The sequence below is a fragment of the Falco biarmicus genome, chromosome 1, assembly GCF_023638135.1.
Source record: "Falco biarmicus isolate bFalBia1 chromosome 1, bFalBia1.pri, whole genome shotgun sequence".
Classification (NCBI taxonomy): domain Eukaryota; kingdom Metazoa; phylum Chordata; class Aves; order Falconiformes; family Falconidae; genus Falco; species Falco biarmicus.
The window spans coordinates 15,211,673-15,688,623 of NC_079288.1; the positions used below are offsets into that span (position 1 = coordinate 15,211,673).

The window sequence follows — 476,951 nt, forward strand, 5'->3', positions numbered from 1 at the left end:
CACCAGAGCTAATTTATTGTACAGAGCAAATGAATAATACAAAATTCAGTGCACTTAACAGTCCAATATTAGACTTCACCATTTGTATAAATCAGAATGCTTTTTGCATTTCCTGAAAGATAGTGCCACAAGTTGTACAGACAGAAACCTACTATTTATTCTTCAACCAATTAATTGTTTTTTTTTCCTTAGGTAAAATATTTGCAATCGATTTTCATCTTTTCATAAAACATCTGCCTCCTCGAGTATTCGCTACAAACCAAGTTCCTGAATTTGTTGCTAGAAGGCAATGGAACTGTTCATACTGTAAATCTGAGTTACAGGAATTTCATTGTTCGTTATTTACAGGGAAAGTTACCCCAAAATACGTTTCATGTTGATATTGCTTGTAATAATTAGTATGCGCTACGATTATGGCAAGTCTCCAAGTCAAATCAAGGTCCCTGCTGAGCTGAGTAACAGAAAGAAAGTCCATTTTATTCTCCAGTTCTTCACCGTGCATTTGACAACTTTAAATCCTATGTTCTAGAGGTCTTACCTCACATTGTGGCTTTATTTATATTGCCTGAATTTTAACTTGACTTCAGCATGAAAACACATTAATTTGTGCTTGCATCTACCCAGAAGGAAAACAAACTAGCATTCCCAAGAAGGAAACTGGAAGTGGATGTTTATTTGTCTTGTTATCCGCATATCCTACTTTTCTGAGTCACAAAAGAGTAAACAATCTGCCGGGTACTGCGTGACTAGGAGGGGGCGAATTTGTGTGCGCTACCTTATGTATTTTTAGTTGTGGCCAGGCTTCCGCAGCGAGGCCTTGAGGCGTAACAGAAGCCATTCAACTGAAACAGATTTATAAAATTTTTTTTTTAATTTATTTGAAAGGTCAAATACAGCTATACATTCCGGTGTGTGTACAGTATCAAGACTGTAGATGATGTCTGTCAAGAGCCCACCGCGCCCCGGCCAAGGCCTGGCTACCCGGAAGAACCGCCAGCCCCGCCGCCGGCCCCGGCGGAGCAGGGTAGACCACCGGGGGGGCCCGGCGGCCCTGAGGGCGCAGGCGTGAGGGGCGGGGCCGGTCGCACATGCGCAGCGCGGCCCGGCCGCCGCCGCCGCCGCCTGTGTGTGGCGCTGCCCCTGGTGCGGCGGCCGCGGCGGCGCTGCTGCTCGGCGGGAGGGGGCGGCCTTGCGCTCCCGCTTCCGGTGTGGTGTCATGGCGGGCCCTGGGCGCTGATGGCTGCGGGCGGCTGAGGGCCCGGAGCGCGGCAGGGATACGGAGACCCTCCCCTCGCCCGGCGCCTCGCCTGCCGCCCTCCCTGCGGGGATCCGCCCCCCTCCCTGGCCGGGCAGGCGGGGGGGAGATGGCGGCCCACAAACCGGTGGAGTGGGTGCAGGCCGTGGTGAACCGCTTCGATGAGCAGGTAGCGGGGGCGGCCGTGAGGAGGGGCGGCGGCGCGGCTGCCCCCGCCGCGCTGGGCCGCGGCCGGCGGAGCGGCAAGGGAGGGCCGGTGCGGGCTGCCGCCGGGGTGAGGGGCTGAGGCGGGCCGGGGGCTGAGGCGCGGGCGGGGAGGGGGTGAGCGGCGAGGGAGGCTGCCCCGCTTCCCGGGGCGGCGGGGGGTGGGGGGAACGCTGCCTCCCGCCTTCCCCCCGCCGCCGGCTTCCCTGTCGGGCCGGGGGGGGAAAACGAGGGCGCCGGGTTCCCCTCAGCGCCCGGCTCGGCGGCGGGTCCCCGCTCGGCCCCGGCCGGGGGGCGGCGGCTGGCTGCGTCCTTTGTGCCGGGCGGGGTGGCTGGGTGGGGCCGGGCGCTGCCGCCGGCCTGGTATCCCCCGCCGGCCAACCTGCTGCTTCCCGGCGCTCTGCAGCGGGGTCCCGCCGCGCTGGGGGGAGGCCTCCCCGGTGCCAGCCTGCGCCGGGGCAGTGGCGGAGTCCTCGGCTCGGTGCAGCGAGCGGGGCGGTGAGATGCCCGGTTCTGCCTCGCCGCTGCTTTCCCACCTCTTCCAAAAGTGTGTTTCCTTTTTGTAGACATTCCTGTGGAATTTACTTCCTCGCTTTGCACCGTCTTGCTCGCCAGAAGGGAGGTAAAGCCTCACGAGTGGGGTTAAGGAGGACTGCGTGGAACTGATGGGGCGATTCTACCTTGTTCCCCATAGCCTAACTGTGGGTGTCAGAGGGAGATTTCATCCCCATCGCTGGGAGCATAGTTGCATGGGATGAAGAGGGTTTTCCAGCCAGTGTTGGTACAGTGACAGATATTTACTTCTCTTTACAAAAGTCAGCACTAGTAGTTTGGAGAAAAATTTTCTGAATGGAAGGAAGAGGGATTTGTTGGCCTTAGATTTTGTATTTCTGTGATCCGCATGCAGAAACTGCTTACAGGGATTAGGTGGCATGACTTTCTCAGTGGGGCTAAGCTTAGTGCTTAGGCTTTGCATTTTCACTCCCAAGATGCTTTCCTGACGCGTGTGAGCTCAATTTAGGCTGAATGATCAGTTTCTGTGTTGTCTCATTTTGCTAGACTGTGAGTACAGCCTTTGTGTCACACAAGAGACAGCTCTCTGAGACCCTGTTTGGTGTAACAGCTATCAGAAACACTAAGCTGGTTCCGTAGATGGAATTTTGTTCACCTGCCTTGTAATCATATGTCCCTCTTGGTGATGCTTGGCTTTTAACAACCTGCAGAAAGACTGTGGCCTGGTTGAATAGAAATAAGCTGTTCCTTTTTACATTTATATTAAAGCTGCTGTAAGTGAAGTTTCTTTAAAAAAAGGAAAATATCAAACTTTGTCGTTTGACATGAAAATGATGCAGATTTTTCCAATACATTTTAGGCATATTTGCATAGTTAACTTATTCCCCCCTTATCTTGAGTCATAGATCATTTTTTCCATAAGCTTAAAAAGCATGGTACTGATTATGCTCCCAATAATGCAAGAAAATGCTTCTTTGTTATTGGTGTTAAAAGGCCCTAGGCTTTGTCGTTTGCTTTGTTATGTATATTGTGGAACTGGGCTTGCCAACATCTGCTAGGAGTTAAGAACCTCAGCTTCTTAAACAGAACTATTTTTCTATACCTTTTTGGGGATAATTACAGATAGGTGTATGGGAGGAATCCTCTCTTGATAGGAAGAAGGCTGTTCTGATTTTTGAGATGCTAAAATACTGGAGTTGCAGGGATAGAGTACATCAAATGCAGTATTGCCTGTTGTAGTCATGGTGTGGCCTGTGTGATAGGTGCTATTCACAAGATTTTGATTGGTTTCCAGTGCAATTTTTAAAAAATTTAAATATTGTATTATTGAGTGAAGCAGTTAAGGATGAGATGTTAATCTCTTACTTTTTTTGTGAGAAGTTTTCTCATTTGTTAATTTCAGCTCAGGGTTCTTAATTTTGTTTGCTTTTGATACTTCATTTCCTCTGCCTTGCCCAGTCTGACAGTGATCTTCGCAGTGGAGTGGTGACTATTCTTACCTGAACACCAAAATGCTAGGTTATCGTGACGCTATCAATACTACTAAATACGTTGTCAGTCAATGGTGATGTTTACGTGCTTCTTCTAACTCCTTACATCTGTGTCATTATTGGCTAGTCATGTGGTTATTAAATTATCTACTTGTTACTTTTTAGACTGCTCATTTGAGCATCAGGTTCATACTTCATTAAAAATATACTGAATATGTGCATGTTATTTTAATGGTGAGAATGCATTTTTGAGTTTTTGCGTATTATGGCTGCCCTTCTAAGTGCAGGACCTTTTGATTCAGCACTGAGGGAGCCACCACTCACTGTATCATCAGTATGTTTGAATAGGGAAGGCGAGCTCTTGTTGGTTGTGGGTTGTTTAGTTTTGTTTTTTTTCTGTGTGGGAGAAGACAATTTTTCAACGTTCCTTCCTTCACAAAGGAGGAAAATGTAATCATCTCACGAAAATTTATAGATGTAGACATGCTTTTCATTCGTTTGCTAAGCAGTTGAATTCATTTTAAGACAGATGAAACAACAAACTAAGGGAATGCTAATCTGTATTGAAAACAAGAAAAATCAGTGCAAACCAGTCTGTTCTTGTCTGCTCTTGTTTATTGTTATAAATGCTGCTTTAACTAAAATCTGCTTTTGTGTGTACAATTCTGTGGGCCTAAAATGACTGGCAAGCATAGTTTTATGAATTAACCATTGACTGGCTCACTGAATACATTTTTCAAATATACTGCTGGTCTTGCCCAGCTGCGCTCACTTCTGAGATTACAATTGCTGCAATGCACTCTTCTTTGAGCTACCCTTGAAGGGTGCCTGAAGGTTTCAGCTGGTGCAGAAAGAAACTGGTGATGGTACATGTGAGGCTAGATCACATTTGTCATACAGCACATATGAAATCTCTTTGATTTTGTATGTAGGACTAGTTACTATATTTTTCAAAACTTTCAGTGAGCAGAATAGAGTTAGGCTGCAGTAGCACAAAGAAGCTAGACTGTGTTTTAGTAAAGTTCTCTGTGGTTTCATATAAACCACATTTTATATTTGTTTATATATATACCCCCCCCATTTTATTGATGAATATAAATATTCATCAATAAAATAAAATTATCTCTTTTCCTATGGAAATGTTTACTTACAGTTCTATGTACTGTACTTCTACAGTATTTTTAAATGTGTTACAGGCTGAAATCATGGGAAGGCTGATACAGTAGTGAAATAGTTCTAAGCACATTCTGAGAAGCCTTATGGCCTAAACCATTTAAATCTAGACTGTTTTAAAACTATCAGGTATAGTAAAAGGTATTAGTCCTGTATAAACTTGTGGCAACTTAAGTGATTATGATATGCTTTAAGGAAAGAGGCCCTTTATTATGTCGATTATGGTTTAGGCTCCTCATTTGTAGTTTATGAGGTATTACTGCCTTCAGTTAAGAAAGCTTTTGTAAAAACTGAAAGCCCGTAGCGATGTTCTATTCTTACTTTCATTAAAAGATATTAAAGCGAATATTCCTTCCTCCTGGTGATTCTCTCTGCAGCATTTAAAATCTGTATAGAATCAGAGATGTGAAAAAGCACTGCCTTGCAAGTACCAGCTTTGTGTTCTTCAGAACTGTTTTTCATCTTCGCGTGTTAAGAAATCGGTAGTAGTAATAAGATGTGTTTTAAAGTATTTCCCATGAGTTCTGCTGACTGTGCTCCCCAAGTGAAATGATATCTTGCTGTAAGGTAAGGCTGGTCTGTGCAGAAGATGTAACTTTTTTCCACAGCTGCTCTGTCTGAAACAGATCTCCACAGGAGCTAAGATCCGAAACAAGCTATAACACTGCTCTTAAGCACAAGTGTGCTGTTTCATCTTTTGCTAATGTAAACCTGAAGCAGCTTTGATCATATCTTTCTAAAACTGTGTGCGTAATGTATTTCCAAACGAAGTGCTGTACTACACACAGATGGTGTCCTAAAGAACAGGTGAAGGAATGGCCCACATGCAACAGATGTTACCTGAGTCCATTAATGAGCTGCTGAAAAGTGTCAGATGTTTTGTCCTTACTTAACACAACAGTTTGTGTTAACAGTATGGGTAAATATTCATTTGTTCACAGCATCAACTTTTAGTTAACCTTTTGAAAATACTGTTTTAGAGCAATCTGTGTAAAATATTTTCCGAGTTCCATATTCTTCTGAAGGCCTAGTTGCGAGATTCTTTTACTAAATAATGCCTCTGTAGAAGGTGATGCAGTGCATGTTTATAGTTGGAAGATGCCTGTTGACTTTTTAAAAGAGATTTGTATCTGGTTCTGACAGTACTGGTGCTGAGGATAGAGGAGTGCTGTGTGTATTTTCTGTCTCACCAGTCTCTGTGTTGCAGTCTGCTGAAGAAGTTCCAAGAAACTGTTTGAAAGGGGAAAGTGAGGTAGATTTCTATGCTGTTAGGGATGGCACTAGGGATTTTTTTTTCCTAGATGTTACGTTTGTTACTTTCTCCTGAACCTGAATCAAAGGCACAAGGCTCAGATGCACTCCGACATTTCAAGACGCTTACTGAAAATGATGAGCCCATTATAGACAAACGGAGAATTTCCTTCCCTGAGGTGTATCCCCGGGGATCTGTCTTCCACCTTCCCCTCTCCAAATGTGCTTTTCATGAGGTAGAGGAGGCAGTGAGGGTTCTGCAGTCTGCCACCACTGTGAAGCTGAATCTTGAAAGTGCTGAATTGCAGGGTACCTGTGCATGGTTGGGTGGTGACTTCTGTCTGCATCAAGAGGTTTGTCAGGATAGTGATTTCAACAGCTGTCATTCTGAATCCTATGGCAGACTAGGTTTATCTGTCAGATTCTGAATTTTTAATGTTCTGCAATGTTATATCTTGCACAAAAAAGTTGAAATAGTGACTTTGAAGTGATGAAGCGCTTGTTTGCTCCATAACTGCTGAAAAGAAGATTAAATACTGTTTTTTACTAAAGAGAGATTATTAAACTTTGTGTTCATTAATTACAGGTGACAAAATAAAATCTGTGATTTAATGTTAGCCTTTGTCAGGACTGAGTGGAATAGCTTACAGACATTCAAGCCTATTAGTGTTGTCCATGTACATTTAGCAAAAGATCATACCTTACTGCATCAGACTAGAGGATACCTGAAACAGGTGCTGATCTCTTCTACAGACATGGAAAGCACCCATTCTTCTTGCTAACATCTATGATCAAAGAAGGCTTTCTGGATAAAAGTACATCGGTCTCTAAACTGAGGCCACTTCCAAAGAGATGAGTCTTGTGTGCTATCAGATACTGCAATGCTTTCCACTTATTCAAACAGCTTTATAATTCTGTACTAGCACTTACTTTAAAGTTTCAAAGCCAAATTCGACTGCAAAGAACTTGTTAAGAAAGTACATTAAATATTTTTTCTTTTTTTCCTCTGAATAGCCAATTACTTGCACCCCTCCCCCCTTTTTTTTTTAAATTGGCAAAGTTATTGTCTCACAAGTCTGAAGAAACTGAAACATTTTTATCTCCAGAAACAGATAGGTAGGCGTGATTAGGCATAGGAAAACCTTTGCCTTTTCTTTCTTCAGCAGGATTACAGGCCTCCTGGATATCACTGTAGACAGCAAATTGACCAGACAACTTGTGGCTGCCAGACACTGTTGTAGAATGGTTAACAACATATGCCGTATTAATGCTTAGGGGCAGTAATTTTTCAGATGCCAAGCTTGTGTGTAGAAAAAGCTTTTGAAGTGCTGTTCTAGTATTATTTTCTAAGATGCTAGCAGCTGACCATGTGCTATGATCCTGTGTATCTGTGAGTTGGCCTAATCATGTTTTTTTCTTAAATGATATAGTTTTTTAACAGTATTTGTGATTAGTGATTTAATTTGCGTTTTCCATGAAGATGGAATAATTTAATTTTACTTAGGCAAGTTGAAGGGATTTTGCATCTTTGAGGTAATAAATACTTTTTAAAAATCAATATTTTAATAGCTACTAGTTCAACTGGATTAATTTTAACAGTCTTGTCTTGTAGGTACGTGGTGCAGATCTCTTATTTCTAAGGTTTACTTCTTACTATATGCCTTTTGGAAATGTAAAGAAAATAATCTCTTATGTTCTGTGTTGCTCTTTCTCCTACAGGTAGTGCTTTGTTACCTCTTTGCATTTAGTAAACCTTGTGAGAGTGGCTCAGTTTTGGTATTGTAGCAGTAGCAGATTTGGGAGAAGCTGCACATGGGCCAAGCAGGGCTTCCTACTTTTCAGTCAGAAATGCACTTCTGGAAACAAAGTTTGGATTAAACTGTCTATGTGGTTGAAAGATGTGTTCTAACAGCTAGGGAGCTTGCATGGCTGGTGTAAGCTCGTAGATACTTTTGATGCTTCATCTTATATATTTGCTTTTCTAGTTGTTTCAGCAATACCTGATACACAAGATGACTTGTGTCCTGAGTTCAGGCTACACCGGGTCTTGTAATATATTATTGCAACTGTCAGGCTCAGCTACTTAATGGCTTTTCGTTGTCTTTTGCAGCAGTGTCATTTTAAAATTGATCTTAGAAGATTTAAGATTTGATCACTGGAAGGGTTCCAATTTCATCTACCTATTTTGTCTTTGTCTGCTGCATAAAATAAGGCAAATTGTAGACCAAAATGCCATTGTTCCTTGTCTTCTGTAGCTTATTTGATAGCTTTGTGTGAGGCATAGTCAAACTAGATTAGAGGGAGAGAGGGTGTATGGCAGCATGCCTCAGAGTGGGTTGCATGTGTGCAGTGTCATTATAAGGTTGTTGGCTATTGCTTCCTATTTCACTAGTGAAAACAGCTGAATTCAAGTAGTGGACTATCCCTTTGCTAAGCTGGGATGAGTTCAAAATGGTGCATGTGTTCGTAGTTTGAAGCTCCAGTTATATTTAAGCTTTGTGCTTTGATTTCTGTTTTCAATTCAAATAAAAGCTATACAGGAAACCATTTGTGTCAGTCTTTCTTTTTTTCTAAAATAAAATCAAAGGCAATGAAAGTAAAATGTCAACTTTTTTCTACTATTTTTCTTGTAATGTTTAGATCGATGGATGTTTGTATAGAAGTTAGTTTCTTTTTGGTCACTCAGCGCTGGCACTGCATTCTGTTAGGGGACTTACAGTACTCCAGCATGTCAGAGTGCACAAAGGAAATAGCAGAGAAATAAAAAAACTCAAAGCATCAGTGCTAATACGTCCTTTTTTATATAGTTTCCTATTTTGAATGGTAGTATAGAAAGCAGTTTTACTTCTAGGTGACCTTGTTGCAATGGCTGTTGTGGCAGGAAGCTCTAAAAGTATATAATACAATGTTTCTATAGCATGGAAGCATACAGAACTAGATCTGTGACACAGTTTCTTTGAGAGGCACTTCTGAAGTGTTTTATCACTCAGTTGTATTCAGCTTTTCTGCTGTTGCCAGCACAGAGACTTGAAAATTCAAATAAAAAGTACTAGTAATGGTGAAATTTTTAATTAAATGTATGTATCTTCCACTAATGACTTCTGAAAATGTATTGTAAAAATAACATCCAATGATGAAAACAAAGCTTGAGTCATAAATGCTGTTTGTTCTGCTTTTTCCAGTTTTAAAATGAGCACATTGAAATGCATCACACTGTTTTAAAGCATTACAGTCTGAACACTTGCAAGAGAATTACAAAATGAAGTGGCAATTACCTTGATAGCCCTATGGAACTTGTTGCTATAGGAGATTGTGCAGGCAAAAAGCATCAGCCCTTCCCACGGAGGGGTAGGCCCTTGGCGTGGTTCCCTGGGTTCAAGGCTTGGTGCCAGAGATCCCTGAGCCGCTGTCTGAATGGCAAGCAGGCATTCCTCCTGGGCCTTTCTGTTGCTGTGGGGTCTTTTGTGTGATCTAATGGGCCAAGGCCAGCTGTGTGAGGGTCCACAAGGCTCGGTGCTGGGTCCTGCCCGTGGGTCACACCAACCCCATGCAGCACTACAGGGTTGGGGAAGAGCAGCTGGAAAGTGCCTGGTGGAAAAGGGCCTGGGGGTGCTGGGCAATGTGAGCCAGCAGGGTGCCAGGGTGGCCAACAGCATCCTGGCAGGTGTAAAAAATGCGTAGGTGCAATGCTTAGGGATGTGGGTTAGTGATGGGCTTGGCAGTGCTGGCGGTTGGGCTTGATGGACTCAAAGGTCATTTCCAACCTAAATGATTCTGTGATCAAGGACGGAAGTTCAGTCATTTTTTTTAAGTCAACCATTCTCTTAGGAAAAAAACCCAGCCAGTTTGATCCTAGTCTGCAGTACCAAAAGACTTTGTACTAAACCCCAAGCCAAACTGCAGTTTATATGGAGAAGAAATTACACTTGGGCATGAAAACGAGATGGTTATATTGAAGAGGTCCGTTTCTCCACAAATGGAAGATGTTAAGTAGACTGCGTTTAATGATGCAGTTGAAACTGATGGGGAAAAAAAAAATGTTCCAAGTTTGGGGTTCTTTAATACAATTCATCTAGCATATTTAAATTGGGCATTTAATAGCATTTAAATATGGGCCTTTAAATTTTATCAGCAAAGTTAGTAATGTTAAATGGTTGACAGAGATGTTCGTGACTACTGACGGTATGTGAAGTACCCTTGCCAAGTCTGCAGAGGCCCCCAGCCTGGAAGGTGGCTCTTTAAGCATCTTGCATCTGTAAAGCTGAGTGTACTTCCTTGGAATCCTTCTTTTAACCCATCTTAAACTCCCTGCCCCGCCCCCCCCCCGCCCAGCAAATGCAAAAATACTACTTTGTGGCATTTACTCTGAACTGTCAGCGTCTTTCAGAATACACGCTTATTAATAATTCTAGTCAAAATTGGTTAAAACTTGTAGTAGCAATTGAAGTTTCTCTGGCTAGTGAATTCCTATGTCATGCTTTAAAATACAAGTGGCACATGTGGATTACAAAAAGAAGTGATAATACTGATTCCTTTCTTGTTCCCTTGTTTGCTTTTTAAAAACAGAAATCCTCAGTAAAATGATTTTTTTCTGAAGAATCGTTCCTTACATTTTCGTAACGGGCCAGCCCTGTGAGGAGCATGCAGGGGAAGTGACTGCGTGCTTGGGAAGTGACTCGGTTGTGACCCTTGAAGAATTTGGGTACAGCATGAAACAAAGTGCCTAGTGTTCACATGGCAGGAGAAACATCTCAGTTTTGTGCAGTCACTCTGAATCTTATCTTTCCTGGCAAAGATGCATTTCAAGTCTAGTTTTTACCACTGGGTGTTGGGCAAGGGTGGGTAATGTGGGGCTCACAAGTTGTGTTCGGCTTGCCAGTGCTTGAAGTGTGTTTGAGGCTGAGACTTCATTGCCTGCCTAGCAGTGGGGTGTGTTTGTATGGGGACCCCAGCTCATCCCAGTCTGTGGGCCCTGCGGAGGCTGGTGGTGGTGGCTCCTCCTGGGACTCAGTTGTACCTCTTAGCCAGCTCTGTCCTGTGAAGGAGCAGAGGACACTCGAACCACTGTTAATCGCCTTCCGACTCACCTGTTTTGTGAACTGCTGTGATATTACCTCCTCTCGGGTTTCAAGAGGCAGGTTTTTTCTTGCAGGTATTAGCCTTGTGAAGATTTTTGGTGTTTAACGAGCCAATTTTTGAAATTAAGAAACTCTTCTTCTGAGAATTCTCTCTTACGTTTTTCTGCTTCTTTTGATTGCTTTGACACTTGGTTTGTAGAAAATTTATCACAAAATAGAGGTTTAGTTTTGTTTCAGAAAAAGAAATAGTTGAACTTCAGTATTTTGTTCTATAGATAGCTAATAGAAAGATGAATGTAGAGAAAATGAAATAATAATGTGTTTGTAGTTGTCTCTTGTAGAATGTTTTTCAGGGTTGTTTCTGGTGTCTCAGAAATTTTTAACCCATCTGTAAAGATGTAAATTTCAGTATAAAACAGTGTGTAATACTTACCTCTTCTTGTAGCTTCCCATAAAGGCTGGCCAGCAGAATACCCACACCAAAGTCAGTACGGAGCACAATAAGGAATGTCTCATAAACATTTCCAAGTACAAGTTTTCCCTGGTCATCAGTGGTCTCACCAATATCTTAAAAAATGTTAATAACATGGTAAGCTTTTTTAATTTTGGATTGTTGCATGATTTTTTGAAATGGTTGTTGCTTGTTATCCACAGAGAGTCACTTGAAATTTAGTCTTGCCTTTTACAGTTAATTTTTTTCTTTTCATCCTTATGTGCTAAAGTTCACCAGCACTGAGCTATGTTATGTATAAAAGGCAGTGAGATAGTTGTGTCAGAGAAATCTAAAGGAAGGTGGTGATGAAGGGGAATTTTCTGTTGGTCGCAGGAATGGTCTGTGACTGGGAACACGTACAAGGCGTGGGTATGTGTAGGTACCTAATAATACTGCACTGGGGCTCTGAGCATGACCAGTAGTATGCACTGCTCATTGGGTGGTGGTGGAGGATGCTTGCCATTGCGTGGAAAGGTGCTTCAGTTATCTAGGGAAGAGGTGCTAGCAAAGTCTTCAGAGGGGGTATGCAGCAGGGCAGAGGAGCTGCTGAGCAGCAGCACTAGGAAGTTTCCGCTCCGCCCCCCCGCCTCCCCGCTCCCATCTGTCCTGCCAGAGCATGACCTGCCAGGAATCCTTTTGGAAAAGGAAGAAAGGAAAAAGAAAGGAAAAGGATTAAAAACTTAGGCTGTCTGAATTTTCCAGGCTGTTTGGATGTTTTAGCATTTGTGTATGTCTATATATATATAAAAATATAATAACTAAATTAATTTCTGTCAGAACCTTTTAAGAAAAATCTTTGAGAAGAGTCTCCTGCCTAATGCTGCCTCTGTAGGCTCCTATCTCCAAAGGGATACCTTACTAGTGTGTAAGAAAAATGAATGAAAAATGTGTGGGTGTGATACACATCTCTTCTGTTTGTTGTTAACGGATCACAGCCTCTCAATAAACCACTTAATGTTGATTCTTGCGGGCAGTAGACTGGTGTGAAGGGATGAGATTCAAGGTGATTTTTATATGAATTCCCAAAGAGAAATCTTCAGAGCCAGGTGTCTCAGTAGATGGTTTCCTTCTGCATACTGGTTTTCTGCCTCCAAGGGAACCATAAAATGATTACTGAAATCCATCAAAATACTTGACTCATCAGCATCACTAAAATTGTCATTTAAAATAGACCTCAGGGGAACCAAAGAGAAGAGAAACCTAGAAAAGAAAAGCAATGAGTGTGGATGGTCCATAGTGTCAACTCTAGAAGAATAACTATTACCATCAAGTTGGGTAAATGGAAAGTTTAGGAATCCCTTATGAGGAGGAGGATGCAGTTTGAGATTTATTTTTTTAATGAAAGGTCTGGTTTTGGATTTCTCATGAGAAAAGTTTAGTTCATTGAGTTTTGAAGCTGTGATCATGTGGAATCTCCACAAACAGGCAACAGAACTGGCCAAACTCTAGCAGTACTTTTTTTATATGGCTTTAGTAGGATAGTTTTCAGTGAGCTCTTTTGGATGTCACTTGCATGGAGATATGCATCTTCTAAAACACTACAAATTTGTAGTTTGATAAAGGCAGAAAATAGGTTGCCCTACTGCTAGGGATTTCAGGCTGCCTAAAGCTACCTGTAGTCCCTTTTGAAAGATAATTTATTTTAATTAAACTCCATAGGCATGAAGGAATGTGTTAATGTGTAAGATTATTGACCTATACAGTCAAAAGAAATTTCTGTATGTGATACGTAGGTTTTGAAAGGAGAGACCTAGCTATGTGTCAATTAAAATAGGCAACATTTGCTTTGCTCTGAGGAGTAAGACAACTTTTTTTATGCTTGATGGACTGAGCTATTGTATGAATCCGCAATATTTTTGAAAGACTTCTACAGCTGAAACAAAACAGACCGGTAGACTGCCATAATAGTCTTAGTTTAGAAGAAAGTCTTGAGGGTTTGCACTCTGCTGAAACTTAGACTTAGTTGAGCTAACCTCTCCTGTGGTTTAAAATACAGCTTCCTTTGGGTGGCTTCTACATGTGTAGGCAATAGTACCAATATTTTTTTGGCTAAATCTTTTCTGCTTTATTTTGCTGTCTTAATATTGCTGGAATTAGTAACTATTGTTGGTAGTAAAATTGGGTGCTAGCTTAAACACCTGATGGAATTCTGCCTTCATCCTGTGTCTAAAGTGTGGCATCTTTTTGGAGGGTCTCATGTGTTTCTTCCTGTGGTCTGTGCTAAATTTTGCAGCACTCTGATAAGCTTGTCGATACAGATTTGTTGTAACATCAGTTCTATTAAGATGTTGGCAATGAAATACATAATTGGAAAAGTCAGCAGTAATTGATACCAAAATAGTTTCTGAAAAGATATAACCTTCATTTCTGTATAAATCGCAGGCCTGATGAAGATAAGGGGCTGCAGTGTACCTCCAGTCTTACTTTACGGTAACTGTTTGTTCCTTATTAGATTTAACATTGCAGACTGGACAAAGATATTTCTTCAGTGATAAGGTTTTCATTCCTATTTTAATCTATTTTTGCTGGCTTGCTTTCTAAGCTCAAAACCAGAGCAGTAAAGGAGCAATAACCTATTGTACCACTTTGCTGCGTTAATGCATTACAAGTCAAATTTCTGTGTCTCAGATGAATCCATGTCCTTTCTACTTCTAGAGAATATTTGGAGAAACTGCTGAAAAGAATTTATATCTATCTCAGCTGATTATCTTGGATACACTGGAAAAATGTCTGGCAGGGGTGAGTAGGCTTGCATAAGCAATTGCTAAGTTGGAATCAAATGCTTGTGTATGCTGTTGTTACTGGTGCTAAACTTAAAACTCATCTAATTTAGAACAAAGTAGGATTAATGCTATTTAAAAATTATTAAAAATTCCTATAAATGCAAGTAGTTGATATAATTGATAAATTAAGCATTTGGTGGTGCTTTTTTCTTGCCTAAAATTAGTGATCTTTTTTCAGCTAAATAGATTCAAGTAAATTTGAATTTGCCCTTCCCACTACTCAACTAATTTATGAAGTTATTCTTCTTCTAATAACTTGTTAAAAAGAATTGCAGAAAACTGCACAAATAAACTCAGAGATGTGTGTGAAGTAGAGTAAGGGCAGACACAAACCCAAATGAAGAATTAGATGTCATGAAGCTTCACTAGATTTTTATAAACTCTGAATGCCTGTGGTATGTTCTGCTCAGTATTTTTTGAATAGATGCATCAAAACATTTTCATCCCACAATTTAAACAGAAGAAGTAATGGGATAGTAAATCATGTTAAAAGTAGCAGATAATTAAGTACAAGTATTTCAGTTTTATGCTACCAGGTTTCCTGCATCCAGTGTTGATTTTTCTTCAAATTTCTTAAAACTTTCATTTATTGAAGCAATTTTTCCATGTACTTATATATACACCAGAAACGTTGCTATCACCATTCTAAAGATTACTTTTGCAGGTGTTTCCTAGATTACATTAGTTAACCATGTCCAAACTTCCACTGGGAGTCCAGTCCTGATGTTTCCAACCAGAGCTATGCTGCAAGGCAGTTTGCTGTTACCTTTGGGATGTAAAAGGTTGTTCAACTTACTGCGCTGAACAGTGTAATTGCAAAGCCAAACTTCACTGTGAGCAAAATTCGCAATAGTTTATTCCTTCAACAAGAAAGGAATATTTTTTTTTTAAAGCTATATTCCTGGATGAATGTTGTGAAATTATCTAAGCTCTTTGTTGTTTCCCTGCAACAGCTTTTGAATGTTCTTTCTTTATAAGGTAATGACTTTATTATGGTTAGATTTGTCAAGCAGTGTATCTTATATTACAGTACTGAAACAGTCTCGAATAATTGTGGATTCTTCTAAAATCAAAAAAGATCCAAGTAAATACATTTTCCAGAAAAATTTTCAGCTTTTAAGCTGAGGTAAACACTTCTTTTCAGCACTTTTTGTGTCTTTGATGCAGTGAGTCAAAACAACTGTTTTAATGTCAGAAATTAATTATTTTAAAATGTTGTTTATATGCGTATTGCTTGAAATGTTAATGTGTTTTTCCTGATAGATGATATTTGAGCAGCCTAAAATTGTGCTGAATACTTCTTGCTTTGTCAATTCAAATGAGAGCAAGTTGAGCCAGTATATGTTTAATAAGACTGAGCCAAAGTTCTATACAAAGAGTGTTGTGTTCTGCGATATCTTCAGATGTATTTCTTGCTCGCTGTTCTTGCTCAATGTTTCATCAAGTTCTCATGGCAACAGGACTCAGGTCAACTAAGTGGGAGTCTCTGAAACTTCTCAATTCCCTATGGTAAATTCATTGGTAGAATTTTAGAAAGCTTTAATGCTGACCCTTCTGTTAAAACTTGCTCTTAGTAGAGCAAAGTTTCACTTTGAATTCTTTTGTAAATAGTTTCCTTATGTCTCATACTGTGCAAACTGGCAAAAATTAGATTTTTCTTTTGCAGGAAAGTTAAACCATTTTGGACTTACATAGAGCAACCCCAGGCAAGAGCAAGGGAGAAGCACTACTTTTTTGGTTAATTTTTTAATATAAAATATTTGCTGTCAAAATACAGCGGTTAGAATACTAACTAGGAGAAGTAAGGGTGGGTCTTTGCCCTTTGAGCTTCCATTCAAAGCTGACATAGTTAATGTTCTACTGCTGATGCTTTACACAAATCAACAGGGTGCATTCGTAAAAACAGAAATGTATTTTACTTCAAAAACTAGTTTGGTATTTTGCTTGATACTTGCTGACATTGATCAGCTTGGTGTCCTGCATATTTTGGAGACAAATGAAAATTGAAGGTGGTTTGAATGATACGGGTTAATTGTTCAAATGGAAGGAAGCCTTTTTTCTGTGTAGACTACTTACACTATGGTCAGTGATAGCCTGCAGGCAGAATTAGAAGTTTAGATTCAGGTCTTGTGCCTAGTAGTGGCAGAATCTCCATTTTTTTGCCTCTAAATGTACAAAACAATTTCATGAAATACTGAATGTTTATTTTTAGCAACCAAAGGATACCATGCGACTAGACGAGACTATGCTGGTAAAACAGTTGCTGCCAGAAATCTGCCACTTCATCCACACTTACCGTGAAGGGAACCAGCATGCAGCTGAACTACGTAATTCTGCCTCTGGGGTTCTTTTTTCTCTTAGCTGCAATAACTTTAATGCTGTGTTCAGCCGCATTTCCACCAGGTAGGTGTTTTTCAGTAGCCTGACTTGGTGTATTAGCTAATCTACTACATACTGGTGTCTAGAACACCTATCGTGAGTTGTAGTCTTTTGCATTTCAGCAAAGTTTAGTGTTTAAATGATACTTAACCAAGGTAGTTCTGAAGTGAAACTCCCTCTACCTTTCAACATTTTACTTGAGTTTCAGGTTACAAAAAACCTGTTTCATATCCATTCCAGGTTACCGCCAGCTTGCTTTCTGTGAGCTGCATTTATTGTCTTTTTAGTCTGCTTTCATAAGTACAAGGCAAATGCAGTTGTAGAGTGAAAATAATGATAACTTGGCTGAATGAGTTGTTCTGGGTGCAAGGTGTTTTGGGGAAAAAAAAAAAAAGGATGCTAAGTTAATGGGTTGTGTCCATATAGTTATGAATTCAGAATGCAACATTTCTGATTGTCAGCAGCTCTGTTGGAGCTCCAAGGCTGTTTTCTTTCCTAATTTTTCCTGCTTGAAGGCTTTTGTGTTAAATCTGTCTTATGCCTGAAGGGGACAAAACAGCTGGACTGTTTGTTAGTTGTTGGAAAAGACGGGTTTGTCTTCTGACTGACTTGAGTTTCACAGCACATTTACTGTAAAAATAACTGTCTTTTCTGCTGTTTGAAGTGAGAAGAGAGACAGGCCCAAAGCTTCCATCTATTCTTTACTCCTTTTGCCTTGTTCCAGATCCTTCTGATTTTTCAGCATTTGCCAATCCACTAGAGTTGTATATTAAGCTTTTTATTACTGCAATACTTTGATGTTTTTTGAAAGTTCGTGAAGTACCTTAGCTCTTTCTTATCACACGTTTTTCCAGCTAACACCATCCTTGATTTATTACAAGTGTAGCTTGGTCAGCCTTATGTGGTTGCATAGCAATGAGCATGCCAATTTATTTGAAACAAAGATTTATGTATTGCTTATAATGTAAAAACTGTTCCATTCCAACAGTTTGGAAACTATTTGCATTTTAGAAATCAGTCTGAAATTGTTTAATAATTCAAAATTTTGAGTATTTTAAAAGCTTTTACAGACCGTTTAATAACTTCTGTTTCAAGAACATAGACTTGGCAGCTAGCATGGAGGATGTGGTTTTACTCAATAGGTTGATTATGTTTTGTTGCTTATGGAAATGGAAACAATTTTTTTGCTCCTTTTATAGGAAGTATTTTTTAGTTGAAGTTTTTTGACAGTCTTTGAATCTAGTCCATGCATCTATACTTATTTGCATGTCTGTAGCATGGTTTACTTCTCAAGCTCCAAAGCCCTTCTTACCATCCATTTGAGCTGGAACATACTGCTTTTTCCTTAACCTGTTTTTCACTTCAAAATGGCTTGTACATAAATAGTTAAATATTTGACCAATTGTTGCTGATCTCCACAGGGGTCAGCTTGCCGACAGTTAGCATTGCTGGTCTTCTGACCTGTGCTTCCTGTTTAGGCATATTTCTAGGCCTTGTACAGCAGCTGGGGGATTTTTGGCACAAAAAGCACAGCAGTGGGGACCTTCCCATTCCCATCGAGCGCTGTTAAGTATCCCTGGTGTTGAAGAAATGAAGAACTGCTTTTGTGTGTAGTCCTAGAAATTGCATTCCACATCTAAAAAGCATCTGTAGCTTTGGAATGAGACATGGCAATCTTTAGTTTGTGAGAACATATGATTTAGTTATTAGTGGCTTAGTATCTGATGAGATGTTTGGTAAATCATCTAACATCTAACATTACATCTTAAATGTAAAAAGACACCATTGTGTTTTAACTGGTGTGATTAAACTTCATCCTGTTAGCTTAGGCCAGAAAAACATGGACCTTCTTTAGCTTACAAAGTGTGGTTGTAGCTCCCTTCAGTGGTATTGAGTACTATCAGTCACTGCTTTCCTCTTTGGAAATTTGCTGGGGTGAGATTTGTAAGAAGCAGTAGTCTCAAGGTGTCATGATTCCATGAATTTAACATTTAGTTGAAGAGATGACAAGATTACTGCTACAGTATGGTAGGTAACAGAAGAATTTAGGCAGAAGTTGGGCATAAACAGACTATCACCAGATGGTATTGGTATCTTGTGAGAGTCATCACTGCTATTTCTAGATCCATGTTCAGCGTGAGGATGGAATAAGACTGTAGTATAAACTCCTAATCATGCAAGATCCTTCTTTCATCTCTAAACCTGGAAGAGTTTGTTTGAGGAGATTTGTATTATGTGAGATCATATAATATTCCCCAGCTATTCAAATGTATAGAACCATAGGTATGTGTTCATACCTATCTGACATAATCTGGAGAAGTTACTTTACTTTGCGTATTTTTAGATTACAGGAACTGACTGTTTGTTCAGAAGATAATGCTGATGTTCATGATATTGAACTTTTACAGTACATCAGTGTGGATTGTTCAAAACTAAAACGACTTTTGCAAGGTATGGTTTGAGCCTGTGTTTTGAAATGTTTTTATCTGAATATAGCTAGTTAGAGATGGCGCAACAGTATTGATATGTATATCTCTAATTCTGTGTTTTACTCCAAAGTCATATATCTACCAAAATATTTAGAAATACTTAAGTAGCATAAAGACATTGATTTTTAATTTGCTTTGCACTTCAAGTGTCTTTTATAATCTGTGTTACTTTTCAGAACTGTTTCTTTTCTAAATGCAGAAATGTTTTACTTTTACAGAGACTGTATTCAAGTTTAAAGCCCTTAAGAAAGTAGCTCAGTTGGCTGTTATCAACAGTCTTGAAAAGGTAAGTATTTTAATATTTATTTTCTGTTTAATTGCTTATTTGAAGACTTTCTCTAATTTAGGAATAGTTGCAATTCAGCAATTTACTATAAAATACAAGTTGGTGCATCCCTTTGACGCATATGTTTTGCAAGAAATCGAGTGATAGAAGGGTAAAATCTCTCTTTATTTAAGTACATAGTTCAGGAAAAAGTATGGTAAGCTCTGAAATGTTAAGATGTTTTGCATTATCTGCAGGCATTTTGGAACTGGGTGGAAAACTACCCTGATGAATTCACAAAGCTGTATCAAACACCGCAGACTGATATGGCTGGTAAGGCATAATAAATGACATAGTATTCAAAAGTTGGTTTCTCAGACAACCCCACGTTCACTTGCATTTTGTGCCCTCTTTGCATCTTTGCAGCCTGCAAATAAGAAACAAATTTCTGTCAACCTTTATCAAGGAAGCAAGGGTGTATCACTTGCTTTTCTCTACTGACTCCTTTTAAAGAGATTCATTTTGTGGTTCACAACACAAAGAAATAAAACCCAAAAGATGGAAACTCTTTAATATATACTTCATTTATACTTTAATATATACTTTAATATATACTTGATACAAGCAAAAAACTTGGAGAACATATTTGTCTTTAGTCAAAAAGAGAGGAAAAGGTGTATTTTCAGGTAAACCATATCTTTAACTGGGTTGAGATCATTTTATCCCCAGTACTGGGCCAGTAATTTGCAAAACAGAACTTGTCTTCTGTGTAGGTGAAGCCATTCCTCTGCTCTTTTATACCTGTTCTTTACCTTTTCATAATTAAAATTGATACTGAACTTCAGTTTATATTTTATGCAGATTGTGCAGAGAAGTTGTTTGACTTAGTGGATGGCTTTGCTGAAAGCACAAAACGTAAAGCAGCAGTTTGGCCACTGCAAATCATACTCCTGGTCCTGTGTCCAGAGATAATCCAAGATATAGCAAAGGATGTGGTAGAGGAGACTAAAATGAACAAGGTAAGAGAAGAAAAGTATGTGAATTCTGGTTCTGATTTCTAGAGGATGCTTATTAGTTTTGCTTATTCTGTATTTCAGGTGTATTTTATTTTGTCTTTCCTGCCTAAAAAGCACATTACAGTTCCATCTGTAAATTTATGCACCCTTCTAAAATTCTCACCTAACATACATTCTTTCGCTGTCAATAATTCATACAGATAGCATGTCCCAAACAATGGTATTTCTAAACTTTTAAATCTCCTTGGAGATTTGATTCCCAGTGTTAATTATTTCCCCTGCCTCCACCAGTAGCAAGCTTAGCATAGCTGGCCTGATTGTGCTGTTCTAGGTTTCTGCAGTGTGTGTATTGTGTGTTCCATAATTGCAGTACCTGTAGCAGGTGTTGAACTTGATGATGTGGCTGCAAACATTCTGGTTGAGAATAAACAACCATCTATCTTTGCTGGTCTGATTACCCTAGATCATTCAAAATGAATATCTTTAATAAACATAATGTTTCTCCAAAATGCTGCATCAAGTTGTTTTTTTGCAATCCCAATACCCGTGATTTTTGATCAGAAAATGCAGTGTTGTTTGTTCTTAGTATTTAAGGGTCTAAAACCCCTGACCACAGGTTACCAAAGCTCTGGTTATAACTATTCCTGGTTTGAATTCTGCAGAAACTGTTTCTGGACAATCTCAGGAAAGCACTTGCAGGCCACAGTGGGAGCAGACAGCTGACTGAAAGTGCTGCTATTGCTTGTGTTAAACTGTGCAAAGCATCTACCTACATCAACTGGGAAGATAATTCTGTCATTTTCCTACTAGTGCAGTCCATGGTAGTAGATCTTAAGGTAAGAATTTGCTTCCTATTTGCATTGAAGAAATCCAAGTTTGAAAATACTGAAATAAACTTTTAATTTCTCCTTAATTGAATACTGCAGTACTTTTCAGTGGAAAGTTTTGTATTAAAAGTAGACAAGAATAATCTTGGTGTCTGACTTATATATTTATTTTTTTTTAAATATATAGAATTTGCTGTTTAATCCAAGCAAACCTTTTTCAAGAGGCAATCAAAATGCAGATGTAGACCTTATGATTGACTGCTTAGTTTCCTGCTTCCGCATAAACCCTCATAATAACCAACACTTTAAGGTGAGAACACTACTTACTGGTAAGTGTGACCTGTCAGTTATAGAAGTTACGCTGACAGCAGCTGGGAGCTCATAAATAAGTTCAACTGTATACATATCCCTTAATAATAAGTCCCTGCATGTTTTCAGAAACCTTTCCTTAGCTGATTAGGTTTTTCTCTTGTTTAGATTTGACAGCTTTGTCAATTTCTTAGAAAGGCTCCAGTATATTATTCAGTGTGATAACAAAGGTGGCAAAGACAAAGATGTTCCTAAGTGGCTTTTATGTATTTTTTTTTTAGATCTGCTTGGCGCAGAATTCCCCATCAACATTTCATTATGTGCTGGTAAATTCACTCCACCGAATAATCACAAATGTAAGTTCTGAAAGTATTTAATCAGCCCAGCAATCTGTGGTGGCTTCTATTCAGATCAGTTTTACTAAATACAATTTGAATAGCAGACCATGTTTGGTTGCCTGTATCCATGCAGCAAGAGTTGCTTGCTAGTAAGGAGGGACATACAAATTTTATTCATGCTGTGCAGTTGGATTCCCAGTTTGAGAGCTTGTATTCCAGTATAAAACTTCAGTACATGTATGTTTTAATAGCCTCTTATATTAGATGACAAATGAATCTTAGGTTGTCTGGTTTTATAATAGGTGCTGCTTTATTAATACATGAAAAACACTTCTAGGTCACGCATAGTTACACTACCTTCTGCTGCTTCTAGTATATTGACATAGGAACTTCGGGGAAGATGGCCTCATGGTTTTGCTCAGGGATTTGATCCAGTATGAATTCAAATAGTGTAAAATTGTAGTAAGCGCTGAGTGCCAAAAATATTTGGGAAGTTTGTGCAGTGGTTCATCTTCAATTTGTTACTGTTTAAGTCACTAAAATATGACTTTGAGCAACCAGCCTTACTTAATTTACACAACATTTTCTGTTTCACTTATCCCAACACCACAATGAAAACTCTATATTTAAAAAAAAACCCACAAAACTAACCAAAAAAAGTATTTGGCACTTTAACATATGGGGGGGCGAAAATGCTGCTGTAGATGTGGTGGAGTAATACAGCTTTTCAGATATTATCAAGCACTTAAAATACCAATTTTTCATTTTGTTTTGTATTATTACTTACTGGCATTCTACTGTGGTTTCCTGCATTTATAGTTTCAGAGTTAGTGCTGTTGCAGAAAGAAGAGTAATACAGTAAGCAGCTAAGTTGAAAGTATTGCTTTTATTACAATTCTCTTAAATATTATGAGTTTTATTACAAGAATGCAAAATACTGTGTAATACTGTGTAAAATACTAATCTGTAAAGGTTAGTTATCCCGTGGCTTTTGTAACTCTTAGAGGACTAACATCAATCATAGTCTTAACTGATATTACCAGTTTAACATTTGAGCATTTCTGTGTTTTTGTTTTAGTCTGCGTTGGACTGGTGGCCCAAGATTGATGCTGTGTACTGCCACTCCATGGAGCTCCGCAGCATGTTCAGTGAGACGCTTCACAAAGCTATTCAAGGCTGTGGGGCACATCCAGCAATTCGCATGACTCCGGTAAGACTTCTAAAGAAGCTGTTAAAACACAAACCTGTTGTTTTTCCTGTGTCTCCATCCCATTCCAGCTTTTTTAGTCATTAACTTTAGACTGGAAACTAGAGGGGGGAAGAACATTGCAATTCAAAAAGCAACAGAGAGCCGCCATACATGCTCTGTAAACCTTGCAGGTTTCGGTATATTGACTAACTGTTTCTACTCAGTTAGCGATGTATGTTTCTCAGTTTTCATGCTGCTTTTGAACTGGTAACATAGAAGTATTTCTTCTGTAACTGTCCTCTGTGGCTAACTGTTCCTTGTAAGCTTTCTTGCTGTGTGAATAGCTAGGTAATATGTCCATTCTTGTTTAATCTGAAACCCCAAAGCATTCTGTATGTGAAGATAATTTCTGAAAACGGCAATGCTTTTACCATGATTGGCATGAATATCACTTCTCTTCATTTGTCTTGCTTGCTTTTTGTTGAGCAAGTTGACTGTTTGGTCTTGGTGACAGCAACAAAGTAAAAGATTTTATAAGCATGATGAAATAAAGTCAGTATTCTTGGTTGTCTTGGAAAAAGTCTTAAGTACATTCAAATTTATAGTTCGTCCAAATTTTTGTAGTAAGTTCACATGTAGCTGTGTTGCCTTGCTTCTGAACTTTCCATTTAGGACTTCTGACGTGTCAAGTGAACATGGTTGGTTGTTTATAGAAGGCCTAAAATGATACATGAAAATATTCCTATTTGGCTTCTCAAATGAAAGCAAATAATCAAAATACCTTTAGTTGAAAGCTACGACATGTTGAACTTGCTTTTTACATGTATATATTCATCTGTTGAGAAAATAGCAGGGGTATTGTAATGGCAACTCTGACATTGATTGGTGGTGCTTTGTCTTCTGCTTCTTATTTTCTGTTCTTACTGGCTGCTGTCGCTGACATGGTCAGATGCCAACCAGTCACTGTTTTGCATGGCAGTGGGCCTCTGTTGCTGTAAGTATGACCCATTGTAACTACCGCAGAAAAGCCTTTCCTTGCTCTGACTTTTCTGTGCATAGTTACCACTGCAGTCACCTCCCTTCACCTGGGATACAGAAGGTAGCATGTTTTACATGAGAATGTAGGGCTGGAGGAGACCTCTTCTGCTTTTGGCAATTGCAAGGCAAACCCTTTCACAACCAGTTGAGCTCCTTCCTAGAAGGAAAGGCTTTTTGTCGGTTTTATTAATTTCTTTCTGCCCCCTACTTTTCCCATCACGGTGCTCTTCCAGAATCTTCCCACTCTGATGTTTTCTAATTTCCAGCCTAAACTTATTTATGTCTAACTTATCCCCATTTGTTCTTGTGCCAGTGTTGTCTGTTAGCTTCAGACTGGTGTTTATCCCCTTGATATCCCTTGCAGAGAGCAGTCATGTCCCCATCTTTGTTTCTTGATAGTCTTTAGTTTCGATTGTGTGAAGTAAATAAATCTCTTCACAGAAACAAATCAGCTTCTTTGGCCATGTGCCTCTTCTCCCAGTTGCCTTAACTGTAACAAACTAAAGGTTTAGCACAGAATTAGTTACCTCTACCAGTGTGGTATCAATTTCTTGATAGGATGCTTTTTATGTGGTAGACTTTATTCTGTTTATTTTCACAATAACTATTTAACAAGATAGCATGAGGTTCTAATTTCTTGTAGAACTTAATTATACAACACCATATCTCTTCAGTTACCTTGAGGATGATTTCAAACTGGTTTTTTCTTTTTCAAAACTTCAAAGTTTAGTGAAAATGAAAAACAAATTTGTTTTATTCTTTGAGATGTCAGCAAATAATAAACTAGACAAAATAGTTTAAAAAGCTGACTTTCTAAAGAGCGTTGTATTCTGTCTTGTGTTGAATATCACAGTGGCAGTTTTTCGTCCAAACTTACTGTCTCTTAACTATTTTGGTAGCTGTAAGCAAAAATACTAATTTAATCCCTGCTGATAAAAGGTTAAAATTAATGAAAATATAAATTCTGTAAACTTATTGGAGAAAGATGAAAATATTTTGTCTTTGGACATAGTGGGGGCCAATTAACTTGAGTTCACCATATATGCGTATGTGTGTATATATATACACACACGCAGGTATATATATTTATATTATTTTTCGTAGACTTTACCATGCATCCAGATTGCTTTTGTTGAGATGAAGAAACTGCTGTTGATTGCCATACAACAAGGTGTTCACTTTGAAGGGCTGTAGCATTGAAGCATAAACTCTATTTTTTAAATCCTTACAACTAGTGGTATCCATATACACTTGTTTCGCAGCCAGTACTGTATATAAGCGTTTGTTGAATGTGTTGGTCATATTGCTACCTGGATTCTGTTGTGTGAACAGCAGGGGTAGAATATGATATAATTCACATTGGAGTCAAACCAGAACACATTATGTGAACCGTCAATGCATACCTTAAAATGTCCTCCATTTCATATAAGGAAGTTGGCTGGTACAGAAGTAGCTTACTGATTTTTTATTTTTTTTTTTTCAGATGGAACTAGTGTTTTTTTTTTTTATTTAAACGATGGACTGTGTTCCTTGTGAAAACTGAAAGGTTTGTTTTTCAGAGGTCTTAAAGATGAAAATGCTATCATCTGGACTGTGATTATGGCAGAAAATAAAGAGACTATTTTTCCCTTTGGAAAAAAGTTCCCTACCCTCTCATGTATTCAAGCTTACTTGGATACATTTATTTCTTTCTCTGACCGGAGAAAAATTCCTGTAAATTCTTTTTGGTAGTTCTATCCATTTTTCTTTTGCCACAGTTTCTTATGCAAAAACTTCTTACGTACACGTGCAGCTCACTAAAACAACTCTTAAGCAAACTTTAAAGATACAATAAGTGATAGCATATGCGTATATAAAAGGGGATTTTTAAGTAGAAGGCTATGTGACTATACTTGAGTAAATTTTATATACTTTTAAACTTTTTCATGAATTACAGATTATAAAAACAATACACTTAGATGTTTAATTACAACTGCTATGTAGACTACCTTACTGACAATGTCTGTGATTTTTCCTTCCATCAGAGTCTTACATTTAAGGAGAAAATGACAAGCCTTAAATTTAAAGAAAAACCTACTGATATGGAAACCAGAAGCTACAAGTTCTTGCTGTTATCTTTGGTAAAACTGATCCATGCTGATCCAAAGCTTTTGCTGTGTGTAAGTATATCAAAGTATTCATTAATAGTAAAATTTAGTTCTGAAGCTACTAAATGAATAAAAATCAAACCCATAAACCTGGCATCTAGGATACTACCCTACTCAGTCTTTTCTCTGGTCATAATGCTTCTGTGCTTTCAAAGGAAAAGACAAAACCAAAAAGAAACTAAGAAATTTTACAGAACCAGGGCAACACAATGCATTGGAGCATAAAGCTCTCTAACACTGAAGGGAGGAGAGGGGAATAGAAGAAGAAAACTAAATTAAGTGTTGGGGGAGAAATCAGTCATCATTTCAGTGAGTAAAAAGACAGATGTGGTCTTAGATCTTCCATTTTTTCAGGTCTATTTAATGTTTAATTTAAAAATATTTCAATTCTGTCAAAGATGTGATATGCACAGGGTATCATAGTTGTGGGGGGAAAAAAAAAAAAAAAAAGCATGTACTCAAAGATCCAGAAATCTACTTAGTTTAATTATGGGAATCTGCTGTAGAGGTCAGTAACATGGTCAGTCATTAAAAAGTTTTGCAATTTAAACTTGTTTTTCTTTTTGCTGTGTAGAACCCAAGAAAGCAAGGTCCTGAGACACAAGGTAGCACGGCTGAATTAATTACAGGTCTTGTACAACTTGTTCCGCAGTCCAGCATGCCAGATATAGCACAAGAAGCCATGGAGGTAAGGGGTAAATGTTCTCTATACCAAATGATTAGTACACAGACAAATCAAGGGTGTTGTAGAAGCTCTGAAGTATTAGCCGTGAAGTTCTGTGTTTTAGAGTTTGATCTCTATTGATCTTTTTCTAAATGCCTCCTGCACTGCAGGTTTTACAGGAGAGGCCTCTAAGAAAATTTTAAAAAGCAACTCATTCTGCCTCTTGTGACAGCCCTGTGTCCCTTTATATGGTTTGTTCATCCCTGGTGGTGATCAAATGCAGCTTGACAGTTCCTCTGTTCCATCTCTGCTGAGAGCACCATTAAGCTTGCCCTTTCTCTTGTGTGTTTTCTAAATGACTGTGAGAAAAATGCCTAAGGCAGTGGCTGGTCTTCTGTTCTGTTGTGAATCAGAGGAGGTTGTGTGTTTGGGAGGGATGGATAGGATATTTAAGGCTACTGAAACCTTCTTCCTGCCAGCTTTCACTTGAAGCAGCTAACAAATCACCAAGTTACTTCTGATTTTTGGCCTTTCCATGCAAAGGTGCTGATTTTGTGACTTCACCAGTTCAGTTGTAACATTTTTTGCTGCGGTGGGTCTCCCAGGCACTTCATATCCAGCGAAAGCAGGCTTCAGCTTCTCTTTGTGCATAGTGCAACAGGAAGAGTTTTGTTTTTTCAGTCCATGGTGCCTGTTACTATCCTGCCTTCTTTAGATTCCCCTTCTGAAAAGTGCATTGTAGCATATGTGCTTCATTGACAGCTTTCATGTTTTGGGTTTTCATAGGTAGACTGAAAAAATTTATATACGATTAAAGCTTTAAATAAATATTTGATTTTTAGTAGGTGAAATAAGGCTTTTTGGTTAAACCTTGCCTCAACAAGAATTGCTGCAAATAGTGTTAATATACTACTAATTATCAATATGAAATATGTATTTCTTGATTGTTAAATGGTCGAATTCAAGAATATTTCTTGTATAAGAATAATCCTTTTCAGTGTGAAAGTCTCTGTGGAAGTTTATGTTGGGTAGTAACAGCCTTATGGTCATTTATGGGAACTCAGTGATTGGAAAGTTTTGGCCATTATGTTATTTAATTTTGGTGTACTGTTCAGTCTTGATTCTTTACTGGTCTTGATCCCCAGTCTACCTAATTATTGGCTTAACTAGCTGAGAATTGGCCTCTTGTGTCTGTTTTTGACTAGTAGGTTAGCAAATAAGCTCTGGAGTATTTGTTTAAGCTAGGAAGCAATTTGAAATAACTACTTAAATATTGTTGGACCACACTATGGGTTGTTTGTTTTTCAGATGTCATTTTTAACAGTATTCCAACAATTCCTTTGCACCAAAGTTTTTAATTTGTCAGAAAAGTAGCTAAGGCTTTCACATTTCTGTCTTTAATGTGTGTATTTTCACCAAGTGGAGATTTGTCTGCCTGTGTATCAGACACCCCCAAGTAATAGGTGACATCAGAGGAGAGATTTTTGTTTGCTGTAGTTGGTTGATATAATTAAGAATAAACAACTTCTAATCAATAGTTTTGTGTTTCTTTGTAGCCTTTGACCAGTTTCCTTTTTATCAGCTAATTTGAGGAGTTGATTTTTGAAATGTTTGTAGTTAATCTGACTAAATCAAAAGCAGAGTTTAAAGCTTTGGTCATAGTTCACCAGTATGCTCTTGGATGTGGTCAGAACCTCCTCTTAGCTAAGTTTTTGCTTGTGCCAGGGAATGGTTGCGAAGAGCAAAGTACTTGCCTGTCCTGACTTGGCAAAGAAATTGTTGCCACTAGAAGTTTATATCTGTAGAATTGGTTGCATAATTTTTTTTTGCAGCTGGACATTAAGTAAATATTTAAGCCAAACTCTTTAATTTAGAAACATTGTGTCTGTGTGTCTCCTATGGCTTTGTATGGAAATACAAGGTAAAACCTATAGGTTTGGCTTATAAATATGTAACAAAGATTAAGTGAAATACTTCTGACATGGACTAACAATACTTTTAGATAAAATGCTTTTTATATCTCTTCTTGTTTTAAAACAGTGTAATTCATAGGTGATTGTGTCTGTTTCTGTGCCTGTGCTGATATACTTTGTAAATTTCTGCCAAAGTGCAACTCTACTTTGTTTTGAATTTAGGCCTTGCTAGTTCTTCACCAGTTAGACAGCATTGACTTGTGGAATCCTGACGCACCTATAGAAACATTCTGGGAAATTAGGTATGTAAGTTAACTTTTGTAAATTAGAGAAATAGCTGTTTTGATTTGTCTTCTCTTTTGAAATAGCTGTGAATGTTCTGGGAAAGCTATGCAATTCCAGCATGAATCTGCAGTCAAAATTATTATGTGTATTCATGAAAAGGTTGTATCTTATAGTATACGAATTTAATAAAGATAATAAACTTTTTGCTGGCTTTTTTAATGAGTCTCTTCAGCCTGATGTTAAGGTGTAGAAATGATTAGTTTGAAAAGTTATAGAGACTTCCCCCCCCCTCATTCAAGTGTTTACTGCTTGTTTAAATTCTATTTTATCCTTCCGGGGCTGAGGGAGGGTAATGCTAGGCAGTTCTAGAAGTGTGGATTTGCTAATCATGGTTCTGAAGCCCTCACCTAAAGAAGGTAGTAGTTTGCCCTGACCTGTGATCTCCATTTGTCTGTCTTTTGTATTTAAATCAATTTTAATTCATTAAAGTTGTCTTGCTTTTTTATGACTTCACAGCAGCTGTTGCAGTTGATTTCTTGGAGAGTATTAAGGGAAATCAAGTCCCAAAAGAGTCAAAATTACACAAAATGCTAAACCAAAAAACAGCAATCTGTAAACTGAGAATTCTAAGAATTGAGTGAGCTAAATAATGGGGAAAAAAAATAAAATTGGTGATCCAATCTGAATTGGTACTGATGTTTTCTTTGAGAAGAAAGGGAACAACAGTCTAGGAGGAACACTCTTACCAGCATCAACAAATTGGCCTGCATGGCTGCTAAATATGGCTTAAGGGGCTTGTTATGGGATAGGTTTGGGGCTGAGCCCTGCCTAGGTGGGCTGTAGTGGAAACTCATTGCTGTAATTTCTAATAGTAGAGATGAGTTTGTGGTCTGTTCGGGCTGGGGGACAAACCCATTAAAATTGACACTAATTTGGACCCTTTGGCAGTTTTAACAGAGAGTGTGAGGCCTGAATGGATATGAAGAAGGAACATCCCTAGATGTGTTCCTTCCAGAACAGAGTTGAGACACGTTATCAGAGCAGTGTAGGTAAACTTGTACTGCCACTGTCTGTGCTGTATCTGTTCTGTGGATAAATGGAGGACTTCTGAATCGACAGCCCTGGAGTCTGGACTTCTAACAAGTACCCAAATTGCTTAACTTCCTCTAGGGAACTAAAAAGGCCAGCTGGGCGGTGGGAAGGGTCAAAGGGGAGCTTGTCATTTAAAGTACACACCTATATTTTATCTATTATACATTTTAAAAGATGATGCTAGTATATGTGTAGGATATTAATGCTAATTGCCTATTTCTGTGTAAAATGTAGTAATATCTTCCAAAATGTTATTAGATTAGAAAGCTAATGCTGAATTTCATTTTGCTGCAGTTCACAAATGCTTTTTTATATCTGCAAGAAACTGACTAGTCATCAGATGCTCAGCAGCACAGAAATCCTCAAGTGGCTACGAGAGATTCTCATCTGTAGGAATAAATTTCTTCTAAAAAACAAAGTAAGTAAATGTTAACATCTATCTGTTAGATTCATTAAAATGAATTGCTCTGTTTTGTCACTCCCTTTGTTTACCGGGTCATTTTTATGATTGGAAGAGATTTAATAGCTACACCTACACTTTCTGTTTCCTGATTTCCTCTCTGCTAAGAGACAGTGCTTTGTGAGGCACCCTGGATTAGAGCTGTTAACCGAAGTTAGCTTTAGGATTTTTTTCCCTCTTACTTCAGCTACACAGGTTGTATTACTTGCCTGGAAAACGTATGTTTGGCAGAAACCTGGTACCTTATACTTATTTGTGTAATACAAAGGGGAATAGTCCACAAGGTGAGAAAAAGGGAAGGTTAGTAATGATAAAAATACTTCTTCATGGATGAAATTTTTCTTTCTGGATCTCATGTTCATGTCAGTCCTAGAATTCTGACTTGCTTCTTTCCAATAATCTCAAGGGACTTTTTCCGAGCCAAACGTACATTGTAATGCTATACTTGCTAGAATTAAAACCAGACTTGCTATGTTACTTTTTGAATTAAAGATCTGCGAGAAGAAGTGAAGGGTTTCTGTTTTTTCTATCTGACCTGAAAGTAGATATGCTAACATGAGAAGAATACTGTCTTAGGTGTAGTATATAGCATGCTTTAAAAGTCCTCTTTCAGGAGAAGGATTTTTTCAAGTGACTTTTTTTCTTTCCTTTTCAACTGTGGTAGCTCTGTTACTGGTGGACATTATTTTTTATCTGTGTTGATGCCAAGTCATAGGCTTTTTCCTTTGGTATCACCAGTTTAATACATATTTGTAAAATACAATCTCGCGTATTACAGCTGAAGTCCTTGGGCATTCTGGCTTTTTATGAATTCAGGAAGACTTTTACATTTGGCCTCTAAGTGGAAATCAGCTGTCCTTCAAATAGAGAGCATGCTTAATATCATCGTTCTCCTTCCATTTAATAATTAATTAGTTGTTTTAAAAAATCTATTTCCTCTTAGTGCTTAGAGGATGTTCAGTAATATCAGGATCAGAAAAAGATAATAGAGCTGTGCTTCATACTTTCAGTTCCTGTTTTTCTGATCAATTATAAAATATATAGAATAAAATGTACAGTACCCCTGAGTTTGGCTTCTTTAGACTTAATTACAACTAAATTATAATTATGTTAGTGTGCATCCTGTGGAGTAAAACCAAGAAGCTTATGGTGCTTTCAGGAGGCTCTGAGGAAGCGAGGAAGAGACATCATTTTATGCTTACTTCAATCAGAGGCTCCAAGGAAGGGAGGAAAAGGCATCATTATGTGCTTGCCTCAAGGTGATTTTTTTTAAAGATGACTGTGGAGAAATTTCTTAAGGGGAAATACCATTCTAAGATACCATTAGTATGGGAAACTTTATAAAGCTGTGAGAGCAGCAGTGTGAAATGTACTATGTAGATGCTGAAGAGCTTTTTACCTTCCTGAAATCTATCCTTTTTACCCTTTTTTAAAAAAAAGTTGACTTCTTACTTTCCTTTGCTCTCTTTATAGCAATCAGATAGGAGTTCCTGCCATTTTCTCTTCCTCTATGATGTTTCTGGAGGTGGAACTAGTCAAATTTCTCTCGACCATGAAGAAATGATACGCTGTACTCCAGGAGCTACCCTCAGGAAAGGGAAAGGGAATTCTTCCATTGTAAGTAATACATGATAATAATTCTTAACGCTTGGGGAGGAAAACCTGTGTGTGAGTAGAAATTAAATTACTTTGAAAGTAATTTAAAAAAAATGAAAATAATTATTTCTGAGGAGGAAAAGACATCTGTATCCTGCAGTGATGTATGCATCTGATATGCTGGTTAATAATGATGTTTCAGACTAACACCTCTTTCAAGTTAAAATGTTGGTGAATATTTTTTTTCCTTAGGATTGCACATAGCATCCCTACATGTTAGTCTTGTTAATAAATCTGAAATCTCAGTTTTTAAAGTATTGCATGTAGTTTGAATGTACTCTGATGGATCATAAATTCAAGTGTTTTACTAAGGTATACCCTTTGACAGACAAGTTTCTCAAGCCTAGCTGTACTATGAGTTCTAGCTGCAGGAAAAAACCAAAGAGAATATTTAGAACATCTTTGATGAGCCAAAAGTTCTATTTTGTTTTTTAATATACACTTTTCCAGTATCAATAAAATTTTCCTAAGTACATGGTTATCCTTGTGAAAGGAGCAGGTTCTTAGCCACCGTTTGTGCAACAGCATGTAAGAGCTCTAATCTTGTCTAGAATAAAAGCAGTTTTAAAGAACAATTTGGATAAGGCTGAATTTTAATAAAGTTGCCATATTCATAAGCAATATTACCAAATTCTGAATTCCCTGTTTCCAAAGGAAAGTGCGGCAGGATGCAGTGGAACACCAATTTGCCGCCAAGCCCAAACAAAATTGGAAGTCGCCTTATACATGTTTTTGTGGAGCCCAGATATTGAGGCAGTCCTTGTTGCAATGTCTTGTTTCCGTCACCTCTGTGAGGAAGCAGATATCAGATGTGGAGTAGATGAAGTCTCAGTGCATAATTTTTTGCCAAACTACAATACTTTCATGGAGTTTGCATCTGTTAGCAATATGATGTCAACAGGTAAGAATCATGAATAATCCTTCCTACCTGTATAGTAAGACTGTTATTTGCATTTGAGTTCATTAAACAGTTTGAGATTCTTTATACGATTTACTTCTGCTTTCACTGGAATATCTTAATCATTGAATTAATTGTTAGAAAGTGCAGGGAATTTGGGTGCTTAAGTTCATGAAGATTTTAAAGTGTAACAAGAATAATCCTTTTCCTAAACACTTTAAGGGGATATGTTGCTCTGTTAATTTAATAATTACTTCCAAAGATCTCTTATTTGATGTAGGCAGGTTTTCAAAAAACTTGACTAACTGTTCTTTGCCCTTTTATAGGGAGAGCAGCTCTTCAGAAAAGAGTGATGGCATTACTAAGACGCATTGAACATCCAACTGCGGGCAACACAGAGGTAAACTGAATTTATATACTCTTTGCATGCATATTTTTTTGAAAACAGAAAATACTGTTGCTACAAGTAGTTCTGAAGTTAAATCTTGGTATGTTTTATTTTAGGCCTGGGAGGATACACATGCAAAATGGGAACAAGCTACCAAACTAATCCTTAACTATCCAAAGACCAAAATGGAAGATGGGCAGGTGACTATGAATTTTTCCATAGGTTCAACCCTTCAGAAATTTAAAATAACTATTTAAGCTTATTTATTTTAAGGAATTGAATTCTAATCTAGGAAATCAGTTTTGTAGGCAGACTTATGCTCCATGAAAATATTCCAGAAAAATAATGGTAATCAGTTGTCCCCACTATGCTTACTAAGAGACCAAGAAGTAGTTTCACTTGAATTGCTGTAAGGAAGATGGAGGTTGAGCTTAAAAACTTAAAAGAAATTGAAAACAAAATAGTGAGAACTCTGGAGCACTACCACAGAAATTATGAAATCCTATTTACTGAAAATTTTTAAACAAGCTGCTGGCTGTCATGGTTTAAATACGCTTTACCCTGGTGCAGAGCAGGGAACTGACTAGGCCTTCAGTCCTTTTTAGCCGTTTTCAGCTTCTCTAAAAACAGTGCCTCTATAATTTTCTGTTCATAGTATCACTAAGTATAAAAGGTGAATCTTAGAAAATTCTTGAGACTGGAATTGTAAATGGTGGGATGTGTTACAGAATACTTTAAAATTCTGACTCTGTCCATTAGTTATGTTTAATTGAAGAGGTTTCATCTTCAGCCATTCTTTTTCAGGTTACTGAAAGCCTTCATAAGACAATTGTTAAGAGGCGAATGTCGCATGTTAGTGGGGGAGGCTCCATAGACTTATCTGACACAGATTCTCTTCAAGAGTGGATCAACATGACGGGATTCTTATGTGCCCTTGGAGGAGTGTGCCTGCAGCATCGTAGCAACGCAGGGTTAGCAACCTACAGCCCACCTATGGGCCCTGTCAATGAGCGTAAGGGCTCCATGATATCGATGGTGTCCACGGAGGGAAATGCAGAGACTCCTGTTAGCAAATTTATTGATCGATTATTGACTCTGATGGTCTGTAACCATGAGAAAGTGGGACTTCAGATACGGACTAATATTAAAGATCTGGTGGGTTTGGAGTTGAGTCCAGCACTTTATCCAATGCTGTTTAACAAATTGAAGAATACCATCAGCAAGTTTTTTGATTCTCAAGGACAGGTAAAGTGGTGATATATTCGTTCACATTTGGGTCTTAATAAAAAGCATCTGTCTTGTCTTTCATGTAGGTAATTGAAATTGATAGCTGTTCATGTTTTGTACAAAAGATCCTGCAAACATTGTGGTTGTATGTTGCAGCATGCATTAATAATAATTGTATTTAACATCAGGTAATTGAAAGCATTCTTGAATTCTTAAGTGAACTCCGAGTACAGAATCTGTGAAAATGCTCTCAGAATAGTTATGGCTGGTAGTATAGACATAGCTAATCTTAACATATATTGGATTCAAATTTTTTTTAAATGCTGCAGTATATTTGATGAATACCCTTTCTTTGGTTTTGTGTGTGAAGAATTAAGATCAACAATTTTCTTCCTGTAGGTTTTGCTCACTGAGACCAACACACAATTTGTAGAGCAAACCATTGCTATAATGAAGAATTTGCTTGACAATCATACAGAAGGGAGCTCAGAACATCTTGGACAAGCTAGTATTGAGACAATGATGCTAAATCTGGTTAGGTAAGAAATCCTGTTGACCTTCCTATACTAAGTAATACATTTAAGAAGTGAGGTAGGGCCTTCTGGTTTATATCTTTTCTGCTTGCATCTGTGGAGAAGCAACAGCTGATTTTCTGATCGTCTCTCACATGGTTCTGACAGCTTCAGTAATCATGGAGATAATTTATACTGTAGCATAAAATACTTTGACAGAGGGTGACCTTATTGTTTTTTTAAAGAACTAGCCGTTCCATAGTTTAGCCCCATTCTTGTAAGCATTCCTGCTTTCTTTTCTAGACAATGATGTTTGTGTTTAAAAACCAGCTGAAGGGCAGATTTCTGTTCAGTTTTATACTACTAGAAATCTTTTTTAGCCAGAAGAAAATCAGTACTGGTCTTCAGCTGCTATAAGGGCAGCCTTACTTGGGGTGGGAGGGGAGAAGGTAGCCCACTTGCTAACCCATTACACAAGTCTGCTGGGTGCCAATGTGTAGGTTCCAGCATAGAGCTGAAAAGATTTGTCAAGTGTGTGGGCTTTGTAGTGTGGAGTAGCATGAAGTCTTTAATTAATCTTTTTGCTTTTTTGTTAAGGTATGTGCGTGTCCTTGGAAATTTGGTACATGCAATTCAAATAAAAACTAAGCTTTGTCAGTTAGTAGAAGTAATGATGGAAAGGAGAGATGACCTTTCATTTTGCCAAGAAATGAAATTTAGGTAAGTATATAACTGTTAGAATAGTGTAATGTGGATAAGTGTAATTTCATTTGGTTATATGTTTAAAAAAATCAAAACCTGTCTCTCACCAGTATTCCTGGTATAGGAATAGTACTCCATCTTTGTCTTCAGAATAATTTAGAGCCTGGTGCTGCATTTAAAATTTTATTTTAGTTGTGGAGATACTTAAACACATGTAAAAATTTTGTGTGATAGAGACCAGGGTATTACTTGGTATACTAAGGTTAGTTCAGTTCATCTTCAGTGTGTGTAGTGTTTCAAATAGTTCTTACTCTGAATTTGTAATAACTAAGAATGATGCCAGCAGTAGTAAGTGTGTTTGAAGGAAGGGCTATTTAAAAAAAAAACAAAACCAAAAAACAACAAAAACAACAAAAAACCCAAACAAACCCACAACCCAAAAAACCCCCAAAGCTAAAGCAATGTATCTATATGTAATAGGAACAAAATGGTGGAATATTTGACAGACTGGGTTATGGGAACATCTAATCAAGCAACAGATGAGGATGTGAAATGTCTGACAAGGTAAGAAAGAATACTCTTAAGCTGTTTCTAAAGTTGCTAACAGGTTTCCAGGTGGTGTTTGAGATCCACAGATGACCTGGCTTGACTGGACTCCCTTTAGCAGTAGTAATTTAAGGAAAAGACAAAAATTGAAATATAAATTTTATGTTAAATTTATTTATATATATATAAAAATATTTATTGCATAGTCTTAACTAATATTTACTGGACCTATGTCTTCATGTGATGCATTCTGAAGAAGAAAATCATCAAACATTATAGTGTTGAATTTATGCTTTACTGGGTTTTTATGACAGATTTGGTTTGCAGTTGTTGTCCTTAGGAGATATATTGCTTGACCCTGTACCACAAAATGTAATAGCTATTTTCCTGATGGACAGAACTTTACTAGAGTAACTTTTTTTTTTTCAGTAATGACTCTTTTCACCTGCATTTAGATACATAAGGAAAAGAAGGGACTTGGTACTGGATGGGAAAATTATCAAGCAGAAGGAGAGACTAATTCTACTGAACTGATTCACAGCTTCTTAAAATTTAATTTTCAGAGATTTGGACCAAGCAAGTATGGAAGCAGTGGTCTCTCTTCTTGCTGGACTTCCACTACAGCCTGAAGAAGGAGATGGTGTTGAGTTGATGGAAGCAAAATCTCAGTTATTTCTTAAGTAAATAGTGGCTTTTAACTATTTTTCTATACAATGACAAGTAGATGCACCATATGACTTTTATTACAAACTATGTTTGTTTTTTTCTTCTAGCAGAAATAATTTTATTAATCTAAACAGGAATTGCTACTTATATATTCTATGTCACACATCTTTGCCCCCTAGGTTTATGGATGCATTTTCATTTAAAAAACAATTACAAATTTGGCTTTGTTTCTGCTTAATGCAGATGTATGCATAATTCATGGGAGGGATTAGCTTGCTTTGGTATTATGTTTTTATCCATGAAACTTAATTTCTTTCATGACATCTGTTTGTAAAGATATGCTTGGGAAATTCACTGCTTGGTTTGAAAAAAACCACGTACACTTTTTAGGGCAGTGTCTTCTGGTCGTTACAACATGTGTGGAAGTTTGGGCTATGCTACAAGAAAGATTACTTGGGGCAGTTCAGAGATTTTTTTTTATTTTTTTTTTTGCGGGGGGCGGGGGGAGGCTTATTGTCTATTTGCTACTGTATGCAAATAGTTTCAGACAGTTGCCTTTGTAGAATCTGTTTTACTTATCCAAGTCTCTTTCTTTTTCTTAAGATACTTCACACTGTTTATGAACCTTCTGAATGACTGTAGTGAAGTTGAAGACGAAAGTGCACAAACAGGTGGCAGGAAACGTGGAATGTCTCGAAGACTAGCTTCACTACGGCACTGCACTGTTCTTGCTATGTCAAATTTGCTCAATGCAAATGTGGACAGTGGTCTAATGCACTCAATAGGTAAAGTAGCTAGAGATAACTGTGCATAAATGAATACATAATGAAGACATTGGTATTTAATTTATTTTAACATCTTCCTTAGTAGTTCTGGGTTTTTTTAATCAGGCTTGGGCTATCATAAAGACCTCCAAACAAGAGCTACGTTTATGGAAGTCCTCACCAAAATTCTGCAGCAGGGAACAGAATTTGATACGTTAGCAGAAACAGTGCTAGCAGATCGGTTTGAGAGATTGGTGGAGTTGGTTACAATGATGGGTGATCAGGGGGAGCTTCCTATTGCTATGGCTTTAGCCAATGTGGTGCCTTGTTCTCAGTGGGTAAGTTGATTCATGCATTTTATTTCCTACATTTTTTACAGTATTAAGACTTGAAATAAAACAAACATTAAGGGTCTAACAACAATCTGCTACAGAGAAATATGACCTACTGTTCATGATAGCTAGCCTTTCTTAGTATATTCTTGAAAAGCGTACTGAGTCTTAATTGTCAGAGATCTTGATTTTAAACTGCGTTTTTATAGTAAATTTTTAGTTAATGTCTAGGAATAATTTCATATACAGTTATTTTAATAAATACATCTGTTTGAGATGGTTTATTTATTACAGATTGTGTGTGCTGTAATGCAGACAAACAGAACTGTATTTGCTGCTCTAGAATTTAGCAAGATGAATTGGGCTTTGTTATACAGAATAACTGCTTATCTATCTGGACTAACCATTATGAGTTTGTATGACTGGATACCCTGAGGCAGATTTTTAGACAAGCAGTAGCATAGGAAAGATTTGAAGAGAGACTGTGTGTGCTTAATTTTATACTTACATGGAAGACTCCATAGCAAATGTAAGACATTAGTACAAACTGCTTGGTATGTTTTTTGTAATTCTTTTTCTCATACTTGCTTTAACTCACTGCTAGTCAGATTAACATTTCATTGCTTCTTTTAAGGATGAGCTAGCTCGTGTCCTGGTCACGCTCTTTGATTCCCGGCACTTGCTCTACCAGCTACTCTGGAATATGTTTTCAAAGGAAGTTGAACTAGCAGATTCCATGCAGACACTCTTCCGAGGAAACAGCTTAGCCAGTAAAATAATGACTTTCTGTTTTAAGGTATATTATCTAATTTTTCTCTCTAAATAACAGGAAAAGTTTATGAATGTAAAAATACCAACTACCAATCTATGGTATTAAGCACTTCAGTAACTGGATTAGATGAAAATAGTACAGAGTTGCCTTTGGGTCTCTGCTTAAGTTAGTCTCGGCTCTCAACATCAGTTATGTTCAGGGACTTCTGCTTTTAACATTTTAACGTTTGATAAACTAAATCTTGGAGGTCTCATATGTTCAGGCCCAGCTAAAAAATAAAAATCCTCCTGGAACTAACCTTCTGCCAAAACCTCATGACTCAGTCAGGCTTAAGTTTGCGATTAGTCCTCTTGAAAGTTTCCAAGACAGTAAATGTTTCGTCTTGCCTACTCTATGTATTCTGCATTGTAAGGAAGAAAACTGGTTGCAGAAACAAAAACATTTGCGATTTGTAGTTTTCAACAAAGATTACTAGTTATTTAGGACACATAACTTACTTGATACAAACATCTGAACATTTGTAAAAGTTTTAGTTATCTTAAAGTCCTTTCCTAAGTAATCTTGAGTCATAGTGGGGTCTTTAAACTTCTGACTAGTTTAGTTATAAAAGTGATTTAGGGGCCAGTACCAGTTTGAAGACTGTTCCTGATTTTATTTAAAAATATAAAGGCAATTTAAAAATGGGAGACAAAGTCTGAGGTCTTGTTTATGCTTCCATTTCAGTTTAAAAAGCTATGTGCAGAGATCAAGTGTTGAGTCAGTGTGCTCTAAGAAAGAATCCCATCTGGTTATTGTTGTTATTAGAGAGTGACCTATGGTTTTCTCTAAATTGGAAGTGAATTAAAATGCTTGCAGAAATTGATTACAGTTATGTTTCAGAAGTGAGACTATAATGAAGAAACACAAATTTCGCAGAAATCTGGCTTACACAAAAACAAATCAAATGTTTTCAGGCTTTTGTAACACAGAATTTTGGAGCATTCCTGTGAATGGCTATGTCAATGTGGCCATCTGTTCTGATTTTCTTTCTACATAGGTATATGGTGCCACATATTTGCAGAAGCTTTTGGAACCTTTATTAAGGACTGTGATCACATCCTCTGAGTGGCAGCATGTTAGCTTTGAGGTGGATCCAACAAGGTTTGAGATTCAAAGGCGGGGAACAAACGTATTTATTTGTGAACGATTCACAGTCATAAATAGGATTCCTTTTTCATTGTGGCAAATATTTTTCTCTTACTTTCATACTTTTCCACTCCTCACTTTACTAGACACATTAATTGTATCTGCAATCCTTATACCCAGGGAGAATTGTACGGAGCTGTCCCAACACAGCGAGATGAGTTTTGTTGCATGTCCTCTTAAGCCCTGAGAGAGTAAGGAAGGCAGAGAGCTCTTGCAGGACCTCTTCTCCTACTTGCTGCTTCATACTTTTATGTAGGCCACTAATGTGGGGATTTCCAGTAGTACCAGAAAGCATCTGCTTTAGGTCATTGAATTAATTACAGAAGTAAGACAGAATGAGTGCATGTTGTGTGTGTAATTTTTTTTAAATTTAATTTCTCTTACATCACTACTTGTGATTTACATCACGACTTGGATTTAGTAGCTGTTGCTCTGTTGCTTTGAATTATCTCTAACTCTTAGAAAAACTTTTAAGTATTTGTCTCTTAAGTAGCTTACAAAAAGATAGACCTTCTCGTTTGTAGTTTAACTGTCAAATATCTGTGTCTACCTCCAAAATTCCTTTCATAGAAACTGTCATCAAACTGATAATGCAGTTCTCAGTTGGAATTATGTATGTGTCTTTGGCAAGGTGTGAGAGAATCCCACTTACAGCTGTCTGTTTATTACAGTGTTTTAAAATAAGTTGTATTTGTAACTTCTGTAGTTTAAAATATCGATGGAAACTTTTGTGTAAAAGATCATAACTATTTCCTTAAGATCGCTATTTACCCTGACAAGTAGGATTACTCCAAACGTATAAGTACAGCTAGTATCATTTATTTGATTGCTGGTCATACATTTATGGGTTTGTTTCAGGCTGGAGCCTACAGAAAGTCTTGAAGAGAACCAGCGGAGTCTTTTGCAAATGACAGAAAAATTTTTTCATGCAATCATTAATTCTTCTTCGGAGTTCCCACCACAACTTCGCAGTGTGTGCCATTGTTTATACCAGGTATGCCTGCAGTGGTTGCCTGCCCCTAAACTTTGGGTTGTAATTCTAGCAGTTTGGAGCTTGATCCTGTAGTGGGTACATAGTGGGCATTTCTTAAAGACTGTTTTCAGATATTTGTTAAACAGCAGGAATCTGAATGTAGGGACTGAATGGTGTTTTACGACTTGGGTTGGCAATCAGGAGATGACTAAACATCATTTTTTTTTTAATAAAGGAGTTGAATTACAGCTAAGAACTCAGACCTAATAAGGCAGCAATAATCTCTGCTTTAGCACCTCTATGGGAGACTAAAGATTAACTAGGGAGGTAATGGTTATACTTGCTTTTATCAGTTCACTGTGGGACTTCTATAAGGAAGGCAGTAAAAGGGGAAAATAAATAATAAAATCACTGCTGGGTTGAGAGAACACAAAACTTTTGAATATAGAAACAGTGTACTTTACTTTTTATACAGGATTAATTAAATCAGAAATATAGTGAATTATGTAAAAGTCTGTCTTAAAGATCATGTCTTTGATAAACCTTAACTTTGTGAATAAAATAGTTACTTGTACAGTTACTGACTCTAGGTAGGTGTTTTCTGCATAAAAATAGAGGCAATTTCTTCAAGAGCATTTCTCTCTGAAGTAAATTTTTACACAAATTGTCTATGAAATATGTTATTCAGTTTTTTGTTCCAGGAATGTTATGTAGTTGCCCATTACAGGTGAGCATAATCTTATGCTTTCTACTTTTGGTAGAAAAGCAGGGTAAAGATGCTCGTAAGAAAGAACTTTAAGGTATTCAGTGGGACCATGGTAGTTGCAAGGCCTAAATTTTAGAAACTGTGGATTGATGCCGAGTATAATGGAAAGAAATAGTCAATAGCATTTTATATGCCTGTCTTTGGTAGAGAATTGTTTGTGGTTATTTGTGCTTCTCTAAAGAAGGTCATTTGTGGGTGAGGTTGAAATACTGCATCATTCAGGCTTTATTCTGATCACACTCGGTGTCATGTCTCATAATCACATTCTGAAAGCAGGAGTCTCTGAAATCAGGCTGCCAGGCAGCACGGTAAAGCAAGCTGTTGTTACCTTTACTGGGAAGGAGGCCCGCTGGCATACGATTTGGTAAATGGCATTAGCCTTGTGGCTGGGACACTCAAGGTGCTCTGTACTCCTGAGGGTAGGTTCTTGTTTTTGAGAGGGAGAATGACAACAGGAATGCATTTTGGTCTATGAAGTAAAATACTGTCCACCTGCTACAGGCACCATGCTCTGATGGAGGTGCTGTTGCCTGCCAGAGGCCTGGAGCATGTTACTGTATGCAAAGCGCTGCTGTACTTCTAAGTGGCTGACCAAATATTTGCGAACACGGAGTATTGAGAAAATTAGCAGGTCAAAAGGAGGGAGAGAACCTAGAAGAGACAGATAAATGCATTTATAGAGCTCTTTTAATGAGGCAAGTTACAGAGACTGACTTCTGTTTGTGGCTAAAACTTGAGTGCTTTCAAATGAGCCTTGGAAAGTTACCAAGCTGGGACCACCTCTTCTTGCTTGTTTCTGGTACCATTTATAAATGATGCTTAAAGAGAAAAAGCCTTCCTGAGCAGTACATTGCCCTCTGTAGAGTAAGTTCTACTGTAGTGGACCTTTCCTGGCTGCCTGCTGTTGAAGTACCTGCACTCCCCAGCCTCCATCCCCGTTTCCTGCTCTCTCCCATTTCTGCTGCTCTCTGCAGTGGCTCAGCAGCAGCTTGCTGTAGGTTTACAGGTCTCTCTCTTGCTCTTTGTGTGTTTCTGATGGATTTAGCTGCTGCTAAGAACTCCAGTGGGGCATATTCCTGCTGCTCTCCAGACTCATAGGAAATACAGTTTCCAGTCCTGTTGGAGGACTGTCACAGAAGAGCTGTGCATGGCAGAATATTTGAGCTGTGGTCTGGAATAACTGCTTTTGGCCTTTCAACCAAGGAGTCTGTATCTCGGGTCCAAAGTGGAGCAAGGAAAACAGATTTTTCCGAGCTGTGGAAGCTAACTATGAGTTATAAAATTCTACACAGTGTAGTCTAGTCATTTTTACAGTGAATGCAACTGCTGCAATTCTCAGAACTTGGAAGTGAGCAGCAGTGAATTGTGTGTCTGTTGTGGATGACTTGTGGATCTTGGGTTGCTATTGTGGGCTGTTGGAATGGACTAGGTGTGCAAGTGATGTGCCTTTCTGCTATAACAACTTGTATAAATGGCTTCTAAAGTTGTCAGGTTCTCTTTCTGACAGTGGTTGTATTCAGGTTGAGGGGGGGGGGGCGGTGATCTGGGTCTTTTTTTTTTTTTTCTTTTTTTTTTTTTTTCCCGTTTGTTTAAATTGGGAAATGAAGGGACAGGTTGGTTTCCTTCAAGTTCAAATGGCCACAGTCTCACAGATGTTGGCGGGGAGCATGTTTGAGTGTTACTGAAAATGTCAAACACAATTGTTGCTTTTGTTGTTTGATGTTATGTTGTCCCACATCTCTTCCCTAGAATTGCTTTAATATGCTGTTACTAGGATGTATCAGATTTATTTCAATTTCAGTGATATGTTGCTAGGAATTATTACTATGCAGACCATTTTGAATTCCTACATGAAATGGAATTACTAAAATGCACTCACCAGTGGACACTGCCAGAGATCCTTCTGTGGAAGCATATCAAGTCTTTTGGCTTTATTCTTGCCTTTACTTTTTTTTGGTAAGAAGGGGTAGTTTGTTCCTGAAAGACATGATTTACTGGCAAATATACAAGTGGTATTAACTGATACTCGGTGTCAACATTTACTACAGAAACTCTTTCTAGTAACACCTATGTTTGTGTACAGATGTTTGGCTCATCAGAAATAGTGTAATAATTATTCTGTACTTTCAAATTCCAGAGAGTTTTGAAGAGTCTGGCCTTTATCTGAAAGAAAGTACAATTAAAATCTGAATGGTTTGGGTTATTAATCCATTTTTATCATAAGAACCAAATAGGTGATTTTTATAAGGTAACTTCATTTTCTATATAAGTGAGTATGTTCCATCCCAAGCAATAGTGTAAAAGAGACGGAATTTTGCAGTGTATTTTTATGCTTAGAGTTTTAAAGTAAGTATGTGTGTGAAAAATACTCATTAGATGTATTCTGTAAATGAATTCTAGCTGATTTTATTCCATGTAGCAACATTATGGAAATGGTGCATTTAGTTGGATATTGGGGTCTGTGCCGTCTGAGGTTTCTGTTACTGGAACAGAGCCCTGGGAAAAGTTTTCATTTGGAAACAACATATAACTAGTTACTGTGAGAGATTCACCCGTGCTCATTTTCAGGTAATGTATGTTTAGGAGTGTTACGTGCTCACGAACAAGGGTGATCAATGTGACTCATGTAAAGAATTTGTGCTGGCTATTTCATAAAAAACACACAAACATACATGATTTTTTTCTTAATAGAGAGGTATGGAAATTTTACTTGCTTTAAATGCAATACCCTGATGAGTAGAATATGTATATGACTGCTTCGGAAGTGAAGTGTAGAAATTGCACAGAAATTTGGCAGAGGCACCATTGGTTAAATATTAATAGGTCCTGCACAAATTTGGACTATTTAAATTTAGCTTGGGTAGCAGAATAGCTTTTACTGACTGTTTTGGGTTTTGTTTTGGTGGTTGTGTTTTGGTTTGGTTTATTTTTTTTCTCTTTCTCTGTTGCATTTGTAAGTTTTAGAAATTCTCTTCCAGTTCCAGTCTGTTGTGATACTCTAAAGATGATCTGAACTGTTGGTGCATGCTTGCTCTCAAACTGCTACATACTGCCAGCTTTCTGTTGATACAGCTCCAGGTGTTGCTCTCAGTAGGGCTTCTTGGTGGTGCTGATTTCGCTGTTACAGCTGACACGAAGGACATAGGATTGAGCTCCAAGACCAAAATGTACCCTGTGCCGGGGGGCAGTGCACCAGGCTGATGTGTGATAGCTTTCCTCAGATCCTGGTGGGAAATACACGAGAATGGGATGCTTTTTGGTGGGTCCCTGTGCATTTAAATGAACTGCAGAAATAAGCACAATCAAGTCAGATATCTTGATTTGGAAATCGATAATAAGTTAAGGTAGACCCGCTGGCATTTTCTTCCTTTCTCCACAGAGTGTTTTATGGCAGTGTGTAGTTATCAAAGTAGTAATAACCGTGATGATTCACAGATCTAAGTAAATTGAAGGACACACAGAGAAACATTGGGAAGATTTAAAACTCTAAATTTATTTTAAAAGTAATGTCTTTCAAAGGGATAACGCTTTGCTATTTTTACTATTAAAATTATTTGGGGATGGTGAAATACATTTGAAAGCTGAATATACCATTTAATGCCCAATATTGTGTATCATGAGCACATTAATGTGGTTTGACTTTTAATCTAGCCAGAAATAGTAGAAATGATTGAAACGCAACATTTGCTTGTTTTGAATTTAGTGCTTTGTAAATAAGATGTAATAAAATCGTGGAATAAAAACTCCATCATCAGTCTTTAGTTTATATATTTCATTTTCTGTTGGTTATGTTTGTTACATTTTACTGTGTAATTTTATGTACAAGTCAACATTGGTTTTTGTTGCTGTATGTAGTTGGTGCTGTGACTTGTTTGTGCTCATCTCTGTTCTGTAGGCAACTTGCCACTCTCTACTGAATAAAGCTACCGTAAAAGAAAAAAAGGAAAACAAAAAATCAGTAAGTTTGGAGACCTTTTTATTAGCCATTTCTTTCAAAGCACAACAGAAATCTTTTGCTGTTTGTTCAAAACATCTTCATTTCAGTCTATTTGACCTCACTGTAAAATCATTCTACTAATTCTGGCACAAAATAGCTTTCATTTCAATTAACACTGGAATTAAGTTACATTTAAAATATTCTCTGTGTGCCTATTTGAGTAAACAAAAGACATTTTTAACATTACTGCTTAGTAATTAATACTCTGATTCTTCTACCCTTGCTGCCATCTTCAAATTAAAAAAATATGTGGAAGGAAAATATTTTCTTTGATTTTGGGGAAAATCCTGAGTCTGTTTAGCTGTTTTAACACTCTGGCAGATAACTTGACTTCAGCTTGCATTCTGGGAGAAGAACAATATTTATATATATATATATATATATATATGGGTAACAAAAGTGGCTACTATGACTTGTTTCTGATATCTTTTGTTTGTCTTCTAAGTGATAAAATTTAGCACTTGTATTTACTCAGAAAAGCAGATTTCCCATTTTAAATAACTTGCTGTGTTTAAGAGTTTAGATATGTAGATTGTGATAGAGTGGTGTCATTAAAAGTTAAAGGTTTATCCTTTTCTTTGACAGTTACCTCAAAATAAAAAGTTTGAATAAAACAGAGGCAGAATGGAAAATTACTTTTATTATAAAAAAATACTTTTATTTATTTTTTTGCTGTAACTAAACAGAATAGTAATTGTGTTTAAATGCAAAATCCGTGTGTAAAGTAGTATTTTACAAGAAAATATTATCAGTAATTGCATCACAAGGTAACTGAATGAAATTATTACTGAACCAAAGTGATTCTCTATATATTATGTATGTACTAATGGCTTTTATCTGTTTTAAGAAGCATGATTTGAGATGGCACTAGTTGTTTTGAAGTATTTCAGTAAAATGGGGTTTGTTTGGTTTTTATTTATTTTAAACAATACCATTTAAAACACAAAGCTTGCTGTGTGTCTACCTTTATTCTGTGAAAAGGTAGAATGTGACTTGCTTTGAATCAAAGTTTTTACTCATAAGAAAATATAGATACTGATTCTTTATAGAACCATATGTAGCATATTTAAGAATTTTTATTTCAAAGTCAAATGAAAGATATCTAGAGAATAGACTATATTCTTAGTAATACATAGTTGATTTCCTAAAAAGAAAAGAGATTTCTTTTTTGTTACAACATTTTCAGAAAAGCTTTTTTTTTTTCCTCTAGATAACAACGAACAATATTCTAAATCTATAGTTCTCCTAGCAAATTCCTGCTAAGTGATTTTGGACAGTGTATGTATAGGCAGAGAAGTACACTGGCCACTCAGCTCTGGCTCATTCTGTCTTTCCTCCTTTGGCAAATCTGTGGAGATGTGATGGTTCTGAAGAGTATTTCCTCAAATATCTCCTTCCCAAAAATGTAATTACTCCTGAAACTTTACAGCATAAGTCTTACTGCTGGAGAGGCTCTTGTGATCAATAGTGAAGTTATAAATACACAGATAAAAGACCTGCTAATTTAAAAAGAATTACCTGTATTTGATGGGAAGACTTTGCACACCTGAGTACGAACATAGAGCACTTGTCTCCTTTACTGTCAGTGGCAGAGTCCTGGAATTAAGTGGTCAGTAACTCTGAAACACCTTCTTCTCTTTGTCCAGTAGCTATTGTAGCAATTTCACCCTAGCAAGAAAGTTTGTACGAAGGCTGAAGAAAAGCAAGCTAGTGTCTGATCGCCCCCTTGCCCCTTACTTGTTTCCCCTCTTTCCTGACTGTCTTATGATGCAAGACCTGTCAAGGCAAGAAAGTCCTACTCAAATGTATTGAGCTTGATTGCTATGGAAAGAATGCTTAAAGTTGGATTACCATGCAAGGCTTTTCTCAGCTTGCTTTCCCTTTTCTTTAATGCAAAAATATTCTTTATAATTCTCAACTTCATAGGTTGTTAGTCAGCGATTTCCTCAGAACAGCATTGGAGCGGTTGGAAGTGCAATGTTCCTTCGGTTCATCAATCCTGCGATTGTCTCCCCTTACGAGGCAGGGATTTTAGATAAGAAGCCTCCACCAAGAATTGAAAGGGGATTGAAACTGATGTCAAAGGTGAATCAATAAATATTTTTATTAGGCTGTATTGTATGTTCTACCTAATTATCTAATGTTCTACTAGTTCTGTTCTTTGTAGTTTTTTGTAGCGACCATCATGTTTATTTGAAGTGCAGTTTCTGTAGTATATTTATACATCATGATGTTAATGTCACAGCTCACAGCAATGTAAGTATGGGGAGCAGTCTGTACAAAAAAAAAAACCAAACACCGCTTTGCCAAAATTATGTATAAGCTAACTGGATGCCTTCTGCCTTTTCACTTGAGCTTCTAGCCTTACTTGAAAACAAAGAAAGAAACCAATGCCGCTTTGAGCACGGTGAGAATAATGGCAGCCAGATACTGATTAAAGTTATACTAGCACTAAAGTAGTGTTTTTCCCAATCTTTAATCTCATTTAGTGCTGTTTCCTGTAAAAAATAAAAAAAGTTCAGTGATGACATGTAAATTCTGTGGTCTGTGCATTTTAAATGTTGAGAACTTACAGCTTTCTTGAAATAGGCATATGCTATTGCTTTTACATGTCTGTATGATTTCCAGAAGTAGTGGTTAACATCTATTAATCGGTGGTTTTGAAAGATGATACATTTTCCTGGTCTAAACCTGAATAAAGTTTATGAATAAGGGAAGTTGTTTTCTAGTATGTGAAAGAAAATACTGGGAAAATGAACATATTTTGAATTAGTTGGCTTGTTGGCCTTTTTTTTTTTTTCTTGAAGTTTCACAAGTTAAAATGAGTGTTCCTGAAAGTAAAGTTACCATGACTACCATAACAGTTAGTACATTGAACTTTTATGTGTCTTTACCATCTTTTTATTATTTAGATACTTCAGAGTATTGCCAACCATGTCCTGTTTACAAAAGAAGAACATATGCGGCCTTTTAATGATTTTGTAAAAAGCAATTTTGATGCAGCACGAAGGTAGGCCCTTTGGAAACTTGCACAGAGAGTCTGTGTCATGCGTAAAGAGTAAGCGGAGAATTTTCTTAAAGCCTTTTAATTTACATTGAGTCTACTTGGCAGATTTCCCTGACACGCTTGTGGTTGTTCCTGATTTTGAACTCTAGGTTTTTCCTTGATATTGCATCCGATTGCCCAGCTAGTGACACTGTCAATCACAGCCTGTCCTTCATCAGCGATGGCAATGTACTTGCTTTGCACCGGTTGCTGTGGAACAATCAGGAGAAAATTGGCCAGTACCTTTCCAGCAACAGGTAAGACTTGCTGTGTAGAAGGGAGTTGCTCATGGGAAATGAATTTTTGGAAATACCTTCAGATGTTTTTGTTATTATTACTGAGAAGAGGATGATGGCTGAAAAATCTTATGTTTAGAAACTTTTGTCTTATTGACAAGCAGTTATTGGGAACATGCCTAACGTCTTTGCCCACTTTACTGCCAACCTTTTGTGCAAATGCATAGTTGCCTCATCTTGTGTAAAAATGGTTCTGTGTGTAACAAACATTTTTCTTATTTCTTTGTTGAGTACTTTTTTTAATTTTAAAAAAGCAAATCCAACTTGTTCAAGGTAAGGAAGGATAGTGGGCAAAAAAAATGGGAATTCCTGAGTAAAGAAGGACTTTTAAGTAGTATGCTGTTTCTAGGGACCACAAAGCTGTTGGAAGACGACCTTTTGACAAGATGGCTACTCTTCTTGCTTATCTTGGTCCTCCTGAGCACAAACCTGTGGCAGATACCCATTGGTCCAGTTTAAATCTCACTAGTTCCAAATTTGAAGAATTTATGACAAGGTAATGAGGTTATTGGGGAGGGGACACATCGTGGGTTTCTAGACTTGAGCATGTAAGGCAGTATAAGTAGTTATTAAGACTCTAGATTATGTTTTGAAGGGGAGTTAAAAATGCTAGGTTTACATATACTATTAAGGTTTCTGGAGTTAAAAAAGCTAGGTTTACATATACTATTAAGGTTTCTGAGTAGATTTTAATTTCAAAAACTAAATTGAGAATGGGAGATGGCAGTAACATTCATGATTTAAAAAGATTCAAGGTTGTGGGCACTTTTGTTTAAAGATCCAAATAAAGAGGGCTTGGGATTTAAAAAAAATTTTTTTTTTGAAAGACAGTTGTGAAAAGTTGATGTCAATGTACTGCTTTCTAGGCATCAGGTACATGAAAAAGAGGAGTTCAAAGCACTGAAAACATTAAATATTTTCTACCAAGCTGGGACATCAAAAGCTGGCAATCCTGTTTTCTACTACATTGCTCGGCGGTAAGTAATCTTTCACCTTCTCTGTCTGAAGCAAACTTAAAATAAGGAGTATCAAGTGTATGTAAGAAAGGGACACCGACTTTGTAACAAATAAGAATCAGAAAATAGTTTATCTGATTTTGGTGCCAGTATTTTTTTAATTGAGTTTTTCCCTAAATCAGAACTGTCAATAGTTTTTCCACCCAGGAGTACGCGACTATCTGTGGAAAAATACCTAAAACTTGAAGTACATTTAGTTAATTTTTCACTGTCTCAATTAAACTACATCTAGACCACATTACTGTTAACCCATCAGGAATTTTAGAATCTTCATTTTTTGAAGTGTGAAATGAATAACAAGCTAAAACATGGGATAAAGTTTCTGAAAATGGTCCCTGTATCCCATTTGAAAAAATAATGCAAGTTTCACACATAGCCAAGACCATAACGTTGCTTCAGTTTCACTGTTATGTGCTAAATGACAATAATACTATGTTTTCTGGAAATGATTGATATCTGTGGAAATAATAACTAATTAAACTAATAAGCAGATGTTGACGTGTGAACTTTGCAAAAGGCTGTGTTTATACAATAAGGCAAAATTCTGAAAGTTTGAAGTCTTCCCTACTCTGGAAGGTAGTCATTCGTAACAGCGAGTAACATATGCTGCGGTATTGAAGAATTTGGGAAGAATATCCCAAAATCAGTATTGGCCAGTTTGTGGTCAAATAAATCACAATTCTCTCTGTAGAACAAAACCAAACCAAAACAGCAACAAAAAAATTTAAATAAACTAGTTTTATTTAAATTAATGTGTGTGCAGTGGTAAAGCTGCAGCTAGAGTAAGAATAATTGAACCTTGGTATTTCAGTCTAGTTACTAAGTAACTGCACTATAAAATGCATAGAGGACGGCATGTTCAGAGCAGTTTCCATAGTAATTACACTCATTACTAAAAGTCGTTCTTAGTCCTTTCATGAAAAGGAAAATCAATGTGCTCCCAAGCGAGTGCGATCAAAGACAGATAAGATTAGAGCTGTTGTACCTCGTCTGTGTGCTGTGGTGGTGGTGCCTTTGGTAACAGCATCGCTGGTGAGGCCTTGGCTGGCGGCAGCAGGGCTGCAGGTTTTGGCACCGGTGGGGCGCGTGGTGGTGCTGCCGAGGTCCACAAAGTGCTTACCAGCACTGGTAGTGGTAGCGAGAGTCCTGACGTCAGCGTGGTGCTTATGGATGCTGGCAAATCCTGAACAGATGTTTGCGGTCGGATTATTGCCGATGCGTTTTGTGCTGGTGGGGCTCTTGGTTTTGCTTCTGCTGCCTTTGCCAGTGTGGCTTTTGCTGGCGCTGCTGCTGGCAGCTGGATTCATGCTGCTGGAGCTGCCTGTGGCACCGGTGCTGGTAGAGTTTGTGTGGTTGCTTTGGCTCTTCCTGGTGCGTCTGTTGCTGGTGGGGTGCTTGTTTGTGATGCCAGTGGGGTGGCTGCTGCATCAGTGAGGTGCTTGCTTGTGGTACCCTTGCTGCTGACATGCTTATCTGTGGCATGGTTAGGAATGGTTGTGGTCCCTGGGGAGCTCTTGCTTGAGCCGCTTGTTGGGCTGAGGCTGGGAGGAGCCTTTGGTGGTACTGGTGCTGCTGTCCGGTGGGCTCCCTGCTGGTAGTGGCACTGCTACTCACGGTGCCAATGGTGGCAGGTTTGTTGATGGTACCAATTCCAGCGAAAAGTATTGTGATCTGAGGAGACGCCGTCAGTGGGGAACCTTTGGCAGACTCTCTGAGTTCATCTAAGAACATGAAAACAAGCAGAGGAAACCAATTCCTTAGCAGTATCTTCTGTTTGTATTCAACAACTTAAATAGTCAAGGCACATTTGCAAACAAAGCATTCTTCAAATTTAAGTATTTCTAATTAAAATCATACCCAACAGACATGTAAGACTTCTCAATTAGTTAAAATTTTAGATCCTTAATTTGATTAATTTTCATAGTTTTTCATTGTTTTCAGTAGTGCTTTTTACTCTGTAGATTGAGTTACAGACTTTCCTAGAAAATCTGTGCTTTGTTACACTGTGTGACTTTTGTAATTTCCCCTCAAAAAATTTCAAATAAGGAACAATTTTAATCATCGGAAGATTTTACCGTTTTACCACTGGATAATAAAATTAACTTATTCCAAATTCAGATTGGAGGCTAAAATAATGAGGAATCATTGAAGAACCTTTCCAAATGTAACCTCTAACTTTGTAGTTGAATTCTGCTACTTAAATATCGTTTCCTAGCCAGGATGCAATTAGAGATCCAACAAATGAATGTATTTGTTCACATTTCTTTTATTATGTTTTAGATTTTCAGAGCAACAAACAAACAAAGCTTCTGTTCAATATCAATGTGGAAGGTAAAATAAATTTCAAAACTGTTCCTTCTTCTGGAATTTTGTACAGACATGCCAAAGAGTTTTTTTCATGCTTTTTAAAAAAAATAAACACAAAACACTTTCTTTCAAGCTGGTAATGTAGGGAGAAAACACATTCTCTTAAATTTTGTTGCTGTGAAAGACCTCAAATGCTTGCTTTGCTGCTAGGTGTTAGACTACTTGTGTATGGCGGTCCAAAGATGGAAGAGAAAAGAAAGCATAGTATGGCTGGTAGCATTTGGAAATAGCATTTGTGTGAATGAGAGCAAAGTGCCCATGCTTTTTGTCAGTTCTTTGAATTGGTAAGCTCACACTAGTCAAAGGAATACTAAATAACACAAAATCTCATTACATAGAAGTAGGTAAGAGAACAAAATTTATCTGAACTTTTTTCCAGTGATTTATAGCTCTGAAATAGAATCTCTATGAGAGAACATTTATCTAAGCCAGCCTGTAGCTTCCCTTCCCTTTTACTTGGGAAATTGCCTTCCCTTCTCTTCAGCCCTTTTCTGCATTTTCCACACCCTTGACTCTTTGAATGGAGTGGAAGAAAACAAGATGAGTAGTGCCACTTCTGTCCTAATTTTCTGTCTTCAAAAGCTGTACAGCGTTACTCTGCCCTCTTCAAGGTCTCTGAGTCGCCTTTGAGCCTACTGTGTTGGCTGAAGTGTGCCTTTATAAAATCTTGCATGAAGCTTGTTTGCAATATATGTGGCCAGATAAGTATCTAACAGTAATTAACTAATATTAAATTAGTTTACTTGTACGTATCTTTCACATTTTATAACAAAATGGTTGAGAAGAGGGATGGCTTCTGGAAATTTTCCTTCTGAAATATTTGCGATAGCTCTTGAAACAAAACCAAAACAATTTTGTGTTCAGTGAAATGTGTCTGCATAGCCTGCATCTAATGCTGTTTTCTGCTTTTGAGATACATTGAACAGCATGTGACTGGCAGAGTGACTGCTGGGGTATCTGAATGTTCTGTGTAATTCTGTACGAGTAATAGATTTATTGAATCTTAAGTTTGAGCATTGCATTTATGCTAGGCAGTAGAAAAAGCTTGAGTGGTGCCTTTAAGATTCAAAGGGAATACAGAGTTGATGGTAAAGTGAGTGTATACAGTGCTGAAACTGAAATTAGTTTGCCTGTCTTTCATTTGTTTGTAAGTTCAGTTTTTCTTAGACATTCCTGGCACTAAAGCTGTACACAAAGTTTCAAAAGTTTAACCAAGGGCACATTTTTAAATGCTGTATTGTGTAGGGGACTAACTCATGGTGAACACTTAAAATTGCATACCCTTAGAGAATAATTTTTGATGAAGTTGATTTCTGCATGGGTTTAAAAAAGGATGCATACTCATGGACAGCATGTATCAGCTTAAATGTTTTTTAAAAAGCATGCTGATTGTTTTAGACAACAACTTTATGCAGTTGAATGTCAGTTGATTTTTTGAAGAATATATAATGTATTATGCTCAGACCCCTTCTAAACTAGTTGTATTGCTGTCCTGAAAAAAGACTGATCGTGAAAATTCAGGAATAAAAATGGATTTTTGGAAACTCCGTTTTTTCCCATTTGTGCTCATTTGCTGTTGTAATGGAGTAAGTGTGAAAGCTTGTCAGACTGCTGTAAATTTGATCACCTGGAGTCATTTTATCTGCCCGCTGCCACCATCGTTTCCCTTCTTCCCCTCATTCTCTTTAAGATTAAAAAAAGAGGTAGAATACATGCTTTCAGGAATACTTCAACTTTGTAAGACACCTCATCCTTTTCTAAGGCAAATGGGATTGTGGTTTTCCCCTCACATCTGTCATGAGTTAATCTGAACATACAACAGCAAAAATACTAACACATTAATAAGTGCTGTTGTATCCCTGTGTAGTTAATTTTAGCGTAAGTGAGCCTGTTTAAATGAGCTGCCTTCTCCCTTTCTTCAGTGGGGTGTGTAGTAGACACAAGTGGCTATTTGAAGGGAACCTGGAATGCTGGATAGCCTGATGTGGGTAGGAGGATGGTATTTCAGTGTCTGCTTCAGTAAGTGGGGTATCTTTTGCAGGCTCAGCAGAAGGATTTAGTTGCAGTTTAATGAGAAAAGGGATGCTGACTAGTTCCCTTCAGCAGTAAACTGGTGTTTTGCACTCTGGTCTGGATTGATTGCCTTTGTAAACCCCTCAGACAGCAGCGCTGGGAAGCCTTATGGGAGAGGATTATTTGAAGCGTCTGTGCTAAAGTGGACTTCAGATGCTCTACGCAAAAGGTGTTCAGCATCGAAGGTGCCACAGCTCCTGTAAAGGAGGATTTTGCTGTGGTTGGGCTGGGGGAGGGCAGTGTGATCAGAGGCACACGCATGTGCTCCTGCTTGGAATGGAGCTACCCGTTGAGGAGCCTGCAGGGCTGGCTGGCAGAAAGGGGTATCCCCTGGGGAAGCCTGTGCGCTTTATTCCCTTTTTTATTAATTTTAAGCAAGGTCCCAGATGTTTAAGCCCTTTCCATACTCAAAATTAGAAGAAGAGGTAGTCTTGTGAATCCTCTTTAAAAAATTCTGTGTTCACTTGCAATGTTTTTTCTCCTCCATTTTTTTCCCCCATTAGACACCATCTTATTTCATGTCAAGTAGAATAAAATGCCTGCATTGGTAATCCTGCCCTGTTTAGACAAGAAATTAGGTGTACAAATGCCAAGAATGATAACCCATCTTTAAAAGGTTTACTGTGTCTGGCAGTGACCCAAGGCATCCTTATGTATTCTGTGAAGACTTGACATGCAGTGTTTTCTTCATTTGTGGAGCAAGAAATGCTTATTTCATCTGTAAAGAATGAATTTCTGGAAGTAAATTGATACAAAAGTGTGCAACGTGTTCTAGGCCTAGATCAGGTACCCACCCTTTTCTGAAAAGCATCAAAATAAAATTATCCTTAGCTGGCTAACTTAATAGCAGCGTGGTATCTGTGAGGATTTTAGCAGGTATAGAGGTTATGACTTACTAATGAGTTCATGTGGAAGCGATCTCAGCAAAAAATGTTGTTGTTTAAATGCTACAAACTACCTCAGTATTTTGAGCTGGGGCCTACAAACTGTTTATATATAAAATCTGTCATAATGAAAATGCTAGTGGTTATTGTGTGCTTATTTCAGTATTTAAAACTTCGATATTCTACTGTTAGCTGGTCCAAGATGCAGTGGTATTTTAAGTGTGCTATTAGAATGTTGGTGAGTAGAAAGAGAGCAAGTACTGGTGCGTGTTTATACAGCCTTTTGGAGAGGTGGTGTCCATAGAGAGTCATCCTGTCCCTTCAGCACTGTGTGCTTTCCATCTGTGCAGCAGAGTACCTGAAAAAGGAGGTGGAAGAGAGCTTAAGCCTTAAGTAGTTGCTCAAAATTCTGTCTTGTTTACTGAGAATGAGATAGATTAAAGTTAACATATAATATCTGTGGAAGATAGCTATATGTATTTTTTGGGACTACATATGGTTAGGAAATAGATAATTCTCACACAATCAAACACTGATATTGGCAGAAGGGCTGAGGAATTGATTAGGCACTCTGGAACTTGATCATACATATCCAAGAATCCATATGAAGCTGGTGACATGTTTACAATAATATATAATCTGCCATAGAAATAGGATACAGTATCATTCACTTTTCAGTGTATCTACTGCTTGCCATGAGTGAAGCATACTGTAAGCCAAAAGAACAGTGATAATATCTGTTCATTGTGGGGCTGAACTCCGCAGAACATCTAATCAAGTGCAGGTGAATCTGCTTTTCATAATTATGTTTAATGGCTGTTGATGAGAACTCTGAGATTTTATGACTGATACCTTATGCCTTTTACTTGCAAATAATTCAGCTTTTTCTGCTTGCTTCCTTATCTGAGAAGGTATGTGATCATTAGCATTGTTAAATACTGATTGTGATTTGGGTATGTGATATTTCTCGGGAAAAGGTGCCAGCTCAGTGGGTGACTGTACACAGATGTTTGAGAGTAAATTTTTCCAAGTCTGGACAAGCCAGTAATGGGCCCTAATAAAGCTAAACAATAAAGAAGGATGCCACTTGTTTGTCGTGTCAGTAGCTACTGGCTGTAACTATAGTAATCAGAGTGTTGTCCTGCTATGGATGTATATTTGAAATCTGGCTGTGAAACACGTCCGCAAGAGAATTTGCCAATTGAGAGAATACATGTGAAAATTGGAAAAGGAGAACATTAAATAGAAACCACTGCAAAGTAGTTTTTAATTATCAGCTTACTAGTAGCTGATCACACACTGAGATTACATGACTTTATAAAAAAGTGATAGATAAGTATTTCATCGTCTTGCTTGCCCAAAATGAGTTATGTAATTTTCATCTTTCTGAACCTTCTTCTCTTAACTAGTAGCTGTTCAGACAGTGTAAGACTTGGAGAATGGGAGCTCTTTAGTTTTGTGTATCTCACTAATATGTATGTGGTTCTGGTTGCGCCACTATGAAACGTTAAAATGCATGGGTAGCTGTGACCTTTTATTTAGTAACTGATGCTTAAGGATTGTTGAATTCAGCATAAGGGAGTGGATGACTAAAAATGAAGATTGAACATCAGACAACAGTGGAAGTAAATCCTCTAATAACTGGCCACCTGAAAGATACTTGGAGGCAAGTGTTTGTGAAAGCGTGCGTGGTGTTCTGCTGACGCTGCTCTGTGATCTGTGCACCCCACCCAGCTGGTGGGTTCCAAAGTCAGCAAACTGCCTGCTCTTAAATTGCGCTTTTGGGGTCAAAAGAGACTACAAATACAAATGAGCTGCAGAATGGCTTCAGACTTTTTGCAGATCTACTGTTCTTCAGTCTTACAAGAGCGGAGGTGATTTCCCGAGTTTTGTGATGATGAACTGTACAGACTGTAGATTCTCAAGTTTTAATAATTGACCGCGTTACCTGGCAGTTTAATAATCTGCGAAGTTGTCTTCAATAAATTAGCTTTATAAACTGTGTTCCAGTTCCAGAATGAACACAAACCTCAGTTCCTGAGAGGAAGATGAAAAATCACTGCTGAACTGTAGTGATCACAGTACAACTCAGATACACCTTCCTGCATTGCGTAAAGGGGTGGTAAGGAGCAGATTTCTGTATGGTTTTTATCCAGGTACAGGATGCTTAATGAAGATATTGTTACACTTTGACATAAGCCTTGCTGCTAGGTTGAATATTGCTTGCCTTTACTTCCCTTTTTATTGTGTGGTTTCTCTTCAGCAGTTATGTAATTCTTCAGTTTTTGTCCATCAGGCTGCCTTTTCAAACCTAGCAGGTGGAGCTTTGCTCTGGAATGGTGTTCTGACATCTTTTCTACTGATAGGGATGTGGCTAAGTGGTGCTTGTTTGGGGTGTTTGTCTGTGGCTCTGAGCTAGATGTTGTTTCTTAAAGTGTGAAATATGGCAAGACTGCCAGGATGTGTGAGGGCTTGCAGCAGGCTATGGGTTTTTTGGGGTGGGTTGGGGTTTTTTTTGGTAGTTTGAGATCTTGTTGCTAGGGCATTGTTGAGTCATTTTACTGATATATCTGGATCAGTTTATATCCTTCTTGTGCTGTGAAACTTAATTCCTTCTGTCATTTTCCTTCACATTTTGTTTCCTGGGCAACAACTTGGCTTCTGAAGCCAGTGCCTCTGTTTTTAATCCTTGCGCTGTTACTAAGATGATCAATAAATATTGATCCTGAAGTACTGACATTAAGTTTTAAAGCTGATCTCATACTAATTAATAGGAATACAAACCTCTGAGTTACTGCTTCAGACCGCAGCTATCACTACAGCAATGTTAAAATGGAACCATATTGCTTTTACAAGGAGTGCTGGCTGTTTTTTGGGTATTTTGAATATTGTCCTGAAATGCTAAATTGTTATTTAGGAAAAAATTTCATTGAGAAGAGATTATTTTGTATTTATCATGGACTGAATGACCAGCGTGTTTAAAACAACACCAACTGATGCTGTTGTGTTTGCATCCATGCGCATCGGTTTTATTTCAATTTGGCTGCACTGTTGCCAAGCAACAAGTGCACGACTCCTACATTTGCCTGCCTACTCGCTGCTCTGTTATCAACTCATTTGTATTCCAGAAAAATACAGGGAAACCTAAATTTCAGTCTGCTTTATTGAAAGCAGTCAGAGTAAGAAGCCCTCTTGTTTGCACCTACCACAGGCAAAGTTTGGGTAGGGAGCATAGCCCTAGGACTTGGGAGTGCCATCTTACTTCCATGACCATCTGCAGGTTTTTTGTATCCTATCTTCCCAGTCCTGTACCTGTATTCAGAAAAGCCCACAAGCCCATTTCCACTTCCAGGCTTTTACTGGCATGCTTAAGACTTTGAAGTCTGGGTAGCAAGTCATTCAGTATGGGGATTTGCAATTTGCCCCAAACAACTTCTGGAAAACAGTATTTTTTATAGACTTGGTGTTCACTGAATAGTCTCATTACAGGTAAAACATTCTCTGAGCATTTGAGGTTGATTCCGTGTAGGTGTGTTGCATGCAGTAGCATTTGACATCCTGTGTGGAATTGCTCAGCAAAGGCACGTGTAGTATTTTGTGTAATTTCCTCAACTCAAGGTAGTTTAGTCATACCATCTCATTTTGTGATCTATGTCCTGCCTTGCAAGCTAAGCTGCTTTAAATAATGGGGCATTTCTGCTGGCCACTGAAGGTACCAGGTACATACTGCTTGTGATCTAGGTAGTCTAAACTTTGACTTGGATAACTAGTTCTTGTCTGCTTGAAATGTGTATGAAATGTTTGCCTTTGAGGTTGGGTTTTTTTAAAAGTTTTCTGTCCTATTAGACATGGGGAGTCTTTTTTTGAGAGGGAGGAAGAACCACCTTTTTCTAGCATACAGAGTTACTCCTTAGGTGTTTGCAAGTTCTAAAGGGTAGGAAGGGGAAAGGTAGACCCTATGTTACTATTGTCTCATCAGATTATTGATAAATGATATTAGGAATACATCAGTGTCAAAAAAAATATAATTTGATTTAACAATAATTTTCCCCCATAAGACATGAAGATTGAGCCAAATGTCTGCTTGAAATGGGTTTGTATAATAATAATCTATTCAGTGATACTACTATGCTTATTTGAAAAGAAGCACTGTCACTAATTCAGTTCAGTACAAACGTAACTTTATTTTTACTTAAATGCCAATGAAATAACTGTACAAATTCATTGTGTAACATTCACTGTTAGAAATTAAAACACATTCCTGGTTATAGAAATACTGTTCACAATTGGAAAGTTGTGACTTCTCCGATACCAGTGGTTGTAAATGGTCTACAGCCCTCATTGACACCTAGGAGAAATAGGTAGAGGACTCCAGTCTCAGTAGTGAGGTTTTCTGGGTTTTGCAGCACCTTCATGCTACAATAACTGGAAATTAAATGGCCTGAAATGAATGGAAAACTTTGTATAAAGATTTGTAATACTAAGTGAATAATACTTTTTTTCAGTTAACTTGTTCTTCAGTTTTCATTTCATGCTGTTTGCAAAACTTCATCTGTAGTATATCAAGTACCTTTGCCATATAATTTAAATTATTTTCCTAGAGTGGACAGAACCATGCGTGCAACTATTTCTACTCACTGATGGTGCAGATGTCAAGGAGAATAGCATTCATGCTCACCCTTATAAAGCAAGATTTGGGTGTGTTCAATGCCATGGACTGAGTGTGTTTTTTTAAATAACAAGATTCAAGGATTGTTTCAGTGACAGCTTGATAACTAATTGTTTAATTGATTTGTTACATAACTTGTATTAGAAATTGGCTGACACTTCATTTTACTGGTCAGAACGTAGTAGTTTGATATATACTGGCTGATTAGAAATATTCTCTTAAGCATAATATATTAACATTTTGGATTTTTGGATGTCACTTGAAATAAAGTTAAGGAGTTCCATTTCATTAATTTATGTAGATAACTTCTTGTTGGAGAGTGCCATGGCATTGAACATCTTGTGTTTTCCTCTAATTTGATAATTTTTTATTTTTTTTTTAATATGGATAGTGAGAAAGAACTTGCCTGCAGTCTCTTAAGTCAAGACAGAGCAAAAAGAGATATCAGCCCCTACCCCTTTTCCCATGCTGAAGTTAGACCATGTTGCCTTCTCAGTTTACACCCTCTTAGTAGACATCATGGCATTGTCATAGTATTCCTAAATTCAAAGCTGTTGTTCTTCATATTTAAAATATCCTAATACATATGAAGCAAACATAGATACACATGCTAGCGATTTTTCTCAGGAATAACTTCTGATTAGTGAAACAGCTAGGTTTAGTGCCTTTATTTTTCCCCTTCCTTTTGCATGTCGTCGTAACTTACAAAGAATCTGTGCTGCTATATTACAAGAATTGCTCACTGGCAAGTCAAGCAAGACAATGCAGATATGATACAGGCCTTCTATTTTTTCCAGTTATTTAATGACAAAATCATACATAAAATCAGTACTTAAAATCCTGATGTTTTATTCTGTGCAAGTAAAATTAAAAATTTAAATACAAAATAAGCACATTTTTAAAAACAAAATCATAGGTTAGTTTTACTCAATTAAGACATATTAAAATAAGTAGCAGCTTAGTATCAAGACATTAGTGTGCACTTCTTTAATTAAAGAATTGTTATTTTCTTTAGATCAGAGTCAGAACTTTGCATTTCTTGTACTTTTATTCATTATTTCAACTGGCTGTCGTCACTCCAGCTATGTATCACAGGAATAAACTCAGTAGTTTTCACGAGATACAAGCCCTTAGCCAATAAACACTGCCACTGCATTAAGCATTACAACATAAAACAAATACATCTCACAGGTACTTGCTTCGGAGGGCACGTGAGTATTCAGAGTATTTGTGGTGGACTCCTCTTTCCTTAAGGTAGCAGTTGTGCTTTGAGGCATTTTGGAGTAGTTTGTTGGCATTCCACTGGTGATACTTAAAGTCATAGGAGTGGTGGCTGGTCCTGTTGAACGAGTCAGGCTTGAGTTCAGCTCGGTTGAATCTTTGATGTAGATTGTGTGTGTGGCTGCTGCTTCTTGAGAGCTGACCTTCCGAGTTGTTAGATCTTCTGGGTAGAGGAGTAGTGGTCGGTCCGTGCTTGTAAACAGCAGGGTTTGGCTTAAGGTTGCCAAGGTGGTAACTTCCTTAGCTTTAAATTGTTTATGCATCTTTGTCATTGTGGTTGGATCAGTTGCCACTGGAGGAGCAGCCTTGTCTGCTGCCTTCATTCCTTTAATCATGAGGCTGGAGTCCATAGCTGTGGGAGCCACTGGAGATGGGGTGGCACTCATCCAGAGCACAGACTGGTTAGCACAGGGAGCCCCTATAACGTTGGCAGCTGTTCCCTGCACCCATTTAAGCAAATAAGGGATGTTTTGTTTATCGCTGCAGGACCATGGGTTGTTATATAGTGTTACTACTTGCAGCTGAAACAGCTGGTCAAAAGCTTTGTCGGGAATGTATGTGAACTTGTTGTTGTGCAGGTAGAGGCTTGTAAGGTGTTGTAGTCTCACCAGTGTTCCTGGAAGTATCTGGGACAAGAAATTATTGGATAGATCCACCGTCTCTATGTTATAGGGCATATTGGTTGGAACTGTCCAAAGCTTGTTGCTGCTGAGGTTGAGAAACTTCAGACTGCTCAGTGTGTTATTGATCAGAACAGCTCTTTCCACCATATTCCTGGAAACATCGAGCACTTTAAGATTCCACTGGTAAGCTGTATCAAGTTTCTGAAGAACTTTAATGTTGTTGTTTATGGCGTATAATTCCCATAAGGACTTGGGCAGGTGAGCAGGAACATTCTTGAGCCAATTATTTGAAATATCAAGGGTCCTCAGATTGGTGAATTTCGTTAACTGGTGATCAAGATCTACAAACTGGTTAAAGGACAGATTTAAATATGTAATGTTGTCTTGAAGTCCATGTGGCAGTACAGTTAAGTTTCTGCCTGAACAGTCCACATTCCTGTCGTTTCCTGAGCATGTACAGTTAGGAGGACAGATACCCAGAACAGTGGGTATGAAAAACAGAAGGACCAGCAGACAGGTAGATGTATTCAATATCTGGTATTCCATTTTTGCCTGAAAATAAATACACCAAAACGACACCCTTTAAATCCATGTAATATATTTTATTTCTCTATAAGGGTTGTCTTTGCAATGACTGTTTGCAGGAGAAATTAAGTAAAAATATCAATAAACCCCTTTGTGGCATGGTCCTTTTTAGAATTGTTCAAGAGAGACTTTACAAAGCATCCCTTCATCGACTGTCATGTTGTCTGGCAGAATGAGACTTGTTTTTTCATCTCCCTTTCCCCCTCAAGCTCAAATGAGGGCTTTCTTCCGAAAATGCAAGTCTCTTCCAAATGTTATACAATGTCTGCTTCTTGTTTTTAGTGATTTCAAGCCTATATTATGTTTGGAATAATGTGTTCTTTTATACAGGATGAAAAAATGGCTGTCAACTGGATCTGCTTTACAAATCTCTGCAGTAATGTAGCAGTCCCCCCCATACATGCATGCTATTTGCTTAAGTAGAATTGGTTAAAAAACATCTTAAATTGATAGGAATTTAGTTTGAAACATAAATTCCACATTCATGCTAGCATCTACGTTATTATTTTTCCATCTTATAGTGTTAATTACATTCTCAGAGCTGGTAACACATGTTTGGAAGCTGAATTAATGTTAGTAAGAAATCTCTGACACTGCAGCAAATTTCTGGTGCAAGCATCTGTCATCAACTAATAATTTTGTTCTTATTTCTGTCTCTAAATTTGTAGTCTGTTTTTGTGGTTAAAAACAAAAAACACAAACTTACCTTAATCTCTTCTGCAATATCAGCACATCATTTCTGTGAAAGATTTAAGCTTAGAGGTCGTCCTGTTCTAGAGAGTAGCTACAGTTGCTGTCTGTGGATTGTGCTTGCCTCTTCAGCTGCATCGTATTGCTGCTAGCTGGGGCTCTGCAACCACCTGATCTGCACTACATTGGAGGACTGCAGAGCTGTCGTTGGTGCTGACTCAAATTTATTGCAAAGCGAGCATATTCAATAAAATTGTTGGTTTTTATAATTTGAGTTAGTTAACAACTTCATCTCTGTATTTTATGCTCTGTCAGTGCCTCAAAACATCTAAGATTGTCTACGTAAACAGTACTGAGTGAAATTCCTGTAGGCTGTTTTAGCCTGAGCTATGATTCCATTTGAATGTTCCTATTTAAAAAGTCTGTTGTGTTCCTTTTTTATCTTCAATTAACTTCTCCTGTAATACAGGTTAATGTTAATTTAGGCTTCCAATCTTAAGCTTTATTAAGCTACACTGCCAGAATAGCCTTTCATATTTTTGAATTGCTCAGTTTTCTACTCCTCAGATCAGGCTATCACTATATTGTCAGGTGTAATATAGCTCAGCTTGCAGGGTTTTACAGTTTTTTGTAGGAAATCTTTATCTGAATTTCTTAAAACAATATGGTAAGAGTGGATATAGTTTATAATACTGTCAATTTTAATGTAGCATATGCAACAAGCCTTAAAACAATCTTTGTGTAATTGGAATGCTATTCTTCAGGCATACACAGTCATATTGCTCATATAAACAGTAAGAAAAAATTGTAAAAATCTCTTCCTGCGTCCATTGTATGCACAGCAGCCTAGAATTGCATTTGCATAATGCATGACTTTAATTTTTAATGGTAATTTAAAGAATTTTAAGTTTATTGTGCAAACACATGCTCTCTGCAACATCCAGAAACATATTCCCTCCCCAGGCAAACTCAAAACTACAAACTCTTTGACGTTTTCCGGAGATGCCATGGAAAGCTAGCTTCAGCATCTAGCAGCTTCTTTCTAGAAATCCAAACCTTCAGTACTGGTTTAAAAAAAAAAAAGTTAATTTACCTCTGAGACCACCCTCCTACTTCCCACCAAGAAGTTAGCTTACCAAGGTGCATGGTTCTAGACAGGACAGAAAGTTTTGCTTGTACTCTGGGTCCAGAAAGGAATATGTAAAACACTTAGGCACCTTGACTTAAAAGGAATGTAGCATCCATTAATTTAATGTTTTTAAGTTTATATTAATAATATTGAGTGCATTCTGAAACTACTGCTTCAGAGGTAGAAATTAGTGAATGCAGGCAACTAATTCTGTCAGTCATTTGCAAGGGTGTTCTACAAACTGTTCTATCCATAAAAATCCAAAGTATCTAGGTAAAAGAAAGCCTTTTTGTACTTGTTCTTCAAGTGTTTGGAGCCATTTCAGCTTTTTAGTGACCACTCTGTTAACCATTTACTCGCACTGTTCTCTGCTTTACCAGACAAAAGTGAGCGGAGATTTTATACCAGTAAACTTATTGGCAATATTTGATCTAAAGGAAGTCTCACTGCTCTTAGTAAAGGACAACTGACAGCTATTGGGAGGATTTGTTTGATACCTGTAATCTGTTGTTGCCCAGTCCTGTGCAGAAAATGGGCTTTTGTATAAATGACGATAGTCTGCATGTCGAGGCATTTAGATTTGGTTTAGAATTCAAGCTTTGTATCTAAGCAAATATTCAGTTGTGCTTTAAGTGACCAAAACATCTTTGAATTAGGAAGCTTTATTAAAATTAACTTGAATTCATTGCATTCACTTACACAGCCTAGTAGAACAAACAATTTTTAGTAGCCCTGAGAACATCTACAGCTGTACTGTTTCTTGAAAGCTCCATGTCCATGTGTTACGTGTAGGTATATACTGGCACATGAAGGTGTGGATACTGTTTTCTGTGGTCTCCAAAATCTGGAGTTGCTAGTTACAGATAACTAGTGGGCTCAATCCATACTGTATTTTGCAATTATTTGCTTCAGGCGGAAGCAGGTTGTTCCCTTTTGTGAAAGCTGAAGTCAAGTGAAGAAATGCTGGGGAAGTGCCTGCACTGTGGTCTCACAGTTCTGGTCTGCATCAGCTTCTCCTTTTTTTTTTTTCAGTTACTTGAATACTTCATTTAAGAAATATGTGAAGTATGCTGGAAATCAATCTTGGCAGCCTACAAAGGGTGTTCTGGCTGTGGCAGCTGGGGCAGTGGCTCCTGAATCTCTTGAGTGAGTAACTCAGGTGGAGGCGGCAATTGTTCCTCTGCTTCTGAGTGAAATTCCTGGTACTTGCTGGGGTCTGAACTGTGACCCTCAGTTGGTTCCCTGAGCCAGTCAGGCGGAGGTGGCAGATCTAGGCATTCGGATAAGGCCGCTGCGGGAGGATAGGAGCTGCGTGCACAGCTTGCTGCTTCTGAGGTGGGCGCTGGAGATGCATCCTTGTTGGAAACTGAAACGGTGGCTGCAGAGCAGTCTTCGGCCGGTGGAGACAACTGGCGGTTTTCATTGATGGTAGTGGGTTGGGGTGGTTTCTCCGATGCAGTGGGATGGTCATGGAAGTTTGTGTCTTGTTTCAATTTCCAAGGCAACATAAATAAAACTGATGAACGTTTGGTACCCTGGTCAGAGTCCGTAAAGACATCTGGTGTGTCTCCATCTGCAAATGGAGACCGACCTGCCCAATTTGAATCAACTACAACTGGCCTCTTGCAGCATTTCCACAGAAGAATGATAATAATAGCCATTATCATACTAATCAAAATGATGCCAATTATCAATGCTGCTATCCAGCTTCCATTGCTAGGTTCTGCATGTGCTTTGGGGAACTGAGGTGATGTTGTAACTGTCAGTGCTTTTCCAGATTTGTGTAAACTGGGTCCAGTTGCTTGCAGTTGATACAGAGGAGCTTTGTCTTCTGCTGGACTCCTGATACTGGTGTATGCATTTTGTTTATTCATGGAAGTGTTTTGAGATGTTGCTGTAGAAAGTGATTTCCAGATTCCTCCATAGACAAGAACCAGTATTACTTTGTTGTTGGCCATTTTCCTCCAGCCTCTTTAAATATGTCCTCTCCTGCAGCAGGAATGAAATAGAACATATTAACTTGAGAGCTGTGTTTGTTGTGTTGTTGCACTTTACTTACACCAGACAATTTTATGTTAATACTGTAGTAGTGAAAATAATATTAGACCCAATTTTTAAAATTTCATGCCTGTTTCCATTTGCATAATCAGCAGGTTTGTTGCTAAATTTACAAATAACAAGCAGATTTTCAACATCATTGATCACACTAATTAAGTGACTTTTTTAAAGAGAATGTATCTTATTATTATTATCTTTTTTCACCTTATCAGAAAAAGGCACCAGCAGAGAGGTTCTAACAGTGTTTCAGAATAACAACATGTATCAATCACAGAAATGGTTACGGACCTGGAGCAAAATATGAAACACTCGCAGAAGTATTGACAAACAGCATAGTCATGAGTAAAGGAAAGTGTCTTGTTTTGTGGCATGTAAACCAAGACCTAAGTAAAAGGCTCTTTACAGTTCTCTTAAACTTGTATTTCCTGTTCTTGCCTCTCTTCAGCAGTTAAAGGTAGAGCATAACAATTTTTTAAAAAGCTTCGAAATACTGATGCTGTAATGGAATGGCATTCTAATGTTACACTTTTTATAAATATCCTGCATGTGGAACGCTTTTTGTAATGGAAGAGATAGCGTTAAGGTTTTGGCATGGAACAGATTTCTTGTTGTTCTCATTTTAATATGCATAAATCTTTGTGGATTTACAAACAAGCAAAATTAAATTTCAGATGAAACAGTGTAAACACATATGAGTAGTAAATGAGTGCTCCTTGACAACGTTATGATCTAAATACTGTAAGGTTTATAATAGGTAAAAATGATTCTATTTAATTTTTATTGTGCCTCCCTCTTTCCAAAATATAGTCAAATAATACATACATGTGGAGTTCATGATTGTTCATAGTAACAAGATCAAACAACATGTGTTTGAAACCCTAATACTTCTAAGATACAGACATTCAATAAGAACTTTGCATATGCCCTGAATTTAGGACGTATGCAGTGCTGTACATAGTGCAGTTCCATTTCAAACCGAACAATACAAGTAGTAAGCCTTTCCATCTTGGAGTTGATTCTTACCTGCACATTTATCTTCGATCAAGCACGCATTGCCTTTTTCATTTGAAGCCTTAGGAAGACGGACTGTGTGCTGAAGTGAAGCAGCTTAAAATGGCTCATTTCATGTTGAAGTAGGTTTCTGCAGCTAAAGAGGAAGTGTACCAATACTTGCTGCAGGAAATGTCAAGAGTGAGGAGATTACTAAGAGCCTTATCTCAAGAGTTTGCATGCCTTATGAGCAAACTTTTCAGCTCTGTTTTTATAAAACTCAGATATTTACACGTTTGTGGCTTTTGTCTGGTATGTGTGTATTATGTAGAAATTCATAAATACTTGTTTGCCTATCTTTGAAAATAGTTGTAGTTATCTCTCTGTGAGTCAAAAATTATGCAAGTTTGAATGGGATTTGAATCTTACTGGTTTAATTTCAGTTGTGAGTTTGGTGCACTGTCATGATTACTACAGGAAAAGCAACCTTCGGTTCATTACAGGGAGTCATAAAGAGCTATCTGATCCCGGGATGCTGCCTTGCTTACACATCTTCATTTGTGTAGTTGCATTAAATAATAGGCAGATAACTACAGATTTCACCCTTCTCCAGACCCCAACTCTCTATGTTAATTTTCTGTCTGGACAACTTTTGTACCTGCTGCCACTGTTCAGGGCTGTGCTCTCTGAGCAGCTGTTTTCCCACTGTTTGCCTTTGTCCATACCATTTAGTGTAACACAGACTATTTCCTTTTGTTTCCGTGAGCATTTTTGCCTAGAAAGGCTGCCTGGCAAAAGAAAAAACCCAACACAACAAAACCCACATCAAAATAGGTTGTCACAGCATTTTGCAAGCGTATCCTGACAGTGCCAAGTAGCCACTGCCAGACCTTCTGCAGCTTCTTCATCTCCTCCTGCTTTTCTTTTTGTGCCTCTCTTCTGATTGCACTAGTTCTCTTTCAGACTCCCCCTGCTCCTGCATCAAACACAAATGCTGGTCTCATACTCACACTGTAACTTGGTTTCTTGCGTGGATTCCTTCATCTCATCCCCATTCTCTTCAACCCCCATCGTCTCCACCTATCTTTTGCCACGGTTCCCATCTCATTGACAGTTCTTTTTTCTTCCTGTTTTTCCTTCCTTCACTGATATGGTCATGATTCTTTCCTTTTTTGCCTGCTTTTTTCATGACACTGCTGGTTTACCCCTCTAATCTGCTGCCTGCCTGCTAACAATTTGCCGTGCCCTGTATGCAGAGTGGCTAGCTCTTACAGATTCATTCTCCTGTTTTAGTTCTGCTACCTTTCTAGCTGCGAGCAGGTTTACACCAGGTTAGATTCTCATGTTTGCTATTTCAGATTCTTTTTTTAGTACTTGCACAACCTCTGCTGTTGCCTCCCGTGCTTGTGGTCATTTTTGGGAAGGAGAAGGTAACCTTCCCCCAACCACCCTACCCTTCAGCTCTCTGTCACCCGTGTGAGATGTTCTCGGTTCATCTCTGCTAAATACTAGGTTGTCATCACTGATCTGTCACAGTTTGCCCTTATTCTTCTCTTGGTTTTTCTCTTCATGTTTTACAAATGCCTGACATAATCCCATTCCACTTGTGTGTTGTGTTGCACCTCCTCCCTTTGAGCTCTAAGGTCTAAATATGTGGTTTATGGCAGATTGATTGGAATTTGCCCTGTTGTTGGTTGGGGTTTATTTTCCATCTCCGGTGATCTTATATTCTAATGACTCCCAGTTCTGGAGTAAGCTTGCAAACTCCTTCCAACTTTGTTTTCCGTACTGCACAAACTACCTTTGACATGGGCAGTTGCATTTCTTTGAGATCTTGCGCTCTCTTGGCTTCCATGATGCTGTTGTCTTGCTTCTCTGTTGCTTTTTTACTTGCCTTTCAGCTAAGTGTATGGGTGATGAAATGGAATGCAAATGGGAATTCAGTCTTATGTCCTGATTCTTTCAAATTCATACAACCATCACTTGCATCAAAAACATTTATTACAGATGCAGAGGGTGTTTAGACCTTTGACATTATGCAGGTGTAGCACTCGTAACCATAGTGCCACAGATTTTCTTTAACCGGAGAAGTAGCCTGTGAAAAGCTCATGCTTCCTTAAAATAAGAAAGCTCTGCTGTAGTGAGACCGGACACAGACATCACCCCAGAAACATGAGAAAATCAGGTGTCTCTGAGAAACTAAAAGTTGTGGTAGTTTTGAAGAAGTTTTTGGCATGTTCTAATTGGTTATATTAAGACACAGTGGAGTGTGTTCCCGTGCTGCAAGAAATCACAGCTAGTCATCAGAGGGAGCTTTGACTTTCAGCAAATGTTACAGGAATGTAATATTCCAAAATGCCGTGTGTAATATATCTTTGGCAATATTTTGACTTAGAAAAATAATATCACATAAGACAAGTTATTTAAAAACTGATGTTGCTAGTTTATTTGAAATAAATTTGAAACTGTTTTCGTACTCTGACATGTAATACAAACTTCATATATTCATATGCGAAATAAAAACACAATAAATACGATACATATCTCAATCTCGTTCAAAAGCAATTAAGCTGGTTTAAGAAGTTCTAGATGGAAAAACCTGAAAGAGCATTTAGAGAGGGACTAGTTCCTGATTCAGCAATTGCATCAAAGTTGATACTGAAATAAGTTTTTGTTAAAAAAGCAACTTGGTTATACCTGTGTAGCACCTTATGGAATGATATTTATTAGACTAACAGTCCTTTCCTTTTTGTTTTTTGTTCTCCCCCACTAACGACCTTTCAGTATGGGCAGACTTCTGTAATTTCATTTTATCCCGTTCAGCTCCTGTCACCATGATTTCTGGTCAAAGGAGTAAAACCAGTCTTGACACTGTATGCAGAAAGCTATTCAGCACAATCTTACTCCCTTCTTGATCTACAAGTTGCTACAGCATTCCCACTATCATAAAAGAAAACCCCCTAAGGTCTGAATTTAGGTTTTCTGTGTCAAAATTCATGTTGTTACTTGAAAGCTAAGTTTTAGCCTTATATTAACGATGTAAAAAGTAAAAATATGAGTTTTGACCTGAGTATGAATTAAATCTCAACTACAAAATTGGTTAAGATGGGTTTGTGTGACTTCGATAGTCTTTTTTCCTGTTCATTATGTATTTCTTTAGTGAGTTGCTCTGTAGTTTCATCTTTGGTTTTCCTCTGGATCACAGCATCTCTCCCTGATATTAGGTCCTGCATTATCAAGTCAGTTCCAGTTGTCTCCTTCGGCATTCTCTGCCACGTCCCTGCTGCAGTTGGCCAGAAGCTGTTAGTCGCCAGAATATCGCCATTGCTCCTGGGCCTGCGCTTCCCTTGCTGAGTTTTTTTGAGATACGACATTTTGTTTGCTATTACGACTGTTGACAGAAATAAGAAGGTGCAAATAAGCACAAGTACTGCTATTATAATGAAGCAAATTAGTATGAGAGACTTATTGTAGTCACATGTTTCTTTTGTCATTGTACTCTTGGGTTTGCTGGTATTCCCAGGTCCTCCGGTGGCAGGAACTGCCGCTGTGCTTCTGGCAGAGGAAGATGCTGCATTTTGGGCTGTTGTGGAGGATAAGGATCGCAGGGTGCTTGTCTGCATTTCAGAGGTAGTCATTTTGCTGCTGAAATTCTGGCTCGGAGGAGAATTTGTGTTGGCTTTTTTGATGTTATGGCTTCCGCTTAGGTTTTGGCTGACAGGACTCTGGGTTTCATTTATAGCCCAAGGATAGTGGGTATGGTTTGCACTTGCATGCAAACACAGAGAAAAGATTATCACCACAGGGAAGGTGAAGTGTGGATTATTATGTCTCTTTGTCTTCATCTTCCTATTTTGTCACCTGCAAAACCACAAATTGTGGTATTAGTTTAGCAAATGCTGATTCTTAGAGGTTTGAATTGGACTTCTCGGGGAGCAGTAGGCAGCAGCCTTTCTGATGGAAAAGCATATGTAACTTGACCTCATTTTTAGTGGATGTAGGACGAGTTCAAGTACTTGGTATTCTGAAGGAGTAAATTGCCTTGCGCTTCTGACAGTTTGAGGTTTACAGAAAATACATGAAGATTTAAAAAGAACATGAAGCAAAGAGAAAGGAAGGTGTTTCCTACTAACTACTCAGTGATGTGGAGACAGATTCTATGGTAGTTCCTCCTCTCTAAAGCTGGCTGCATTACAGCTTTTAAGTTCGTCACTTCTGCTTTTACGTACTTAAAGGAGAAAACCCATGTGAAGTTCACAGATTACTGCTTATTACTTTCCTGTATTCCCCTGAATGTCGGGAAAGTATCTATGCTTGTAAAGATGGCCAAGTGAAAAACTTCAGTATAAAATGCTCCTGTAAGTGACAGCACTAACTTTAACTGTTGGTATTTCTTAGCACAGTTGTCTGGGGTATTTCATAAATGCCTAGAAAAATCTTTTTTCTCTAATTTTTCTGCTTTGTTGTAGAAAAGGCTGTTTATCACAGATATAAGTCTCAAATTTTTCTCACAAACGTGCTATAGATTGGGACATTTTCTTTAAAATGCCTGAGATAATTATGCAAATGATACCACCATTAGAATGTTCTGTTTCACATTTGTTTAGTGCTCAAATTTGCATCTATTGAATTTGTCTGGAGGGCAGGAAACTGATCTTTAGGTCAGTCTGATACTAAGATAATAACCTCAAAATAATAGTGACAAATGAAACTAGCAATGAGCCACTTCACTGCTGCTGCTTCACCCAGTTTGCACGTGTGATACACGTTGCGAGTTCAAGGCTTAGCATCCAACCACTGTCTCTTTCGCCCGTCTCTGTTAACAGAAAAAAATGTTTCCTCTGAAAATTACAGGCTGTGTTTGGTTCAAATATAAATACTAAAGGGAATGACCAAAAGTAACAGTGCTATTTTTAGAAATACATTTGTTCTTGAAGCTAGTACTTTAAAGTTAACGAAGCTTATCTATATGTTTGTGAAATTAGGTAATTTTGAAATATTGCAGACAACATTTACTTTTTTCATACTCAAAAGTTAGCATGCCTGCCAAAGAACTTAATATGCTCACTCCCCAAAATCTGAGGGGTGAACTTGCCTTACCTTGCAAAATCCCAGTGGCAGTACTTCAAATTGCTTAAGTCCTGCAGGAGAATGGAAGAACTGGTGTGCCTGGGGTGTAACTGGGCAGCGAGCTGGGGCGGGGGGTCCTTCCTGACATGACAATAAGCAGCAAAAGAGATATGTATCTTTTACTTTACCATTCACCCATGACATAAAATTAAAAGCATCCTTTCTGGGATGAATCCTTTTTAAGGTTGAACTAGAAACCATCTTAGTAATTGACTACAGCTCAAGTAGAATTTTTATCTTTGTATGGTAGAGGTTGCCTGGATGATGCCTTGTAGCATACTTTAAAAAGGAAAAAAAGCAAAAACAGCAAAGCTTTTTTTTTTTTTTTTTTTTAAAAAAAAAAACAAACACCAAAACAACGTTCCTCATAAAGTTTCTGCATGACATGCAGAACTGATACATCTGCCTATCAGATAGTCTCCCAACGTTTAATGTCACTGTCTGGGAGTTGCAAGTCTCCTTCTGCCTGCTCCCTCCAAAAGTACAATAAATCCAGTGTCAATGGGAGTGTTCCAAACCAGCCGTGCTTTTCTTAAAAATAAACAAACTGATGTTGTAAAGGCTTTGCTTAAAATCATGAGAGGAAAGGAACTGTTTATTTCTTTTTAGTTCAACCCTTTGTGCCTGGGTAGTGACAGGGTCTTCTGTCAGTAGCCAGTGAGAGCTGCAGTACCTGGGAGAACAGAGCTAAGCAATGACTGCCACTGTTAGTTCTTTGGAGTCCAGTGGTGAATAACCTTTAACGTTACTAAATACAGTTATGTCGGTTTCAGCTGGAGATAATACTTGTACAGATTGTTACTATTTTTTAGTTACTTGAACTTCTTTAAAAATACTTTCTGCATATAACTTTCTACACAAAGAAACTTTGAAGCGGAGCTTTAAAATTGGAGAAGGAAAACGTGTACTTACCTTGTCAAGATGTAGTCAAAAGAAAATTGGCGTTTCAGATATTTAGTCCTTTAACAATAAAATTTCTTTGTGTATGTATTTGCTCTTAGGATGCAAACGACCATTAACGTAGAGCAAGCAGATTCAGACAGTGCTGGTATTTTTTAAGCAAATCTGTAACTGAAATTACACGTCGTTTACTCTAAGTGGAGGACTAAAACCACAGAGATGACACACTTCCTTTTTGTAACAACTATACCATGACAGGCTGTGGGGGGAAAACACCAACTTGCCCAGATTAGCTCTCAGAACAACAGGAAGTAACACGGAGGGGGAAGCATCTTGGGCAGACAAATGTTCTGTGTTCATGAAATGCATCTCCTCAGTTACCCTGCACACAGGTGGTGTACCTAAGATGCTATCAAGAGCAGTGTCCCAGTACACTTAAAACTACATATGTTCTAACAGTATTCATTAGCTCTTTCCGTAGCCTGTTGGTTTGCCTTGAAAGACTCGAGTTACTGCTAGCTTGAAACAGTGATAACTGTTTAAAAGTACTTTAGATAGATGTTCACAGCTACTGTTGAGTTTGATTTTTAATTAATTCTTCCTAGTAGAATTGTGTCTGCTGTGCTGACTCTGGAGGCTTGGTTTAGGCAGATGCACTGTCCAGTCTCATAAAATCCAGGGAAACATTAAATGAGAGCAAAAGGCTCCTAATATTGATGTGATGCGAATGTCTTTCTGGAAAGAGTCATTTTGTAGACAAATTCTCTGTACTGCTCAGAGGACTGACCGTTCTTAGAAACGCTCCACCTAGCATTAGTGTGCTGCAGTATACAGCAAATGAAATAAGTTTGAGACCCTTTGAAAAACTCAGTATGTGGATGCTTAAGTAGTCTTTGTTAGACTTCTGAAATAAATGTGGTTTTCCACATATAAAAATATATAAAATTTTAATCTCTAAGGATGTCAAAAAGTTAGATTGAGGGACTTAGTTTCTTTAAAAACAGAAGTGTTTGAGCTCTTTTAATGTAATCCAGTTTTGATCCAATGGATGCACTGTTGCCCTCCAGTGTGGATTTCATTTTTTCTTTTCGTTGGATAAACCTCCTGTCTGTTGGAGGTTACTTGGCTGTGGTAGGTTGTGTGGCACTTTGAGGTTGAGTCACATCCCAAGTCAGGCTTCATCATACTGGGCACTACACTTGGTTGGGGTGTGAGCTGTGACAGAAGAGTCGCAGATGCCTTCAGGTTGTAGCTGCCAGTCCAGGGTCATTGCTTTGGACCAATGGCATTTTTAGAACTGTGAGAAAGATCAGTCTGGTTTGGTGTAGTAATAGAACGTGTAAAACACCACTCAGATGTTTGTAATGTGGACCCAACCCAATGCAAACCCAACCATGTTTGTCTGTCTTTTCTTACAGATTCAAGACTGGTCAGATCAATGGAGATTTATTGATCTACCATGTGCTCCTAACTCTGAAGCCATACTATGCAAAGCCATATGAAATTGTAGTGGACCTCACACATGCTGGCCCCAGCAATCGCTTTAAAACAGACTTTCTTTCTAAATGGTTTGTAGTTTTTCCAGGCTTTGCTTATGAAAATGTCTCAGCGGTTTTTATTTATAACTGTAACTCTTGGGTCAGAGAATATACCAAATACCATGAAAGGCTTCTGACGGGCTTGAAAGGAAGCAAAAGGCTGATTTTCATAGACTCTCCAGGGAAGCTGGCAGAGCACATTGAACATGACCAGCAGAAGCTCCCAGCAGCTACCTTAGCTTTGGAGGAGGACTTGAAAGTATTTCACAATGCTCTCAAACTGGCTCATAAAGACACCAAAGTTTCTATTAAAGTAAGTCATTTTAATGCTGTTCCTAGTGTATTGTTATATCTTTTTAATTAGGATTTGTGTATGTTTTTACTGTCTCTTAATTCTCCTCTCCTGTCCTGAGGAGAAATCATAACTTTAGGAAGTATGAAAGTTCGTATGCTTGTCTTTATAAAAACAGAAGTGTCAGAGTCTTCTCTCTTTGCATTGTTAACAATAGGTGCTGAACCATTTTTCTGTTCCCTTTCTAAGGTTGGGTCGACAGCTGTGCAGGTGACGTCAGCAGAACGAACAAGAGTCCTGGGACAAACAGTGTTTTTAAATGATATATACTATGCCTCTGAAATTGAGGAGATATGTCTTGTTGATGAGAACCAGTTTACCTTAACCATTGCCAACCAAGGCACACCACTCACCTTCATGCATCAGGAGTGTGAAGCCATTGTTCGGTCCATCATTCATATACGGACACGGTGGGAGCTGTCGCAGCCAGACTCCATCCCACAGCACACTAAAATCCGTCCTAAGGATGTCCCTGGAACACTGCTGAACATAGCACTGCTCAACCTGGGAAGCTCAGACCCCAGTTTGCGGTACAGATCTTATAAATTAATATCAACTATGATCGAAAATTTAAATTCTCTCCAAGATTTTCTTACTGTTAGCAAATCTCGCTTGAACAAAACAATTTTTCTTTCACCACAGCTCTATCAAATGTACTTCTTAATATGAAGATTGGGTTTTCTTTAGGCGAAGTAACGCATATGTATTGTCACAGTAACTGAAGGCATGTAGGAAGTGTAATTTCTCTTTGTAAGGAGAGATACTTTTGCCTTGCGGTGTATGTTTGTTAAATACATTTGATTTTCTTGGTGTTGAACTTCTTGTTTAGTAGTGCAGGAGCTGTGCTCTTAGGGCAGGCCCTTGAATCTTCTCAGGAAGGACTGTTCAGACTGGGTGCTGGCCCGGTGGCAGGCTCTCTCCCAGCAGCTCAGGTGCCCGTGGAAATATTTAGAATTTCCTGGAACTGAAAGCCATTCTGAGAAGTCCAGTACAAAGTCCTTCGAGCACACTCTTTAAGCTCATCAGAAACTGGTTAAAGCAAGTGGAGGAGTAATTTCTTTCATTTCTCCAAGGAAAATGTTTTTGTCTCTGAATCTTAAATGGTGCAGGGAAAAAGTTCAGGATTTAAATGTAATCTCTTATATCGCAGTATTGATTCGATTTTTAAAATGTCAGTACTAATACTGTGGTGCCTTGGTGTAATGCGTATATTTTAAAATGTACAAGAAAACTACTACAAGTCACGTTGCTTGCTTCGTTACAGGTCTGCTGCCTATAATCTTCTATGTGCCTTAACCTGTACCTTTAATTTAAAGATTGAGGGCCAGTTACTGGAAACTTCAGGTCTGTGTATTCCTGCCAACAACACGCTATTTATTGTATCTATTAGTAAGACTCTTGCAGCTAACGAACCACACCTTACCTTAGAGTTCTTGGAAGAGTGTATTTCTGGATTTAGCAAATCTAGTAAGTAACACTAGTATTCCTTAATGCATACCATGAATTTGAAAAGATTTAGGTTGGTAGCTGTCTAGCTTAGTCAATTAAGCCTCCTCATGTTACTGAGTCACAGTAAGTTTAAATTGAAAATGCTTCTTAGAGCTGTTTTCAAGGTTATCCATTTATATCTGTTTCTTAATGATCAGGTTGTGTAATGCTCTGAAGCCAGGCGGTTTCACAAACTGGAAAGGCATCTGTTGGAACATAAACATTACTTTTCACATTTGAATGTGCCCTTTCCTTTCTCAGGAAGTAGATTTGGAAAAAAAAAAACCCTGCCTTTTAAACTTTGAAATTAATGTTAAAACAAGTTTTACTAGATATCTCATTTGTTTAGAGGATTAAGTTCATTCAGAGAGCTCATAATACAAATTACTTGTTTAATATAGCTGTTGATAGTTTTGTGCAGTGAGTACTTTGTATAGATCCCTATAAGGCTGTTATTCTCTACTCCTGGTGAGTTAGTATTGCAGAACAAACCCCTAAAATTAAGGTTCATGATAGTGGAGGTTCAAACTCGGGAATATACATACCCAGAAGAGTGACAGGATTCTTCATTCGTATCAAAATTAAATCTTTTATCTCTCAATTGTACATCTTGTTCTGCTGCACCACTTGCTACCCCTTTTTTCCCCAGGCATAATACAGCTCTGACTTTACTGTTGGAAGCTGTTTAGAATACATTCTCAAGATTTAAAAGAAATTCTCCTTAGTCCCCCCTAATAGCAAATGTGCACATCTTTGTCACATCTCTTAATGAGATACTAAAATGTCAACATCTCCTTGCCAGATTCCTACAGATGTTTCTTGGATGTCATGATTAGAGTGTGTTTCTTTCTGAAGCTTGTCTTTTGCCCACTATTATTTGCTCAGCTGTGATGGTAATTATTTTAGATAATGAAACTGGAAAAAAAAGTTCTCACAAATAATCATTTACTGAGAATCAGCACTGGTCTCTATGTGTTACAAGGTGTGTTTTTATTTCAGGTATTGAACTGAAACATCTTTGTCTGGAGTATATGACCCCCTGGCTGTCCAATCTGGTCCGATTCTGTAAACACAATGATGATGCCAAGCGCCAGCGAGTCACTGCTATTCTTGATAAGCTTATAACAATGACGATAAATGAAAAACAGATGTATCCTTCCATTCAGGCTAAGATATGGGGAAGTCTTGGACAGGTACAAATTCTGCATAATTTATTGCAATTTGTTTATAAGCAGGTTATAGAGTTTTTAACAGCTTAACTGTTAATGTAGAAAACAAAAATGGATTTTAACGTGATAAGTGTATTAGCCACATAGGGAGTGGTGTGCAAGTTCTTCTGAAGTTTCCGTTCCATAAAACACTTCATAAAATCACTAATGAATTCTGGCTTCTAGTAATGTGTTCCTGGCCCTCACTGAGAATTGAAAATTAGAAGTCTTTGGTATTAGTAGTAATTATTTCATCAAAACCCCTGAATGTAGGGGTACTGAATTGAAAGAACCAAGTACTGCCATTCAGAGAAGTATTGGGCACATGGCATTGAAAGAACTTGGGTTTTTTCTTTTTTACTGTTTGCACTTTTGAAACAGCTGCATTTTGATTACAGTTAATAGAATATTGATCCTCCTGTTGATCGTTAGCTTAATACTTAGCCAAATTCTGTCCTCACTGTCCGTGCAAAGTGAAGGGAATGAAAAAAATAAAGCTGACGCAATCTATGCCATTCATGAAGGAGGTGTCTAGACAAACGAGACCAACTTTACTTGCCATGACCAGGCTTGCTCACAAGCTTTGTATCAACTTCCTCATTGTCATGCTATTTTATTTTTTTTTAACTGTCATCTAAACTGATTTAGCCCAGCATCACAAAGCTACTCTTGGAGAATGTGGGAGAGTTGTCAAATGGATGCACAAGTGCCTTTTCTTGCTTGGTGCAATTGGCCAAAATAATCCCCAAACCTCCCGATGTATTTTTAAAGCTTAAATCACATTGAGAGCAATGTGACTGTTATGTCTAGTGTGAAAGTCTGTTAACAGGTAAATACAAAGAACACAAAATTAAAAGATTACATGCTCTACAGTGGTCAGTGGAAATTTTACCATTGACTTAGTTGACCCAGAATTGCAACCGATTTTCGTAATACGAGAGCTGAATTTGAACCATTACTGAACCAACATTAATCTTAGCCTGTTACATTTAGAGTTCTCTGTGTACCTGGACAGGTTTGGTTCTCACCTGCCTATATTAAATGTCTTTTTTGTTTTGGTTTTTGTTTTTTTATTTTTACATGAGAAGAAACTTATTTTACTGGTAGCCATATTCTCGCACTGCTAATGCTCTAAGCAAAACCTTTGACAGATGAGATCTTGCTTATTTTCTTGGAAATAAGTTTTTTCCTCCACTTCAAATCCAGTTTCTTCATATGAAGTTCAGCATTTTATGACTAAGTTATAACTTAAATTGGAAAACAAAGTATAAATAATACTAACTAAATTATAGTTTCTGCAGAGTTCTGAAGCATTTTGATCTGGAGTAAAATCTGATGGAATTGAGCTTTACACTGTAAAATTGTATTAGGCTTTTTTCCTTTTTCCAATAAGATAAGGAATCATTAGAACTGATGCTTCAATTTATAGTAGTTTTGCATCTTCAACTGAAAAAATGAATGGCTGCTGATTTCAAAGGTGGTTTACTGTGGAAAAATAAGATTATTCTGACTGATAAAACTGAATTTTTTTCTCTAACAGATAACAGATCTCCTTGACGTAGTGCTGGACAGTTTCATCAAAACTAGTGCCACAGGAGGCTTAGGATCCATAAAAGCTGAGGTTATGGCAGACACAGCGGTAGCACTTGCTTCTGGAAACGTAAAACTGGTTTCAAGCAAAGTGAGTTCCCTCTTTGCCTTCATTTCCTTTTATATAATAATTTCAACTTACATAGTAACGTAATACTGAGATGCTTTCTGATAACTCAGTACAGGCAATGATGCAAAAAACGTGATAAAATACATTCTAAGCAATAGAATAATTCCAATGTCATATTGTACTGGGGTTTACTGAAATTTTGAGCTGTGCTCTTCATTTGAGTAAAACAAAATGGTTGCTGTCTTCTCAGGTGATTGGAAGGATGTGCAAAATAATCGACAAGACTTGTTTGTCTCCAACCCCTACACTGGAGCAGCACCTGATGTGGGATGATATTGCTATTTTAGCACGTTATATGCTGATGCTCTCCTTTAACAATTCTTTGGATGTGGCAGCACATCTCCCCTACCTCTTCCATGTAGTTACCTTATTGGTAGCCACTGGTCCCCTTTCTCTCAGAGCTTCCACTCACGGTCTAGTCATCAACATCATTCATTCTCTTTGCACTTGTTCACAGCTTCACTTTAGCGGTAAGATTTGGTTGGGTTTTTTTTAAAATTCTCAATTAAGCTGCTTGCTCCTTAATTTGTTTAAGAAATATTTGAGTTGTCTTTCTGTCTTTAAACTATTGTGAGAGTTTGAAAATGTTGTAATTCAACTTGTGTACAAATCAGAATGAGGATATGATCTACAACAAATGAGTATGAAATTTTAAAATTACTGGTTTAGAGCAGGTGCATAATGTAAATTGTTTATATAACAGGTTTTAGAAAAAGGAGAAGAAAGTACCTAAGATCCTGTAATGCAGAGAAAGGAGAAAATACGTCTGCTAAAACTGGCTGATACGCATCCTTTGAATGGTTGTGTAACGTGGTAACAAAAATATCAATTACATAAGGGAATTGTGAAACTATACTGTTAAAACAGGTATTTTGCATGCTGCTGTATTTTAGCAGTTCTAAAATAATTGATATTAGCAAATATGTAGCTGTCACTTCTTACCACAGAAGTACAGTATAAAACCAGGCTAAATTTTGTGCAGGAAAAAAAATCAAAGGTTTATATAATCTTGTCTTTTTTTTAAGTATATGAAACTCATTTTATATCTATATATATCGACAGAGTGAATATGTGAATACACATACACATATATATGTATAAAGAAAAGCGCTGCATTGACGCAGTGAGAAAGGCAAGCCTTTTAAAACAATGAATTTGAAGTACACTGCTGTGAATTGAAAGTTCAGAATTGTAAAAATACTCAGTGCTAGTAGCAGGGCCGTCATTTTCTTCTGATTTAAGTGGCTTTCTTCGTTGTAGTGCCAGAGCCAAAAGCAGACTCTGATTGCAGTTTGAACTGGCCGTACTGTTGGTATTGCAGGGACTCTCCAGGTTTCCATTTTCTGAATCAGTGTCAGGACAAGTCTCACAGAACCACATCTTTAAACAAGTTTCTTTCTACCTGTTTTTAGAATACATCTTCTTGGTGACTGGTTTCAGCAGTCTGCAACAGACCACAGTTGTGGCACACTCTGCGAGAAGTAGCAAAGAAAAGTGTTGGAATGTGCCAAGTGATGTATAGGATGATTATCTGTTTTGTATTCAGGGGAGGGTGAGCCTTGGAGTGTTTAAAATATGGCTTGAATTTTAGTGGTTTGACTCTAATACATAAAAATTTATTCAACAGAGGAGACCAAGCAAGTTTTAAGACTGAGCTTGACCGAGTTCTCTCTGCCAAAATTTTATTTGCTGTTTGGAATCAGCAAAGTGAAATCGGCTGCAGTCATTGCGTTCCGATCCAGCTATCGCGACAGGTCGTTTTCACCTGGTTCCTATGAAAGGGAGACTTTTGCACTGACTTCATTGGAAACTGTTACTGAAGCTTTGTTGGAGATCATGGAGGTATGTGGTTGAAAACAAAAGAAATTGTCCATAAGGGAAAATGGCACTGCTTACGCTTTCTACGGGCAAGCAGTGTAGAGAGATGTATCTCCCATGATGTGGTAAATAAATAGTGAAGTAGCTGACTTCTGAGGATTGAACTAACTACATATTCTGAATTTTAGAAAGACTTTTTCTTAATGTTACACGTATTCAAAAAATATAATTCTTTTTAGGCTTGTATGAGGGATATTCCAACATGCAAGTGGCTGGACCAGTGGACTGAACTAGCTCAAAAGTATGTTGTGGATCTCAAAATATAACCCCTGCCTGCCCTGTGTGGTACACCTAACGTTTCGGCTTTTCGTTACACAGCCTGTTTGTTGTGTATTTGTTTAATCTAGTGTACTTTGTTTCTTCGCAGGTTTGCATTCCAATATAACCCATCCCTGCAGCCAAGAGCTCTCGTTGTCTTTGGCTGTATAAGTAAGCGTGTGTCTCATGGACAAATAAAACAAATAATCCGAATTCTTAGCAAGGTATATGGGTCTATGTTTTCCTTTGTGACTTATAAACCAGCTGTATTAGTATTTTTAGCTTTATCTTGCCATCAAATATAGAACTCGGCATAATTTGAGAATAAATACTTTTTTAAGTTGTATTCTTGTATAGAACTATACTGATTGGAAATACACTTTTTGTAGCCCAAGCTTTTTATTTTTAATCGCTTTGGTGGTAGTAAGCTTCATCAGTGCTGCAACTTCTACAGCAACAATAGTTTTCAATATTGAGTTTAAAATTTGAGATGCTGAGATTGATCCAGAAGTCAGTATTTAAATAAATAAGAAATTTTCTGCTAAGGTATTTAACTGCATGCACGTGATTCACAACTTCCTTTAAAAAAAAAGGAAGCTAATAATCTAACATTTTATAAGTAAATACACTAAAAAGCAGGACATGCATATAAGAAAACTTTGAAACAGACTACCTAGCTTGATAGTGATGATCCACATTTTCTGAAGAAGGTTGCATTCCATAGCAAGTAAACAGTGTGCAAAATATGTTTCCTTTTGTTAAGAGTTTCATGGACATCAACTTTAATTGAACAGCATCTGAATTGTAAAAGAGTTACTCTCTTGTTCATGCACCCTGGCCTGCACCCTTACTTTTTTAATGCACCTTGTGTGGTTGCTTTCAGCGATACATGTATCACTTCTGTGTAAATCTCCATTTGTGAAAGTTCTTGAGAATTGATTTAAAATGAGCTCAAGCTTTAAACTAATTGAAAGCAACAATTACTGTTTAGGTCTTTGATCTTCTTTCTGCAAAGCGAAATCTGGTTATGGTTGTATTTTTAATTACTCTTTTGGTTTTTTTTTTCCTACAAAAAGGGACTTGAGAGCTGTTTAAAAGGTCCTGATAATTACAATAGCCAAGTTCTAATCGAAGCTACGGTTATAGCACTCACCAAGCTGCAGCCTCTTCTTAATAAGGTAAAAACTAGATTTTGAGAGTAAACAGAGAACTTTTGTGAATGAAAATTATGATTATGGGTATAATCGAAAAAATATAAGTGCTGTGGTATCCGAAGTTCACACTTCACTGCTATGACTCATGCTTGAAAGTACTACATATGGGGAAATATGTCAGATGTTTCTGTGTGGGGCCTGTGCAAAGGGTTTAAAAATGCTTTAGAACGTACTGTTCTGCTCCATCAAACCGGGCCGCGGCGGTGCAGGCAAAGGTCGCGCGCAGGCTGTCTCGGTTCTTCCCAAAAGATTTTCACTCTTGGCTTTCAAATATATGATTGCTAATATATGCCTTTCGGGTCATGGCTTGTAATAGATCTCAGTCTTATCTGATTTGCTATTAATTTAGTCATCTGCGTGTTATTTTCAAGCTTATTATTGAGCAGCATACTAGTAGGTGTATGCCAGTAATGAGGAGCCTCATGTATCTACTGTTAGTAAATAAAACTTGTTCCTAGAAGAATCTGCTGCCTAAGGGAGCCAGGATCTGTTGAATGCCAAGTCACTCCTGCATGCTTTTTTGTTTTGGAGAAGAAATCGCCTGGCCAGTTACATGTGCAGAATTGCAATCCATTTTCAATGTCAGCTCTCAGATTGATAACAAAAGGCACGTTTCTGTTTGGTCTGGTGTGAGGCAACATGTGTCTGCCATTTCTGAGAGCAAGAGAAGAAATACAAGAGAGGGGAATGGCTTGTAGGGGGGGGTGATTTACTTTCTGCTATTAACCTGTTAAGTGCATTAAGACTACAGGTTCATTTGAACATCTGTTCCGTTGGAGTGGATGTAGTTGAGAGCAGAACCTGCTACAAGAAGGATAGTGATGCCATGTGTCAGTCCTGCCTGTCTTTCGCTTACAGGGACTGACTTGAAAGTGAAATCGTGGCTTTTTCTTTTTCCTCCCAGGACTCTCCTATGCACAAGGCGCTCTTTTGGGTAGCTATGGCAGTGCTGCAGCTAGATGAAGTCAACTTGTACTCGGCAGGTACAGCACTGCTCGAACAGAACCTGCATACCTTGGATAGCCTCCGAGTATTCAATGATAAGGTAAGCTGTTAGCAATCACCTGTGACTCGCCTTTAGTTGGTGTAAGCAGTTAGATCTGTTAAAAAAAAAATAAAAATTTCCTTGTCCTCATGGGCACTAGTTAAGAAACAAAAACTGCAATGTGCATTAGAAATTGTTTCACTTGGGTAATACCAACAGTAGAACTAAGACGTAGAGATGAGGCTGTTACTGTGTTATAAACTGGAACGGAAATGTACAGATGTGTTCTGTTCAAGAGTGTGTTTGATATTTTTACGTAAGCCCTTAAAATTACTGTTTTGTCACTCTTCTTAAAAAAGCTAGAGGTATGATGAGTAACTTTCGATGAGGCACTCTTGTGTTTTATTTTTTTCTGGGTCAGAGCCCAGAAGAGGTGTTTATGGAGATCAGGAGACCACTCGAATGGCACTGCAAGCAGATGGATCATTTTGTTGGGCTGAATTTCAACTCCAACTTTAACTTTGCACTAGTAGGACACCTCCTGAAAGGTAAGAATACATGTTGCTGCTCATTTTAGGTGAACACTACTAATTCAGAAATAAAAACAAGTCTGAGAATAAAGGGAGAAAAGTGGGTGGTGGATTTCAAGTAACTTGGATTGGAGAATAGGTGCAGAATTAAATGTTCTTTGACTAAAGGACTTCACCAGGTTTCCTTTACACCTGTCCTGTGAAGGTCTTTAGTGCTAATGATATAAATTCTTAATTGTCATAGGGTGTGTGGCTTCATTTCCTGCAGTTCTTTATTTCTTCCTCCAAGAATTCTTTCTCTGTGTGTTTGCTTCTGTTCAGGCTGGCTGTTTTAGAAGACTGATTTGTGAGATAATGGATATAATACATGCACTGACACGAAGTGATGTGATTTTGCGGGGAGGGATGGAAAGAACTAGACTTCGATGTGCAATTTCTGTTAACATTGTGCTTCCTTAGCCTTTATATGAAGTGTTCTGAGAACATGCTGAAAAACATTTATAAATATTTTCACAATATTAATACTTCATAAATATGCATTCAAAAATTAAATACAATATTTGGTTTCTTAACCTCATTTCTTAGGGTACAGGCATCCTTCTCCTACCACTGTAGCAAGAACAGTAAGGATTTTACATACACTACTAGCTCTAGTTAACAAACATAGGAACTGTGACAAGTTTGAAGTGAACACCCAGAGCGTGGCTTACCTAGCAGGTAAAATGAAACAATCATTCTTTTAAATTTGTGCTAACTGAAAAGGAATGGTTTATTGTGCGGATTCTTATGGGTTTAGGCTGTTAAAACTGTGCCAGCGTAAAGGGAACTGGTAACTGGAAGTGGACAAGAGCCTGGGCTAGGCTGGGGAACGTCAGTGAGAGCTTTGTGGGCTGCAGGCTTGCCAGCACAGGACCTGCTGTGCAGCTCTGAAAATGCCTCAGGGAGGCTGCAGGTTCCTTCATCTAACTGCTGAAGTCTGTGCCTTAGAACGTTCAAATTTCTAGTGGTCTAGAAACAGAAATTGCAGCCACGTGAGTGCAAATGTTTAAATCATGTAGTTTTAACTGGATGGGTAATATAATTCTTTTTAAAGTACCTACTTTTAATCTGTACGTTTCAGTAAGGTGTAGTTACATCTCAATGGTAGTCTTTGCACTAAGTAAAAAATTTAAAATTTATGGAACATTGTTTACATTCTTCAATGTATTCCTACCGTGGAAAACTTACGTTAGCTTTCTTTGAATTTTTAGCTTTGCTAACAGTGTCTGAGGAAGTTCGAAGTCGCTGCAGCCTAAAACATAGGAAGTCTCTCTTGTTGACAGACGTTTCAATGGAAAATGTTCCTATGGATACATATCCCATACATCACAGTGACACTAGCTATAGGTTGGTTGTCTAACTTTCAGATAAGTTATCCAAATTTCAGTGTCTGTTTCTTTTAGTAAGTTATCCAAAGGTAACCTGTGGTATATTGAAAACTGAAACCCACGTTTGTAAAGCTAAGCTGATGTTCTGTTACTGGTTCCAGACCAATATGCTATTTACAGTGTGATCAGGAGTCACAGAGGAATTTGGGTGTTGAATTTGTATAGATTTAATTTTGAGATCTGTAAAGCTGCTTCAGAGCTTAACTGCTTTGGAGGCTGTTAAAGTTATTGCTAATGTCTTATTACAAGACTTAATTTAATCTCATTTTTCATTTATGTTTTAGAAGAAATTTTTTTTGTCCCTTTAAGAGCTTCAGGGCGTATACTAAGCAATCATTTGGTCCATGTCACTGGAAAATCTTGACACCTTATAGCCTGTCTATGTGCAGCCACAGAGATAAGCTAAGAAATCGGTGTAGAAGTAAGGTGGAGAGCCGGTTTCTTTCAATAGAGAGCACTTTACTTGGTGCTTTTCTCTCTTTTTAGCATCCATATGGAGTAACTGGTTATATTCCTTCATAGACTGATTTGCTTGTGTTCTCATTTCTTTATTTTTTGATCTCTTCAGCATTACATTCATATCATATTATTAGTTTTCATTAGCTTGGACATTTTTGCAGGCAAAGTAATTACTGTTTCTTAGTTTGTGTTTTTGGGAAATTAACCTGTGGGGAAAGACGGGTTTAGTAACGGATAGTTTGGCCCGTTGAAAAATTTATGCCTAAATGTGCACAGTTTTGAAGATCTTTCTGAATTTAATTTCTCTGCACTTTCAGGACACTAAAGGAAAATCAACCATGGTCATCACCAAAGGGGTCAGACAGACATCTGGCTGCCAGTTACCCAACAGTGGGACAGATAAGCCCTCGAACACGAAAATCCATGAGTTTGGATATGGGGCAGCCTTCACAAGCGAACACTAAAAAGCTTCTAGGTTATTAAGATAACTAATTTTCCAATTTGTCTACAGAATGCCCCAGGAAGTGTTACTGGAGAAAGAAATGACACTTGTATTTGTTTTGACTTTTAAGTGCTTATTCCTGATTCAGAGGAATGTGTGCAGTTTCTACAAAATACAATTTACAGAACACTGTACAGTTAAAGAGGACTGACGCAGTTCTTTTCATTGTGGGGGGTGGGTGGGGGTGGGAAGCAAGAGTGACACTCAAAATTTTTGTGTTGAAGTGGAAAAAAAAGGAAGAAAAAAAGATACTTAGGATTCATAGTGCCAATTTTCTGCCCCCAGCCCTCTTTCAACTAAACCAAGAAGCTCAATACCTTAGCTACTATATTGAATACTCTATTTATGCTAGAAGAGATGGTCCCAGAACATTTTAGATGTTTTGTAAGCAATCTGATTTTTATTCATGACTTCTCAGTGCATCGTGTTTACAAGTAAAGTCTTAATATCAGAGAAGCAGGATGAGTTGCCTTGCATAACTTGTAGGCACCCTTTTACATTATATTATACGATGTATACGGAAGGAGAGGGGCATTTCTTTCATTACAGCGCTATTACTGCTTCCTTTCCAGTAATCACATTTTGGCATGTTTATTCAATGTGACATGTTGACCAGGAAACCATAGCATGCCCACAGCTTACAAATTGGAATAAATTGCTTGCTTTTCTCATATGTATTGTGAAGCATTTTGGAAACTCTGATGGAGAGCAGCATGGTGTGATTGTATTTTCTCTACCATCCCTGATGAAAATAACAGTGAAAATGTCCTCAGATTCCTATCAATATGATGTAGATAGAGTAGCAGAAAATCAGGAAAAGTTAGAATATGGACTTTAGGTTTAATGTTTTTAATTGCCTGATAAATTGTTTTCAGGTACAAGGAAAAGTTTTGACCATTTGATATCGGACACAAAGGCTCCTAAAAGGCAAGACATGGAATCTGGAATCACAACGCCTCCCAAAATGAGGAGAGTAGCCGAAAATGATTATGAAATGGGTGAGAAACTAACATTTTAAGAATAATACCAATTATAAATGCTTTGTATGTATCTACAAAGGCTTATTTCTGGAATCAGTGTTTATTTGCCTAGGTTACTACAAGGTAAGGGGGAAATACCTTTCTTAACAGTGGCTTTTGGAGAGTAGACTCTTCCGTCTCTCTGGCAACTGAGGTTTCCATTAGAGCTGCTCAGTTTGCAGATGCAGAATGAGGGGCAGCTATAAAGCACTGCAATGCAGGAGTGAAATGAAATAACTAAAATTTGGCTTTCTGTAAGTTTGTAAGCCCTAGCTGCAGATTTCTGCAGGAGAGGGAGCGTGACCTAGTGCCCGGAATGCCTCTCTTCATCTTCTCCTACATCTGCTTCCTGTGCCCCCAGCCCCAACTGCAATGCAGGCCGGGGGGTCTTGTGCTGGGTCTGACATCAGTCTGCTGCCTGGCCCTGGCTGTGGTACTGGCCACCTCGGGCTTGTATTTCACCCTGTAGGAAAGGAGGGTTATTGTTTGCCATTTGGTAATACATCCCACATAACGGTCTAGTGCTGCTGGTATTGCAGCATAGTTGTTGCTTTTGTACTTTGTGAAAAGGTTGGTGAACTCTGAAGTGTGCATATGACTGAATTTGTTGTGCAAGCGCTAATTCTATTTTGGTTTGGGTTTATTTCGCTTTGGATGAGTTGCTCTTTTTTACCTGGCAGAAACCCAGAGAATATCACCACAGCAACACCCACATCTTCGAAAAGTTTCTGTTTCTGAGTCAAATGTGCTCCTAGATGAAGAAGTTCTGACTGACCCAAAAATTCAAGCACTGCTGCTTACAGTTCTTGTAAGCTTTATTTCTGTGTATTGTCTGTTATTTTCTGATACTCTTTTACCTTCCAAAGATGCGTACATGTTCCTTGCAGTGTTTCTAAATTTATATGGATCAGAATGACTGCGATGTGCAAGTCTATTCTTTTGTTGCTGTTCTTCCAGCTTCCTAGGCATCACTTTTGGAAATGTATTTAAATGCTCTTTTGAGAGCAAATGCTGAATTTTTGTTACTCTGTATTGTTTTGTAGAATTTGTCCAACAGTTGTCCCTTTTTCCTGGCAGATTTTTATCACAAAGTAATTTTCTGTAATAAAAAGATATTAATGTATTGTGCTTAAAAGGTTAAGAAGTAAAAAATGTTGGAATCCCAGCATAATTCGGTTTAAAAAATATTAACTAGTAATATAGGTACAGTATGATAGTGCTTTCTTCAGATATACCAGGAATAGTAACTTTATTGGTATAATTCTGAAACTCCGTTTTGTCAGAAACTGACTAGCTAATTTTTTTGCCAAAATAGAAGCTATTACCAACTGTTTTTATTGTTTCCTGCATACACATGTAACTTGATTCCATGTCCAAAGAGGACATAAATTAATCTTTTGTAATGCTGCTTTCTGCTATTCGGAAATCTTAAACCCCTAGCAACAACAAGGAAAGCCTATAACTACTTGAATTAAATTAGAAGCATGCTAATTTGATCCTTTCCGTTACGACAGGCAACATTAGTGAAGTACACTACTGATGAGTTTGACCAGCGGATTCTGTATGAGTATTTAGCAGAAGCCAGTGTTGTCTTCCCAAAGGTCTTCCCTGTTGTGTAAGTATCTACAGCACTTGTTTACGGTGACTCTGTACTTGGCCCTTCTCTGGACCAGGACAGGGATGTGCGAGGTACTTTGCTCACGTGTGGGTTGCTAGCTGCAGGCTGTCCGTGGCTTCTTGAGACCTGTGTCCACAGCAATTTGAGAATTGCCCTTTCCTACTGTGTTAAATGAATTTGATGTTCTTACCGGAACATCCTCAGATACCACGGATACAGATGGCCCTCAGAGCGCCTCAGCTTCGCGTTGTCAGGCAGGCTGGCAGAGCGTGGGCGAACTGGGTGCAGCGGTTGCCAGGGCGCCTGTCTGTACAGCCATCCTTTCTTCCCGAAGCTTTCAGCATCACTGCTGCCATTACTCTGGTCCAGTGACTTGGAATGGCTTTATCGCTTTTTGATACTGTGGAGAATCAAATGACATTTTAATGCATTCATGTACCTTTCTGTACAAGTCAGTGTATGCTGTCCCTTAAGTGTTATTGTCACCCCACTCAGATGCAGGTTTTTTAATTGGTATCCCAAGCACATATCAAAACTGATTTAAAGCAGAGTTTAAGATACTTTTTGGATGTATTTCTGCAGATATCCCTTAAAAGTAGTATTCACTGGAGTCAGTAGATGTAAGGGAAACCCAACTATCGGAAATGAAGATGAGTAGACTTTTTAAAACCGACCTGAGCTTCATTTAAAAATACCACTACCTTTTTTTGGCTTTGTAAAGTAATGGTCAAAATACAGACAAGTTCTGTGAGTTATTGAAACCACATTTGTAAGTAACTGGCATTTGTATTAAAAAGAAGCAAGCAAACATGCATGAGATCTGCAAGAGAGCTCAAGTGAGACAGTGCGCCCAGAAGTTAAAAAAGCTGCTTTGAAATTGCAGCTCTGACATGCACACAAATCCAATGATTTTTTATTTTTTTTAAATAATTAAATATTTGCAATTTAAAGTGCTAGGTAAATGCTTTAATGGGTTATATTGTTAGCACAGTTTTTTGAAATTGTGGCACATGGTAAAAGTCCTCACTGAACACGTATATGAGTTGTATTCAACTTCTGAAATCACTGAGTTTTTGAAAATCCCACCTTAACTGCCATGTGCTGAGGTCAGTCGGGAACTGCAGATTTATTTAATGAAGAAAAAATAAGCCACTTTGCTTTTCTGCAGGCATAATTTATTGGATTCCAAGATCAATACACTTTTATCGCTGTGCCAGGATCCAAATTTGTTGAATCCAATTCATGGGATTGTTCAGAGTGTCGTCTACCATGAAGAGTCTCCACCCCAGTACCAAACTTCTTATCTACAGAGTAAGTATTTGGCCATTTTTTGAGAAACTTCTGTGCCTTAAGTTAGATTTGCTACTGAACATGTTTCAGAGTTGCAGCCCTGATAGACTAGTCAGGCAGCCTTGTGTGGCATCTCTCCAACTTCTTACATCCTAGTAAAAGTCAGAGTTTGCATATTAAACCCCACCCTGCCAACATGAATATTAAAGCCATTTGCTGCAGTTGTGCACCAAATATTGGAAGTATTATACCACCACTGTGAGTAAAAAGGAGTTGTAACTCAGTGTTCTGTTTCCACTAAGCAATTTAAAGAAATGCAAAACATGAACAGTGGTGATAAATGATGAGTTTTAAGTTAACCTTGAAAGTTAAGGGTTGATTTAATTATTGGTAAATTCCATAGAGTAATGTTTGTTTTTCAGTGCCCGAGCTCACTTTCAAGTGACACTTGAATGCCTAAAACATAAATATTTTATATTTGGTCCTTAATCAAAAACTTTACAGGAAGATCCATAAGAAACAGATGACAGTTGAGGAAAAACTTGAATGTTGACATAATTTTTAAAATGAGATGTTTATTTACATGCTAAATTTACCTTTTAAAAAAATCATCAAGAATTTCTTGTATGACAGCTCTGAGATGCTCTGAGATTTCCAGGTTATTGCTACTTATGTACTTCATATAGAAATTAAAATGCCTTATGTTGGTTATACGTGGTTTGGACAAAATCTAGTGTTGCATCTCCGAATCAAAATACTTCATTTCCGTACCTAAGTAGATCTGAGGGATGTACTACATGTACTTTCTAGTTGTTCACAGTCAGTTGAGAACTGTGTTTTTGTGGTAACATTCAATTTGTTGTTGCAGGTTTTGGATTTAATGGGTTATGGAGGTTTGCTGGCCCGTTTTCTAAGGTATGAACAGTACATTAAGTTCATGAGCGATTTGCCTTTGTTTTCTGTATAAAGGGCACTGATGCTCCAGGAAAGATGCAAATAAATGACGTGTCATAGAGTTTATGTGAGCAAGTTGGGACTCTAAGGCTCACTTAGCTAAAACAGTTCTTGAGCCTGCATCAGATTATTCTGTCACACGCGGTAAGGTCAAGTTACCAAAGCTGGGTAAAAGCAGTCGGGTGTGTAAATGCACCTTTTTACTGCCCCCAGGTTCACTAAGGGGCCTTGGATGGACAGTATCGATCAGAAAGTCTTTAGTTTATTACATGTATCTTGCAGCGTAAGGGATTCATTGGATAACGAAATTCCAGAAAGTTAAAGCTTAGGTTACAACAGAACAAACACATTGAGCGCTGACCGTCTGTACTGCCATTTGTACCCTCTAGTCCTCGTAACAAGAACTAGCTGAGCAGCGTGGGCAGCGTTCTGGATGTCAGGCTCTGGGGGCATGGGCAGTGCTGTTAGTACCGTGTTAGGTACCAGCAGCTGGGGCAGTTCACCTCCTGGATGCCGTGGCCTTTCTTTTCTAACCTTGTTCTTCCACGCGCTACAGAAATTACACCTACAAATGGTCTTTAACATGCATGTTTAGATTAATCTGGAAAAGACCACAAATTGGGTTGTACAGATATTCACATCAAACACTTTAAAATTTTCAGGCAAAACCAGTGTAATGCTAGAGTTCTGAGTCAAAGCTGGTATTGACAGAAAAGTAGAAAGAAAAGAACCAATTTTTTTTTTCCTTCCCCCCGCCACCATCGCCCACAGCAAACACAAATCCCTGACTATGCTGAGCTCATAGTGAAGTTTCTTGATGCCTTGATTGACACGTATTTGCCTGGAATTGATGAGGAAACCAGTGAAGAATCTCTCCTGACGCCCACATCTCCATATCCTCCCGCAGTGCAGAGCCAGCTCAGCATTACTGCCAACCTTAACCTTTCCAATTCCATGACCTCGCTTGCGACTTCCCAACACTCCCCAGGTCAGTAGCTGTTCTGGTACTACATAGGTAAGGGAAACTTACTGAATTTACTGGGTTTGTAGCCACACACTCAGCCTCGTTGTCTCTTCAGATGTGTTTATGCATAAAACTTCATTGCGTGCTTGAGTCGAATGAACACTGAGCTGTTTCGCTGGTATTTCCAATGTTGGATTCTGTCCAGCACGAAAGCTGTCTCCCAGGTCATTATACGTGAAGGAAATAGCATTAAGTGCATCAGAACGAGTAACAGCTGCATCTTAATATGGAACATATGCCGCAGTGGAGTCTTGAAAATTAATAAACATACAATATTTCGCAAGGAGAGTAATACCTATCTGGGCACTACAAGGTAGCACGTATTAGGAAAAATAATCCAGAACTGTGCTGTGGAAGAGTGTGTCTGGGCTGACTCTGTTTCAATTGACTGATGATTTAAGGCCAGTGTTCATACAGGCAGCATCATGCAGAGGGACTACCCTCCCTTGAAGACAAAAGAGCGTGCATTCCGCTAGAGATGTGTGGAATACCGGGTCAGTTCAGACCACTGTATTGCCAGAAATGTGCTGCTGATAAAATGAAGGTGTTCAAGAAAAGAACAGTCATCAAAGGCAGTAAATGGATAAAACCACTGAACTCCTTCTGGCTTGGGGAGAAGGGAATTACAGGGAAATGCAGAGGTTAAATTTAACAGCATAGATTTTCAGGGTGAAAAATGAAAAAAAGAGTAAAAATTATTCAGAATAGCAGACGAAGCATAAGCCAGAGAAAATTAAAATTAGGAAGAAAATGGAATTTATGTCAAAGAAATCTGTGTGAAGACTCTTCCTGAAGTGATTTTGGATTAGTGTCTGTATATTGAGCAACTTCTTTACTCTTCTTTGTCATAAAAATTATACTGTATGCTGTTTCTTAAATTAGGATTTAACTGTTGCAGTTCTGAACACTGAAGCCGGCCAGCCTTTTGCTTCCGCTTTGTTTCTAACCTCAAAGGAAGGCTAGAAGCCACTTGTATTTAGGTATAGTATTCGCAGAGGTGTTCTGGGTTTTTTCCACTCTTGTTCACTGGTTTCTGCAAGCCCTGAAATAAGTTCTGCCTAACTGGCCTTGGCTCGGTTCAAGGAATCTGGTCTTCCAGATTATCAGTTTGCTCACAGATGTGATGCATGCTTTTTGCCCAGTATGACGAGTATTGCAGAGGTGAGGCACGTGTAGAGGTGCAACAGAGGTAAGAGAGCACGCTGTGTGTTTGATTAATTTGGGAATAGTGATTTATTTCATGCAGTGAGAAGTGATAACAACTTGCTTTTTTCCAGTATGAGAAGGAAATGGTTTAATCTGGGGGACACCACCTTCCTGAAATATTGATAAAGCATTCTAGAATTATATTTCAAGATCCCTGTCGGTGTAAATGTACTCAAAACAAGATTTGCTTTCCAGTTTCCTGCCGATTTAAGATGATTTATTACATGAAATAGTTGTCCCAAGTGAGGAGAGGAAGTGTGAAGCATATTTGTCACAGTTGTTACATGTCTCTCTAGCCTAAAGGAGACCAGTGTTGCCATTGTTTCCTCCTTTTTCATTCGTGCGTGGGAACAAGGGAAAGAGCAGTGTGGCCTGAAAAGGGACCTGCTGGTGCCATCAGAGTCCCTTTTGATCAGAGTAATAAGAACTGGTGAAAGTTGAGTTTGAAGAGCTACTTAACACTTCACAATGTCCATTATATGTTATGAATATATAATGCAGCCACTTTATTACATTGTCATGCAGCTCATCCTGTCTCTGTATCTCCGTATACCAACTCCTGAGAGACTGCAGGTACAGGTAACTACCAAGATTATGGAAAAGGGAAGTGGTTCAATAGCAACTTCAACATACAGCTCAGAATCATCTGTGCTACTGGAACAAGGAGAAGGATAAAATTCGAGGAGGGAAAGGAGCCAGACCTTGCTGTCAGTGTGGAAGTGTGCGCACTATGGGCAGCATCTTTCTGTTTAGAATGTGGCATCTGGCAATTCCAACACTACTTCTTGCAAGGATGAAGTGATGATGCAGGATTAGGCCCTCTACTAGCGAAAAAAGCATTTTTCTGTGTAAATGTCTTCCTTCCATACGCCTCACTTTCTGTTCCTTCTTCCTTTGTTAGCTAAGAGGAAGGAATTAATCCAGCCTGTCAAAATTCTCTTTCATCTGCAAACAGATGGCTCTTCTCAAACGCTGGTTAAGAGCTCATCTCCACAAGTGGACCTAGGAACTAGTGAACTTTTTGGGGCTACTAGTGAGTCTGTAATAATGTATTTATGATGCTTAGCGTGTGGTTTGCTTGGAAATTAAATTGTAAAAGACCAACATGAGGGACTAATGGTGCCATTTTGGTGTAACCAGACTGGAGGCATCTCTGTAAAGAACCAGCCTATATAGGCGTTTCCAGCTGATGTGAAATAGCCTGAAGTAGCTGCTACTTAAGGAAAGCCTTGTGCTTCGTGTTTAATCTGAGTGGTGTTCTCCCCTCATCACTTACTATTTATTAGTGTCCTGCCTATTTCCTTGAGCATTCTCGCTTCATTCTAGCAATTTGAATACAAAGACTTGGGGTTTGATCAGGGGATCTCCAGCTTTCTCAAACTGTGGATCAGGTCACGGGATGGAGCTTTTCATTTTGCTCCTTCATTCCACATTTATTACATTGCTCCACTTCAATCAACATACCAGTTTAAACCAGTGAAATTGTATCTTAAGCAGTACAACTTGACATAAAACATGCTTTGCTTTTTAAGCTGTTTAATTATATTAAAAATTTAATTGGTGTTCTGGCACTTTGTACAGCTTCACAGCTGCATACATGAATTTTGCATTCTCGTTAACTGTGCCTGGAGGTGCCTGGTGACATTGTCGTTGCTGTACACGTTTACACTGTAGAGATGAGAGTGAGGGAATAAGGGGTGGAAGACCTAGTATCTGCCAAATCAAAATCACTGGTGAAAGACGTTCAGAATATGAAGTAAAGGTGGGCCACAGGATTGCTTGAAACAGTAAGGCAACTGTGGGACGAATAAGGGATGCAGATCCATCATCCACTTTGATTTGAGAACTACTGAACACGAAAATCAAGTATGTAGCAGTGCTAAGCTCCTTTATCACACTGAGTTAAAGAAGCTTTCAGCCAAATGAGGGGTTTTATTATGGTTACAAGTATACCAAGTTGCAGATCTGTGAAAACTTCTTCTCTGGTATGTGGATACAAATAGGCAAGCTCATTGTTTATAAATGTTTGTCTGACACCATCTCTTCTCCGTTCCCTTTCCTTCCCCTTTTCTTCCCCTTGTCATGGACGTTGTTCACTTACATTATTTCTTTCATTCTGTGTCTGTGAAGCTTCTCTGCCTTGCTCTAAATCTGCAGTTTTCATGCAGCTTCCTCATCAAGGTACACTCTACTTTCACCATATTTGCACGCAATACTGCTTGATCTGCTTCAGGGTTGGGCTGGTGGCATGAGAAGCAGTTTACCGATCCTTTTGACAGCAGGAATGGCTTCAGTGTAAGTGCTAAGCTGTTGCGTTTCTTGTGCGATGCCAATTGTGTCTGATGATCGAGCAGGCAAAGTCAGTCAGTCACATCTTTAAGAATAAGATCAATTTGGGAGTAGAGAAGGAGATGCTTGGTATGTGGAACTACTCTGCTGCAGGTACTAAGCTACAGTGAACTATTTCACATGAGCTCGTTAGATGCACTGGAAGTCTGTTGTAACTTCAGTTACACACCACCAGTAAACCGACACGAGTTCTGTGCCCTAAACTGCAGCAGACAGAAGCTCAGTAGAGTGGGTCCTCAACACCACCGGATTGCTACTTCTGTACAGAGGAGTAAGGAAAAGCTGCAGAAGCGGGTTTTTTTGCTCATGCCCATGGGTTGCTTGCTATTCTCATTGGAGTTTGTGGTTTTTGTAAGCACACACCCACGCGAGGAGAGGAAAGGCGATGTAGCCTGCAGCCAGCTCCTGGCTGGTGTTCTGAAGTTGGCCCTATATGTGTGTGAATTGTGGAGTGTGTTCTTTATTCTTGCTAATGCCAATGAGAATCAGTTTCTTATAGGAATGAGACATAACCGTGGGAGATGTCATTTATAGCAGCAGGATTTTGTTCTAACGTTTTGTTCACTGTCAGACATTCCAGTTTTTGCTGCTGACTGCACTTTTACCCTCTTGCATAAAAACACCCTTCCCGCTGTTCATTCCACTGCTGCAGATGTACCACAAGTGTTGAGTGTTGCTAAACCCACATCAGACACTGATTTTGTTGCAGGAATAATGTGACAGCTATACTAAGATACTGCAACATGAACGATGAACTCAGAATAAAAGTAATGATTGTCGGAAGCATGTCTGCATTAAACACAAGTCTCAGCTTTTATATCTTCAAGTTACTGTGTCCAGAGCTGTTAGAGTAACAGCTCATAACCCAGGGCTTTCATCTGTTGTCATCATTGTCAGCATGAAGTTTACACTAAAGCAGTTAATTTTCGAGGGTTTTTTTTATGTGATTCTTTTAGTAAAACATAATAGAGTTGCCTTGTCCTGCAGCGAATGTGCAAAGCTTCTCAGAAAAGTGTATGCACTTGGGTATAGACCTGTCTGGTTTCATCCTTCTCTTGTACTCCCTCAGCCTCCTCCCACCTTTGGTGGAGCTGAACTTAGGCCACAGCAGTTCTTGTAAGGATTTCCAGACTCACCTGCTCTGCATGTTTCCTGTTAATACCATGCTTAGAAAACAGTTTCTTTACTTGTCCTTGTTCCAAGTTAATTGTTGGCGCTCTTTTATTTTTTTTTCCCCTCCCCCTCTCAGTATGCCAGTGCTTAAAGCATTATAATTGGTGTCTACACTTTGACACTTAATTCTTCAAGCAAATACCTGCATCGGTCCCATTTCATTGTACGCAGAGTAAGCCAGCTGAGCCTTTCATTCTTCCTGGCAGTGAGACAGAGTCCTCCCAACATTGATTTGTACGTTATGTACTTTTACTGATCTTTTGTGAGCCGAGATGAGTGGAATTGTAGGTACCTGAATGCACATGAATCTTCTCTAGTAGCAAGCATGAGCCGCTGCCATTGCAGCAGAACCCTGTAGGCTCAGGTACGAGCCTTCCTCACCCCGCCGTTCCCCTGTTCGGAAGCAGTCGTTGATTTTTGGCTTGAAGAAGCCCCTGGACTGGACAGACTGTCATCCTCCCAGAGAATGCAAAAGTCAGAAGAGACTCGAGTCAGACTTTTTGCTCAGTCTTCTCAAAGCTGAGCCAGGAAGGGCTTTGTGGCCTGGGAGACTTAGTGTTCTCAGTGGGTACGGATGCTCTGAGGATGCAGGGGAGCCCTTCATCTGCCGTGTGAACGTTTACGTGTGCCGTTTCCCACATTAAATAAAACTCCCGCTCCTGTTTGAAGAGCTGACTGGGTGAGGTCAGTGAGCAGTTGGTACCCCTGTTCTCACATTGTAGGAAAGCAGCATAGATTGGAACAGATCAGCCAGTGCCCATAGTCCAAAGTATTTTGTCTTTTATTGCTGGAGACAGTTTAACGGTGAATTCAAGCTGCAACTTTAAGGGAGGGGGGAAAAAAAGATTTGAACGAGTCCTGTTGAAATGTGCCAAGCTGTGTGTAGGGTGAGTGCCTAGGTCTGTGTGAGCAGGCATCGTGCTTCAGCATGTGGAGGTGGTTTATGTGGTCGGAGTCCAGGCTCTTGTGGAACACAGGGTCATGCATCTGATCTTGAAAAAAATATTTTTGATACTACAGCACTGCAATGAAATAACGGTATTTAGATTTGTCATTGGAGAGGCAGAAACATCACCGACGGCAAGGCTGTGTTACACTGGGGCCTGGCTGGGTAGAGCTGATTTTCTCACAGCAGCTGGCACGGGGCTGCCTTTTAGCTGCGTGACCAAAGCCGTGCTGCACAGCGTTGGCGCGGGGCAGGGCCTGCTCTGATCCTCGCTCAGCCCCGCTGGGAGGAGGCAGGGTGGGCAGTGGGTGGGGTGGGCGCAGCCCACGGGTTAGTCCGCAACGGCGTGCCGCTGGGTGACTAAGAGGGATGCTGGCGGTCAGCCGTCCTGCACCCAGGACCTGGCTGGGCACGGGGCTGCTGAGCGATTGCGATTGCATCACTTGTTTTGTTTTGCTTTTTCTTCCACAAATCCCTCACTTACCTAGACTTTTTATTTTAATCAGGATGCCCAAATTTTCTTGCTTTTACTCTTCCTTTCCTCTCCCTCTGTCCCGCTGGGGTGGAGGGGGATGACCAGCGGTTACATGGTGCTGACCTGCCTGTTGGGGTTAAGCTACCACAAGTAATTAATTCTTTTTACAAGTACATTGTGACTGCTTTCCCAGGCAGGCGGCATCACTGCTGGCTGGTGTTGCCAAGCGCTGTTTGGAATGAACTGCCCCTTGTCAGCATGGCAGAATTCCGCAGGGCTTTGGACCACGATGTCCTTCTTTGTCCGGACTCCTGACACCTGTGCAGGCGGGTCCCCTGCAGCTCTGCCAGGCCCCTCGCTCCAGCCCTGCTGTCCCTCGCCCTCCCCAGGGTCAGGGGGAGCTGGAGCCGCGCTTGGGCCCAGCACTGCCAGAGGACACCCATTGGGGGCCGCCCTTAGAGTTGGGGGATGGCCAAGGCAGGGGCGTTAACCGTGGTCCTTGTGTTTCCCCAGGGATCGACAAGGAGAACGTAGAGCTTTCGCCCACCGCCGGACACTCCAACAGTGGGAGGATGCGCCACGGCTCCGCGAGCCAAGTGCAAAAGCAGCGCAGCGCTGGCAGTTTCAAACGTCACAGCATCAAAAAGATTGTGTGATTACTTCTTTCTAATTTTTTTTCTTTATTTTCTTTTCTTTTGGAAACTGACTGACACATGTGGGCCCTCACAAAGGGCCATCCACCGGTTGTGATGCTGCACTTGATTTCAAAGTTCCCATCCTGTCAGCCGTGTTGCCAGATGATCAACTCTTGAAACATTGCCTGAATTTTAATGCCTTCATGTCTTTCCTTCTGTTCTTGATGTAAGCCGGTGTTTCAGAACTGCCCATATAGATCCTGACGGACTTTGTAGCCGGAGGAGGTGTGGAGTTCTGTAACACTGCAGAACCGTATCGTGTCCAAATACGAAAGCCATTTCTCATACAGTTCTGCCGTGCTTCTGTTATCTGCCTTGTTTCTTCTCTAAAGGAAAGTGTTCATCCTTACTCCTGTTTGCACACTTTTCAAGGTAGTGGCTTTATGAGCCAGGGGAAGTTGCTATAATCCTGGTTTTAGTTCAAACATGTAAGATTTTTAGCTGTGGACTTTTTTTTACCATACTTCAAAGAAACTTACAATAGCCGCAGTACAATGAGCTTAACCAGAGCAGTACATTAGATTAAATTCCTAGTAATTAGCAATAAATGTGAGAGGACAAGGAGGCTGCACGAGTCTCTTCATTCCCCAGACCATAGCTTCACATACCTGGACTGTGTACGGACCAGACTGGACAAACTGGCTTTTTTCCAAAGCGAGTTTTTTTTTGTTGGGTTGTTTTGGGTTGGGGTTTTTTTTTTTTTTTTGGCTGTACTTTAACTGCACTAAAAAAGGTTGTATGGTGGAAAGAAAATCATTGAGAACTGACTGTTGTGCTGTCATTGTAGCAGTGTTGAAAATCTATCGCTTCTTTCTTCCATTTAGCATAAACTTTAGTTTTGCCCTTCCCAACAATACGCACCTTTGAGAAATTCCTGGCAGAGAACCAGTGGGGTCTGGAGGGGGAAATGGAACGCGTTAACGTCCAGCTCTGGGGGACTGTGCTCACAAAGCTGCTTTCGTGCTGCCCAAGCAGTGATACAAAAACAGCAATGTCTGCTGAAGGTACATGAATGTAACAATAACTGACACTGTCAAATCCAGGTTAGGTGTGAATGTTTGCAGTGCAATTCCTGGGATCAGTACAGACATCTGCAGTCCAACCCGTCCTGCAGAACGTTTGAGGGGTTCTAGATCGTGAGGGTCCGTACGTGGGGGTTACACAAAACTGAAGTTGCTGTCACTGTGAAAGACTTGTCAGCTACAGTCGTATGTCGGCGATGGACGACTGTGATAACGTGCTGCTATGTTGATGACGCGTGAAGGCGCAGCGCTGGGTGCTGCGCGGGCTGAAAGCGTGCAGAGCGCTTGGCCGCGGAGGCGAGCGGAGGTTCTGGTGGAAGGGCCTGTCGTTGGGTGCTCGTTGGAGGGCTGCGGCTATCTCCTGCTGAGGAACAGCCACGCTTCCCAGTTTCAGGTCCCTGTTGTATGTTAGAAATTAACAATCCATAAGTGGCTTTAAGGAAAAGCAAGTATATCCACTATATAAAATAAAATCCTCTAGTGCAATTTTGTTAGTGGCTTTCAGTAAATCAAACTCCACAGCTAAATTACTAGAGAATGGTACAGTTAAGTGTTTGGATTTTATTGATATAGCACATAACTCACATGTATCCACACAGTAACTATGTAACATTTATGTAAATAAAAATATCTTTATTGTATTGATTCATAAAATAACAATTTAATTTCTTTTAATTTGTTTACAGTCCTGGAAAGACTATGAACACTGACTTAATATGCAAGTAGTTTTGTCAAAACTAAAGGAAAACTTAGAATTAGCAGTCTTGAAATAGACACGTTAGAAAATGGGAAGAATTGTGCAATTAACCAAATTTTTTTATTCTTGGCTATGTAGGAGCTGCAGTGAAGTGTGGTTACTGAACTGATACACAACTATGAACGGGATTGTGAGGCTAGAACTGAGTTTAGGAATAGAGCAGTGACTCATGCCATGTCCTAAGCTGCTCCTCATGTAAAACTCTGGGAGTTGTCGATTTAAAAACCGTTCTCATCTCATATGTTGAATTGCGAAGAGCCACCCTCAGCATTGCTGCCAGTCTGTGCTTGGTTGTGCTGAACTGAGCTAATTTCAGCCTTTTCCTTTTTGTTGAAGACAATGAAAGGTAGAGGCCTGAAGGATTTGTAGGTAGGAGGAAAAAGAATCTCTTGTAAAGGTAATTTGCCATTAGAGAAACATAATTTTCAGTTGTTTCTCCTACGAGCAGATTTTCTTTCAACAGAAACAGTAATTCCAGATGAACCACCAAATCAGTTTTGTTTGGACTGGGTGCATTTGAGAGCAACTCTTTTTCAGTATTTTGCATTGTCTGTATTTAAAAGGCGTCCCTAAATTAGAATTAATGCATTCTTTGAAATACATATAATGTGAAATCAAAACAGACAGTGACTAACGTTACCTTTCATGTGAGAACTAGAACTACTCCAGGCTCTCAGTCCCAGCTGAAAAAGACAGTATCTTCATAAAGTCAACAAAATTTAATTTATTCTGTTTCCTGGAAGGAGGGGGAGTCTTTTGGTGTGTTCACTGCATGGTTCAGTGAGGACCTGAACTTCCTTAGAGCAGGGGTGTCAAACACGTCGGGTAACGGGGGCCGACACTGGGCGTGATGGCAGTCGATGGGCACAGATGGGCGCCCCGATACACAGGGACGTTGTCTCCCACCGTCAGTCACTGGGAAGCTTCTGCTTAGATCGTGGGGGGAAACCATGGCCTTTAAAGATTAAACTCCTATTAGTAATTAGTTGTTCAGTGCCTTACTGTCACATTCAGCACTTGGCCTGCTCCCTGTAACAGCCGCTGCTGTTATTTTGCCTTTTGGTTTTCTTTGTTACTTGCTCTTCCTGTTGTGGATACTCTCTGTGCTGCTCCGTTCCATTCCTGTGAGCGCCGCGCTCGGCGCCCACTCCAGCCATCTTGCGTGCTCTCCTCACCCGTTACTCCATTTGTGCTCTGCGGGATCAGCAGGTAGCTGCTGGTGGTGATGTGGCCTCGAAACCTGATCTAATGAGCAGGAGACAGATCTAAGAGTTCCCACCTTTGAGTCGCTGCTTCAGGCAGCCCGCAGACTACCGGGCAGCCGCTGCTGCGTGGGCTACTCAAGTCACTTCTTGAAGGCTGGTTCTGCAGCCGTGGAGTCTGTGCACTCCAGAAAGAAAACTCAGATTCAGAAAAAATCCAATTTTAACATGTGGACCATTAACTACATCACAGGGACTGTATGTTTGACACCCCTGTTTTAGAACACGTTATCCATTACACACTAACTACAGTTAAGTACTGTAAAGATGATTAACGTTTTATGTTCGTATTTTCCCTGACTTAAAGATAATTCAGTAGTATTTGAATAGTGCATAACCTACCTGTTAATTATGCCAATGTTTCTGCTTTAATGTGCATGAGGTTTCCAAGAACAGGAAACATTTCAAATAAGTATTGTGGACTGAGCACCTGGGAGCGTTCCAGTGCTCTATTCCTAACTGGGTTGTAGGTTTTAGGGCTTTTTCTGTTTCATTTAAGGTTCATTTTTTTCAAATGTAATGAAGCACGTCTTATTGTTATGCAACAAATTTACCACAGAAAGTCACTTCTAGTGTTGGTCCCACAATTTTTTTTTAATGCAGTATATTCACCTGTAAATAGTTTTTGTGTAAAATTTGACAGAAAAGTATATTTACTACACTGTAAATACATGTGACAATATATTGTATTATTTTGCTTTTTTTGTAAAGCAGTTAGTTGCTGTATATGTATAACATAAAAATTTGATTATTCTAGTGTTAGTAACTGTTAACTACTACTACTCCTTCCTGCTGTTGCGTTATGTCATTTAAAAAAATGCTGTGTACTATAAACTTACACTGTGTATGGTATCTTACTGTTTCCATTCGGGCCTCGACTTTGAAAATGTTTCCTTGATCCACAATCCTGTTCATATTGTAAGCAAGTGTGCGACAGCTGGCAAGAGCCCGGCCGATCCAAACACAGTGGTAACTGTAGGTAAAAACGGTAGAAACCTGGTTTCGGATAATTATTGTTCACCCCATTTTCCCCTCATGTATGTACTTTCCCTTTTTTTTTTTTTTTTTTTTTTTTTTTTTTAAGTAAAATGTAAATTCAACCTGCTTGAAGTTGTTTGAAGGTCATTCACTTGTGCTGCGGGACGACATTGGTGTGCTCTGAAATCCTTTTTCTTGTGACAGCGAGGTTGGGACAGGTTCTTTGGGCTGGACCAAGGGCCCCATTGCAGCACGCATTGGATCAGCCCTAGTCCCAGACCTGGAAACCCACTTTCTCTGGGGAAAATCAGATTCCAGTCGAGATCCAGTGTCTCGGATTTGTCTTTCCAGAGCACGCTGCTTCTATGTGTGTGTGATCCTGCACAGTTCTAAATAATGGCAAAACTGATTGCCTGTGGATAACTGAGGACAGAATGAAGCCCATTGTCATAAATTCCATGTCACTTCAATAAGATTATCATAATTGAATAATAAATCAGAGTATTTCTTTTTAAAATGTAAATTTAATATTTTAATAAAACAGCTGCTTGGTCTTTAAAGAACATTTCAGTATAATTTGTCTATTTGAGCTTTTCTAGCTTGGAAGCTTGAAGTTTCAACTGTCACGCAACTTTTATGACAAATGATTAATCAAATCTATTTTTCTTTTAGGGGAATATATTACTTTCCTATTAAAAATGTATAAGTACTTATATTCTGGCTTTGTGAACCGTAAAAGGATGTAAAAACACATTAAAGCGTGACTGCATTGACTTCTTCTGAGACATCTTATTGTTCCTGCATACTGACCATACCCCGAGGCCTGCTCAGTTGAAAATGGATGGACAGTGGAGCAGGCACGTGGGCCAGGTGCGTCGTTGCAGTGCTCCTGCTGTCTGCAGGGAGGGCATGAAGGGACGAGCAGCAGTTTCTGAATCGTTAAATTTTGGGAGCACTTTTTCTGTACTCCAGAGGAAATGTTCATTAATCTTAAATCTGAAATAGCAGCACTGACGAGAGCAGGGAGCCATGCAGATTTTTCCTGAAAAACACGTACTAAATCACTGCTGCTAAAAACACTTTTCAAGTCCCCTTTTGGATCTCCCTGCTATTTGAGATCACAAAATACACTGTAGCCACAGTGAGGGAGTGAAAGGAGAAAATTTTATTTTGGTTACACCTTTACACAGTTGGAAAAACTATATTTAGGGAAAAAATTGCACCCTTGGAGCAAGCAGTTCTTTCTTAGGAAATTGCTTCAACATCCCTGCCCAGCTGATGCTGCTAAAATATTTTACAAAGGAAAAAAAAAAAGTAAAAATTCAGAACTTTTTTTATGTATAAATTCTGTTGTAGAGTTAAGTAGGGCAAAATTGTAGAAATGGGAAGAGAAAGGAAGCTGTTATTTGCAGGCAGTAAGACTGACCCATGATGTGAGTGGCTAATTACTCAATATTAAGCTGTCTCCCTGACTGGCATAAATATTTCCAAGTACCTCTGACTTGGAATAACAAGCCTTCACAGATAGCTAGCCATCTGCTAGCTAGCCCAGAAGTTTCATACTGAACTGCTAATTTGCTAAGTAGGAGACTCTTAAGCACACTGAAAAACTGCAAAGAAACGTGCACAAACATTAAAATGAGAAGCTCTGTCCCAGCACTGGGGGGATGCTGCCACTACAGGAAACCACGGTGGGAATCTTGTGCAGAATCTGCCGCCTCTGACTGTCAACATCAGCGCTAGGACTGGCCTCGGCCCGGGCTGCTTCGCAGCTGGGAGCAGCTGGCTGAAGAAAATGCATCAGATGCTAAGGGAAATGGCTGTCCTGCCTGTCACAGCGAGCTGCTGTGAGGGTGGGGAGGCAGCAGCAGATCTTTGCTGGCGCTGGCTGCCCCTGGAATGGCTTGGAGCCATCAGGGAAGGTGACCAAACGCTGCCATGGGTTAACTGCTGTGACAGCGACAGAGTTCTCATGCATGAGACCAGGTGAAATCGGATCCCTCATGTCCTGCAGTAGGGAATGTTGCTGCAAGTTGGTCACTTCAGCCATTGTCAAATGCTTTGTATTTTTCCATCCTACCCCCAGACCCATCTATGTGGGAAAGGTGGACAAAGAACACGTGAACCTAAGTAAATACGATGTGATTAGTCACCTGCTGTCACTGCACTAAAAACTAAAGCCAACCTCTTGTAGCTATGAAGAGTGCTGCTGACTGTTCCGTTTCAAAGCAACAATGGCCCTTTCCCACCACTGAAGTTCATGATTTATAGGTGTGAATCCTTTGTGCCTTGGAACATCGGTTTCTTCAGTTGACTGCTGCTATGTTTAACAAGCTCTCAAATAAAAAGAAATCCCAGAGTTGTGCGGGTGGAGGGTGTAGAATAACATCTCCCGTGATGTGACTTGTTAAAACAAGCACGGGTTTGTTCTTCAAAGCAGTAATGAAAAAGGCGGCTGATGACTGCATCTTTAGGGATATTCAAATGATAGCGCTATAAATAGCGATGAGTAACTATACGTTCAAGAAAATCCCACTGAACTATTAAATTGTATTTTCATTTTTTTCCCTCATAATGTATTTTCTGTCAGAAAAACTAAAAATACCTGCTCTGCTGCTTCTACCCCCAGTTAGTGTTCTTGGAGAACAAGGCCTGCCCAGGAGGTCTGGGTGCTCAGTAGAGCCCTCACGTGTCCCCTGAAGAAGTGACTGCCCAGACCTCCACGGCCTGTGAAGGTGCAGGTAAATGAAGTGGACGGGTCCAGAAGAGGTGGAGCAGGGACGGGCCTGACTGGGAGTGAGTTTTCCAAGATCTAGTTCATCAACTCTGCTTCCTGGGGCTACTGACATTTAAGATAGAAGATGCCAGGCATGGGTGCCTCTGCCTCACCTGTTCTGGGCTCCATTCCCTTTGCCCTAATTTGCCTTCTGTGAGGTTCCTCCGCTTGCTGGCTGTGCTCCCTAGCTCCTTGCAGTATCAGCCATGGGGGGTTTTTTCCCCCTTTCTTGGTGATTCCCAGCTGCCCCTCACCCCTCCTGGAGCCCACTCTGAGACTGCCGTTCTAATTTCCGAGGCCTGGGGTACATTTAGTATAGGATCAGGCAAGTAAAAGAGGAGGCTTTCACCTCTCCTCGAGGGTTAGCGCATGCAAAGAGGGTGCAATAAGTTCTGCGTAGTGCGAGAGAGACCCACCCAAGTGTCTATAAACAGGCATGACTGAACATGGGCCAGAGACAGCACAGAAACAGTGGCTCTGAGCCAAAGAGGCCAGTTCAGAGCAACGCAAAACATACAAAGGCTTGAAGGCCCCACAGTACAAACACGAATGAGGCCCCTGGGGTGGCTGAGGCAGCACAACAAGAAGGGAAGGAATTTCCCAAGGAATTGCCCAAACCAGTTAGCATCCATCATGCAGTAGGGATCAAAGAGCAAAGGCTGCCTCTGTGCTGCTGAATCCTGCTGTACGTTGAACTACTCACACGAAGAGATGCTCATGGGAAGGGGAGAAGCGGCCATCCACCAGCTCTGCGCACTCTGTCCTTCCGAAGGCTGCACTGCACCTTGTTCTCTAGGGCTGCTTCTCCTCTGCTCTCCCTCCAGCCAAGCCCATCCTTGATTTTAACTCCCGGTCTCACACGGTTCCTGAAAAAGGGAAAAATGGCTGCTACCCCCTCCATCCACTGCAGTGCAAACCCAGCCGCACTGCTGTGAGGCGGTACAGCAGAGGCGGGCACAGCTGTGTGAAGCGACCCAGTGCCCACCCTACCTGCTGCTGGGAGAGGAGAGCTCTGCCGTGGCTGCGGAGCAGGATACGAGGAGCACCACGATGCACCCCTTGCTGCTGACAAAGGCAAAAGAAGAGAGCAGCCGTTACAGACAGGCTGGCGCTGAGCGCAAGGCACCTCCCGTAGCACTCTAAGGACTGTCTCAAATACCCAGCAAAGCAATTCAGCACACACACCACTGTTGGCCCTTATGTTCCGGTTCTGTTTGAGATGTTAATGGCCATACCTGTAACTTACAACAAAGAAGAATAAATTGGCCTCAAGGATGCTGAGGCACCTTTCTTGTTCGCTTCTTGCTGGGAACTTTTGTTTGCTTTTTAAATAATCATGAAAATTGAACTAGCAGGCTAGAAAGCTGTTGCCCACTCATGAAAAATTCAGGCATGAACTGTTTCTGTGAGAACATGACTTGTCAGACACAGAAGTGGTTAATCGTTCTGTTAGCAATTTTTTGTTTTATTTGACATCAGTATAACTTTATTATTACTCACTAGAATATATTTTTCTTCTCGCTATAATGCTTATGGCCTTTGCTGTAAGAGCTCAGCTATGCACTGCACAGAGAGCAAGACACTGGTTTTGTCCCAGGACCTTAAAATCTTTATGGTCACCACGTGTGTCTGGCACAGGCTGTCTTTGTGACCTTGGACAAATCTCTTAACATCTTGTGGTCAGGCAACATGAATGCCTGAATTGCCCAACTGTAACCTGCAACTGTAACTGTAACCTGAACTGCCCAAGGATGGCTGTCACTTGGCAGAATTCTTAACAAACTTCTGAGATCTTCAGATTAAAGACATTAAAAGGGCAGAGTCTTAACATTGTTGCATTTTTTCCACTTCATGTGTGGCACAATTTATAGTCTTTAAGCAGATATTTATTACTAATTTCTGATTGCTCTAAACAAAAAGATTGAGGCGAGTCGGGAACTTTTCACAGAAAAATACTTACACAAATTACTAATTTAGGAAGAACAATCCTGCCCAATAAGGATTCTGTGATTTTTCCAAGTTACTCATTTACACTCTCTAATGTACTAACTGCTTGCTGCACACATTTGTAAATAAACAACTGAACAGGTTCAACTCCAGCCGGCCTGGTTAGTTAAGCCAATAAAAGTACCCTGGTGTCCTGCTGTTAAGGTGTTTACAACAGAAGATTTACTGCATCATTACATCATGTAGAGCATGCTGTTTACAGCCACGCAAGCTCATAAGAGCAGAAGACGCTTTGCAGAATTAAAGACTGGAAAAAGGAAGTAGGCTAATTTTGGAGTAATCTATTACTTCTAGATGAAAAGGAAGACCAGGCTTTCACAGCTATAAGGAGACTGATGCTTTCCTAAACCACTGAGCTCCCACTGGTTACCACCAGGAAATTACTCTGGTTTGTAGTCTCACTTCTCCATTGCTCTGCTGTTCCCTGTCTGCCTCTTCTTGCCCCAAAGCACGATGAGCCATCTCTCCCTGGCCTATTTCTTCCCTCTGACTTTACCTCTGTGTTTCCAAAAGATGAAAAAGCAGCCTAAATTGTTCCATTGGGAAATCCTGAGCCATCTGTTACCACGAAGATGGGGCCAGTGACAAACCAAGAACAGTTTCCTCTTCATTGCACACAATGCAGAACCAAATCCTGAAAAACTGCAGGTACAGCAGTGTCCCAGGGGCCACCCCGGTGCCCAGGCACAGTAGGTGCCCTCTGATTTGTGGCAGAAGCGAATACAGCGCCAGGCTGCACAGGAAGGAGGAGCACCTGGCAAAAGCTGACTCCTGTGACTCTGCCTTTCCATGCAACTGTGCTGGGTTATGTGAAGAGAGGATTCACCACTGCCAAACTGCTCTTCCCACACAGACCCAGCTGGGAGGCCAAACTCCTCCCCTCCCTGGTGTTACAGTGTTAAGTGACACAGAAATTAACACTGGTCGCCCATAAAGGTCAGCACAGAACTTTTCCCAAAGCATGGCTGCTGCTCAGATTGCTCCAGCCACACCCCAGATCCTTTTCCTCTTTCACACCAGGCTGCTGTGCAAACTCCCAAGCTCCTTAGAGTAAGTACAACTATTTCCCACAGTCTCCTCCAAGTGACTTGCACAGAGCTGTCTTGAAAGCTACTGTCAAACAAGCCCCTATGCCCTGAAGAGCGCTCCAGCCCAGCAACAAGGAGCCATGCTTTTCTGCTGTGTATCCCCCCACCAAAGCCTCAGAGATTCCTTGGGACACAGAAATCATTTACACACTGTATTTTCTCGAAGGATGCAAAAAGCCATGGGGAAAAACTTTGCAAGTATTCAACAATAAAATGAAAACGAGAGTCTCCACTAATTCCAACCCTGTGCTACCTTGCTCAAACACTGGTTTTCATTCCTTATTCTGGTTTGGCCTCGGCAGACAGCACCTCCAGTCCCGCGCTGCTGCAGGTGCCTTCTTACTGTCTAGTTCCGTCATCAGCTAAGTGTTTGCAGCATTTGCCTGTAACTTTGTGTAAAGCACAGATTCACCACCCTTTTACTCGTTTGAACAGCATGGTGGAAGTCAGCAGTGTCTGGCTGTGTTAGGAGACAATCAAGTGCCTTGCCTCTGGGGCTGAGACGAGCCTGGTGATCACAGCAGAGAACAGGGCCGAGCAGTTGGCGCGATGAGGGTGCTGAGGCGCAGTCTTTCAGAACTACGAGAGGACGAGGAGCAAAGAGCCGTTCCGAGCCCTTTGAAGAGGCGAATCAGATACCCAAGGCCTGGCCGAAGCACCAGGCACGGCAGGTCCTGCAGCGGGAACCCCTCCACGGCAGCAGCTGCTGGGCCGCTGGCATTGGCGCGGGCCGCTCCCCGCCTGGGCGTGAGGGACGCCACGGGAGCCGGCCCGGGCGCCATTACCGCCTGCGGGCCTGGGCAGCACCTCGCCTCTCCGCTCGCCTCACGCACAGAGGGACGCCTCTGCGCCGAGCCCCGCGAGCCCCGGGGGAGGGAGGGAAGCGGCGCGGCTCGGCCCGGCTCCCTCCCGGAGCGGCGGCAGCGATCGGGGCGGCAGCGATCGGGGCGGCCGGGCCGGACCGTGGCGGGAGGGGCCGCTCCGTGCCTCGCGCCGCTCCCCTCAGGCGCGCCGGGCCGTGCGCAGCCGCGGCGCGCGGGCGGAGCGGGGCGGGGCGGGCGGCGCTCTCTCGCGAGAGGGGCGGGGCAGACCGGGCGGGCGGGGCAGACCGGGCGGGCGGGGCGGGGCGGCGGCGGCCGCTGCATGTCCCGGCCCGGCGGCCCGGCCGGGCTGCACGTGGGCCTGGCGCGGGGGCGGCACCGGCTCCGGGCATCGGCGCGGGGCGAGCGGCGCCCTGCCGGATCACCCGTAAGTACCGGCGGCCGGCCGCCTCCTGGCCCCCGAGGCGGCGGCGGGGCCCGCTGCGCCGGGCTGTCAGCCGACCGGCTCCCCTCTGTGCGGCGCCGCCGCTCCCGGCCGGGCGGGGGGCGCGGGCGGCGCTGTCCCGTCTCGTCCTGTCTCCCCCGGGGTGCCGCCCGGCCGTGCCCGCAGCGGGGGCGGGCGCCGTGCCCAAGGTCGGCCCCCGGTGCCCGGCCCCGAGGTCACCCCGGTGGGGTGGGGGTGTCTGCGGCGGCGGGCGCGGGGCGGCGGGCCCGGGGCGCGGGGCGCCGGCGGCCGGTGTCCCGCAGCGCTCTGAGGTCGGCGGCGCCGTCCCGCTGCAGCCGTCCCGGCGGGGCAGGCAGCGGGGCGGCCGCGGACTGGGGGGCGGGTGGCGGCCTCCCCTGCCCTGCGGCCGGCCGGGCCGCGCTGGCTGGTTGCGGCCGTGGCCAGCAGGTCCGGCCGTTGGCGAGCTGCTCACGTGCTGCCGTGGCCGCGGTGGGCTTGTAAACCAGCGTGGAACGCGGGCAGGAGCAAAGAACTTAAATTATATTGCTGCTGAGGAAGGAATGCTTCAGTAGCCTCACTTTCTGGAAAAGTCCATGTTGTTTGACACCTTTTTTTTTTTGTTTTGTTTTTCCTTTTTTTTATTTCTTCTTCTTCTCCATCCTTGACGCCAGTAAGGTCTAAGTTACTCACGTTCCAGAACAGGGCAACTTGATCCATGTCTGCCAAAGTTCTTTATCGCAGTCTAGTAAGCTAGACCGTGAAGCAAGGAGCGCAGAATGAGTAGACTCTCAGTAAGGGCATCCCCTCTATGGAAGTTACCGGTCATAATAGGTAACAGCAACAAAAGCTGCATTTAGCTGCGGTCCATCTGTTACGGAGAAGTGAGGGGCTGCAGAACGGGAGTAATCCTGAATTTCTGTTTTTGCAGGGTTGTGTGCTGCCCGGGCAGGTTGCGGCTGCGCTAGCACCTGCTGAGCGCTTTCAGTGCCTCCTGGACTTTGTCTCTGGTGAAAGGAAAGGACTTGTGGCTGGGGCTGCTAGTAGCAGGAGAGGGTAACTTTCCTTTTCTTCTGTTTGCTTTGTGCCTGTGAATGATCGGGCACATGGCACACCGGAGTGCAGCACAGCTCACGAGGTGGTATGGCCCTTCCTTGGTAGCGCGAAGACTGGGGCTGTTGGTGCCACTGAACTTAGCTTGCGCCTCTGCTGGGGGTCACTGTGCCACCCACTGCGAGTCACTTAACTCCTCGTTCTTTAATGAGCTTCCTGTGTAAAAGGTGAAATGTTGTGCAGGCGTCTGCTGAGCTGCTGTACCTGTCATCTGGTAACATCAGCGTACCTATGATTCTGTAAAGGGATAGTACAGTTTCTCTACGTGTATCTGATGGCACAGTTTAGTTCTTGATTAATTGGTTTGCCTGCACATGCTACCTAGAGCACTGGAGGAAATGGCAGGTCTTTAGAAAGTTAAAAGGAGCAAGAAGCCTGTAGAACTTGAGCTGTGCTTGAAGCCTTCCAGAAGCCCACCTTCTTGCATCGCTTGCTATCCCAGTACCACTTGCTTGACAGTCTCTCAGCTTTTGTTTCAGTGTTTCATTATTTTGAAGCTTTTGAAGGACTTCCCAAAGCTGTCATGGGACGCCAGTGGTGGGGGATTCTGGCACATAAATCTCGCCAGGGTTGTAATGTTATCTTGTACAACAGGGCTACAGGCTTTTTGCTCTCAGGTGTGAAGCAAACGGTATTGTTAGGTTTGGAGAGACGGTGTGGGTGGTGTTGCTGGAACTCACTTGTGTTCTGGTAGCTGCCTTTCTCAGGTGTGCTCCCCTGAGTCACACTGAGTTTAGATACCCATCCTAGGAGATGAGTTCTTTCTTAAAGATCTCTGGAGATGCTTTGAGATACTAATTCTGAAAATCATCAACTGCCTAGAAAGCCTTGGCTTTAACCTAGACCATGATGTCTGAAATTAGACAGCAGGAATTCCCCTCACCACCCAGGGTGATCCACCACAGTACGTAGGTTCCCAGTTCCCACAGATTCTCTTGGGAGTTAATGGTGACAGGATTTTGAGGATTGCAGCCAAAGCTGTTCAGAAACAGAAGTGGTTGGTTTGCTATGTTGAGATTTTTGTGTTAGTTTTGAAAACATTGCAGGCTGACTTTGGGGGTGTTTGAGAGCAAGTATACTTTTGCAGTAGTGGTTATCTGCAGAGCATAATGCTTTAAAAGCAACATACCCCGCTTATGTATGATTCTCATCTTTCATGTGCACTTAACAGATGGGAAAAAATTACTTAAGGTATTTCTAGTGTTCAGGGAGACTGCTCTAACATCAGGGCTGATATATCCCAGGTGACCTTAGCAACATCTAGAAGTAATAAAAACCCATTAATTAAAACATTAATTATGGTTTAATTGTTTAATGTTTCAGATCTAATGACTAGCCTTTTTTAAAGTGCTGATTTCTATCTACAGTGCTTCTGTGAAACTCTTAATGCAAATGGCTGGTTAAACTTCATGAAGCGATGATTAACTTGAGGCTGAGATACTTGGAAGGAGCTATTTCATTCAGCAGGTGCTTATTTCCTGGAAATTAAGGCTGTTGAGTTTGCTTCTCCTGGGGATTGCTGAAGGTGATATGTTTGCATGTCACTTACTGCGTTTGCAAATGGTCTGTCTTCAGCTGTTTAACCGTGTTTTTTTTACTGTCCACTACATGGATTCAGTGTAACTTTGCTGCTCCTGCATTTTGTATCCTGGCTGGAAACTGACTCTGAATTTATGAGCCCTGTACGTTCCTATTAGCAGAGTTGAATACTTCATAAAAGATTGTGTAAAATCATTCTTCAGCAAACAAACCACTGCTGCTAGACCCGAAGAGGTCCTGATTGCCTTTGACCTCTGCTGCCACCTGGCAAATGAGGATGAGAAACTTGCCATGTGCTGTAACTGATTTTTGACTCCCTGTGTATAAATAGCAGCAGTTCCTGGCAAAAGCTCATGATCTGCATGTGCCTCCTGTATCGAGGGCATTAGCTTTGCATAGGGATAAATCTGTGAATTGGAAACTTGAAATCTCAGGAACAAGGTTTGGAGTGTGTATCCCCAAAAATCTTAGGGCTGTGACCCTGCAGTTTCCCCCTTCCTTAAAGAGGAGGAGCCTGTTGTTATGAGCTTGGACTTGTATTCAGTTTCTTGTTGAAATGCTGGGTTAGGAAGAATTCTTTTGGTGTTCAGGGGTGCAGGAAAGAAACTTGCACATCCCTTCCCAGAAGTATTTCAAGCTGAATGGAGTACAGTGTTCTCTTTGCTGCCTGGTAAAGAGGATGGACTCCAGTCTCTTGAGTTGGAGTACCGATTTTATATTCCCTGTGTTTCCTTCAACTTGATGTGATGGTAGGAAGGTCACTTAATCTGTGTCTCTGCTTTGCTTTTTTAAAAAAGGGCAGCCGAAGCTGAGGAAAGGAGGCAGCCTGCAATCTTTGGGGGAAGCCTTTCTGTGTGTGAGAACAGCCCCTGGTGTAACTTGGGCGAGGGCTTGTAGGCACTACTGTAATGCGGATCAAAGTGAAGCACGTCCCTCTCTGATTAGGTCTCAAGTAATGTTGTGTGGCTTCCTGTAGCAACCTTGTTAATGCACACAAGTGCTTGTTGGGTCTAAATGACTAGTGAAACCTTTTGCTGTTCCTTCCCAGCGCAGATGAATACAGGGTGCCTTATTCACAAATGTTTGATGTTCTTCCTCTCTGTGTGCTTCTGCAACTTACTCTCTAGCCAAGCCCTGGGCACAAGGCTTCCAGCTGAATGACCTGGTTTTTTGCTTTTCTGTTTCATTCCAGCTCTTGTTTTGAGAAGCTCTTTATCAAGGTCTTGTTGCTGTGCACAGTAAACATTCTATGAGCAGGTCTTGCTGCTGTTCTCCAGATACCTGTTTGGTCTCAGTACTGCCTGTGTTCTCATCTCTTACAGCAGTATCAGTGTGGTGTGATGTAAACTTCACCGTTTTGTCCCCTTCAAAATTCATGCTTGTGTTTTGTCTTGTGTACAAAGAATACTGAAAGCCTTTGGTTAGTTTAGTCTCTACTCCTGAGCATTGTGCACGCTGTATAGATGCCAGGCATTTGACTTAACTGGTTGCTTTTAAATTTTAATCTAGAAGCGGCACACACTATACTATGTTGTCCTTAGCAAGGGCTGCATTGGCTTCATTGGTGCAGAAGTAAACACAAAATACCAAGTGTTGATGCCCCCCCGTGCCCGCCCCCCCCCCCCCCCCCCCCCAAAAAAAAAAAAAAAATCTGGAAAATAATTTGGTTTATTCTCCAGCCTGGGTGGAAACGTGGAAAGAATTACAGGTGCTAAAATCTGGATCTGGATTTGGGGAAAATTTTGTTAATGTGTTGGTAGATTATAAAGATAATAAAAACTGCTTTGCTTGTACCACGGAGGACTGATTTTCTTTAGTCTTTTATGAAAAATGCTTTTACAAATGTTGAGTCTGGACTGGTACATATGTCAGAGGTAGCTGTTCAGAAAGAATCCCAACAACTGATGTCTTAGCCTCTTGGCTGTAAAAGTGGTATTCGTTCCTCAGTCGTGGGGAGGGTTAGTCTGAATCGGAAAGCTTTCTCTGCACTGTCAGGCTGGATGATAACAGAAAGGTCACGTGCCCTCTGGCTTCTCTGCTGAAGTCTTCTGGCTAGCTAGGAGAAGCAGAAACATTTGGTCTGGCTGTTTCTGGAGCAGACTCCGCAACTGGCAAAAAAAAAAAAATTAACTCCACCCAATTTTGAGGAATAGCCAAGCAAGGTAAAGGTGGTATGGGTGAAGGGGTGCAAAAGCAGTTTCTGAAGTTTGCTTCTCTATCTGAGAGACCTTTCTGGCAAAGCAGTGAAAAATTGATCTTGCCTTCCTCTGTAATAGAGGATTCACAGGGAGACGCTAGCTTGGTTGAGTAACCATAAATAATGAAACAATTGGAGCAAGAAAGTAATAAGATATAAATTGGAGTAAGGAGTGTGATAATCTGATAGGGGTAATGTTAATCACATAGTGTAACCTGTGGCTTGTTGCACAGTGGGAGTGATCAGCTCTGCACCTTGCGTTACTCCGTTAGGCAGTGCAGGGTGGCGAGGGTCGCTGGCGGTTGGTGTTTGCATCTGTGTGAGCTTTTCAGTGGTTTCCAAAACATATGTGAAAAAACTCCACAACCCTATAGTTTGTCTAGGCTGACAGTTTTATTGTAAATGTCTGCTGTTGGGCATGTAAACAGAAATTGTTCAGGGTCTTGCTTTGAAGTGATGCTGCTGGAGCTGTGCTGGGCTCCTGAGTGGGAGTAAGTACACAGCAGCAGTGACTGTAAGGCAAAATACTAATAAAGCCTGAGCCATCAGTGTAGTGGCTTCAGGTGCAAAGGAGGAGAGTAGCTGTTGTGGGAACATCAGTGAAGCTGATTATGCTGAAAGCAGTTTTTATCGTAGAGATAAACAACCCTCTCCAGGCGGGAGGAGCCGGTAGGGGAAGTGCAGCAGCTCCAGAGGCTTTGGACTGGAAACAATTGGTTTGTAAAAGCCAGAACCAGTGTGAAGTGCTGGATGCCCCAGTGCCATTTCCCAGTATGCAGGGCCCCATGCAGTCCTGCACCAAAAATAGTGCGGACCTCACATGCTGTATGCGCTTGCCCTGCACCAGCAGCCACTTCCACTTCCTTCTGGCATGCCAGGAATCCTGGCTAAATGTCACACCTTGTATCAAGGCACAGCCAGAGAGCTGCAGCTAGGACATGAGGCTTTTCCAGCTTGCTAAAGAATCCCCACAGTAGGTCAGGGTAGGATTAAAACACCAAGGGGAGAGTAGGGGTCAGTCAGCTCTCCAAATCTGTATCCTGGCTTGATTTATGGAAAACTCCTGGTAAAGATAGGGGAGATGAGGACAAGAACGAACGTGCACACTTGCCTACCTTTTAAAAAAAAAAAAAAAAAAAAAGCCCAGGACAGTCAATGTACTTATTCTACTTGTTTGCATTAGGGTCCCAGAGCAGTTTTAAGCCACCTTGTTTCTGTAGCCAGGACAAACAACCCTGCGGTATACACATCCTTCTAAGGTTAGAAATGTTTGCAGCACAAGGCTTGCAGAGAAGCCAAATAATTCATCCTCAGTATCAGAGAGGAGAGCTCAGCAAGCACTTGCTCCATGTTTTCAGGGCTTTCTACACACAAAAGGTCTGTTCTGAGGCAGGCTGCTTCAAGGCTCTACAAGAAGAGACACAAGGACAAGTCCCAAGTGACTGAGCCCCCAACTCTGCAGGGACATAGCCTGTGGTGCTGCCAGCCCCTGCCTCCTCCTCTTCCCTTCTGCCCCAGCACTTGAGAGATTATGCTTCCAGACTCTGCAAGCTGTGGAAATCAAGGCTGAAATTAAAGGCCGTCCTGAAGGATCACAAAGCAAACAAGCAGGCAGCTAAATGGGTAATGTAGCATCGCCAGCAAGGCTAGGGTGCCTCCCCGCAAACCCTATAGCTAGCGATACAGCACTCGGGGAAATAAATACTGTCTGGGTGAAAGAGAATTGGACGAGGCTGGCACAGTTAAAACTAAACCATGCGGGCTCTTAAAATTTTCCATGCTAAAAATAACCAGTAGCCCATGCTCTGCCTTACAGGAGGCATAAGAACAGGAGCTGACAAAAACTTAAGGGACTGGAGACCCTACCCTTAAGATAAATTACAGCCCAGAAACAGACGTGGACATACTTGACCCGACCTTGGCATAAGGCATATTTTGATCTGAAGCAAAACTGGGATGTGCAATGTCCAAACTGCAGCTTCTTTCTTTGTCATACAAAGATAAAGGAGGCAGATGGCCCGCGATGGAGGGGATGACCTGCCTCCTCCAGGTCCGGCTCTGGAGTGCTGTTCAGAGAGGTGTGCTATCCCCACGAGCTGTGGTGCCAGAATTGCAGAATGGCTTTGTGGTGTCAGAGCAACCTGCAATAACACGGGGCTGGAGCCCCTGGCATTACGCTCCTGGTCGCTGGGGGTGTGGGCCGCAAGGCTTTATGGCCTCTCCCACGTTCTCCTCGCAGGCCAGCCTGGTGTCCTGCCAGGGAGCATCACCCAGAAGAGACAGCTCAGAAAATAAGCCTGCAAACATTCCAAGACTGGTAGGAGCCAGGCAAGCTAGATTTAAGACTGGATCTTATTTTAAGTAGTAGCAAACAGGTCATTTTCTTATCCTTAAATAATTAATGGTAAGTGTTCTGCAGCAGTTCCTGCTTCAAACACCAGTACTGAAAGACAAGAACAGCAAGAGGTGCCCCTTGAGCGAGACCAGCTTTTCACAGCCTGGTTAACGTGGGCTACAGAGCTCAGGAAACGGGCTGCTCTGAGTGAAAGCTGCTAACGGGGACCCTCCACAACTTTAACATCTTTACGAACCAGCAGTCCTAGTTGCAGAGGGGTAAACGGACGGATGTAAAAGGCTGAAAAACCTGGCTTGTTGTAGAGCTAAACTAGAGCTCTAGAACAAGAAACGCCAAGGACTGTCGGGCCAGGCTGCCTCCAGTTTGGCAGCGTTTAAGGCCCATGTGATTTGACAAGTTGCCATTTTCTGTTCTGCTGCTGGCAGGAAAATCCCAGGCTTTCTCCTCCTCCTCCCCTGCCATGTGTTTAAGTGATCCCGTTGCTCCTGCCTTCCTGAACTGGCTATCAAATTGGCAATGGAGAGGGGGTTTTGTCACTCGTAATTGTGTTGGGAAACGGATGTGGGCTTTAGGAGCTCTCCTGTGGAGGAAATTAAAGAGAAGTATGTGCTGCCATCTTACAACTGTTTGGTTGAGCAGGTTAAAAATCAGCCATCATCTTAGGCATCGCATAAAAACTGTTGTGACTAGCCTGTCAGAATCGGGCCACTGAAGTTGTCTTACTGTGTGTGTGTAAGGAGATGTTGGTGTTAGCTGTCCCTTTAGCCAGCCCAGGGCTTTAGGATGTCTGCTGGCATCTTGTGCAGAGCCACTGCCTTTTTATTACTTTGTAGATGATGGTAGGATGTGGAATTTCCATTTTAACATGATCCCTGATAGTATAATGTGGCTCTTGCTAAAACTAGTCCAGTTGTAAAACTTGAAATTAAATGAGCTTTGCAAGGAGCAGTCAGCTGATCCACCAGTTCCCACTGATGTAAATATCACAGAAGAGTGATGATCTTTATTAAGTGATATTAACGTTTAAAAAGGCTTGGAACTCTTTTGTCTGCCAGGCTTTGGGACAGGCCTGTCCCTCGGTGGAGCATCCTGCTGCTGTCTTCCTGCGCCGTGCAACTGTGTGGTACTATTGTTTGTGCAGTTGGTGCAACTTAATAGGGAATCGGATAATAATAGGGCTGTCTGTTTAATCAGGAAAGCTTGCTGGGAATGGACTTATGTGAGCTACTTTAGTTTGAGTTTGTGGTGTGCCTGTGAGACAGCTTGTCGGGTGGTTCTGCATTAATTACAGTAACCGAAGCGGACAGCAGATGAGCACTCACAGTGGCTCCCAGTGTGCCTCTGTGCTGGAGAGCATAAACGTGAACCTTTTGTCTTAGGAATGTATGGGCTTCACCCTTTCAATTTACCAAGTTCCAGAAACCAAACATCCAAATTATTGCATAAGTTTGTTGGTTTTATGAGGGTTTTTTTGTTGAATTCCAAATCTCAGGTGTTGCTGTCAACTGAAGGTTCATCCTCAGCAGTGAGTCCTGCTAGCTGACTGCATAAAGCCAGCTGGAAGTAACTTGGCTTTAGAAGATACCAGCTGTGAATGTCCAGTGAACACAGCCTCAAGTTTCCCGTGTAGAACAACATAAATACTTCATTTGTGATATACTGGACCACTTAAATCATGTCTACAGCTGACCTTTGATTTGGGACTGAGCAAGAAATCTAGTCCCTCTTCTTTGCCGTTCATTTGTTTACTTGCCTCAGTCGTTAGGACTGTGTGGTTAAACAGTACAGAAGCAAGGCTGGCATCCAAGCTAGCTTGGATAAAGTTGTGTTTGCTCCTGTGGGATAGGAGGGTATGGCTGGAGGAGGTGAGAAATGTGGGGTGAATATTAACTTGTATGAGGCTTGGATGCTTGCTTTGAGCTTGAGGGAAGCCTGTTTTTGTCCCTCGGCTAGAATGTATTCAGCTTCTCATGACAATCAAGGCCCCAAAGGAAATTTGTATTTGGAAGCTGCTGTCAGAATTAACTTGCTCTGCTGATAAAAGTTGTTTTTTTCCTGGTTGAGATAGACTAAGCGTAGTTGACAGAATGACTTGATTATCTTCTCTTGACTAAGAAATACTATGCTTCTAAAGAGGAACTAGATAATACTCCTTGCAATGCGCGGTTCCCATTTCTAGGACTTTGTTATCTCTTGACAACAACCTTTATTTTTGTTGCTTATTGGCAAAAGCCTTGAGGCGTGTCAAGAAAAGTCTGTTGTGTGTAAGCATTGTCAGGCACGTGGCGTTCTGCTTTAATTCCTGCTCAATGAAAATTAAACTGGAAGTGCTTTTTAGCAAGGCAAAAGCTGCTTTTGGGCAGGTAACTGTTTGGCTTTGTGTTCCGGCTCTAGACTTCCCTTAAGAAGTAGGAAAGGTGTCAGCCCTGCTTTGTGTAACTCAGGTGAGGCTTGTAAACACCTGAGCAGCATGCCTGGGACGTGAGTCTCAGTGGTGTCCAGGCAGGGAAGGTTTCACACACTTTCTAGGCTAAGAGACAGCTTTCGACTCCAGAAAGTCAGAGGAGTAGCTGATTTAGATGTAGAACACACTTTGAAGCTGGGTTCTTGAGTAGCAGCGTTCTGTCCAGGCTGCTTTTGCTAGACAAATACCGCTACTCTAAGGATGTTGCAGCCGATTTCCCATCTTCACTGCTGTGAAATCTTTTAGAGACTTCTGGTTATTGGGGGGCACTTGCTTCATCAGGCTGTGTTTGCTCTTTCAGGAATTCCTAAGCTGTGTGTGTAAAAGTAAATGTAGTAGCTGCGTGATGCTGTTTAGCTCCCGGTTAACTACAGACTTAGGTGCTGTGCCCACACACCAGCCTCTTGCGGTGCTGGGGGCGAGAGCCTTTGCAGAGCACTTCACCTTCCCAGTTCCGTTCTAGAGACGTGTGTGTTGTCAGCCTATGCAGCTCTGGGGAAGCACAGGGCTGGGGAGACCTGCAGTGTGTCAAGTCCCGTCTTGGAACGCTGGTGGCACACTGTGTGGTGGCCCAGCCCAGTGCTGCAGAAGCTCGCGGTGCTGGGTGCTGCCCTGCGAAGGCAAGGCAGGAGGAGGAAGTGTCGGCGCAAAGCTGTGGTAAGGTGAAATTGGTGAGTGTAATGGTGAGGAACATCCAGCTCTCCTGAGTGTCCCGTTAAGGGGGAGGTTTTATCCCCCAACCTGTGATGGTCACCTAGTCTCTCAGTGTCCCAGGAAGGGCAGACCCTTGCACCTGACCAGCCTGTCAGAGCTTGCTACAGACACTTCTGAACAGCATGGTCTTGGAGGGCGATTCGCCTATCCTGCTTGGGGATTCCCGGTGACATAATCAAACCAAGTCTTCAAGTTTCCAGAAACTCGCACAAAACAGATCTCAGCTGAGGATTTTTATTATGCAGATTTGTGGCAGATGAAGGTTTGAGATTGCTGTTGATAATACGCTGACTGCAAGAACAAGTGTGAAATGGTATGCACACAAAATCTAATCACTAATGAAAGCCAGCTGGAGTTCAGTCATTAAGTGTGCATAGAATACAGTATAGTTTTTCCCCAGTAAGTCTCCCTGTGGGGGAGAAGACAAGCTCAGCCTGTTGACCGATCTCAAGAGTTCTGATGAAGTCTTCCCTAACTTCTGCACTTCCTAACTTAGTTTTGTATTACTCCTTTACTTCTAGGTGGAGCTTGGGTGACTCCAGTTGTACATGCATTTTGTTCCTGGTAGGTGTAAAAATTCTTTCACTTGACCTTTAAATGTGGAGTCAAATAAAAATATAAAGTACATGCTTAGTGTGAGGGGTGGTCGTGCCTTGGAGGGGGGTAGCTTTGCGATCAAGTTGTGCTTTGGTAGTATAATGAGCAAGGTTCATCGGAGGAAAGCCTTTCCACTGCAGTTGTTGGCTCAATAGCTGACATCTTCCCTTGTCTTCTGACAGCTACTATGTGGCTTGTCAGTATATGGTACCATCAAGTTCTGCTTCCTGCAGGGAGTGCACCAGGGCCTGGCCCACGGTGTCTTCACTCCACTCCGCCACCCCCGTCCAGTTCCTCTCAGCGTGTGCTAAGGCTGTAGTTTGTGTTGCCTGAGGAAACTACTGGGAGTAGATACTCTGCATACCCACTGCATTTCATCTTGGAAGTAGCAGCTGCAGTTTTACTGAACGTTGAATTTTAAAATTTCTTTCATATTTTAATAGATAGCCACTTTTCCACACCTGGTCTTAGGTAGAGATCTTAGTCTTTGGTCTGCTGGTGGAGCAGAGCTGTGAATTTAAAGAGCTGCTGGAAAAGAAACCTGTTCGTGCTAGTAGAAATACCTCAAGGCGTTTATGAAACTTCAGCCTTCCTGTTACCTTCCCTGTGACTATTTTAACGTGGTTTCTGTTTCTCCTTGTAGATACAATTACTGAGACTGCAAAATGGGTTTACGCTTCCACCGTGTCGTCTTGTTCGCCATACCTGGAACACTGGCACTTTTTGGCTGCTGGTGGCTCTATTTCCGTAGAAAAAAGGATGCAAGCTATCACAACAAACAAGTCATAGCCGTTGGAGAAGAGGAACAGGAAGAAGTGCCAGAGAATGATTCCTCATCCGAAACAGCAGCATGTGTTCCTCGAACACTGCTCCTCTCATCAGAAGAGGAATGCCCAGAGAATGACACCTCAGCCTCCATGCTGTCAGCAGCGTTGATGACGCCCTCTCTTCTGTGTCAAATTCATGAGAGGCTAGATCTCTCACAGGACCTTCCAGACCTGTCAGTAACGACAATTCAGCCCAGCACCCTTGAGGACGACAGTGACAAGCTAGAAACAATAGGATCTCAAGATGAAAGTAGTGTCCCTGCTTGTGTTTCTCTCCCTCTGATCTCAGAGAGCACAGAGTGTCACGGCAGTGCTGTGGTGAGCCTTGTAGAGGATTCAGGCTCTAGCACAAAGCAAGATCAGCAGCTGTCAGCATCAGTGACGGTGGCACAAGTGTCTCTGGGAATCACGGAGGAGATCAGAATTGCAGAGCAGACAGGTGATTCTTTGTTTAAGCCCCCGAAGGAAAGCCAGGTGCCAGAAATTGTGCTCTCGGATATTGGCTCTGTGCCAGCCCTTTGCTTAGGGTTGGGAAAGGAAGCAGATACCCCACAAGCCTTTCTCATTGATGAAGTTGTATCAAGTCACAAGGATCCTGCAGTGAGCACGTTACAGGATAGTTTGGAGTCTACCTGTTTGGAGCAGCCCAGGGAAGAAGAGATGTGCAAGTCAATTGCCAGTACTGTACCTGTGTGCCAGGAGGAGAGCACACACCCTAAAGGAGATGCATTGGAAAGAGAGAAGATTGGAGGAGCAAGCCTGGACAAGGAAGAAGTTGAGGAAATCGAGCAAGTAGCAGTACAGATAGTTTTCAAGGTCATTTCGATAGCCACTGAGGAAGTGCTGTCTGGTGCCATGAGTGATGCGCCTGCTCAGATCTGCCAGGTTGCAGCCAGCCAAGTGAAGATGCCACTGGAGACAAACGTTGTTTCCCCTAGCTGGATGCTTGTGGAGAAAGCTACAGTAGCTGATAAGAACATTGCTGCAAAGTGTGATGCTGCAGTAGTGGCATCCCCTTGGACAGAGGAACAGGATTGGAGTGTGATGGATTCCAGCTGTTCAACACACGGCTGTTTGTCCAGCCCTGTTCAGGGAGACACAAAAGACTGTCAGATGAAGAACCGTGTGTGCGGTGACTCCCAGGGAGCTGATCGGACTTCTTTGGAAAACTGTGGAGGGCCACTGGTAGAGTTGCCTGCTGTGATGGAGGACCCTGGGTACAGCACACACACATCTGAAGGTGGTCAGAGTGCAAAGGACCTGTTGCAGAACGCAATGCTGTCTGTTGCATCAGGCCAGCATTCGGACTCACAGAGCATACCTGCAACCCAAGATAAGTCTGCTGAGCAGAGCTTGGTACCAGCTGACAAACCTGCTGCTGAAGACAGCAAAGTGCCACACAGTAATGGGATACTGAAAGAGGATAGTCCAGACTTGCATAATGAGTGTAGCAGTGCACTGGGGGTGGCTCGAGATCACACAGAAGGTAAGAGGCTCAAAAATCCTCCTGCAAAAACATAGCAAACAAGCATTTTATGTGCTGCAACCCTTCTCCTCCAGAACATCTTCAGATAAATCCTCTTTGTGTTTAACTTCCCCAGTGGGTGACTGTTTAGCGCTCGTGCCGGTAGGCACTCTGTAGTGGGGGATCGTGCTGGGGGACTGTGGGGAACTTACTGTGCACCAGCAAAACCGAGAAGCAAGGGCAGAGAGAGGGGGAGGGTGCCCCAGCCCACCCCAGAGCGGGCAGCATTGAGGCCTGGCTGAGCGGCAGCTCTGGCTCGGTGTGTGCGGAGCAAGAGTGAAGGCAGTTAAACCCAGACACGTACAAACGCAGCCCCAGGGAGCACAGGCGAGCGGCCAGGGCACGGCAGGGTGCGCAGGGCAGGTGCTGTCCCCGTGACTGCTGTGAGATGTGAGCTCCAGCAGCGGCCATTGCTCCCCAGGAGAAGCCCGTCTGTGGTGGGACGAGCCAGTGCCAGAAGGCATGTGGTGACCCAGATGGAGCTCCCACATAACCACGCAGCTGCCAGGTCACTGCAGGGAGCGCCTGAGCCCATCGCCACTGCCGGAGGGCAGCAGGGTAACACCTGTGTGAGCACGGCTGGGTGGAGGATCTGCTCAGCCTGGTGGCAGAGCTGGAAGCAGATGTAGGAAGGTGAAGAAGTATCAGGGATTGCGAGAGGAAGATAGGCTGGTGGAGCTGTGCTCTACCGTCGCTGAGGCCAATGCACTGCATGGCCACGTGACAAGAAGTGGAGGCTCCCCTGTCTCCTTTGATCCTTGGAGAAGTAAGGAAGGGGGTCAGCAGAGCTACTGCCTTGGACTTTCAGAGGGCCAGCTTTGGGCTGTGTAAGAGCCTGGATGCCAAGAGTCCTGGGGGAGATAGTTCTGAAGGGCCAAGGAGCCCGGGAAGGCTGAGTGTCCTTCAAAGAAGGAAGTCTTAATGGTGCAGGAGTAGGTGGTCCCCATGTGCCGAACGGTGAGCCGGAGGGAGACTGGCCTGGCTGAACAGAGCTTTGGCTGGAGCTGGGACCCGGAGGGAAAAGGAGAATTTACCACTGGTGGAAGAAGGAGCAGGCAGCTCCTGAGGACTGTAAGGCTGTTGCAGAGTTATGTGGGGTGGAGGTTAGGCTGGGGGTTAGCCGGTGTGACACCCATCTGCAAGCAGGGCAGGGAGGCGGATGTGGGGAGCTACAGGCCTGTGGGGGTGACCTGGGTGCCAGGGCAGGTTATGGAGCAGGTCCTCAGGAGTGCCATCACGTGGCACGTGCAGGACAGCCAGGGGATCGGGCCCAGCCAGCATGGGTTTGTGAAAGGCAGGTGCTGTGTGACAAGCCTGATGATCTCCTACAAGATGACCTGCCTGGTGGCTGAGGGAGAGGCTGTGGGTGTTGCCTGCCTGGACCCTTGGTGAAGCCTTTGACACCGTGTCCCACAGCTCCTGGAGAAGCTGGCTGCTGCGGCCGGGCCGGGGGTGCCCTGTGCTGGGTGGCAGGCTGGGCGGCTGGGCCCAGAGCGCGGTGGGGCTGGAGTCACGTCCCGCTGTCGCCGGGCACACGGGGCTTCCCTGGGCTCTGTGCTGGGGCCGGCCCTGGGTAATGTCTGTATCGGTGATCTGGGCGAGGGGATCAAGCGCACCCTCAGTAAGGCTGCAGGCAGCGCCAGGTTGTGGTGGGAGTGTTGGCCTGCCAGGGGCAGGAGGCTCTGCAGGGGCTCTGGGCAGGCTGGGCCGAGGGGCCAAGGCCAGCTGCATGAGGTTCAACACGGCTCCGTGCCGGGCCCTGCCCGTGGGGCACACCAGCCCCAGGCAGTGCTGTGGGCTGGGGGCAGAGCGGCTGGGGAGCTGCCCTGCAGGAAAGGACCTGGGGGTGCTGGTCATGGCCAGCTGAACGTGAGCCAACAGAGTGCCCAGGTGGCCAACAGCATCCTGGCTTGTGTGCGAAACAGTGTGGCCAGCAGGACCAGGGCAGCAACCGTCCCCCTGTGCTCGCCACTGGTGGAGCCAGACCTGGAACCCTGGGTCAGTTTTGGGCCCCTCACTTCACGAAGGACGTGGAGGGGCTGGTGCGTGTGCCTCAGCACAAAGCTCATGGTCTAAAGCTAAGCATGTGCTCGAGCAGCCCAGTGCAACGGGCCCTGCTGGGTGTAGGCCAGGCTGTTGAGCACCTTGGGTTTTTGAGACCTGCTAGTTTGTGCTTCAGTTCAGGCAGCCTCTGGGTTCTTAGCAGTGTTTATGGGCTGCTGCTGGAAGGAAGCCATAAGGCAGGTTTCTGAGGTGCTCCTGGGTGAACCAGGGAAGTGCTCTGATGAACTGTGATAACATCAGTTGGTTGCAGACCAATTACCTTGAAGCCTTTTTGCTTGGAAGAACAGATGCATGCCAAGAAATCCCAACAGGGAGCAATGTTCATGGAGTTCCCCCATCTGTGCCTGTGTTGCTTTTGCCTTCTAGATCCTGGATGATGTGTGCCTGGCAGAATACAAAACTGTCTGAGTGAATGTTAACCTGTGTGACCTTAGGGATGGATGTTAAAATCCTTTTTAGGACCCTGTGGTGCCAACAGCCCCTAATGACAGGATGTCTTTTGTAATTGCTACAAAGTAGTTGGAATGCTGCTTGTTGCAAGACATGGGGATTGAGTTTGCCAACAATTAAGCATTAAACCCACAAAACACTTTTGCTAGTCAGGGTAACCATAGGAAGAAAATGGTTTTGCCTTGTTGTGAATGCTGGTGTGTGACAAGGCCGTGTTGTGGAGCCTGGTGATGATGAGGGCTGAAAGCGCTGCACTGACACAGCTGAAGGGCAGGGAGAAGGGATATAGTAGGTCAAGCTGATAATGCGGCTGTGCTGGGTAAGAGGTCATACAGCTGACCTTCACACCCGGGCTGTGAGACTTCACTCCTCATCCTTGTTTAGGAAGGCTTTGGCAAGCTGCTGCACTGTTTGCTTTCGACTTTCTAGGCATCTGTGCTGTGCTGTGTTAAGATGCGGCAAATGTGAAACAGCTGTTGAGTGTATTTTTTCTCTTTGGTCTTGCACGGGATGGTCTGAATACTTACAAGCAAGTGAGTATCTTCGTGCTTCTGCTTGTTAGTCTGGAGGAAGGATCAATCTTGTGTTACGTGGGCTGTATCTGGGATCTGAGCATGAGGAAGCTGTTTGAGTTTGTCCCCTTCCCAAGCAGAAATGTTCCTGATATCGTCTGATGGTTTGGGAAGAAAACATAGCTCAGCTGTGCCACCTTGCTTCTTCAAGCATATGACAAATTTGGGCAAGAGGCAATCCCCTACCACAGCTAGCAGTGGGCACATCTGGCACCCGTGTCACTGTTCAGCCCCTCTTGGGGCAGGAATGTAATGTTAGTGCAAAGAGCAGATGAACAAGTTGCACGTCCCTCCCTGCGTTCTGAGCTCCCTGCGAAGAGCCCTGTATAAGCCATGGGGAAAAGGCAATGTACCTTGCTGCAGCAGCTCAGTGTTGAAGTTACCATAGCTCTCATTCAGCTGGTAACTTTGACGTACGGTGTCTTGTCTGTGCTGCTGTGTGAGGTGTCACCATGTTTGAAGGACTCTGCTGAACTCTAGCCTCCTTCTGTTGCATTCCCAGAGGCATGTGGGTTTTTCTCCAAGAATAAAAGGAAACTTTCAGCAGGGTGCGTGTGATGGGACTTTACCCTTTCTGAAATACTGGAGAACCTGATAGGAACATCCCAACTGTGAATGCATGGGAAGATCTCAATGCAGCCTCTCTGTGAAATGATGTATTTTCACAGCCTTGTGTCTGGTAGCTGGATTGTGTGGGTTGTCTGAATGCTGACACATGCACATGTCTTGCAGGTTCGAATGTAGATTACATGGATTTTGTGGACGGTGGCTGTGCCGTGAGGAAGACGGTGGCTCATCAGAACTCTAAGCTGGGAAGAGAGTCCAGCAAGTCTGACTTCGTTGTCTGGGAAATAGAGGTCCCAAAGGTAACCAGCTGCTGGCCTGCTCGTGCATCCTGCCCTGCCCTACAGAGCCGTCTTTTGGTTCTTCCAGTCTGGTCCTGGCCCAGTGCCATCCCGCAGAGATCAGCAACAAATCAACAAGGATTTAAGCATTTAGCTCCTATTAGGACTCCCCAGGAGCAAAGAGCTAGTACACAACTGTAAATAAAAGGCATGTGAGGGCTATGCCCAGGGGAGCATTGGTTGTTTGGACTCATTATTCCCCATTATCTTCCACCCCAATCTGTTAGTCTGGTGCTTTGTGTACCCTCAAAGCCTTCTGAATGCTTTCAGTTATTAAGAGCAGGTGGTGAATTTTTTTTCTTTCCACTCTGTAGGCAGGTTACGTTTCAACTGCCTGTCCAAACCCTTCCTCACAAGCTGAATGTTTGTCTGAGCTATTCTGTGGAGCTGCTGTGTCTCTGTCTTTATAGTGAGCTTTCTTTTGGCTTTGGAGAAAGATTGTGTTTATTAGGACTACGTTCATACCTTCTTCCCTGCTTTGTCTGTGCACAGTAAGCTGTGGCTGTCCTACACAGCAGTGCTGTTGTGGTGTTGCTTCTCAGCAGAGGTGAATGCTGACAGCCAGTAACGTGAGACAGCAGCTCCCAGCAGGGCAGGTATGCTGTCTTGGGTGCTTGGGTGCTGTGACCGCGCTGGAGACACGTACAAAGGCTAAGGAAGCAGTTCTACAGCAGAAAATGTGTTTCAGTGGTTAGTGGAGACAGGCTGTGACTCAGGCCCCACGCTTCTGCTGTGGCATCTGCCTCTGGCAGTAAGTGGTGGTAGGCACCAGTGGATGCGTAGAAGTGACGGGGCTTGCACAGACACCTCTGCGTCACCCTGCACAGCTGTCCAGGGACACTGTAGTGTAATGGGCGTGATAGCCTGGTTTACTGTCCGGTGAATTTGTCTATTCTCTTTCAAATTTAATTAGCTTGTTTGAAAAGTGCTAAAACATAGTATTTCATATTTCAATGAAAAATGCATGTAGCATGTTTGGGTTTGGTTTGGTTGGTTTGTTGTTTTTGTTTTTTTTTAAATAAAGTGGTGGGAGATTGAGAGAGGATGTGGCTTGACCGTGGGAAGGTGGTAGCCTTTACCAGGCTTGGGTTTGTCCCATTGTGTCTTTATGGTGTTCTAGAAGATATGAAGATGGAGCTGTCCAAATGAGCTGTGCTTCCTGATCTGTATCTACTGTGACTTATCACAGACCAGCTGAACGCTGCACCGGTCCAGCATTGCCTTATATTTATCCTGGCCCTGTGCTACAGGAACTGGGAATGTGGGTGAAATAAGCCACAAAAACCAGTATTTGATTTACATTTCCCTTCCTGACTGTTTCTTTCTTGTCCCCTTTAACAAAGGAGTTAGTTGGCCGCTTGATTGGCAAACAAGGAAGATTTATGAACTACTTGAGGCAATCATCTGGTGCCAAAATCTATGTCTCAACACTACCTTATTTCCATGACTCCCAAGTCTGCCACATTGAAGGTAAGTGGAATGTCTGTTCACGGCCTAGTATGTAGTTTGAAGGCCTTAATGAGATGGGTAAACAAATGTAGCAGCTTTGCGAGTCCAATGCTTTACAAAATCTTTCTGCTCAGTGCTGTTACAGTAGAGGTATATGCCAAGTCGCCTGCACCTTGGCACATGAAAGCTCTTTTCTGCTGGAGGTGAGAATGCATTTGAACATCTCCAGCTGCTGTGGCTTAACCAGCACCTTCTGCAGGATCCCTTCAGGCCTGAGGGAGCTGCTATGGGATGTGCATCATGAGATGCACTCTTGACTGTGAGGGGTGTTAGATTAGTTGTGGCTGAAAAACATCTGCCAGTGAATTGGGTTCATACTGGAGGCCAAAGCTGTTGAAACTAAGGCCTGGCAGGCAGAGTTCCTCATGTTGGTCTGATACCAGGTTACACAGTCAATCTTATTAAAACTGAAGCTGTTGGTGTAGTGCTTTTGTAGAAGGAGCTACAGTCTTCTAGTAGCTATATTGCTTCACGGGGTGGGGGTGTCCTCAGCATATCCATGCTGCAGGCTTTCTGCGGGATTTTTGTGTTCCAGGCTCCTGGCCTCAAGTAGACAAAGTCCTGAGCCTGATTGGCAAGAAGTTCAAGGACCTGTGTCTCACCAACGTCTACGGTCTGTCTCCACCAACACCACTGACACTTCATTCCCTCCTTCTGACTGCCTGGGTAAGTCCCAGCTTGCTGGCTGGACTGATGTCATGTGGAAGGCTGTTGTCAGTCGCTGCCGTTGTAGTATGTGATACCCGTGTGGCTGGTGCACAGATGCCCTCAAAAACAGTTTGATTTCTTGTGGCACTCTGTTGTCCTGCTTGTGTAACTACTACAGATCAGATTTATCTACCTATTCTTCCACTGCTGTTTCCATTGTGCCTGAGCTGGGAAGTGTACAATCATTTAGGTTGGCAAAGACCTTTCAGATCACAGAGTCCAATCGTTAACCCAGGACTGCCATGTCCCTAAGCACCATGTCTACGTGTCTTTTTAACCCTCCTGGGATGGTGACTGCACCACATCCCTGGGCAGCCTGTTCCAGTGATTGCCCAGCCTTTCAGCAACAAAATTTTTCTGGGCATCTAGATATAAAGTTATTGTGCACATGACTGTCTCCATGGATGTGAAGACAGGCTTTGTTCTGGAGAAGTGAATTTATGCTGGGGAATTCAAAGCATTTGAGATGTATTCTGGGCACAGTAGTGCTCGGAAGGTGCCCAGCACTATGGCCCTCTAGCAGCCAGGGCAAATGACTTTGAAAATGGGGCCTTCGTGACAAATATTGGACAGCCCTTGCAAAGATCACCTTGGTACTTCAAACCCCTGTGGGCAGGGAATCCTTGTGAGTTGCACTGTGGTGATAGTGCAGCACGGCTTGATGTGCATCACCTCTGACTAACCACTGATCTCTTGGGTAAAGAAGTCTTACAGCTGCCTGTGCCGACAGCCTTGTGTGCAGGATGGGCCCCACCCCAACCCTGATTTCCTTTAGAACAGCATGGACTAACAGCAAGTAGCTTTCTGCTCCTGATCCAAAGCGACCTTTGGAAGTGAAATACGAGAGTGCCAGGGCTTTTCCACCCGTGGCTGTAAGCCTCAGGAGTCGCTGGTGGGACATGGAGTCGCTGTGAGTGAAGCTTGTGTTGCAATGAACACTAAAAAGAATTTCTTTTCCTCCCCCTGGCAGCTGTTCCTCCCGGATGGAGTCACTGTAGAGGTGGTCGTGGCGAACCAAGTCAATGCAGGGCACATGTTTCTCCAGCAGCACACACACCCTACTTTCCATGTCCTGCGTAGCCTTGACCAGCAGATGTGTGCCTGCTATTCTCAACCTGAAATTCCAACCCTGCCAACTCCAGTGGAAGGCAAGTAACGTGGTTGCTCCCAAACTGTTCAGTGGAGTGTAGTGGGTTTGCACAGCAAAGTTTCGGTAGTGGTGATATCCACCTGCAGCCCGTGGAGGACCCCACACCAGAGCAGGTGGATGCCTGAAGGAGGCTGTGACCCGTGGGAAGCCCGTGCTGAAGCGGGTTTGCTGGCAGAACTTGTGACCCCGCGGGGCACCTGCTCTGGAGCAGCCTGTTCCTGAAGGACTGCGCCCTGTGGGAGGGACCCACACTGGAGCAGTTCGTGAAGAGCTGCAGCCTGTGGGCAGGAGTCAGGTCGCAGAAGTTCATGGAGATCTGTCTCCCGTGGGAGGGACCCCATGTTGGAGCAGGGAAAGAGTGTGAGGAGGAAGGAGCAGCAGAATGGTGCGACAAATTGTCTGTAAGCCCCATTCCCCATCCTGTGCTGCTCCGAGGGAGGAAGTAGAGAAATTGGGAGTGAAGTTGAGGCTGGGAAGAAGGGAAGGCTGGGCAGTGTGTGATAGGTCACTTCTCATTTCATCTGTTTTTTGAGCTGCTGCCAGAGTACAGATGTTGCTCTACTCTTCCTTACCCTACTCATCCCTGGAGTACCTTTCCGGCCACTCAGGTGACGTGCAGAATGAGAGCAAGCCTGTCTCAGGTTATTCCTAGTCAGCTTGGTATTTGGCGTGTTTTTGCTGCCAAAAGTGTGGAACTGCTCCCAAATCTTCATAGTGGCGCTGCCTGCACGTGGCGTAAAGTGGAGGGTGCATCACATGGAAAGGGGGTTTTGATGCTTACTTTCCTTTCTGGGGACAGACCTCACTGTTAGTGACCAGAGGCTGGAAGGGAATGGGATACCGGCGTGGAACAGCGTGGTAGGAGCAGCAGGCTTGAGAGTAACACCCACCTCTCCTGTGTCCCAGCTGCAGGCCTTGTCTGATGGGGGGGTGGTGAAAGGGGATGGAAAAGATCTCAGTAGAGACCTGTGCAGTGCTACTAATGCCTGAAGCACCGGCTTCTGGAAATCCGCTTCCCTGAGCCTTTCTTCTCTGTACTCTTGTGCTTTGCAGTTGGTATTATCTGTGCAGCGCCAGGCCTGAATGGGGCATGGTTACGGGCTCAAGTTATTAGCTACTTCGAAGAGACTAGTGAAGTGGAGCTCAGATATGTGGACTACGGAGGATATGACAAAGTGAAGGTCGATACACTCAGGCAAATCAGGTCTGTAGCTCGTCTTCACAGCCTGAGGCTATACCTGGCATACCTGGCTTGAATCTTCATCAGAGGCATCTGTATTGTTTGAATTGCTTCTAGGTTTTACCACAGCTGAAGTGGGAAATAGTAGAAAGGCTCGTCTCAGCAGCAGATGTGGGTCCCTTGGGAGCACAGCAAACCCTTGCAAGGCTTTTTGAAGGGGAGGGGAGAGGAAATGGCAACTTCTGGCACTTCAGTGTGGAAGTTGAGCAAAAGGATGCCTTCAGGAAGCCCCAAAGTGCAGTTAATTGATGAGCTAGGAAGAAGATTCAAATTCTCTCTGCCCCAGCCCTAAGGCCTGGGAGAGCTGTGTTGGATGAGGGTTTTCATACACAAGCCCATGAATTACTCGATTGTGCCCCAGAGGTGGGAGAAAAGCAGTACAGCCTCTATTATGAAGGTAGTTTTTGCTTGGAGCCCAGTCCAACTTGGCATGTTAATCGGACAATTTATTGCTGCTACTTAGATTGCTGGGAGAAGAGTCTGATCTCTTTTTCTGTCATCAATTTTAAATGGAATTCCTGTTTGAGCAATTGATTAATCAATGTCACCTTAAAGAACACAGGAGTAACTTAAAGCCATGTTCTTATTCTGATTGACTCCCTTTTCTTTAAGGTCTGACTTCTTATCACTACCTTTCCAAGGAGCAGAAGTTTTACTAGACAACGTGGTGCCACTTCCAGGTAATGGTGCTCTCTAGATGTAGCGCTGGCACTCCTGCAGGTTTAAATGAATGCCAACTGTGTACGAGCAACGATTCTGTCTAAACTGCTCCCTCCTATTTCAAGTGCAGTCTTTGATGTGACTAGAGCAAGGACTGGAAACATTGTATTTTACTCTTCTAAGTGCACTAGCATGTCATAACCTGTCCAGGGGAAAGATGATAAACGTCCAGGTGTTCCCTGCATGGAGGAGAGGATGAATTGCTCTTCCAGACAGCAAGCTGGCAGGACTGGCAGGATATAGGTGAAGTAGCTCTAACTGTTCTGCCTTCTGTCATAGAATAGCTGTAAATGCAAACTTAGTTTTTAGTCTGTGAGACAAATACCTGATGCTTTCCTACTAAAATGACTGATGTGTATAGTTCTGTACAGGTTTAAAGTACTCCCCTCCAAGCACTGGAAGAATATCAGTCACTACCTAGAAAAGAAAAGCTGGGGGGCGGGGGCGGGGAAGGCAAAACAGAAAAAAACATTTCTAACGGTGTTAAGAGATGCATGCTGTATCATGCCTTCTGGGCATGGAAGGGGTGGCCGTAGGAGCTAGGGCTCAGGCCAGGCTTCAGCACTGGGGTCAGTGGCTGGCAGGACTCCAGGAGGCACAGGCTCTGCCAGGAACTGTTGATGGATGGCAAGGTTTAAGCTGCTTCTGGCAGAAGTCAGTGTTTTTTGTGTTTCCTGAGGTCATCGACCTCCTTCAGGATCTGGGGGCTTGTAAAGAGCTCACTCGCTGCCTGGAGATGGTCTCAGGGTGAGGAGTACAAAGGAGAAACTATTTTGCAGCAATTTAGTAGGAAATAAGCAACTTTCCTCCAAAATGAATGTCACTCTGCTTATGTCTGGTCTAGAGTACAGACTGAGTGTTGCCTGGGACACAAAGGTTTCCGCTGCATTGCAGGTGTGGAGTTAGCAACAGTACCTACGCAAGCAGTGCCGGCTGAGGGGTTTGAGCAGCCAGTGCTCGCAGAGTGTGCTTTTGGCACCGTTCAGGTGTCAGCCAGCCTGTGGTACAAATGCTCCTGAGTTCCCGTTCAGAGTATTGCACTCTGTGCAGGGTCAGTAAAGTCCTGAGGCCCCTGAGCTCTAGTTTATTAAGCATCAAAGTACTAAGGGCAGCTCAAAGGTACTGCAGAAGTATCTTTTCTTCTTTAAAGCCCCCTAATTCATCAGCCACTTCTGTTCACGTTTACTTAGCTAGTGGCTTTAGAAAGCGCTTCATCCTCTCCCTTCAGCAGCACAGCAGGCACGGTACTTGTGTGATCTGCAGCTTAACAGACCGGTCTCAGCAAATGCCTATAGCGGCAGCAGGTGAGGGTTCTCTGGCCTGACTTATGTAGGAGGTCGGACAAGATTAGCCTAGTAGTCCCTGCTGGCCTTTACAGCCTGTGAATGTCTCATTTGTTTTCTCCTGTTGTTGCCTTTCCAAAGACGAGGACCACTTCTCATCCGAAGCTGACGCCACTGTCAGTGAGATGACCAGAGGTGCAGTCCTAGTGGCACAGGTACGTGAGAGCTGTCTGGAAAAGTCTTGTTGCTGTTGTGACTGCTGCTGTTCTCTCTGCCCCCTAGCACGCTGCGTGTGGGAAATGAAGAACAAAGCCAGAGCCTGTAAGCCTGGCCTCTGGGCAAGGTTCTCGCTGAGAAATCTTGGTGCTGAGCGTTTTGTTGAGTAGCGACAGCGCGGCTGCGGTGGGGTCAGTGTTCCCCCTCGCCACTGACGCGGGCAGGAAGGGTGGGCACCTGTGAGGGGGTTCCCAGAGCACAATGTGGCCTGTTGTCCAGCGGATCAAGTATCCACCTGGGTCCGTGCTGCTTTGCCGGTCTCAGCTGTCTGTGCGACGCTGCCGTCGGGATGTGGCTGCTGGCTGGCCGGAGGGAGCAGCGAGGCTCCTGGCAGTGTCCCAGAGGCTTCTGCCTGCAGAGCCTGATCCCCGTGAAGAGGCGTGTACTTCTTCTGCAGTGCTTCCAGCGGTGGCTGTAGCTATCATGGGAGTTAATCGGGATGAGTGGGAAGCTGATAGTGTTTGTGACGCTGGATCTTACAGCTCCCTTGGGTTTAATGCAGTGTTCAAATGCATCGCGAACTCCTAGCAAGTACATGAATTTGGGTGACGAGAGCAAACTTGTCAGCAGGGTGCCTCAGCCGCCTGGTGGCTGTAGCCACATTTCCTCTGGCCTACACACCAGCTGAAGTATTGAGTATCTGATATGTGCTGAACGATGCTAGCCTTGCAGCCTCCATGGCTCAGACCACAACTGCTGCACGCTCATTTATTTTGTTTTCTGTGTTTCAGGTCACAAATTACGACAGTGCCACAGGTCTGCCACTGATACAGCTGTGGAACTTGATGGGAGATGAGGTGTGTGCGTTGACATACCTTTTTTTCCAACACTGTTAAGTTTTATGGTTATGCAGACTTTTTATTGTTGATTAGGGACTTGCTGATGTTTCTTGCAAGTGGTGTGTTCACTTTTCTACTTTTTCCTCCACCTCCCTTTAGGTGGTGTCAGTGAACAGAACTCTGGTGGAGAGAGGATTTGCTCAGTGGCTTGACTACTAGCAGTGTCCTAGATGCCTCAACAACCCTCTGCAGAAAAAAACAAAGAAGACACCTTATTTTGAAATGTTACAATTTGGTTTGGCAAATTCTTATAAGAAGACTTCTTTACACCTAAATACCCAGTTTTATGGTCCATTGATACTAATTTTGCTCAACTTCTACTGTTTCACTAGAAACACATACCTCATGTTGGTGAAAGGTGGGGTGTTAAAAGCCATAATGACAGATACTGTAGCTTTAAAGCAAAAAATCCTCCCTGTCTGCTACTCAAAGTTGAATGGAAGAAAACTTAAAACCCAGGGGCTTGCTTGAAGCTAACAAAGGCCCCTGAAACATTAACTGTTGTTGTATTTTTGTTCAAGATGCGTAATACACCATGAACTTAGTATCTGCTTTTCCTAGAAGTTACATCGGTTGTCCTTTTTTAACAGGCTCTGCCTATGAAATTAATGAATGTTATTAAGGAATTTAATGTTCAGTTATGGATTTTTCTATATTGTGCCACTAACCTGCACAAATAACATTCATCTTGTGTCTTCTGTATGCCAGGAGGTAGATGAATTGCATTTGTTGCACTTAATGTGGCACGTGTCTCACTGCAGTCGTGGTTTTTAGGCTTGATATGCTTAAGGAAGAAAGCTTCTCTGTGCAGATGCTTGAAGTGCAGGATATGTTACCACTACAATTTTTGTTCTGAAATGTCATGTATTTAAAGAAAAGAACCGATTGCCAAGCCCAATTGTAGTTTATATTTTTCTAGCCTTGCAAGTCTGTAAATATATATAAAAAAATTGTAATATTTTGTACAAGAAAAACACTGGAAACAAAGGGAACTTTACAGAATCTTTTTCACACCAAAATGTGCTATGTAGGTAGAACTGGTTTGGAGTGCATTAGGGTAGCCGACATTTGGAGCAACTAAATGTTGGGAGTGTTTCAGCTCTGCTGTATACAGGATTAGTATTTCCTAGATTGCTGTCTGGTTTGAACTGTGATCGCTGCATTCTTTGCTATGTTGCTGTACAGATCTGTTTTTTAAAAAAAAAAGTAACAACTTGGCATTAATATTGCAGTGCTGTTCTCTCAAATTTTTTTGATCCTTTTTAGATTTCTCTTACATATTTAAAAAGTTGCTCAAGTAATTTAAGCAGGCTTAATACTCTTGAACAGATGCCCTCTAATGTATATAATTTTAGATATGTATTGAACTGGGATTTATTGCTGGCAGGGAAGATAGTTGTCAGGAAAATGTTGATGTAGTCAGCCCTGAGAAGTTTTTTCACATGGATTCAAGGATGTCCTTACATCCTATGAGCTAACATGTCAGTGCATCAAATGTTGGACAGCTGCCTACAGAATCTTTTGGTCCAATCCCTTCTAATATGGTATGGTTATGTCCTTTTTTTTTTCCCCCAGTTCTTTCCTATTTGGCACTTAAAATGTATTGTTCATGTTTGCAGTAACATCCAATGAAAACTAAATTTGGTAACTCATTTAAATCTATAAAACATATATATCCTCTTGGAATGTTTCTTTCCATTTAAATTAAAGCTAAAATTTTAAGCCGTAATCAACTGTGATGACTAAGAGCCTTCATTTCCTGAACACTTGTGATACTGGGTTGGGAAGGGAGCTCAGCGGCATAAGCAGGTAAGATAAGATCATGATGGCATTTCAACAGATACAGAAAGGTCCAGCTCCAAATCTCCCGGGGTTCCTTTTAGTTCTAGCTGGAAACCGGGGTAATTCTTATGATGAATTAGTTGTTAGAAAGCCTTAGTCCGAGCACTGGTACTCAAGGCTGTTGAAACTGTTCTATAGTTGTGGAATTAATTTGCTCTGGACTCAGGGACATCCCTTTTGTCACACTTGTGTGTTGAAAAGTGAAACTTGCGAGTCTGTTCTGTTGTGCAGGCTGTAAAATCCCCTCTGTGAAATGCTGACAGGTTTCTTGTTTGAGCTGAGCAGTGCAAGGATGTGAACTGGTGTCCCAGTGAACTGTTTGTTCTTACCCTGGTATTGGAGCACCTCACAACTGGGAGTATTCCTGCAGCAGGATTTATTCACACACTCTGCATGGAGAAGCAGCAAAGGCACGGACTGGACTGAGTGCGCATGGGCTGCACAGAGCAGGGTGTTAAGCTCGGGGTGCTGCCTTTGTCATCTGTGTGTCACGCATGTGTGCAGTCGTTCAGTGTCCCTGATACTGGCCTTCCTCGTCTCAAGGGTTAAAGCCAATCCATTGGGTTCGTTGCAGAATATACACACGACCCGTGGTGCTCTGGACTACATCTCAGTGCTGCTTAAGCAAGTGATGGGTAAAGGGTGAACCCGGGGTTTCTGAGGGAAGGTTAGTGGGGTTGGAAGCTAGCAAAGTTTGACAACATCTGTTCTTGCTCCTCACCCCTGGCAGAGGGTTTCCCTTGGCAGGGTTTCTCAGTCTTGCCAGCTTCTGCTATCTGCTGAGGGATGGGTTTCGCCATCAGGTGTGATCTCCCAGGCAGAAATCTGGTCACTGGCTTTTTGCACTGTGTGGTTGAAGTGTTGCTGACACACACAGCGCGGTGCATGGCGTGCCGGGCTGCACGGCTGTGCACTGCTGCTGCAGGCAGTCGCTGCGATGGGCTGTTCCAAGTCACCTGCCACTCGTCCCTTTCCCTGGGCAGTTCTGGCGAAGGGGAGAAGGCAGCCCTGTAGCTGTGGAGGAGGCTGTCTGTCCTTCAGCTCTAACAGAGTGGGTCAGCGCCTCGCGGGGTGCCCTCCCTGCTGGGTGAGGGTCCCCTCACTAACCAGTTCTCTTGGGCAGGAGCAGGTCCCTGGAGGAGGGTTTGCATTGCAGCCCTGAGGCAGTGACCTTGTGGTGTGGCGGGCAGGCTGGAGAGGAAAGGTCGAGAGAAAACGAAGAAGCCTGTGCCCTGGTGTCGGTGTGGTACAGGGTGGGGGTGTCCAGAACAGTTCAAGTTCACTTGCATTTCTTCTGAATTTCTCTCCAGGGCTTTTTCTTTGTTAGGGAAGTTTTATCCCCAGGGCTGAGTCACATGGGGACAGAACTACAAACCGGTGGTTGTGCAAGGAGGAAAGAGTGGTCAGTGATTTCTTGAGCTGTAACCTTGAGCCAGAACGTGGGAGTGTAAAACAATAAAAGTGTGGAAGCGGTGGGGCTGGGGCTTTGCTTGCCGTGGTGAGCTGCCACCAGAGAAGGCGCAGCGCTGCGTAAGGCGCTCCCCCTTGGGATGGTCCCTCACGAGCATGGTGCTGTGCAGGTGCTGTCCTAACCCTTCATCTCACACCAGTGCTGCTCTGACTCGTTGCATGCAAACTGGCTTTTTTTTCCTTTGAGGCTGCTCCCAGTGCTGGAGTCCTGCCGCACAGGTGAAGCAGAGCCGTTGTCACCTCTGCGGGATGTAGGAAGCAGGGCAGGCAGCGGTCCAGGGGGCTTGCTTATCAAATGTCAGAGTAGAATAGAATTCAGACTGGCAGTCCCGAGGTGCTAGCATCATCCCAAGGGAATGCAGGGGCTGCAGTTCCAGGGTTTGGAAGCAAATGGGTCTCCCTCAGCTCTATTCCCATATCCTAGAGAACTTTCCAAGATTCTGTCCGTAGTCGTTAGGCTCAAATGCAGACTGGTTTGGAAGTGGAAGGAGCTTTTCCTTAGGAGTTTAGAATAGCCCTGGACTACTTAGTCTGCACGCATGGGGATCAATGTGTTAGTAATTCTTGTTCATGAGGAAGTTTAACTCCTTGTAGCATTGGTGCTTTCCCCCACTTTGAGGGGTGCATCAAAGCTGGGAACCCGCAGCAATGGCACGGGGAGGTCTCCCAGTGTCTGCCCTGCGTCCTGGGTTTTCCTCTGGGCCTGCAGTATGGGAACCATCCCGTTCTCTGTTTGTGTTGTAAACTGCCTATTTTAAGCTGTAGTAAATAGAATGTTGTAGGGTGAGATTAACCAAAATAAGGAGGTGTTGGCAAGTAGTAAATAGGCATCTCTTCTTTCTTTAAAATCAAAGGTCTCAGCCTGTGTAGGTATGTTAATAGCTTCAGTAGTAATCCAGGGGCACAGGACTTTTTGTTTTGTGTTGGGGTTTTGATTGTTTGGATTTCATTACAGACAAGAGTGAATGGTGATGCTGAGAGGGCAGAGTTGACTATGGACTGCTTGGAAAAGAGCAGGGGAAAAGGCAGAGGTTGGGAAAGGAGCAGGGGAGGCTGAAACAAGTTGTATTTGCATCTTCCTTTCCAAGTTGCAGTGGTGGTGCTTTGTGCCCCGCCAGATCTGGGGGACGTAGCCGAGGTGGGGTCGCGCTGCTTGTCATAAGCGTCCCTGAAGTGGCTGTGTGATTCTTGACTGCAGACCTGAGCTAAGCTGTCCCACAGGGTTCGTTTGACTGAAGCCATTCAAAGGGGCTTTCCTTTTTGAAAAGTGGTAATTTTATTACAGGTAAAATGGATGAGGTCTCTGGAGATGCCTAATTTATAACTTCCACTGGGACAGCCTACCGCCAGCCGTGGCACACTCCAGCGTTCCCCAGGAAGCCCGGAGCTCCCTCCTTGGGCTCTTCCCTGGGACGAGTGGGGTCCTACGGGGCTCCCTCGCCTCGCGGGCTCAGCTGAGCTGGTCCCTGCAGCGAGTGGCACCGTCCTGCCGGACCCTCCCGAGCACCGGGGCGGGCCTTGGGCAGAGCCCTGGGATGATTTTCCTCTGGCACATCGGCTCAAAGGCTCTTGAGGCGGGGAGGCGGCGGGGAGTGAGGAGAGTGTTTTTGGAGCAGATGGAGAATAATGGCGCCCGCCTGACACGGGTGCTTGGAGCATGGACACAAGGAGCATGGTTCAGCTCCACTCGTAGCCACGTATGCAGCCTGCTTGCCGCATGGCAGGAAACCTGGCTCTGCGCTTCCATGGTGGAAACTTCATTGGCAGTGGGGTTTTCCTGAAAAGAAAAAAATGAGATGCAAGCTTTATTTTTACTTTTGTTCTACTGCATCCACAAAATTATCCGGTCCCGTCTTGGTGCTGTTCCTAGGAAGCCTGCATGTCGGAGGCTGCTGAGCAAGAATTAAAGAACATGTGTCTTGCATTTAGTTTATTGCCTTGGGGGCTGTGCTTTGGCTTCAGTCACCTCTGCTTCTCTTCCTTCCCCACCCCCTTCAAAAGAAAAACCAGCAAAGCATGAGGAAACAATCTTGGCTGCACTGGGCAACAGCAGGGATGATGGCTTTTGAGGGAGAGTCTCAGGGCTCGGGCTTTTTGTCAGGGGAAACGTGAACGGTTCTTGTAGGACAGAAGTGCGGGGTGATGGGGCTCTGCTATGTGAGACTGCTCACCGCAGCCGAGGGGGCCGAAGGGCTGCCTGGCCCCCACCCACTCCCCCAGCCCAGGGAATTCAGTCAAAAGGTACCAGAGAGGGATCACTGCCGGCGGGTTTGCCCCGGCACCCTCCCAGCTCCTGGTGACCAGCGGTGCGGGGGCTTCAGAGCCAAGCACCGTGCGCAGCATTGCCCTTAGTAGACACATACAGACTATCTGTGGTGAGCTTGTGTGATGGCGTTTTGAGTCCATTTGTCCTTCTGACCTTCACAACATCCTGTGGCAATATGTCCCACAACTTAATTATGTGTGAGTGGAAAAAGTGCTTCCTGTTTGTTTTCTAAATTGCCTGAAAGCATCCCTAGCTAATCCATCATCCTGATACGGTGGAAAGGTGAGTAATGGCCCCTGCTTTGGCTTGTCTATACTGCCTGCGAGTTTATAGACTTCTCTTCTGTCACCTGTCTCTGCTCCAGGCTGAAGCGTCAAGGTCTATTTAGCTCCTTAGGTGGGAGCCGGTGGGTGCTGTGCATCCTCCCCGCACTCAGCCCTGGACCCTTTCTAGTCCTATAGTGCTGTTTTGGAGGTGAGCATGTGCCCGAGGCTTTCCTCCTTTTGCTGAATGAAGAATGTAGAAAAGCTGCTGCAGACTCCCAGGTGTGTATTTTGGTGTCTAAAAACAGGGTTGAATGTTTATGATGGTGTTCTCCACCCTTGGGGTGAGCTGGAGGGGATGGTGGGTTGTGCTGTAGCTGTGACTGCACCAAGGTTTCAGCCTTCCCCTGGAAGAGGGAGATGGATCAAAGGGGCTCACTGGTTTGGGCACTTCGTGTCCCAGCTTCAGAACTCTGTGTGTGTGATGTTACTTTTTTTTTGGTACTCAAACTCTGCAGTTTGGATTCAAGAATGCTGAAGAGATGTTTCATGCTGTTTCTAGTGAGGTGCCCTCGTTTCTGGAAAACAGCACTTTCAAAGTAACTTGCGGATCTGGGTTTCTCTCCTGTGTGGCGTCTGGGTCTAGAGTGTCTGTGTCTCTCTCCGAGTGCACATAACCCACTTTTTTGGCCCTCTCAAGAAATACTCTTTTTTTGTTTGTAGCCGCAGATAGCAACATAAGAGCATCTCTTGGTTATATCATGTTCCCCTGCGAAGCTCTGCAGGAGCAGCTGACCGTGAGGTTTGCTATAGACACCTAGATGCTGGCTGGAAGCCAGTGTCTGGAGGAGATGACAGAATCCCACTAGGAAATACATTGGAACTTTCCAGTTGCCCTTGTGCTCGCAGGGCCCCACGCAAGCGCAGCAGGCGAGGAGCTGGGCTGAGCCGGGGCCAGCTGGCTGCTGTGCTTGGGCTCTGCCCTCCTGCACCGACCCCTCTCCAGGAGCCGGGATTCTCCGCTTGCTGCTCTTCCTTGGCTAGCTGCTGCCGTGCAGCCCTCGTGGGCTCCGACGGTGCCCAGAGGCTGCTGACTTGCAGCCTCCGCCAGGGCTCGGCACGCTGCTCCCCTCCTCCCACACGGGGAGCAAGGACAGGTGGGTGCCAAAGGATGTCACCGCCCGAAGGAGAGCAGGCAGGAGTCCCTGCTCTCCCATGAGCACCCAATGCCTCTGCCGGTGCCCCCACTGCCCCCAGCCTGGGCAGCCTCCCAGTCTCACCGCTTTCCTGGCCCCGGAGCAGAGGGGATGCTCGGGAGGGATGTGGGGCAGCCCAGCCCTTCCTGAGGGACTTCACTGGAAGGACTGCTTTATTGGGGCAGGCGTGAAATGTTTGGCTGTCTTGTCAAATCCATAGCTCTAATTCTTCCAGTATGTTTCTGAATGTTCAAATACCACCTCTCTGGTGCCGGGGCTGGTGACATGGCTGTGCCTTGGTGTGAACCAGCACGTCGTGTGGGTACGTGGCGAGGAGCAGCCGCGTGAAGCTGCCGGGGCCAGAAAAACCACCAGAAATGAGTGAGGAAAGGTGGGGCCAGGCACGGGAGCAGGGGCACAGCAGCAGATGGCACTCCAGCATCAGCCATAACGGCGCCACCAGCGAGGCTGGGCTATTTCTGCCTGAGCCAGCAAGAGACGGTGGCTGTTCAGGCTCTCAATCCTTGAAGGAAGATGTATAATCTTCAGCCGTAAGATGCGTCTATAAGACCTTGATTTACATGCTTTGGATGTTCCTCTCTGCTCGCAGGTCCAGATTGTATCTCTGCTTGTGTAGATTTGTCTTTACACAGTGTCTGGACTTGAGATGATAAAGAAAAAGTGTTACTTTTCACTTGCAGAGACTGACCCCTAATTTGCTTGGGGATTTTTCTGTGATTGTGGCATGCCTTCCTGCACAGAGCTACCCCAGCACACAGAAGCAAGATATTTTTTTTTCAAATCAGATAATGTTCCCCCCCCCAGCTAAAATGAAGCGCGCTCACTGTGCTCACAGGAATTGGCCTGGTAGCTGTGGGTACCCACGCATGCGGTCCAGTGTGCTTTTTACAGAGGGGGCAAGTACAAACGAGTCAGGAAAAAATGTTCCTGTGGAGATGCTGCAAAAACAGTGCATGAAGGTGGCTTGCTTTGGTTTAATTAGCAATAAATGGAAACCTTATTTTCCTATTTCCAAGCCCGTTCGTATTTTAGAGACAGGCAACCTGAATGTACCTCATTAGACCAGACAAAACAGGCGCTTTCAGGAGCCTTTTGGTAGGCAAAAGGATGCTGAAGGATCACGGCTGTAATCTTGTTTTGTTTTTTAAGACCTGACAGAAATAATTCAACCCTGCTCTCACCGCCAAGGGAGGTGGAAGTGAGGACTTGCAGGGGCCACATCCTGCCTCTCCTGGTTTCCTGAAGGATCCCCGCACCCAGGAGCAGCCCCGGAGCCAGGACCGCTGCCGGCGGCATTGCCTGCGAGTCGGGCAGCACGGTGCTGCCCCAGGTAAGCAGAGGGAAAGTTGTCACCATACAAGCAACGGCTCAGACATTGCTGGTATAAAGTCACGTGGAGCAAACTAAGTCAGCAGTGCTGCGCCAGCTCGTCATCCTGCTGCTCGGCCCGGGATTTTAAATGCATGTTGCGTCTCAACTGTAACTGCGGTCACTTTTGTAACTGGAAATATATCTTGGCACCTGGTTAAGACCAGTGCCATGCCAGGGCCCTCTCTTCTTCCTTTTCTTCTTCCTCCTGAAGGCAGCGAGCGCCGCTTATGTCTGCTTGGACAGACCTCGTGAGCTTTGTGTTAACAGGTGCCGAGTGCGGCAAACTGGTGGATAAACAGTCTCGCAAAATAGAAGTCTGGTCCTTGTCTAGATCTGAGCCAGAAACTGGGAACCTGTGGTGATGCTCATGCAGATGGACATGTTTGAGGGCTCTTTTTACCTCCTGTAGTGCTCTACGCTGCTCTGCTCCCCACGAGCTTCTGATTTTCCTCCCTTAGTTGCCTTTGCTTAATGCAAACTCAAAGCTGGGCTGTTGGGTTCTCAAAGCCTGTGGGATGGGGGCTCACGGTGCATGCGGGATGTGCAGAGAGGGCCCCCCATGTCAGAGAGCTTTGGCCCCTCTGGATCTGGCAGGGGACAGTGCCCGGGCTGTAGCAGGGCTGTGGCTACACCACGGGGCTGGCAGCCTGCAAGGGCCACTGAGCCCTCGGGCACACGAGCCCTGCCCTGGGCTCAGACCCTGCCTGTCCTCCTGGGGACCCTGGGGATGCTCCGGCTGGCCGACAGGAGCCAGGATGGGATGGGATCCATGGGATGGGATCCCCGGCAGCCTCAGGCTCTGCTACTCACTCAGATTTTGCCCTTGAGCAAGACACGCGGGGCAGGTTTGCCCAGGAGTGGTGGGGGAGCCCTCGCCCCGATGTCGGCTGAGCACCCCAGCCTGCAGCCGTGTGTGCCCGCACCCCCCTTCCCTACTGGAAATGGGGAGAAAAAACAACTCTGGAGCCCCCGGCTCTATTGTGTGAGACCCACATAAATACATGGATTCTTCTTAGCAGTTTGACCTCTTGAGCAATGTTCTTGCTCTGCAATGAAGAGGTGCCCTCTTCCTTCCACTTCCCTGACTCCTGTGTAATAGAAGAGCTAAATGTTTATTACTTTTCTGTAGCCTTTCCCAGTTGCCAATCAAACGTGTCTGGTTGGGGTTTTGTTTTGTTTCTTTGTTGCCGTGACTATGCAGGATGTTCTATCTCGCTGTAATTACGGTTCCATCATTGTCTTGGCATGAAAACATCTGCTGTCTCCCTGTGATCTCCACTTCTCCTATGTCTTGAGAATTTCATGGATCGTGATGACCTTCTATTTTCCATAAGATCTCGTGCTCCTCAGCGTACACAGCTGTTTCCCTTCCGTTCCCCTGTCTCTCCATCTACCTCTTTTTGTCCTGTCAGTATCTCCAATGCATTCAGAACCAGCTCACCTGCTTATCAAACCGGTATCTCACTCGCCATCTCCTCTGCACTGCAACCACTGTAAACACAGCACCTTTGCACCTAACCATCCAGGCTGTTTTTTCCTCCAAGCACAATTCATCTTCCAGCTCACGTCTAAAACCTTTGTTCTTCTCATTTAACATTTTAAAGTTAATTTTCTTAGCCTTTCTGTTTTGATTACGTTGTGCTCTCTGGCTGCCCGGTGTGCAGCCCGTCCATGCCACCCCTCCCAGGCAGCGGTGTGCTGCAGGAGGGGTGGGGATGTGGCCATTCAAGGTGAAGGTGCTGCTGGCCGCTCACGGTGAGCGATATGGTGAAGTTGGAGCATGGCGAGGAGCAGAGCTGTGCTGGGCCAGGAGGAGAGGGCTGGTGCTGTTCAGCGCAGGCAGCGAAGGGGCTGGAGAAATATGGGCTCGACTGCTGGTTTTTTGTGACCTTGTTTAAAGAGCGTGGGGTCCATGAGTATGATGAACAGAGATACTTCAGTTTTTATTCTGTCCTGGCACCTTTTATTACTAGGACTTTACCAGAATGCCTATTCTCTTAAAAAATATTAATAAAAAAAATCAGTCCTCTATCTGCTGCAAATGGACTAATAAAACCCTCGAGTATGACAGGATCTTAAATCTCTTTGCTTTGTTCCCATCTGTAAGACGTGCATCCCAGCTCTCCACCTCGGGTGTCTGGTCTGCCTGCTGTGCTCCTGACGGCAGGACCCCCCATCCCACGGCTCCTCCGTATGGCTCCCGGCACAGCAGCCACTCAGCCTGGCCCAGGGCACTCCATGATGCTGCAGAAAAACTATATTAAAGGTGTATGTTTGTTTGGTTTGCTTTTTTTTTAATTCACCCTCAGCCCGTGGTCTTTATAGATCTGAGCTCAGAATGTCCTGTTCTCGAAAGGCTTTGCTGAAGTTTGGCACCTGGAAGGCGTGACTGAGAAATGGCTCTGGGGATGCTGACAGAGAAGAGGGATGTCAGTAGAGAGCAGAAAGCAGGGTGTAGATTAATGAATCGTGCAATAACCTCTTAGATGGACGGAAATAACACTGTGCATACATCACAGCCTTTTCCCCTTTCACGAGTATAGCTGTTTACGCAAAGATGGCTTGCATACTTTTTATATGGATGTGCATTATATGTGGATACTTGTATGTAAGTAAGGCTGTAAAACCATAGATTAAGGAATCTGTTCATCCAGAAAGAGTTATGTGGCTGTGCATAATGACTGCCTAATTTGGGAGGGAACACACAGAGCGATGCGGTTGGTAAGGGTTCAGCACCCTACATCCTTGCCCAGGCAAAGCTGCTGGAGCGTTACCCGTGGTGTTGGAAAGTCCTGACAGAACTGACTGGCTGCTCTTTGGGAGGGATGTAATGGGAGCAGTTATACAATTTGAGGGTGGGATTTGGGTGGTCAATGCAATTGCTGAGAGGGCAGTTTAACCACCTGCCCAATGTGCCGCAGGAGCCTTTGCTCCTTCCTCTGCTGCAAGATACTGGGTTAGGCACAGATAGAACAAATCCTACAAACCCAAAATTCAGTTGGGAGCCAGATTATCTGTGCAGTATTCCATGCTTCATCCTATTTCTGGTTTTGCTCTTGACCCGGCTATGTGGCTCCTGTGGAAGCGGATGCCTGCGTGGCAGGATGGCTGCGCGTGGACCAGCTGGAGAGCCCTGTAAGCAGGCAGAGCTGCAGCAGCCTTTGCGTGTGGGGATGCTGCCGGGGAGGTCCTTCAGGGGCTCCTCAGGAGGTCAGCGCCAGCCAGCGTGTAGCACGGGATGCCGGTCAGTTTGCTGGCAAAACCAGGATCTTCCACAAGGCAAGTGCTGGAGCTGGTTGCTGTCCCCGCCGCCTCCGCGGCTGTGCTACCTGATGGTTAGGTAAATGGCTTGGCTACCCTGTGCCTCTGTTGAAGGGGGGCGATGATAGCAGGCACCTTTGGCTGGTGGTTTTGTCTCTGGAAGGGGGAAAAACGCTGTAGGAAAGCACTGCAGCAGCCTGGCTCCACAGTGGGGGCTCGAGTGCTGGGCCAAGTGTTGATCTGGAAAGGGCCAAACCATTCTACTGGAGTTTGTATTTTTCCCCCAGCAATGTCTCTGAAGAATCACAAATGTGTAATATGTGTCCCAACGCTTGTATTTTAATAGCGTGAAGCAAACCACATCAGCACAGGCAATTTCACATTCAACACATTATTGCTATTTAAAGCGCAGAGGTATAAAAATGATTGGCAATCCAGCTCTCCCAGAAATCGCAGGCTGCTGCTGGCTGCCAGATTGTGATTTTTTAATATTGGCTGCTCTGTGCAGTCATTCCCTCACCTTTGACTTGCAGATTTCCCGACGTTGAAATAGCAAAATCATTTTTGGTTGTAACAGGCACATTGCTTGATGCTGAAAAGAAGTAATTATCGTTAATATATACACGTGTGTATATGCACAGACACATCCGTACATGCAGGGCTGAGTGGCCAGTCAGTTTTTCCAGCTGAACAATCTTTTGCATTTCTCCAGCTTTGCAAATAGGTTTTACCTGAGGTTCTGGGTTTCAGAGGGGGCCGGGGGCAGATGGGCAGGGTGATGTTGTTTTGTCTCTCCGTTATCATTGTGGAAGAGGGAGGGCAAGTGGGCTCCATCCCGGAGATGGTGATAGATGAGGGCTTGTGATTTTCTTTTTCTCAGGGCTGTAATAGAGATCTCTCGTTGAGCTGAAAGGTGTTGGTTGTGGCAGTGCTGTTTACATAAATGTGTTGCTCTGGGTTAATGTACAGTGTGATTAAAGATTAGACCTTTATGAATTTCTGTTCAGGGCAACCTTACCCTGGTTATGTTTAAGTATGAAATGACAAAAAAATAGCTGTTCTTATGTGAAAATAAGACTTTGTCTTTGCTGATAATAACGACCTTGGAGGGTTTTTTTATATGCTGTATAAAACCTAGTGAATACAACATAGCTGGCTCGGGTTTTTTCCTGATGTGGCTTTCTGAGGTCTCTATTCCATACCCTGCCACAGGGTGTCCTGTAGCTGGTTGGATGGAGGAAGGCAGGAGCATCCTCACCTCTGCTGCAGGAGCAGTGCAGGGAGGGGAGCGGCTGCAGCCTGCTGGGGCAGAGGCAGAGCTGAGAGGCCACCTCGTCCTCGTGCAGGCGATGGCAATGCGGGGGAAGAGCCGGCCGTGGTGGCGTGGGTGACATTGTGGGGAAGAGCGTGGCGCAGGCGATGTCGTGGGGAAGGCGGCTGCTGACGGGGCTGGGTCTGTGGTGCGGCTTTGCCGGGGTCGATGGCGCAGTGTGTGGGCAGCAGGGCTTCTGCCCCCTTCCCATCACGGCAGGGTCAGAGCGCTGCCCTCGGGGGGGAGGGTCCCGGTCCCACAGCTTTCTGGGGTGCCCGGCGGGGTGCCCCTGCCTCCCCCTGGCAGGGTGCTTGCAGCAGCCGCCTCGCTGCCCGGTGGGGACAGCCACCAGTGGAGCTGGGACAGGGCTAACTCGCTTAGCGCAGTGACATTACACAGCGGCCTTTCTCTTTTCTAAAAATACCTTTTTCCTCTTATTCCCGATAAGCAGCAGAGGAGACGGCACGCCAAATCCTCCGGCTCGGGGAGGGATTTACTCACCTGCTGCCAGGGCCCCATTCCTGCTCCCGGTTCCCAGCCCCGTCGCCGTCCCTCCGCCCCGGCCGCGCTGGCTGGAGCAGTCCCGGCTGCGGGTGACAGCGCGGGGACACGTGAGTGCCTCCGGCCCGGCGCCCCTCGCCCCCGGCTGCCTTTTCAGGGCTGGGCGGGCTCCTCCGCCTTGCCGCTGGCCCCGGCACGCGGCGATGCCGGCTGCTGGTTTAATGCTGGTTACGCTGGTCTTGTTAAACCAGTTAATTGTTGGTGTGAGCAGGGCTGGTGCGCTCCGGGCTGCCGGCTGCACCCGGGGCTCGTCTGCCGGGCAGGGGGAGCTGCCAGCTCCGACTGGCTTCAGCGCCGGGAACGAGGAATCTCCTGGGGGATCCTGGAGAAATCTTGGTGTCTTGCAAAGGTGTGCAAAGCCCGGGTAAACCGCTGCCTTTGGAGCCAGGGGGGCTGTGGCAGCACTTTGTCACCATATTTACACATCTGCTGGCCCAATGTGAAGCATTTGGCTCTCCTCCACTTGTGGAAGGGATTAGTTACTTCATAACATCCAGACAAGTTAATCTCTCCAGTTGTGCCTGGAAGAAGTCCCTGACAAAGAGCAGCAAAGCTACGATAATGCCAGATGAAAAAATAATTGAGTTTGCCTTTGTATTACTTTTTAGCTAAGTTTGTGTTGGTTTTAATGTTGTTGTTGATATGGAACAGCTAAATGCTGTCCCTGTGTCGATTCAAACCAGCAGTGTTATATCTGTGGTAAACCACAGCAATACAAGGAGGCAAGCAAAAAAGGGGAGGGACTGTAAAGATTTCTAAAAACTTCCATGCACTTTAAAAAATCAAACTCTCGAAAGAGGTAGAACTTTGATAATTGTCACCTGCTCCTTTGAGTGACTTGTGTTAACAGTGGGATTGTATCCATGCTTGTGTCAGATGCATGGGGCTGCCAGACAGGGAAGGGACACGCCGTGGTCCCCATGCCATGCAGGAGCCCTTTGCTGCCCAGAGCTGCTTGGCCGCGTGCTGAGGGGTAGGGTGCAGGGAACCAGAGGAATAAAGCTCGAGGGAGGGAGTCAGCAAAGTAAAATGTGATTTCCCTGATGCCTCTCAACATTTAAAAGGCAGCACCTGAAACAGAATTGAGGACTTCAGCCTCTAGGCTGTGGTTCCTCTCTTTCGATGTGGTACTTCCAGGACTTTTTCTCCAGCCTCAACGTGACAATACAGTAAATCTGGATGGAAAGTACTCAGGTCCACCATGTATTCAAAATATTTCAAAAAGTCCATTTGTGTATGAGATGGCTTTCCATTTTACATCAGGCTGGGTAGCATCCATCCCTGCGGTGCTGTAGCTGTGTGTGTATGCTGTGCTCCAGCCATGGGAAAATCCATGTGAAGGGAAACGGATTGGTACAGACATACCAAATTCCCAACTCTTTTTCTGTCTTCAGTAACTCCCTGTACTGGGCTGGAAATTCAGAGGAGGATGAGAAACTCTCAGGGGAAACATGGGATATTTGGACAGTTGCAACCAGGGTTAAGAAATAAAGGCAGAGATCTGAAAGGGATGCGAACACTAAGGCTTCATTCAGGACTTTCTCCCCTAAGATAAGGAATTTTGTGCCTCTATGGACAGTGTCACTCCACTGCTGCCTGCTGAACCTCCCCGACACCGGACAGTGAGCGGCGTGGATCTGTGTCCCCACCTGCGGTGGCAGTTCCTGCATTTCCCTCTGGTCCATCCCCCTGTGTGACGGGGGGCACAGCCTGCAATGGGTCTTACAGATGCACTGTACTAAAATGAAAGCAAAATGGATTAAAAAGTCAAAGAACTTGGGGAAACAACTCTCTCTTTAGCTTTTGGAGGCATTTAGCCTTGCTGTATTTATCCCTCTGGCCACCACGGAGGTGACTCAAATGCAGTAAGTTGCCCCTTGCACAGCAAAAGCGTTGTGTGCCTCGCTGATCTGATGGCTGCACTGACAGCAGTGCACATCGCAGGAGGACTGCACTTGAAGGGAAAGGTTCAGAAATGTATCTCCAAAATAGTGTGATGGGCTGCTGTGACTGAACTTTCAAGCTGGATTTCTTCATCAGATTGTATTTAACGTGGTCTGCTGAGTAGCTTTGTTGTTGCCTGTTTACCTGGATGATAGTTTTATGAGAAACCCCACGGACGCCTGGAGACCTGCGCAGAGCCCTCGGTGGTTGCAGTGCTTCTTCCATACAGGTGAGGAAGATGCTTCCAGCGAGACAGAGTCATGCTGGGGTTTGCTTCCAAAGAGGGAGCAGCAGCAGGAAGAGCGGGGTCTGTACCATGCAGTTGGTGTTCATCCGATGCCTTTCGAAGCAGGTGCGGAGCAGTGCCTGTCCTGGAGCAGCCCCTCTGAGCGAGCTCCAGCCGTGTCTTTGCAGCGGGGGAAGAGGGGAGAGGAGCAAAGCCCTGGCCAGGGAGGAGGCGTTTGGGTGATGCTTACCCCTACCAGCTGCAGCGTCCCCTCTGCCCGTGCTGCCGGCAGAGGGAAGCTCAGGCTGGGCAGGTGTCACGGGGGGGCTCCCACGGTGTGGCAGACGTGCCGGTGTGGAGAAGGTGAAAGTCAGATGTGACACTGGGGTCTCTCCTTCCTCTGTCCTATATGCACAGGCAGTCATGAGCTTAAACATCCCTCTGTATCCGAGCTCGGGTTGCTGGGTTATTCCAGCTAACAGCACTGGGAACCTTGAGCAAGAGCCTGCTGGCTCACACAGGGAACCCACGGTGTGTGGGCTTGGGTGATGCAAATGGAGTTCCTCCTCATTTCCCACCAGCGAAGTACCACCGAAGGCTTTGAGAACTCCATGGGAAACACAGCACAACGAGTTTGGTGTCTAGGTACGGAATCCAGGTATAAGTTAACCCTAGGCTTGTAAGATTTTGTAAAACTTGTCTTCAACCTACTCTTGGCAGCTGGGGTGGCTGAGGATGTTCGTGGGGCTGCAATCCCTGCAATGCTTGTGCTTTGGATAAACCGCAGGCATAACACATCTGGGCTGCCAGCGTATGCGATGTAAAATGTGAAGAAACTCAGGTGGGTTTCCATTGGCTTCAGTTTGTTCCTAAAATGGTTTTCACCTTTCGAGCAGCGTGGCATGGTAAAACTAGTGTGGTACTCTCCAGGAATGGCAGCTGTTCTCCAGAGATCTGAGAACGGTACCCACTGGTCCCAGCTGGGTATCCCGGGGGAAATAAAACAGAGTTTCAAAATAAACAGTGCAAGTTTCAAAAAGTTTTTGAAAATAATAAATTAAAATGTACTGGCTGTCCTGAACGTGTTCTTGCTGGTGGATGTTTGGGTGGTGAGAGGCTAACGTTACGTGACGCGTGATGCATCACTGGAGCAATGCTGCTCTGATGATGCATTACACTAATACATCACAAAAGCGACAGAGCTTCAATGATGTATTACTCCAAAATGGCCTCAGTCAGGAAGAACATGTCCAGGAGACTCTGTCCACCCCAGCTAAGTATTGTGCAATTTTTCCAAGGTTTTTCTTTTCCTTCGAAGAGCATCCTGATAAGAAATAGCATGAAGAGGAGCTGCTGAGGATCCTGGTGAGCCTCCAGGTGTGGTTCCCAAATGATGTGGGGATTTTGATTTGCAATGGTGAAGCTGAAATGTTCTCAAGTGCCAGCTAAGCAAATGTCACCTTCTGGAGTGCCACTGCCTGTTTAGCCTCAGCCTCCTCAAGCAACTTCGCCCCAGCTCTGCTGGAAATACCGACGCCTCGGGTCTGTGCACAGCTGGTGGCTCAGCCCAGCGAGCCCTGAACTCGGGCAGCACCTGGCCCTGCAAAATCAGGCAAGAAACATTGCATATGGGAGGTGTTTGGCAATACCATGTCATGCCACCAATATTTAGAAGATATGTGAGAGGCTGCCGTCAATCTTGGTCTCCAAGCAAAAATGACATCCTTATTGCCTTTCTCTGCTCGCTAAGTAACAGCCACATACAGTTTTAAAGGGATTGTCCTTTGGATTCTTTTTATTTGTCATCAGGTATCAAAGCTGTAGAGGTCATGTTTTTCAAGTTCTTCCCTTGGAGTTTCAAAGACTATACATCTACTTTAAGCAAAAAGAAAAGAAAAACCCCAGCAGTTTTAGAAAACTGCTCCACACCCAGGGACTTGGGAAAGCTTGAAATATCACTGCCAAAGTTCAATGCACCCAGTTCAGCTTAAGGGCAGCTTGGTTTTGCTTAGCTATAACCAGCTCATAGATGTATTTACACTTACGGATTGTGCATTTGTGGTTGTGCCTGTTCAAAAACAAGTTACCAAAACCAAGCATTAAATCCCCGGTTCTTATTTCAGTCAGTTAGAGGTACAGCTGACCCTGTGCCAGCCAGGTTTAAACCAATTCTGAAGAGCTTGCACAGAATATCCCACGGCTGACCTGGGTTTGCATCACTTCTGCTTCAGTGGGTGCAGCCCTGCAGGCCTGGCCCAGCGCCGACGCTCCGGCTGGGCGGGCGGGCAGGACAGGCGCGATCTGCAGCGCGGGTAAGTGCACAGCCCTGTTTTGGTTGAATTAGGGTGTGTGTTAATCATGCCCAGGCTGTGGAAAAAAAAAAGTCGCACCCAATCTGGCACAACATCTGCCGAGACACAGTGACGCATGTAGAGCTTTGAACTAACCTCAACTGGGCAGAGTGGATTTTGTACTGGTTGGGGTTTCTGAGGCATGGGGCTGTAGCGTTTCTGATCCAACCCCAGGACCCCACAATTGTAGCTGAACTGGTTTCAGGTAGGTATTAAAAATCCCCCTGTCCTGGGGTGCAGTAGCTGGGGTCCCGGCTTGACCCCGGCTGTGGGCTCTGCACCAGCCCAGTGCCATGTCGTAGCGCGAGCCACTCCGGGTGGGATGGAGGGACATAATCTGGGGGCTGTCGCCTCCAGCCAGAACACACAGCAGGGCATCAACGCCAGTTTAGTCTGGCCGTGTGCCACCTCCAGAAGGACACAATATATCTAATCTGGCATTAAGTTAGAGGGGAGAGAGATGATGCCTGATCCAGCCGAGAGCCTTCGGTAGGAAATTAACCCATCAAGGTAATTTGAATAAGTACAAAGTGGCAGAGTGGCTTTATTACAGGGTAGCGCTCCACATGTGATCGCAGCACTTCTTGATTCGGTATCTGGAGCCTGAAAACCGGGTTTGCTGTTACCAGCTGCTGTGGCTTGTGCAGGCTTTTATACATGCTTAAGTGTGACTATTAAGCTGCAGTGTGGCAGGTGGATGATGCAGGAAGAGAAATGAAGGACCCAAAGGTCTGGGTCTGGCTCAGAAGGGCTGAGGGGAGTGTTACTGTAGCTCTCATCATGCAAAATCTCTTTTGGATCTTACTTTCCTCATGCAGCCTGTTCAAATTATTTGCACAGCTTGATCTTAACATTGATGAAAACTCCAGCTGAACTTTGGTCGAGAAGGGGCAGGTATGTCAGGACCAGTTGCTTAATTATGTTTACATCTGAATTGCTGCAGTAGATCTTTACTTCCTTGAAAGTGATTTTCCTCTGCTCTTTAATTTCATAGGACAATATGAAAGACATGAATCTTCATGAAACTACTCTCCTAATGCAGCAGAGGCTCCACAGTGTTTGCAGCCTTTGCTTTTTATCACAAGTCCCGGGGGAGGTTCAAGGTAGGATCCATGCCATTTCGGCTCAGCAATCACAGAAAGCCAAATAAATAAAGCAGGAAGTCAGCAAAGCCCTGATTCAGCAAAGGCACGAGCACAAGTTGAGCATTAACCTCTGCTTAAGATGATTTGGAACACAAGAGTTACTCTCATGGCTGCCCAAAAGTCAGACCAGGAATCCAGGACCTTGATAGTCATCACACCCACGTTTTAAATCTAAGGGTAGAGGATGCTTAAAGATGAGGAATTTCTTAAATATGGGGAAAGAATGCTCACTGGTGTGAGGACATTTCTCTGTAATAAATAACTCAAAGACTGTCTTCTGTTCCATGGCCAGACCTGGTGGTCTGGCATGATATTGGTCAAGGCTCCAGTGCCCTGAGGGAGGGTGGCATTCGGGCACAGCGAATGCGGAGGGATGAGCCCAGGCTAGGCTGCCGTGCTCATCTGCACCCCCTCGCCACGCTCCAGGCTGGGATGCTGGGGACCCCTGGGCAGCGTGGTGGAGGGCTGGAGAGCATGGTGGGGTGTCAGGGCAGTGGCTGGTGTGTGAACCGCCCGTGCTGCTCCTGCTCAGCAAGTACCGCTGTCGCCCACCCTGGGCATGTGTGTGCTGCCGAAGCCTCTTGGATGCGAGAAGGACTGTGTGTGGTTGGTAAGGGTCCACACGGACCAAGATAACGTCCCTGGTGAGGGGGGCAGCGACCCGGCCAGTCTGGGTGCAGCAGTTTCACCAGATGGCAGGTTGGAGCGGAGGAAGGGAGCAGAGGATGCCTCCTGCAGAGGTGGGGTGGCAGTTGAAATGCACTCCAGGAGGAGCAGGCGCGGTGCTCCCCCAGCCCCCCGGCCGGCCGCGGCGCGCAGGGTCAGCAGGGTCCCGGTGGGGCACCGCTCCGCCAGCCCGGCAGGCAAACGCCAGCTTTGTCTCTCCTGAGCTCTTCGTGCTTATCTGATCTGTGCCTCCGTAATGATGTGGTTAGAATTAAATTATGGTGTTTTAATGTAGTTACGGCTACATTTACCAGGCACATTTCTTCCTGACGTACAATGCTGGAATTTAAGATATGGCCAGAGGCTGCATATGACTTCTTGTCTCCCAGGCTTGCCACAGCCTTCCCACGTGCTGCGTAAGGCCCCGGCCAGGAAGACAAACCTAGGAGTCCAATTTGTGTCTGGAAAAGCCAGTGAATTATGTGAAAGGTAAATCCAGGATAGGGAGACCAAGGAGCCTCCGTGACAGCCACTGTGTTTGGTGAGCGAGGTGCCCGCCCGCTGCTGTGCCAGGGCCAAGCGCCGCCACCAGCACAGCCCCTTGCACAGAGCGGGTCGCATGTGGCTCTGGGGCCCTTTCATCCCTGCTTTTCAGCTGCAGGAAAGCACCTTCAAAGGTGCACATGTGAGCGCAGTTCATCTTTAGCCAATATGTGTTGCTGGCGTAACTGCGACAATTTTATACCCGTTGAAGATCTGTGCTGAGATAGTCTAAAGCTTCATGGAAACTTTCTTGCTCGTGTCTCCTTTGATGCGAACTTAATGGACGTGGAATTTGCTGTCTCAGCAATAAGAATTATTGGATTAACTGGAGAGAAGTAGATAAAACTATTTAACCCTCTAAAGTCATGCAGGCAACACCAGGACTCGGTGGGTTTGCCATTGCCAGCATGCTGGAGGTGCAAGGATGCTGAAACTGCAAAACACGGCCGTCAGCCAGTGGAGCATGTGGCTGAGGCAGCCAAAGGGATGAAGTACCCCCAGTGGAGAGCAGTGGCCATGGTGGCACCTGTCCCCTGGGGAGGGGACAAGGTGGGACCTGTCCTCCCCGCACCCCTGACAGCCATCTGAAAAACTCTTTGTTCTCATCATCAGATCAGCCACCGAATGCAGATGCTTTGGGACTTAACTGCGCAACAGCGATGATCTGCAGAGCAATTAACCCTGCAGAACGAACGGCTCCCTTTACCTTCTCCTTGGGCCTTGTCACGTACTGTCTCCCACCCTCAAGCCTTGCCAGGTTGCGTGGTGTGTCCAGGGCTCGTAACGGGCTCCCCAGCCTGCCCCCGTCAGTGGGGGTGAACGCGCAGAGCTCTGGGGATCCCCGCCATACAGAGCGCAAGCTTTGTTTATCAGCCTTTCAGGGTGTTTTCATCAATTTTGATCTGCCTGCTGGAAATTTTTAGCGATCATGCCTCTAGGGAGTGACTTGTTTTTCCTACCCCTGATTCAGCTTCAGACATGAGAATTTTAAGTGCATATGCATATATAAATATGTGTCTGTATTTATACAGATACTGCCAGTGAGCATTTTGCAGTAATTCTCCTTGGATGCTCTTGCTTTCTCCTGCAGTCAATTTTTTTGAATGACATGGAACTGATAATGAATGTGGTTTCAGTACCAAATGATCGGGCTGGCTCGTCTCATTCCACCTCTCCTGGTTTTGAGCAAGAATGTGAGGACTTGCTGTGTCTATTTTAGATTCCATCATGAAAGGAATAATTGAGATTGAGATTCTTAGTCACTCTATGCAGAAGGTCAGGGAATTAATGCTGTGTTACATCCAGACCATTCATTTACTGTGCCTCCTCCTTTTTTTTTTTTTCCCTTAACTATCTGTAGGTGAAAACAAATGTGCCACAGAGAAGGTAACGTATCTTCAATGCTGTGCACATCCCCAGCCTCTGATAATACACACTGTTTATCTTTATTTTGGGGGTGTTCCAGGGTAGTTTTATCATCATAATTGATTAGTGGCGACAGGAAAAAAAAATAATCCAGGAGTAACAGGAAGAAATGATTCCAGTGAATCCATTGACTCAGTTGTAGCATTGATCTACTTCTGGGATTTATTTATAGGAGAAGATTCATAGTTAATAAACTGTTCCCAAAGTCCAAACTAATATTATCAGATCTTAAAGGCCTCTGGTAACGATCAATCAGGTAGAAAAATAAGGTGGACAGCCTCGCCTTTGGAGAGGGAAGGCAGTGGGATCCCTGGCCTGTGTCCCCATGGCGCAGCACTGGCAAGAGGCGGTGGCGCTGCCCAGGCTCTCGGGTGCGTTCTTGTGCCAGGGCCATAGAAGCAGCAGCAGGATGCTCGCATGGGGCACAGTGCTTGCAGCATGCTGGCCTGGCGCTGGAGCACCCAGCCCACCGGAGCCCCCAGCCCACCACCACCCTGGCACAGTCCCAGACGGCAGAGCGGAGCGAGCGCACGTCTGCTGGAAGCTGCTGCCAGCCAGCCCTGCGGCAAGAGGCATCGTGAGCGTAACTCGGGGTGCTCCAGTATTTCCGAGGATGGAGACGTGGGGCTGGTTTTCCAGCTACTGTCAGGCGAGGCAGATGAGGAAAAGTCCTTGAAAAAAGCCCACACTAAACCCCTCCTTGAGATGAAGCAAAGGTGTCCGCAGGATGCTCACCTGAGCCAGATCAAGCGGGGAGAGCTGCACCTCTCCTTCCCCTGCCTCGCTTCCCTGCTTTGTTTTTGTTTTTAAATTAATTGATCTGTATCCTACAATCCTACCCACAGGAGAAATGACACATCTGAAAAAAGCAGGAGGATTTGTTTAAAGTGGTCTGGTTGGGTTTTTCAGTGTGTGTATATATATAGAATTGCCTGGAAGTAGTAAATAGAATTAAGCACTGTACTTCTGAAAACAAAAATTGTCGGAGCTGTCTGTTGATTTCAAAGCTGATGAAAACAAAGCAGGCTTTGAAATCTTTCCTCACAGAGCCTTCCCCCCACTCCCTTATCTCAAAGATGGGCCTGATAATATTTGGGTTTTATTCTTCTTTTGAAACAGTTGAAAAACGTCGTTTTCTCAATTAAGATGAAAATCCCCCTATTTTCGATAAGGTCAGGGTAATGTCTTCATTAGCAAGGTGGTGCAATAACTAGATGTGGATCTGGTACTTCCACTGGGAAGAACTTCAGTGCCCACCCCGCAAGCCCAGAGCCCCGGCTGCACCAGGCGTGCGCCCACATCACTTCCCTCAGGTACCCGGTTCTGGGTAAGCTGTTTCAATTCAGGGATGGCCCACTGAGCTTTGGAGTAATCCTCTGTGGGCAGCCCAACCCAAGTGGCTTTGGTTTGCTTTCCCCCAGCAGCGGCGGGAGCTGGGGCAGTGCCTGGCCGTGGGTGCCTGCAAGCCCCACAGACTGACAGGCTTTCTTCGGGTGCTGCGTTTTGTGGTTTAATTTCACGTGGTTCAGCAGCTGGTAACAAAGAGAGGGGCTGGCAGGCTGGGAAGGGTGCAGAGCTCACCGCTAGGAGATGCAGGTGGATGTTAAAGGATGGACAGACTGAAATAAAACAGAATAAAAAATATCTCGCCCACTAAGTTTGCACTCTGTTGAAATGTTGAAGTATCACCACAAAGCTGCTGGGTGCTGTGCTCTTGGAAGCCTGTCCGCCGTTAGGAATGCTGGGGATGCGCTGAAAGCCTTCTCCCAGCTCTTTGGAGATGTGGCCTGTATCTGGCCAGCCCTCCCTGACCCCCCCAGCCTGACCAGTCTGAAACCACAGCCCTGGAAGGCATTGCTTCCTTCCCCCAAGCCACATCTTCTCTGAGCCGGGCCGGCCAGGCTCACCTCCTGGTGCCTTTCTGTAGGCACTGGGGTAACGCCAAAGGCAGGGAGGCGACAAGAAGGCCAATTGTTTGCAAAGACGTATTCTGCATTTTAAATGATCTTTGATTTCCTGGCAGCTCCCCAGCATGTCACCAATGCTGCCTAAATAATGCTTGTCAGGTGAAGCCACATCTGGGTAACGGGCAGCCCGGCTGCAGCGCGGATGTTAGTCACTGGGGATTTCCGAAACCCACTGGCCGATCAATCTCAAGAACTTACTAAATGATAGATGGAATATAATATAGGTCATTATTTCTTCCCTATGCATGAAAATGAATTATTCAGTAAAGATTTAGATCCTTTTTATTATGACACTGAATTTATAGAGCATACAAAACATAAATGCAGATTTCTCCAGCACCAGATAGATGAACTCATTCTCCAGGCAGCGTGAGTGAGATGCAGCCATTCAGCATCACTGCACAGTGCAGACAAGGTGTCCAAGTGGCTGGGGCACATGGCTGCAACGTGGGCGATCAGGGCCAGCACCTAGCTCAGCTGCCAGCTTCCTCACCTGGCAGAGCATCGCCACAGCCCCCAGCTGCCTTAGGAGCCCAAGACATATTTATTTCAGAAATCAGGCTCCCGGGATCAACACGTCTTCAGCAAGATTTGGAGTCATGTGTCACTTGGGCCTTATAAATGCTCATCTTAAACTCTGCGTCTCAATCTCTGATCTGAGACAGAGCTGACACATATTGAAAGGAAATCAGTGAGGCTAAAACCTGTTAATGAGAAGCAGGTGCTGCACGAGCACATGGACAGATGTGGTCTTCGTGAACTGGGCTGTCCACAGAGCGACCGCCTAGAATTTGGGTTGGTTTGTACCAGTAGCAGTAACTTTTCTCGTTACTGGAATAAATGCTCCAACTTTTAATTATGCAGCTAGGGAGAATGTTACAATTGACCAGCAGTTACAGATGTCAGCTTCGCAGTTCATTAGCTACTTCCAAAAGTCTGCTGGGAGGTCAGATTTTGAGCGTGAGCATCAGAGGTCGGAGAGAAGGAGAGCAAAGGGCAGGGCTGTGGCCGCCCCCCGGCCGGGGAAGCAAGCTGGGGACCAGGTTGGCACAGCCCCCCCAAGACGGTGCTGCCTGCCACGGAGGACAGCGGGTCCCAGTTTGTCACCCGTGGGCAGGCAACGTGCCCCAGAGCATCCCTGGTGAAGTGCTTATGGCTTTTGTTCGCTGGGATGCGGGGCAGTGAAGCGGTCAGTCCCTTTTCTAGGGCTATGCTGACCCCGGAGGGTCTGGGGACAGGAACAGGGCAGTGCTGACCCCTCTCCCGAGCCTTGCTGCTCTCTTGATGCCTGCATCCAGGGCAGCGAAGTGCATCCTCTGCGCTCGGACCAGACAGCAGGGAAGCTTTTTTCCTCCAGACACAGCCCACAGATTTTACTGATTTTGCTCGCTCCCTGGGCCAATTCTGCCTTAGTTAACCTTAAATAATTTGCCCCTCAGGAAGCTGTGCTGTCATTACTTGCCACGGGTGTGCGCTGCGCTGGAGGCGGCAGGTAGGTTCCGTGGGTTTGCTGGTTTTTGGCGATGGGAGGCTGGCAGGCGGCTACTGGGTCTGCCCTGCAGCACAGCTGGGCAGCGGTTTGCATCGGGCTGTTCCCCAGCACTGCAGCACCCACCACTTCCCTCGGGCACATCACATTCTGGGGGGCGGGCTCTGCTCTGGAAGCTCAGAGCTGGTTTCTGGGCAAGTGGAGAGGTGTGAGGGCGGCCTCCAAGAGAGGGGAAAGCCCTGCACCCACTGATCTGGCTGCACTGCCCTGGGCTTTCTCAAACCCGGTCATTAGTGGGATTTCCCCCCTGCAAGTGCCACCAAACGGCCATTGCCAAAACACCCGGAGTAAGGGCTTGGGGGGGGGGGTCCAGCTTCACGTATGTACATTCAATGCTCGGGTTTGTAAAGCTCACCGAGGGCGAAATCACACACAGTAATGGTAGGCTGGCTGAAAACGAGCTGAATTTGTAAATCTCAGCAGCATGCGCAGGGGAAAGAGCAAAATGTGACTGAACAGCTCGAAACCGGTCACCTGCCTGCACGCGGGAAAGGTGCTGGTAAAGGTGGGAGAGAAAGCGCCGATGAAATCTTTCAGGAGCCGTTTGACCTGTACAGTTTGCTGGTGTCTGGGGTAACAGTGAATGTACAGAAATCCAAATTTCTCTCTTGAGCTGTAAGCAGCTTGACTAGAGGTTCCCCCGTCCATCAGTGAAACCTGCCTTGTGTTTGTTCCTCCTGAACCCTTTAAAATTCTGCACTGCGGTTGGAGAGATTAAAGGGGTGACATAACCCTGGGAACCACACTCCTGACTGGTAGCTTCCCAGCGATTATTACGAGAAACAGCTAAGATCTAAAGGAGGCTCAGAGTGGGAGAAAAAACCTGTTCTTTAACCTCCCTTCCATTCCCTCAGCACATCGGTGCTGCTCGCCCGCCGGGGCAGCCCCGTCCCAGCCGGAGCAGCCGGGCTCCCCCCTGCCCACTGCTGCGGCCCCTCTGCGGGGGCACGGGGACCCTGGCAGCTGCGCCACAATTCAGCACGTCCTGACAAAACAAACCTGTTGATGGGAATTTTATCCGATTTTTACAGTGGTCACCATCAAAATGTGAAGACAACACAGGCCTGAGCGAGCAGACCTGCACATGTCCTCCAATTGACGCCTTGTTCGTTAGTCATTACCGGAAAGCACATTTAGACACTGCCCCCCCCAAACGAAAAAAATTATAATCCCCCGAGCCTGAAGTGGCTGGCGACCCCCAGGCAGCTCTTGCAGCACAGCTGCCGAGCCGGGAGGGCTTTGTTAGCAGGGGCTTGTCCTCGGCACGCTGAGGTGCTCAGAATCGATGGCTGTTTCTGAAAATGTAGGGCAAGGTGGCGCAGCCTCGCCGCTGCGCGTCTTCATTTAGGTGAAACTGATTGCTTTTACCTGATATAATTACGACAATACTTGGCAGCTGCTTCTGTCCGATGCTGCTAAGTGCTGTTGCAGTGCCTAGTGTGAAATGTAGGAGCCAAGCTGTCACTCGTGCTGCGGCCACCCTGCCCCGGGCACCAGGACGCGGGGACACCGGGATGTGGGGGCACTGTGCTGCAGCAGTGCTAGGATGTGGAGGCACTGGGATGCAGGAGCCCCAGGATGCGGGGACACCAGAATGCAGAAGTGCTGGGATGTGGGGCCACCAGGACACAGGGATGCTGGGATGTGGGGGCAGCAGGATGCAGGAGCCCTGGGATACAGGAACACTGGGATGCAGCAGCCCTGCAATGTGGAGACACCGGGATGCAGGAGCCCCGGGACACAGGGACGTGGGAATGCAGGAGCCCTGGGTTGTGGGGATACTGGGATGTAGGAGCCGTAGGACATGGGGTCACAGGGATGTAGGAGTTCTGGGACACTGGGGTACCACGATGCAGGAGCCCTGGGATGCGGGGGACCGGCTGCTCTCTGTGGGTCCAGGGGGCGTGCCAGGTGGGGGCTTTGCAGCGCCCCAGGCTTGGTACCGGGGTACGTGACACCTCACAGTGATGGTATTTTCATTAGTAATTTTCATTAGCTAACTCATTTTCCATTAATCCCCCAAACTTAACATCTAGTTTGCTCTACGGGACACCCACTGTTCCCTTCCAACAGGCTCTTCCCGGACCCTGGAATTCTCTGTAAGAGGGGGCGGCAGGGCAGGGGTGATGAGGGGAGCCCACAGCCCGCGCCCCCCTCACCGCGACTCACCTCAACACCCAGCACCTCCCCCCCCTACAGGGGACTGCCCTGCCGCTGCGGCCGGGCCCACGGACACGCGTGAGAGCCCAGCGGACCCGTTGGCCGGGGTGGGGTGGGGGTGGTCCCCGCTGTTCGCATGGCGGGGGGGAGGGGACGGGGGACCGAGTGCGTGTGTGCCCGGCGCTGCTCGCCCCCCCTCCCCAAGATGTGTGTGGGGTTGTGTTGGCCTGGAGGGGGGGGGGGAGTGGGCGCGCGCGCGCGGCGGTGACGTCACGCCAGGGCCACGCGACGGCGGCGGGCCCCGCCCCGTGGCGCGGGGGCGGGGAGGGGGGGGCGGGATGGAGGGAGGAGAGGATGGTGGTGGCGGTGGCGGCGGCGGGGGGAGGGAGGGACGGCGCGGCGCGGCGCTGAGCTAAGCCGATCCCACGTGTGACGGATCTGGCTGCTTCCCCAGCGCCTCTCCAGTGAGATCCTCCGGTAGCGGAGGGAGGAGGAGGGGGGAAGGGAAAGGGGAAAGACGAACCGGAGCTGAACCGAGCCGTCGAGCCGGGCCGGGGGGGGCGGGCTGGGCGGGCGGGGGGGGTTCTCTCAGGGGCTCTCGCTCTCGGCGCGGCGCGGATCGCTGCGGGCTCCGCGCGGCCATGGAGGCGGACGGGAGCCAGGCTACCTCGGGGAGCCCCGGCGAGGCGCAGCACGACCCCGGGTAAGTCGGCGGGCGGCGGGGCGCGGAGCGGAGCGGTGAGGAGCGGGGCGGGGGGGGACGACCGGCCGGCCGGTCGTCCCCCCCCCGCCCCGCTCCTCACCGCTCCGCTCCGCGCCCCTCCGCGCCGCCGTGAGGTGCCCCGTCAAAATGGCCGATCCCGCACCGGCGTTCAACTCCGCTCTCTTCTCTCCCTCCAGCAAGATGTTCATCGGCGGCCTCAGCTGGCAAACCTCACCAGGTACGGACAGCCGCCCCCCCACCTCTCCTCACCGCCCCCCCCCCGCGTCCCGCCCCGCGTGGGCCGCGTCCCGCCGCGCCGGGGCCTGCCCGCACCCCCCCCCCCCCCCCCCCCCTTCCCTCCGCTGCCTCTCCGCTTCTCTCTCTCTCCGCAGACAGCCTTAGAGACTATTTTAGCAAATTCGGAGAAATTAGAGAGTGTATGGTCATGCGGGACCCCACCACCAAGCGCTCCAGGTAAAACCGCCGCCCACCCGAGTCGGGATGACAAACTTCGCGAGTTGCCGCCCAGGCGGGCGGTTTCCCCCCCTCAGCCCTCAGCCCCGGCCCCCCTCAGCCGTGGCCCCCCTCACCTCAGCGCGGCCCGGGGGCGCTCCGCGGGGGGGTCTGTCCGCGCCGCATCCCCGCCAGCCGGGAGGAGGAAACAAAGCGGGAGGCGGAGAGGTGCGGGGGCGGCGGGCCGGGGCCTCCCGCGGGGCCGGGGGCGTCGGGCAAGGAGGGGGGGGAGCTGCGATTTATTTTTATGACTTCTGTCCTTGTCGCTAGTTCTCATCACCTCCCCCCCCCCCCCCCCCCCGCCCCTCTCGCTCTTTGTCTCTCGCAGAGGCTTCGGGTTCGTTACGTTCGCGGATCCGGCGAGTGTAGACAAAGTCCTGGCTCAGCCCCACCACGAGCTGGACTCCAAGACGGTAGGTCCCGCGTGGGGCTGCCGGGTCGCGACAGGGACCCCGGCAGGGACCGCGACAGGGACCCGACAGGGACCGCGACAAGGGACCCCAATGGGGGCCGCGACAGGCACCCGACAGGGACCGTGCCCGCAGCCGCCACGGCCGGGGCTCTGCGGGGCGGTGTCAAGCTGTCATTGAGCCGGGGTTCTGCGGGGCTGGGGTTTTCCTCTTTTTATTTTTTTTTCATTTTTCGCCCTAGAGTTTGCCTTCAGCTTGCAAAAAGCGGTCACTTTTTTTTTTTTTTTTTTAAATCCAAATTTACCCATACCGACCGATGGCTCCTCCCCCAGCGTTATATTTTATTGAGCGGTGACATTGAAAAAACTGTAGAGTAAAAATCCAACTTTTTTTTCGTGTTGCGCTGCAGAATGCTTTCTGCGGGGCACTTTCTACTTCTTTTGATTAGTTATTTATTGGTGTGCGTGTTTCATGGGGGGGATTGACTTGCTGTTGTTATCATAAAATCTGCTTCAAGTGTCATTTCCCAAAGTCATTTTTTGGAGTGATCCCCCTCACCTGCGATGTCAGGGCCCTTATGAAACGCACACACTAATTTATGGAAAGTTATGCGAGAGCTTGGGAGTAGATGTGGTCGAGAAGCACAAGTCCCAGTTTGTTGTTTCTCCAGAGCTTTTTGCTACACTCGGTCTCCAGTGGATAATGTAAGGAAAATGCTCGTGAGATTCAGCTGATCTGTTTATGGTTTGTTTTTTTTTTTTTAAATAAACGTTACATTTGCCTTTTAAAATTATTTTTAAATAAAAAATCCGCAAGTGAGTTTGTCCCTTGACCTGATACGGGATTTTCAGTATTGGGTCAAACAAAAGGTACCGAGTGTGTGTAGCTTTAGGCCCTGTTTTTTCCCCCATTATCAAGGCCATGCAAAAGGATGAAGTTTTGTGCCTCCCAATTTGTTGCAGTTTTAAGCCTCAGCAAACCTGGAAGGGGAGGGGGGGAAGGACACTGGTAGAGGTCATTATCGCTTTGGTACTGATCAATGCGAAGGGGGTTTTGTTTTGGGAAGGGAAAGATTGTGTTGGCTTAACTGTCTGGCAGACAGTTTTTGCTGGACATATCGAATGTGTTTGTTGCTGTAACTGTCTTTTATAGTACATATTCTGGATCTTAAAGGTTGTTTTAACATGAGCATGGTGTTAGGAGGAAGCCTGTCTCGGTGCTGGAATAACTTGCATGTGCCTGTGTGTATGAGATTATAGTTAAATGAAGAATTAGAAGCAGGGGGCGAGCACGAGTGTATGTTTTTTTTTTTGTTTAATTTACATGTTTAATTTACATGAAAACAAAAAGCCCAAAGCTCTTGTAGAAGCAGGTGGAATCTAGTATTTCAATTCGACCTAAAAATTCTGCTGGGTTTGTCTGAACATGTAGCCTATGCTTTCACATGCCTTAATAATTTGATTTTAGGTTTAATCAGGTATGTTAAGATAACTGATTCAACTCTGCTCCTGAGATTAAACTCACCAGACTTTTCATGTCCAGCTATATTCTTTATGTGTTTTTAAAGATAAATTTAGATAAGAAGAACAAAGGCAAACAGTATCTTGAATGAACGAGGGTTAAAAAAAAACCCCGAAAAACAAACCCAAAAAGCAAAACATGGGAGGACACCCTGTCATATTTCTGACTATAATTAGGTCCTCCCCCAGCTTTTTTCCTGTATCACAGTCTAGTCCCTGCAATGTATTAATTTGCTCTTCTCTGGGGGAGGGGTGAAAAGCTTCACCAGGACAAATTTTGCCTTCAGTTTTGATTGTGTGATAATGATTGAATCAATCTAAGTAAGAAATTGACCTTAAAATCAGTAATGCAGCTTAAAAGTAAGACATAAAACTAGCCAGGTTCCCTTTCAGCCGTTTATTTGTAGACTTATTATAGTAACTGTTCTTTAGTATAACATAGCATTTGACTCTGTTTCAACGTTCAGCACAGGAGGCAGATCGGTTGGGTATTGGCATGGAAACGTCGCTCTTGTTTACAGTTACGTTAAAAGCTTTGTTTAGGTAATGGCCATTCATATCAGAAATAGTATTATAGTCATTTCCTAGAGGACTTGTAGATACAGTAAGTAGAATTGTACCTAACTAACTAATTTTTTTTTGCTAGAAGTTTGATTTTTCTTTTTTTTTTTTTGTTTGTTATTGTTGTTTAAATAGTTGACAGGGGTATGCAAAAGGTACGGATTTGCCATATTGATTGCTAGCATTCCTCTTCAACTACTGCTGGTGTTTATCCAAAAGGTTTTGTGAAGGAAATTTGAGTTATTTAAGAAGGGCTGTCGCCGTGATGCAAAGAACTCCATGCTCTTTGAACTGACCTTCAGAAATTAATATGTTGCTTTGGAGTTTTCATGGCTCTTCCAACTTTTTACCAGTGGGACTTTTCAGTAATGTTCTTCTGGTGGGAATCATGTTCTTTGAGAGAACTTTCACTTCTGAAGCAAGTGTAGAAGCATGCATACTTGCCTCTGCCTTTGGTTATCGCTGTGGAAAATCCGTACCTGTTGTATTTCCCTAGTAGACAAATGCCTAGTCGGTGCTGAATATGTTTGTAGATAATGTTAATCTCTATGAAAAGGTTAGCTTTCTAGATAAATAATTTTACTTTTTATGCTTTTTGAACAATAAAGTGGCATGTAATCGCTCATTTCTCAGGTATGTCCTAAAAAAGGTACCATGTTTATGTCTGATGTAGACAAATCAGTTTATCGGTTCCACATCAGATGTTTGTGATTTGTCCAAATGGGAAAAATTAATTGAGTAAAACTGCTTTTTAGGAGAGGCCCGTGGCTATTGATCGGTGACGGGAATATTTATCACCATAGGAATAACAATACCAAATGGAAACACCTCATTTTCCTAATCAGGGTTAGCTTGCGGCAGGGAGGGAAAAGACTGAACAAAACCCAATCGCGAACTATTGCAGGAGGCCTCTATTTCTGAATACACCTGAGCACAGTCAGGATTAGTTTCATCAATTTATTACATAGCCACAGACGGCACTGAAAGCAGTCGCAGGCTGCGCGGTTCAGGTGGAATTTAGTCCTTTAAAACATCCTTTTCCAGACTCTTTATTTAGAACATGCCTGTGTGCAGATGCTGCTAAAAAACAGAGGTGACAGCTTGTAGGCATTTTATTGCAATCACTTTTAAAGACGATAATGTAAGCTGGGCACTTGTTTAAAAGGTATGATTTTTATTTGCATTCAGCTGTACATCTGCAGCGGTGTGTTTTTTGTTTTTGTTTTTGTGTTTTTTTTTTTTTTAAAGTGATTTTTGAATGACAGAGAAGAGTCACTTTTTAAAGATGACCCATGTGGAAGTTGTTTTCAAAATTGCAGAATTAGCATTTTGGAATTGCAGAGTGGACACGCTTTTTAATTTATGCAGAGCAATGGGCATCAATGCTGCATCATAAAATGGGAGCATGGGGTCAAACAGAGGTTTTTTTCTTCCTTTTTGTCTCTGGTGGCGGGCTTCGTTCAAGAATACTTCAGGCAACTCCTTCATGGAAAAATCTTTTTGAAGAACTTGGTTTCTTTTGGTTTAAGATGCCTGTATGTTTTGTTTGTTCCTTGCTCTCCTCTCTTGCCACTTCTTCCCATAAGCGCCCCTTCATAGTCTTTCATTGCCGGGATATATTCTTTGAGGGTGAGCAAACAGATCCAGTTGGCATATTGTCAGGAAGTATAACCTTGTAGTCATTCTAATGTTTTAGTTACAATAATTGAAACGTGAATAATTTGACTTTGCGTTTTGCATCTCTTTGTTTGTGTGGTGTTGCTAGTCAGTTGACAAAACAAAGCAGAAAAATGAAAGAAAAGGTAACCCCAGATGTAACTGAAGGAAGGTGCAGATGTCAAAACCAACAGGTTAAGATCCTGATCAGGGGTGCTGGCTGTCTTTCTGTGCAACCTCCAGAGCATGCAGATGGTGTTTAATGCGCAGTTTGGGTCAGAGGCAGCACCCAGAGACTAATACAGAGCTCCCTGAGCACCAGCGGGGGTTGTTGCCCAGAAGATGATGTAGGTGGTGTACAGAAGAGATGTTTTTTTTCCTCCCTTCCCATCTCCTTCCCCTTGCCAGAACCCCCCAGACAAACCCAGGCTACGATCCGTCCATTCTAGAGTAGTTCTAGATGACCTGGTGTGCTGTATTATAAGCCTGAGAAATGAGGGATTAATAATTCAGTGACTTAAAACCAGAATAATATAAATTGACAACAAAAGCAATCTTGTTGATTTCCCCTTTCTTTTTCCTCAGATTGACCCTAAAGTTGCATTTCCCCGACGAGCACAGCCTAAGGTAAGTAGGAGGATCGATAATAGGATTTTAGGCACACAGAGAATCATTGTTGCCAGGCAGTTCAGGTTTCAAACAGGGAATTGGCAATGAAAGCTTTTAAAGCCAGAGTGCATGGCGTCTTAAGGGTATCAGCGTATGGCTGTGAAACTACAGGAGAGCTGCTTTGTGTGATATTACGTGTCTCCAGTTTTAACCGCCTCCTTGCAGAGACCCAATCGGTGGCAGCTGGCTGAAAAGCAGAGAGACTTCTCTAGTTCTGGTGGGAGACTGTCGCTGCGTTACTTGCGTTTGTTATGCTATTTTACGCAATATGTTTTGCATGGTGTTTATGAAGAGCATTTGGATTAAGTGCAGACTTCAGGCTTGTTTTGAACTGAGCTTTCAGTTCTGTGGTTGTGATGGATGGGAATATATCTCTGCCTTCATTGTTTGCAAATTTCCTTTTGTATAACTTGAGAGATGTGTTTGGAGACCAGTAAGCCTTGGATAGCAAGTTTCTGATGAAGCTCTGAACTCGTCAGGCCATGGAGTATTCTTTTGCAAGAACAGTGAAACAATGAGCTTTAAGTCTTTTAGCCGATCAGGCTGGCTGGAGAAGTGACCTTCTTCTTCCAGGGCACTCTTGTGATAGCATGGCCAGTTTCCATGTTGGGACAAAGGCGGTGTGGCGATGTGCAGAGGCACTTGTGTCTGCACGCTTGCTCTGAAACGCTGCCGGGTGCCATTTCTTCTGGAGGAGTTGCTTATGGAATAGAAGTGGTTGTTTTCATTAGGCACAGCCTAAAGACCAACAACAGATCAGTTCAAATCCAAATGTGCAGTCAGTTGTATTTGAATTTTGAAAGCTGGAGGCTGAAAGAAAACTTTTGTAATTGACTTTTTTCTTCTCTTGTTTTTGAGAGTCTGTTGGAAGAGCTTAATTAAGCTGGTGTGTGTCACTTCTGTATGCTCTAATCATCTTGGGTTACTTCAGTATTCTGTTAAAAAATGGAAGGACAAGGCTGCAAAATTGTGGAGGCAAGTGGATAAGGAAAAAGTGCTTTAAAGTTGGTGGCAGGAGACCACCTGAGCAAGTTAAGCCTCAAAATTTTATTGCATATAGCTCCTCATGAAAACAAGCGGTATAATAGTGTGTGGAACCATAATGTTAAATATTGTACAAAACATGCATTTAGGAAAAACAAATTTAAGAACCCTAGGCATGTAGCAGAAGAGGTGCTAGTGATTTTTTTGTTTGTTTTTGTAAGAAGAAGAAAAAAAGGTGGTGGTGGTGAACAAAACCCAATAGCCTACTTGCAGAATTTTAAACCAAACTAATGTCAAATATTTAGAGGTTCTTTTCTTCGTAGGATATATCTGGTATCTGCCTGGTGTGCTTCTGCGCTAAGTAAGGAGTTTATGGTTTGTAGGGTTTGCGGCTTCTCGATTATGTTGTTTCATTAATGGTGTCTTTAAGATAGAATTTGAAGTTACCAGAATTTTGAAGGGTTTTCATAATTAAAAGTATGAAGATGATCTTGTGCTGTGACTGATATTTCTTTCCCCCTTCCCAATACCTTTTAAAGGTTTATTTACATTTTAAACTGTCTTCAGTTACCAGTTATCTGTTTCTACAGTGTTATTTCTAAAAGTTTACAATGTTTACTACAGAGTTGTTAAGCTGTCCCATGTGATTTCTTCTGTAATAGTTAAAAAAAACAGGGCATGTCTTAGGCTGAGGATATTAGCGAGTTAACTTTTCCTGTTAAAGAATGCAAAATCAGGTCATTTTTACAAAGGGGATTTTGTTTTTCTCCACGCAGGGTGGTGGGTTTTTTTTTAGTATTTTATTTTTTGGTACAGACATCTTTCAAGTGTGGGACAAATCATGGAACGTATGCTGGATTCCACTCTTAGCAGGAACTCACTCTCTCTGGAGAGGTCAGCAGTGTCTGTTTCTGCTTTTATACACTTGTCCTTTCTTAAGTGTTGGGATTTCTACAGGGCACATGAAAAAAACTTAAGATTGAAAGGAGCCTTATTAGGAAATGGGAGAAAATCAGATGCAATAAAGAACAGATTTTACATCAATTATGACGTATTATTCTGGACAGCATTTCACAATCCGGATTTTTTGTTTTCTGGTTTTTAATTAGATACTGAATTAAGGTTTTGGACTTCAGTTGTTCATTTATCCCAGTTGAGTAACGAATGCTCAGCGTTAAAATGTGACTGTACTTTAGTCTAATTAACTAGCTAATGCTTGGGTCTGTGGATATTAATGGCATTTAATGAAATGTCTCTGTCTCTCTCTAGGTGTGAGGGGAGATTTTTTTTTTTTTCTCGCCCTCCCTGTAGGTTTCCTTCTTGAAATGTTCAGCAAAATGGGGATTGGGCTTTTTTCTGTGATCATACTGGCAGTGACTGGGTGCTGGGGTGGAAGCAAGGCTGCTGCTCGTTCTTCCTTCTTGTGCAGGCAGATCTTCTGGCATGGCTTGCTTCCCTCCATCCATCCCCTTCCTTCGGGAGCCCTTTTGACCTGCCTCAGCACGATTAACTCTTCAGTGGGCAGCGGCTGCGCTGGCTCTGGGACTGTGTTCGCCTCCTTTGCCAGATCACATGCTCGCTGAGGTCTGCAGGGTCACACTCGCTTACTTGTGTGTGCACAGTAATTTGCACTCGTTCCTTCCCCCCTTCTGATTCACTTTAATTGGCCAGCTTTCCCCTTTCAAACCACAGCCCAGTAAAATGCTTTCTTTTGGGCTTTTTAAACTACATCTCCATGATTTGACACCTCTCTGGTGATGCAAATTGGTTGCTGAGCAAGAAGTGGCAGGTTGTAACAGCCGAGCATTCTTCCCTGATTTTCTTAGAGTGACCCTCACGGAAAATCATTGGTGATTGCCTCCAGTGGATTACACCATGATGTGTAATCCTGCTCTCCTTGTGAAGTCTAGGAGGACTTGAAGCCATTGTTTTAAGAAATTTGCTGCAGGGGTTTAACTTGTTGAGGTTCTAGTATATGGCTAACAGCAAGATGAAAGGAATCTATGTATGCTTTCTCGCGGCTGCTGTTTCTTGATAAAAATCTGTCTTGCTTCCAAGTGCTGGAAGGCGCTCTGTAACAGTTGATCATTTATAACTCTGCTGACTTAAAAAATCCTTAAAAAGCAGCATTGACGGGGGTGTGTATGTGTAGTAATTTTGTACCCCCTTTTGAATATTGAAGACTACAATAATTTGACTTTTTAATATACATAGCCTGTCAGTTCTGACATTACCTGCTATATTAGGTTGGAGAAGCCTTATCAAATTTAGCGTGTTCATTAGATATTTTCAGATGTAAGCAATTTCCTCCCTCAACCTTCCACCGTAGGGATTTATTTAAAGAACAAAGCAAAACAAACCTGAAGAGCAAAAGGACACAGCCTCAGTCCATGAAGAAGCCCCTTGGCCATGAAAATACCTTTGTGTTGCTTACTGGTGTAGAAATTTGGGTGCTTTGTGGTGCAAAGCCGTGTATGAAACAGAGGCAGATGAAGCTTCAGCCAAAGTTGACAGTTAGTGGGGCTACCACTGAATTGTATTTTGTGCTCAGATTCCTTCAGGATAGGACCAAGGTGTCTGTTCTTCCTGGTGCTTACTACAGGGGCATAATGTGTATAGTTGGGAATTGCTCCTCAAGTCAACGAGCTGGAGCTACTTGTAGCAGCATTTGGCGGCATTCATTAGCATTGTATTGTGTATGTGACCTGCTGACTACAGTCTGTATCCTTTCCCTTCAGCAGCTCTTAAAAAGAGCAAGCCAACTGCTGCTGCTAGCTGCTGGAGCTGCTCCTGTGGCTCGCTGGCGTGGGCTGTGCACTGGATGTCCGGTGCCCTGTCTGCTGGTGACCTAGAGTAGAGGTGGCTGTTGTCAGGACTGCGTGTTTTAGTATGGGATCCAGGCTGTGTGGGTTGGGTATGGCATTCTGGTGACCATTTGGTCACAAAACGGCTTTGTTTGGCGCAGGAAGCCTTTTCTCTGATAATCAGTTGGTGATGCTGAATACCGATGTTGTTGTTAGATGTATTCTGTTCTAACAGAGGACGGTGCAGAGCTGATAACCGGTTCTGGCATCTCGGCGCTCCAGTCAGTCAGCGTATCTGTGTGGCGTCCCGTGGCGGTGGGGTAGCTAGTTTCCTGTCTGCCTGGGCACAGGGGCTGTAAGAGGTGTGCATGTGCACAGCTGTTCCTTTGTCGTGGGCAAAACCAGAGTGTCAACAACTCTCATTTGAGTTGCTACTGGTTAAACCCATGTGAAGCTGGCTGTTCCAGAGCAGTAAATGGAGGGCATGCCCTTTTGGAATAACACCCAGGCTAACCTGGGATCTTTTTTTTTAAAGCTAACCAGGGGATTTGGATGTCTGATTCCAATTAAGTTAACTGTGAGTAGGGTGTCTGCATCCCATGGCTGCCTGATAAGCGTGAGCCAGAATAGCAAGGATTTTATTCCAAAGCAAGTGATGGGCCTTGAAAATCAAAAGTACAGTTGTTTCCTCCCCTGCTTCTGCCCGTAACCTCCTCCAGGTTAGTTCCACTACTGCCCATCTTATTTTAAGTATTGGGTGGACTTTGAAGTCTTTTTCAGAAGAATGTGAACTGAACATGCTAGCAGAACTCAGGGTTCTTCCTTTCCTGCTACCCTTCCTTACCCACCAGGCTGTAAAGAGTAGCAAGGTCAGACCTTTTCCCCTGTTATTTTTTTTTTTCCTCCTTTTTAAATTCCCCTGCATTTGCAGGTCTGGATGGAGTAAGAGAGGAAGTATTTCCTACTTTTGGCATTGGGTATAGATGCGTACCTTGATAATATTGCTGTATCTTCTGCATACAGAGTCCTTACCAGATGGTATTGAGTGATCTTGTTTTGTGATTGATGGCCAGTGCTTGGGCATCTTGCTCAGCCAACCTTGAAGTAGGCCCCTTGTCCAGGGTAAGCTGCCCCAAGAATCTGTCTCCCTGTAGCATTGGGTGGTCCGTTGGAAAAGTTGATGTGTCTTGAGTCTCGGCTAATCAACTAAGGTCTTCTCAGGCAGTAGAGGTTCAGGGTTTTGAAACCCATCATTCTTGGGCTCAGATTCTTGCTCTCTGCGATCTGTTTGAGGCAGAACATGATCTCTCTTCTCGGATGCTGGCAGCCGGGGGAAAAAGTGGCTGTGCAGTGTTCTGTGGAGTGCAGTGAGTTTCGTCAGAAGCAAGAGCTGCACTGGATTTTTGTAATTTTGCTGGTTTTGGAGATGTAAACATTCATTTCTTCTTCCCAACCACTGAGGTAGATTGCTCGAGTTGTCCTTAATCCTCATAGACTCTCTTGTACTTGTGTAAAATGTGTGTATTTCCATTGTCGTTGCTTAAGGTCGTCTTTCATGGTAAGAGTAGTCCTAACGTACTTTCTTTCTCTTTGACATACTGCTGACTAAAAATCAAAATTGGACATTGTCTAACTTGGGATTTTTTGTTTTTGTTTGTAAAGGGGATTCTACATTCTCTGTGCTTTTCTGTGTTGTTGGATTCTTTTTAAAGACGTCTATCGGGTAACTTTTCTGCAGCGAGACCGTGCTGCTTGGATATGCCAGGAGAGGGTCCAGAATGAGAGAGGTTAGGGAAATGGAAGAGCAGCATGCTAACACCCTTGTGCGTTCCTCTCTGCTTCCAGATTGAGTACATGTCGTCTGCAAAGTGCTGAGCCTTTATCAGCCTGGGGGTAGGTCTACTAATGACTGATCTAAAACCATCAAATTCATTTATTTGTCACTGCCAGTGACAGGCCAGTTAATGCTAATGGATTCTTTTTTTAGTCTGTTGACTGGTGATAGTCTCATAAATGTTGTGAAATCCAGAGCATTAAGGCAACTTGTAACTTATTTTTAGAGGAGCGCTATTGAAACAGGGTAACAGGGTGTGTGTAGATCAAGGTATATGTTATGCTGAGAAGTACAAACTCCTCTCTTTTGTGAAGCCATGCATAGATGTCTTTGCTGTTCCTAATAGTTATTTGACTTTTCAATTGCATTTTAGTGTTCTCTTTAAATGCATTTTGGGTCATGCTATAAAGGGAGGAGAAGCTGTAAATAGAGCCAGTCATCTTATGAAAAAATGGCTTGTATCAGAAAATGATTCATCTGCAGGGCCTGGATCTTCTGTGTCCCTATTGTGGGAGAGAACTTAAGCATATACTTAAGTTGGCATAAGCATGTGGGTAAGTGCTTTGCTGAATCAGGACGAACTAAAAGCACATTATTAAATGCTTTGTCGAACTGTGGAGCATGTAGCAGAAAAAGATTAAAAGATTACTTTGTGTATTTGACAGTACTTTGTATATGGTCAGTCCTAGCACTTCTTTTTCAGAGATAGCCAGTTTCATCTCTCTCTCATTTCCCCCCCCTCCAGCAGAGGTTCTTATTCACAAGAAGGTATTAATCTGCTGTTTCCTTAAAGAAGTGATTGCAAGGTCAGTGTAGCATCAGGCTTAAATAAATAAATAAATAAATGTCTAAGCTTAATTTAGTCTCTAGGCCTGCAATCACACATTCTGTTTGCCTTAGTCACTGGAATAATTCTGTGAACGACGTGAGTAGTGTTCAATGTGGCTTAAGGTTTAAGATATTAGTGCTGTAGAAATTGTGGTTTGCTGAGTAATTTGAAAGTTAATGTGAATCTCTGTAGTCAGATCAGCATGCGGTGTTAATAAGTTACTTCTAAACTTTGGCATTTTGCTGCTCTCCTGTTGAAAATACTTCCTTTATGTTTTGAGTGCAGAGAAAATCTGAAGAATGTTAGGAAGCTCTTCTCCCCTGCTTGGTCATTGCTTGTGCCGGGACGTCTGCAGCAGGGTGTATTGTTGTGACTGAGTAGGCTTAAATGAAGTATTAAGATTGTACTCTGCTGGGAACTTTGTATTATAAAGAAGGACCCTGCCCTGCTAGGACTTAAGCAGCTCTACACATGAGGAACAGTTCCAGAGACCTCAGCAAGTGCAACTGAAGGCTTCTGAATATGTTGGTGAAGCGTATGTGGTGAGAAGGGTGAAGGAAAAGAAGTATTGACAGCAGCAGAAAGCGTCGTTCCCTCTGCCCTTCCCTCCCCCCAGCAAAGACTTGCATTAATTTCCCATTGACTCTGATGTACAATAGGGAAGAGGTTTCAAGCTGACTGAGGGGGCAAAGGTCCAAGAAAACTACTGTAGCAAGAGCTGATGCAGAGTGACAGTAATGAGGTGGCCTGGCAGGTGGGAGGGAAAATGGTAGGGTGGGGGAAAGAAACTAATATCTAGTGAATTAAGTAGTTCCCAGGGTTTGAAGTTTTTAAGTCCTGTTGGTTTTATTTTCCTCTGTATGCACCATACAACTATGAGATATGGCTGGAGCAAGGCCTCCTTGGCTGAGAATGCAGGCAGGATCCTGTCGTAGCTCCAGTGGGCTGGGTTGCAGGGAGTGCTGGTGTTGCCCAGAGGATATGAAATTCTTCTGTAGTGTCCCCAGACCTGTGCTGTGCTGTTTTGTGTTTCAGTATTTCTGACTCTGAGCCCATCTTTATGCTGTCCTGTGGGTCAGTTTTGCATCAAAGAGAAGGTGAGGAACACAGGGTGAGGAAGTGTTTTGAAAACTTGATTTATTGAAAATAGGGACTGTGAAGGTCTGGTAAGACTTTCAGCTTCTTGAATGCCAGTGCAAACAGAATGCCTGCTAGATTGAGAATCAGTAGAGGTTTTTATAACAATTGCTGAATGAACATTGTTCAGGAATCTTCCTGAAGGGTGTTTTGGTGTGATGTGTAAAGAGGTTGCAATGAGCTGAGCGTTTATCCGAAGTCTGTGTAAATCCCACTGGACTGAGAGGTATCGCTTGAGGCGGAGGCTTGTTTTGTGGCAGAAGCTCATCAGCTGCAAACCCTCAGCACTGGCAGAAGGCTTGCTGTTCATTGCACTGCTGGAAAAAGGTGTTGGTGAAGGGGACGTTGCTGGTGATTTTTCTGAGGTGCTTGCTGAAAAAGTGAAACTTCTGTATAGTTTTCCATTTGGCCACATTGTCAATCATTTCTGTTTGGAGATGCGTCAGTGCTATTCCCTTCTCTAAGCCTGAGCTGTGCACAGAGCCTGATATGTACACTGAGCATTTATCCTTTTGCCAAAAGTTTGCAAAGTGCTGTAAATGAGTATAAAGATGTTTACTTGCTGGTGAATTTTGCCTACATGTGTTGTTGTATTTGACAGACCTACGGAGCCTATAGCAGTGCTGTGTGCTCAGTGAATTGTGGAAGGGAACAGAAAACATTGAAAAGAAATCTGAAGTCAGTGCTGAGATGTAGAATATGATAGGAACTTTCTGAGGATGCGGGGGTATTGCCCCATCTTCTGTTCCGGGGCTGCTACTGACCATTGTGTTGGGTGGTGTCAGGTTGTTGCTCTCTGCCATGTCCTGAGCATCCCTGGGAGAGCCCTTGTGTGAGTCACAACGAGCCCTGCTGAGCTATGGTGAAATATGTTGGTTTCTTGTGGCTAGGGCTCCCTCTTCTCAAAGTCTCTAGTAGAAGGTGTTCGATGTGTGGTGTGGTGTTTTTTTTTTTTTAATGTATGTGTACTAGACAGCTCACCTTCTCCCCAGTTGCTCTTTGTAGGTCAGCTCTATAGCTCCAGCCCTGGGTGGGTGGCCTGCTGAATCTGCAGCCTACCTAACATTTGCACTTTATCCTGTTCAAATATTACTTGGTGCAAAAGCCCCTTGTAAAACCTGCTGTGATAATGTCCCAGGACCACTGTTAGCTGGGTTTGACCCCTGAGGCAGCACAGAGTTGCTGTCACTAAGAGTTTGGTCTTTCTTGGTGTAGCATGTGGGAACCCAAATGGTCCTGGTACTGATGCTGCCGTTGAGCCCGGAGGGGAAAGGGTTGGAGGAAAAAAGGGCAATACGGGATTACCCAAAGCATTGCAGCGTGGCAGAGAGCACCACCTTTTCCCGATGCCCAGGTTTGGTACCACACGCTGAACGGCTGCCTCTGAGAGTCGTTGGCAGCATCCCTGGACGTTGGGAAGGAAGCATGTGAAGCAGGAGCAGTATTGTGAGCTGCCAGCTCTTTATGTGACTTGTCTTTGAGGGGTTAAACTGAGGGTTTTTTTTTGTGTGTGGTTTTATTGTGTGTGTGTGTTTTTAATGACTTTTGATTGGAAAATGCATAAGGGAGGCCCTGACTGGAGTGCTGGTGCTTTGGTACACAGCGGAGGTTGTAACTGTTGAGTCCTGAGGTTTCCGAACAGCAGTGGCAAGGCTTTGGGGAGGGGGAAGAGAGATAAGGACGCTAGGCCACAGCATGTGAAAGGTAGTTTGTGGTATGAATTATGGCTAATGCCTGTCACATGGTGGTTACAAATGAGTGTGGGGGCTGGGGTGCAGTGCTTGTGCGCTGGGAGGGAAGAGGGGAGGCAGGCTGTGGATTGAGATGGGCTCAGCAGCGGGTTGCAATGCAGGGTCGATCCTGGTGCCCTCAGTAACGAGAGAAGAGGAAGAAGCATGCTAAGCTGCAGGTGTCCTGGAGTCTCTCTGCTTCCAGATAAGCGTTGGCTCCTCTCTTCCCTGCAGATCTGGGCGCTCAGCCATGCCGGACGCTCCTCCGCCCCCGTGGTCCAGCTCCTGGAAGCTGGGTCTTTCCTTTGTGCTGCAGGACCATACCCATTTCTCTCTGTGTGGCCTGTTGTTCCTCCCTGTTGGAGCTGGGAGGGATGGCTGTGGTGGTTTCTCCATCTTACACAGATGAGGAGTGTGTCCTGACGTGCTTCCGCTGCAATGCTCAGCACTGGTAGCGGGCTGCCCCGTAATTGTGTGCCTCTGTTCCCTTTCTGCCTGCCGAGTGGGGTTTTCCTGCCCTAGCCTGCCTAGGATCCCCGGCAGTGTGTGGATGGTGAAAAGCACCTGGAGAGTTTCCTGTCACAGTACCTTTGTGCTTTAAATCCCTGACTCACCTAATCCCGTGAACTGTGATCAAAGCAGCAGGTTATGCAAGCGATGTGCCCGGCAATTTATGTGTGAAGAGGGAATTGTGATCATCTTGTGTGATTCCCCCCCCAGCTTTTTCATCTGGTCACATCCTTTGTGTCATTAATCTTCCAGATCAAATAAGATGATAGTTGAAAGTCCTCCATAGTTATGATTCCCCCAAAGTTTTGTGAGCATGGCTTTGATTTTGTTGTAGTTATTAGAAGTCAGTTTAGATTTCTGGACCTCTGTTTTGTAGGTATCTCCAGTGGATATTTTAGTAGCGGCATTTCTCTCCTTTCTCAATTAAATATGTGTTTACAATAGGAAAAGAACAAAATATAGAATAGGAAAAAAATTAAAGCAATTTAGTTACCAGTCCAAAGGCTTTAATGCTAAAGAGCCGTGAAGAAACTTTATTGGAACTATAATTGCAGACATAAGCGGTGATTATCTGTCTTCGTGCTTTTATAGTCCCCATCACTGTCATCTGAACACACGAAGCTGATGGGAGTGTGTGCAGAATGTTATTCAGCTGATGCTGTGTAATCCTGATCTCTTGCAGTATGTGGAAAGTAAAATGAAGTGTCAATTCATTTGAAAATGATGGAGAAAGAAAAAGGTGGGAGAGGACGAGTGTCCTTGCAGAAAACATAACCTTATTTCATCCAGCTTGCAGCCAAAGGAATGCAGCTGACAGGGTAAGCATCTTACATGGACGTGGTCAAAAGACATTTTACTGGTTCTTAATGCTCTTAGAGGTCTTTGGCAGGTGCAGTCCTTCATCTTTGGAGGTTGCCTCCCTTTGTTTCCTTGAAATGTTCTGAATTTCCTCCAGCTGAGAGAAGGACAACAGCACCTGTTTGTCTTGTGTTCCTGAGAACTGGAGATCGTTGGATCAAGGCAGACAAATGGATGCTGCCAAGTGCTTCTTGAGGTGGAACAGAGATCAGAGAGCAAGTCCTGAATTGCTTGGCCTGATTATTGGTGCTGGTTATGCAGGTGAAAATGTGCTCTGGGCTGTAAAGAGACAGAGGGAGGAAGAGGTAATTTGGTGGTTGTATGCAAGATTCTTTTCCTGCTGCTTGGCAAGCCTAAAGATCTGAAATTCTCAGTATTAACTACCTGGTTATTTTGGGTGAACTCGCTGGGCGCTTCAGAGGACTGCGTACACAATACGGTGCTGGCCTGCAGAAGGGGAGCTTGCACTGCTGGTATGATCGAGTGACTAAATCTATCATGGCATTCCTGAACCGTTATCTGGTGCCCATTTTGTAAAGAGACTTTTATGTCTCTGCTACCCTAAGAAATGTTCAGTGAGAGACTCTCTGCTGCTTGGCAGCCGGAGCGATAGAAGGGGCAGTATATGCAGAGCTCTGGCATTTTGCATTGAGGTTAGTAATCCCAAGGTAGGCACAGGCTTATAGTTTGAATTTATTTGATTCAGGCCAGTGTTACTAGGGTCTTCTTGCTGCCTTTTCTGCCCTGGCTGTCCTGCTGTCCGTGCTTTTCAGGCAGGTGTGTTCATTGCCTGAAATCAATTTCTCAGTCTCATGATTCTTATTGCAGTCACCTGCTCAGGCTGAGGCAGGGAGTCAGTGGAAGAAATGAGATAGAAGGCAGAAGTCCTGTGATCTCTTAAGGAACAGTACATGAGTGGTCCAGGGCTAAGTTTGGGCCTTAAGAAGGTAACTGTTTTGTGGATGATTTTTGGGTAGGGGAGGCACTTGTTGGGCAGGAGATGGATTATACTTTTTTTCCTTTTTATCTGAAATTTGGAGCCAAAAAGACAGTTATTTTGAAGGAGGAAAATAGGCAATAGAGAAATCCAAAACTTCTAAATCTGTTTTTATCTACTCTAGACTGAATTAGGACCAGGTAAAAACCACAACTGATGATGTATGTTTTTTGGTGGACTTTCTGAATTTCTTAGTGAGGATTGTCTTTGCTTTCATTGAAGTTAGCATGAGTTAACCACTAATTTCTGTTAGAGCAGGTCAAAGCAAAGCTCCTCAATTGCCTGGTACACTCAAGGCCATTTTAAAAACAAAACCAGAAATATGCTAGTGAAGTGCCTAGATACATAAAGAAGTAGGTAATGCAGATTTTGGAGACACGTGCCTGCCTGTCCTGTATTTGAAATCAAAATGAGGTAGTGATGTTTTGGGAGTTTATGGTCTTTAGCTTTAGTGAGCTGCCAGTGCAAAACTGGTTCTTGCAAAAGTTCTATTCAAAATGAAGTGAAAGTCTGTGGATTGTACGTTCCTGGAGACATCAGCATCCTACTTTCACCAAAGACTTATGTGCTGAAATGGTTTAAACTAGTTTAAATCTGACCCTTGTTCTTATCGTATGGGGATGAGGTAAGTGATTGTCATCACCCTTGTTTTATGGATGTAGAAAACAGAAGTGCTGCTCATGTGTTCTGCAATACTCGAAACTGGGAATTGTTGGTGCCTTGGGAGAGGGTTATTCTGAACCTGATGCGGTACTGGAGCTGCACCTGCCGCACCGTGTGTTTCCAGGTGTTGGTGAAGGGAGGAGGTGCAGGGTTTGAGAAGCTGACGTCCCAAGTGCGCCATGATCAGTGCTGTGTGAGTAACTCCACATTTTCTTTAGTCCCCACAAGGTGATGATGCTGTGTGTGAAGATTGCCTTAGTGTTGCATCATTGGAGATGGGTGTGAGTCAGTCGTGAAAACCCTCTACAAAAGGCTTTTGTGCTAATACTGGCTTATTAGAAACAGTTGTTGAGAATAGGCCTGGTTTCACTGGGCATTTGAAGCATCTTAAGAATGATGCTAGTGGTGCTCAAAGCCTGAGCCAGGGGTAGGCTATAAAATGCTTAAGATGGTGGAGGGGTGAGTGCCCAGAAGAACCGGCTGAATGCAGCGTGCCTATCTGATGTCTGCCTGGTGCTTCAAAACCAGTGGTTGGCTACTGTAGTACGGGGCAAGAAAGGGAAGCAAATTATACGGAGCTGCTCTCTGCCAGGGTTTGATTAATTTCTGGTGGAAGCTGTGTGTGTGAACATGCAGCAGCACAAAGCAGTGCTGAAACCCAGGGCTCTGTGCACAGAGGTGTGCTGGTGAACTTGGGTGCCGAGGAGTTTGCTGTCTGTGTGGCAAGGGGAGGTTGTGCGGGAGGCAGCTGGAGCCGCTGGGAGTCAGCGCTCCGTCCTTGTTTCTGAGCAGCACTTAACCTCTCTGTTTGCTTCCATCGCTGTGAAATGCTGCTTTTACGGCTGCCGCTGCTGCTGTAGCTCTGAGCACCCTGCACGCGCTCAGCACCTCCCTGTCCGGGGAACAGCGCTTTCCCTTCTGCACGCAGAGGACCTCCCTGTGTAGCAGCTCTGTAGAGGAGGAAAAAATCACAGCCCAGGCTTCTGGGTCCCAAGCTGAATACCCTGAAGACCTTGCTGTGCTCCCTCACTGCTGCAGGCTCCTCTGCCAGGCGTGCTGGAAGCTTTAATTCATGTGCTTTGGGATCCTCTGGCAGGCAGCGCTGTAGAAATGAGGAGTATCATTGTGTTTTATTGTGGCTTATAAGAACGCAGTGTGTTTGTGCTTTGGGGAGCCCCAGGGGCTTTGTTTTTCACCAGGCCTGAGCCATTCTTCAGTAGAGCCTTCCTGGAGCGTGATCTAGTTCTGCCCATTAGGAGTGAGAGACGGGCCTGACTGATTTCTGCTCCCTGCTGCATAATAAATCTGATACTAAAATTAGTGCTGGTCTCCCTAGGCCATAATTCTTGCTGAGATTATAGAGAATTGTGTGTGCAGAGAGGAATTGTGGTTGTGTGTGTGTGTTTGGGTTTGTTGTTTTTTTTTTTTTTTTTATAACCTTGAGTGTCCAATTTCCAGGTTTTTTACTTAACCCCCCCCATCTTTTTCCCCTTTTCCTCTCTTTTGGGAAGTGTTTAGCCTTTCTGTGTATTTTGGCTATTTAAGCCTCTGTCACTGCAGGCAGATGAGTTCCTTGGGAGCTCTTCTGAAGGTTTTGTAATTGAGTCTTTTACCACGGCGACAGGATATTATTAACCTTCAGTAAAGCAATTTATTTCATACTCCTTTGTGGGGATAAGCCTTTTTTCCCCCAGGAAAATATGTATGTGGAAAGGGTTTTGCATACAGGGGTAGCTGGACTTGCAGCAGTGATTATGATTTAAAAAAAAAAACCACCAAAACTTGAAAAATAGGCAGCTCTGTTTGCGTCAGTTTAGAAGAAACCTTTGGTCCTGAATGACTCCCACCCCTGCCCCAGTGTTTTATTTTAAAGAACATACTTTTTGCCTATCAGTGGCTTTGAAAGGAGGTTGTATTTCGTTTTAGAGCTCTAGATATTTAGCCCCTGTGAGCACTAAAACATTTTGTTTTCATCTTTGAGACGGCCTTAAAAATGAACTGAGAGCTGGAGGGGGGAGTTCCTTGCAGGGTCTCCCTCTTGGCATGGCCTTTGCCCTGAAATCAAATGCAGACTAGTCCAGAAGTCGTTAAAAGACTGGATAGCTCCTAGAATAGCAATTTCCAGTGAACAAGCAGGAATGCTGGATAAGTGGCCAGCCTGGCTGAATAACTTGTATTTTCTATTGAGCATGGTGACAAAGGCACTGGTCTGGGATTCAGGGGGTCTGGGCTGGTCTCTTACAGGCTGTTGTGTCACTACATCTCCCTGCGCCTAATTTTTTATTTTATAATGAGGATGGGAATATTTCTTTTCCCATGTCTGGTTAGACTTTGCTTTTTACTTCAGTAAACTGTTAAACTTTAAAAAGAAAGGAAAAAAAAATCAATCAGTGACATGCTTGCCCTGGTTTGGTGTCTTGAAAAGTTTGCACTATCACAAAGCCTGCTTTCTAAGGAGTTCACTGTACCTTGCAATATGAATATGTTCTTTTAGCAATTATATTAGATAAAGAGGTGGTATTATTGCCACGTTATACAAGAGAGCTTGGATGGAAGTTGAATTGCTTTGTCCAGAGCTTTACGTTTATTAACACACTTGAATCTCTTGGCGCCGTTTCTAGGCTTTAATTGCAGAGTCATCCGTTTTTCTACACTGTGCCTCTTTAGCATGCTGAACTGCTTCTGCCTTGCTATTGAAACGGGCATCTTAGGAAAAGTATTTTGGTCCATGAGGCTTTTAGTGACCCTTGTTAGGACTGTCCTCCAGAACCACAGTCTCCCAATCTTCCTGTGTTCTACCACTTTCTGATTTTCCAGGTGTGTTCAGGGTTTTTAAATCCAAACTTTCTAGCATCTCTTCAGCAGTTCCATCCCTTTTGCATCGGATGGGCTTTTCCATGGGCTGTGTCAGAAGGCTGTTACTCTAGACCTGAGGAGCACGCACTGGCTTGTATGTTGAGTGCGGGCTCCTCGTGGCAGGGGCTGCCGGTCTGCTTCATGCCCTGGCAGCAGTGGTGTGTGTCTTGCATGCATCTTGGTGCCAGGAGGGAGGAAGGGCTGCTGGCCTGTCACAGGGCCTGTGCTAGCCCTGCCATCACCCGGGAGGTCCGGCGGGACTGGGCTTTTCTGGTGTCCAGCGTGTGGGGGCTGAGGCTGCGTGCCATGGGACAGAGCAGAGAGTGGGGCAGCTGCAGGAGGGATGGTGCTGAGCTGAGGGCCAGCTGGCATACTGCTTCCTCTAGGGTGTCCTTCTGGGAGAAGATACTGATGATAAACGTATTTTTTTTGGAAAAAACTGAAAGCACTTTGTACATGCTGTCTTTGGGTGGTGGTGCACACAGGTTTGTGCTTCCTTCGAGACACAGGCTTGCCTCTTCCTTTGAGGTTGTGGGTGTCTCTGTGTTTTGTTGGTAGCAGTGGCCTGGGACTTTTAAAACAAAGATGAATGCCGTGACCTTGCTTTTGTACTGCAGTCTTCAAACACCATCGGTTCAATGTGCTAGTCCGTCTTCTGACTTGCCAAGCACCGGGCAGTGGTGGTACTGCTTCAGGGGAACAAAGGGGCTTCTCCAGACCCTGCCCTCCTGTTGATGCCTCCCCTGTGCCTAGCCTGTGCTCGGCCCCCCTGGGAAAAGGGCACTTTCCTGTGTGGTCCTTCAGCTTCTGCTAAAATTCCAGAGATGTGTTACATGCAACAGAACGTTTTTGTTATCGAAAGACTTTCTGGACCCTTGACGTTCTGGTTTTGTAAAACTTTGCAGCTGGTAGATTTATTCTTATGTCTTCAACCAGAGAATCTTTCCATCTTAAAAATGCTTGAAGTACCTTTTTTTCCCCTCCCTGCTTTTTACTATAACTGTTGTTGTATATGAGCCCCACAATCTGCAAAAAAAATTTTTTTCTTTAAAGCTTCCCCACCAGGGATTTAATTAAAATATTGTGAAAGGCAGTCATTGAAAATGAGAAACCTTTTGAGTGGAAGGCACCCTGATTTCCCTCTGTGGAGCTTTTTGTCACCATAGAGATGAAAAGAGAAGCTCAAAATTGCACTTTCCCCTTGTGTGTTGCTACTGAGGGGACGTGGCTGCAGGTAGCAGCTGTACTAAAATCAGCAGGGCAGGGAGGCATGGCTGGGGCTGCAGGCTTTAACTCTTTGCAGGGTACGAGCACTGGATTGGCATTTCCTTTCCTGGTGGAAGCATTTCTTCTTAGTTTATTATTCTGTTTTAATTTCCTGTACTTCACGGCTGGAATTTATCTGGGCTTGTGAAGGGAAAGAACGAAGGCGCCCATCCTTTTGTCTTGGTAAAAGCATAACTAAGCAACTTTCTGTGCAGCGTGGCCTGTTGGTTCTGCACCGGAGCTGTTAGGAGCAGCCTGTACATCGCTGCATTGTTCTTGAGGTGTTTATGCAGAAAGCTGGTTAAGTAACGGTGTTGAAATCCAACTCATCCTTTTTAATTTTATATGTTAGTGTATAAATCAAAACTTCTCTCGCTGCTCTGCAGCAGGGTTCAAGTCTGTCTGATTCTTCCTTAAAATATCTAAATGTTGGGGCTTTTTTAATTTGTATTTGTATTTTTTATTTTAGGAAAAATGGGTTAAAGTTTTTTTCCTTTTGTTTGGCAACCCCTGTGGAAGTATAGGGATTAGTAAACCAAAAATACATACTGTGAGTGATAAAACTGCTCTGATACAGTTTCAAAGACAGTCACACAAATGGAAGATTATTGGAGGGTACATGACACTGGGCAGTGTTATGCTTTTAATCATTTTAAAAACAAATTTTTCTCCCTAATTGAGTGAAGAGCAGACTCAAGTGCATTCTTGGCTCAAACATCTTGGACGAATGAAAGTAAAATGTATATTCAAGCTGTCTGCTGTTGTGTATTTTACACCATACCTGTCTCTGTGCCTGATCTCAAATGGACGTAATGGTTTAATTTTAAGCTGTTTGAGCGAGACCTGTTGTGTTTAAAGTTCCAGATAGAAAGTGAACATAACCCATGTAATGGCATTATTAATAGGGACTACTACTAAATTGTAATTTGCAAATTAATGGTTTAACTCTGAGATGAAATATACAGCTGTGTTCTTGTGTAATGTTACAAGACAAAATTAGATCAAGTATTTAAATAACAGAAGGGCCTCATCCAAAACCAGCGGGTGTCTTCCCAGGGACTTCACCGGGGCGTCGTGTTCTGCCTCTTCCACCCTGCAGTGAGGGTGTGGACCTGTAGCACCAGCAAAGTTCCTTAAAAGTGCACATGCCCTCAGGAGTGGGCTGCTAATGTCTGACTACCCGTGATGCTGATGTATTTGGAGAAAGAAAATAATGCGTTTCCATTGTGGTAGTGACTCGGGCCTTCTATGTGGTTCAGCTTGTACTGGGCAGGCTGGTCTAAGCAATGCTGTTGTGCATATGTATTTGAGTTCTTGCAAGATTACACATTAATTTTTGAACAAGGCAGTATTTGGGAGCTGGGCTCGGCTCTGATGCAATTTGCCCTTGTGCTTTCCTTGGCTGTTGCTAATAAGAAGTGCTGGCCTAAATCAGTGTCTTGGAGAATCATCAATTTGCTAATTGCAGATAATCAAGGCCCTGCTCCCTGCTCACGCTGAGACCACTTTTGTTTTCTGCCATTCCGCCAGGATTCGGGCAGTGTCTTCCAGCCTTTGACGTAACCAATGAAGTGGGTTTTGAGCTCTCATGTTGCTAATTCTCAGAGGTGATGAAGTTATTGGTATTCAGGCTTGATAAACAAGAAGCTATTATACCACTGACCTTTCCTGCCAGGAGGGGATGCGAAGGGCAGGGCTTGCGAGGTGGCTTGGGGAGAAGGGGGTGTCTGGGGAGGTGTGGCAGCGCAGACTTTTGCAGCACCTGCCTGAAGTTAGTGCAGGCCACGGCACTTGTCTGGCTGCAAAACCTGTGGAAATTATTCTGAACACATGCGGTAGTTGCGTCTTACTTTATTTTTTTAAGATGTGCATCTTTCCACTTCTGGGTTCAGTTTAGGAGGGTGTGCGTGTGCTGTAGGTTTTGCAGATTATGCTTAAAATGAAGCAGGGGCTGATGAAAATGTCTGCGTCCTGCAGTGAGGTGAGGACAGGCGTCTGCGGGGGCTTCCCCGAAGTGCCCCGTTGCGTGGGCACAGCAGGCTGTGTGCCAGCGCTGCGCTCCGTGTGCTCCCAGCGCGTCTGCGTCTGCAAACCACCCTAGGTGCATCAGGCCTTTCTGCCTGCCCCAGCTGCCCGGGGTCTCACCGGGTGGTGTGGGGAGAGGGGCCAGGGGTGAGAACGGCTGCAGGCCTTGCCAAATGACTTGGTGTAGAATGGCAGCTGATCCCAGGCTGTGAAAAAACAGAAGGAAATCAGAGCCTTTCTGAGGAAGCCCCATCAGCAGCGGGCACTCCTTCCTGTTGAAGGTGTGGGTCATCTGTGTCAAGGAGAGCAGGGCCAATCCCCTTAAACTCCCCAAAGCAAGCTTTGCTTTGCAGGTGGAGAAACTGAGCATATTGCCTTGGCAGAAGCATTTTTAAAAAATAATGAGGGTTTTTCATTTTGCCCATCTGGATGGGAGCTGATGCTGTGTGCGGGGCGGTGCATGCCTCAGAGGTGAAGAAACAGGTCTGCTTTTCCCAGTGCTTACTGCAGGGATTTACAAGCAGGAGACAGTGTTGAAATGGCCTAGCAGAACCAACTTCAGCCCTGCACTCGTGCTCTGCCGTCGCCCGCCACATAGAATGCACGTTCGCAGAACTTGCAGTGGAGAGGGGAATAATGCGGCATGTGTTTGTGGTGCACGGAGAGGATGACAGTTGTGTGAGTTGCAGGAGTGCCCAGGGATGCTGAGTGAGTCGTCCCCAGCCCGGGTCCCTGCCGGAGCCAGTTGTTGGCCATGCTGCCGCTTTAAAGCCAAACCAGAGGAACAGATGATCACCGGACAGCTTAGGTTACATAATCTCTTTTGGGTTTAATGTCAGGCCTCCCTGAACCCCATCCAGTGCCAGCTTCCAATCTGGCTCGTAATACTCCTGAATGTCCTTTTAATTTTTCTCTTTATTAATAGTTCTCTTACTGTAGTGTGCTCTCTCCCTGGCTTTGTGTGGTATGCGTGCCTCAGAGTTCATTCCTTTGCTCTCCAAGGTCTCCCACTGCTGGTGCTTCCTGCTCCTCCACCAGCCCCAAGCTTTTCACATGTGTTTTCTTTGCTAGTTTTGAAAAAAGATGTTGTGGCAAGGGAAGTGGGAGGGCTGACCAGGGATGGAGCTTGCACATTGAGTTGGCTCTTTTCATTCATGAGTGGAGCTCCTGAGGCTGTGTATGGGAATGGTTAGAGAAGACCAGCGCAGTGGTGGTAAAGTGAGGAAAGCTGATGGTGGAGGTGAGATAGGAGAGACCACAGCTGGCCAGCTTTGGTTCCACACAGATCTATCAGCTGGACTGGACTAATTTTTTTTTTTTTTTTTTTTTAGTTTAGCTTGCTCATTTCTGAAAGGGCTGTCTTGCTTCTGTATTGAGTTTTTAATTGTTGTAAATAAAGTTCAGGCTCTTCACTGTGTTTCTGTCACTGGTTGGATGTAGTAAAGACCAACAATTCTGTGAAGACAGAGCAGCCAGTGGTGGTTTTGGACGCTAAAGGGTTATGTGTTTCAGGGGGCCAGTGCTCTTTCCCTCATTCCTAACTCCGTAAGTAGGTGCCTTTGCAGTTATTATCCACTGCTGCTGGGATTGTCACTTGCATGTGTCCTCATGGCTGGCATTTTTCTGAAAGCCCTAGCACTGATTATGTCAATGTCAGCCATTATTTTTTTTTTCAAAAGAACAACATAATTAAAAAAAAAAACACACGCATGCATATATCCATACATTTGCAGAGGGGAGAAGGAACTGAGATGTTATTTCAGATCTAAGTCTAGGAATCAAATAGAAGCCTCAAAGTATGTGTGTTTAGAGCAGACTTGTGATTAGCAGCAACCTCAAGTGCTCAAAATACTTTTGCATTTACTGAGACAGCTTCTCTTACGTTAGCTGTTGCATAACATTCTCGTGTCAGTTAAGCAGTTGAAAAATATTGCACAGCAAGTATTTAATGCATTGTGAACATCAGTGCATTGTAGCAGCTGTTTTAAAAAAAGTAAAATAGAAGCATCAAGAGCAGAGAGCAATATGGAGAGTGCTTTCTGCAAACATATTGGTAGCATGGGGAACCAAGTTAGAGGATTCTGAGCTCTTGGTGTATTTTAATGTCCTGGGTCCTTCATTTATTTTTGCTACTTTAAACGATGGCTTAGCTAGGCAGGGGAGGAGGCAGGAGCTAGGTGAGGGGCAGGGGAAGGTATGGAGATGGGCAGGACAGATGTGTGTAGTGTCTTTTGCAAACATAAGTGTTGCCCTTGCCACCTTGTACGCCAGTAGCTAGTACTTCCTGAACTTGTACTGTGAATAAATTATGAAGCAAAACTGATAATGATCATTATCTTGACTGTGAGCCCAACTGTGAAAAATCCAGTAGTGCGTTTGTATGTCTAAAACCCCCAAAATAAATCACAAAGTGCTGGTAATACCATCGGCTGCTGCTATTTCCTAAAGTGGTGGATTGCAGTCTCTGATCCCTAGGTGAGTAAGTCTCTAAATTGTATTCAGAAATAGTATATGGCATAGTTGGAGTGCGACAACGGTATTTTGCTGCATAACATGAAGGAGCAAGAATCCAGGACTGTTGTTTTATTTTGGGTTTTTTTTGTTGTGGTTTTTTTTTTTTTTTTTAATTTATAGGCTTTATGTTTTGGGCTGTGTCATTTCATTTTGCTAGTAGATATGTGCAAATAGAAGTCAAGACCAGTATGTGTGGGGAACATTAATTTTATTTTACATATAAATAAATGTATGAACACACAGACATAATGGATGCCAAAATCTCTTACATATTTGTGTTTGTTCAAGTGTACAAGAAATGTGATTGACACCACTGAGAAAGGGAGAAGGGAAAGCAAAATGAGTTATAGCTTTTGGTCCCTAAACTGCTATTTCTTGCTGTATCCTGGAAGAGCCTTCGTGCTAATGATGCTGAGCAATAAATAACACAGGGAAGATTAATAGCTGCCTATGGTAGCAAATTATAGTTGATTTATTGCACATAATATATACAGGTGCAGCTAATTTAATTAAACACAAGACCTTTATAATGCTGTAAAGACATCCCTCTCTAAAAGTGAAACAGCACTGTGGTACTGTAATAAGGCTTTAAGTGAAATAAGCAGCATTACAAGCAGAGCTCCAGTTGGTGTTCTCAGCCTCTCATGTATTTGGGGGAGGGAGTATTTTTCCATAACCATTAATGCCACTTTAAGTCAAGTTAGGCTGTAACAAAGTCCAATTTAATATACTGATGCAAGTTATCCCATCTCTGCTTCATCATGTAACAGCAGCTTCCATAAAACAGCATATGTACCTTGTTATTTTCTTGGCGAACTTAACAGTGCTGTGCAGGGGATGGTTTGGCTTGCAGGGGAGGAGGGTTGGAGCTCTGATGGTGTGGGATCTCACCCTGGGGATGCGAACAAATAACAAACAAGAAGTCATAGTTCCCTGGAGCCTCTCCACTTGCTAGTGGGTTGTCTTCTATTCATCCCTCATCTGAGACTGAAAAAGGGGACTGAGAGAAGGAACTCTCATAGAAGAGCCTGTACATAGGTGTGCACAGGCAGCGCTCTGGGTTAGCTTGTCTGCATGCTTGCTTTTTCTGTTGGGTCTTTTTTAATTTTTATTTGAAATCCCTTTCTGCTTTTTTTTTTTTTTTTTCAAATGAAAAAAGTAAAGTTGAGGTGGGTGTATATGTATGTGTGTGTGCATAAAAAATACAACTTTAGCCTGGCTTTAAGCTGTTCCCTCTGCTCCCTGCTGTTGTAATTTTCACATGAGCAGGGGATGGTGAGCTTGCCCTGCAATGCAACCTTTCTCAGCTCATCATGATGCGGAGTTGAATACTTTTCCCTGCATATAATGGGGAAGATTCTCTATGATACTTTGCCACCATTACTTGATTATTTGTGAGAGCGTAAAAGGTTCAAGTAGCTGATTGATTAATTTTTCTCGAAGTTTTTCTTCCCTCTGTTGCCTTCATTTGGAATATGTAATTAGTGAAGGAAAATGTATTAAGAATAGATGGGTATGCATATGAATGCTTAATTTTTTCTAATTCAGGCATTCATGTGGGCACATGTATCCTGATGCATGCTGTGCTAAACAAATCTCTTCCAGTGCTTGCTGGAGACAGATGATTGAGTTTGGTGTAGTTTTCTTCTTCAGTACTATGGTTTCTCTGTCCTGCAGCAGTTGCTGTTGCTGTTCCAGCTACTCGGGGAGTATGAGGAGTGTCTGTGGGCATGACTGGAGGGAGGTGCATACAAGGCTTGGTATCTCCTAGCACAAATCAAATATCTACTTGACCTTTTTATCCCTCACCACTGGGAAGAAGTCCAATGACTCTTTGTCATAAATCTTTCCAGTCCGTTTGCTTTGGTCCAGCACTTCAGTTAGGTGCAGTTAAGGCTTCCGGTTTTAGGTTTAAACAGATATTTGTTGTTAGGGGCTGGTGGAGGAAGTGCGGAGGGATGTAGGGTCACAGCATGTGTGCTGAGGTTGAGAGAGGAATGGGACGTGGCTCCACGTAACCCTGAGTACCTGCAGCCACCCAGCAGAGGGGAGAGCTGTGGCAGCACTCAGCAGAGGTAGAGAGCGAGTTTTGGGCGGCTGTGCTTCCAGAGTCGAGTAGTGGAGGTGACCCAGGTAGCGTGAATTAAGGTGTAGGAGGAAGAAAAGCCCCAGAGATACCTCTTTTGCAAATTGGCAAAATGTGCTATTTTAAATACTTCAACAAAATAAATACTGTTCTAAGCAAAAGGAAACTAAAACTATCTCCTGTGTTTTCCAGGATGTGTCACAGAAAATCCCCCTAGTCTTGTGTGTCTGCTGGTATGTGCATAGTGCTTGCATGGGGAAAGATAAATGCAAATGTATTTATTTTTTTTTAATTGTAAAAGGCTAGTGATTATGTATTTTCACAGGGTTGTGAAATCTTTAGCATCAGCTGATGGCAAGTACCAAGTCCAACAACCTGGCTGTATGTAAACTATTGCTTTGTTGGTTGGTGTGGTGGTCCCATCAAAAAGAAAATGTATGGCTTTGTAAAAATTTTTTTTATTAAATTTTCTTTCTGTGTAGTCCTGTCTTCCTGTGTATTTTCTGAACGAGGATCTCTGTGCCTCAGTTTCTTATCTGTTTAATAGAGTAACAATTAATCTCACTTCTCAAGGATTCTGTTGTGAAGTGCTTTTGAGAAATCTGGGCTGAAATGTCATGTTTGATAAGGCTGCTTGAGAGCTTCCATAGAAACTACTTTTAATCCAAATTATGTTTGATGATAAAGTATCGCAAAATGTATTGCTTCCCTCTTTCTGTTTCTGTTCTGTGTGCTCACTTTTTGTGTTAGGATGTGGAAGGGAGCTGAGAACTTGGAGCCAAAACTGGAGCATTTGCTGAAACCTGTACTGTTACTTTTATGGTTTGGGCAGAGGGGGGAGGATTGCCTGAAAATTTCCCTGAGAGTGAAAGTACTAACTTTAATTTCCCAAGGAAAAATGAACGCTGTGTTCTAACTAGGTCCAGTGTTTGTCTTTCTGTGCTGTACTACTAATTCTTCTTGTACTTGTAGTTCTGATTATGTTCCCTCAGCTGGTGCTTGAGGAAACGTGTTTGTCTTTGAGCATGTCTGGTGACTCAGAGACGCATCTCCTTAGCATCTGGTGAGCGTAATTGTCATTGTTAATCTGCCCCATGCCAATCTGTCTTCAGAGTAGCGTTGGGAGGAAGGGAAGGTGTTGCATGACTGGGTGTACATCCCCATCCCTTGTTCTACAGAGAGATGTGACTTTTGAGAAGAGGTTAGCAAGAAGCCTGGGCTTTGCTGATGTTATTTCACTTCCTGTCGCTGCCTCTGGTACCGTCAGAAATAAGCAGTTAGTGCTTGATAGACATCGTTGATTTGATGTTTTTAAATTGCATTTAGGGCATGACTGTATGCAGAATAATTGAAATAAGAGTCTGGAAGGGAAGCAGCTCCATGTGAATGAAATGTTGTAGGAGTTGGTTTTTGATGTATGCTGCTACTCTTGCGGATTTGGACTGATACGGGAAAATTTTGCTGTGAGCAGTTGCATGTGCATGCTCTCTCTTCAGAAACTGCAGGGAGGGTTACTGGATCCCACTGGGATTGCCTAAAAGCTGCTTAGTTTTGGTGTGAGCCTGTCAGTCTCTCTTACAGAGCCACTGCACGGTGGTAAACGCATATATCCATGAGTGGCTCTGCTCAGTTACAAGCCAGCTTTCATGGCTCTAAAGGAAGAGTTTAATTGCTAAAGTGGCTGGAATCAGTGTCCTGCCTGCGTTCGGACGTTGTTACCCAATGCAACCATCTTCTAATTATGTAATGCTTCTATTTTTGATATTGTGGGTGAGTGTGTTGTAAGTTAATAACTTGCTTTAGAGTTCAGAGTCAGAGATTCATTGGAACCAGATACAACTTGGCATTATTTCCAGAGCTTTGTGCATTTTCATTTGTAAACACAGTTGAATGAAAACTCCCACAATAAAGTCCATTTTTCCCTCTCGGGTTCATGCAGGGGTTCTGCTTTCCTGTGCTCTAACCACAAGGTGGGCAATAAGTTAGTTTTAAAATTATCTTTTTTCCTAAGCCCAGGCACTCTCTTACAATACCTGTTCTTACGGGAAGGCTTTAAACACTTTTTTTGCTAGCTATCTTTAGTGCTGTAACTCTCACTTCCCAGTTCACGTAATCACAGGCTTTTCTTTCATTCTCGTTCATCAAACTTGACTGTCTTTTTTTGGTTTTGTTTTTGTTTTTTAATTTTTTTTTCCTTGACACGGTGATTTTTGTCATTGCTTCCATAACAGCAGTTTGTTGCCTTTGGCTTTGTAATAAATTGGGCAAATTAATAGTGCATGATTGAGAGCATATACTTTAAAATAAGTTGAACTAGAAATAGATTTTTTTTATTACTATTAAAAATATCTTTTTTTGTCAGTCCTTTTGTTTTGAGCAAAGGGCACATTCTGCTTTAACAATTTTATCATGTGTGCTATTGTAATTTACATAAATGAATTTTAAATACAGCTATAAGCTGTGGGAAGATGTTATTGTCTGTGCACAATGAATGTGGAGATTTATGCTGTGCATTCATCTTGTGTTAGATTAGCGTTTGTTCCCTTGTCTCTGTTGGATAGTGTCGTGATGGAGTTATGAAATCTTTACATAGGTACTTCTCAAGCTTATTTAAAGTAGCATTTGAGTTATTCTTCTTTCAGTCCATTAATTTCATGTAAATATGCCTTTGGATATTTGATGCAATTCTGATGACACTGGCAGAAATAACAAAACTTCTGTTCGAAGCCAGACCGGAGCTCCTGTTAACACCCGCCCACCCCCCAAATATAAAACAATTCCCATTTTTGCCAAGGTTTGTGTATGCCGAAGTCAAGTGCTCGAGCTGTTCCAGTGAAGTCGGTCCAACCATGTGCTTAAACTTCTGTTGCTTTGATGGATTGGGACCTTGGTCACAGGCACTTTCGGCTGTGTTTGTCTGTCTTTTGTTCAAAGTCATCCGTGGCAAAAGTTCATTCGACTCCTGCCTGGATTGTGACATCCTCAGCCATGCTGCTTGTGACCTGAAATGGACGACGGTTTTCAGGAGGTGAGGTGCAAGCCTTACCGGGGCAGGTGTGAGGTGTGCACACCCCTCCTCGGGATGAAACCTCAAGTGCAGTATAGACATGTCTGTATGTCCCAGGGGGAGGTGATGGCAGGGTTTGGAACAGAATTACAGCAATTTGGAATGAGGATTTGCTCTCTTCCCACCCTTTCCAATTCTTGCTTTTCCTCCCAAGGAGAAAACAACTTGCAAAATGGCTGTTTGCAAATTCTGCAAATTATTTTTCAAGACGATGTGATGATGAAGTTAAGGTAGTGAAGCATACCATGAAAGAGAGGACTTCTTTTGCTGAAGATCTGGGTTTGGACAGGATGGTCACATGTGACAGAATGAGTAAGAGAACTTTTCCAAACACGTCTGGAGAGGAAAGCTAGCGTACTGTGGTGAGGCTGCTTGCTGTCTTGCCAAATACAAGCCTCTGGTAAATGCTCTTGTGGGGGCAGTTAGCATGCGTGTTGTGGGGGAGGAGAATAACAATTTGACTTGGGGCTGGTGATTATTCTGTTGCAGTGGTTGAATTTCTTTCAACTGTAGTGATGTTTTGAGTTCTGGGGACAATTACCAGCGCTTTTAGATGTCTCTTTATTTCCACGGCTTAAAAATGCCCATTTGGGGCAGAGCCACCTGAATAACATGGCTTGCTTTCAAGGCTATCTATTGAATCCTGGCTATCAGGACTCAAGATTTTAATGCTTGCCTGTCGCTGGGAACTGGGCTGCGAGTGTGTGCACAGACGCGCAGAGGGTTGTGAAGGAAAGTTGTGTGTGTGTCTTCTGTGCACGCCACAGAGGGATAGATTATTATTCTTAATTTATCATCTGCACAAGCTTCCATCTGGATTATTTAAAGCAGACTTTGTTGGACAGCTGTTCAATTAATCTTAGTTTGTGTCAGAGCGTTGTCTAGAGAAGGGGTGGCTTTTCAGCTGCGAGCCGTGCAGGGCTGTGAAGCAGGCAGTGGTGTTTCACGTGCGTGGTGGTGGCCGGGCATTTTTTCTGGCGGTGGGTCGGCCCAGGGTGCTGAGGCCCCAGTGCACAGCGCATGTGCCTGCAGCGAGTGGGGGTGTGGGGGCTCTCGCCATCCCTGCGTGCAGCGACAGCCTGGCCTGCGGCGCCTGTTCTGCCACGCTGCAGGTTGAGGGCACGGAGAGCAAAGCAGCTTTCCCAAGGCTGCTGTAGCCCGTGGGCTGAGGGAGGGGTCCTGAGTCCCGCTCAAACGTTCTCGTGCTCTGGGCCATGATGTGGCTGTACTTAGCTGCCAAAACTCATGGCCATGGTGTTTTTCAACGTCACAGCTCTTGCTTTCCTGCCAGCTGGAGTCTTTTCCCATTGTGATTGAGACCAATATACTTACCATAAATGTTTCCTCTTAAAATAAGAATTAAAACAAGAAAAGCAAAAAAGCGTGGGGTTGCGCTGGAGGGCTCCGTGGAGTTGGCTGGCGTCTGGCGTCATGCCGGTCATCTCCTTGGAGCCGTTCCATGGGGAGCCAAGAGCCCGTGGTCTCCTGCGTGGGTTTGGGCAGCCTCCCTGGCGCTGGCCACGCTCCCCAATCAGTCACTGGTGGGGTGGCCAGGTAGGCTGGGCTAGTGGGGGAGGGAGCCAGGGAGCCAGCCCTGCCGTGGGGGCTACTGTTCGGAGATCGCGCTGGGTTCGCTGGGCACGGTGTCGCTCACTCGCGCCAGCGCTGCTCTCATGGCTGGTGACGTAGGGATGCCTGGCCTGCTGGGTGGGCTTTTTCGTTGTGTATAGAGGTTTTGGGTTTTTGGAGGGTGTGTGGCAGGGACACGCAGCGAACAGTGGTCTCTTCAGAACCTGAATTTTCTTTGCAAGCTCCAGAGGGATGTGCTGCCGCCATGGCTTAGTGAGGGAGCAGTGTTAGCAAAGCCATGGCTTCAACTTTTTTCAGCTGATTTGGAAGCATAGGGGATGAGAGAGGAAGACTGTAGCTGAAAAATGGGAGAAAACTATACAAACAAGCCACGGTTTTTTTGTTCTTGCTGTTTTTTCCCATTTGAAAAGGAGTTTACTTGTTACAAGTCTGAGTAATGACTGATTATCTGCAAAGCAGAATTTCTTTTAGGGTCTTGGAAACAAAAGGTTTGGTCTCGTGGGGTCATGTGTTTTGGTTCAGTGATTTGGTTGTGTGGGTTTTTGTTTTCCCTCTTTAAACCTTGACTGAACCACTTCTACTTCTAAAAATGTATGTGAATATTTCAATGAGATTTTTCCTTTTTTTGTATTACCAAGTTGCTACAGTGAGTTTTAAGCTGCTTTAGGCTTGCACTTTTGCTCTTGCTTGCCACTCCTGCTTCCAGTGTTGCCTTTCATGTCTGAGGAATGCTGTAGTCTTACTGTCTCGTTTTTGGGCTTACTAGCTTTTATGGGAAAGGCATGAATAATGCTTATTGCTAGGTAAAGAAAGATGCTGTGTGGTTTTCCATAGCAACATGCTCACTGGAGGGGTGGTTTCAGACCTCTCTAAGGAGTCACCTGGAGGATTTGGTAAGTTAATCTATTGGGAGATGTCCTGCTAGGCAGATGTGGTCAGGTTCTTCTGGTGTCCCTGTAGCCTGTCTGAAGTGACCTCAGTCAGGGGAAATAATTAATTGGCAGTGTGCTAGCGTATTTGTTTTAACTTTAGATAGCTGTTACAGTTTCAGAGGCTGGTGCTCCATGATGCAGGGTGTCTGCTGCATTTTCTTCCCTTGATAAGCCATTTGCTCATTGAGGACTATGAAGGAAGGCAGCTTTGACAAGAAGTTGCTAGGCCAGAGTTGCAGCCATTTACATATGACAGTGTTGATTAAGCTGCTGAAGAATAAGTGCCCTGGAACACAGGGATGCTGGTACACTGATGGTCCCTGCCTTGCCCTCCTGTAGTCATTACAAAAGCACAAGGAAAAAAAATGTTTGGAGTCAGAAGCTTTATCTTACAAGACAACGATTGTGCCTGCCTTGCTGCGGAGATACAGCATAGATTGGAAAGTCGGAGTCGTGATTGTCGTGGAGATGGGCACTGTGTGCAGGGATGCTGTGAAGCCTAGAATAATCGGAGGGGGTTGGATTAAAAGATAGTGGGTACATGTTTAGTGTCTTAAATTTCCTAAGCAACATGCAGTCATTTAATCCTCCATGGGGAAATGTCACTGACCATTCCACAGATTGGAAAACTAAGGCACAGAAGCTGATAGATGGGTGACAGAGCCTGACAGTCGGTGCCAGAGCCGTGTTTAAATGAGTGCCTGGTCTTGAAACCCAAGTTGTGTTAACTAGACTTCATTGTGACTGCTGACTGGAGCTAATCAAAACTATGGTGGGCCTGCTGAAAACTATTCGGGGGTCTTTTGTTTTCTTTTCAGGTCTGTAACTGAATATGACCGTAGGACAATACTTTAAAGTTCAGGAATAGTCAAATTGAAACCAAACCTCTGCTCAGAGAATGGTAGGCTGGAAATTTTTGTCACGGGAGCTTGAGATCAGCGCTATGGCCAAGTTTAAACAAACCGCCTTCTCTCCCTCCCCCTCGTGTTTAAATTCATGTTCTGTAACATTATTTCCTAAAAATTCAACATGGATAGTTGAAGCTGAAATGTGCTAAGCCACAGCAGAAAACAGGAAGAATTTCTTGCAGAGGTGGATCAATGGGCATTATATAGGTGCATAATATGAAACTTTAGTTGCCTTTTTTGAAGGGATGATCTTTTGGTCAGAGCTGAAAGCAAAAAAATTAAGGGGTAGATGGATCAGATATCTTACTATGCTAATTAAGCATGCTGTAGCCCTCTTCCCGTTGTCTCCTGTTGGAGAGCTGCACGAACAATGGCATGCTTCCCTAACACCTAATGTTTCAGTTCTCTCCCCCTGCCCCTTAATGCTTTTATGGGGTAAGAAGACATTGAGATCCTTTGTGCACAAGAAGCACTGTAAAAATGGTTGTGGAAACGAACGTTGAGTGCACTGGTCAGTAGGGTGGGCATCTGGAAGGAAGTTTTCTCTCATTTACTCGTACTGCAGTAATGATGAGGAGCCGCTGTTACAGATTCAGTGCTAGAGGCGGAGCACACCCAGAACTAAAAGGTGGTCTCCTTTTCCAAAGACCGTTTATTTTATTGAGAGGATGGGAGTAACTTGGGCATCCCCAGTTTGACCTTACTTTTCTGGCTGCTTGATAGCTGAGGGAATGGCCGAACCTTGAAGTCGGTGCAGAAATTTTGTTTTACAGACTATTTTGTCTTTGGTAGCTTTGAAGGTTCCAGCTGGTGTTTCTGGCCAGACTCACCCATCCCTTGGGAGAAAACATTAGGTCATTCAGACTCCATTTGCAAGGACACTGAGCAGGCTAGAAGGCAGAAGTTATTTTAAGCTTCTACTGACCAAAGTGGGATTTTAGACAATAAAATATACTTCTGCTGCCCATTACGTTCACTTGTCCAGATTAAAGATTTTATATTATCTGTATACAAGTTACCATGCAGTAGGAGAAAATTGGATATGGGAGTATGTTTGTGCAGTTCTGTATTTTTGGTAGGTATTTTTAAATCCTTGGGAAAACGTGGCTGTGACAACCGTGTGAGGTAATACAGTATATTGACTTGCTTTGGGTTGTGCTGAAGCTTTCTGATGGTGAAAGCAACATGTGGCACGCTCTCCCTCACACACTGAATAGCTGCTGTAGTTTTTTGTGGGTATTAATAGTCACGTCTTTTCACTTTCGAGTCTTTCCTTTCCTGTTTACAGCACCTCCGATTCTGGGAATTTCAGACGACTTTACCAAGACAACCGGACTATAAAAGATGAGCTTAAACAATAAAAAGCAGCCAGGGTCAGTGTTCAGCCTGCTGTACTGGGTGTCTAACCTGTGCTCGGCTCCTTCTTCTGCAGGAGTTAGGGCTTGTCATGTGTCCTCTCAATGCCTCCAGTTCTTTCCTGTCTCTGTTTATCTTGTCTGCTCTCATCGTGAGGTTTCTGGAGCCGGGAGTCTTGCTCTGTGTGCAGTGCCTTAACAGAGTAGGGCCCTGATCTCTGGACCTCCGCGGGTGCTGGCATAACATGAAGAGAAATAACAGTGCTGATGAAAGTGTCCTTAAGTGCCATTTGACACGCATGCAACTCAAATTCCACTTATGCCAAAGGAAAATACCATAGGAAATTTAATCCATAATGCAGGAAAAAGGCAGGGGGTTTTAAAAATATTGCAGTAAAGAGCCACTGGTTTCTGATGTATGGAAATGTTGAGATTGAAAGAATTTGTATGTAGTTTTCTTCACAACCCTTTTAACATTTTTTTAAATTTTAACTTTTTGTTTATTTTGGGGGTTTTGTTTAGGTCACCTGCTGATGCCGTTTCAGGTTTAGCAGGGTATTGTTGATCCAGGAGTAGAAGTTAAGGGTAGAGAAGGGAATGTTTGCAATTAGCTACTTGCATGATAAACATATATATCATAGTGACTGATCTATCTATCATAATACAATTTCCATCACTTTGATATATTTGGGTGATACTGAGGGGAGAAGAAGCTTTCTTTCCCTGAAAAATGAATCTGAAGCGCATGTTAATGTTGTTTTCTGTCCTTCCAGTCTCCTCCCTGACAGAGTTTAAAGTTTGTGGGGCAAAGCAGCTTTAATGCCATCACTGTCATTCCTGTGCATCTTGAAGTGTTGCTTGCAGCTGCCATCCTACAGATAAAAACTTGTTTCCTGAGCCAGCATGACTGCTGTTGGAAAATGTGATGCACTCCCTTTTCCAGGCACTGAGGATTCCTCTTTTCCCTGTGGGTGATGTCCAAGGACCTGTGAGGCAGTGATCATGGATATGGGGCCCATTCTGCTTACATTTGTGTGGTGCTCTTGGCATGCCTAGCAATTTCATGTAAGAGTTACGTCTTGGGAAGAGTGGGGGCAAGTGCTTTACTATTAAGAGCGATCTCCAGGAAAAGAGCAAGAAGAGGAAGATCTGTTTTGATTTCATGGAGGAGTTCCCTGGAGTCATGCCGAGTGCTGGTAATGCAGGGCAGGTGGACTCGCCTGGCTGTTGCCTGGGCTGGGGGCAGCTTGTAGCCCCCCATTTCAGACTTAAAGACATTTCAGGCTAAAGACTGTGGGCAGATTTTTTCCAAGTGGCTGTAATTTTGGAAGTTCAACCTGTGAGATTTCAAACATGCCCTGATGTTTGGGAAGTTCAGAGATTCTGTCCCAATAACAGTGTGAACCTGAAGAGACAATTTCAGGTTTGGAGCATACTAAAAAAAAAAAAGCAACTCCCAGATCCATGAGCTCAGCTCAGCAGTGCTGGATGGGGAGCTCTCAGGAGAAGGAAGGCCGGCATCGGTGCTGAGGTTTGCTGTTTTGTAGATATGATGTTAAGCAAATAACTTCTCTTCTGCTTGCTGTTTTTTATGGCTTTTCCCTGGTTTAAGAATGGATGTTTACTGAAATCCTGGTTTGCTGGGAGATCTGAATGTTTGCCAAAACATAAACATCAGTGATCTTGGGATTTGGAGCGCTTATTCAAGGAGCCAGAAAGGACGAGGTCTCTGCTGAGGTGGTGACTGTGACTGTGCATAGCGAAGTGTGCAGTAGGCAGGCGCTCTTGTGAGAGCTCTCTGTAGCATGAGCTTGAGGATCCTGCTGAACTTAAGGATATCCCTTGATGCATGACCTGTGTAGTCCAAAAGAGGAAGTTTGCTTCCTGGATGAGGAGGGGAATATTGTTAAACATGTTGCAGCATAAAGGCTGTCTCTTACTAATGAAATTTGAAGGGAAGTTCTTACTGGAAAGAATCTCTTGAGCTTCTTTTAATGAAATGTGAGGAGCAAGTTTAGTGCTTTCTTTAGATAGGATAGCTAAATGAAAATTTGAGAGCTTGGTGGCAGGACCAGTGTGAACATCTTTTAAGGCCTTAGTGCAAAGAGTCTCCTCTTGTTCCTTCCCATCTTTAGTCACCTTAATGGTGTGTGATTGTACTCTTCTTGCTCCAACTTTGCACAGCACCAAAATCGCAGCAGCACAGCTTGTGCACTGCCAGAATACGGCTTGCTGTACACATTTGTCAACCAAGTGGAGATCCAAGTCTAACCAGCCTGAAACGGAAGAGGTTGTGGCAAATTTTCTTACCTACCCCATAAAACAAATATTTTCTTTTCTGTGATGAAAACTTGGATGATGTTTCTCTCTGTTGACTTTTTCAATTTATGTCTCCATAAGCAGTGGTCTCCTCCTCTTCCCATAGATAAGCCTTTGATCATTGATTTTACTTTGGAGCAAGGTGCCTCCATTGCAGCAGGAGGACAGCTGGCATGAAGGTCTGATCAATACTGACATTTGTAAAACATTTCTAGTCTCAAAGATTAAATACTGTACTAGACTTTATGATTTGAGGTCGTTTTAACCTCCTTCCTCTGGGCTAAGACAGCTCATCTGCCTCTCATTTTTCAGGCTTTGTTAGATATGTATTTGAAGCCATATGCAGAATAGTAAAAGCTTGTAGCTCTCTTACGGTAGCAGTTAAAGAAGGGAGGGAGCAATGTAAGTGCCATGGGCCGTTTGACAGCTAATACTCCCCCAGCTTCTGATTGGAATTCAAAGTAGGTTTACACCGTTTGCCTTCCATCTTATTTTACTGCATTAGTGATTAACCTCAGCAGGACACTCCCATATTATTATTATTTTCTTTCAGGAAAATTGCCCAAAGAAAATTAAGTTCAAGTTGTATCAGGCAGGTTTGTTTTGTTTTGTGTTTTGGTTTTGGCTTTTTTTTAAGCCTGTAAGGGGAATTCCTTCTTAAACGGGGCACTTGTGGGGAAGGAGGAGAGGCATAAACTTTATTTAAGAGAGAAGTAAATCAGGAAATCTTTCTCCTCCCACAGCCAGTCAACGCTGGGAAATGCGGTGGTGAAAGAGGCTGATATTTGCCCTCCTTTTCCTTTTGCACGTCTTCTGATGACATTAGCCAGATGAGATAAGTAAGGAATATTAATTTTGGTGCTACTTAAATGCGAGGTTAAGATGTAAGCTACCAGCCAGTAAGGGCTCCCTGGCACTTAAAACTCAGGCCTCCTTTCATTTTACTTTTTCAATAAAATAATCTGCCTACCTGACATTCCTCCTCCTCCTTGTCTTTTCTCTCTTTGCTTCTGGGTGTTTGGTTTATCGTTAAAGCAGTGGTTGTGTTTTGCTATGGAGTTGATGGTGTAAATCTGATCACGCTGCAGTCGATAAACTTATTCCCTTTGGAAAGCAACTTGGATCCTTTAGGATTGTAAGTCTCTGCATGAATTAAGGGGATTGTCTGGTTTTGTGTATGTGTGTATACTTCGTGTGTGTAAGTCTGTCTATTTTTGGTTGGGGGGGGGTTGTTTTTGGCTGGGGTGTTGTGTTGTCTGTGTCATGTGTCATCTACACACACACACACACCCCAATACGTACATGATGATCTAAAGTATTTTTAAGGGGCATTTCACAGATTGAAGTTGGTGTTGGGAGTGTGATGCTGGTGTGTATGCCCTCTTTCTTTTCTGAGTGGTTTTTAGCATTTAAGTAGCAAGCTGTTGTGGATGAGTGTTACTAGTCAAACCTAGAATGCTGCACACAGATGCAGGTGCTTTGTATTGATACATATTTCTATTAAACTGGATTCTGATTTCAGCAGTCAGGTTTCCATGTCCTGAATTGGTTTTGGTGATAGGAAACGCTTACTAGAAAAAATGATTTGCTGTGCATTTCTCTTCCCCCTAAAGGAACGTTGTCGAGAATTGCAGGGGAAGATTAAACACTTAGTCTTGCTCTGCTAATCCGAATTGTTCTGTGAAAGCTTAATTTTAAAGAGTATGCTTCTGAACCAAATTTGCTCTTTTTCACTGGCAGTCAGTTTTGAAAGTGTTATCTATAACATACACACAGGATGGTGAGGGGGAGTCATTTTAACCTCTGCCAAGAGCAAAACACAACAGTTGGGAGAGTCACAATGTAATGATAAATATTTTATTGACATGTTCCAAACATATTGGATGTAAATTTACACACTATCTGAGATATGTTAAGTTTCCTTGTGAATTTTTATGTTCCTGTAAATCCTGGTTCATTAATTGGCTGTGAAGTAACAAACATCTGAGCCAATCCTTTGCTAGCAAGGAAACCTATGTGAGCTGTGATGGGTGATACCACCACCCCCCCCCCGCGAAGGCAAACCCCGGACACCTCCAAGCAGCCCTGCTGTGTGCTCAAGCTGGCTTTTCTGCATGCCTTGGGGGTTCTGGCACGTGGAGAGGGAGTGCATGAAAACCCTGTTGGCTCGGTTCGTCTCCAAAATGCAGGGGAGATAAAATCCACGTTTGCATGAATGAATGACGGATGGATGGGTCATAGGTGTAGAAAATGATTTTCTGGCTCCTACAGAGGGTAGTGGGAATCTCCAAAGAAATTAATGTTCATGTTTCCAGATAATGAAATATTTTAAACCAGTATCTTTAGGCACTGCCACCATCTTGTTTCCATAACTGGTGAGCCCTGACGTGGCTCCTGTTTGATAGTTTGTGACAGGAATGGCTCCAGGTTTGGGGCAAGGCTCAGTTCTGCAGTCGCTGTGGGAGAGCAAAACAGCCTGCAGTAGAAGCAGACATCGATCCCTCTGCTCTGTTTCCCCAGGCATATGGGATTCTCATCCCCTGCTTCCCTCCCTAGGACAAGAGCAGAAAACCTGGGGGCAGCAGAGTTAAGAAAAACTCACAAGGGGTGTCTGGGTGGCAAGGTGACCTTGGCTGGGTGGTTGGCTGGTGGAACAGGTCCTGGGAAATCTCACTCTCCCACCGCCAAGCCCTTGATAAAGACTGGAGACAGAATTGTGCCTCTGTGGTTGTAGAACATGAGTGTTAGTCCATAAGGCAAAAGAGTGGAGAATTTTTCATCAAATCTGCAGCTTGTGGGGAATGTTGCACCTAAATGGGATTTTGTAGAGATGGGTTCCTCTGACTTTTATCAGCATCCTCATAATTTGAGGGTTCTCAATTAGATTTGCAATAAAAGTTTTTACTCTCGCAGCATGCTGAAAATGTTTTCTACTACCTACTCTTGGATGCTGGCTTTCTAATTGGTGATTGTTGAAAGGAAAAAATAAATCCAGTTTTGGATATACAGTTTGGCTTCAAAAGGTTATACAGTATTTATTTAACTGCAGTTCTTCTAAAATTCCTTTGCTGGAGTATTTTGAGGCTTTTGTAATTTTTAGTCAATCTAATGAGATTTCTGGGGCTCAGAGGACTTGGCTAACTCTGCCAGTTGGGCTCTGTTAGAGCTAAGTCTTTGATGCCGTGAGGAATCCAGAGACAATAGTGATGTCTGTATTTCAGTTGTTAACTGCAGGGGTTTGCAAGAACAAGTGATTCAGAAGCTGTGGCTTTCCAGCTGAAGGTGGCCTGGTTGTAGCTATTGGTTGTAACATTAGGGTGGTGGTGTGTGTGTGTGTTCATGAGTTGGTTTGTTTCATAGACTTTCCAGGAGTCAAATCTTCCATTCAAATCCAAGGTTAAGAAAACAGCTTTTTAAAAATAAACAGAACAGGCTTATCTGCTTTAGTGATTTTGGAGCCTCAGAATAACTGAGGTGTTGCTGAATTTTTTTAATGAAGAATGCCTCTAGAAATTAAGAGCTTGGGTGTGTGAATAAATTGCTGGCAGCAAGGAGGTACCCTGAACCTCGTGCAGAACATCACCGGTACTGTGGTGTACATGTGCATGCACATCGCTGCTGCTCTTGCAGGGACAGTTTAACTAACGCCGTCTGCAACCACACCTTTTAAATACCAAATCCCCAAACTTCTGGCTCATCACCTCAAGTGAGCACAACATGAAGGATTAAGACTTCAGTAAGGCTTTCAAGAGGGTGCTTACAGACTGAACACCTGTTCTGGTTAAAATTTAGATCCTAATTTGTTAAATGTAAATTTTCTAATGTTTACTGAATTGTCACAGGAGGTAGGCAGGAAATCTGTGTAAACGTGTCTCTTATCCTTCATTTGGTAGCATGTCATGCATTAGACATACCTAGTGATAACTTATTTCTTCATGTTGTATGTAGTTTACTTTGGAGCTTTATGAGCAAATGTTTTGGAGATGCCGGCTCTCCTGCATGGTGCTGGGTGACAGCAGCACTCGTGCTGCCGCTCATGCCACAGAACCCCAGTGGGACGGTCTTGTGTGAGCAGTTAGTGCCCTGCTGCTGTACTGCTTTTGTCCTCTCGGCTAAAGCAACGTTTTAGGTGTGTGAATGTCTATGACAGTGATGGGAGACTAGGCTGTATTACTTTGGAGGCTGTTCTTTTGCCAGTAACACTGACAAAAATGCTGTGGGAGACAGAAATACCGTGCTGTTGTCTCTTACCTGCCGCCTTTTAGTTAATTTTTTCCATTATCTCATATTAGATTGGCTGCTGGATTAGGTGTTGGTGATTAGTCTCCAGCTTTGGGAAGGAGAACCTTCTGGGTAATCACAGAAGAACAAAACAATTAAACTTACCAATAGCCACAGGAAACGTTACTTGAAGGAAATGGGAAACGCAAGGCATCTATTATTATTTTTACCTACAACTGTGATTAGAAATGCTACGCGTCATACAGTGTCTTTCTCCTCTGTACCCACCTGGGATCTTACAGTGTCCTGTTGATGTGGGTTCGTATGCTAACATCTAGGAATGTAATTCATAACTAGGTCTATAGCTCACTAAAGCAAATGACTTTAAAAAAAAAAAATCTGTCGAGGAGGATGAAGGGAAAGATCAAAAGGAGCCAACCTTTTGTCGTCTCCTAACAAGCACAACACTCTTCTCAAATGTTAGTTATGGAAATATCCTTTTTACAGAAAGAAGTGTAGTCCTCCCAGCGTTGTGTGTCTAATCTTCACTTGACCTGAACACAGGAAGCCTTTTATGCAGATGGACTTCTTTTTTTCTCCTGCATCTGCTTTTATCTTGCCTTAGCTCACCTGGTTTCAGCCTGTCTAGTGGTATGTGCAAATGTGCCAGTGCAGATGTGATAGGACTTGAAGAGAGTTGTAAGATTAGCTGAGCAATGCTTTTTTTCCTATTTTGCCATTTTAATCTTTGTTAAACCTCTTAGTCAGAGGGTGATTTCCATTTCATCTTGAGTTACGTTGGGCTTCCATGGCTCATTTCAAGCTATAGCTTGCCTCCTTAAACTTCTGATGTAACCCCTATTATTGCATTGCCCCAATGACTGTGAGGAGCAATACCTACTCCTGGGTATATAAATATTTTCTATTCTTTGCCTTCATTTGTCAGATGTTTGGGTTTGGTATGAGCACGAATGGAAAAGTTCATGCTTGTTTCAGGGGGAAGGCAACAAACGTTTATCTGAATGATCAAAGCAGAATTTATGAGGAAATACAGTGGAAACTATTCCTGGCTGTTTGGAAGCTGATATACGGGAGTAAGCCAAGAGGAACAGAAATGAGTGTACTCAGTTCACTTTTTCTTCTTAAGTCAAGACTTCTCCTGGGCCTTTCCTGGGCCTGAACTGCAGTGTGTTTCCACTAAGCAAATGCATTTTCTTTTCACGGGTCTAATTAATTTACTATGGATTTGTGATGTGCAGCAAAGGGTTGTGAAAAGCAGTGGCCCTGCTTTTTGTGAAGTGCTACTTCAGTGGAGTCATGGAAAGTGACATTTTATTCTGAATTATTTTATCATCTAGTATTATTTTACTACTTTTCATTTTCCCCCCTTACCTGACCTGGCTATTTACCACCACTGGCCAGTGTGGGCTCCAAGGTCAGGTGGAAACTTGGCTTTCCTGCGCTCTCTGAGGCAGGTTGTGTCCAGTGCCATGGTTGCTCCACTGCATTCCAGGTTAATGAGCCTAAACTTGTTATTCTCAGGCTTTCATTTTGTGTCTCTTCCAAAGCGTTCGCTCTTCCTTGGGTGAGGATAGCATGCCTAGCTCACTTGACCAAGCTGTCGTCATTACGGCCAGGTTGCTTATCTTGTTAAGTTAACTCTAATGAAGTGTGACAGCCTGACAAGTTCAGGCACCAGCTACTGGAAAGGAGCTGGTTCTTTAGAAATTAGGGGTTCAAGTACGTGTATTATATGGCTTTAGCAGATGTATTTCAGGACTTTAAAATGTTGCAACCAATCTAACGGACCTGACCTGAAGACATACTTGACATGAAGTTGCAGCAAGGCTGCAGATAAGGCAAACCTGTAACTGAACCTGATTCTTTCAGAGAGATGAGTTGTATGCTGTGTTTTCCTCCTCCATTGCATCAGGGAAGTGGTAGGCAGCTGGTAAGGTGATTCTGCGCAGCCTCATAAACACCAGCGAGGTGGTTTGTAATCCTTTCGAGGCCAGAACCTGTTTGGAATGCAAATGGTTTTCATCTGCAAATGGTTACCTGTGCAAGACTTCATTCCTTGGCTTTGGCAGCCCATGGCCTCACCTTCAGAGGACAGTAATGCCACTTGATTTCTTGGTTGAACTTGCTTATTCCTGAGGGGAACTGAGCGTGCATGTAAGGCTCATTTGGTAACAAAACCCGTGAAGTCTTACTGCAGTTTGTTTCATTGTGAATTAGAATCCATTAACTTGAGCCAGCTTTCTTCTGTCTTGTTGATTGCTTGCCTTTGGGGCCAGAGGTGTGAGACCCTCTGCCACCACAGCGTGGGCTTTAACTGGCATTTCACCTGCACTGACCTTTGTGAGTGGGTATGTTCGCTGTATCTGTCTCTTTCTTTTTTCTTACTTTTCCTCCAAGTTCTTAATTTTGTTCAACCTGCTGATACCTTATACCACCCCTACTTGCTGTAGGCAGGAGCATTTAGGGGAATACTTATTCCTTTATTCCTTGCAATGGCAGCTTCAGGCTATGGCTGGACTGGCAAAGCCTGTCACTCTTTAGATGGAAATCAATGTAGTTAATGTTATGCCAGCTAAAGCTGTGCTGGTTTTAGAGGACTGTATGCTGGAAAACGAAACATTTGTGGAGTTCAAAGGCTTCTGTTGCCTTCTTCAAATTCTCTAGCCCCCTTCCTCATGCTGTTACGTTTAGAGATATTTCTGTATAGCTTCCGAGATCTTGCAGAACAACATTCCTGTTGTTGTGGAGCTTGTGTAGGTCATTCCCAGATGGATTTAATACTTACAAGATGCCGAGTATATAAAGAATATTTTGCAGAGTGGGAAAAAACATTTGTGTCTCATATTTAATGCTTTTGTTGTCTTTTACTGACAACTGTAGCAGGTGTGTCAACGGGTAGCATTGCCTTTTGGTGTAGAAGGAGGCTGAGCTGGTGACTAAGGTTTGGTAGAGGCAAGACCTGCCTTGTTTGCGCCGTCTGATTCTCCAGCCCTTTGCAGACCTACCAGTGCGACAAGACTCTCCGCCGCCCTCATCATGATCTCTTGAGTACAGCATCATGCAGCAGTCCATTTTAGCCTGCTGAGCCAAAGGTTAGCTTGCAGCCTTTCCAAATCAACGATCGTACCATCTCGTTCCCTCCCACACTTAGCATTTTGAACAGCAGTGTCCAATTATGGCCAGGAGACGCTGCAAGAGCTTCACAGAAGGGTCATTATTTTGTCACCTAGGTGACAGTTTGTTACCCTGCCAGTTGTCTGGAGTGCAGCAAGCCACTTCACATACAGCTGACATGGTTTAGACACTTTTTAGTGAGCAAAATGGGTAGCTGTGTCCTTAGTCCTTGTCTCTCAGAAAAATCGGTTTCCAACTGTTGCATCTGTGATGAGGCTGCTTTGAATTGGTGAATTTTGCAGCAGTTGTCTGCTTTGTCTTTTTTCTGCTCGAAAAGGTGACATGAAGAGGGTTGTCCTGATTTAGAAGTGCTTTTGGAAGCATGAATCTTCAGAAGGTGCTGGGAGATAGGAAGGTGCTGTTCCTGTTTCTCAGATAGGTAAACTGAGAACGTGGCACTGTGACTTGTGCAAAAGTGCCAGAGGCCATCCAGGGATTGCCTCTTAGATTAAAAACAGGCTTCTGTGTTTATATTAACATATATTTATAATGCCTTCCTGTAAGAGGGTTCTCCAGACTGTCCACTGTGGATTTATACTGCAGGTCATGAATCTGAGCTGGGCGACTCCTCTTTGGAGATGCCCAAGTGTAGGTTCAGTTTTTTAATTCTTCTTTTAAGTTAGATTTTTTTGTGATGCTCCGTAGTAATTAATGCTGAAGTTTCTTCTTTCTGATAGCCAAGTACTAAACAGCCATCCCTTGCTACAGGGGAAAGAAACTACGTCTCTGCTGTGTGCCTCTTGCTCTTCTTCAGGGCTGGATTATGTGTGTACCATTGAAGTCGTGTTGTGCATAACATCATGTTAAGCATTTAACAACTCTGTTGCCACAGGTTGCGTTTTAAAGGAATCCTCTGCTGTCTCCTCACAGGAGGAATGAGATTAATTAAAAACTGTTCCTTCCATTGTAAGCATGGGCTTAGGCAAGGCTGTGAGACTGGGTGAGAATTTCCCTTGTCTGCTGCTCAGGCAGCACCACTCATGCCAGTGTTTAGAAGGTCTCCTAGAGCTGCAGAGAGCATGAGGATGGGTGCACGTGTGGGGACGGAGCTCACACCAAATGCAACCACTGGAAGAGTAGCCACTGGGAATAAGGAAAGCTGGTAAAACTTGCCAGCTGACTTTTATTAGTGGTCTACCCTCTACCACCTCTTCAGGAGTCTTCTGTTAACAAAGGTACTCTCAGCTTGGGGAGTGCACTGTAATCCTTACAAGTCGTTTAAAGCAGTGTAGGCAGTTAAAGATTAATTTTGCATGCAGTGACCTCTTTATTTTTAACTGCTTTGCCTCCTGCATCTTTAGAAATAACAAACAAATGCTCCGAACATACCAACCCCCTTGGAAGACAATGATTTCATTGTGGCTGTGAACATGACATACATTACATAAATATTGGTGCTTACATGCCTGCTGATTCTTTGTCCTTGGACGCTGAGTCTTCCAGCCCCACTGGCTGTGTTTCCTCAGGGCTTGGGAGGAAACACAATCAACAATTTAAGATGCCGACATTACTGATTGGTCAAGACTACTTTTTTAGCTCGGTCCACTTAGCAAGGTGGGTGTGTTTTTATTAATGTGATTGGACTGGTTTATCTGTAACTTCAGTTTCGCAGAACACAGCTGTTGTTGCACTTCTATGCACTTCTCTTGAGCTTTTAGATGTCTTTGTGTTGGCTATTGCAAGATGTGAAAGAGTTTTACAAACACAGTTCAAGCCTTGTGTCATCTCTGGAAGAAAAATAACAAAGCCTTATCCTTTTGAAGGCAGGGGGAGGTAGAGGAATGATGCACAGAGAAATTGTCCTTGTAGCACACTTGTGAAATGTGTTGCGTTATGCCCCTTCCTCCCACATAGCTTCTGTACATGGACAGCAGTGTACTCCTACAGTGATGTAGTCATGCTGCTCTTTTAGCTCAAGTGGTGGGGTATTACGTTAAGGAGCTGCAAGTCCCAGTTTTCAGATGCTGCTGGTGACTGGTGCTGGAGGTAGTTTTAATTTCCTGAAGACTACATATAACTCCAGTGGAGCGAAGAGTTGTGCTCTGCTTGTTGCTGTAGCTAGGCCGCACTTCCTTGCAGAGAATGAAATCTAAATCTCTACATGATCTAACAGTTGTTTCCTAAAATATGAACAAAATCAAAGAATGAAGAATGTGTGTTGTTCAGAGCAGCTTGAGAAGCTGAAATATTGACTGAAGTAGCTCAGAGAAAAGTAGGGGGTTTTATGGGTTTTTTCTAGACTGTTTAATGTGTTTGTTTAATCTTTGTTAGCAAAGCATTTTAAATTAAGTCAGAGTAATTGTGTATATGTGCTCCTGTAATTTTTAAGGTCACTACCCAGATACAGGCACCAGAGAGGGTAACTTCTGGTGCAGTATCTTGCTCCTTGGATCAAAGACACCTTATAAAACTGAGGTGCATGTGTAAGCGAACTGAAGTGTAACCTGCAGGCAGAAACCTGGGGGTAGGGGGCGAGCCTGTAGACTTGTTTAACCTTTGAATGCCTCTTGGCTCAGTGGCCCTTGGATACTGCTACTTCATGGAAAAAGTTCTAAATATAGTACTCGTTTGTTGTTGAATAATGACTTTACAGGGTGGATGCTAGAGTTTCCAGCTCTTTGCAGGGCATAAGCAGTGTAGGAGCTATATACTGTAAATGAGACCGATACTAAGTATTCAGTTCAGTAATACTGCTGAGCACTGGCACAATTTACTTGTTGATTTATTTGTAAAATATTGTGTTGGAAGTCTGTTTGTCGTAAAAAGCTTCCTAAGATGAAACCTGAGATTTATTTTTGCCCTTAAGAGATGTTGCCTTTTTCACTCCCTTTTTGCCTGGTATGTATCAGCTGTCAGGCATGTGACCTCCCTGTCCATATGTCTACTTGTAGAGCTGAAGACATTTTGAAAGATAAATAGAATGGGCAGGAAATGTTTTGGGCAAAGGGATCAACAAGATCATCTTTCCCCAGAAGAGGGAGAGGCAAAATCATGGGAAAGGTGAAGAAATTCACCTGAGGTCACCCCGCAGGTCTGCAGTGAAGCTGGGGTCTGAAACTGTTTTTTCAGAATCCAGACCTTTAACCAAGATGTCATCCTTTACTGGAAGTTCAAAAACCCTCTTGGTTTTAACCACCTAGTGAGTGAATCTGCTTCTTTTTGTTGCTCTGTTTTCTCAGAGCTTTTACCTCAGAAGACCCTGCCGTCTTGAACAACTTCCTTGTATAATCCTTGCTTCATTGCTGTTTCATTTCACTAACTTTCACATGAAAATCAGATGCTTCCCTGTCTCTTCTTTTTCCTCCTTATACAACTTTTCCCTGTAGCTGTAGCTCATTAAATTGTGCAGCTGCGTGTTATTTAACATCATAAAGCGTTTAGAGATATCATTCATATATAAAATGAATGTGCATTCTAGTTCTGGTCTCGAGGTAGCTAACTTCTGTGTAGAGTTGACAACTTTTATGGCTTTGTAAAAGCTTTTACTTTTTTATTTAGTGTTTTCTTAATGATTTGTGTGTAGGTAAATAAATTTATAATGCAGTTATTAAGTAATCTGTTTAATTATGTACATTAATATAGGTATGAAGTTGTATTGAAAATGTCAATTATTTTGCTTTCCACGAGTTCGCAGTAGGCAGCATGCTGAACTGGATTGCTACGGGCTGGCACAATTCCATGTGTGTGCCCTGACCTGTGGTCAGAGGGTTCCTGTTCTGCTGAAAATGATGTAAATAAAACCATGCACCAAACCGTACCCTCCAGGGAGGCAGGTGTGCTAGTGCCAAGGGGCTAACCTCAGAGAAAGAGGAGAAGATGGCAAAGCTTTGTTTTTCAATTATTCGATAATGAGAATCTTGCTGGAGTTTGGCAACAGAGATCTGAAGCAGCCATGCCAGCTCTTATGTATTGCATTGGGTATTCATAACTCATGATTGCAATGTAGCTGGCTCTCACCTCTGCTTGCTTTTTCTTTTTTCAAGCAGGTTACTTAGCATTTGTGTCTCTAGGTTTTTTTCTTCTGAGGCATGGAGGTCATCTATTTCCTCTCCAAGAACATGGGGAGATTTGATTGGTGTCAATCACTTATGAAGCCAGGGATGATGTGATCAGCTCTGTCTATATCTGATTTTCTACATGTGTAATTATTTATTTTTTTCTTGTGGGTGTGTGTGGGGTTTGTTGTGTGGGCTTTTTTGTTTGGTTTTTTTTAAATTCAAGTACTGGTTTTGGGGCCTGATTGCCATTGTTTCCTGCTGTATTCTGGATCTGTGTCAAGGAGTTTGCTGGTAGCTCTTCAAAGCCGTTTCTGAGAGCAGGAGCGCTCGTCTCACGAGCCTCGAGGGAGCAGCAGGGATAGAGAGGGCTGCAGCGTACCCTGCTCCTGGCAGGGAGGCAGACCCTCCGCAGCCTTCGGTGTGCTCGACCCCTGGGGTGACGGGTGAACTTGGCCGTTTAGCTTGTTTGTAAGTATGTGTGTACAAGCTTGTGCACATTTTCAAGGGTAGTGGAAACTGTCGATGTAGAAGTGTGTCCTGTGGGGCACAAGCAAGCACACTGCTCTGTTCTTCTGTCACCGCTTTTGAGCATGTGCTTGCTTGTGTTTCTGTGAGAGCTGGTTTGCGGATCTTTTGCCCGACTGGAAACGTGTGGTGTGTGGGAGATGGCACTTCTCAACTTTGCTGTGTGCATGTGAAAGCTGTGTGGTTGATTGTATGTCTTACAGAATGAAAGTAGGATGCCTTTAGGAGTGTCCTTATGTCTTGCAGAACATAATACCTTTTCACATACCCCCTTGAATAATCATTAAAAACATTTTCTTTTTTTTTTTTTTTAAAAAATTCTTTTTTTTCCTCTTTTAAGTATCCTGGCCAAAGCAAATGGGATAAGGAATTAGAGCAAGCTGAGGCTGGTATAATATACCAAACCATGACTCTAACAGCAATTAATGCAAAGGAACAAATGTTTTACAGTGCCCTGCAGTTATCCTTAGTTCTTAGTGGTAAACTGAAATAAGCCTGGTATCTATGCACTCGCTAGACTAACTGCCTTTTTTACTGCATTATGTGGTTTATTGCTCATTTTTTCTTCCATTTTCTGGCTTCTCTCAGGCTACTCTTCTTCCCCTTTCATAGTGACCCCCAAAGAAGAATATTACGGTTAGTGCAGCTGATTTTTGATACAGTTAAGTTTTGATACTTGCACATGGTCTGTGCAACTCAGTATTTGACCGTATTACTCTGCGGCTGGGATTGGCGGTGGCTAAGAGCCAGTTCTCTTGGGGGGTGGGGGTGGGGGGTGGGGGGGAAGAGGGGGTAAGGTGTGGTGCACGGAGAATTCACTGATTCTGCTGAGTCTTAAGTGCATACCCTGTTTTAAGCTCAGGGTAGTTCTTCTAGCTTTGTTGGGGCTGCTCACATGCTTGACCAGGGCTTCATCTCACTATGTCCCAAGTCTTTCCTCAATGAGGAGGTTGTCCCACTTCATAGACTGTACAAATAAATCTGTTTATAAATCTGTTATCATTCAGAAAGATAAGGTAGCTGTGTAATATTTCTACATACATGTTTAGGTTTGGACTGGCATAATTTTCAGTAAGAAACTGGTTTTCTTTGCACTTGTTAAGAAGTAAAAGCATTAATGCCAGTTTAGTTTCTTTCCCATTGGAAAGGTACTGGTTGTACCCTGTTGCTCTCCCACATTTTGTCTTGGACTTGCAGTGAGTTTGGGGTGGAAGCCATACAAAGAACAGTATGCCGGGGAGCTCGTTTTGTTGTGGCAACCACGAAACAGATAAGAGCATAGCTGTTAGTGCTTCCCTAGTCAAGGTTACCACATCTTGCCCCGAAGCTTTACCGCTTGTTTGTGTGGAAAGAGGGAGATGGGAGAGAGCCAGAGCGTTAGTGGCTTGCTGCATGTGTATTATATTGGTGTATGAAGAACATCTGTGTGAAAACTTGAAGAAATATACTCTTCAGGCAAGAAAAAGAACGTGTAATGTAAGAAAACACTGTTACTTAATACATTTTTTGCTTGGAAGCTATAGCCAACACATGCTGTAATACTTCTCACTCGTGTGACACAGTAGCAGCATGACAATTCAGATTTATTACTTTTGGTTTCTCTTAAAGAAATCCTGAATCTGGAATCAGAAGAATGCTTTTTTCTTTTAAGCTACAGAAGGGAGACTATTTCAAAATGACATAAATCAAAATTATATTAAAGGCCAACAAAAGAGATGAAAACTTTTTTTGGAAGATTGTCTATAATGTTTGGCAGAAGAGACTAATGTGCTGTGGTTTTTGGCTGAATTTATAAATGTGAAATACTCTAGGGTCCATCTCTTTGAAATGAGCTATTTTTAGGTATTTTATCTACCTATATATTCAAACAGCAGCATGAGGGGTGTGTGGTATACAGAATGTATGTATGGTGTATGTGTGTAATTTATGTTAACTGTATATACTACATTATATAAATGCAATTACAATTTTATATAGAATATTCAATTACAAAATTGTATAGTGCAAACACTCCACTGGATATCTTGATCTTGGGCAACAAAGTCTGTATTCTCTGGTTGACCACTGGGCTGGCAGTACATAATTTTCATGGAGATGAATTTGTCTGTGATACGTGTATCTACAGATGCAGTTTATAATGAGTACATTCATGTATGTATGTGCTCAGCCTTCTTCCCATGAACTGCACCATCTAATACTTGGGAAGGTGCACCAAGGACCTGTGAGGGGGGCGCGTTTCCGAGGCTTGCTGTGTCTCTCGTAGCAGCCGGATGGAAGTAGTCAGGCCAAGTGGATCAGAACGAGTTGGCTTTGTGTGTGTTTGCTCTTCAGTAAACTTTTTAAAGACATATTTCTTCCCCTTTTAATGCGTTTTTAAATTTAGTTATGTGGTTGTGTTCTGTGTAACCAAGTCACACCACAAAGGACATGGTGTGGGATCATCAGTTAAAGCCGCTGCTTCCTCCTCTGATGCTTTGGCCTTCTGCCTCTGATTTCTAGGATGTCTCTGACGTTTTAAGCAAAGGCAGTCACCCTCTGGACTGCTAGGAAGGTGGTTTCAAGTCAATAGTTTCTACAGCCCTTCCTCCTAGGCTGGGAGCCTGGTATGATCGCTGCCCCGTGATATGTAGGTTACGCCAAATGGATACCATTTGCCCCTTTTTCCTCCCTAGGTGGAGACTGAAGTTTTGCAGGGGGCGAGCATGAGCCCTCATGCCCTGGTCACTTCAGTGATGCTGTCTGGTACAGTTTGCACTCCTAGCTTCAACCGCGGGCTTAGCGCTCAGGTCATCTTACAGAGATCTACACAATTCCATTTAAAAAACCGTATCTTTCCATGTAGCAGCACTGGTGTGTCTGTGTAACAGTTGCTAAATTGTTATTGACACTGCTTAAGGTGTTTACAAAGGGCTTCAAAAATATCAATTATAAAATGACTAGAGCAATGACAAAAGAGTGAAAACAGTTTTCAGTTTGCTTTCCACAATAAATCTTCAGGCTGACCCTCTGGGCATGGCTGTTGGGCTGGGAAGCACCAGCTCCGGAGAGGCCCAAGCCTTCCATCTGCTGCCAGCAGAGGCTGTCGGGTGTCAGCGCTGCGGCGTGAACAGGCGCTGCCGAAGCCAGTGCCTGGGTAAATGAACGGACTCCAACATCGCAGAGACTTATCTTAAAACTTGTGTGGTAGGACGTAGTCAGAGCAGTTAACGCTGGCGAGGCCAGGTGCTGTGGCGAGGAGCTGGCGGAACGAGGGCTGTGGTTGAGCCGCAGCCAGACCAAAAGGGACCCCCCACCCCCTTTTCAGGGCTGTCTGTGTGGCATCTTCCATGATGCTCTGAGTTTTACAAAGCACTGCATTGTAAAGCTGGGCTCCAACTCTTCACATTTATTTTCCCTTCTGCTCTATCTCTATCCCTAGGTGTAGTAATGCTCATAATGCTTCAGAGTTTTGCTGTTTGCAGTGGGGAACATAACAAGTAAAAGCTACATGTAAACAGCTTTGTTGGCTACTTTTACTTTCCTTGCTTATATTGTACACCTTAAATGTGCTATTTCTTTTGGCGTAATGGCAAAATCGCTGCTTATGGGAACTGCCGTAGATAATACAAAAAGCTCTTTGAAAAGAGCTTTATCAGAGTACAAAGTACTTGGAATTGAAAGCCCCTAGAGGGTTGCTTTATTTTCCCCCTTCATTCAAACTTGTAGTGGTGCAGGATCGAGATACATCATGCCCTATTTTCGGCTGATTTGCATGTTAGAGAGAACGGAGTAATTGGTGTTTAACCAGAACAAAAGAGGATCTGTTTGCTAAAAGAAAAAGAATTCTTGAAGTAGACCGTAATACATATACTGCCTTTGTCTCTTCTCTCATTAAGAATTGAATAGGATGGCCTAGTAATTAGAATGTGGAAGGCATTGCTTTGGTGTTGATGCTTTTTGAGCTAATTGGTTTGAAAATTATATTTGATGTAGCTCTAAGGGATGTTGGCACAACACCTTCTTGGGACATGGACATCCTGTACTCCCATTTAACTGCAGAAATAGGCACTTTGAGGCAGGGATTTGTCTTTTGGTTTTTGTTGGGTATTTTTATTTATCTTTTTTATTTATTAAACCCATATTTACCTTCCCAGCTGAACACACAGGATGCATTGTCACCTGTAAATAATTATTCTTGCTAGTGTGAAAACCTTGAAATGACCTTGGGAACAGATCAGCCCCTCTTTCCCCAAGTACTTAGTTCAAACCTTAGTAAAGCAGAGATTTGAGCTAAACTGGGTTTGGATTTCTGCCTTTCTGCATTCTTGGAAAGGTTTTGTTGCTGTTGCTGGGCTAGCTGGGGTTTTTTTGTTTTGTTTTGACAAAAAGATAAAAAATTAGTTCTTGAGTGACTGGAATAAAAGGTCTGGAAACATGCAGGAGGCTTTCTTTGGTCAGCGTTGGTGTTCGTGTTCTTCTTCAGTTCCATCTCTGATGGTGGAGACATTAGGGAGATGTTTTTTGCCTTCCGTAGATTCTTCCCTTGTATTCTGAAATGGGATTGCTTTTAATCCATATGCATACAATGGATTTATGGTGGCTGGAGGTACTAGGAAATTCAGAGAAGGAAGATGCATTTCTTGGACTGAGAGATAAACTTAGCAGTAGAGATTCAGCTATAGGGGATTTAAGTGTGTGTTATTTGATAACACTTGTTTTGTGGTACAAATTGAAGTCTCAGATCTGTTGTTGGTTCTCTGCAGAGCCCTGTATGATCATCTTGAAGTGTTACAGTGTGATGGAGTTGTTATTTTATGAGGATGAAGTGAACTTCTAAAATTTCCCACAAGGTTTCAGTGATAAAAGGAACACTGTCTTAAATGACTATAGGTTCAGGGAGTATGTATTTAGCACTGTGGTTTCTATTTAAATGGACTCAGTCTTGCAGTGAACAAAAGTTTGCTTTTCTTTACTTTTCAGGTATGTTTTTTTCTCCCTTCTCGTGGTGGGTAGGTGTGTGCCTTTTCACAGTGTTTTTGTTTGGCTGCTTACAAATGTATGTTGAGTCGATATTAAAGTTGTGATCCTGCTTTAACATTTGTATTTTTATTGTACTACAACTTCAATGCCCTTTAGTGTTTTAAGGCTTTATCTTTAGATGTGGTAGATACCTAGATGCCTTAGATCTCTTTAGATACCAGTAGGTGACACTCAGCTGTGGTGCAAGTCTTAAAATACTGGGTTAAGGCTGATGGCCTCTGAGGCCTGGCTGCATCTGTGAGGTCCCTCGCAAGGCACTGCTCAGAACAGTGTTTCACTGGTGTCCCTTGGACCTGTGCTGTTCAGTGTTTCTGTCGGTACGTATAGCTAATCTCTGCTCAGGGATCAGTCTGGATGGGAGCTATCTATTAGTGTAATTTTCCTAACACAGACACATGAATGCTGGCTGCAAACTGCTTCTGCAACACCAACCTCTGTTTTCTCCTCCATCTGTGCGCATCAGTATGTCAGGCATCTGCCAGCTGGGCAGCAGCAGATACTGAGGCTCGTCTGGGCTGAAGTGCTGTCAGCCTGAGATCCTTCCCAGCTCCTTGTCTCCCTCACTGCTTGGTTAGTAAATCATTCCCTTCTTGACCGTCAGCCGGGGGCTTCTCAGGCTGCAGGCAGAGACTGGATCTGGAGACGTAGTTAGCCGCAGTCGGCTGAGACGTACTTCCCGTGCCAGCTGCAGGCAGCGGTGGTCCTGGGCATTCGCTGTGGTTGTGTGCCCGATACGCGGCATTCAGTGCTAACCCAAACAAGATGGACTGTTTTATTTAGCTGTGTTGTATGTAAACACTCTTAGATTTGGTATTTTTACAGTGCCCTGGTGGCTCAGTGTGTGCGCTCTGTGGGCATGACATTCCTTGCTGGCTGAAGTCTGGATACCTGCAGGGGCACTGGAATCCTGCTCCTGGGGACTGGGGCACCCAGCAACACCTGCAGGTGCACCCAGGTGGATTTTTTTCATAAATAGCATGTTTGTAAGATGGAACTTGGAGAAGGGTAGGAAGAGGAACTTGAAAGACCCGACATAAATGGGAGTCCACAATGTGGGTGTTTTTTCTGAAACAAGCTTCTGGTTTTTTTCTTACAGGGTCTCCTTATTTGAAAGTGGGCCTAAAAGACAAAAGGTTTAAAAGGGGTTAAATAAACTGAAAAAAAAACCAAACCAAAACCCCACAGTGTATTTCCGTTCAGAGTTTAAAACAAGATGTTGTGGATTGACTCAAAATGAAAATTGTCTTTTTTTTTTTTCTTTTAAGTTTTGCCAACAAACTGAAGACATGTTTGTTTAATCATAGACAAATTTATCCTCCTGTTTTTTTGGTTCTGTTTTGTTTTCAGTTTAGCCAGCAAACTGAAAAAAGAAACTGTTCTGCCAGTGCTACTTCCAGTTAGGATTGCTCCAAGGAGCTGTGTGAATCTTCCCCTTTTTACACTTTATCTAGGAACCATCAGAATTTGTTTGCTGATTAATACCTTGGAAATTATAAATTAACCATATGGAACTACTTCAGTTTAAGTAACTTGTATGTTCTGATGATAGTTAATCTCCTTAGAATGTGTTTTTAACAACCAGTTTGTTTTCACCTGAGGTGATTAATGCTCTAAAAATGGGTGTTAACTGCACCAAAGACACATTTTTTTTTTTTTTTTTCTTTTTTCCAAGGAGGAATGCTCCTGCGGACCATATTTAATGGTCTAATATGCTTTACTTCTCAATATGCTGGCTTTTTTTAATGGCTGTGTTTGGGAAAAAACCTGTTTATTTTCTGTCTGCTAATGACTGATCTTCCAGCCAGCTGGAGTGAGCTGTGTGAAGTATGCAGCGCACCGAGGCAGTCCTGTGGGCATGCGATGGCTTTGGGCCTGGGGTCTGTGCCCCGCTGCGGAGGGAAGGGGTGTGCAGCCCACCACCAGCCTCACAGGGCTGCGATACTGTGAATCATAAAGTCATTAGCGATATTAAAACTTTAGACAATGGGCTGTGGTAATTCTGCTGCCTCCTTCTGCTTAATTTTTGTGCTAATTTATTGCTCCTCTATATTCCTACTTCTGTCACCTAAATGCAAATGCACTGGCAGCCTGCTTTATGGATAACACTTAAAAAATAATGGTGCAATAATGAATGGTGAATTGCAGTGGAGATCTTGCTGAAGTGCTTGCAATATCCGTGTTAATTTCAAATGAATTAATTGCAGTTAATACTATTGTATTTAAAACCTGTCAGAAGCTATAACAATGATTAGGGTGTAAGTGTAAAATGTTATTTCAGAGCAGCATCAACATGTTTTAAGATAGCAATATATGGTGTTAAAGTGTGTCTGACCTAATGGCAATCATCATCAGCTTTTGTGCTAAGCCAGTCTAGAATACATGAATCAAAAGTATGTAATTGAGAAAAAGAGGTGCCATAAACCCATTCATTTTTCCCCTTGATCAGAAGTGAGCGGGTTCTTTACCCCAGTACTGTACTTGAGAGCAGTGGCAGGATGCAGGAGGGGTTTTATCCAGCAGGGCTTTGGATCCTGTTGATCTCTGGTGCTGGGCTTGCAGATGCTGCTGCCAAACGTCATCTGTCACCAGTGGGTGGTTCCAGTACAGACGCAGGGAAAGTGCAAAGAGGCTGCATGTAGCTATGGAAGAAGCATTTCTTTAATATTATTTTCCAGTCCTTCAAAACAAATTGATGCTATGGCAAATTATTTATTATTCAGTGGTTAATACTCTCAAGCAAACGTGTCCCAGCCCCTTTCACTTGAGTCCTTGGTGATGATGCTTTGAGCGTCTACCACAGTTCTATAAATTTTCCCCTTGGGAATGCGCCTTTGCTGGAGAGGTGAGTCAGGTGGCAGGTACCCGGGTACACCATGTCTTTGTGGGATACACTGACAGAAATTACAAAGCCTGCAGTGCTGCTGGGGGGAGGTGCTGAGACTTCTTGCAGGCACATCCCACCACTCCTCGTGTGCCATGCGGGAGGCTGAGATGCTCTTTGGCTCCCAGGAATGAGACAGAAAATTGCCTGTCTCGGTACAAGCCGGGAGCTGTGTGAAGGTGCTGAAAAGTTAACAGCACTTGGTGATTCACCCTGCAAAGTGGGTAAAAGCGGGACGTGGGCTCCTGTCTGTGCACTTCCCGCTGCCCCCCCTCCAGCGAGGCGCTGTGCCCCAGTTTGAGCACCTCGGGAACTGGAGGGGAAGGGCCGCATGTGGAAAGAAATCTGCAGTGACGCTGCAGGGAGGATGTGCAGTGAAGGGGCTGCTGCCACTAGATCACCTTCCTGATTACCTTTTTAATAAGTTGCTGATGGTTGTGGCAGAAGTGCGAAGCTCTTGAGTGTCAGCTCCTCTCTCTGTGCCCCCGCCGGCATCTGCTCTGCTGGCATTGGCCCCCGTACATAAGACCGGCCATTGGTCCAACTGCATCTTCATTTCTGCTGCTTGCAGTGCAGGTTACAGCTGAAATCCGCCCCCAGGCAGCTCTTGGTGGGGAATCAGGGGTCCTTGAAGTTGGGCGGTTTGGGCAGTTAAGGTCAAAATAGTAAGTCCTTTCTCTTTAAGGTGAGGCAAGTTGTGAATGGAACTTTATTTAGTGCTTCCCCCAGGGTAAGAGCTGTCAAAGGGTAGACCTACTGACGTGGCAGCACATGGCAAAAGGCCTCTGTTCTGCCGCAGCTTTGTGAAACCTGGAGAGCCCGAGGAGCGGGAGGCAGTGAGCTGCCTCTGATGCTTCGCAGCCGCGGTCTCATTCTGTGCTCCTGCCACGCCATCAGAGAGGCTCCCACGTCTTCACACCTGGCTTAGAGAAACAGGCACGTAACTTTTTTCAGTTTAACCACTTGTATTTCTATTTTGGTTCTTGGTGTCTGCCTTTGAAGAGCACTACACCTGCAGTTTGTCTCCTGATAGTGGAAAGCACAGAATATAATCTTAACAGATTAAGACAGCTGCATTTTGTTCATCTCAAGCATGAGTTCTGCTTGACGATTTGTAGATAGAGTTTCCACCTGACACAAAGGAAGGGACTAATTCTGGCATGTGTGGGACTGATAAGATTTCAGGCCAGATCTCTCTCAAAAGAAAAAAAAGAAAAACCCTCTTGATGTGTTACATAGTTCAGTAATCAGTTTCCAGGTTCTTTAATGAGATCTGTGCTTTAGCTGATTTAGCTACATGTCTCAGTACACAAATGATTTATAAAGGGAGAAAAGGTCTGTGTTGATCTCCAGTGAGTGATACCCTGTGCTGAAGTCACTTTGCATGTTTGTATTACATATGCTGCAGTACTCTCTTTCCTTTAACAAGGAATTTGACTTCATTTTTTTTGAGAGTGACAGAGCGTTGTATTGTTAAAAGCTTTTTATTGATGTAGATTTGTATATATGTTTACATTTATATGTAAATGTAATTATTTAGTGAAGATTAGCAGTCATTTGACACCCTGTCTTTCCATTTTGTGCATTACTAGTCATTTGCAAATTCATTTTGGTGTAGGTCAAAAATTACAATTACTATTATATTTAATGCATGAAGTATTCCTGATTCACCATTTCCTTGGACAGCCCTTCTACTGCAAATTTTATCTGATTTCTTTCAAAAGCAGCAGAGAGTTCATCATAGTCTCTCATGTTCTTAATCCATCCCTACATGGTAGTTTGGTCGCCACTTCCTGATGAAGAAATCTGGGCTGTGGAACCTGCTGAAACCATAGATAACTCTCCATTTAATCAATTAACTGGTAGTGGAAACATTTGGAATTACATTAGTGCATCTGAGCGCCAAACATCCATGTGGCATTGGGCTGCGCTGCGTGGATTTATGGGGTCTGATTGCTGTTGTCTGGTGGAGTTTCTTTGTGATTAAAGAGCACAACAGCTTTTCTGTTTGCAGCACACCTTCGCTGTGTGTTAATGCCCTTTCCCTCTGTGCTGGAAGGCCAAGTGGTGTCTGGACTGGGTCCACACAGTGCTCCAGGAATGATCTGAACAACTCTGCTTCCTCCATTCTCCTTTCTCTGTAGTTAGAATAGAATTTGGGGCCTGAGGGTGTCCTGGCTCCCTCTAGTAATTGCATCATTCCCACTAACTAAAGAGTGCAGATTCTTTTTTTTTAATAAAAGCTTCTTTATATGCATTCTTGAGTGTTGTTTTAGTTTGCAACTACCCAAATTGGAATGTATCCAGACACCAAGTCCTTATGCTTCCTTCATGTCCCTAAACTCTCTTATGGGTAATTTGCATTTCAATGCTGCTCAGTTGCACTTTGCTCAGTTTAAGGGAGGGAAGGTCCATGTGGTAGCGTATGCTGATTTACATATGTTGCTAGTACTAGCTAATTGTAATGTGGATGCTTTGCTTCCTTCAGGCAACCAAACCAGGATATTTTGTTGTAATATCCTGTTGGTTTAAGGTGAGAGGTAAATCGGAGTTTGCTCTGCTTGATTTACAGCTGGAATTTTGGTTTGAGGTTTGGTGGTAAAGATCAGAGACACTTAAAGGATGTGATTAAAAAACTGAGCTGAAAGGTATTACTTTAACAGTTGTTGCAAAAACTTAGGAAAACAAACTTTTCGGTTCGCGAACTGAAAATAATAAAGGAAGGGCAGAAACGCTACAGGGCACTGTTGAGTAGTAGCATGATGTGTCATTTGATGTTTTAGTCTTTAGCAAACACTAGGATATCTCTAGAACTCCACTGAATGGCAGCCAGTGCCTGCAAAAGCCAGCTGTAAAGGTTTGCCATCAGATCCTAGAGGTTTGTTCTGTTGAAAATATACCAGTTTCCAGGTATCCAACCATGCTGATGAGTCTGCTGTGTTTTTTAACAAAATCAAGATTGGAGGGGGAAAGATACTGGGAGGGGAGATGAATAAATCCCAGTCTGTTCTTTCCCAGCTACTAGTTGGCAGACGGCAGAGTCCTGTCTAAGCTTGGAGGATATCTTTTCATTTTTGCAGTAGAGCCGCATTTACGTGACTGCATCTTTTTGTGGGCCAGTGTGCATTAAAAAACCCACACATGAGCAGAGGAACCCACTGAGGCAGTGTCCGCACAGTACCACTATAAAGCTTTTTTGCTTTGCACTAGTTTTTTGTACCTGCTGGAAGATGCTTGGAATTTGTCAGATAAGAGACCTGCCCAGGTGAGCCAGACCTGTGCTTGCCTTAGATGCAAAAGATTCTGAAGCCTCACCTGAAAACCTGATTTCTTCTTGGATTTGGGCTTTCCCTTCCAGAGCTGGTGGGATATCTTGGTTGCTGTTCTCTATGGATTTTGTAGCTACAGCATGGCTTAATGACAGAAAAGAACCTCACGCTGGAAGAAAGCAAACCTCTGAACAATCCTAAAGTGGCTCTGGGTGCTGCCTGCAGAATCCTTCCCAAGTGTTCTTGGTGGCTTTTGCGTGGCTGTGTTCTAACTTTGGTAACAGCAAATACTCTGTGTTTTGAAGCACTCTTAATTTGTGCTCTTAGGAAATGGACACAAAAATAAAATGGGACTGCAAAGAGATGTCAGATTAAATTTTGACTGTGCAGTGAGGGCTGCAGATGGTGACGGTGCAGAGCAGCATGTTGGGTGCTGTAAATGCTCCCCTCCTGAGAGCTCTGGAGCAGTTCCCTTACCAAAATGCTTAGTTGTTTTTATTGTTATTACTACTACTATTTGCAGTGCTGGTGAGTGAAAAGTTCCAGCAGGTGCTGCATGGAGGCCGAGCTGTCTGCTGACAACTCAAGGAGCGAGTTTCTTGCCCACAGACCTTGTTCCATGTGGAAGTGGCAAGTTGATTGCAAGGCTCTGCGCAGCTCTTGCAGTCAAATCCACTGCTGTGATGTACCCAAAGCGCAGCACTTCAGGTTAGGAGGGTGCTTATAGTGAGGTGAACACGTGCCTGAGAATTGGATTGAGCTTTCAAGCTCCTTTTAGGGTTTTGGGTTTGTATCTGTGTCTTGTCTGCTGTTAGTGTGGAAAGGCCTTGACCAGGTCTGCGTGTTTGCTTTTAGCAGGGAACGCCTGCCTCCGAGAGGAGGAGAGCAGCCAAATATAGCAGAAAAGGCTGTGCCGTAGGAGCAGTGTATTGCTGATAATTGCCACGTTAGTCTCAACAAACAAACTGGATGCAATGCTGGCTGGATTTAAATACAGGATCCTCATAGCAGCAAAAAGGTTTCTGCATGCTCTGACTCATGAAGCTGATTTTAAAGAAAATGGGCATTTTTAAAATCCTATTTTCTTTCCATTTTCATCCTCCTTTGATGAAAACACTTGAAACACCTTTTTAACTCCACGTTTTAAGTGCTTTTTTATAGCCATGAAATATACCCTTGTGTGGTTTTCAGGTCTTTTTAATTTTTAAAAGCCCTCCTTATTGCTGCTGCATAAGGAGAAATTTTTAGATTATGGGGAGAAGCAAATGTGACATTCTGTTCCGTATTAAAAGTTAATTTAGGGCAGAACTGCAGACCAAGAAAAGTGTCTTTTCTTTTCCTATACCTCCTTGTAATGTAATTGACCCTTAATACCTCTGCAAGATCTGGCACTTGGGCAATGGAAGCTAACTGCCCAGGGGCACAGTGCTAACACAACTGAAGGAATTTGCCCAACTGGAATAAAACTTGCTATATTCAAGGGTTTTAAAGCATGTTCCTGTCTAAAGCAAAGCTTGTGGTACCAGATTTGGACAGCGAGTGAGGTGATGTAAACAGGTACCTGGCCGTGAGGACTGGAAGAACCTGGACCTGAATGCAAACAATGTTCTTTGTTATGGAGAGCTATAAAAAACTGCTGTGCCCATGCCAGTTCCCCTTGGCCACATGGGATGAGGCGTGGTTTGAAAGGCATAACTCATGCTGGTGCCAAGTCTTAGCCCTGAGTTGGTTTATGTCCTCACCTCTTACAGGAATACTTTGGTCTTGTGCTGACTTTGGGCATAGCAGACTATTAAAAATGACAAATGAATACAGATTGTGGCCATGGAAACAAGGCTTTCCCTAGGACAGCTCTTGTCACTGCTGAGATTGATAAAAGCCTTTGATACCATGAAGCTGGAGAGAAGAATAGGTTTGTGTAAACATACACGTCAGAGAGATCCAGGATGGTCTCAGCCTTGTGGAAGACAAAACAGCTTTGCCATAATCCTCATGGTTCCCTTCCTCCCCTGGCAGCATTAGCTGGAACTTCTCTCCAAAGTCTTTTTGCAAGCTCTGGGCTGAAAGAGTCACAGGCATCCTCCACCCCTCCGAGCGGTCCCTATGTTGGTGCCAAGGCTGTGGAGAAGGCAGGCCAGCTGTGTCCCTCAGCACTAAATTAGCTGTGTGGTCTTAATCAGAGGTAGCAACTGGAGGGTTGCTACTGAGACTTAATTATGCAATTGTAATTTTCTATAAAATGCATCATAAAACCTGTTCATGCCTTGTATTGGCTTGAAAGAGTTATTCCAGCCTCTTCAGTTGTAGAATGCACACTTTAGGAAATTGTCTAAATCTGTGTTTTTCTTGGAGCAGCGCTAGTCAGCCCCACAGGTTGCTAATAAATATTTCGTAACCTTCTATGAAGGATTATTAAAATAATTTAAATATCTAAATGACTAGCTCACCTTGGCCCCAGCAAAGCCCCGAAGCGGGCTTTGGTTCATTCCTGTGACCTCTCTTGGCATGCCATTGGAATGCCCTAAATTGTAGACCCAACATAAATACTGACTTTTTCTTACTGGGTTTTAATTTCTTCTGCCATTAAATCTGATTTATTTTTTTTTAACATGACTATGTAGCATATATTTTTGTACTTCCACAACACTTGGTGAAAGGATTTAAAAATATCTAGCATGGGTTAATTTAGCATGAACTCCTTCACCAGTGTTGAGGAGACACTTTTCCCATTTTAACAGTTGGAAGAGTGGAAGGAGAACCCATGTTTCCACCTGCCTTAGTTCTTGTGTTGTGTTTTATTCCTCCCATTGGCACAACAAATAAGAAATTAGAAGGGGAAGAGAGAGAGAGGCTGATGCAGCCATCGTCATAGCTGAGAAAATGGGGACGCATACCATTAATTTTCTACCCCCTGCCACACAAAGTGAACCTACACCAATTAAATACACCTAACTCCCCTTTTACCCTCTTGTTGTCTGTAGGACTGAACCCTCTAGAGCAGAGCAGCTGCAGAAGCCCTTTATTTATTACAGTGTTCAAGCACCGGTCCAGAAATGAGTGTATGTTGTGATGAGCTGAGCTGTGATTGCTTTAGGAGCTCTGGTCCTCCGTGTTGGGTGAGGTACTTACTACTCAGCGAGGGTAGATCTGACAGCCTGGCTCCTTTTTATGCTGGGGTTACTCACAGCAGCAAGTCGTATGCTTGATGGTATTTGTAGGCTTTTAGGGCTCTTCATTCTGCTAATTTGACATTATTGAAGTTCTATTTCCCAAACTGTGCTGTGGGTTAGAGAGAATGACAGCTTGATCTTTATTTGTGTGTGCAATATTTATGTATGTAAATTACAAGTATGTTTGCCTTTATCTCTGGATATAAATACAAGAGATGTATACAAATATAATGAGGAGGCACAGGAAGCTCGTTTTGTTTAAGCAAAGCGTAGCACATTAAGCCATCATGCCCTGACACTTGTTTCGTGGTGGAAAACAAAAAGGGAAGCATCTAGCTTTTGTTAGGAGACATGAAAGTTGCTGCTGCTTTACATATTGGGTATTATGGCTTTAGGACACTGTATAATCATTGAGGGTTTTATTATTATTATTTCTTCTTTAGGTGAAGACTGAAAAAGACAAAGACTAAAAATAAAAACCATAATTTTTGATATAACTGTGGAAACATTGTTAGTTCTAACACAGCAGGTGGCTAAGGGACTCAATCGGCAGAAACCAGCAGTGCTTTCAGTGCAATCAAAGTTAAGTGCAGAAATTTAATTAAATGGTAGCAAGGCTGGCAGAAACTTTGTAAAGCAGCAGTGCATTGTCAAATTCAACAATTATTTCAAGGAACACAATCCACAGATGGCGTCTAATTGATAAATTAAGGTCCTGGTGCCTGATTCCACTTACATTTAAAGGTTCTCTTCCCTTAAACAAACCCTTAAAAATTTCAAGGCTGCATCACTGTTCTGAAAAACACAAAAAGCTGGCCTGTGTTTTATGGATCGAGAAAGGCACACTTTTCGTGTTACATGGAGAAGGTGTTGGATTTATGTTTTCCTCGTCCATCTTTCATTCTGGAAAAGATGCAGTATATTGGCGGTAGGGTACTTAACCAGAATCTTGGGTATTCAGAGCTCAACTCCTGTGGACCTCCCCGATGTGCTGGGGCAGGTAGTCATATAATCTCTCACAGCTTTTAAAAGCTTTTCAGCTTGCTTGTCTGTACCTTAAAGCTGTCTGTTGACTTTTGGACCTCATTAGCAGCAAATGCAAATCCTTCAGTGCTTGATACCCTGCTTTGCAGCCCTTTCTAGCACCAGACTAGTCAGCCTCAGGGACCAAGCCTGGAAGGACAGCAACTAATGTCTCGCTGACGTGGTCTCTTGCACACATAACATATCTTTTTTAGGGGATTCTGCACTGGTTTTATGTCTGCCCCCTTGCTTGGGTGTTGCTGTGAGCTCCCCACCACTTTGTGTTGGTGTGAGGGAACCCAGAGTGCATCGCCAGGGGTCCTGCAGCAGACCTGAGAAGAGCTTCATGTGGCTTTCTGGATGCCTGTAGAGTTCGATAAAACAAACAGGCTCCCTTTCTCCCCGTTTTAAACTGAAGATGCATCAGGGATACTTTGTGTCTGTGTGTTTTTGATTTCCATGTGTAAATACAGTTCACTTTCCAAGGTTTAGCATAGCACTTCAGAGAAGAGGGCAGATAAGACTGAATTCAGCTCTTCAAATACACTTTGCATGTTGTCCTTTAATGCTGGAGAGTCTTCCCTAAGCTGGTGGCACTTTCCCTCTCAAAAGGGCTTTGAACAAGGATGGGAGTTGAGGGGGAAGGGGCATTGAGCTACGTAATAGATATACGTAGTATCTATGTATATGCGCACCTGTATACACAATATTCATTTGGCCCTTGCTAAGAAAAGGAAATTTTGACCTTCCAGTTTCATACTTTCTTTTTTATGCAGGCAATTTTAGAAGCTGGATGCAGGAGGGAAATGACCGTTTTGCTGTGTACGCTGTAAATGCAGAGCGCAGATTCCCTGATTGCTCTTCTGAATGTGTTGTGTGTCTCTTGGCATTGCCCCTGTGGTAGTAAATTCTCCATTAGCCGGATTGTACATGGTAGAGCTGAATCCATTCTGAGTGATGTAGCTGAATCAGTGCTTGTTATTTTTGGTTACTAACAGTATACTCCCCCCTTTCTCTCCTCCTGTGCCTAAATATATCCAACCAGTCAATCAGCACTGGCAGGCATCAGTGCTATGGCTGTCAGATTGAGTTAGCTGTGGATAGCCTAAACTACTGGCTTGTTTTTTGGGGCTTGAAAACGTATTCAAATAGTGGCATGATAATTTGACTTGCAGATAAGTACAGCCTGGTAATGGGGCCCTCGTATAGAAAGAATGATGCAGCACTTTAGACAAATATATGTCTCCTTCCCATGAAGCAGATTAGAAATAATACAATACATGCTGACGTTTATGGCTACATGCTTAGTGAACAGAAACATTTTTGAATTTTCATTAATGGTGGATTTTGTAGTTTTTAATGGAACAAACTAAAAGCACTGGAAATTAAATAAATGCTAATGCTTTTCTGGAAAACTTAGAAAACATTTGGTTTAGAGGCAGATATGCTTTGGTCATCATTTTCTCTCTTGATTTTTTTTTCCCCCCCTTATCTACACTGGTTGGTTGTTTAAGAGCAACACTTAAGTGAACACATTGTCGTTGTTGCTGCTCCTTCCCCAACTGAAGGAACTGGCCTTTGCTGGTGACGGCATAGCTATTTCCACAGCAACCAGGCAGGATGTCACAAATTCAGAAGTGTGATTTTACATGCAGAACAGCAGCAGGAGCAGATGGATATTGGAAACAAAATCCCCACCCCCTCCCTTTGCCTTCTTGCACTTCTTCCGAAAGAAATAAAAGCCCTTCTCACAACCTCTCTCTTTGCAAATCTTACAGTATGCAGCATAACTTTCATGAATTGTTTCTGCTGTGTGGTTGAAAAGCAGCGAATGCTGGGGTGCAGTGTGGTCGCCGTATTTGTGGCAGCACTGCCTCAGTAATGGCAGGGTGCTGGAACAAGGCATGGAGAGGAATGCCGTGCCTTTTTCTAACTTTGGGACTGATGTAGAAAAAATGAGCTTTCTTGGGAATTTGGGCTCAGATTTAGCCTGGAAGTTGTTTCGTTAACTTTGGTAGTGGCCTAATTATGTTAATCCCGAGCTTAGAAAAACGAACAAACAAGCAAGCCCTCACCTCGGGTATTTAGACACATTTGGTAGCCATTTTGCACGGAAGTTTATTGTAACACCCACCCACTGTGTGGGCAAAAGCTTCAGGAACATATGCTCAGTCTGTTTTCTCAAAAAAGGTAATATTTGAAACAGATGCAGAAAGGGTTTTGCACTTGATAAAATTTGAGGTCGGGGCCTCTGGTTTGAAAAACACGGAATTGGTTCAGCATCCCAGTTGAAGACTCTCTGGGCAGTTTGCAGAAGTCACCATGGGATGGATGTGCATCAGATCAAGCTGGGGTGCAGGAGAAAACCAAACAAGTCATTCTTTGTGCTCCCTGTTGAAGCCTGACACGTCCATGAGGAGTGAAGCCAGATGTCTGCCGTTTGCTTATTGCCAGGTTTTACCAGTCAGGTGGTGAGGAGCTGTAATAATGTGTTGGGCCATCCTGTGAAGAAGGCTTTGCAGGCTGTAAGGGCGAGCGGTCAGTGGTGTCTGCGGAAGGTTTGGTATTTCCTGGGAGGGATTGCCCCCGCTTGCCCGTGGGCTTGCGCTGTGCAGGGGCTCCAGCAAGGGCAGCGGGCGTGCAGCCCAAGGTGACCCACGTTGCACTAACCAGGTTTCCCTGAGCCGAAGCCATGGCTGGAGCTGCAGAGCACCCACTGGATGCATAGCCTTCTCATAGCTCCTGCTGCTGTCTCCTTGGTGGGGAACGCAACGATCTTCTGTCTCATTTTGTGCTGGAGGTCTGTTTTGGAAGTCACAGAAAAAGTAAGATCAGTTATAACAACATCAAACCAATAGGTATTTGTATGGTTTGATCTGAGAGACCTGAAGTGGTCTCCCAGTCTCTCCAAGTAATCTCAGAATTTAACAAGTTTTCCCTCGTATCCAAGTTGCATCTGCTCTGCTGCAGGTTCAGCTCATGTTTTTGCATGCCCTCACACCCTGTGGACTTGGCGAATGGTTTGTGGTTGCTTTCTTTGTAAACATTTTCAGGCACACTGGAAAACAGCTGACTTTGTCAAGCTTAAGGATTTCTCCTACTGGTGGCTGCTGGTGAGCTGTGGGTAACAGACGCTGCATTGCCAGCTTCCATCGGTCCTCGGTGTATTCCTTCCCCAGGTGCGTGATAGATCAGAGGGATACCTGCCTGGTGGTGGAGTGAAGGCTGAGCACCGAGGGTGCAGCATCTGTCCCGTTGCTGACCTGCGAGCACCGGTCCTTTGTCATGGCCACCTCTGACCTTGCATTTCCTCCTCCTGTTGAAGTAACCTTGTCACTTCTTCATAAGCCTGATTGATCTCATGGTACTGTAATACAAGTCATCAGGTTTCAGCAAGCGTGCCAGACCCTTGAAATGTCACAGGGATGTGCCGCTGTGGGCTTACTATCAAGGAGAAGCCAGGTAAACCTCAGTGATTTTCTGCCTGAGCTGATTCTTGTTGCTCCTGCAAAGCCTTGAGCAGACTTTTCTGTCAGACTTAGACTTACTAGAAATTGTTTTGTACTTGTGCGTGGTACAGCCGCTTAAATGCTGACACAAGAATGAAACAAGACTTGGATAGTCTGGGAGCCCGGATTAGTTGCACAAACCTGGCCATGGGTCGTCAGAGGCTCCTTGTTATGGTGGGAGTTGTAGACTCTGGTCTAGTGCGTTAAAGCACTCTGCAATTATGCTCAAGTTTAACATTTCAAAGGAGTTAGGTGTCAAACTTGCACTGACTTGAATTTCAGTAGGAGCTGGGTGTCTATTTTTGTCTTGTAGCACAGTAGGCTTGCAGACCAAGATCCCCTTGTATTTCTGTTTTGTTATTCAACTTTGAAAATACCAGCTGTGATCCTCTGTGCTATTACTGGTATGGATCACATGAAATTCTAATTAGCTTGGGTGAAGGGAAGTTCTGGTATTTGATTTAGTATACGATGCCCCTCTGCATTCTTTGGTTTATGTTCTTGAAAGATTGTATTAGAAAATTTCTATTACAAGGGAGATTTAACTATTTTTTTAGGATTTTCTTGAAATCAAAAAAGTTAAGTGCTTCTAAACTATTTATATGAAAGGTGTATTGATATTTCACTATTTCAGATAAAAGTAGATAATATTATTATTACTAGCTTAATGGAACCAGTCAGCGGTTGTGGAATTTATGCAGTCGGAGGCAACTCAACAAATCTAAATACTCTTTGGTTCACCCAGTTGCAAAGCACAATCCCCTTGCCATAAAAGTTACAGCACGTGTTTTATGAGAGAGGGTCATAAAGCGTTTTCATCTTCTGCATGCAGTAGGAATTCGTGGGTGTAGCATCCTGTTTGTGAAATGCAGCCTGACACTAATGTTGCAGTCATTCCCCGCGCCTGAGACTGAAGCAGGAGCACAGCTCTCCTGGTGATGTTTAGAGTGACTACTGAGAAGTGAACAAAGTAGGTATTTGTGCTGCGTGTAACGAATCATCTGAGGTATAGCCAGAATGATCCGACTGTGCTAGTGTTGCTGTGGCCAGCAGTTGCTGGGTGGGTTTGCTGCTAGTCAATACATGTACCAGCTTTTACAGTTGACGTCCCTAGAGGGACAGTGCACTGGGTAATAAAGTTAGTCTTTGTGGTTTCTGATAAGGTACTTTTCACCACCAAATGTGGAAACTTTGAAAGTCAGACTGTTATCAAAGAGCAAACTTGAACTGCTCCAGGAACAGACATTGCACAGCTGATACTAAAACATAATAAAAACCCCCATCACCGGTATTTCATATCTTTAAACCTAGAACTATTTTTTTGTGTGATGTAAAGGGCTACTGTAGACAATGTACCTTGCTTTTTAAGAGGAGTTAGCTTTAACTGTCTCCTTTATCTTGTTTGGTGAGATGTCCTTCCTCAGATGGTGCCCGGTGAGATGCTGCTCAGCTGTCGTCTGCAGGGAAGAGCCTAAAGCTGAAATGTTTTTAACCTGCGGCTGGTTGCAGAAGTTTAGTCAACCTCTTCCCTTCCTCCTTCTTCAAAACATGACGGAGTTTTCTTTTATTGTTCCTTTCCCACAAAATTTCTTGTAAAGAATGGCATTTTTTCTCGGGAAAAAGAAAACATCAAAACCAGCCAACCAACCAAGAAAACCCCAAACAAACAAAAAACTCAACCCCAAGCTCACAGGGCTTTGCCAGAGGGAAATTTGACCTGCTGTAGTCTGTATCTTTCTATGAAGAGCCATTAATTAAATTTCTTGTCTTCTAGAGTGCCCAGAAATTCTCTTTTGGGATCGGGAGATGTGTTGTTGTTGATGCTTTATAAGGTACAACACTGGTTCTGGAGGGTTTTCCACCTGGGGAGGTGCCCTGACAGATCAGGTCAGAAGGACTTTGCTTTTCTAGGCTGGTGCTGTAGTCAGGGGGCTGCTCTCTTAAATCAGGACCTGTCAGATACAAATTTCTATTCCAGGAAATTATCCTTTGCTTCCCCCTCTCCTTTCCTAGTCCATCTAGTATTCATCTGCAGTCCCACTCTACTGTCATTTCAGTCTTCCTCCCAGTTAATTGACTTGGGAGATCATGCTAATTCTTCTTGATTGGGGCTGCCACCTTTGCTTTCTGCTAATCTGGCATGCACATATTCTCTGTTCGCCTGTCTCTTCAGTTCCTAAAAGTCAATAGGCAGGTTCCTTGTGCTTCAGAGAGAAAAACCCGGGCACGTGGTAGCAGTTTCTGCAACAAGTGGTTGTGTCTCTGTGGACTGACTGCATCCTCAAGGCCAGATTTTATTTCTCAGTACAGACATTACTGGCAACAGTAGAACTTCCTCTGTTTACCTGTTCAGAGCTTTTGGTCTTTCCTTCCATCTCTGTCCCTCATGCACTTCATTTCTGTTTTTCTTCTCTGCATTCATTTATTTTGTGATGCTTTTTTTTTTTTTAAAAAAAAAAAAAAGGATAGAAAAAAGACCCCCTCCAAACTCTTCAGGTAACTCCATAAGAAATATAGCAAACCTGATATTAATACCTGTTCTATCTGGGACAGGCTGTTAGTGCTGGAAATGATCTCTATTCTCCCCCAGTATTTTACAGATGAGCACTGAAAAGCATCTTTATTCAGTTTGACTGTTGCTATTATGTGGCGAGGCATTCAATAAAAGTTGTGATTTATGAGATGTGTGTGGCCGTTGTTGTTTTTTGCTCTGTCATCTATCAGGGAGAGAAAAGCCAGGCCTGATAATTCTTGGCACATAGCTTTTTCAGTTAAGAATGTCAGCTGTCAGGCTGTCAAGAGAAGTTATTTCTCTGGGTTTTTTTTAAATAGGCAGAGATCCTGCTTCTTACTGTGCTACATTGATAAGGGAGTGCTTTCTGTATTGCTGAAAAAGTGCGTCCCATGGTAAGGCCCTTAGTGTATGCCCACTTAAACTTCCAGTGCTTTGTGTTTTCAATGTGTGACAGCACTTGATTGCTTAATATAAAAATGCATTCAGTTTCTTTTTTGCAGCTTTTATGTGGCACTCCCCCCCCCCCCCCCCCCCCCCCCTTACTGAATGGAATGCATTTTTTTTTTCTCCTGTTCTCTGTGACTAGGTATTTTAAAAGTGCTCTTTTGCAAAATATGTGCACATTAGATAATCTGGTGTTGCATAAAAGCTCTTTCATATTTTGGGGGCTCCATGCATGCATAAAGCAGACCTAATTGAAGGCAGAGGCTGTTTGTCACAAACTTGAATATAAAGATGGGGGATGGTGGGGAAGAATTATGTTAAATGTCAGGGTGATGGCGGTGGCTCCCCCCCCACCCCCCCACCCCTTATTAGTTATTTGCAAAAATGTATCAAAAAGTCATTTTGATGCAGTGTACAATAGTATCACAAACTTGTGCTTTGCATCCTAAGTGCCTGGTTAGAGCACAGTTAGAAGCTGAAATCATTCCTCGATTAGTCCCTGGAGTCCTATATAAGTCTTTAACTCTCAGCATGTGGTCTGTGATTTAACAATGGATGAAGGATTGCTGAACTTGAGCTGAATGTATAACCTGAAATTTTCAAACCTGCAGCCCCTTTATTTTCTCCTCTCCCCTCCTTCCTGGAGAAGATCCATCAAACCCTTGCCACAGCTGGCAGTGAATTTGCCTTCAGGGCAGAACTTTGGAGCTGGATAGACTGGCAGACTGCAGTTCATATAAATGGATAGCAAATCCTATCAAAAAGAGGCAAGAAAGGTGTCTGGCAGCCGTGCAGTTCTTGGGGTTGCTTTAGGGCTGTAAGATCTCTTGGAGGACAGAAGGGAATTGGTCCTGACTTAACTGCTGTCTTCATGTGGCTGTGGGCGCAGATGTGATGACCTCCTTATTTTGGTGATGTTAGCCTTCATGTAAAAGGAGGAAAACCTTTTTATGCGTTAATTTGGTCTGGACAGCTCATTTACATACTTTCTACCGCTTTAAAGATATGAGGCTGGAGAGGTGTCATGTAAAACTCTATGAAAGGTTTTGTTGTTAACCTGTATGAACTATTTTGATGTACAGCACCGTGTGTGTAGCTTATAGATGCTCACATTGTTCATAGGTTATTTCTTAGAAATACTGGAGCGGTCTTTAGCCCTGTGTCCGGCTATGCAAGTTGAGGCACAGGGCTTCTAGCCTTACGTTAAAATTCCCAGTGTCGTTACAGACCTTGTGATTCCCTGGGAGGAATGAAATCTTCCACCAGCCTGCAGATAGCCGGGCAGTGGCGGTCAGTTTGTGTGCAGATTGGAAATTCAAGCTGAGGATCTCCAGTGTCAACAGCACATCTGCCACTTGACAGGTGACCTGCTGGCAAAGGGTGTTGCTGCTTTCCTCCCTGTGCTGTATCCTCTGAATATCTCTTCTCCTGCGAGAGAGTTGAAGCTTACATGGCAGGAGCGCAGTCCGGAGGTCTTCAGCTCAATCCCCATGTATCAGGCAGGAGGCAGATGTTAATGGCATTCAGATTTGGCTGAGTCAAACTACACAAGTGGCTGTTCATGGAAGTTGTCCCAGCTTTTCATGTCCTGCCAGACCTGGAAATCCAGTCATCTTGGTGACTTGGCCTTTTTATGTGAGATTTTTGGCAGTGTTGTAATGATCTAGGTACTTTCAAGTCTGTAAGTGTATTGAGCTGTGATAATCTATGATACTGGCAGAGTTCTTGCACTGGGGAAGACAGAGAAGGAGTGTATTTCCAGCCAAATACTTATTTTCAGTAACATCATTATTATTAAAGACCTGTTGGTGTTACAGATGGGGTAGGGAAGAGGCCCTTTGTGGTAGCATGTGTTGCTCTGGAAGCCAGTAAGGCACCTGTGCAGCACTGCGCTTCTGAGCCGTGGTGGGGAAGGAAGGAACCAGCAGCACCTCTTCTTCTCCTCCAGAAGGTAGAGGGATAAGCTAGTGACTGAACTGCCACAATTCAGTGATTTCTTTGAGCTCTGCAGGTCTTGCAGCCCTAGGGAGAAAAAGAAATGACAGGACTGTCAACATGACAACAGTTCTCTTTTAATCCACTATCTGTGCCAAATTTTGTGAGTGCTGGAACAAGGGGAGCCTTGCGTTTGAGAACAGAGCGCGGTGCAGTGCAAAAATACCTGTGGTTTTGATGTCATGATTTGCAGGGAGTTAATTTGTGCCAATCTTACTGGCGAGTGGGCGAACATGTCTCTGAAGTGAGACCCCCTGGAGTCGGGCAGGCTCAGAGCTGGAGATGTTCGAATCATTTTGCACGCTTGGCCCAGGGGGAGCAGGGAGTCTTTGTGAGCTCTGGTGTGGTTTGCTGGCACTCTGCCCCCTGTCCTGGAGCCTCCACTTCCATGCCATGCATTTCTTCACCCCAGATCCTCACTTTGGACAGGGAGCTGTGATGGGGCCATCCTGAGGACCAGTTGTGCCGTGGTTAACCCGGTTAGCAGCACAGAGCTTGGCAGCATGCCTGACCGTGTCTGCTGGAGGGCTGAGGGTGAGCCTGAGCTTAGTTACATGTGCCTGAAGTTGGGACAGGTTTAGCTCTCTCCTGCTTTTGTAAGTCCCCTGAGCTGCTGTGGGGAGTTGGTGTGCTGCAAGCCCAAGCCCGGCGGTGCGTGGCCCAACGTGGGAGGTGAGAAGGGAGCGTGAGAGTTGGCCTGTTCTGGTGAACAAAAGCCTGCCTGAAACCCATCAAGGTCTTAGAGATGGTCTTGTTAAAAGCCTGGGTGCTGAGTCACGCTGTGTGTTCTGTCATACAAATGCCAATGTATAAACACATCCGTTTTCACAGAATCTCTTGCCAAGTACTTGGGTTTACAATGTTAACAGCTTTAAGTAAATTCTTCCTGGAGATAACTGATTTATTAGGCTCCTACCCTTCTGAAGGCAAAGCTAGTCACAATTAACAAACAAAGCAGCATGAGGCAGTTATCATTCTGGGTAATAAATCTTTCAGTGTTGGGTACCACTTGCTAATGGGTTTAGAAAGTAAAACTATACGTCAGTCAAAGCGTGCCTTCAGCCCGGGCAGGCAGTGTGTGCGCCGCCGCCATGTGTGCATGTAATGGAATAGCTATTAACGCAGCGCACTAATGATTTCCATTTGCGTACCCAGGCGTGCATTGGAGGTGGATGATGGGTTTGTGTTCGGCAAGGGGCAGCTCTGTGGTGCGAGCCCTCTCAGCTGTGCCGAAGCCCGCCCTTGCTCTGGTGCCGGTGCTGGCGCCGTGTCGGGCTGTGCTGCACGCGGTGGTTTCACGGTGTGCCTGCACGCCTTGGTCTCAGCAGGACTTACACAAGTAGAAGCCTGTGGTCTGTTTGCTGTAGTGGGGGTGGCAGAAGGGCAGTGGGTCACTGGTTTCGGTACTCTACTGAACAGAAGTACGTTAGCTCGAGGGTTCAACGTGCTGCGGATAAAGGAGCCCCTTTGATTCTGCTGCCATTGTACAACAATGACTACATAAAGTTTGAGGTGGGTCAAGCTGTCCCTCATTTTTCTTTGGCTTTTTTTGGCAGCAGCTGGAGTTGGATCTACTTATTTACCCCTGGAAAAGGACTGCTTTTGCATCTAGTTTAGCAGAGGCTGTGGGGTGTGCTGGCTGTGGGGTCTGTCCTGTGCAGAGGAGGTCTGGGTCCCGCCGAGGGGGAGCAGCCGGAGCCACTGAATCTACGGCAATGAAAGCCCTTCGCAGGCAGAGTTAGTGCTGGTGCCAGACGAGGCTGTTTAAGCACGCTGGTGATACTGTGTGTGCTACTAGATGAGGTGTGGTTGGCACCCGAACATGTTAGAGGAGTGTTGTGGGGTGGTCTTAGGAACAAAGTGTGTCTGACCGGTCCTGCAAGAGCTGGAGCCTTGCTCTTACTGCAGGGTAGCTCGGGCTGCTGGCCCTGCTGCACGGGGAGCTGGTAACCACCGGCCCTGGAAGAGGAGCACTCTGAAAGCATGGTGGTTGCCATCTATTTGGTCTTCTGACACTAGGAGCGGTTGCTCGGTGGTGCTCTGGGGAGCCTGGAAAAGGAAAGAGCTCTGTGCTGCGAGCGGAGGCGGGGAGCGACTCACGGCAGATGTGTGCTCTTTTTCCTGAGCTCTCAGGGGCGCAGCAATTGCCCTTGGTCCTTACTGCTTTTATTTGGTCTGGTAATCCTCTCCTACTCCTGTGCCACTTTTTCTCACACTTTTACCCCCTTTCCTGCCCCTGTGTCTTAATGCTAGCTCCTCTTTCGGCCTGGCATCCTTTCCTGGCTCTCAGTTTTGATGGTACACAGCTGAGAAATGAGCCCTCCAAGTTTTGGTCGGTAGTTATTGTTGTTCCCAGACGGCGTCTTTGTTTGGATAAACAATTGGTCCAAGACCTGTTAGCATGGTTTCTAGCGCTGGGGAAATATTTCTTGCCGTGTTTGTAAAAATGATCTAAATGGATCCGACATCCTGGCTATAAAACATCTGTAACATTACACATTTAGTTATGTTACTAGGGACTTGAGTTCATTTTGATGGGTAGTATTTTATCTGCTACTTTTCCCCTTCTGAAAGCAAAGCTTTCTGTAGAGGAGGATTTATAGAAATATATTTCCAGCACAAAAAAAAGTCACACACATTAAGATGTTGGAGTAAAGGAGAAATAATGTCTTTTTTTGGAGACCTTGGCTGATTTATCTCTTGCTTGGTAGTTTGGTATGACCTTCCTAGCTAGGAACAATATTTTTTTATTCTTCCTTTAATAACAATAATGTCAGTAACAATGTCTTGCACTCACTGTTCCAGCATCTTCAAATCAGACTTTCAGCGGCTTAGACATTTAATGAGTGAAGCCTCACAGGCTCTGTTGAGCTGTAGGGAATTTTTTTTTGTTTTGTTTTGTTCTTTTCGTGGAAATCAAGGCACACAGCACTCGATTGTGCAACGTACTCAACCTAATGAGGCTTCCACAAATGCTGCAAGTTTAAATGTATGCTTAAATGCTGAGCCCTGCAGTCTCCAGCTGAGTTTCTCCCAAGACTCTTTGATACATCGGCCCTATGGAGACTAAAATTACTTGCCCCGTGGTCAATAAGTGAGTAAACATCACGCAAGGGAGACAAGCTCTTGTAGCTGCGAGGTGCTGCCTTCCTTTGGAAAAAGTATGAATGTTTTCTCTTGTCTTGCTTCCACTCTTCATTCTCAGTGCCGCTCCTCAGGGGCCCTTTTATTCCTAGTCAAGGGTTATTTGATCCGCTTTAGAGCGACAACTATGTTGCTTTCATAATGGCTGGTGGGTTCCCTCCCTGGCAAGGGAAACATCTTTCTTTAGTGAGATGAAGGTAGGAGTACCTTAATTCATGCAGTTCACCAATCCATTTGTGGAGGGGGGAAGAGGATAAAAGAAAAGGCGTTGTTTCATAAAATTGTGGAAGTATTTCAACAGCAGTAATAGGCAAATCTGGACATTTTGCAAGATTCCAGTGGTCTTGCATCGGAGGAAGGGATCACCCTTGTGAAAACATCAGGCAGCGCGTTGCATAGACATTAGCTTGACTCAGCAGATGAAGTAAAACTTGCTCATCAGTAACTGATTGCCATGTGCATCTATATTATGTAGATGAATTAATCAAGGCTAAGGGTTAAAGTTTTTCCATTTGTTCTTTTCAGAGAAATCATCTGGAATATGTTGGGAGGGAGGTAAATTGCTTTACGCATTTCTTTTCTCCCTGTGAATTTTTCTTGTTTTAGCAGAACATTATCTAGAGTCTAACAGAGAGCTCTCATCACTGATTTGACAGGGTTATGATGAAAAATTAGTTGATACTAACTTAGAAGTACTTAAATCGTGCTTTCTGCAGTGTAGAGGCAATGAACTTCTTTTTGGAGTGACCTCAGTGTTTGGAGCTGGAAGAATTTATAAACTCTTACAGAATGTGTACTTTTCTTAGTCTCTGAATTGGAATGCGCTATTGGATTTTTGTTAAACACTGTGTTAAACCTCCAAATACATGTCTTCCTTCTCCTTTTTGTAAGTGCATGCTTAAAGAAAGGTTCATTGACAGCACCATAAAAGCCATCCTGGCTGCAGAACCACGTGATTTTGGGTGTATTGACAGAGCAAGCTGCTTGCATGCTAAAAGGTATGGCTGGCTGAACAGTGTCACTGCTGGTGCGTGCTCTCCTAACTTCAGAGGTGAGCGTGGAGCAGCCAAAGAAAAAAAGGTTTCGCCCATGAGATGAGGGCACGTCCCCTGCAAGTGGTTTGATGCCTTGCCCTGTGAGCGTTTGTATGCTAATGGGAGAGGGCCTGTGCAGGATCTGCATTTTGGCTCCTAGCTGACAGCCGTCACGTGGCACCGTGACTTCACGGGCTTGGGCAGCCCATCTGCTCAGTAGACAGCAACTCTTGGTTGAACACGGCTTTGCCTGGGCTTCCATGAGCCATTTGATGGTCAAGGCCTGCCCGTGGCAGACCTGCCCGTGTGCCTGCAGCAGTGGCGAGCTGGCAACTGCAGCTGTGTGAAACATGGCAATAACCAAAGGTAGTTAATTTAGCCTGCTGCTCTTGCTCTAACGGATTTATAGATTTTAATTGGGTTGATATGATTCAAATCACAAAAAGATTGTGAGGAGTTTTGGATGAGGTTTTTGAGTCAATGGGACCTGTAGGACCTGGAAAAATAAGACCACTTAAGTTCTTCAGTACGGATTTTGGCATCCAGCTCCAGGCACACAGCTTCTGAAGCTGTTGGCTTTTGTGATCGGTTGTCCTCTGGGGCAGGCCCTCAGCTGCCCTGAGTTGTGGAAGCTCCACACAGATCTCTGCCTTCAGCAGATGGGCAGGAGCACAGCCTGTCCCGGCGAGGCAGCCCGCGCTGCGGCAGCAGGAAGTGCCACCGGCTGCTGTGTGCAGCCTCCGTGCAGGCTCTGCCTTGCTGCACAGCCCCCCCCAGCTTTGGGAAGGCAGGCACAGCCCGTTGCTGCCTTGTATTGTTCCAGATTAAAAAGCAAGGACTTGGGTATGTTTTTGGGAAGCTGCTTAGCTTGGTTTCCCGCTTTGACCCACTTTAGCCCACCCTGCTTCTCCTGTAGAGCTTGACTCCAAATCGACCTTGAACATGCCCTTGTAAGCATGTCCTTTCACAACTGTATGTCCAGCTGGGGGACACAATTTTTTTGGTTGTATTTTGGATATGGCACATGATGTTTTTTTCCAGAAGACAGTATAATATGAAGAGGAATTGATGAATGTGGTAATGGTCAGTTAATGCTGTGTTTCCATCGGATATTGCTGCAGTGTCTTTGATCGTGAGGTCCCTGGGTGGAATGCTGTCTCTCCCTCTCCCTCTTTTTCTTTTTGCCTGTGCAAGGTGAAGGTTTGCCAGTAGCCTGTAGATTTAGGACCAGAGTCTTAATTGCTTCCCACTGGGACCTTTGTCCCTACATTACATGGGAATTGCAAAAAATCCCACCCCTAGTACATAGTCACATTGGACAGTGATCTCCATTTGTGGTCCTGAGATGTATTCATTTAAAAATAATTATCTTCATTTAAACTTCTTAATGCAGTTTTTAAGCACTGCTGAACAGTAATCAGGCAGGCATATTAGGTAAGTTGTCTGCACTCAGCGAAAATTTAGAGTTACTTTCCTTACCATAGCGTGCATGAGAAGCTAAAGCAACCAGGGGGATTTAAAAAGATTTTCTTTCTGCTCCCCTCTTCCTGCCTCTGTATCTTGCTTCTGTAACCCATAAAAGAGTTAACTAGAGCGCAGTGGAAGGGAGCAGCCCCAAGGGACATGATATAACTGGTTATAGCAAGGCTGAGGGGCTGTGATCTATTCCTGTTCTCTGGAGGGTGTGAAGTCTGGCTCTGGCGAACTTTACTGTGTCTTTTGATATGAAGCTTGAAGCCAGATTTTGCTCAAGAAAATGCTGAGCTCTCACAGCTGGGGCTAATTTCCAGGAGATTTGATCTGCCATGAAGGGAGCTCTTTGTGGTGGTACACGTAAAGGCATTGCTGTGCCTGGAGAGCAGGGGGTGGTTTGTAGGGGGCTTAGGGGAGGGCATGGGATGCTCCTGCCCGGACAGCAAACCTTTCTTCTGGGGACATGCCCGTGGCCTGTGACGGGCTGCTGTTGCTTAACTGTACCTGTGAGTGAATAAGGGGTGGGTGCTCCCAGGGGAGGCAAACGAGAGAGTTAAATTTGGTTGTAATCAGGAAGATGACCAGGAAGGGCTTTGCTGGGCCCAGGCCAGATCTGCTCGTGAAACGCCAAGCCTGGCGCTGACGGTTGCTGCCAATTCAATCTGTCATATAAAAATCACTTTGTGTGTTCTGCCTCCTGCTGATACCATAGTCATCGAGGGAGAAAAATAAAACACTAGCCAAAAAACAACCCTCCCAAAGTTAACAGCAAAACCGAAGCCAGCCAGAACTAGGAATACAGCAGGGACTAGGTTAACAGTTTTGTTTATGAATGGTTTGGGAGAATACAACCCATCTGTATTTTCCACAGAAATCAAGGGAACTGATTTACCTCGCTGAGAATCTGTGCTGCTTGTTTGGATTAAAGAGCTCTTTCATTCCTGCATACCTTTCTATAGCTTGAGCTGGTTCTCAGAGGATGACATTAGCCTACACGAGGGTCAGGCACAAGGTATTTGCACTGTTTAAGTCTCGCTGAAATCCTATTTTGAGTACTTAAGCATGTTGTATGTGCATGTAAAGCCATGCTGCCTCTGCACAGGGTTGAGTTCCTCTTGCTGTTGCGGAGCTTGTGTCTAGTATGTGCTAGCTGATAGTACGCAGTGCTGTCCATCGTTTGTCAGCCGTACGGTAACGCCGGGGAAGGGGCTGGTTCCTGGAGTGTTCCCTTGCTTATAGAAACCTTACAGAAAGGTTGGCAGCTTTCAACAAATGCTGCCTTTTTCGTCGTGGGCTTTGTATCATGTTTCAGTTTGTTTTTTAATAGCTTTTTGGAACTTGCTGTGAGGATCCCGGAGGCAAAAAAAAAAAACCTGGAGAATTCTTGCTTATGGTTTGTGCTTTGCCAAAGAAGCCTAGCAATTTAGTTAACAAGATCGCTTCCCCTATTACATGAGTTATTGTTGTTTTTAATTAGAGGTAATGCTGTAGTTTGAATGTAGAACACAATGGGGTATAAAATGCAGTTCAGCATATATACCAAAGATGATTTTTCCAATTATAAACCTATTTAGAAGGCGGATACATTAGAAATGGTGAAATGTCAAATTACAGATTAGGTGAGCAAGCTGCAATACACATGCACCCACTCATACATGCTATCGTACAAGAGAGAGGAAGGTGCTCTGGAAAACAGTTATATATGCATAATTAGTTTAATCTGAAATTAATGCTAATTTCAGCAATTTGTGATGCAGTTTCACTATTAGTACTCTAGTCCACTTCCACCATGTTGAGAGGTTGAGGATGCAAAGCCTTAATGAATTCCACATAGGTGTGCACCAGAGCTGAGTTCATGCACCGGTTTCCAGAGTGTTCTTTGAGCCCTGTGTGTGTTGGTTTGCTTCAGCGCCTGTCTCTGCCCCTTGCTTTTAGTGAGTGGGTACTCATTTAGAAAGTAGTCCTTTTTCAAGCAAAGATGTGATGGCATGCAGAATATGCCAGTATTTCTGACCTGCTGCCGTCTACATTTGCCCAGGTCATTTTTAACTGCGCCTGCACCTTTGGATGACCCAGTTTCAAAGCACGTGCATTTCACTTTTGCAATGAGACCTGCCAGTGACATGTTCAGTGTCCTCTCTGTGCTAGCTGGGTGTAAGCACTCATCCTTTCCAACCTCATCATCTGTGCCTCCTAAGACGGGATCTCTTCACTAAAACTGGGGGGGGGGGGGGGGGGGCGGCGGCAGCGGGGGGAGGGCAGCAAAAGAAGGCTGTGCAAAGAACGGCATTGAAATGACACTTGAACCCATTACCCTGGGCCTTGGCTCATCTGAAGAGAGTAGTGCATACTTGTTGTTTTGAGATTTTGAAATTCTGGGAATTCTGCAAAATATTTCATGACCTTAAAATCCCCTTTATTCATTTTTAATAGCCATGATAAGACATTTTCAATTGGGAAAGAAAAAACACCAAGAAAACAAAGAACGGAGTTGGTACATGAGTATGTAAGGATATTAACAGACAATGAACTGGAGGTTTTAGCTGCAAAACTGCAGTTCCTTCATTTTACCTGAGTCAGTTGTGTTTAACTCAAGTAGTGTATTGATGTGTTTGAGTGGGGCAGGATTTTTGTTTCCAGTGACTGCATCTTCAGCCTGTTGTTTGGAGGAGATTTACCCGGTATGCCCCAAAGCGATCTAATTACAACCTTAACCTTGCAAAAATGGCATAAAATTGGAACTCTTGCTAAAGCAGGGTGGTTTTTTCCTGCTTCTGCACCACCTGAAGTGTTTGCTCAGTTTCAGAACACAAAGGCAAATGTATTTTTCAAAAGCCAAGCCAATAAAGAGACTGTAACCTTGAATGACTCTCCACAGTAGTAGTCACATGTGTTTTGATTAACTGCAACACTAACACAGTATACAAATAAAGCAATTCTGCTGGTACTTACAATTAACGGACTATAACCAGTGTTAGATCTAACTCTCCCCTGTTGATTCTTTCTGCAGCGAGAGAGACACCTTCAGTATACGAAAGCTCCAAAAATACGTAATATCTGCTTTTTGCAGAGTCCTGCAATAGTGCATGATAGATGTATTATACTGCAAATTAGAAACAAAGACATGAAGCTGGAAGTATTGTGATTTCCAAGTGACCTAGACCACTTGGAGTCATTCATAAAACGTGGGTTTGTGATTGATTCACACAAATCACTTCCTAGTACCCAAACGCTGCCGTTCCCACCGTAGGCAAAGAGCAGATGGAGCTGCTGTCTGAGGGACCAGACCCCAAATCACTGCAGGTGACTCCATGTTGCAGGAGTGCCCCCATTGTAAGCAGCCTCCAGAAAACAGATTCTAAATTTACTTACAGGGAAAGATGAAGATCCTCAGTGATTTCATTGGAGGGACTTCAGGCTGGGGACTCAAGAGTTTTTGGGCTTTTTTGTTATAATAAACAATTATTTTTTTATAATTAATATTTCTCTTAGTTATATCCATTAAAGCTTTTATGAAATAGTAGATCTTTTTGTGGTTGTTGTTAAAGATATGCTGATTTATTTACAGAGCCGTGTGAGAAATTTTGATTTTAAAAAACATTTTTAAAAGAGAAGCTCTTCGTTTGGCTCAGTTCCCTGTGACTCTGATTATTTGCCACCTTTAGGATTTACTAAACAGCACTATGTGTCTTCATTAAATACTCTTTTTTACCCTTTGTTTTTTCCTCCCTGGAACAAGCACAGATCTGGGGAGGTGATAGTGGAGAATACCGTTATGGGATAGTAAGGACGTCATTCACTCTGGGATGAATCGGGAGCTGTTTGTGCAGGTGCCCTGCATCTGCTGAGGGTGCTTGGTGAGAAGTAAGGCACAGTCTTCTCCTGTGCCCTCACTGCCATTAGCAAGGAGAAATTTTGGGACTTCTCAGGTAACGTCAATTTTCTCAGTACTCGTGTGTGAATGTGCCTGGTCCTGGCAATTCAATGTGCTTTAAATAATCTTTTTTATTGGTGATTCAGTGGCTGACCTACACAGAAAAGGTGTCCCTGGTGTAGTAAAATCCCTGAGTTAGTGATTACTTTTATTTATATTTTAATGTCTTTTGAGTGCTTCGTCATGTGGGGCTAACCTCGTTGCAAACCCGTGGCTGTTGGGCTGACAGGCTCTCTCTGGGTCTGCGGTGCGATGCTTGGCTGGGCTCGTGGCCGCCCGGCAGCCCTGTGCACGGCAGGACCACAGTGCTCAGCGGTTCTCACCCCAATGAAGCCTTGCCATGTAATTCGTCTGTTTAGCTGACGAGGGACGATTTGCAGGTTAGAGCAAGAGTTGGAGGCTTTGTTTCCAGTTGGTCCGAGTCCTGCTGCTGTTACCTAATAATTGAAAGATGGCACGGCTGCACCAGCACAGACAAGTCAGCTGCACAGAGCACTTTACCTGGCATTAACGTTTGAGAGACAAATGGATGCTTCCAGCACTAACAGCAACTCTTCCTGCCCGCTGGGGCTCTCCTGGGTGCCCTGGGCTAAATCCAAGCGGAGCATGGTGCTGGCCTCCTGGCCTTCCATGAGAAGTTGTCATGGCACCGCAGTGAGTGAGCTCCATCCGCCCTCTCCACTGCGCTTGCCTGGACCTTTACAGGGAAAAAAGCAATTCCCAGCCTGGCACATGTCCTGCGGTGCCGAGGCTGCTGGTGGTCGATGGTGGTGAGGTGGACTGAGAAGGGGACGCCTGGTGGAGCCAATGGTGGGTCTGGGGCATGTCGGTACCTCGTGCCACCGGTGAAAGGAAGGCAATGGAATCTGTTGAGGCACATCAGGATAGCAGGAATTGCTAAGGCTACACGTTACTTCTGTTGCTGAGGGGAATATGTATAACAAAGCAATTGAACCGTCTCTTCAGGAGAATGTAGATTGCAAAGGCAGACTTAATTTTGTGCTTCACTTTGGTACCAAAGAGCTGATTTCTGAAACCATTTCCCAGCTCGCAGCACGTCTCTAGGCATTAAAATGTGAATTTGCTTGTCATTACCAATATTTTCTTTGACTGAAGCTATTGAAACAAAGTAGTCTTCTTTTTTTTTTTCCTTTAACCTTCAATCTTGCTTCTAAAAGAAGTAGCTCTTCTTTTCTTTCTTGGTCAAATATAAAAATGATGATAATTTCAAATACTGCTTTAGAGTAATTGCTTTCCTCCCTCTTTTGTATGACAACAGAAGCTTGGCCTGATCTTAAATCAGATGCTGGCAGGCAGAGGGGTCTTGACAGCCCTGCAAAATCCTTTAGTTACAAGTCGGCTTTAGCCAATTCTTTATTTGTAAATGACAATTTTCTACAGAAAAATATATGCTTGGGCTTCAATTTCGGAGTCCTAGATTGCAGCCAGGGAAAAATAATTGAATTTTTACACTGTTTTTCCCCCCACTCTCTTTTCTTCCTAAGTTTAAAAAAAAAAAAAAAAAAAAAAAAGCGAAGGTCTGAAAAGCATGGTTAGGGGCCGATTGAGGGAAACATCTACTCTGGTTAATTTGAATGGCACTGGAGACAGGAGCGATGTTTAATTTGTTCTGCGCTGGGAGAATTTGGGGCTACTCCAAGGCTTTTGCTCGCTGCCAGGGTTCCGTGAAGGCTTTGCCCACTGCCGCACAGCACGGCGTGTCACTGTGGCCCTGCTCGCCTGGCACAGCCCAGCTGGGCTGGCAGCACCGTCGCTCTCGGTGGCTCCGGTGCGTGGGATGGGGTCTCGTGGCACAGGGGCAGGGCCGCGTGGGAGCCCCTGCCGTGCTGGGGTGGCTGCACTGCCACAGAGCCACGGTGACCCTTGGGGCAGCCCCCAGCGCCTCGGTGCGGAGGAGGTGCTGGGATGCACCGTGCACCCTTCAGTAGCTGTCGTAAAATGCATCTTGTCTTCAGTGAAAAAATAAAATGGTGAGAAAGATCCAAGCTGTGCAGCGAGCAGCCGCAGCAGTTGTTCTGCTCGTGCAACTGCAGTGTTTGCTGTGGTTCAGCAGTTCCGTGTGTGCTTCAGGATTTGCTGGCCGGTACTTAGCTGAGCGAGTCCTGGTTCTGGAGCTACGGGGCGTATTTTCTCTTCAGTCTTTAAGTTGGCTGCTTCAGCCAGTTTCTGTCATACAAAACAAATTTGTTCTAGTGCATGAATTTCTTGTGGACATGTTTGTTGGTTTCTTGAGTTAATGTGCAATATTGACTTCAAAACATCTCCATGCGGTGGGGTAGGCTGCTAGTGAGTTATCTCCAGGTGTAAGGTCGCTGCCTGCTGTAAGCTGGGCCGTTTCCCCTCCATCCAAGCATATGGGGATGCTGCCCACCTCTTCAGAGCACGCTGACAGCATTGTCCTGGATCTGCCCTGATTTAAGGTAGCCCACAAGGGTCAAGTAGCAGCCCACCAAAGACACCAGTATCCCCTGCCACCACTGGGGTTTGGATCCCTGGGCTGGATCCTGCCCATCTTGAGGGGTTACAGGTTATGGATGATGGGTTATCTGATAGCACCTTCTCTGTAGCGAGTTCAGCATCATCCCTTCACCTTGTATGGACCGAACTCTGGCGCGTGTGGGTCAGCAGGAAGAGCTGGGTGCTCAGCTGGGGTCTTGGGGAACACAGTGGGGTTTCTGAAGGGCCTGATCCAGCCCTGATGGACGGTGATACCATGGGCATTTCAGCTGACATGCGGTTTGTGACAGGTAGAGGACTGCATGGATATCTCTTGCTGTCTTCCGTCATTTGATGATTTTTAAAATAACTGTGCAAGTTCATTTTAAACTGACCGATGGAAACTTAATACGTTTCTTCGGTTTCAGAGAATCATAGAATGGTTTGAGTTGGAAGGGACCTTAAAGATCGTCTAGTTCCAATCCCCCTGCCATGGTGGGGGGATTTAATTTGATCTAAGTACCTATTGTCTGTGAAAGAGCATGCACTCTGTCTTTAGGAAAAAAGTAGGGGAGGGGGGCAGGAATGGCACATCTTATTTTGAGATGGTAGCTATGAAGATATAACACTTGGACTCCTTTTTCACTTATATTTGCATTGAGAAGCACAATAAAAATCATTTATTAAAAAAAAATACCCAGGGGCTAGAGCTGTTATTGAGTGCCTTTACTCAGCCATTTCTCAAATAAAAACAAAATAAGAAAAAGAAAAAAAGAAGCATCTAATCAAATAGAATCTGAATTGCTTTTGTAAAGAAATATTCTCATTAACTGGGTTAAGGATGGCATGTGTAGAATATTTCTTTTTTCCCTGTATTGTTTGAAATAAACTGGTTAAACCGTATGCTTGTCTTGTAATTTCTTACAGATGGTCACAAGAACAAAGAAAATATTTGTAGGTGGATTATCGGCTAATACAGTAGTGGAAGACGTAAAGCAATACTTTGAACAGTTTGGCAAGGTAAGTTCCTGCCCAAGTGAGCACTACATATTTTGAATTCTCCCCAACCCCGCCCCCCCCCCCCCCCCCCCCCCCCCCCCCCCCCGCTCCCCCTTTCTTTGTAAAGTGTGTTTTGAAAAACCAAAGTGCAATGAGGCCTGTGCTCAAAGGAGGGCCACATTTTTTGCCTTTCAGTGTAATTTATTGAAGTCTCTGGAATTGCTTCTGGAATTCCTTTTCTGTTTGTTACATGTGCATGTGTATAACACTGCCAACACTGTTTACATTCATTAAAGAAAAAAGAATCATTGGGAGGTGATTTTTTGTATGTTCAGGAAGGATCTGACCCTTAGCTGAATGATTACACAGTTGTCTTCTCCATAAAATCAGCCTTCTGTTTCCCTCCGATTCCAGTAGCAAAAGGAGCAGATAGATGTACTTGAGAGAGCTTGTTAAGTTGTGAAACTGCCTGAAGGAACCACGTGAATAGCAAGAGTAATACGGAAGTCACTAGAATCTCCATTTAATTTTTTATTAAAAAATCATTATGCAGGATCATGTGGAAATAGATGTGGAATCCTGACATCAGTTAAAAAAACCCAACCCCAAAACCAAAAATTAAATAAGTTTATGCACAGAAGGAAACCTGAACCTTGCCAGAATAGTCTTTTCTGTGACGGAATGGCTCAAACCCCCCAGTCTAGGCTCTGGCTGGAGCTTAGTGCCACTGACTTCCATGGAGCTTCCTGGATCCCCAAGCCTTCTGAAAGCTTGCTCAGGAGTCCGACACAGTGAAGTGCTTGCAGAGCCGTCTGCTTTGAGAGTGGTTTGGGATACCACCTTCCATGGAGACTCGCGTCCGCCCTGCTGTCCACACGGCTCCGTACAGCTCGATTCCTGTCTTTTGGAGTGCAGCAGTTGATGATTTAGATGTAGGATTGCATGAGGACACAGCGGGGTATCACAAAGTGAAGCAGCTCCTATTCCCTGCAGTTAGTTTACATTTCTTTTATCTGCCCTGGAAAGTCTTGGGCAGGCAGTAAGTTTGCTGAGGGCTGAGGAGGGGAGTTTATAAATTGTTTGCGTGCTGGATTGATAGCTGTTTTGCAAACCATTCATTTTATTTTCAATAATAATCTTCGATTCCGACAGGATGTTTACAGCCTGCTGAGCCTTTTATTAAAGGATTACATGAGCTTTTGGATGTTTCTTCTGTAGTTACTGCTGATTGCAGAACTCCTCTAACCTGTATTTTTGAAGTTAATAATAGTTTCAATATAAGTGCTTTGCATATTGTCTGGATGCTGTCTTAATACAGTCTTTTTAATTTCACCATCTGGTAGTTTCATGCTTGCAATTTTACAGTCCCTGAGAATGCAGACAGCTAGGCTGTGTTTTTCAGTAGTGACTAGTGATTCAGGACGCTTCAGTTCTGCTTTTGTGCTCTCCCTTTCTTAGATAGCTTAGAAGAGGTCTGGCTTTCCAAAGGCAATGCTTTTGGAAAACCAAATATTTTTTTCAAGCGTCTTGATTTGAAGACTAAAAAATGAAGGCGCTGAAGATAATTACAGAAGTTGCGATGGAGGCTGGAGCCAATTCCTCTGGCAGTAGAACTGGGGTTTGTCCTATTGGGGCTGCATGGTCTGCTCCGGCAGGACTCGGGCTTATGGGCCTTGGTCCCTGTGATACCAGGTGACCTTCTGCAGTTGCATCCCTGGTTCAGGCTCCCCTCCCCTAGCTTGTGCAAAGGAAGGTGAGCTTGAAGTCGGTGTTTTGGAGGAGGCGCTTCTGGGCTGTATCACCGGGACTTGACCTTGTGTGCAGGCGTACAAGTTCTCTCTGCTGCGCTTTGCTGTTTGTCAGCTGGGACGGTTTGGTTTGTGGTGTGGTTTGAGGTGATTCTCCCCAGGGCTCTGGTTGTGAGAAGATGCAGAGCTAGTTAATGACCCTAGGAAATGGGGGACTTGTGTTCCAACTAAATTAGAGGACTCATTAATATGCTGCAGTGGGTGGGATGCTGCATTCTGGTATAATGGCCCAGGACTGGCCCTGTGGGACCCTGTAGGAGCTGCTTCCTTCCCCGTTCCGCTTCCCCACCTTTCCTTGACTTGGTTGCCTGGATTGCAAGCTCCTCGCGGCAGGGACTGGGGATACGGCTGTGCGCTGCTTAGCACACAAGCCTTGCTCTCCAGCCGGGCCATTACAGTGCAAACAGTGCATCGTGATCAATTGCCAAGGTTTGCATTTGCTTAGTGCTTTCTTAAAATAAATAAACAAAACTGCATTACATAATTAGTGGACAGAGGAGCCACCCATATTTGATAAGAGCATCTCAGGTGACTTGCTCTTTGAAACGCTGAGCTTATTTATTGGTGTGGAAAAAATGGCTTACCTACTGCTGTGATTCTTGAAGTCCTGTTTGTACTTGCTGCAGAGAAGAGCTTTGCAACCAGGGGAGGTTGTTTTGGTAACTGGAGGTAGCTCTCAAAGTACACAACGCGGTTAGAACAGCTATGAGCTTTGGGGCCAGGTGGACTCTCTCATTTAACTGAAGCTGGCAGGAGAGGGCATAACGTGTTGAATTTGAAACTGCAGCTTTTTGAAAAGTAAATGCCAGAGCCTTTTTCTCCAATAAAAAAAAGAAGACTGCTTTAATAAACCCTCTTCCTGACTTCACCAGTGAAAATGCCTGCCTGTTGGAGCACGTGGGAATGCAGACTCCTGAGACTTTGATTGTGAAATTTCTGGTAGTGATTATTTTTTCCTTCTGTAAAGCCCGGGATCTTTAGGAGTCCCAGCTTTCATTTTGTGAAGGTGAGCATCCCTAGCTGCTGTAAGCTGTGGAGGAAGACTGGGAAAAATTACCTGAATGAAGTCAAAAGGCTTAACAGAACAGTGCGAAGCAATGTAATTAACAGCCTTGTGATTGCTGAATGCTTAGAGCTGAATGGTGATGCTGAACCTGTGCACATGCAGTTGTTGTGGGGCTCCCCAGAGCGGCTTGGTGGGGTCTGGGTGCCGGGGGGGGTGTGGGTGCCAAGGAAGGGGCTGGCTGCAGTGCTCGTAGCCCTGGTGGGACGCGGCATGGCCAGGCTGGGGGTGCAGGCGGGCAGGGGTGCAGGCAGGCCGGGGTGCAGCCCAGTGCCGCTGGCCGGCAGGAGGCATGTCTGGGTGAGAGTTTGGGGTTGAGGCTTCACTGTCCAGGGGTTTCAGGGAGCAGGATCCACAGGAGGACAGAAGGAGGCTAAGCCAGGGAAACAAAACTCCAAGCTGTAACAGTTTATGATCAGAAGGAAAAAATAAATTAAAAAGCCATTGTCTTACTACTTAATCCTGATAGTCTAACTTGGTTGTTTCTGTGGTCCTGTTTTTTCAGTCAAAGATGTTTCAAACATGCTTGCAAACAAAATAAATTCATCGGCCATGGTAACCCGTCCAGGGCCTGCAGCATTGCCCTTGTGCTGACGTGTGAAAAGCTGGCTGTTAAGACCAAGTTTTAAAAGAATTTAAAAGAGAAAGTGTTAGCAGTGTGGAGAGGCCACACCGCTGCCCTGTGCCATCTGTGGGGCCGGGGCTGCGGATCTGCCTGTTGGGTAGGTTGCTGGAAGTGTAACAAAACGGTGCTCTCCCAGATCAGGACATGTCGGAGTGTTTAAGGCTTCTGGTATCATTTAAAAAAAGTGGGGGGGAAGCAACGGCCTGTTAAAGCCTGACCCGGCAGACTGTGACCAGCAGGAGAGAGCCCCCAGATGCTAATGAATTACACTTCTCAGGACGGGCATGTTCTGCACCTTTTAAGCTGCAAGTGACTGATGATAAAGGGCTTCTTTGGGTTCGTTTTTTACTAGGTAATGCTCCCTTTATGGAGCTCCTGTGAAAGTGGTGTAGTCCTTATTTTGCAACTTGCAATTATACTTCACATGGTGAACTGTGTAATTAGTTTGGAAGACTTATGCCTAGTCATTGGTTTATCCTAATCGGCTTTGGCTTTTCCCAACAACAAAGTGAGCTTATTTTCCTAAGCTGAAACAACTCTGCTCCCTTTGTTCCTCTCTTTTATTGTCTCATTCCTTTCATTCTGTTTTACTGCCAAAGTTTTGTTTCATTAGGCCTACAAGTCATTTCCAATCCAGTGGGCTGCTACAATAAGGCCTTTATAACTCAGCTGCCCCGGTTCCCATGTCCCTTCTGGTCTGGAGCCAGGACTTGCTGTTTGACATGGGATTTTAACCCCTTCGGTGCTGCCGCTCCCCCCCTTGGCCTCGAGGCTGCTTTGGTGCGGGGCGGGAGAGGTGGGCTGGTGGAGCCGCCTGATGAGCTTACCAACCCAAAGGGTTGCGTGCGGTCGTTAATTGATACGTTGATGTGGTTGGGCTCCAGGTACACTTCTGGACCCAATTATGGAAACAGAATTCTGAGTAAAACTCTTCTTATTGGAACACTGTAATGAGTCTTGATGGGAACAGTCCCTTGAATGAGGAGGCGACTGTGTCCTTCCCGCCCCGTTTCCAGCACGGTGGGAACACAGTTACGTTAAAGGTACGTTTCAGTTGTCTGGAGCTATTAGACCAGCCCGTCTAGACTGTTCCTGTAGGAAAATCGTGTTTTCTTGTGTGGCAGAGAATGCACTTTGAATGTATACTTTTTTGAAAAAGAATGGTGATTTTTAAAGGAGGTGTGTGAAATAGTTTTGTGGACAAACAATATTTTTACATGTTGTTATTTCAAACTGCTAGAAAAGCACTGCTGGTGTTGGTGGCCCCAGCTGTTCGGGATGAAAATCCCGAAGCGGGATCATTGACGCTGTGTTTTTCCTTTCACAGCAATCCTAAAATGACTTTTGGGGAAGGGGGCCTATGGCATTTGATTTTTATTTTAAATTTTCAGATGAAATTGGAACAGACCAGCATGCATTAATTTTGTTTTCTGTTCTGGCTTGCCACGAGGTCCCTCAGACAAATCGTAGGCATGTTTCAACTTTGCTTGGAATATGTTGTTTCGTCAAGAATGGCTTTTTAGATTTGGAGATGTTGAAACAAGACAGGATTTCTGAATTACCTCTCTGGATCTGAAACGTTTTGTACAGTCACTCGTTATTTCCTGTGAGATGCAAAACAGACCAGCGGAATAATAATATCTAGCTTCTGATGTTGTTTTTTTTCCTGTGAAACTGTCGAGCTTTTGAAGGCTTGTAATTTTCTCGTCTCTTCCTTCCGTAGGCATGGCTTACTGTGGGGTGGCAGTTAAGCAAGAGGGGAGTAATTCCCCAGGCTGTCGGGGCGGCAGGCACGCCTTAGCAGGGCACAGCGCTGTCTGGCAAGGGAACTAGAGCTCAAAGCAGCAAACCTGAGGGCAGCAAAATGCGAGAACGAGAATTTCGTTCTTTGGTTGTACAGTGCATTGTAACACAGACAGCAGCGTAAATAACAACGGGTTTAACCTCTGAATAAATAATCTTTTGTAATAAAGTCCCCGTGCTTTCTCTGCGTAAGTGCGCAGGGAGGGAGGGAGGTGTGATGCTCACTGAGGATTTCAGCCCGATCGGGTGGTTTACGTAACTTGCTTCCTACGTGCTTTCCTCCCTGACAGCTGTGAAAATAGAAATCAAGAAATCATGAGAGAAGACTCCTCCTTGTTTGGCAAGGCTGTCTGGGTGTGAACGAGTTAATGCGCTGTTGTAGTATTAAGCACTCCAGTGGTTTACTTTTCCCTGAGACCTTGAGTGTGGCCTCTGAAGATGTTATTACAATAGAGTTGTTAGCATGAGAAAAGGTGGTTTTCTCACCATGGGTTCATTTTGGGGAGATTTGGAAGGCCGTGTGGAGCTGGGGCTAAGGCCAGAGGCAGGAGCTGCAAGGAATTTTGCTTGTATGAAAGTGAAAGCTTAGTTAATTTGGACTTGGCATACAATTTGAACTGTATTGTTACATCTGTTGGACATTGGTATGTAGATTTAATGGTCAATGGAATACATGGATGGTCTATTCTTGAAGTATTTGCTTTGCAGAAAAGTCATTTTTGGGTTTGACAAATTGTTAGGCTTTCAGGTTTTTCAGCACTGTATTTCCAGATGCAGTATTTGTGAGCTGGCTACATTTTATGAAAAGAAGGGACAGATTTGGACTCTCATTTACATTCCGGTCCGTAGTAGCTGGAGTTCCTAAAACATTTGTAATACACAGTAAAATAGAGAATGTGGTGGCATTTTTTTTTTTAGCTGCTGCTAACCTAACTGTTCCCTTCCAAGCGATTCTGAGCTCTAGACCTGGTGTGAAATAGCTTGTAGCTCATTATATTTTCTTCTATCTAAGGTATCTGGGTGTACCTTGGGAGAAGTTACTTAATTTGAATCATTGCACCGCCTTAAAAGAGAATGAGAATAAACAAATACATCATTGTTTGCAGCTTCTGCTAAGTTTGGGACGATGATAAACAATATTTGTGGGGGCTGTTCGGTTACAAAAACATGGAGTGGCATTCGGCTTTGCTGCTGCCTCTGCCCTTTGCTTGTGCTGTAAAGTTCCAGTATGTCTGGATTTCCTTATTTCAGTGTTATGTTCCTGATATTCCAAAGGATAATGAATGTTCTTTTAAATTTTTGCTTTGGCATGTGACAGAGGGATCTGGGATATAGGAGTCCCTCATGGCCTAAAGCACTTTGTATTATTTCTTTCCCCTCCAAAGCATGCCTTTGTTTTTAAAAAAAAAAAAAAAAGTTTTTTTTAAAAAACTGAGAAACTCGCTCGTTGCTTCACAAGAAGTCAAGGGTTTCATTCTGCCAGTGAGAAGTTGTACACAGGAAGTCAGTTTTCAGGTGGTCTGTAGTAAGACACATGCTTTGTGGAAGTGGTTTTGTTATAAATTAGATGGTGGTTTCTACCTGGATTTTATGAAAAGAGGAAACGTTAAGGCAGGATTTGTGGGCAAGGAGGCTGTATCAGAACTCAGCAGAAGTCTGAAGTACAGTTTTATTTCCTTTTCTACTCTGGTTAAATGAAATGGTAAGGAAGCTTTTGTGCTGTAGCGCTGCAACTTGTGTGAGATTAGGTAATTGTGGTGGAGAGCCGGGGCCCCGAGCATCTGTCTTCTGTTTCCCACTGTGCCACCCACTTGCTGTCTGACTTTGGGCAAGCTGTTTTATCTCGCCTTACATTTCCTTGCCTTTCTTACTTAGCAAGCTCTGAAGGGCATGGGAAATGTAAATATGCCAACACTCATGTCACTTGCAGCCTTCTTTAGTGTGGCGTGGCCATGGAGCGGAGGCATCACCCTGGAGCCGTGAGCGGGACGGCGAGTGAGCCCTGTGTGCACCTGGGCTGCTCTGGGTGCCTGCGGCTGCTGCGGGTGTACGACTGGAGCTGCCCAGCTCCTCGGAGCCATGAGGGCAGCGCCTGCATCCCTTGCCTAAAATGTATTTTAAGACAGCTGGGAGATTTTTGGGATTTTTCCTTTGGTGGTTGTTGGTGTTGCGGGTTTTTTTGGCACAGTTACGGTTAGTGCCCTATATTCTGTCTCGCATACTTTAGTAAAAGTAGGGGAGAAGTGTTGATCCTGAGCTTGCAGAGTAGGTCACCATTGGTGACCCAGAATCATGCCAAGAGCCCAAATGAAATCAGTAATTAATCGAGGGCTGTGTTTAGGAAGAAAAAATTAGTAAGAAAATATTTATGTTTCTGCCTCCAACATGTGTGTGAATGTTGTTTGTAGTCTCTTTGTGTCAGTTTTCCAACTGAGCCAAACCTGTGAAAATTACCTCTATCTTTCCTGAGACCCCAAGTTAAGTCAGTTTTGTTTTTCACCCCTGCTTTTATTTTATACAAACACAATAAGCTATACAAAATACCTAACAAATGTAGTTAACCATGTTTGGTAACATCTTTAAATTATCCCTGGTGTGTTCTTGGATTCAGCCCCAGTGCGGATGAGTGGGGCTGTAGATGTAAGACTTCTCTGGAAGGAAATGGTTTGGTTTTGTTGTGCTGTGGTAGCATCTTGGAAGCCCCTCTTTTGGAGCAGGACCCACAGGGCTGGCTGCTATGCAGAAAAGCAACAGCAAGATGAACTCTGCCCCAGCAAGCTGCATCGAAAGCAAAAGATAGTGATGTTAAGCCACAGCAGTGGGAGTCAGGTAAAGTTTTCTGATAGGTATTTCCAATACATGCTGCGAAGTTGCATCAGATTCCACATTGGCACTTGTCTCGAAGTGCAGCCTCCTGGACTCCCTGGGAAGTAATTTGTAAATGTAGGCACTGCTCCTGACGTCCATCGAAGCACTAATCTGTATCTGGAGCGTTACTTCTGTTCTTTGAGCAGCTGCAGCTGAGGGTGCCAAAGCTTTGCCTTGGGAGAGCTTGTGTTTTAACATTGGTTCTCTAATGAAGAAATAGCAGTTATTTAAAACTTTTTGTGGTGTAATTGAAGCTTGCACTGTACTGCTCACAAATTCGGGGTAGACTTGCCAGCTAAGGTGAGCTAGTTAAAATACAGTTGTTTAGAAAGTAAGTGTTTGATCGTTGTCATACTACGTAACAAATACACCAGGATTCAGTGATAGGATGTGAAATGGGAGGATTTTTTAAGGGCAGCTCTGAGTCTGGACCCTTAAGAAAAGGGCTTTTAAAAGTATCCGTGAGGAACTTCAGATGAATTGTTCCAAATGTGCAAAAAGAGCAGACATTACTGGGAGGAGGCATGATAAGGTTTTCTCCATGCGTAAGTGAATGGCATACTCGGTCCCTCTCAGCCCGTTAAGCTGGCAGTGTGCAGGGCAGGGTGCTGCTGAGCAGAGGGGTGCCAGGTGCCCCGGCCCGTCCATCCCTTCTGTCCCCAGGAGTCGGTGACCCCGTGCCTGGCCCCCACGCCAGCAGAGCTCCCTGTGCTCCCGGGAGTGAAGCCCTGTGCCTGTCAGCCCACCTTGCAGCGACGGTTCCAGCCATGCTGTCTTTCACCCTGCTGTACAGCGTTAAGGAGGTGCCTGGCCTGACCTGCAGCTGGGTTTTTTAAAAAGTTTTTTTTAAAAGACTTTTTTTTTTTTTTTTTTTAATTTTTCTGATGGAAAAATTGTTCTTAAATTGGAAGGTTTTGTGCAGGGCCTGAGGGTTCTTGTTTTGTTTGTGTGCTTGTTCTCTTTTTATTGATTCCTGTGATTTTTCCATCAGGGTGCTAAAAATCCACAGGACTGGTTTCTGTCAGTCTTAGAGGTGAAATAACCCAGTTTTGGGCACACACGTAATGTTGATGGATGACTAGTTTAATTAAACTTATGCTAATTCTGCAGAGGTAGTATATTAAATTCATTTGACATCCATCTTACACGTATATCTCTCTTAAATGAAATGAGCATTTTGTTTTCGGGGGTGGGGGTGGGGGGGGTGGGGGGGGAATGTGCCAGAGCATGTTCTGGTAGAAGCGGAGTGGTACCCGAGTGCAGCAGGTTGGTGACTGCCAGCCCTGAGAGGGAGATGTGTGCAGTGGTACAGTATATGCATTTATAAATATAACTTCTGAAATGGGGACAAGGGCAAAGTAGCTCAAATGAAGAGCCAATTAAGATAATCTAAGCAGAATGAGGATTATCCGCCTCTTACACTGAAGGATACCTAAAATGCATGTGGCCAGTTGAGATGAAACAAACGTCGTCTCTGCCAGGGACATTCGCAAGGGGTTGGGGTGAACAGGAATTAACAACAGTGTTTTCAACTTACTGTCCAGGGCAAGATGTCATTGAAATACTGATCTGGGCTCAGTGGGTCCTGCTGGCAGGTTATATCGCAGAATATACCTCTGCTGTAATGTCATCACCGTGTAAGTTTGAAGAAGTAAGAGTATTGGATATATCGTAAAGGAATGATTGCTCATATAAAAGGAGTTCACATTTTGCAGTTTTTCTTTTCACAGAAAGTTGAAAACACCAGCAAGTCTGCCAGGGAAGAAGCTGCTATGTGTGTTCTTTTTTAATATGAGTTGCAGTGCCCATCATGACCTTATTGCCGCTCCTGGTGCTGAGACAGGCTGGTCTGAAGCGCACCGGTAAGGCACGCTCACCTACCACTAGCTGGTAGCAAAAGTGAGATTATATTTGCACCCCTGTTCCAGGACATTGATTTTAAATCTCGACCAATACAAGCGTGTGCAGGATTGCACTTCGAGCATCTATTTGTTTTGCTGCTGGCATTAGGAAGTGTTTTGGTGTGTGTTGCCGGAAGGTGCCGGGCTGTAGGCTTGTTGTAGTGGTGTTTATTTGAAAAGAGGGAGCGCAGCAGAGCCCACTGAGGCGATGCTCCCTTACTGGGGAAGTTGCTGTGCGAGTGGTGACTTTTTGGGAGAAGGTCTCTCTGTTGACTCTGTTACTCCGATGAGTGGTTTAGCGAGTTCAGATTGGTGCCATGTTAATTGTCAGGACTGGGAGAGTGGGAGCAGATTTCACCGGGGGCAATGGAAGAGATCCAATGAATTTCCACTCTGTTTCCCTGCTTGGCAAACTAGCACTTACTGTCATTTTGCATAAATAGGTTTATTTCAGAGGGTCAACCGTCACCACTCCCCCTCTTCCCCTCCCGGCCCACCCTCCCCTGAAGGATAGGAGGCCGACGAGCGTTTAATTTCCCCAACAGCAGGTGCTTGTCATCCATCTGAAGATAGCTGCCAACATCTGGTGCAATTGCCTCAGCAAACGCAGTAACAAGGCAGCCTGCAGTTCAAACGCAGAGAGAGCATTGCCTCTTTAATGATAACAAGCTGTTGGCTTCCCCTCTGAGATGAATTCATCTCACAGATGTTTGTCTAGTTTTGGCAATCTTATCACTATAGCTTTGGTGATTATGCTCAACTGGAGACTATTACTATAAAAGAAGTTTGAACTTGTTCCATTTTTGCATTATTTATTTATTTATCCGTTTATTTCTTTGCTTTCTGGATATAATTTGTATCAACAACTGTAATGTCGGTCCCATTCCCCAAGTACCCTTACGTTTTTTTATTGCATCTGCTGAACAGTAGTTTGCTACTTGACATTCACCACTGGCGAATGTCTTTCAGCCACGCTGACGTTTTTAACGTTCCCCATCAACAGCTTTGTGGTTTGAACCCTCTATTTAACACTACATTTTCTGGGATTACTTGGCGCTCACTGTGCCTGTTCTCTCTAATAACTGCGATATACTTACTGTTTCTGCAAAGCACGAGTTGCCAAGAGTGTTCTGAATACTTCTGTTTGGACGATAGCACTCTGGTGACCTTGGCCAGGGTCTGTAATGACAACGTTCGACCGTCTTCATTGTTCTATCTTAAACGTTTCCAGCCTCAGTATGATTGTACAAGATGTGGAGACCAGCAGGCTGAAGGCTTCAGTGCTTGTTTGCTGTCATTTGGTTTTCTAACATGCCTTTTTGTTGTTGTTTTGTTTTTAAGGAGACATTTTCTCCTGAGCATGTAGAATTTAATTCTGGTAAATAGGATTTATTTTTGGAAACGTGCTTGTGAATAGGTGACTCATGCCTGAATGAAGATGTGTCACTGTTGGTGGGGATACCACGTATATAATTTCTTAGTCTATAAATAGATGTCAGTCCAAGTGTTGGTGACATGGTGATGCTTTGCATTGACTCGTTAGCTGCGGAGTGGCTTCTGAGGCAAGTGTTTAGAGTGTCAGTCTCTCCTGCTGGAGCAATAATTTCTGCTGATGCTTAAGAAATACACATCAATAGCTTTGTAAAATGCTGGGAGTACTTTAATTGGCACCACGGAAATCGAAATTCAGGTGCGTTCTTGTGCTGCTGCCATGGGGTGTACTCACGTGGCTTCCCTCCATTGTAGAGGTGGAAAAGCTGAGCTGGGGAGTTTGGGCACCTTTCAAAGGCCAAGGGTACCACCTGCAGGGTCCTGACACCCAGAAACTCTCGTGTGCTCGTTTCATGCATACGCTCGTTTCTGTTGCTGAGGGTGATTTTATGCTAAACATTCAGGATTAGAGATTGCTGCGATTTTCAGATACTGGAAGTAACAGTTCCTTTTCCCTGTCACTGATGCTAAACTGGTTACATGTTGTTGATGTTGGCTCAGCACCGTTTACCCACCAACACGGCACATACAATTTAATGTCTGCCTTTTTTTCCTGCTTTTGCTGTAGTAACAGTATTATTAAAAATCCATTAAATTTTCATGTACATCATAAAGTATGTGCTCCTGTGAATGCAAGCACAGATAATTATTTCTGATGAATAAACCAAAAGGACAAGTATGTAAGAAGTTCATCCTGCAGCTTTCAATTTTCATTATATACATCTCCTGCAGGGGCAATCGTTGTGATGTTGCAGCTGGTTATTTCTGTGGCCTGGCTCTCCCTAGAGATGGATGATGGCAATGCAAACTTGAACTAGCAGAAGTGCCAATGTTTTTGCAGGCGTATTTGTGGATAAATGGTTAACCAGGGGAGGTAACCCTCTGGAAGGTAGAGGATGTGAAGGGCACTGCAACACAGTAGCAACTTTCTCAGATTTTTTTATTTTTAATTCATTGCATATGGGCTTTGTAGAATCTTGGAAAGTAACCCAATTATTTCTCATTAAAGTAACCCAGAAATCTAGCAACAAGCAAGGTGTCATTGCTAGAACAACACCAGGAAGCTAGGCAAGCTCTTCTTGGTTTCCAGGGCCTGAAGTAGGCAAGGGAATCATTAAAAATAATGCATTACAGTGTCCATAAAGTTTCATGCAGTGTATAATGGTCCATAGGGGCCTCACCTAGTTTTCCATATATGATACATATATAATGGTTACAGCTTCTCATTAACTTTCCCATAACACTAAATATACTTCTCTTTAACACCCCCTTCAGGCTTTGTGTTATTTGCCAAGCATTTCCTAATAAGCAGGAACTTAGATATTTATTATGCTTGCCTCTTATCCCTGCCAGGCTAAAGAAGTTGTTGGCCCCTCTCCTGCACGTTTCATTTCCTATTCCTGAACGCCCTGAACAAAACCCAGCTCTGGCAGGGTCTGGTCCTCTCACTGAGAGGACCTCCCTAGGTTTATCCTGCTCTGGTTTTAAGAGTCCCTCACTGGTATTTCTTGTATTTAAGAGTATGTCTGCACTCAGAGAATTACTCTTGGTGTAGCACATGGTCCCTGCAAGAGTTTTTGATCTTGGCAGCAGCGCATAGCCCTTCGCTGTCCCAAATAAAAAAGCCAAATTATCCCAAGGCGTCCTAGAGATCCCACCAAATCCTTTGTACCTGTGCCTTCTTTGCACTTGACTATTAGTGCTAAAACTGCTCAGGACTGATGGATTCTCTCTGGTGACTTGGTTGCTTTTTGCCCTGGAAAGACGTCTTCCAGGGCTTTGCGCTGCTGACGGTGTGAGGTTTGGCTGAGTTTTGGTAAGATAGTACAAAGGAAAACAATGTTCTGAGCTGGCATGGCTATCAGATGAGTCCAGGGGTAAGGAGGAGGAAGACAGGGTTAAGGTTGTGATGGGACCATGACTTAGGAGTTTATCTTTGTGGACGTGGCACTGATTGCTGTGTTATTTTGGTCTTACTTGGATCTCCATCCAAAATCTGGGACTAATAGTGTGGCTTTCCTATTGCTGCTATAACTGCGGGCTTTTCTGAGGGGGAGTGAGCGTGTCTGTGTGCAGCACCTTGCCATGACCTTGGTCAAAGTCATAGTGCTGCTGTGATACCAAATGATGACAAATAAATTCACCTTCATACAGTTTAGTCTAGCTGGCTTTGTTCCTTTATCCCTGATCCTCCCTGCGAAGGATTTTGTTTACTTTTTCTGAAATGGAAGAGGCCCTGTTACATAGTCCTCTTTCAAAAATAAACCTCTAAAAAGGAAAACAAAAGAGAAGGAACAAAAATCAGATGTCGTCTGATAATACAGAGCAGTTACTGAGCCTGAGTTCAAGACAACTCAAACCAGAGGTTTGTTTAAGTGTAACACAAATTCTACCATTTTTGGACAGTGTGAAACTCTCCTTCTCTCCACCCAGTGCTTTCGGAAAACAATCAAAAAAGAGAAGCACAGTAAAATTCTACAAGTAACATCTTTTGATTTTTTGTTTTGTTTTGTTTCGTTTTCTCCCCTCCTCCTCCACCATCTTCTCTGATTAGATTTATGCACCAAAGTTCGCAAAGTCAGCTAGGAGCTATGGAAAAGCTGGATTTCATTTGACCTCCTGGCTGTATTTTTACTTTCTTAAAGTAAAAATATATGTTAAAGATGAGGGTGCGTGGCTTCCAAGCCCAGCAACAGATTCTTGATCTGGGAGAAAGAGAGAGACCCTTGCCTGCTGCCATTGCAGCCCACCCCGTGGGGCTGTGGCTCGCTGCACACCATGCTTGTGCCCCTGCCCGCTCCATGTGCTGCACTTCGGGTGGGCTGTGAAGTTCATTGAGCTTTTGTTGTATTTATTTACTTACTGGCCCCTTGGAATGTCTTATTCCTGTTTGGAGCTTGGAAAGCCTGCCTGTCCAAGTGGAGGTGAACTCTCAGTAGCTGGTGACATGGGAGCGAGCCATGCTGGCTGCTTGTGAAATCTGGGTTCATTTACTCGATGGATTCTTTAGGCTGTGACAACTTCAGAGAAGCACGTCATATCAAAAGAGAAGAGCTGCAGAGATTAAATACCGAGCGATCGTGAAAGCAAGTGAATCAACACAAACATTGTTGTCTTCGCCCTCTGCCCCCTGGAATGTGACCTTGTCTGTCGATGCTGTGGGGTCCCCAGCACCAGCTGTGGTGGGTGCACAGGGAAGAGCATCCTTCTGCTGCCGTGACCTTGCGTCACCCACCATGGCTGAAAGCTCCCTGACCTGGGGCAGGGGTGGGTGCCTGCAGCAGGAGCTTTCTGGGGAGCGAGGGGTGGCTCAAGCATTTATTTTAGTGAAGAGTTCAGCCGCTTTTTCCTGCGGATTAACTAAGGGTGCGTGTTGGGTTTTTACTAGTAAAGCCAGAATGAGCAATTAGAAGTATAGCTGAAGGGAAGACATCTTCTCCTTTGCTGTTGTTTGGTGTTTCAGAGCACACCCCATAGCACATCTTACGTTCGTTTTGGTGGGTTGGGGAGGCTAACATGGCCTCGCAAGGCTTCCTGGTGGCAGTGGCCAGAGCGTTAATTACAACCTCAGCATTTCCTTTGCTGAAAATGGAGCTCAGGAGCCTGCACATGAGCAGCTGGGACACTGCGGACTGACTGCCCCGTACGTGGGAGCGCTCAGATCGCTGCAGTCAGTTTGGGTGGCTTCAGGCTCTCTTCCTCTGGCACCACAGCTGCCGGCAGCTGGCCGATACAAGGCGTGAGGCTTTGTGGCTGGGGTTAGTTGGTAAATGAGCCTCTTGAGTGCCACTGACTTAAATACCTTAGTGGCATCAGCGGATGCATCTTTAGCAGCTTGCAGTTTGCGGTTGCATTTCTGAAGTAAATAGGTAGTATATGTTGGCTGTTCCCCACCGCCAAAATGGCTGAGGAGGATAAATTAAAACCTCTATAATACCAGAACTGCACCTTGCTCATCAATAATTAGGGTATGGATTCCTGGTGGAAAGTAAGCTTTGTGCTTGGTTGACTCATAGGTTGTATTTTCCATTCCGGCTTTTCTGTTTAAGTGGATAGGTTTATACAATTCCTTGACCTAAAAATTCACTCCATAAAACGTACAGAAGGTGCAGTCTGACATAATGCATCTTTAGGGGCTGGAGGCTTGCTTTTGACCTCTATTTACATGATGTAAATCAAACTGGAGTAGAGTTGTGGAAATAAGACAGGCCAGCTCTTGCGTGAGGGGCTGTTCAGGCTGATGATGGTAACAGTGCTGTGTGAAAATGCCTGTGTGTAGTGGTTTTTCCATGGCTGTTCGTTGGTGATCAAGGAGGTGCTCTAAAATTAAAAGGATTAGAGGTACCCGATTTCACCCAGGTTGTTTGTGGATGTGAATTGGCAAAACTCCCCGAGATGAGAGGAGCGGTGCTGGTTGGCACCTGCGGGTGGTAAATGAATGCAATCCAGCCACCAGCAGCTCTGTGGGCTGCGCTGGTTTACACGAGATATGACTTGGACACTTTATTTTGAACGGCGTGTGGCTGGAAAAAACATTCCCATTGAATGAAGGATCTGCCTGTGCTCTTCCACATCTCATTCTTCTCTGTACTCCTGTGGCCTCCGCCAGCAGGAGCTAGTAGCGAAGCATCGGCGTTGGCACACGCGGCCACGGCAGCAGTGCCCCCCGAGCGCGTGTGCTTGTTTGCTTACAGCCCGGGAAGAAATCCATTCATTTGCTTATAGTGCTACTGAAATATTAATGCAGAACAAATCATCTGGTTTAAACCGAACATCAGACCGAGGAGAGAGAAATGGTGTGTGATGCTCTCCATGATTTGTAAGGGGAAGTGTGCCTGCGCTGTGACTGAGTCCTCCTGGCAGAGTGCCCTGTGTCGGGTGGGCAGAAGGATCTTCAGTAGCCAGGGAGTCTTAAATGGTGAAGGTTTCCTTTCTGTCCTTAACCCTTCCCCAGGTTCATAGATGATAAGGTGAAATGGGAAATGGAGCTTCACTATTTTGCATCATCTGTGGCTGATTGGGAGGAAAATGTGGGCTGATTGATTTGGATAATGTGAACTACTCTTGGGCTTTTTTTTTAACAGGCTGCTATTTTTCCCAGATGGAATAGAAAGGAGGCATCTTCAGCAGCCTGCTAGTAATAATAATCCTTACGTGGTACTTCACATTTTCAAAGTGCTGTCCAGGTAGCTGATCTGTTCTTGTCTTTTGCAGCAATGTGTAGTTAAACTTGAAGGATATTGGCCTGGATTTGTAGCAGTTCATCAGCTGCATCTGTGGGTGAATTTACTTTTCTGCTGTTTCGTGCTATGAGTAAACTGATTTCTCCCGTGTATCTTGACATTGATTCCAGTCTTTCATCTTAGCAGTGAAGAAGGTGATGTTTAAGCAGAACAGAGAAGAAAGATGTCTTTCTGCCTATTGCAGTATAAAAAAAGATGAGCACAGCTTTACGGAAAAAGGATGTTCTTTTCTTCAGCCTATATAATGTATAAATGAACTTAGACCCTCTTGAAAGGAGCATGCTTGTTCCTGTGACCTCCCTCACTCTTAGCTGTGCACTGGCTCAGGATGTGCTTCACGTACTCTGGTGCCGCTGGCGGCAGTGCTTGGTGTTCCCTTCTAGCTGGGGTGAAACTCAGCTGCATTCTGCCCACTGGACTTCTGGAGCTGTGGGATGGTTCGTTGCCTCAAACCTGGACTCTTGTCAGCTGAACCGTTTTCTGTGTCCCCTTAGTCTGGGGACCAGGGCAGGGACAGGCAGCACGCCATGAGTTCTTGAGGCAGCGGAGCAGAGGCATCACCGCAACTGACGGCCTGTGCCTTGTCAGTATGGGGATGGGGTGGGTCAGAAGAGGGTCCTCAGCCCCTGGGGAGGCTGGACGCTGTTGTGCCGTGCCCTGGTTGCCTGTCTCTGCGTGGCGCGTGGACAGCCATCGCAGCTCTCTCTGATGTAATCTCTCCAAGGGTTTACTGTTCTTTAAAGGTATTTCCCAAGAGCATTAGGTGCAGGGAGAGGGAACAGGTTTTCACACCTGCCCGCAATTAAGTAGTTTGGTTTTATGCTCCTTAATCTTTTATGACAGTCACAAGGACAGTCCGTGTAATGTGAACTTGTCATTCAGCCAAGCGCATGATGCTCATGAATGAAATGCTCCACACTCACCCCTACTTCCCATTTTCTTGGTGTTTCCTGCGCTCCTGCTCCCTGCCTCTTCGGGTACGAGCCCAGGATGTCACAGCCGAGCAGTGCCAAGGGCTGGTATGGGCAGGAAAGGGAGCGTGGGGGCAGGGGTGTTAGGTGATGGCTTGTGAGCAGGGCGGAGGGAGGAAGAAAGCGTCCTTACTGAAAGGGGCCAGAGGAGAGAGCGCCAAGTTCCTAGAAAGAGGACCTTGCAAGGAATGCGCAGATGACATGAAAGAGTAATTAAAAGGAAAGCCCTAATGGGACGTTAGGGGGAGATGCAGCTGGAACTTGAATAAGCAAATGTAAAGAGGGAATTAAGTTTGTAAGCTTTCCTCTACGGAACTGATGGGGAAAATACGGCAACAGCTTCTGTTGATGTAAATCAGCATCGAGTCCATTACTGAAGAGCTCTAGCTTGTGAGTCTGGTTCATTTTATATTCGCTAGTCCTAAACCTTGAAAAAGCACGGGGAAAGAGGATGTCACGTTCTGCAGAGGTGACACGAAGGACACTTGATTCCAAAGCAAAGGATATTGACTTCAAAACCAAAGTGAGACTGTTGGTTATGTCACTTGCCTGGGGCAAATTGGTAGTCTGCTATAAGTAATACTAATTTAAGTGTATAATGCTTTAAATTATCTGGATAATTTAATCTGTGTTATTTTAAAGAAATAATTTATCAGCTCTGATCTTGAATAAAAGTAAAATACAGCAAATGAAACAAAAACCTTCAATTAATATTAGCACTTCTCTTTTACTCTGGAGAGTAATATACAGCAGAGACATTTATTTTTAGCTATGAAAAATTTGCATATGTGTTTCCAGATGTATTCTTAGACTTGGTACTGCTTAAAATTCAACTATGTAGATCCAAAGTTTCCTTTCCGTAGTGTTTTGTGTCTGCCACTGTGGATATCTTTTTTCTTTCTTTTTTTTTTTCTTTTTGTCCTTTTTCCCTCCTCTCTTTTCTTTTCCTTCTTTTTTTCTCCTTTTTTTTCCCAGCAGAGGTGGTGGAGGGGGTGTATGCTGATTAAGGCAGCCGGTAAGTCTCTTAGCTTCCTCTGAACTTTACTCTCTGCAAGGAGTGACCTATTTAGATGAGGCCCTTTGATGCAGTTGGGGAGGTCAGGTGAGGTCAGAGCACTGGCCGTGCCAGAAATCCCACAGATGCAGGAAGCGAGGAACTTCTGGAGGATGCGGGTTGAACAGGCAGTTGTTTCAGTGTGTTCTGTCTCTGTGTGTGCATTTGTTCTCTTACTAAATTCCTGAAACAGAGAGGGCTGGATCCTCTGCAGTGCAGGGAACAGCCGTAATGCCTCTGCATTTCGCAGGCGGATGAAGAGTCCCTTCAGACCGCGGTCGGAGGACAGAAAGGGCAGGAGGTGAGGATGCCGCGGCAGACGGCAGTGCTGGAGCTGGATCCTCTTTGGCTCCGATACCCCCTTTGCTGGATCACTCAGTGCGTACGCAGATGCACACAGATTGCAACCCTGCCTCCCCAGCTCCTCCTTCCCAGACCCATCGGGTCTGTCTCCTTCCTTACAGCTTGTTAGCTGAAGGAGGTGGCTACGCAGATGTGTTCAGTCCTCCAGCCTTCTTAATTTCTCTAATTGCCATGTGGAAGAAATGGAAGGAGGAAGAATGCTCCTCTCTGCTTGGTTGTCCCAAAGCAAAATCTCAGCTGAGCAGCTTAAAATAGATGGTGAGCTGGTTGTGAGGGCCGGAACTAGCCCGGAGAGCATGGCATCTGTTTCCCAGGAATGCTGCCTGGTCATCAGGCCGGATAAATTAGGACTAGTACTGGTCTGTGTGTGAGACAGACTGTACTGAGGGTGGGGAGCTGCCCTAAATGTCAGGGAGGCTGGCTTGCTCCAGTCGTGTAGCATCTGTCTGGGAATCAATAATTCACTGATGTGGACGTGGCAGGTTTCAGACATGGATGTGCTGGTGTTGCGGAGGTGCTGCCTGCACCGCTGCCCTAGTGGCGCTTCCTCCGCTTTGCTCTGCCCCATGAATCTCTGGCTGTGAAACCTCTTTTAATGGTACATCTAATAACTGATCCAGCATAAAAAGGGTGTGTGTGGGGGAAAGATTATGCCTATGATACCAGAACAAGGACCAGGTCTGTATTTTACCTTCTGTGCCTTTCCTCCACATGCTGCTGCCTCCCTCCCTCCCTCGGAGGCCGGGGCTGGATCCAATGACAGCGCTGCTTTTCCTCAGATGCAGCACAAAACAGATTTTTCTAGTGGCTGAATTTAATCACTTAGATGCAGAACACTGATAGACTGAATCAATTTAATTCCTATTGCTCATGACTGGGAGGGGAGAGAGGGGAGGAGGAAGGTCGTAACAATTTAGCAACAATTTGACTTAAAACATAACCAGTAGGTCAGTCTTTGGGTTTGGTTTGGTTGCAAACCTGCCCAGGCCAGGGTAGATGGCAGCCTAAGAAGTGGGAAACACTGCGCTGGGCCAGGTGGGGAGAGGTCGTCTATTGGCATGAGTGTGGGGGCTGAAAAAATGTGGGGCTCTGCAGAGCTGTAGGGTAACCTCCCGTCAGGACATGAGGCTGATGCTACCCCCTTTCTTTTTTTTTTTTTTTCCTTTTTTTTTTTTTTTTTTTTTTTTTTCCCCCCTGAGGGGAGCTGCTGGAACAGGTACCTTACTGGGCTGTAAAGGCCTAAAATGGCACGTGGTATCTGAGCGTTGCGGTGGTGTTTGTTTGCCTTGGAGCATCTCTGCCGAGGCGGCAAGTACTGAGCTGCGGGGTTCTCGGATGGTGCCACATCTCTTTGGTGGGAGACCTGAGCTACCTGCTGCGGCACAGTCTTGCTCAAAGAATAGAAGGATTTAATTGGAAATGGAGCAGCCTGTGAGTCTTCTTTCAAAATAAGGCCCTGCTTTTCCTAGTATCTGTTGCAGTTACAGTATACGTGTTCATATGAAGTCCAACGATAAGGGTTCGTTGGCAGCACTCTGGTGCATTTTCCAAGGGTGGTGCTCTGCGGACCGTGGGCTGTGCCGCTGTCTTCTGTCCAGCCCCACGCCTGGGATACGGCCTTTTCTGTGCCTGGTGCCTGCAGACACTATTGCAATTTCAGTGATCCCAGGAAACTCCTGTGAAGAAGAGTTCCCTAGATTCGTCCAGATAAGCTGATGATGCTGGATTTATCTGTTACAAGCATCCAGTCCTCCCAAGAGAAACCTCAGGCGCATCAGCCTGAGCGCCAGCCCTGGGTGGCATTTCAGAAGGTTCTTTAATGGTTTCTCACAGAGCCCTTACCCAGGTGGGTGCTGTGGAGCCTGGGTGAGACCATTCCTGCTTCGGTGGGGATCAGTAACTCGGCAGTGAGGCTTTGCAGGGGAACTGCCTCGCTCCCTGGGCCTCCCGAGGTGCCATCCAGCTGGACTGGGCAAAGCGGCACCGCCCTCCATCCAGCTGCTGCGGCCGCCCGGGGGCTGGCATCGGGAGCAGCCGTTGTTCTTAAGCAAGACACACAGTAGTAGTGAAGTAATAAATGCAAACTTGGCCAGCTTGACGGCAAACTTGGTAGCCTGCCACAGCCATCGGCCCATATGCACAATGGTAAATAAAAGCTGTAGTTGAATTTCTTTCAAGTTTTATATAATATTTGTTGCAATATGGAATGGAGGAGGGAATTCCTTTTTTGAGTAGTTCTACCAGAAAATAAATCTGAACCTCTCTTTTGGGAAGTAGGTGTGCAGCAGGGCAGCAGTGCTGCCACAAAGGAGGGAGCTCAGGTGTCTGCTGCAGCCGCTGCAGCGCTGTGCAAGGCTGCGGTGCCCCCAGGAGCTGCCCCGTGCGGGGGCTTTGCAGGCTGGTGTGCGGTGGAAGCCTTGCAGCTGAGGGGAGCTGTGCTGGGGTGCAGCTTTAGATACCGAAGGCGAAGCAAACACAATATCCAGGCAGTTAACACGGAGGTTTGCCTGCCTGCTCTCCTCTGGTCCTGGAGCTTGGTACCGCATGCACAGCTGAGCAAGGACGTAAACCATAGCAATGACACTGGGAGCAGAAGGGGAGGAAGTTTAACTGTGCTAAGCGATGGTCAACTTAAAAATAGACTCGTCTATTTATAGCATTGGCAGCACACTGCTGCCCCCCGTAAGTGGTACTGCCTGCCTGCAGTTGTGTCTTTTATCTATCTATACACACACAGGTTTGTGGGCAAAGGATGGGCAGAGGAGGTGATGTGTGTGCTTAAACGTGGTGCTGAGCTGCGGGGGAGGCGGCGCTCCCTGCGGAACGGTGGTGCCAGAGCCGTGCGATGCTGCGGGTGCTGCTCCAGCGCTCTCCATCCCAACCCCTCGCTCGTTCCTCTCGAGCACAAGTTCTTCGCAGTGACTTTGCCTTGTCCAGGCACCTCAGCAGCCGGTGCATCGTGAGTGTGGGTACCGGGGCTGGTGCCCAGAGCTGGAGGAGGGAGCGCGGTGGCACCGAGGTTAGAAGCACTGCCTCCCTCCTGCCGGCAATTTCTGTGTCTTTTTCCTTGATGCCTGTGTTGTGAAATGCCCAGCTAACGCGTGGGTGGCCTCGCGCTCTGTTGCCGCCGGCTAGGAAGGAGGTGTAATGTAAACACCTGTTTAATTGCTACATGTCGATCGCAGGCCAGTCTTCCAGTTTATAAATGGAGGCAACACCAGAGGCTGGCGTTGTTTCAGTCACAATTAACCAGCATTGGAGATGAAGGAGAGCAGGGACAGGGGTCGCACACTATGCAGAGCGGCCACGCAGATTGCCACGCGTGCCCTTGCGGCTGTGTTTCTTTCCGCTGAGGCAGAGCCATGTCCCTCCCTGGACTGGTTTGCTGTGGCCAGCAGCAGGCAGGGGCGGGGGGGTCTGGCATAGTGGCTCGCTGTGCCCGGGCTGGCTGGGCTGCTCGCCCCACTGCTCCCTGGCGCTGGGAACCGCGTGTCGTTTGTGTTCTTAACTCACACCTTCTTTTTGTTCCTACACAGGTATTTTTGTTGTCATTGATACTTTCTAAGCTAACTTTGGGGTGGTTTTTTGAATTCCATTACAAACCCCTGCTTATAAAAATACCTGCTCCTAGTTGAAACGTAATCTGATTAAATCTAACTTACATGGGGCCCCAGCACAAGGTTGTGATTTCTTTTTAAAATATACATTTTTAAAAATTTAAAGGAAAAAGGAAAAAAGCGTGTCTAGGAACTGTATCCTTTGAGACTGTCTGTCCAGCTCTGAGGAATATTCTGTTTGTTATCTGGATGTTTTCTGGATGTTTATAATCAGTTTAGCACTTAGCAGGCAGGGGTGATGTTTTTGGTTTTATTTGTACAGGCACTTCTGTATTCATTTCTGACCTATAACTGGTACTTATGCAATGCAAATAATCAGCAGAATAGTATAAACTTTTGATAGATGGCACTTTTGGTCATAAAAGCTAACACCCAGTAGCATAAAAAGTGGTTTTTAGAAGGGATTCGACTAGAGAGGATAATCCAGCACCTGGGCTAAGCTGTTTTCCTGTTGCAAAGCGGATGGGATGGGAGGTCATGGTGGAGAAGGCAGGAGAAGCCGTGTTCCTCCTGTGGCTCGGAGGGTGAACTCCTGTCGCTTTTATGGGACTGGTGTGTTTGGACCGATGCAGGCGCAGAGTACAAGTTCGCTTGTGAAGCAGTAGCACTCCAGCCTTTCCAGCAAATGTTGACTCTCAGCCTAAATTTATTTTTACTTAGAGGACCCTTTACCTAAATTAGACATGAAGTTTCAGTAACATTTTGTGAAGGAGCTTTTTGCACTTGAAATGAAACCAACTGGTTTTATTCCAAAGAGCATATCGAGGGGAGATTAATGTCTTTCCATACACAATTCATATAAAGGCAGTTGTGGATTCTTTTTGAGTTTGGTTGTTGGTTTTTTTTAATAATGGAAGAGTGATTTTATTTTAATGTTTCAGCTTTGGGCTGCCAGTTCAGGTTTGAAAGTTGGGGCTGCTGTTTCACTCACTAGTATACTCTTAAGGGTAGAATTTCTGCTTTAGTTTTCAGTCTCTTGAGCTTTTGTCATTTTTTTTATCAGAACCTTATATGTTATTTAAACGCTTTTTTATTTAATCCATTATTCTTTTAAGTGGTCTTAATTGTATAAAGATTATTATGCATAAGAGAAGTCTATAATTAGAAGGGGGGTTGGTGCTATTAGACAGTGTTTTAGTGAAGAAAATTATAGTCTTCATAAACTGGAGAATGGAGGCAGCCTATATTAACATTCAACAAGTTTTACGTGATCCTAACAGAAGATTGATTCTTGCTGACTTGGATGAGTTTGGGCTGCTCCAGTATGTCTTCTGCAAGGTTAGACCTCAGCTTTCTTTCTTCCTCAGCCTTTCCTCCTGGCACAGAAGTGGAAACAATCCTGTCCATGCTTTATTGCAATGCCATGGGACCGGCTTGGAGACCTGAGTGTTATGCAAGGCTTAGTCCATTAAATTAAATAGCAGGTGTGGTGCAACAATGAATGCTTTGGAGCTCTGCTCCTTGAGGGTGAAAAGCTTCCAAAACTCCTGCTTTTGCTGCATTTTGGAAATCAACTAAAAGATACAAGCTCTGGTTTGGAGGTCTCTTTCACAGAAATAGTAAACCAAAATCACTTTTCATGTTTCCTTGAGAGCAGGAATTATATGGCAAACATTAAGTGGCAATTTTATATCAGTTGGGCTTTAAAAGCCTACAAAGAGATTTGACTTTGGCTGCTCTGTGTGCTCTCTAGCTCTCATTCAGATGGATGTGCCCTTAGGACGGTCCAGATGATTTCCAGCTTGAAGGATTCAGCAGTGGGACAAACACAAGGTGGTTTAAAGCGCCCTGGGCTCTTTCCAGACTGACTTCTGGGCCAGCTCTCTTGAAAAGAAAATGTCACCACTGGTCTTTTCTTCAGTAGCATTCCCCTGTTAACAGAGTGCATGTGCAAAAGTACTAATAAACATACAAAGGTATTGTAATATTCCCTGTGCAGGTAGGTAATTCAATGGGGACAATTACTCTGCACACCATTTGTGAGCTGAAACGAGGAGGAGAAGGTGTGTGCCGTGGCTTGGCAGCCTGCCTGCAGTACCTGTATTGTTAGTTTCTTCTTCCTCCATCTCCTCCCATTCCCCATTGAAATGACATGACACCAGGGGACCATTGATTTCTGCTCTCCACGTTGTTAATGAAAAATTCCTTGTTGGCTCCTAGTTCTCTAAATCCTTTGAGACAGCTGCAACGGTTTAGATACTTCAGGAGCAAACATGCCAGCCTGGGTGATGTATGACTTTGTGAACTTTCAAGGGACAAAAGGGTAGGCTTTTGTTGGCCATAAAACTTGAGAGAGGCTCTTATCCATGTAATTATTACGTTTTCTGTAGCCAGTTTGCTGAACATATTTTGGTAACTCGGTACACAGTTTGTCTCGGATGGCATACAAGATTTATCATGTTTCTTAATGCCTAATAATTTCATTTTCAAGTTTAGATCCAGCCAGATAATAGCCATGAGTCTTGATGATGCTAAATAAAGCTTTCTCATACGTTCCCTAGGACTCCAAATGTGGTCCTCATTTTCTTCTCTGCTGCGTATCTCTTTGCCAAGTTAAAGCCATTAATTTTGAGAGAAGGGAAGTATTATTTTAGATCACCTTGTAATGCTTTGTTGCTACATTTTATGTTCCTGGACAGCATGGTAGTGGAACGCTCTCCGTTTATGAAGTGCAGGGTACAGATGGCAACTCATTAAAACTTTAGTGATAATCACCCTTCCTATGGAATTACCGCTTAAATCTGGTTAGTAGAGGAGGAGGAGTAGTGTCACAGAAACATGCTTCTTCTGGGTGATTTAAAAGCATATGGGATTGAGTGTTTTATGTGTGCCCCCTTGTCAGGAGTCCTCAGAGCAGATTGCCGGAATTGTTGAGCAGTTAGTTTAATGGAGGCACTGGAGCTTTTGCTCTTGATCCCTTTGACAGTTAAGCTGTCGTCTTCAAGTGCATTTCTTAAAAAAAGTCTTTTAAATACAGGGGTTTTTGCAGAATAAATGGAGGCAAGAACAAGTATGCGAGGCAGCTGGTAAGGAGCTTTTTGGTCATTTCAAGGTTGGAAAGCATTCTTTGGGGAGTAATGCATCATTGTTAGATGGCCTTGAAGAAAAAAAGGTACTTGCTTGTTTGTCCTCGCTTGTGCAGATGGCAAGAGGAGTGGTCCCAAGGGCTCACTGAGAGTTTGGAAGTGTCTGGGAGTTAGAAAAAATATTTGGATTCAAGTCTCGGCACTGTTACAGATTTTCTTTGGGACTTGGAGCAAATCACTTGTTTCTTCTCTCCCTTGGTTTCCCATCTGTAAAATCTGGTTGAAGTGGCACTGCCTTAACGGTAGCAAAGTGTTGGAGGTTCGTGCAGTAGAAGTTACGAAGTATTTGGCTACGAGCTGGATTGAATATTAACTGCAGCTAGACTAGAGTCTTGCGGTGTGTTTTGAGACTTCGATGTGGTGAGTGTAACGGGTGCAGCCCCGATCCCAGGGGTGGGCAGCGATGTTTCCTCCTCCAGGCAGCTGCATTCAGGCCCGTTTACAGAGCACACCAGAGTCGCATCTTAAATATACCAATAAATTTAAGCCTAGAGGTGTCTGAAAAGCTCCCAACATGAATTGCTTTAAGTGTCACTGTCTTCTTGTAAAACACTGGGTTTTAAATGGATCTCAAGGGTTTGGGATTTGCAAGCCTGGAGTAGGCATTCAGGATTCCTAGGCGATGACATTCCAGGCCTTTTTCTGGATACTGTTTTTCTTTCTGTCACCTGAGCATCCTTCATTATTTGTGTATTTGCTGAGAAGAGGGCTTTTCATCTCATGCTAAACTGCTCTGAGTCGGCAGAGGGGATGAGTGATGCTTTCTGGCTTTCCCTGTTCTTTCTTGTCCTCTTTTTTAGCAAGTGCAGTACCTTCAAAGGTGACTTGTGCTCAGAGAAGTGGGGGTGAGGAGGCCGGGCAGGTCGGCACACCTTTGCACAGTGCTATTGCGTTACAGCCTGATTAGCGATTTGGCCCAACTTGAAGCAGACCGGCAAATTACCCCTTACGGTAACCTAAACCTGCCTGGGTGATGCAGGTACGTGAAGGGCAGGGACCTTTTTTCCCCATTCCAAGGACTTGCGCTGAAGTGTCCCTGTGTCCCCTGTCTGTACCGCTCTGCAAAGCTGTCTTTTCATGAATTTCATTGGAGGGTAGCCAGCGGCTGGGCAGGCTGCGTTTGCTGCTGACTGCGCCTGGTGTTGGCTGCAGGTTTGCTGGCGTGTGTAGGGTGAGCCACTAGCCAGAATTTGGCTACCGTTTCCTCTGAGTCACATCTGTCTAGTCTTCCTAAAGCAAACAGAAAAACTTTCCTGTTTGGTGCTGCAGAGCCAAGGGGTGTGTTCAAGTCTGCTCCCTGCTTTGCTCTAGCTGCCGCGGTCAGACCTGTGCCTGGTCACAGCACTAGCCGAGAGCTTAAATGTTCTGTGCCAGGTAAGCAGTGAATGCTTGGGAGAAAAATGTTTTGAACAGTGTCCTGCCTTCAGTCAGCTTTTATGTGAGGAAACCATGATGCAGGGTGGGACACAGCAAGATGTCTTAAATATGGACAGTCATCCTCGTTACAGCCACAGTTGAAATGATAATTGTCTATTTAGTGTAGTTAAATGGATTCCTGCTTCTGTCCTTGCATCTAGCAGTCTGGCTGGCTCAGTCTCCGCCCTGTACTCCACTGTCACTCAGCCAGTTGTTGGAGACTGGATTTAAGTGCCTTTAGGTGCTTTTTGCTTATCTTGTAGCTTGCATTTTGCCTGTTCGTCAGCAGTCAGAGCTTCTTCGCTGCTGCCTGAGCCCTTCCTCTGACAGTGCTGATGTGACTGAGAGACAGCAGAGGTGACCATGGCCGTGCGCGCTCCCCTGGTACCACTGTGGTGATGTGCCCAGGTTTTGGAGAGGAGCTTCGGCCCTGACCGTGGGGCTCCTGAGCTGGAGCTGCCCACTGTGTGATGGAGGGGCTCCCCTTGCTGCCGGGGTCAGCCTCACCTGCTGTGAGTTTGAACTTCAGTCTGTCTGATTTGGGTTTTACAGCTTCATTTTCAAAAGCAGATTAATAATTCCACCCACCCCACCCCCCATCTCCTCTTTAACAGCCACTTGAGCTGTGGTGACACCGAGTACGTGTTTACTGGGAACTGGAGTCTGCAGCACTTTCTGCAGCAGCGCTGCCCGTGTCCCTCTGCGAACCACAGAAGAGTTACGGTCCTGGGGGCAGTGACCCGGTGTGGGATGTGAAGTTGCACGCAGGTAGTTTGGCCTTTGTCCAAGGCTTTTTTCCAGCATGGATTGTCACCAGGGTTGCACCTGGGGGTCTCAAAAGATTTGGATGCACAGCTCAGCTTGCAGCAGACCCTCGTGTTAGTTTGCTGGGCTGGTCATCCTCGTGCCTCGGGGCTGTACGTGTGGCGCCAACTGCTCTCCTTGCCTGGGGTGTTTTACATGTGGTCTGCGTCTCTGAGAGGAATCCCTCTCTCCTGCATCTGTGATCCATCAGCTCAACCCATGCAACAGAGGCAACATTACTCCACTTAGTTCCTGGGAAATGGTTAACATTTCCAGTCCAGTGGCCATCCTGTGGTGGTGAGGACTGCAAAAGGGGAAGAGTATTCCCGGCAGCTGCTCTGTGGCCAGGTGGCTTCCATGCCAGGGAAGGAGAGGGATCTCTGTAAGAAGTCAACAAGGGTCAGTGATCCAGGTGGCAGCTCATGTTTTGTTTTAGGGGAATGGCAAGAGCTGGAGATTTCTCTCAACAGTCACAGACTTGCATCCAAAGGAGCCAGGGGTTGAGCAGAGAGGGAATAACTGAGGCCCCTTTGCTACAGCTGGATAGAAAAAAGGGATTATAGTGGAGGAGACGGTGGCCAAGAGTGATCAGAAGGGTTTCTGCAGGACACCTGCAATTTCTCATAACAGAGGGAGATAAAGCAGCTAATATTTATTTGGAAGTGCTGGAAAATAACTGACCAATTCTGTTTCAGCAATGTAATTTTTTCTGACTGGAGCTTCCCCTCAGCTCCCCACCACCCTCATACTTCACCCTTGCTTTTGTTCGGCAGACTAAAACGTAAATGCATATCCTATATCTCTAAGTCCTTGAGGGACCCCAGGACTGTTAAGTAGCACTGATATGCTCAGCATTGTATGAACTGTGAGTCAAACCTGTCTTCTGGTGAGGATGTGGTGGGGACCTGATGGATGGGCTCGTCCCTGGTCTGCCCAAGCGCTGGCCCGGGTCTGTGCCTGCCCCTGCCATCCACCGACAGCTCTCAGCTGGTGGGACGGTCTGAAGCTGCAGCCCAGGGCTCGTGGGGCACTTTGGAGACACTTGTACACTCCCCGCATCCTGTGTTGTTGTGAGAAACCCAGGCAAAGTGGATAGATGTGGGCTTCTTTCTGCCTTGGGTATTTGTTTGTATGCAGGACAGTGAAGAATAGAAGAATCCACCCTCCTGGAAGGATATAATCTTTTAAATAAGGCACATTTGAAAAAATACAATAAAATCTGAGTACATTTGTTCCAGTATAAACACACATGCTCATCAGTGGCAGATGTGGAGGCTGTGGGTCTGAAGCACGTGTGCAGCTAGGGCAGCAGGGTGAACTGAGCAGAGCTGCTGTTGTGTGCGCGTGTTGGAAATACGTAGTTCTGCTTTATTACCACCCCTACCCCAGTCCCGTCCCGTCCCCCCCCCCCAAAAAAAAAAAGAGAGAGAGAAAAGAACATCTGCTAATGTGCAGCTTAAAAAAAAAAAAAAAAGCTGCAAAGGAAAGCCCACTCGCTTCACTGCCGCTGAACTCAGTGAAAAGTTCACAGAAGGGCATCCAAGCTCCCCCGCCACCAGGCTTCTGAGGGAGCCTTTGGTCACACCCTGATGGGTGTTTGTGGCACTGCATGTTTGGGTTTATACGCAGTTATAAATCGTATGTAATAGCAAATGCATATTAATTTTTAATAGAAATCTGTAACAGCTCATGATGCTGAAATATGGTGTCTCTGTTGACAATTGCTATTTTTGGTGGAAACAAACCCTAAGGCCTTTGCAGTGCTTCTGTGTGTTTATAAACACTGCTGTCTGTTAAAGAGGAAATGTGTTTTTCAGCATCTTGGTGCAGTAAGTAATTTTTCTTTCTGATTTAATGGAAAACTTCAGAGTCGATTGTTTGGACTACTGATGGCAGCAGTTGTCTATTAAGTCCCCTTTTGGTCTTCTCACGCATTTAGCTACTAAGTGCACAGATACCAGGGAGTAATTTAAATGGAGAACCCCCCCTGTTTTTTGTATGTTTGCTCCAGCAAAAGTTTTGCTGTGCAATAACGGTCTCAGACCTTATACAGGAATTGTAAGTACAATGTTTTGTTTGATATTTCAGAAGGAAGTCCAATTTACCTTTAATTGTTTGGTGCATATTTCCAGCAGATGCAGTTTATTTTCTTGTGGGTTGCTGGGGAGCCGCGCGGGCAGTGAGCTGGTGAGGAACGCGGTGGGTTGCTTGCCTGCGTGTCCTCTCGGGGCGCAAGCTGCCTGCCTTCTCCTGACACTTGCCCACATGGTGGTCCCCAGTGCTAGCTTGCTTACTACTTGGCTGTTAATTGCTTTAGAAATCATCACTTTCAAGCTCTTGGTGGGGGATTTTGATGTTGGGTTGGTGGTGGGGTTTTGTGGTTTTGTTTTGTTTGGGTTTTTTGTGTGGCTTGTTTGTGGATAGCAGGAAACTTCCATGGAATCGGAGTGCTTTGGTGCCAGCTGCTGGGCGTTGCTCTAGTGGTCTCGGGTACCCCTAGCTGCCTGGTTTAATTGCCTCCTGGGTTGGTAGCATCTCACTCCATGGTTTTTGTAGATTCAAAGGCATTGTTACCTCTCCCAGGAACACAAAGAATCCCAGCGGTTGCTGCTGTGGGCCTGCAGATGCGCATCTCTCTCTGGTTACAGTAGCTTAAACTGGGAGCTAGTGGGCTGATGTGTGCTGCAGGGGAATGGGGTGGGAGCAGGTGTTGGAGGAGGGCAGGGGTGATGTGCTCTCAGCAACGGCAAGTGTATTCACCAAAACCCAATAAAGAAATAAAACTTTTAGACCAAATATTTTTTTCTCAGCTCGGTACCCAGCAATGCTTGGTGGCACCGGACCAGTGGGGGTGAGGATGAGGCTGGTAGGACGCGGTGGGGAAGGGAACCTCTTGGCCAGGCTCAGCAGCGAGGTGGAGTGAACTGTGGAAGGTGGCATCTGAACACCCAACCACTCCTCTGTACGGTGTGCAAGCCCTCAGCGCATGCAATGGAAAGGTCTTCCGATATCAAGGGAAAAAGCGTATAAATCTTTTTTGGAGCATAGGCCAGCGCTGGTGGCGGTGGCTGGAGTCAGGCTGGCAGGCAGAGAACATGCTTCTGGTCCAGCTGGGCTCCGTCCGGGCTTCTCACGTCACCGTTCATTTGTCCCCAGGCAACCACGGTAAACACACACACAGCGCGTTATTTGTGCACTTGGTAATTACCTGCTCTTCTGCCCCTGCGTCTTCTAACTTTTACTGGGTTTCAATGATTTGTGCCTCTTGCCTGGAGACGAGAATTTCTCTCCGTTGTTTTTCTAGGAATTGTTTTCTCCCTCTTCCTGAAAGTCAGTCTAGAAACTGCTGGAGGAGACTGGTACCTCTAGAGAACTTGTGACTGTTTACCAGACACTTCAGTCGCTACAGCAGTTGTTTTTTGCTGGGTCATCTACACAGGCCTGGCTTTTATTTTTACCATGGCAAAATTCTGCGAGACTCTGCCGCAGCGCCAGGAGCAGACACCAACAGCCACGGTGCTGCCTTTCCTCGTGGAAGGGTTTGGGTCTGGGGACCGCTGACTCCTCACTTCTGCTCCAGCTTTAGTGGAGAGGAGGGCGAGCACATGAATCCTGAGTGTTTCATGGTGTCGGTGAAGGTGAGGTTTGCAAGTACCCCATATGCATGTAGCTGCAGCTGTCATTTATTAGGCTATCAAGAGGGTTGTTTTCCCAAATAACCCTCTGAATTATTCTGTGTAATTAACTCATGAACTTATTTAAAATGATAACGGGGTAGGGAGGAGGAGAGGAACTGTTGTGGAGCTTAGTAAACCGATAGTATTGCATCACTTTTCCCCACTGATCGCAAGGTCGTCTCCAACAGCTGTTCAGGCGTAATTAGCCAACCCAGACTTCATGGTTTGAACAATTGAAAAATTACAGGGGTCAATGACTTGGTGTCTTAAATTTTAATAAGTACATAAAAACAAAGTGCTGAGTTATTAAAAATTAATCCTGCTAAGCGGCTGTTTAGGCTTTTTGGAGATGGAAAGCCTGAGCGTGTCCATTTGTCCACTGGGGCTGGAGCAGTGTGGGTGGTTATCTCTCTGGCCTGCGCTGCTCGCCGGCAACAGTTTAATGGGAATCTTAAGTTTCATTATTAATTTAATCAAGGTCATATTTTGTTTATGCAGAAGTAGTATGAACTGTGGCCCTCAGTAATCCTTTCCCTCCTCGCTAGCTCAGCCTTTGTAATTCCTATAAGCTGCTCATACAAGCAGAGTTGGGATATTCACACAGTCAAGTGGATATTGTGCAAGTGTTGATTATAGTGCGTGGCTCTGTCTCTTTGTAAGTACAGAGATGTTCTATTGACACAGAATGTAAATCTGTCAGCATTAAAATTATAAGCCTAATTTTTTTCCCCCCTTTTTGGGCTTTGCATCCTGGTTATAAAACTTGATTCAGAGCTTAAAGCATGGCAAGTGTGCTTCCTTCTCTTCTCCGTGCATTCTTCAAAAAGCATTCAACCGTGGTGTTTATACAAGAACAAATTCAGGAGCTTCTGGCTGCTCTGATTTTACAGCTCTGTGCATGTGTGCCCTTCTGTAAGGCCATGAGAACTTGCTACAAAAGAAGGTGAACCCCTTCTCTGACCCACCTGGCATTGCTTTCAGAGGCAATTAAATATAAACGGCATGCAAAGTAGGGAGGATAGGTTGAGCCTGGGGGTGGGTTTTGGAATGAGATGTTTATTTCCTTACGTTGTGTGCAGGAATTTGTAAATGAATCCAATGAGAGTATTTGCTTTTATTTAAACATAAAAGTATTGGGAATGCATGCTATCAGATTGCCCCAGGGATAGCTAGAAAAAATCACGAGGTGCATTAGACATATAATCTGAATTTTCAGGTAGCTGGAGATAGGATATTAGATCTTTCTCCTCCATCCTGAGTACAGGCGTTTGAGTTAGCCAAAGTTATTGCTGACCAGCTTTCCAGTCTGCATAATGTGACTTTTTTGTATAGCAGTTCTTAAACTTTCCTAGACAAGAGCTCCAGTGAAAACCTTGGGGACCTTTTGGCTGAGCATCCCCTCAGAGGAGGAGAGAGCTGGGGGGAGGGATGTCCCATGGCTGGAGCTGAGCTTCACAGTCCTGGTCTGCTCCTTCCCAGCGTGACCGTGAGCTGCTGAAATCCCCAGCCAGGAATATGAAGATTAAACTGATGCTGATTTTCATTTTCTGTGATTCACTGGGCCGTAATTTATGGCTGTGACTCGCAGCTGAGCAGTGGCCACATGAGTGTGCTGGGGGGCAACGGGGCTGAGCAGGCTGCTCACAGCCACCCCGTGTCACCCCTTGTCCTCTGCAAAACATGTCCCATGGCACAGCAGAGCAGTGGGTGTGAGTGCCAGAGAGGTTGCGGGGTCCATGGGGGCTCTGTGTTTGGGCTGGTGGATAAATAAGGTGTATAACCCGCCGGCATCGTGATGCCTCCCAGTGCAAGGAGCCTGCAGAGGAAAAAGCGTCCTACTTTGGAGTGATACCAGGTAGCAGTGGGGCCGAGAGGTGGGTGCTGCTCCAGACCTTTTTCTCCACACCGCAGAGAAACTGTGGGATGTGGGTTTTTTCCCCCAACCCTTTAGTAAGGACTAGAGAGCGGGAGGCAGGGCTGCGTGGGTCGGGCTGTGGACCTTTCCCTTGTCTGGCTGTTGTTGGCATACAGTCCTGTGGGGTGATGCTGAGGGGTGATCGCATCCCTGCGGAGCTGGCGTGGGCCATCACCTCTCCAGCATCACCGCTCCCCTCAGCCACCTGTGCTGCCGTTAGCTGTCTCCCCTTCTGTAAGCAGCGAGGTGAAAGAATAGCAAGAGCCTTATTAAGATGTTTTTAGATAACGTTTGCTCAGCTGTGAGCCAGCAAAAGATTTTTCAGAGGCTATTAGGCAGCCAGTGCTATTGAATCGTAAGGTTGATTTGAAAAATTGGCACCTAATGGTTTACAACTGGAATAAATTTTCAGAAATTGGACCACGGAGAGAAAGTTCTTTCTGTGTGTGTGTGTGTGCAGCATGCCGGTGAGCCCGCGCCCCTGCGAGGGGCCGCTTCTCGCTTCAATCACCGCCCGGGATTTTTCCCTTCTAATTAGGGAGTGCGAGGAGTTCAGATCAGCTTCTATTCATTTCTCTGTTTTGACAAAGCTGTTTGATGGGAGAGGGTTGCTGGGGGGAGACTCTCCTCCTGGCTGGAGTCTCTTTCTCCCCTCCCCTCCTCCTGCCGCGTTTTGTAAAGGCGAAAGCCTGAGAATTCCTGAAAAATTAATGGGCCCTCAATAGGTGCTTTACATCCACCGCTCCCCCCTCTCCCGCACCCACCGCAGGTCACCGCTGAAAAGTTTGCAGCACGATAGCTGCACAGCAGCTGCTCTTTTGTATGTAAATATGACCTAAAGCGATGTGGGGAGCCCCTTGGCCACTGTCACCCCGACAGTGTGGCTTCAGACCGGCATGCTTCAACCTCTGAGACGCTCCACTGGGAAGCCGCAAATGTCACTAGCAGCTGTACCCCCATCCCGCGCTGTGGGTGCCGCCGTCTCCTCCAGCACCAAACATAATCACCGTGCTGCTAAATAATTTAAAGAGCTGCCTTGGAGGAGTTGGGGGTAGGGGTAAGGTCTTTGCCTTCAGAAAACATGCAGTCTCTCGGTTTAGCGTTTGAAATATTCAGAAATGTCCTAGGGGGCTCTGAACTCATAAATGTCTGCCTTTTTTCCATTATAGAGAAGTCCGGTGTGGTTTTCATTACTGTTATTATTGTGCTATTTCCAGTTAGCCGGCGCTTGTTTCCAGCCTGGCTTTAAAATGAAGGGTGCTGGGAAGGCTTCGTTTTTCAGTCAGACTGTGCAGGTCCTCCTGTTCTGGCTCCTGAGGTTTCTGGCTGTGCCTCTTCCCCCAGGACAGACACTTGCTTCCCTGGCCAGGTTTGGTGCTTGGCTGAGAGTGCTTATGTCAAATCTCTTGTCTTCTCGTTCCCTTGAAAACTTAAGAAGTTTCTGGCTTGCTGTAATAATTACTTGCCTCATGCAAAAAAAACCACCCCGGAGGAACGGAAGCCCAAGCCTGAGTGCTAAGTCGTGTTTATCATCTTGTGCCTCGCACGTCTGGGATGGGACTCTGTGGGCTGTGGTTCTGCATCTCCTGGGCTTCCCAACCCTTCACCTTCTGGATCCACAGTGAAGGGCAAAGGCCTTCCTCTTTCCCTAAGTAGGTTGGGGTTGGTTTTATTCCCTTTGTTAATATAAAACCTCCCCAAAGGACAAAACAAAACAAAGTGAGAAGTCTTCTCAGTTTGGCAGTGTGTAAAGGCTTTTTAAAGCTAAACAAGAAAACCAATTATTTTTCTAACTGCTTTACTCCTTCAAATCTTTCACTGTAATGGAGATTTAGAATCCATCACTGTTTAGCTATTATTTCTGTGTAAAGAGTCATGCCCTATTGCACCAAGCAAACAGTCAATTTTTTCCATTATACTTAGCTGCAAATAACAACGGTATGGAATAGATGACCCGTTTTGGAGCATATTTTTCTCCACGTGGTGCTCTGCGTGCCCATTCCCAGAGGAGAACAGGGAAGGGTTAAGGCACTGCCCGGGCTTTGCATGGCCGTCCTCCTCCTGCTGCTGTCCCTGGCCGGTGCCCAGCGGCAGGGGCTGCAGGGAGGGGGAGGGTGGTCCCCAGGCTGCTGCTGTCCTGCAGCGGACCCTGCAGGGGCCATGCAGGGCTGGTCCGCAGCCCTTTGAGCCCCCTGTGAAGGGAACCGGCAGGAGCCAGCAGCGCGCTCGGTAACTGCACTGACGATGGCTTGTAGAGAGGAGCTGGACGTCCACGGGAGCCGTCACCGCGGCTGGTTGTCTTCTGATGTTGGCTTCGTGGGGTGGGGGCTGCTGCCCGCACCCCCTGTACTGGTGTGGGGCCGTGGCACTCCCTGGGCAATGCAGGCAGGGTGAGCGTGCGTGGGAGGTGGGGGCATCCCTCGGGGGGGTCCCTAGCTGGCTGGTGGCGGTGCGGGCTTGGGAGAGTTATTTTTCATTCTCCTGATAGTTGCTGTGTCTGACTTTTATTTAAATGCAGGAGCCTCTTGCAGGCGGTCTGCATGTTGTGTGAAAGTGTGCGCACAAATATGTAGCCAGCAGCTGTTTTTTAAAATTAAACAGACACTTGAGGTTAAATATCCACAAGTTCAACGTAAACTTCCTTCTGTGCTATTAAGTTTGGATTACATCCAAAAACTTGATAATTTTATTTTATGTCATTGAGCCTGTTCGTTCGTTTTGCATTTTGTTCACATTTCACTCTTGGATTTTGCTTTCCAGCTTCGGCTTCACTCCTGGGGAGCCGTGTTGGCGTGCAAAGCTTTCTAAGAGGCAGGACGGGCAGTCCACATCCAAAAACTTATCTTATGAAGGTTGTTTTTTTTAAAAAAAATGCATCTTGATCAAGGCAATATATGTGGCAGCTCTGCAGGGCCGGGCAGCGAGCAGCAGTGACTGCAGCCCTCGCTGTGTGCCGTCGGGCTCTTGCTGGGCCACCGCTGCAGGTGACTCTGGTGACTCGAAGCTGCAGAGCATCGTTGTTGCAGAGGAGGTTCTGACTTATCTCACAGGACCAGCTAGAAATGACAGTGAGGGCTGAAGTAGTAAAGTGTGATAAATTAATGGAATAAAACACCGTAAGGGCCTCATTAAAAAAAAATAAAAAAGCTTCAGGAGAAGCATGTGTGAGGAGGATTGAGTATGGAGGGGAATCGGCTCTGCCAAGTGCCAGGTACCTCTGGTGAAAAAAGGGAAGTGCTGGTGCCTTTACACAAGGTCTTGTCTTAATCACCCATCATTAAAAGAAATTAATCCTAATTGGGAAGTTACAGCAATGGGCTGATGGAGGGAAAAGGGAGGAAGCTAGAAGAGTCATTTAGTTGAGCAGAGCAGAGTGGGGGCGATGCCCCTCCCGAGGTGCACCAGGGGTTAAGCACCCAGAGGATCCTTTGACCAAGGAGCAGAGTCAACCAAAGAACCAACGGAAGTAAGATGAATAGATTTAGCCTGGAGGTTGAAATTAAGTTTCAAACTATCAGTAAGTGAAAGGAATAACAGACTCTAAGACATAGGATGTCCCTTCCAGTGCTGAGTTCCCATGCTGTCACACTTCCATTTCATTCCTCTTCTACAGTGTTTGACTTGCATGACTAAGGAAGGACTTCTTTTTTCTTTTAAAAATATGTTTTATATAGCCTGTTCCCAATTTAGGCTTTTATTTGAGAAACATGCTTCTGGTTAGCTTCTGTATGGAATATGTCCAGCTTTAAACCATTGCCATGAGCAAAATTCATTGACAGCAAAAAAAATAAAAAACCCCAAACATTCCATGAGATGGGGCACTGTTGCGTGTGGGCCAGTGGCAATTACTTTCTTTAGAGGTTTTTTTTATTATTTATTTTATATATCTATATACAAATGAAAGAGATATATGGCTACACGCACACATGTTGGTGTTGTGGGGTGGGCTGTGGGCTTGCCCTGAGCCAGCGGGCAGCTGAGCACTGCGGCAGGTGCAGAGCAGTGCCCTGGGCAGGCGCTGAGCTGGGGAGGTGGTGGAAGGCCATGGCTCCAGGGGACTGGGAAAGTACCTTTGGAAATGGGAAAACAGGTTTCTGGTAGCTGTGGTTGGCGGTTCTGGAAGGGGAGGACTGCCGCTCTGATGGCTGGCTGCGGGGGCTGCGCGGGGGCCCCTGTGGGTCCCGCTCCTGCGGCACCGGAACGGTTCGGCCCGGCCAGAGCTGGCCAGGCTGCCAGGCTCCCCGGCACCGAGCGGGTTTTGGTGATGTGGGCTGGTGTGGGGTTTTTTGTTTGTTTGTTCCCTTGACTGTCTTAACTTAAGGGAGCGCAGATCAAAGTGGAGTCTCATGGGTAGTTGTGTCCTTCTTGTGCAAACCTGTTTTCTCCTTTTTTGAGCCCTCCCGTGAATTTCTCCCCCCCCCTTTGGGCATGGGAAGAGCTCGCTCCAGTTTCCTTTTCATGTCCCTCCTCGGCATAACCAGGCAGTGCCTGCAATTGCAGCTTTGCTAAGCGTCTTGTACCAGCGAGGAGGAAGAACTGAAGAAGCCCTTGTTTAATCTACCAGATGTTGTTTTTTCTTCTCACTGATCTTGAACAAAGCCAGGTGCTCCAGGGGAAGAGCCCAGCACAAATCCATCCCCTGGCAGCACTGTAGGCTCTGCTCTGTGACGGCCCAGGGAGGGGATGGTGCCTCCAGCCGCCCAGTGCGGAGTGGTGGCCTTAGGGGACAGGAGGGGTCCTGTGGGCAGGACAGACATGACTGAGGGGTGACAAGAAGGGAAGGCCAAGGAGAGTCTCCTCTGGTTTGTGAATTGCAGATCTGCCAAGAGCTCAGCGCTGGACGGACAGCTTGTCTCTACCGCTGCTCTCCTCCTCCCCCTCCCCCCTTTTTTTTTTTAATTCCAGAACAGCATATTGAGGGTTTTGATTTGTTTTTGTTCTTGCTTTTGTTTTTCCAAAGCAGTGAACATGGTTTAGACAAACATAATGAAACAATTTTAAAAAATAAAAGGAATGGAAATAACCTCATATAAAGCGGCAAAAAAAACCCAGTATCAGCATCATCAGCTGTGCTCTGACAAGGCGTACACTGTTCCAGGGCGTCAGAGACGCTCAAATTTGGTTCATCTGCGAACCCCTGTGTGAGGCAGCACGGCCACGCATCTGCTCCGTGTCTGCTCCGGGGGCTGTACAAAGGGGCTGCATGGGCTGCGTCTTTGGGGGTTGGTTTTGGGTTGGTTTGCTTCCTTCCAGGGTTGTTCTGGTTACAATTTTGTGATTGTTTCAGATCTGCCGGGCTTTTGATACGGCCTCTTAGAGAGCTGTGTGAAAAGGAACAAATAATTAAAAACCCAAACCCCACACCAACCTCCCACCTCACTTTCGGTAGATTATTTTCCTTCACTAGGTGGTTGGAAGAAGTGGGCTGCCCAGGTTGCTTTGGCTGGCTTTGGTTTCCAGTATATTAGCACCTCACCCGCTAGCAATGCTGGTTTTGGAAAACCGTGGCTGTTAGGCGATGTTCAGTGTGGATGCGGGGCCTGGGAAGCAGGGTTGTTTTCTGAACTGCCTAGAGAAGCAACTGTCTTTTATCATGGTTATTGTCTGAGGGTATTAATGAACTAAAAACCACCTTGTCACAACGATCCTTAGCAAGATGTTTATATTTTTTTTAAAAAAGTGAAGCAAAATTGTTTCTTCCTTTTTTTATTAAACAGTAATATAGGTTCAGCCTCTGTTCTGGTGAGTCTTTAATTGGCACAAAAGGGCCGTTTAGCTTCATCTTCAGGAAGAGTTGTCAAACAAGGTGGAATTGTTTGCCACTCAGAAACATACAGAGCTATATACTATGATTTGCATCTTCTTTTCAGCCATTACACAGTGCAGCAGGTTACTTCACTGGCATGAGAAGAGCATCTAATGAGGACGCTTCTCCATCTCTGATGCTGTTCCTGCAAGAGATAAGAGTTCTTAACGGAAATCTAATTTGTGGGCTGGAGATGGCAGATTTAATACTCTGTGTGCTGTGTCTGGATTTGGGTGCTGGGGGAAGTAGCCGAGTTTGGCGGGTGGGTGCTCCACGGAGCAAGGGCGTTAACGAGCCAGACTCTAACGTGCTCTGTATTAAATACAGCCCAGGCAGGTGGCATGTTGTCATTCCCTTCCCCCATTCCCTGCATCTCTGAAGATTATAAACCCCCAGATCTTGAATTGATCAGCATGTGGATGTTCTGGAGCATCTTGAATTGAATCAAAGCAGCAAGAAATTGATTTTTGCAAAGAAGCTTCTGAAATGAAAGAATTCCATTATGTAATTTTTGATATTTTTTTTTTTTTTAATCCATGCAGTAATTCATAGAATTGTAGAATCACAGAATGATTTGGGTTGGAGGGACCTTGGAGATCATCTCGTTCCACTCCCTCCTACACCCACCATGGGCAGGGCCACCTCCCGCCAGCCCGGGTGGCTCCCAGCCCCGTCCACCCGGCCCTGAGCCCTGCCAGGGACGGGCACCCACCGCCGCTCTGGGCAGCCTGGGCCGGCGCCTCACTGCCCTCACGGTACAGAATTTCTCCCGAATATCTAATCTAAATCTATTCTCTTTTAGTTTAAAACCACTCCCCTTTGTCCTTTCACTACAGGCCCTGTTAAAAGGTCCATCCCCATCTTTCTTCTAAGCCCCCTTTAAGTACTGAAGGATATTCCTCTCAGTTCTGCAGTGTATCTCTTGTATAACGTGGTGGTTTGGGCTGTTGCTGGAGTATATTTCATTACAGCTGTTTTCTGCTTCCTGAGTGTTTTCTGGGGTTCTTTGTCCTGGCTGGAGAGCCGATGCCACGCCATGCTGCAGACACTGGCATGGTTCAGCAGGGTAAGGGTGGTGTTTGTGTGGTGAAGGGGGTGCCCACCGGCAGCCCCCAGTTTGCCAGTGGTGTGTAACTTCTTCCAGATGCACCCAGCTGCTGGTGGCCACAAAGGCTGGTGGGTCCGAGCACCTCCGCTCCACAGGGCTTGGCACTGCTGGTCGGCAATGGGTTGTCTTTTGGTGCGTGGTTTGCTCTGTGCCTCTGCTTGAAAACAAGCTGCAATCAAATACACAAGTAATTAAACTGGGAAGCCTATTTGAAGTTCTATTTTTTAAGATTAGAGAACACTAAGAAGAAGCCTTGTGCTGCAGCAACAGGAGGTTTCTCCTCCAGGAATGGACCCAGCTCTCAGCAGGGTGGAAGGAAGCCTGCAGTGGGCTGTCCTGGGCTGTCCTGTCCCGCTCCCCAGGGAGAAGGAGGGTGCTGGGGAGCCCTCGGGCTGAGCAGCACTGTCACTGGCAGTAGCACGCAGGCCAGCCTGGGCCTGTGGGTGATCTCACAAGTCTTGCTCAGCCTGAAGCGTTCAGTGTAAGTGCTGGCTAAAACCCATCAGAAACCGAGGCCGCCTCTGCCAAGTTGTTAATTTAACCTTTTGTTCTAATCCCTTTTGTTGCAGTGGTGATTTAGTAAAAGCCCAAGAAGAGAGGGGAGCGCGGTTATTCTTTACAGGTCAGGACCAGCCGTGCCACTGTTGTGTGGGAGGGAGAAGCAGAGGATGCTGGAGGGGGGGAGCGCAGAGGCGAGCGGGGCTGCGGCACGGCTGCGGGGCAGAGCCTGGGGAGGTGGCGAGGGGCTGCGCTCCGTGGCAGCCTGCTTTCCTCCGCCCTGAATGTGCACACTAGTACTTTTCAGCATAATTGCTGAGACTTCTCCATTTTCCCAAGGATTTCTGTGCTGGTTTGGTCGGTGGAACACAGGGCGTACTGCAGGCCAGGCGACGGGAGCCTAATTAGAGCAACGCTGTCAGCACAGGTCTGTGCTCGGTAATTGGCACCGCGCAGATTGCGCGGGCAGCCCCTTCTGCAGCCCGCCTGGCCTTTTGCAAGCCTCGTGCGCTCTGTTTGCAGTGCGGCACTAGCCACCCCGCATCCCTCCATGTCTCCTCCGGTGCGGCACTAAGCAGAGCGAGGGCTGGCAGTTAGCAGCTCCTGGAAGAAGCTATAAAACCTGAGCAGTTGGCCATTTACTGCAAACAATGCACCAGCATGTCTTAACCTTTCGGTTAGCTGGTAGCAGCAGAGATCTGTCCTTTTGCTTTCATTGAAGTGCACAGCAACCTTTTAACAGCTGAGGAGCTGCGGCGGCTCTTCCAGAGCGGGTGTCTGACGCCGCTTAGTCATTCGGGGGGAAGGAGGCACCCACTGTGAGTTCAGCTTCTGCTGCTTTGTAGCACAGAATTAAAACCTCCTGGCAGAATAAAGAGGAGTTCGACCTAAGCCCACTCCACCGCCATGCTTGCGGCATGAGTGTGTTCTCCTCGTGTTGTTTACCTCTGGGACATCCCTGTGCTGGTGGGTGCTCGGTGAGGCAGGGTTGGCAGAGGAGCAGCACCTTGGTCCTGAGCACTGAGCCACTGTGCTTTCTGCTCCTGCTGTCTCCTGCTGAAAGCTGTATTAAACACTTGCTGAAATAGTCAGTAAAAAATGCCCCTCTTGAAAGGAGGCAGGTGTTTTAATACCAGTGGTTGAAAATTTTGCTTGAAAAACCTGCAGGGAAGTGGTTTTGTGACGGTTCTCGATGGCTGTGTTAGGATGGTGGGCTCAGTGGTCTCCAGGCTTGTCAATGTGGGGCTCCTCCGGGTGACAGACCGTCAGTGTCTCCTGTGCTGACAGCAAACCCTTAATCTGCATCTAAGTGAAACAGCGGGAGAGGGTGGTGTTTGTTATTCCTACGTTATTTTCTTAGAAAAATACTTAAGCTGGGATCCATTTTATTTTATGGAAATAAAAGATGGAAAAGATGGAAACCTTTCCTAAAGGAACTGCTTTTGTCCTGAATAACTACAGACCTTCCCAGGCAGTGGTGGATGCCGGGGGGATTGGGGGGCTGGTGGAGCTGGGGTGGGGGGACACTGAGCGCTTCGGTGCCAGTCTCCCAGCCATAAACATCAAGGCGAGCTGCCAGCGTGGCAGGAGTAGGGGGTAGTGTGATTAATGTTTGTGAAGTGCTCGGAAGTGCCTGTGGCGAATGCTCTGGTCCCATTACACCACTGAATTCCTTCGACTTTTTTTTTTTTTGCTGGCAGCACGGTGTCTCTGACAGCCTGAGCCCTGGTTCCTGATGCCAACAAGAGCTGCGTGATGCCCGCTGCGCAATCCAGGGGGATCGGAGCGGAGCAAGGAGCTTTATTTGGATGGAGACAGCTTTTAGGTCTTGGGTTTCATTTTGTTGTTGTTATTGTTGTTTTCCAAATTCCTTTCCAATCCATCTGCTCTCCTGACATCCTTTTTATGTTTGGAAGACGGGGGAGCAGTTGCATTGTGAGTGTGGTCAGGTCAAACTCCTCACTTTTATCTTTGCTCTCTTGTAGGTGATGGGTATTTGGGGAATAAAACGCTAAGAGCAGGGTTTAACAGGCCTTTGTTTGCTATTGTCCAGCTGCGTTTGATTCGGCAACATAGATAGGGAACAATAAACAGTGAAAGGAAGCAGAGATTTTTAAACAGAACTGTTTCTTTTCTTCCTATGCGGGTGTTCCTGAAATCTGACACATTTTGCTGCTTAGTCCCAACTGTGTTGGTAAAAATAACAAGGCAAGGTGCACTTGGTACAGCTCAGAACAGTTGCGATTTTGGCTGTTGCTTAATATTTTTATGCATAGATCTCCATCTGTGTGTATATGTGTTTATGGGGTGTGTGTCTGTACGTTCTACAGGTGCTGAAAAAGAAGTAATTGTATTTAATGACTAATGCTCCTCGTGTCGATGCGTTTACTAGGCAATCCCTTGGGCCACAGGGGTTTAGCCTGGGCTTTTGGGAGTACCATGCTGGAAGGGGCTTCAGAGCTACGTTGCTTGTCATCTTGGGCAGCTTCATTGTGTGGCTTTTCCAAAACTCCTGGAGTACTGCCCGAGAAGGTGCTGGCTTTTCTTCCCCTCTCTAGTACTGTTGAGAGCTTGTTTGACACCTTGCTGTTATGATGGCTAGAATCTCACCAGGTTATCACCTCAATTTATTCATGGCAGTTTTATACCCACTTTGTTCGCTTGCAGCTCTGTGGGAACCTGGACACCTTCCTGTCTTAGGCTTCCTTGGAAGTCCTGTCTCCAAGTCATGCAGCAAATGCCAGAGTCTTCGCTTTTTTTTCTACTTGCCGCTAGTTAAACCTGTGTCCAGACCCTGATGTGAAAGGTTTGCATCTTGGCTTAATGCTCTTTGTAAGGATGTCTGCAAGAAGACTTTACTGTCTCGGGTCACCATTTTGAATCTTTTCCCCCTGTTTTATATCATACTGTATCATCTCTCACATTTCTGTGGGCTGTTTTCTCATCTCTCTTTTCCCCGTGGCAGGGTGGCTAATTTACGCTGTTGATCAGCAAACGAAGAAACCTGGCAGAGAGCAGTGTTGCCTGGCTAGTTTGGGTAATGAGCCAGGTTTTAGTCTTTTACATATTGCACACTGAGGTAAATCTCTCCCGCTTAAACCCTTCTCCATGTGAGCTTTAGTCTCTTGTTTTGCTCTGCTGAGCACTCCTGAGCATCCCCAGGTGCGAGGCAGCCGAGGGCGGCCAGGGATTGCAGCCGCTGGTTCTTGCCCCGTTTGCTCCATCTCGCATTAGTAAGCCTAGGGCTCCTGTGTAATAAAAGAAAATTTCCTCACTGTTTTTGTTTCAGATCATAAATACCAAGTAAGTAATATTGTGCTATCCCTTTCTTTCATCTTTTTTTTAAATGTAATCTCCCAGTGGCTTGCCTGTTAGATGGCTGCAGACCCATGGGGGATAGTATTCATGACCGTGCTGTGCAGGGGGGGCCCGCTTTGCCCGTGCTGTGCTCTGGGGTGCCGGGCGCTTAGGGCAAGGTTTAAGGGGGTGCAGGTAAGGCCAGGCTCTTCTGGGTGTTTGTCTCCCGCCCCCATCCTCTCTGGGCTTCATACCCGCCCCTCCTCGTGGGAAGCTATCTGAATCTCCCTTTGAAAATCTCCACCTACTTCAGAAACACTGTTTTTAATAGCTGCACTGTTCTTAATTTTTAAACCCCGAGAGTAGCTCTCCGGTAGGAATAGAAAGTGAAAAACAAAGCAATCAAAGGAAAGCTGTCCTACTCTCTGGGCATGTTTGGTTAGCAGCATCTCAGGGGGATGCTGAATCTAGTTCTTTAAACCGATGCCTCTCTGTGGTGTGAAAGGCTGGGAAGTTGCAGCCCGCAGCATCTCTCAAACTCATCTGTGGCTTGTAATGTATATCGAATGGAGATATCCGTTCTGCTGAAGAGCATATAACAAAAATAATCTAACCTATTCCACCCAAATAAATAAGTCTGAAAATAAATCTCTCATCGTACTGTCTTTATAAATATCTTTTAAATTGAGTGTGGGTGACAAGATGTGGTTGAGTCACTAGACGAGCATCTCTGATAGTGTTGGAGAAGCCTTTTCAGATATATTTTATGCCCCAGTTGTCATTGCAGCCATACATACCCTCACCGCTCATGTTGCCCTTCGCTGGCTTCAGGTTTGAAAATGACACTTGGTAGATGGAAGGCAGCGATACCGCTGAACGCTGCTTGGGGCTCCTTGGTCGGGCCTGAATAGTCGGGAAAGGAAAAGCATCTCCCTGCAAGGTGGGGGAAGGGGGGCCGCTTCTTGGGGACCACCTCCCCGCAGCCAAGGGGGACCGGCAGGGACAGACCCCCAGCGAACACGGCAAATCAGGCTGCACGTCCCTCGCCCCGGTGCGGGGAGTCTCCATGTGCTTATTAGATTTTCAAATGTTATTTAGCTTGATTGCAGCCTTTTTACAAAAGGAGTTAAGACATGGATATAAAAGATAATAGAACTATAAATTGCAAGACAGGTTCTTATGAAATCAGTAAATTATTCATTTAACAGTTCCGTGTGTGCTAATTTCATGTTGCTACGGTATCTCAAAATGGAGGAGGGAGGTCAGTCTGCACAACGTGGGGCTTGCACAAAACACGCGGATCTTTGTGGAAGACAGATAACGCGTTGCACACAACCTTCAGCTGAATGATAAATTGCCTCTTTATCTGGTGTTGTCCAGGGAGATCCAGGGCAGACAACTGAAAGAGGTGGCTCGCACTAGCAAACGTTTTTTGGAATTAGACCAAAAATCACACATTTCAGTCTTGAAATCTGTTTAAGTATGCATTGTCTTAGTGGCATCTCTCCTCTGTCTCTGGAGACAGGCCAATCCCAACGGCCCGAAAGCTAACTTCTGGGACCGCTTTCCTGCTCGTCTGTTACTGCTCCTTCGTTTCTGGTGCCCAGTGAAAGCTACTTGTGTAAAATGGCGTTTCTTCCAGCTACTGTTTTCAAGAAGGGGGCGTTGTCTTTGATTGGGTTTGGAGGTATTTTGCAATATTTCATTAATGGGCAGAAAAGATGCAGTTTCCTGCTGGTCAGGAGATGTTTGCCTGTGCTGCTTTATTGCCCTACTTGTGTACAGCAGCGCTGCTGGCAATGCCTTGCTGGTTCGGAGGGCAGGGTGAGTGCTCAAGTGTGGAGTACAAATTTCACCCTTGCAGGCACATTAAACTTGCAGGTAAAACAGCTGGACTGGTGGGGTTTGCAGGGTGGGAATAGGAAGGGATCACTTCTCATGTTGATTGTATCTCTTGTTTTGTGTTTGAGAGCTGTTACTGGAAGCTGTGCTGCAGGAGGATGCTCCTGTGGTCAGGGAATCGCTCTTTTGGCCGTTCTGCTTTTTGCAAAGCTGCAAGGGTCTGTTCTCAGGGCTTTCTCTTTAATTCTTGCATTGTTGGACACGTGTATCTTTTCTCCTCGGGTGTTTCCGAGGTGCTGGGACTGGTCATGTCTCCATCCAGTGCATGGTAATGCCGTGCTCAGGCAGCTGAACCACCTTGGGAGAAGGCTGGGTGGAAGGGGCAGGGACAAAGCAGGTCTGTAAGGTTTGTGAGGGCAAAGAAAACCAACTTTCAAATGTGACTGAGACTCAGTTTCAATTCAAAACAAATGTTTTTGGAAAGTGTGAATCTTTGGAGCTATCTTAGGCACAGCAGCCAGGCAAGACAAGCTTTATAGTGTGATCGCATCTTAACAAAAATGCTGAGTGCTTCCTGGAGAAGGGGGATGTAGGACAGAGCGAGTCCACCAGGTATGTTGGGTGGGAGAGCGGACTCCAGGCTGGCGCCTTCCCTTCCCGCAGCCCCCGCGCACTGGGAGCCCTCCTGCCACTGCTGGGTGTGCGGAGCAGATCTGGGAGCCTCTGGTGCGAGTGACCTCCAAGGCTGCCTTACCCAGAGGGGAGCAACGACTGTTCCACAACAGGGGTGTCTCTTCCACGCGGTTAATTGAGTCCACTGTGAATGTTCAGGAGCATGGGTAGCTAATTTCTTCCGCCCCCGAGACACCAAATATAGAGAATATCTGTGTGCACATGGGGAAGCATTTGTGGTCTTTGCACTGAATAGTCTTTAAGTTTTCCTGCTGGCACATGTGCTAACTGCTGCTGCACTTCAGGTAAGAAGATAATGATCACATCATTAAGACACTACTAAAGCTGGCATTACTTGTTAGGTCAACATATCGATCTTGACATTACGCTGCAAGATTTTTTTTTTAGATAATGCCTGTCCATCCTGCCTCTTGCTCCAGGAGGAGTGAAGAAGAGGGAGAGGAAATGCAAAACTAAAAGCAACTTGACACAGATCTTTTCCCCAAAATAAAAGCACTTTGCTCCTTAAAAGATTTGTTCTGCTGCAAAGGCTCCTGCCTTCTGGCTGCTGATTGGATTAATGGCAGATTTCCCTTAAGTCAATAGAAATCCCAGGGGAGATGCTGGGCTGGTGGGCGAATGATTTGGTCATTCTAAAAAAAGGCTCTCCTTTAGCCTTCTGTGTTGGGGTGCATAGTACCTTCCCCGGCCAGGTGCAACCCCCCAGCTCACGGGTTCAGGGGGGCTGTGCGGAGCTGCCCTGGGGTTTGGCCCCTGTTCCCACTGGAGACCCTGCGCTGCTGCCCAGGCACGGCCCTGCTGGTGGGGATGTGGGCTCCGCCAGCTAACAGCAGCCGTTGGTCAGTGTTTGTGGAGTGGTGCTGGTCTATACCCGCTGCAGATCGCACTTGAGGAGCTGAGGATGAGTGTAGTGTGGTGGCCAGCATCCTTCCAGCTGAAGCCCTGGGGTGCTGCTGCCTCAGGGTGCCCCGAGGCAGGGTGCCTGCCACTCCGGCAGGGATGCAGGGAGCATGGGCAGGGGCTGTGCTTGTCAGGTGATGGACCATCCACGGGTAAATGAGCCATCAGTTAGCTCCCCGAATAACTTGTCTGTAACTGTGTAACTTTCCTTTGAAGCTTGGTATGTGTTTGCATCATACCTATATTCTGAGCATATTAGAAATCTCGGAAATTACCCTTCCTATCTTGCTGCAGAAGAAAACACCTCTCACTTTTCAATAGATTTCTGCTTGTCTTGTTATCTCTTCTGTATTGAACCTGTCCAAGTCAGTTTTTCTCATTTCACTGGGCTCTTTTTATAGCATGCTACTTAAAGGCATTTTGTAAAAATAGCTGTAATTTTATTTTTATGTATGTATGTATGTACGTATGTGGTTTATATCACCAAAGCTTTATTTGGCATTTTAATCTGGGCTCACTGACTGCACTTTTAAGGACTTTCAAATCAAAAGTGATAGCTGAAAAAATGCATGATGTTTTTTAGTTTCTGACTTCCAGAGAAGCAGTGCTTACACCAGTGCTGAGCTAGTTTACTATCCCTCTAAATATATTTCATCAAGAATGGCCCATATGGTGTGTCAGGGAGAAGGGGAATGCAGAGCAGAACCTGTGTCTGCCAAAGAAAACTGTTTTGATCTAATGTTCAGCATAGTACAACTTTGGGGGAAAAAAAATAAACATTGTCAGATGGGTGCTGCCAAATTTCACGATTTATCAAGGATTTCAGGCTGTTCAGTGATAACTTTTTTTTTTTCCTCTCTCCTGAATACTCCAGTTTCTGGAGTCTTGTGATTTACACAAGACTGTTCATTTTCATTTCTAAACCATGTTGTATAAAACAGCCTCAGAATATGGAACAAGGACGCTCTAGTGTCAGCAGGTTAATAAAATCCTCAACTGTATTGTGTTTAAAGTCTGATGGCTTTTTAAGTGCATCTCCTGACTTGGAGATGGTGGGTTGTGGAATGTCAGAGCCTGCATGGAACAGAAACTGGGAGAAGGGTAACTTCTTGGGGTTATTAGGGGTGTGTGTGTATGTATTTTAATTCTGGTTTTATAATTTCCAAGGTAAATCTGTCTGACTTGTTCTCCCGCTCTCTTTACACTTCACTGCTTTCACATGCTGCTTCTGATTTCCCAAAAAAAGCGGTTAATGAGCTGTGTGGGTGCTGGTGGCAGGGACACGCGGGGACAGCTGTGTGTGTAGGTGTGTGCGGGCGTTCCCTGGGGGTCCCGTGGAAATGAAGGAGGAGAGCTGGTGGGTTTCCCTCTTACTTTTGGCCAGACAAACCCGAGTTGCTGCATTTCTGCAGCACTTTGTGTCTGCGTTGGTGCTCTGGACAGATGGAAGTTTGCTGTTGACCTCAAGGAGTCCCAGTCCCATCTCTGTCCTGCCCATCAGTCTTCAGTGCTCATATTGCTTTTAAGGTGAGACAAATTAAAATGCCAGAGTTTGAGAAATGAGCCATTTTCCATTCCACAGGAGCCCTGCCTGAGCCCCGGCCCTTTCTGACCCTTCCCTGCTCAGTGGAGCTGGACGCTGTGACTTCAGGGCTCAACCCAAAATTTTCTCCTGGTTTCCTTTAGTCTCATTTGAAATAATTATTTTTTTTCTTTAATGTATCCCATGAAGTTCTCCAAGTTTGTCTAAGGTTAATTCACACCAATAAACAGCACCTCCTGTCACTAAAATGCACAGTGTTTTGTACCTGTTGGGCTTACTCCAGGAAATGTTTGGAAGATGCCACATAATTAGAGTCTGGGGAGCTGAAGGAGCTGGTTTTGTATTTCTGACACACAAGACAGATGTGGTTTTGATCCTTATGATCTCCCTGGGGTCCCGGTGTGTAGATCTAGAAGAGTCAGTAAATGCCGTATCAAACACGAGGAGGTCAGTGGCACCGGGAGGTGGGAGGGATGTGGCTGAGCCAGCTTTGCTGCTGCTGGGCTTGGGAAAGGTCTTGGAGAGCCGGCAGCCGAAGGAGATGATCAGAGTTGTTCAGTAAGTGTAAACTCCGACCCTCCTGGTTTAATCTGACCTCGGGCCCGACTCTGAAACAAACCAATGTGCCTGGGACCGGCGAGCGCTGGCACCAAACTTGAAAGGATGGAGCTGTTCGTGATAACTGTCCATCCATCCCTGAGATCGGCTCTATTTGCGGTAATTTGCTGGAGAAGCAGTCAATCCAGAATAACTTAAAAAATAGTAGGAAATAATGTTTCTGTAGGTTTCGGTGGTGCAGGTTGAGGGAAGCCAAAGGGGCTATATCCTGACGGACGCAGCTTTGGTTCCCTTAGCGCAGTATTTTGCAGAGCTGCTCATGCGGAGAAATGTAAAATCTCTCTCAGGCTGTCAGTAAGCTTAATGTAAAGTATGGAGTCTGTTTTTATGATATTACAGAATGACCCTTTGTGGCAGTTTAGCGTTATAAGTCAGTAACAGGTAAGTAATGTGAAATATTTGTTTCCATTACCCATATTCTCCTGGCATTACAGTGCTGGGAAAGCCCTCGGGAGCTGCCGGCAGGTACACAGGAAGGAACCACAGTCAAGTTTCCTTGAGTTTTGGTAGCGTTTTGGCTAATCATTACAGAAATCCCTCTGAAGAGTCTCCCGAGTGCGCATGGAACAGGGCTGGAGGGACGAGGGGAGCTGCTGCGGAGCGCTGCAGGAAGGGCTGGACAAGTGGGCGCCCCGGGAGGGGGAGATGCCGAGTCCGGGAGCAGTTGTGCTTCTGGTCCTGCTTCGGCTTCTGACCTGGAACAAGTGACTGTGCGCGCTTTCCTCCTCCCTACGTTTTTTAGGCCCTATCTTTTTTTTTTTTTCTTGTTGGATTAGCTTTGAATTTACTGCATTAAAGCAAATTTTATAGGAATAAAATAGGGAAGATTGCAGCAGAAAATGGGCAGATTATGAGGAGGAGGAGCGGAAAGGGCCGTGTCCTCCAGCTAAGCAGCAAGGTTAGAACCTGGCCACTTCAGCCCGCTGTGGATTTACTTGTGTGATCAGCGCTGCAACCTTACCTAGAGAAGGGGTATAAATCTGATTTCTTGATGCGCTTAAAACCGGGTGAGCAAAAGCAGCAGCAGAACACATCAAAAAATACTTTTGCCTCAACCTTGTGGGCATGGGACGGATTCTTCCGCTTTTTCTTAAAAACATTTCCCAGCTTGCGGCTGGCACTTGAAAGGGCACTGTTACAAATTTGTGAATCTTTTCATTGCTTGTTTCCAAGCTGTTTTTCTTCCTTTTCTTTTCTTTTTATTTTTCCTTTGCCTATTTTGAGCTAAAAAATGAATGCTCTGCTTACTACAGTACTTTATCACGCAGTGTTTTCAGGAGACACTCAAGAATTAAATATGTACAATTTCCATAATACTGATTATCCCTGTTTAAGTGCTGTTTTAGAGGGTATTAATTTCTGTTGCAGTAGCAGCCACAGCACTTAGCAGCGCGAGCCCAGTTTTCCCTCTGTGCCCAAGACTCTGGTCTGGCGTGAGCCGGGATTTGTCCCGACGTGCCCACGCGGCTCCAGCGCCGCTGCTCGGGTGGAAACGCGCCAGGGGGGCTGCGGGCAGCCGGGTGGGAGCGGGTGCTGGTTCGAAGGCGGCTGCCTCTGTCACTTCTGCTGTCTCCTGTTTTTTGTATGCAGAAACACAAAGCGCAATTAGAATACAGTTATATATCCTCATAGTTGTTAAAGCTTGGATTAACATGACATAAAGTTTTGTCTAGGGAGCCTTTTGCTATGGCTCAGGGAGCATTTTTGTGTGACAGTAATAGGCTACAGTTAATATACTTGAATGATACCAGAATCTGTGTAATAAGACAGAACAAAGGGGGTTTATTTGAAGCTGAATTACAAAGGTGGAATTATCATTGTGAACAATCCGCTGAGATAGCAGCTTAATTATTGTGTCTTGCGTTATTTCGGCATAGTAAACTGCAGTCAGTGAAGCAAAGTAAAAAATATATAAGCATCTCAGAAGGACATCTTGTCAGTCATGCAGGATTGATGTGTGGACCTGTCACCTCGTTCTTAACACCAAAATCCTCTCTTTGCCCATTTTTGCCGTTTGTTTGATTTACCGAGCCTGTTTGCCATGATTCAGGAGTCTCTTGTAACGTTTCTAGGAGAGATTCATCATGGGGACATAATCCATTCAAATAGCTTTTGGGCAAGAAATAAAAAGTGTTTGAAGCCAAGAGGTTTCAAACAAAACGTTCAAAGGCAGCTGTTGGGCCCTCTGGAGGAGGAGGAAGGGCTTTATTGTTCCCCAGGGCTTAGGGGAGAAAAGGGAGCGAGAAGGTGGGAGCTGCAGTTTGAACCCCGCGTTCCCGGCGTGGGCGAGCGCAGCGCGGTGTGACAGCTGCCTCGGCTCCCTGGCTCTTCCCCAGGCACGGGGGGCTGGGGGGATGAGGAGAAAGGGCAGATGCCCCGCGCACAGGTATGGGGCGGGTGGGAGAGGCAGCTTTGGAAAACTCTTGCAAATACACCTTGTTTCCAAAAGCACTCGCAAATACGCCTTGTTTGGTCAACAGCAAAAAGAAGCCTTCCTTTTAAAAAAGCGTGAAGTGGAGCAAAGTGTGAAAAACAAGCAATGTGTTTTGCATTAAACCCATGTGGAATTAATAATATTTCAGAAAACAGGGTGCCCAGTTTTGTGGGTAGAACGGGGGGTGTGGGGGTGTGTTAAATACCTTTCTGGTGTTGCTGCAGTCGGTGTGATGGGTTGAGGCAGCTCCCCCAAACGTGATCCGTCTCCCCGCACCCGGGAAAGATGCAGGGTGCCATCGGAGGGGACTGCGGGGCGCCTCGGTGGTCTCCCTGGGGAAATGTGCTACGGCACTGCACCTTACTGCAAGGATTAGATCAGGATTTGATGAGAGGGGGTGGCAGCTGTGGCCAGATGCTGTTTTAATGGCTGAAACGATCTTTCCCTATGACGGGGTGCTCCTGCTCAGCTTGTGCCTGCCCCCTGCCCAGTCCTGCCCCTGCTCACACCCAGCAGGGCGCCTGCCCACCCGGGAGCCTTTGCTCCCTGCCTTATTCGACCACCTTGCACCTGTACTGAAAGTTAACCCTCTGCCCGAGCCTTGGATCCCCATTACATGGAGAATAAGGGTGGAGGAGGATCCTTTTTTATTGTTATTATTTTCATCAATTTAATTTCACTAATTTATTTTTCATCTGAAGAAAATAGTTTTTTCATAGAAATCATTTTGATGATTTAAGGAGCTGCAGGAGGTTGAATGTCTTCAACGTGGTTTTAAACCAAAAACCCCCTCACAACAGAAAACATTAGTTTTCTGCAGTAAGCTTTAAAAAGAGTACCAACATCATTCCAGAAATCTGGGTACAGTGATTATGTGTGTGATCCCGGTGCTGTCCAGGGGTAATTAAAATTTGCAGCTGAACCTTGGTTTCAAATGGCTGGGTGAGGCTCTGTCAAACTGATGAGAGCTTGCGTTGTTGACACGTGTAAAACTCGATTTACCCACCAGTAACCGTCATTTGTGGGCATTAAGTCTTTCTCCAAACAATGTGATACTGGGGCACAGCAGGATGCACTTGCGTTCAGGGGGTTCGGAGAGGGGCTGAGGTGCGAGAGGAGCTGTGCCGAGCGCAGCCAGCGCTGCTAATTGCTTTCTTTTTAATATTGTATTCAGCCTTAATAGCCTGTCCTCCTAGTGGATTGCCTTTCCCAGCATTTATTACAGCATGCTTAGGAGCCTGACCGGAGTGGGAAGGGGTGGAGCAGAAGGGAGTAAAATCAAAGTGGCACTTTTAAAAATCCATCCCGACAACCCAAACTAATGTTCCAGTCTGAGCTTCCTGATTGAGCTCAAATTAAAGGGGGCAAGGCTGCAGCAAGCGTCCCGAGGTCTTGAGTGATCAAAATGGCATTTCGTGTCCAGTGCCAGCTCATTTTGTCAACCCCTGGGGACAGCAGGCAGGCTGGGTGGCGGTGATCGCGACGGTGATTACTGCCAGAGGTTAATGGTAGCGACGCTCAGCTGCAGTGAGCAGACTTAAAAAAGACACATTCCCACAAGTGGCTTTGGGCTTCTGTCTTCTCATCAAGACTCGCTGGCATATTTTAAAAGAGGTAAAGGAAGAGTCCAAGCCCACAAACGGCAGAAATCAGAGCTAGTGCATCGTTATTTCTTTTCTCTTGAAGGTGGGCGACACGGTGGAGGGATGCGAACGGAGCTGTAAGCCAGGCAGACCTGTGCTCCTGGCTCTGGCTGCTTCAGTGCCAGGGCAGAGCTCTTGTCTTTTCAAGCAGAGAGCAAAAGCACATCCAGGGACTTGTTTTCTCCCATTTTTATCAGTAATTTGTGACAGTGAGAAAATCACTTTTGTTTTCTGTGCATCAGTGCTGTGAGCTGCTGGAGCAGGCAGTGTGTCTGTGTGTATCGGTGGGGCTCTGATCCAATGGCCTTAAAAAAAAAAGAATAAAAAGTCATAAATCATCTGTGTAATGAGTTTGGTCCAAGTACAGTTCTCTGAATCCCCATCATGTGAGCAGCCTGTGCAGGAGTCGAGGCGCTGGCAGTGCTCATCCAGCTGCCTTCCTCTGCCTGCTGCAAAGCCCGGGGGTGCGGAGTGGGCTTGGACCCCCAAGCCGATGATTCGGCACCTTTCTTGAGCACAGCAACGTGTAACGCCTGTAACAGCAACGGTCTGGGTTGCCAATGTTTTTCCCATAAATTAAAAAAATTCCCTAAGTGTGGGCGTGTAAGCTATGTTTGATTTGGGGGTGAAGGACAAGGGAGGAGGGAGGTCTGTTTAGAAGAAACAGCTGTAGAAAAATAATCTTTAATATGCAAGTCAGTATATGAAAAGAACAATAAAAGGGAAAAGGATCTAGCAGGAAATAAAATGAAACTTGCTTTCATTACAGCCAAGGGAAACTTAGATGAGTTTTTCTTTGCTAATAAACTACACTGTTTCATTTTGCAGCTGAGCCTTTTGGTGAAGCTGACTGTGGCAATTGTTCATTTTTTTTTTATTTTTTTTTTTAAAAAAAAAACTCTGGGCAATAAAAAAAGCCCTTCATGCATCAGGAAACATAGTAATGCAATACTTGTCTTATCTTCACACTTATTCAGCAGGTATTTACAAAAGGGCAGCAGGAAGCTCTTTAAACTTGATCCTGTTACTGCGCTCAGGATGTCTCTTAATCAGATCCGTTTACCTGCCTCTGTCCTGCGCAGGATCCTGCTGCAAAGGCAGCTCTAAAAGAGCCCCTGGGTGTCTTGTGAACAGAGTTTTTCTCAATGTGCTCTGTAACAGCCAGGGCTCTGAACTAGTTTTTACTGTACGGCTTAAGGGCGCCGAATGAAGCCCCATGGGTTAGTGTGGCCGTTCCGTGGGTAGCAAAGCCCTGCGCTGTGAATGCCGTGGGGTTGTGCTCCTGAATGTGATGGGGTGGTGTGTGATTGTGTTGTTCCTCTGTAGGCTTTGTTACTGGGGGAACAGGAATTTCTTTGCTGCTCAGAGTAATGTGATAACTCAGTGAGTCGTGGTGTGCTGACCAGTGGGTCCCTTAGGTCTCAATTCCAGAAAGTGCTTAAAAGGGAAATGTGCAAATGCCACTTGTCTGCAGAACCCACACCTTGGCGGAACTTCATTGGACCTGGCTTGTGCTTGAAATCAAGCTGCACTTAATAGTAGTGTCCGTTTATTAGGGGTTGTTCCTGAAATCGTCAGTGCGTGATTCGGAGTCCCGAGTGCTGTACTTTGCTGTTCAGAGATGGTCTCTGAGGCTCTTTCTGGCATGTGGCTTTCAGTGATCTCTGTGCATCTCGTTATTTGGCGCATTCGTTTGTAGTAAACGAAGCAGCTGCTCGCATTGTAGTGTGGCATCAATAGGGAAAACGCTGGGTATGGAGAGAAGAGACTTCAGCCTGTACGGAGCACGCTTCTCTCAAGGACCTGCCAGCGCTGCACAAACGTTTGAAGCTCCCTCTCCACTGGGAGATGAAGCCTTGTTGGTGCTGGGTGTGCTGGGTCCAGGTCCCGTGTGGAGCCCTGGGGGAGGCTGGACCCTGCAGGGGGCTGGCGGGGGAGCTGGAGGGGCAGCGGCTGGCTGGGGCTACCGGAGCCTGTTCTGTGGCTAGCATACGCAGGTCGCTGCGTGCCACAGGGGAGAGCAGCTCTGGCAGCGATGGCAGCCTGAGTGCCCGGTGTCATGTCCCAGACTTCAGGGGGAGCAGGCAAAGGCTTCTGTCGGGGGATCTGCTGCACACTGGGGTGATGGCCCCAGACAGTCCCATACGCATGATTTTGATGGGTTGTCACTGTGCACTTTAACACCTTTTTTTTCCAGGAAAAGCACCAATTCAGACATCCTCTGCCCTCCTGTATGGAGTGTCACAGCAGGGTGGTGGGATGGGTAGGGGGCTGCTGGGTGGCTCAAGCAGGAGGGCAGCACTCTGGGAGGGTACATGTCCAAGCCAGCTTGGGCTTTAACTGGCTCCACAGCTGTAAAACGTGCGTTTCTTGTATGGAAAATGCCCTGTGCCCTCCCAGCCTGGGAGCCGCATCCTGTGCTGCCGCAAAGCAAGCAGAGATTGGCGGAGTTTGAACTGGTGCTGTAATTAAATCGAATTACAATGTCCCTCTTGCTGCAGCCCAGAAAGGAGGATGGATGTTCAAATTTGTTGGCTTTTCAGATAGTGGTATCGCTCAGTGTGGCTGGAGCCCATCAGGAGAGAAGGGGGAGATGAACGTCGGCTGTCCGTGTGCGCACACGCGTGTTCACCAGGAGCTGCCTCTCCTCTGGCTGGACCTGAACAGTCTCCCCGTCTCCAAACTCTGCGCCGGCCAGGCCTGATGGGCAGCACCTCTTAAGTATTGTTTGGAAAAGAAAACAGATTGCAGCTTTGCAGTGCTAATATGCAAACGAGCAATGTGAAGGGAGGAAGAATTATTTCTGCTGACGGCAGCTAATGTTCCGTGAAAGTAAAATCACAAACCGCCTTGCACCTGGCTTGCAGAAATGCTGAAGGAGCAATGTTCCTCCAGTGCCCCTGTGGCAGCATCGCCTCCACGCTGCCAGCACGGGAGAGAGGCCCCTTCCCTGCCCGCAGCACCTCGGGGCGTGGGACAGGGTGGGATGGCTCAGCCGAGAACACCTGATGGAGTACAGGAGCCTGGGTGAACTTCAGTGTTGTGGGCTCTTGCGGCTGTGCCACCACTCCTGTGGTATTTGGTGGATTTGAGCTTCAGGTTGAGTGATGTGGTTACGTGCAGCTCTCAGCGTTTGCTTTTAAAAGGGCAAAAGTTCTCCTGCATTTCAGCAGCAGAAGCTTAAACGTGTAAACCCTAATGGCTCCCGCGTGAGCACCAGAAAGAATGTTTCTAAATTATTGTGCATAGATTTAAAAGGTATTGTTCATGTATGTTTGTTGTACTTTTTCATCTGCTAAGCCCTTCGGCAGGGGGGACAGGGTTGCGGCAGGGTGAGTGAAGCTCAGGTTCTTCATTCGTTTGTGGGTCTCGCAAGAAAACACAAAAAGCTACTCAGTTGTTGGGGAAATTTGTAGAAAATAACACGATATGTGCATGTGTAACAGTGAGACAGGGCGACTTGAATAAATAGACAAGGATGCACATGGGAGATGGATCCGATGCCGGCAGGGAACTGAAGGCAGTGATTTCCAGGAGCGTGGCTGGCTCTGGGGCCGCGTACGGGTCACTTAAAATGCCTGTCGCTTAATTCCCCTCTAGTCCCACCCTCTTCCTTGTCTGTGAGATGCGTAAAACGCAAAGCTGTTTTGAGGCAGGGTGAATTAAATGTTTGTAGGAGAGTTTGGAGGCTCTCCAGAAGATGTTTTGAACTAGATTCTGTTCTTGCCCCTGCGGCGAAGGGCAGCAGCGGGAGCTCCGTGATTTAACACTGGCTGCAGATTGAACGAGATCAGAATATGCTCCTTCTTTTGCTTTTTAACGCATATTGAAGTGTTTTTAGCTGTTGACATATATTTTAAAGTTATCAGTTGCTCCTTGTCTCCTACTGTAGCGTGGACCAACTATGATCAGAGAAGAAGTTCCTGTGGCACTGATTACGGGCAGAAATGTAGATGGGAGATTTGTTCTAGCAGTGGCGGAGGCGCTGCTGTAAGTCACAAATCCATTTTGTTAACCAGTTGCTACAGACCTGTATAAACACGTGTATCGTGTGGCGTTAGATCAGTCTGCTTCGAGCAACAAGGCTGTCTGCTTCTTCCCTCATTAGGTTAGCTTGCGCTTTGTTTTTAAAGAAAGTGGCTTGTCTAGGATGGGGGACGTGATGGCGTGTGTTGTGGCAGACATCTGAAATGCTGCAAAGAGGGGAGCAGCTCTGCCACAAGATATGTCCCCAGGAGCGTGGGGTGCTCCCACTGCTGCCCCCCGTCCTCTGCAGCAGCTCTTTGGGGACGCCCCAGGCTGCAGAGCTGGCTCCAGCTGCAGCTTGGGTTGTCCATACCTCAAATCCCATCCGAGAGCAAAAACCCACCAGTGCAGGACTGGTTTTAGCTGGCATGGGACGTCTGCTGGGCCAAACACGGGCAGTGGTCTCTGTTGGTGCAGAGCAGCCATTCTCGGTGGTGCTGGCCACTGCGGGACCTGCCGGGCTGCAGGTGATTGAATGCTGCAGCAGAGACGTGTTTGTCTCCGTGTCTGACAGCGGAGGTACTGCTTGTGTCCCTGCCTCTCTGGGGCTGGGGTGTCTGGAGGGTAATTAACATCAAAATGCCGTGGTGCTCCGATACTGTCGTTTCATGGCCAGGTCAGCGTCTGTGTTATGCTGCTGGATACCAAACAGGTGGTTGTGGCAGTTCTTGCTTTACTGGTATGGCATTTGCCATCTCTGTTGCCATCTGGAGATATTTCAGGCACTTAGGAGGTCCTGCAGGGTGGCACTCTCAGACCAGTGCCTGTCCCCAGAGACCTCCGGGGCTGGGAGCGTTTGGGCGCTGGGCAGTGCCACCTCGCTGCCCGCTCTCAGCAAAAGGCAATGCTCTTCTGCAGTGAAATTTGAAGTTTGTTGGTGCAAATCTCCCCTCGGTGCAGGGCAGTAAGGAGCACAGCGTCTAGCATGTTGTTCTTAGCCCGTCTCTTGGGGGTTTGTGTGTTGCTGGTGAGCACATGGAGTCGAGTCTCAGGTTCTTGCTGCAGGGTGGTCGTGTGTACCCTCTGTGCCCTTTCCCATCGGTATCTCAGAGCACTGGACTGCAGCTGGATGTTTATGAGCTGCAGCACTGCTGGCCTGGGAGAAGGGCAGGAGGATGGGGGCTGCCTCGCTGCCTCCTGTGAGCTCTCCGAGATGTGGTCTCGATGTCAGCTCTTCTGACTCTCTTACTCTGTTTCAGAAATGCAGCACTGGAACCTATTTTCCTGTCAAGCTAAGGAGACCCAGGGGACAGCTGCCTGTGTGCTGGCGGGCATAAATTGTTCTGGGCAATTAGACCTGGCTGCAGGACTTGATTGTGGAGATCAGACCTGCCCAAGGCTCGCTTTGCTCTGACGGAAGCAGGCTATTCTGTCTCCATAAACACACAGCAAACACACACGTACCCCGCGGCCATGGAGAGGGCGGCACTATGACGGTCTTGGTTGGCTCTCTGTGTCGCTGTTGTCTTCAGCTTGATTTCCACTGTGAGGGGCATTCCTCAGGCACCCGTTGTCACAGGTGACCAGGAAGTGAGGGCCACCTCATCAGGCAAGAGGAGCTGCCAGTGCCCAGATGAACGATGAGCTGTTAATGCTGCTGTCCGGAGTGGTTTGTCCTCCATCCCTTCTGCTTGCGGGGACCCCGTGCCCCTCTCAGGCGGTGGTCCTGGCTGCGTAGGAACATCAAACCTTTGGGAGAAAACATCCCTGGGAGTTTATACGCTGCCAGCCATTCTGCTGGGGGAGGTCGTTACCAGCCCATGCTGGCATCTCACTGGCGCTGGCCTTGTTTCCTTCCCCTCTTCACTGCCTGCTCTGCTGCTGGGCTTGTAGCGGCACGGAAGCCCCTGATGCTAGAGAAAGAACTGTCTTTGTTTCCAAGTTGTGGGTGTGTTGGTTGGGGTTTGGTGAGTTTTTTCTTGCAAGGACCTTGTCTTCCAGTTGGTAGTGCTAGCTGGTGTGTGCTGGCAATCTCGTTGGGACAAGGAATGTTCTCAGCCAAGGCAGCAGGTCAAAGGAAAACACCAAGAGTCCTCATAGAGTATAAAACTTGATGTGAGCATGGCACAGAGCCTTGCTTTCATCAATACTTCATATTATTAATGCCAGAGAAGGAATTAATGAGAAATCGTCTATGGAGTCATCTTTAATTTGTCCTCCTGTGGAAAGCTGTTTTTTCTGGAGAGCATTAGTCATTCTTACATCCCCCTTGGTAGAGCAAGCACTGAGTAACATGATGGTGTTTTGCAGGAGCGTTTTGAAGTCCGAGAGTAGCCACTGTGCTTTTTGGCAAGCACTTGGGATGCTCTTTGCCATGTCACGGCTGGTGAGCAAGCCCTGAGATTAACGTGATTGAGTGACTGTTTTAATTTCAGCCCTGATGGAGCAAAATTAGTTACAATGATATGTGTGTGTTGAATAAAATTGTAGTTTTATTAGCTATAATTGCTGAAGAAGACTTTTTAAAGCCTTGACTGCTGGGGGGAAAAATTGCTAGCACTGGAATTTGTTCTTGCACAGTATGGCATTGATTATTATCGTGGTGCATAATATGTCAGTCCTCGGTTGGCAAGTCGTCACTGCGAAACACTGGGAAGCGCTCAGCGAGGGATGTCGCCGTGTGTCTCCAGCCCCCCGGGGAGCACTACACAAAGTGTGCCTGCTCCACAGAGGGTATGAATCTCTCACCACGCAGCCAGCAGCTGGGGCTACCTAGTGAAGTTGCAGCAGCTCATGCTTCCAGCCCTGGAGGGCTCTGCTTTGCTCCCTGGTGCGTTGGCCAAGGCGGCAGCCACCAGGGTGGGCGCAGGAGCTGAAGCCCCTGAGCACGGTGGGGAGGCAGAACGGGGACCAGCTGTGCTCTGGATCGGGAGCCAGTGGTCCAGTGTGGTCACCCGTGCTGGGACACGGTGCTGCCACCACCACAGTCCAGCTGGCTGGGGCAGGGAGGGAGCCAGCCCGCAGTGACGGTGCCCAGCGATGAGCAAGAGTGCCGTGGGAGCTGTGCCGGCAGGGAGGGGGGCACGCCTGGCACAAGGGGGGGAAAAGGTTAAAGTGTTTGCTGCTTTGTTTAATTCCATTGTCATCAACCCCAGGGGCCTGGTGTGGGGGAACTGTTTTTTCTGTCTGGCTTGCGATATGCATTTGTCTTAATTTATGTGGGGGCAGGTTATAAACCTGCAGAAGCACGTTGCTGGCGCTTAGATTTCACATGCGCATTTAAAATAATAACACCTGACAGTTTACTAGCAGCTAAGAGGTTTTTCTGCTTCAGAAAGCAAAATACTTGGAGGATTTGGGCAGTGTGTATAAATAATTTGAGGAATTAGACCAGAATATCCCGCACACTTTTCTTGGGGGAGCGGAAGGAGCGATAGACCTGTGGAGTTCACAAGTCGGGGATCGCAGAGGGTTGGAACGCCAGCCAGCTGTGTGTATCTGAATGTCATCCTTCTGTAATTTCTTGTCTCTTAGGATCCAATCTGAATTGCCACCATGTTCGATTGCAGTGTGTTACTTCATTTGTCTGCCCTAATTCTTCTTTACCTTGAAGGGATGGAGAACATAGCACCCAGTCTGCTCGGGAGTGTTGGAAACAAACAGCCCCTCCGTTCTTGGGGGGACACCTGGGAGGGATGCAGGAGCATCTTTACCTGCTCTAGTGGACATGTTGGAAATGGAGGTTTTGGGTCAGGAAATAATTTCCTGGGCTGGATGAGGAGGAGTGTGAGGAATAAAGACTGCTGTGTGTCCATTTGGTATAGTTGTGGTAGTTTCTCCGTGGAGGTTTTACTCAATGAGTAAACTAGATTCAAATGGGGGGAAGAAAAAAAAAAAATAACTTGGAGCCGTGGAATGGCGGCTGTTGTTACGCCTGTGTGCATGCAGGCACCCCATAACTGAACATCGGCTTTACAAGCTGCGTGGTACGTGGAACACCTCTTGGGTTTGCCGGTCCGTGCAGACGTTGCACGGTTGTAGAAATACAAGATGAGGTGTGAAGTTTTCCAGAAAACGTCCCAGTTTGGTCATCCCAGCATTTGGTGGCAGCGCCATACTCCCGTTCCTTGGAGCACTGTCCTCCAGGAGCTTGCCGAGGCGCTGCTGTTCCTTGCACAGGACTCAGCCCGGTCGTTAAGGTGTGAGCGGTGACGGGCAGTCACTGCGTTTGATCAGCTTTGGCTGCCCAGGACAGCCCCGTGGAAAAGAGAGGAGCTGAAAATCCTGAAGAGGAAAGTGGGAGGAATGAATGGAGAACATTGTGTGTTCTTCTGCCAGGCTGGATCAGTTGCATTAAATTCAGAGCCTTTCTGAGTACAATTAATAGTCATTTTATTTAGGTCACCCTGGTTTTGTTGCTTTAAATGTATGCCTCCATTAAAGTGGAAGAAAATCAAATACATTTATCTCTGTGGAGCCTTTTGTGAACTGGTTGGGCATATTTTAAATAACCCTGGGAACTGTTAGGATTATTAAAGCCTTTGGCTTCTCCAGGTTTTTTTCTTTCCTCCTGTTCTCCCCTATTCCTCCTTCCAGGCAGTGAGTAATGAAGTGGTATAGCCCTTCCTTTTCTGAGAGCCCCAAGTGGCTTGGAAAAAAAAAAGTTAAATAAACTAAAGCCCATTAGTTAGGCTTTATATAAGAAACTGGGTCTAAATTGGACATATATGTATGGGGTATGCTGGGACAGAGAAGTCTGTTGGGCATAAGTATCTGTAACTGGTATTATCTGGCAAGCCTTTTTTTCTTTTTTTTTTTTTTTTTTTTTTTATTTACCTGAAGTGCTAAGATGGTTCATTTTGTAATACACTTTCATTTGATGCCCAGAATAGGTTCAGATTAATCAGCTCCTTGAAGCCTCCATACTGAGCCATACAACATCTGAAAAGCGGTGTAGAGTCCTGGATGCCTCTCCGAGCGCGTGGGTGGATGCTCTCTGCTCAGCATCTCCCACCCGTGCTGGGGAAGACGAGCCCCGTGCTGGAGCGTGCAGGGGTGATGGGCCAAGCCTGGCAGGTGGCGACAGCATCTCCCAGTCTTGTTTCTAACTCTGGAAAAAGCTTTCTTCTCTTTCGTAGGCAAGGTGCTGGTTGTGTATTTTGAGTTGAGACCTGGATGTGCGGTTTGAGCATCTTTAAAATACTGGGCGAGCGAGGGTTGGAGGAGGAGGGGGTTAACTTCTGGACAGTCACAGCTCCTGAATGTACTTGAGTTTCAGCTGTGGGCTGGTTGTTTTTTTCCTTCCCCTGAAATAGGGATCAATTTGCTTACTACAGGGTTTACTGCCGGTTACCTTGACTGCGTCCCTTATTTCTCCTTGATGAAAACTTGAACAAGCCGCTTGTGTTTGATTCACAGAGAACCGTGAGAAACGGGCTGTGTGTGTGAGGCAGTGTGGTTTTCTCATTCTATTCAGCCCTTTGTATATTCAAATTCTTCTAGTTTCTGTTCTTGCTGTTCTGCCAGATTTCCATACCATTGATGGGTTTTCTGAATTAATAAGTTTCTTTCTCCCCCTCCCTCCCATACCCTCGCCACCTTTTTGCAACTGGTGAAAAGTTTTTCTAAGCGCGCTGCCCTCTCCATATTGATTTTCTCTACTTGCTTGTCTAACCAACTCTTAGATGTTTTATTTTGCAAAGCGTTAATAGAATTTTCCTTTTGCTGTGCACTTTATCTATTCAGGAGGTTTCAAGAAGTCTCATTGTGTCACTGGACTATGGAGGAAAGAGGCTATTCTTCTGCTACAATGGCTGCCCTAAAAAATAACACAGGGTGGGGTAGACTCAGAAAGGGCAGAGACGGAGATAAAACGTTCTGACCTTAGGAAACAGAAAAGATAACCAATTAGACATTGTTGAAAGGGCACCAGCTGGCTTAAAGAACACCCCACTGATTATTTTTTCTTAAAGGCATGCTTGGTCCAAATCTGAAACTCAGCTGCAGAGCCGCTTTCCCGCTTGCAAGTTTTCAGGTTTGAGCTGCCGGGCTGACCCTTCTGTAGGCAGCTGCGCCCCTGGTCCTGAGCCCAAAGTGGGTCCCGCTGTTTGGAGGGCTGATGTGCCCACCCCCAGAGTATCCACGCTCCTCGGGGCCCCAGCCAGCAAGATGGAAACCTCCTGGATTAGCCCATGCAGGCTGCGTTTGTTACTGCTAATAAGGATTTATTTGCATAAAAAAGATCTCTGCCAAGAGCATCATTCCAGCAGAGCGGGGCCCTAGTACACATGGCACAGAGTGCTGTTTGCCCAGAGGACATTTATCTGGTGGGCGAGACAACGTGTCACATTGCACAGGTGGGAGAGACGAACAGAACTGCAGATCCCTGGTATGGCCAGGAGCTGCACCCAGAGCCCCTTGCCCCCTCCTGTGCCTGGTCTCATGCCAGGACCTGTCCCTCCTTCCTCGCGGCAGCACTCGGAGGAGCAGGATGAGGCTGCACAAGAGGTTCAAACACATGCTGCTGCTGCTGCTGCCAGCCCCAGCTGAGCCCAAGAGAGGGTTTTGCTCCCCACAGCTCAGGCTTCAGCCTGCTGAGAGGCTTCGGGCTCAGGCATGGCCATGCTACAGCGAGGTTAGAGTCCTGTTATGTCTCATCTCCCCCTAACCATAAAGCAGCCTTTTTTTAGTCCTCAGTAATGTCCTTGCAGAAAGAGGTGTCATTTTGAAATGACAGCCTTTTCAGCGATGGGGCACAGCCTGGAGAGCCTGCACACAGTGGCAGCCTGTGGGAGGGACAGAGGACCCTCCTGGGCTGGTGGGATCTGTGCTGCGGCATCCAAGACCTCTCTGGGCTCTGGTACAGGGTTTGATGCAGAAAGGTTACACTGGAAGCGTTGCACATTAACGCTTCTGCAACAGCAATCAGCATGGGCACAGAAGGATGGTCAGCGCGCTCACGTGGACCGAGGTGGAGGAAGCCTCAGTGATCCAGGAAACAGCATTAGGTGCAACATGTAATTTTTGGTGCCAGTGAGGCCAAGACCTGTGAGAATGAAAAATAAAGATTGCTGTGCAAACATAACTCTGGAGCAGAGATAAGCGGTGGTGGTAAGGTGAAGGGCAGCTCTGTCCTTATCTGCCTCCTAGCATCGCTAATAGCTGTGTTTCCTTCCTTGGAGTGAAGACAGACAGCAGGACAGACGGCTCTGTGCTTAATGTGGTTTGGATTTTTCAGCATCCTTAGGTCTCATTCAGGATGGGTATCAAGGAGGCATGCTGTTCTCCACCGTCTCAGGCCATTGCTAATGCATTTTGCAAAGCACTTTGACTTGAAAAAGTTAAGAATAAGTTAACCAGAGGCAGGTTTTCAGATGAGCTTAGGCATCGTGTGAGGTTTGGCTGCCCTGTTTTTTTTTTTACTATCTCCCAGAACATGTTTCAGTGCCGTAGTTACGAGAGGTTCAAGTTGTGTTTTACCGCCTTCCCAAACCTGTCTGTGCCCCGCCGAGACTGCAGTTCTGCCCGCAGGTAGACTGGGTGTCTGTTCCCTGTGTAAGATGACTACAGTCAGACTATACTCCCTGAACCGTGAATTTTGTCCAGGCGTGAGCTTCCAAATCCTGCTGTAACTGCTACGGTCACATGAAGGCAGCAGGAGCTGGCGCAGGTGCCGAGAGCGGTCCCACCTTCCCCCAAGGTGCTGCTTCTCCCTGCTCTGTGGCAGCCCCTCCGGTGTGTCAGCACCGCACTGGTTTGGCCGTGCCGGGGAACTGATCTGGCTTCAGATGGTCGTGGCAGAGAAGGTGCGTGTCGTCGGAACCTGGAGTGTCCCCCAGCTCCACGCACTGCGCTGGCGTGTTGGCACGGAGGAGGAGGAGGGCGGCATGGACTGGGCACGGGCGGCTGCGGGGAAGGGCAGACCCTTTGGTGGCACTGTAAGGTGAAGAGAGCACGTAACTGCGTTGTAAGGCGCTTACCTGAAATAAACGATTTATACAAAGCTGGACTATAAGAACAAGGAAGTATCATAAAAATTACTGAGGAAGAAAAACTAAAAAATCCCCCAAACAGGCAAAAACCCCCCAAACCACCCCTGCAGACAGGCAGTGGAGTCCTTTAAAGAGTAAAATCTTTTCTTTAAAGGTCTTCTCCCTTCCTGCAGCATCTTTTGCAGCTGGGCGGTGGTGCAGGTTGTCACCAGCCCGGAGTTCACAGCAGGGAGCAGCCAGTCTGTAACTTCTGTTCAGAAGGATTGCCTGGGCCGATGCTGCAGCCGACCTGCCCCACTCCCACCACCACTGCGCGGCGTTGGAAATGTGGTAACGCTGGAAAATAAACCCCAGCACAACATCCTTCTAAAATAAGTGTAAAATTTTAGGTGTGGCTGCACAGATTAAATGGAGTTGAAATAAATCATGCAAATAGTAATGAAAGTTGAAAGCAATTTGGTTGCACTTCAGTACGTTTCATCAGTCATCTCTCTTCTGAAGTGGAAATGCCAAGCCTGATGCGAATTAAACCTTCTCCCTCCTCCCTCTCCCCTCTTTCCCCGAACTTTTCAAAAGGCCTTTTGAAAAACCTCTGAATACCTTTCTTGGCTGACCAGATTTTACCCTGCTTGCTTGTAACCTCCAAATTCTCAGCCAAGACAGTGACTCTAATTTGGAGAAGTCATGGGCCTGATCTGCATCCTCGATTCCTCTCTTGGCCCTTCCTTATCTCCCTGCAAAAGGGAAAAGGGCTGGGATGAGGCAAGGCCAGGGACCGAGGAGAGATGGAAGAGCTGCTTAGATGTTTGGCTTTTTAGGGCAACACGACTTTTAATGTTGGCTTTTCTGCTTGAGGATCAAATGGCGGCTCGGACGGGGGTTGAAAGCAGCAGGTTTCCAAAGCGAAGCACTGACTGAGCAGAAGAAGGAGATCTGATGCATCGTTTGTACCTGAGCTGGGACTGCTCCTGCCTGGTCTCCCCCTCCCAGTCTGTCTGTCATGTCTTTGCGAACCGTGCAGCCAGGGTGCTAAAGCGCACATCTCCCCTCTTCTCTCTTGCAGGTAGAGGACGCCATGCTTATGTTTGACAAGACAACCAACAGGCATAGAGGTAAGAGAGAACGGGAGCTCAGACATCACATGTTGTGACAGCTTCTGCACGGTGAGCACAGCCAAAAATCAGTGTCAACGTGATGACCCCGTGGCTAAATCCAGTGGTGCTAAATCCCTCTGTTCCGCAGGTGTTGCAGAGGAAGGGCTGCTTGGCATGTAATGCCGCACGTCACGTGGATTTGGTTTATTAGAGGTGACTTTTCTGGTCAGTCTAATGACTTACCTTTGGGAGGACTGCTGTCAGGCTCCGTGGCATCCCAGGAGACAGTGAAGCCCAGGGTGTGCTGAGGCTGCAGGGAAGCAGAGGGTTTGTACCGAGGTGGTTAGCGTCAGGTTAAGCTGGGCATAAGACTGGTTAAACTGAGATAGCAGGAAATTAAGATGCTAAACCCTTCTGCTGGGGTTTCAGGCATGCTGGAGATTTGAAGCTGAGGACTGCCCGTCCTCCAGTGATAGTAGTTCAGAATAAGCAGAATCTCCAGAAGAGGAATTTCCCTCCACATATTTCACAAGAGAGACGAGGTTTCATCATTGCTTGTTACAGCTCTGTGAAAATGAGCTGAGGATTATTTTCAATGTTATGGCCATTCCTTTCAGTGGAAATAAATGATGCTCTTCTGTCTCTTGGCGAGCAGTTCACATTATCGCTGCAGCAGAGGCGCTGAGCTCCAGGCGGAGCGCAGCCTGGCAGCTGCTTTGCTGGGCTGGGAGGAGGTAAATGTACCTGGGCTCTCACGGTGGCACCAGAAACTGCACTGGGGACATGCTCCGAGACCCTCTTCCCTTCTCTCCAAACGAGATTGATTTTATGCCACCAGTGTCCCTGCTTTATGTGGCTTCTGCCCCCCTGCGACGGCGTGGACGTGTAGCCCGGAGGTTTGTTGCTTGCCCTTCACACCCCGGCCTCTTTGTGGGGGCTCTCTTGATGGATACTGGTATTGTCTCGTCTGCCGATATGTGCCTGCTACTCAGTGCAGGCTGCGTAGCCTGTTGTGCAGGGAGGCTGACAGAAGGTGTAAAGGAGCCTGTTCCTGGGCCGGCAGCGCTGGGAGCGCTGGGAAGGGGAGAGCGGAGCAGCCCAGAGCGCGTGGCCACGGCCACCGCGCCTCATCATCATCTCCATGGCAGGGTCTGAAGACCTTGACCTCCCAGCACTGTCTGAATTATTCACTGCTCTGATATTTGCCTTAACAAGCAACTTCAGTGCATGGGGCTGGCTGGGTGAGTCAGGCAAAACCTCCAGGATAGCATTCCCTCCCTCCAGCAGTTCCCTCCCAGGCACTAATCCCTCTCTGAAGTCAGGGATCATAGTGGAAATCCCTGGAAAATTCAGCAGCAGTGAGCAGAAGGCTTGCTTGGAAAGGATAAGCTCTTTGGAGCCAGGGGGGGCATGCTAACAGCCAGTGCCCATCAGTTTTGTAACAGGAACCAAGTGTTCAAAACTCCTACGTAGTTTGGAAAGTTCAACCCCTGACAACTTCCCTTTATATCCAGGGAATTTTCCATGCTTCTTTTTGCAACCACCCTGAAACGGGCCATAAATATCCTTCTCCATTCAGAGTCTTGGCAAGTTGTTTGTTGCATTTAAAAGCTGCATTATGTGGTGCTTTTGTGCTGGGCACAAGGGCCCCACATCCCCGCTCTGATGTGGCAGAGGGGCTCAAGGAGTACAGGGGGGCTCTGGTCCCAGCAAGGCGCACACTTGCAGATTTGGCCCCTGTGAATGTGTTTCTGCAAGTCTTCTGCGTGCTTTTGTTTATATTCCTTGTTTTCTTCTCTTAAACTGTTTCTTAACCTGGTGAGGTCACGCAGCGTGGATCGGACAGGCTGGCAGTGCATTCTGGCGTTCGTCTCCGTGCCCTGTCCTGCTGAGGCTTTTGCAGCCCCATTTGCAAGTCCCTGGCCTGCGGTTCCATGTCCCCGCCCCATCACCACTTTGTGTGTTGCAGGTGGGAGGCAACAGGGTTTCCTTTTTTCCCCAGGAATTCTGTGAATTTCATTGGTTAATTATTTTTTTTTTTAGCCTTGTTTTTCTACACGCAAGCGGTAGTATCTCTTTGCATCAACATCCTTGTGTAAGCTCCTAGGTGAGGTCTAAGTGGGGAGGAACTAAGGGTCCAAAAGGACCAAAAGCAGATTCCGAATGCCGTTGGGTGGAGGTGGTGTTACCCCCACCTCCCGTATGCCCCAGCGGAGTCAGGCTCCGCAGCCAGGGCTGTCCCGCTTGCTTGTGCCATCCAGGAGGCAGGGTGGGCTGCAGCCCCCCTCCCTGCCCCTGGCAAATAAGGGAGTTCTCTGGCACCCGGGAGGGCCAGCTCTGTTTGTGAGGCAGTATCCCGGGGAACAGATGGACCCTTTTGCTGGGTGCAGGACAATGCTGCTTATTTGCTGGGATTAGCCAAAATTCCTGCAGGCGTGTGAAGCCCGGCCGGTGCCAAGGGGTTGCGCTGCTGCAACGGGAGCAGCTGCCAGGGGGGCATGTCTGAGCGCTGGGTCCTTACCTCTGCCAAGTGCAGGTGGGAGGAAGAACTAGGTGTAAAAGGCAGCATAAAGAGTCGTCTTCATCTTCACGCTTTAATTTATACAGCTTTTTCTGGCATATTTTCCTTCTCTGCACAGGTAGCTACCACTAATCAGGCTAATAAACTGGCTAGTGGGCTGCTGTGATGAGGCAAGTTCTGCTGCATCAATCGTTTATAAAATCACCTCAGATTTTACAAATTGTGACATTCTGATTGTGTTGGAAACGTGTTTAAAATGCAGTAGTGTGCAGCAACAGTGTTAATGGCAATTCTTAAAACCACTCGCGGGTTCCAATCTTTATCTTCAAATTAGCCGAGGGAAAGAGAAACGGCAGATAAAATATCCGCTGTGGCTTACTGTAGTTAGTCTATGCCTAGAATAATCAGCGTAGGCAAGGGAAACGAAAAGTATTAAAATGCACTCCCAACTGCTAGAAGGCGAGATAAATTTCCTTGCAAGCAAATTGAGCATATTTGTTGATGTGATTCTGGCCCGTGCGTGTTGTGGTAGTGTATGACTGGCCAGCATGCGTGGCGTGGGGCCGGCAGGGGCTGGTTAGTGGGGGGGCTCAGATTTAACCAGGCATGCTAAGAGGGATTTTCAAAACTGCTCGTTGTTTCTTGAAAACCCCACCCAAAATAAAAATTAATGCCTTGCCAATGGAGCACGTAACTTTCATGACATTAAAAATGTCACCAGGCTAACCATGTTGTTGCCTCTGCTGGTGTCTTTTTGGTTTTTTAATTTCTCAACTATTCCTGGACGTTCTCTAAGGAGAATAAGACTCAGAGCTATTGCATTCCATGCCTGCCTGACTAGCCATATTAAAGGCAGGCTGAAAAAGCTGTATTTAATTGAAGGAGTGGTTAATTTTTGGATTATCATAGGTAAAACAATGCCTAGCTTCACTGGGATGCAGTGTCTTCTTGTGGGGCTTCTCCTTCTGGCTTGGCCACTTCACTGTGGTAGTGGGCACGCAATGAACTAGCACTTAGAAGGCAAATACCTCTGGGTCCCCATAGTTACGATGCCATCTCTTTTTGGAAAGAAAATGTTGGTAATCCTCTTATTTCTGTACCCTGTGCCATACTGTTGCACTTCTGTACAGGGAGCAAAACCACACAAAAGTTCTCCAGACACTATGGAAGATCACTTTCACCACCTTCAGCACTTTCTTCACTGCCTAAAATTTCATAGAGCTGAAAATTACTGGGTCAATCTTGAAAGGATTTAGTAATTGGAAATAAAAAAAATAAAAAAAGAGGGTGATGTTATTTTGTTACCCTTGCAAAGTGCAGATAAAAATCTGGAGTTCAACATTAGTTATTGATCTTTGTGGTTGGAGGGAGCCTGGCAAGATGATGATGTCCTTCTAACTCCATTATGGAGGGGAGCTCCAGAAGGCATACCAATGTGCTGCCGAGCACGACTGCAGGAGGGTAGAGGTGGGTCAAGACATGGTGGGATATTGAATAATTATCGTAATGGGATGCTCTTGATCACAGCTTTAGATGCTCTCCACCAGCACGGGCTCGTTTTATGCTTGCCTGTAGCCATCAGCTGCTCCAGAAGCTGTCCGCGGCGTGCAACACGACTGTCCTGCATCTTGAACTTGCAAAAAGACAAAGATCTTGAGTGACTGAATCCCCCAAGCTGTAATAGCTGGTATTGAATGTAATACTATATGTTTTTCAAAGCCATACAGCCCCCAGAGTTATTTTCATATCAATTAACTCTCTCACAGAGTTAAGAATGGCAGGGGAGAGAGGAGGGATGTGACAGCATGGGATTTGGACTTCTTTAATCTTAAAACTAAACAAAATTAAAGAAGGGCAGGCTGTCCGCCTGGTACAAACAATATCCTATGTGTTAGGGGTTAAAACATCTCCGAAAGACAGGCATCGATTGTGGCAGAGCTTTAAAACCACTTGGGTTTTTGCTGTCACTGCAAACGTGCTGCTGTTTCCCCGCAGGGGGGGTGCTGGGGCCGGGGCTGGGCGGCATCTCGGGGGCTGTGTGGGGCTGGGTGGTAGCTGAGCATCCCTCCGACACGGCCGAGCCGGCAGCTCCCAGGGGCTCTGCGGCCGGGCTCTCCCCAGCCGTGTGGAGACGGGGGTGCCCCAGGTTTGGGTTGGATCTACACCGCAGCATCGGGGCTGGGAGATCTCCGTGGCTCGTAGCACCGGGACCACACACGGGAGCGCAGCGTCTGCAGCATCCTTCCTGCGGCCGCCGCTCGCAAGGAGGGATGCAAGGGTCGTGTGTCGTGTTTGCGTTATCCCCATCTAGCCAGTTTCGGTGCATGAAAGTAATTGTCCAGGTGGAAGCCGTTGGTGTAATGGTTGTATTTATTGGAAGAGACAGGAGTGATGTTGTTAGCGAGATAGCGTCTGTGCCTCGGCGAAGGATGATGCTTTTCTTAGGAGAAAAATAGCTTTTGTGTGCTGTCCAGCTGCCAAAACCTCAGTTTTGTAGTTGACCTCTGAAGTTATAATTGACATTTTTATAGATGGGATATAAATATAATTAAGAGTCGTTGCAATTATTTGTTTATCGCCATCTCCCTCAGGTAAGGCAAGGTCATGTACATCCCCAGGCAGTTTTCAGTAAAGAGTATTTAAAATATATAGAAATAATTGCCTAATTTGGTCATTTTCAGCGTAGCTTTTCTTGGCAGCAGTCTGGCGAGGGTACTGAGCGTTTGAGGGCAGCTCAGAGGGAGCCTTGCATATGCTCACGTAGTTTTGCGTTTGGAAGGATGGGGCTAAAGGGAGAGCTGCTGTTCACCCCAGTTTGACCCACAGAATTTTGGAAAAGCATCCACAAATGCGGTGATGGTATTTTTTTAGAGCATGAAGTACTTCAAGGGCTTTGGATGAACAGTGTGAGATAAGCTGTAAACAGGGGCAATGTTATTGTTACTGCTTTCCTAGATGAGACGGGGGTTTATTCCCATCAGTTGTATCACTTCGTAAGTGGGGCTCCGGAGAGTGCAGCTGTTCTGAGGGAAGCGCTGGCTCGGCTCAGCCCCACCATTCCCTGGCCGGTGACATTCATCCCAGGGACCTGGGGCTGCGACACGGAGAGAGGCTTCAACCCTTGACGCATAGAGACGTGGAGTGTTTGTCTTCCTCCAAAGGCACAGAGGATCGCAGGGAGGTGTAGCCGCAGACAGGCTTTTTAGAGCAATTTTTAAGCAAATATTTGCTTCAAAACTTCACATGAGGGCTGCGAAGATCCATTAGTTAATATTATTTACCATTTACAGATCTATCAGTGAAAGTGGTGATGGCTGAGCGATAATACCGTCAGTCATACCTGTCTGTTTAGACTGCAGCTATGACATGTGTCGTATTAATATTTTATATGTGTATGTTTTTAATATTACATCCTCACTTATAAATATTCATGTCGTAAAACACATTAACAGCTGCAACACTGCCGACCGCTATTCACATTTCTGCTGTGTGGCAGAGTCACCCCCGTCCCGGCTGGAGCCCAGGCAGGAGCTGGGACAGCTGCAGCCATGGGGAAGGGGCTGCTGGCCATGGCCCACCAGTGTCCCCTTTGGCATCGACCTCCCCCCCTTTGCCTCTGTGTGGGACGGTGGGGCCGGGCGCCAGCGCCCGGGCCAGGGTGGCAGCTGCCGCTGGGGCAGTGGCTTCGGCGCAGCGGTGTGCCGGTGACCCCAAGCTCGACAGGCTCGGTGCTGCTCCCTGTTCCGATGTTAATAAACACAAAACAAAAGGGAAAAGCTGCCAATTCTTGGATCCATCTCCCTTGTCTTTTAATTTCCTGGCCAGCGCCTATTGCTGCTGCATCAGGGCACCTTACGTGAAATGTAAAAATAAATGCATTCAAGCCAGTATGAGCCCTGCATCCCAGCAGACTCAGTTTCAGAATAGCAAATAAGGCTCCTGGCCACGCTTTTCAAGGCGATTATTGAACGTCTCGGGTGGTTACAGTCATTCTGCCCCCAGCCTCATGCTGGATAACGCCACCTGAGGCTTGGAATAATTGCCCAGCTATGTACTGTCTGTCATACCTTATTGCTTAATTTTATACCAGTAATGAAAATTACATCCAGAGGAGGAGAAAGAGTGAACAGCTGCACTGGCCGGGACGCACCGAAGGAATAGATGTGTGCAAATGCTTTCTCTAAAGAAGGGGAGAGGCTCTGCTTGCCAGCAGCACTCGGGAGATGGCTTGACATTTTTATTTTCTTGTTTAACAAACAAATGCAATAATAATCAGAAAAAAAATCCTGCCAGCCTCCCATAAAGGTTGCAAATACAGCCCAGCAATTAGTTTGGAAGTCTCTGGTTACACAATCAGACTTTAAGGTAAATACCAACTTAAAAATATATTGTAAAGGACAGTAGGTTTGTAAAAATCATTTATATCTTGTCTTCGTAGCTAACATGTGTAAAGAGATTATTTAATTCCCTCTCCCCAGAGGGAGAGCCCTACACAGCTAGACCTTTTTGACCTTTTTAATGTATCCAGCCTCCTTTCGATTAGCCTTAATGCAGGTAGTAACGGGAGGTGACGGTGACTGCAGGGCTCAGCCCTGGCACTCTCCTGCGTGCCCCCTCCGCCGCGGGGGGCGAGGGGAAGGTGGGCGTCCCTGCCGGGCAGCGCGGGGCTCTGACAGCTCTGCAAAGGGGTGTCAGGCGCTAACAAGTGCACAGGCAGCATCCTGCTCCTTCCCGTGGTGGAGACGGCTACAGGAGGGGGGGGTCAGAGCCACAGCTTCAAACCTGCAGGGAGGCAGAGGTGTGCAGGAGGGAGCTGCGCGGTTTCTGTGGCGCCTGTATACAGAAGCCATTAAATAGCTTTTCCAGTACTGGTTTAGCTTTCCGGGGTTTGGTAAGTGTGGTGTTGCAGATCACCAGAGGCTGATCTCTAGAGTGGAGACATGGGAAGAAAGGAGATGGCAGTGGCTGGGCATAGGCAGGGCTGTGAGCAGGACCGGGCGTCTCCTTCCCGCGGAACCGTGGTTAACGGTTGCTGTCTTAAGAAAGAAAAGTGTTCCCATTCACTGAGTACTGAACAGTATCAATAACTTAATGCGATTAGACTACAGTGGTATTGGGGAGTGCAGAGTGAATCGGTAGAGCCTTTCTCATCTCTGAAAGGTTCTTCAGGAAACATAAAGCAAGAGTTGTGCAAATATTTAAGAACTTTTTTAAAATTACGGTAACGGTTCTGTTACACTTGCAGAAGGTCAGTGTGATTGAGCTCTGCCAGAATGAGTGCTTGCATTGGAAACAGACTGCATAATCTTCCCAGCTGAAGCTGTGTTGAGAAGACAGTGAGGTCATTTTAATACGACTTCAGTCTGCCATCTTCATTGTCACTGCTGAGCAGCCAGTTTGAGTGACAGATAAATTAGCAAAAATCCTGATGATCTGTGAATGGAAAAAAAAACCCTAAATGCCGTGAATAAGTTCTTGCTTATGATTCTACTCAGCTGATGAAACCAAACCCCTTTTGCTTCCCAGAATGCAGGAGCAAAGTGATTAGCAGGTAGTGCTTCAAGTCTTGTGGGAGTATTTGAAAATGTTAATTGAGGAAAGGCCAGAAACAGGAGGAGAACAAAATGCAACATTTACATAGACGGGCAGTCTTAATGCAACAAGCAGAATTAAAATCAGTGTGGTGACCTTGAGAAAACAGGCAGCTACCTGCAGCATGCTGGTGCCAAAAAATGTGGTATGAAAATATTGAGAGATGCTGTGCAGCTTTCGCTCCCTGGTGTGTTGTGTTCTTCTCCCAGTGGACTGCTGAAAGCAGACTGAGTGAGTCCCCTCAAGTATGCAGGGGGGGGAGCTTTTATTTTTCATATATCTGTGCTTTATATTTGCTGGGTTTGATAATAAAGCTTTTTCACTGAAGATGAGGAGGATGTTCACAGAGAAGGGGCTGGTTTGCCTCGCTGTGCCCGCTCCATCTCGGGAGTAAATCACCTCCATCAGCTGCCACCCCCGCTCACACCTGGGACCTGGATGCTGCTGAAGCCTTTAATTTTACAAGGTCATTGCCATACATAAAGCCTCCTGGTGATCTGTTTAAACGAACAGATAACACATCCCCTATCCCCAAAATCTTGAGATTCAGCAGAAATGTGTTACACAAATAGTGCTGGTAGCGAAGGCTGTTACCCCTGAGCCTCCTGTTCGAGTGGGCTCTGCCATGCCACCCTCTGCTGTGCTTGCCATCCCTGGCTGCCTTTCTGGTTTTCTCGGTGTTGATTTGTAGGGGTGGGTAATTCAGATGGGAGGTGCTGCGCCAAGCTGTAGGGTGCCTCTGCACAGGTACCTGAACACACGCTCCTGCGTGGCGGGCCAGGGTGGGCATGCGAGCGTGTGGCTGACGTGGGCCCCGCGCTGCGCCTGGGGAGCAGAAATTCCTCCCAGGGTCGTTTTTGCAAGGTAGAGGCATCGAGTGGCTCTGCGGCCAAAGGAGGGCTTCGCAGTGGGGTGTGTAAACGCGAACACTGCTACCCAGCTATTAATGGTTTACAGCTTTTGCATGGATACATCCTACCTAACCAATCCTCTTATATTAGCAAATGAGAAGCTGTTAAAATTAGTAGCTTGGATACGTAAAAGGTGTGCTGCAGTAACGCTGTGTCTGGCCTCGGGGCCTTCCTCGCCTCCTGCCCCAGCCTTCGCCAGCCCCTGTTTCACCCTCTCTCCTCCTGCACCCCCTCAGCTGCAGGGAAAGGCAGTGGCTGCCCCTGCCCCCTCACTGTCTCGCTCCCTGGAGCATTCCCAGCTCCATCCCCAGCACCCCGGTGATCCTCTTCTGCTGAGTTTGGGTGGCCATGGGGCCAGCGGCACGGTGGCTCTGAGCCCAGGGCTCGCGGTGCCCATGAGCCCGGTATCCCACGGCAGCCACCTCGCACTTGCAGGGCTGGCCGGGTGTGCGGGAGGGGGCAGTGGCGGTGTGGGTGGTGGTTTTGCATGGCAGGCTGCCCCAGATTTCACAGTGGAGGATATTCTTGGAGAGTGGGCTAAGAAAGTCCCTTGCTTTCTCTGATTTCCTCTGGTGATGGCTCTGGTTTTCTGCTGTGCCGGGGCAGAGCTCTGCAGGTGTTCGGTGCTGACTTCCGCGAGTGGGAGAAGGTGCGGGTCATCACAGTTCTCTGCAGCCCCGGCATATCTGCTGGCTCCCCAGCTGGCGGGAGGCCGTGTCCCTGCCCTGTGTCACCGTGGTGGCTTGCAGGTGGTGGCCAGAGACACACAGAGGGTTTGGGTCCTGCCAGTCCTTGCACGGAGCCCTGCAGCATTGGCGGCTCTTGGGGAAGGCTCAGCTGCGTCCACATATCCTGCGTTTCAGGGGCTCTTCCACCACCGAGGCAGTCGGAAGCCCTGACGCGCAGTGAGCCGAGCCTGCCCTGGAAGCTGTGAGGGCAAACACCTTGGTGCTGTGAACTGTCCTGTGCCTGCAGGCTTTGGTGAGCCCAAGACAGAGCGCCCCGGCTCCCGCTGCTGGTACGCGCTGCCAGTACGCGCTCGGCTCCCACATCGTTGGTAAGGAATGGCACCGGTCGCTGGGCTGCACGCGAGCTTGGCTTTGACCGGTGCTTTCCTGGCTCTTTCCCAACCCAGGGCTGGAAGGGCGAGGATTGATGTCCGTAGCTGCCTTCCCCACCAGCAGCAAGGCAAGAACAAAACATCTCTAAAAAGAGCAATTCATCCACCATTCCAGCTTCCCCTGCTTTCCCCCCACCAGGTGAGACCCACTGAGCTCCCCCCGGTGCGGTGGGACGTGGAGTTTGTGCTGGCAGGCGCGGGGGCACGTGGAGCGATGCTGGGGGCTTGTGCCGCACAGCGCCTGTGCCCTTCGCATCAGTGCCCTCTTACCTGCGATCGCACTTTTCCCAGAATAATAAGTTCTGACTGAAGATTTCTTTAATTAGGTTGATTAATATGTACTGGCAAGGAGTGATTTTGCTTATTCTGTATGTTTTTTTGTATATATAAGCTGAGGTAAACATCTGGCCTTTTTTTGCTGGATCTGATAGAATAAGTAATTTGGAAAACAGCTTCTCTCACAAAACTGCAGGTCGGCGGATTTGGGTTGTGGGGTTTGGGGGTTTTTCTTTTTAATTTATTGAGTGTTTTCTGGACCAGAAAGAGTACCTTCAACTAGTGTCATAATTCACAAATCGTTCTCCCATTTTAAAACATCTGTCAATGCAAACAGCTTCCTTAATTCCTTCCTTCAGAAGAAGACCAGGAGCGAACAGGTACGATACCACTAACCCTGCAGAGCCTCCTGTGAGTGATTTTGAACCTCTTTGCGGGCATGTCTGTCCCAGGGGAGCCAGTAAGGTGCAGGGATCAGGGGTGCAGGGTGGTGGAGTGACCCCGCAGCCCCCGTCGGTGCCGAGCGTGGATCGGGGTCTGATTCTGTGGCTCGCGCTTTGGCCGCAGCCCCGTCTCTCCATATTTACTCTTGGTTGGACCGTCACCAGCCCCAGTAGAAGTCCTTTGAGAGTTGTGTGGTTGACTTCAGTGGCAGCAAGGCTCTGACAATGGAAACCATTCTCCTCATCCATTGCACGAGTCACACATGAACACACGTGTTCAACAGCACACTCAAAATTAGGGCAGGATCCGTAGGGGGAAGCCTGGCAAGAGAATACGCTTTGAGCATCATTGTGGCAACTCCCCTGTCGGCTCACAGGATGTTCGGATGAGCTAAAATCCCGTGGAGGTATCAGAGGCGGGTTTGGCTTTTGCCAATCTCTGTCCCTGCCAGCCGGTTGCCCTGCCTTTCGAGCTCGGTTCCCAGTGCCAGCCTGTACCTGCAGCGGGGACGTGCTTCCCTGCGGCTGGCGAGCTCCGTCCCGCGGCAGAGCCGGCTGTTGGCAGAGGCGCTGCAGCCATGCAGGGGGGCACCTCGCCCCACATCGGTCCCCTGGGCGCCGGCAGGGCCAGGCATGGGGCTCAGCAGCGTGGTGCAAGCCTGTTCAGCAGCTCCGTTCCTCCTCACCCGCCAAGCAAACTAATAAAGAAGTAAACACACTTGTTTTTCTCCAGTCTCTGGATGTAATTGCAGGAAAACAAAAAAATCAGATTATAGAAGTGGGGGATTTGTTTTCTTGTGAATCAGCAGCCCATTCCCCTGCTGCCGGCAGTGTGGCACAGGTTTTTTCCTGGCTGTTTGGCTGGATTTCGCCCCGTCCCTCGCAGGGCAGGAGCGCAGCGTGCTGTTCCGTACCCAGCCCGGGGCTCCAGCAAGGTTCGGAAGCAGCACAAGGGTGGTGGGAGGTGGAGGTGGACTGATAACCTGCCTGGCTGCTCAGGGAAGGAGCAGCTGCGGAGGGAAGATGGGAGCAGCTGTGGATATGAAATTAGTCATTCTATGAAGAAATGGATTTGATAAATAATAAAACACTGGTATTAACAACAGATGCTTTCCAGGTCAGATGACTTTGATAAAAGCACCCAACAGCCGTGGGTAATGGTATGAAAAATATGTATCTATATTTATGGATCTATCTATATGAAAAGGCATATAATAAGCGTGTGTTTGCGTATAGATATGTGGGTGTACAAGCTCATATATAAATGTACCGGTATTTTATTTCTGTTTTAAAATGACAGTGAAAGTGGTGCTGCTCCCGTTCTTCACAGGCTTTGAGACTTGCCAAGAAAACCTGAAATCTGATCAATGTCTCCCAAATCCAGCGCGCTCCCTCCCCTCCTCTCACAGCACTGGCTCCATTTGTTTTTATATTCATACCTTTTCATTTTGATAACTGTTTTGATTTGTAAAATACTATGCCTTATACAATGTTTCCTTTATGATGATTTTGTATGCTTTTCTTATCTTTCACCTTAAATCTTTGATAAGAGCATTTTAAAAATGAAATTGCTACCTGGCAGCATTACGCACTGCTGGCTGGCTGCCAGCGGAGACAAGAGCTGCGGAGGAGGAGAGGGGCTTGGGAAAGCCTCCCCGAGCAGCGCGGGGAGCTGGGCTGGGCGGCAGGTGGGATGCAGGAGGCTGAGGAAGGGGAGGGAGGAAGCACAGTGGGACTGGGCTTTGCCTCCTGCAGCCGGGGATCCTCTCTGCACCCAGCCCAGCCAGTGCCATGCACACCCTGGGCACGGCAGGGACCCCCACCACTGCCTTGCATGTGTCCTGGTGTGGGGCACGCTGTGCTCTTGCAGGGGCGGGAGTTTTAGCAGGGGTTGGTGCCGGCCCTGTCCTAGCGATGCCCCTGGTTGCCGAACGTTTCCCTTTCTTTCCTCCCTGCTAAATTGCTTATTAGTCTGATTGACTGTCGCTGCGCGCTGGAGGCGGAGGGTGACGCAGCGGTGGGGTCGGTTTGTTTTTCCCTCAGAGCCATAAAGGCGAACCTTGGGGGGGGGGGGGTGTTTCTATAGGGTGACCCAGTGTTGCTTGCGACTTTCCAGCACGTCCAAGTAATTGAAACGTTTTTGGATAGCTGTTGGTTGTGCCTGCTGAATGTGATTTATCAGGGGGAAGGCATCAGCACTGGGAATATCAGTAAATAGAACTGTCTGACATGGCAGGTCATTTTTATTTTAATATAGTAGATTTAATGAACTCTTGTCTTTATAATTCATGGTACTTGCTGAATGCATCCATTTCCCCTCCGTAATGACGTTAGTTACAGATCTGTCCTTCGTTAGAGGCTTTATTGCGGCTGGCAAACTTAACTCTCTCCGAGTTGTGGTGATACGTTCCCAAAGTGCAAAGGGTTATGTGATAAATGGGCGCCTTTTACATTCCATGCTGTCAGTACAAACGTAGCCAAAAACTTAGCCGAGTAGTTCGTGCATTATTAATTATTATTACTGAATCTGGTGAAAGGTCATTTGCAAAGGCCTGTGGTGTGTGTTCCCCCAGCTTAGTGGGAACACGCTGATCACCAGTGTGGCCATGGCACCTCTCTGGTAGCTTGTGCGTGTTGGAGGTGTTCGGGTGAGAGCCCACAGCAGACCCCAAATCTGCTGTCAAGTGACTTAATAGCATTTATGTCCAGCCTAACCCAATCTATCTCACCTTGCAGAGAAGAAAAAAAAATAATCCCGCATCAAAATTACTGCTTTTGGAACTGTCTTGTCTCTTTTGAGTAGGAACTGGAGACAACTAGACAAGCTTCAATGAAAGCGAATAAAGAAACATTACTTTCTGAACACAATCTTCTGTTACCAGTCACTTTTCAACAGACATTCAATCAAAATGCTAATAGCAAAGGCAACAAGGGAGCGAGGTTATTGTAATACTAATTGATAGGCTGCAGGGATGGGTTTTGATAAGTGCTGTTGAAGATATATTTTTGAAATATGATTCTCTTTAATTACAATGATACTAATAAAAAATGAACAAATGATTTAATGATAGTTTTCTAGGTAATGACTTGAAGATTTTTGTTCGAGTTATTTTCCAGAGGTTCTTTTAAACCAGAAATTATGAAAATCACCTTAAAAATAAAGCTGTAGTGGAAGGTAGTGACTTTATCTAGACTTGCATGGCTACTTTGCATCAAAATTAATACTGTCAGATCTGAAGCACTTGAATAAGAAATCCAGTCATTTATTTATACAATAGACTTTGCTGAAAGCCCGTAGTTGAAGCCCACATTGCATGTAGGAAAGCATTTAATATCTAATACTTATAATAATTAGGATCAATTATGCCAGCAAGGATTTTAAAATACATTTTGAGGGAGGGGAAGAATGGGCTGAGGGGTATTCACTAAGGTTTTACAGTGCATCGGGGTACCGAGTCTGATCGTATTAATAGAGATTATTGACATTTGGTGATGGGAAGCTCCAAACTCGGAGCTGCCTTCCCGGCGCAGCAGCTGATGCTCCCTGTGCCGCGGTGGGTGGGAGAGCCGTGCCAATGCCCCCAGCCGGCACCATCCCAACCAGAGCCTCTCCCGCTGGCCGCGGGGCTGCGTGGGCACAGCGTCCTGCTGCTCCGCTCCCTGCGAGACCGCAGCACAAAGAGAAAGGGCAGATCTGTCGCTGACGGACAGCCTCTGCTTCAGCTAATTTTTTATGAATTAATTGATAAGAAAACAAAGGGGGGGAGGTGTGTGTGGGGGGGGGGTGTTTTGCTTTTGTTGATGTGGCTGGGGGCTCTTTCTGGGGCAGGGAAGGATGATCTCTCCTGCCTTTCAATTTGTCAAGCTCTCTCTCAAAGATCTGCCAGAGAAGAAAGGGTAATTAATAGGCTTGAAGTCATTTCCGATGTGTCAGTATTTCTGCCTTGCTTCCAAGTGATAATGTTCGCTGGCTCGAGGCCTCCCGGGAGCCTTCCATCTTATTAACTTGTCTAGGAGAAACAGTGAGTGGGGACAGCTTGGGCCAGTGGGTGACATGAAATAAGGATTTGTGGTGTAGTGAGCTGTAAACACGGGGCCCGGTTGAGTAAAAAGTGGCAAGAGGGGGGGAAAAAAATAAAAGATAAAGGAAGGAAAATATATTTAAAAAGCCACTGGTCACAAGTATGTATGATGGGGGGGGGGGTGCACTTTATTTGGGGCAGTCTGTACCCGACCCATAGAGCTGGACCTGCTGCTGTGTCACCCGTGGCCAACTTTGGCATGTGCCCAACTCTGGTCCCAGTTCTGCCCGGGTCCCCCTGCCCGTGGCACCGATTGCCTGTGGTCCAGCGCACCGGTGCTGCCCTGGCTGCCGCTGCTGCCAAAAGACCCGGCTGTCGGACAGGCTGCAGCATTATTTTATTTTAACCAGAGGTAAACGCAGCCGTTTGGGGCTGTCTCATGGTTTTGGCCCCGTCCCGCAGAGCTGTTGTCCCTGCTGCTGGCAGCCTGCCGCCCAGGTGCCACGGGGCTGGCATGGCCGCAGGCAGGAGCAGCCCTCCCTGCGGCAGCCACCGCGCTGGCAGCGCCGCGGAGCAGCTGGCGGCCGGGGCTTTGCGGGAGTCGTGTGTGATTTTTTAGAGATGCTCAACTTGAGGCACTGAAAAGGGATGTGTTTTCAGCAGACCGAGGGCTAGGTCCTTCTCCTCATCACTTCGCTCCGCTTGCCAAGTTGGTTGGCAGTTTTCATAGCTTTTCTTAATTGTGTTTGAAAACTTAAGCGTTAAACTCAGGACGCTTACGTGTGAAGGCGCCTTCATTCTCAGAACTGCAGGGATTCAATAATCTACATCCTGTACAGAGCCAGAGGGGCTGGGACGCCTGCGGAGACATGCACAGCGCCATGATAGAGGTGTGCAGCAGCACCGGGAGTGAATCCCCGCTCCTGCCCTGGGTGAGTGTGATGCTGCGCCTCGCGGGCGGCTTCCCGAGGGAGGAAAGACCCTCTTGTTCCACATATCCCAGAAGCTGCTCTTGGGAGCTGAAGCTCTGCATCCTGGATTTCCATCCTCCTTGGTGTATGTCTTTATATTCTCTGTCCCGTTGCTCAGCACAGGACCAGCCTCCCACTTCTTTCACCTCTGTGCTCTCAGCGTGCGGGACGTTGCACGTCACCTGCCCACGCCGGGAGGGGACGGGCCCCGCGCAGGTGGGCTTGACGCAGGGCAGTGCCTCATGCCGCTTGCCTTGTCCCGCAGCAGCCTTGGGCAGCAGAAGCAATATTAGAGGAGCAGCTGTGTGAGTGTAGTTGGCAGAATGATTTTTGGGTTTTGCCCTGACTCCCTGTTGTTATATAGCTTCTGCTACATATATATATATAGCAAAGGCTTGCTGTGGTGGGGGGTGCGCAGGAGAGGACAGATTTCTCATCGCTGTGTGCATTTGGTAACTACATCTGTCATCGCACGACTGTCAACACAAGATTTTGTTTAGTTGCTTTCCCCCTGCACAGTCCTGGTGAGGTTTTTGTTAATTGCAATTAGAACACATGAAAATAGAGATTATTTTTAAACTGTTTTCCTGATAGTCCTGTATGATGTAGCAAGGAGGCTGGGTGGGATCTCAGTTTTCCCTGAAATGGGCACCGTGCCTGGTACAGGGCCCAACTCCCCGAGGCATCCTTGCGTGAGAAGACGTTCAGACCCTGCTGGCGCAGCAGGGCACTGCCCAGGCGGGCCAAATCCAGGACTGCGGGCTCCATCAGGGCGAGATGTAACAAGGTCACGCGTGGGTCCGGGGTTTTGTATGTGCCGAGTTGCCCGCTTGCCTTTGACTTGAGTAAAAGCTGCAGAGCACCCAGGGAGAGAGGGCTGAGTGAGGCATAGCCCTAAGTTCGTCAGGATAAAACGAGGAGGAGATGTCTTGGAGCAATGTTCTGTGCGGCTGAGCTGATCCGTCTTGCGCAGTGTTGAGCATCACTGCTGTTGGAGCTCTGACCTTCATGACAGATGTGGGCTTACGTAAGGGTGATGCTATATCTACATATTTAACCTTCTTTGCTTTTCTTGTTTTGTTTTTAAATTCTCCTTCATAGCAAAAGCGCATGAGCAGTTTCATTAGCTATTAAAGGAAAACCCAATGGAGGCAGTGCTGGTCTCTGCCACATACAAGCTGTTCCTCAGAGATTGTTCCCTTTTTTATTTTTTAAAGTAGCAAACCTTGGTGTTTTGGGTCACTCGGAAGGAACAGGATGTCTTTCACATATTGACAGGTTTTTTTCTTCTCTTTTCTTTTCTGATCTCACTCCTGTTTGTCAAGCTCACTTTTCATTTTCCAGAGAAATGATTATGACTAAACATCTCTGACAACCTCTTTGCAAAGTGTGAGAAGGCTACAATGAAAAAAAAAAAAAAGGAGCCACCTCAAAGCTCTTCAGTGATTAAGCTACTTAACTGGCAAGTTTTTCTCTTCTACTGTGGAGTGTATTTCTGCACAATGGAGTTCCCCTTGCAAGCACTACTTAGGGAAGCACTAGTGTAATCTAATTAAATTTGTTTTAATATTCTGTGAAAATTAAAACTGAATCCTTCCTGTTGGAAAGAATGACCGTGCATGTATTAGTCCTCTATGTTTTGTTGTTGTTGTTAGCTTATTCAAATATTAACACTGCCTGCCTGCTCAAAATGATAGTTTGCATCCATTAATGGAGCTTAATTCTCAAATGACGAATGATATATAGGAATAGTTGAAAGTTGGTTGCTGGATATATATATATTTTTTTAATACTTATGTTACTTCCTGGAGGTAAATAAGGGGAGGGGATGCTGTGCAATATCATCACTGTGAAATTAAAATGAAGTCTCATTATTTGAGGATGGAATTCAGTGGCTGAAGGTTTACTCTTCATCTGAAGCTTCATTCTGAATTCTTCCAGCTAATTGCCTGCTGATTAGTTGAGAGACAGGCATTGCTAATGCTGGCCTTGAGCATCAAATTAGCCCCTGCAAAGTCTTAGGCTTGTGGCACCGAGCAGGAGACTTCGGTGGGGCGCGGGGTGTTGTTGCCAGCGAGCAAAAGGACAGGGTGTCCCTCGCAGCCGCATCGGGAGCCCAGGCAGGATGACCCAGCCGCAGGGACAGGACGGAGCCACCCGGCAGAGCAAGCCCCTCCATTCTCTCGTGTTGCTGCCGTGTCCTGAGCTGCCGCCAGTCCCGGTCTCAGGGGTCCTGTGCGGTGTGGAGCCGTTCTGCTGGTTGCGAGGGGCTGGTGGCAGCCTTGCACACCCTGGCTGCCCGTTTGGTTAATTCTCTTTATATTTTTGCATTCATTTACATTATTTTTTTCTTTTTTTCTTTTTTTTTTTTCTGAGAGTTTTGAGTTCTTTCCAGTCAGAGGATCTAGGTAGCCAGAGTAGGTGTGTTTGGTGCACGTGTGGAAATGAAGAAAGTGCTGACCCCCAAATAACAGGTAACAGCAACTTCCCTGCATTTCCTGGTCAGACTTAATTCTTCTTTGGGGGAAAGTTTTCCGGAGAGGGGAAAAAAATGCAGAACTTAAGGTTGCAATTTATTTAAAAAACACCACCCAAACCTTTTATCCTTGCACTGAAGATGGAAAAATTACCAAAATGCTAGAAAACCTCCAAATATCTGAACGTTTTCTCCTTTCCCCAGCTGCCTTTCTGAACTTGATTTGAAACATGCTGAAAATATCTCTGTTCCTGATCTATTGAAAGTTTCCATTATTGACTAGCAGAAAGGCTGCTTTTGTGTGTGTCTCGCTTGTGGGCAAAAGATAATTTTAAAAAGCACCATGTTTATCTGGAGAGAGCAGCGTGGTGAGGCAGGAGCTGCAGGACAGCTGTGGTGATGGGTTGGAAACTCGCCCTGCACGGGGAGCGGGGATGGAGGATCTGCCACGAAACATGTTCCGAGAAACCCCGTGGAGCAGGCGTGGGGCTTGGCGAGGTCCTCGGGCAGGGCAGCAAGAGCCGGTGTGCCCCTTCCCCGCTGGGATCAGCCATTTCCAGCCTCCTGCTCCCTCCTCCTCCTCCTCCTTGGGGAGCTGGGCCCTGATGAAGCTGTACCAGGCTGGAGGGACCCGTGAACAGCGCTCTGTAGCGATGGCAACTCGAGAAACAAGAGCAGTGGGGAGTATTTGGAAAGTGAGCGCTTATTATTGAGAGTTTAAAGGGAAGGTGCTTAAAAACACCGAGAGGCTTGGCAGGGCAATTAGACTGGCTGCTCTCAGAGTAAATGTATGGTTCACAGAGCGTTCCGGCGTGTTTGGCCTCTCGCTAGGAAAATACAGAATCGCTCAGTGAAGAGCCCATCAAGCCCGGGGCTGGGATGGTGCCGACGCCGGTGGGTTCTCTGCTGTGAAGCTCCTGTTTATACTCTTACCTTACCAGCCCCCCGTGCTGGTGGTCTGCCCGCTGCCGTCAGCCGGTCTCCTGGTGTGTCTGTAAACTGTCTCTGCTGCCTTTTGGTGGGGGAATCTCAGGGTTTTTTCAGCCAAAGACACAGTACAGATCAAAGCGTAAAACTTGTGCCCGTGTCTGGGGGCAGGGAGCATTGTTCTGTACCAGCTCTTGGGCTTGGTGTGCTGGGAGCTGGCTTCTGAGCTCAGCCTGGCTGGTGGCTTCCAGGTGTTTTTGTGGCCCACCTGTGCAGGAGCCAGGAGTTCCTGGTGGCAGAGTTCAGGCGTTTTGAAGTCAATATGCAGCCAGTTAATGAGTTGCTGTGTGATGCCTCATGCCAAGTCCTTCGTGCCCTCTTTGCTGAGCTGCATCGGCCAGCTAAAGGGGAGCTTGTGCGAGGGGCTGGCATCAGTGTTGCTCCTGGTTCATTCAGTGCCTGTGGCAAACCTCAGCTGCGCCTCGCTCCATGACTGATAGTGATGTGCTCACCTTTTGTCAACTGCTCCTCAGAGGGTTTTAACAGCGCGCAGGGGCCAGGCTGTGCTGAATGAGGAGAAGCACTGTGATGCTCAGGTGGAAGAGGTGATCTCCATTGAAAGCAAGGGACCATTGGCCTTTGCTTTTCATCTTCCAAAATGGTGCTGTGAAGCTGGTGCCAGCATGGGATGCTAGAGTGATGGCCAAGAGACCGAAGACCACTTTTCATCTTCCCCAGATGGAGCACAGCCAGGCGGGGAGCCTCCAGCAACATCCCACTTTGCCACGACCTGCCCTCCCTGCAAAGGAGAGGGTGACTGGGCGGTGAGGGACCCGTGTGCTGCCATTAGACAGCCTCCCTGCCCACTCCGGCTTCTGGCGAGGCCACCGCTGCCTTCCCTGGGTGTGACGTGTGACACCCGTGTAAAACCCGGCTTCCCTTGCACCAGCTGCCAGCTAGCGTCGGGATGGTAACTGTTTCCCATTGCTGGTGGATCTGGCCAGGTTCAGGCTGGTGATGGTGAAACGTTCCCTTCCCTAGCGAGGGAGCCACTGCTGCCGGCTGTGCCGGGTGGGTGCGTTCCTGCAGCCTCACCGAGCGCCGGGATTGACGAGGCTGGGGGCGGCTCATGGGATTAGGTGGGATCTGGCTGGATGGAGATAGCATCAGCTGGGCTTGGTAGGTGCTGAAATAATCAGAACAATCGATAACTTTGCTTTATGCTGGTTCCCTCGGCCGCGCAGCCCACTGAAGGAGGTGCTTTTGCAGCTTGCCTGGGGTGCACCTGGCTGGAGCGGGAGCTGTGCCAAAACCACCGCCGCGGCTGCATTGCAGCCAAGTCCTGCGCTCTCTGGCAAAGGGTGAAGCGTGCTGGGACGTGGTGTCAGGCAGGTGTCAGCCTCACCCAGCTGAAACAGTAGTGGCATCATGGAGTGGATCAAAACATTCAGTCTTTAAAATCATATGTTCGATGTGTCATATCACAAGAGCTTTATATTCTTGGCGATAACAATCGGCACCACATTATCTGTGGTTTCTCGCTTGTATGTTTCTTACAAGCTGATAAACTTTGAGCTGGAAGAGACTGGAGCGTGCATCATTGTTAATGTCTTGATCAGGGCTGGACTGGCCTGTCTGGGGGTTGATAACAGAGCCCAGGAACTGCTGTTCCAGGTGATGCTCAGCACCTCTGGTCCAGGTCCTCCCTCTGACAGTGGTGGGCTCAGGTGCTTTGGTGGCCCTGCCAGCCCTGCCCTTACTCCACAGCCAGGTAGCCCGTGTGGCCAATGGAAGCAAATAGCGATGAGCGTCAGTGTTTCAGAAGGGATGGATGCTTCACTTCACTTGGCATTTTAATCTCTTCCAGCCCTAGGTTGGACTAAGCACTTTCTTGGTGTGTGGTGATTTATTTTGTTAAAAACCAAGGCATTATTCATAATTATGCAGTTTTATGAGAGTATATGTGGCAGTATTCTTCCCGTAGTAGGCTGTGGAGCTGGCATAATATTTAAATAAGAGCCCTGGGGAAAGGACACGCTTGCATTCAGAGCGGGGCTCGGCGCAGTTGCAGGCTCAGCCTATTGAACTGGCGTATAATTACCTCTATTCAGCACTGCCGCTCCGGTTATCAGCCGGCCGTCAGGGGGAAGGCCAGCGTTTTAAAATGACATAGATTGTTAGAGAACATCAAACTTTTTTAATACAGTTAATGATCCTCAGCTATAAATAGTCTGTTCCCGTTGACTGGCAATAAGGCTTTTGTACAGTGCCTCGCAGAGCTGCAAGTCTTTCCTTAGTTTGTTGGGTTTTCTTTTTTTCCCTCCGTATATACTGTAGGTCCTTTCATCCTGAGAGCTTTGCGCATCACAGCCCTCGCTCTCTGGGTCGGGAAGGGAAGGTCCCGCGGAGCAGGGGCTTGCCCAGGGAGGTGAGTGGATCAACAAGGTGGGGACTGGCAGCTCCATCCTCTGGTCCCTCTGCTCCTGTCTCCCCCAGGGATGGGGACAGGCTCCTCTGGGGCTCCCCACCTCTCCCGTGCCATGGTCTTCTGGGAGCGGCCAGCCCTTACTTCGTTAGTGAGACAGGCAGCTTCGTGTGCACTGCACCCCAAGAACTCCTGGTTGTCTCTCAGGTTGGCACATGGCTGTGGGCTCACGGGGAGCGTTTGCAGAAGGGGCTTTCTGGGCCTGGTGGCCACATGCTGCTGGGGCTCCAAGAGCTGGAAGCAATGAGCACTCAGTCCAAAGAAGCCCTTGTCCTGGCAGTGCCCTGCTCTGACACAGCAAATCCTTGAGCAAGTGTAAATCTGCGGAGGGGACTTGTCTGCGTGAAACCTGGCCTGTGCATTTCTCTGTGTTTTAGCTGCATCGTGAGCGGTTGCTGCTCCCCGTGGGTGCCTGCAGACCTCTGTACATTGCTTCACCCTTTACAAAATGTGACTTGAACTAGCTGAGAAGCCCAGGAGCAGCACTTAAAAGCTCAGAGTGCTGCAGATGTGCTGAGCCGGTTGCTGGAAACAGCGTGTGCGAGTCAGACGGGGTGTCAGGCTGAGCCACTGCGGTGGTTTCTGTCCTCAGCACTAGTTGAGCATCCCAGTAAAATAACGCCCACGAAAAAGCGCTAAGACCCTGAACTGACTCCCCAGCTTCCACAGCAGCGATTAAATGGTGCGTTTCCCATCACCCAGAAGTTGCAGTGAGATTCTGCCACAGCTTTGTTCTCGAGTGCCTGCAGACACAATAGGAAAAGGTCATCGCATAAACACCGCTTCTCCAAAGGCAATTTCTTTGTCTGTTTTGAAAGCCGGGAAGCAAAGGGTATTCTAATCCGAACTGCTCTGCCTTCATGACAGTACCGGGAGTGCCCCCCCACCCACCCACCACCAGCCCTGGTTTTGGGCACAGCGTCCAGGCCAGCAGCGCTGCTGGTGCCGGAGGGGCACGCTGCCGTTCAGGCACGCTGCGTCCGTGGCCCTCGGGCTCTGCAGGGACCCTGGGCTTGTCGCACTGTGGGTGAGCAGGGAGGCTGCTGGGCTGGGCAGGAACGGGCAGGGGGGTGCAGCAGCCAGCAGCTTGGGGTCTGGGCCGGTAGCACCCAGGCTGTGAAAGCACCTCAGGGAACGCTCTGGAGTGTATAATTACTTCACCTTTTCCTTTGCCTCTGACTGCTGTTTGTGGCACTTTTGTTTTTAAGCATGAAGATTTCAGTGTTTTCCCCAACGGTTTGAACAAAGGTTGAGCATGTGGGGAAATCCATAAAACAATGTCACCAAAAATGCAAGGAGGAGAAGAAAGCTTTTAATAAAGCACTGCTGGGCATATGCACCTGGGATCTGGGCTGGGATGAATTTGAACAGGAGGGAGGCTGCTGGAGAAGGTCATCTCTGAAGGTGGCAGATGAAAAAGCAGCATGGCTTGCTCTTCTCGGGGGAGCTCTGGCAGAAACCCATCGGTCCGTAGGTGTTCAGCTGGTCCGTCCTCCAGCACGATTCCCCAGCATCCCAGGGCTCAGCAGAGCAGCCGTCCTGGGGAAGGGGCTTGCACTCGAATCAGGGTGGGGGGAGATGGAGGGGAGCAAACTTGGAGGGAACTGTCACAGCAGGGAGTGACTTGGCTGTAGCTGCCCTGAGCGGGCTGCCAGGGGAGGTGGGGAGACAGCATTAAGGCGCTCGGTGGTGGCAGTATCGTGGTTATTTGAGGTCCGAGGCTCAGCAAAGAAAGTATGTCTTTTTTGCCTCATCCATCTATGCGTGGTCTCGAAAAGCAGCTGCAGAGGAAGGAAAGCATCCACTGTATCTGAGGAATGCTAGAAAGCATACCAGAATTATAGATGTGATTATTAACAAAGGGCTCTGGATTTTGCGCCTGTCTGAGTCTTGTTTTCCTTTTCCATTACCAGCAGATCCATTTTATAGAGCTGTTCAGCTCTGTGTGGTCCCTATTAAAAGTTTTGTTTCCCAGGGTGATGCTGCTCCTTTGTTGCGTTTGCTTCTTGAACACTTTATACTATCAAACAGCAAAACTGCTTTTATTGATGTGGCAGAGAACAATGGGATCTTTCCAACAGGGCTCCCAAAATACGCGCTTGGCTTTTTTTTTTTTTTTTTCATGCTTGGCTTCCAACAGTGGAAAAAAATGATTAAGATATGTTAGGTTTACTCTGGTCATTTCAATGGGAGATTGGTAATATCAACAAACGATTCCGGTAAATGGATTAGCTCCTCTGCTCCAGCCCGGCTGAGGCGATGGGTACCAGCCCTGTCCATGCGCTTTCCGACAGCTGGAAAAGCAAATGCGGCCGCGATCTCATGGTGCAGAGCGGGTTCAGCAGAGGTGCCGGTGCTGGGCCGGTGTCAGGTCACTGGGATGTGATTGCGGGCACACAGGACATGTGCGGCTGCTGCTCACACAGCGCCTGCACCCGCCGGCGCCTGGAGCCTCACGCTTGGTTCCTCCGAGGTGCAATTCCCTGTCTGTGCGTGGACAGGGAGCACGGGAGGCAAGAGAGAGAGCAGGCAGAGACATAAAACCAGTTTTGCTCTGTGTGTGAACTGAGCTTCCCTTAGCATCTTGGAACTGGCTTCGGGTTTTCTGTGTGAACAGATGGCAGGGTGTGTCTGCCATATAAAAGTATGTGCCATATTAAAAATTTGTGTGTGTATATATATATATTTAATAGCTGCTGTCAGCCTTTGCCCCTGGACATATGTAAAATCTGATGACTCCTGACTCTCTGGAACTACTATTGTAAAAACAAAGCTGATTGCCCCGTTTCCGAAGAGGAGCATGGAGCTGCCAATGGATGCTGGGGCTGGGAGTGACTGTGGTGTTAATGAGGAGACGCTGCGATGGCCACCAGCACTGCGTGGCTGGGACCCTGCGCTGCATTAGGTAACGCTTATTAAGAGACCCTCCTTGCAAGACGTTACTACCCCGAACAGCAGCAGGAGGGATGAGAAGTGGGCCCGGTGCGCAGCGAGCTTGCAGAAATACCTGCCAGCCGAGCAGGGACAGGGGCAGGGAGCGTGCGCTCTTCTGAAGACCCCTTTGGGGTGTGCAGGAAGGGTCCTGCGAGGCCAGGGGACAGCTGGAGGGGCTGGAAGGGTCCAGGGGCTGCTCGCCAGGGTCGGGGTCCCCACAGGGAGGTGGGCACAGTGCTGGCAAAGGCATCACATCCACAAGTTTTGATGGGTATAAAGACTCACGCAGTGCTCTGCCTCTGGTTAAGGAAGCCCAAGAGGGGTCTCAGGCGCATGCAGCATCAGATGCTTCTAGAAGCATCCTTTGGTTTGTAATGGTCTTAAAAAAACCAAAGGAACAAAACCAACAAAACCCCCCAAATGAAGTGGTGTTCAGGCTGCATTGGCTTGGCAGATGAGTACGTTTTCCAGCCTCAGGGAACATACAGGGGTTTAATTCTGTGAGTGCATGTGCTGTGTAATATTTTTATTAATTTGTCGGTTCTTTTGGAGGGCCTTATTACATGACTTTTGTTTTCTTTCAGATGTAGGGTGCTTGTTACAGCCCTTTGCTCGCCTACCTTCTGCTTCTAAACTGTGCGTTTCCACAGCAGATTGCATCTGGCTTACTGGGAAAGTCAAGAGTCTGTATATGGTGATTGAAGATTTCTTCTTTATATAGCGTCTTTAAAAAAAAAAGTGTAATGCCACTGAAATCAAAGCCTGGCTTTCTGCAATAAAGGGCCCTTTCAGAGGAGTCTGTCTCCCTTTGAAACAGGCGTTGCCGGGGAAAAAAGAAAAGGGGAAAAATAAGGTTGCCGGTGCTCAGAGGAGTAAACAGGTGAGCATTGTTCATGTGAGTCCCGAGGAGCAGCCCTGCCTGCTCCGCAGCCGCTGCTCACACTGCTGGTTCAGCTGTATTTGCGTGCGCCTGGGCTCTGGGCAGCCGGTGGCCCCGCAGAGCTGCCGCTGCTTCTGTGCTTTCGGCGCGGCGGAGCGGTGCATCGGCACTCGGTGTGCTCGGGAAGGCAAGCCACCCTCTGCATCGCCGGCCAGCACTTCCATATACATTTAAGGTGCCTTTGGGACGAGTCCCTATCAGTTTAATCTGCAGGCGATTCTCAGGTTGTCAAGTAAAAGCTGATACGCGTTTCTAAATGGCGTTAATGTAATTGATGAGGGCTTTTCCCCCATTTACCAACTCTAAATATATATGTAGGAAAGTGATTATCTTAATGCAATTCATCATTTGCTTGAAGTGCATGCTAAACCTGAACCTGCTTACTCTGATAAGTATTTATGTACTGAAGGAATTGATGTTATCTCTCTTTGCCTGTGGTCTTGAACAAAAAGGCAGACCTCAAGCTTATATTAAAAAAGGGCAATTTCCCCCATCTCCTCTATTTCTTCTGATCAGGGCTTTCCTGGGCATGGCACACAAGAGGGATTTGAACTTTCTTCTGGTTTTTAACCCATGCACAGAGGAGGAAAGCCTGGGTATTTCAGCATTTGCAGGGATGTTTGAGGCTGCATCTTGCACCCCTCAGCCAGACTGCAGCGCGCTGACCTCTCCTTGGTGGTGGGAGCTGGTTTCCAGGAATAGCTGAGCAAATACTTTGCTCTTTACATGTGTATCCAGAGGAACAAATGGTGCATATATTCAAAGCATCTGTCATAGCCAGACACTCTTTCTCACAGTAGTATATGTTGTTTGCTTAGGCAAATACTGATACGGTGCATGAGCAGCAGGGATGGAGTCCTAGCCAAGGGTATTAATAATGTCCAGGAATGTTGTGTGTTGCCTGAAGCTCTAGCCTGGAGGGGTCATACTGCACAGCTCAAAGTATTGTTTTAACCTAAGGCTAAGCTTCTCATTTTTGCTGGTATTTCCCTTGACCCTAATCAGTATTTATTTCAATTCCTTGAATAGTTTTTTGTTGTTTGGTGCCTAATTCTTTATTCCTTTCCGCTATGATGTATAGAGTCAGCAGGGCAACAGGGAGTCCACGCTGTCCTTCCCAGCCAGGGCTGGCAGCGCTCTGGGATGCAGCCAGGGTGGGTAAAACATCCGTGCAGGCTGCAGACCTGTAAGAAAGTATGTCACCGAGTATTTAATCTGTTTTCACGTGCAATAGCATTTGACCTGGAAGTGAGATGCAAATAGAACAGGTAAACCACAGCTGTGAAAAAGCAGATTAATGTAGACTTGGGACTTTTCTGCAGTGAGGGTCCCTTCGCGAGGCATAGCCTGTAGAAACATGCCCTCGCACACTCGTTCACGTGAGCTTTGTGTTGGAGCACTGAGCTGTGCCAGGCTGTGGTGTTGGGGCTCCACCAAGCTCACGTTGGCTCTCCTGTCCCCCACCAGTGCAAGACCAGTGGGGAGGGGGATGCCTTGGCCGGCGCGCAGCCCTGTCTGAGTGCTCTGCCCAGGGTCTGCAGCGGCAGCTGCCAGCAGCATCACCATAGCCTGCGTTGGAAGCATGCCCGTGGTAACGCGTGGCCTTTCACCTTCCCATTTATCTTAGCTGCTGCTTGTGTGTTAATGAGGAGAGACGCCTACATGTTCACAGGAAAGTGTCCTTCGCGTTGCGTTGCATCCCTGTAGTTTCGGGGGGAGGACTTTGTAACCTCAGCTGGCAGCCACTCAGCCCGGGAGCGGCATGTGTTTTGGGGGGGCACCCGCCCTGCACGGTGGGTCTGTCCCCCCCGCAGTCCTGAGCTGTCACACCACCGCTGCAGTAACCAGGTAGGCAGGAGTCACCTTGAGCGCAGCCTCTCAGCTGCTTGAAAAATTTCCCCCTGCGAAGTCAATTCTGTAGACACGTCATTTCTCTCGGGGTGCCTCTGGCAGCTGCTGCGCCCCTGAACTCTCTGGAGGTGGTAATTAAATTTTGGAGGCAGGAACAAGGAGAAGGTTCAGGGTTTGGCTGGTGCGTTGGAGAGGAGTAGTGGTGGTGGCAGGTTTTGGCTTCAGTCCTTTGCCACGGAGCTGTGTCGCACTTTTCCTCCACTTGCTCAAATCGAGTAGAAATCCCTGTCTTTTTGCAAATGGCTTTTTTTTGTCTGGAGGGACCCGTCGGCTCTGAGGACCCTGGGGCTGAGTGGGGCTGCCAGGCTCGGCAGGCGCTGGCTTACCGGGGCAGTGATGAACCTTGGCCCTGGCACCAGGTACATCCACGTGGGGGGACACTGATTTACTGGTGGCTTATGGGGTGAAGGAGCCTGAAATCAGAGCGTTGCTGACATGTGGCGCAAATGGGCCTTGGTGGGGGCAAGCTGGGGTATGCCCTCCCAGCCTCCCCACAAGGCACCAGCAAATTCCCCCGCTGTGGGTGGGCCACCCAGTGTCCTTCCTCCACCCGACCCTGGGGAGCCCTTCCCACCGCGGCTGGAGCACAGGCTGGCATGTTGGGAAGGGCTCTCCTCACTCGGGGCCACCCCAGGGACCCCTAGGGGCACCTCCTCGGTGGGCACGGCTGGGAGGAAGAGGAGGAAGAGGAGCTGCTGTGCGTGCCTCTAGGGACCGGGGGCTCCTGCATGCTGTTGAGGGTGCTCTGCCCCGGTGCTGTGCAGAGCCCACCAGCAGGGTTTCGGGACAGGGAGGGTGCAAGGGGGGGAGGTCTCCACCTGCAGGAGCTCTGCCTTCAGCTCCGTTTCACAGGGCTGGGGAGGGGGGTGACAGCATCTTCCTCTCTCAGAGACGCGCAGAAGGTGGCAGGGCTCCAGTGTGTCCCGTTGGCATGTGGGGTGGGTGGGAGTGCAGAGCCCTGTGCAGGGTCACAGCAAGTGCCCAGCACTGTGGGTGCTCCGGTTTCCTCCTCTTTCACCACAAGCCAAGCTCCTGCTGCACTGACACGGAAGCCGCCCCATTCCTTGTGCTGTTACAGGTCTCTGGCTTTGCCAGCCGCATCCCCAAAATACAAAGGCACGTCACAGTTTGATGCTCTACTTTTGCAAAGTTGATAAATACTAAAAACTTCTGGTGGCCAGTCAGTGGTTCTTGGGAAGGGAGTGAGCTCTTCTGGGCTCTTGGTCACCGAAGGAACAACTCTGGGGAAGTGTACTTCCATTTTTTTAATAATCTATTTCTATAATTGAAGGATTTCAAATTTCTTTTGTAAGAGTCCATGCTTAAACATAGAGGCAAATACAACCAATAATGTGTACTTGAAGTTTAATGCAAGCTAATTCATTTTGGCACAGTCCCAGATATGCTGATTAAATGGCCTGTGAAGTGCTACAATATCTTGATAATGTACATTCTACATTTGATTATATAATCAATTGTGTTGCACCTAATAAAATTTAAATTTAGTGAAAAAGCTGAGAGCAGATTGTATCAGGTGCAGAGTGGGTCTCGGGCAGCTTTAAAGAAATTTCAGCAAGTGTACGGTGTGAAGGAGCATGCGTGTGTGTATCTTCAAAATACCCATCTGTAGTAAACCAGAGACTCGGTAAAACGTTCATCTTAATTTAGGGATTTGTATTAATTATTTAACATTTACAATTACGTAAAATACTAATTGAATTATTTTCTATTTACAATTATTTAAATTATTAATTTAATTATTTTAGGTTTCCAGTTATTCAAATTATTAATTTAATTATTTAAAATGAAAGACTGTGTCCAGAGCTCCTAGCCTCGCTGAAATTCCGGGGGTTGTGTGGCCACCCTGGGGGCTGTCCGTGAAGTCGGGGCACGGTGCGGTTCGTGCACGCGTGTGTCAGCCCCCACCTCTCCCGACTCCTCGGGCTGGAGCCTGGAGAGCAGCGGGCAGGGCTGGGTCCCTGCGTGCAGCATCACTCCCTTGCTTTGCTGCTGGCAAATTTCGTGATGTTTTCTATCCGTCGGTGACCTTGCACCACGTTTTTAAAACAGCTCGGATATTCTTGGCATTGGTTCTGTGGCGGCTTTAGACGGGATGTTCTGCCCCTCGGCCAGACCCAGCGCCCGGCACCGCGTGTTTGCAATGTTCTGCACCATCAGTGGGAGCGACCGGTGAGCGAGGGCAGAGCCACCCTTCACGGCACTTCCCTGCTCGGGGAACGGCGTGCGCGGCCCTGGGGAGGACAGCGTGGCCCCTCCAGCTCCTGCACCGTCTGCGGCATTTTCACTCCTGGTTGCAGCTGCGAGCTCTCTGCTGGCAGAGTCAGCCTGGGGTGCTGGCTCGCCCGCCTGGGGTGATTACTTGGCGTTGGGGGGGGCAGGGCTGTCCCCCCCCACCCCGACCAGGCACCAGGGAGCAGCCACCATCGTCTGGCAAACACTCCTCATTCCGTTGCGGGAAGGTTGGCGCTTTCTGGGTGACTAGCTGTGGCAGGTTAGGGGGAATTTGGCCTGGATTTTATGGCCCTTTGGTAGGAGGCGGTTGATGGGAAACAAATGTGTTATGGCCCCAGACAAGCTGTTGCTACATTTTTTGTTTCATTTTAAAGCAGCACTATCAACCAGTTGGAATATAGGCCCGGAGTATCGCGGGGAGTAATCTAATTAGTATGAAGTCAATTCACTAGTTCCTTTTGTATCTCGTGATTAAATAAGTGGGAAAATGGCTTGAAAATTAGGTGCTAGAACAACCCAATTACATTTCTGTAGCTTTTTGTATTCAATTTCATAAACAATTTTGCTCTTCGCTAGTTAATCAGTGAATGCCTTTTTCCAGTTTGAAAAGCACTTTTGAAATTATAATGCAATTAAATTGTGTGTGGATGTTCTGGCATAGCGAGTGTGAAAGCTGGGGGCCTGGCAGCCAGCCATGTTGTACCTTGACAGTAATGAGTTCCTGAGCTGGCAGCTTGCTGGTGTCATTCATAATATTGTCCATGCTGGGTTACTGTAAAGCGCAGCCACCTCAACTACTTTCCAGCCGGTGTCACCAGGATCCGGGTGCCAGATCCACTGGCTCTCTTTGCGCCGGGGATGATTCCCTGGGAGTGGCACAGACCCGGCTGCAGGACCTGCTTGGAGCTCGCTGAGCAGATTGAGACGCGTGCAAGCGCACGGTGGAGTTTTTTGCAAAGTCCCAGAGAGCTGCGTGCTTGCCTTGAGTTTTCTTCTTTTCCCTGGGTGAGCCTATGAAGGGTTGGTAGGACAGGAGGAGGCAAGGGAGGCAAGTCAGAAGATGTCTCAGTGTCCTGTCCTTCTCCAAGTCGGGGTAGATCTGCCCTTGGTCTCGCTGCAGCTCGCTACCTGACAGCTCCTGGCTCGGGGAAGCAGTCAGTCCGAGCAGCATCCTCTCACCGGGCTTGTTGTCCGCAGCTGAGCTCGCCCCAAGCTCCCACGTGGGCTCCGAAGCTGCTGTTTTTCTCACCAGCCCCAAAACCAGTAAGGGCTGGAGTGTTGTTCAGGCTCCTCTCTTCACAGCCAAAACGCTGTTGATCCATGCAGCATGTGCATCGCGTGCGGTGCCAAGTGGCATCTCATCGGATGCCAGCTGCAAACGACTTCCAGAGGCCCACTGGCTCTTTGAGGCCACCGGGCTGTGAAGACCGCTGCCCACTATGTGCTTCTGTGGCCTCTCTCCGTGGGCCTTTTAAGGTCTGAGTTTTTCAAAGCACGCTTTTTATTCTTGGTGGGTATTTGTCTTGTATGCAGCCCATTCGTGGCGAGCAGGAGCTCAGCTCAGCCTCCCGGGGAAGGGCGACCAGTCTGTGTGATCGCCACCTCCTGTGATTTACAGCCGAGCACCACAAAGGGAAAGGCAGAAAGCTGTGTTAAGAGAAAAAGAAATAATGTTAGAAATAATGACTTGCTTGGCAGGTTTTAACAAGTTCAGTAATGGTATTAGGTGCCCTTGGCTCAAGATAGTAACCTCCTCTTAAATGATCATTACCTGGCTAATAAAGACCTCAGAGCAGGTCATTACAGCTTAATTTAGACGTAGCATCCTGTTTGGTCTGCGCAGCATTGCCATCTTTCAAGCTGTTGAATCTATGGCCTGAACGCCGTGGTTGGCACCTGGGGTTTGCTGGGGTTTTGCCTCTCCTGGCGGCTTGGTGGGGGGCTGAGCATCCCCTCAGTCCTGATGACCCTTCAGCTCGGCTGCTTGGGGGGGGGGGGGGGGGGGGGCACGGGCAGGGGAGGGGACGAGGGGCTTCTCCAGCTCATCACATCAATTCTGCGGCAGCTCCTGGTTTTCATGAGCCTTGCTTCAAGGAGAGGCAGGAAAGAGTGATGGGAACAGATGACCCCATTTGGGAAAGCTTTTAAAGACGTGTTTAATTTCACATCTTTTTTCAAATCAATGGGCTTGAAACAATGGCTGCAGGGCTTTCCCCTGTTGCCATGTTGTTTCAGAGAATCTGTGGCTTTCAGAGTCTTTTAGGTAGTGTTTGCCCAGGCATCCCCTTGATGTGGGGACGCTCCCCTGGCCATGGCAGGACACACCAGGCGCACGCACGTTTCCCTTCCCACCAGCTCCCTCGGGAAGAGGAGCTGGTTTCAGAGCCAGGTAGGAAGGTGTGCAGGAGCAGGGGTCCGGCCCTGCCACCCACTGTGCCAACCCAGCAAAGCTCACTCGCGGATGAGCCATCGTGCTTCCCTAACCCCAACAGCAGCATGTTCCAAATGCAAGTAATTATAATAACCAGCCCCCACCCGCTAGTAATATTTTGAAGACATCTCTTTGATAAGCCCATCTTTTCAGCTAATTTCCTATTTCTGCTGAAAGCAGAGCATCTTTCCTCCTAGTTTTGTAAATCCGTTGTTAAAATGAAGAAAAGGAAATGGAAAAAAGGATCCCCCAAACAACAAACCCGTAACACCAGGCTCAGTGCTGCACCGCCTTTGTCAGCCCTGGATAGAATTATGCATCATGAATAAAACCTGCTGTCAACATGCATTGGTTTCAAAACATTAGAGCATATGGTATGTGATTATCTGTATTGTCAAATGCAATAAAGTGAATTTGGATATAATAAAAAATGTAATATTTTAGAAATTTGGTAATAAACTGTGGAAGAATTGACAGGCAGAGAGTATTTGACGCCTGTAGGCAAACAGATAAAGATGGCAGGACTTTGTGCTCGGCGGGCAGCAGCTAGTGCAGTCGCATTAGGAGCAGCTTGCTTCTCTGATGAGGAAGCCTAACCGGGGAGCTGGCACCGGGGAGCGACAGCCTTCACTCCTGCCCCTGCTGCCGACACCTGCCTTCTCGCTGCTGCTCCGCTTGTCCTTGTCCTCTGTAGGCAGGGGCAGGGGGCCCTGGTCTGCACCCTTTGGCTGCAGGAGAGGTGGCCGGTGGTCTCGGAGTGGCGATGGCGGCTCCCTGGGCTCGCCTCGTGGCACGGTGAGGGGCTGCAGGGCGCTCGTTTGGGGGATGGAGATCAGCGTCCAGGTTGGCCCTGGCTCTGCATGCTGCCAGCCCCACTAGTGGACAGGCAGGAGTGTTGGCTTGAAGCACGAGGTTTCTATTCTGGTTGTTAGGCAGATTAATTGGATTTTACAAGTATTTGGGGTTTTCTTTGATACCAGAAAGAAATCTGTTAGATTATGCCGTGCGCCTCCCACCCAGCTGCACTTCCATCCGTTTTGTACCACTGACTCGTTAAGAGAGCTGGGAAATCCGTACCTGAGCTGAAAGGAGCAGTGGAAAGCTGTGAGGAGCAAGAGTGCATCTGCTCCCAGGTGCTCCCAGAGATCACTTTCTCCTTCAGCATCTCACATTTCAGCCCGATGCTTTAATTCTGAGCTGCTGACAAAAACGCGCCTGCTGAGACACGATATCTGCAAGGGAGAGAAGCTGGGTCGGGAGCAAACCTGGGGGCTTCCTGTGCAGAAAATTCAGATGCAAAAAATGCCGATGTAAGTGTACCACACGTACATGCAATCTTTCTTAGGTCACCGCTAATGCTTCTAAATGATCTGTGAATGCATTAATGGTTTCTGTTAATTAACAATATGATAAAACTGGCATTTAGTAAGTTGGTGTGTAGTATGCATTTCAGTCATTATGTACTCAGCGCTTTGGTTTGATTTCAGAATGTTAATAGGTTAACATTTTAATATAGATTTGTTGTTATGAAAAATGTCTTACAGAAAGCGCAGGTCCCGGTTACGTTTGCGTGGGGTTCCCCTCCCGCAGCCTGGCACCAGTGCCACCATGAGGGCTTCAGCCAGGACCCCTGCCAGGGCAGGCACGCATGCCCCCACCTGGAGAGCTTCTGTCAGAGTGGGGCCTTTGAGAGAGGGACGAGTCCCTGTCGCCCTCGTCCTCCCATCAGGGAGAATCATTCCCCAAAACCAGCCTGGGTGGCTCTGCCTGTTCCGAGGGGCAGGCTGCTGTGTGGCACGGCAGCTGTGCTGCCCAAGGTGCCTTTTTGTTGTGGTTGCTGTTGAGCAGCTCTCTCTGCAAATGCCGTGCGGTCGTGGGAGGACGGAGCAAGGAGCCTCGGCCTTGCAGCTTTTCAGAACAAAAGCAAAGGAGTCTCTCGCTGGTGCCCTTTATCCAGCTGCGCAGCTGACCTCGGCTCTTTGCTCTCCTGCGGCGCGGGTATTGAAACGCTAGCACCTTGTATGGAGGTTTTGATCTAAGGCAGTTGTCTGCTGATTTAATTTTGAGAATTTACTCTCATGTCATGGAGTATATATTGACACTTTAAATACCTGCCCTTGTCTGCCAGGAGAACCTGACTATTTTCCATACCCAACCCGAGGCGCAGGTGAGCACCAAATGGATGTGTAGGCTGCTCTGTGTTGATGGGCGACGTTCACCAGAGCACTGCTAGGCAGCACACTTTATAGGTCAATGAGGGTGATGTTTTCTATGCTAGACCAGAGGTGTTAACCTGCTCTTTCTCCTTCCCCCTCCTGGTGCATCCCTCTCCTGGCCTGGCTGCCGTGAGGGTGGGTTGGGATCTGGTTCTCCCTGGAGCAGGAGGTGTCTTCAGGTGGTACCTTCAGGTGCGGCCATCGCTTTTCCCGGCAAACCCTTCCTTGAAGCTAAGGAGGTAAAATCTGAGACATGTGCGCCTCAGACTAAGGCTGTATTCTGTGAATCGGGAGAGAGTTGCTTCTCTGGAAACCAAACCCTCTCCTTCTGTGTGCCTGCAGCACAGGAAATTGGAATAAGAGGAAATAGCAGGTTAGAATCGGCAGCTTTTATCCAAGAGGGTTTTGAGCTTTAACGAGCTGAGTTGCAGTATGTCAGATGAAAACTTTGAGGAAGGGACTAGAAAGCGGAGGGGGAGGAAACGTGGGACCTGGACCACAAGGAAGATTTAAGTGATTTCTCCAAAGACACAACATAAGAAGGTAGCGAAGTCGGGGCTGAGTTTTCAGGTCCTGGCTGTTGGGTTCTGGTGCTAACAAACAGATGGTTTTTCCCAGAGGCAGGATGAAACCCACAGGTCTCTGTTTCCCAGACTCTCAGGATAATGACTTGAATTACCTTCGCAGACAGCAAGAAGTTAGAAACATACATGGTTTGCTGTCTGAGCAATTAAAATGTCCCAGCCGCTCCGCTTGGTTCATGCTGTTTGTCTGTAAAGACGAGACCCAGTGATGGTGATTACAAGACTTGGTTTCATGCCCCCCTCTCTGCCCCTTCTCTGCATGTTTATTATATTTCTATTTTTTTATAAGGTGGCTTGGCAGTCTGGGATGCGTGGTAGCTTACTAAGTAACTTTTTCCCCTCTGATTACAAGGGATGTGTGAATAAAGTAGAATGGTATTGATTCACACCAATCTATGCATCGACTGTGTGGGAGCCACTTGCAATTCCCAGCAGCACCAGAAAGCTTTGCAACAGGGAGAAATATGACCAGGCAAGTTGAGAAAATAAATTAAACTAGTGTCAACTTTTCTTATTTCTTCCTTCATAATTAATGGATGGAATGGGGCTCGTTTATCAAGAAGAGGAAAAATTAATTGACACGGGCTTTAATGTTATTATACCTGGCTTGTCTGGTCACATTTCTTAATTTTTAAATTATTTTTTACTTTCTGAAAGGCATTTTGTTACAGTTTACAGGACCAGCTGCCAAAGCTATTGGTACAAACAAGAAGGCAGGTGCATAAATAATGCCACAGCAGGACTGGACTTTTCTGTTTCAAAGCTTAAGTAACTTAAATATGGGGAGAAGAGGCATGAAGCAAACACAAACGAGCAGATCAGGTACTGAGCCCTAACACAAAAGGGGAATGCAGCCTGAACTAATATTTCTTCATTACGATGCCGTGTGCTGCAGCGGGTGTCAGGCTGGATATTCCCATCCGTCAGTACAGCCGTTCCTCAGGCAGCGCCTGCGCTGGAGGCCATGGACCCCCCAGGGACCACAGACCCCCAGGGACCCAGGGCCACGCTCCCACTGTGGCAGCTGGGTTGGGAGCCTGGAGCGGGACGGTGCCGCGGGAGCACGTTACATGTGTAAGAGGAGACAGATCCTGCATTAATGAGAGCACCAGCAGGCGACTGCCAGGTTATTCTTGCCTAGCAGCAGGAGCGAGATTTAAGCAGAGCCTGCATCACTTATTGGTATGATGTGGACCACGTAAATCTCTTCCTTTCTCCTTCTGTGCTCTTCTCTCCTGCCCTTGGTCTTTGGGTTTATTGTGCAGGCACAATAGAGCCTCAGTGATTACTTACTTCCCAGAACCATGCAAGGAGCTCTCTGGTGCTTTGGCATGCTGTAGCTGCGGTGAGAGGCGGTCCCAGCTGCAGAGACCCTATGGTCCAGCCAGACAATACAGACACAGCATGGGTGAAGAGGAGCGCTGCAGATGAGATGAAGTGGTTGGTGACACATCATCAGGTGAACCCGAGACAGCCTGGGACTTGAAACCAGCTCCCCCAGGTCTTGTTCCCATGCCTTCATCCACCAGAGCATCTTTCCTGGTGGCGGAAGAGCCTCCTCCCCCAGCAGCGGTGCCGGCACAGAGGGCGGTGGTGTATGTGCCACTGGTGAAGGCAGTTTGAGCTCAGGTGCCGGACTGCAAGCTGGTGACGGAGGTGCCGACAGCCATGGCACTGCCCTGGCTGCGTGAGGTGGGAGGCACCCTGTGGCCAGTGGTCCTGGTTTGCCCACCAGAGCCCTTCGGGGGCTGACCCCAGTGTTAGCCTAAGTTTAACCTTTCTGGCGCAGGGATGCGATCACCTTGTTTTCCTCACTTTAATGCGTGCACGGGCTTGGGAGGGTGAGACCTCTAACCCGCTCAGCTGCTTCCGTGTAGTTCTGCTGATGAGTGACGTTCTCTGTGTGTGCAAACGCAGCTGCAATATATGTCACTGTACACACAGATAGAACTCAGGCTGTGGAAAAGTTGCTGCCAACTAGCAAGGGAGAGTGGATATATTTCATCGCAGTGGTGTCGTCATCTCAGCTATATTTTACCGAGGTTGACATAAAACCTCTCAAGTGACAACAAAGGTGTGAAATATAGTTAGGTCAAGTGTGAAAAAAACAAAATGCAGAACACAGGAGCACTGACATTTGATATCTTCTGTATGGCTTCTTAATATTATTAATGGCTTCTGCTGTTGTTTTTTTTTTAATTATTTTAATCTTTTTATGGTTTCAGTCACTTTCTTTGAACATTTCCCTTATTTCTGAATTCTGTGGCAGAAAGCGCTGCAGCTGAGCTGTCTCCTGCTGCACGGAGCCGTCCGCCCTCCGACCTGGGCAGCCCTTCTGGCCGAACAAGGCTCTGGGTCAAAGGGGGCTGCTTGGAGCAGCGAAGGTGTCTCGGGGGATGCATCCTGTGCCCTCGGACCTGAGGGGGCTGGGCTGGCATCTACAGGCTTGTTGGAAACGTTTCCAGGGGAACTTAGGGTCATTTGGGTACTTGAGACTCTTGATTTGCATGAAGAAATGTGTTTCCCCCGGATTTCCCTTCCCCCGGAATAATTCAAGTGTGTCTGCTCCCTCGTGAAAAGGCCCCTTGTGTGAGTGACCGTTAACAAAGGCTCCTCGTGCCAGGCAGCTGCCCGCAGGGGCTGCTCTGCAGGGTGCTGAGCACCCACACCTTGTTCTGCTTCAGCTGAAGGCAGCTGCATCCTTTGGTAATTGACCCCCAAATGTCTTAGCTTCTAACTAGCAGATACAGAAAGTCCAGTGAGTAAAACAAGTCACCTGAAGAAGCAGCCTCTGCTGAGCACCCACCGCGTGTTGCTGGAGGCAGGAGCCGCTCCGTGGCCACACCAGGCTGGAGCAGACCCACGGCAGGGGGGGGGCTGGAAGTGAGCCCCCTCACACCGAAACCTGCCGTGGGGGGCCACCTCCCTGGCACCTGCCCGGGGGTTCCTTCTGCCATCCTCGAGAGCCCCCGAGCCCCATCCATCATCCCCATCCCTCTGAGATGAGGCCTTGGCACCTCCACATCTCCGTGTGAACATGGAGCGGCCCTGAGCGCGGCTGTGGTGCTGGGACAGGGCGGGAGGGAGGTGCTGTGGGGGCCATGGGATGGGAGATCTCCAGCTGCTTCCCGCTGCTGGTGGGCCCAGGAGGGCGGCGGGGGTGCCCGGTGCGGTGCAGCTCCCCTGGGGCGCTGGGGGGACAAGGCACAGAGCAGAGGCGGCACTCACCACCCCGTGCCAGCAGGCCACCAGCACTGGTCCCAGCTGAGCCACCTTCCACAGCACCTGCAGAGCAGCTTTCCGCGGGACAGCCTCCTCCGCCTCCTTCCTTCACCCGCCGGCCCCTGGCAGCCAGCCGGAGCTGGGCACCGGCCTGTTCCACAGGCAGAGCAAAGCCCCTGGCACTGGGGCCAGGCCTGGCACCCACCCCCGGGACCCCCGACCCTCAGCCGGCGGCAGGACGGCGCGAGTGGCTCCTTGCCCTGAGCGGATGCTAACGGGGGGCATCACCTGAAGGTCTGGAGGCCACCTCTGGGCTTCCTCCAGCGGTGGCACCTGGCTTGGAGGTGCTCGGCGGGGGGCATCTGTTTGCTTATTTTATTTTTTCCCCCTCTTCTTTGTCTTTTCTTTTACAGAAAAGATATTCAAATGAATATTCAGTTTTATTCATTTGAATAAAAAACCCAACCGTTTGACTCTGTTAAATGCTTATCTCTTAAATAGAGCTTGTTAGCTTCCAATAATAGCTTCATTCAGAAGGATGCAGTATAATTTCATTTTAAAATGTGTGCTCCTTGACAACCGGAATCCTATTTATGTCACCATTTTAAACAGCCTTCTTTGTTTTGTGTTAATCTTTTTCATACACTTTCTGAGAACCCTTTTTTTGTTGACTTTTAGTACCTCTCAGAAGAAATAATTGTCTGTTTAGTCCAGGAAGGTTTCTGAGAGTGTTGGTAATTTAAAAATGAGCATGTATTCATTATGCTAACTAATAAGGCACGTATGCAGTAATATTTTTGTGTGTGTACAATTACTAAAAGGTGGAATCTGATATTCAAGAAGTGAAACCAGAAAAAAGGATCCATTATCTGCCACTTTTAAGAAGTTTTTAATTCTGGGGTATACAATCTCTTGGGGATTCTTCATTTCAGGAACCATAGCATCCCTTGATTTAGCATCCTATGGATTTTTAAGTGCCTGTATATGTGCAGATTAAAATCCTCTGGTTGCTTCTCAATCAGTTGAAGATGTCGGTAATCGTGAAGGTGAAACGCTGCCAGCCTTCAGCTCCGGCTGGAGCACCCTGTGTGGGCTCTGGGTGTGACAAGGGACGGGGGGCAGCGCTGGGGTCCCTCACCAACCCACCAGGGCTGGGCTTTGGTGCCAAACCAGCCGGGCTGGCCTGTGCCAGGTGGCACCGATCCTTTAAAAACCTGCAAATGAGTGTTGACACCTATGGATTGTTATTTTTTTCTTGTTACAAAATCTGTAAATGCAGAAAGCTGGGTAGCTATCTGATTTAATTAGACAAATAATTTCTTGATAAAGCTGTATTTAAGCCATATGGGGTGGATGAGAATGGGAAACGTGTTTCCAAATCCAAATGTGTAATGACTACAGTGGGCTTTCTTGCAGTGTTACGTGTATTAAGGCTAATCTCCTCTAAATTCCCTCTCTCCTCCATCCTGGCAGTGAGACCTGACAAAAGTTGAAAGAGAAATCCTCAACTACAGTACTTGCTAATGAGTTACTAATGATGAAGATGTTGCTGGTGCTCAAACAATTAATGGCTTGTAGACCCGGACTGGCCATCTCGTTGCGCTGGGCAAGGCCGGTCCCTGGTGACACGCTGCTCCCAGCTCCGGTAATTGCCCATGCAGTGTGCTCCAGGATTCCTGGGATGCCATATTCAGCCAGTTAACCACAAAAAATTTAGTTTTAACTACAGGTCTGTTTAAGGTAGATTTAGAGGGAGTAATTTCGAAGGCAAATGAAAGACTTTAGTTAAGTAAAATCCTTCAAGCTGCTACATGCTTTAAGTGCAAAGCAAAATAGTGCTCTGAGCACTCTTGGATGGTGTGTCGTGCCTCGGAGGAGACCTAGAAACTGTTTCTGGTGGGGTTTGCCCCAATAAGAGGGTCCAAAGAGGGATGGGAGCGTTCCTTATTGCTGCACGTACTGTGCATTCCCAAACAAGCATCTGGGAGCTGCTCAGACCTCACCTTGAAACGCTCCTCACAGCTTCAAATGTTGTAGCCTGCCAAGTGTATCTTGTACCCGTAGGTTGCCAAAACCCCTGTATAGTTTTAATATTTTGTGCTGCACCCCATCAAAGCAAATCTAGCATGTGTTGGGAAGGATGGAGTGGTGCTTTGGGACCCCGGCACAGAAGCTGCTGGTGGCTGGGTGCCTGCTGGTGCCAGGGGTCTGGGGGGGCGGGGGGTGCCAGCACGGTGCGCATGCTGGAGGGTGCTAGTCACAATGGGAAGGGTCAGTAGCAAAGCCGGCTTCGCTGCTGTGTGCCCCCCAGCTGGGGCTTGGGGTGGGTGCCACAGGACAGACAGACACACGGCTGGCAGCAGATGGGAGCCGGCTCATCAGTCAGCAGAGACCAAACAGCATTAGTGCGGTGCGTGGCTGAGCGGAGGGATGCTCTTGGGCAAAACTGCCTGTGGAGAGTAACACCGGGCAGCGCTGGGCTCCCCTCCATCCTCCTTCCCCCTCGCCCCAGCCTGGGGCGAAGGCTGCCAATGGGGATGCCCACGCTCCAGCTCGCTGGACTCAGAGCCTGGTGCTGTGAAGACATCACGTGCCGTCTTACCAGTGTTGGGTCCATCAGTTTTCAGTGTGGTTTGGGGGATGGAGCTCATCCTGTTGTTACATTTTTAAGATTTCATTAGCTTAATTGGTGTCGATGTTGACTCATCGAGCCTTTGCCAGAAACGTAGCACGTTAGATTGGGTTTTGTTTGTTAGCTTGATACTTTTTTTTTTTTTTTAAAGGAAGGAGCAGGGAACATGCCTGTGTACTGCTGTGGTGGGCTGCCAGGTTTCTGTAGTGTGGCCCCGGCAGAGCAAATGCGGTGTACGGCTACAGGCAGGCAGCAGGCATCAAACGGCCCTAAAGCAGCCCCAACCCACTGCTCCTTTGAAGCAGAGAAAAGAGAGGAATGATTAGATCAGAGGCCTTAAATGTAATGGTTTCGTGGAGGCCTCAGGATGTCCTGATGAGGTATTAGAGGAAGTAATTCAGGAAGAAAGGGACAAATAACCACCTCCGGAGCCCAGCTGACCCGCGGGGCCGGCTGCATCTGTGCAGGACGGAGTTGAGTTGCGGTGGCTGTGCCGCCCGCCCCGGCACGCAGCAGTGGGGACATTTGGTGTTTGCTCAGAGCAGGTGGAAACAGAGTGCTGCTGCGTGTTTGGGGAAGCATTGGTATTTTTTTCTTTGCCAGGGCTAAATGAGGAATCATCTTCTGTCTTCCTGGGTTTTTATTTTTTGGAGCCGTGTAATGAGTCAGCTCTAATGGAGAAGTCCCATGGAATTAAACAAGAGATAAAATCAATATGGTTCCATAGAAATATAATTGGGTTTGTAGAGATTGCTCTTAAAAACCTATAAGGTTTAAAAGAAAATATGGCCTCATTGTAGTTTCTGAGCCATCGTGTAACTGGGATGTAACTATCCATTAAATTCTGCAGGATGGATCAAAAAATCCATAAGGAGGTTTTAATTCCCCATTAAATCCTATGGAAGAGCTGGAACAGAACCGTATTAATTTTCCCCGAGACAATGCTTCTTCCCTCCATTAGTCTGTGATAAGTTCAGCAGCAGCTCCATAGACAGCAGGTGTGTTTACACATGCATACTTTTATGAAAGTTTTCTGGAGTCCCGATGGCTAAGTAATGCTTTATTGAAGTGAAATTGTTCAACTTAACTAATACTTTCCTTTCCCCCTCCCCTTTTTCTTTCTTTATTAAATAGGATTTGGCTTTGTAACTTTTGAAAATGAAGACGTGGTGGAAAAAGTCTGTGAAATTCATTTCCACGAAATCAATAACAAAATGGTAAGTTGTGTTCGGCAGCGCGTGTCAGCGGCAGCGAGCTCTCACCCTTTGTCACAGCCATGTGCCATGCCTGGGTGGTGGCCCTGGGGGATACCCTTCTCCTGAATGGGGTGCCGGGCACAGCGGGGGGGTCATGGGAGCAGGGTGTTGAGGCTGGACCCCACTCCCGTCCCCGTGCCAGCCGCACAGGTGTCTGTCCCCACAGCAGCGCAGGCACTGCCAGCAGGCTCAGGCAGCCGCCCCGGAGCATGTTTGGTGTGGGAAGCCAAAGGGCTGAAGATGGGGTCAGACAACCTGCTCCACTCCTGCGCCGGCCTTGGAGAAGCCCTCCTTCTCCCACCCGGCTCCCGGGGGAGCCGTGGCAGCCACTGCCGGCTGCCTTTCGGGGTCTGGAGGAGGGCAGTGGACTGGGCAGCTGCTACAGGCAGCGCGCTCCCAAAATAGCTCCTGTGTCATGGTGCTGCTGCCTGATGGGCCGTGTCCCCTGGGAAGCTGTGGCTCTGCCGTCGAGCCGCGATCGCTTCCCACCCAGGCCCAAGCCAGGAGCCGGACCCTGATGAAGTTTCTCCTAAACGACAGTCGGGTCCCGGTTTGTGGGTTGCCCTGTCAGTAAAGCCACTGAGCCGGATGAAAAAGGGCATTCGTATTTCAATTGATGCAGTAACTTTGATATTTTGAGCTAAAATATTCTTTTTCCCTTTGTCAAAACATCCTTTGCTTCTCAAATGTGTATTCAGATATGCATTGTATATTGGTCTGATATGTGTTCACAGACTTTAAATTCAATAATAGAGCTTTTAGTGTGGATAAGATCAAAGCAATCTCCTTGGCATATGCTGGAGGCCTGATTCAATATTTGACTTGCTAATTTTTCCCAGGGCACTGAAATAATATTCCTCATATTGTTCCTCACTGCAGTAGGCATCCGAGACAAAAGTGAGGGTCTCCTTGGCAAACTGAGGGGTGGGATGGCAGGGCAGGGCTGGGGCAGTTCTCCTTGTCCCATGGGAAGCCTCTCGCTCCATCTCGGATGGGTGCCGCCGGCTTTGCCACTGCCCTGTCTGAGCACCTCGCTGCTTCCCCAGCCGCTCCTGCTCCCAGGGTCTCCTGCCGCTGGCGATACCTCGCGTGGGTTGTAGGGGAGGCTCCTTCCCCTCCATATAGTTACTAAATGCTGGTTCAGCTGCCTTAAAACAAAAAGAACAAACCCCAACCACCCCCATCCCAGCATCCCGACGACAGACCCAGCAACAATTAGAAATGCTTGGAATTTAAACTTAATTTAGGTAAGATCATCAGCTGGGAGGGGAGAGCTACAGTGCCATGCTCCGGGGTTTTCCTCCCACTCTGTGGCGGGTGGGTGTGTGTCGTGTCCTACTTTGTAGGTTAGTGATTTCACACGGTGGGTTTCTCTCTGGAGCAAGGCTGGCCGTTGCCTGGTGCAGATCAGCGCTGCCCGGCATGGCCCTGGCAAGGTGCTGGTGTGTCCCGGCAAAGCCGGTGCCAGCAGTGGGGCAGAGCGCACTGTGTGATGCTTCGTAGCAGGGCGTGAAGGGGATGTGGAGGATGCAACAGGATGAAAACACATGAGGAACAGCACAAGGAGCAAAAGAAACAGCATAGGCTGTTGGTGTTTTGGTGTGGCGCATAATTAAAATAGATTCTTCCCGGCTGTCTGCGCCTGCCTGGTGCACGATCCAGGTGCCACGATGCTTTGAGCATTCTCTTCTTGTCACTCCTTCTAGAGCACTAATTTTAAAAGCAGCCCACGAGGGAGGAGATGAGACATAATCCTGTCTTGGGACTGACTCATCATATTGCTGATGTGTCTGCAGATTAATTACCAAACAAACCCAGGCAGGGGCAGGAGGGCTTGTGCACGTGTGTGTGACCCTGAGCCGGTGCAGTGGCTGGAGCTGACACACAGCTGGCTGAGGGTCAGAGTTAGGCATAGGTGCACTTTCCACAGCACCCTTGAAGACAAACTACTCTCACTTCATTTTTAACACACCCCCTTCTAGCACTGAACCCCAAAGGGGACGGGTTCTCACAGCCCCACTTGAGGCGATGAGGTTTGCAGCCCCTTGGTGAGCTGGGACAGGGACCCCCATCCCGTCCCCATGCATGTCCCCATCCCGTCCCCATGCATGTCCCCATCCCTGGGCTGCTTGGCTGGAGCATCCATGGCTCCACAGGCACCAGCTCACCCTGAGCTCACTCTTTCCTGTCTCCTGAATGCTGCCATTTCCCAAAATGTGGGGGCAGGCAAAGGGTGGCAGGGCTGCTGTTGTTCACCAGCCTATTTCTAGCCTCCCGTCTCTGTGGCAGGCTATTTTTAGCCCACCCATTCTCCTGCTGCTGCCATCCGTAAAGCTTAGAATGTCAAACGTAATATTAAAGGAGCAGTGTGAAAGTAAAAAGAAAATGCCAGTGAGGTATTTAATAAATGAAACTTGGAATTTACGTGGGAGGCTAAAGATGCTCTCCAAACATTGCAGGGTGGAACAAATAAAGCCCAAACAAGCTATTCCCAGCCTACCGTTCCTTTGACACAAACAGGCTGCTTTGCAAAGAGAAAGCTGGTTTTCTAAGAGGATGCAAAAGTAGCTGAAAAAGAAATGTGACAGACTAATTTATTTTCCTTTAGATCCCACTGTGATAGAGTCGTTCATATCGGGGATATGTGGGACAAGCCCGGGTGAGCGGCGCGATGAACCGAGCCTGGCCCAGGCGCTTGGCACTGAAGTCAGGTTCTCAAGTCAGGCTCTGGAGCAGCTGGCAGAAATGTTGGGCTGGCTTAAAATAGGCTTCAGCGCTGCGTAGCACCTGTGTCTGTTTCTCACGGTGGGGTTTTGGGGGGTTTATTGTGCACATTTTTTTAATATACCAGTATTCTTCAGGCTTCTCCCCAGACTGGCAGCCTTCACTGTGTGGTGACGTTTTAGACGTGTGTTTCACACACCACGTGCCTTTGGGTTTTCATCCAAATGTTGTGTAGTCTAAGGCACCTCCATCCCTGGAAAGACTAAACCGCGCACTACACGCAGAAGGCAGGAGGGAGCACAAGACCACCAGTATCCAAGGGCCCTGCAGTTACTGGGAGCAGAGGAAACACGATGGGAAACCAGAAAACCACCCCCAGCCTCACACAGATGTTTTGGGAAGCTACAAAGGATGTTTTGGGTCCTTTGCCAGCTGGGCGCCGTGGAAGGCAGAGGTCAACCCCTAGATGTGGTGTTGGGCCTCATGCACAATCCTGCTGCCTCTCCAGTTGGTGCCCTACTGGTGGTGGTGGCAGCGGGTTTGCAGGCTGTGTTGGGGGCTACAGGGAGCGTAGTGCAGGCTGGGGCATGCCACGCTGCTCAGCTGGCTGCAGGTGTGACCTGGGCTGCAGGCCTGTGGGGTGTTGCCGGTAGCTGCTTCTGGAGCAGATGTCTTCGGGCGGGCTTGGCCAGGCGACCCTGCTGCTCTGTGTACCAAGCATCTGGGCCCAGAGTGGCTGTAGGGCTGGAATGGGACGTGGCGTTGGCTTGCCAGGAAGGCATGTCAAGGGACAGGGGGGGAGGGTTGGTGGGCATGAGAGATTTGTGTGTGGGTGTATGTTTAATCTGGGTCCAGAAATCACCCTTCTCCCTTGTGAGCAAATTGCTTTAGTGCTGTAAGTGTGTTCTGATCTTTTGTCCCAAATCTGCCCAGTGCCCCAGCTCATCACACCTCGGTGCTCCCTCACCCTTTCCAGCCTCCCCATGGGCATCAACCCTCGTTTTACCCTCCAGGCCGATAACCAGAGAGTTAAGAAACCACCTCCAGTGGAGAAAAATTAGACACAGAAGCTTCAGTTTGAGGACCCTCCTGCAATCCCTGGGGAACTCTTCAGAGCTGGGATTCTCCCTTCTCTCCTCCATGAGGCATTTGGGCACCGAGGCTCAAAGTGTGCCTGCCTGTGGGGGCTCTGGTGGGCAGCAGGTCAGGGGGAAGCATTGCTGCTTGTTGTTCCCTGCTGCAGGATCGCTATGAGCTTGTAGAGCTGGAGCCTGACGTCTGATGGGCTGTTGTGGGAGAGCACCTGTGGGCTCTGCTGTGAGCTGTTGTGCAAAGGAGCCGATGGCCATGGTGACAGGCTCTTTGTGGGCAGCTCATCGCAGTGAGGGCATGAGGCCCCTTCAGGGCCAGGCTGGACGGGGCTTGGGACAACCTGGTCTAGTGGAAGGTGTCCCTGCCCATGGCAGCGGTGGGAACTAGATGATCTTTAAGGTCCCTTCCAACCCAAACCATTTGATGATGATTTGGTGATTGACCCCGTGCAGGATGGTGCTGGGCAGGCAGGTACACGAGGCATCACTGACGTTCGTGGTGCTAGGGAGAGGCAGAAGGTGCAGTTGCTTTAGAAGCCCCATCTGTCAGCTGAAGGACACTGCAGACCGCTTGCAGGTTGGATGCATTCCTGCAGTGTTGTCTTCAACGTGCTTTTAAATGATGTAGCTCGTGAGCTTTACAGCAACGCCGCCCTGGCCAGCTTCTCCACAGGGGCTGGGCTCTCCAGCCCCCATGGGACGAGAAGGACCTGCCCAACACCGGGTGTTCTGTGGACAAACTAGATTGATGCATCACAAGAAAGTCTGGTGAACTCCTCTGCTCACCCGTAGCTGCCAACTTCTCCTGTTGCAGTCTGAGGAGGTGACATCCCTTTGTCCCCACCGTACCTTTGTCAATGATCGAATGCATTGGGTTTTTTTAATACCCTTCTAACCTTTCTGCTGTGGCCTGGTGTAGCGCTGCCTTTGCAGCAGCACTGGGTGGATACAGATTCCCCTGTTAGGGGAGCAATGGTTTTGCCTTGCCGTGGCATGAACGGCACAGCATCCCCAAGGTAATGGGATCTCAGCTAACTGTGAATCACACGTTGCTGGCAAGACAAAGTTGCCTTGTCTTTGGGTGGTAAAATGTTTTTTTGTGCATCGTGACTATGTGTGCATTCTGCTGTCCTCAAAATAGCCCTGGTTTCCCTGGAAAGCTGTTAGCCATGGGTTTTTTTGAGACATCCTGGTGCTGAAAGCTGACAGCCTGTTTTGTTGCGCTGGGTATAAGAGGCTTTTAACTCCCCATCTCAGCCATCCTGGGTTCTAGTGGCTTTGACTGCTTGGCTTGACCCAAGAGTACCCCAGTGTAATGTTAATTCTCCCAACTAGACTAAACAAAAATAGTGAATTTTAGTTTCCCTGCTTTTTTTTTTTTTTTTTTTTTTTGCTTTAGAGTAAAACTTTCTTTGTTAGGCTGCTGAAAGTGAAGCACATCCCTCCTACAGAGGAGATGGAAAAAATCTGGAAATTATTAAGATGCACAGAAATGCTGAACTGAAAGCTTGTGCAAGATCCGGATTTATGTACAAAGTCCCTGCATTGGGCGGGCTCTTGGGGGTGATTCGGTACTGAGCTGAGCACTGACTCATAAATCCAGCTATATTCCCTCTTGGAGCAGTCCTGTTGTACGTTCCGCTTTGCCAGCACACGAGTGACGTCCCGGCTGCCTCCAGGGCTTTACCCTCGTGGTAACCGTGGCTGCAGGATGGTTGTGGCCATCTCCATCCATCCCGTTCCCCGTGGAGGAGAGGGCTGGCTTCTTGCAGAAGAGCAGCCTGGCCACTTTTTTTCTGCTTTTGCAGCCTCTGTTAGTGAAGAGGCACCGTCCAAGCCCACTGCCAGGCTGCTGGCATGGTGCTTCGCCTCCTGTCACTGCCTTTTTGCCATGCGCCGATGGGATGGTGCGTGGGCAGCTTCTGCAGGGCACCTCAAGGCCTGATGCTGCTGAATGGGGAGTGTAACAATCCACCCGAGGCATGCTGCCAGGTCACACAGCCCCTTCCCGAGGGATGGCGGGGCCAGTGCTCCTGGGCCCTTATCTTGCGTGTCATCCCTCCCAGGGGGAAAAAAGTCTCTGCTGGATAACAGCGAATATTTTTGCCCTTAATAGGGGGCATATTTGTTTACAAAGGCTTAGGAATTATTTTTCTTTCCTACTGGTGGCTTTTCCTTCCCTTTTAAATCCCAGTTAAAACTTCTTTGCAGCTCACTGCCATTCCCTTTATATCCTTGTGTGCTGTGAAAATCATAAATTACACTAGTCTTTCAGAGAGCAGCAGTAGGCTGTTTTGTGGTTGCAAAAGCTAATTACTGGGTTATTGTTTCTAACGGTGCTAATCCAAACTTCATTTTCCTGTTAATTGTCCATCGAGCCAGGCTAGATTGTTTTTATCATCCTGACTGTTGGCAGCACCAGTGGCCGCGAGGTGTAACCAATGCTGCCGTGGTATTCGGAGGGGTGGCGAACCCAGAAAACGCAGCTGCGAAATGAAAGGGCATACTCGTGTGCTCACCCCCGGCCCTTTGGCTGGAGAAGCTGGATCAGCACGCTCCTGTTAAATGACCCTCCAACTGAAAATAAGCAAAGGGCAGTTTGAGAGGATGCTTCTGAGCTGCTGGGGTGCTGGTGCTCGGCGTTTCGAGCTCGCTGGGCTCTCCGGGGCGGTTGGTGCAGACGGGAGCAGCAGCAGGCTGCTGCCTTTGGGCTGTGGGGCTCTCTGGGGGCACCGAGGTTTGGGGGAGGGGAGGGGAGCATGGCACACAGCCCAGTAAGGCTGAAACCCACCATCAGGGCTCAGGCTTAAGCCTTCCTGGGAAGCTCTGAAGGCTTCATCCCTGCAGGGCAGTGATGGGGCTGCGCACACACCTCCTGCGCTGTCCTTGTCCCTGGCCCTGCTCTGACGGCAGCACCTCAGCTTGTGAAGTTTTCGCTTTCCTTTTCTTTCACTTTTTGTCTTAGTTCCAGGGCCTGGCAGCCCTGGGGTGCACCGCAGGGCTCTCCACCACACTCAGTAGTGTGTCTGCACTGTCCCGTGCCCACAGGAGCCTGTGTGTGCTGGGGTGAGCATGGGTGTGCAGGGGACAGGGGCGCGGCGGTTGGTGGCCCTGGCTGGAGGACACACCGTTCCTCACCATGGCCCTCGCTGAGGTGTTTCTCTGCCGGAGAACTTGCTGCCCTAGCAGCACTGAAGAGGAGACGGAGGACATTGCTGGCCCTGTTGAGGCTTTGCCAGTTCTGGGATGTCTACAGAGTGGGTCTCTGCAGCACCCCTCTTGCTTTTGCCCCTGCTCGCCTACTTCCCCGTTCCCCTTGTGCCGCGGTGTCGGGGCTGTGCACACATGCCTCCCTACCCCAGCCCACCCCGACCCCGCTCTGCCCTCTCCCACTGCCTCCTGCAAGGACCCAAACACTTTTTGGCAGAAAAGTAACAAAATAAGAACTCCAGAAGAATTTTGCTCCAAACTTCACTGCGTTGGAGCAGCTTGTTTGCAAGAAGTGTGTGTTTTGACAGCGTTGGCAGTGTCTGAGCGTTGTAGCTTTGGGAAGTGTTGCGAGCAAGCAAAGTAAATACGGTCTGTGGAGGTTTGCAGCAGAAAGGGGAGGAGTAGGTGGTTTTGTTTAAAATACTCCCATTACAGTCAGTTAACCTTTATGTTACCTAAATGAAAATTGTATAAACCTGAAATTTTCGCTGATGGGGTTGCCTAGGAACAGGCGGTTGGTTTTCATAAGACAATGAATACACAGTCACTGATCGGGCTATTAGGCACTGAGACGTTTAGCCGTATTATCCTGCATCCCCGGGTTTGCCTGGGGGAGCTGCCTGCTTGCATGTGGGGCGCACGCCCACCTTTGCCTGCTTGTGCGAGTGATGGAGGGGATGCGGGGGGACACAGCCCTGCTGGGAGCCGACTCTCCTAGTCCTCCCCAACAAGCAGCCCCCCCACGCTCAGGACAGTGGGGCTGGGGGCAGCGGGGCTGTGCATGGCCGTGGCACAGTGTCTGCCAGGAGCACGGTCCCGGCTTGCAGCACCCCTGCTCCCGCTCTGCTCTGGCCAGGCAAAGGCTGGGGAGGGGTGTAAATGCACAGAGAGGATCGAGGAACTGGTTGGAGAAAAAGTTAGAGGCAATAAAGCTCAGACCTCTGGATTCAGCCCAAGACCCTTACCCTTAGACCAGTGATTCTCACTGTGCAAAGTGTACAGGTGGGGCAGATAGCAGCGTGGGGCTTCCCCGCATCCCGTGCAGGGCTGCACTGCAGGCCTGCACGTTTTCCTCTTGCTCAGACCACGAGCTAAGGTGTAGAGCCATAGAAATGGGTTGGGATAACTCTGGTTAGCTCCAAACCAGCTTACCGGCACAGCCGTAGCGCCAGTGCCGAGGGGAGCGTGGGGACAATCTGCTGAGGGAGCAAGTTGGCAGTGCCAGAGCTAGGAAATGTGGAAACGTACCTTATTTCTCCCTTTTCCTATACAAAAAGAGGCTGGGAAGCAGCACCCGGTGGCGTGGCTGGGGGGCCTGGGGGCCTGGCTGTCCTGCTGCCGGCTGGCTGGCGGCGCCGCCTCGCGCAAGGCATCGGTGGGGACCGGCAGTGTGGTTCAAGTGACATTAAGCAGCCTCAAAAGGCAGCAGGAGTAACTGGAAGTGAAAGAATGCAGATCATTTATTAATAGGGTTTACAGAAATTTTCTGCTGGGTAGAAATATTGATTCTTTATTCCTATTTTAAAAGGAGCTTTTTGTAATGATCACCAAGAGTCATTTTCTGTTATCGATTGCAATAGAACTGTGCTGGAGACCTCCCTCCATTCATTTCACTCCCGCGAGTACCATTGAGAGGGAACGCAGCACAGGTTTTCCTTTCAGGAACACGGCAACTTCTTAAATCAGCATTTCTGTCATCTTTCCAGTGGGGTTTTGCTATGTGTGTTTAAAGAGACATACACGTTTGCTCTTTTAAATCCATTTACGCTATTCTTAAAGTTCACCTTTGAGGGGGAGGCGGTATGGGGAGGCAAATGCTAAAAATAAAACTTCCCCCCTTAAGTAGATCAGTTCTGCATTTGACATTTACATGGAATTCATTTGCATCTCATTTGTACATGTTTCTGCTCAATAGGTAGAATGTAAGAAAGCACAACCTAAAGAAGTGATGTTTCCACCAGGGACGAGAGGAAGGGCACGTGGATTACCGTATACCATGGACGCTTTTATGCTAGGGATGGGAATGTTGGGTAAGTGCTGTAGCCACCACACGGCTCCCGGAGCCAGTGGCTCCCGTGTTGTCTCCCTGATTTCTGAACGCTTAAGCCGTAGGGGTGAGCAAATCCCTGCACCTGTGTGGGTGCGAGTCAAAAACTTTAGCAGGGGTGGAGTGGGGAAAATAATCCTGTCTGTGGTAAATGATTAACTCCACACACCCCCTTCCTGGAATATAAAAATTTGCATTTAAATGGATGTTTTAAATAGCCTGTTTTACTCTTACTCGCAAAAATAGAATGATGAAGGATGCAGTGTGTTCATTCTGACTAAAAATGATCTCTCCCCTTTTTTAGAGGAATTGAGTCACACATTATTCCCCTTCTTTTAAAGGTATCTTTGACAGTTCAGCATAGATAATTGAAAATCTTGCCGGTTCTTAAATGGCATGCAAGATGGAGAAAGCAGGGAGATGTGTTACGGTATAGGTCGCAACAATAATTACTAGTTTCAAGGAGATGGAACGGTATTTTAGTCCAGAGTATTGTATCCAGAAAATACTAATTAAATGGGATAAATGATATTTAATGGCAAAATTCTATTTGTGCATGAGGTCTGTTTAGTTATAATGGGTTCTCATTTGTTTCTGCCTAGAGAGTTCTTCTTTCTATATAACGTGACAACCTCTTGATACTCTGTCCTCAGGTTTACTAAGACAAAATGCTGCTAATCTGTTGCCAATGTATTTCTGTAAAACCCCCATATGTTTCAACTTTCTGCTCCCTTTGTACCACTGGACTTTCCCTCAGTTGTCACCCGCTGTGTCCGTAAAGCGTGCCTGAACGGGAGGGTATCTGGAGGTGTTCCCAGGCAGAAATGAGCCTGTCCCTGGTATGTAGCCTCCCCGGGATGCTTTGAATTTTCTGTCCTGGGTCTAGAACGTGGATCTGTGTCTGCACGGAGCGGGCAAGTTGGCAAATCCCTGTCCTGCTGTGGTGGGGTGGGTCGGGTCACCCCGACTGGCTCTGCTCCGGCCGGTCTTGCAACGTGCTCTTACTCGATTGCAAACCAGGGTGACTTGCTCAGAATTAATGATTGATTCATGTTGAAGGCCAGATGCTTCATTATCTGCTCTAGCTGGGTGTTTTTTTTCATCTTCCAAGTTCCTGCTTGCTACAGTGGCACCATGTTAAATAATTAAGTGCTAAACAAGGAAATTGCAACGCACAAGAGCAAAGCTGTCTGGATGGCCATTATAAATCCCCGTTTTCAAAGGCTGCCTGTAAGTGTTGGCTTCAAGGCTGGGAAGGGGGCCGATGGGCAGCAGCTCGGTGGGGAGCCCGTATCCCTCCTTCTCGAGCCCCCGGCAGCTGCTCTCTCACGGTGGGCCCCTGTCCCCACGGGGAGAGGGGCATAATTAACTCATCAGACAATGAGGCGCACAAAGTAACGTACGGCTGAAGGCAGCATCTGCAGTAGCCGAGCGTTTTGCTGAGATCCCAGGAGGCCAGTGTCAGCCCTACCCCGTTCCTCCTTTTAGATGCCTGGCTGGACTGAAACAGAGCGAGCGGGGCTGCTCTGGAAGGATTTTTATACCTGTTTCCATAAGCCCTTGTTCAAGGTCACCTTCTCCAGATGCTGTTCATGGGCAGAGGAGAGAATCGGAGGAACAAATGCACGAGACAACCCAAAGGAAAGAGCAGGGAGCGACTCCCTCCAAAGCTATTAAGGAAGTTGGTCTTTTTCATTAATCACAGCCTCCCCAAGGAGCCTGCAGCAGCCGGGGTCTAAAGGTGCGTAGGCAGCCGCTTCTGTGATGATTTGGTTGATTGGAACAAAATTAAAGTGTTCTTTTGAAGGGATTTTTTGACTCCGAGAGTGTGGGCAGGCTGAGCCTTTTGCCAGGGCTGCTTCTGGGCTGTCATGGGCTCAGTCTGCTGATGGGACACGCGTGATCCCAGGGGAGATCAGGAACATTAATTAGCCACTCTGCATAATGAGCGGACCGGAGCGGTTTGAGTTCCTGTGATCTCTTTCACCCTGGCAGCCCACCTGGCAGGAATTGCTGCTCCCCAGCCCTGTGGATGCTTAAGAACAGGCACTGCGTCCCCCCGTGCAGGCAATGCATGCATCTGCAGTGGAGCGGGGCCCGACAAGCTTGCCATGCACCTCACGTCCGTCACCCGGTCCTGGGGCGCAGACCCAGACCCCAGCACACAGGGGCACACAGGCGCATTGCCCCACAGCTTTTTGCCCTCCGTTCAGGTCTGTACCTGAAAACCTGGGGGAAGAAAAGAGAAAAAAGAAGAAAGCATCCATGGAGCAATGTTGACAGAAGGTTGTCTCCCTCCCCTCCCTTCTGAAGCAGCTCTCTGCATCTGGAACCATGCCGGTGGTCCCAGTGGTGGTGCCGGCTCTGAAGGTGACCACTGCACTGCTTGGTCTGAGCTGGGGCCCCACAGCACTCGTTTCTCGTGGCGATGGCCATCTGAGACTCACTGATGTTTAATACTGAAGTTGGGCTGCTTTTAATTTGCAAACTCCTCCAGAGACAGCAGCGCTGGGCCCATAAGGCTTACCCCTCAGACTGCTCCAATGGTGTGTGATGCTCCAGATCGAAGGTCTCGGACCAGCTGCTCGTATCGCTGCACAGGGCGGAGCGGGGCTCTGCATTACTGCACCTGTTCAATCTAGGTAGGCTGAACTCAGGCATAAAAGAAGCTTGTGCCCTTCAAAGAAGGTCATTCCTTTTTTCCATCAGATTCTGTTTAATACAGTGGCAGCTGCCTGTGAGGCAGGAGGTGGGAAGGGGGCCCCTGCAGCCATCCCGGCCCCCCAGGCTCCTGCAGCAGCACCCGCTGCAGCCGTCACCGGCCAGTGCAGCTGCAGTGGCTTCGGCTGCGCTCTCGTCTCCCCTGCGGGTGCGAGGTGGGTCGGCTCTGTTGGGCCAAGGGAGAAGCTTCTGCAGCCCATGCGTTTCTTCTCCCTCGCTGCTCCCTAGTATGTGCCACCCCCTGCGACTGCCGGGGGTGATTTCTGGTTTGCATTCCCTCATGCCACAGGTGCTGCTGTCAAGGTCACAGCACGTTGCTTTTGGGAAAGACCCTGCACGGTTTTGCTGCAGCATGGGTCTGTGCTTGGGCAGAAGGAGCGTGCCTTTCTTTGCAAAGGACCTGCCATTCCTTGCTCTGAGCAACATGGGGAGACAACAATTTTCTTGCATTTACTGGACCATTTGAATTAATTTTGCAGCAGTCCCCAGGCCCCAATGTGCTCAGTGTTCCCACACATTAACCATGAGCTTTGTCCATCTCAGATCACCGAATTTAGAAATGAAAAGGCATTTCCACGGCCTGGTTCAGTGGTTGTGGACACTTCCCTGCTCGGAGCAGCGAAGCCGTTTCTCCCTGTGGAGGTGCTGGTGGGGCAGAGGGGAGTCAGGAGCCCGGCTCAGGTCTCCTGCCTTTCCAGTAGCCTTGTGCGTGCACAGTGCCAAGCTGCCCGCTCTCCAGGGCCGCAGTTCCCCTGTGCGCAGGGGAAGTAGGGCAGTTTGCCCTGCTCCCCCTTTTGTAGAACACCTGCGATACTCAGGCTTTACCACGGGCCCGCCAGGATGGGCTTTAGCACCAGGAATGCTGTGATGCCCTCAAGTACACTGGGAGTAAGGAGGTCAGCGTAATCTGTTTGTTTTCATCCTGGAAGCAGAGCCTTTGCTTTCCCGCGGCAGACCATCCCCACGCCGAGCGGTGGCTCACGTGCTGCAGTGGGGACAGACTCGGTGGCTGCATCGGTGTTGCCTCCACCAAGAGCGTGGGAGCTGGGAGAGGGGGCCGTCGGGTGGGCAGCGTGGTGCTTCCAGCAGCCGTGGCTCTCGCCTCGCATGCCAGCGCTGCCCAGAGAGCACCCAGCACAGGGCAGGGTCTGCTCCGCTGCGAGGTGGGCTCTGCACGGCTCCAGCGCATGGCTGCAGGCTCCCCCAGCCCGCAGGGTGGGCGCCTTGGACCTGCTGCCGTCCTCTGAGAGGGAGCGGGGTGGAAGTGGCAGTGTGAAAGCAGTTGCAGTTGTTAGTTTTGAGTTCTGCTCCCATGGACAGGAGGGTCTCGCTTCGGCGGAGGTAATCCAGGCAAAACTTTGATTTTTGGTTTAGCGACAAGGGGTAATTAGAGAGATTGATCATTCCCCAGGACTACTGAAGCAAATAATCTGTTTGGTGCCCAATGCAGGATGAGAATGGCATCTAATGGAAATGGTGGGTAGGTCAGCATAGCCATAATTTGGCTTGATGAAGCATCCACATGGGCATGGTGTTAATGCGCTATTGATATTCAGCCAGGCAATTTCCCCTGCGCGGATCGGGCTTTGACTCGTTAGAGCAGAGCTGGGCACTGCAGCAGTAAATGAAGAGGAAAATTGAAGTAATGTTGTATTATAAATTTATGATTTCATCTGCCTGACCTAGAGAGCGTTGAGCGCTGGCAGTGCAGGCGAGAACCCCCCAGGCAGCTCCGCCGGTGCCGCTGCTGTCGGGCACAGCCGGGTTTGGCCAGGACGAGGGGGGCAGCTGCCTGGGCTCTGGAGGCAAATGCACCAGGGCAGGAGGATCGCTGGCCCCACAGAGCATCCCGGGGCAGGGCAAGGGAAGAGATGGCATCCTGCACTGCACTGCCAGCTCCAAAAATACTGTGGGCATGTGGGAAGCTGCCATCCAGCACCATGCCTGGCCGGGGCCATGGGGACCACACCTGCAGCCCCCGCTTCCCGGGGCAGCCGTCAGCACTGCCTGGCACATCGGTCCCCCACGGCCCCAACAGTCATCTGCTTTGGAGTCGTTTGAATCAGAGTAAAACTTATTTTTTTCCACTTGGCAAGGAGAGGGTCTGTGGTCGGATGCCGCAGAGTGATTTTTCATGGTGTAGCTACAGTGGTGTTAATGGCGCTACTTACTTAGCAAACAATCCATTTATCAATATTGTTGTTTTTAAAAAAAAAAAAAGGAAAAAAGGTTTGTAAAGCTTAACTCTGAAAGATCTGATTTAATGACAGAGGTGATTAATTTCTAAGGGAATCCAGCTGTTGAGCTGTGAAATAAATACGCCAAGGGCTAAGCGGTGTGTACATACCACTGAAAGCTGCAGCGTGCTGTCCAGGGATCACAGGGCTGCTTTCCCCTGGCACTGCTTAATCCCGTAATCAAAATTCACCCAAGCATTTTTATCTTACAGTTTTAGATTATGATTAATAGTACTTTATATGTATATATAAATCTAATCAGAAATTGAGGGACTTGCTGCAGCAGAAAAATAGCTGTGTGACGTATGAGTATATTAAGGAATAAGTAAAAGCAGAGAGAGGAGACCCCCCAGAAGAACCACTCAGCTGCTGAACAAGCTCTCGGGGTCCAGCCCAGCGGCCGCTGTCATCACTGCCGAGATTTCCACTGGCTTCAGACGGCATGAGAGCAGACTTTGTGCGATGGTTTCTTGGTCTGGCAAGGTCTTTCCCGGAGCCTATAGGAGTTGGGGCTGGCACTGACAGCGGGAACGTTATGCAGCATTTCTTGCACTGGGATTGCAAAGGGTCATTCCTCTGCTTAAGAAAACTGAGCGGGGAGGTGCTGAGAGTTGAAGTGAGGTTCCAGGTTTAGGAAATCACCTTAGTGATTGTGGCATTGGCATCAGCCGTGCCGGCCATAGCCGGCTGCCACAGTGGCACCAGAGAGGATAGCTATTGTGTATAAGGGCTGGGGAGGGGGGCGCACAGTGTGTGACCCCTTGGCTGCTGCCAGCCCACGCGCCTTTAGGGACCAGCATGACCCCCAGTGCATCCATGAGCCTGCCCAAAGCGTGAAGCCCCCTCCCCTGGCCCGGGTGTCCCCTGTGACCCTGGCAAGGCATGCGTGGGTGACGCGGTGAAAGCCTCGGCAGGCACCGCAGGGCTGGCACCCGGCGGTGGTACCCCTGTCCATCCCGCCCCCGGAGGACTCTGCCACCCAGCCCACACTGCCTCCCGCTCCCAGCTGCTGCACTAGAGCCACTTGGTGCATTTACTCGGGCATCTTTATTAACAAAATGATCTAAAGTGGTGTTTTTTCTCAGAATAAAACTTCAAAAGCTGCCTGAGGTTGGGTGCGTTTCTGCGCATATCTCAGAAATGGCTTTGGGAAGTGGTTCTCATAGCTGGGTTTTACTTTCCTGAAAAATTAAAAGCTCTTTTGACTCTCTGGCTCGTTGCTGTTGCTGCCTCTAACTCTTTGATGTGTTAACTGTTGTCCTTCACACTCCTGGGATAAAGAATTACTACTACCTTAATCTCCAACTGTCAATAGCTCTGAAGCAAAGTACATTCATTGTAAGCTCTCCAAATGTCAGAGCAAACCTGTGTTATGTGTTTAGCCTTAGCATTTGGCATTTACTCTTCCAGCTAACAAGTATGCACAGTCCTTGGACTTCAGATACCAAAGTGCATGTTAATTACCTGAGTGACAGGTCTCATGCACAAAGCCAGGCAGGCAAGTGAGCAGCAAAGCCGGCTGGCTCTAGATGTTTCCATTCAAGATAATAATGAAACCTTTCCACAGTTTTGCATGAGCGGAATAAACCTTGGTTTTTAATACCTTCTGTAAAACCAAGTCACACCCATCCTCCGTGTCATTTTATATTGTATTTTAAAACAAAAAGCCTTCATTAATCTTCAAACTTCTCTCTTTCTCTCTCTCTGTCTCTGATTTTTTGTTTTAATGTTTCTGTGATCAAGGTTACCCGAATTTTGTTGCGACGTATGGCCGAGGATATCCTGGATTTGCTCCAAGTTACAGCTATCAGTTCCCAGGTACGTACGTTTCATTTGAAATTTACTTTTTTTCCCCCTCTTTCCTTCTTTTTTTTTTTCTCCCCCTTTTTTTAAATCCATAGCTGCAAGCTGAGACAGGCAAGTCTGCAGGGAGCATCTCACACAACCACAATTTTTTTTGCTATTTTAAGACAGATATTTATATATACATATTTTAAATACATTTTTACTAGCGTGTAAATTGGTACTGGTTATTTGAAAACAAACTTCTTAAATTAGAACATAAAGCAACAGAGATAATTTAAGAGCTATTACCCTCCCTTTGATGGGTTTTTCCTTTCATATATATTATAGAGATAAACACAGACACACACACACACAGAGGCTCGCACACACGTTCCCAGGCTGTCCTGCGGTAAGTGCATGCTCGTGACGAGTGCAGTCTGGGAGGGAAAAGCCCAACCTTCCTGTCTTCTGTATCGCTTCGTCTCTGTGTCCTTCACAGGAGTAGTTCCTAGCCACGTGCTGGTGGTTTGGTTTGGCTTCGGCGCGGCTTCCCCCCTCTCCGTGGCACGGCTGCTCTGTGCCGCGGGGCACAGTGGGCACCACGACAGCGTGGGGACTGGCACCGTGCAGGACAGAGGGTTTCCTCAACTGTGGTGTTGCTGTGGGCATAGCTTACTACCAGGTGCAGCCCCTGGGTGTGCTGCACGTGGGGTTCACCAGCACGCTGGTCACGGGGGCGACGCACGAGCGGTCCCACCGCCCACTGCCGTGCTGCTCAGGGGTGCAGACAGCGAGGGGAACCCCCCCACTGCGAGCAACAGTAGGTGCGGGAGGGACGGGACAGCAGCTCCTCGGGGAGGAAAACCAAGGAAGGGCCTTGGGGATGGGCGAGGACGTGAGAGGCTCGGCTCTCCTGCGACATGCGTGGGCAAAGGGGCAGCCTTAGTGTTCGGCTCGGGGTCATTAGGGTGACACATGGCGCTGGGGCCATATGTAGTATGAACATCCATAAAACAGTCGGTGTCCTTGGGACGGTAGTTTCTGTGCAGCTGGTTTTTGCAGGACTAATAATACCGAGGGAAACAGTGCGGTTAAGGTTGGCATTTATTTTTTTTCCAGTTTCAATTCACAAGTGCCAAGGCCTCTACCTAAAGCTCATCTGCCTCTTCCACCCCAGCGCTGCAGCCAGGTCTGATGCAGCTGGGGCTGGGGTGACAGCAGAGCTGCCGTGCAGGCAGGGGGTGGGCAGGGGCAGGTGGCACGGCAGTGGGGGGTGACACGGCACCTGCCCCGGTGGGCTGGCCCGGCTGCTCCGGCAGAGCCGTGGGCAGGGTCCGGGCTGGCAGGATTGCCACCAGTGGTTGCGTGCAAGGGGAAGGCTTCAGAAGGCGTTGGTGTGTTGTCTCACACCTCCCTCCCAGGTCCTCACAATCCCTTGTACCAGCTGATTCATATGAAGACAGCTAAATGAGAGACACCTTTGATAAGTTAAATGATGAAAATCGGCAGAGCTTAGATGACTTTAATTATAAAGGTGTCTAAAATGAACACGTGTGCTCACTGACAGCAGAGGTAGCGTTTGACTCTAGCCCCCATATATTTTTATTAAGGGCCCGTTTTTTCAAAACGAGCCTTCCAGCTGTGTGCTGATTGTTGCTGGGTTCTGGCAGAAGAAGATGAGGGTGGGTTGTCCCCATGGAGGAGCGGGCACACCGGGCTGCAGGCACCAGCTGTGAGCAGGGCAGCGAAGGGGAGATGCACAGAGTCCTCCACCGCCTTGCTTGTATCTCCCAGCCCTGAAGCTCTGCCTGGGGTGGTTGCTCCACTCCCACTCAGGTAATTTATTCCTTCACAGCAATCAGAACCGTTAGGAGGCTGTTAGGCAGTTTGGGGACCCTGGTCTCTAGGAGCACGACCCATCCAAGCAGTGCCGGGACCCTCCCTGACAGCAGGGATGGTGCGCGGGGGCTGGCGCCCATCAGCAGCACGGGGTGTCCCTCACTCGGAGTATTGGGGGCAGAGACCCCCGTGCGGCGGGAGCACGGCTCAGGGTGCAGGGGAGCGCATCGAGAGCGGGTCAGGGCTTGAGGACGGGACATGCCAGCAGCCGCTGCTGCTGCCGGAGCGGCAATGGAAGCAAGTGCCACGCAGACGGCTGCGTCGTGCCGTGTCTCTGCTGCCGGCATAGCTCTCACCACTCTGCGCTCGCGCCTCCATCAGCCCTGGCAAGGAACCAAGCAGGCAGCCTGATGGGCCAGCCGTGGGCAGGGTGTTTAGTGCTGCAGGACGAATAGTGTAAGCACATAGTCCTGCTCTGCAAAAGCACCCAGACCCCCCAGCCCTTCCCCTCCCGTGTTCTGACACTTGCAGGAGCGCCCATGGGGCCAGCGGTAGGGCTGTGGCTTGGAAGCGTGAGGTAGGAGCATGTGCGAACCCGATGGAGAGAAATCTGAAATCTGCTTTTTAAAGTTGCGATGCCCAAATGCTCAATGTCATGATTTTAAAAGAAAAATACGTGGCCGTTTTCTGCAGGAGCATTCCAGGCAGCGTGCCTGAGAGCTTCCTCTGCCTCCTGGCTCCGCGGTTGCTAAACGGCGGTGTTGTTACAACCACACCGGTGTGTACATATCAGCGTACATATAGATGGAGTACATGCGGATACAGCGCTGTGTTCCTGTGGCTCGCTGCAGAGACCTGGCCGCACGTTTCCCTGCGGTGCAGCAGTGTCGTGGAGCCTGTTCTCTGCAGTGAACCAGCCCGGCAGCACAGGCTGGAGACGGGGCCAGTCACAGAATGGTTTAGGCTGGAAAAGACCTTTAAAGTCATCGACTCCGAGAGGGTGTCATTGCGGAGCTGCACTGCTGGCAGCCACGGTCTCACAGGGCTCTGCGCTGCGGTGCCTTGGCGTTACTCCGGTTGCTCCGCGGGTTGTGCCACCTATTTACCCTTTTAATAATAAAAAACCACCAACAAACCAAATTGAAAGGCCGTCTGAATTGAACTGTCCTGTTGGTATTTACTGTTGTCCAAGCGAAAAGAGGCCACAAATGTCATGATGCACTTGTTTGCATGGCGGTTTCTGCCCGGGGCGCGCCGGCTGCCGGGGCCACTGCTGTGTCCCCGGGACGGGCTCTCTCCCACATCCTCTGCTCTTGCCTGTCAGCACGGGACGGCCCCTTGCTCCACGGGCGAGACACATGCAATCACTTTGGCAACTGCTCTATCTTCTCCTATCATGTTATTTTTTTCCTCTAGGCTTTTATAACTCAGTACATAGACTTTTTTTTTTTATTGCAATCACTCCCTTTCTGTGTCTTTTTTTTTTTTTTTTTTTTTTTAATTTCTGGGACTTATCTTTTCAGTTTAATCTATTAATTTCTGTTCTTATTTCACTTTGCAGACTATTTGCCGATTTCACAAGACATAATTTTTATCAACTAGTTCTTAAAGATGCATAACAAATTAATCGGGGTTTACTACAGTGCTAATGAGAGAGAGAGAGACAGAAAAAGCCTGGGTGGTCCATGTTTAATATCAATGTCCACTGAAAAATTGCTGCTCTTACTGGCTGGTTTGATTGACTGGACTTTTTATTTTATTTTTACTTTTTTAAAGGCTCCATATCCTCACTGCTTTGAGTTTGCTTTTTATTTTTTTATTTTTTTAATTTTTTTTTCCTCTGCTTTGTTATGAGTTTTTAATGCCCACTTGGAATGTAACTCACAAGGATTGGGGTTAGGGGCGTTATGAAGGCATGACTTCTCACAAACTTTTTAGAAATAATTTTATCAAGGAAGCAAAAATGGCAATTGGGTCTCACAAGCAGCCCCAGAGAGAGATGTTGGTGCTTTTTAACATGGAGATGTTCAGCAGCAGCACAAATCATAATCAGGGTGGAGCGAGACGAGCGTCTCTGATCACTAGGATCATTAGCAGCGCAGGGTTTAATTACTCAAAACAAGTGCCCTGCATCCGCGTGTGCAACCCTGTGGCGCTGGTGGCTGCGGGCGCAGCAGACCCACGCGTCTGCCCCCGTTGCGTCCACTTTGGGCTGGTGGCTCCTGCTGGAGCTGCCATAATGGTGCAGGGGCCGTGGCTGGGAGCCACCAAAGAGGGTCTTGGGCGGGTACTGCCCCTCGGCAGTGACCCTTGCCCCAGGCTCCCAGCCACTCACCGCCCCCGCTCCTGCAGCTGGCGATGCTTGCGCATACTCCGTGCGGTCGCTTCTGCTTCCAGACTTTGCTTGCTAATCATGGGCAAATTACTTCAATTTTGGCAAGAGGGATTGCGCTTTCCCCTGCTAGCTTAAGCCGTATCACGCCTCTTGGTCTCCACCCAAATCGCAGAAGCCAACCTGTGCGATAATGGCTCCATCCATTGGCTTCTTTTTTAACAAGACCAGATTCTGGACTTTTGGGTAGAAAACACATATCGTATTTAAATTCTGGTTTTCTTGAAAGTGTTTCTACCCATTTTATAAGTTTGTGAGAAGTAAATTGCATGCTTACAGTAGAACTGTAATGCATTTTAATGTTTGTTAATCCACTTGTTTAAAATGTCAGTGTCAAAGGCTCTACGATACACGGCTATGCTGTTCATTTCATTAAAGATGCTTGATGTAATAATTGGTTAGTTTTCTTTTTACTTTTCTGCAGGCAATAGCTTTTTTTAATCTGTATGGCTTCTTATTATTTTGTTTGGGGTTTTTTGCTATGAATTGCTTTGCTTTTGTGAACTTGTCTTAGTGTGCATGATTTGCAAACATTTCAGCTATTGTGAATTTTCTCATTTTTTGTAAATAGTCCATCTGTGCTCTTCTTTTTTTCTTTTTTATGACTTTTTTCCTGTAAGTAACTGAGGTAGAAAATAATAATAAATTGTTTACAATGGATATGCTGTGTTGCTGCTCTCTTAGCTTGCAGTTTTAATATTTTGGTTTGGATGCACCAAATAACCAGTACCAATGACCGTTTAATAAAAGAATAAAACAACCATCACTCAAAGCGTGCGACCCAGTGTTTGAAGAACCTGCAGATGGACAGTTACATACGAGGTGTGTTTACCGCAAAAATTAAAACCAAAAAAGACAACAGTGCACTTGTAACTGGGGGGAGAGGAGCGGCTTGGTGTTGCAATGGCAGCGCTGCCAGTGGTCTGACCTTCCACCCCTGTGGTCAGTGTGATCTGCACCGGGCACGGAGGTTTAAGCATCAGACCCATAAGTGTTTAGAAACCCTTGTTGCAAACTCTCCAGCACTAATGTGCAGAAATCTGTTCCTGCTGTTTGGAAATTGCAAGGAACACCAGGTAACTCTTGTCCCTGACAGGGTCAGCAGCCAGGGCACCCGGTGCAGAGCCCACAGGGGGACGGTGCCGCTGGCCGTACCTGCGGGGCTGGGGTGTTGCCGTCACTGTGTTTATCTCAGCTCTGCTTTCTTCCATCATTACCTGGATGTTTGGGGATTGTCAAAGTTGCTTAGAAGCCTTCAGCTCAGGAATTTAATATATTTTTTTTTAATTAAGGGTTTGTTTGCTTGTATGTTTGTTAAGGCTTATTAAAACCTTTGTATGTGGGGAGAGGTGGGAAAAACAAATGTGTTCACACACTTTTCAGAGCTCAAGGAAATACACTTGCTTATTGATAATAGCGCTGCATAGTCCGTGAAGCTCCAGGGTCATGCTCCTGCAGTGTCTGGTGCTGGGAAAATGCAGCACAAGATCAGTTCGAAATCTAAATTGATGCTTTTTTTATTACGAGAGCATGTAAGACAACTTTCTGTTAATCTGTAGAGCTTAATGTAGTTTCTTTCCCCTTACCAGTCACAAACCATTGACTTGTCGGCCACCGGTGCTGGCAGGAAGGTACTCGCGTGTAGGAGTGACTCGTGGTGCTTGCCTGGTAGGTCTGATGGTTCTTTTCTGCGTCAGGAGAAGGAGCTGGTACCAAAGACCCTAGGGTAATGGCTGCAGTGACGACATTCTTGAGGCTTCTTTTTCGTAGTGTGTGAGAGAAGGAGGCGAGGTAAGGAGGTTCCCTGGTCTGCTGGTCAGGATGCCTGGCAGCACTGGGTTGCAGGTCGTGTTGCTGCCGCAGGTCTCGCTCCTGGTTAAGGACCTTCGGGGGAGCGTGGTGGGAATGGGGGGAGCAGGAGGGGGGTGTAGCTTCAGCATACTGCAAAGTCGACCATTGCGTCGGTGGCAAGGCGTGCTGGCACAGAGCAATGCCCACGCTTGGGAGTGCAGCTTTACCGTGCTACGTGGGGGTCGGTGCATTCCGCGCGCTGAAGCAGCACGAACCAGGCCCCCACACCGGACCCGAGCTGTGAATGCTGACACCAGCGCCATGTGCGTGGTGTTGCAGTGACCCCGAGCCACCTCCCCGTGATCCACTGCGGTGGTGGGAAGCAGAGATGCTGCCTACACGTGGCTGCTTTAGCGGTAGGGAGTAATGAAGTCAGTACTAATAAGGGTCAACTCTGTAAAACGCTCTTTTAAAGCAGTTACACGAGTCTAAGGCTTGTATAACATCTAGTAATGGGAGCAAAGTTTGTCTGGTCATGATACCTTGATGATCGAACTTAACATTAAGAAAGAAGGAGAAATTGCTGGCAGCTGCAAAATAGGGGGAGGAAATATAAAATATATTTTAAATTGTCTATTCAGTTAGTTGAGCCTTGTAACAGCAAGAGATGTGGAACGAAGCTGGACCTGTTTCTCACTCCTTTGTGTGACCCTTCCTTAACTGCTTAAAATCTGCTCTAATTGTCCCTGCACTGCATGCTTTTTTTTCCACCTAAAACACATTACTGCATCTGCATGGCATAAAATGGTTTACAAAGTGCATTTGAAATCTGCTAGAAGCACCTTAATTACCACTCTCCAAATCTCTCCATTTCAGCCTCCGTTGGTGAAAACAAAGGCTATAGACTGGACCTGTTTTAAAATTAAGATGTTGGGGGGTTTGTGCTGGCAGAGGGCAGGCTGAAGAGGGACTGTTCGATTGCAGGTGCATCCCCGGATTGAGGAGCAGATGGAACTGCAGATAGCAAACTGAGAAATTAATACAGCAAAGCCCATAAATTTCCAGCCAGAACATACTCCTTCAAGTTCTGCTTAGGTGACAGTAGCTTTTGTTTTGGCACAGGAAAAAATGGCATCTAGAGCTGTTTGCTGAGTCCGAGCACAGCTTAAGCACCTTTGCCTCTTGGGCATGTTTTTTCTGAGAAGAGTTGCATTTTTTTAACATTGCAAAGAATTGCATAAAATTCCTTTTTTACCTCCTGTTTCCCTCACCCCTTAAAATAATTTCCCGGATATTAAATTTAAGGAGAGGTTTCCAGGAGATAAGCTGTTGATCTCGGTCAGTGGTCCAGCTCCCGGCAGCAGCAGCAGAGCATGGCCAGGAGAGATGCTCCTGTCCCCTTCCCTGCCCCATCACCTCTGTGCCAATGAGGCTGCTCTGGAGGCTTTCCTGGGCAGCAGGTCTGGCCAAGGACCAAAACTGCACAGATCCTTCACTAGATTTTTCTCTGCCAATACCTTGAAGAACTGCTTGGGCATCTTGAACATTGAACTTAAATGCCAAGTGTCCTATTCTCAGCTGCTCACTGACCAACGCGTGGAGTTTGAGACGGGCTTTAAAATTCAAGGTCGTTGCCCTGAAAATGAGTGATCATAAAGGGACAGGGAGGAGGGGGGGAAAAAAAGAAAAAACCCCAAACCTACCAGTCTGTCTGGAGCTCTTTGCATTATGGGGTGATGCTGCAGGAACAGAGCTCTGGAGCGATGGTTTCTGCTGCGAACAAGCCACAGCTGCAGCAATGGGGAAGTGTGATGAGAGTAATTCTTCACAGGAGTAAAGAGGCGTAACACAAACACGCATGTATGGAAAAGAACATGGGTAACCCTGTAGAAAGAAGAATGTGATCTGGTAACGCCAGTTGTGCTATAAGGAATTCTACGTGTCCGCGTTAGATGGAGCGAGGGACATGATGGCTAGCCTGCTTTTATGCCTTATGCCTCTGTAGGTAACAATTTTTAGCTGTAAAGCAGTTAAAAATTGAGAGCTGGGGGTTGCAAAGAATTTGAAGTGATTAGTCTCCTCAGAGCATAGAATCTTCAAATGTGCATGTTTTTCAATCACACTTAGTGGGATTTCAAGATGATAAGTAAGTAGCTTCCCAGTCCTGCTTTGCCCAGAAGCAGTAGCATGTAGTTGCTGCAGCGATGCCCTCAAGGTTTTTGGGCTCAGCACCACCAGCCTCTCATCTGACCCTTTTCATAACGCAGGTTATGGGGTAGGTGGTGGCAGCTCCGCCGGCAGGGCTGGGGGGGTCACCAGCTGCCGCACGTGCTGAGCCGCAGGGTCCCTGCGAGGGGGACATTCACTCGTGACTCCCCACATACAGGTCATAAAGAATTTCCTGCTCTCTGATAACCTTGTCCTCTGATTAATTATCTTCTCTTTTTACATAGTCGCCTCTTGCCTGCGTTGAACTTTTCCAGCTTCAGCCTCCAGACTTAAGTTCTTTTTCTGCCTTTGTTCATCACCAAGGATCTGTCTTTTAATAATACTTACCCAAAGTTTAGCTCATTCATAAAAATTGAAGCAGGCAGTTTAACCAAATAGCTCATTTTCTGTACCATCGAGGCAGCTGAAATGAGGCTTGAAGCAAATCAGTGCCACTTTGCTGAACTTTAAATCCGTGCCTTGACACGGTTCCCTGACCTGCCCCTGTTCATCCAGCAGCAGGTGAGTGAGCCGCGGAGCTGCCGTGCTGCGCCACCGCTCCAGTGCCAGGAGTCCACAGGTGTGTGTCCCTGCAGTGGGCGTTGCATTTATACTTACCTTGTCTGTTAAGAATCGATGGTAAATGTTTGGCTTTGGGCTTTAAAGTGAGAAATGCTTTCATCAGAGCAATCAACTTAGTATTAAACAGAATTGCTTGCTTTTAGGGAGCTGTTTGGTTGAGATTCTCTTTCATCCGCGTCAGCTGCATTCACTTGAAGCTCGTAATTCTCTGTGTTTCACCAGTTACTAAATTAGGGAGACTCCAGATCCCATACTGAGTAGGAGTGTTGGCTGGTGGGGGGTATAGTTTTCACAGGACACATTTGAGAAGTGCAGCGGATGCCTTGAAGCTGCTGTGGGATGTCAAGTTTGTAAGCAGAGTAAGTAACTGCATCAGCCACCAGCTTTTGCTTTTTGGTTTGTGGGGTTTTTTTTTAATAAACAGTTTTCTTAGAATAAACTGTTTGCCTTTGAGAAGTTTCCCAGTTTTGTGTACGGTGTAATAACTGCAGAAGGGTTATTACACTTGAAACGACACAGAATGATGATTTGGAGACAAACAACGCTTTGTCTCACTGATGCATAAAGTAATTACTGGGCAAAAGTGCATTGTTCTCATTTTAAAAACTGTGGCCAGAGAGTGGTAAACAGCTGAAAAATGGGTCGTTTACTGTACATAAAGTGGAAGTGCCAAATTTTAAATTAACTATATTTGGGTTTTACTGTTTTGTTGAAATTCCAAAGCAGAAATATTTGTTCATAGTAACATCCATCTGCAAACACGCACCCAGTGTGAAGCACGTTACGGGTGTCTGACGTTCAGAATTCTACAAAATCTTGCCACGCACGGTACATTTTAAGCAGCTTGTGCCTCGGATAACGCAGTGGGCTGCTTAATGAGCTTTCCATTATGTGTGATGTGCAGGATCTGAAGTTCGCTAATTTTCTGACCTGGTGAAATAGATTTTAATGAGTTTGATGTAACACAGCGCATAAAGACAAAGGGAAACGCTTAATGGAGCTGTCACGAGAAAGGGCTCTGAGGGGGCTTGGAGATGCTAGAAGTGTTACTAGAAGTGATCCAAAGCTTAGGAAAACTCCCCGTTTCCAGGTATGCCTGCCCGGCACCTGGCATGGTGCCCTCTGCCCGCTGCTGTGCGGGCAAGCCGGGGTCACTGCTGGGAGCCACGGGGCGAGGGACTCGTAACAGGGAGCCTGGTACAGTCCGCAATCCAGTCCCAAAGAGTTAATTGCTGCTAAACCCTGGTAACAAGTTGTGAATGGTTTGGTAGAATCCCCATCTTTTGGCAGTTCTAGGTACAGCCTGGTTTCTCTGGGTGTGTATTCTTCTCTAAATATTGAGCATTTAGTTATTGATCTAAAGCTTGAAATGGTAGCAGAGGCGGGGGGGGTTCTCATTCTTGTTTCCTTATAGAAAGGGAGGGAGAATCTGAGACAGAGGGGCCTGAAAAATGAAGGTTTTAAACATAAAGGGATTGTTTGGGGATGGAGCTTTCCCTTGTGGGTGCTCCCCATTAAAGACTACATTTTTGTCCAGTAAATTGGACCCACGCCTGCCTGCCTTCAGGAGAAAAAAAAAAAAAAAAAAAAAGCCACCAGGCTCTTCTGCTTCATGGTTTTGAGTCTCTGATACTTTTGAAATGAAGCCTAAAGATCCTACAAAGAGGATAACACTGCCTAATGGAAAGAGTAATGCAAGCGAGAACCCATTTGAAATGACAGCTGTGAGCCTCGCGAAGCTTTTCTGTGCTGATCAAAGCTGCTGGTAACGTTGTTTGAAAAGAGGATATCAGTTTCCCCCTCTCCTTTCCCCACTCAACCTGGGGATGATTTTATATTCCAGACTTTGCACTTTTTTCCTGGGAGATCAAGTGAACCTCCTAAATGGCTGGTGTTCAGGTCGGCAGGGTGGGGAGCACCATTGGTGTGGGAGGCGAGGTGTGGGGGGGACAGGGGGATGCAGCCTGGGTGCTCGGTGCCCCATGTGTGTGGGACCCCCAGAACGCCCTGCGCCGCAACGCAGTGACTTGGCGAGACAGAGCCACAGTATTCAGCTCCTCTGCTGATGTGTGCAAGTGCTCCAAACAACCCACAAACGGAGAGGAGGGATTTGCTTGCTAGGTGCAGTTTTATGATGGCTTTTCTTTTATTCTCCATGCCTGTCCCATAATTTTGGTTGTTTTCTGAAGTCAAGTGCTGGAGTTGGGTGATGATCTGAGTATCTCAGCTTCCGTTTTAGTTCTTGTTTTAAATCCTCGTGCTTATTGCTCATGCCCAAACATCAGACCTCATGTGCCCCCAGCGCTTTAGCCATTAGAAGCAGAGAAAATTCTTTGCATGATATTTTTTGGTGTAAGAACGAATTTCATTATCTTTGCGGCTTCTTTTTAGTTGGATTGCTATCGTCTGGCTGTTTGTAGAGGAGAGGGTCTTGTGTCCTTTGGGGATGCAAGGTGTTTGGGTTCTGCAGGGGCTGAGTGGGTCTGAAGCAGTCGGTGATTTCTGATACCAGCACCCTGGGCTGCACGCGAGGGGGTCCTGGCAGCGGTGTGGAGGAAGGGCATGTGGAATGGTTCTCGTGTTTTTCACTTGCTCCTGGTTGCCTTGCAGCCAGCTCTGGCTGGGGTAAAGGAGAAACCGGTGGTTTGAGAAGGGAACAGTCCCACCGGAGCGGGAGCTGGAGCAGGCAGAGACCGGCGGAGGGAGCGTGCCCTGTGCCCCGCGGGAGCCCCTTGCGTGCCCCGGGAGGACTGGCCCTGCTCAGGCAACATCGCTCTCGCCAGATTTGTTCAAAAGGCCCCTGCAAGATCCACTAAGTCCTGGGCTCTCAGTGTTCTCTACTGGGTGAGGCAACGTGTGAGGCGGGGGGGCAAAGCCAGCCCATCTGTCCCGGGCACCGGCCGCCTCTCACACCCCTCTCGCCATCACTCATTTGTGCCTGGGAGAAGGCAGTTGCTTGCAGCCAGCCGTGGGCTAAATCCATGACCTTAGGGCACAGCATTTAAAAACAGATGTGTCCATCTTCCCTCGCACGAGGCTGCTTTGGTATTTAAAGCAAAACTATTGATGCAGGAAGCAAAAAAATTTATCTGTGAAAAATTGAACTCTAAATGCTGGCTTTAGCTCGTTCAGAGCAATAAGAGAGCATGAAATTGCTGTGAATCCTCAGGGCTTTCCTGGACAGTGCCCGAGCCCATTGCAAAACATTTATTGTAAAATATCTTCTAATTGCAATGCCCTAAAGTGGGCACTTTTGTCCTTGTGAGCAGCTTCGGTATCTTGTTTTCTCTAGGCAATTATAAGCAGCGGATACACAAAGAAGGACAGGGATCATTCCAGCAGGAATCGGAGCACCTTAAACAAACACGATGAATTAATTGATCTCTCCCTCCACCCCTTTTGATTTTCCAGTTGACTTCAGGAAGCAGAGGGCTGGGAGGGAGTGGGGCTGGCACCGGCTGTGCTCCCTGCCTGGGTGGCGGTGGGACCCAGAGCACGCTGTGGTCAATGCTCCCCTTGACTTCCAGGTGCTCTGGTCTGGGCACCCATTCCTGGCACCCAGTGATCTCCAGCGTGCCTGGTAAAAAAGAGTCAGGAGTGTGCAAGCCCCTCAGCAGCTGGCAAAGAGCGTGCTGATAGACCACAGCCCTCCGTGGCCGCAGGGGGACCCCCAGGGCCAGTGGTCCTGCACCCCCAAAGGCACTGCTCTGGCTCCTGGAGAAGTCTACACTTCCCCGGTGTTGCTCGGGGGAATCGGTGCTGGCACATCACATGCCGGGCTCTGCTGCTAACACATCTGCTTGGCCCCTGCTCCCGCCCCCGGGGTGTCCTCAGCGCCGGGGTCCCCATCAGGCAGGAGTGCACCCACCTCTGCCGCTGCCTGGGGAGCAGCACCCGGGAAGGTGCCGCTGGGACTCGGCGGCTGCGTTTTTCCCCGTTTCAAGTGCTGAGGCCGGGGAAGGGAAGGTGTGCAGGCATGAACAGGTTCCTTCTGGGGGCCTGGGAATCAGCAAAACTGCGTGCTGATGCTTCCCTCTTTCCTAAAGAGCTGCAGACACCTCAGCACTCCAGTTCTGATGCAATGGTGTGACAACACGAGCAGAAGGGCGGTAGAGGCAAAGTTTCTTGCGGTACACAAAACAGGTTCGGTACCAATTCCTGTGTCACCGTAGTGCCATCCTTTGAAGTCTTCACCAGTGTAGAAGTTTGTAAAAAGCGGGAGGGAATAATATGGCGTGACCAAGTGCTTAAACAACGCCACAGGGATGGCACGGGGCAGCTCCAGAGGTCAGTGCTGGAGCTTGAGCCCAGACCCTGCCGGAGCCCGGCTGCACCCTTGGCTGTCTGCAAATGTCTTGCTCAAGTCACTTTGCTTCTTTGTGCCTCGTTTTCTCCCACCTGCTGCTGGTCACTGCTGAGAGGCTCGGGAGCAAGCCACCACCTAAGCCCAACAGTAAGTTAGCGCAGCCATGAGTCGTCGCCCGGCCCCGCAGCCTGGTGACCGGGATGTTTGTTTTCAGCTGAAGGAGCTGATTAATGCAGTGCCTGACAAATGTAATTTCAGCGTGGGGGATTGATTCCTTTCAGTACGTTGGATTGATTTAGGGATCCTCCAGTGATGGAGCCGGCCCGTGAGTCTGTATTGGGAAGCAGGTTTTTGCCAATCTTGATAATCAATCCCTGTGTCCGTCCCGTGCCCCTGGCCAGCCGCGGCGCTCCGGGTGCAGCATGAGCAGCCGATCACACTTGAGTTGTTTGAAGTGCCATGTCACGCAGATGCTTTTATCTCAGAACTGGGATAATAGCTTTCTTTGGGGGCAGAGGGATTAATTTTTCACACATCTGTCTGCTGGAATGCAATAACGGGTCCTTTGTTCAGGCTCTTTCTGTGGAGTGCCTTCTCCACCCTTGTTATTTCATTCTTCTTTTGCATGGCAAAACTTTTTGTCCTGCATTTCAAATAGATACTGAGTGTCCCTGGCAGCTGAACAAGAGAAACAAACTTTCTGGCCCTGTTTTTTATGCTGTTTTCAGGGGATGCTTGGTGATTTGAAGGGTATTTGATTGGGTTTGGCAGAGGCATTTTATTCCATGGAAAATCCACAGCTCCTCTGATCCCTTATGGATGGTTTAGGGAGCCCCTGGAGCCTCCACATGAGAGCTTTGCTGGTGGTCAGCTGGTGCGGGACGTGCCATGGGAACGCTGAGGACACTGCTCTCGGGCTGTGCGCCGTGGTGGGCAGGGAGCGGAGGAGGAGAGGCTGGAGGGATGGTGCCAGCTCTGCCCCTGCACAGCGCACAGCGGGAGGGCTCGAGGCTTGGCTGGGCACAGCTCCCCGTGAAAACGAAGCCCCAGAGCCTCAGCCTGTGTCCTGCAGGTGCTGTCCCTGCTGCTTGGAGGTTGCTTTGACCCTGACGCCAGGGTCTTCTCACTCCAGCAGCAGCGTACCTAAATGTACATGAGGGCACCCGCCCAGGGTGGATGGCTTCGTCACTACCGAAAGGGAATTCAGCCCTTGGATGTTTGGTTATAATGTGCCGCAGTCTGGCTGCGCTTCCTCCCGCGTCCCCCTCCACAGAGGCTGTAGCGGTTCATCCACAGACTGAGGCCAAACAGATTCCCATGGGCACCTAGAGCTGGGTTTGCTCCATGGCGTGGGGGCTCTGCGCACGGGGGGCGGCAGTAGGCAGCAGCCTGGGCTACCTGTGCGCATGTTTACCTATACTATTTCTTTTTCCCCCCAACAGCCCTATTGCCATATTTAAATGCAAGTATGTCTTTTTTTGATTGATGTTTTAAGTAGCTTCAAGTCACTGTAGCTTAGTTGTTCTCTGCTCCTTTCCCCCTGGTAGATAACCTGTAGCCGAGACGATAGTGCTAGAGCTAGCGGGCTTGTAGTCTGCTGATTTCTCTGGGTCTCGCTCTCTCTGTTCCTCTACTTGCTGCTCTCTTCTTCTGTTGCCTCAGTTGTTTTTCTGTGGTTCCTCAGCATTGCAAAGCAGCTGTGATCAAAGTCAGTCCCCAGCAGTGACAGCCCCGGGGGAGCTCCCCGGAGACCAGGAACCTCTGAGAGTTTGGTTGACTTGGCAGCAAGGGGGTGCGGGGTGATCGCCTGGGCCTTGCCATTGCCCTCTTAAAATATGTATTTTTAAAATCAGAGCCTCTGGCAGATCTTTTGAATATTAATTAAGTCAAGAAACTAAATCTGCCATCTTGCTAGCAGCATTTCATTCATCTGTAAGGGCCCGGTCCCCCCGTAGCAGGGTGTACGTCTTAGAGCTCTGTGATCTGTGGCTGGTTTGCTTTCAGGAGCTTTTCTTTTTTTTCTTTCTTTCTTTTTTAAATTATGTTCCAGTGAATTTTTTTCTGCTTGATCCCAGCAAATCTGTGATCTTGACATGAGGACCTCCTCATATTTTCCATTACTGCCGTGTCTGTAGATCAGCACGTTATTATCACTTGCAAATAAGCAAAGAGGAGCATTCCCTGGTGGCTGTGCGGAGCGCTCGACCCTCGCCCTTGGGGGTATGGAGGCAGAGGGCTGCAGGCTCGGCTGCCCCGGCAGCTTGGCTTCTGCGGCACGGCCACCTCCTCATCTGTCAGGGGGAATTGGGCCCCCTTTGTGCTGGCGGAGACCACCAGCGGTGGGCAGCTGCCAAGGGCTTGGCTCTTTCCCTAGCACGGTGCCCGCTGACGGCACAGGGAGCCAGGATGGCAACGTCTGGAAACGCCGTGCCCTCAACGGCCGCCCCGCGCCCCGCAGAGACTCGCGGTACCTGCTGGCTTCTCTCTTTACCCTTCTCCTTTTCTCCACGGCCAGGTTTTCCGGCAGCGGCCTATGGACCAGTAGCAGCGGCAGCCGTGGCGGCAGCAAGAGGATCAGGTAGGGGGGCCCGTGGAAGAGCAAACCCTCAGAGTGCAGGGTCAGGTAAAAGCTCTGTCGGTATTCTGTGTGGCTGCAGCTCTCCATCATTTCTCTGATTTTTCCTCACACTTATCCTGGGGACCTGAAAACAAATGATTAAAAAAAAAATTATATAAAAAATAAATAATCAATCCCCAAACCAAACCTAAACTACAAGCAGAGGCCACGGGGCCTGGAGCACCTTGCAGGAGATTGGCGTAAGAACTGCCCAACCCAGGGTAGATATTCTGATTTGTTTCTTTATTTATTCCTTTATTATGTTAGTTTCTTTGTTTCTTTGGTTTAAATTTGAGGTTATTGAAAGACACCCACCCACCCCCAGAAAAAATTAATTTCTCTTTTTGAAAAAAAGTTTTGGTTTCTCATGGGAAGGTGGTGTCGGGTTGGGGCAGCGGCGGCCGGCGCGAGGTTCAGCACCCTGCCCGCTGCCAGCCCCAGCCAGCCTTCCTGGGCAGCGCCAAAGCTTTTCTTCTGTCCTTCTGAAAACCCTTATTTTTTTCCCCTTAAGGGAAATAAATAAATCGTTGCCAGTCACTGTTATTACCTCAGGGTTGAAATTTAGCTAAACACGTGAATTAGCACTTTGCTCAGGTCATGGAGCGTTCAGTACGGCCATCAGCGAGCTGCTGGCTCGGCAGCCCCCCAGACGGAGCCGGGACGGAGCCGCCGCCGCCCCCCGATGCCAGCCCCCCGCTGCTGGCCCCCTCGCCAGCCCCCGCGGCCAGCCCCCCGCGGCCAGCCCCCGTGGGTCCAGCTGGCCGGCGTGTGCCGCGGGGGGGCCATGGCGGGGCAGCGCCTTCCCAGCTCGCTCATGGCGCAGTCCTGACATGGGGGTTTCTCGGTGGCTTTCCTGGCAGCCCCGGTGGGTTAACCGGGCTCTTCCCGAAAAGCCCCGACTGAACCGCTGGGCGAGGGGTTCCGAGGAGGGCGCAGGCCCAGGTGTGTCTCGAGTGTGAGCCTGATGCCGTGGAGGCCAAAGACAGACAGACACCAGGAGAACTCCGTTCCATGCAAACTGGCACTGCTTGCAGGCTACAAAGGATTTTCTGTACCAGTTTCATCTTGTGGCATGTAGAGAGCGCCTAAGGGGTGACTTGCCAGACTGGTTGTGGGGATTCCCCATCTCCCGGCTTTTCCTGCTGCCCCTTTGCGGAGGGGGAAAAACCGACCCAAAGAGAAAAAAGAAAAAAAAAAAGAAAAAGAAAAAAAATTCAATTTGCATGTGGCTTCAGGAAAACAGACTTCATTGTTTCTGCCTGTTCCTCATGTTTTGCCCTTCAGGTGTTGTTTTACATGCAAACAGACCTGGTGAGTTGCCCCTTAGCAAGGCACAGAGGGTTTGGCTGGATTAACGTTGCTTCCCTGATTATTATTATTTTATTTTATTTTTAATCTGAGTGCTTTTGGTGCCCATTACAACTGAACTGAGCATTGATCAATTCTGTGCCTGAAAATCATTTGTCTTTAATTTGAGTGTTTTTTGGTTTTTCTTTCGTTGGGTTTCCTGTTTTGTTTTGGTTTTCTGTTTTTGTTTTTTATTTGAATTTGCAATACGAAACTAAACCTAACCCTAAATTAACAACACCCTTTCTGGCAAGTTTAAAGAGCAGTATGGTGTTTGGAAATGTCTTTCAAGCCTCAAAATTGCCTGTGTGCGCAAAACTGGCAAAACCCCCAAATGGAACCAAAAGAGCCCCCCACCCCCCCGGCCCCTCCCCAGCCCCCGTGTCCCGAGGAGGAAGGTGGGTTTGTCACCGGCCCAGCCCCACGGCCACTCACGGTTGCAGCGAAGCGTGCTCTGGGAATGGCGGGGTTCTACGTAGAGTCATTTCCATCCAAAGATGGTTTTTGGAAGGGACATCCTGGGTTCGCCACTTCCATCCAGCAAATGGTAGTGAATTGTATTCAGGAGCAGTAGAGTCCGATCGATCTTGTGCTACAGTGTACGGGCCCGATTCATTACAAGAAAAATGGTTGGGGGTTGGTTGTTTTTTTTTGGGGGGGGGGGTTGGTTTTTCTTCTTTTGAGTTGAATTTTCCCTCTGCCAATTTGCACAGCCCTCCTTCCCGCACGCCCGATCCGTAAGCACAGAGCGTGGCACCGCTGGCCCTTACCGGCCCCTTTGTGCCAGTAAATGGAAAAGCAACAGAAAATGCCTGGGCAGGCGCATCCCACCGCCCTCTGTTCACTGGGCAGCGCTCTGCCCAGGGGCTGCCAGAGCAGCCCCCGTCACTGCTGCCCTCTGCCCAGCACCACGGCCCCCCAGCTCACCCCAAATTGACCTTCTCTGCTCGCTGGCCCCATCCTGCCAGCTCTTCCCCACCCTCCAGGCATCGCTGCTGGCACGGTGGCTTTGCAGCACCGGAGCTCGGCGGAGCATCTGCCTTCGGGTGCACATCTTGGTCTTTCAAGGAGGCTGCAGCCCTTTCATGCCAGCCCTCGGGCTGTGGTGCGTGGGCACTGACCACCTCACTTTCTCCCTGGGGTGATGCTCCCCCTCTTAGGAAACCCGCACATTTGCTGAACAGCCGGCAAAAAGCACCCGGCCCCAGTTCTGCGCTGCCCACCCTGCCCTGCCCGCTCCCCTTCTTTTTCTGTCTCAGCATTTGAGGATGCAGTCACTGGTTTGCTGTGCCAGATAAACGGGTTCTTCCCTCTGTCTCCTGCAGCCAACAGAAAGGGACGTTTCCCCCACCTGTGCTCAGTGCCGCTGGTGAATTCACCGCTGTCTTAGCTGATCATGTGCCGGCAGGGTGAATGCAGCGATGCTTCTCTTTATAACCACGGGCCCCAGTGACATCCCAGCGACGAGGTGATAGCCAAGGTCCCTCAAGCAGGCAGAGGGCTTTGGCCACATCCGTTCCCACCAGGTGGGCCTGTGCTGCCAAATCCCTTGGCCGGTTTTGCCAACCTCATCCATTCTCGGGGTTTTTTTAATGAATTGGGACCTGAGCCACGGAAAATGAGCAAACTGAAAAAAAGTCTGAAAGCTGCAAACTCCTCCTAGACAACTTCACTATCAATGTCACGTTTCTTTTGAACTCACCTGACATATTTTACATGTAAAACATTTCTGTCGTGTGAATGCTTTTTTTAAGATACAGTCATGGGAGGGGGCACATTTTTATCTTGCATTTGACATCGGAGGGGTTCATTTGGCAGGAGAGCGAGACTAGCGAAATTGGGCAGGAGAGGGCTTTTGTTCCTTCCTCTTTGCTCCATTGAGAAGCCTGAGAGTTTTCCAGTCCCCAGCCTGTTGCCACCAGCCATGCCGCCCTGAGGGCTGGAGCCAAAGCCCGTAGGGCCCCCCCAGCCCAGCCCTGCGCCTGCTGCCCGGCCCCAGGGGGAGCGGTGGGTGCCCTCAGGTGAGCGGCACAGGCTGCCGTGGGCACGCTCTGCCCGGCAGCACCAGCGGCACACAGCGCGGCGGGACGGCCCGGTGCCGCGGCACCAGGCGCTGCCCCCCCCGCCCCCCGGCCCCCGGCACATCTGGATTTTGGGCGCCAGTCCCAGCTTGCCAGCGCTGCCTTTGAGCCCTGCGCCCCAACAACCCCTTACTGTACTTTATACTTGCCAGCTATAACAAATCTCGTAACGTGAGCTACTGACCTTGATGGTGAGTGTGAGCAGTTATGTTTTGTTGTTTTCTCTCTTGCTTGGTTGGGGCTGCTGTGAGAGAGGGTGTCTCTGAGGCATACTTTCCGGCCTCTCTTACACTCGGACGTGCACACCTCCTCTCAAACACTCTTCTGAGCGCTCTCAGCGGGAAGGTTTGTCCACACCTATTAATCCTCTCTCAGTGTCCAGCTTCTTGTTAGTAGCAGCTGGTTGCATGTTTTTTGCTTGTTCGGACGAAACGGTTCAAGAAACGACTCATATCAACTCTTGAGAAATGTCTCTATTTTTTTGTACACTTTCTTTCTTTTGATGTTTTTATTAATTTCCCTTACTTAAAAAACAAAACACTTGTCGTCCCGTAAAACATTTCACATCTCCCCTTGCCTGTTCTTAGAGTGTATGTATCTGTGGGACTGAACTAAATGCATGCACTGTAGTAGTCGTACTGGTAGCAGTAGATGTAGTTGTAGAACATGCATTGTTGAGTTGATATTATAGGTATCATCAACGTGAACTAGCGTGGCAGTTAAAAGCATAGCCTTGGTCTGATTGAAAGCGTAGGGCTATCAATACAGCAGAGAGCTGCTGATGGCTTGGATCCATAGTACCGTATTTGTTAAATCCCATTATCTGGAAGTTTAAATTGAAGCCGGCTGTAGGCAACCTACACCCTCTGCACAAGAACCCGCACATGCTGTTATGTTGATGGTAAAATTGCCTTTTTTTTTTTTCTTTTTTTCTTTCTTTTTTTCTCAAATTACCCCCCCTAGGAATTAAAACGCTGACTATAAAGATACTCTCTTATTTTTATTTCGTATTAAAAAAGAACTTAAGATATTTTTTAAATCATTTTACAATCATGGTTTCTTCATCAGCCTGTTACTCGTCCATATTAGCCCATAGAATCATTCGTTGGCAGTCGTAGACCAGATGTGCCAAACGCAAATCACTCCATTTGGGTATCTAAATAATACCGTGTGTGTGTGTGTAGCAGCTTCCCACAGACTGTCCTGAGACACGAAGCAATTGTTTTTAGGTCATAAACCTTAAATCTTGTTATGCAACTGAGACTCTGCGCTAGTGATGGGTCGTACTCATTGCCATGTCACCCAGCTTCAGGGAACATTTTTAAATGAAGATTTAGCGTTTCATAAATAAATACCAGTGTGAGGAGTTCAAGGCAAGTTCATCATCTTGTTGCCACCGAGCCAGCGAGCGTCTCTGCTTCTTGTGCCCAGGTTTCTGTGCTAAACTTTTAAAATTCTTTCGCAGATGAAGCTGCCGATCAGTAAATTTAACAGATGGTAATTGAGATCCTGAATTAGACTTTTGTTTATTTGCTTAGTTTGTTGCTTGTCAGAAAGCATCCTGTGGGCTGTAGAAGAGACGCTGTATGGCATGGGGACACCTTCCCCCGGCCATCCCCGCAGTCCAGCCGTGCCATGCTGGAGCATCCTCCCGCTCTGCTGGAGATAGTCGTGGCAGTCTTCAGTGCACTTATTCCAGCAAGCGCTTTCCAAGGAAATAAAATATCCAGAATGGGCTTTCAAAATGTAATTAAGGATTTGTATCCGCTCCTTACCTCTAATAGAACATAAAGTAAATCAAGTAAACAACCGCTCGGATGGGGCTGATGCAAGGCAAGCCCGTGCAAGGCACTGTGAGCCACCCCCATTACTTCCCTTATTGCTGCCAGGTGCCAAAGCGCCTGTGCATTGAGGGGGGGGATAATTTCCCCCTTAAATCTCAATCTGCCAGGGAGATGGGGGGACCCACTGTTTAATGCGCCAGGCATATGATGAAGTGAGGAGTGTATCTAAAAGTCAACAGAGCGACAAATTGCATGGGCTTTAGGAAGCCTTGCCTTGCACTTAAGGAAGGTGCTCTAAAAAATTTAATCTCATCATTAGGCGCCCATAGCGTTAGCAAATGAGGGCCATAAAAAGTGGGACGATGGTTGGTCTGTGTGTGCGGGGGGAGAGGAGCTGCCACCGGCTCACAGCGGTGTCGTGAGGAGCGTTTCAAAAATCCAGTGACGAACCCATTTGGAATTTATACGGCCTGTTGAGAGGACTCCCTTGTGGCACGGTGGCTCTGATAGAACTGCTCTCCCTCTTTTATTCTACTATATAAAAGTACATAAAGTTTAATCCGAGCTGTGTAATCTCAAAAGCCAGAACCTAACAAGTGGACCACTTGGGAGCAGCGAGCGGGCTGAAATTTCTCACTCCGCTGGAGCCACCGGTAATGATGTGACAGCGCCTGGCGGCTGATGCATTGGGAAATTAACGGCTGCATCAGATTTTATCTTTTGCTGATCTTGGCAGCAGAGGCAGCCTGCGCCGGGGAGCGCTGCAGGCAGGTGAGGCGGGGGGACCCCGCGCCCCATGGGGCTTCAGCCAGGCTGGGCACGGGGGCAGCCTTGGGTGTTCCATGGGAATCGGCGTGGCCAGGCTCGGTGCGCAGCACCCACCCGCGTGGCCGATAGCTGCACGGGGGTGGGGGCAGGGGCTGCTTGGCGTTGCTGGCGGTGGTTTTGGCCTCGGTCCTGGCAGCATCCTCTTGCTCTTTTGCCAGTGCCACAGTTACTTTTCTGACTGCTACCCCAAAGTAAAAAAATAATAACGCAAGGGGGGGCATTTCTGTTTCGTTTCAGAAGTGCTGTGCTGGTCTAGGGGGGGAATCGCACAGGTCCTGCCCACAATGCAGGCTACACGCAAAAACGGTTTGTCTTGTTTTACTGCAGGATGCCACATTCTGATTTTTTTTGATCCAGGAGGGACCGAGCATCCTGCAGTGCCGAGTAGAAGATTCAGTAGATGTAAAACAATTTGGTGCTGCTGCTTTTAGGCCTGGACCACAGCGGCAGTTGTTTTGCAGGGCTCCTGGCTGAAGTATATTGTAGTTAAAATACATCAGCTTTAATCGATAATTTTGTAATAGAAAATCTTGCGCACTTGATAAATCATCTGCAGCGCAATTAGTGACCATCTCTGAAGTGCAGGCTTAAGTAGAGTGGAAGTTAATCTTTAACGAATTTAGCAGCTAACTTTTAATAGTCTTTTCAATCAGGGGAGTTATTTTCAATGGGAAAACACTCCTCGGCAGAGCTCGTCCCAGCTGCTGCTCTTGACACGCGGCCAGTGGCAACAGCACGGCCACTGGCTAGTGCCCTGGGCAGGGTGATGGCCCACACAGGGACCGGCTCGCTGGTGCCCAGGACCATGCCACCCTCGCCCGCAAAGCCCTGCAGCCACCAGTTACTCGCCATTTGTTTCCTTTCTCCCAGCGGAGGCACGGAGCTCTTGGCTGTTGTAATTAGACTTTGTTCCACACAAGATGCAGACGAGTCATTGTAAAGTTTGTGAGGGGGGCCTTGAGCACGGGCTCTCAGGTGCAGTGAGATACTCGAGCACGTCTCATGCATTTTAATCACTAAAAGCATAAAGTACTTGCTGAGCTGAGGGGTGACTCTGCCTGGCAGCAGTTGCAGGCTGTTACCCATTAGTAGAACAACTACTAAATGGGACACAGCGCACATTTACACTGACGTGCTATTGTAAGTATTTTCATGCTGATTCTCTCCCCAAGTACGTTAAAAGTAAATACATAATTACAGGGTTATTGGGGTTTTTTTTTCTCTCTCTCCTTTCTGAAATAGAAAGCTGCAAAAGAAGCAGTAGAGTTCTTCCTTGCAGCAGATGTTAGCATGCATCTGGCTCTGGATTAGCTTGAGGAGGGTGGTGGATTAGTAGTTGCCAGTGAATGTGAAATTGGTCTGCAGGTATATAAACTTGAGCTATTTAAAAGTAATGAACTCACACAGCTGGGTCTTTTTAAGGGTAGTTGCTGATGGTTAAAAGGAGAGCCCAGAGGCATAAGGGCTCTCAGGTGTGTGTGCCTGGATTCTCCCCGGCGAGGGGCTGGGTGTTGGCTGCTGGCAGCAGGGCTGGTGCCCCCATCTCCCCTGAATGCTGCGTGGTGGGCAGCAGCTTCTCCCAGTGTCTCCTCATCAATGAACTCAGGTTTTCCTTTGGGAAGGGTGTTATCACTAGCCACACGTGCCCTGGGGAACCAGTGGCTCCTCCTTGCTCCGACGTGGTCTCGGTGCCTGCTTGGCCAGGCAGGTTTGCTCTCGGAGTCCAGCACCTCTGTCCATGTAGGCGCCTGGCCGGAGAGCATCGCTGCACTGGAGTTTGTGGGGTGTTTCTCTTCTATTACCTGGATAAACCCGCTCTGGGCTTCTGAGCATCCAGCCAGCCCGCAGGGGGCCATCCGCAGTGGCAAGGTGCCCCCCGGGCAATGCCCTCCGGCTATGGCAATTTAAAATATGCAGAAAAAAAAAAAGACCCGGTTTTGTTTTAGTTGCCCTGCTGTATTGTCTGTTATTGTACAAAAGGCTTCAATTTAAAATTAACAGGAGTGATAGCAAGTTAATGTGGTACAGTGGGAGGCCGGAGTTTCTGTTGCTATGGCAATGGAGTTCGGCTCATTTGTTTTGTAGATGAGTAATTACTACGCAATTAGAGTAGGCTAAAAATAAAGGGGCCTTTTGTTCCCTGTTACTCATTAATATTAATAAAAGACCTGTCCAGGCTGTGGTAAACAATTAATGCAGATGTGGTTGCCTATGGTAAAAGTAGCAACAGCTTTCGTGTTGCTCAGCCCGAGGTGAAAGCGCCAGCATCACCTGCCTCAGCTCTTTCTTCATTTTAAACAGAAAAATTATTAGAGACATCTCTGCGTTCACACCGCATCACCAGCTTCAGCTCTTCTTTGCCAGCTGGGTGGTTGGTAATAAGTGTTAAAGCTGAATGTGCAGACTCAGGCAGAAGGTACGGCGCTGGGATCAGATCCTGCGAAGCAGCCGCAGCCTTCTGAGTTGTGGGGAGAGAAGTGCCGTGGCAGCGGTCCCCAATGCAGAAATCCCTTGGTTTCTCCCCGGTGAGCAGCAGGGGCTGCGGGATGCCGTGGCACAGGAGCCCGAAAACCTGAGAGCATGGGAGTGCTGCTGAAACGGCTCCAGTGCAGCACGTTACAAACATCCAGTGCCAAAACCAAAAACAGCGTGGAAGAAAGCAGTCCCAAGCATGTGATGCAAAGTATGTAAATGTTAAAGCCCACCAGATTTTAAACTAACCGTAAAACCAGTTAAATTGAGAGACCTGTCGGGAAGGTGGCTGATGGGACAGTGTTTATTTACCTCTCTGCCTTATTGCTTGTTTCGGCGCAGCCGGTGAGCATCCCTTGCTGGCGGGGAGGGACAGTGGGCACAGCCGGATTGGTGGGCACAGGGGTTCCTGGGGTGCTCAGCACCCCTGGCCCACACCATCGTTGAGGTGGAAGCCCTGCAGTGGGCAGCAGAGCACCCGGGTGCCCCCGGCCCCTGACCCTCGGGTGCTCTGCTGGGGGGGGGGGGGGGGGGGGGAGTTGCAGACAAATGGGAACCGCATCCCTCCCAAACTGTTTAACTAATGGAGGGAAACGTAGCACAGCCTTTGTAAGGTCGACATTTGTTTGTTGTTAAGGATCTAATTAGAAACATGAGAGGGAGCTGAATGGCTGCTTGCTCGGCTAATTAGCGACATGCACGAAGACCACTTTGAACTTCAAGGACACAAAGCTATTAGCGCTTACATCAAAAATGGATTAAACTTCTGTGCTTTTATAATGATTAAAGATGAGCCGCTCAAGAGGAAATCCTTTTGTAAGGCTGTGACAAGAGCTGGCTCCCTGATTGCAGCTTCTACACGCGAAGCTTTGTGTGGCCTCCGTGTAGCACTCGGCCCGGCGCGAGAGTGACACCGCTAACTCGCAATATGGAAAATGTGATTAGGCAATAAATATTGATCGATCGCAACAAATTACAGCCAGGCTGGAAAGTGCATTTATGCGTCCTGCTACGTAACTGCAGGGCTTGGAAGAGCTGGGCTGGAATACGTGGTGTCTTTGTGCCTTGCCTTCTGCAAAGTGGTGTGTGCCAGCAGCTCCCAGACGCGGCCGGCGCCGCACACGCATTAACCACAGTACTGAGCAGAAGCAGGTGCTGCTCGCAGGCATGAGAGGGACATAGGTGGGTTTGTAAAACACCTGCACCAGTTGAATTTTTAGCTCGGCCAAGCTTGTGGAAACCGCCCAGCTCTTGCTTTCTGCTCACCCAAGGTAGCTTAGCAGTCGCTTTTTGTGTCCGCGCCACCCGCTCAGCATCCACACTGGTGCTGGAGCAGCGGTCCCTGTGCTGCACCACACAGGCAGGACACGGTGGCCACAAGGTCCCAGCTGCCATTATCACCCTGACGTGTCCGGCACAGTTCCTCGCAGCGTACGAAGTGCCAGCAGCCCCGTGCTGGGGCCAGGCAGCGCTCCTTCCCCTGCTCTCCTCACTTCCAGCGGTAATTGCTGAGCCGGGGACCTGCTCACCACCCACTGCTTTCTGTCGTTATCCCTGCGATATTTTGATGTGTGAAGCCATTTCCAAAGGGGCTGCAGAGGCAGAACAACCTTTTAAAGTGTGACTGCAGATAGAAAATAACATACAAATAGTACCTTGTTACATCAGATAGCTGCTCTCGGTGTCTCTCGGCCTCATCACCACTTATTTTACTGATGAGCCTGACAGTTGTTTTATTTTATTTTTTTCCCTACAGGGCCAATATAGCTGCAGGGGAGGGACAACTGCTGCCACTAACCCAGGGCTGCCTGGCTGCTCCCCATCACAGAGCCGTGTCAGGGGCGGCACAAAGCTCACGGTTTGATTTTCCAGAGTCAGGGCTCAGCCAGGTGTCATAAGCGAAATATCTACGGCTCTTAATACTTGCCGAGGCACTCTGTCTGCCACGGGCTTCTTACAAAGAGGTGTTTGCTTTTCAAGTCTGGTTGGGAAGAACCGGAGCAGAGCACGGCGCCTTGCAGGTCCCCGCGAGAGATGTACTAAATGGCACCTCTAATTGTAACGCTGGGGTTATTTGTTTTTCTGGTTTGTCTCCCACTTTCTGTTTCAGCTAGTTGGGAGCTGTTTGTACATTGCTGCTCTCCACAGTGTCGGTGTGTTTCCAGCTCATTATTTCTGAGACATTTTTGAGTCTGAGCATTGATCTGGATTCGAGGTGTGCCGCGTGCTGCCTCAGACATAAAGCACCGCTGTATGTAAAAGCGCAGGTACAAGACAGATGCTTCCCATAGCTCAGCCTGACCACAAAGGAACATGTTTGTGCCTCTAGCTGGAGCTGTATGCGGTGATCGGTGTAGAAAAAACGAGCCTGAACATGAGCATTTAGTTCTCGGAGCTGTGCCTGTGCACTCTGGCAGCCTGAACAGGCAGCCAAGGACCAGGAGCACTGACGTCTTATTTCAGACCGGCATTAATTTGTGCATCCAGTTTCATGTAAATCACATCTTGGTTGTTAGCATCTCTGAAAAGCAAGGTATAAGCTCCCATTAACTTCAGCTGTGAATGCACAAAGAATTAGCTTTGGCCAAGCTATCTGTAATGTGGGTGCCGTGCTAGCTAATGATATTTATGAGGCTCTAAGCACTAATGATACAAGATTTGCATGTGGTGCTAAGTTTTCCCGCAGTCCATACTGGGGCTGGTTATTTAAAGCGTCAGCGTCACGCTGTGACTGCTGGTCTGTTAGTCATGCTGGCTGCACCATGGCCATTAGTGCTCATGCTTCAGGACACAGGGGATCCCCGAGGAAGGCTGCGATCTTCCCTGCTTCAGCCGCCATCATTTTACTGTAACATCCTCTGCAGCGTCGGTGCTTGGGCTGCTGCCGAGGCGGCACAGCAGGCTCGAATGCTTGGGTAACAGGTGATATTCCTTCTGGGAAAATCTCTTAAAATCCAGCAGTAAATCCCAAGTGACTCAAATTAAATGCCTCCAGACTGTGGCATCCTCATGACCCTGCTTTGCAGCCCCGCTGGACCCATCATGGGCAGAGGGATGGGTGGCAGTGTGTGAGGGTAAATAGTGCCTGGCGTGGCTGGGGTACCCACCCTCCGTCGGCTCACCCCGCCGGGCTGCTGCTGAGCGGCACCTGCCTGCCCTGTGCCCCCCAGCCCCCGCCTGTTGCCATCCCTGTCAGCGGCATTCAATGTTATTATATCATTTACTCCTTCGAGCTGGAAGATTATGTTTGCAGCATGTTATATGAATTTTTCATAAAGAGAGAAAAACAGCCTAATCTTGTGAGCTTTGAGTCTTGGTGGTGGGTAATGGCTTTGATTTAAAGCATTTTGTCTTAATGATGGTTATATTGAAAATTTCCTGCTGCTTTCAAGCACGTTTAGTTATTATCATAAACATTGATGGTAGAAATGCCTGCCAAATTGTGCATGGCTGTTTATGGTAGATGAGAGAGTCATCCAGAAATTAGAGCACTGGATCAACAAGTTGTCGGGAAGCCTGTTTGTGCAGAGAGCCACCCTGGGGCCAGCGGGGCAAGGAGGGCTGGAGGAGAGCCGTGCTGGCGATGGCCGGTGCTGGCGTAGAGAACACTTGGTGTGAGATCAGGAGTGAGTTTCTGACGAGAAGGAGCTGCTCTTGAAGCCGAGGGGTGCAGAGGGAGGGCAGTCTCTCGTGCCGGCGGCCGTGCAGCGGGAGCCTCTGCCCTGGCAGCTTCTGGCATTTGCTCCACTTGTAAAAATAAACTGCTAACCTGACGCATAAAGCATGCATGTTCACAGAAGGGTATTTCATCTTTTTTTTCTTCTGTATACACGTCGCTGCGTTTCCCATGTGGGTTTAGATAACAGGACCTGCTTTCTGGGGAGCACCTCTGTCTGCGGCTGGGCTCTGCCACCAGCCCTGCCAGAAGGAGCAGAGCTGCCCACCCGCGCCATGCCCAGGGCCAAGGACCCCTCTCCAGGAGGTGAAGGCTATGGCCGAGTGTTACTAGACAGGTCTTTGGAAGCGTTGGTTTAGTGCTGAGCAGCGCACCCTCCGGGGCGAGCGCATGCAGCCAGGGGTCCCGCGGGTCTCAGTGGGATGCGGGCGGGACGTGGGTGCCGGTGGGTGGGGAGAAGCTGGGGTGGCTCCATTCTGCTCCATTCTGCTCTCAGCTGCTCTCTCAAGTGCAAAATGTATTTCTAGCTGTGATAATGGGGCACTGTATCTCATCCTGAAGTACCCTGCTGCTTCTCAAAGAGGAAATCCAGTAAATCGTTGTGGTTTCTTTCGAACTTGAGGTTTTTCTTGCCTGCGCACCATGGCTGGGAAGGCAGGCACGAGTTTCTCTAGTTGCGGTTTGTACCGTTCCTCACCTTTCTTTTTCTTTTCTTTTCTTTTTTTTTTTTTTTTACTTTTGAAATACTCATATTTGTTATGTGTTAGAAAGAAAGCAAAACCACAGTAGTTAACAGTGAAGAGACTGCTGTAGGAGCCAGTTCTCCTCCTGTAGTGTTGGTTAAATCTTTGGGGTTTGGTGCTGTAGAAGAGGGAAACACATTGTTGCTGAAGACTGTGGGCTATGTGCAGGGGACAGCGATCGTCTGTCTTACACACCTCTGTACGTATGTCACCTGCTTTGTTTCCTTTGAGGTACAACGTACTTTAGTGTTGCTTTGTCATCCTGACCATCAGCCCGGTACCGTGCACGATCCCCTTGCAGAACAGTAATGTCAGCTCACAGTGCTCTTCCCTCTCCCTCCCTCCTTCCCTTCATCATTCACGGCTGAGTTGAGTTTATCTGGGTGGGATTCCAGCATCTGACTTGTTGTGCTTTACGCAGCTGCCCTCTCCGCCCCCGCAGCGAGGCGCCTGGATCCTCATCAGTGTAATACGCCATTCGCTAAGGCAAATGTCATAATGAATCCTGACTTAGAAATTTCTCAAGAGTTCATCGGAAGAGAGTTTATCTTTCAGTCGTGACCTTTCTTGTTGAAGGCGGATTAATGTATGAGCAGGGTCTGTGTTAATGTGGCAGTTTGCAGAAGAAGGCACTTGATAAGCAAGCTCCAGCACGCTCCGTCCCAGCTCCCAGCAGAGCGTTTTGTAGCCCTGAGCCTCCTGCCTCCGCGTGAACCAGGTGTGTTTCAGGCTCCAGCTCCTGGCTCCTTTGACATAAATCACTTGTTGCCCGAACGTTGCATTGAGAAGTATCTGAAACGCACATTAGATGTGGATAAAGACAGCTCTGCTAAAGGATGCCAAGATGAGTTAGTAATAAAAAAGCCTTGCTCGCTGAAGCGCTGTCTTGAGGTTATGGATGCCTTTTAAAATTATCTCCAAGCTCATATTTATTTTAGCAGAAAGGCTTTTGGTGGATTCTCCTTTGAGGAGATGCAGCTCAGGTAGAGGGGAGGGTGCAGCGAACACACTGGGTTGCACCAAACACGTCCCTGGGACGAGACCCGGCACGTGGGCTGCAGCGGGGCAGCGCAGCAAACCCTGGCTTCGGCCGTCGCAGAACCGGCCCACTGGGAATACTGGACGCAGGCAGTGGGGTGTGGCAGGGCACCGAGTCTAAGGTCCTTTTACCTGTTTCAGTCCTCGCCAGCAGTGGTGTTTGTCTCTTGCTATCGCCTCTGGAAGGCGGAGGCAGCACCGATGTTTGTCACGGCTCTCCCAGCCAGCCCTGCAGCCAAGGTGCAGCTCTCACATTGCCAGCCGTGCGCAGCAGATCCCAACTCCACCATCACCAATGCTTTGCATTTAAAGAAAAGCCTGTTCTGGGGCTGCTTTGTGAACGTGCATTTGCTTCGGTGTCTGGCGCCCCATCTTGCTTCCCTTCATTGCCTTTCAGCAGGGTAGAGCCCGATGCTCCCCAGAGCCTGTCCCTCTGACCTGCAGGCAAATCATCACTTACTGGTCAAAATTCACAAGCTCAGAGCTTTTTCCATAGAGAGAAGCCACTGCAAATTCCAGGTGAGGCAAACAAGACATTAAACTTCCTCATTCCCATCGCTGCCACGTCCCTTGGCTGCTGTCTCTTGATCTCCGTCAGCACAGGAAGGAGCTTCTGCAACGTGGGGGGTGGGAGGGCGCTGGGGCTGAAGTAGATAAAAAGTTGGTTGGCTGTGATTTACAGACACATCTCATCTTTTCCACATCTCTCCTGACCTTGATCTGTCACAGGGCTTCCCGGTGACCCTTGGGATCGCAAATTATGTGCAGGGAAAACCCTTGAGCTGGCAGCCCTTAGCCACAGTCCCGCAGCTGTGAAAACATCCGGTGCGGGATGGGTTCCCGTGCAGTTGGCTGGCAAATTGGACCTGAACCTTTCGGAGCACATCACAAAGGGCTGCTTTGACTACCAGGACTTCCCAAGTGCTGGCAGTCCTTGCAAGGGGAGGAGATGGCCCTGCCGACCCCGCCGCTGACGCTCAGTCTGATGGGTCCCCCGGCAAACCAGAGTCGGGAGACACTTGGGCAGCTCGGGCGGCTCCTCTGCTGGGACCAGGCCAGAGGGCAGGCTTTGCCGCTGGGCTCTGCTGAGCAGCAGCAGGATGTGGCCCGTGGTTCCCTCCCCTCTCCTGGGACAGCACAGCCCCCTGACAGCCTTCCAGCAGCGTGCTCCTGCACTTCTGCCTTTAATTATTCCCTGTTATTACTGCAGGTGGTCGGGGCGGGGGGGGGGGGGGGGGGGGCGATTCTTGGATTCCTTGCAGCCTGCAAGGCATTAATCTTAACGCTCCGAGATTCCCGCAAGCTTCCAGCAGCCGTGGCTCTTGGACAGCTTCTGCCTCCTCCAGCGATGGAGCTGACATTGGGAACTTTGTCATAAAGACACGTGTCTCCAAAGAGACCTAAATTTTTTTCGAGCACTGAAACAGTGTCTGGAGGATTTGGGTTTTTTTTCTTGTTTGTTTTAGTGTCAGATTATTCCAGGTTTGTGTAAAACAAATTTGTTTCTGGCTATTTCTCACCCAAATGCGTCGTGTTTTGCATGTTGGGATTGTTGCTGGAGGTCCCCATGGTGGTGTTGCGGAGCAGTGGTGGGAGTGCCTCTGGCTCCAGGTGAGCTGACGCGCAGCTTTTGTCAGAAGACAAATATTGAGCAGCTCACCAGGGCTGAGCGAATCGGTAAAGTGCAGTTTCTGAGGAGTGCTCAACCTCTCGTGAATAAATAAATTCATTTATTGGGTTGGAGCAGAGCACCAGCTCTGTAGAAGCTTCCAGCCCTTTCTCTGCAGGTCTCCGGGCTTTGGCACGGGCAGCACGGAGCCGTGCCGGGGCATCCCCGGGCACTGGGGCGGCAGGTGGGATTTTGCTGTGCCCGTTTTTCCGCAGGCACTCCTGCAAGCAGCATGGATATTCACCTGATGTTCGGTAGATAGAAAATGACCTTTTTCTTACGTTACGCCCCCGCAATGAGAAGGACATCCCTCTGGATGCCACGGTGTACGTCTGCCCGGTTGGGCACGGCTCACGGGCATGTGTGCCGCTCCGTGGTGGCCGCGGTGGCAGGGGGCTCTGGGCATCGCGTAGGCAGGGGGCCGAGGCCGGTCCCCACTTCTGGCCCCGAGGCGGCACGGTGGGCTGTCCTGGTGCTGCCGCGGGGCTTTGCAGGGGTGTTTCACTGACAGGGTCCCCCCTTGCCTTGCCGCATCCCCCTGCCGCGCTCCTGCCTTGGCTCGGACTGGCCGACTGGGTTTTCTGTGACTTGGCAGTAAAACTTGCCTGCGTTTTATTGAACCAGAAGGAAGAAAAGGGGGAAAAAAAGTGCTAGCGTAGAGTAATAAAGGGCTTTTGAACATCTCAGCTGGATATTTTTCTTCATGAGTGAGAAGGCCAAATGTTATCTTGACATTTAATCTTTAATAATAAAAAAAAGGCGCTTTGTTTGCCAGTGAATTCCAAAATCTGTTTACTCTCTCATGCCTTATTTCTTTTAACTTGCTAGCTTAGATGTCCTACTTACTTTCCCCTGCTACCAGTTCAGAGCTGCATTAAATCACTTATTTTGTAAGATTTACTCTCCTGTCATTGCAGAGCCAACAGCTGCTGGGTTGACTTTTTTTGGATGGGTTTATTCATTCATTTGAAAAATGGGGACCTCTCGGGGGGGCGGTGCAGGGGGAGGGGGCCAGGGCAGGAGAGGTGGTGGCCCAGCAGAAAACCCAGGCTGAGCCCACCGCAGCCCACGTAAGGTGCTGCCAGAGCCACACCTCGGTCTGCCCTGCGCTGCTCCCACCCCCAGGAGAACCCACAGCTGGTTGGTGTGGCTCTGCTTGTGGGCTAGTGGCTCTGACCAGTGGGCTAGTGGCTCTGACTGGTAAGCTGGTGGCTCTGACTGGTGGGCTAGCGGCTCTGACCAGTGGGCCAGTGGCTGAGGGTTACTGTGGGCTCTCAAACCTTACGAACCCTTTGTAGTGCTTCATGAAGACACGTGGGAAGTTGCATCCAGAGGAAAAGGCTGAAGAACAAACTCTTGGCACAGCCTGGAGCGTGGAGGTGCTGGGCTCCGCGGGGCAGGTGCTGGGCTCCGCGGGGCAGGTGCTGGCCGCAGTGGTGCCGGTGGCTGCCGCGGGGCAGGGGGTGCGGTGTTGGGCACCGCTGTGGGGCCGTGCCCTGGTGCTGGGCGCTGCCAGCAGCGGTGTGCCGGGGGGGGCGGTGAGGCGGTAGCTGGTGCGGGCAGGCGAGTCTCCATGTGCTCCTGAAGGACCTTGCAAGTACCACTCAGGTGTAGCTCCAGCTTCCCGCAAGCCATTTCCATCCAGCTCCTCCTAGTCCGCTAACTTTTCTTTTGCATTGAAACTTCTTCCTCATAAATTTTACATCCAAGAGCAACTGTGAGAGATGCCAGAAGCCTGATCATCTAACATGCTTTAATATCTAAATTTATTCTTTAGTATCATTCTTATTTACATTGTTTTTCTGTCTCAAAAAAAAGAAAAAATAAAGGGAGGAAAAAAATAAAATTTTCTTTTACTTCCACATTAGGAGGTGAGTTGTCATACACCCTCTGGAATTCTGGTTTTTTTTGCTTTTGATCTTTATTTATTTGTTTAATTTTGGTTGATGTCCCAAGCATGGTTTTGGAGACGAAGGTAGGTCTTCGCTCTCCAAATCAAAAGGAAAAAAAAAAATTAAATAAACCAACACTCTCCTTGGTCATATTAAAAAAAAAAAAAATTCCAAACTGTTCCATTCCATACCATTTAAAGAAAAAAACAAAACAACTACAATCAACTATTGAACTATTTCTACAGCTTACTGATTTAAAAGGGCGGGTTTTTTCCAAAAGTATCGAATGGATCCAAAAACGATTTTCCTAGATGCGATTGAAGTTATTTGCTGTCAACATTTTAATATCAATATTACCACAATGTGTAGTCTCAAACTAGTTCCTTTGTAGTTTGCATGGGATGTGAATGCTGTCTCGGCGTGCCCAGACCTAGAGAACTTGTTACTACTGCATGAGCATCAAGTCAGATGTTGAAAAATACCTATTATATTTTGTGATAATTTGGTGAAACTGAGCACCTCCAGTCTCTGGTTGCAGTAGTGTGTTGAATGATTGTTCTTTTTTTTTTATATATATCCATATATATATTTTTGGAGCTCTAAGCTTCGTAGTAGTACGGGCTGACTCTTATCCAGTACTTGCTCTCCTATCGCATGGCCTTGGTTAAGTGTTAGAAGTTGGGCCTAGGCTGTTTATTCTGGTGTTTGGCTTTGTAATAACGGTGCATGCCTGGCGTCTGGCCTCATACCCAGCTTTATTCTCTGCACACCAGTCTTGAATAGCTACAGTGCTCAACCGAATTTTGGCGCACCCGCTTCCCCGGCAGGCTCCAACCCAGCCCGACCCGGAGGCTTCCCCGGGGCCAACAGCCCAGGGCCCGTCGCGGACCTCTACGGCACGGCCAGCCAGGACTCCGGCGTGGGTAACTACATAAGCGCCGCCAGCCCGCAGCCGGGCTCCGGCTTCGGCCATGGCATCGCCGTAAGTACTGTGCGCACCGCGGCCGCTGCCCCGCTTCTCGGTCACGGGGCGGGGCGGGGGGTTGTCTCATTGTTTGATGACATCAGAGGGGGGGTATGTTGGGGGTTTTGTGGCTTTCTCTGGTTAACAATGACCTGACAGCGAGCATAGCACCTTGCTGCCGTAGCCTGCTAGAGCTGTGCCAACTGACTGTGCCGCTGCAGTTACCAGCTCGGCTGGAAACGCTTGTCTGCTGCCTTCTGCAGTCCAGGCTTGACGTTTGTCCAAACAATTACGGGCTTTAAAGCTCCTGCTTATTTATTATGGGCTTTATATCAGCCCAGCCACCCATCCCGGCTGACACACCCATTTGCAGACAACATACAAGTCCCTGTGCCCACCTAAACATGCACAAGGTGGCTCATTAATTGGGCTGGCAGGACCCCAGGGTGCCCAGAGGGACCTCAGGGTGCCCAGAGCCACCCTCACAAGGGCACAGCCACCCCACCCCACTCCCCATCACCCACCCCTGCAGCGGCAGCATCCCCACGGACCAGTGCCAGCCACTGGCATTTGCCAACCTCCCAGGTCACCCCCAGCCGGCTACGGTGCCACTGACAGCCCATAAAACCTGCAGGTGGCAAGTGAAGCGCTGCTGTTGCGCCATCAGGTCGTTGGGACAGCCGCTCTTAACGCCGTGGGTCTGCCAGCTCACTAATGACGGGCGATGGAGATTTGCTTAACAAGGCTGCATGCTGGTGTTCAGAGCACACCATCTGACCTGTGTGTGTTAGCATGAATGTGGTTGCACCTCTTTGGTGGCTGTCAGTCTCCCAGACAGAAAAACTGTGACTGTTCCCCTTTTTGTTGTAAAATGATGAGGTTTTTGTATTTTTTGCCCTCCTGTACCACAAACGTGGCACAGTACAGAGGGCTCCCCTGAGTTCCCTCAGACCGGGCAGAGAGCTGAGCTCCTGGACCGAATGGGATGAGTGGGGGGAGCAGGAGCGTAGTGCAGACAAAGTTCCTGAAATTGTCTTGGGTTTATCACATAAGCAACCGGTACCCAAAAAGACCAACAATAAAAACACTGCTGCCTCCATTTGTGCCCTTGTGCCCAGTTCCCCCTGGGTCCTGCCCACGGATGATCCCTTTGCATCAGTCCTGGTATCGACCATGGAATGTCCTTGCTCTGCTAAGAGCTGCATCCATTTAAACTGCTGTCTCTCACCACTTACAGCACCTCGTTTCCATTTTTCACCTAAAGAAAAAGGCCTGTTTGTTCTTGAAAACTTGGGCGCTCTGGCCCTGGCAGCACCCCGATTTTTCAAGTGACAGGGTACAAGCCTGCCCACCCAGATTTGTCTGCACTAACACTTCTCCAAAGGACAATTATGTATTTGACTTGCAGATTGGCAGCCTCTTAATTTCCCCAATAACTGCAAAAATCCCGTAGCTTTTTTCTTTTTTTCTTTTTTTTTACATATATATTTATTTAACACTCTCCATTTACTAACCCTGGTTTAAAAGTAAGGAAGGGACAACCCAGAGCTTATTTTTGCAACTGGGGGAATGAAAAGATGATGGTCTCGGAAAGGTACCCGCAGGGTTCAGCACACCGAGTCACCAGTGACCAAGAACAGCTCTCGGAAATACCTATTCATGCTGGCAACACAGTCTCTCAAGTCCTTTGATAATTTCTTGCCAAAATTAATAATCAGCTGTTCCCATGTATAGAGCACTGATGAACTTAACAATTGTACAATTTTAGGGACCTTTGATTGCAACGGCTTTTACAAATGGATACCATTGAAACGTTACACATGGTTGGTTGCCATCTCACTTGGAGGTATTACAGTATATACCATTTGTACTTTGTGCTAAACTACCATCTCCCCTATATTTACTTTAAGTGAACGATTTTTTATCTTCATTTCGTCTTTCCTTGGCCTTTAATCATTCCTTTCTGTGATTTGTGTTATTTGAATCAATCTCAGGGGCTGGAAACTGGAAGAGAGATCAGGAGCTAAACTCCCCAGAAGTCATATTTTCATATTGGTGACACTTAGTGCAATAATTTGGAGAGCCAACGACCCCACGGGAAAACCAGCGATCCCAGAAACCGGTGGGGACGCCACCAAGGGCCAGCTGGCAGCATCCCGGTGGGGGTTATAGATCTGCTACCAGTGCACTGATCTAAAAATAGATGAGCCCCACCGCTTTATTACAGAGAAAGCATCATTCTTAATTAAGTGCTGTACCAAATATTACAGCTAGAAGATAACATTGTAACTAGTAACCATAGAGCAATTATCAAGATTAAAAAAAAATTAAACCTAAGCAAATTAAATTAAAGACATTACCTGAGTAATGCATCCTTGGATCGCTGCCAGTTTCCTACCCTTTGAACTAAGCTCAAGTTAATTAAATAGTTAAATATTTTTTTATTATTTTTTGTTGTTGTTGGCCTTTGGCATATTCATCTTTGCAAACAAATATTCTGACACTGAGAACAGAGTAGACGAGAAAAGTCAAGTTAGTGAAAAGTGGCGTTTCCCCCCCGCCGGTGCAGTGCAGAGCTGTCGGTCCCTGCCCCGGCCGTACCAGTGTGACGTCCCCTCCTCTGCCTTCAGCCCAGTGCTGCTGATGGGTGTCACTTGCTCCGCCTCCAGAACCCACACATGAGCTTAGCCTTGCAGTTAGTCCAGGGACTGGGAGCTATGAGAAGCATTTGGAGGCTTTAAATTACATAAAAATAGATTTAGACCTAAATACTAGTGGGTCAAGGGGCTTTCTGTTTACTCTTCATGTACCCACATACACCCAGGCTTACCTGAAACTGCTTCATCAATTGATCTGCTCCACCGAGCAGTATTTTTTATGGGAGAGAAAAAAGCAGCACAGGCACTCTTGCTTTAATCCCACTTATTATTTGCACGTATCGGTGGCTGTTCACAGATCAATTTGTCAGAATCCTTCGTGTTTTCTGGGCCACCACCCTTTGTAATAACGAGGTGGGACACAAGGCTGGCTGGAGACCTAAGCAGAGCATCATAATTCACACTAATAACGCTGCGATGAAGGTGGCATTCATCAGATTAACGTATCGTAATCATTCTGCACTTACCACAACACATCACACTGTAACCATCATTTACTGTCCAGGACCAAGACTCAAACCATTAATGACTTACAAACAGAAAGTGCCTTTAATGTTGCTCATTACTAATTGAAATAGATTTTTGAGAGGAGGAAATGAGCCTTATTATTAATTCCTCAAGGACCACCAAGTCTGAGATTTCTATCGCGGCAGCACATCCCGAGGCATCTGGTCCCGCACCGGCTGCCCGGGGCAGGATGCAGCCAGGGAGGATGATGCTGGGGGAGCTGCGGGTCCCCAGGGCAGGGACCAGCCCTTCCTGCGGGCTGTGGGCTGCCGGCAGGTCCTGGCCCCGGGCGCAGCCCTCTGGGGGTGGGTGCTGGACGTCACCCCGAAAACGTGAGAGCACAGGGTGCGCGTTCCTCGCCGCCAGCCCCCAATATTTATTTCCATCTCAACATTAAGCACCGGCAGGGAGGGAACATTAGAAGGCAAATCCTCCATTATAAAATAAATCATGCCTGCTGCAGCCTACCCCTGCAGAAATTGAGAAATTGTTGCCTTTCAAGTAGTTCAGCGGTGCCTTTAGAAAAAAATGGTTTTTACCAAAACCATGTAAACTCCTGGCATAACAGGTGCCCGAGGAACAGGTTTGGTCCTTCGGATTGATCCATCAGCGTTTTGCTGTCGCTGGGCAGCCAGGGTGGTGTGTGCCCGGCTTCGCCCTCGGTACGGATCGGGGCACGCTGCGGCCGCACAGCGCTCACAGACGCTTTGGGGGGGCTGTGGTGGGGGGTGTTAAAACCCCCAATGGACCCGAGCTAACTCTCGCTCTCCTGTGTCCCATGTCTGCCGTTCCCCCCACAGAGTCTCTCTGGATGTCCGGGCAAGACGGGGCGAAGTTTCTGAGCGGGCCCACGGTTGGATGATCTCATCAGACTTTGAGCACTACATCATCACCGGCAACGCAAACAAACTGGAGGTGGCACTCGACGGACTTAGGTTGTTTAAAAATCTCTCTCATCATCTCATGAATCTGCTGTACTATAAAAACAACAGCTTTTAAAAGTATGTATATAAAACCCATTTCTTGTTCGTTTTATTTTCTGGATGGGTTCCCCCCCCTCCCCCTTTTTAAACCTCTCCAAACCACATTTTTTCGTAGCGTTTTGACATAGTCTCGTAGCCACGTAGTTCTAATTCTTTGTGTATCTAGCGAGAGCCTAACCATAGTGTAACTGTTTATATTAAGGGGTTTCTTTCAGTTATCTTTCCCACCTCCCCTCCTTCTCCCTTCTGTTTTACGTAGTTGTTGTTGCTTAAAGGATGCTGAGATGGTGACAGGAGCCGCAGCCGCTGGTCCCGGCTCTGCGGCTGCCGAGGGTGGCGGGGGGAGCAGAGCCGGCAGCGGGCAGGGCTTCAGGGTGGCCTTGCAGAGCGCGGGGGGCACAGGTGAGCAGCAGGTTCTCTAGCCCTTCTTTTCATTTGTGGCATCTTCGTTAACCTAATTCTATCTATTTTCGGCAATAAGGCAAGGACTACAAACTTTTTGTGCGTCCTTTTTCTATAAGTGCTTTTTTTTGTTGAAAGAGGTGATATAAGGTTTTTTGAAATTGTGAATTCTGAAAAAAAAAAATACTGTATATACAATTCCATTAACTACATATAAACTATTAAGAAAGAGAAATACAAACCTATTTTTGTGGTGGAGTCAGCCTAAGGCAGTTTCTCTATGAAAATGGAAGAAGAAGAAAAAAAAAAAAAAGAAAGTTTTAGACTTTGTGACCAACTGCCGGAGCTGGCCCGCGGGAGTTAGGTGATGCACACACTGTTCAGCTTGCTCCGTAGGCGTGGTAGACCTTCCAGCTCTCCTAGCGTCATACCAGCATCTTCGCTATCAGACGTGCACAGCTTACAAAGGAACAGTCTAGTGGTATTTTTTTAATTTAAAACCTGCTTTTCCCAAGACTGAAAAAGAAGCTACGATTTTCCTATTTATTGCATTTACGGTTCAAAGCACACCTTTTTTTTTTTTTTTTTTTTTTTCCTTTTTTAGTTGTTTTAAACTAGATCAACTCGCTGTCCAGTCATTTCAGCTGCCCTGGGCACCCTGTGCAGCCCGGGCGGAGGCGAGGTCCCTCCTCCGCGCTCGCCTGCCGCAGGCAGAGCGGCTTTACAGCTTGCATCGTTACCTTTTTTATCCATTACCTTCTGTATTAACAAATTAGGAAAGCAACTTTTGGTTGTGGTTTTGGTTTTTTGGTTGTTTCTTTTTTTTTTTTTTTTTTTTTTTTTTTTTTTGGGAATACCTCAGTGCTACAAGTTTCACCCTAGAAGCAACGGAAGATTTTAATTTATTGTAGTTGTAAACAGAATTAAAAAAAAAAATAAAGTATAAAACATCATTGCACTGTGACTGGTAGGGGAAAAACTGACAGTTTCCTATTTGCACATGTTTAATATTTGGCTGTTATATATATGGTCCTCTGTTGGGGGAGGAGACTTATGAAGGATATTTTTTAATTTAATTTTTTTAATATTGGTAAATAGGCCTGCAACAGCAAACTAGAAGTACAACATGGTAGGTGGCATTAAGAACATACTGTAGTGTGGATATATTTCTTCTTTTTTTAACGTAATATTGACAAGTTTTATTAATATTTTTTTAAATTGTTACGTTTATAAATTTGGTACTTTAGGTACAGCCAGTATAAGACACTGAATGCGACATTTGTTAAAAAAAGCTGCTGCACTCCTATTTTTGTAAATTTTACTAACAGGTAGACTAATGTAGACATTCAATAGACAAGGTAGAGCAAGGCATCTTTAACAAAAACAAGGCACCATACTGCTAACTGAAAGGAGAAAACCTTGTTTTTCTTGTTTTTAAAAAAGAATCATGCTTTTTATGTAATATTTTAGGTTTTTTTCTTATTTCAGAACAACCAGGTTTAAGCAAAATGCTGGACGCTTTTTAAATATTGAGACTTGATCAAGTAATTAAATAAAACAATTCTTTAAAAAATAAAAATGAAAAAAAACAACAAAACAAATTCCCTGTAATTCAATGTACCGTCAGGGAATTTTTTATTGATATTTTGTCAATGTTGATGATGTACTGTACTACCAGTTGGTTTTCCTCTCCATTCCCTGTCACCTCATAGAATATTCTTTGTTGATCATTGTTGTATGTTAATAGTGTATAAAATGGCTATCTTGTAAGAGTGCTGTCCTGATGCTAGTGTAGTGAATTTTTCCCCCCCCTCTTTCTCTCTTCCTCTTCTAGTACATATTGGTAGGTGTATCGTAATTAAGGTTAAAAATTTAGATGTAGTTATTCAGATTTAGGACCAGTAAGGATAGAACTTTCTCTTATTTAAGAAAAAAATGCTAATAATTTTGGGAAGGTTTTCCTTTTCTTTTTTTTTTTTTCTTTCCTCTTTTCTTTTTTTTTTTCTGTTGTGTTTTTGTTTTTATTTCTTTTGCTGATCTGATGCGGTTTCAACTAACCAAAGGTCTCACAATGTTAAAAATGCTGGCAAACTTCTAAGGCATTTGTAGATCCCCACCCTTGACTTTGAAAAGGGGGATGTGCCATACTACCTTAAATGCTAATGCTAGATATGCAAAACTGGATTTTTTTAATTTATTTTTTAAAAGAGGGAGGCACGGTATATTAAAACGATTTTACTAAGAGAAAAAAAAATATTTTTTTAAGAATGCTCAGAAGAAATTGCTAATCTGTGTGAATATGTTTTAGATGTTTATATACCTTTTGAGAAGTCCCAGTGGCCCATAGCACAAATGTCGTGGAATCCGATATGTTTTGATGTGGCTACCTAGACTAAGGTTCACGTTAGTCCCCCACTCATCTAGAAGTCCATTTCGAAGGGGGTTTGGTTGGTTTTTTTTTTCCTTCGTTTGTTCGTTTTGGGGGGGGGGGGTTGTAAATTTTTCAACACAAAGGTTCAGCTCCACCTTCTTTGTTTCAGTCAAGCCCAGCAGGTGAAGGACCCTGCCGAGGGCCATTGCCCCTTTCCTTTCCCAGGGTCTGGTACGGCCGCGCTGCCCCCGCAGTGTCCCACCGAGGGCGATGGCCATCGGGTGGGCAGGGGGCACCCACAGCCTCTCCCAGCTGGACCCCCGGCACGGGGGACCTGTTCAGAGGAGCTGTAGCAAGCCACAGGAGCTCGGCTACCCTCCCCCCTTCGAAATAAAAAAAGTCCTTTGTGATTGGATTGGCTTGATTAAAATGAAGCCTGATCTGTCCTTTTTTATTATTATTTTTGTCCCTTTTTTCTTACACTTCATAAATGTTCATTTTAAGTTGAATTTGTAGCTTGGACTTTAAGGTAGCATGGCTCTCTTTGCTGTAAGTTTATTTTTTTTCTCCATTGTACAGCAGCGTACCACTGGTGAATGTTACACATCTTGCTAGGCTAGTTAAACCATTGGGTAATTGTTGGTAATAACGACCTGAAAGGTGTTCGGATTTCTTTTCTTCCCTGCTCTGAAGCCTAGGATGCTGTTTTCATCTGTAGTGTGAATGAGGGCTAGCGACTCCAGCCACAGTTACCTTCCTGTTTTGTTTCTGCCATTCACTCAATGCAACATAATCAATAATAAAGCAATATAGTTTACTACATTTTTACTGAAGGCCAGCCATGGTTATGTATGATATTGCATATGAAACTGTTTACAAAAAAAAAAAAAAAAAACAAACAAAAAAAAAACCAACACTAACTCATAGCTGTCTTTTATGCTATGGAAATGTCTCTTGGGTGGAATTTTCCGAATTATTTTTTTTAGCGGTTTGGTTTGTTTTTTTAAGCGAAATAGTTCAAACAGAAAACTGAAGTTAGTGTAAGGTGAAGAGACAGGATGCATCGAAGACACACCGGCAGATCCCGGTCTGCGCACAGACACTGTAGAGTTTCATACGTACAGAATCCAAGTCAAACCCATTGCCGCGTGCGAACACTACGTGAAGAGATTCTGTAAGCTAAGCAATACTTTAATACTGTAACAAAAATTACCAAAAAAAAAAAAAAAAAAAAAAAGTAGTAGTTTGAGAAAGTAAATCCTCGTGATCGGTTCTCAGTTCCCAAACAGTCTGACTGTGTTGTCTCGAGAGAGCTCCGTGCCCGAGCGGGGGGAGCCCCGGGGGGAGCGGGGCTGGCCCGTGCGCCCGGCTCTCTGTTCTGTACATACTCGTAACACCACGCGTGGGCTCGTGTGTCGCGTCGACCGTTGTAGGTAGCACATCCCCGTCATTCTCTGTTGTACGAGGTCTGAACTCCATCAGTACTAGGATGCAAGTCTAAGCATTTCAGGTGGTCATAAATGTACCTAAATAAACTATGGCACAGTGGCAGGCCTAGCCCTTCCTTTTATACTTTAGTATGAACTGATGAGAACTTTGGTAGTGACTTTTTTTTTATATATATACATATATATATGTATCTATATATATCAAGCATCTTTCAGGTCTCTGTGTATGGCTTTCTAAAGCCCTGTTGTAAAATACTATGTGGATGGGGGTCTCTCACATCACAGATGTGGAAAGTATAATTTTATATTTGTATTTTCAAATAAATAAGTTTGTGAAAGGTTTCCATCCTCTACTGTGGTCCAGAAATCAATGTGTTTGTCTGACGAAAAAATACAATAAACTGTTTTGAACAGATCTGTGGAGTCCCTTTCATTGGGGGGCCGGGGGTGAAACGTTTCTAACCGGCGGAATAGCGCGCAGCCCCATCACCCCCGTGCGGCGGGGCTGGACCAGCGCATCCCCTGCGCAGTGCGCCCAGTCCAGCCCCTTGGGCATCCCTGCCCCGGGACCGTGGCCTTCCCTGGCGAGAGTCCGAACTCAGGGGGCTATGGCAGCACCCTGCTGCAGATGCATCAAATTGTTGTAAAAAATGACCCGGCCCAGGAAGTACCGGGTAAGGGACATTGGTGACACGTGTCGCCATCTATAACGGCTTTCCGTCACCCCCCCTTTCCTAGCGCATGTCCGAGAGGTGCCCTACAAGCCCTGACAGAGGGGAAGCACTTTGTGGCTTAGAAATAATTTCTGTCATCTAGGCAGCTGTCAGCATATCTATTTATCCATCTCACTGTGTCTTAGAGAGATACGGGGCTGGGGGAGGGGATCATACCTGCCTTGTCCTTGCCTTTGGGGCACTGGCTTACCTGGCTGGAAGGGGAGGGGGCGGCTGCCTGGGGGAGCAGCACCTCTTTGGAGGGGAAAACCCCACTGAATCTCCCACAAACAGCAGCGAGCCCCCCCCCCCCATGTGCCTTCCAGAGAGGCCTTGGGGGGTGGGGGGGGGGGGCGGCTGCAGGGGAGGAGGAGGATGGGTCCGGTTTGACTTGTTTTGCTGGGCAGAACTGGCGGCAGGCTGTGCCCGGTGGCAGGGGCTGTGATGAAGAGCAGGAGGCTGGGTCAGCCTCATCCCTCCCCGCATTTAAGGTTTCTCACGCCTACTCCCTGGGGAGGCTGGATGCCTCGTCTGGCTCCGCACCCTCTTTGCACCCCAGCTATCCTCCCACGGCTGGTTTTGGCACTGGGGATGGAGTGGAGCCAATGTCCCCCCGCCCCACCTTAACATCTTAAATACTCACCTTATTCCACTTGGGATGAGACCAGTTCCCGCAAGCAGGGGCATGGCTGGGATGCAGGTTGGGGCTGGGATGGAGAGACTGGTCCAGCCCCCACCAAGCTTTCCAGACCCAGGGGCATCGCTCCGGGGGGGCTCCGCAGGGATGGGGCTGGTGAAGGTCAGCGCGCGGCAGGATGCAGGATGGGCTCCTCGCTGAAAAGCAGGCAACACATCAAGCCCTTAATGGGATTGATGATTAGTGGAGCACCAAGGGGAAAATTAGATTAGAAAAACAAATGAAAATAATTTCGGAAGTAGTGTTTATTCGGGGTGGAAGGAGCTTCCACTGCGAGGGCTGCAGGAAACGATTTGACTGCAATCCAGAAGAAAAGGAGCGCAGGTCTGGAGTACATTAGTGTGGTGGGAGGCCGGGAATAGCAGCCACTTAACCCTGTCATTCAGCAAACATTAGTGAATTATGAGTGTATTATATGTGGGGTTATGTGTTTTGTGAAAAGCCCGGAGGCCCGCTATATCTGCACTAAAATGTTAGCGGGGGTCTGTGTCAAAATGTAAATTTTTATACCGACTGCGGAATAAAAATAAGATTTTGTGTTCGCCTCCCAGCTACTGAAATCAAATTGCAGCCCAAATCAAAGTTGTAAAATAAGCAAAAATTTCCCTTCCCTGTCAAATTAGTGCCCCACTAAAGAAAACAAGGGATATAAATGTGATTTACTTCCCTTCCCTCCTGTCATAAACATTTATGACCGAGCTGTAACGATGGGTTTCAGGAGGCAGCCGGGGCTCTTTGGGGTTTTGCAGCATTACCCACGTGGTGGGTGCCGGGGAGCCCTGCCCAGGGTACCCGTGGTAGGGGGGAGCAGGTATCCCCGCATCCCTGCACCCATCCCCATCCTGCACCGCACCCCAGGGCCCCTCAGCCCTGTGCCCCCCTCTCTGCCGAGGAGGCGGTCCTGGCCCTATTGCCCGGGTTTCTTACCTGCAGCGCAGACAGATATATCGAGCAGAGCTGTGTATCCTCCCATCGGGCATCTCGAGGCTGCCATGCGGCAGCAGAAACCAAGCCAGCATTTATTAATTATGAGCTTAAGCGCTTCCTTTCATGGCTATTTACAAGGGCCTCCTCATTATTAATAAAGAATAATAAAATGGGTTTTTAAAGCCCATTTGTTCCGCAGGGTACTGATCTCTGGCGGGCGCGAGCCTGGATGCCACCCAGCGCACGGAGCACTGGGACCTGCTTATAATGACACCCCACCCCATGGAAAAGCAAACCCAAACCTTTATAACCATTCTGCATTCAATTATTTTAAATAGCGTAAGACACGAACAATTACAGCAGGCTCTGCTTTTTGATGGTGCCTGGCTGCGGTTTTCAGTTGGTCATAAGGTGGTGGCAGGTCCTGCGTAGCGAGAGATACTTGTAATTCACTAGCTGTTTGCAAAGGGCACCAGTACTTGACTTCGTTCCCGAATCCGTGGCGGGCTCATTTCCCTGCTATTTACCTCCATGGCAGCGGCTGTAATTGGCAGCGGCACGGGCTCCCACGGGCCGGGCTGGCGTCTGCCGCTTGCATCCACTGCTCCATGATTTCTCGTCTGCAGGGCGAACAAAGAAAATTAAAAAGTTTTTGGTGTGAGCGGAAGAGCCCAGTCCTCGAAGCCGCTCTGCCCCAGGCTGGCAGGTCCCCGGACCCTGCTCCCCCAGCCTGACCTTCCCAACACAACCGACCGTGCCAGGGCTGCTGCTGCTGCAGCCGATGCCAGGCTGCGCTCCCATCCGAAGCGGCCCGCTCTGCCAGCACGGCCGCAGGGCTCGGGGACCAGCCGAGGTCCCAGTATGGGGCCGGTGATGGTGACAGTGGCCAGCCCACACTGGGTGCTAATTGCCGTGACATACCAAGCGGCACTCACCCGGGGAGTGAGTGAGAGGAGCCTATGCACTGTTTCCACCTGCTAATAATTACTGATTAAAAACTAGTTTAAAAGGCAATGAAGACTGAAATGTGCATTAGCCGAATGACCCCTGTCTTGCGCCAGCTGTGGAGAGAGGGGAGCAATTACAAAATTGTCACTTGCAGCGTCTCCAAACACTGACAGCAGCTGAATTTCCCCAGGATTGATGGTGATGCCGGGAGGCTGGGCCATGTCGCGGCTCTCCCACCAGCCGTGCCGGGGCAGCGTGGCCGGAGCCAGGGGGAGCCCATCTGCTGCGACCCCTGCCCTTAATGCTGCGCCTTGGTGCTCACTGGGCAGCAAGGGCACAGTGAGCCGCATTAAAGCGGTGTTATTCGCAGCGGTGGCTGGGACCCTAAAGAGCTCTCACACGCAATCAAATGGAGTTTAATCAAACCCGGGGAGGGGTGCACGGCCAGGGTCTCGCTGCCTCCCCACCTTCATGGGGTGCATATGTGGGACGCACATGAAGTGCACGTGGGGTGCTCATGTGGGACGCACACAGGGTGCACGTGGGGTCGGCAGCGCTGCCGGGCTCCCTCCGTCCATCCCAGCCATGTCCCAGGGCAGGGAGGGAGGCGAAGCCCTGCAATGACAAACCAGCTCGATTCTGCGCTTCAACAGGCAACAGCAGCTTCATTCCCCAGCTCCAGTCTGCCACACAACGAAGGTGGCATTGGCCAGGGAGTCAGGGGGACAAACAAGGTGGGAAGGATGCTACTGCCTACCTCTTGATGGGAAAATAGAGAGAAAGGCAGTTGCTGCTATTTCTTACACCATCATTTTTAAAAGCCTACTGTTGGTTTGGCAAATTGGACAAAACAATATTCCTTTCTTCCCCAGCTCACCCGTCGGCAGCCATGGCAGCTGCCCCGGTGCAGGGACCCGCTGTGAGGAAGAGCAGAGACAGTGATGGGGGGGTGAAGGGAAGGGGATCCCTGCCAGTCCCTGCACTCAGAGGTGGAACCCTGTTCTGCTTGGGAAAGGTACCAGGAGCTGCCCCTTACGGGGTCCCGCTTTCCAAAAAGAGCTGAATTGAAATAGTTTTCCCTTCCTGGTTACTGCACTTCACTGGCAGCTCCTGGCGGCTTTGAAAAGGGCCCGACTGAAACCGCTTCATAGAATCACAGTCGTTTGTGTTGGAAAAGACCTTTAAGATCATCAAGTCCATCCATTTGAAATGCAACTCAATTATTTTTCCGTCCTTCCCCTTCTCTTACCCATGGCTGATAGAGGTATGTTCACAAGCGTTTTATGTTCTACGCATTTACTAACGCTTTTAAAAATATGTTTCTCTGCCCTGACAGCTTTGCACCGAGGTGTTGCTGAAAGGCCATGCTCACCCCGCAAAGCCCCGTGGTGGGGTGCTCTGGAGCCCTCCCCCTCCCTGGGGTGTCACAGGAGCCCCAGCAGCGGGACCAGGCGCATCCCCCCCCTCAGGTCCACCAGCCCTAGTGCCTCCCACCATAACCCAGCCTCCATAACAGAACATAACCTCGCCGGGGCTGCCCTGGGGGGTGCCACTCCCCAGGCTCCCCCTGTTCCTTTGCACCCGACTTTTTAGCCCATCTGTCACAAAAGCAAAAGTTTTCTGCTCATATGTGTTCAAGCCGCTGTCTGACCCTGCCTTGGAAGAAGCAAGTTTGAATCAAAAATATTCAGTGTGCATCACAGGCGGGCTCACCTGCCTCCCCCTGGAGCCAGGGGACAGGGGACACCCTGGCGCAGTCTCGCAGGGTCCCTGCTGCCCTAAAGCCCCACAGCCCCATTCTACTGGCTGCACCCAGCCTCCTGTGTCAAGAGCACCTAGCACTTGTGGGCACTGATGCAATGTTAACATCTGTGAGAATACCAAGCAGGAGAAGGTAAGCACTTCTGCCTTTTTTAAGCCTGTGGTGCATTTGAGCCACTAATAAAATTGCTTAGGATTTATACAGGGGTTTGCATCTTCAAAGCAAGGCAGCGTTTTGTTCCTCTCAGCCCTTTTCATCTGCAGATCCAAAGTGCTTCCTACCCTTCTTCCTCCACCTTTTGCTGGGTGGGGAATTCCTCTCTCTAATCTTGAAAGAGCAAGCCTGAGTGGGGCTGGGGGCTCCCGACCCTCCCAGCCACCCGCGGTGGAGCCGGAGCCACAGCCCGTCCCTGTCCCTGTCCCCCTCTGCACCGACAGCGGCCGGGTAACAGCCCCCATTCAGAGGGTGCCTGAGCTGAGATGCTAAAGGCAGGGGAACACCCTGGAGGGATGCAGCATCCAGGGCCTCAGCATCACCACCGGGCACCGGGCTTGAGCCACCGGTGAGCCCCCCCACCTGCACGGCGGGGCTCAGGGCACGGGCGGCCACCGGGGCATTAATAACCCGGCGCTGACAGCACACGCCGGCCCGAAGGACACGCGTCCGAGCTGTCAATATTGATAGTCGTGACACTGTGTAAATGCAACCTCTCCGCTTTATGCCCTGCTGGCCCGATCGATCTGGGCGTGCGGCAGCGCCAGGAACATCCCAGGAGTGCGGGTAGGTCAGACAGAGGAAGGTCACCAACATCACCAACACAGCCCAGCCCTGGCGAGAGCCGTAACCCTTTGCTGCACCGGCAGCCTGGAGCCCAACCAAGGGTCCCCCTGGCAGCTCACAACAGCCTGGCTCTGTACACCCCCCTGTGCACTGCAGTTTGCATCAATCAAAATAAAACTAGGTCCCAAACGCAGGCTGCAGCGAGTGGGGAGATGAAGGCATTCCACCCCAAGCCTTCCAGACGGCGCTGAACAATGCTCTGCCATTAGCAATCAGCATATCAGCGCGGCAGCGCGGCCCGCTTCATAGAAAATCAAGAGGCAAAATAATTGAGTCAATAGTGATACGAAAGGATTGCTCCTTCAGCCCTATTCTTGTGCTAACAATTCTTCGGCAGAGCTGAAAATTCAAAAGCTTGGGGAATCAAAAAAGAATTGATTTGATTCAGAGCTTCAGCCCGGGATGTATTTAACACATCATTTCTGCTTGCTCTACATATAATAGAAACTGTTTGAAGGCAGAGGAGCTGCCTTCTGCGGTGGAGAGACAGGGGAGAGCAGGAAGCATGAGGCAGGAGAATATTCTCGATCTGCTGCTTTTCAAAGAGCAGCTGAACCCACACCGACCCCGCAGACTGCTGCAGGACCCAGGGCACTGATTTAAAGAATCAGTCACCAATATTCAAGTGAGCGGAGGTTATCTTTATTCGGCAGCGCTGGGTGCACGGGGGATCGCTCCACCAAAGTCATGCACACCGAGGGGACTTTTCAGTCCCCTCTTTATACAAGTCACTCATGTCTATTCATTAACTTTCCGAGAACTCATTAACATATCTCCCACCTGGACAATTAGCACATTCCTATTCAAGGACCTAGTATATCTTCAAGTTAACAACAGTAACATATCTCTTGCCTGGACAATTCACACTCTCCCATTCGAGTATTTGGTATATCTTCAGGTTAACAATATTAACATATCTTGTGCCTGGACAATTAGCACACTCCCTATGTCACCCATTCAAGGATTTAGTACATCCTCAAGTCAACAATAAGGGTTTCCTCAGATAAACATGAGCACACCCTTCTTTAAACAAATCATATATGGACCATTACTCAATCTTTCACCAACACCTAATGTATACAAAGGCCACCAATTCTGACAATATTTTTTAAATGTCTTTTTGTTCACATTTCCACTGGGAATTCCGCCAAATTCTTTCCAATGCTTCAAAATACATCCCAGGGCTGTTTTGGTATTTATTTCTTGGCTCGGTCTGCCCCCAACTTCTATTAGGGTTACCACTAATATTAATTGTTATACTCATTTTATGCTGGAAACGTGAGAATATTTCTGTATTAGGTATATTATGAATGTTGGTATATGGTTATTGTCTTGAACATCCGAGGGGTGAGTGTAAACCTCTGTATGTTTTAAAGCCCATATAGTGTAAAGAATTATTGAGTATATGGTGGGGGTTGCTGCTTAAAGACAAAATTAGTCTCTGAGCAGTTACTCCGTGCTGTTTTGGCATCGATTTGGCGAGCCAGCCAGGAGAACTCTCCACCAGTGCTGGAATCCAGGGGCCTGGGGACCCTCAGGGCCCCCGACAGTATCTTCTATCGGCAAGACTCCCCTACCCTTCAGCTTCTCGCACAGGTGGACAAGGACTTCTGCACAACATAAAAGGGATTTATATTTATTCTTTGTTTTGAATATTTGAATCTTAAAAGATTGTCTTAAGATTTGGGAAGCTAAAAACTTCCTTTAGGTTGTTTTAAGATTTGGGGAATTCCTAGAATATAACAACTGACATAGTGCTCTGTCTTGTTTGTTCTATATGTTGTCTTGTTACATGTTCAAAATTGGAGTTATGAAATGTATGTTGAAAAAAAGATAATATTTGGTAGTTGTAGGCAAATAGCTGAAAACTTAACACTCTGCTTAAGGCCAGAAAAAAATTGGAATCTGTTTTTTGGCAATTGTTCATTGAAATGCATACTTTGTGTGATAACGCGAACTGTCAGTGTTCCTGTATGTAAGTGCAGGGTACCGTGTAACATACTGCCTGTGTGACTGAGGGCTGCCCAGAGAGTGTGATGTGTGGGAGAGACGCGGTATCACTGCGAAGCGAGTAGGGAGTCCTGATCTGCATGTCCGTGTGCCCTGCGAGGGGCCGGCCAGAGATGGACGGAGCGATTGAAAAAATCAGTTTATGAAGTGTTGGAATGCATAATTAGAAATTAGAGCGGGAGACTACAGACAAAACATTAGAACTAACGTCATTTGGAAAAAGCATGAACTAGCCTCTGCCCCTAGTGTTGTAGGTGCTGTCTATATACTTGAGCAAAGGGTGGCAAGTGTCTAAGATATATTATCTCCTCGCAAAAACAAATATATAATAAAAATAATAATAATAAAAATAGTGAGACCAAGAAATAAGGCTAAATAGAGGTCTTGAACTGTGGTGTGTGTTCTGAGATAAGTATGGTACCTCCAGTAATAACTAATACATTGTAGACAAATACCAGACTTGTTAGGAAGATGGGGGGCAGACCGAGCCAAGAAATAGATACCAAAACAGTCCTGGGATGTATTTTGAAGCACTGGAAAGAATTTGGTGGAATTCCCAGTGGAAATTTGAACAAAAAGACATTTAAAAAATATTGTCAGAATTGGTGGCCTTTGTATACATTAGGTGATGGTGAAAGATGGCCACTCGAAGGAAGTCTTATATTACAACACAATTTTACAGCTTATGCTGTTTCTTCGTAGAGAACAAAAGTGGGATTAACACCACCTGATCTTTGACTATGGTTCTAGAAAAGGATTAAGGGAAAAACTGAGACCTAAACTAGAAAGGTGTTCTTGTTGAAATTTTTGTGGGGAAAAAAAAACCCACAACATAAAACAAAGAGAGAAGAGCTCACGTTGTGGTTCGTTCTGTGAAGCAACCAGAATGAAACACGTTGTAAGATAAAAACTTGCACTAATGTATGTAAGACCTAAAGTGGGGTGTGGAGAGTCAAAGACCCTGTGAAACTGTTAAAATATTGGGGTGATTTTGTACAAACCCCCATACCCCATCGAAGATGCGACTGAGTCATGCTGGATGCATGGCAGGGTGTTTGCTGTTCGCCTGCAAAGGCATGATATGTAAGAACACAGACTTAAAGCAACAAGGAGCAGATTTGCATTCAGGGTAAGAAAGAGTTAAAACAGAAGAGCTGTTGCAGTGGCAGGCTTGTGTAATCTGCAGAGCAGGAAGAGCATCTCCTGCCCCAATCCTTCCGATGGTGAGGAGGAGGAGGTTGCTGTTGCTGACAACTGAGCAGAAGGACCTGACAATGTCACCCCAAGTGCTGCAGCATTTGCAGCACAACAGGACCGGTAACGGCCCCTCTAGGGCAGGCAATGGGTCTGAGGAGAATAAAGGTGAATCGTTGAAAGGGAAATGTAGATGTTTGAAAGTTGGTCGTGAAAGACTTACCAGGATGATCTAATAGGACTAGATAAAGGTTCGAGTTGATTGTTACTAGGTAATCGTGATATAGAAAAGTTGATAGAAGGAACAGGGAACGTGTACAGAAGGTAAGAGAAGAAGAGCTGGGTCGTGCTAAACTGGTAGAGGAGACGAGGCAGAAACAGAGGAGGAATGTCAGGCAGAAGTGAAAGAGTGAATCCCTCTCCTATGGGATCGGATCACTGTGCATATTGTAGGGAAAGTGGGCACTGGAAGCGAGATTGCCCTAAGATGAAGAATCAGCAAGGGGTTCTGGTGAACTAGGAAAAATGAGATGGAATTTTTAGTGAATACAAAACCAACCTATTTGGTGTTAAATTTCAGTGAAAAGAATTTGTTACAGTTGTGGGAGCTGCTGGCCACCAGCAAAACATCCTGAAACCTTTAAAGTACAAACTAAGAAAACAAATAAGAATGCCAAATTCACCAAAATCTTTGTTGGGATGAGACTTATTAGAACATCCAGACATTTAAAGAAGGACAAGAAGACCTAAAGCTAATTCAGGACATGAATGGTAAAATAAAATCAAATAAGTGGGCTTATTTGGCAGATGGCCGTATAGTGGCACCATCCAATTTAATATGGACCACAGCCCTAACAGAACGTAATAAGACTCATTGGGGAGCTGATACATTATATAAAAGTCTAAATCAGAAACTGATAGGGCGAAATTTATATACTGTAATAAAACTCAGCAATGGGAAGTGCGTTCACATAGTAATCCCAATGTAACAAATAGAATAAAACTAGGGAACATTAGCAGAGGAAATTATCCAGGACAACAGTGGCAAGTTGATTTTTCCAAACTCCCAAGAAAAGGGGAGTACTGATACGTTTTCAGGTTGGCCAGAAACTTTCCCTTGTCTAACAAATAAAGCAAGAGAGGTAACGAAGGGATTGTTAAATGAGATTATTCCCCCTTTGGGGTTCCGGCAACAATCTCTTCTGATAGAGGCTCACACTTTTGTGCCAAAATAATACAACAAGTGAGTACAGCATTAGGAAGAGATTGGCAATTACACACTCCTTATAGACCTCAAGCAAGTGGGTAAGTGGAAAAATAAACCATTTAATTAAACAACAGATAGCGAAAATAGGACAAGAGACAAATCTAACTTGGCCACAATCTCTTCCCTTGGCATTATTAAGAATATGAACTAAACTGGGAACAAAGGAGAATTTGAGCCCTTTTGAAATATTATAGGGGAGACCGTACCAGTTACAATTTGCTGGAGAAGTTTTAAGGCAGTTAGGGGAGGGATATTTATGTGAATATGTGAAGACCCTCCAGGGACAATTAAAAGTTATAAATAAACAAGTATCGGGAACGAGGGCCAGAGGGTTGGATCAACCAGTCCATTCCTTTAAATCTGGCGACTATGTGTATATAAAGACTTTTTCAGGGAAACCTTTGGAAGAAAAGTGGGAAGGACCCTATCAGGTGCTGCTGACGACCTTCACCGCCATCAAGATTACAGAACGACCAGCCTGGATACACTACTCTCGGATAAAGAAGGCTCCTGAGAAATTATGGGATGTCACCCCGGCAGGACCCATGAAACTACGGTTCTTTAGATCGTAAGGAAATCTCCGGAGACACAATGGACTGTCAAAAAGATCAGGGACATTTGTGTACAGTTTTTCTAATCTCAATTGTAACTGTTGTGGAGATATTAGAAACTGAAACATGGGTAAACAATACCCGTCTTCAAACATTGCAAATAATTGTTAATGCTACGAAAGCTAAGGAATGCTGGATATGTACCTCTCTTCCTAAAGGAGGCCTGGTAACACCCCTGTATGGGGTGGCCTCTCAAAACTGGAATTATCTCAATGAAAAATGGCCTACCTGGCCAGACTTTTAGAAAAAGCCAAACGATAGTGGAGGATATTGCCTATTTGATGATAAAACATATGAGTTGGGTCCCAGATTTGATTTACAAATATTAAACCACCACAGTAGTTAAGGAAAGTGATAATAACTGTCATTAGAAAGCTCAAACAAGACAGGAGGAGCATGTCCTGGAAACCCAGGGCAAAACACTTGTTCACAATCTGATGGATAGAATGATTAAACAGACATCCATAAGATATGGAACAAGGTGCAGATCCTGCATGAAATTACTAGACTATTTATCATGGACTTTTAAAACTATATGGGACAAACTGACTTCGTGGTTACCCAATTTGGAATGGTTAAAGCATGCTTTTATTATAATACTTATTGTAATAGTTTTAGGAATAATATGTGTATTACTTCAACGTTTTGTTTGGTGCTGTCAAAGAATGAGGCATAATTATTTTTTGTAGTTGCAAAAGAATTTGCAAAAGTTACTAGAAAAGGAGGGAATGAATGATGAATGATGTACCACTTATCTATAGGATGATGTACTTATGTTTATCTAAAAGTTGGGAAACATCCAAGGACCCTTATTGCTAGCATGACAGATGTACTAATTGCTAAGTCCTTGGATTTGTCATCTTTAAAAAGGCTACCTGGTCCTAAGTTCCTGTTGTTTATACAACGTGGCAAAGACAAGGACTTACATCATGGTCACTAGTTTAGTGAGATATGTAAATGAGTTCCTGGAATTGTAATGCATATGTAAACGATTTTCCAGAAAGTTAATGAATAGGTATGAGTTGCTCGTATAAAGAGGGGACTGAAAAGTCCCCTCGGTGTGCATGACTTTGGTGGAGCGATCCCCCGTGCACCCAGCACTGCCGAATAAAGATAACCTCCGCTCACTCGAATATTGGTGACCGATTCTTTAAATCAAACTAGTGATGCGGATCGGTGCTCCGCGTCCTCTCTGCTTCACCGGAGGTGCCGCTGCCTCCATTCATCAGGCTCAAGGGCAGCCGCTGCGGTTTAAGGGCACAGGACACGGCGCCAGGGACATTTCCCCTTGCGCGAAGGCAGAAGGGACTTTTTGAGCTCTCCCATATCCAGGCACAGGGTCACAAACACCTTCCTCCAGCAATCAAGTCCAACAAACAAAACCGCACAACTCGCACCGCGGCGGGTGGGAAGCATTCACTCAGTGCAGGCACGACCCCCCCGGCCCGGCCCTGGGTGCCGCAGCACCACATCGGCACCCGCTTTCTGCTCCCCCCCGAGCCACCACCTGCCCTGCCGGCAGCACCTCACACGGGGCCGCACCAGGCTCCATGCAGCACCAGCGGCGGCGGCGCATGCCCCCAGCAAAGCACCTTTCTGCCCGGGAGGGACAGGGGGGTGCAGCATCCCCGCGGGAGCTCATTGCTCCCCACAAAAACTTTCAGGGTTAAACTCTTTGTGCATATACTTCCATAACATCCGAAATCTTTTTTGGAAGCCCCTCTTCCCCTGCTTTTTATCTATGAAAAGGGGCAGAAAAAGCCCGTATGCTGCTCCAGCACTCTGGTTACAACGCAGATGAACCAGCAAGCGCGCAACTGCCCTGGATTCCAGCAAACAGGATGGCAACGAGCACTCAGAGAGGTCCAGCAACAAGAACCACTCCTGCAATCCCCTACCCAAGGCTGTTCTACAAAACACGCACATGCTTCTTGGCAGAGACATTAAACCATCAACAGCACCGAGGCAGCTCAGGGCGTCCAGACTTAAGCATTCAGAAAAACCTAACTGCAGAATCAAAACCAGTATCAAACACCCTGGGCAGGGGAAGGGGCTAGCTTCGAGCCCATCCCAGCAAAGCACACTCCTCTGCTCACTACATAGCACATACAGGTCTTCAAATTCCCGGTGCAAGAGCCCTGCACCTTTAAGAGTGGCACAGACCCCCTAATGCAGCCCAGCTGCTGACACAGCAGGGACACCCCAGCCACCACCCAGGCAGCTGATTTGATGTGTTGACGAGCAAGTCATGTTGCTATAATAAGAAGTGTTTATTTGAATAATAAGGTCAGGGAGTTAAGTAGTTGGTATTCCACTCATATGAAACAGTTTGCACAGTGTCACTAATAATTAAAGGGTTTTTTTGACTAATCTAGTTGCTCTTCCTAAATATACTCTACTCTGTTCAAGAAACTCATCAAAGCAGCGAACTGATCTTCGAGGTTATTAATCTCCTTTGCTCCACAGCTGGAGCAAATTTATTTGCTTGAATTAGCATGTAATAAACTTATAATAAAGCTGCCATATCCCTCGCTTTAGAGATATAGTTTGTGTAATGGGTAGTTAAATCTAGGTAATGTAGCAATAGTCTTTAGACTTGAAGATGAGAGGGAAGAAAAAAAAGGAAAGTATTGCTACATTATCACTGGTGCCAGGGTTGCAATGGGATTTCTTCCAGGTCAGGCTGCCAGGAAAAGTCAGCCTGGTTAGAGACCACTGGGGGAAGAAGGGGAGAGTTTGCCTGGTGGGAATCCCTGGCCTTGGCACGGAGCTGGCACTGCTCCAGCCCACATCGCCGGGTGCTCTGGGACACCCGCAGCAGAAGCTGCTGGAGCGCAGCAGCAGCCCACAGAGAAAGGGGGCTCAGCGGCGTTGCCTTCCCCAGCTGCAAAAGGAGAATTAGCCCCCAAAGGGCACCCTCGGGGCTGGCAGCGAGGGGCAAAGCCCTGGCCGCAGCACCCGCCGTGCCAAGACCTGCTGGAGCAGCAGCGAGTGCCCGGTTTGGCCCCAAACCTGCTCACACCAGCAGGACGCACGGGGACGGAACAGTTCGAATTGGGCTGAACTTGGCGCAGGGTGTCTAAGTAAGAGGGATTAATTTGCTTCAGTTCACTAAGTTGAGCCTTTATAGGTTGCAGTTTCCCCTCAAACAATAAATCCTCTCACTGCTTCTTCCCCTGTAACACTTGCTGCGTGATCTTTCAATAAGGAGAAATGGGCAGCTGTAGACTGATGTGGGTAGATATCAAGGTTCAGCTGCATGGGGAAGGCTGGCCCCCACCCTTTCTCCTCAAAGGATATTATTCATAGAGCCTAGGCAGTAAATAATTTTCCTCTCTCTCCATTTTAGCTCTTTCCTGGTTTTGCTAGAGCCACTCTGCGCTGGAGAAGGGCCTGAGCATTAGCCAGAGGTGTCAGAGGTGTTAGACAAGGTATTAAGGAGGTGTCAATGGTGAAATAGCTAGGATTACAGTAAAGTCTAAATAAGGTGTAAAATAAAACCAAAGGTGATAAAGTCGTTGATAAGAAAAGCTGGAGAAAAATAGGAGTGCAATTATTTTTCATCCTGGTTGTTCACTCTTGCAGTGCATTATCTGTGGCTTTGCAAAGACTTAAGTAAGATTTTTTTCCCCAGTCTATGGGATTCTCTGCCGGCAGCGCTGTGGCTCACCAAGGCTCGCACAGGCCCACGGGCAGTGGGCAGGAGCCCTGCGTACCCAGGAGATGCTGACAGGCTGCAGCTTCCCAGTAAACCATACTGGGTTCTTTTGGAGGAGGCTGCTCAAACTGGGTTTCTCCTGGCTTCCCTACACAGCTCTCTGGCCAGACAAGCGGTGTCTGAAATAAGCAGGTGAAATTCCCACCTCCACTTCGGCAAACCTCTGCTGCTCCAGCCACACACTCATAGATTGTCCCAGGTTTGAAACAAATACTCATCCCAGGCAGCCTTCCCAGCTTTTCAGGTCTTAGGAAAGATCCCACCCAAGTTAGCTGGCCCTGGTCCCGCAGGGAGAAAAGCCCAGCGCCTACCCAGGGTTTTCAGGCCATATTTCGGTACTCCAGCATTTATTTTCCTGTACAAGGCTCCTGTGGCTGATCAGTTGGAATTGCTGATGTTTCTCCTCACTCCTCCTAATTAACACATTTTAAATTCATAGCTTTTAAAATAATAAGCACTGGAGCATCTGTTCATGATGTTCTCCAGGACAGCTGCTCTGTCCCAAATGCCATACGAGTTTCAAGAAGCACCGAATTCCCCTTTCCCTGCCACGTATCGGTGTTACCCGCGGAAGGTCTCCGGCGTTAACCCAAGGAGCTTGCACTTCTGCACAGCCTGATGCTCCCCACCTGCTTCCCCACAGCAGAAAGCTGGGTTGGCACCCACCCCACCAAGGAGCAGGGCTCTGCCCACCCAAAACCACCACTGATGAGCCCCAGCAGCGCCGCCGAGGCTGGGGAGGCACCGGGGCCACGTGTCCCCTCCTGCCCCACCACATGTCGGGAGGTTACATGAACCACGTGCCGCAGGCATTGCCTGCGGGTCTCGCTCCTGGGCTGCCACCTGCCCAGCTCAGCAATGGAGCGGCGGGACCCCCCCTGCACATCAGCGATGGAGCGGCAGGACCCCCCTGCACACCCAGCCCTGGCATGCTGGCAGATCCAGGGTCCCGGGGGGACCGAGGCAAGGGGTTCCTCCCTACCAGCATGCCCACACCCAGCCCGCACCCCCCTTTCCTCCCATGCAAAGCAGCCTGATCAGTCGCCCCCTTTCCAAGCACACTACTGTGTTGCTGAGACACTCTGAAATCTCCCTGGCAGGGAATGCCCAGCACAAAACAGTTGGAAAAAAGCTACGTATTTGTTATTGAAACTACCCCCAGTCACACATTTGTTTCCCTCTGACACGTTCCTGTGTCTCGGGAAGGCTCCAGCTCAGCATCTTCACAGCCAGAGGTTTATGAGGGGGCCTGGGATGCAGAACCGTGTTAACTGCTTGCCTTGCCCCAGGGCTTGGCTGCAGGGAGGCTCGAAGGGCTTACCTGGTACAGTGAAGGAAAGCATCCACTGTAAGCGCTGCCGCAGCGGAGGCCAGCCTTTGCCCAGGGAGACGCACGGAAGGCACACAATCCCTCGCAGAAGGGTTTGACCTTGGCTCTGCCCTCTGAAGGCCAAGCGCAGGGCTGGTCTCGCTGCTCCAGCGCTGGGACCCCCGTCCCACGGCAGTGAGGGACACAAAAACCACCCCTGTGGAGAAATGCACGTTATTGTCTTAAGGAGCTACATGCTGAGCAACAAAAATTATTTGGTTCCTGCATGTCAAAGTGCAATTATTTTGTTTCCACATCAGCTCTGGCAGCTAAAATCCTCTTTATTAAGAGCTCTCAGCCCGCTGCCCTTTGGCTCCATCAGCTCCTCCCTTTGGGGATGCTTCAGACACCCTCGTCTGAGCGGGCTCAAGTGATACAGCCCCACTTGCCCTTCCCAAAGTGTCTCCACCAAGGGTGGGCCATGACCCCCACCAGCTCCTTGGGGACCACAGCTGCATTCACACCAGCCCTGGGCCAAGGAATAGGTCTCGGAGCGCCCCGCATGCTTTGCATTGTGGCAGCAGAATATCCAGCATGTGGGGCTGATCATTGCATTGGAGCATCCCAGCCCCCGGGCCCACCACTGGGGCAGGAGATGCCCCAGCACGGGTTCCCCACACCCTGCCCACCCCTAGTCAATCAATTTGATTCTGCAGCAGCCGGCAGAGCGAGGGCTCGCCACCCTCCTGCCTGTGGGGCTTGGTATGGCCTCAAGAAAAAAGCCCCACAGCACCTTTGCGTCTTCTGTGCCTGACCCAAACCCCTTCCTCCACAGGCAGGGGGTGGCCAGAGCCCTGGCCCCGCAGAGCCACGGTCACCTGCTGCAAGGGGCAACCCCTGCCCTTTCCAGGGAGCTGCCCACCCTCCAGCTGCCCCCTCGCCAGCCCCCTCCTCCTCTGGTCCTTATTCAGGGTTCTAAGGGGCCATGCTGGGAGGATGCCCGAGTTCAGGAGGCTTGTGACCTTTGCAGGACACGTGCTGTCATGCGGTGGGGAGCACAGCCCTGCTGCCGGAGACACAGCCCAGGCTTGCCCAGGCTGGGAAAATACAGGTATTTGAAGAGGAGGGTGTCGGCGAGGGCTGGTCTCTGCCTGGCTGTCAAACCCAGCTGTCACGGTGAAAGGACTCACCTTCTCCAGCAGGAGCACATCAATCATCCTGACAGCCCTTAATCAGGCAGAAGGAGCTTGCTCAGAGGCTCGGCAGAGGATGGAGGGCTCATGCTTCCGCCCACCCTCCCAAAAGGCAGGCAGCAAATTGGGTGTGGGGGTGTGTGGGTGTGTGTGTGTGTGGAAATAATGCAAGGAAAGATTCCGGATGGCAAATCAACAAATTAACCTTGATTACTATCCAGGTCTCAAAACCTTCTTTTCCTCATGCTCATCAGCTGAGTCTGCCAAACTGTTTTGCTCCCACAGTGTTTGTTCCCACAATGGGCAGCTGAAGCTGGGTGCAGCAACCCACGGGGGGACCAGCCCAGGCGGGGGGTCCCTGCAGTGCTCCCATGGGACCCTCCTCCAGCAGCTGGAGGCTCAGCGGGGCCACCTGCAAGGACGGAGCTGCCTTTCCAGGAACCAGAATGGTGCAGAAGGATGACATGGTAGAGCTCTGTCAAGACTTGTGGCTCTGGGCTTTGAAACTGGCAGCCCTTTGTGCAAGATACAAACTGAAATGAAGGGTTTTTTTCAGTAAAAATCCAGAGGAATAGTTCTGGTGAGGAGAGAAAAAAAAAAAAAGTTATTTAAAAACTCATTCATCTGCAATTCTTCCATCGCCTTGAAGTGTTATTAACTGATTGGGTTTCATCACATCTTACTTTGCTGCTGTGGAGGCTGATTGTCCCATATTTGCATTTCTCTTGGACAAGCAGCTCCACCGAGCTGCCGCATTCCTGGCCCCCCCAGTGGGCATGGTCTGTGCTCCCCAGCCCCAGCCCCACTCCTGTGCTCTGCCGCAGCAGCCTGGCTCCATCGCGCCACAGATACAACATCAGGAATAGTTCTATAAGGATTCCTGGGGTGTGTGGCCATCTGGGGGTGCCATCCCCTGGGGCTCCCCCCTCACTCACAACCCGGGAGCTGGGAAGCAGCAAAGTTTTGGATGTGAACTTTGAGTTAATTTGTTTTGATTATTTTAAACAGTGCAAAACTGCCAGGCAGGCTGACATCAACAGTGAAGGCATTTTAAAAATGGATGAATACAACCAATAGATGGATGGGCTGGTCAAGTACAACCCGGGCGAAATCAGGTACATGAGCTTGGCGTACCTTCGCTGGTTATAGTCTTCATTAATAATGTCTTTACTCTGAAACTATTTCCATCATCGCCGCTCTGCAATGTACACCACAATGCAGCACACCGCATCGTGCTGCTATTTCAATCTTCGTACAGAATAAGCAGCAAAATAAGTGAGATAAAAAAACCAACAGAAATGAACAGCCTTCAGTTTGTTTGGGAGGTGGGTGTTAAAGCACACCTTAAACACAGTGATCCCAGGTGGAGGGGAGGTGGGAGGGATGCGAGCAGGCATGTGGGAAGGCAGCAGAGGCACCACAGGCACCCCAGCACTTCCCTGGGCCAGCTGAGTCCAATGGCCTCGTGTGTAGCGAGCATTGGAGGTGTGACGTTAAATAAGATGAGCAACGTAGGTGGGTGCCTGCCGGAGGGGCTGGAAATAACATGAGCAATGTAGGAGGGTGCCCAGTGGAGGGGCTGGGGACCCATCGGTCCTACGGGACAACGCCAAGCTCAGGGAAGGGCTGCTGGGAGCATCCCAAAGCCAAACCCCAGGGCGCTGCACCTCACAGCTGCTGCTGCGGCCCCAGCCCCAGTGGAAACAAGACCAGACACGTAAGAAATCTGCGCTTCCATCAAACCCCACCTCCTTTCCATCTCCAGATCTATGGATGAAAAGTGCTTGTGCACGGAAAGCATCGGTGCCAGCGGTGCAGGGATGAAGCCCAGCCTCTTCCCAGCATGGTGCATGGACCCTGTTGCCACCCAGAGCTGTCACCACCACCTCTTACCGGGGACACTGGAGTTGTGCAGAGTGAGGGCAGCAGGAGAGGTGCCTCCACTTCCAGGGCAGCAGTGATGTGATGCAGGGGATGCTTACTGCAGGCAGCGCATGCCAAAGGCAGCTCTTCAGCACTTAGGGGTGGTGTAAACTCATTGAGATGTCACAGCTCCTGTCCCCAGCATCCCCAGGGACACACTGCATTCATTACCCAGCACTGCAAACTGTCTTGGCTTTGGAAAAGAGGTGCTGGGAAAAAACACAAGTTACTAATCAAAAGGCCAATAAAGTGACTTGTTAGTCCAGGTTCACGTTAGCCAAGTCTTACACACACCATGTGAACTGCTCTGTCACAGCACATATGCCCCTCACCCTGGTGTGACCCACCACGGGCTGGGGTCACCACCCAGCACGTCCCAGCACCCCCTGCCCTTGCACACAACTCGTGGTGGAGGGAGTGGAAGCAGCAATATTAAGTGGCTGATTTACATAGTAATCTGCAAGGGGAGAGATGTTCGGGGCCGCAGCTCAGCCTTAATCATAACACTTGTCATATTTGTGCTTCAGTTTGAAGGGGGAGGAGAAGGGGAAATAAGTCCTTATTTTTTTTCACATATGCCATTTCGTACAAAAGCAGGGAGCAGCTGCAGCATACCAGACCCAGCATCCCACCAGCACAGCCCCCACCCATGGCTGGATCGCAACAGCCCCCCCGGCACCACTGCCGGGGTTTTATAGCCCATAAAAGCCCGAAGGTGGCATTCGGGTCCCATCTTTTGGAGGGGTCCCGCTGGGGGCTGTCACCCTGCTGCACTGGGGCAGCCCCACGGGGCAGCAGCAGAGGGGCAGCACAGCCCAGCCCGGGGTGCGGAGGCAGCTGGGGGGGCACAGGGTTGAGCAGAAATTCACCAACATTAAAGTTTTCAATAAAACAGCTGGTGTCATTGCATGGTCACTGGGCTGGGTGGCTGAGCCCGCACCCATGGGTGCCCCCACTCTCCTCACCAACACCTCACTGATGTTTTTAGCAATGCATTTCCACTTCTTGTTTTTAAATATAAAAACATTCATATTTATGAACAGCTCTGTCACTACCATATGTTGTGCTCCTTTTCCATATATGAAACAAGCTGTTCTCAAGCTTTTTGATTACACAAAATTGAGCAAAGCCTTAGTAGAACAATTAGATAAAGGGGAGGAAGGGAAATAATTTCTCCTGTTCCCATGAGCAATTATGAGAGTTTCCTTCTCCTTGCAAGGACTGCAGAGATGAGTTAAATTCAGGGCCAGATCTGTGGTCACCTCGAGAGGAAGGTGATAACTGCCCACCGCCCACCAGCACTGCCAGCCCTGCGCCAAGAGCCTGGAGCCACCCCATGGCTCTGTGATGCTGAGCCAAGACACAATACGTTTAGGAGCTGCTGCTTTGCCTTTCTAACCACGAGCTGCCTGGGTAAGGGGTGCGGAGCTGGGCCATCACAGGTGAAATCTGAATTCCAGGCAATTTCCAGGAGTTGGTGCCCACGGCAGAGGCTATGCCTGCACTGCTGGCACATGGCGCCGCACCAAGTCCTGGCATCCCTTGAGTGCTGGCACAGGGCAAGCTCACCTCCCAGGGACTTGGTACCAAAGCTGAGGGAGTCGGGAGGCAGCGGGTGCAGCCCAGGGGCATCAGCAAGGCAGGAGCCACTGCCTCATCCTGCTTCTGACCCTTAACGATCCAGGCTGTTTAGTTTCTTTCTCTCATTTAAGCCTGAATTGATTTTACACAGACAAGTGCACAGGGAGCCCTGGCTGTGTACGCGCCCCTGGACGCTCTGGTTTTGGCGGAGCCATCCTTTACAGCTCCAGCCCATAAACTGAGAAGTCCCCACGCTCAATCCCATGGCCTAGTCACTCTCGTGATTGCTGCATTCGCCACCTGAATCAACGCAGATCAGCTATTTCAAACCTGTCAGCTCTTATTAATGTCGCCTGCAGCACAAGCAAACCAAGATAAACCACCGATTTCATTGGCCTCCACATGCACGCGCATCGCGTGCATGCATGGTGTCCCACCCCAGCCTCACTGCGCTGGGGGATGAACTGATCACAGCCAGAATTTGGGTGTGGGAGGAGAGAACCCAGCCCAGTTCCCACGTGGCACAGCACCAGGAGGTCCTGCAGAGCACCTGAGCCTGGTGTGGCCATAGAGCATCACCCAGCTGAAATATTAACCTCCCTAAGCGGGCACACACGGATGCTGGTGCTGCAGGGGCAGGCGCAGGGTGCCATCCCACCAGCCTGCAGCACCTAGCACAGCCAGCACACACCGCGCACGCCACCAGACTTCGCTTCCCGAAATGGCTTTGGCTCTCGGACCCTGGGGAAACAGTGAACCCCAAAAGGCAGCCAAGCTGCACCCCCACCACCGCGGCACCGGCTGCCCAAGCCCTGGCAGCCCACCCCGGTGCAGAACAAGCAGACAGATGAATACTGGACATAAACAAACAAAACAATTGAAAAGTCAACAGTTTAGGGGAAGAGAGGGCTGCAGCAGGCCCCGCAGTCCTAAGGATTATTTTAAATGTACGAAATGCCATCTCTCTAAATAATCAAACTCTACTGCTGTGACACAGAAATTGCCACCTACGGCTAATGCTCCAATTTTAAACACATCCTTAAGTCAATCTTTGCAAATTCCACATTAAATATTGATCAGCCCCAGCGAGGGCTAATACTGCAGGTTTAGCATAGAGGTGCCAAATTCAAACAGCAGCCGCGGAGCCTGAAAGTTTGCCTGCATCCCGTCCCAGGCCACGGTCATCGTCACAGAGATTGCTCCACACCAGGGAGGTAGTGAGTGGGGCAGAGGGGGGTCTGCACAGTGCTTCACAGCACAGGTGGGACACCAGTCCTGGCCCAGCAGCTCTGCATTTAATTGGTTTTCATAGAATAATTACAATAACGGCAATAACAACAGGAAAAACACCATATGGGAGATGGAAAAGACAGGGATCATCACAGGGAAGTAATTACCGACGTGTTCATCACGCTGCCAGAGAAGAGCAGCAACCTCCCCGGCCAGCAACCGGGAGCACACACGGACCTGTCCTGATGGGAGACCACCCTGCCTGGCATCAGCCGGGACCCCGGAGCAAGGTGCTGTAACCAGAGGGCAGGACCAGCACCTTTCCCATTGCTAACTGGTTATCTATAGCTGGTTTAACATCACTGGGGTAATGGTGTATCATTCCCACATCCCAGAGCACGCTGGCTCTGTTCTCCCAGCCCGCATCTGTAAGGCCAGCCCTGCGTTAGAACCAGGGATGGTCTCAGCTGCCTCTGAATGTAAAAGCCTTTGTTTCCCCCTACACTTTTGAGGATTTTCTTACCTCCTTCATAACCAGCGCCCAGCCGCTGCAAACATAGCTGAAATGGAAATACAGGTATTAGTGTCCGTACAGACACAGCCACTGTGTGCACACATTAACAGCCCGGGGAGCCCAGCTGGTGAGGCTCCTTCATGGGCAACGAGAGCATCAGAAATGCTGCGCTAGACCAAACCCATGGCCTGCCCAGTCCAGCTGTGGGACTTACTGGGGACAAGCCTGTCACAGCACTCTCCAAACTATCAGGCTGCAACAAGGTCTCTTACCATCTCATACCAGCACACTCTTCTTGCCACTCTGCTGCCTTCACCTCACCTCATCCCGGACATGTGTTCTCTCTCCTCTCATTTCCTCCTCCCCCAGCTGCTCTCTTCATTGACTCTCAACCACTTAACCAGCCACACCTGCACTGCATCTACATCAGCCAACCCACCGCCCCTGAAGCCAGCCCACAGCTGTATTTTATCAATGCTAATTAACCCAGCTCCATTCCTCTACACAAGCCAAATTCAGTGAGGGCAATGAAGACACTCCCACTGTTCGCAGCAGGTCAGAGATGATGCCTGTATCAAATTCCGCATCTCGTCCGAAGCCTCTAGAGAGAAACAGTGTCATTTTTCCTTTCACTTCTTCAGATACCACCTACCATCGAGACCTATGAACCCTGGTGGCTCTGGGAAGGGTTACAGCAGCCCCGAGCAGTGTGGAGCAATGGCAGTGCCACCAAACCGCCTCATGTTCCTGCAGGTTACATGGGGATGCTGCCATCTCCATGAGGATGGGTGACCATGATGCCACGTCTTGGTGATGCTTCCAGGGGCAGAGGCAGTGCCTGTGCTGGGGCAACTGGCCTGGGTGAGCAGCACACAAAACACATGTGGGGGAACAGTGAGGAAACATCCCCAGCAAGGTGGTGGCACTGATGGACAGTTTTTAAAGACCCATAAGGAACACCTACATATGGATGCAGGGGGAGGCAAGGAGGCAAGCACCAGTGTTTCCCATCGAGATCCTCCTCAGTCAGAGGTCTGCAGCTGGCTCTGACCGTACACCGTCCCCTCCTTGAGGGTGACAGCTGCATGGCCAAGGAATCCAAGTTATGCCATCAGGTGAGACAGGCAATTGGTCCAGTTCCCAAATTCACTCCGTAACGGAGGGGTTCACAGGGGTGAGGTCTGAGCCACAAATATTTCCAATGATCCTATCGAGAAGGGGTGTAACAAAAACACAGTTGTTGGGAAATAGTCCCTTTTATTTTGGAATCCCCAAACACTGTGCATATCTATGCGCCTGGAGTATTATGAAAATCGTACTTGAAACCTGGATTCCAACTCCATTTCCCAAGCGCTCATATGAAATTTTCATTACCGATTACTGCCCTGTGGTGGAACAGAGGGCAACTTTATTAGAAGATGCAGCACAGCAGCCTGGCAGCAGGAGAATGAGCCAGTCAACAGCTACAGACACTCCTCTGCGAGATATGGCAGAGTGCTGGAAATGAAACAGATTATATAAAAAAAGTAATTCAGAGCAATTTCTAGTAAAGAGGCAAAGACCCATATAATTCAACATTTATACAGACAAGGCTTCAAGGGAACTCTTAAAAAAAAAAAAAAAAAAAAGACTAGAGGTAATGGTAACAAACTCTGGCTAGATTTTCCCCCTTTTATTTTAGTTCTGGTTTAATCAGCCCAGCTGGTTGGTGCCATCCTTGGCCCCCAGCAGCTCCCTGCAGGAAAGGTCCCAGCCCTCAGCACCTGTGTGACTGCTGCTGCCTCCCCTCCTTTTCCTCCCCACACTCCCTACCCGCCACAGGGGCAGGTCCCGCATTCCCCGATGACTTTTGCCATCCAGGCAGTAATCATGGCTTTGTGCACAAGCCAGGGACGGGGTATGATCTTCCCCAAACATGCCCACATTAAATTTTCCTCTTCCTCATCTTCTCTCCCTCATTTATCGTGCTACAGAAAGAACAGAAGAAAAGACAATCCTTTTCCTCCGTGATTAATTAAGGCCGAAGCAGGACCCCGAGGCACGGAGCAGCGGCAGCGATACCTGTATCATTTTCAAGGTGCTGCAGCTGCAACAACGCGCTGCAGCCCCGTGACTTTCCCCCGTTGTCATTTGTCATCCCCTGACACTGATAAAGAGCTTCTCCAGTGCTGTGTCTTTGCGACGGAACATATCCATATCAAAGCTGCTTGGATCATCCTTTTGCAAACTATCTGCGGCATTTTCTGGCCTAGTTTCCTTTCCAATCTCAAACTCTTGATCTTCCCTTCCACGAGGCCCAGCACTGGCACGCACCACCCCAGCCTGCCCTGGACTGCTGACGCCCCTCCAGCACCGCACCCAGGGCTTAAAGGCTCCTGGAAAGCGGCAAGGGGTCACTCAGCTTCCACATTGCTCAGCATGACACTTCTGCAAACCCACAAACATCAGCCACAAACACACACCTCCACTTTAACTGCAGCATGCAGGGTGCCTCTGGGGCACCCGAGTGCTGGCTGCCCGTGGTGGGATGCGTGCCGCTTTCCGTACATCAATGCCAGCAGTGGGATGCATGTCGCTCTTCACACACCATTTCCCGTGGTGAGAGGCATGCTGCTCTCTGTACATCGTTGCAAGCAGAGGGGTGCATGCCGCTCTCCAAACAGCACTGCAAGCAGCGGGATGCACACCACTCTTGAGCACAGCTTCCACAAGCAGAAGCCCACAAGTGATGGAGGCTGGCACGAGGACTGCTGCCTGTGAGCTGCACCTTCTCTGCAGCAGTGGAGAGCGCAGCAGCTTGACACAGGGTGGCCTGAGCAGAACAGTTCTGCCACCCTACCTTGGTGTTACAGTGGGTTACACAGGGTTAAACCTCCTCAGAGCCCAGGAGAAGACAAGGGCTGCATGCTGGGGTTCAGCCCGGGCAGGGCACCCACCACAAGCGGCTGGGCTGGCAGCTCACATCACCGCTTACAGCAGTTCATGTTTTGCAGGTCCAGGCACTTCCATCCAGCTCGCCTGGGTGACACAGGATGCTGAAAGCATGAGGAGCCAGAGGATCGTTCTGGTCAGGCAGCAAGGTTATACCACACAATCTGCTGGAAGAGTTACAGATGCTCTCTGGATAGTGTTAATATTCCATAATTACTCATCTGCTTACACCAGGCTCAGACTGCCAAGGGGTCCCTGCCTGCTTAACCTTGGGTGATGGCTGCCTTGGGGCATCTACAGCCCCAGGTGTGTGTCCAGAGATGGGGGCTCCATTCCCAGGTAGGCACAGCCTTCAACTTCTTCTGGGCCTGAACAGCATTAATAATGTTTCCATGTGCAATGAAGACCCATTCTCAGGCAGCATTCGACATGGGAGAGAGCTCCCCGGGACACTGGGATGGCAGTGCTTCAAGCAGGTATGTGGGGCCACAGCTGCTTGGGGGAGGTGGCCTTGTGAAAACACCACCCAATTCAAAATATTCCCTCAAGTCATGGTGTTTGCTTAGTAGAAAAGCAAATACTCACATCCCCTGAGAAGCACCACAGCTATAGAGGCAAGTTTGTGTGGCCGGAACCATGAGCAATGTAGTCAAAGCCATTAGGAAAATCATCTCCTAGCTTTCAAATGGAGCAAATTTCATCTGGAAGACCTGGGAAGAGAAAAACAAGGAATTGCACTGGATTTTTATAGAGAGACACTTTCCTCTTTATGATAGCACTTTAACAAGAGCTTAATGAAGAGCATTTTCTTGTTTTTGAGAGGCACAGACAGGCCAGAAAAAGCTACCAATTCATTAGCATCCCATCATGAATGTAGCCTCCGTATTCCCCAGCCATATGGCCAGCACGATATGCTTCCAAAAAGCGGGGACATCTACAAAGGCTTTATTACCATCAGCCATCACATTAAAGTAGCCTACGGTTATGTGGAGATGGGGAACATCTTATTTCAGGATCTTCTGGGTGTGAAGGAGCACAACATGGACTGGGAGGCAAGGTGACTTTGTAGGATCCCTCTTAACACAGACAGGATTTTAACCGGAATCGCCTCTCGTCCCTGAGAGCACACAGTCTCCAGAGCAGACCCACATCCCCAGGAGCCACCTGCCCAGGTGGGACATTCAGCGCCTGCTTCCATCTCTCTCCAGCCAAATTCCCTGAGTGACCCATTAAACCGCCCAGCGGGCTGAGTGTGTGTGCAGCAACGAGCCACACCTGTGCTGCAACCTCAGCCCCATGGAAAACCGGGGATTCTCCCCTTCCCACCGAGTGCAGGTCCAGCAACCAGGAGTAGCATCTGCCAACGGTGCCTCAAACAGACATTAAGTGACCCTCACCGCTGCTGAAAGCAATGATCTGTGGAAGAGGCTCCTGGCTCTCACCAAGGCAGGCACAGCACCGTGTAAACCCACCTGGAAAAGCCCCCAGACCCAGCACAGATAACAGCAGCATCCCGAGATGGCAACAGACCATGGGGGTTCCTGGAGGAGGAAGAAAATTTCCTTTGATGCACATGGAGCAGCCCAAACAGCTGCTGACCCCCGAGAAGGGCACAGGGCGCAGCCTGCACCCACCACCCGCTGCCCACCCACAGCCCGGGGACACCCTCCTTGGAGACCCCTCCTCAGACAGAGCCACCTCCTCCTCTCCCAGCACCATCCAAACCTGCCTCCAGGATCCCAGCGCCATACGTGTGTTTTCTAGCAAGCAAATAACTTTCTCCATACTCCAGAGCTCCGTCTGTGATTCAGTGAGACACAGCGGGAGGGTTTGCGCTCCTCCCGCATCAGCCAACCTGTGTCAGCATTTTATTCTGCAGCCCTGTAGGTTTTTTAGTTTAAAAAAAAAAAAAAGGCATTTTCAAAGCTTTAATGGCTCTGAAAACAACACAGAGAGTTCTCTTTTACTGCAGGAGAGGTTAATGATCTCCCTCTGCTACAGAAATAAACTGGACATCATAATAAATAATCATAATAAGATATAAAGTATCACCTGGAGTCATTCAATACAGAGAAGAGGTAGGAGTTATGGTGCATTTCCACTATTCAGAGTAACTGCTAGGTGTGAGATTTGCAAAGTAAAGGTAGTCAACTGAAAAATGAAAAGCAAAAGCCTGCAATTAAAATATTACTTCAACAGAAAGAGATTATATCTTGTCTTGCCTGGGAAGACAGAATGCTCCGGCTCCTGGCCGGACTGCAGCCCTGAGGCTGCAATGCTCAGAGGTCCCTTCTCCTCACCTCTCTTCCTGCAGCCCACGCCAAAACCCCAGCAGTGTGATGCTGCCAGCCCTGCCACCAAGCCCCCGGTGGCCCTGCAGGACCCGTCTGTACGGCCAGAGCCGAGCATCCCCTCGGCACCGGCCTCAGCTGCAGCTTCGGGTTGCTGCGAGCTGACCTTCAGGCAGAGAGCAGCGATGCCAGCCCGGGGGCTCTGACACGGCTCATCACGGCCCCATCACCCGGCTCATCACGGAGCTGCCAGCAGTGCTGGTTTTCTGGGGTGCCTCACCTGGGCTCTGCACGGGCACATCTCAGGAGGCCTGATGGGCAGAAGGCTGACGGGTGCTTGCAGACATCTCGCTCCACCTGCTCTTGGCGGTGCAAGTATCTCAGCCACGTTCCCACCCATGGGTTTTATTTGCAAGACATTTGTGTTGATTGCCGGGAGGTATGGAAGAGATCGTACAGGAGCATCCCTGTTTAGGTCCATGAAGATCAGAAGTACATGGCTTGGCTCCGTAGCTACCCTGCCCCATCCCCACACTAGACACAGCAACGGTTTTGCTGACTGCAAAGGCTGGGGTGACACGATGGGTACTTGGACTCCAGAGGAAAGCAGAGTTTGAGCACAGACAATAAAATCCACATCAGAAACATGAACTACAGCACTGGGGAGCAACACGACCTTACAAACCTCAGCACAAGTCAGGGGTGACAACCCGGCTGCCACTGCCCTGCCCACTGTGCCGCACGTGGACTGGGAGGCAGGAGTCAATCCATCACCAGTGGCAGGAGCTGCCCCCAGCGTGGTGTTGGCGAGGTGGGGGGGGGTCGGAGTTCACATCAAATGGCATTAATCACCTTTCCCGGGGCTCTGCACAGGCTGGACAGTCCTATTAATGAGAGGCGTATCAGGCCTCCAGCCTGGTCAGGGCCCCTTTGTGTGGGTCCCTTCCCATCACAGCCAGATAAGATTATCAGTGACGAGCAAGACACCCATTGAGTAACACCGGACTGGAAGAATGGGATTTTTTTTTTTATTTATTTATCCCCCTGTCTCAAAGATGAGCTGTTTCTTGTCTTGTCAAACCACATCCTTTTCTTTAAAGAACCAGCTTTAAGAATCCAATTTGTCAAGCTGGACAATCATTTGAGAATCCATAAAAAGACTCGGTGACTTTATAAAAAAAAAAAAAATCGGAAGGTTTTAAATGGTAACTGAAAGGGATTTGAAAATAGGTTGAGTGGCCTACATCAATTAATCTTCAAAGAGCCAGGGCTTTGTGAAGCTGAAGTGGCGAAGTGTCAAAGGCTAGTTACCGGGCTTGAGAAGATGGAAGTTATTGATATTTCTCCTCTCCTTTCTCTCTCTTTTCTTCTTTCTCTGTCTCTTCAGAACACAGTAAGGCAATAGCCCCTGCAACAGGGCACTGCAAAGCCAAGGAAGGCTGGGGGTCCTGCCAAAGAGGGGGGGTCCCGCCAAGGAGGGAGGGGGCGGTCAGGGCCACTCTTTGCTGGTGGGATTTCTCTGCGGTCACCCCCACTGGCAGCCGGTGGGGCCAGACCTGCCCCCCCCCCGCCCCCCCTGGTGATTTTCGGGTCCCTCACCATCAGTGCGGTGGGTACCGCAGCTCTCCTCCGCAGCCGCACGGACAGCATGGCACAGAGCCATCAGGCACCGCTGGCACAGCACGGACACCGAGGCACAGCTGGGGGTCCCACAGTGCAGTATGGAGCCCGGGGTCCAGCCACCCCCATCACCGGCCGGGCTCAGCTCTGTCTGAGGGAGAAGGGGAGAAAAACACAAATAGCTTCAGCCTAAGCAAAGCGTTGCAGACCGACGGGGGGCCCGGGGCCGGCGGGACAGGTGAAGCCCCCGGTAGATGCGGTGTTTGGCTGGACAGCCCAGGCTGGCACAGCGGAGCCCCCGCACCCGCTGCCACTCACCTTCTGCTTCCCAGCTGCGTCACAGACACGTGGCCCAGGGACAGGGCATAAAGATGCAGAACCCCAGGCAGCACAGCCAAGAACTAGAGACATTAGGGGATCCATGGATGAAAACAACAGTTGGGAGAGTTTACCAGAAATAAAAAGACCTTGGAAGGAATCAAAACATGGTGTAGGGAAGGGCCACGCTGCCACTCTCCAGTACCAGGAGCAGGATGCAAGAAGCTCCAGATGGCTCTTTGTTTTAGTGCAATAAAAAAACTTAATCTGACAGGCCAAGTGTGGGGCTGGATAATAATAACACAAATAATTTCCTTTAAAAAAAAATAATGAAAGGGATCTAACAGCTCGAAGATATCTTCATTTGCTGCAACAACAAAAAAAAAAAAAAAAAAAAAAAAAAGACTGTTACTTACTGCAGTTGGGAGCATGTTCATGAGCTTTCAAATGGTATTTTGTTGCAGAAGTATAATATAAGGACACTTTACTCACCTTCCAGTCTGGGGAAATAGATCTGACTTGGAAATTGGCCAGAAGGGCTGTAAGTTAGGGCTCTAAAGTGAAGGTGATAACTTTGCCAATTAAATATGGATGTGATTTTTTTTCCCTCTCCTTCCCCTGAATACTTTTGCACTGTCATTAGGCGATGATATAAAGACATAGGCCTCCTGGTGCAGCTTAATTGCTCATATATAGAAAAATGATGAGCTCTGTTGCACTGCACGAGTACTGCCTTGGCTACTTGCTGCCTTATTAATAGGTGATACCACCACGAGTTTAATTCTTCTGCCCAAGGAAAAAAAGAAAGATAGCAAAAACCCTGTTCAGCAAAGTACTTCAGCACTCGCTAAACTGCTTTTCTGAACAGCGATGGAGCTGAGAGCCCGCTTACATTTAATCACGCAGTTAAAGTGTTCTGCTGAGTTGATGTTTGGTGCACAGGAAACAGGATGAGCATCATATTAAGTGATCTGCTGTTTCCATATCCTTATATTTATCTTTTTTGTTGATGCACAGTGCAGATGATCCTGTGTTCTGCAATCTGCCGCTGAATGATTTCTAGCCCAGGCTGAAGCCTGGGCAAGCTAAGGACAAAAAAGCTGCTGTGGACCTCAGCATTTCAGCAGGGGAGAGCCACTGGGAAGGGGAACTCTGGGCTGCCTCCCCCCGGGGATGACGTGCCCCTGGGGAGCAGCAGGACGGACCCACCACGGCAGAGCTGACCCTCAGCGCCCTGCTCAGGGGAGAGCGGAGGGGACGTGCAGGCACAGAGCACGGGACTGGAAAGGTGCAAAGCCTGGATGGCCAAAGGATGCTGCCTGTTGTTATTATTAATAATAATAACAACACATATGTTAAATTATAATCAAATATATAAAATATACTTACCCATTATTATTAACAACTATCAGGAAAGCAGTGTTACTGTGTGTTTGCAGCCTTCACTTCCCCAGCAGCCAACAAGCCGCTCCTAAAAATCCACATTTGTGCCTGCTCTGGAGCAGCCTTGCTAGGGGAAGGTTTGCAAAGGGATTGACTGTCCCCCAGAACAGGGAGAGCCACCCCACCGCCTGCATGAAAAGCTGCCGGGTCCCCAGCCTGTGCCCATCTGCAGTGGCAGGGGGTTTGTGTTCCCACCTGCCGGGGCTCTGAGGGCCGAGTTTCCTTCCCAAATATGTTGCGGTCGGCACGGGAGGGAGTGGAGCAGGGAGAGGAGGCTGCGATGAAATTGATGGCAGCAGAAGAAGCAGGACGTACAAATGGCTTGAGAAAAGGCATGATGAGATGTGACTGCCCTGGGTCCCAGGACTGGAAAGAGCGAAATAGGAAAAGACCACCTGGACGAAGAGAAAGTGCTTCTGATTGCTGGGGGAAAAACGGAGTTAAAGATCATTGGAACGGACAAGGCAATCTGGCAGCAGTGCGGCGCTTTGATTGCTTCCAGCGCACTGGGGGGGCGCAGGCGGGGGGCTGGGGGGCTGCATCCCTCCCAGGGGCTGCCTGCTGCGGAGGTGGGATGGAGCTGGGCTCTGGTGCAGGGCATCGCCAACCGAGGGGGCTGGCAGGGGGGCACAACTCCCGCCGCCCCCAAGCACTGGCAGCCCATTGTGCCAGCTCCCTGTAGTCCCCTATGCACCAGCAGGCTCACACTCAAGCTAGGCACTGCGGGGGGGCCGGGGGGCACCCTGCCCAGCCCCTGGCTCCGCGTGGGAAGCAGAAGTGAACCGAACCGTTATGATGCAGCACCCATTTAGGCATAACACAAAGCTTGGGTGGGGACAGACCCCCGCGTCTCCCCCGGTCCATGGACCTTGACCCCAAGGGATGCTGCTGCACACCCGGGGAGGGTGCATGCTCTGGGCTTTGGCATCACATGTCCAAAGGTTTTCTAAAGGTTATGCGAAGGTTACCACACAATTAATGCATTGGATCAGCACGCTGGCTCTGTTCGCTTAATTTCTGAAGTCTGAAGGCTACTGGGCAGCGCAATAGCACGGCGCAAAAGGCTCCAGTTCCCCCCGTGCAGTCGTACTGATGCCACAGCCCTGCACCGCGCTCTGACACATGGGGTGATTGCGGGGATGAAGATAACAAGGAATAATGATGTCTCCTTTTCCTCTACCTTGGGCTTTTTTAGGTTGTCTCATCTCAGAAATGAACCAAATTGAGCATTTCGCGTGACGAACTGTTGGACTCTCGCTCAGCGACAGGCGGATGGTTGGGTCTGTATCTACACAACACCCCTCCTGTCGTTAGGCAGGCTGGTACCCCAATACCTGCTCTGCTTTAAGTACACAGATCAACCCATCCTTCTCCAGCTCACCTGCCTGAAGCCCTCCAGACTCCTGTACCGCAGCGGGGCCGGCAGAGCCTTGGGAAGACAGAGCATTCGGTTTGCTCCACGTTACTGAATAATCCAGCAGCAGATCCAAGAGCCCAGCCGCAGTCTCTAGCTGTAGGGTTAACATGATGTGCAGTACATGCAGAGATGGATAGTTTCAAAATAGGCATAATATATATTTTTTCAAATGTCCCTGCTCATGTTATTAATTATACATCTTGGGTTACTAAACAGAAGGAAATTAGGATGATTTCCTTCCCAGCATCGCAAGTCTGCGGTTTGCTATTCCCTTTCACTCACGAGTTTCATTAGCCTTTCCAGACAATTTCCCTGTCAGGTTTCCCATGTATGAGCACGGTTTCCCAGCTCCCAGCATTTAAATCCACTCAGTCTATTCTCATTGCAACTCAAAGTGCTTCACAAACTCCTTTACTTGTATTGCAATTTCACGTTCCTAAATACTGGGTTTAATAATAGTAGCAGTGCTCCTAACACTGCTTCAAAATTAAATGAGCCAGAAGAAAAAACATTCTGAAACATTTTCACTTGGGCATTTATATTTTGAAGGACATTTTAAAGACAGAGACTATAACCTGGCTCCTGCTGATGTTCATGAGGATTTCATCACTTTCATCATTTACTCAAATGAGGAATAACAAGCAGGGGTTAGAGTGCAGCAAGAAACAGAGGTGAAGTTTGAGTTGACATTAAGATGCAACTTACTTCTCCTGTCACCCCAGATGTCCCACGGAGCAGGACGGGCTGGCAGGCTCGGCTGTGCTTTCGGAAGTCCTGCACTGAGAAAACAAAGAGCCGTTAGCAGCAGAAGGCAGAGGCCAAGTCACCTTGCTTTTACTGAGAAATTGCAAAAGCACGTACTTTTTTTAAAAGCTGCTGTTTTCAGGGCCTCACCCTGAAGCCACACATGAAGTACCTCAAAAAGCAGCTGTGGCACTAGGGAGACAGTCCCAAAATAAGGAAGAAAACTGCCATGGTGGGAAGGAGACAGCAGGCACGTGAAGGCAAACTGGATCTCAGCCTGGACACCAAACCTCTCTTCCTTCCCAGGAGGTGACACAGGAGAGTCTGGATTTCCCTTCAGCAAACTTCCAGGGGTTTGGAAGCCACGTGGACACAGCAGGACTGTAAGGCAGTTAAAAAAAAAGAGAAAAAAAGGAGATGCTGAATAAAAGAGTTTGGAAAAATGTGATGGTCAGCCCAGTACAAAGCCCAGACTGTGACGCACAGTGGCGGGAACATCTCCGCCTTCCCCAGCTCACCCCGGGGAGCTCATACCGGCGCGAAGGCCCCTCTTCCCTGGGTATCTCTTAGCTCTTGCAGCTGGGTGATGAAGGTGTGCATTTGGGGTAGGTTTGGTTTCCTTCCAACACCATTTGCTAACACCTGAGAACCGGTGGGTGCTGGGGGTCCATCCCCCCTGCGCCCTGAGCCCCCCCGGACCCCCTTGTGCCCTGCAGAGCCAGAAAAGAAAACAAACAGCGGCAGAAGGCAGAAAACTTTCTGTCTCTCTCCTGTTAATTATGATCTTATTTTGCACAGAGAACCTGTCATTCAGCCTCCGGTAATGGATAGTTTCTATTTCAATTCTCCCTCCACCCTATTATCTTTTATAAAATTCAGCCGGGCCGGGTGATGGATTGATAAGGGACAGTCCCAGTGGAGCCGGCTCGCTCAGAATGGCTCTCACGCGCGCCCAACTTCTGTATCTTTTTAAATATTTCAGTTGTTTGAGATCTTTATTTCACATTTCGATTTCCTGTAGTACAGTAAATTTATCTTAGTCACCCAGTCAAGTTCTCTCCAAGCCCCTTATCTTCTCTTCCTCTGTACAACTGAAAGCACCTACATTATCTCTGCCGCCGATAAAGCCAGCCGTGGCAATCCGCAGATCGTACAGATCGGGCAGCACCCAGATGAAAGGAGACCTTGGAAGCCCAGTGCTCATCACCAGCTGGAAGTTCATTGTCACCAGCTGGAAGTTCATTGCTCAGACCCAGCACCGGCCCCTGCTGAGGTGCATCTCCCGCTCAGCCGGAGCAGAAGTGCCCGGGGCTGCCTGCAGACCCAAGGGATGCGGGGGCGAGGGCAGCTGCTCCCTGGGGCTGCAGTCTGGGGGATGCTGGCCCCCATCCCCGGCATGTCGTCCTCCTCCTGCCACTCACCTGTACCCAGCCTCTGCTCGGGAATGGCTGCAACGCCTCCTTCCTCATCCCCATTATTCTGAAAGCAAATACTGGCCTCAGGTTTTAAATGTGTCATAAACCTACACACAACCACCTCCCCATTTTACTATTTGCACAACCAGAAACACCACCAGAGCTCCCCTTGGGCTTGGGAGAACCGGGATGAGCCCTGGGAGGGGCTCCTGGGAGCCCCCAGCCAGCCACCAGCTACAGAAACAGGAGCCTGGGCCACCAAGAGCCATGCAGCATCCATGCATGTGGGAGACCACGAGGGCCAGTTCTGGTGTGTTGGGGGCAGCCCAGGCACAGGGCTCTGAACACCGGAATGCCCTGGAAAAGCAGCAGCACAGCAGCAGGACTGCCCTGCCCCGGGAAAGGGTTAAGGCAGCTTCTCCCATGGCGCAGGGTGCTGGCTGGCAGCCCTGCCAGGAGCATCACACACAGGGACACCTGTGCAGAGGCCTCCACATCACGGATGACATTTGAGAGTATATAAAAATCCCAAGACATGTGGCTCCTTTGTGTTCCCTCTGACCAGCCCTCCGCTGGCCCGCAAGGTCCCACGGACAGCTCAGCTCCGTACCAAGGAACCAAAGAACATGCCAGTGCTGGGGACTCCGCTGTGCCTTCCCCTCCCCGCTGACGCCTGCAGTGGCTCAGCATCCCCTCCATCCCTGCAGCTCCCTGGGGCAGCAGCCACAAGAAGCCCAGCTGGGGTCATTGGGGATGCCCTCAACGGAGGGGTCTGCGCCAGCCAGCAGCCCTGCCAAGGCCCCAGGCAGAGGTGACCAACACAAGGACATAAGGCCCCAGGTAGAGGTGACCAACACAAGGACGTAAGGACGTATTTTCCCCCACTAGACCACAGAAGTTTAAATATCTCGACAGCAAGGAGCACAGAGCATCCTGCATCGCCTTGGGAAACCACATCCTCATAGCATCTTCATCACCCCCGGGATAGGAGCTGGGAGCAATCAAATAAAAATAATTAAAAAAAAAAAAACCAAACGGAACTCCCCCCCGCCCCCCAATAGATAGCTAAAATAAAGTCACCTTCTCGCTGTTCCCACTTGGGCACCGGCAGCACTGAGCCGCGATCAGGCAGCACCCCCTGGTGCCACTGCCGCTGCCCAGGGCTGGCTCCACTCGGGCTCTGCGTGGGGCACCCCACGCCGCGGGGACAAGCTGGACCAGGCTGGGGGGACACGGCAACAAGCAAACCACCCGGCAAAACCTTAGCTAGCTGTGAGAGGAATTAAACCTCTTTTCCCACACAAAAACCTATGCTTCAGAGAGGCACAACGTGATGAGTGTGGTGAGGCAGGTGGGTGCATCTTGCCTGCCCAGCTCCAAGCACAAAACACACCGGTTTGGGACTGTACCCATCCTGAAAGGCAGGATCCAGGAGAACCAGGTGGTTTCGCTCCTGGGGAACAACCATCTTGCAGCTCCCATGGCTCCAGCTCTGGGGCTGGTTACAGCTAGACAAGGGGCTGGGGTCCTGTCCTCACTATGCCACTGGTCGCCAGCAACCCACGCAACAGGACTGGGTCTTTTATCCAGGTTAAAAAAAAGGAATGCTCACACATCCCCTTACAGCACCACAGAGCTGCACGGGGCAAGTCTGCAAAGAGCATGCTGGAGCCTGACTGTGGTTACAGAAAAAGAAACTTCCCATGTTCGTTGTACAGGGGGTCCTACAGGATTCAAGATGTTTGTCATAGTGGGGAGAGGCAAACAGACTTCACTTTTGGTCTGCTCGTGGCTTCCCACCCCCAACATGGCAGAAACACAGAGAGAAAAATTGATCTCATCCTCATCAACTGATGCTAACTAATATTTAATAAGAATTATCAAATTCCCTTAATAACAAGGGAATAAACCCATCCTGACTCCGAGTGGGGAGCTGCAAACAGCACACTCCCATCCCTCTGGCTTGTTAGTCCCTGTCTTCGGACCCCGCAAGGACGGGTGTTTGCTCTCGTGCCAGCCGGGGCTGCAGCACGCCAAAGCCGCCCCAGGAGAAGGTTATCGAAAAGGCTCCTGCTTTGCTTGCCCGAGGAACTGCAAGTGCTTCTTGATACTCACTTTTGCTAAGAAAAAAGCCTTTTGAAAAACAACCCGCTAACCTCGCAGGCAATGCGGTGCACAACCTGTAATACTCACAGCAAGAGAGAAGCGGAGAGGAAGTGGAGGTCTGTATCCCAGCCCCTGCTCTAGACTTTGTTCGATGCTCTTGTCTCTCACAAAGGCACCCTTCTGCCCAGCCTGTCCACCAGCACAAGCTCGAGGGGGGCTTGAGAGGGTCCTCATGGACTCTTGGGAATACAGGACCAGGACCAAAAGCTCCGGGCACACCAGCAGCAGCCCAAGGCAGCTTTCAGGCAGGCTACGCTCAACCCAGCAGCCTGGAAGTGAGGTGCTCACTAGCTTCTTTCCAGCTCTTGGAGTGATTTTGTCCCCTGGGAGCGAAGGCAGCAGCAGGACACCCAACAGATACATCTGCAGAGGGGTGATTTATCTCGAGGGGAAGGCATATAACTCACGGTTATATTAGAACAACATCAGCACTGCTAAGAGATAGGTATTGAAATTCCCAAACCCTCTTAAATATCCGCTGCCTGGCTCTAAACAGTCAATAACTTCCCAACTGGGGAATGCATTTGTCCGCTCCCCTCCATATATTTTCTGCTTTTCATTATAATTTGCTAAATAATACATTACAATGAGTTATTTATCACACTTGGCAGTCTCATGATCCCTCCTCCATCCGGAGGAATTTCACCCATAAATCAGTCGCACAAATATCCGCTGGCATTGCTGCAGTACCGAGTGCCTTTCCCCCCTGGCTCTGCTGAGGGCCATCACCTGAATTAAACGGCATTTCTTTGCCCCAGGATGGCCGTCTCTCTCTCCTTTGCTCCTCGTCTTGTGGTCCTCCCTGGCTGCCAGCCAGAGGGCAACAGGGGAATAGAAATAATAAAAGCCACAAACACAGCAGATAAAGCAAGTGGAGGCGGCAGCTTGGCTGGGAGCCCCATTTCTCCAGCTCCTGTTGTCGGGACTCTAATCAGTGGGAGAAGCAAAAGTGGCACCAAGAGGTAAAGGAGAGTAAAATTCATTGCAATGAGTGCTCTGGGGATGTAGAGGGACCGTGGGAGGGAGGGTGGATATTTCTGGCCCTCAGGCACGGGGTCCTCAAGGAGATCACACAGCACACATGGGGATTTAGGGGATGCAGCTTTCCTGGCAAGGCCAGGTGAGCCCAGAGCCGCCCTGGCCATGGCAGCATCGATGGCCAGGAGCCACCAGCCGGAGCCGAGCCCTTGGCGAACACAGCACTTACTCATCTCATTTCCTCTGTCAGCCTCGTGTACCGATATACACGGATGCCCCGAGAAGTGCATCCTGTGCCGGCCGCGGGGAGCAGCCCCCGGGGAGGTGCCATGCCAGGGCTCTCCCCTGCCCCTGCCCCAGCCAGGCAGGCAGCCCAAGGCTCCGGCCGCACCGAGCTCCACGCCACAGGGCTGCACGGCGGCCACCAAGCCCATCTCTGAGCAAGCCAAAACCTCCGCCGGGCAGCACCCACACCGCACTGAACCGGAGAGCCGGGCACAGCGGGTCCCAGCACACCACCTCTCACCCCGCGCGCCCTCCCTGCACCCCGCTTCGCTGCGCAGGTGGCAACGATGGGAAGGGAGGGGCCGGCGCTGTGAGCAGGACACGAGCCTAATTGCTCCTGGTCGTGCCAGGTAGCTGATAAATGGGCTGAGACCCGCTCGTTTTGTTGTTGTGCCGCAAAGCTCACAGGCGTTGGCACTCATCTGCCAGGCACGTACCAATGGGGTTAAATCCGAGGCACCTGTAAACATGTAAACACTTAAAAGAGGAGCAACGGGGCTGCTGGTTTGCTCATCTTAGTTTGATTTTCAAGCTGCGCAAGCTCCAGCCTGCGCACCTGGGAAGCGCCCACTGCGCAGGGTGGAGAAGCCACAAGGGAAAAATCACTGGGGTGCCTTGGGCAGCTCTCTGTTCCTGGTTTATGCGGGAGCCCCTCCAAGCGAGGCCGTGCCGATGCTGGCACAGCAGCTGAACCTGGTGTTTGCTGGTGCTGCTCATCGTGCACACGTGAGGAAGAGGAGGAGAATATCTGCCAGGATACTGCATCCAGAGGAAACATGCTGCCAGTGCGGGACCACGGCTCCCCGGCAGCAAGGCAGCACGCTGACAGCTCCCAGCTGGGCATTCCAGTGCATCCCATCACATCCATGAGCTCCTGGAGCCTTGTCTTTGAACTGGCTCCATCGGCTGGCCGGAGCCCTGGGAATGAGCGAGGGGAACCCGGGATGGAGGATTCAAGCGTGCAGCAGTGGATCCAGCCAGCACAAGGGCTGTGCCAGTGCCCGAGCGGGTTTGCCCATCCATGGGACAGGCCCTCGGGGTCCCAGAGGTGGCTGGTACGGCATGGAGGGATTCAGATCTGACAGAGAGCCAGGAAGACAGAAAACTAACATGGAGAATGGGAACTTGGCACAGAGGCTGAGCCGACGCCTGAGAATCAAAGTGTTCGGACATGAACCGCTGGCCAGAAGTGGTGGGAGCATCACTGTGGTGCCCCCCCGAGAGCTGTGCTGGGCCAGGCAGTGGGGCCATGTACAGAGCCGGGTGCTGTCACCTGCCCACTGCATGCAGGCGTCACAGAGCGACTGTCACAGCGATGCAGGACAGTGGGCGAGGACAGTGCCTTCAGAGATGTTCAGTGCTGGGCTCCTGCAGTAGGTTGTGTGGGACTTGCAGAGGGATCCACAGAGCGCAGGGAGAGGGTAGTTTTCCAGAGTGGGCGGCTAGGGAATTCCAGCCTGAGTCACACAGCAGGAAAAATAAATCAGTTTAATCAAATTAGTGTTATTCACTCCCCAAAACTTGTACAAAAGGAGGGCTCTTCTTTCTCCCTTCGCCTGGCAAAGCGATGAGGCACCCACCACCTGCCCAGGCGCCCTCAGGACACAGCAAAGGATGAGTAAGTGCCCGAACACTTATCTCCTATAACACGGAGAGGAGCAAGCAGGTGGGCGCTCCTAATCCCCTCTCCGCACTGACACCCAGCCCAGGGAAAAGGGGAACGCTCTCACAGGCTCCACACTTCTTTATTTACCAAGATCTCCTGGTGCTCTTGGGCAACAGCAGCAGCTTTTGGGTAACGGGACAGGAGCTGCCATCAAACCACCAGTTACACCCTGGGAAGGAGCGTGGGCCCCGGCACAGAGCTCAGCCCTGCTGCAGCGAGCAGCATCTGGTCAGCCTGGCAGTTCCTGACCCATGGTTATTACAAGCTCTTCTGATACAAAACGGAAATGCAATTTGGGGATGGTGAGAGAGCATCTTCTCTAATCAATTTTTTCTCGCTCGGCAGCAGCAGAGCTGGCCTGTCGGGACACATCATGCTCCACAGCAGCCGAGCTCTGCCCCACCACACCCCCACCCCCTCCCCAGCCAATCAAACCAGGCTGGGACCCAAAATGTCCCAAAGTGCTACCATGGGGCACCAGCAAACCCAGAGCACCCACCTTCGCACCCTGACCTCTCGGGAACCAGCCCCAGAAAAGCGTTGCTGCGGATTATCCCCTCGGCTGGCTCCAGCCCTAACCGAGAGCGAGCCCCGTGCGCAGGGATCCGGCTGGTGGGATGCACATCCCCCGCAAACCTCAGGTTTTGATTTTAACTTCCATCACTGGAGGAAAACCTGGTAAGCAGCCGGTGATGCCGTTGAGTTGCAGCCAGACACCTTACGAGCCTCCGGACCTCCTCCTCCTCCTGGTACAGAGCCTGGCAAACAGTTTTCATTGCTGGGAAATGAGACACGAATGGCGCTTGGCTTCATCCAGTCCCAGTAGGGACACTGGGAGGGAAATATTACAATTCCTGAAGTTTAACCTTCCTTCACAATTCACTGTACCTCTACCTTTGAAGGAAATTGCTCTGCAAATACTGATTAATTTAACTTTACAATGCCCGTCTTCAATAAACAGTATCTTGGCTTACAGATGGGGAAATCAAGGCATGGAAGGGGAAAAAAAGAAGAACCAGGAACAAAACCCTCTCTCTGTGCTTTAACTATAAAATCATCTTTCCTCATTAGCAGCTAATCAGAACTACCAGAGGGGAAGAGATTACAGACAGGGCGGAGAGGGGAGTAACTGAAAGAAATACAGACATCAAAACAGATTTTCATTTATTTACTCATTTATCACAGCAAGTCACAGGCTTCGAGTTCATTTGAGTCTGCATTAGCCCTGCAGGATTTTGGGATGCCGTCTCCAAAATCTAAAAAAGTTAATTGGTCACAGCCATGCACCATCTCAGGAAAGAGAAAATCTGCAGTTTTGGGTTGGTCTCAGGAAGTCTGATATTGCTTTGCCCGCTAGATTATAAGAAACCTCTAATCTTCCCTCACCAGCCTCCTAATCTTTATGGGAACCCAGATACCTTATCTGGAAATTGCTTATTGAAAAGCACCCGGGCTGGCGCGGCAGCAGCTCAGGTGATGCTTTGCCGCAGCTCTCGGACTTGGGGAATGGCAGGAGGTGCCAAGACCCCCGGCTGACCCAGCTGGTTGCCATGCCACAGGGCTGCCTGTGCCATGCCAGCGGTTTGGTGAAGGGCAGCACAGATGGCAAACATCTGATTATTTTGGTTTATATCTCAGCTGCATCAGGGCTGAGCAGCTCCAGCACGAGAGGGTGCAGCCAAGCTCAGGGTGCCAGGGCAGAATGCACGTGTCCCTTCTGCTCCTCTGAATGTCTCCGTGCATGCTCCTAGCCATCTTCGTATATTTAGACACCAAAACAAACCATCAGCTGTTTGGGGGCTTCTTTTTCTCCCCTTTTTGCCCAAAAATTATTTGCAAGAAGGCAAGTATTTTATACATGGCAGGCAGAGAATGTGAGAATGTCTCATCTTCAAACTTCCCTTTCTCTCATTTCATCCTGACTTTCCAGAAGGAAGGAGACTGACAGGGTCCATGACTGACTTGTCCGGCCACAGCCCGCAGCCACTGCACCGAGCTGGCCCCCCGGTCTCTGGTGAGGACAAGCCTCCATAACTCGCCCCAGCCCCAGGATGCTGCAGCAGGTCGCTACCTGCACGGCGTGTTTCCTCCAGCATTTCCAGCCTCATGCATGAGCCCACACTGGGAAACAAGGAACATATTTTTAAATAAGAGGAGGAAATGGTGTCTTTGTGTCAGGCAAGTGGAAGAAATCCAGGACCAAGAGACTGCAGAGCCTTTCCACTTCAGACAGCAGGTGCTCTCCAAGATGTGGTTATGGCAACAAAATAAATGATGGATAATTGCTTTTGTGACAACTTGCCAATTAAATTAGACTCAGCAGAATAACATAATGACAATTTGTTATGCTCTGGTGGGCACTAACACACCAATCATAATTAAATGCTATGACTGAAATAGAATGCTGCTGTACACAGGAATATATAACCCCAATTCCCTCCCAGTGAAACATTATAGGTTCAGACTTGATTTCAATTTCTGGAGGATAATAGCATTAGCGCACATCAGAATGAGCTTGCAATATGCATACAGGCAGCAGCAGCACAGGGAGACAGACAGAGCCAAGGACAGCTGAGCTGCCGTGGCTCCTGGGGGGACTCCTGCAGAGTATCTCTGATGCTCTGGGTTTCAAAGCAGCAGGGGACATCCCAAATTACTGCCATGTCCCAGGAAGATTTCAAATCCCAAGCCCAAGGGAGCAGGCAGGGGGGTGAATGGCCCCAAGGGAGCTGCTGCGTTGCTGGCGGTGGGGTGGGAACTCACCAGGATGGGGCCACAGGGGTTTATAGAATCACAGCATCATTTAGGTTGAATGCTGTGCACCGCTCTGCCAGCGGAGCCCTCATGCTCCTGAGCGGTCCCCTCGCAGCCCGGACCGAGCCATGGGACACGACACAGCCTGGCCTCCCTTGAATGATTATTAAAATGTTCATTAAAAGAAAACGTACCACGGTGCCTGGCAGTGCGCCAGCCCCACAGCCAGGGTCCCACAGGTCTCAGCCCTTCCAGCAGCCCCAGCCCAGCCGGCGGCTTGCACCAGCTGGCCAAAACCCAGAACAAGCAGTGGGGCAGGTCCTGCAAGCACTTAAAATTTACTGGTAAAACAGCAGCCAGCTTCTTCACCCTGAGCCACAGCTGAGCTTAACCTGCTGCTCTCAGGATGCTCTGACCCTCCTGCCCTGCATCTTATTCATCCCAGAGCCACTGGGCCAGGAATTACTATTACGTGGACCATTCTGGTGCTGCAAAAGCAAAACGCTACAAAGAGCACAAATCCCAATTCATTAAAAAAGTGTTAATTTGAAAACAAAGCTAGGCAGATGGCAAGAACTGATGCTGCCGAGGTTTTGCAAACCCGCCCCTCCCCCCCAAAGCAGAAGCCACCTGCGTGCCATCCCTTCTCCCGGTATGGAAATCCAACACACCACAACCCGCAGCGCTCCCTGAGCAGACAGCGCCTTGCTCTGATGCCACATAATATTTTTCCTGACAAATGAGTGTAAAATGCCCGGCTCGTCTGCCTGGCCGCCCCGGCAGCCCGAGGGAACAGCAGCTGCAGAGCCCCACCGCAGTGGGCTGCCCCCGCAAAGTGCCACCGAGCCCTGCTCCTGCAGGAGAGACAGCAATTTACCCAAAAAGAAGCTTCCCGAACACGGGTGATGCAGAGAGGGCTACGGCCTCCATTCAGGTGCCAAGCAATGAGACTGCCTCACCCCTGGGTTACAAAGGCCATCATATTCCTTGATAGATCTCCGCATGTCTTTTACCAGGTGTTGTATATTGTGGTGTTACAGTTGCCTTGTTAAGTTCAAGCTAAGATCCTAACAGATACAGATTTCTGGAATATTCTGAAGCTCAAAACGGGGCAGATCTGAAGACCAAATGCATGTGTGTGCGCAGGCAGAGGTAAATCACAGAATACTACAGTGGGGGCAACACCAACATTTTTATGTCTTCTTGGAGCCACATTCTTAAAAACCAGTTTGTTACCTGCCTTGAAGCTTGGCATTGGCAAGGTCAGACCACCTGGTTGTCCAGCAAAGCTGATGAATTATTTTGGCTGCTCCAGACATAAGACCTGATCCTATTAAATCCTTAGTTCCCCTGCCCTCAACATGTACCAGCAGATAATCTGCCCACGCATGACTAGCGGTGACACAGGGACGTGTTACCGCACAGCAACACATGCCCGGCTGCGCGGGCGCCCTGGTGAAGGGGCTGCATGTCACAGCGGGGGGCTCCTGCCTTCGGGTTAAAATGGTGCCCAAGCCCAGAGCCTGGTCCCGCAGCCCTGAACCACAGGACCAGAAGTGTTTGCTGCCGTGGGACACATCCTGCACACAGGCACTGACACTGCTTGGGAAAGCAGCAGCCTGAGCAATGCTACAGCATCCCTAGGAACCTCCTCTCCACCGATACACCCACATCATTTGCAGCCTCTGTAGTGATTTTCCATCAGCACAGGACCGCTTTGCAATGCATCCCTACAGGAGATGCCCTGGCCAGGGGTCAGAAGCAGCCCTGGGTGATAGCCCCCTGCATTTCCAAAGGGACAGAGGGCAGGGCTTTCCACTCCCGGCCCTCTGGACAAATGCTGTGGCTGCAGCATGGCTGCTTTGCCGGTTTTACAGCCAACGCTACCAGGGCAAGCTAACCTGCGCATCAGTGCACAAGCGGGATAGTCACAAAGGCAGCAGACTTTGCAATCGAGCCTTCTAGATCCTACAATGGGACCTGATGGAGAGCAGGAAGAGTTCTTCTTCCTAAAATTTTAAGGCGAGGCCCACAGTTTTAGGGATTGACATTGGAAAACCTTCAGCCTGACTCTCAGGGCTGTAGAATACTGACTGCTTGCGATTGTCTTTTTGATGCCTCAAGGAGTAAGGAACCTTGTAACTGATACTTTGGCATTTTATTGTCACTTAAAATAGCCTGGCAATCAGAGAGAGGAGCTGCTACACACACCACTCATCTTGCAAGAGGAAGGAGGTCAGCAATTTAGCACAGAAAAGGTCATACGGCTGCTCCGTAATGGGGTGTAGGATTGCAAGACAGCGAAAGCTTCGCTCCCAGTCATTAATGAGCGTTACAGCGGTCGGGGACAGGTTTGCCCAGGCATAAGGAAATTACTCGACTGCACGAACTGCCCCGCGAAGGCAAAGGGCAAGCGACAGGGTCACATCTGTGTCCTTCGCCTACAAACCCCAGGAGCAGCCTTTGCCTTTCCCTGGCGTGGGCAGGACAGGTCAGCGCTGGGTTTCACCGCACCCTGGGGCTCTCCCCCCACCCCAATCCCCTTGGTGCACCTGGAATCCCACCAGCTGCACATCCCACTTGCTCCAGAGGGAAACTGAGATTTCCTTTCAAATCTTTTTGCTGAAAGCTCGGGCTTCTCCCCACGCTAGCATCAGCCTGCAGGAGAAAGGCAAGGCTGGTCTTACCGTCACACACATTTCTCACGCTGCCAGCCAGAGTGGGAGCAGACCCCCCCGCCGCGACCCGGGAGGGTCCCCATCACCGCTCACCCCTCCCGGTGCATGCGGTGAGACCAGCTGGGAAGGGGGCTTGGGGACACACACACCAGCCGCCTCCAGACCCGGCCCCCAGGAGCCCCCCAGCGCGGGGCTGGCAGCAGAGCACGGCTCCCACCTAGTGGGGAGCCCCGCCAGGGATGGAGGGCTCCCTGCTCCTTCGCACCGGGGCTCCCCACAAACCCTCCTCCCGTGAAGCTGCTGACCTTTTGCTGGCGGGTAAACACCTGATAAATAATAAATCGCTCCCCCCAGGCTCCTGCCCAGAACCTTTTAATTAAAGTCGTTGAGTTACTCTAAGGTGATGCCGATTGGCATTTCAATCCCAGCTCAGCAAACACATCTGTCAGACAAACACTATCAAAAAAAACCACAGAACCCTGGTCTTTGTTGTGTTTTCTCCTAATTGCACCAAATACTTCCCTTCACATCCTTTACTTCCCTGTTACCCCCCAGCCGTAACAAATCCGCAGTGCACGATGGGCCAGGAGCGTCCCCGCTACCGCAGCCAGCCCACAACCTCCCTAGCCCCACGGAGGCCTGCTCTGCCCTGCCGGCTTCCAAGAAATAATGTCCTGATTTTTCCACCCTCCCCTGCTGCCCCACCAGAAGTGTACACTCCCTTATATATTTCCAGGTTTTCCTGCTAATTTGCTTACCTGCTTCTGAATAACCGCACACACAGGTCAGTGAAGTACGCGACTGCTTTACACGATTTGGCAAAGCGTGGAGCACAACTACACCCTCCACCTGGCAGCCCAGTGACGCTGCTCTGCACACATGCAAGTTCCTCTGCACTTCCTCCGTCAGTCCGGGTTACCAGGCACACCAGGTCTGGGCTGTGAGCTGAAAAGCAAGTTGCAATAAACCTCTCACAGGAGGCGATGAAAACAGTTAAGCAACTGGATGGTCACCGTCATGTAAAAGGAGAAGAAAAAAACATGAGGGTCTCTTACTCCCACCCCTCAGGGCACAGCCACACGTGAGGGTAAATCCCACTGCCCACCAGCCAAGCCTGCTGCAGAACAGCTGGTCCAGCTGGGACTGCTCTGCCTGGGGAAGCCGCCCCAGTGACTTTTTCCAACATAAAGAGAAAATTAATTCCAGCTCTCTTCTTGTCTGCTCTGCACAGGAGCTTGCTCAGGGCACAGTGCTCTAGTCTGTGTTCTAAATTTAATATGTTATTGCCCAGTATGCTTCAGATGACTAAAGGAAGACACAGTCGAGCTCAATAAAGGTGGAAGGATGAAACTAGTTACAGCAGGGGATAGAGGAAAATGCTCTTTAAGCAATGTTGGTGATTTCGTAGAGAAGCGACAACAAACAGGAGACCACTGAGCTGTGAATGAAGCAAGTGAGAAATCTCTCACGTTACTGCATGCAACTCCACAGCACATCTCCTTTTAAAGTACTTCCATTTGCAATTTTTGGCAAGCTAAGAGCATCATCAACAGTTAGAAGTACAAAACAAGATGCTCAAAATTTTTACCTCTGTAAAAATCCACAAAAGGCAAAGACACAAAGTTGCAGCATGGGAGACACGGAGCTGCCGGGTCTCTCTTCCCTTGGGCTGGCGGGAATCGTTTGGCCCAAGCAAGAAAACCGGGCACAAGGAGGGGAACTGGCATCACGGCTGCCAGAGATCCCCCGTGGAGGGCGGCTTGCCCCGGCGCTCAGCCAAACGGGAGACCCTGCGACTGCTCAGCACATCTCCTCTCCTGTGTCGTTTCAGTCTGAATCCTGTTGTAACGCGTATTTGTTGGCTGTTCGCATTAGAATTTCTCCTACCTTTGACCCAGCACAGTGGTTCCAAAACTTGGGATACTGGAGGTGGCAGCATATGCTATGCTCACCTCTAAAGGGCTGCCACGCATGGATTTAGTGATCCTGGCAGTAATTCCCACTCCACGTGCAAAAACCTTCCTCAGGCAGGTGTATGAGCCACCAAGATCAGCTCTGGAAACATCCTCCAGAGCTTACAGCTACAGCAGTGCTGAGACAGAGGGTTTCTTGCTCTTTGTAGTAAAATCTTGTACGCCTCTAGAATCATGGAACAGAATTAGGAATAAAGTTTGACCTCCTAAGGATAACCAAGTAATTCTATGGTAATTACACTGCTAGGTTCAGGAAGTGAACCTAGCCACAAAAAAACAAACCATGGGCATTTTTAAATCCTCCTTTTCACTGCCACACAATAATACACATACATATATAATGAATAGATTATTCACATAGAATGAACAGAGATTCACAAGGGAGTCTTCTTGCATCACACACAGCAGCAGCATCACTAAATTGTGTAACTGTGCCTGGAAGGTAGGTACAAAACCAAATGGAAATCTCTCCTGTTTCATTTGAACAATCAGGCAAGGAAGGAAAGAAGAGAGTTGAAGTAACTTACAGCGGTTAGCTTTTGGTGGTGGTAGTTTGTTAGTTTTTTAAAAGAGAACACAAACAAAAAGAAAAAATAATAATCAGTGATTGTTTTTCAAAGCCAAAATCTTCAATGAAAAATAAGCTAGGCACTGGAGTTTGCAGGCATGGGATCTAATCATCTCCAAATCCTACTGAGATTGTTATTTACACCATTCTACACCAACATTTCCGTGACTATTTCTGTAGCAGCACTCAACTCTCTCTTCAGCAGACAGCTGTAACATTGCACCTTTCACGCTTCTGAGGTGTCCAATATCATTAAGAGTCACTACAAAACTCCAAAGGTCCAAATTATCTGGTATGGTTACACTTTATCCTATTAAGCAAATGACGGAACAGGAAGAGCATATTTTTATGTTCGTATAAATAGCAACTCTCCTCAATTAGCTATAAAAAGATGACAGTTCATACAGCTGTTAGAACACATCAGGCAACCAGTACCTGCCATTTCAACAGCAGGACCGTCACAAGGCCCACACCACCAAGGGCAAGAAGCTAAGAAACATCTTTACTACTGTAAATAAGACCTGAAGAGGCAGAACTTCCGATTTTCAAAGAAAATGTTTAATTTTCCACGTTCATACTCATATTTTCCAACCCACAATCTGAAGTAACAGCTTTGAACCTCAAAAAGAATTATTTTTTGAGAAAATAAGAACGCATGCCACATACACGATCACGGAAGGCACTAGAGCCGGAAAACTGAGGCATATTCCCCCCAAGAAAATGTCTCAACACCAGCAGGTTGTGGAGGCAGAATTGCCAGCTCCTGAGCAGGTGACTGCTACAGCCAGTGCACATGCTGCGGCTTGGTGTCACAGAACAACAGCATGGCTGTCAGGAGGGTAAGGGATTCTCCTTCTGTGTTTCTGCCTGCTCTGGCATCTGCTCCTCCTGGTCTTTCTTTTCCTGCATCTCCTCCAACACAGTTTGAAGCCGTAGGTGTAACGCAGAATCCCTGGTTTCAACATGCTGATGATCCTGTTGTACTACCTACAATTAAAGACAGATAATCACCAAAAAAACAGGGTCAAAAAAGTTTCTGTCAAAGTGTGACTGACGAGAGCAACAGAAAGCAACAGCCTCCATTTCTACATCCAAAAAAAGCCAATAGAAAGGTGTAATTCATGCTTAGATTATTGTGAAGGTATAACACAGTGGCAAAAAATTTTAAGTGAGACCGCTGTCCTCAAGCAAAAAGTTGAAAAAGTCAGTGATTTCATCTTTTCACATGCTCATCGGACAGTGCACTTTAAGCAGAAATTATTTCTGTTCTCCTTCAGCCTCTTGCTGGGGTAAGCACCACAGACTCTTGGCCCAAAGATCACTGGATAATGAGGAGAATGGAATGCGTATTACAAAGGGAATCATAAATGAATTTTTCTAATGGTTTAAAACTGCAGCTTTTATGAACAGCTCTTCTCCCTTCCTTTTGAGGGTGTTCAGCATTCTCAGCAGAAAAGGTAATCAGTTAGGCATGAACAAAGTAAAAGATCACCATCACAGAGCAGCCACGTTCTACTCTACCTGACATGCTGTTCTAAAAGCAACTTCAGTTTGGTTTTTTTACCCCATTTTAATGTGAAGAGTTACATGAAAATCTCCTGAAGCAACGTGAAACTAGACTCCAAGCACCCAGGAGCCATTTCCTCTCTCGTACAGTACAGAAAACAGAAAGCAGTAGCAGAACACTTCAGACAGTTCCTTTGGACAGTTACTTACTTGCCAAAAATGTAAGTAGACAATCCCCAGACTACAAACCTTTATTTCAATACCTTTAAAAACAAAACAAACCCAAGAAAACAAAGCACAACCACCCAAACTGCAAGATTTATGCAAAAGATTCCAGTTCAGGATCCAGACTGAAGAACAAGAGTGGGAGTGCATTAGGCTGCTTAACTGTTAAAAAGGGATGGAAAAAAAGTGTTAGTTATTGTTGAACTGGAGGAGTTCTCACCGACCCCCTGCTACCTTACAGGGCTGACAGGCATACAGTAAATACATACACGTATTTCCAAATGGTTTCCACAGACACACTGCTAGGTAATTTGAAAGCCTTGAAGACTTACATCTTTTATCACCAGAACAAATATTTCTTGTTTCTGTCCCACACGAAGTACCTTACCCTTGGCCAGTCACGTTCATGACTAAGAGGAAAGTTTACTCTGCACAGCAAAAACATTTTATTATGACCACCACGCATGTGACTGTTTTGCTGAGAATTAAATTGAGCTAACTCAACATTAAGGGCCTGGAAGCGAAGTTTTTTGAATCCACTGGCCAAGTAACGCTGTGAATATTTAATACTTACTTTATCTGTTCCTCTTCTCTGTAAAATTATCCCACTGGCTAAAAGGGCTTTTCCTGTTTCTTCAAATAATTTTTCCTCTTCAATTTTTCCTTCTTCCTTCAGCTCATTGAATTTCTCAACAAACCTAGATTTCAAGATTGTATTTTTACTCTCACAAACAACACTTTGGCTCACCAACATAAAAAGGAGGTTTCAGAAATATTTCTAGTTTAATCATAAATAGATCTTACCTCTGGCAAGTAGATTTGTAGTTTGATTGCAACAGGTCGATAGGTCTCGGACCACTGCCATAAACTCTGTAAAATCTCCTATTGAGAAAGGAAAAGTTTAGTTTTTCAAACCATCCAAGAGGGATATGTGTGGGAGTAAATAACATTGCAACAAGAATATTCATGTAACTATTTCTCCTTTTCCCATTAGCTGTTACGTTCACCCGTTCCAGAATGTTTAATCATTTTAATAAATGCTTGTTAAATCTTCCGCACCGCCGGTGGGTCAGAGGAGCACTGCAGCCCCCCCAGCCTGGGAGGCAGCTGCAGGCAGCCCACCCTGGGCACCCAGGGGAGCTGTACGGGCCTCTGCCCTGTGGCTGCGAGGGAGCCTCCGCCTCAGGCAATGCCTTTTGCGCCTCGGCCAGTAATCAGAAATACATTAATTACAAATACAAAGGTAACACGGTGGAAACGTGCACTGCAGTTTCTCTGCGGTATAAACAGAGAAACCGGGGCCTGCAAGGTCGGTGGCAAGGGCAGCTGTGTCCCCCGGCGGGGCCAGAGGCAAGGGGCTGGGGGCAGCTCCGGGGAGCGGGGCGGGGAGCGGTGTAGCTCCGGCACCCGGGGCCGGCCGGGCGGCGGCGGTGACTCACGCTCGCACTTCGTCCTCCCGGTAGAAGATGGGCGGGATGACATCCTTCACCTTGCCGTAGCGCGGCCGCGGCACCCGGTAGACGGGCTCCCTCAGCGGGGGGAAGGCAACGTAGACATCGAACCACAGCGGCTTCTCGATCACCCCGATGCGGAGCAGGTCGCGGGTCCTGCCGGGGAGAGGAGCGACGGGGGGAGCTCAGGGACCCCCGCCCCGCCCCGGCCTTGCGCCTCCCCCCCGGGGCACCCCACCCCGCCCCGCCCGCCCCGCGCCGCCCGGCCGCCCGCCCCCCGCACCGGCTGAACACGCTCCCTATCTTCTGCAGGCGGTTGCCCGCCATGGCTGCGCCGGCGGCCGGGCCTCCCCTAGCAGCCGCCTGCCCTTCCACCCGGAAGCGGAAACGCGCGCCCTCGCCGCCAGGGCGCGCAGCCAACGGCCGAAGGGCGGCGGCGGAAGGCGGTGCCCAGGCAGCACCAGCCGATGGCCGAGCGCAGGTGCTGCCGGATCGTCCGTGTGTCCCCCAGTTTAAAGGGCCAGCGCCGCCCCCCAGGCCAACCCCTGACGGAACGCGCTGAGCAGCGCAGCCCTCCCGCTCCCCTCGTACCCGGCTGTGCCTCCCGGGGGGCCGGGGCCCTCTCAGGCGGTGGCGGTGCCAGGCCTGAGGACGGGGCTCCCGGCGGGGGGGGTCTGTCCGGGCCGCACGGGCGGGGCCTGGAGCCCCGGAGCCTGTGGAAAAGCCTGATCTCCTCAGGGGTCCTCTGCCGCCATGGCGGGCTGCTGAGGAGACCACCCCAGCCCGGGCTTTGCCCTCACCGAGGCCTCGGGCCTGTCCCCGGCTGGGGGGCCTGTCCGACACTCCACCGCCCCCGGGCCGGCTGCCCCCGAGCGGCTGGGGAAGCTGGTGCGGCTGCGTGGGGCCGGAGGCAGCGCCCCTCATGAAACCAGCCGCCTCTGCCATGCAAAAGGCCGGGGGAACGCGGGGCCCAGCCCCGGCAGCCAGCACCGATGACCCCTCCTGTCACCCCCAGCCCGCCTGCGGGCAGCTCCGAGCAGCCGCCCTCTGCTCCCACTCCGCCCGGGGTTGGGGCGGCAGCATCGGAGCCACAGCCGTCCCAGCGGTGCTGCGGGCAGGCGGAGAGGAAGGGCTGTATCCAGAACCAGCAGGGTCCTGCTCAGCACCACCGCTGGCAGGACAACAGCTGTGCCCCCCTAAGCCCTGTGGGCTATGGGCACCCGCAAGCCAAGAGGGCGGATGGGCCCGGGAAGGCAGCAGTTGTCACGAAGGCAGCAGTTGTCACCCTGCTGTGACCCATGCAGAGCCCGGCAGGGCCGCCCGGCTGCTGGCTCCGATTTCTGACTGGGCCACTGCAGAGCCCTGCTGCAGGTGACAGCCGTCCCGGGTGAGGGACACAGTCCCAAGCCAAGCAGGAGCCATGGTCGCCCACACTGGCTGGTCCCACGAGGAGGGGACACATCAGAGATTGCTGTTGCATGCTGCAGCGGCTCCTCTCGGTGAAATCATTGCTCTCCGTGCGACAGGAATGACGTCCCCAGAGGCTGGGGGTCATCCCCTCCACCCCCGGCACTTTACATCTGCCCTGTTTGCTGACCCCGAAGCTAAACACCACTGTGTCCACGTGGCAGCCGAGGAGCTTGGGGACCGGTGGTGACATCGGGCTACAAGCCATCACCAGCAGCAGGGTCTCAGGAGGATCGGTCTCACCCCAGCCACCTTTTGGTGCTGGGTTTCACAGAGCAAACGGGGGGATTTGTCACCGTGGTCTGCACAAGCCTTGTCCAGGGCTTGCACCGTGGCCTGATCCTGCCCCGGGCAGCCCCAGCGCTGCTTGCTGGGCCCAGGAGGTGGCAGCAGATGGTGCCGGGCCAGCACAGAGCCCCGGTCTGGATTTTTTACTTCGATTTATAAAATCCAGCAGCTACACCCAGGCTCCTTGCCCTGTGTAAGCAGCCTTCCCGCAGCCAGCGTTTCCACCAGCCTGATTTGAGAGAAGTGTGTTGCATCGAGGGATGCCTGGGCACTAGGTGCAGCCCTTAGCTTGGGAATGAGCTGATGGGGGAAAAAAAAATACATCCCTCCTTCCATCTTCCATCCTTGGGAAGGAAGGGGGCAGTAAATTTCCACCGCAGACCAACAGCCAGCAGGTACTCGATGCCAGTCTGAAACACCTCCAGCATCCATCCTCATCTGACCACAGTGTTCAGTCCTGGGCTCTTCTCAGCTGCCGGTCTTCTTAAAATATCATTTTGAAAGAAAAACCCTTGCCCCCATAGAGCAGAAGAATTCAAAAGGGAGCTGCTGGGACCGCTCCAGGGCTGCATCTGAGCCGCTCAAAGGACTGGCCAGGCCCTGGTCTTTTCAGCTCTTTGAAAAAGCCCTGGCTCCCCCGCAGGCTCGTGACAGTTTGCTTGGCTGCAGCAGGAAGGCAACATCCAGGGTTTCTCTAGCATTTCGATGCTTTTGACATTTAAGGCAAGAATGCCCTGACTTTTTCCAGCATCTTCTTTGACAGAGAAGGTTTCCAAGCCACACGCGAGGCTGGGAAGCACTAATCCTGCCAGCAACCAAAAGCTGCTCCTGGACAGCTGGCACAGGGCAAGCAGACTCCAGCCCCATCCCCACAAGCGAGGGGGATGCTCCACATGCTCCCCCAGCCCTGCTGCTGCCGCCCAGAGCCACCCACAAAGCGCCATGTCCCACAGCCTCAGTGGCTCCTTGCCACTGGGAAATAACCCTCCTGCGAGCCACGGGCTGCCCACAAGGGTCCCATGGTGAGGCGCTGCCTTGCTAAGGCTGCCTGGGGGGTATTTATCAAGGACAGCACAGCCTGGGCAGGCCAGAAGTCCTAATCTTCCCCAAAACAAAGGGCTTGAGGCCAAGTTTTTGGGTGCTGGCTGGGGACACGGGCCCAGCTCCTCTAAGTGGTGCTTGACACACACCTGCCCTTCCCACAAACTCAGCACAGACCCCCCTCATCTTTGAGGTGCTGCTTTTTGAGCCTCCGAGGAGTTTCTCACCAAAAGTTTCCCCCTTCCAGCCTGCTGCAGTGAACATGAAAGGAAGGGGAAGCCAAGCCCAGCACCGAGCAGGCAGTTTCCTACAGGAGCGATGCTGGGACCAGTCCCTGTGGGAGCAATTCCACCAACGCCATCCAGTTCTCCCAACTTTGCAGACCCGGCGATCCCACCAGCTCAGCATGGTGCAGAAATGTGCAGGGCTAGAGATGAATAACACGTATTTTAGAAATAATTCATTATAATAACATATTTCCGTTCTGCCAGGAGACAACGTGAAGGAGCCAGACTGCCTGCTTGACAGACGCAGAGGAGTTGCTGTGCGATACTTAATGAAACAGTTTAAAGAAAACTCATACGCCCCGTCCCCGAGAGGCTTGTTATTTTCAGAATGAAGCGGGTAAGCCACAGCGTTTTTCCTTTTCCGCTCTTTCCCGAAAGGCAGATCCCCACACAAGTAGCTGGCCATGGCTGTGCTGGGAGCTTCCACAGGGACCCGCAGGCACAGCAGCCCCCTGCCAGCGTGGGTTGGCCATCCTACTCCCCAGCACGCTCAGTGCCAGGACAGTTTCCCTGGTGCAGAGACCACCCCCGCAGCCTCTGACCCCACCGGAGCCCCCTGCGTTGGAACCTGGCTGAACCCCGGCGTGGGGACGGCAGAGAGCAGCAGTGGGTGCCCCAGAGCATCCTCGGCTGTGTCAGGACATTCCCTGAACCCTGGGCTCTCGCTGCCCCTCGCTCACCAAGAGCTCCCAGTGCTCTTCTCGCATTCTTCCACAACAGGCACCAAAGGGGACCTGCTCCTGAACCAAACATCTTGCCGGGTGGAAGCAGGACTTGCTCCTGGGTGGAGACAGGAGCTCACCAGCAACGGGTCTCCCGCAGAGCTCACTTTCTCAAGAAAATCATTGGATGTGTATCAGCACTGCCACAAACAGGGAGGAACTGAGCCAGGGTGGCTTTTGGGCATTTGCAGCCATGAGGGGCACAGCTAGAGCTGGATAAGAGCTGGTGTTCCCCTCCCCACCCTCATTTCTTTCTTTTTCCCCCTGTAATGAAATGGGAGCAAAAAAGCGAAATACACCTGAGTGTTAAGAGTACAACGGGACTTTATTATATGAATTACTATTAAACATCTTTAAGAAAAAAAATCACTTATGGAAATAAATTCTAAAATAGCAACACTCACAAACGTCACAGATTTTGTTTTGTTTTGTTCTTTTTAAACCATTTTGTATAGAAGTGATACAAACATCACTGAGAATTGTGTATTTTTATGTAAGAAATGCATTTTGGCTTCCAAGCCAGTTTTAGTGGCCTTTCTACTCATTAGACCTGATGGTGTTTTTTTTAAAAGGACATAAAAATAATCACTCTTCATCCTCCATTAAAATGATGCTTTGTGCCTCCAAGATATTTTGAAATGGCTACAGAGTGACATCATTCAGAGAGGCTTTGCCTAACCTAGGATATTTAAGGGCAAGTTGTTAGATGGTGTTAGCAGAGCCATCCCCAAGCCCCTGCGCTGAGCACGCTGCCCACCCTGTGCACTCACGGGTGTGGAGCCCGCTTTGAGCACAGGACCCTTCACGGTTAGTGCATGTTGTCAGACCCACTCAACATAAACCCTTTGCTGGCAGGGGAGGCAGAGCCAGCGAGGCCAGGGGCTTCGCACCCACCGCTAGCAGCCAGCAGAGGCTGCAGTGACACCGTCCCCTCCCCACGGCCCCTGCACCCCAGCTCGCAGCCCCCAGGCCGCCCTTGCTCTCCCTTTTCCATTTTCCCACAGGACTGAGCCCCGCTCCCTGCATGCAGCCCCGCGTGGGCTCTGGGTGGTCCCGGGAAGCAGGAGGATGCCGGACGCCTTGGGGATGTGCTCGGCCAGCCCAGCCCAAAGGAGAGCAGAGGCAGCCTGCTGCCTTCAGGCACCTCTCCACCGGCAAACTGCAGCGGGGTTACAAAGCTAGCTCCCAGCCAATGTGTCACCAACGTGCAGGCTGAGCAGAGAGGGGAGAGGAGGAACAGCAGCATTTACCACTACACCGCTCACTGCTGTTAAAGCCAGCGGTTCCAACAGGACTGACCTGTGACGTGATGCGAGACGTTGCTTGCCCAGAGCTACACTGCCAAAGAGAGCTCAACACGATCCTCTGCGGCCATGGCACGACGCAGCCCGTCCTCCAGCAAGGACGAGGAGCACAGCAAACCCTCCAAGGGCTCAGCAGTGGGAACACACGCTGCAAGTGCCCAGACACAAGTGCTTCACTGCCTCTCTGCCCCACGCACCAGACCAGCCCTCCAGTAACAACCACCACATCTGGGAGAAGCAGAATTTCCTTCCCGCCAGTGCCCGAGCTCCTGCCGACTGCCCGTCCGTGCTTCCTGCGTTCGTGGAAACTTCGCTGAAAGTTAAGCCCTCGGTAGCTAAGAGGCGCTGGAACACTGACAGGCTGATCCAGTTCCAAGCTTGATTTCCTTCCAAATATGCAGAGAGCTGCTTTGGACTGGGAGGGAGTGACAGCAGCCTCCTACAGACCCGAGCCAGCAGCGGGTAGGAAAGGAGCCCCTCCTCCCACTCCACCAGTCTCAGGCTGGGAATAAAAGTCCCACCCATAGACTAAAGGACCTTCTGTTCCCAGCTGCAAAGCCCCAGCTTCACACTTAGCCCCTCGCACCCACAGCCACGCTTGCCCCCTGAGCCAGGCAGGGACGTGTCCCTCAGACACCCATCTGACGCTGCCTGGCACAGAGCAGCCTGGTGCAAAGCGCCTCTGCAGCACCTCCCTCCACCCGGCAGCCGGGCACACGGCGGGGAGCAGGGCAGGCTCGGAGTGGAGGCAAGGCCAGCATGGCTTGGGATGCCCTAACCCATCGGCCAGGCTGCCACGGCCTGAGGGATGCTCTTCAATCCCTCCTTAAATGAAACGGAGCAGACACCACAGCTGGGATCGGCTCACTGGGTGCGTCCTCTGCTGCTCTGATTTCAGGAACCCAACGCTTGCTGGCATCCCAGGGTGCTTCCAGCCCAGCGCATCCTGCCCTCGCCCTCGGCACCCCAGGCTTTGCCTGAGCCCTGGTGCTGCAGGGAACACTCCGTTTGTGCTAACGGGGCACTACCCAGATCCTGCAGCCCTGGACACCTCGAGCCAGCCCTGGCCGTGGCCAGGGACCAGGGAAAGGGCCAAGCAGGCAGGTCTGCACCAGTCCCCGCCATGGCGGCGAGGGCAATGGCAGCGGCACTCAACAGGTGCACCGGCTGCGCCGCGCAGGGACAGAAATCTTGGTGTCCACTTCAAAGGCGTGTGGGCTCTGCGCGGGCTTGAAAAGGAGCCTGTTGGGAGCCAGCGCCTGCAATGTGGACTTTTGTTACCAAACCCCGCGGAGAGGCAGGGAAAACAGTTGTGTGTGTTTGAAGGCTGGGCTTTCTGCGTCTGCCGCCTTCGCAGCTCCAGTCTTGCAACATTTGTGCTG

The 476,951-nt window shown here is 46.7% G+C and overlaps 6 protein-coding genes and 1 long non-coding RNA gene across 30 annotated transcripts; 3 read left to right on the top strand and 4 right to left on the bottom strand.

The window, feature by feature from the left end:
- Positions 1–1,187: 1,187 nt before the first annotated feature.
- NF1 (neurofibromin 1) lies at positions 1,188–104,872 on the top strand. Of its 11 annotated transcripts, XM_056353174.1 has the most exons (58): positions 1,192–1,424; positions 11,410–11,553; positions 14,113–14,196; positions 16,453–16,643; positions 18,964–19,070; positions 19,327–19,394; positions 19,631–19,706; positions 20,235–20,392; positions 21,052–21,225; positions 21,404–21,526; positions 21,807–21,881; positions 22,942–23,073; positions 26,115–26,249; positions 26,812–26,925; positions 29,037–29,116; positions 30,486–30,609; positions 32,125–32,268; positions 32,962–33,208; positions 33,532–33,605; positions 33,710–33,793; positions 34,398–34,838; positions 35,220–35,359; positions 35,930–36,052; positions 36,515–36,598; positions 37,144–37,260; positions 37,850–38,031; positions 38,137–38,348; positions 38,977–39,138; positions 40,151–40,254; positions 41,158–41,293; positions 45,934–45,996; positions 47,962–48,120; positions 48,948–49,045; positions 49,192–49,338; positions 49,727–49,873; positions 50,244–50,354; positions 75,191–75,623; positions 75,852–76,192; positions 76,927–77,129; positions 78,150–78,343; positions 79,899–80,039; positions 80,269–80,548; positions 81,706–81,920; positions 82,136–82,197; positions 82,324–82,438; positions 83,291–83,392; positions 84,333–84,473; positions 84,835–84,961; positions 85,529–85,660; positions 86,194–86,329; positions 87,147–87,304; positions 88,207–88,329; positions 89,031–89,158; positions 89,865–89,965; positions 91,137–91,279; positions 92,127–92,173; positions 92,984–93,200; positions 99,899–104,872. In XM_056353174.1, the coding sequence occupies exons 1-58, from the start codon at positions 1,365–1,367 to the stop codon at positions 100,039–100,041; spliced, it is 8,502 nt and encodes a 2,833-aa protein (XP_056209149.1). In that variant the 5' UTR covers positions 1,192–1,364; the 3' UTR covers positions 100,042–104,872. The 11 variants fall into 11 exon arrangements, 9 of the variants coding, with proteins under 9 accessions (XP_056209210.1, XP_056209198.1, XP_056209219.1 ...); XM_056353180.1 differs by lacking the exon at positions 45,934–45,996; XM_056353190.1 differs by lacking the exons at positions 1,192–1,424; positions 11,410–11,553; positions 14,113–14,196; ... (7 more) ...; positions 21,807–21,881; positions 22,942–23,073 and adding an exon at positions 23,987–24,046.
- On the bottom strand, positions 59,882–65,194 carry OMG (oligodendrocyte myelin glycoprotein). The gene is made up of 2 exons (XM_056353259.1): positions 63,582–65,194; positions 59,882–62,842 (listed from the first exon to the last, which is right to left on the bottom strand). Exon 2 carries the CDS (start codon positions 62,834–62,836, stop codon positions 61,517–61,519), a length of 1,320 nt encoding a protein of 439 aa, XP_056209234.1. The 5' UTR covers positions 62,837–62,842; positions 63,582–65,194; the 3' UTR covers positions 59,882–61,516.
- On the bottom strand, positions 65,337–73,957 carry EVI2A (ecotropic viral integration site 2A). 3 transcript variants are annotated; one of them, XM_056353275.1, is made up of 4 exons: positions 73,785–73,956; positions 72,843–72,953; positions 67,776–67,925; positions 65,337–66,683 (listed from the first exon to the last, which is right to left on the bottom strand). In XM_056353275.1, exon 4 carries the CDS (start codon positions 66,650–66,652, stop codon positions 65,786–65,788), a length of 867 nt encoding a protein of 288 aa, XP_056209250.1. In that variant the 5' UTR covers positions 66,653–66,683; positions 67,776–67,925; positions 72,843–72,953; positions 73,785–73,956; the 3' UTR covers positions 65,337–65,785. The 3 variants fall into 3 exon arrangements, with proteins under 3 accessions (XP_056209250.1, XP_056209259.1, XP_056209270.1); XM_056353284.1 differs by lacking the exon at positions 67,776–67,925 and having other exon boundaries at positions 73,785–73,957; XM_056353295.1 differs by lacking the exons at positions 65,337–66,683; positions 67,776–67,925 and adding an exon at positions 70,158–71,603.
- Positions 104,873–105,241: 369 nt separating the features above from the next.
- On the bottom strand, positions 105,242–110,998 carry LOC130155731 (uncharacterized). Its single transcript, XR_008824208.1, has 3 exons — positions 110,224–110,998; positions 107,866–107,937; positions 105,242–107,741 (listed from the first exon to the last, which is right to left on the bottom strand). It is a non-coding gene; the product is annotated as an uncharacterized LOC130155731 (long non-coding RNA).
- Positions 110,999–111,089: 91 nt separating this feature from the next.
- On the top strand, positions 111,090–138,010 carry AKAP1 (A-kinase anchoring protein 1). 3 transcript variants are annotated; one of them, XM_056346583.1, is made up of 13 exons: positions 111,098–111,218; positions 112,165–112,289; positions 122,138–122,180; positions 122,857–124,526; positions 128,384–128,517; positions 129,900–130,026; positions 130,601–130,731; positions 131,744–131,921; positions 132,977–133,127; positions 133,776–133,843; positions 135,308–135,381; positions 136,174–136,239; positions 136,381–138,010. In XM_056346583.1, exons 4-13 carry the CDS (start codon positions 122,879–122,881, stop codon positions 136,438–136,440), a joined length of 2,637 nt encoding a protein of 878 aa, XP_056202558.1. In that variant the 5' UTR covers positions 111,098–111,218; positions 112,165–112,289; positions 122,138–122,180; positions 122,857–122,878; the 3' UTR covers positions 136,441–138,010. The 3 variants fall into 3 exon arrangements, with proteins under 3 accessions (XP_056202543.1, XP_056202548.1, XP_056202558.1); XM_056346568.1 differs by lacking the exon at positions 112,165–112,289 and having other exon boundaries at positions 111,090–111,218; XM_056346573.1 differs by lacking the exons at positions 112,165–112,289; positions 122,138–122,180 and having other exon boundaries at positions 111,090–111,218.
- Positions 138,011–164,205: 26,195 nt separating this feature from the next.
- On the top strand, positions 164,206–420,009 carry MSI2 (musashi RNA binding protein 2). 10 transcript variants are annotated; one of them, XM_056327727.1, is made up of 14 exons: positions 164,208–164,523; positions 164,721–164,761; positions 164,916–164,997; positions 165,365–165,449; positions 169,769–169,810; positions 251,850–251,942; positions 319,029–319,077; positions 361,061–361,143; positions 370,123–370,237; positions 376,956–377,030; positions 392,631–392,738; positions 411,036–411,244; positions 412,995–413,072; positions 415,191–420,009. In XM_056327727.1, the coding sequence occupies exons 1-13, from the start codon at positions 164,462–164,464 to the stop codon at positions 413,034–413,036; spliced, it is 1,086 nt and encodes a 361-aa protein (XP_056183702.1). In that variant the 5' UTR covers positions 164,208–164,461; the 3' UTR covers positions 413,037–413,072; positions 415,191–420,009. The 10 variants fall into 10 exon arrangements, with proteins under 10 accessions (XP_056183710.1, XP_056183702.1, XP_056183728.1 ...); XM_056327753.1 differs by having other exon boundaries at positions 411,090–411,244; XM_056327763.1 differs by having other exon boundaries at positions 164,209–164,523; positions 392,631–392,693; positions 411,090–411,244.
- A 47,805-nt stretch (positions 420,010–467,814) lies between these two features.
- Positions 467,815–470,891, bottom strand: MRPS23 (mitochondrial ribosomal protein S23). Its single transcript, XM_056325180.1, has 5 exons — positions 470,744–470,891; positions 470,449–470,616; positions 469,814–469,891; positions 469,584–469,707; positions 467,815–468,265 (listed from the first exon to the last, which is right to left on the bottom strand). The coding sequence occupies exons 1-5, from the start codon at positions 470,785–470,787 to the stop codon at positions 468,110–468,112; spliced, it is 570 nt and encodes a 189-aa protein (XP_056181155.1). The 5' UTR covers positions 470,788–470,891; the 3' UTR covers positions 467,815–468,109.
- Positions 470,892–476,951: the final 6,060 nt, after the last annotated feature.

Excerpts from the sequence above, each read along its gene's own strand:
- MSI2 (XM_056327735.1), top strand. The coding sequence starts at position 164,462 with ATGGAGGCGGACGGGAGCCAGGCTACCTCGGGGAGCCCCGGCGAGGCG. Across the intron at positions 251,943-319,028 it reads ACTTTGAACAGTTTGGCAAG|GTAGAGGACGCCATGCTTAT; the intron begins GTAAGTTCCTGC and ends TCTCTCTTGCAG. Across the intron at positions 370,238-376,955 it reads GCTAGGGATGGGAATGTTGG|GTTACCCGAATTTTGTTGCG; the intron begins GTAAGTGCTGTA and ends TCTGTGATCAAG.
- OMG (XM_056353259.1), bottom strand. The coding sequence starts at position 62,836 with ATGGAATACCAGATATTGAATACATCTACCTGTCTGCTGGTCCTTCTG.
- EVI2A (XM_056353284.1), bottom strand. The coding sequence starts at position 66,652 with ATGGCCAACAACAAAGTAATACTGGTTCTTGTCTATGGAGGAATCTGG.
- MRPS23 (XM_056325180.1), bottom strand. The coding sequence starts at position 470,787 with ATGGCGGGCAACCGCCTGCAGAAGATAGGGAGCGTGTTCAGCCG. Across the intron at positions 469,892-470,448 it reads CGGGAGGACGAAGTGCGAGC|GAGATTTTACAGAGTTTATG; the intron begins GTGAGTCACCGC and ends CTTTCTCAATAG. Across the intron at positions 469,708-469,813 it reads TACAAATCTACTTGCCAGAG|GTTTGTTGAGAAATTCAATG; the intron begins GTAAGATCTATT and ends CTTGAAATCTAG.
- NF1 (XM_056353174.1), top strand. The coding sequence starts at position 1,365 with ATGGCGGCCCACAAACCGGTGGAGTGGGTGCAGGCCGTGGTGAACCGC. Across the intron at positions 80,040-80,268 it reads TAAAACTGGTTTCAAGCAAA|GTGATTGGAAGGATGTGCAA; the intron begins GTGAGTTCCCTC and ends CTGTCTTCTCAG. Across the intron at positions 85,661-86,193 it reads GAGCGTGGCTTACCTAGCAG|CTTTGCTAACAGTGTCTGAG; the intron begins GTAAAATGAAAC and ends TTGAATTTTTAG.
- AKAP1 (XM_056346568.1), top strand. The coding sequence starts at position 122,879 with ATGGGTTTACGCTTCCACCGTGTCGTCTTGTTCGCCATACCTGGAACA. Across the intron at positions 128,518-129,899 it reads GGGAAATAGAGGTCCCAAAG|GAGTTAGTTGGCCGCTTGAT; the intron begins GTAACCAGCTGC and ends CCTTTAACAAAG. Across the intron at positions 136,240-136,380 it reads GGAACTTGATGGGAGATGAG|GTGGTGTCAGTGAACAGAAC; the intron begins GTGTGTGCGTTG and ends ACCTCCCTTTAG.